We start from the raw sequence: 576,716 nt of genomic DNA on the forward strand, positions 1-576,716 counted from the left end.
GCCAGACAATACGACAAAATGCACCGCCTCTCTCATAATCGGAGAAAGGTTTACAGCAGGCTTACGGACAAACAAAAGGATGTCGTTCGCATATAAAGACACAAGTAATGGAACTTGGTGCAATCCTATTCCTCGCTGTAGGTGCCACTTCTGCAAGTGTCGCGTGCATCTTTGACAGGTGTCCCTTGACAAAGTAAGTTTATCAGAAAATACCCAATTGATACGTAGCTGTGCAACTGGCTTAGTATACAACTGGCGGACCAGTGACCGAAAATTTTGAAGGAAGACAATTTTGGTTAGCGCTCCATGCAAAAAATCCCATTCGTGGTAATCAAATGCTTTTTCAGCAACTAATAATATCGTCGCATTACGGAGCGCTGGTTTGATCTGATTGATAACTGCAAAGAGCGTTCGTAAATGTTCCAAGGTGGACCTGTTTGGCATAAACCGCGATTGAAAGGGGGATATGATCTGCCCAATTATAAGCAAAATACATGTGGCCAAGACTTTAGCTAATATTTTATAATCCTGGTTTAGGAGGGATAGTAGCATATAGGAGGAAGAATGATCAGCCAGCTTGCCCGGTTTAAGGAGCAATGTTACTATTGCCTCCTGCATAGTAGGGGGGAGTTCACCAGATTCTAGTGATTCTGCATAAACCTCCAATAGTTGCGGTACAAGTTGCTCCTCATATGTTTTATTAAACAAGCCATTGAGACCATACGTTCAGGGGGCAAGCGAACCGTCCAGGCTATTTATGGCAGGTATAATCTTGTCTGCACCGATAGGCCAGGAGAAGACCTCTTGATGCCCTCTTTCTATCCACACCATTGCTAGTTCATTTAGATAATCTGCCAGCGCTTCACCAGCGGGTGGCGAGCATGGTGCATGAAGGCAAGTGTAATAGGACAAAAAGTTTGATTGAATGTCAGCACCATCTGTGATATGCATCCCGTTTGCATCTTGGAGCTGCGTAATGTATGTAGCCTGACGCTTGGGAGTGAGCAACCATGCTAAGGTGCGTGCTGGACTCTCCCCCTCCTTGTATGCATCAAATGCATCAAAATCCCACAAAGAGGAGAAATAATTTTACTTGACTTAGATTTTTCCTCTTTCTATGTGTGTTGGGTTCAGCAACACACAAAGAAGGTGGAAATCACCTCCATTGATTGTTATTGTGCAGAATGGTGTCCATGCCTACCCAAAAACAATAATTCCCACAATGCAAACACCCTTGCACCAATTTCTGTAGGTATTACTGATTATAGGCCCTGATTTCCCCCCATTAGTATCTGACACCAAGTTTGGGAGTGCAGAGCAATAATTAAAGAGAGCAAAGGTATAAACACCCCTATTTTATGTAGCTTTTTCCAAAGAAGTGGCCTGTCTACCTTATCAAAGGCTGTTAAAAAGTCTATAAATGCCACGTAAACATTTGACCTAAAGTATACTTCTTCTCTATTAACTTCAACATATTAAGTTGTCCAAAGTGGAGTGATTTTCCCTGAACCCTCCTTGCTCTATGGGGAGAATTTTCTTCTCTACAACCCAGTCAGTAAGATTGCCAAGAATACCATGAGCAAATATTTTCCCACAAATGTTGTATATGACCCTTTTTTATATAGAATAAGTAGGATACTGCCCGAGCATGAGGTGGGGGGGGGGTCAGACCTTGCAAGTAACAATATTGAAACAAAGGAGTAAGATATGTAGGCCATGACACAGGCTCTTTGTTGATAATTGTCATAGGGATTTCGCCAGGTCCCATTGCAGCTGAGGCTCCTATTTTTTTTTAAATAATCCTACAACTTACCCCTTTCGAGGCGCGATACTGTATTCAGGGGTTTTGGGGAGATTTAGTAAAAAATAGTTTGGACAGGAGGAATTAGGATTTGCAGAGTAAAGTTTTAAATTGTGTGATTTCCAATCTTCTTTTTTTAATGGGATTGGGAGAGATTTAACTCTAGTGCTACAGCATTCCGCATTTAATTCCCAAATGTTTTTGGAAGCAGCCTCTTTTAGCTGGACCCATTCATAGTCTTCCTTTTTTTGTCTTAAGGAGCTTTTTTTTCCTTTGTCTTTTCCTCTTTAATAAACGTACTAATCTACTTCATTCAGAGGAATAATTCAGGAACTGAGACCTCACTAATTTGTTTAATTTCCTATTTATTTGAAGTAAAGGATTGTGAAGGGTTCTCTGTTTAGTTGGTAATTGGCTAGATTAACAGGACGTGCCCATAGTATTTATGCTTTGGCTAAAGGTTTCCAGCAAATTAGTTTGGAGGGATATATGTCTCCTGTTTCTGTGAACTGCTGGTCTCCTATTAAAACAGTTAGGGTCTCTTTAAGTTTTGTGGTAGCTAGAGTATTCCAGTAGATTTTCTATTTGCTTTACTAAAAGCTAACATTTTATCCTTAAATTTTCAAGAGCTCACCCTAGCACAGGTCATCTCTATTTTTAAGCTGATCCCAATGTGATCACTAAGCGAATTGTCTAAAATTTCCATATTGGAGAGCTTATTAAATAAATCTGCTGAGGCAATTACATAATCAATAACAGAGCCTCCAGTAGGATCCTTATGTGTAATGTTGGCGGGAATACTCTTTTCTAATCTTCCGTTGACTGTTAATAGTTCAAATTTCTCAAGCCTTCAAGAAAAATTGCTCCTCTTTTATCAGTTTGACTATGTTTTGCAAATTGAGCAGGTGTATGTTTAGTGCTTCATCATTTGTGGTATTAGCAACAATTCTGATAATATGGGTGGAAACTTTGGTGTTTAAGTCACCAACCAACATTAAGTGCTTACAATCACCTCCTTCCAAGATAGAAGAGACAAAGACAAACAATAATTTTAGTAAATATGTATTGGATTTGCCAGGAGGTATTTATGCATTTACAAGCAGGAGAGAATCTGAATTATCACGATCTTCCTTGGACTCTAGCTTAATTACTTTATATATCCATGTGAGGCTTATTCTAAGCAGTATGGCAATACCTCCTTTTGCATGTCCCCTGCTCACTATATATACATCTTTTTATTTTGTTACAGATTTTATAAATAAAAATATACCCACATGATTTAATATGCAGAACTTTTTTGATGTTTTGATGCTTTCTGTTAGTGCTTTGCTTTAGTGTTTTATTTTATTGTCTGTAGAAAATATATATTTTTTAAATGTGTTTCTTTAACAGCATTTTCTATATTTTGGGGTTTGTGTGGTTAGTTGGGTGTTTGACTTGGGATTAATAGGTATTCAGTTAGTATAATTTTAATTTATACTTCCTGTTTTTGAAGGAGCATTTTTGATGTTGTTTGTAGTTAGTTGACTGTCATCTGGGATTTCTGTGGGAGATATATAATTTAAAAAATATTTCATTATTTATTTATTTTTTTGAAAGATACTTTGCTTATCTTGAATTAAGTTATAATATTTATATTTTACTTAATTTGTAAAGTTGAAATGTTGCAGAAGCAATCGGCAGGGATTTTCCTTAATCTTGTGTTTTGTGTTGTAGTCCATAAAAATTGTATTTTTCTTTAATTCATATAGTGTTTTTTGTAGGTGCTTTTTACTGGATGTTACTATTGTTTTTACATTTTTTTGCAGTTGTATCCTTATTTGGGAAACACTACTTAATGGTCAGTTAACCGTTGTTTTAATTATTTGGTCATTTAAAAAATATGATAGTATATAGTTTGTAAAATATATTGTATTTAAGGTATGAATTAATGTATATATTTTTTATTTTTTGTTTGGGTAGAGGAATTAATTTTGTGGTGTTAGTTATGTTAAAGTTATATTTTTATTATAACTTTTTTAATTTAAATTGTACATATTTAATATATTGTATGTGTTTGTGATATTGTTTATAGATTTTTTGTTTTGTATTATGTCATTTGGATTATTTTTAAGGTGTCGATATTTTGGTTTTGGCAATAATTATGTGGTCTGTATTTTTTATTTCAATATTTGTGTCATTTTGTATGTTTCTTTAATGTTATTGATATTATTTTTTATGATATTATTGATTCCGGTATTAGTCAAATCAATTTTTGTATTTTACACTATTTGTTTCGAAATGTGTGCTTTTTTAAATAAGTATAGTATATCAATATTTATTTTATAGATATTAGTGTCTCGATGTTTTTGAATGTCAAGATTTTCAGCATCAATATTATGTCAGTGATTCCTGATGATGTGATGATTTACATAGATCTCTCATCTCACATTTACTTAGTCTATTTATGCAGCAATTTTACACTGAGCTAATCTCCAACATCATAACAACTGGATTCTGCCACTTATGCCACTCAATGTCCATCACATACCACCAGAATAGAAGATCTTATGATGTCCTCTTTTTATGGGCTCACAATTGACAACATTTATATTTAGAAGCAACACTTTACCCATAAATACCTTTAGAGGCTATGTTACAAATAGGATCTCTAGTTGCTAGTGGTTTGCACCCTGTCAAAGTGGGGACCTCACTCTAGTCAGGGTAAGGGAGCATCACAGCTAAGATAACCCCTGATCACCCCTTGGTAGCCTGGTATGTGCAGCCAGTCTTATCCCAAAGACAATGTGTAAAGTATTTGTATTAAGCTTGGGCGTAAAATCCATTCCGCTCGCGGAATTTGCGGATTTTCAGTAAATTCGCCGCGAACTCTCGCGAATGTGCCAAAAATCCGCAAATCCGCACGCGGCAGATTTTTTTGCTTGGTGATACAATATTGCGGCGTGCGGCATGGCGCACGGGGTTCACTTTCCGTCATTCAGCGTTTAACGAGTTGTTTTTCTCGATATTTTGCAAGTGCTGCGCCATTTTGGATCTTGCTGCGGGATCCCGCGGGAGTTGGCGCCCGCGAATACGTAATCGCGGCTTGCCACCTTACCTTGCACAGCACGCATCGCGAGAGTTCGCAATTGCGAACACGTAGGTGCGGCGGGCAGGAACAATCTCGCACTCGCGAAATAGAGATTTTGCAATTCTGCACAAGAAATTCACCAGCAAACAGCATAAACCTTCAGAAAATTATGATTTTTATCAGAATCACTCCTCAGGTTGACATTTGCCTGCACTTTTTTTGCAAGGAGTCCATTTTTTGGGGGGGGGGAGGAAGTGCCCCACAGTCTCCAACTTCCTGTTCCTGTCCAGCAGGCTCCTCCCAGTGCTTTCTTCATGTGCTGGTCACTTTAATTTGGACCTTCAGCTGGAAGGATTACTTTTTGTGGGTGGTGCTGGATATTTGGATTTGAGGCCTTTTTGACTTTCTTTGGATCACTTTTGGATTAGAAATCAACTTTCACAAGTAAGTTTGTTTGGGGCATTACAGTTGCTGCAACTACAATTTTGGAACTTTTTCAGAACATTAAATAAAATATATTGTGGGTAGCCACAGTATCCAGTAGGACCAGGGTTGGTTATGGGTGCATGATACAACTGTTTTGTTGAATTTAAACATCATTGAGGCCATGGATGGGCTGGGATTGTGCTTAATTTGGTGTTTTTTGTCGATTTTTTGGGGCTGCTGTTGGGGCCTTTTGCCCAGGGGTAGTGAGTGGTGCATGGACTGAGTCTGCCTGTGGGGTCTTTTTAATGTAAACATCCTGGATGGCATTGAATTGTGGTGATTTTTGTGTGTTTTTCGTTTTTTTTTGGGTGTACTGTTGATTTTGACTGGCCATGTGGGTGGTGGTGGTGGCCATCTTGAGTGCTGGTACAGGCAACATGTGCTTGGGGTGCAAGGGGCCATTTTGAAGAGAGGCAGTGTCTGAGGCCTGCACTTATTTTGCCTAGCTTTCATCCATTATGCCCAGGGGTAGTGAGTGGTGCATGGGCCTAGTCTTTCTGTGGGGTGTCTTCTTGAATTTAAACACCATTGAGGCCATGGATGGGCTGGGATTGTGCTGAATTTTGTGTTTTTTGTCGTTTTTTTGGGGCTGCTGGTGGGGCCTTTTGCCCAGGGGTAGTGGTGCATGGACTGAGTCTGCCTGTGGGGTCTTTTTAATGTAAACATCCTGGATGGCATTGGATTGTGGTGGTTTTTGTGTGTTTTTCGTTTCTTTTTGGGGTGTACTGTTGATGTGGACTGGCCTTGTGGGTGGTGGTGGTGGCCATCTTGAGTGCTGGTACAGGCAACATGTGCTTGGGGTTCAAGGGGCCATTTTGAAGAGAGGAAGTGTCTGAGGCCTGCACTTATTTTGCCTAGCTTTCATCCATTATGCCCAGGGGTAGTGAGTGGTGCATGGGCCTAGTCTTTCTGTGGGGTGTCTTCTTGAATTTAAACACCATTGAGGCCATGGATGGACTGGGCTTGTGCTGAATTTTGTGGTTTTTGTCGTTTTTTTGGGGCTGCTGGTGAGGCCTTTTGCCCAGGGGTAGTGAGTGGTGAATGGGCCTAGTCTTTCTGTGGGGTGTCTTCTTGAATTTAAACATCATTGAGGCCATGGATGGACTGGGATTGTGCTGAATTTTGTGTTTTTAGTCGTTTTTTTGGGGCTGCTGGTGGGGCCTTTTGCCCAGGGGTAGTGAGTGGTGCATGGGCCTAGTCTTTCTGTGGGGTGTCTTCTTGAATTTAAACATCATTGAGGCCATGGATGGGCTGGGATTGTGCTGAATTTTGAGTTTTTTGTCGATTTTTTTGGGGCTGCTGGTGGGGCCTTTTGCCCAGGGGTAGTGGTGCATGGACTGAGTCTGCCTGTGGGGTCTCACTCTCTTTAATGTAAACATCCTGGATGGCATTGGATTGTGGTGATTTTTGTGTGTTTTTCGTTTTTTTTGGGGTGTACTGTTGATGTGGACTGGCCATGTGGGTGGTGGTGGTGGCCATCTTGAGTGCTGGTACAGCAACATGTGCTTGGGGTTCAGGGGGCCATTTTGAAGAGAGGCAGTGTCTGAGGCCTGCACTTATTTTGCCTAGCTTTTATCCATTATGCCCAGTGGTAGTGAGTGGTGCATGGGCCTAGTCTTTCTGTGGAGTGTCTCTTCTTGAATTTAAACATCATTGAGGCCATGGATGGGCTGGGATTGTGCTGAATTTTGTGGTTTGTGTCGATTTGTTTGGGGCTGCTGGTGGGGCCTTTTGCCCAGGGGTAGTGGTGCAAGGACTGAGTCTGCCTGTGGGGGCTCACTCTCTTTAATGTAAACATCCTGGATGGCATTGGATTGTGGTGATTTTTGTGTGTTTTTCGGTTTTTTTTTGGGGTGTACTGTTGATGTGGACTGGCCATGTGGGTGGTGGTGGGGGCCATCTTGAGTGCTGGTACAGGCAACATGTGCTTGGGGTTCAAGGGGCCATTTTGAAGAGAGGCAGTGTCTGAGGCCTGCACCCATTTTGCCTAGCTTTCATCCATTATGCCCAGGGGTAGTGAGTGGTGCATGGGCCTAGTCTTTCTGTGGGGTGTCTTCTTGAATTTAAACACCATTGAGGCCATGGATGGGCTGGGATTGTGCTGAATTTTGTGGTTTTTGTCGACTTTTTGTTGCTGCTGGTGGGGCCTTTTGCCCAGGGGTAGTGAGTGATGCATGGGCCTAGTCTTTCTGTGGGGTGTCTTCTTGAATTTAAACATCATTGAGGCCATGGATGGGCTGGGATTGTGCAGAATGTTATGGGTTTGTCGACTTTTTGTTGCTGCTGGTGGGGCCTTTTGCCCAGGGGTAGTGAGTGGTGCATGGGCCTAGTCTTTCTGTGGGGTGTCTTCTTGGATTTAAACATCATTGAGGCCATGGATGGGCTGGATTGTGCTGAATTTTGTGGTTTTTGTCGATTTTTTGGGGGCTGCCGGTGGGGCCTTTTGCCCAGGGGTAGTGGTGCATGGACTGAGTCTGCCTGTGGGGTCTTTTTAATGTAAACATCCTGGATGGCATTGGATTGTGGTGATTTTTGTGTGTTTTTTGGTTTTTTTGGGGTGTACTGTTGATGTGGACTGGCCATGTGGGTGGTGGTGGTGGCCATCTTGAGTGCTGGTACAGGCAACATGTGCTTGGGGTTAAAGGGGCCATTTTGAAGAGAGGCAGTGTCTGAGGCCTGCACCCATTTTGCCTAGCTTTCATCCATTATGCCCAGGGGTAGTGAGTGGTGCATGGGCCTAGTCTTTCTGTGGGGTGTCTTCTTGAATTTAAACACCATTGAGGCCATGGATGGGCTGGTATTGTGCTGAATTTTGCGTTTTTGTCGTTTTTTTTAGGCTACTGGTGGGGCCTTTTGCCCAGGGGTAGTGAGTGGTGCATGGGCCTAGTCTTTCTGTGGGGTGTCTTCTTGGATTTAAACACCATTGAGGCCATGGATGGGCTGGGATTGTGCTGATTTTTGTGTGTTTTTTCGACTTTTTGGGGTGTATAACTGATGTTCCTCTGTCTTCCATTGCTTGTAGGTGCACAAGAGAACCACCAGTGCCAGGAAGAAGTCCTGCTGCGGTGTGTGCAGCACAACGTCACGTGTGGCCACAGATAACTCTGCAACTTGTGCAACTGCGGCCTGCTGTTCAGAGTGACATCTGAAGAAGATGGCCCCAAAAAAAGTTGCCCGTAGCTCCTCTAGCAAGAAAGTTGCCAGTAAGGAGCAGAAGAAGCAAGTGGCGCCACTTACCAAGGAGACTGGTGTGATGACGACCGCCACATTTTTTGGGATAAAAAAAAGTACGCCTGCAGCAGCAGCGGGGTCTGCTGGGGACCAAGCTGGGAGCAGCACCTCCGCTCCATTGGGCTCAGTGCCACCACCACCACGCCAACTTAGGTCCAAGCCCTTGAGTGCTGCAGAGGCAGCCAGTATAGTTGTTCAATCACCATCGACCAGTGATGTTGGCTCATCGCAAGAAAGTAGCAGCAATGTCCCTCAATCAACACAGGTTGTTGTAACTCATCTGACGAGTGTTGAACAACCACAGCCGCAACAACAATCACATGTGCAAGTACAAGCCCAAGTACATGTGGAAGGAGAGGCGGCGCAAGGAGAGGAGCAAGCAGAGGTGCATGGAGGGGCACAACAAGTGGCCACAATAGTTGGTCTTCCAGAAGTAGGGGCACATCTGGAAATCGACAATCAAGCCGAGGTATCATTCGAGGAAGCCTCTCCTCCTGATGATCATTCATTGTCTTCCACATCCCGAGCAAGGAAAAGATCAAGGGTGTTGGTGTCTACATCTTCTTCAAGCCTACCTCCTTCTGATGATATGGATCTTACTTGGGAACCAGCACCACTGCCGTCTGAGAGTGAGGTTGAGGAGGCACACCATGATCTGACAAAGGTAGCTAAGCGTAAAAGGAAGGTCGTCGAAACTCTCATAGTTATGGAGTGTGATGACGCTCAACAAGAAATGGCGTATACTCCTGCTGCTGAAGACTCTCACGACGACGACGCAGTCATCATCACTAACGTCACTGAAGCCCCAGCGGGCATGCAGCAAACAGACATTTTGACCCTAGCCCGACAAGCTGCTGAGCGTGATGATGAAGCCGACGAGGAGGCAATGGGAACACCACAATCATTGATGTTAACTAGTACACCACAACCTACCGCTTCCATATTTCTTACTCGCCAGAAGGGACCTCCATCCACCTCGACCTCAATTAGTGGTGGTGAAAGTGCACAACGTAGTAAAGTTCAGCAATACACATCCTCCACTTCATCTGGCATTAGCAGCACGACCACCACCAGTATCGCCTCCTCCGGCCCCCACAGACATTTCAAGTCCGCAGTTTGGGACTTCTTTAGTGTTTCCCCAAAAAGGGACAACATAGCCATTTGTAGCATTTGTAAGCTTGCAGTTAGTAGTGGTAAGCTTGGTACCAACTATGGGACTGAGGCCAGAGAGGTCATCTTAAGAGACAGCACACTGTCCAATGGTTGGCGCACCTAAAGGAGATCAAGGAAGCCCGAATTGTTGCAAGTCGAGAAAACGTTGATGTAACATCTGATGATGACGAGGAGGAAGAAGTGTCACACACTTCACTTACACCCAGTATCCCTGTCAGCACACCCCCTGTGAGCCACACTAAGAGTGTGGGACAGAGTGAGACACCAATGCGAAAAAGTTCATCAGCGAGCGTAACTGGGTCGAAGAAGTCATCATCATCATCCCGTAAAATGGTCCAGGGCAACATTAAAACAATGTTGTTTTCAGACGCGCCATATGACCGCAACCACCCAATGGTGCGTCTGTATAACACTAAGCTGGCTAAAATGCTAGTGCTGGATCTTCTCCCTTTTTCGTTTGTAGAAGGGGTTGGTTTTCTAGAATTAGTGGCAGCGCTCTGCCCTAAATGGAAGGTTCCTAGCCGGTGCTATTTTGCCCGAGTTGCGGTTCCAGCACTACATGAAGATGTGCTGGAGGTGATTGGGGCAGCTTTGCAGAAGAGTGCTGTTCACACTATACATCTGACAACAGACATGTGGAGCAGTGGCGCAGGCACTGATTACATGTGCATCACTGCACACTGGGTCTCTTTTTCAGGGGTTAAAGCAAAGCTAAACGCAGGTGCTGACCTGGACCAAGTTTTTAAAGCTGCTCGGAAACATGCAACACTAGCCATGTTTTGCTTGGAGAAACCTCATACAGCACATAACATTTTGAATGAGTTCAACACAAAGGTCTTTCACCGGCTGTCTCCAAAAAAACGCGGCATTGGTTATGTTTCCACGGATAATGGCGCCAATGTAGGAAAGGCCATGGAACTGGGTGACTATTTCAGAGTGCCGTGTTTGGCGCACTGTATAAACCTGGTTGTTAAAAAATTCTTGGATAAAGACAGTCCAGCATGCCAGTTAGTGGTCACCTGCCGAAAAATGTGCAACCATTTCAGCCATTCTTTTAAGGCCCGGAAGCATCTGAGGAGCCTGCTACATGAACGTCGAATGCCAGTGAAAGCACTCATCCAGGAGGTGCCAACACGTTGGAACTCAACTTCTACCTGCTTGAGCGTCTGTATGAGCAGTTTACGGTACTCGATCAGTATTTCTTAACAATGGGTACAGCTGTGAAGGAGGACCTGAGGTTAAATGCGGCGCAATGGGAGCTAGTTAAAAGCCTGACAGACATGCTTCGTCCTTTTGAGGTCTTCACGCGTGCAGTCAGCCGGGAGGACTGTAATTTGGGAAAAGCTATCCCATTGTTGCGCATGCTGGAGCACAAACTGAAGGCGGTGTCTTCAAAGTTTCAAAAAGATGAAGAAAAGCAAGAAGCTTTTGTTTTGGCGGAGAAATTATTAGAGCGCCTACTTGGCGATGAACGTCTTCAAAAGATCCACTCAGAACAGCATTACATTTGTGCTACTATTCTGCATCCACGCCACAAAAAGGCGCTGGCAGGCTCTGCATTTTTTCCTTTTAGTGACGAAGATGTTACAAAGTACAAACGTTGGCTAGCCTGGTCAGCCATCAGGTTTGAAAGAGAACGGAAGCAAATTGAAGGAAAAGGCAGTACATCAGCATCAGCAGGCCATCCCCAGTCAAAAGACTCCACTTCTGCACCTGTGGCTGTGGCAGAAGTGACCTCTCAGCCGTTAAAGACACCGGCAACCGCATCATCTGCACCAGACACAACAGAAATATCGGGTGATGAAGATGATTGGCTAGCTGAGATTGGTTATGGTTCTGAAAAGGTCCGAGTGAAAATTCAGCAAAGTGGAGGAACCGTGGAGAACTTTGAGTCGATGGTGCAGGACTATCTGAATGACTCAACAGAGGTCTATGTTAATGCTAACCCATTGGCGTATTGGCATGGGAAAAAAGAATTGTGGCCAGAGATCACCCGCCTGGCTATACATTACTTGTCTTGCCCACTCGCAAGCGTTTCTTCTGAACGTGTTTTTAGTGCTGCTGGTGGCATTGTAACTTGCAAACGGACCCGCCTCTCGCCCAAAAATGTGGAGATATTGACAATGATCAAGATGAATGAGCACCTCATACCACCAGATTTCAAAGTACCAGATTGCACGACGGAAGAAAGTAAAGTCCACATTTGTAAAGCGCACAATCACCCGTAAGGGTCTCTAGGCGCTGGGGGCCGTCGGGAAGATTAAGCGAGCTATTGCCCAGAGTCACATGGTGCTGGGATAACCTGCCGCCGGAGCCAGGAATCGAACCGTGGTCCCCAGATTCCAGCGTCAGTCGCCCTGGCCGCGGCGCCACACCTCTCCCACAAGAAGATGAGGACAGCAACTTAGATGAGGGAATTTCTTCTGTGTTAGGTGACACTGACCTACTCCTGCCTGAATTCGCAGATTATGAGGACGAACTCTTCTTCCCTGACACCGAGGCCTGAAAATGAGCCAATGAATTCAGAAATGTTCTTTTTCGTACTTATTCACTTTTATTCCTGTGTTTCTGTCTTTCTTTGTTTTGCACAAGTTAATATAATTAAAACTTTAATCACCTGTACTTTTGCTTTTTGGCTGTTCGGGGGTCTTCTACTTGTTTTCACCTGGGTTGACGGCTCTGGGTCCATTGCTGGGAAGGTCTAATACCGGATAAAACTGGTTTAAACAACATCCATGATGAAAAAGGTTTTGCATTTTCTGACTTTTCGCTCAATGTAGCGTTTTCGGGGGCCTGTTTGGGGGGCTTCCTGGTGTTTGTGGGTGGGTTTCGGGGTCTGGGAGCACTACTGGGTATGGATAGTTTAGATAGCAAGAGGTTTTAAGGAAATCCATGGAGGCAGAGGGGAGTTAGGGCCTAGCTGCAGAGCGCGCCCTGAGTGATTTTGGAAATTTTCAGAAAAGTGACTAAGTCCACATTTTTGTACTTTTGCTTTTTGGCTGTTTGGGGGTCTTCTACTTGTTTTCGCCTGGGTTGACGGCTCTGGGGCCATTGCTGGGAAGGTCTAATACCGGATAAAACTGGTTTAAACAACATCCATGATGAAAAAGGTTTTGGCACTTTTTGTAACTTAGGGTTCGTTAGGGTTAGCCCTAGCAGCAGGATTGCATGTGTTTCGGGATGTTTTTGCAACTGAGTTCTGGGGTTTTAGAGCACTCTTGGGAATGTGTAATTTTTGTTGTAAGCGATTTGAAGAAAATCCATGGTGGGAAAGGGGGGATCACTTACTCTGTGAGAGGCACTTAGTGTTGAAAACATTTAGCCATTTACACTTAAAGGAAGAAAATGACACAGACTTAAGTTTCAGGAAAACAAACTTACTGTTAAACCACCACCCACCAGACTCAAAAGCAGTAGTATGGTGGGAAAGGGGGGATTTGGCATAGTTAAAGAAAGCCTTTGCCACTATTCTTAACTTAGGGCTCGTTAGGGTTAGCAGTATTTCTATTGCATGTCTTTGGGTGAGGGGGTTTCGAGTCTTGGAGCGATGCTGGCTATGGATACTTTTGCTTGCTTGCAAGTGGTTTGAAATACAATCCACGGTGGGTAATGGGGTATTTTGGCCTACTTTTACTTTCAAAGTACGTTTTGTCACCAGTTTTCTGCTAGGCCTCGTTTTTTGAGATCTGATTGGGGGTCTTCTACATTTTTGCGACTGGCTTTAATAAGGGTCTGGGTGGGAGCACTGCTGGGAAGGTCTAATTTTGTTCTAAAACACAGTTTACAGTACACCTAGCTTGAGGGGAAAGATCCGCTAAATTAATTTGCCCATACTTATTTATCCTTCAAAAGGTGACTCAGACAGAGTACGCACTTTCAAAAATATTGTACTGTCTATTAGGAAAATCAAAGTGTGACTTTTTGCACTACACAGCGTACATACCTTATATTTATTTATCAGTGGTGTTGTAATAGCACTTCCTGTTTTTCGTTCAATAATTACAGGCCGGGTTTCAGTCTGTGCAATGGGGAAAAAAGGATGGAGTCAGGCTTCACATTAGCGAGCCGCAATTCAGCATCCGCCAGGCAGGCAGTGGACAGGGTGTCTTCTGGTCACCAACATTGATGGACGAAGCGTCAGCTGGAATGGAGGAGTGCCGCTAATAAGAGGAATTGTTTGCTGCATGCAACTTACTTACCAAATTCAACAGGACAACTACAACAACATACAGATACAGTATCCATTGTTTTCTTCTATGAGTGTGACTGCATTTCTTGGATCTCTCTCTGCTTCTAAATTGATCCCTACAGCCATTTTATAGGTTTTACTTCGGCTAATTTTTAAACCTAATTTAATGTAAGAAATGTTTCTCTGAGTGCAGAGATAGGCAAGTGAAAACGCTGCAGCCCTGTACTGTCGCATTCTAGTACTACTTACTTTTCAGTAACAATGCATGCAGTAGGGCATGCACTTCCTTTATGTCACTTAAAAGATTTATGGTTAGCTTTGTAGCCAAAGATTTCTTTATCTTCAATTATTGTTTGTCCATGCTGTGCTTTTTTTTTTTCTCTCAACAAAACCTACCCAAAAAGAAACCTCCATTCCCATCCATTTTCCAAACCCTAACCCTCTTCCCCCGGGATGTGTGGTTTTGCTTGATGTGTGACTAAATGACATCAATAATTCCACACACTTGCTGGGGAGGATAAGGTCATAGCAACAGGCTGGTGAAAGAATCCGAGGATATATTCTAGACTTACTCAGCTTCAGTACTATTTCTTGCAGTAGTAGCCAATGTCAAAGAAATTCAACGCAAGTACTAGTTATACTTTCAATACTTTACCATTTGTTAGGCTCTGAGTGGCACTGTTCTAGTGTACTGTCACCTGCTATATTCTCTATCGTACCGTTGTAATGCTACAGTAAGGACAAACCAGGTTTCATTTTCTTTTTTTCCATAGGCATGCAACTGCCACTGTGTCACACCACTAGTACCACCGCAATGAGGACATTTCATCCGCCCAGGATTGCCAACCTTAATCGCCATTTCCCGTGGAGCCAGCCCTGGGCCTAGCCCTACTTTCAAACACAAATTACAGGTAAGATAAGCGTTTGGTGGGAGGTAGTATAATGGAGTATTAGGAATAGACGAGAGAATGACGGTAGTACTACTAAAGTCCTAGGACTCTTCAGGAAAACAAACTTACTGTTAAACCCCCACCCACCAGACTCAAAAGCAGTAAAAAACAGGTATGGTCAGATAAAGTTTCAAAAAGTATATTTTTGTAGCCCTAACAAAATAATCTCCCGCAAGACCCTCCCTAACCCCAACGATTGTCCTTCAAAAGTCCCAAAAACAACCCAACTCCCAATTCCCACCCCCCAAAAGTCTCTAAAAAAGGGGCAAGGGACACTACACTACGGGAGGGTGCTGTTGACTTTAGCGGCCAGGGCATCATACTCCTTGCGGAGGGTGGCATGGTCGAAGCGGAGGCCCTCCACCAAGTTCTTATAGGTATGCACCTCCTTCTCCAGGTAGGACACTCTGAGGCATAAGCGGCGCTGGCGTGCCTTGCAACTCCTGTGGGGGGCAGCTGCTGTCTTTGCTGCTCGGCGGTGGCGGTTGGCTTTGGTAGCCCGGCTCCGTACCGCTGGAGCACTGTGCTGGCTGGCAGCCCGTGGGGGCACGGAGGAGGATGCAGCTGTCCCAGTGGATGTTGTTGTTGTACCGGTAGACTGCGTCTCCTCCGATATTTGGCGACAGTGGCATCCAGCCTCCGTTGCCGGGCCATTCGAGCTTGCTCCCTCCTTGATGGTCTGTTTGATTTGGAAGGAGCAACTATATGAAGAAAGAAAGACATAGTCTGTAACCAATGCTCCTTAAGATTAACACAAAATGATTGAGCAGACAGTTGTGTCACAGTACAAGTAGCAAAGTGAAAGCACAGTACATAACTATTGAGGACAGTATCTATCTAACCTCCCACTTCTTCATCCTTTCTCTAACATTAGTGGGAGTTTAAGGAACAAATTCTACGAGCACTATGGACTTCCATTGCAGTCGACTATGACAGTACACCAGTCTTATTCTTCTTCTTCTCTCTTGTTTAGGAAAATTGGTACGTTATCTTATGCAAGCCGGCATAATGCCAGCGCAGTGAACTTGCACCCGAGAAAAACAGACGCACACCATGATGAGTGAGACAGACTTGCGTTACTGTACCGTTCCAGTACATGCAGGTGGTGAAGCTCTTACTTTTCTATTACGGGTGGCACTGAGAATACTCTGTTAAAAGGGCTACTGCTTAATTAATTTAGCTTTCACCCTACAGTGCAAATGAGTACTAGAAAAGGAAAATGAAGAAGCTAAATAATCTGATTATCTATCACTTCACATGGGATGTATTTGATGACATATGGGATGACTTTAGGTGCTTTGCTTATTATTGAGTGAACAGTGATACACCCACACATGAATGACGTACTACTACTAAACTAAAGTTATTAAGAGAGGTAGGGAGTGTCCACCCGTAATAACCGGATATATGCTGTGCTTGCAGTTGCAATACAAACTACTGCTACTATTCATGGTGTATTTGGACAAAATTACAACTTCTTTTCCTTGCCTTTCCTACACTGGAACGGACGTGCGGGTGCGGTGTTACATGCTCTTCAATTAACACTTAGTTCATCCAGTGACCGTCTACTCTCTCTAGATACACATATGCTATCTAAGAGTCAGATAATACCATGATCCAGGCATCCATCCATTCAAAGTATATGCACACATACAGTTTCTGTTTCACCCACCCAGGCTGTTCTCCTTCCACCCATCCTTGCTTCATCATTCACCCAGCCATGCACCATACCATATTCTTTCCTTCCCAGCCACCTCGGGGACCAAGCAAACACATATCATTCTTCTTTGCCAGTCATCATTAAATTTCTCGTCCTTCCACACTTACTTACACCCTTCTTTCGCTTTTCGTTCATCCCATCCATCAAGTTCATCTCAGATCTTATTGGGATTCTTCTCGCCAAAAACTTCACAGCTAAGTCTAAGTACATTTAGAGGAGGCTACTACCTGGTTGATTTATAATACACCCGTGCAGAAAGCACACTATGCAGTCTTCAATCTCAATAAGTAAGGAATATATAGCTTACCTCTGCCCGCCACCACCGTGTGAACACTCACAGGCACGTCCGGCACTTGCACCGCCTCTTCCCCAGAGTTGTTCCCCTCGTCCAATACCACCACCTCCGCGCTGGCCCCGCCACCAGATGTTCCACCTACAAAGTACATTTAAGAATGTTAGAATACACCACTCACTACTATATAATATTTGGTCTAGGAGGAATAAAGAAATGTGAAAAAAACAGAATACAATGTAATAATTTGTGACTGTCTACTCTAAAGTAAAAATGTCCCTTTTTCCAGGGAAGGCTGTTGTCTTGCTGCACTTTTTGGCACAGCTGATGAATGCTTGCTTTTTATTTTTAACACGCACCACTTTTTCCCCTAACAGACAGAAGCTTGACTTCTAAGAACACGAGCAGGATCAAGTTCAAACCAGGTGAGAGCTCGGCTCGACCACAAGAAATGTGTCCAATTAATCATCAGCACTAAGAACTTTTCCATTTTCAGTTAAACGTTTAGTTTTATGACAAAGTTGATTTTAATAAATGTGTTTACTTTTAATAAAGCTTTTAAACTTAAATAGACTCTGTGGTTTTTGGTCCTACAGACTAGAGTGGATGAGCTAATGGTTTTGGAATTTTTGCAAGCATGAGTCCGTGCCTCTGACACTTCTTGACTCTGACTCCGTACTCTTGTCCTGCGTTGGATAATCTAATCATCATTGGGGATCAACCATCGGTGACTTTGGGAGCTAAATGGCTCTGCCACACTATCTAGTCAGTAAGGAGATTGGGGGTTCAACTACAAAGTCTGTTATCACTGAGGTATGTGGAAAGTCTAACAGCACCTATTATAATTGATAAGCTAAGCAATGCATTATTTAGTGTCCATAGTTCTGTTTGTGCAGATTTGTCCCTGCAACAGTAGTAGAATGGATTGTCCTACTATCCAAACCAAAAATAAAGTAGTATCTTATTCTTTCTTGGTGGTCATTCACCTTTTTATTGTTGGCAATTGTCAAAGCATAAACATTTAGAAGACTTGAAAAGACATTATGGACAATCCCAGAGGACTGCACTCAGTGCATAGAGCTATTGCTGACTAGAATGGGAGTCCAATGGAATTGCCAAATGTGCAATCTTAGTTAGCTACACAGACAGACTAATAAGAGTAATCTAGTAATACCACAGGGAGTCATAGTCGAGGCAGGATAAGAATTTAGATCCAGTCTACAAGAAGATCAAAGACGATTTAGAAAAAATCGAATGAGGAACGCTAGGAAAAAATAGGTACTCTATATTAAAATTAAAACTTACTGGGGCCAGCAAAGGAGCCCTCGCCTGCCCGATCCTGGCCTGCATCCTGATTAGCACCCTCCTCCTCCTCCTGTGTCCTCTTGCCCCTGGGGGGAGCTGATGTACAACATGAAAGAAAGAAAGACCAAAAAACATGGATGATATTTGTCAACCAAATCAAACATTTCAAAAGAACAATAACAAAATATTTTGGCGAAATAGCAAATAGACAACTATTCCACGGGATATATTGACCGATCTCATGTGGTCTACTACGTTATTAGTATTGCTTGATTTGCGGACCGTTGACTTGGAAAGTTCCTATGTAACTCACTAAACAAACTACTAAAAAGGTTTTCCTAGGCCTGGCAGGCAGCAGTCCGCAGCACGCGAAGTGACAGACAAAGTCCATCGTGCTTGCAGATCAGTGAATACTCAAACTATCAATCCACCGACCACCACCACTATTTCTTCTTATAGCCATGTGTCTAAAGGAAGGACTGGACTTGAGTCTGTAGGGGCTGATTTAGAAGCCCCTTGCGGCTCTTTTGCTCCATTGTTGCGTGACTTTTGTGACGCAGCGGCAGAACAAAAGAGGCGCCATGGTGCGGCGTATATTAACAAAGTGACGCATATGGGAGATGCATCACGTTGTAAAGCCCTGCGCCATCAGGGGGCGTTCCGGCGCAAGGGAGGGCGTTCCTGCGCAGGAACGAATCCTAAAAGTGGCTGAGGGAAATCTACAAGATGTCAATCAGTCACTTTTAGGACAATGATGCGTAACTCAAACCCTGTGCCTGCTTGAAGCCGACGTACGGCTTGATGCAGCATTGGGGAGATAGGGCACCCCAGAGCATTGCTGGAGCTTCGCCATCGTTGGCTCGCAACTCCAGCAATGCGCCGCCTTTACGGCACAGATGCGTAAGGCTTCTGTGACGTTTTGGGCCCATGGTGCGCCACATTGTAAATACGGCGCACCATGGGTGGTGGTGGCATGGCGCACAATTACTGGCGCATCCCTGCTACTTTGCAGGGATGCGCCGGTAATTGAAAATCTGACCCTTAGTGTCTAGCATTACGCAGTTCTTTACACTACACTCATACATAATTTCTCAGGCCAATGAAATGAACACAAAATAGAAAACAAATAAGCATAGTAGCAAGGCTACTGAGAAGGAGAGTAGTGCACCTGCAATGCATAGAAGATTTTGAAATATAATTTACCTACACTGTAATCAGCAGCATTATTGCTCTTGGTAAAAAACCAAAATTTGCAATATAATAACACACAGAGCGGGATAAAATAGAGTAGTGATGAAATAGATAGAAATAGCTACTACTACTCACCAAGCCCGGGGATCTCTATGCCGAGCACGTCCAGCAAGTCGCGTTCCTGGTCCATGAGATCCGTCCAGCGGTGGGTGGCCTGGTTATAGGTGCGCCGGACCCCAGAGTGTTCAAACATGGCCCGGCACACCTTATCCCACCGCTTCCGGAGCTCCCGGATCCCGTAGCCGGTAGCGATCTTGCCGCCTCCCATGATGGGCTTGGGGAGGCGGTGCTGGACGTGAAAGACTAGTGCGGCCACCTCCTCCGCACTAAAAATCTCCCGAGCTATAACTGTCTCCCCCCTCAAACGCCCGCACGGGAGCCGGGCACGGGGTGCGGGACCCTTCCCCTTTGCGGGCTTCTTCCCGGCTCCCTTTGCCATGGTCTGGACAGAAAGGAAGCAAAATAAGAAAGAAGAACAAGCATTGAAAATGCAATAGGTCTCGCAATAGAAGAGTTTGACCTTTTTCGTTTTGCAAATGGATGAGTGGCGTGTGTGAGTGGCGTTGCGTGTGTGAGTGGCGTTGCGTGTGTGAGTGGCGTTGCGTCGATGAGTGGCGTTGCGTCAATGAGTGGCATTGCGTGTGTGAGTGGCGTTGCGTGTGTGAGTGGCGTTGCGTGTGTGAGTGGCGTTGCGTGTGTGAGTGGCGTTGCGTGTGTGAGTGGCGTTGCGTGTGTGAGTGGCATTGCGTGTGTGAGTGGCATTGCGTGTGTGAGTGGTGTTGCGTGTGTGAGTGGCGTTGCGTGTGTGAGTGGCGTTGCGTGTGTGAGTGGCGTTGCGTGGATGAGTGGGGTTGCGTGGATGAGTGGAGTTGGAATGCAATAGGTCTCGCATTAGAAAAGTTGTAGTTATTGGTCTAGTAAATGACATATCTTATTTATTTTTTGGTTGTTAAAATTGCTAAATTGATGGCTTTGTCATTTACAATGCCAATAGTTATAACTTTCGCGAATGTGACACCTATAGCATTTGGAATGCAACATGTTTTGTATTTACGTGACTTATATGGCAGCTCTGGTCGTTATGCCACATCTCTAGAGAGCAGGAGAGTGCAGCAGGGGAGAGAAGCACAGCAATGCAATAGGTCTCGCATTAGGAAAGTTTGAGCTATTGGTATTGTAAAGGACACATTTTTTATGTATGTGCTTGTTTTGAAAATAGCGTAATTAATAGCTTTGTTTTTTACAATGCCAATAGTTTTATCTTCCGCAAATGTGACACCTATTGTAACACAATATGTGTTGTGAGGGTGAGTGAGGGTGAGGGTGAGGTGTTGATGGTGAGGTGTTGAGGGTGAGTGAGGGTAAGGTGTTGAGGGTGAGTGAGGGTGAGGAGTTGAGGGTGAGTGTGAGGGTGAGTGAGGGTGAGGGTGAGGGTGAGGTGTTGAGTGTGAGGCATTGAGGGTGAGTGAGGGTGAGGGTGAGTGAGGGTGAGGGTGAGGGGTTGAGGGTGAGTGAGGGTGAGGTGTTGAGGATGAGTGAGGGTGAGGGTGAGGGTGAGTGAGGGTGAGGGTGAGGCGTTGAGGGTGAGTGATGGTGAGGGTGAGGTTGAGTGAGGGTGAGGGATTGAGGGTTATTGAGGGTGAGGGTGAGTGAGGGTGAGGGTGAGTGAGGGTTTGAGGGTGAGTGAGGGTGAGTGAGTTTGATGGTGAGTGAGGAGTTGAGGGTGAGGAGTTGAGGGTGAGTGAGGGTGAGTGAGAGTGAGTGAGAGTGAGGGGTTGAGGGTGAGGTGTTGAGGGTGAGTGAGGGTGAGGGTGAGGTGTTGAGGGTGAGTGAGGGTGATTGAGGGTAAGTGAGGGTGAGGGTGAGGGTGAGTGAGGGTGAGGTGTTGAGGGTGAGTGAGGGTGAGGGTGAGTGAGGGTGAGGGTGAGTGAGGGTGAGGGTGAGTGAGGGTGAGGATGAGGGTGAGGGTGAGGGTGAGTGAGGGTGAGGAGTTGAGGGTGAGTGAGGGTGAGGGTGATGAGGGTGAGGGTGAGTTGTTGAGGGTGAGTGAGGGTGAGGTGTTGAGGGTGAGTGAGGGTGAGTGAGGGTGAAGGTGAGTGAGGGTGAGGTGTTGAGGGTGAGTGAGGGTGAGGGATTATTGAGGGTGAGGGATTATTGAGGGTGAGTGAGGGTGAGGGTGAGTGAGGGTGAGGGTGACTGAGGGTGAGGGCTTGAGGATGAGGAGTTGAGGGTGAGTGAGGGTGAGTGAGGCTGTGGGGTTGAGGGTGAGTGAGGGTGAGGTGTTGAGGGCGAGTGAGGGTGAGGGTGAGTGACGGTGAGGCGTTGAGGGTGAGTGAGGGTGAGGGTGAGTGAGGGTGAGGGTGAGGAGTTGAGGGTGAGGGTGAGGGTGAGTGAGGGTGAGGGTGAGTGAGGGTGAGGGTGAGGTGTTGAGGGTGAGTGAGGGTGAGTGAGAGTGAGGGTGAGTGAGGGGTTGAGGGTGAGGAGTTGAGGGTGAGTGAGAGTGAGGGTGAGTGAGGGGTTGAGGGTGAGGAGTTGAGGGTGAGTGAGGGTAAGGGTGAGTGAGGGTGAAGGTGAGTGAGGGTGAGCGGTTGATGGTGAGTGAGGGTGAGGGTGAGTGAGGGTGAGTGAGGGTGAGTGTGAGTGAGGGTGAGGGGTTGAGGATGAGGTGTTGAGGGTGAGTGAGGGTGAGTGAAGGTGAGGAGTTGAGGGTGAGTGAGGGTGAGGAGTTGAGGGTGAGTGAGGGTGAGGGTGAGTGACGGTGAGGCGTTGAGGGTGAGCGAGGGTGAGGGTGAGTGAGGGTGTTGTGAGGGTGTTGAGGGTGGGTGAGGGCGAGGGTGTAAGGGTGAGTGAAGGGGTGTGAGGGTGAGGGTGTGTGAGGGTGTGTGTGGTTGAGGGCATGTGAGGGTGAAGGTGTGAGTGTTGTGAGGGGTGAGGGTAAGTGAGGGGGTGATGGTGTGTGAGGGTGAGGGGATGAGGGTGTGAGGGTGAGGGTGTGAGGGTGAGGGTGAGTGAGGGTGGGCGAGGGTGAGGGTGTGAGGCTTATTGAGAATGTGTGTGGGTGTGTGAGGATGTGTGAGAGTGTGTGAGGGCGGGTGTGTGTGAGGGTGGGGGTGTGTGAGGGTGGGGGCATGTGAGGGTGTGTGGTTGAGGTCATGAGGGTGAGTGAGGGTGTGTGAGGGTGTGAGGGTGAGTGAGGATGTGTGAGGTTGAGGGTGTGAAGGTGTGTGAGGGAGGGTGGGGGTGGGTGAGGGTGTGTGAGTGTGAGGGTGTGTGAGGGTGTGTGTGTGAGGGTTAGTGAGGGTGAGTGTGTTGTAAGGGTGGGGGGGTGAGGGGGGGTGTGAGTGAGGGTGTGTGAGGGTGAGGGTGTGTGAGGGTGTTTGTGTGTTGTGTATTTGTGTGATTGTGGTGTGTGTGCTTGTGTCTGTGTGTAGTTGTTGGTGTATCTTTGTTGTATTATATGTTTTGGAAATGTTAAATAGCAGAAGTGTGACTGTCCCATAATTATATTAACATATTTAAGTTATTGCGTTCTAGGTTTTTTTTGGAATCCCGTACTATTTTGATTGACGTCCGTGTCAGCCAATGAGATTTCAAAATCCTCTCACGTTGCGTAACAATTTACTCGCGTCTAATTGGAAATCCCCATATTGTTGAAAGCGGGTCCCGTGTAAGGAGTGTTGGCTTCGTTGTCTGTTCCGTGCATCGTTCGACAGGTAAGTTGTTTTTTGTTGTTTGTTTTGTGTGTGTATAGTGTTATGAATTATTCGATTTGTTGTTTCCTATTAGTTTTATTGGCATAGTAGTGTCTTTGTTTTGCAACGAAGGATGTTTATTTTGAATTGTCGGCTCTTTATGTATGTAATGCATTGTATCCTATTGTTCAGATCTAATTTTTAAAATGTTTGCTTTTGGTTAGTAGTTGTGTTAATAATTAGAGCAGTGTTTTTTTTGTGTAATTGTGTAGTATGTTGTATATCTGCGTGAATATTTTATATTGTTTCAACTCTACGTTCTGTTATTTCAGTTATTATTAAATGTATGTTTGTATAGCTTTTTATTTTGATGTGTATGTAAATTTCGTGCTGTGGTTTGTGATACTTCCTCTTCGTTAATAATCAATGCATTGTCTCCGCTTTGTGTTACGATGTATTTTTAAAGCAATATTGTCTTCTTATATATGCTTTCTCCATGTTGCTATCAGAATTCTGACTTATGTCCACATTACTGTAGAGTAGCGAATTTTTTTTGTTGTATATTTGATGTAATTTCGTGTGAATAAATGCTCGTGTTATATGCGTACGGCTTTTTGTGTAACTCTTGACAATTGTGTTTAATCCGTCCCATTCCCCGGGTGAATAATGCTTATTTATTCCCCCAATAAAAAGTAGGCTGTTTCACATTTGTGTTTGTACATCCTCGTCCTCGCTTCCTGCCAGATATTTTTTCGTTGTTTTGTTGGTGTTATATTGTCCGAATCATTTTTGTTTTGTGACCTGAAGCCTGATAAACATCCTTGCATGCTGTAGCTCACATTTGGGAAGTAGATTTTGTGTGTAACGTATCTGATGCACGACTCCGTTGACCCCCTTTGTTTTTAATTTCGTCCTAAAATTTGTTTATGTCTCAGAAAATGGCATAACATTTATCAATTTGTTAAATGCACAATCATTTTTTTTAATAGGGTGGAATAGGAGGCTATTTTTTGAGTCTTTACTTATATTGTGTTTTGTTTAGTTTAATTTGATTGTTTATTTGGCTGGTGGATTAGGATGGCGTATTTTTCCTTTGGATTTTGTTTTCTAGGATGTATTTCTGTTGCGTATCTTGAGGGTGTATTTGGAGGGTGATATTCGGCTGTTAGTTTATTAGGGTGGATTAGGACTCTGGATTTCTATGTTGGAGTTAGAGTGTGGATTAGGATGGTTTATTTCTATTCTTCCTTTGGATGCTGTATTTGTGTGTGTGTGTGTGTGTGTGTGTGAGGGTGAGTGAGGGTGTGTGAAGCTGAGGGTGTGTGACGGTGTGTGAGGGTGTGTGAGCGTCAGTTAGTGTGTTTGCTGCATGTCTGATGCTTGTGGATGTCTGTTGCTTGTGGATGTCTGTTGCTTGTGGATGTCTGTTGCTTGTGGATGTCTGTTGCTTGTGGATATCTGTTGCTTGTGGATGTCTGATGCTTGTGGATGCCTGATGCTTGTGGATGTCTGATGCTTGTGGATGTCTGATGCTTGTGGATGTCTGATGCTTGTGGATGTCTGATGCTTGTGGATGCCTGATGCTTGTGGATGTCTGATGCTTGTGGATGTCTGATGCTTGTGGATGTCTGATGCTTGTGGATGTCTGTTGCTTGTGGATGTCTGTTGCTTGTGGATGTCTGTTGCTTGTGGATGTCTGTTGCTTGTGGATGTCTGTTGCTTGTGGATGTCTGTTGCTTGTGGATGTCTGCTGCTTGTGATGCTTGTGGATGTCTGACGCTTGTGGATGCCTGACGCTTGTGGATGCCTGATGCTTGTGGATGCCTGATGCTTGTGATGCTTGAGGATGTCTGATGCTTGTGGATGTCTGATGCTTTTGGATGTCTGATGCTTGTGGATGTCTGATGCTTGTGGATGTCTGATGCTTGTGATGCTTGTGGATGTCTGATGCTTGTGGATGTCTGATGCTTGTGATGCTTGTGGATGTCTGATGCTTGTGGATGTCTGATGCGTGTGGATGTCTGATGCTTGTGGATGTCTGATGCTTGTGATGCTTGTGGATGTGTGATGCTTGTGGATGTCTGTTGCTTGTGGATGTCTGTTGCTTGTGGATGTCTGATGCTTGTGGATGTCTGATGCTTGTGGATGTCTGATGCTTGTGGATGTCTGATGCTTGTGGATGTCTGATGCTTGTGGATGTCTGTTGCTTGTGGATGTCTGTTTCTTGTGGATGTCTGTTGCTTGTGGATGTCTGATGCTTGTGGATGTCTGATGCTTGTGGATGTCTGATGCTTGTAGATGTCTGTTGCTTGTGGATGTCTGTTGCTTGTGGATGTCTGTTGCTTGTGGATGTCTGTTGCTTGTGGATGTCTGATGCTTGTGGATGTCTGATGCTTGTGGATGTCTGATGCTTGTGGATGTCTGATGCTTGTGGATGTCTGACGCTTGTGGATGTCTGCTGCTTGTGATCCTTGTGGATGTCTGACGCTTGTGGATGTCTGCTGCTTGTGGATGTCTGATGCTTGTGGATGTCTGATGCTTGTGGATGTCTGTTGCTTGTGGATGTCTGTTGCTTGTGGATGTCTGTTGCTTGTGGATGTCTGTTGCTTGTGGATGTCTGTTGCTTGTGGATGTCTGCTGCTTGTGATGCTTGTGGATGTCTGACGCTTGTGGATGCCTGACGCTTGTGGATGCCTGATGCTTGTGGATGCCTGATGCTTGTGATGCTTGTGGATGTCTGATGCTTGTGGATGTCTGATGCTTTTGGATGTCTGATGCTTGTGGATGTCTGATGCTTGTGATGCTTGTGGATGTCTGATGCTTGTGGATGTCTGATGCTTGTGGATGTCTGATGCTTGTGATGCTTGTGGATGTCTGATGCTTGTGGACGTCTGCTGCTTGTGATGTTTGTGGATGTCTGATGCTTGTGGATGTCTGTTGCTTGTGGATGTCTGTTGCTTGTGGATGTCTGTTGCTTGTGATGCTTGTGGATGTCTGATGCTTGTGGATGTCTGATGCTTGTGGATGTCTGATGCTTGTGATGCTTGTGGATGTCTGATGCTTGTGGACGTCTGCTGCTTGTGATGCTTGTGGATGTCTGATGCTTGTGGATGTCTGTTGCTTGTGGATGTCTGTTGCTTGTGGATGTCTGTTGCTTGTGGATGTCTGTTGCTTGTGGATGTCTGCTGCTTGTGATGCTTGTGGATGTCTGACGCTTGTGGATGCCTGACGCTTGTGGATGCCTGATGCTTGTGGATGTCTGATGCTTGTGATGCTTGTGGATGTCTGATGCTTGTGGATGTCTGATGCTTGTGGATGTCTGATGCTTGTGATGCTTGTGGATGTCTGATGCTTGTGGACGTCTGCTGCTTGTGATGCTTGTGGATGTCTGATGCTTGTGGATGTCTGTTGCTTGTGGATGTCTGTTGCTTGTGGATGTCTGTTGCTTGTGGATGTCTGTTGCTTGTGGATGTCTGCTGCTTGTGATGCTTGTGGATGTCTGACGCTTGTGGATGCCTGACGCTTGTGGATGCCTGATGCTTGTGGATGTCTGATGCTTGTGATGCTTGTGGATGTCTGATGCTTGTGGATGTCTGATGCTTGTGGATGTCTGATGCTTGTGGATGTCTGATGCTTGTGATGCTTGTGGATGTGTGATGCTTGTGGATGTCTGTTGCTTTTGGATGTCTGATGCTTGTGGATGTCTGATGCTTGTGGATGTCTGATGCTTGTGGATGTCTGATGCTTGTGGATGTCTGATGCTTGTGGATGTCTGTTGCTTGTGGATGTCTGTTTCTTATGGATGTCTGTTGCTTGTGGATGTCTGTTGCTTGTGGATGTCTGATGCTTGTGGATGTCTGATGCTTGTGGATGTCTGATGCTTGTGGATGTCTGATGCTTGTGGATGTCTGTTGCTTGTGGATGTCTGTTGCTTGTGGATGTCTGTTGCTTGTGGATGTCTGTTGCTTGTGGATGTCTGATGCTTGTGGATGTCTGATGCTTGTGGATGTCTGATGCTTGTGGATATCTGATGCTTGTGGATGTCTGATGCGTGTGGATGTCTGACGCTTGTGGATGTCTGCTGCTTGTGATCCTTGTGGATGTCTGATGCTTGTGGATGTCTGATGCTTGTGGATGTCTGATGCTTGTGGATGTCTGATGCTTGTGATGCTTGTGGATGTCTGATGCTTGTGGATGTCTGATGCTTGTGATGCTTGTGGATGTCTGATGCTTGTGGATGTCTGTTGCTTGTGGATGTCTGATGCTTGTGGATGTCTGCTGCTTGTGATGCTTGTGGATGTCTGATGCTTGTGGATGTCTGCTGCTTGTGATGCTTGTGGATGTCTGATGCTTGTGGATGTCTGTTGCTTGTGGATGTCTGTTGCTTGTGGATGTCTGTTGCTTGTGGATGTCTGTTGCTTGTGGATGTCTGTTGCTTGTGGATGTCTGCTGCTTGTGATGCTTGTGGATGTCTGACGCTTGTGGATGCCTGACGCTTGTGGATGCCTGACGCTTGTGGATGCCTGACGCTTGTGGATGCCTGACGCTTGTGGATGTCTGATGCTTGTGGATGTCTGATGCTTGTGGATGTCTGACGCTTGTGGATGTCTTACGCTTGTGGATGTCTGCTGCTTGTGATGCTTGTGGATGTCTGACGCTTGTGGATGCCTGACGCTTGTGGATGCCTGACGCTTGTGGATGCCTGACGCTTGTGGATGCCTGACGCTTGTGGATGTCTGATGCTTGTGGATGTTTGATGCTTGTGGATGTCTGATGCTTGTGGATGTCTGACGCTTGTGGATGTCTGACGCTTGTGGATGTCTGCTGCTTGTGATCCTTGTGGATGTCTGTTGCTTGTGGATGTCTGATGCTTGTGGATGTCTGCTGCTTGTGATGCTTGTGGATGTCTGATGCTTGTGGATGTCTGCTGCTTGTGATCCTTGTGGATGTCTGTTGCTTGTGGATGTCTGATGCTTGTGGATGTCTGCTGCTTGTGATGCTTGTGGATGTCTGATGCTTGTGGATGTCTGCTGCTTGTGATGCTTGTGGATGTCTGATGCTTGTGGATGTCTGTTGCTTGTGGATGTCTGTTGCTTGTGGATGTCTGTTGCTTGTGGATGTCTGTTGCTTGTGGATGTCTGTTGCTTGTGGATGTCTGTTGCTTGTGGATGTCTGATGCTTGTGGATGTCTGATGCTTGTGGATGTCTGATGCTTGTGGATGTCTGATGCTAAGCATGTCTGATGCTTGTGGATGTCTGGTGCTAAGCATGTCTGATGCTTGTGGATGTCTGATGCTTGTGGATGTCTGATGCTTGTGGATGTGTGATGCTTGTGGATGTCTGATGCTTGTGGATGTCTGATGCTTGTGATGCTTGTGGATGTCTGATGCTTGTGGATGTCTGATGCTTGTGATGCTTGTGGATGTGTGATGCTTGTGGATGTCTGTTGCTTGTGGATGTCTGTTGCTTGTGGATGTCTGATGCTTGTGGATGTCTGATGCTTGTGGATGTCTGATGCTAAGCATGTCTGATGCTAAGCATGTCTGATGCTTGTGGATGTCTGATGCTAAGCATGTCTGATGCTTGTGGATGTCTGATGCTTGTGGATGTCTGATGCTTGTGGATGTCTGATGCTTGTGGATGTCTGATGCTGGTGGATGTCTGACGCTTGTGGATGTCTGCTGCTTGTCATCCTTGTGGATGTCTGATGCTTGTGGATGTCTGATGCTTGTGGATGTCTGATGCTTGTGATGCTTGTGGATGTCTGATGCTTGTGGATGTCTGTTGCTTGTGGATGTCTGATGCTTGTGGATATCTGATGCTTGTGGATGTCTGCTGCTTGTGATGCTTGTGGATGTCTGATGCTTGTGGATGTCTGCTGCTTGTGATGCTTGTGGATGTCTGATGCTTGTGGATGTCTGTTGCTTGTGGATGTCTGTTGCTTGTGGATGTCTGTTGCTTGTGGATGTCTGTTGCTTGTGGATGTCTGTTGCTTGTGGATGTCTGCTGCTTGTGATGCTTGTGGATGTCTGACGCTTGTGGATGCCTGACGCTTGTGGATGCCTGACGCTTGTGGATGTCTGCTGCTTGTGATGCTTGTGGATGTCTGATGTTTGTGGATGTCTGTTGCTTGTGGATGTTTGATGCATATGGATGCTTGATGCAGATTGCATGTCTGCTGGGGTGACAGCGTCAGTACAAGTCAAGCTCTAAGTTGGTGTGTGCTGGGACGGGCAGTGTCAGAACTGGTTGCCTCGGGGAAAAATACAAGTTCTCCCTGTAAATAAAGAAAGAGGAGGTGAGAAAGGAGGGTCCGGCTTGGAGCTGGGAAAGAGGCTGAAAGGGAGGGGAGAATGCATGGAGCGCATTCCAATGAAGTCTGTTGCGAGGCGTGGGGGGTGGGGGAGGGGAGCAGGCATATGGTGTGTGTGAGCAGCCTTTGATGTGCAAGAGAGTGGCCGTGAAAGAAGTAAACAGCAGGCATGTAATTAGGGGGGAGGAGAAGTCGCGCTGGGGTGAATACCTGAGGCCAAGCTGCCCGCGGGAGGGAGGCTGATGGCTGTGATGTGGACGCGCGTCGTGAACTAGCCTCTTGTTGCCTGTGGGAGGGAAGACGGAGGGAAGGCAGAGAAGGGGAGGGGGGAGGAGGGAGGAGAAATGCGACAGGGTCGGGCAGGGGATGGGGCGGAGCTAGGAGAGGGTGTGAAAGCAGCAGGGGCCTGGAGTGCGGCTAAGGGAACTGAAGAAATGCGACACGGCAGGCAGGGGAGGGGGCGGAGCGGGGGTGTGGGAGGAGTGCGCCTGAGGGAAAATACATGCAAGGCAGGCGGCTGGGGGCATGTGCACGCGCTTTTAAGCTCAATGCGCATGCGCATTGAGCTTGAATTTCACGGGCACTGCAAGGAATCGCCACGATTCCTTGCAAGTTGGTTAAAGACTGTTTAAGCCCCCATAGTCTCGCAAGCTCGATGCGCATGCGCATCGACAGGCGAGACCTAAAAAGAACAGGGAAGAAGAAAAGAAAAGCGTTTAAAAAAGTAGTTTAAAATTAACAAAAAGTAGCAGAAAACACAAAAAAATAGAGCTAGAAAAATAGAGGGATAGATAATAAGTAAAATAGATCCAAAAAAACTTCAAACAAGCAAAGGATGGCAGAGATTAAGAAAGGATACAGAGAGCATGCCCAGAACCATAGCAATGAATGAGAAACAAGATGGCCGCGCCCGTTCACGACCGCGTGGGTAAGTTCGCGCGAGATTTTCCCCGCGATCACACGCGAAATTGTACTAGCGAGCCGCACACTTTGCGAGATTACACATAGCGGCCAGAAACGGAATTATGTCACGCAAACAAGATGGCCGAGCCCATGTACGACCGCTAGGGTAACTTCGCAAACGTGGCGCTACAAGCGGCTTGCGAACACGTAAAAAAATCACGCGAACAAACACGCCGCAAAAAAACAAATCGTGTATTCGCGCGAATTCGTGGCTTCCGAAATCGATCTCGCACGGATTCGCGCCCCGCAAATCGCGCGAAATTGCAGAAAAACGATTTTTGCAAAACTGAAAGCAATCAGCAGGTGCAAAAGTTCAATCTTAACATTAGTATGTAACCATTCACTCTAGTGCTTCCTGAGGGGCCCCTCCAGAGTTCAGTTGCCTATTTGCAACTATTCTATGACCCTTCTCTGACCCTCACAGCAGGCTCATAGAATAGCTAAAAGTAGGCCATAAAGGTCCTGTGAAAAAAAATTGCACTGCAACAGAAAGCAAATTACAGATAAGGAAGGAAGCAGGTGCTAGCCAGACTGGAAGTTTAAAAATCAGTGACACATTAATCAACCCCAAATTAATTCATGGCAGTTGAAGCAGGGCAGGTGTGCTTGCTTTTTTTCACCCCCATAATCTACAGTGATAAACCAACCAGAGGGTGGCAGTGAGGATGTACCAGAGGGTGGCATGGGTGTACCAGAGGGTGGCAGTGGTGAAACAGAGGGTGCTGTGAACCTGTGATGATGAACCAGACGTAGAAACAACATAGTCGCGGCCGTTGCGAGCCGACAAGTAAGTTCGCAATTGCGAACTGGTACACAAACCTCGCGAACTGGCAGAAACCCTTGCGAACACAAAAAAACACAAAAATCCGCAAATTCGCGAGAGTTCGCGGATTTTGCGGATTGCGAATCCGTAAATACGCAAATTCGCATACGCCAGATTCGCAAAATCCGCCCATGCTTAATTTGTATACAAACACACTGAAACATAGTGAAAACACTATAAAAGGAGTCCACACTAGTTTAGAAAAATAGCCAATATTTACCTAAATAAAACAAGACCAAAACGACAAATATCCACATACACAAGTCAAAATATCACTGTCAAGATTAAGTAAGTATAATCCCCAGTAATAAATGGATATGTTTGCTTTAGCTCAAAGTACCTTAGATGCATCAAAAATCTTAGACAGTGCGAGACAACGGTGAGGTCCCGGAAAAGCAAAGGGATACATTCACTCCTTACTGGCATAGGAGGTGATGCTTTGGTTCCTTACAGGTAGGTAGGCAAGGTGATGCTTACGTTCCTTACAGGCATGGGGGTGATGCATTGGTTACTTACTGGCAGGCGAGTTGATGCGTTGATTTCTGGACAGGCGACCACGGTTCCTTATTGAGGTGTAGTGTCGATAAGGAATCAGTACCCAGGGATGATCTGTCAAAAATCCAGTTGTGCTGCATTGATGCAACAGCTGCATTCCACAGCCATGAAGCAGGTGCTGTGTCAGAGTCAGAACAGGCATCATGGACTTCGGTGACACATGGTTCAAAATTAATGCTGCAGTGATTTTTCCAATGCACTGCACTGAAAGCTGTGGTCAACGCGTCAAGTGGGTACCACACTATGGGGCAGGCAACGCTGATGCATCAATTGTTTACAGCTTTTTGTCATTCTTTCACAGTTTTGTGTTGATAAAACAGATGCTAAGAGTCAATGCGTGGACTTTCTCCTTAAGATCACCAGGCTGCATTTCCAATGGCCCAGAATGTATATTCAACAGAAGAACCCAGGTACTGCCAGGTGAAGTATTTGTTGACCCTGTGGCTTCTTAACAGTTACAGGAGGCAAGCTCAACTCAAGCCCATGGGTAACCTTGGTAGCAGCATACAGAAAGCAAAATTCAGGCCTTTCACTCCCAGGACAGAAGCAGCAAAGCAGCAGGCCAACACAGTTAATCAAATAGCATAGTGGCAGTCCATCCTGACCGCCTATCCATGTCGTCCTCATGGCAGAATGTCCTCAGTCCAGAAGTGTTCTGATTTTGGGGTGTCAGATGTCCAATACTTATACCCCTTTCTGCCTTTGAAGTTTGAAAACGTCAAAGTAAAATCTTTGTAGCGCATGAGACCCTTCCTTTTCCTGACCTGGCTCCTGGCATACTACAGGGGTTGACACTGCCCTATTCAGGTGTCAGTGTCAACTCCCCCCACTACTCTAGCTAAGGAAGGCCCAAGGCTGATGGGCCATCAGGACATGCAGGACACAACTCAGCACCCTTTGTGTGACTGTCTAGAGCGAATGCACAAATAACCCACCTTTCATCCTGATCCAGACGTGTATACTACTGAAAGGCAGAGGCACAGAATAGTTAAGCAATATAATGCCCAATTTTTAATTGGCAATTTCAATCATTTTATTCAAAGACCAACTCCATCAACAGATGTATTTTGAATTTAGAATTCAGGGACCCCAATCTACAATTCCCTATCTACTTCCAATGGCAAATTACACTTAAAAGATATTTAGAGGCAATCCCTATGTTACCCTACGGAAGAAAAAGGCATTGCAATAGTAAAAAAATAAATATCAATATTTCACTATTAAGACATGTAAAACACATAAGTACATTTCCTTCCATTAAATACACCGCACCCCTCCCATGGAGTTGGCTTGGGCCTAGTTTAGGGGTGACTTACATGTAGTAAAAGGGAAGGTATGGGCCTGGATAGTGGGTGCTTTTGTGAGATCAAATTGGCAGTATAAAACTGCACTCACAACACTGCAATTGCAGGTCAAACCAATGTTTCAAAGGCTACTGAGTTAGTGGTATAATTTGTGCCGTACGCCAATTACTAGCTTTTGATTTACAAGCCTTGAACACTCCTGGTGCACTACACTAGGAACTTACTAGTAAATCAAATATGCCAGTCATGGAAAAACCAATTAAAATTACACATGTGCTTTTGCATTGGTTAGCAGTGGTAAAGTGCCCAGAGCCCCAGAGCCAAAACAGTGTAGGTCTGAAAAATACAGGAGGAAGACAAAAATTTTGAGGATAACCCTGCAAAAAGGACCTGGTCAGACAGGCTGGTTTTAAATAGTAAAACTTAGTAGTTCGAAATTGTCCATTAAATAGAAATGGTTATTTTATCAATGGTAGTTTTTTAGGAATGTCAATCAAATACTGTTAAGTTCCAATTATACGAAATATATAATGGCTCACTGAATATTTTTTAAAACCTTTTGACTGATTACATCAGTAGTCCATCCGTAAATCAATCATTGAAAAACTGATATCCAAGCATCAATTAGAAACATAATGATCAAAGATCAGCTTTGGAGCAGCAACATAGAAAGGGGGAGGACAGTGGGAAACAGGGTGAGCCAATACAAAGCCTAATATACATTCCAATTTTAAACACTTAATACTTCCTTGCTGTAAACTTTATTCAACCGTAACACAATGTTCTAAGTAATACAAGTTACAAACAATCATTATTTGTAACCCCCATGGCATCAGCACCAGCTAGTCCTGATCAGATAAGTCTGGCATGAAAAGTAAGCCTATCTTTCATGAACCCTTTAAGTGTTGTGTACATTTTTGGGTTGGTTGACTCATATCAATAAAGATAAAAACTTTATAAACTCTATATGTCCTTCATATCATCAAAGAGTTTCAGATCCAGCACCTAGGATCTATTGTCTCCGAATGGAAAACATGGGGTTTTAAGATTACCATCCCAATGACAACCTTCATAGTCTTCATATTGTCTGAACATTCCAATTCCTGTTTCATTCTAAACTTCTTCTACATGATTGACAGCTTAGAAACATTGTCAACCTTCCCTTTCTGATCCTCCAAATCGCTTTCCATCACTGAGACCCTTTTTTTATGTTGTCATGTTCTTCCAATTTGTTGAGGACACAATCACACTGTAGGGTATTCTGGTGCTGAACTGGGGCGAGTCTAGCCAAACCTAGGGAGTAGTGGGACTACTCAAAAATACAGGCTTACAGTTTCTTGTGAGAAGGAGGTTCCTATGAATAGTAACAGGTCGCTCCATGCTCTAGGAGTGATGCAGAAGACTGTTTGGCTGCAAGGCACTTTGACCGCCCTAAGTTGGCAGGGTCTGCCCAGACGTGGGTCTCTTGCTCACTTTGCCACTGGATTCAAGCTAGCCTGACTGATGAAGGGCGTTACCCAGAAACCAGTCACAAGACGCTTATTTCCGGTTCAGGGAAGACCTGGCTTGGCAGGTCGGGCTGGACTGTTCCCATGAGGCAAAGGGTCAAGACTGATTTGCATATAGCTGGGTCTGAACTGAGGAGGCGAAGTGAGCTAAAGAATAATGATGGATTCAACCCAGATCTTTGACTGGGGGTATGTGTCTGAAAAGTATCAGTGCTCCGTCCATCATCTCCTTGTGTTTGCTTTGTTTGCCCTAAGTTGGCAGGGTATGCCCGAACGTGAGTACCTTGCCCACTTTGCTACTGGATTCAAGCTAGCATGGCTGATGAAGGGTGTTACCCAGAAACTGGTCCCAGGATGCGTGTTTCCGGTACAAGGAAGACCTGGCTTGGCAGTTCGGGCTGGACTGTTCCCATGAGGCACAGGGTCAAGACTGATTTGCATATTGCTGGGTCTGAAGTGAGGTGGCAAAGTGAGCTAAAGAATGATGATGGATTGAACCCAGATCTGTTACTGGGGTGAATGTCTGATAAGTTTCAGCGCTTCGTCCAGCACCGCCTTGTATTTGCTTTGTCCACCCTAAATTGGCAGGGTATGCCCAGACGTGCGTCCCTTGCTCATTTTGCCCCTGGATTCATGCTAGCCTGGCTGATATAGGGTGTTACCCAAAAACCGGTTTCAGGATGCTTATTTCCAGTTCAGGGAATACCTGGCTTGGCAGTTCGGGCTGGACTGTTCCTATGAGGCACAGAGTCAAGACTGATTTGTATATAGCGGGGTCTGAACTGAGGTGGTAAAGTGAGCTAAAGAATGATGATGGATTCAACCCAGATCTGTGACTGGGGGTGAGTGTCTAAAAAGTTTCAGCGCTCCGTCCATCATCTCCTTATATTTGCTTTGTTTGCCCTAAGTTGGCAGGGTATGCCCAGACATGGGTCCCTTGCTCACTTTGCCACTGGATTCAAGCTAGCCTGGCTGATAAAGGGTGTTACCCAGAAACCATTCCCAAGACACTTATTTCCAGTTCAGGGAAGATCTGGCTTGGCAGGTCGGGCTGGACTGTTCCCATGAGGCACAGGGTCAAGACTGATTTGTATATAGCTGGGTCTGAACTGAGGTAGCGAAGTGAGCTAAAGAATGATGATGGAGTCAACCCAGATCTGTGACTGGGGGTGAGTGTCTGAAAAGTTTCAGCACTTTGTCCATCATCTCCTTGTGTTTACTACAGCTTAATAGTACCCAATAGTAGAAGAAACTAAGTTATAACCCGGGATTTAAGATAGCGAGGAATATCAATTCACAATTGAAACAGTGGTTCGAACTAGGATTATTGAATGATGATAAATGTAAATGTAAATGTAAATGTGGGTGTACTTGTAAAGCGCACTGTGACTCCATGTAGTATCCTGGCGCTGAATACCGCTGGGGAACCCGTCCTGGTTTTCCCTGTGAGATGGTCCCTTTCTGGGTATCTCCAAGGTGAAACCAGGCATCCCCGGCGTCTGTGGGGGGCCGTTGTAGAGATGATAATGAACAAAAACAGTGCAAATGCCGCAAAATTCAAAAATACACATTTGTTTGTATAAACATACGACTTGAACAATATGTTTATTGAATGAATCAAAACTTATTTTTATATATTTTTTCAATTTTTCACTTCTATTTTGATAGTGATTTCCACAAATTTGATACAAATATTAAAAATCTGGAGTGCACAACAATAATTATTTACAGTGATTACAAACTCATTGTTTGCCATTCAATGGAAATCACTATCAAAATAGAAGTGAAAAATTGAAAAAATATATAAAAATAAGTTTTGATTCATTCAATAAACATATTGTTCAAGTCGTATGTTTATACAAACAAATGTGTATTTTTGAATTTTGCGGCATTTGCACTGTTTTTGTTCATTATACGCTTGTGGCAAGCGATGCCGGTGGGAGCCCAGACCCAGTGTTTTTGTTTTCAGTTGTAGAGATGAGGCAAGCTTAATGCCCAGAGTTGCCGAGTGTGTTCCCTGGTTAGAGTAGGCACCGAGGCGAGAATTATCGAGTCGATTTTGACCCTTGGTCCACGACCCTGCCGCGTCGGGAATTGAACGCTGGTCCCGGACCCTTCTCTGCTTACGGGTCTGCCGCCTCTAACCAGTGAGCCACACCACTCCACTAAGTCACTGGAAAAAACTAGTTATCCATGTATGTACACTACCAAAGATTCATTAAGGCTTGGTCTCACCTCCGGGGAGGCGCTTAGTTTCAGGAAAAGGTGGTCATTCAGAGAGACTGTCTGCTGTCTAAATTGGAGAAACACCTTCTTATGTATCTTTGTCTGTAAACCTCAATCTAACATCAGGGATACTAAACATCTATTGAATATTCTGAATGATATTGATAGGGATTCAGAAATTATATTTCTGACCTTGGATGTAGTATCCTTATATACAAACATTTCCCATCAACATGGATTAAATGCACTCAGGCACTTTTTGTAGAAACAGCCTACTGAATATAGGGAACATTCTGAAATGCTGATAAAAATGGCACAGATGATATTCAAACTTAATGGTTTCATATTCAATGGTGAATGGCACCAACAGACTTGCAGTACTGTGATGGGTTCCAGATTGTTGCCATCCCTTATCTGCCTCTTCATGGGTTGGTTTGAGGCGGCTCACATCTGGGGCCCATCTGGAGCTAAGTGGCATGATCTTATAATATACTTTGTAAGATTTATTGATGATTGCTTGTTGTATTGGACTGGTAATGACATGGAATTACAGGAGTTTTTTGATTATTTGAACATGAATGGTTACAATGTGTCCTTTACTATGACACACAGTCAGGAGAACATTTCTTGACAGTGAGTTATATGTTAATCAACTGAAGATTAACAGCAGCATGTATGGAAAGACTATCTCCTGCAATTCTATTTTGCATGCTAAAAGTTTACATCCTAAACATCAGATCCATTCCACTCCCTATGGCAAGATGTATAGGGCACGAAGAAATTGCAGCACAGACTCATAATGTCTGCTTAATATTAGTGATATAGAACAGAGATTTCTAGCCAGAGGATATAACAGGGACATTATCCTTAAGGTTAAGAAGAGGTTGCAGAAATTAAAATGGAAAGATACTCTTGTAGATGAAAAAAGAATAGGAGACACTAAGGACCCTCTTAGGCTGGTGACAGGTTATCACCCTGGATCACACCGAGTATATAATATACATAAACGCCATTGGTACTTGCTTACGTCGGACAAATCTTTATAACCTTTATTATTGGAACGTCCAAGTATCACTCATCAAAAAGATGTGACCATACAGAATATGATCAGCCCCAGTTACCCAATGAACCTTATGCCTAAGAAAACATGGCTACATAAATTGGATCAGGGTTCTTACTCCTGTAAAAATTGCAGTATGTGTAGAATGTATTTTAATGGAATTACTAAATTTGTATACAATGAATCACGCACATTTTGGATATAGACACATATAGCTTGCATGACTAAATATGTTGTTTATGTAATTATCTGCAAGTGTGGTAAGATTTATGTGGGGAGTACCATACGATCAATGAAGGATTGTCTTGCAGAGCACTTCAGAGCTGTTAAGAATCTAGATGAAAGATACCCCATTAGGGCCCATGCAAAGGAATGTCTAACTCAGCATATGCTGTCAGGCTTTAAGTTTAATGGCATTGAACATGTATTACAAGATGTAAGAGGTGGTCATCGAGAATTAAGGTTACAACAGATTGAAGGCTGCTGGATTATGGGGTTACATGCTGTGGATAAGGGTCTCAATTTAGATAATGAGCGACAATACTTTCTGAGCACTAGAGGTGAACCCGGCTCATATCCTTTTTCTTACTTGACCCAGTAAACTTTCTTTTCTTTTATTCTCTCCACTTTATGAGAACACAACCGATGGTAAAGATGGCATGAAAATATGTTGGTTTAAAAGCTATGTAGAGGCAATTGATGATCCTGAGACTGGAAGAATTTTACTAAATTGCCTTTATATGAAGTACAAATTTAATTTTCATAATTAATGGTGTTGCGTAAGGATCACATTGGTGATTTACCCTTGATTGAATAAAACGCTTGTATATACATTGGGAATCTGTGCTTGTGAGTCGCCCTTAATACTGGTGTAGTCACGAGCAATAATATAATATGGCACCCATTTAAGAAGAAACAACGGGGAATACGAGGGGTCATCTGATTGGCAGATACTACATTTTATTGGATCATTCTGTGCATCATTCTGATTTTAGAAAACCCAATAATAACCATGACTGTTGACTTTTTGAAAATATTTTCCCTTAATATTCAGGTTTTGACATATAGGAACACTTTGGTTTATTGAAAGTTTACTACAATATAGCGTTATTTTTTATCTATATTGAGGTTTTGTGCCTTTTAGTCACCCACAATGACACTTCAGTTAATTTAGCCGGTAATTCAATGTAGCGCGCGCATAAGAGATACAATGAGGAATACCTGGATAAAAATTTGTTTTTATTGAATACAGTGTTCTCCTTGTGAAATTGAAATGACTGTTGAAGTTTGCTTTGAACGATATAAGACCATTTGAGGCTGCTAATTGCCATTCCAAATGGCGCCCGTATCTACATTTTTAGACTATGACTGAGATTGTCTGTTTTTGATTTTGATGACACCATACTGGTGTATAAAGTGGCAATTCAAATTAGAGCCCATGCTAGACTTCAGGATACTATGAGGAGCACTCTCCCCATTGATTGCAGGTGTGCAAGTTTAGCAAATACACCTTACTGGTGTATAACTTGGCCATTCAAAATGGAGCCCATGCTAGACTCCAGGATACTATGAGGAGCACTCTCCCCATTGCTTGCAGGTATGCACGTACACAGTGTTGGTTTTTTTGTATTACTAATTACCTGATACATTTGTTGAATTATGTGTTTTTACCATGCATGAGCTTACTTATTTGTAATATGTTATTGGAGTACTCGGCATTCAGGTGTTCCGAGGGTGAAATATTGGAAGTCATGTATAATACTTTCCTAGTGGGTTTAGAAGATGCAACGCTGCACTGTTAAGTGTAATTACATTGCCTACATGATATGTCTATGGACAGTGTAATTTGCTTTGAGGGATATGACTGCCTTTTGAGAACTCTAGCTGCCGTTACATTATGGTGCCCGTGTTTACATTTTACACTTTGACCGTGATATTCTGTTTTTGATTTTGATGACACCGTGCTGGTGTATAAAATAGCATTGCAAAATGGCACCCATTCTAGTAGCCAAGATACCATGAGGAGCATTCTCTCCATTGGTTGCAGTTATGACGTATGACCATGTACTGCACAGTGTCTTTTCACTAATTACTTGAAAAACTTGTTGAATTATGTGTGTTTACCGTATGTGAGTTCACTTATATGGAATATGTTATTGGAGTACTCAGTCCTCAGGCGTTCTGAAGGTCAAAAGTTGGAAGTCATGTGGAATACCTAGCAATTTAGAAGATGCAACAGTGCACTGTTTAGTGTGATTACATTGCCTTCTTGATATTAGTCTATGGACAGCGTAGTTGAATGATGCATGCGCTTATGGCAGGTATTGATATTCAATTGTGAATCTTGGAAAATGGTTCCGGTGATAGAAATTCAAAGACTCTCTCATGAAAGGCTATTGATTGTTGGATGTGATCCTTACGCCATTTAATTTCAGTAAACGTTAAACGTATTTCATACTCGATAGGTTGATTTTCCTAAGCAGCAGACCCTTCACTTGTCCTCTTGAAATATACGGTGTGGATTATGTTTTACAGATACATGAATTGCTGGACTGTTGGATAATGAGGAATTAAGGGATTAAGTACTGAAATATAGGTATGGATTACTTTATAATAATACCCATGTGTGTTTTGTACAATATATATGTACATGGTTGTATTGATAATGAATATTATTATTTAGGTGCTTTGGAAAATCTGTTTCACTACTGAGAACTTAACTTGATTATGATTTATTAGGTAAATCCTAATTGGATTAATTAGTGGCTGTGGTTGTTTATTGGAACATGTTCAGTTACCACCTGCACACTCTCTTTTGGTGAATGGAACTTGGTACAACTTTAAGGTGTATTAGGGGCTTAAAACTGAAGATAATTTTAGACTGCCTTTTTATAGAGTATACCATTTTACTCTTTACAAAGGGAACCCTACACTCTCTTCACGTGTGGTTAACCACAAATCACAATCCTTTGTGACTTTTTATCACTTTTTCACAACTTCACAAACTTTAGTGGAAGTAGGTGAATGAAACAGTGGTCGTTGTTGCTTATATTTTTTATATATTACATATTTTTGTAGTCCTGTTAAAGTCGGTGGGAATTATCAATGAGACAAAACATGTGTTGGCTGCATTTTTTTCAGACTGGCTGTGATATTACCTATTTGGAATTCCGGTATTTGAAATAAAACAAAGAAATTACCATAACTACGGCCTGCTGGATTTACTTTGGAATGGACATTTGCTCTCAAGATAAGATTTAGTTTGAACTTCTGATAGTACTTTGTCCAATTATTGCTCCAGAATAAATGCCTCTTGTAGCTTCTTAGGTCTCTGTAGTCACAGAGAAGGTCAGCCAACTGACCATTGGTATTCTCTTCCTAGTCCTGGGATATTCATGGGAGACGTTCTAGCCAGTTAGGTCTTCGTACAAGTTACAGCTATCAGATCCAATTCTCTTCTGTCCTGCCACAGGTCCAGACAGGATTTTAAGGGGCTAGGGCTGTTTAGAGAAAATATATTCTGTGCCCTCTGCCAGTCAGAATTTCTAACTTCCAGTGGTGTAAGCCTAAGCATGTATGTAATGAAGCTGTGTGGTTCTGCTGAAGATCTGGAGGTCTTGGAAGTTCAAAATGTTTCTCAGTTTCAACTTTTCAGACTTTCCGGTGCTGTTTCTTGTGGCCACTTCTAAATCTACAGGACCTCAGGGACATGACTTAGGGGTCAGTGTGCACTTCAGCAGAGGCTCACAGTAAAGTCTAGTCTCAGTTGCCACTGTCAGCTTGTCACTTCAGGAAATAGCCTAATATAGCCTTGTTTTGTTCTAGTAGCCACACAGGGAGTGAGGTCACGTCTTAGTCCTTGGTACATGTGTGAGTAAGACTAGCCATTCAGTTATTCACATAGAATAGGGACTTATTGTAGGAGAGTAGGGTCTGCTATCCTATGGTCACCCCAAATGTTTGCTTTTTGCTTCACTGGTTTCTGACTTAATGTGGCTGTGGGCCTGCTAATCAGACCCACAGCCTGCTGTTCTCTCTCTAAATTAATGCCAATGCACTCTAGGTGCATTACCAATTTGAACTGGTTCACCTTATAGGCCCCTGTAACAGTGTACCCCAGGTAACCACGGCATTGGTGTATCCAAGGCCTACCAGGGGCTGCAGCATGTATTGTGGCCTGGCCTAGCTATTTGACACAACTGGCTGATTACTCAGCTGGGGTAAGTTGGTGTAATCACCTCTTACTTAGGTATAGTATATCTATATCTAACCTATATGGACACATGTTAACCTATGAGTCACTCCTATGGAAGGCCTCGACAATCCTGGAGGCAGAGTGCTTGGTTTCATGTGAGATGGTGCTCTGGCATGAGCTGAACCTGTCTGCAGCTTTCGGAACAACGTCCTTCAGCTGCTTCATGATAGTGCCCTACCATATACTCTTAAGTGCATTATGAACCTCGCTGTTAAATGCTATCTTTGGTTTGGCTTTATCAAAACATGTCGAGTAAGGTGTCATACGAATTGGAATACTACCCCCTCGCCAATTTTGGCGACGGGGGTAGCATTCCACCCTTCTAGAGGGACACGACATGTACCTACCCTGAAACCCGGGTAAAGTTAAACAGGAGCCTCAGCATCACAAAATGGATGCTGCCACCACAGACACAAGTCTGACCTCCTGCTGCTGGGAGTCCTTCCAGCTTGGGAGGCCTGGACAAAGGGTTTCCTGTCAGGGGAGGTGCTTGCACCACTCCAGACAGGATTTTGTGTAGTGGGTTAGGGAGGGCTGAATAGAAGGAGACATGCCTGGAGCACACAAGGTGTCACTGTGCATATGCCAGTTCAAACCGGTCCTGGGGCTCTCCAGCCCCAGTCCTGATGCGAAACTGGACAAAGGAAATGGGGTGTAACCACCCCCTTCCTAGTCCCACCCAGAGGAGGGACCTAGCAGGTAATCCGGCCCCTTGATTTTGTTTAAGAGTAGGAACTGTGTCCTAAGACTTCAGATCATCCTGAACTCGACTTGAAACTAAGAAGAAAACTGGAGTTCGACATTCTGCTGCACAGAAGACTGAAGAGCATCTCCCTTGTGGCCAAAGAGTGACCACCCTGTCTACACCGGCACCATCCAGCAACTCGACATCTGCTTTGCCACCGCCTCCCGCCGGAGCCCGAGCCCAGAGCCCAACAAGACCTAGATTCCCAGACATCTCGCAGCCTGATCCACAGTCCCTGAAAAGAAGAGACCCGTGGAGGCATTGAGAGACGTGGGACCGGCCATCTTGAAAGACCCCCAAGAAGCTGACTCCACAGCACTCGAGGTACCCTCAATGCTGTGCTTTGGGGTTTGAGAAGCCCCACCACCGAGCAGCATCTGCACTGAAGATCAGCCCCCCAGCACCTCCACGATCTGCGTGGGGCCCTTTTGCATTTTGACGCATCATCCCGGTTACTGGCACGTTGGCTAGTGGCCATCTTGGCGACGAAATCTACAATCAACACCACTGGTCTGGTTGCTCCAGACTGGCAATCGCTCCTGTAAAAAGGAGCAGCCCCTCTGACCTTACTGGTCGGAGTATTAAGCTTTCTTCACTTCCTATGTGGCTTGCTTTTGCCAAGGCCTGTTTGCTTCAATCAAGTTGTCGACACCGCCATCAGCGAGAGCCTGCGTGGGACAGCTCGTGACCGACTCCTGGACATCGCTGACCTCTTCGTGTCCACATGGCTGCAGAGACAAGCATCCTTTCTTCACCTGTTGGCACCCGACATCGCCTGGTTCCCTCCTGGTGCCACGGTAGTCACTGGCTAGTGACTTTGAACATTGTCCCCTCTGCTTTCCGGTCTTCACAACTTCAGATGCATCCTTGGATCCACCGGAACTCTTCTCGACTGGCCGCCTGCAGCATCTTCATCTTCAGGCTCCATTGAACCGCACGACGAAACCCGATGCACTTTGAACCCTATGCACCCGCTTTCTGTGGGTGAGGTAACGCTGGCATTCCAGTGCTCCTGTCGAGAGAAACGTCTCTAGAGTCTAGGTTTTAAGTTGTTAGGTTCTGGTCCATCCGGAAGGTTCCCTTTGCAGTAACTTTGTACTTTTTACTCACCCTTTGAAAGTCCATGGGCGCCCGCGTGTAACTTCAAGCACTGCACACGCATCCCGTGGGCCTCCTGGTCACTAACTATTGTTAGCTCCTCGTAGTCCCAGCGATTCCCAAGGCCCTAGGCCTTCTTCCTTTTAGGTACGTGGTTCTTATACCACTATTTTAGTATATGGTTTTAGGGGCCACCAGGGCCTATCCATATTGTGCAACTTTTGTGTATTTAAACCCTGTTTTGTTTTAACGCATTTGCTTCTGTGCTCATAAAGACTATAGGGGATACTTGTAGTAAATAAATATATATATATTTTCAATATATATCTGTGTGGTGTCCTTTCATTTGGTATTCAAGGAGAGTGTATATGGTAAAACAGCTTGCTTCACATGCCTTTACAGAGTTTAGCCTAAGACTGCTTTGTCCATGCTAGCATTAGGATAGCTGGTCTATAAGGTTGACTTACAACCAATCATCATAAGGGTTGCTTGGCATGGTACAAGGTGATCACTAGAACTAGTGAGCATCATATACCAGGCCAACTTCTCACACTTATGTTATGCCAGGGTCTGGGAACTATTGGCAATGGATGTCAGAGGCCATAGTTCTTGGAATGGAAACCTTGAACTTGTTAAAGTTTGGGCATAAACATACATATTGCTCCACATATCTTGTTAGAGTGGGTCACCAACATGGTCACAGGATTAGATCCAGAGTAATTTTCCTACCAAGATGACTAACACTTAAGGTGTCAGGACACAAATTCAATATTGACTCCAGTAAAATTTGAACAGGAATATACAGAGTTTTATTGAAGTAGTATAAATCAACATGCTTCTTGAGATTAAAACACTCTTATATCTCTTTCAGTTATTCCTTCTTCAAAGATAGATAAGCATGTTTGACTTCCTCCTAAAAGAGATGGTTTGAGATGTTATCTGTTCTAGAGAAAAAAGTGTTGAGTTTGGGCCTCATAAAGACAAATGTTCTGGTGGGCAGGGAATCTGCATGTGAATTGCTTTTTTCAGGAAGAAAGGGGACCAAAAAATCGTATTTACAAAAGAATAATGCCCAATGGGCTTCTTGACTTTTCTGACACTGAAACTCTTGCATAACCTGGATATTACGGTGATCTGTTCTGATCTCAAAGTGTTGGCAACTCCTCAGAGAAGATGCCTCTACTCTTTGCAAGTTTCTTTCATTGTCAATATATCTCATTTTATTTTAAAGCATTTCTGCTATGAAGAGGTCACCATCCCGGGCACCCTGCCACGCGGCAGGACCCAGGACGGAGCCCGGAGTGACGAGGCCGCCCTGAGGGCCCCGGATGGAGCTCCTGAACCCAGCCAAGCAAGGGGAGGCTCCCCAGGCACAACGGTTCCACGTCCCGGGCCTTTGGCAGGACGGAACCCCGGGTGGGGAGGCCGCCCTCCCTGGGGCCATCGGGGGGACCCCGGCCGGAGCTTCTGGAACCAGCCAAGCAAGGGGAGGCTCCCCAGGCACAACGGACCCACGTCCCGGGCCTTTGGCAGTGCCAGCAGGCCGGGGGATGGGGCCCAGGGCTGGAGCACCCAGGCCTGGGCCCGGCAGGGCCCCTGGAGCCAGTAAAGGGGCCCCCAGGCCCGGAGGTGCAGGGGACACCTCACCTCCCCTCCCGGACCCCGTCCAGGGCATCCTGCCACGCGGCAGGCCCGGGGACGGACTCGGGGCTGGGGTGGAATCCTGGCCCGTCCAGCTGCCGGCTGAGGACCGCTAGGCCGAGAGGGGTCCCAGAGTACCTTGTCCCTGGTAATCCGGAGGAAGGCTACCCCTCTTTCTGGGAACAAGTGCGCACGGCACAGCTCAGGGAACCCTAGGCGCGAACGTGCCCGACCTCCTGGAGCCCTGGCTGGGATCCGAGAGGTGAATGGCACCTCATCGGGACTTCCAGGGAAGCCCGGCCATCTGGTCGCCCCTTTGGGAAGCATTGGGTGCGACGAGATGGCTGAGTGTAAAGGTGCGACCAGATGGCCGGGATCGACATGACACCAATCTGCCTGGGGGCTGCAGGGCTCCGGGGTTGCAGGGCTCCGGGGCTGCAGGACTGCAGGGCTCCGGGGCTGCAGGGCTACGAGGCTCCAGGGCTCCGGGGCTGCTGGGCTCCAGGGCTGCAGGACTCCAGGGCTGGGGGGCTACTGGGCTCCAGGGCCCCAGGGCTCCCGGGCTCCCGGGCTGCAGGGCTCCGGGGCTGCAGGGCTCGGGGGCTGCAGGGCTCTGGGGCTCCGGGGCTCCAGGGCTACCGGGCTCCAGGGCTCCTGGGGCGCAGGGCTCCGGGGCCGCAGGGCCCCGGGGCTGCAGGTCTCAGGGGGGGGCTCTGAAACCCCACGCTGGGCCTCAGGCACTGGGAGGACTGCCCGGGACCCATGGAGCCCGTCCAGGGTACTTTGCCACGCCGCGGGGTGGAGGAGGGAGCCCCGGACGCCTGGGAGGTGTTGCCCGGTCATCGCCCATCTGGTCCCCGGCAGGGAACAGCCAGGCCGAGAGGGGTCCCAGAGTACCTTGTCCCTAGTAATCGGGAGGAAGGATGCCCCTCTTTCTGGGAACAAGTGCGCACCGCTCGGCTCAGGGGACCCTAGGCGAGAACGTGCCCGACCTCCTGGAGCCCTGGCTGGGATCCAGGATGCGAATGGCACCTCATCGGGACTTCCAGGGAAGGTGCGACCAGATGGCCGGGACCGACATGACGCCAATCAGCCTGCCCCAAGCCTCCGCGGGAGGGATCCCGACTGCCCTTCCAGGGCTCCGGGGCTGCAGGGCTCGGGGGCCGCAGGGCTCCGAGGCTCCAGGGATCCGGGGCTGCAGGGTTCCGGGGCTGCAGGGCTCCGGGGCTGCAGGACTCCGGCGCTCCGGGGCTGCAGGGCTCCGAGGCTCCAGGGCTCGGGGGCTGCAGGGCTCCGGGGCTGCAGGGCTCCGAGGCTCCAGGGCTCTGGGGCTGCAGGGCTTTGGGACTCCAGGGCTCGGGGGTGCAGGGCTCTGGGGGCTGCAGGGCCCCGGGGGCTCAAGGGCTCCAGGGCTCCCAGGCTGCAGGGCTCCCGGGCTGCAGGGCTCCGGGGCTCCGGGCTCCGGGGCTCGGGGGCTGCAGGGCTCCGGGGCTCCAGGGCTCCCGGGCTCCAGGGCTGCAGGGCTCCCGGGCAGCAGGGCTCCAGAACCGCAGGGCTCAGTGGGGGCTCTGAAACCCCATGCTGGGCCTCAGGCATGGGGAGGACTGCCCGGGACCCATGGAGCCCGTCCCGGGTACTTTGCCACGCCGCGGGCTGAAGGAGGGAGCCCCGGACGCCTGGTGGTGCCCGGTCATCGCCCATCTGGTCCCCGGCAGGGAACTGCCAGCCCCGGAAGGGTGTCCGGGCATAGCCTTGCCCCTAGTAATCCGGAGGAAGGCTACCCCTCTTTCTGGGAACCTGTGTGTGCCGAGTGACGGAGGGGACCCAGGGCGCCAACGTGCCACACCTCCTGGAGCCCTGGCTGGGATCTGGGAGGTGAATGGCACCTCATCGGGACTTCCATCTGCTCGCCCCATTGGGAAGCATTGGGTGTGACCAGATGGTCGAGTGGAAAGGTGCGACCAGATGGCCAAGTGGAAAGGTGTGACCAGATGGCCGGGACCGACATGACGCCAATCAGCCTGCCCCGAGCCTCCGCGGGAGGGCTCCCGCCTGCCCTTCCAGGGCTCCGGGGCTGCAGGGCTAAGGGGCCGCAGGGCTCCGAGGCTCTGGGGCTCCAGGGATCCGGGGCTGCAGGGCTCGGGGGCTGCAGGGCGCCGGGGCTGCAGGGCTGCAGGGCTCCGGGGCTCTGGGGCTGCAGGGCTCCGAGGCTCTGGGGCTCCAGGGATCCGGGGCTGCAGGGCTCGGGGGCTGCAGGGCGCCGGGGCTGCAGGGCTGCAGGGCTCCGGGGCTCTGGGGCTGCAGGGCTTCGAGGCTCCAGGGCTCCGGGGTTGCAGGGCTCCGGGGGCTCCAGGGCTCCAGGGCTCCAGGGTTGCAGGGCTCCCGGGCTGCAGGGCTCCCGGGCTGCAGGGCTCCGGGGCTCTGGGGCTCCAGGGCTCGGGGGCTGCTGGGCTCCAGGGCTCCAGGGCTCCCGGGTCCAGGGCTGCAGGGCTCCTGGGCTGCAGGGCTCCTGGGCCGCAGGGCTCCAGGGCTCCGAGGATGCAGAGCTCCAGGGCTCTGGGCCGCAGGGCTCAGGGGGGGTTCTGAAACCCCACGCTGGGCCTTAGGCATGGGGAGGACTGGCCGGGACCCATGGAGCCCGTCCCGGGTACTTTGCCTCGCCGCGGGATGGAGCAGGGAGCCCGGACGCCTGGGAGGTGTTGCCCGGTCATTGCCCATCTGGTCCCCGGCAGGGAACCGCCAGCCCTGGAAGGGTGTTCGGGCATACCCTTGCCCCTAGTAATCCGGAGGAAGGCTACCTCTCTTTCTGGGAACCCGTGCATGCCGGGTGACGGAGGGGACCCAGGGTCCCAACGTGCCAGACCTCCTGGAGCCCTGGCTGGGATCCGGGAGGCGAATGGCACCTCATCGGGACTTCCAGGGAAGCCCGGCCATCTGGTCGCCCCATTGGGAAGCTTTGGGTGCGACCAGATGGCCGAGTGGAAAGGTGCGACCAGATGGCCAGAGCCGACATGACGCCAATCAGCCTGCCCCGAGCCTCCGCAGGAGGGCTCCTGCCTGCCCTTCCAGGGCTCCGGGGCTGCAGGGCTCGGGGGCCGCAGGGCTCTGAGGCTCCAGGGCTCCGAGGCTCCAGGGATCCAGGGCGGCAGGGGTCCCGGTCTGCAGGGCTCCAGGGCTGCAGGGCTGCAGGGCTCGGGGGCTCCAGTGCTCCGGGGCTACTGGGCTCCGGGGCTGCAGGGCTCCCGGGCTCCAACCAGGCCGGGGAGATCAAGGAGTCTGCCCAGGGATGAGGGACCCCGGGCAAACGGACCCTCAGGACGCGCCCCCGTTTTCCACGATTTTTTTTCCAAAATTCTGCGTAGTGTGCGTAGTGGCACTACGCAAACTATGCCCAGCCCTAGTTACAACATGGCCAGTCTCAATTACGTTCTATAATGCTGTTAGGCTGGACGTTGCAAAACCTTCGTTCTTGCTATGTGCCTTGGCGTTTAATCAACAACATGTCATTGTTTACTGTATTTAACCTTACAGATAAACAAATCTCGTTGGCACAGAAGGGAGCAGACTATAAAGTGCTTAGCATAGAAAAACTGGAGAGATTTCCATTGACCGTTTCTGAGAAACCATCAGTTGAATGGATAATACATGCCACCATCACAATACCAGTGACGACTTTTCAGTTTCAATATTGCTTAATACACATACCAGCATGCCTGTATGAAAGGTCGGGTAAAGAATACATTAAGTCGACCTGGGATTTACCATACACACACAAATTTTGGAATGGTGGAAAGGAGGTATTTCTTAGTGGTAAAAATTGTAAAAACTCACTAAGCCGTGCACTGTTATGTCATGGTATTAATTTACACGGAGCCTGTGAGGGTTCTTCTAATAACCTTTCTTGCCACCTGCAGGGTTCCTGACAGCAGTGATAGATCCAATTTTCAGCCAGCTCTCCAATTGTAGCTACATTATGTTAAATGATCACAGCTGTTGTGGAATGATGCCAGAAATGGGCTATCTCGTTACTGTGTCAGCCAGGGTCACTTGTTGTATGCAAGTATTGTTTTCTAAAACCAAGACAGACGGGGAATCGCCACTATGGCCTTCACTGAACATCTCTTCTATACGAATTGATACTTTAAGCAGAATGAAAGCCATTCTTTTGAAAAAAACTGTGCCACTGACCTCTTCCAGAGAGACGTATGATCTGCAAGTTGCAAGGTCCTCTGCAGAGATACATGCATTATTATCAACAAACTGTCCAATACATTTCACAGAAGTGTTAGGTCGTATCTTTAACATGTCTGATACCAGCGGTATTGCACATGTATTTAAGACGATTTTCGGGACTGTTAGCACCATTTGAAGCAGTCCTGGGCATTTTCCCTAACTTCGTACTCTCTGTTATCGGTGGCCTGCCTCTCATTTTGGGACTCGTAGCAGGGATACTATTTTTATTCCTCCTGCTCCATTATGGCAAATCCGCCCACCAGCGATAACCAAGTCAGCATGGAGAATGCGCTCCAGGCCATGAGGTATCGTGACAGAATAACACAGATGCTTGGCTTGGCTTGTTTGAGAGATCTGAATTCCACATGGTTCCTGTCATTCAGACCAATCTGGCAAGATTGCATCTTACCTGTTCTACGATGCCTGCTTTGTTGAGAAGAATGCGTGTTAGATATCTGTCTAACACTACCATCGGCTATGCCAACGGATGCTGATGCATTACTGGGTCCGGTAATGGCTCATGTGTTGTGTTGCCCCCAACGGCTACCAATCCTGATGACGGCATTCATTGAGATCCCACCGGCAAATCCAACTGGAGGTGAGATACACGGACCAACAGGCACACAGGCACCATCCGCTATGAACATTGCTAACGTGGCTGATTCTGACGGCGATGCTTCACATCTGTGCACAATTGACCTTCCTAACCCCTTGCATGCTGATGACGGCCCCCAGCCGTCATGCACTACAGTGCTCGTGCGCTGATGACGGCTTGGGGCCGTCATGACCGCACCCGCGATCGGAATGTGCCGCACCGGCGCAGAATCGCGGCAGCTTGCAAGGGGTTAACGAAGTGGTTGAACTTTTACCTACTACCTAGATTTCTTTGCCAGTCTTGATGACTTAATGTTTTCTCCAGACACCGAGAAAAACTTTTGAAATTATCACACAGCATTCTTTTGGAACTCTGAAATCGACCTTCACTTTTACAAAACAAAAGCTTCCAAAGTATGAAAATCTATTTCCATACAGATTTATTTGACTTTTTTCCAAAACAGACTGCACTTTGGCACAAAGTAATCTGCTTAAAGTAGAACTATTCTTAGAGAACAAGAATTCTTTGACTACTTCCTAGAAAAAATATTGACCCAATACACAAATCAGACTAGCTTTTATATTCTGCTATGGGATGGTCTCAACCTTTTTCTTTAACTGAAGCCATTTCATAAAATTTAAATTTCGGGATTTATTCGGTTAGCATTATATCATATCACAGGCATTACAATGAAAACATTGCCTTTCAATGCGTACTGTACAAAATGCTCATTTTTTCCATGTGCAACCGTTTCAATTGCATTTTATATGATTTTTTGGGGGTTGTAAACACATGCTCTAGATTATATGTTTTAGTGCTTGAACTTAGATGAACATGATAACGTGGAGTGGGTGTTATGTATCATTTTAGTACCCTATTGTAATTTTCCCGATTCATGCCCTTATATAGGTATAAATCACCATACTCTTATCTAGGCATAGAAATCATAACCATATTTAGGCATAGCTCATGCAGTCCAAATACAGCAGGTCTACTACCACTAATTCCGAAGATCTACAACGATTTCTTGGAAAACTTGGCTTCAGCAGCTAGGGACTTTCCCTTTCTCGAGAACTGACTTGTCCAAGAACTCATGGAGTTTTCAAAGAACTAAGACTCTTTAATGACGTTATTATGTCCACCTTTACGTCAAACTCTGAAACTTCAAGGTATAAATATGCCCACACTTGCCTTATCAAACACACGGTGGTTTGGAGTAGTTCGATTATCTACTTGCCCAACGCATCCTGCTACAGCAAGTGCCGAAGGAAGCCGACCCTCCAGCAGACGCACCGAGAGAGACAATGTCTTTTCTCCTGCCGAGAAATCCAGCTCCAGTGTTTCCAAGCTACCCTTGCGGGTTGTTGGGAAATCCAGTCCCGAGACTGACCTTCTCCATTCTAAACTAAGGTACGGAGCTGATTAGACCCTAAGCGAAATCTTGGACAGATTCTTGACAAAAAGAATACTACATTTATGCTACACCTCACTTACTTTTTCCCTCGTACTAAGCTTAGTTTAGGTACATCGGGGTAGGCGTATTTTAGAAGCACCTTTGAGTACTTTTAGCCTCTGTTATTTTTATATGTATTTATCTATGGTTTAGGAACCATACAATGCTCTTACAGTATTTTTTTATCCTACTCTTTATACTGTATGCATTATATTTACAACCAGTTTTACGATTGTAGCAGTTCATTTGTTATGCTTGAGAAAGAAGACTGTTCAATAAATACTTTTATTGAAAACGCCCGTCTATCTATTTCTCTGCAACTCTGGTGAAACGAAGTATGCACGATTGACTGAGTGAAATATCTATCTATTGTTTCCATGACTCTGAAGATCAGTGTTATCTTGGGGAAACAAAGTTGTCATGTTTATGCGGTTGTCAGAAACTAATCCTTTCTTGTGAATTCGAGAAAGTTTCTAGTGACCTCTGAGGTAGCTGGCACTCACAATTAAGTTTAATATATTTGATAGAGACCTAGTCGACCTCAGTCCTACGTCTAAACTATAGGATATATTATTCCAATGCGCAGAGCCTATTGGGAATATAAGAACTACACTACACCATCTGAGGTCCAGGTACTAGGTACATTATGATCCGCATTGGCCAGTGTACAAGTTCCTCGTTTACTCTATGAATTACACCTGGATCGTCAAGGCTGCTTCCATTGACAGAGCAGATTGTAAAAGTGAAATTAGAGCGGAGATAAGGAATAGAACATCCTGCTATCACCCACTGCCCTAGAGAGTCATCTTTTACCTGGTTAACAACTAGGGGTAATCTTTTTGAGACTAAGATCCCAACTCCTTTGACCCTGGCCCCTTGTGAGGTCGCCCCGATAACCTTGTAGCCCAAAGTGCTCAGCAAAGATTTCTGGGCTCCTTCTACATGCGTCTCCTGAAGGCAGACAATGTCCACCCCCATTGTTCGCAAGACTTGAGCAGTTTTATGCCTTTTTGCAGGATCATTTAGACCACAGATATTGAGCAAGACAATTCTAAGTTTGTTCAACATATTAGTTGTTAGATTATAAATACATTAACCTGATAGCTTCATCAGCAAAAATCATCCTCCTGCCAGCAACTAAACAATAAATTCAAATTAAATAAGCTTTTCCCGTCCTCCCCGCCCATCCCCAATTCCCTACCCATCCCCCTCCCTGTCCCACCTCCTGACTCAGTGCTCCCCACACCGTCCCATTGTTGTCCTTATCCCTCCTCATACCTAACAGTTTTCCTGCATCTTTTCCAAAAATAACCAGCAAAACATTTAATCCAATACCACAGTAGTCCTACCACTGCGTGTAATCCGGACCCCTACCTGTCCCCCCAGCCCCCCTCCCCCCAAAAACAGGCAGTCAGGACGGGCCTGAATGATGGAGAGCATGTGTGAGTTCCGGTCACCAGACCACACCTTATTTAAACAATTGGTCTGAAGTCTCCTTCAGCTCACCCCCTTTTTATTTTTATTTTTATTCCCTGCCACTTCCCCCCCTTTTTTTGTGGTACAAACAAACAAGATCAAACAAAAACCAAAATTTCCAAGAAAGAGAGAAAAGTGGAAAGTGGATGTAGTATTTAGTGTAGAGCGTAAAGCATCTATATCAATTATCAGGGGGAAAAAAAGGAAGTAGCAATTAAAGCCCATATGGGGATGGTTCAAATAGTTCCAGAGGATCACGTGAACTTAGTTCAGTCTTTTTTTCCCACAATGTCTTTCAGATATTCCCCAGCTTTGATATCAGACAGAAAAAAACATGTGTTGTCTTCAAATTTTACTTTTAACCTTGCCGGGATCATGAGGTATACTTGGGCACCTTGCTGTTGAAAAGGTGTAATCAGTTGATGTAACCTCCAACTGCGTTAAACTGTTGCGTGGCCAAATTCAGGCTTAGAAAATAGCTTAAGTAGCTTAACAATATACCCTCTAGGATCATCACCCTCAACACCTTCAGGGATCCCCAACAGCCTTAGATTGTTTCTCCGCATTCTGTTTTCCTGCCCCTCCAGCTTGGTCATCAGGTCAGTTAAACAAGCCGCATGTGATGAGCCTTGCTCTCTTTCATATTAATCATGTCAGTTTCCAGAGACTCAGTCCGGGTTTCAACCGCTGCGACTCAATCGCCAATATCCGTACAGATTTTATTCTGTTTCCTGATCCCACCCCAAAGGTTTTTAGATGCCCCCTTGGCGGCAAGGCTGTCAGATCTTGCTTCATCACAAAATGTTTTAATAGACTCTAGTATGGAGGCCAGTGAAGGTTCAACCGGGCAACCGGGCTTCCAGTGATTGTATGTGGGCTCTCCTCAGACAATAGATTGGGGGTGTCCCACTGGGGGAATGACCCGTGAGAATCTGAATATTCCCATTTCAGCTGACTCGGTCTTTTACCCCTAGCTTTCTTTTTATGCTGAAAGGTTCTGGATGTTAGGTCAGATTGTCCTCCTGTTTACTACTCTCGGAAGAGCTGACCAGAGCATCTTCATTCTCAGTGCCGTACAACGACCCATCAGAGACTGAAAAAAAGATTTTGGCAGTTAGATCCGGAGACTGCGGGTCTATTAGGCTAGGGCAGGCACTCTCCTTGAGATAATCACTACCCTTGGTCGTGTTATTCTCCCGGGATGTTTTTACTGCAATGGTGGCGGTGTCTGGAAGGACCGGGGTAAAGCCTAGTGCCTCTGTAGCAACCGGGACACATTTTGATGCCTCTGGAACTAGCATTGGAATTACAAACTCTCCCCAGTCCCCTCATTTCTGGGATTATTTGAGACTTTGTCTGGGGCATTAACTGAGGTAGATTGCAGAGTTTTTGTGGAGTGGAATCCGGCTCCTCAGTCCCCTCAGCCATCTGATGAGCCCCTTTTGAGTTGATGTGCCCCCTCCCTTCAGGTGTATTAGAGTTTATGAGAGTATGGGGGGGACTTAGTTATAGCAGGGAAGTGTTTGGCAATGGAGGGTGAAATCGTGGATCCTTCCACTAAACTGTCTTTTAGCACATTATGTCCTGCTATATTCTCAGCGTTCTTTTTAATATTCCCCCATCCCGTTTACCTTTAGGGAGGGGATTCATTTCTGTATTGTCTTTTTCTGTGCCTCCTTGGTTCAGGGCCATTTTCAGCTTGATAGTTTTCTGCCCCCGCGTCATCATGTTGTGCTTCCTCCTGCAGTGGTGTGTTGCGAGCAATATCGCAGCCCCCAGGCTGTAGCTCCTTCCAAGCAAACCGGCTCGAACGCGGTTTGCTACAGTAGCCGTCATTCATCCTTTGACTGAGATATTAAGAGTGCAGCACTTTAAATGTAGCAAAACGGAGACTCCAGCCTGTGTCCCTTTGCTGCTTAGAGGAACAATAAAACAGCCGGGCGTTTTGGCTTCACGTTCAGCAGCCGCCGCGAGCACAGACATCAGCCTCGGATCACCGTCGGATAATTGCAGGTCAACTCATCGATCAAGGACCGTCAGAACTCCGACATGCAGCTCGTGATGTGGCGGCTGGCTCACAGGAAACTCACACTAGCGCCATCTGCTGCCTCTCAGTGGGCGAGGACCTTTGTCATTTTTAATCTCCTTTCCAAGTTTCTAGGGCTTTCCCTTGGCTGCACTTTTCTGACAAGGATACTTCGACTAGGATATAAGCTAAGTCAGGACATGGCCAACATCCTTTCATAGGCTTGTGATGCAAAGAGGATGCATCACAAAATGACGGTTCTGAGGAGACTGCAGTCTGATAAGTGAAACGCAATCCAGCATCAGTGATGAGTCGCGTTGCGGCCGTTCCGAAGTGGAATTCAGAGAAGATGCATCCTTCTACATCAGTTCCTACCACAGGGCCACAGGTCCCTTCCAAGAGTGTAGGACTGGAGCAGCACAACTTAGAGGGGTAGGACTCATACCAGAGAGGGTCCGCATGCTGGGTTGAAGGATGTTGGTTCCTTTTCTGTCCCTGAGGTTGTGATCAGGAGCCCAGCCAACAAGCCTTTGGCGTTACTCTGTGGGTCATGGGATCAAAGTGCAGGACCAGTCCTTTGACTCTGGCAGCAGGGCAACAGAGAAGCAGTCCTTCTGGCAGAGCAGTACAGCAGTCCTTTTGAGTCTTTCACAGGTCCAAGGTGCACCGAACAATTAGATCTGAGGATCCGGTATTTACACTTGGTGCACACATTGAAGTAGGAGACAGTTCTGGAGGTGTTTTGAATTTCCTGGCCCCGGCCCTGGCTCCAGCTTGTCTAGGGACACAAAATACTACTGTCAAAACACTTTCTGAGTGTACTCTGCAATGCCTAATATGCAAGTATCGAAGCGATACAAAAGGGGATGATGGACGGAGCGTTTGAGAAAATCAAACACTCACCCCCAGTCAACTGATCTGGGTTTAATCCATCACCATTCTTTAGTTCACTCAGCCACCCCAGTTCAGACATGGCCATATGCAAATCAGTCTGACCCTGTGCCTCATGGGAACAGTCCATCCCGAACTGCCAAGTCATGTCTTCCCTGGACCGGAAACAAGCATCCTGGGACCGGTTTCGGATTCATAATCCTCATCAGCCAGGCTATCTTGAATCCAGTGACCAAGTGAACAAGGGACTCACGTCTGAGCATACCCTGCCAACTTAGGGCGAACAAAGCGATACAAAAGGGGATGATGGACGGAGCGTTTGAGAAAATCAAACACTCACCCCCAGTCAACTGATCTGGGTTTAATCCATCACCATTCTTTAGTTCACTCAGCCACCCCAGTTCAGACATGGCCATATGCAAATCAGTCTGACCCTGTGCCTCATGGGAACAGTCCATCCCGAACTGCCAAGTCATGTCTTCCCTGGACCGGAAACAAGCATCCTGGGACCGGTTTCGGATTCATAATCCTCATCAGCCAGGCTATCTTGAATCCAGTGACCAAGTGAACAAGGGACTCACGTCTGAGCATACCCTGCCAACTTAGGGCGAACAAAGCGATACAAAAGGGGATGATGGACGGAGCGTTTGAGAAAATCAAACACTCACCCCCAGTCAACTGATCTGGGTTTAATCCATCACCATTCTTTAGTTCACTCAGCCACCCCAGTTCAGACATGGCCATATGCAAATCAGTCTGACCCTGTGCCTCATGGGAACAGTCCATCCCGAACTGCCAAGCAAGCCGGGCCGAAGAGGCTGAAATGCCAGAAACCGGTCCCCGGTAGCTTGTCTCCTTTCTGGTGAAGAATTGGCTTGGTAGTTTGGTCTGCCCTGTTCCCATGATGCACTGGGCCAGGGACAGACTAATTTGCATATAGCCAGGTTCTGAGCTGGGATGGGGCAGTGAGATAAATAACGGTGATGGATCAAGCCCTGATCTTTGGACTGGGTAAGAGTGGTCTGCTTAATTCAGACACTCTGTTCATCACCACCCCCTTTTCTGTATCGTAATATGCAAGTATGGCAGGTCACAGCATCTGCCACCCATCAAGTCAGATATTAATACTTCATGCCAACACAAATTCCTCTTTTGTCTCACCGTATGGGAGTAAGAAACAAAGAACAACTACCAGCTGCACCTAGTCATATGACCCAGGATACAGCATGAAAGCACTGGCGTGGTATAATTTAGGCTCTACCCTTATATGACACCGAAGTGCAACCATATATGTGCACCGCAAATTATATTTGCTATATGCCTTAATAATTTTAGCATTTGTAACACATTTAAAGGCATTGTTGCAATGTGTTCACTGCAGAACTTAGAGATCTATGAAGGTGTGATGTAACATGAATTATGTATTATTCTTTACTCGTGTTTTACATTTTCACTTCAACCTATATTTGTTTGAGTAAAAATGTATTCCTTTGTTCACGTTTTGCAGTTTATTAGAAGTTGCACAAGTGCATGTATAACAATAACATTGAAGAGCACGTTAAATGCTTACTTAAAGTTAGCCAGACCAAAGGCCTTAAATTTGCAATGCATTTCGCTCTGCTAATTTCTTTTTCCCTTAGGTGTGTTCTCAATGTGTCATTAGCTAGATAAAAGAAGTATTGTTGTCTCCATTAGTTTCTTGACAGTGAGGCCTGAAAAAAGTTTTCTTGACAAGAAAGTGGAAACCTAATGAGCTGATGAAACCTTCAATTCATCTTGTATCAGGACCAAATGGATATTTAAGGTTGCAGTAACTGTCCAAGTTCTATGGGATGGGAGAATCTGATAATGTTGAAATTGTACAATATGAAGTTTGAGCCAATTGGTTCCGGGAGGGGTGGGAAGAGATACGACTGTTGCTGAAGTCTCTGGATGTTTAAATAATGTTCAAACTGTTAGGAGTTGAGGCAGATTCCCTAAGTCTTCAAAGGGGAAAAGACCTCTGCTTCCTTTATTTCTGCAAGTCTAGAGCTTTATGATAAATGCTTATTTCCATTATAGAAGACTTCTACTGGAGCCTTCATTATGCTGAAATGTTCTTACATTTCTGAATTTCCTTGAATTTCCTTGAAGTTCCCACTCTACAAACAATCCTTATTGTAAACGTAGCACCTGCATGAGATGACACCTGAGCTTAGTCGTGTTTAGGAGTAAATTAGGATTTCTTTATGGAACACCTATTTCTATTTCTTGTTTTCTGTGTGTTGTTGGGGCAGTGAATATTTAATATCGTATCCTTCTAAGACTGAACTTACTACGAGCATTCAATTTATCAACTGTAATACTGTATCTTTTCATAATTCATGTATATTGGTTTGCTCATTAATTTGCAATCAACCATTTAAATGTAATCACCAATTTCTAGTCCTTATTATGAGGCCAAATAGGATTCACAGAGATTTCATTGTTTTATTAATATCAACTCCCTTGTTGTCTCGTTCAACTTAGAAAGATCCATCAGAGAAGACATTTTAAATGACGCACCTATGCCCCTTCAGTATTAAATGGTTGGGACAACTTTCTAAAAGTGGCATTTTATGAATTGCGAATTAAATTCAGACTTTACCATTAAAGAGAGGTTTAAATTGCAGTTCTTTAGACACTAAAATCGCCATTCGTTCCAGCTCTCAATTGGAAGTTTTCACTTATTTAATTTAATAAGTTTACCCAATGGTAGCCTAAAGGAGAGGCAGGACTTCCAGCAGTGAAACAATAATTTTAACTCTCTGCACACAGCCCTATGGGCTTTTTAGGGTCTACCCTAGGGGTGACCTATATGCATTAAAAAGGAAGGTCTAGGCCTGCCAAAAGGTTTATTTTACCAGGGTGAAATGGCAGTGTAAAACTGCAAACACAGACTGCAATGGCAGGCCTGAGACATGTTTACAAGTCTCATTAAGTGGGTGGCACAATGGGTGCTTCAGGTCCAGAGGTCACATTCAATTTAAAGACCCTATATACATTTAGTACCACTTCCTAAAGATATACAAGTAAATTAAATGTGCCAACTGGGTGTGCACCAAAGTTATCATGTTTAGAAGAGAGGGCACAAGCACTATAGCACTGGTTAGCAGTGGCAAAGTGTATACAGTCCTAAAAGCCAACATAAACGGGTTCAGCAAATGGGAGGGTGATAGCAAAAGATTTGGGGAGGATTGTGCAGAAAGGGTTAAGTGCAACAAGCTCCCAATCATGAACTGTATAGGTATTGTCTTCAAATTCATTGCAAATTAGTAGAAAACACAGAAATAGTCAAGCAGAAATTGAACAATTGTTTAACCCACTTATTTTCAATCTAAAAGTGTGTTTAATTTTCTTTAAGGTATTACTTCACCTGCGAGCCTTGGGTGAGGCCACAAAAAATGCAGATCTTCCACCACAAGATGTGAAAATTGATGTGAACACATTGTTCTTTAATTTCACAACAGCCTAATAGCTACACTATGATAATTACAATCAACTACCATTACTAAGGCACTGTTTTGCAGGAGTTTTTTTTAAGAACACATTATAATTGTAAACTCTTGCCTGCTAAATAATTCACAGAATTGAGTCGTAAAATAATGAAAATCAATATTTTATTAGGCACTCATACTGTGGAAATATTCATTTTGATTTCTTGCAGCATTTTACCACCACATGCATCAACAGAGTGCTGTTAGTATATATGTCCTTGGCGTTTGAGAAGTCAAAACTTATAAAGGCCATTTGTTTTGCTTGAAGATGTTTGCTTTGATTTCTTGAAAAGAAATACATATTTGAGAATTGAAAATGGAATTGTTTAAGCCTAAAATATTTAAAAATATTGTACATGTTTTCCAGAAAATAAGTGTATAACTAGTATACATTGCATTGCTGTCCTTTCGTAGTGCTGGGGCACTTTTGGCTGTCTAGCGCCAAAGCAGGCACTTTTGCATAATATGAACTGAATAGGGTGTGCCCTGCCTTCACACAAAGGACCAATCACTATCGCATTGTCAATGCAGCCAGCTTGGAGCCAGTGCAGTCAGGTAATTCCATGCACTTCAAAGAACCTTTCTAGAAGATTCTCCTACCTTCCACAGGTTGGGTACCAGGTTATAACAATAGCACCTTAAAACCCACTCTTCAGTTCACTCCAGGACCTACAGAATGGACTTATAGAGGACTACCTGCTGCTGTTACCTGCTGTGCACTCTATAAGACTGCTATGCTGCACCTGGAAGAACTGCTTTGGTGACTGGAGCCTTCCTTGAATCCTCAAGGACAGCCTTGCCGTTGAGCCCTACATCTGAACCCAGAACTAACAGAGTGAGTCCTTAGTTGTGGTGCTAAAAGTGTCAAGATTGGCAAATCCCAAAATTAACGGCTTAGAAAATGTTTAGCCAAAAACTGCTCTGAGAACCAGGATGAGACCGGGAGACTGGGATCAACCTGCTTGCCTCTCTACCTCAGGTGCATCATCGGCCGGATTGACATTGTGGCTTCCCCCACTAATTTCTACTCTGCAGCAGCAAATCCTGTTTAGCAGTCCTTTTTGAAAGGGATATCCGGCCTCATGGGATTGTCTTTGGCTACAGCACCCTGTCTCATCCTGCCGGAGAATCTGGAAGTAGAAAGCTTCATAGCGGCCTTCACCCAACCTCCCGGATGATGAATTTCCTTCCTTGGACAACTCCTGCAGCCTTGCCTCACTGAACTTTACCTTCTTAGAACACTTGTTCTCAGAATTGCTTCTCGATTTGAATATAAGCTTTGATCGGGCCCAGTCCACTTGTTGTTTCTGAACCGTGCTACATCATGGTCAGCCATATATTTTGACTGACCAGATCTTGCATGAGTAGATATCCACGGTTGGCACTTTGATCTTTTTGACTCTAGTTTTTACTAACATTCATAACTTCAGTTCTGCTGGTTGGATTTTTGTTGTTTTGGTGTCAAATAATTTATCAAAACTTACTCTATTTTTCTTGTGTTGTGTTATCACTTTAATACTGTGTGTGCTGCATGAATACTTGCACACTGCCTCTAAGTTAGGCCTGTCTTCTTTTACTGCCAAGCTATACAGGGTTCAGCACAGGTTAATTTAGCAGCTGATGGCTGACCAGAGCTCTCACCCCAGGAAAGCACCAAACCCGATTTTCTTTTCACATTTTTCCCTTGTGGTCTGGTGAGCATAATATAGTTTAATACCCCAATGTGCCTGCCCAGAGGGAGTTGTAAATCCACTAGACTACAAGCGGAAAAAATACGCATGGGGCAAAGGGTAGAATGTCCTAGCCCTAAGTGGTCCCTCCCTTGTACTAAACAGTATTTCATACGACAAATACGAGAGCAACCCCTTAAACAACAAAGGGATATGGTTGAAGAACCTATCAACAAAAACTATTTGTCCCACTTGTGTCTGCTTCTTCATCCAGTTTTTAGCATGTAATCAATCATCATCCATACTGTTATTCATGTTGTGAGACCTGCTTCGTGCAAAACTATCTTATTCGTTTATTAAACATTCTCTTGTTTATCAATAACATATACATAAATCACATTACGTATAGACCTCATATCCATATCTGTAAGAATAAGCACATGATGAAAGGGGCATCACATTAGGGTTTTGCACCCTACCAACATTAAACCTGTCCCCCAGGGCAGCTGGCCTTACCCTGGGGCTCAAATGCCCTATGTACAGAAAGTAAGGGCTCCTACAGGACTGTCTACTGACCCTCTGGCTGCCAATGAAGCAAACCAAAAAAGTGTGCAATGCACTGAGGCATGGGGTGCAACTCACCCTTTCCTCACTCCCAAAGAGCTCGCCCCAAATGAAAATGTCACTGGCACCACTGTGCCTGGTGCGCCCCACTCTAGGACTCTGTAAATAAAAATTTGCCCCATGTTGCAGTTCAGCGTTGCAGGGCCGCAGCACTCCTCCCATCCTGGGAGAGTAAATAAAGTGCTCACGAGGCACTAACGTCCTGAAGAAGTCCAAGGGGAATAGCTGGGCTCAGGGAGACCAGCACACAGGGCTCTCCAGCCTCCAGCATGTAGGCAAACCCTCGTAGCGGTTCCTCCTGGGCCCCCAGCAGCAGCAAGCCTCCAGCAAGTCCAGGAACAGCACACCCTTCATGGGTTCACAGCCCCTATATTTATACCACATATTCTTCTTTGTCTGCAGTGCAGGGCTTGGGGGAACCAGCAAAAACTGGTTCAGGGGGAATTGAAGCACTCTGTTTACCAGGCTTCTCTTCGCCTTTGTCAGGTGGGGGCTCGGTGATCATACACACCACAGGGGGCAGAGCCAGCATTCACTAGGGCAGGCACAATCCTATTCAGGGTCAGGAGACTACTCCTCCCACTACTCCAAATGCATATGTCCTATTCAGCCTAGCACTGACTCACCCTGCCCCTCCTGGAGCCACACACTCACCTCACCAGCCCCTGTCCCTCAACAGCCAGACATGCAATCTATATCAGGCAGGCAGACACATAGCACACAGAAATGCCAACTTCTAAAAGTATAATTTCAACAAGGTGCCAGCAAGGGGTTTTGTTCAAAGGAGTATTTAACAGAAATCAGAGTGGATTCTTATTTGGATTACTTGGTCTGACCCAACCTAATTGGTATCTGATTATAATTCTTTTGTATGTCTAACCTATAGACCGAAAAGAGCAATACAACAACAACAACAACACAGGGAATCTTTTTTATCAAAAGATATTTCTTTTATAAATGTTATCATTCAAAAGTAAACAAGGTACAAATCAACCATTAAAATTGATCAAAAATGCATTCAAAAGAAAGAGGGATTAACACTTTTTTCCTACAGTACATGTGAATACAAAGTCCAATCCAGAGAAAATAATAACAAATGACTCCTATATTTATCAAAGTGATGGTCACTTGTGTAATCAATAACAGATGTGGAAATGGACTTTATAGTCGACGTTTCGGTCTTTTGTCGTTTACTCCTTAAGACCTTCTTCAGGACAACAGATATTTGCATATAACAATGACCCCCTGAGAAGACATAACATAACACATTACTATCATGTCTCTCTAGTTGATAATTAATTTAAACAAACATATATATAACCTGTGTGCACAAAAAATTATTTACATAGAAATTAAATTAAACTGAGAATCAAACAAATTCATTGTTGTAGATTAATCACCAGACTTAACTGGTCATTATAGTCTGGCAGTTCCAAATTGTTTCATACAGGAACTTTCTAATTTAACTGAATATTATTTACACAGAGATTCAAATTGTAGTAAATTAGTACACCGACCTTACAAGTCCAACTAATACATTTGTAGTAAATTAATAATCAGACCTTACTGGTCATAATAGTCCATCAGTTTCAACATATTTTATATGCAAACTTACTTATATGACTGATCCAGACATGATTCACTAAAAATGGATTTAAACAGGTTCCCTATGGCAATCTTGATTTTCTAGAATTGAAAATTTGCATGTCAGACCCTGGACTCGAAATTCAGCCCTATATTGTCCCAAATGGTCGAATATTATTACCTGAGCAGTTTTGTGTCACGTAAACTGGTCTGTGTGAACTGAGATGCTTAAGCAACTGACAGTTGAGTTTAATTACAAACAGCTCTCATCTAATCCAACCAATCGATTAGAACAAGAGATTGCACCCCTAAGTCTAAATGGACTAGATGGAGGTTGGCTAAGTGGAAAAGAAGCCGCTTTTTGATCAGTAAATCACCGACAGTATCTGCCATCTATATTCTCCCAAAAGTTCATAAGCATGCCTCAATGCCCCCAGGGAGACCTATAGTCTTGGGGTGCAATTCTATACTTAAACCTTTGGCTCAATATTCAGATTTTTTTTATTCAACCATTTGCAGTGGAATCCAATGTAAGCGGCAGATTTATGAAGGCCTTGCGCCGCCGGTGCGTCATTTTTAACATGGAAAAAAGTGACGCACCGGCGGCGCAAGGCCTTCATAAATCTGCCCCTAAGTATTTTATTTGCATAATTAATTAAAATCATTGCAATTTGTACAGGCATGAATTAAAAGAAACACATTAATCAAAAGTAAAAAAACTGTGAGCACATAAAAAAAGGGGCGGTTAATTTTGGGAATTAGAGTTCATTCTTGGGATAATAAGTTATTAATTCCTAACAAAAATTTTACAAAACGAGTGGCCATCTGAGGTGAGTCTCCCTTTATACACAGTTCTAATGCTTCATGACACGTCCTAATGTTGAAAGAAAGCCAGATCGGACGAAGCCAGAAGACTCATAAGGCAATCAAGGGTCTACAAATACACAGGATGTGAATTAGATTTTCTTCCTCTAGATTGCAAAAACGGCATTGTGTAGGAATTCCTTTCTTATATCCTTGTCCATACTTGTACGCCGTTAGTGGAATTAGGCCAAACCGAAACCGCAATAATCGGTGCTTGATGTGTGGTTTCATTGATGATGAGAGGTAGAGCGGTAATGTGTTGGGAACATAGAGTTTAGAAGCCCAACTGCCGTGAAAGAGCTTTAACACTGATCGAGCATCGTTTTCGTAAGACAGAATTATTGCTTGTTTGGTCAAGAGTTTAGATGTCGTCTCTATGGGTAGCAGAGCTAACCATATATCTTGGGCCTTTAACTATTCCAAGCAATATGACAAATATTTGTTCCAGGATGTATCAGGATTGCAGAGCAATGACCATATAGTGCTCTTTAGAGTATGGGGGCGAGCTAGTTTTGTCTTTAGACTATAAGCAATAAATCTTGTGCTCATGACCCAGTGTTGGGAGGACAAAGAAAATTCCATTCGGATTTGAGCATGAGAGGTCGAGTTTGGTAGTAGAAACACTCTACGAAAACATGCTGACTGAGCTCTATCTAGCCAGCAGGACATTTTGTCTTTGTAGGTTGTGGCACTGAAAGCTATTGTCGGCAGAAGTTTTGCGCCTATCAGTCTTATTAGTGGGGCTAGATCAGGAGAGTGGAGGGCGCTCTTTGTTCAAATGAAAGCTCCCTCCTAACTGCGGGCGACATTCTGCATTGCGGTAATGTGCGTGGTTGGTCTCCCCTTATGGTCTATACAAACACCCAAATATTTGTATGCAGAGACTGATTCCAGTGCCTTTCCCTCGATAAACCAAGTGCTCTTTCTTGTTTTCAAGGATGAAACTGTCATCACTTTCGTTATGGCGATGTTAATCTCCAGTATGTTGATGTTACAGTACTGCACGAGTGTGTCAAATAATCTTTGAAGGCTCACCTGGGTTTGATCGAGTAAGATGGTGTCGTCAGCATACTGCAAGGTTTGGATCTTTGCTAGTTCAATTCGCGGGGGAAAGGCTTGACATCCGGCTAGCCATTCAGGGAGGTCTGCTAGATACAGGTTGAAAAGTAGGGGTGCAAGGATACATCCTTATTTTAGGCCTCTGTTGGTGAAGATTTTATTGGTTGATGTCCATCTCGAGGTGACTCTTATTTTCACCCAGGTATCTGTGTGTAGCGCAATGAGAGCTTTCAGTAAGGGCTGAGGGATGCCCCATTTTGCCAATTTTTCCCACAATTTGCTGGCACCTTGTTGAAATTATAGTATTTGCCCGAGCCTTCAAGGGTATATTGGGTTACCCACCGATTTTAACTTCTAAAAGTGGCATTTCTAAAATAGTCATAATAAATCTGCCCACACCACTGCGTAGCATTTATTATTAGCATATCAAGACTTCCAGTGAAACACTTAGCAGGAAATTCCCAATGCATTCCTTTGGGAGGGCAGCCCCACAGTAGTGAGAAACCAAAATGGCTGTTTGTCACTAACAGGACATGTCACACACTTAAGGTTCATGTCCTATCTTTTACCTACAATGCACCCCGACCATAGGGGTAGCTAGCGCCTACCTTACGGGTGACTTACATGTAGTAAAATGAGGGTCAGCGACATGCACACACTTCAGGTGCCACGTGACAGCAGCATTAACACTGCCCACACTGGCCCTGCAATGGCAGAGGCCTGGGATAGGTTTGAAAGGCTACTTTGGTGGGTGGCACAATCAGCGCTGCAAGCCCATCAGTAGTATTTAATTCACCAACCCCAAGTATAGGAGATACCACTTTACAAGGGACTGACAGGTAAATTAAATAGGCCAAACAGGTGTAGACCAATCTTACCATATTCATCACAGATAGCGCATGCACATTACACTGGACAGCAGTGCTAAAGTGCCCAGAGTCGTAAAACCGCCAATACCATGTCAGAAAAAAAGCTAGGAGAGAGGCAAAAAGTTTAGGGATGATCTTGCAAAAAGGGCCAAGTCCAACACAGCCTGAATTAGAGAAATGTAGTTTTGGAGAATCTTCAAATAAGGAGTGATCTACGTCTGGAAATCTTGTTGCAAACCGCCATGGCTTTGTACCTAAGATGGCAGACATGCACTGGCACACATAGTCCAGCACCACTGTCATCTTCTCTAATGATCAAAGTTACCACTGCTAGATGTGGGGGCAAACCTAGAGGTACTATGGGCAACGTTTTTGTAATCGTGACTAAGGATGCACCCCATATTGTGGTGCATTTCATTGGCCAATATTTAGTTCAAGAAATTGGAACGTCTCTGATGGCCAATAGTGGTATTGCTATATATGGTGAATCCCGGACTGTGGTTTATTGATTAGTAGATAAAAGGACTTTGACTGACAAACGGCTACCTAGAGGAAAACTCAGAGGGCCAGCAGTGTAACAGAGCTACCACCTCTGCCATTTTGGAAGAGGATAATTCGGATAATTTGTCTCTGCTGCCACATTAATCTCTGTTTTGTACCAGAGATGGATCCCAGTTGTTTGCTAGGAGTTACTGCAGATGAAAACCATGTTCGACGGTCACTGGTTCCATCAGGAGTTACTGCAGATGAAAATCATGTTAGAGGGTCACTGGTTCCAGCAGGAGTTACTGCAGATGAAAACCATGTTTGAAGGTCATGGCAGATGAAAAACATGTTCGACGGTCACTGGTTCCAGCAGGAGTTTACTGCAAGTTAAAAACCATGTTAGAGGGTCACTGGTTCCAGCAGGTGTTACTGCAGATGAAAACCATGTTCAACTGTCACTGGTTCCAGCAGGAGTTATTGCAGATGACAACCATGTTTGTCGGTCACTAGTTCCAGCAGGAGTTACTGCAGATGAAAACCACGTTCGATGGTCACTGGTCCAGCAGGAGTTACTGCATATGAAAACCATGTTCGACGGTCACTGGTTACAACAGGAGTTACTGCAGATGAAAACCTTGTTTGACGGTCACTGGTTCCAGCAGCAATTACTGCAGATGAAAACCATGTTTGACGGTCACTGGTTCCAGCAGGAGTTACTGCAGATAAAAACCATGTTAGATGGTCACTGGTTCCAGCAGGTGCGACAGCAGGTAAAAACCATTTCAGACGTTCACTGGTTCCAGCAGGCGTTACTGCAGATGACAACCATGTTCTACGGCCACTGATTCCAGCAGGCTTTACTGCTGATGAAAACCATGTTCCACAGTCACTGGTTTCAGCAGGAGTTACTGCAGAAGAAAACCATGTTTGACGTTTACTGGTTCCAGCAGGAGTTACTGCAGTTGAAAATCATGTTAGAGGGTCACTGGTTCCAGCAGGAGTTACTGCAGATGCAAACCATGTTTGAAGGTCACTGCAGATGAAAAACATGTTCGACGGTCACTGGTTCCAGCAGGAGTTTACTGCAAGTTAAAAACTATGTTAGAGGGTCACTGGTTCCAGCAGGTGTTACTGCAGATGAAAACCATGTTCAACGGTCACTGGTTCCAGCAGGAGTTATTGCAGATGAAAACCATGTTTGTCGGTCACTGGTTCCAGCAGTAGTTACTGCAGATGAAAACCACGTTCGATGGTCACTGGTCCAGCAGGAGTTACTGCAGATAAAAACCATGTTCAACGGTCACTGGTTCCAGCAGGAGTAATTGCAGATGAAAACCATGTTCGACGGTCACTGGTTCCGGCAAGAGTTACCGCAGATGAAAACCATGTTCGACGGTCACTGGTCCAGCAGGAGTTACTGCAAATGAAAAAATGAAAACCATGTTTGACGGTCACTGGTTCCAGCAGCAGTTACCGCAGATGAAAACCATGTTTGACGGTGACTGGTTCCAGCAGGAGTTACTGCAGATGAAAACCATGTTAGATGGTCACTGGTTCCAGCAGGCGCGACTGCAGGAAAAAACCATGTCCGACGTTCACTGGTTCCAGCAAGCCTTACTGCAGATGACAACCGTGTTCTACGGTCACTGATTCCAGCAGGCTTTACTGCTGATGAAAACTATGTTCCACAGTCACTGGTTCCAGCAGGAGTTACTGCAGATGAAAACCATGTTTGACGTTTACTGGTTCCAGCAGGAGTTACTGCAGAAGAAAACCATGTTTGACGTTTACTGGTTCCAGCAGGAGTTACTGCAGATGAAAACCATGTTTGACGTTTACTGGTTCCAGCAGGAGTTACTGCAGTTAATAATCATGTTAGAGGGTCCATGATTCCAGCAGGAGTTACTGCAGATGAAAACCATGATAGACGGTCTCTGGTTCCAGCAGGAGTTACTGCTGATGAAAACCATGTTTGATGTTTACTGGTTCCAGCAGCAGTTACTGCTGATGAAAACTATGTTAGACTGTGACTGGTTCTAGCAGGAGTTACTGCAGATATAAATCATATTAGACAGTCACTGGTTCCAGCTCGTATACCATGCCTCATCCCTTCATGACCCAGGTTCTATACCTTGTCCCATCTGTCCACAAGCTTCCCATCTTTGGACATGGTTACCCTGAACTCTGCCCTCATATCCCTAATCTTCTGAATGCCGCATTGATGACTCATTTCCTTTGCACCACTTCCTCTTTAACCAAAGCAGGAACTAGAAATGTGCTCAAGTTTGAAATCCTCCTTATGTGCATGGACTAAAGCTCTGTGTATCGCTTCATTGGAGAGCCAACCACCTTGTTGGTTTCAGAGGACTGACCATAAGGACAGACAGAATTGCATATGAATTAGGATTTAAGATCTTCATGATGAGCATCAATGTAATTCCATTGGCACCAGTAACAGTTGTTCATCGCCTATCTGTCCACTTTCAACGGGGGATTTTGGCTAGGAATCGGATGCACTAATACTAATTGCTCTGATTATTCCTGATTTATAAGTGGACCCTCAGGATCCAACTTGCAATGGGCTAGAGATTGTACACCTTAGGATTTAATGGAAACTGGGTAATAATGTCAACTCCAGGAGTATGGGAACAGCAGCACATCTCGTGTGCCTCCCACAATGAGGCCATACTGTGAGCATTGCCTGCCCATTGTGGGAGACTTCCTCTGCAAGGCAATCTACAGAACTGTTTACCCGATATTCTGGAATCTTAAAATGTTATCCATGACTTGATGTACCTCATATTGATCTTTCGTTATCCAGGGTGTGTTCTGTTAAAGAACATGATTTGGAACATATGTAGCCATACCCATTGGTCCCTTATCCAACGTGGTAAATATGCCTGGATTTCCTATCTCAAAATATAACTGAATTTGACAGAGAAAATTGTGCTTAACAAAGCCTGTTTTCTTTTAATAGGAGTGTATCTAAATACATTACCTTTTTGTTTTGTTTAAGGCCCTGTGCATTGTGGATCTTTTTGAAAATATGGTACTGGAACTGATTTGGTAGTTTATCAGTAATCCTAGCCTTCCTCGCTTGAATTGCGATATTGCTTTTTTTCATGTCTGCACATTTTGTGCAGGGCTCCCGTGGCGAACTTGAAAAGGCCAACAAAAGCCCCTCCCAGGCATATTACTGTCTGAATAAAGATTAGCAATAGAGATGTACTTACTAATAATATTAGAATGTAATTCCATCGTCGAAATAAAAAGAGGCACTTAAGGATTATTGATGATTGGTAGACAGCAAAATACATGCATTTCTCCGCCATAATAATAATGACAGAATGTCTCTAAAAGACAAAATCAGATTTGGTTAATGAACTTATAGTTAACTGGCTGGAAAAAAGCATGACGTTTGGCCATATTTTTAAGTAAGGCTAAGTTATATTTTACCCTAATAATAACTTTATTTTAATTTACCATTCCCCGGAGGGAAAACACAAAAACATGGTTTGAAATAAATCATGTTGAATTTAAATGTCTAAGCCCTTTGATGAGAAGCCTGTGCCATTTGGCCATGGTTCAATTAGAAAGCAAAGTGCACTTTCTACTTCCATTAATCTTGCAAATGCCTTCTAAATGATTTGACTATCAACAGTGGAGTCCTGGGATCATTCATCATGAATGCAATGAGATGTGATTTTTGAACAAAACTGCAAATGTCTAATGAATTAGCAATTAAGCCCGAATGAGAGGATGCCAAAAGTGTATTCAAAATCAGGCTATATTTTAAATGAAAATAATGACTGTAAAGTGTGTTTTTCAGGCAATGTATAAAGGAGCTCCATTTCAGCTACAGTGCAGTGAAGTGAAATTAATTAACCATGATACATTTATGAATGTTTCCTTTAATTACATCATGCCATTTGGTTAATTAAATGTGACAGTTAAACAAGAGCAGTGCATTTATAAGATTGTTCCTTTGCTGTGTAGTGTAGGTATAATGAACGGCAATGGCTTCTTTTTATTGAAAGATTGGTTGGTGTTTGTGATACCGATACTGTCTGAAAAAGAAAAAAAAATTCTATGTCAAGACTTTAGACAAACAAAGTAGAAATAATATCATATGGACTGCTTCAACAACATATTCAAATGCACTCCTAAAACGTTATGGCGAAAGGATTGTTAAGCTGTGATTTGGTTTTCAGAGATGGGGCATAAGTATAGCCTGCCATCCGCGGTGGATTTTATATTTTCAGCCTTCAAGACGTGCTTTTTCTATCAGAAATGTAATGCAAGTTGCAAGTGCAAATGTCTACAGATGCTCTGCCCATTTAACATGAAGTAAAATTCTTAGCACACAGTTGGCTTATTTCCAAGAAGGCCATGGTAAATTAATGTAGAGAGTGCACAGGTGGCATGGGATTTAAATGCCACAAGTGGGATTCAGAGAACGCACAAGCATATATACAAAAGCGTGCTCCAGGAAGACCTTTGTGCAGTGCAGCTTCATTACCTTCAGCAACCGATGTCAAGGAAACATTATCTGCCATGTTGAAAACCCTACTTTAATACGGTTGATAAGTCACACCTAAGTGCCCTGTAGCCAGCAGGCGCATGAATGTGTGGGGGAGAGGGGTTGGCCTAACGGCTAAGGCGCTCGACCTCGGACCTGGGGATCTCGGTACCGACGCCAAAAACCCCCTGTGATTCTGGGCAAATCACTTAATCTCCCCGTGCCTAAAAAAATGTAACGTAACTGGTGCTATGTAAAGCGCTCTGATAACTGATTCGGTTCGGTTCTAGTTCTGCAAAAAAAAAAAAAAAAAAAAAAAATGTAAGAATAAATGTCGAATTTACAAGATAATTAATTTGAAAGTTAATCCTATGGAGCTCATGTCCCATCTATGGGCACCCCTGTACAGTGGCATCCTTTCTAAAAGTGGTACACCATCTTCCCTCAGAAAATTTCCAGATCTTCCCTCAGAAGAATTACAGATTGCAGGGCCCCATTTTGGCAGAAGGGCTGGATCCTTCGTGAATGCAGAAGTTGGACAATCTTGGCAGTGGGCATGTCCTAGGCAGCTGGACCTCGAAGCCGCACAAACCCCCTCCCTCCTGTGCATTGAGATCCTCACCAGTGAGTAGTGTGCTATATAAATTCCTGATTTATTGATTGAGCCTGTCATCGCCTCACACCACAGGGGAACCAGCAGAGCCTGTGCGCTCGTCCCCTTCACCAACCCGGCAGATTCTGCCACTACCGATGCTGCAGAGAGGCAGGCGACTACACCTCCCAGCAAGCCAAGCGCCAGGGACGCCACGTTGCACCCCGGACACACTAGGAGGTGCTTAAAACCTGCTCAGGTCTCCCGCAGCGCGGGCCATGCACAGGCCAAAGGCATTTACGTCCACTCCCGTCCACGCCCGTCGGAGCCCGGAAGAGGCTGGTCTGGGCCCCCCCTCAGACACCTGGTCACCTGCACAAGGACATCTCACCCAACCCTCAGGTACTGTTGCGCATATCCCTATCCCAGCTATGAGATTGCATTTGTGTTGAACTTGGACTTGCCCGTTCACAATTTCCATTATGAGCAAGCGCAAAGGAGTAGCGGGAACCCACTATGCATTCATCGGGAGAGCTTATTCACTGTTAACCCACGAAATAGAAATGACTGAAAGACAACTCTCCCTAGACCCTAGCACATTACAGGGCTGTTTGTCTCCACGTATCTCCAATTTGGGTGGCACCTTCCTTCCACGCCCTCAACTCTGTCTCAGAATTCCCCCATTGTAAGCCCGGATGCAGCACCCATGGCAACCGCTAACGGGCCTAGCATAAATACCAGAGGATGGGTCGCAAACCCAGTGACGAGTCTAAGGTGAGAGTACCATGGGCCAAACGGAAGTGGGGTGTCGCCACCCAAAAATCCAAAAGCACAAAAGGCCCCAGATCTGCCAACCATGCAGCCCATGCAGCAAACCATGTTATAACATCAATTAACTCTGCTATTACACAGACCAATGCCGTTTTTCCAGTAACAATGGAAGATACTAATGGGGATGTCGTACTTGCCACTGCTATAGAGAGCATTTTAGAAAAAGCATTATCTCACTTCAGAGAACTGCTTGACAGGAGTCTTACCCCCTACGGGTAAATGTAGAACATCTGGATACTTCCATGGACACCTTAAATAGCTGTGGTACCAATGAGATCTCAAAACCGGATGACAATGCGGGAGTGGGCTTTCCAATGCTGGTAGATGTTACCTCAAGATTTAATTCGCCAATTCAAGCTTCAACATGCATAAAGCATCCCCATCTGCCAACTCTCGCACCACTTGCCGCAAACCTAAAGTACTCCCTGTGCTGATATCTAGCACCAAGCAGGGAAACTCACAGGACCCACACGAGTAGCCTATCACGAGAGCCTCGGGCCCATGCTGTCAGAGGACACGGCAGCTCCACTCGCACAGACAGGCGCTGAGGTGCAGGAAAGGCTACATTTCCCAGTGGTCTCAACGCAATGTCTGCCGTCATACGTCACGTACCGCATGATGCGGAAACAGAAATAGCGAGGCAGCGAGAAGAGACGCTGCCGATTATTCCACTGTTACCTGGATTACCGCTGGCCGTCCTCCTGTTGTCTTTGGTCGGGTAAGGGTGCCTCTGGCACCGCTGGTTCCTTTTGCCCATATTGATGTCCTTGAAATCCTGTTATCTCCATATTGGACCTTCGTGGCTGGAGGGTACTTATCGTCATTCACTACCAGAGCATGTTACCTGCACTAGTACATGTTCTACCTTTCACATACACTGCACCCTGCCCAAGGGGGTACCTTGGGCCTTCCATAGGGGTGACTAATGTGCACAGAAAGGGAAGGGTTAGGCCTGGTCAGGGGGGACACTGACCCGGAGGACAGGGCAGTTCACAGACTGCACACAGGCACTGTGGTGGCACGCCTGAGACACTAATTTAAGGCTACTCATGTGGGTGGCACAATCAGTGCTGCAGGCCCAGTAGTAGCATTTGTATCACCAGCCCTGGCACACTCAGTGCACTTTACTAGGGACTTCTTGGTGATGCAAATATGCCAATCATGGATAACCAATTTACAATAATAATTTACACAGGGAGCACTTGCACTTTGACACTGATCAGCAGTGGAAAAGTGCCCAAATCATCTATACCAGCAAAAACGAGATATAGCATAGCGTCAAAAATACAGGCGGCAGAGGCAAGAAGACACGGAAACCACGCCAAGGATGCCAGGTCTAAAACGTGTCCCCTCCAGCTGAAAGTGGGGAGAACTACCCACCCTTTTGGGATTTCTCTTCACTAAGGCAGAAAAACCTGGACAGACTATCAGCAATGACGTGTTCTGTGCCAGGGCGGTGTTCCACCATAAAGTCCATTCTCTGTAGGGAGATGGACCACCTCAACAGTTTTTGTTTCTCACCCCTCATCTGCATTAAACATCTTAGGGGCCTGTGGTCTGTCTTAACACGGAAGTAAGTCCCAAACAGGTAGTGCCTCAGCTTCTTCAGAGCCCAGACCACAGCAAAAGCTTCCCTTTCAATTGCACTCCACCTCTGCTCCCTGGGAAATAGCCTCCTACTAATAAAAGCTACAGGTTGGTCCCAGCCCTCGTCGTTGAGTACTGCTCACACACCATGCTCTGAAGCATCTGTGTGCACTATAAACTCACTGGAGAAGTCAGGTGCCTTGAGCACAGGTGCTATGCACATGGCAGTCTTCAGGGCATCAATAGCAGTTTGACAGGCATCGGTCCAATTCACTTTCCTGGGCTGTTTCTTTGAAGTCAGCTCTGTCAAGGGAGCCACGATGGTGCCATATCCCTTGACAAACCGTCGGTAATAGTTGGTAAGTCCCAAAAAGGCCCGCGCCTCTGTCTGGGTCTTGGGGGCTCCCAAGCCAGAATGGTAGCAATATTTGTCTGTAGGGGCACTACCTGGCCGCTCCCCACCTAGTGTCCCAAATACACCACAGATCCCTGCCCTATCTGACACTTGCTGGCCTTGATAGTGAGGCATGCCCTTTGCAGAGCCTTCAACACTTCAGAGAGGTGTTGCAAGTGTTCGTCCCAAGTGGAACTGAACACAGCAATGTCATCCAGGTATGCAGCGATGAATTCCTCCAGCCCGGTCAGTACCTGGTTAACCAGTCTCTGGAAGGTGGTAGGGGCATTCTTCAACCCAAAGGCATGACTCGGAACTGGAAGTGCCCCTCTGGCATTGAGAATATAGACCTCTCTTTGGCCTCCTCATTAAGGCAATCTGCCAGTACCCAGAAGTTAAATCAAACGTACTGAGGTACTGGGCAGCTCCCAACCGATCCACGAGTTCATCAGCTCAGGGGATGGGGTGTGCGACAGTCTTGGTGACCACATTGAGCCCACGGTAGTCCACACAATACCGGAGTTCTGGAGTGGCACCGGGCGCAGCAGCTTTTGGCACTAAGACCACTGGGCTAGAACAGGGGCTGCTGGAGGGCTCAATTACCCCTAGCACCAACATCTTGGCACCTCTTTCTTAATACTGGCCCTGACCTTGTCAGCTACCCTGTAAAATTTCTGTTTCACAGGCAGACTATCTCCAGTGTCCACATCATGGATGCACCAATTGGTGACACCTGGGGTCAGGGAGAACAAGGAGGCAAACTGACCCAACACCTGGTGACAGTCCCTCTGCTTTTCCTGGGTCAGGGTGGGCAACATGACCACACCATCCACTGACCCATCTTGCTCCTTGGTTGCCAGGAGGTCAGGGAGAGGATCACTATCCTCTTCCCTTCCAGCATCTGTAGCCATGAGCATTATCACTACAGACTTCTCAAAGTACGGTTTGAGGCGGTTCGCATGCAAGACTCTCAGGCGCTGCCTGGGAGTCTTCAAGTTTACCAGGTAGGTTACTTTGCTCTTGCGCTCCACTACCTCATATGGCCAAGTCCACTTGTCTTGGAGCGCACAAGGCTCCACTGGCGCCATCACCGATACTTTCTGCCCAGGTTGAAATTCAACCAGAGTGGTATTCTGGTTGTACCATCTTTTCATTTCTTCCTGGCTAGCTTCTTGGTTCTCCTGAGCGAGTTTCCTGAAGCGTTGTGTCTGGTTTCGGAAGGCCAGCACATAGCTGAACACGTCCTGGGGGGGGTTTCCCACGGGATTTCTCCCACCCCTCCTTCACCAGTGTGAGAGATCCTCTAAAAGGGTGGCCATACAGCAGTTCAAAGGGATTAAACCCTGAGGACTTGTGAGGCACCTCCCTGCAGGCAAACAACAGGCATGATAGAAAGATGTCCCATTTCTGTTCCATGGGCTCCGCTAGGCCCATAATCATACCTTTCAGGGTGCAGTTGACCCTTTCAATCAACCCATTTCCTTGAGGGTGGTAAGGAGTAGTGAAATTATAAGTTACCCCACACTCCTCCCACAGAGACTTCATGTACCTAGAGATGAAGTTGGTCCCCGGTCGGAAACCACCTCTCTGGGGAACCCCACACGGGAAAAGATCCCCATCAATGCATGGCCCACCACGGGTTCTGTGATTGTCCTGAGAGGGTCTGCTTCCGGGTACCGGGTGGCATGGTCCACCAAGACCAGGATGAACCTGTTGCCTAAGGCTGTCGTGGGGTCCAGTGGCCCCACAATGTTGATGCCCACCCGCTCGAAAGGGATGCTCACCACAGGAAAGGGTTGGAGGGGTGCTTTGTATTTCCCTCCGCTCTTGCCACTAGCCTGACATGTCTGGCAAGATCTACAAAAGGTACCGACGTGCTTCTTCATCTGGGGCCAGTAGAAGTGGGTGAAAAGCCTTTGGAAGGTCTTGTCTTGCCCCAGATGTCCTGCGAGAGGCACATCATGAGCCAGACCCATTAGAAAGTTCCCGAAGAGCTCGGGTACCACCAGCACATGGGCTGCACCGGGCTCAGTGAACTTAGGTTCACTATAAAGCAACTCATTTTCCCAGTAAAGGAGATGATGCTTGGACGCTCCACCTGCTGCCTGGTCTGCAGCCTGTTGCCGCACACTAATGAGAGAAGGGCATTCCTTCTGCGCCTTGCAGAACTCCTCCCTGGAGGGACCACCTTCTTGCTGCCAATGGGTCAGCTCCGGTAGGTCTCCCTGTTCGGCCACCTGTTCCCCTGTAGGTTCCAGGGCATCCCCCTCAGGTTCTGCTCCTTCCTAGACCATGGGAAAGGCTGTGGCTGGTTTCCCGCGCCCCCTGCCCCCTCTCGTGGCAGGTTCCTGGGCCACTGTTTCAGTCTCCAGTTCTGCTGAATCCCCCCTACTGGCTGCCACAGACCAACTCAGGAAGACCCACCATCTCCAAATGAGCCTGGTGTTCCACTTCCTTCCACAGGAAACTCTCCAGGTCATTACCTAGCAGACAGTCTACAGGTATGGATGGACGTACAGCAACCTTCAAGAGACCTGAGACCCCCCTCCACTCAAAAGGGACCAGCGCTACTTTGCAGAGGCGCACGGAGTTGTCAGCTGCAATAATGGGGTGGAGTACATTGGGAATGACCTGCTCTTCAGCACCCACTGACACCTCACGGATGTCACGCTGGCTCATGTGTCTCTCAGAGCCTCTGTCTCCCTCCCATTGATGGTCACCTTCTGACCATATTTCTTAGTGTTAGTGGGCAGACAGGTATCCTGGACCAACTCTTGGTCTCCTAGGGAGACAAGGGTCATAACTGCTAGTCCCTCCTCCCCACTAGAAATCAAATCCCCTCCCAAAGCTACACTTTCTAACCCTGGGGCTGGGGCTGGAGCACCAGTGGGTGCTGAAGTTTTCTTGGTACATCTAGGAGCAAAGTGTCCCACCTCATTGCAGTGATAGCAGGTAGGGGGACCTCTCTTGTCCCTGTTGTCACCATTGTCCCGCCTGTCCCTAGGGGGCCATGGCTGTCTAGGTCTGCGGGGTTGGGATTACTTTCCCTGGGAACTATTTTGGGGCCATTGTCAGAATTCCTTTTGATTACCCTTGTCCCCCCCACTCTTCTGCTGGGGACCCTGGCCACCTTTAGCTGTGGTACCTACAATTCCTCTGTGGACCCTGGTACTGGTCCAGCGGGCCACCTCCTTAGCAAGCTCAATGGGGTCTGCCAGCTTGCTGACTAAAAGATGCTGGCACAGCTCTGGAACTCAAAGCCTACTCAAGTGCTCTCAACTAATTAAATGCAACAACCCCTTATAATCAGTTACTTTGCTGCCCTTCATCCAATCTTCCAGTGCACGTGAGTACAAATTCACACACTCCATCCAAGTCTCAGACTCTCACATCTTAGAGTTCGTAAACTGAAGTATGTACTGCTCTGCAGTAAGTCCATACCTGAGACTTAAGGCCTCCTTCATATTGGGGTAGGTCATGGTACCTGCTAACTCTAAGGGCACTAGAGCACTCCTCCCAGAAGCCTCAAAATGTCCCCACAGGCCCACCCCCCAATGATGTTCAGGCACACCATTCATTCTTAATGCAATTTCATAAGAAGTAAACCAGGCATTGATATCCTCACTCCTATGGTAATTCTGTACCAGATCAGTTGGGAATATATACTTTATCCCCTTTCACTGGCTGTGCGCTGCCACCATTTGAACTGGAGTCCACCTGCTTGGCCTTGATATCCAGTTCTCTCATGCTCACTTCATGAGCCAAAAGCAATATCTTCTCCTCCAGGGCACGGGCATTTTTGCTCTCCTCCGCCGCCCTTTCTTTTTCTACCTCTAATTGCTTAATTTTAATTCTCAAGATTTCAATTTCATGATCTCTCACTGTTTGATTTTCTTCTAACTCTTCTGGGGTCAGACCCCGGCCGGAGTAGTTGCTGCCAGCCCTTGAATCTGGTCTGCTCACAGGCAAGTCATGGGGCTGAAACCCCACCTTTCCACTTGCACCATTTCCTTCCTGGGTCTCCCAATAGGCCTTCAAGATGCTCTGGAAGTCCTCCTTCCTGAGGCTGCTTTTTATGGGGCACTCAAACTGGCTGCAGAATTGTTTAAGCTGTGCAACTTTGTAGGAATACAAATCCTCAATACAAAATTTCAATTCTGCCTCTTCCACACTGGGTGCCTTTCCATTCACCGACATGATGCTTTGAAGAGTTAATCAAAAATAGAACCAACCAAAACAAACAGTAGCATGCGGTGGCGTAGTGGTCTGCACTCACTAGTGATGTACATCAATCTTTTTGGGTCTAGTAAAAATACAAGTTCAAATCCCACCGCTGACCAACAATGTTAGAACTGGGGGTCTCTAGTTGGCAGAGGTAGGTACCACTGTCCAAATAGGGACCTTTGCTTCTAGTCCGGGAAAGCAGGAAAAACTCTTAGATAACCTCTGCTCATCCCCTGAGTAGCTTGGCACGAGCAGGCGAGGCTTATCGAAGGCAATGTGTAAAGTGTTTGTACTAACACTCACAGCAACACAGTGAAAACACCACAAACTGACTCCACAACAGTTTAGAAAAGTAAAGGTATTTAATCTTAACTACACAAGACCAAAACAACAAAAATCCAACATACACAGTTCAAGAATATGGTTGAAAAATAGTTCTTAAAGTTGCGATAAAATAATCCACAGTTGCGTGAAAAGTTCTCAGTTGCGTCACTTTTACCCAACAGTACCTTTAAATGTGACAAAGTTCCAAAACAGAAACTGGTGCGGTGGAAAACAAGGGATGTGTCACTCCTGAGATTTTGGGGAGGCGATGCAACAGCCCCGCTGGATGTAGCGGGCGTGATGCGGTGACTCCGGTCTGTATAGGGAAAGATGCGACCTTGTATGGATTTAACAGGGAACCAGCCATTCTCAGGCCCTTGGAGATTCCTTCAAGCAAAGGGACACATCACCAAAATCAAAGTCCTTCCCCTCTCCTTGGCAGCAAAGCAACAGCAGGTCAGTCCAGAAGAGCCTTCTTCAGTTTCAGCGTTCTCCTTGGCAGGGGTTCCTTCTTGATTCCAGGATGATCTAATTTTCTGTAGTCAGCGGTCCTGTACTTACACTCCTAAATGCCTTTGATCCCTTTGTGCATGTGGGCTCTGAGCCCGGTCTGAACCAGTTCAGGGTGTTCCTTGAGCACTTTGTTTTCCTGGCCTCTCCTTTCCTTTCAAGGAGAGGGGCAGGGTCATCAGCCGCCCAGCAGGAGGTGGAGCCAGCATTGTGGAAGGCAGGCACAGCCCTATTCAGGCCCAGGTGCTATCCCCTCCCACCACTCAAGATGCAGATGCAGCCTCCTGGGGGCTCCCAGCCCCTGTCACTCTCAAACTAGACAGCCAATTCACAAACTGGCCAAGGCACCCAGAAGGGTCAGACAAGAGAACAGCAACTTTCTAAAAGTGCTGTTCTCAAACACAGGATTTAAAAATAGTCTTTCCGATAAGAAAAGTTATTAAATTCTGAGTTCAGGGATACCAGACTTTTATGTTATATCTTGCTCCTATGGGATGATTTGCTGGTAGCCACTGTAGCTAGCATCCCCCATGATAGCCTATGGGGCAAGATAGCCTTACAATAGTGAAAAACAAAAATGGCTGTAATTCACTACCAGAGCATGTCACCTGCACAAGTACATGCTCTACCTTTCACATACACTGCACCCTGCCCAAGGGGGTATCTACGGCCTTCCATAGGGGTGACCAATGTGACCATCACCCACCACAATATTGACATGCTCTTCCTCACAGAGACCTGGTTCAAAGATACCTCGCAATCTATGTTTGATCTCCTATTACCTACAGGCTATTCTATACTTAGGAATGACAGAACTGACAGCACGGGGGGAGGTGTTGCAGTCATCTTTAGAAACTCCCTTCAACTTAAGGCCTCTCCTATCAGCTCCTCCCACACCTTTGAATGCCTTTCTCTTGAGTTACAAGTGCACCACCGTTCACCCCTTAGGTTCCATTTCATTTACCGCCCGCCTCGTAGTGGCCCTTCGTTTTTGGAGGAACTCACTGACTTAATCAGTGACCAATACTCGCAAAGTGACAATCAGACTTTTGTGGGTGACTTCAATCTCCACTGGGGCTCACCGCAAGACTCTTCCGTAAACTCCCTGGCCACCTTCCTCTCTGCAAATGATCTCATCCAACACTGCACATAATCAACACACTCTAAGGGCTCAATCTCGGACCTTGTTATTTCTAAAGCAGGCATGCTTTCCATCACTACCCCTATTCATGTAGACTGGTCTGACCACCTCCTCATCCCATTCTCTATTCAACTATCACACTCTATAACACTTGGCCAACCCAAGAGGGCTATCTCCTGGTTCCGTGATGTTAAAAATATTGATGTCGGTCCCCTCTGTGAATCAGCTTTGTTATCACTTCCAAGGCTAGACCCGAACCTAGGTGTTGACGAACTCACATCCCAATGCCTCACAGTTCTTGCAGATGAAATCAATAACGTCGCTCCACTCAAAAGCAAAAGGTTAAGGCCCACCCCCTCAGCACCTTGGTTCAACAAATCCCTCTATGAAGAAAGGAAGCAGCTAAGATTCCTGGAGAAACAATGGAGGCAAGTGCCCTCCACCGATAACTTGTCCACCCTTCGCTCAGCAAGATCCAAGTACCACAAGCACATCTTCCTTGGGAAAGCGGCGCACTTCAAAACCCTCCTTGACTCAGCCAAAAATAGACCCAAAAAGCTATTCGATCTCATCAAGATTCCTGACTGCTCTCCCCCATCCTCCAAGTTGGAGGATTCTGCAAAGAGAGCAGCGTATTTCGCTATATTCTTCGACGAAAAAGTGAAATCACTTGTGGATCAATTCGCTCATCCTATCCCTCCAAAAGAGTGCAAATCCTTAGCCATTTGGCAAAACTTTGACCCCATATCTGAAGATGCCCTTCTCAAGTGCATCCGCGAAACAAAGACCTCCAACCATCATCTGGACCCCATCCCCAGTGCCATTGCCATTGACTTTTATACCCTTTCCCTCTCCTACTGGACCACTCTGGTCAACCTCTCCCTCCATCAAGGCTCCCTTCCAGTCTCCTTCAAAACTGGGCAGGTCACACCGCTTCTTAAAAAACCAACTGCTGATGCGGCTGACCTCAACAACTTCCGCCCCATCACTAACTTACCCTTTCTTGCGAAGATTACAGAAATATGTGTAGCGAAACAACTCTCTCGTCATATCAAGGACAATGATCTTCTTGACAATTTCCAGTCTGGCTTCATTTAAAACTGCAAACACAACAGTGATGGACAGAATGTGGATCAATGTCACACATTCACCCCAGTCCAAAGATCTGGGCCCAAATCCATCGTTTTTCCACTCCACACCACCCTGGGTTAGACAATGGCGACATGCAAATCAGCACTGACCCTGTGCCCCATGGGAACAGTCCAGTCCGAACTACAAAAGCCATGTCCTTCCCAGAACGTAAACAAGCATCCGAGGACCGGCCCGGTTTCGAGGTAACACCTCTCATCAGCCCGGCTAGCTTGATTCCAGTGGTGTGGAGTGCCTGGGACTCACGTCTGAGCATCCCCAGTACACTTAGAGCGGTAATTGCAAACACAACAGTGATGGACAGAATGTGGATCAATGTCACACATTCACCCCAGTCCAAAGATCTGGGCCCAAATCCATTGTTTTTCCACTCCACACCACCCTGGGTTAGACAATGGCGATATGCAAATCAGCACTGACCCTGTGCCCCATGGGAACAGTCCAGTCCGAACTACAAAAGCCATGTCCTTCCCAGAACGTAAACAAGCATCCGAGGACCGGCCCGGTTTCGAGGTAACACCTCTCATCAGCCCGGCTAGCTTGATTCCAGTGGTGTGGAGTGCCTGGGACTCACGTCTGAGCATCCCCAGTACACTTAGAGCGGTAATTGCAAACACAACAGTGATGGACAGAATGTGGATCAATGTCACACATTCACCCCAGTCCAAAGATCTGGGCCCAAATCCATCGTTTTTCCACTCCACACCACCCTGGGTTAGACAATGGCGATATGCAAATCAGCACTGACCCTGTGCCCCATGGGAACAGTCCAGTCCGAACTACACAAGCCATATCCTTCCCAGAACGTAAACAAGCATCTGAGGACCGGCCCGGTTTCTAGGTAACACCTCTCATCAGCCCGGCTAGCTTGATTCCAGTGGTGTGGAGTGCCTGGGACTCACGTCTGAGCATCCCCAGTACACTTAGAGCGGTAATTGCAAACACAACAGTGATGGACAGAATGTGGATCAATGTCACACATTCACCCCAGTCCAAAGATCTGGGCCCAAATCCATCGTTTTTCCACTCCACACCACCCTGGGTTAGACAATGGCGATATGCAAATCAGCACTGACCCTGTGCCCCATGGGAACAGTCCAGTCCGAACTACAAAAGCCATGTCCTTCCCAGAACGTAAACAAGCATCCGAGGACCGGCCCGGTTTCGAGGTAACACCTCTCATCAGCCCGGCTAGCTTGATTCCAGTGGTGTGGAGTGCCTGGGACTCCCCGGTAGCTTGTCTCCTTTCTGGTGAAGAATTGGCTTGGTAGTTTGGTCTGCCCTGTTCCCATGATGCACTGGGCCAGGGACAGACTAATTTGCATATAGCCAGGTTCTGAGCTGGGATGGGGCAGTGAGATAAATAACGGTGATGGATCAAGCCCTGATCTTTGGACTGGGTAAGAGTGGTCTGCTTAATTCAGACACTCTGTTCATCACCACCCCCTTTTCTGTATCGTTTTGGCCACTATAGGTGTGGCAGGGTATACTCAGACATGAGTCCCTTTCTCACTGCTCCATCAGGATTCAAGCAAGCCGGGCCGAAGAGGCTGAAATGCCAGAAACCGGTCCCCGGTAGCTTGTCTCCTTTCTGGTGAAGAATTGGCTTGGTAGTTTGGTCTGCCCTGTTCCCATGATGCACTGGGCCAGGGACAGACTAATTTGCATATAGCCAGGTTCTGAGCTGGGATGGGGCAGTGAGATAAATAACGGTGATGGATCAAGCCCTGATCTTTGGACTGGGTAAGAGTGGTCTGCTTAATTCAGACACTCTGTTCATCACCACCCCCTTTTCTGTATCGTTTTTGGCCACTATAGGTGTGGCAGGGTATACTCAGACATGAGTCCCTTTCTCACTGCTCCATCAGGATTGAAGCAAGCCGGGCCGAAGAGGCTGAAATGCCAGAAACCGGTCCCCGGTAGCTTGTCTCCTTTCTGGTGAAGAATTGGCTTGGTAGTTTGGTCTGCCCTGTTCCCATGATGCACTGGGCCAGGGACAGACTAATTTGCATATAGCCAGGTTCTGAGCTGGGATGGGGCAGTGAGATAAATAACGGTGATGGATCAAGCCCTGATCTTTGGACTGGGTAAGAGTGGTCTGCTTAATTCAGACACTCTGTTCATCACCACCCCCTTTTCTGTATCGTTTTTGGCCACTATAGGTGTGGCAGGGTATACTCAGACATGAGTCCCTTTCTCACTGCTCCATCAGGATTCAAGCAAGCCGGGCCGAAGAGGCTGAAATGCCAGAAACCGGTCCCCGGTAGCTTGTCTCCTTTCTGGTGAAGAATTGGCTTGGTAGTTTGGTCTGCCCTGTTCCCATGATGCACTGGGCCAGGGACAGACTAATTTGCATATAGCCAGGTTCTGAGCTGGGATGGGGCAGTGAGATAAATAACGGTGATGGATCAAGCCCTGATCTTTGGACTGGGTAAGAGTGGTCTGCTTAATTCAGACACTCTGTTCATCACCACCCCCTTTTCTGTATCGTTTTTGGCCACTATAGGTGTGGCAGGGTATACTCAGACATGAGTCCCTTTCTCACTGCTCCATCAGGATTCAAGCAAGCCGGGCCGAAGAGGCTGAAATGCCAGAAACCGGTCCCCGGTAGCTTGTCTCCTTTCTGGTGAAGAATTGGCTTGGTAGTTTGGTCTGCCCTGTTCCCATGATGCACTGGGCCAGGGACAGACTAATTTGCATATAGCCAGGTTCTGAGCTGGGATGGGGCAGTGAGATAAATAACGGTGATGGATCAAGCCCTGATCTTTGGACTGGGTAAGAGTGGTCTGCTTAATTCAGACACTCTGTTCATCACCACCCCCTTTTCTGTATCGTTTTTGGCCACTATAGGTGTGGCAGGGTATACTCAGACATGAGTCCCTTTCTCACTGCTCCATCAGGATTCAAGCAAGCCGGGCCGAAGAGGCTGAAATGCCAGAAACCGGTCCCCGGTAGCTTGTCTCCTTTCTGGTGAAGAATTGGCTTGGTAGTTTGGTCTGCCCTGTTCCCATGATGCACTGGGCCAGGGACAGACTAATTTGCATATAGCCAGGTTCTGAGCTGGGATGGGGCAGTGAGATAAATAACGGTGATGGATCAAGCCCTGATCTTTGGACTGGGTAAGAGTGGTCTGCTTAATTCAGACACTCTGTTCATCACCACCCCCTTTTCTGTATCGTTTTTGGCCACTATAGGTGTGGCAGGGTATACTCAGACATGAGTCCCTTTCTCACTGCTCCATCAGGATTCAAGCAAGCCGGGCCGAAGAGGCTGAAATGCCAGAAACCGGTCCCCGGTAGCTTGTCTCCTTTCTGGTGAAGAATTGGCTTGGTAGTTTGGTCTGCCCTGTTCCCATGATGCACTGGGCCAGGGACAGACTAATTTGCATATAGCCAGGTTCTGAGCTGGGATGGGGCAGTGAGATAAATAACGGTGATGGATCAAGCCCTGATCTTTGGACTGGGTAAGAGTGGTCTGCTTAATTCAGACACTCTGTTCATCACCACCCCCTTTTCTGTATCGTTTTTGGCCACTATAGGTGTGGCAGGGTATACTCAGACATGAGTCCCTTTCTCACTGCTCCATCAGGATTCAAGCAAGCCGGGCCGAAGAGGCTGAAATGCCAGAAACCGGTCCCCGGTACCTTGTCTCCTTTCTGGTGAAGAATTGGCTTGGTAGTTTGGTCTGCCCTGTTCCCATGATGCACTGGGCCAGGGACAGACTAATTTGCATATAGCCAGGTTCTGAGCTGGGATGGGGCAGTGAGATAAATAACGGTGATGGATCAAGCCCTGATCTTTGGACTGGGTAAGAGTGGTCTGCTTAATTCAGACACTCTGTTCATCACCACCCCCTTTTCTGTATCGTTTTTGGCCACTATAGGTGTGGCAGGGTATACTCAGACATGAGTCCCTTTCTCACTGCTCCATCAGGATTCAAGCAAGCCGGGCCGAAGAGGCTGAAATGCCAGAAACCGGTCCCCGGTAGCTTGTCTCCTTTCTGGTGAAGAATTGGCTTGGTAGTTTGGTCTGCCCTGTTCCCATGATGCACTGGGCCAGGGACAGACTAATTTGCATATAGCCAGGTTCTGAGCTGGGATGGGGCAGTGAGATAAATAACGGTGATGGATCAAGCCCTGATCTTTGGACTGGGTAAGAGTGGTCTGCTTAATTCAGACACTCTGTTCATCACCACCCCCTTTTCTGTATCGTTTTTGGCCACTATAGGTGTGGCAGGGTATACTCAGACATGAGTCCCTTTCTCACTGCTCCATCAGGATTCAAGCAAGCCGGGCCGAAGAGGCTGAAATGCCAGAAACCGGTCCCCGGTAGCTTGTCTCCTTTCTGGTGAAGAATTGGCTTGGTAGTTTGGTCTGCCCTGTTCCCATGATGCACTGGGCCAGGGACAGACTAATTTGCATATAGCCAGGTTCTGAGCTGGGATGGGGCAGTGAGATAAATAACGGTGATGGATCAAGCCCTGATCTTTGGACTGGGTAAGAGTGGTCTGCTTAATTCAGACACTCTGTTCATCACCACCCCCTTTTCTGTATCGTTTTTGGCCACTATAGGTGTGGCAGGGTATACTCAGACATGAGTCCCTTTCTCACTGCTCCATCAGGATTCAAGCAAGCCGGGCCGAAGAGGCTGAAATGCCAGAAACCGGTCCCCGGTAGCTTGTCTCCTTTCTGGTGAAGAATTGGCTTGGTAGTTTGGTCTGCCCTGTTCCCATGATGCACTGGGCCAGGGACAGACTAATTTGCATATAGCCAGGTTCTGAGCTGGGATGGGGCAGTGAGATAAGTAACGGTGATGGATCAAGCCCTGATCTTTGGACTGGGTAAGAGTGGTCTGCTTAATTCAGACACTCTGTTCATCACCACCCCCTTTTCTGTATCGTTTTTGGCCACTATAGGTGTGGCAGGGTATACTCAGACATGAGTCCCTTTCTCACTGCTCCATCAGGATTCAAGCAAGCCGGGCCGAAGAGGCTGAAATGCCAGAAACCGGTCCCCGGTAGCTTGTCTCCTTTCTGGTGAAGAATTGGCTTGGTAGTTTGGTCTGCCCTGTTCCCATGATGCACTGGGCCAGGGACAGACTAATTTGCATATAGCCAGGTTCTGAGCTGGGATGGGGCAGTGAGATAAATAACGGTGATGGATCAAGCCCTGATCTTTGGACTGGGTAAGAGTGGTCTGCTTAATTCAGACACTCTGTTCATCACCACCCCCTTTTCTGTATCGTTTTTGGCCACTATAGGTGTGGCAGGGTATACTCAGACATGAGTCCCTTTCTCACTGCTCCATCAGGATTCAAGCAAGCCGGGCCGAAGAGGCTGAAATGCCAGAAACCGGTCCCCGGTAGCTTGTCTCCTTTCTGGTGAAGAATTGGCTTGGTAGTTTGGTCTGCCCTGTTCCCATGATGCACTGGGCCAGGGACAGACTAATTTGCATATAGCCAGGTTCTGAGCTGGGATGGGGCAGTGAGATAAATAACGGTGATGGATCAAGCCCTGATCTTTGGACTGGGTAAGAGTGGTCTGCTTAATTCAGACACTCTGTTCATCACCACCCCCTTTTCTGTATCGTTTTTGGCCACTATAGGTGTGGCAGGGTATACTCAGACATGAGTCCCTTTCTCACTGCTCCATCAGGATTCAAGCAAGCCGGGCCGAAGAGCCTGAAATGCCAGAAACCGGTCCCCGGTAGCTTGTCTCCTTTCTGGTGAAGAATTGGCTTGGTAGTTTGGTCTGCCCTGTTCCCATGATGCACTGGGCCAGGGACAGACTAATTTGCATATAGCCAGGTTCTGAGCTGGGATGGGGCAGTGAGATAAATAACGGTGATGGATCAAGCCCTGATCTTTGGACTGGGTAAGAGTGGTCTGCTTAATTCAGACACTCTGTTCATCACCACCCCCTTTTCTGTATCGTTTTTGGCCACTATAGGTGTGGCAGGGTATACTCAGACATGAGTCCCTTTCTCACTGCTCCATCAGGATTCAAGCAAGCCGGGCCGAAGAGGCTGAAATGCCAGAAACCGGTCCCCGGTAGCTTGTCTCCTTTCTGGTGAAGAATTGGCTTGGTAGTTTGGTCTGCCCTGTTCCCATGATGCACTGGGCCAGGGACAGACTAATTTGCATATAGCCAGGTTCTGAGCTGGGATGGGGCAGTGAGATAAATAACGGTGATGGATCAAGCCCTGATCTTTGGACTGGGTAAGAGTGGTCTGCTTAATTCAGACACTCTGTTCATCACCACCCCCTTTTCTGTATCGTTTTTGGCCACTATAGGTGTGGCAGGGTATACTCAGACATGAGTCCCTTTCTCACTGCTCCATCAGGATTCAAGCAAGCCGGGCCGAAGAGGCTGAAATGCCAGAAACCGGTCCCCGGTAGCTTGTCTCCTTTCTGGTGAAGAATTGGCTTGGTAGTTTGGTCTGCCCTGTTCCCATGATGCACTGGGCCAGGGACAGACTAATTTGCATATAGCCAGGTTCTGAGCTGGGATGGGGCAGTGAGATAAATAACGGTGATGGATCAAGCCCTGATCTTTGGACTGGGTAAGAGTGGTCTGCTTAATTCAGACACTCTGTTCATCACCACCCCCTTTTCTGTATCATTGGGACTCACGTCTGAGCATCCCCAGTACACTTAGAGCGGTAATTGCAAACACAACAGTGATGGACAGAATGTGGATCAATGTCACACATTCACCCCAGTCCAAAGATCTGGGCCCAAATCCATCGTTTTTCCACTCCACACCACCCTGGGTTAGACAATGGCGATATGCAAATCAGCACTGACCCTGTGCCCCATGGGAACAGTCCAGTCCGAACTACAAAAGCCATGTGTGACATTGATCCACATTCTGTCCATCACTGTTGTGTTTGCAATTATCATTTAAAACTGCAGCACTGAAACAGCCCTACTGCAAGTGGTTGATGACGCGCTGACGATCCTCGACTCGGGGGAGTCCTATCTTCTAATTCTCCTTGACCTTTCTGCAGCCTTTGACAATGTCAATCACAACACCTTCCTCAACATTCTTAAACAGAGAATGGGCATGGAGGGCACTGTGCTTAAATGGATGTACGTTGTTACAACGCAGGTTGTAACAATGCATACCTTTACCACGCGGCGCTACAACGCAAGTCGTTACCACGACTTGCGTTGGAGGGCACGGATTTAGGATTTTTATAATTTTATATTCCAACACCAGTCCCCGTGGATACTAGGGAAGGTGTGGAATATAAATGTATAAAATTCCTTATCCCACAGCGCCCTCCAGCGCAAGTCGTGGTAACGACTTGCGTTGTAACGGGCGCGTGGTAAATGTACCGCGTAGTAAAAAATTTGTGGTAAACGTTGTTTACCTGCTTAAATGGTTTGCCTCCTTCCTCTCTGATAGATCCCAAATGATCAAAATAGCGAACAGTCTTTCATCTCCTGTGGCGGTAGGTCAAGGTGTTCCTCAAGGCTCTATACTTGCACCCACATTGTTCAATCTCTATTTAGAACCACTTGGAAATCTCCTAAGTAAATCCGGGATCCACTATCATCTCTATGCTGAGGACACTCAAATCTACCTCAAGGTTGCCTCCACTCACGATCTCTCTATCCTAAGCTCTACTCTCGACTCCATTCATAACTGGATGTTTACTCATCAACTGATTCTGAATCCCACCAAAACCGAATTCCTCCTCTTCTCCTCTTCAATCTCTCCTCCCCCGGTGCAATCATGGATGGATCAGTTGAATCTACTTAACACTAAACCCATCATTGCCGACAGCGCAAAATCCCTTGGTGTCATTCTCGACAAAAAACTCAATCTAATCCCCCGCATCAATTCCATTGCAAAGTCTGCTCGATACCATCTGCGCCTTCCTTGGGGAATCCGTCGCTTCTTCCCGGAGCAGGACCTTAAAACCCTGGTGCAATCGCTGGTCCTCTCCAGACTTGACTACTGCAATTCTCTTCTTACTGGCCTCCCCAAATCCCACTTGTCCCCCCTAAAATCTGTTTTCCATTCAGCAGCTCGTTTTATTTATGGGGCCAAAAGAAGCGACCACATCACACCGTTGTTATCCACCCTCCGCTGGCTCCCAATCAAGGCTAGAGCTATCTACAAGACTGCCTATATCACCCACAAAGCCTTGCACTCCTCCTCCCCTTGCTACCTGGCGAATAAACTGAAACTCTCTGGAGGCTCTAGACCATCATGAAATGCGGAAAATCTTCTGCTTGAACCTCTCACTTTCAAGAAGGAAAGAACGATGGCACAATCCTTTTCATGCAATGCGCTGAGAATCTGGAACTCCCTTCCGCCACAGCTCCAGACCACCGCTTCCTCCCAGGCCTTCAAAACGGACCTCAAAGTTCTCCTCCTCCAAAAACACCTCCAAAAGTAATCCACGCCCACTCTATTATCTGAAGGAAGACCTCCCTTTACTGAAAATTCTATTCTCCTTGACTATGGAAGTGCCTTCCCAGTGTGTTCTTGTGGTTGGAGTGTTTAACATTCACTGCTGTATTATCCTTGTACTTGTGTTTGGTACCTTTTTGTAACTTGCACACACCACTTTCCCTTGTAATACACAGTATGCTACCTCTCACATTTTGTTTACCTTTCATACTTGCACACGTGCCACCATTGCCTTCGTTACGTTTATTCTTGTGCCTGAGTGTCTAGCTTATTTTGCAGTATTATACCTCTATTTGTACTTTGTTTTCTCTTATAACCTGCACACTTGTCACTTTTTCCTCATGGCACCTTTGCTACCTCATGTATTTTGTTTGCTCACAATTGTCACTTTTACCTCATGTAACTTAACGTCTGCTTTTGTAATTTGTTCACGTGTAATGTTCTCCTCATGTAACAGTTCTGTTCCTTGTGTGAAGCGCTCTGACGCCTTCGGGTAAAGTCCGCGCTATATAAAAACGCATAAATAAATACATAAACAGAAAGGGAAGGGTTAGGCGTGGCCAGTGGGGACACTGACCAGGAGGACATGGCAGTTCACTGACTGCACACAGGCACTGCGGTGGCAGGCCTGAGACACCATTTTAGGGCTACTCATGTGGGTGGCACAATCAGTGGTGCAGGCCCACTATTAGTATTTGTTATCACCAGCCCTGGCACAGTCAGTACACTTTACTAGGGACTTCTTGGTGACACAAATAAGCCAATCATGGATAACCAATCATAATAACAATTTACGCAGGGAGCACTTGCACTTTGACACTGAACAGCAGTGGCAAAGTGCCCAAAGCATCTAAAGCAGCAAAAACTAAATCCAGCACAGCACCAAAAATACAGGGGGTAGAGGCAAAAAGATAGGGGAAACCACGCCAAAGATGCCAGGTCTAACAGTGGGTAACCAGCAGCTGATGATCACCAGCACTTTTCCTTATCTTGGGGTGGTCTTTGCTGCAAACAGCTCCTGGAGTGAGCATAATGCCCACTCCAGGAGCAAGTTCTCAAAGACCACCAACTCAGTATTAGTCTTCCCAAGGGAACAGGTGCGGTGCCATTTTAGCCATTTTAAAACATTTTAAGTCCCAATGTGTGCCAACAGCTACGTATGGTGCTGAGGTTTGGGCTCTGCCAATAGTACCTGCATCCAACAGGAAGGGAATAGATTTTGCAGGGAGCTTTTTGGCTTTCTAATCTCCACTCCCCAATATACCTGCCATAAGGAACTTAACTTACATTTTATCAAAGATTTTATTATGGCCCACCCTGCCGTTTTCTGGTTATAGGTCTGGAAAAACTCAGCCGCATCCCTAACGAGAGAGATTATCAGTGACTGTATAGTTTGCACGAAAGGGTAGGACATACCATGGCTCTCAGAGGTGTATCAGAGTCTTTGCAGCGTTAATAAGTGAATAATTTATTCAGATGCTAGCGCCGCAATGGCTGCGAACAAAAGCGAGCTCAGGCGTGAGCTCTACTCGCTATATAGAGCAGAAAGGTTAAAAAAGGAATCCAAAAAATCCCTTGTTCATAGATATATGGCTATTGAAAATTCTGTACACCCGCTGGCTAATTACATTACCCTGCCGATGAGCCATTGGGAGAGAAGCCTTCTGTTTTGTTTAAGGGCTGATACTGTTACATTTGTATTATGTTTTCCCCTTGGTCACCACTTCGATCTTGATTGCATACCTTGCCCGTGTGATGGCTAGAGTGGCCAATCAATCTTACATTTTTTGTTTTTTTGTAAATATTATTTGAAGTATATTAAGTGGCTCTTAACTCCGTATTTTAAAAAGCACATGCCCATCAGCTTGAAAAACGCTTACTTGAGAATACTTACCCCGGATGATGAAGAATTGGTCTTTGGCATAGGCACTTTTTTGAGAATTGCAGTTCGAGCACGCAAAACGATGTCTAATCCTTGAGCTTTTATGTCACCTATTAATGAATTTTCAAAAATCTAAAGATGATTGTATACTGTATGCTGCTGTGGTTTTATTATGACTCTCTGTTGCAAAGCGTGTCAGCGCCGGGGGAAATACCGTCCCTGCCACTGGGAAAGTCCATATCTGCACCGTCCACGCAGCGCCCGGTCTCTCCCTGCCGTCGGCGCTCCTCTAACACCAGCGCGACAGCAGAGGAGGGGAGATCGAGGGGCACGGAGAGTCTCCATCTCCCAAGTGCCCTTGCGCTGTGCAGCTGACGCCGGGGGATGACGCGCCAGGAGGTGCCTTAAAATCATCACTGCCCTCGGTGGAGCGGGGCTACCTGTTGCAAAGCGTGTTAGCGCCGGGGGAAATACTGTCCCTGCCACTGGGAAAGTCCACATCTGCACCGTCCACGCAGCGCCCGGTCTATCCCTGCCGTCAGCGCTCATCTGACACCAGCGCGACAGCAGAGGAGGGGAGATCGAGGGGCACGGAGAGACTCCATCTCGCAAGGGGCCCTTGCGCTGTGCAGCTGACGCCGGGGGATGACGCGCCTGGAGGCGCCTTAAAATCATCACTGCCCTCGGTGGAGCGGGGCTACCTGTTGCAAAGCGTGTTAGCGCCAGGGGAAATACCGTCCCTGTCACTGGGAAAGTCCACATCTGCACCGTCCACGCAGCGCCCGGTCTCTCCCTGCCGTTGGCGCTCCTCTAACACCAGCGCGACAGCAGAGGAGGGGAGATCGAGGGGCACGGAGAGACTCCATCTCCCAAGTGCCCTTGAGCTGTGCAGCTGACGCCGGGGGATGACGCGCCAGGAGGCGCCTTAAAATCATCACTGCCCTCGGTGGAGCGGGGCTACCTGTTGCAAAGCGTGTTAGCGCTGGGGGAAATACCGTCCCTGCCACTGGGAAGGTCTACATCTGCACCGTCCACGCAGCGCCCGGTCTCTCCCTGCTGTCGGCGCTCCTCTAACACCAGCGCGACAGCAGAGGAGGGGAGATCGAGGGGCACGGAGAGACTCCATCTCCCAAGTGCCCTTGCGCTGTGCAGCTGTTGCCGGTGGATGACGCGCCAGGAGGCGCCTTAAAATCATCACTGCCCTCCGCGTCGCGGGAGCGCGCGGGAGCTGCGGTGGGCTAAGCCCGGGCAAAGGGCGGGCCCTCTACGGCCCTCAGAGGCCCGAGGAGTCTGGTCTGGGCCACGTCCCTTGGTTCTGTATCCGGACACCATCTAAGGTAAAGCAACTTCGTTCTCTAGCCGAAATGCGTGCAAAATATTTACAACCCTGTATAGTCATCTTCTGTGGGCTTAGGTAGAGGAATAATGGTTAAAAAAACACCAATGTCTACTCGATCTACGTCGAGAAAACTGGCCCAGGCAACAACCCCACTTCCAACCTTAACTGGTATTGACATAATGTTACAGCAAACTATTGGGGTTGTTGTCACCGCCATAGAAAATACCGAAAGACGCCTCTCCTTACCACCTAGTATGTGTCTGATATCTCAACCTATTCAGGGAACGAATGCACCTATAAATACTTCTTCGACAACAGCTATGTCACGGGACTCTATCCTGCTGCACTCCTACGCGGACCTACCAGGCAGTGGTCAGCCTCACGCTGACGCACTTCAACAGCCATCACCTACTGCAATTACCGCCCAAGAAAGCAGGCTATTAGTAACACCTAATTTACAGTCTGACGATATTTTTCCCCCTATAGAGATTGATCTGACTAATGTTAGAGAAGAGCTAGACTGCGTTATTAATGATATTAATCTAACAGACGAAATAGCCACTTCGAGCCCATTATATAACATAAGTAATCAGGGTTCTGGTCGACCCAAACACAAACAAGCTCCCACTTTACCCCTTCTTGAAGTAACTGTGCCTAGGGTAAAGCCCAATATTAAACAAGGGTTAGGAGACATAAGCCGTATAGTAGGGGGAACCACAGTAAGCACAGCAAGTCCAGCAAGTAATGACCAGCATGGAAATGACAAAATAGCACAAAAAAAATTAATTCCTATATTAGATAAAAGCCTGGATGCTAACTTAATGAGATCTTTACCGGTTGTACTTACGAGGCCGTATCTGATAACACTGTTAATGGACTCGCTGTAAGCGCTGTAAGACCAACAGATAATGACCAGTACGGAATAGCTACAACAGCTGTGTATGATGCAACTCCAGTTTTAGATGCAATTCCGGACGACAATTTATTGAGACCTGACACTGCATCCGACAACACCACTGAAGGTCTTCTGGTCTTAACCTGGAACATAGCGGGAATTGCTACCAAAATAACAACGCCTTTCTGGAACAGTTTTATCACTCATGGATACGATATAATCTGCCTCCAAGAGACATGGTATAGAACCCAATTACAGGTTGAAGGATATACATCATATGGCGTGGATGCAATGGCTTCCATAGCAGGAAGAGCAAAAGGTGGCCTATTGACGCTGGTATCAACCTCCCTTACTGAGTTCAGTCCTGGTGGATATGTGGAAGTTGCTCCGCACGCATCGATCCTGCGCTTAGCGCATGGCAAGAGCAGAGACTTAGTAGTAATACATTTTTACAAACCCATCACTGGACCCAACAGGGGTATGATTGTAACAGATATAGAGCAGGCCCTAGAGGGAATACTAGAACTATCAAGGGACCCTCCAGTGATAATTTGGGCAGGAGATTTTAATATCCAGGCGTGTTTTCATGCACAGAAGGGGATCTGTGGTGACCGAGGGGAGTACCATAGTGGTGGCAGCACTATTCATAATCACTTCCCGCACACCACCTACGGTAGTACTCTGAACAATCTAATAGCTAAATTAGATCTTGAGCTGTTGGACTGTACAAAGAATAAAGATAATGGTATGCCCGTCATTCAGAGGGAGGGATGCCCACTCTAACATCGACCACATCCTGGTGTCCAATGGAACAGTTTACTCCAATGTATGGATAGCCGAGCAACCAGTGAGTGATCACAATAGTATATCGGACGTACTATCTGGTTGGGGGCCAAAAGCGAATATACATGGGAGACTGGTGCAAGGAATCATAGCCGAAAGATCAAACGGCATGAGAATAAAATGGATTAAGATCAACCCTGCCCAATTTATGATGGATGTACTACTAAAATGTAAAGGGGAAATAAGTTATTGCTTGGCATTAAATGTGACCCCATGTAATTTCCTCGCTAATTTTACTAACATAACTAAAGCAATTGGCGATTCACTCACAGTCAGGCAGCAAAAGCAGAGGAAAATTCAAGTGGTGTGGTTTGACAAGCACTGCCAACAGTCCCTAAAAAAATTGAAATCAGTCCTTGATACCAAGCCCAGAGATACTGTAAAAATTAAAGAGGAGCGCCAAAATTATAAAACCTCACTAGCACGCAGGAAAAAAGAACTCCAAAATGAGGCCCGGTATAACCTAGATATGGCCGCTGAAACAAAAAACCACAAGTGATTCTGGGAAACTGTAAATAGCCCTCTATTAAAGAATGATAACATCCCGGATATTACCTCTCACGTGAGTTGTCGTGCTTGGATTCCCCACTTTGCTGCTATTTTTAATTCTGATTTTACCTTAGATGGGCCAATTTTAATTGTAGAAAAAGTATCTAGTTCCAAATGGCAAAAAATGCAGCTTTCTGTGACCTTCACAGAAGTCCTTGATGCACTAGGAAACAGTAAAGGGGGCAAAGCTCCAGGACCAGACGGGGTGCCTATGGATTTTTATAAACATGAAACGATTTTATGGGCACCCCTGCTGACAAGATATTTTAATGCTGCTGTAGAGGAGAGGCTCCCACTGACATGGGGTCAGTCTATAATTGTACCCCTCTATAAGAAAGGCTCGAGATCAGAGGCACGTAACTACCAACCAATCTCTCTCCTGGACTCGTCAATTAAGATCCTTAGCCGTGTCCTTTTAGAGAGATTGGAAGCCTGGGTTGAGGAAAAGAACATCTTATCCCCAGTGCAGTACGGGTTCAGGAAAGGGATTGGTACATTGGAGCAGTGCATAAACCTGGAACTTATTATCAGCAAATACACAAAAGCCAAAGAGGGCAATTTATGTCTGTGTTTTGCTGACTTAAGTTCAGCATTTGATCTGGTAGAACATTCACTCCTGTGGCCAGTCCTGTTAGAAACGGGTGCCCCGACCGAAATCATACATTTTCTCGCCAGACTATATGAAAGCCTCTCAAGTAAAGTTAGATTTGGATCCGCCGGAGAATGTACTCCATTATTTAGTGTCAAAAGAGGCATAAGACAAGGATGCGTTCTCGCCCCACTTTTATTCTCCCTGTTTATAAATCAGGTAGATCAAATTTTAAGAACAACTCAAGCTGATGCCCCCACTATAAATGGTAATTTTATTCCTATTTTATTATATGCGGATAACGCAGTTCTCCTCTCCCGGACTCAAAATGGCCTGCAATGTCTTATTGAAAAGTTCCACACCTTTATTGAAAGTAGGAAATTAGTAATCAATAAAGGAAAAACCTTTACAATGGCTTGTGGCAGAAAGATAAAGAAGAGCAGGACCTTTTACCTAGATGGGGATAAACTGGAAAATGTAACGAAATTTTGCTACCTGGGCATTACTTTTTCAGGAGACGGGAGGTGGGTAAATGAACAAGAGAGCGTCTGTCTTAAAATGATTAGGAATATTAATGGCGTTTTTAGATTTGCAGCAAAACTAGGGGGTCGTAGAATTCGAGAGATGGTGTCCATTTATAATTCAAGGTGTATATCATCAGCCCTGTACGGGGCGGGGATATGGGGGTATTATAATCAGAGTGGTATCCATATACAGTATGAGGAGAATGCCTTTTTAAAACGTTTGCTCTGTGCTCCGGTTGCAGCTTCTAATGAACTAATACACAGGGAAGTAGGCCTAAATCATGTTAAGGATTTGATTGCTTTATGACCACTGACATTATGGCGATCAATCTGGTCTAAAGACGAAACCAAATTCTCTCAGGATGTGATCATTGACTGTTTAAAGCTTGATCATCGATCGAAAATACCATGGTTATGTCACACAAAATTTTGGTATGAGGCACTGTATGAGCGTGATATATTTGAAGAACATACAGTGGGGACAGGACCGTCAAAAAAGGACTTCAAATCTACTTTCCTGAGATATACAGCAAAGACCAGAATGATCGAATATGCAAAACAAAGCACGTTTACTTTTTATTCAGAACATAATATCAATGTAGGCTTCCAACCATACCTCATTACTGTTTCTAAAAGTTCACATTGCTTTGTATTATCACGTTTACGGTTGGGAATTGCGCACCATTTAGTGGCCTTCCCCCAAATTAAGAAACCTGGAACGTGCCTATGCCCCTGTGATGGCACATCTAAGCAGAGTAGCTGCCACTTTATGCTGTTTTGTAAATGTTATACCTTTTATAGAAAGTTTTACCTGAGACCCATCTTTTTTAAATATAAAATACGCAGCACTAAGGTAGCGATGAAATTGATGTTTAATTTAGAGAGCCCAGATATTTGTTTTTACGTGGCTACATATATTTTAAAAAGCATTTTTGCACGGAAGTCCATAATTGTATGACCTCAATATGGTTGTTATTTATGCATATATGCACTTTAACATTGCTGGTTTGTAGATGCATAAATGGATGATATTGGTATTCACTTTAATTTTGCTAATTTGTACACATGTTGGAACTTGATCACTTTATTGCACCTACTAAATGCATTTTGCTAGTTTGCACATGCACTATAGGTGATTATACCAATATGCACTTTATTAAGCCAATTTGCACATGTACAGAAGGAAGAGTATGTTTTCACTCTTTTTCTCTGTTTGTACAGTCCTGCTAGCAATGCTATGGAACCCAATGCGATTTTAAAACGTAATTGTTTTTTATTTGAATGTTGCTGTATGGTTGTATTTATACATACCGAATAAAGCACTTTTTGAATTGAATTGAATTGAATTGAATTGACTCTCTAATTTGCACATTGTTAACTTGCTTGTTGTTGTGTCTCTGTGCTTTTATGGATACAACATTATCCGAATAAAGTGTCTTGGAACCTTTGATTGAAGGCATTATTGGATGTATGTATGTATTTATTTATTGTGTGTCTCTAGGAGTTCCATAGAGCGCACATAGGCAAAAGGCAGCAGACCAATGAATAGGGTCATTTGCAATGAGGACATCTTCCCCTAGTTGTATATAGGAGACATACAACAGTGGCTTTCATAGGCACACGTTTAAGGAACCTGGTCCCAATTAGATACAGGTCTTGAAATGCATGAATGAGGCTCTCGGAATCTGGATTCTGTGGCTTATATATACAGGCTCAGGGCGATGCTGTTTCTAATATAAGAGTTAAGGTTTGCTGTAATGCGCCACCGGGAGATGATTAGCTGTAGGTGTTCAATTACTTCTTGAGCGGAATAGCTTTTAACCCTAAAGTCATGGACTGTACATCGAATGAATAAGCCTCCAAGAATAGAAAGTTGTTGTACCCTCGCAGACAGTGAGAGCTATATTCAGATGCTCGTTAAAAGACAAATGTTAGAGGTATTAATTGGTGTCTGTCACTCATGCTGGAAGAATGTGTCACATGTGAAAAGAATGCAGGATGATATTTGCGGGAAGCCTACATGGGGCTTTACGCATTGCTAGGCAGCAGCACAAAAATAAAATAAAAGACAAATCAGACAATTAAAGTTACTGTAGAACATGTTGGTTTGGTGGATTACAGGAGACTAGTTAATCCCACTGAATGAGGCAGTTCCTACAACTCTGCAGCTCCAGATGACCCCTCCAGGATTGGTAGCATCGGTAAAGCTAGTGCTTTAAAAGGAAAAGTGATCTGGTTTGTCAAATATTTTTGCAAGTGTGCACACATTCATGCATCAAAGCGCCGCCCATGAATTGCTAGCTGTCTTAAAAAGTGTTTTTTTTGTTTTAAGAAAACATATTCCAAGATGGCTGGCGATGCGCGCTCATGTGGAATGTCGCGTTAGCATAACTTGTGGCGACAGATCTGCCTTTAGACAGATAAAGCTGTCTTTTTTAGGGACCTTCAAAGAACAAACATTTTAGTATGAATGAGCCAGAATAAAACATGAACAGAATTATGCGACCAGGCCAATGTACACAAACCCTCACTGAGGGTAATTCAATATTAATTAAAACCCCCTGCAAAGTATGTGATATAATATGACCCATGGGGCATCACCCTTCCTTGTAAAGAACATGTAATCATCATCACACAATTCTCCTATGGAATTATATTTACAATACAAATACCAATCTTTTGAGTAAAAAGAGGTAGTATTTTTGAAATGTCAACACCAGCAATTAGCATAACAATTGCAGCGCTGGGAATTACATCGCTCAACATTTGGCCCGCTTAAGACATCACAGGAATCCACATTGTGTGCTATGGGAAATATGTCAGTAAAAAAGGGTCGTATGGCTTCTGACCCAGGGGAAATGAATATCAAGACATATCTGAGCAAACTTTGTGCTCTCACATATTTCTTAGTCAGGAAACCTGCCTTTGACTTAGCTGGTAAATCCAGTAACAGCCACAAAGGGTGCAACATTACATGGGTTTCAATTCTTAACATGTTCTCTCAACCTCTTCCCAAACAGCAATAGGAAGTTCCATGCGAATTTGTAGTGTGAAGGTTGTCTAAAAAAGTGTCACTCTACTTCCTAAATCAGCAGGTTTGGCAAGTATGCAATGTGTTCCTACATGTTACCAATTATTTGATTATTTTCTTTGCTCTCTGTAAAGTGCATTCATGTATTACTCCGTGTCTTTGGAGGTATGTCTGCCTACACTATATAAATTACATAAATATGGATATTAAATATACGTTAAAATTACATAAATATGGATATTAAATATACGTTAATAATGGACGTTATCCACTTTCTTCCGATCCTTTGTGAGTACCGTAGTACACCAGTGGATAATACTTTGAGTCTTCATTCATGTAATACTTTTGAGGTTGTTAATTGCTACCTCTGAGATGTACTATGACTAAAGTCATAGCAGTATTTCTATGTATTTGCGTCAATGTCGGAACTATAATTTCAGAGGCAAGCCTACTTGAATGTTTACAATCTGCTGTATATAAACATGCACAGACATAACTACAATCTTTTGAAACACGTTCATTTTAAAGAAACAATAATTAAAAAACATGTATAGCATGAGGAATGATGAGGAATCCGGGTGCTAGTAAGAATCCACTAAGCTGTGACAGCTGTCATTTTCACGAATATCTGTGTTTGTTAGGAGGTGCTTTTCATCACTATAATAATGCCCACGTATGTTATGAAAATGATTAAATGCTGGGGCCAGCATGTATTTCGGGGATGGAATAACTCTTACTGTGCATAGCACGAAATGGAAAAAGGTTCTGGTTAAACATTAACACTATGAAGAGGCCCTAAAAAGATAATACGGCTGCTCGCAGGCCATCATCTCTGCAGCGGGCAGATGGGCGTCTCCACGGTTATATAACAAGAGAACATGGGAAGATGAAGAGAGGCTCAGCTGTAGCTGCTGCACATCAAAGCTCTTGTGTGAGAAAGTGGATTATTAGATGGGCTGGATGGCAGCACACCACAATTATAAATTAAGGGTGGGCGGGATGGAACTGGCGGAATTAGGCGAAGCGTCACTTCTAACACCAAGTTTCACTCAAATTCCACCAATCAAGGTGTGGCAGAAATTTTTCCTGCAGAGCTCCAGAAATGTGAGCTCAAGAAAGATTTGGTATTCCCGAGGCCATTTTCTAATGAGGGCGGTCGCAAGCGGTTGTAGTCACAGGGCTGCTTCTTGAGTAGATGTGCTACCGCTATAGTAGATTTTCTACTTGAGAGGCAGAAAAATAGACTTGAATAGCTGCACACTCTTCCACACCACATGGCGCTGTTCATGCTGATTTTTCAGCACTGATTGCACTACTGACAGTAAATTGCAGCACGAGCAGGGCAAGCACTGCAACATGCATATGTTTTACCCATTTGCAGAACTTTGTGGAATTTTGCTGAGTTTTTATGTAAATTCCGTGGAATTAAATTCCGAGAATTTGGCCAACCTCCACTAATAATGTTTCTATTCAAGTTAGGTCCAGTAAAGATTTTGATGATTTAAACCTGAGCTCAACACCATCTAGCTGGGGTACAGAACAGACAGAATTAGCTTAAGAAAATGTCTAAAGCGTTCAGAAGTGCCAACACACACAACAGTGTAACACCCCTTATAAGTAAATATAGGGATACATTTAATAAACAAAATGCCACCAAAATAATAAAAATCCAAGAACGGGAACCAGAGAGATAATTTGTGAAAGTTTTAAGTAAAAATAGTGCCAAGAAGTGCAATGTGCCAACAGCAGGTTGATGGCCGTGCTAGACCGGGAGAAGGGTAAGATGTAAGATCGGCCATGATTGAGCGCGGTTCAGATACACTGATCAGATTTATCCCTGTATGAAATGCTACCTTCTTACTTAAAACATTTGAAGGAATATAGGCCCACATGCATCATTGTGACATTTTGCACTTCCTAATTTGCGAAAAATAAGGAATCGCAAATTAAGAAGTGCAAAATGCTATGCATCATTATTTTCGGTATTCATTTGTGATTTGGTAAAAATCGCAATTTTTACCGAATCCCAAATGTATACCGAATTCTTAAGTTAATTTTCGCAATTCCCATTGATTCCTATGGGCCAAAAGGCCCATAGGAGTCAATGGGAATTGCGAGTGGCACTTTGAAAATTTCATGGGTGCAGGGGGGGGGTCCAAAGGACCCCCCCATGCACCCCTGAAATGTATTTTTCGCATCATGTTTCACACACACATGTCCTAAGGACATGTGTGTGTGAAACATGAATGTTGAAAAAAACCATTTTAAGCATTTTAAACACTTTTTCCAAATTTACCGAGTGGTTCAACCACTCGGTAAATTTGGCACCCTAATTGCAAATTTACAGTTTTAAATTTAATGATGCATTGCTTTTAAGAAATCGCACATCTGCGACTTCTTAAAAGCACCCGCAATTTTAGAACTCGCAAACATGTTACGAATTCTAAAATTGCTTCATGCATCCCAAAAAGCACTTTTGCATTCGCAAACGGCCGATTTTAAGGAATCGCACCATTTGCGACTACAAAAATGCTTGATGCATGTGGGCCACAGTGTCTTCAGCAGGGCAAAGCTGTAGGCTGAAACCGAAGATGCTCTAGTTAATGACGGGTTGATGACAAATGATGTCTCAGGGAAGCCATCGACCAAGATGGGAAGACCCAGAATGGGAAAAGTCCAGAGTTCGAGCCCAGGAAGTACCTGACACCTATTCGATTCTGCTTAGCTTACAACCTAGTGAGACTTTCTACCTTTAGACTTAGACTCTTTTCTGGAAGTCAGATTTCCATAGAGGGGCAAGGCTGCAGGCTGTAATTGAGAAGGATTTGACATTGTCTGATGACATCTAGCATGCTCCTGCTGAAGCAGATTTGCTGCTGGGAAAAGAATGTAGCGGGAGCTGCAGAAAAGTCAGGTCCACTACTGATGCACCTCACTGGAACGGCTTGCAGGTTCGTCCGGATCCCTCGATGGTTCTCCAGGCAAAAAGTTAGCAACATATTTTAGTCCCATGTTTTAGGTTTAGGCAAGTACAGTATAATTTGAAACTAGCTAAGTATCTGAGAAACAGCACTTGGAGGTGAGGTCTAACACCAACAGAATCCACCAGCTGGGTAAAGGGCAAGTCCAGTTGTAACGGGTCAGATGGGCTCTTCAGAAATAACCTGACCATTGGAGTTCACTCCTTTGTCCTGAATACCTGTGGGAGAAGGACCAGTCTTAGGGTTCCCCTCACTGGTCTAAACAGCAGGTGCAGTCCTACTTCTGTCTTCCACAGTTCCAATAGTGTTCTAAAAAGGGTACACAGGGGCTACATATTTGTGCCTTTATGGCCACTTTGAACCCGCAAGGTGACCTTCTGGGCAAAGATCTAGAAGTTTGGAGTACATTGGAGAATTTTTGGTTAAATATTCTATATAGTGAGCGACCCGTTGACGAGAGTCAAGCTACCATCATTAAACCGTGACCTGGGGTGGATTTAAGGTTCATCCTGCTAAAAGCTTTAGAGCTCATGACTATCAGGATTTTACAGATCCCAGGCACTTCAGAAGGCCATCAACCAGAAGCTCACCAAATAATTTGAACAGAACCACCTGCTGGATGACTCCCAATTAGGATTCGGTGTCAACCACAGCACAGAGACTATGCTGATCACTACCACAGGCAACATTAGACCCTCCTTGACCACATGGAGGGAGTAGTCCTTATCCTCCTCAACCTCTTGGCATCATTCAACACCATATTCCACCACATCCTCATCAACCGCCTCTACACCATTGGCATACTGCAAAATGGCCTCAAGTGGATTGCCTCATTCCTTACAAGACGCACACAGATACTCCCTTCACCTTTAAATTTAAGGACATGAAATGCGGCATACCCCAAGGATCATCCCTTATCCCCACTTTGTTCAATACCTGCATGACCCCCTTGCACACATCATCAGATTGTTTGGCTTCAACATAATTTCCTATACAGATGACACTCAACTAATCTTCTTGCTCACCGACGAACCTTCCATCACCAGAAAAAAACTTCTGCACTACTGTGACCAACATAGCCAACTGGATTACAGCCAATTGCCTTAAACTTACCTCCGACAAGACAGAAGTCCTGGTATTGAGGAAAACACATTGATATGGGACCACAGCTGGTGGCCAGCAGTACTTGGACACACACCAGCCCCAACAGACCATGCACGCAGCCTATGCTACATCCTTGACAGAGGACTGACCATGAACCAACAAGTCAACTTTGTACCCTCCTGCTGCTTTCACACCCTCTGCACAATCTTCAGTAGGGGAAGGCAGTAAACTCCACTCTGCCGGCAGAATGCACAGAATGTTGCCACTCCCTGTGGAGGGTAGCATGTGAATTTTGTTAAAAACTCCACACCACTGATGGAGCTGAGTTTACCAGCGCACTCACCATTATCCATAACACATTGTTCTGCAGTTGGTTGTCTCTAGTTTTAATTTTAGCACTTCTGGGTCATATAAGGAATTCCACAGCGAAACTTACTCTGGGTGTCATAGTTGAGCGGGCAGTACTGCTAATGTGACCTTGATTTGGAGCATTGTGTCCTGCGCAAGCCATTCTCAATGCTCATAAAATTATGAAGTGTGGATTTGTTGTGAGTACTCATGTAACTTTTTCAGAGGGTAAAGGAGAAGCTGAGCCAAAACAGTGATAACAACAATACCAAGGACTCAACAGCAGTGTACCGCCAGGTCGGGTAGCTAAGCTTCTCACTGGTGGAACTGTGGATAGTGTCCTAGGGTGCAGGTCATGGAACACACTGCTCATATCTGCACTTTCGAATTTGAACTAGAGAACAGGTAAGTCTTGCATACAAGCATCGCTGCAGTGGTACTCCTGTAATGATGAATGGTGGTGGGTGTAAACTCAAGAGCAGCCTGGCATGATTCATCAGGTGACGCTGGGATTCATCCAGTTGTTTTCAGTGGCATGGCAGGTTACTTACAAGTTGCATCCTGCCGCAGTGCACTCTTGGTACTTGCTGTGTCCCGTCAACTATCTGCATGCATGAGCATATGCATAGCTCTACCAGATGCATGGGCATGTAGAAAGAGTGGCACTTGCAGGTTTCTGGGCATACTGTTGTCATGGTATAAGTTCACCCCTTGCAGGAAGGAATAAGACATGTTAATAATAATCATCTGACCAATTCTAAGAACTCCGTGGAATTCAGCTGTGGAATTGGTAACTCCACACAATTCCATGGAGTGGAACTCCGCAAGCTCTGCCCACCCCAAATATTTGGACAGATCCCAGTCAACACCGGAAAGACCATCACTCCTTGTGACCAGCCACCTTGACTACGGCAACATACTCTATACCGGCATCTCCACCCAGCTCCTCAGAAGCCTTCAGACCATGCAGAACGCTGCAGCCAGACTCATCCTGGACCTCCCCAAATATGCCCACATCACACTCACCTCAGAAACCTCCACTGGCTCACCATCTAGAAGAGATGCCATTTTAAGTTCCGCAGGCACACATACAGGACCTTGTCCAATTAAGGACTGGCCTACACCAACAACCAACTTAACTTCCATCTGCCAGCAAGACATCTGCATTTAGCCTTTGCTTAAACCCCCTGCATCTGTTGCAGCCACAGTGGGGGCTGAGCCTTCTCTTAAATTGCCGCCAAGACCTGGCATGATCAGCCCCTCTAACCTAGAAACAACACCCTTCCTGGTGAAATTCAGAAAGAAACTCAATACCTGGCTTTTCGACCGAGTTCTTCCACCCAATCTGCCCAGATACCCTAGGGGTGACAGTGCTGTGCTTTACAAATGTTGATTGATCGATTGATTCCTGTAGTACTGATTATGCCACACAACTAAGTAGCCTTTCAAACTTGTTTCAGAACTGCCATTGCAGTGCCTGTGTGTACAGTTTATGACCACTTCAACTTGGCATTTAAAACTACTTACCAAGCCTTAACTCCTCTTTAATTACATACAAGTCACCACTAAGGTAGGCTATAAGTAACCCTAAGGGTAGGGTTTCATGTAAGTAAAGGTAGGACACGTGTGTTTATTCTTAACATGTCCTGGTAGTGACAACCCCCCAAATTTGTTGTTCACTACTCGAACGCCTACCCCTCTGAAGGGCTAGCATTGGGAAATCCTTAATGCACTTTAAACCTGTAATTCCAGATCAGAGAGGATTACCTTTTGCATGTTTCATATCTGTGGAACTCCTCTTTTCTGCTGAGGCTGGATTTAATGTTTCTGTTTTAGAACAGGCACTTTTATAAAGTGGACATTTCTCTGCACTTACTGTTCTGTGTACCTACCAGCCTGTCTGCAATAAATATATGGGTGACAGCTACACTTTGTGCGTTCCCTCAACACAACTACAATGCAGGAAGGATATGTGTGTCTGAGTACTCATCTACATATATCTGATGACCTTACCTGGGAAGTGCTAACACTTCACTTGAAAAGGCTGTGTCTTCTCCCCACACAAAGGATTGATTACCCACCACAGATAGCTTGGCAGATAGGAGGCAGATAGGACTGAGTTGAAAGGGATACTTGTGCAATTCAAAGACCCACTTTGAAGCCACCCACACATCAAAGGCAATTTTGGGTATAAGTACTGGGTCTCTGACCCCCTAAAATCAGACTGGAATTTTAGTATAAAGAACCAAAAAACAATGGCAGACACCTGAAATTGCACTTCCTTTTTCTTTTTTTTTATTCGCCAATAAAATTGACATACATGTGTATTTCATCCATTAGAACAGAAAAACAAAATAATAATCTGAGAGGGATCATTACAAATTTTTCATCCTGTACTTTTAACATATTTCCAGAGCTATATTTGTGTCAGGGACCAAACATTAAAAGAAAAGTTATGCCCCTTTAAAGAAAAAAAAAAGATAAAGGGTGTCAGAGGAAGAGTGGACATAAAACAGTGCATGTTAACATATAAGTTAAAGAAGAGGTAAGGGATTATTGTAGATACCCCCTAGATCTTAGCACCTAGCCTGCGTTTCTGAGAAGCCTTAAGAGCGAAGAGTCCATACTCTAGATTACATATAGAATAAAGTCTACCCCTCCACATTTCAAAAGATGGTGGCTCTTTCTCCCTCCATAATGATGCTATACATAGTCTAGCCGTTGCCACAGCTATAAATAGAAAATACCTAAATTCATACATTCCCTGTGAATGTACTAATTCCTATACCACTCCCAGCATCATCCCAGTGGGTATAATCTCTATCCGCACCCCTGTCACCTCTGTCAGAAAGATCTCCATCTTATTTAGAAATTGTGTCAGGTCTGGACATTCAAAAAACTTACGGAGGATATCAGCTTGATCTGCTGCACAGCGCATACATTTACCTTCATTTGACCCCCCCCCATCGTGCAATTTTGGCAGGCGTATAATACAAATCATATATAGTTTTATAATGTTACGACTTGAGACTGGAGGAGACCAAAAGCTTTTCTGACAATGCTATTGACTGTTGTAAGACATTCCCTGCTTGATTTAATCTATTATTCCATTTGAAATTCTGTTTTTCAAGATCGTCCCCTTGCAGTTCCACAAGATTCTTGTATGAAATACCAATCCTCCTGTGTTTCCTAATTGTTTCCTGCAAGTTGCTTTGTATGGCCAGATTTGATAGATCTACTCTCTTTTGTAAATAGTCGCAAATTTGTAAATATTTTTTAAAAAAAACAGTTTTGGGGAGATCATATTCAGATATTAACGAATCATACGTCTTAATGCCACTACAGTCAATTAAATCTCCCAAAGTCATCAGTGCTTTCGGTTGAAACTGCACTTCCCATGCAGTTCCTTTCAATTACGGCTTTGTGCACCACATTCACATACAAGCCATTGTATGATACCGCAACTGAGCAGCAGCAAATAGAATTATTCACAAAGAATGGTGCACCCAACAATTGGACATTCTACTGTTCTTTATCTTTTAAAGCTTCCTTTATTGGATTTCCATATATCTATTAAAATAGCTTAGAGAACATCCATTACGTTTCATTCATAAGAACTTCCTGAAAGCTGTAAGTAAGACAATACTACATAGACAGACTACACAATTCATAATACAGAAAATATTTAGGAAATAGTCTGGAGATTATACGTATTTTTACCTATACCATTAAAACCAATCAAAATTAGCTTTGTGCACAGGAGACCCCACCAGGGAAGAATACCTGCACAATAGTCTCCTGCACATTCTAAATCACTTACAAAGCCTAAGTGTGAACATATAATGTAACATTACGAATAAGCCTGGGCAAAGCACTATTGTTATTGTTATGTAATTTTATAAAGCGCGCAGCTGCCCCAGCAAAGGGGCGTCCCGGCGTGGATAGTTTGTACTATGCTACGCTTGCGTAGTTGCGAAGTTTGCACTACTTCGCACTACGCGAATTGCACACAGAACAGTGCAAACATGCGTACCATAGCGTAGCGTAGTGCAGCGGTCATTTTTTGCTTGCTCGCAGTCATCAACGTCAAGTTGGCAACCGCGAGCAAGCACAATGACATCCCAGCGAGACTTTTTCCTTGTTCGCAATCAGCAACATCAAGTTGCCGATCGGGAGCGTGGAAAATAAACCTCCCGACGAGCTTCTCAATGTGGGGAAGTCAGGTTTCTCATTGTGAGTGGTCACCTATGCTCACAACCAAACACAATCAGAAACTACCAGTCCGCGTTAAGAAAGCTGCAGCTCGAGTAGAAATCTACTCGAGCGGCACATTGTACTGTATAATCTATATCACGCAAAACCTGGGTTTGTGTTTTGGTAAGATGTAGATAGGAATGTTATTAGATAACTGCAGACAGGTTAATTGTGTCAAAACTATGGGGATCATGAGTGAAGTGGGTTGCATCCAGATCATTGAAATGTGCTTGTACTGGACACATTGATTTACTTAATTGTACCCAAATTTGAGATACATATACTCATGTGACATGCAAGCACATTGGCAGTGATATCCTAGTAGTAAGGAGATGTGCCTGGATTTGGTCTGGCCCAATTGTTAGCAAAGGTGACTGCGTAACTGTGAATTTTAGATCCCTATGGCTGGTTCGTAATCTTCTATTTAGTGTTAATTCCGAAAATATTCTGAGCAGTGGTGTATCTTTGGTTCCTTTGGGTATTTTTACAAACCATGTTCCCCTCAAATTCATGGTTTATATGGAAGTCAGGGCCAGAATGTATTATCCCGTTTTTTTATGATTATCAACAGGCAGTCCCATTTGGTGCCCCTCTGGATCATTCAGTTAAGCTACCATTTAGAGCACTTACACAAGGCCCAGCAACAGCCGCTGAGAGTTCTCAGGGCATCTTGTTCCATTCCCATATCCAACTGATTCAATGATTTATCAAGTTTGGATTGACTCCTGATAGTGGCCAAACAAACTCACACACAGGAAATCAATCGTAATTCTCAATCTGACAGGATTGAATCTCCAATCCTTAATCAGCAGCAAATGTTGCTGGCCTTAAAGGGAGACTAAACAATTCTGATTGGCGAGCCTTTGTTACTGTATATGATATAATAGCATTTCAGGAAACTTGGTTCACAAATCATATCACTTGTGATGGCTTTGCCTGTTATTCCTGCCCTGCCACTCCATCATTATGAGGTAGAGATTTGGGAGGTAGGGCAATCTGGGTTGGTGTGAGGCTCCACCTAGAGATAACTGTTATTGACTCAGGATCCCTGGCTTTTTTTAACTCTTAAGATAGGTGATAACATGTTACGTTTCTCTTTCAATTTAATTCATTTTTCAATAATGATTCTTGAAATTCTGCTGTGTCAATTTTTCTCATTTGTTTAATTTTCTTTCCAATTTGCTAACTGTGGAGGATATAAAGAAATTACTTTCTTACTATTTGCTGGGTGGTGATTTTAATGCAAAGTTGGTAGGATATAACTGGGATCCAGGTGCACTGACTGAGGGTAATGGTAGAACCTTTATTGATCCTAGAGGAGCACAGCTGTACAGTTTTCTGGCAGCTCATGAGTTAGTTGACTTACTTGATAATGCCCTCTATGTATCAGCCCAGTTACCTCTGGGCAGACACAAAAACATTACTAATGCCCTCTCCACCAATCAACTCTACAGACAGCCTAGGGCTTATCTAGCATCTTACAAATCTGGTTGATACACTATTTTCATTAGTTAAATCACACCTAGGCCTGTTTCCAAATTGTCTTACTGAGGTTAATGGAGATGCCATGTTGACTCATTTTGGTAGCTTAAATGAGTGTATTAAACATACGTTACTTAAACCAATTCAACACAATAAGGAAGTATCACGCTGATTGTACGAGCACTGTTCAGCGGCCAACCGTACATTGAGGAAAGTCTTGATCTCCATTCCGGGAATTCAGCCCAAGGTCTGAGCTGCTCTACAGAACTGTAAAACTACTCTTGAAATTAGGAAAAATGCTATAAATAAGAGGGACTGGAAATCTATACAACCCGCTGCTGACAGGAAAAATAGCAAGCTTTTTCCAGGTAAGCCCTCCATCAAAATGTAATAATTTGATGTAAGATTGGGTTGTACATATTTCTGCCATATATCACATAGAGGATAATGTAGCTATGACCTGTACCTTAAGAAATAGAATGAGGTAATCATCGCCTTTTTTCTCTCTCTACCAGAAATTGAGTTGCCAATAAAGCAGTGTGCATGAGGGAAAGTTGCTGGCCCTTGTAGGGTTCCTATCGACCGTATTAAGTGTAGAGAGGATTTATGGGATCCATTAATTATTAATGTACTCAATTGTTCCCTCAATCTCGATATCTCATTTCTTGACCCCAGCTACTAGTTTCCCCATAGTAAATAAGGGTGATCATAGATCCCCCAAATGCTACAAACCTATATCCCTCAATGATAGTACAGTCAAGATGATAGGAAGAGTGGTATATAGTCACCTCATTGACTGGGCAGAGGAGAACAATATATTATCTCCATTCCAATATGGCCTAGTTATTTTTTTTGCATGCAATTTTTCTTCTTTTGAAAAGGAAACATATATAAAGTTCAGCACATTTTCTTCTTTTTTTAAATAAATGTTCAATATTCATTTAATTTACTTAGCAGACTAGTCCGCTAACAGGACTACCAGTCAGTAGACCCAATTCAAGTCATGTGTCATGAAACAACTGTTTCTGTGGAGTATGTTGAAATAAAACATCATTTAGGCCATGGATGGCATTGGATTAAATTACCAAAATGTGTGGGTAGGGTAATATATTTGAAGCCTTTAGAGAATGTGTGCTGTTGTAAACTTTTTTAGCCCAGTTAAATCTTGTTTATGGCTTCCCTAAATTTATGTTGTTGTCTCCAATGTTACCATGCCTCCTTTGTCTGGCCAGTGTGTGAGTGTGTTTGCTATAGGCCACCAATTGTCTTTGTTCCCCATGCCATATGGCCTGGGGCCATTTTGTACAGTTAGTGTCCATAGCTCTGTATGTGTTCGTTGTTTTCCATGCCTCCTTGCTTGTTGTTTGCCTATGTGAATGGCAGCCGGTTTGAGTTTACACGAACAGCTAGTGTATTTTTGCAATAGGCCTGCATATGTTCTTTGTTTTGTCCTTGCCTCCTTGCCAGTTGTTATTGTTTGATCATGTGGTCGGCAGCCATTTTCTGTAGCCAGCCAGTGTGCTTTTACCATAGGCCTGCATGAGTTCTTTGTTGTGGCCTTGCTTCCTTGCCGGTTGTTTTTGTTTGACAACATTTGTGATGGGGCTTCATCTCGCCCCTCCTAATCGTACAGTCAAGTTGCGTCATCTTGGCAATAATTTGGTCCTTCATGATAACCCAAGTATTCCTTATTTCAAACATTTTTACTCATAATGCTTTTTATCCAACTTTTCTTCAACTTCTCATTTGAACCCACGTGCGGAGTGTACATGCTATTATAGTTGTTGTTGTTTGACCATGTGGCTGGCAACCAATTGTGTCACCAGCCAGTGTGCTTTTGACATATGCCTGCGTGTGTTTTTTGTTAGGGATATGCCGCCTTGCTTGTTGTTTGACCATTTGGCCATTTTGTGCAACCACCCATTTTTCAGTTTTCAAAGCCAGTTTGTATGTAGAAGCTTAAGTCATTTCGTTAGTGCTTTTTTTTAACTATTCACTTATGCCAGTTTAATAATGTGCTTCGAGCCTAATTGCTGGTTAATGTTCATAGTGAAATGTACTATATGAACAGTTTTTATATTATTATATACTGATTTGCTTTTTCTCACCTGCAACACTCATTGTCCTGTTTCTTTAATTGTCTAATTTTCTATTTTACATTTTCTGAACATTTATTAACCCTGTCTGTATAAGCATTATTCCATTGTCACTTGCACCTCCGTCAGTACCACATGCCAACTTGATGCACGTAAATAAACAGTTACATCGTTATGTTGTTGCTCTTCTTTATCCTTCCTACTTGTAAATAAAGCTTTATGTTGGTGTGGTTTTACTTGACAATGGATACACTGTATTTACTTGTCAATGGATACACTGTATTGTTTTTAATTATTAATAACTTAAGTAACAACACTAAATAATATTGTTTATTGCAACAATACCACTTTTCACTAATGTGTGTCTTGCTTGTTTGCTTTTAGGTGCACAAGTGTTAGTTTTTAAATTCCTTTTCTATTTTGCATTTATACATTTTATATAAGTTAGCATTATGTGGCTAAATAGACACCATTTGTATTAGCACTATGAAAATCACTGAGTTATCCTTGTGGCATGCAAAATACATTGGTTTGTGTGCCTCCATCTTGTAATATGCGACTACTAGAAGTCTGTTCAGGCCGCATCCACACTAGGCCTCATTTGCTTTTTGCTTGCTTCAGCAGAACTGTAAAACTGTATACCGCTATTATTCTTTCTGTGCTCTCCAAGGTTAAAGTCTGATTTGCTAATGAATAGATGTTCTTTTTGTGCATTCCTTTCTGCATGTGTAGTTCAACTCCCACGTTAGGAGACGTTGAGGCCCAGCACACTGGCCTTGGAGCCCTGATAACGCACCCGCCTGGCAGGTGTTAGCTCATCTTTCCGTACTTCCTTTGTTCATGGCCCGCTCACGCAGGTACTTTTCCACAAGAGGCGTGGCTGAAGTATCCAGAAAGGCTTTATCATGTATTAGCACACCTTGTGGAGTCAGTCCATGTAGGTAACCATCTTAGGGGGAAGGCCTGACCTGGGGCTCCTCTGCAGAGCATATATTCAATAAAGAAAGTTTGCATTCTCTACTGTCTGACTGACTCTTCATTTGGGAAGGCATAGCAGTTGGTTGTGGAAATAGCCTGTGGGCCCTTAGAGGGATATGTCCTTCACAAGAGAAGAAACAGCACTCAGAGTAATGCCAGATAGAAGGTGCGTGCACATGATGAATGACCACACAACAAGTGATGTCAGTACTCACATCTCTTCAACTTGTGAAGTCAGGTGCCACTGCCACCTGCCAGTGCCAAGATGGCCTCAAAGAAAGGTGCTACTAAGAAAGTGGCAAGTGATAGGAAAGAGCTTACCACCATCAGTATGTCATTATACCTTTCCAGGGAGCAAGCTGGGTGATATACTCATTCATCGATGGCCTCACCCCAACCTAGGCACAAGCCCATGTCTGGCACAGAAGCAGGCACTCTAATCAAAGCAACGCCAACGAGCAGTTATGTTGAATTGGACAAGTCTTTCGCGAAGTATTTCCTAGCCATTGCCAGAAAATCAGCTAAGTAGACAGCTACAGCCAGCAAAAGTAGTTTTTCCAAAGGTAGGAGCCCTACAGGAGATTGAGCTTAATGCTAAGGAAGTAGAATAAACCCCTCTTTCAGAAGATCCATTGACTTCCAGATACCCGGCATGAAAAAGTAAGAGTACTCCACCAACTTCTTCTCCAAGCCCTCCTTCTGATGATCAAGACTTCACTTTGATCCCACTTTAGTCTGAGACACGCCAGGAAAGGCAAGGGAACAGGAAGGTTCCTGAAAGCTTTTGAGTTATAGATGAAGAAGAGGATGATGATGACAACAAACCAGTCTCATAGATTTTATCCCAGCCACAGAGGAGAGTGACTATACCTCATCTCTATCTGCTCTGAGGGATTTGGTGCAAATACTGACAGCTTTCATGTTTGCAAGGAACCTGCTACCTGCTTCCACAAGCACCTCAGTAGAAGTAGGCACTGCAGAGAGCCAAATATAGTACACCAACCCACCGCCAGTTCTTTGAACATTGACAGTGGCACCAATGTCAGAAAGTGGACCTCAACAGTTTGGAACATCTTAACAGTCAGCAAGCAGGAGGCGAAAATTGCCATATGCCCCTTTGCAAGGGTTAGTCGAGGGAAACTTGCTGCAAACACCAAGCAATCCGCTGGGAGGCACACCTTTGCAAAAAAATTGCAAGTGGTGCTGGTGAAGGTGGTAGGGAATCTGAATCTGCTCTGATCATGGTAGAAGGTGAAGATGAAGAGGAGGGTGATATTTTCTTTATGCAAATGAAGTAGTAGCGCCCATAGCAGCAGCATCGCATGGCACAGGACTCAGAGTCAGGTCAGGTCAGGACACCAAGGCAAGAGCATACATTGACTGCCCCACTGAGATTTACATTGAGTCTACCACCACCTTCTCTCAAGAAGTTGCCAGTGGCACTAGAAAAAAGAATCCAAGCTACTATTCCTGGCATGTTTAGACAGAAGGGGCAGTATGAACTCAACCACCAACGGGAAACTGGCTATAATGATAGCACTAGACCTCCTCTCTTTTTGTTTTGTGAATGGAGTGGGTTTTATAGAATTTGTGGTGGCCATGTGCCCAAAATGAGAGGTTCCCACCTGGACCTATTTTACCACAGTTGCTGTTTCATTGCTACCTCATGATGTGCTGGAATAGGTTGGACAAGCATGGCAGCGGAGTGTTGTTCACATTAACCACCTGATGATAGACATGTGGAACAGTTACCAAGCCACTGACTACATGTGCATCACTGCACACTGAATCTCTTTTGTGGGCGTTACAGAGGGGGGTTTCAGGTGTTGATACTACTGACATTTTTTAGGAGTGCTTGGAAGAATGCAACAGTAGCCATGTACAGCATGGAGAAATCCCATACAGATGCAAACATCTTGGATGACTTTAAGAACAAGTTATTTGAATGGCTGTGACCTAGAGAGCTTAACATTGGATTTTTTGCCACAGACAATGGCAGTAATATAGTTAAGGCCATGTGAGATGGTGGTTATTTCAGGGACCTGTGTTTGGTGCTCTGCAACAACATCATTGTACAGGACTTTAGCAAAAAAGAAGACAGACTCAGCATCTTACTGTTCACCTGCAGAGGAATCTTCAGTCATTTCAGCCATTTTTTTGAAGCCCCAAAGCAATTGAGGATCATTCAGTATAATGATAGAATGCCAGATAAAGCCCTCGTACAGGAGGTGGCAACCCATTGGAATTTTGACTTATTACATGTAGCAACATCTGTATGAGCAGAATAGACCGATCAATAAATATGTAATGCAAAAACATTGATGCATCTTGCTGTGGTGACTTGGAAAGGTACTTTGTTCACTGTACTGTCTGGGTCCTCTAGCTGGCCGGCACTCCATAGCAGACAGAGAGAACCTAAAGTAATCTTTTTAGCGCTACTTGCTTTTAAGCGCTTTGCTGCATGTATTCCCTTAAAATTCAATCTCAAGTTCTATACATTAGATTTTCGTCATTTGTGTCTTGTTTTGTTCAGAATATAATAATCTATTTTTCTAAACCTGGGTGGAGATTTTTTTGTAGTGTATTCTTTGTGTTACTATGTGAGTCTGTTGCACAAATATGCCACTTAGGAGTAGCCAATTTCAACATGTTTTCAGGATCAGCTCCCATAGACATGCACTGGAGACTGACTAGCAGAACTACAGTGCACAGAACAAAAAGCACAGCATGATCAGTTGAAAAAATTGGGAGAGGTCATAAAAAAGAAGAACTTTACAACAACTTCTGATATTAAACATTAGTCTCACAAACACTGACATCTTTAGATTGAGATGGACTGAACCAGCAAGATGCAAAACAGGGCTTCTGGACATTGTAGAAATATTAAAGAAATTAGCAACAAATCTGGCCTTATGTCCCTTTGGGTGTTAGTTTTATGAAATCGAATAGGGAAAACAGCAGGGTATGAACCTAGACTGGTCCATACTGAGCTCAAAGATTTAAAGAAGGCCATTCCACAATAGATCATTGTTTTGCCCTATGGGCCCTGGCCCGGAAATCAATAGAGCAAAATGGAAAGTTGCATTGTTGCTTTGTCGATTTTCGGGCAGCCTTTGACTCTGTGGACCGTAGTAGACTCTGGGAAGACATGATAAAATACGGAATCCCAGATGGTTTATTGATGATCTTAAAAGAGTTACATAGAGGGAACTGGGGCCAGGTTATTAGAGACATGCTGGGGTCATTAACTCATAAAATAACTGTAGGGAATGGCTTTAGACAGGGGTGCGTTTTGGCACCACTGTTATTTTCAATTTTCTTAGCAGATCTCCCTGCGGTATTAGAAGTTGAAAGAAGTGGAAGCCCAAGAATGAGTGGTCACAAAGTGTCCTGTCTCCTATACGCTGATGATCTGGTGATCCTTGATCAAACAGAAATAGGACTCAAAAGGAAATTAAAGGTTTTTAAACATTATTGTGACAGTAAATTTGGAAAAAACAAAGATTCTATGTTTTGGGAAGATCATAAGACTTTTAATTGGTTTTTAGGCCACGACAAATTGGAGGCAGGTAAAGAATATAGGGCTAGATGTAGGTAAATAATATTTACCGACTCTTAAATACCGAATTTTACTGATTTGGTATTTAAGAGTCGGTAAATATGAAGGGGGGAGATGTAGGACAATCCAGATGTTTTTTTCCGAATCGGTAAAAATCGGTATTTACCGATTCGGTAAATACCGACCAGTAATGCCCATTCATTCCTATGGGCTTTGAAGCCCATAGGAATGAATGGGCATTATTTACCGAATCAGTAAATACCGAATTTCACAAGGGTGCAGGGGGTGTCACTTTGAACAGGCTCGGGTGCCATGTGGCAGGCATACATGCCCCAAGGGCCCCAAGGGCAGGTCTGCCTGTCACATTGCAGAGGTGTGCATGCACACATGTGCATGCACACCGGAATCGGTATTTTACCATCAAATTGGATTTGATGGTAAAATACCGATTCAGTAAGGCTTGTGGGACTCAGAAGAGTCCCACCTACATCTCAAATTTACCGAATCGGTAAAAATACCGATTCGGTAATTTACAGAATCGGTAAATTTACCGATCGGTAAATTTACCGATTCTGTAAGAATATGCCCCCTACATCTCAAAATCCATTTACCGGTCGGTAACGGCCGAAATCGGCCGTTACCGACCGGTAAAAGCCTACCTACATCTGGCCCTCAGATACTTAGGCCTCTGGTTTGATAGTGCGCTAAAATGGCGCACCCACCTGGAGGCTCAAAAAGCAAAAGCTTTTTCGTCCGTATGTGGGCTAAAAAGGTTTAGCAAAGAATATGGCGATATGTCACACAGACCAATGTTAAAGGCATTCAAAGCAATGATCCCCCGAAATTATTGCATGGGGCTGATGTTTTGTACCTGAGTGGTAAATATGGGTGGGATCAAGAAGAAGGAAACATTTTAAAAATATTCATGTCTTTACCTAGCTGCACAATGTTTCAAGCAATCAGAATGGAACTAGGGTTAACATCTTGGAGCGTGCAGTGACAGTCCCAAATGGCCCTGTTAAGATTTTGGAAGCGTCAGGACCCAGGAGTTGTACAGAAGGGCTCACAATGGTGCAGATAGGAGATACAAACAAGTAGCCTCAGTTGGGCAAAGGATGTGAGAAGAATGCTCCAGACAGTAGCACAGCACCTTAATGTGAGACTCTCTCAGTACTCCTTGGTGGTCGATTTTACAAAGAGAAAGCTTAGGGAACAAGGGCAGTTTTATTCAAGGGCACAGGACCTTGATTATATGTTAGAGAAAAAATCGGTCCATGGGCTAAAAAACTCATGGGCAAATGAAGATTGGTTTCCGTATCTGGATATTTTGCCCAACCAAGGGTTAAGATATGAAATTTTAAGGACCCGAGTTGGGATTAACCCTTGGAAGATAGACGAAAAAATAAAGGCTGCATTGATTGGTAATTGTAATTGTGGGCTAGGACTAAGAAATTACATTTTGCACATATTGCTTGATTGCACATTTGTCTTTGCCATACGGAAATTGTTTTTACGTCCAATATTTTTATCGCATAAGATAAATTTGCGTGCCCAAGCGGTTTGTTTACTTATAGATATGCCCTCGTTGGAAATTGCAAAAGGATTGGAAAAATTCCTGAAGGCCACACAAGAATTTGTAAGGGAGAAACTGAAGGAGGGGCATTGATCTTAAATGTTTTTAGGGCTCTCTCACTAACGTGAATTTTCTTTAGGAACTTAGAGATTTTTGTAAATTGTGTTTAATGAATTGTACGTTTCTGAGGGTGTCACTTTCTTTTAATATGTATAGTATTTTAATTATTTATTATGCTGTAGAATTTAGATTGTTTACACTATCTGGATCCCGATTGTGTTTTGCATTGTTTAAAAGACTATGGTCTAAATAAACAAAGTTTCTCTCTCTCTCTCTCTCTCAAAGAGGAAATAGATTGATGGAGCACTCTGAAATTGGGGAAGTGTTTAGCTAACATGATCTCACTTCACTATACCATTTCGGTAGATCATGACAGAATTCTCCAGGTATGGAAAAATGATAAACAATCAATCTAAATGTTGCAGATGTGATATTGGAAGAAAAGTTGTACCTTGACATTACTACAAATGCAACAAACGTAGCAGCATGATCGTGAGGCTCCAATAGCAGTAAATGATTCCAAATTTGCTTTTCTAAGAATATCAACTGAAGATTATTTTTAGCTTTGGAGGTCTTTGATAGACTTATTTTGTTAGGAAATGTAGACAATGTGCTACATGCAGTATCACTCAGTTTGTGACAACCTGACACACCACAAACCATGTTAGAGCTTTGCCATTATTACTATAAACATTCAATGCTCATTGGTAAAGAGGAGAGTCTCTCTGGCTCTCTCATGCTTCTTTGAGTTTATGTGACTGAGTAAGTGCTTCTATGGCTCGCATCAAATCTGGTACCATAACCTTGTATAGTCTTTGCAGTTTTTGGCGTTTTCTCTCTAGCAGCTCAGGTTGAGTTTACATTAAATATGGGCATGAGCAAAGCAATTTAAGACTTGTGACTCTTAATTCTACATATATATAATGTGTGTTGTGTTGCATACAAATTATTTTAAGATCAGACGTAGACAATATCATAGTAGCACTACGCCAAGTGACTTGAGGACAAGTGAAAGGGACTCATAAACTATTTAGATAGGAGTGTATAATAATAATTGTATTAGCTGTTTCTGAGTTCTTTTGCATTTTTATAAAGCACTGCTCAAACAGGAAAAACCCGGTGAGATCCAGCGTATTCCTTAAAATGAACCAGAATGAAACCAAATATATAGAAAACCCACAAACAATCAGTAACCCATCAATCTAGTCCCAGTAAGAATTCCTATCCAATTAGGATTTGAGAGGGGTAAATTAGAAACAATGGGCAAAGAGGGTGCATAATTGATAGTGAGAAAAGAAAGAAAACTAATAGAAATGCCAAGAAAACTTGCAGTGAAGAGACCTAAAATAGTAAAGCCATGACACTAATTTATGTAGGGCCCGATTTCAAAAGGTAATCTGAGACAAAGTTTAGACCTAAAGTCTTACTTTACTAGTAATAAAGTTATACTTTTGGCCTGGGTTAGACTTTTGGTCAAAATGTGGGACCCGATTCAGAAAGAATCTGAGACAAAAGTCCAACTTTATGACTTTTGGCATTCACAGAGGTCATTGACGAGTTGTATTTTTACATCTGCAGTCGGGCCGGCCTCTCCGGCTCAACCTGTACTCTTCAGCTCAGGTCAGAATCTCTGGCTCGGGCTGGATGAAGTCTAATCAATGGGGTGGAATGCAGTTTGAACATGAGATAAATGGTAGAGGAGGTCATTAAAAGGGAGGGCCAGGGAAAACGGTGTGGCCAGACACTGCATCATATCTCAGAGAAGTTTGCTCCTTTGCATCATGGTACATGCAGTCCACAATTTGTGCTCCCCTCAGTATTGACTATTCACAATTCACTATTGACTCATTGTTGACTGTAGTGTTACACCAAACTTTGGTGTAACACTACATTCAACACTGAGGGGAGCGCAAATTTTGGACTGCATGTACCATGATGCAAATGAGCAAACTTTTCTGAAAAGTGATGTAGTGTTTGACCTCACCCTTTTCCCTTCCCAAATACATTTTCATGATCTCCTCTACCATTTATCTCACTTACCGAAGGGCCCTTTTTGGGATTACACTTCATCCAGCCCGAGCCAGAGATTACTGCTCGAGCCGGAGATTCTTGCCCAAGCCGTAGAGTATGGACCGAGCTGGAAAGTACGGCTTGAGCCAGAGATTCTGGCCCGACTGCAAACGTAAAGATGTGACTTGTAAATGACCACCATGATTACCAAAAGTCATAAAGTTAGACTTTTGTCTCAGATTGCCTTTGTGAATCAGGCCCATAGACTTTTGATCTATATTTACCTTTGGAAATCAGACCCTAGTATTTACACAGTCATATTTTGAATTGTTTGCAGAATAAGATCAGCACTCCTGGTAGTCTCAGGACGTCTAAATGATAGTTTAAAATAGACAGGACTGACCTAGAAAACGCTGAGAATCAGATTTTTGTGTCTGATTTTCTTTGTCTTGAGTCATATACTATCTAGGCCTAGCATGTTGCAATCAGAGGTTAACATATGCATCTGGGTAGGCACAAGAAGAAATCGAGCTCCCTTCCTGATACCCACAGCTGAGATATTTTGAGGTACTCTTATTGAATTGACTCTACTGCTGGGGTACAGTCTGTCAAAGTTTCCACGTGTAGCATAATGAGTGAAGAATGGTCATGTTGGAATACATAGAGAGATATCAATTGAGGAAAGCTTCAACATGGCCTGTAAAGAAATGACCTTTTTTGAATGATCACCCCCATGTTTATGGAATGATACTGCTGGATTTCTGACTATGAAGCAGCACTGAGTCACAGGCCTCAGTGCCAGTGCGCTGACCCTCAAAAAGATACATGTCTAAATGGCTCATGCACAATTGGCATAAGTTAACTTACTTAGGGACTTACGTCCCTAGTATATGGTAGTCTCTCATAGACTGCGGCACTTATTTTACCACACGAATGTGACAAATCAAAGCATGACTTCCAATCTGCCATTGCTTGCTGGCAGGGCAGATTTTAAACTGACTTTGCCATTTATATTACTTCACATCCTAGACCTTCCTTTTTAATTTGTAGAGGTCACCCCTAAGGCTGGCCTACTGAGCCTTAAAGGGAGAGAGCATTAAATTAAAGAAATAGGCATGTGTTGTTTTACCTTTGCATATCCTGACTGTAAAAAACTCAGTATTGTCCTTTTTACTGGGGAAAGGCTAGTAACCCCACTAGCTAGTATGTAGTTACACGCTGACAACTCAGCAGTGCTAACTCCAAAATGGAATCATTAAATATGGTACTTCACGATATCAAAAACATCATTGCATTAAAACTGACTAGTTGCTCAAGTAAAATTTATTATAACTTTTGTACTGAAAGTTTTTTTTAAGTTACCTATTTGTTTGCCAATGTTCCCAGTGGTCATTTATGGTTACACACAAACTGATGTCCTTGAGACAGCCTAATGTCCTCTTGGGGAGAGGTGAGAATGACTCTCAGAAGAGAGATAAAGGACCTGCTGAAAGAAGAGATGGGACTTCCTTCTGGCAGTAAAGCCAGAGTAGGTGCAAATCCAAAAGGCAAGTTTGAAAGGGTAAGCTGCCCTTGAAGGATAAATGGCAATCACACATGGAAGGGACTGCTCTTTTGTTTTAGCAGACAGGGTGGTATCTTGGGCTGCGAGGAAGAAGCAATTTGCCAAACTGATTTACAGAGGGTGTGAAAGCCCCAGGTAGCCACACCTCTGGGTTGGACTAGAGAGCTCCACACACGAGAACAAGGGTTCTAACATGTTGGGTGTAGGCAGAATAGTGCATTCTGAGCTAGCTAGATGTGACACTTCACAGGAAATCTTCGTCAGAGAGTCACAACATCCCAAGGAACCTAGTGGGCATATAAGTGGCACCCCTGTCACAAACTCCTCAGATCACATCTGTACGATTGATATGACCAAAGAATGACTCCCCTGCTGTTCCCTGGAACCAGCTGCACCAGAGGCGCTAAACTGCTCCTGCTGTATCTTGGGCTAGCAAAGAAAGGACTGTGTCTGTGATGACCCACTCATGGAAATGTCAGCACTCGAGCTGCAGATAGAGAAGGGGTCTCCAAGAGTCAGTTGCTGACTTCTTGTTATAGCTACAGGGCCATAAAAGCTGAGAAGCTGGCTATCTTGATTGCCCAGTGCAAGAAGCCTGATTCCCACTGGACGCTGTAGTGCAGCTGGGAGACCGTTTCCCAACCTGCAAAAGTTGCACTCAAGTCTGTTGGACTCCTGGGAGTCATCAGAATACAGTTTTGTCACCCAGCACAGAAGTTACTAAAACGTTTTGCTGTAACCAGAGACCAGTAAACCTGCAGCCACTTGTTTTGTGCTTGATCTTACTCACCTTCGTGGGACATCAAACTCTGAGGCAAATGGGGTGTTAACATGAAGACTGTCGGCAGTGGATCAGCATCCTCAGCATCCCTGAGTATCTTCAGCATCCTGCATCACTTACTTTGGAAGCAATACATTGACTTCAATGACAATTCATCCATAGGACATGGAACTGGACAGGAGACTGCTTAACTGTTCATGTAGGAGCCGATTCACAGAACTCATGTCAAGACAAAATCCTAAACTTACTACTTTTGGTATTTACAGAAGTTCGAATTTTGTCTTAAGTTTGTCTTAAGACAAACTTAAGACAAACTTAAGACAGACTTAAGACAGAATTAAGACAGACTTAAGACAAACTTAAGACAAAATCCTAACTTAAGTCTGTCTTAAGTCTGTCTTAAGTGTGTCTTAAGTCTGTCTTAAGATTGTCTTAAGTCTGTCGTAAGTATGTCTTAATACAAACTTAAGACAAAATCCTAGCTTCTGTGAATACCAAAAGTAGTAAGTTTAGGATTTTGTCTTAAGTTAGTTCTGTGAATCGGGCCCGTGGACTTGAATGATTGAAGGTTTTTGTAAAACATGACAGTTACTACTAAAAATGTCCCAGTATCGAGGCAGATGAACAGAAGGGGAGGTCCTACTTCCTATTGCATACAAAAATTTGTTTTCAAGAGCTTGTGGAATGATTTCTTTTCAGAGATGCATTTAAGAAGGAAGGGAGCTTGTTCCAATATTTGGCAGTGGGAACCAAACAGGCAGAACCACCCCATTTCTTTTGTGTGATGAGGGGAATTATTACTAGCTTTGCTAACTGAGAACGTAAGGTTATTTTATTACAGTATTCCACCATCCTACTGGACAAGTATTATGGTCCAGTCTTGTGATAAGTGGCATGAGCCACTATCATGCTTTAAACTCAATCCTCTTTTTAACTGGAAGCCAGTGAAGTTCTGGTATTGTGAGATAGAGGCATGTTTGGGAAGCTTAAACAAGAGGCACATTGCCATATTCTCTTCCAATTGTAATCAATGAATTAGATAGTATGAAGCCCCTACATACATAATGTTTGTGTAATCCATTCCAGAAAGCATTAGAGCCTGAACTACTGTTTTCAGGGAATCCCAAGGTAGGAGATATAATTTGTACTGTGTGAGCCCCAAAGCTTGACTGAGGTGAGTGTAGGAGGTTGAAGGTGTTCAGGTATCCAACAATTTGGTATTAAAAATCTTCTCAATGATCTTCGAGACCCCCAGAAGCAGAGAGATCGGTCTAAAGTTAGCAGGGTTTTTAGGGTCTTCATTAGACTTCTTGAGAAGAGGGATAACATTTGCCCTTTTCCAAGAAGTGGGGACTATCCCAGAGCTGTGTGAGATAATGGAGAGATACTGATAGACTGGGATTAAAATTGCTGCTAATTGCCTTACAATCTGAGGGGGGAGGGGATCCAGAGGGGAGCCTTAATTGCACTAGGCAAGAAGTCTAGCTGTTCGGAGTCATTTGTGGTATGAACTGGGACAGTTTGCTCTGGGCTGGGGCATACATGGTCTGGGGACATACATATCGCATATTTTGACTTGCTTCCTGTCAGAATTGGCCCCACAAGAGAGCCCGCTTATCCAATTTTCAGTTACCTGTTGTAGCTAACCCTGAGCAGCGAGTTGTGGTAGATTGCAAAGATTTATTGAATCTAGTTCAAATCTGCGGGTTATTGTTTCTATTAAAATTCCTACCTGTGGTAACTTCTGATAGATTTGTGTAATTGAGATGTCTATTTAGAGACAAAAATGCAACATAATTTTATTGTGTTGTGTTTTCTTCTTATTTAGATGTTTTGTTACTTCAAAATGCTTTATGCTTGCTTCTTAAATGAAGCCTGACTTTTCAGAAGCCCAGCTACCCAGGACTGAGCTAAGGTTTTACAAACGAACTTGAATGGATCTGATACAAAATTGTGCCTTTCATTACTCCATGAGGTCATACAACCACACCATATAATAAAGCACTTTCTTTACATTGTATTAAGCTGGGATAAGTTTACAACAAGTAAGGAGAAGAAGAAAGAACTGGTGGAGGCAGAGGAGCATGCGTATATGGAGCTGGATCAGTGATATCTCACAGCACGAGCAATGAGCAGATGCAATTAAGATATGAATTGGGAATCCAATCCATGCTTCACAGTGCATTCCAAAAATCCTTGATTGTTTTCCGGTTTTCAAGGTTATGGACCATGAGAAACCATGTATGACCATGCTTGGTTTGGTCGATAAAACAATTTGGCAGAATTCCTCCAAGGATTTGATTCTAAAATTATTGAAACTGAGCAGTCCGTTTTGTTTTCCTTCACAAAGAAATCCTCTTATTGCATTTTGGTCAAGCCAGTACCATATTAATTCTCAGAGTTTGAGGAATTTCTGCAAGACACGGTTAAAAAAATAAACAAAGCAAACTAAATTGTCTATGTGCTAAAGTCAATATCTAGTAAGAATCAACTTTCCTGGTACAATATATTTCTTATTGTTAGGAAGGTCCATTGAGGCAGGCATTACATTCAAAATTTCATTCAGGAGAAGCACATAAAATCTATGAAATGCTTTCTGAGGCAGAAGGAAGTGTGAACCAGACTAAATATACCTAATTTTCTTACTTTCTGCAAAGCACTGGGGTCAAAGGAACTTCGGACCAGAATGGCAGGTGATTACAGAAATAAATTCATGTATTAGTAGATTCTGTTTATTCACTGCAACATTTAAATGGGATGGAGAAAAGTGTAGAAGTAAACTACAGTAACTGCTAAACAGTTTCAGTTATGCTGCTGGACAATAATTATAAATATTTAGTGCCAATAAAAAAATGCTCTTGTTGTATTTAATAGGACATGATCTGTGAATTTTCCAGAACTGTCGGTTGCGACAATATTGGTTCCTGTCACTGGTTACATGTACATGTCTGCTGCTCTTTAATAACACCTTCATCTCTAGAAACAAAGCTGAAAGGAGTCACCTTCATAAAACTAGGGATGAAGATGGGATACATGAGAAGGCAGGAAAGACCATCCAGAGCATGCAAGTTTGGTGCTGGCCCTTCTGAGTTATTCAAGCTGAGGAGTAACGGTTAAGTTGTGCTGTGACCATGTGGGGAGGTGAAAATCAACATGGATGACTTGTGCATTATTTTACAGTTGTCATTTGTATTTTTGTGTTTATTCGGAGTAAGGGAAACCTTGGAAGCGGGCCCTGAATTGAATTTGCACTTTTCAAAGAGCATGAACCCACTGTCTCAAGGTGTCACCGCATAATGTGTAATGATTACTGAAAACTGAGAGAGGCAGCCACTCCACACTTACCGACACTCACTGAAGTGGGGTCCTGGTTACATTGCGCCGAGAGGGAGCTAGTGATAGCATCTCAGATGTGCTTTGAGGAGAGGATGTGCCTATTTGAGAGAGTCGCATGTCAACGAGTAGTGAATGCCAGAGTCACAGCTACCAATGGGTAGAAACTGAAAATGGAGTGGATAAATCCATCTACCACTGGAAGTAGGAGTGTAACTGCACTGGTAATGCACTGTGAAATGTTCAAGTGGCAGAAAATATTCCTGCACTGTGATGTTGCATGGTGGCAACATTAGAGGGAACATTTAGAAGAAGAAACATATTGCCAGGCTCTCTTTTGTTCAGACTGCATGCTATTCTACCTGGAGAAGCAGTAAATGCAGTTTATGCCCCGATTAGAGCTGCAGTGAAATACTGAAATGTCAAGATGTTTTATGCTATTGACAACAGTAATAGCTTTATTGTTTTAATTCATTTTTTCATTGACATCTACTGTTGTTTCCAAGCAGCATGATAGTACAGTCCATGTCTGCTCTTTGTATTTTCTTGCAGAAATCATTACAAAAATTCAAATTCAAAAATTCTAAAATACTTTATTCGGATAAAGCCATATCCATAAAAGCACATCACAATACTTTAAAACACAAATACATAAGCTGCTTACTATTCATTGAAATTGATCAAAAAACACAATATTATTTGAGGCATATATATTAAACAAAAACTAATGTATAAAAAGAGAGAAACCTTTCACGGATTACGCACCATTACTTCTAGTGATGTCTTGAGGGGATTGGCTAAAATCCTCTGAGACACAACTCGGAGCTGTGGGTGGTCAGGGGAGGGTACTTGTTGCCAAGAGAAAGCTGACTATGTTAAAGATCAATTTAGCAGTGGATGGCAGGAAGGTATTCAATACTTTATCAATGCCTGTAAGGCACGATGGGAATGATAATGAGGTTGCAGATGATTGGGAAGTGTCAGGTGATGAATATTTGAATACCATGGGAACCTTGGAGAACGAGGTATTATGCAGTTACGGCAACCTGGAAGCTGAACGTGTGCTGAACCTCTAAAAAAAAAAAGTTTCAGAAAGCTCCAGTTTATGACAAGCGAAAATCATAGCACACAAATCTAAACCCTCGTGAATATCAAAGAGTTACTTAGTTACTGCCATGTCAGGATACCCCCACGGAAAGCTGCGACAAGAGCCAACTAAAGCTTTAGAGCACAAAATTGCCTTCCATATGTGAAAAAACGCAAATGTTAATAAGGAAAATCCATAGGCAACTAGATGGTCATATAAAGTATATCATACCATAAATTAACAATGATAGCACTAAACTCAATGTACCATGATGTTTAATTATAGAAAGCTCAATTGTATTAACACAAACCGTTTACATTACATATAAAAGGCTCAAAATTCATGAATGGATAAACAACTTGTAAAAAAGAACATAAGGCACAATTACAAACAATAATAAAATACTATGAGACAATGATATTGGTGAAACTGGTAGTGTTTAGATGCCGTTTCACACATTAAAGTATGGATATTCACAAAAATTGGTATAATTCACACTATATACAGATAATACACATACCACACCATATAACGACCCAGTGAAAAAAAGAGGGAATAAGGAACAAAGGGACTTTAATAAAATTATACAATGTAGGTTCTTCACGGATTCAACGTGCGTTTTGGCGAACATAGCACCTTCATCAGGAAAACCATATTGAGGATAAATTCCTAGAAAATGAGGGTACATTGAGTATCAATATCTCTCCATATTAGAATTGTATTTAACGTGCCTATAACCCCACCCCTGAAACACATGGATCATGCAGAAGTGTGCACGAAAGGAAATACTGGTGCTCAAGAAAGGTTAAAGTTGGAAAAAATATAATAAATCCATGGAATAACCAAGAAGTCTCAGGTCATGCTCAACAGAACATCTGAGCAAAAATAGAGGAAGATTGTTTAGACAGGATTTGAAGTTGCTCACCAGAACCAAACCAATACAATGCTTAGCATGTGTATGAACTTCCAAGGGCATCGCAGAAGGTCAGCCGACCGTTCTGGCAGAGGAGGAATCTTAAGTTGACTCTTAGGTGATAAACTCAATTCGGAAAGACAGTTCAAAGTAGCTCTAAATGCACAAGCGAATTTCAAGAATGAATGGCTGTACCTTATCGAAATAATGATATGCCAAATGGTATAGTTTTATAGGAATCAGATCCATGATAGATTAGTGTTTTAGGATCACAACTAGATGTAAATCTGTTATGAATGCGGGTGCTGGTTTGGATGAAAAATACCTGTGGTATCACCATTTGCAAGTGCCTCAAGCCTCGAGGCCTGTACTAGCAATGGAAATAAGCATTTGCAATGCAATAGGTCTCACATTTGTGGCAGTTTAAGCTATTGGAATGGTAAATGACAATGTTTTTTATTTATCCGTTTTGATAATTAACACAAAAATCAAAGGCATTGTCATTTAGAATGACAATAGCTCGAATACTTGAAGATGCTAGACCTATTTAATTTCAAAGAAGCGGCAGCCAATGTCCCGGGCTGGGTGGAAAGTCAAAGCACGCATGGCATGTTTAATGTTGCAGGAAAGCATGTTGTGCCTTCAGTGGGAAAAAGTAATTAAAGAAAATAGTGCGTACAGACTAAATAAGACATACTGTGTAACTGAAGTAAAAGGGCCAGTCCTCATGGGAGGTTACAAATGAAGACAAGTGGTTCCAAGGAGGAACTAATAAACCTATACCGAATCAGAAGCCAGCATTTACAAAGGATAATGACACAAGCTAATGAAAAATATGGACAGAGCTTCAGGTCCATACTCAAATACATCGTGCCTTTCAGAGCAGCGCCCCACTGCCCAGCCTTGACCTAAAAATATTTTCATAATGAAAAAATCAGTGCAACCAGTTTCTACAAGATTTGTAAAGTGTTATTGTAGTCTGAGCTGCCAGGCCCTCACTTTTGTAACGCACATTGGCTAAAAGCAAGAATATGTTTTGGCCTGAGAAAGCACACAGTGCCAGAGTAGTGCCTGGCACTGACAAAACTACTTTACAAATGCAATTATAATAATGTGCCGATGCGCTACTTGCTGAAAAACAGAACGCTGCCATTCGCAGTGAAGCCTGGATATAGATAGATGTCATTTTATTAAAAAAACAGAGGTCTTGGTTAGCTCAAGACTAACTTAGTGGCCCATTTTTTAAATAAAGTCACAAAAGTGCATCAAAGGTATATTCCCTTGCATTATTACAGCTTTCACAAATTCACAATTTACAAAAGTAGGCCAGGAAATCTTACTCCTAGAAAAGATTTGTCAACAGCGTTTTAGCACAGGGATTTTGTTTATGTGAAAATCTGCTGAGCATTTACAAGTTCTCCTTCCCTTCAACCACTTTCTTCTCAACATGGAAGAAGTTTGGCCTCCACCATTTTCAGGAGTACCTTTCTAACCTTTTTCAGTATTCGAAAAGATTCGAGAAGAACTGGTGAAAAACAGCAAAACATGCAATTAAGTAAGTTTGCACAGATTCAAAAGTGTATTCCAACCCTAGAAATACTGCTTAAAACTTACTGCAGCCCCAGTACATAAATATGTAGAAAAATGTTGGAATCACTAGAATTCAAACCCTACCATATTATGAGCACTGGCATAATCAGAGAGGCTATTAGCAAAGCTCTATATTGAGATTGCTGCATAATGTATCACCAGACTACTTGCCACTAAAAGGGACAAGTGGATTTTTTTTTTACAAGACAAGTAGATGTATTAAGCAACTTGTCCCATGGACAAGTAGACATTTTCTGAAGTTCCACACCCCTGAAGAGTTAAAATTCAATACCGAGTGAACTTTAAGCTTACTTTAGCATACCAGTCACCGTTATTGACAGTCATGCGGCCCAAGACTGGCCTCACCTTCTAGACTTCGCCATCATAATACCAAGTCCACAATTTACTTGTGTCTATATTAATTCTTCCTCTACTAAAGATTTCTTGTGTCTGCAATAACCAATATCTCCCACAGCCATCATATTATTACCAGAATACAAGGTAACTGATAAACTTTGCGTATGGTCTATCAGATTCCATTTTAGAATAAGTTGACAGAAGCAAATTATTTTTTACTGCGGCAGTTGGTCAATGTGTGCGCAACTACAGTCCTGCCGTTGCATTTCAATTCCTTTGCCACTGTCCATTGTGGACACAAGGAGCACCTGCCACATTTGGTATTGCCTTTCATTCTTGAATTATCAATAGTTCTCTGTTTCTGTACCAGTTCCTTCCTGTATGTATGAACTAATTGATTACTGAGGTTCATATTTCTTTTATAAGCAAATATAGGTATTTCTAGTTTTATAATCTCATCATTGTTGAGTATGTTCAATGTTTGTTTTTCACATTTTTTATTGTATTGCTGATTTCATGGAATCGACTCATAAACACTACTTTGGACATCTTTTTGCTGTTTTTTGATTCCTCAAACATCGCCTCCCTATTATAGAATTGAGCTCTTTTGAATGAGTGGAACATCAACTTTCTAGGATATCCTCTGTCCCTCAGTTTGGTTTTTAATGTCTCAGAGTGTTTATAGAGATTCTGTAATTCTGTGCAATTTCTCTTAAGGCGGAGAAATTGACAGAATGGTATGTTGTCCCTTTGGGACCATGGGTGGAAACTGGAATAGTGGCAAAGGAATTGAAATGCAGTGGCAGGACTGTAGTTGCACACACATTGACCAGCTGCCACAGTAAAAATATTATATATCTGTTAAGAAGCCCCTGTGGACAACCATATGTGAGGGACACGGGCAGAGAACTCAGGATATGTCTTCTGGAACACAGATCTGCCATTAAAACTAGGAAAGTAAATGCCCCATTAGTGGGTCATTTTATGGAACAGGGATATAGGGAAACTGAATTTGAATGGTACGTTTTAGAAAAGGTGACCATGAATAGAAGAGGAGGCAATATAGAGGGCAAAAGGGAAGCGGGAGAACAATGGTACATTTCTCTCCTAAATTCCATCAAACAGGGACTCAATAAACGAGAGGAATGGGAGAAACATTTAAATTAAAATCAGGAGAAAGCAATGTTTCTGATTTAGGACAGATTAGTGGTTAAACATCACTAGTCAGTCTTTAATTTAGAATATGCAAGAGAGTTAATTATGACATGGCAGGCCTATAAATTGTCATTAACCAGTCACTGTAATTCAAATAATGGTCAGCCATATTGCATGTAAGATCATATATATGTAACTGTTTTTATTTTAAATGAATAGATTATCATTAGGTTGGTACCTATTTGAATTTATGATGATAATAACGGTAGTTTGCTTAATAGGTCGCAACATACATGCCAACATTTTAGGATAGGGAGGTGGAAGATTTAAAATAAAAAACCGGGAGAATGAAAATTCCTCATTGACTTCTATTGTAGAAATTTCAATTTCAGGCGGGAGACACCTAAAATAAAGCCATTTTTGGCTTGTGAAATCGGTAGTCTCCCACCTGAATCTGGTCAATGGCATGTATGGGTCGCAATAGTGGAGGGATCTCCTTCTAGGATAACATTATAAAGTCTCCTCATTAAGCAATGAAAACACATACAAAATCAACATTGAAAATAGTGGTGGGATTTCTACATCATAGTCAATGTTGGAACACACCTATATTAAAAAGTATTGTAATTATCAAAACAAAGATGGTGGCCGTTTATTCATTTCCGTAGTTCGTGCCTATGTTTGGTATTTGGAATTACGGAGGGCTGTGAATAATTTAGCCATATGCATATAAAAGATCAAGTTTTGTGGATTTTAAAATTTGAGTGAAAAGGGTAACCATAAATGCGAGAATGTAACTAGTATCCACTTTAAGATGGTGGCCGTTTTTATTATTTTCCGGAGTCCCCTTTCGATCGTTATGAACTGCTATGTTTGAGAGATGAAATGGGCGTATGTAAAAGCGCTGCCGTGGCACAGCTGAGCACTACAGGTTTGTGAATAGAAAGAAGGAGCATACAAGGAGACTTTTTAGTCCCGTTAAGTGGCCAATGATGGGAGGAAGTAGTTATACTGTTAGATGCCCTGTGTTGTTAGGTATATTTTAAAACTTAGAACTAAACTCTTGTGGGCTCTATCGCTATAGAGGACTCGGGGAGTGACGGGGTATACTCTATGATGGAAACCCCTTTAACATGTTGACAGTAACCTGGGGAGAAGATAAAATAACTTCAATGGGGAAGGACCCTGGTACGCTACAAAATACAGGATGCCTATATATTTTAAGTAGAGTAATTGGTGAGGCGCTTGTTTTAAATGGTTTGAAGACCAGCCGTATTACAGCAACTCACATACAGAATGTAGGAGAGTGCCTCCAATTTAAAAGAGCATGTCAGAGCAGGAATATAGATGCATACCACACAGCAAATGCTTGAGAGAGCGTCGGCAGAACTAATATGGCGTTCTTATTTTAGAGGCCGGTTAACCTGAAATTTCGAATACGGGAAGTGACGGGAAGCAGCTATATGATAAACCTAGAAACAATGGGATTTTTTATCGTTGTGAGAGCCATAGCTCCTGTGGCCAAGACAATACAGAGTGAGGACCAAGGTAGAATGCTTGTATTGTTTTATAATTGATTTAATTATAATCTGAGTACTTTAATGCATGAAAAAAAAATTATTTCTTAGATTATTTTTCTATTTGCAGTGTAATCAGTGAGGTTATGTCCCCTGATCGTTACACTTGCCTCACCTGGTCCTATATAAACAAGAAGAGAAAGTCTATTAAGGTAGAGTTTTTTGGCATTCTATGAAGGATTAAGTATTATTGGGACAAACCTTGGATTTTAATGTAATCCCTTTCCTTTGCTACTATATTTTTTATATCATATTTTCTAGGGAAGACGCTTACGACCCTATTGCCATCTTTAGTATTTTGGCCATACCGAAAATGAAGCTGTCATTAGGGATGAGAAATACCTCCCTTCTATATACTAATAATCTGGTGCATAATACCCTTGAAATAACTACTATTAATAGCTGGTTCATGAGGAATGAGAAATGAATAATGAGGGATGATGAATGTGGTATGTACTGTTGTGTGGAGGAGCAAGTGTGAATACCCATAGTTGGCACCAATAACGGAACCGAGACTGTAATATAAATATTTTGTATTATGTTTAGTGAAATCTTTTTAAGGTTGACTGCTTATGTAAATGAAATATGAAATGTAATATAAAATGATATTTGATTTTATACTGATGTTTTTTAGATAAATGTGTTTGGAGACTTGAATAATATTTTAAGCCTGAAGAAGGTGGTGAACCAAATTATACCACCAAAACGCGTCGCTTTGGTTAAGAAAAGCAACCAAGCAACACCTGGGCCGAGTAGACAAAAGAGGGAAAAAGGAGGAACATTATTAAACATCATCCCAGGGTTACTAAGAATATTTTGTTATGAATTTGAAGTGCTCACTAAATTCATCTGGTTGTTGATCCGTCTTATAAACTTGATATATTCTCCCATTTGTTTGTGTATGGAATATTTTTAATACGTGTATTGAAGATACATATGTTTTTTAGTCTTTTTGTATATATATCAAATCTATAAGGATCCTAAGAATAAAAATTATATAGAATTTATATTATGTTTTTGTTCTCTATTTGGTGCTGGTAATTGGGCCATTAGAGGATGTTTGGAAGTTGTGCTTGTAGGCTTTAAAAGAATCTGAAAGTATTGTTCTTTTTGACAGTAGTTACAGATGAATACAGGCTGGCAGTACAGTGTTCTGGTAATGATTACCTTTCAAGAAATTATGCTAAACAATAAACCATAGTATAAAGCTCTGCATGTTGGGTGGGAGGGTGTCATTTAAAAAACCTTACTATACAGGGACCAGTAAATATGTTCAATATATCATGGGTTTGTGTTTTATGAGAAAAAATTTTGAAAAAGGAAAATACAAGGAGTGCTTTTATCTGTTACAGCCTGGCCAGTAAGAACTGTGAGATACAGGCTATAGCCAAACCAGTGGAAGATTACATCTATATTTTGATACAGAACCAACAGTGAGGCAATAGATAGAACAGTCGCAGAACCCTACGTACGAGTAAGCTTCTGCAGAAACTTGCATACCAGCTAAGAAATTATTCAGACTGTTTCCCAAGCTTTTCAGCTGCTACTTTCGATGGCCATCTTCCATTCATGTCAACTAAAGCTGATCCTACATCGACTAGAATTATTACCCTGCACTTCAGCAGTACATTTTAGCCACTCGACCACTTTTGTTAAAAAAAATCTAGATCAGATGAAAAGCAACTTTAGTCGAGCAACCTGAATAGGAGCAAAGCAACTTCGTCTGAAATTAGGATACGCTCGAAGCTATGTGCGGAAAAGTGTTTAATGCAATCAAAATAAACATGAAAAGCATAAGAGAACAAGCATAACCCCTACTGTTTCATAGAGATTGAGCTTGACCTGAGCGCAAATAGCTCTAATGTCCCTAAACCGGGCCCTGTGAAATACGCCATTTGAGTTTTGTCTCCCCCTCCTATGTGTTGCTTTAGTTCGGCCCCACCCACTGTCCCTCCCTCTTGCATCGGTCTCTGTGTTACTTATGAACCGGGTCTGGGAGAGGCTGATGGAACAGAGAGGGTGAGATGGTGGGGTATGTATAAACACAGATGGCGTGGGGACGGATGCAAGTAAAACAAGCATTTTCAATGCAATAGGTCTCGCATTTATGTGAGTTTAAGCTATTGGCATTGTAAATGACAATGCCTTTTATTTATGTTTTAAAAACTAAAACAAAACTAAAAAGCATTGCCATTTGTAATGTCAATAACTCCAGCTCGAGTAAATGTGAGACCTATTGCATTGCAAATGCTTGTTAAATGGTGTGGGCAATTTTGCATCAGTATGGCACTGGTGTTTGCACCGTTCTGCTGGTACAAAATGACCTTTTCTCAATGATTGTTGGTGCAAAAGTTATAAAGCTTACCCCAGTAAGGGGAGAGGATGTGGGGGAGAGAAGCTGCTGACTTTGGAACTGGGGAACAAGGTTCCAGTCTTGGCGTAGGCTCCACATCTGTGATTCAGGGCACATCCCTAAATCTCCCCCTGCCAAAAAAAAAATGTGCCCTTGTGTAATGTAACTGGGGCACATGTAAAGTGCTCCGAAGGCCTTCTCTGTTGGAGTCCGCACTATGTAAAACTGCCAAAAACAGTAATAGACTCCTTGAATAATTACTGTCAGGCTTGTGGGATGTCCCAGCAGAGAAGCGTTATTGGTTGGGGATTAGATGTACTACAATGAGAGAAAGACGCTCAAAATCTAAATAACTATTGTGATTTAACATGATTGAATTGTCCGGGACAGCATTTTGGTTTCATAGGTATAGAGACTAATGTTTTTGTATATTTTTAAATTTCAATAAAAACAAGGTAAAATGAAAGATGTATCGAGAAACTTATTTGTGCCTGCACACGTAGAAATCCCTGCCTTTTCCAGCCCAGCCTAGGGGTTATAAGGCAGCAGCTAGGAGTAAACGGGTCTCTGCGAGGCATGCTTACATCGTGATTTTTCGCCCTCCCGATGGTAAACAGGAGGTTATTGGGGGACAATGTGTTAGGTAAGGCAACTACACTTTGATCTCTCGGGCGGGGGTGTCACGAGAAGTATGATTTCACTTGAATGACCCTGGCATTTGTTAATCGACATATCAACAGCAGTCTTCCTCTTGTGCAAAGGCATTTGATCTACGCAGCAGGTCTACGATGGCTCACACGAGTTTAACTCCGCTTTCGCATGACCTATTTTAAAGACCAATTTATAAACAGTCATGCCTGTTGTGTTCCAGCTTATGCATGCCTGTGATGTAACAGGCGTGCAGCGTAAGTCACACGTGACCCTTCTCAATAAAGAGGGGCTCTGCACGCACGTTCGTCAGTTGGCGACGGTGAGCAGACCCAGAACCTTTACCCAGTGTCCGAGTGCTTATTTAACAGCTGGCCACGTGTTAGGCCTAGACCACCCCAGGTGCCCCTCGAGAGTAGGCCCCCACAGCATTGGCCCCCAGGTGTCACCTGCCCCTTAACGACACAACAACTGGCGACGAGGGAGGTCGTGCCCTCGCCGTGTGTGCGTGGCGTGTGATCTGTGGATCGGGGCGGCTGCGAGCCTTCAGTCCCGGCTCGTGGTGCTCATGCCCCCTAGCCCCACACACTGTGCACAGGAGAGTGAAGCACCTAACGACACAACAGTGCCCTCTACTGCTCAACTGGCAGAACATTCGAATACTACCATGCAGAAGAAGCCATTTGACTGTCGATAAAAAACAAGCGCGGTTGTGGTTAGTCAGTACAGGTTATAGCTTCCAGGTATTGAACAGACCAACATAGGTACACATTTTACACTCAGTTCATAGCACTGAATGTTCACAATTACAGAATCTGGTTGGGGCTTTCATAAGTTTAATAGACACTGCCCTGTTGTTAAATCTACACATTTAACTGCAAGAGCTTGACAGACGACTCACTTTTTCCCAGCCCTACATAACTTTAAAATGAACAACAGGGACACACAATTTCCAGATTTCTCTTTAATCCCCTGCCCCAACCCTTCAGTTTCCTCTGTGCTCAGAACAACCTTTTCTGCCGCTTATTTGTGGCCTTGCGCGATTTGACAGAAGGGGCGTCATAAACAGCCACTTTTGGTGAGATCGAACCCAGACTAGGTTTCCTCACACCCACAGCAGTGTCAGTGACAGCGCTCTCGGTGCATGGTGGATGGTGTCACTAACTGAGCGGTCATCCTTGCCTAATGTTTGAAGGGGCTGCGGGCACTTGCAGTCATCGTTCCCCAACAGTCTGTGCTTGAAACTGCCAGACACAGCAAGAAATGCGTGGAAGTTGGTCTGGGCATATAAGCGTCCAGAGAATCGGGCACCGGGTCACCTCTATGGTACAGTGAGAGGTTATCATCCACGACCCTCCCTTCCCTCTCCTGCTGGTGGCGTCGCCCAGACGATCTCTCGAAAGAAACAGGCTACTCTCTGTGAGAACTGAGGTACAACCATAAATGCCGAGGTACTACAACATTCTTCCTTTTTCAGCGTGGTATTCTGAAGGCTTCTTTAACGCGCTTCAAGGACAAACTAGTGATTCTGCTCGTTGTCAGAGTGGCGAGGATGTAATCTGGGCCATCGTCAGGTGGGAGAGGCTGCTGCATTCAATAAACAAGCATTAGCCTCGCGCAAGGTGGGGAGGGGCAGAAGCGGGAGTTGTGTGCGTGCCCGGCCAATGCTTACAAAAACAAGCATTGTGCACAGGTGCGCGCAAGGGGGTGTGTGGCCGAGAGCAGGCAGCGTTTCCTTTGCGGGAGCATGCGATCAAATGGCACTGAGCGCTCATGCAAGGAAATAGACAAAACATGCACGCGCTGCTTTGAAAGCAATGCAACATGTGCACGTTTTTGCCTGGAAAGCTGCATCGATCTCAAGAGGTCTCTTTCCTATGCATGCGTGCTGTGTAGGCAAGACCTAAAAAGATAGAAAACAAGTCAAGAACACAAACAAGAAAACTGCCTCTTTCTCAAGAAAAAAAGAAGTACAGTACAAGCCAAAGGTACACAGACCTGGTGTAATGGCTAGAGTGCCTGAATTTGAAGCTGGGGTGTGAAATCACTGTCACAACAAAAGCAAAACTTGACCTGCCCCAGTGCACTTACCTTAAATATTAATTTATTTGTAACGTAGTAGACCATTAACCTACAAATGCTGAGTGCTGTTTCACAGACGGAGTAACGCAGCTCTCAGTTATAATAACTCTAAGTTACAACCCCTGATTATAAAAAGATGTTTCCCTGGAGCCAGTTTCATACTCCCACTGTGTGCTCTCTCAACTCACCTCTAGCTGCAGGAAAACAGCAGAAAACCTATGTTGAAGATTTTAAAACTAAATGAGTTGAAAGAGCACGCACGCTCTAAATGTTTTGAGCCTTAACCAAAAGAAACAGTTAACACAGATGTGGTGCAGTGGTCAGAAATCTTGACTGGACTGATCAGGCTCCCGGTTCGAGTCTCAGCAGTGCAACAGCCTGTGATTCTGCACAAATCACTTAATTTCTCCAGACAGTAAGCAGTGATTAAGTACGGTGGAAATGTATATAAGAGCAATGTCCATGATTGCAACTATCTGGCGAAGCAACATTCAAGCTTCCACTTGCAGCTCCCCCTTAACAAAACAGTGCTCCACAAACAAAAGACCGATCAGAAGAGAAATACGTGCAGCTTATTACAGGACAACTTTTTTTTCTATTAATTTACTTTTGTATCAATTGTGGCAAAGCCTTGCTTTAGCTTTGAAGGTGTCAAGCTAAAGTGGGGTGAATTGTAATAGAAGGTGAAGATGGGCCGCTGCCATTTTAAAGGGACAACGGACAATGATGTAAAGGCGGCTTCTCATTTCTTTTTTCCTTTAGCTTTAAACGTGTTATGTTATGTTATGTTAATTGTTTATTTCTATAGCGCACGGCTACTCAAAAAGAGTGTCCCGGCGCTTTATTGGAGAAAGAGACAAAACTGCAACATACTAACATAACACCAGATAAAAAGAACTAACAGAAAAGTGGGCCAAAGAATTCACGGAAAACCGGCTACTGAGTGAAAAGCCAAGTTTTAAGGCCTTTCCTAAAAGCCAGTAGGCTAGTGGCTCCCCGCAGGGCCAGTGGTAAAGAGTTCCATAACTGAGATGCCAACAGTCCAAAAGAGCGGCCTCCGAGGCGCGCTTTCTTTACCCGGGGGACAACAGCAAGGTGCAGGGCTTCCGACCTCAGAGACCTGGCCGTGAGACGTGTGAAGCTAAAGTGCAGCGTTGGCGAATGGATCTAAAGTAAATATATGAATTGAAAAATGAATAACTACCACGCAAATGGAGTAGCAGCTCTGCAGTAAATATACAATTAAAAAATGACTAATTACAAAGCAATTGGAGCAGCTGTGACAAAACTGAATTGTCTGGAGACGGAGAAGCCTGCCTGTTCTAAATTGCAACTATTAACCAATGAGAATGATGAAGAATACAAACTAGCATCAACAAAGGTGAAAAGATTTAAATTCAAAATGAAAAATTTGCTATTAAGAATAATATGGATGTGTGTCCTATCTGTGGAAACAAATGAGAAATATGCAAAAAAATCGCAGAGAATATGGAATGTGCACCTGAGTGAGAACGATCCCAAGTGAGGAAATCAAGTTATTAGTAGGTGTGTTCAAGATATACTCAACAAAACACGCTTCAAAAGCTCAGCCTGCTACTACAATTACTGAATTAGTGTGTAGACACAAACCAGAAAACATTACAGAAACAATTCTTGTTTCAATTATTAAGTCTACATACAAGAAGCATCTCAATTTAATCATTGAGTTCCGTTTGTGTTTACATGTCTAACTGTTTGATCCAAAAGGTTTCCCTCAGCGATAACAGTTTGTGTATGTCTTTTTCAGGTAGTGAAACGAAGTTGTGGAATAGTGTGCTGGATGTCTATCCAATGTGCTGCTAAACATGAATTCCTATTTCTCTTCCTTATCATACTCTTGTGCTCAGTTTTCCTGATTTTAAATTTTCCGTGAAGTTCTCCCCACATATTTGAGCATTTGATAACATAAATGACCATGTCAGTATTGCAATCTGATGCGTGTCTTAGTTTGATCTTTTTCCTCTGTATGTGTGTGTTGACATGCTTCCTGTAATGTCATTGCTGCATTGAGCAGAGATGAGACATTTTATCATGCCAAAGTAGTTATCCTTATTTGGTCTTGATTTCTTCTTTAACAGTTCTCTGACATTATTAGATTGAGAGTGCGAATAATGGTTTGTCCATGAATACGTTACCAAAATCAGGTTCTTGTTCCAATATCTCCCATCTTCTGCATAGGATATGTTTGATAGATGGTGATCTTGTGGAAAAGAATTTCACGGAAGCCTCCCTTTGTTGCATTGATTTTGAGCATTTTTGTAATAAAGTACCCCGCTCCATGTTCTGTGCTCTTTCAATAGCTTTGTACAAAATAGTTAGGGGTGTCCTTTTCTTATGTATTGTGAATACATTTCTTGTGTTGCTCCAACATAATTGTTAGGCTTAGAGATATAACTCTTAAGTCTGATGAACCGCAACAGTAGCAGATGTTTTTTTCAAGGAGGGTGAAAGCTGTTAAAGTGCAATGCATTGTTCATGTTAGTCGATTTCCTGAACACGCTTGTTGGTAAACCAGTGTCTGTAATGTCCAGTTGAATGTTCAGAAAGTTGATGCTTTGTTGATTGTGGCTAAACTGAATCTGTGGATTGTGTCCATTGAGTTCCTGAATTCTGCTTACCAGTTGTTGCTGTATTCCTTTCCAGATTACCAGAATATCATCAATGTACCACATGTATGCTATGAGGTTGTTTGCCCAAATTCTGTTTTCGACAATGCATTTGTTTTCAAACTTAGACTTAAATATATTGGCATATGAATGCACTCCAGGAAAGCCAATTGAAGTAGTGGTTCGCTGTAGAAAAAACAAGTTATTCCAAGTGAAGTAGCTGTGGAAGAGACTGATAGTTCCAAAAGAAAAACTTTGTTCGCTTGCATGTTGTCGCTGCGAAGTAACAGCCAATCAACGGCTACTATTCCTTATCCAAGTGGAATTGAGAGGTAAAGAGAAACACCTTGTGTGATTGCATGTTGTAAAGGCTGCTAATTTGTTCAGACAATCAGTGGTGTCTTGAGTGTATGATTTCCATGCTTTAACTTGTGGTTGCAAATATTAATCCAGATACCTTCCATCGATGGAGCCACATCCTGCAACTATGAGTTTAAAAAGAGGGTCTTTGGGATCTTGGTGCATCTTTGGAAGCATGTACAAGTGTGGTCTTTGAGGAAACTCTGTAATGAGGAATTTCTGTGTATTCTAAGATATCTAACCGAGATCTAGTGCTTCGTCCACCAATGTAATGAGTACTTTCTTGAAATCCTGCATAGGATCTGCGTCTAGTTGAATGTATGTATCCTCGTTCATGACATGAGCCTGTACTTTTTGTTCATAAAAGGTTCGATACAAGATGACTAAAGCTCCTCCCTTGTCAAGGGGTTGGAAAATCATTTCTGTTTCCCTACGTAATCGGTTCAAAGTCTGGTGTTCATGAGGAGAACTTTTTTTATGGTTAGTCATGTGATATTGGAGGTTTTGGATGTATCAATTGACTTATGTGAATAAGATGCCATAAAGGTACTTTTAGGTTTAAATTCTTTAATCTTGTCTGTCTTCATCCCAGTTTCCTCAGCATATGTATTCTGGGAAAACCATCTCAAGGCGAATTTCATCATGAATTTGAAGAAAGATATGCCAATTTCCAATACATTTGTTTGATTTGTATAATAGACAAATATCGTTTTTCATGTATATGTGTGGTATAAATACACAATGCAGCCCACAAATAGCATTTATCCTTCCCTGCCATTAGTACATTTAGCGTAAATAGTAAGCAATCATAAAGTTACACAACAGTGTAAGTTTAACTTTGAAAAGCAGGGCCACTGAGTCCTAAAGTTAGCAAAGTCAGGCATGCAAAAATGGATGGATCACAGCAAAAATCAGTAATTTGTCCTAGGATACGGAATTATCATTACTCCAGGTATTTAACATAAAATGCACAGACTCTTTATGTTTCAGGTAATCCATGTCGATTTGTCTAGATTTTTCATTTCCCAAGATTTTTAGAACACTCTTTCGTTCTCCAATACACAATGACTCTGGGTCAATTTCCACTTTTAAGGTTTCACAAATGGAATGGAGATTCTTTCTAGTAGCTTTTGCCCAATTCAATTCACTCTGTTGGATCTCCCTCCTGCTCCAACAAGACACTTTCTCTGCCTCTACTTTAGATTTACCTGGACTTGTATATTCCATGCTGGCCAATCTAGTTCTAACCTAATGGCCTGTAACATTGAGGAGTTGGGCAACGAGAGAAGAGTTTTTAGACATTTCTTGTCCTCCTTATCCCATGAACATTTCCCCCCCAACCACAAGATTTCTGCCTCATATTGCATCTGCGGGGGGATCATTGCCTTAAATGCTTTCAGCACTTGTCTGTGTGACATGTCTCCATAATTACTATTACTTTTGTTTTCTGGACCTGTAAGTGCATGCTCCAGTTTAAAGCTCTATCGATCCATATTCCCAGATATTTATATTCATTAACAATTTCCAATTTTGTCTGACCCAGGAACCAGCTATAATTCTGTTTTTTCTTTCCAAAACACAATATTTTTGTTTTTTCCATATTTACTATTAGGTGTTTTGATAAACAATATGTCTCAAATGCATTAAACTTTGTTTTCAGTCCTAGTTCTGTTTGATCCAAGATAACTAGGTCATCTGCATATAATAAACAAGACAGATGCTTTCCAATTACCTTTGGGCTTGCTCCTCTTTCAGCTATTAATACATTTGGTAAATCAGCAAGAAATATTGAAAATAAAAGAGGGGCCAATATGCAGCCCTCTCTTAACCCATTATTGATTTCAATCTCTTGCGTTAAACCTCCTGCTTTGTCTTTAATAACTTGTGCCCAATTTTCACTATGCAGCTTTTGAATAACTTCTAAGAGATCCTCGGGGATATTTCAGCGTCTCCCATAAACATTCTCTATCTACTAGATCAAATGCTGCCCGGAAATCAACAAAGCAGAAGAATAATCTACCCTGCTGTTCAACTGACTTCCGAGCCACAGCCCACAAGGCAAAACAATGATCAATTTCTGAGTGCCCCTCTTTGAATCCTCCTTGTTCTATCGGGACAATCACATTTAGTTCGACCCAATCATCTATAATTATTTGGGTCCAACCAACCCCTTTTTTGTGCAATGGCCTGATTATGGCTCCCCTCCATGATTTTGGGATTATACCTGAAGTTTGAACTGCTGTAAACATCTTTGAGAAAAATAGTGCCCACCAATTTAACTCTGTTTTAATTATTACTGCAGGTAAATTATCATGCCCTGCCGCATGGGTTAAATTTAATCTCTTAATGGTGTTCTTTACGTTTTCAAACGAATATAAAGGAATTAGATTTAGCCTCCATGTTTTCTTCCCACCAATTTCTGGCCCATTGTAACACTTGTATAATTGATTTAGGTGCTCCTCCCATGAAGCCTAATCTTTAATGTTTCTTCTCTTAGATCTCACTACATTTTATAATCCTTCCTCGATTTTAATAAATTATTGATCCTATCTTAGCTTCAACTTTCTTTCTTCTCTCCTCAGTAGCTTTTTCTTCTCTCTACATATGGAGTCAAACCAGCCCATTTGCTGTCTGCCACCCCCTTGTAGAGTTTTGCCCCCTTTTTTTATCTTCTTTAAATTGTCAGTTAAGCATAGTGCTGCCTGCTTGATTTTTTCTTCAAACCATGCGACACTCGGGCTCCATGCTATCTCAGATTCTAAGTTTTGTTGAAGACAAGATCATTTTGTAATATATTCCTCAGTCAATTTCGTAGACAGTATTTTTTGGGTAATTCATAGGTTGAGGTAGAACTTTTTCACAGACTCTTGAAGGAGCTCTCACTATTTCACAATACAGTGGATAGTGGTCACTTTCTTTGCGTTTAATTACCTAAAACTTTTTTACAGAGACAAAATTCCAGGCATGTGCAAAGAGATAATCTATCAAAGTTGACTGCCCCTTCTAAATGTTTGTACTGCTGGTCTATCAAATTCAGATCTACCATTTAAACTAACTAGTCCATGTGACTCTAAACATTTCCCTAGCTCTTCGTCTTGTTTATTCATTTTACCAATGGGAAAAAGGGCTGGCATTATCTCATATGCATCTAGAATTTCCTTAATCCACTGGTCCAACTTTACAGAAGCTAATTTATGGTTAAAGTCTTCCGTAATAATTAGAAAATCCTTGCCATATTTATCATTTAAAGATATCAGGTCTCCTTTAAAATGCCCCATTTCTTTTACATATTATTCTTGGGTACACCACTGCACATATATGGTAACCGCAATCACATATTAATTTTGCCTTCCCGGGTCCTGTAGACGTACCTCACTGGCCAACATCCATTTACAAGTGGTGGGTATCAGGGACACCTTATTTATTGTTTTTGTTGAAATTAGAGTCATGATTCCACCAGATGGGCGACCAAATCTGGCTTTCGTAGTTGTTTTATAAATCTGAGGTAAAGCCTTCGACTACAGGGGTACTGTCGCATAGCTAAGTCTCTTGCAGACCGATGATGTCTGCCTGACGTGAAACATTTTTTACACAGTCCATCTTTTTTTGCTCTTTTAAACCATTAATGTTCCACAAGATTATTCTTAGACTATGCGACCACCCAGTTCCCTAATCTATTTTGCTAAGATGTCCAGACTCATTTTCAGCCCACCTAGATGCATTTCTCCATCTCTATCCTCAATGCTTCAATTTCCCCAATTCTCATCCCGCTCGTGATTTTCAACAATAAATTAAATTTTCTCTCTTGCTTCCCATGACCCAGTTATTAATCTAACTTGTCTTTTCCCCAAGCCTGCACGACAGTTCAAGAAATTCCTATCTGGCTGACTTACATTTTCTAATTCCGCCTCGGTTATTAATCTTATTCCTTCCTTTAGTATCTCTTTTTCGGCATTTACTATTGCAGATTTAATCATCCCCGAATATACTTCAACTTTTGTCAATTCCTTGACTTTACTACTTGATAAAAATCCAACCTGCCTTAGATCCTTTGATTCAATTTAACTTAAGCTTGGACATTTTGAGAAAGGAAAATAAGAGTTGCGAGTGATTTAACGGTGTAATTTTCTTTAGCTTTTTCCTGCTCTTAGTTACTTCCTGGGGTTCAAAGTATAACCACTTTTTATCGCCTGGTTCTGTAACTCGCAGATCTCTAATTGTCTTCACTTATGTCTCTTTTTCTATTTGGGCCAAATATCTTATCTCCCCCTTTTCTTATACTTTTTGGGTTGCTTTCCACTTCCCTTGACTTTACCCTTTTTTCAGACCATTTCCCCTCCCATACTTTCTCTTGGTTTTTTTTAGCTGGAGCTTTTTTTCTCTTATTTTCTACAAACTTGCCTCTTGGAGACTTTCTTGCTTCTGCTTCTTTCCCTTCTTAGTAACTATAAAGGGGTCTCTTCTTACTGTTTTTGCATTTGATATTAGTGGTGGAACTGAGATATCTGGGAATAAAGGTTGTCCCTCTTTGGAGAAATTGGCAGAAATACATTTTCATGAAACATTGAAGGAAATAAATAGACTTTTACTTAGTTGATACCATTTCCCTACGAAGATACTGGGAGAGATCATTCTAATTAAGAAATCGATCTTTCAAAAATGTACCTTCCTTTTTAATATGAACACCCTTCACTTTGAGAAGAAGTGGCTGCAAAAGTTACATACTAGAATAGATTCATTTATATAGGCTTTTAAGGATTAAAGAATAGCAAGACAGAAGTTAAGGAGAACATTTAATAAAGGGGGCATGGCACTGTCAGGCTACCTGCTCCGTCCATCACCACCCCCTTTTGTACCGCTTTGGCCGCCATAAGTGTGGCAGGGTATGCTCAGACGTGAGTCCCTTGCTCACTTTGCCACTGGATTCAAGCAAGCTGGGTTGAAGACGGCTGTAATGCTAGAAACCGGTCCTCGGAAGCTTGTTTCCGGTCCAGGGAAAGCATGGCTTGGAAGTTCGGGCTGGACTGACTGATTTGCACATGGCCATGTCTGAACTGGGGTGGCTAAAGAACGGTGATGGATTAAACGCAGATTTTTTGACTGGGTGTCAGTGTTTGATTGGTTCAGATGCTCCGTCCATCACCACCCCCTTTTGTACCAGGCTCTCTAATATATGCATGGGCCTTTCAATCAAAGAATTTGAGGTTTTTACTAACTGAAAGGGTGGGGTCTGGGAGTGTTCATCTATGCGAGGCCTTGTTAAATGATGTGAGAAATGGGGGGTAAAATGTATGTATAAATTTGGAGATCAGAAGTTCTTTAAAAAAATTATACTGAAAGTGTTACAGAGGTGGCGGCTCGATTCTGTGCTCAGATTTGGCATGGAACAAATCTATCATATTACAGCAGGTTTCCTCCAATATGGGATTCGCCTAGCTCGCCAGAATGTCTGAAGGATAGACTAGCGGGGAGTTTGAAGGAAGCAGACATAGTTGAATGGAGTCAGACCCACCTGGAAGAAAAGCTCTTTTCTATGACACAGTTTTAGCATTTAACTAATAAAACTGTCTCTAAATGTAAATGTTTACAATTGCATAGTTGGTCCCGTATACTTGGAAATGACAAGAATGATACTAGTGATCTAGAAGAACATCTGATTAAGAATACACAACAAAAGAAGTGGATGGCAACATGGTATGCCCTAATTATGCATAATTCAGAAAAGGAATACAGTGTATCTAACTCTCTGTGGGGAGACATAATGCCAGAAACGAATCTCGATCATCTTTGGCAAGTATCCTTTTGAATATTATATAACATGATCAACCAGCGTATTTAAGGCGGAACCATCTTTTGTCCCTCCGCAGATCTTATTGGACACCAAAAAAGCTGGTGAAATTCGGGGGCTCTGCTTAACCCTGCTGTAAGAAATGTGGCTTGAGGATTGCGACGATGTCCATATGTTTATGAACTGTCCTAATATCCAACATTTATGGAACAAGATGTGTAAATTTGTGAACCATCTTTTGCACACTCAAATTCAGGTAAGCTTAGAACTGTTTATTTTCGGGCTGTCACCAGATGTGGGAGAATATGTGGACTATCGAAATAAATAATTTTTTACATGATGCTGTTAGGAAGAAGGCAGATTTGTAAAAACTGGATTCAACCGGTGCCACCTTCAAAGGCAGAATGATTGGACTCAGTTCTCTATGTTTACAGGATGGGCTTCAACCATATGGTATTATAAAAGGTGGCTAAGTTATGGGAACCCTTGACTGTATCGCTGGAGGCTACAGATGGAATATACCTATAGAGTCTAACCATGAAGGAATAAAATCTGCATGCTTTTGGTTGGGTCCAATTATTAAAGCCGTTTTGGGAGGGGAGATGTAGTCAAGATTCCCCTTTCCACAAAACTGTGATCTCAAAGGCTTCCCGGTTGGGTAGATAAGGTCTAGAGATTACAGCTGGAACAATTATGGGAAATGAGAACAAATAAAAAGAATATGAAGTAGGCGAAATACTAGAGGAATACACTCCTTATGAGAAGACAGAATTACTTCAAACTTACCAAGAAAGCCATTAAAACCACCATGAAACTGGATGATGAATGTGAGATCTACAAATATTGGTAACATGACATAACATAACATGCTAATTGGTTTAAAGGTGCCCTTCCCCATAGTATACAAAATGTGAGACTTGGCCCACTAAGCAATGAGGGTGCAACATGGCCAGTCCTAGCCAGCTACTCCGCATCCCAGTATCAATCGTTTGACCAGAGACCAGCTGCCTGAAAATATAATAATCTAGTAAAACTATACAGATGTCTTACACAATTTGTGATGTGAACATTAACACTAGCTCCTGCGCAGACTGTTCACGCAGTAGCACCACAACTAGCTACAGCAGGCATTAGCCCACAAACATTAAAATGCGATAATGGTAATGGGAAAAGTTCCCTCCGTTTTAGATCGCACAAAAAACAAACCAGCTTGAAGCAGTATTCCCCCATACGAAGCCACAGAAAAAACACATGAAGCTAACTATTCACTTATCAATGGGGATGGCCCCCCAGTAGAGGCCTGTGCACTTGGGTACTGTCTTTGCTGCAGTATATACCATAACACACGGCACCCCTTCTTTGGTGGGGCTACCTGAGGTATTGAACAGGTACTAAATGAGCAAGGGGCACCACTGGTTCTGGACTTAGGAATGAAACTGATGGGCAACTTCGATGCAGTGTCTGCCATAATGTTGAGTAACATTAAAAGGAAAGCAGCAGCATTAGCTATATGCCAATGCCTAAGCAATTTTCTTCCTGCACAGCAGGAGCGTGAATTACCTTATATTATCAAAGACACCTATGCTACGCTGGGTAGAGATAATTTGGAGCCAGACCAGGGAAACCACAATTGAAGAGTAATTCTGAAAAGGATGACTCCAAGCAAGCACCCAACTCTACAATGAAGAAGAAGTCTAACAATGAAACAACAAAGAAGGATAAAACAAAGTCACAGGTGGGTCTCCTACAGGATTCTACAGAAAAATGTTACAACTTACGTGACTGTGACAATGTTAAACTGCCTGACACGTCCCAGGAAACATCTGATAAACATTATACAGGAAGCTAAGACTAAAACATCAAAATCTCCATATAAAAAGAAGAAGGTACAAGATTTAAGGGCAAACATGCACCGCAATTTGGGGACTCTGCATCTGAACATGAAGTACACATTGACAATGCTAGATACTGTAGCAACCGTCATGATAGTTCACCAGAACCTGATGGATAGTCTAGTGGGAGTAGCGCTGAGTGAGTAATGGAAATACCGAATACCAGGGAAAGCATTCTAAATCGTTTACACAAGGTCCAACTATGGTGAAATGAGACATACTAAGGTTTATTAATGTTCTCTTTAAGGAGGAACTCACTCAGCATTATGATAATTTCCTGGCTGAAAAAGATAGGCCACCTGACTTCGTATTGGATTGCACAAAGGGGGAAAGAGTGATTTTTCTGGTCTTCTCCGACCTTGCTTTAGAATCAATCACACACTCATATGCCAAGGAGTGGGCTTTAGCATTAGCTCCTGCATTATACCACAACCTCAAAGACAATACCCAGTAAAAAATTAAGCAAAGCAACAAATGTGGAAATCCTAAAACAACTTGAATATCAAGGTGTGATTGAGAGTTGCACCTCTTCAATGAACAATCTGTTGTTACTTGTAATCATTCAAGATCAATGATATCATCTAGTTTTTGATTACAGACACTTGAAGTCAGATACTCAGACATTTGCAGTACAAAATGCATACAGACCCACACTAATTATTAATATTGTGTTGAAAAAATACAATACAACTCTATATATCTCAAATGGATTCTTCTGCAAATATATAGTGCTTCAAAGCAGATATTTGACAGCCTTCACGGTGCAAGGTTCCCAAAAACAATTTTTTCAGTTTACCACTGGGTTTAAGAATAGCCCAGGGCTGTACTAAGTCAGAGTTACAGAGCTGCATGAAAATGTTGATGACCAATCATTTTCATTTGTCAATGACATATACTTAACAGACCTTGACTTGATGGAACACTTGAATAGAGTAGACTGCTTAATTATAGGTTTTGCTCACATGGGCTACAGATTCAATTTAAAAACAAGGGTGCTCCAAACTCCAACTACTCGAAAAAACAGAACATACATTCCAGATTAAGCGGAATGGGTCAAACCATTCTATGACCTAATATGTCCAGACTTCTCTGGATGCAGAAACATACAGACATTTTACATTCTATTCAAGCTGAAATGATAGCTCCCAAACACCTACACACAGACGTGTAATCATTACAAACCTGGTTATCCTTGTAATTGCGGGTAAATCTACGTACAGATACGTCACTTTCAATGAAGGTGAGACTGTACAGATTGCATATAAACTGCATCTTTATACCAATGCAGAGAGGAGTTTTGGACCCACTGACTGCTGTAGTGAGAGAGCATGTTCTAATTCAAGGGAAACAAATTATCGGTGTGACCCCGGTACCGACCTTGGAGGTGGTTACCAGAGAAAGCATTCCGAACACTAAAGCTCTATATCTGGAATGGATATAATGGGCCAATTTTCTCACTGCAACAGATGTAGACTACAAATCTAACCCTACATTACAGATGCAAGCATGTCTACAGTACGAGCAAGAATACCTTCTGTCTAATGAAATCATGCCTCTAGAACACTATGACTACATCATTTACACAGATGATTCTGTTCTGCCTGACGTAGAAACTAAACACCAATATACAGCTGCATGCACAGGCGTAAAAGGCTGTATACATGATGGAACCATCCATACTGAAAAAACCTACATGCAGTCACTAGGTGATTGCACGGTACAGCTGGCAGAACTAAAGTCTCTAGTACTGACACTGCAGAATACGATTGCTGGATTCCCACACTTATAGTATTGTTAAATATTGGACGGATTTGTTAGCATTGATTGATTGATTGATTGAGCATGAGCTAAAAGCCATTTTGTATATCTGGCAGCCATTTTAGTTAGCTATGTGCTGCCACGTGCTCGCCATGTGCTCTGTCCTCCCTCAGTGTTGACTGCTCTTGTAATCTGCCTAGAAACTAACTTTATTTAGCATCTTCCACCTTTGCACATGACCAGAAGGGCCTAGCTAGTAGAATGCACCTGCTTCTCTAGTATAACTGTCAGGCTATTTTTGCTGCTGTATGGAGAAGTAACTCACCTCCCACTTTGTTGAGCAAGCAGATCTTGTATGCCCATCTTAGTCATTTTTGCATGCTTACATGAGCCAGGACTGCCCCTTGGTCTTATGATGACTATGTAACCCTAAGCATATATAATGCCTCTGTTTTCTGTACTCCTTAGACTGACTCATTCAGTTGCTAAGGCTTCTGTGTGACATAGTCTCATTCATTTGAGGTTAATAAAGATGGTCTTTTATATTTCTGCTTCTGTGCCAATTTCTTCTTTGTTGGTTTAAAAGGACCAAGTATCAGTGAGACCCCTCAGAAGATTTGTTGTTTTCTTCAAATGGTGCTCCAACGTGGACCTCATCAAAGAAGTGGCTATCTAAGGGAGTGATCTTGTCAGGAGACAGAAATCTACTGTGGAGGACAGGACAGGATTCTACTAAGGAGGTACTCTGCACGGAGATTCTGGGGATTCTCTGTCTCTGCAGCCCAGTATATTTCTGGACTTCCTGATTTTGATCCTCCACATGATGTCACCCCTGACTGAGAACCTTTTTGGCATGAGTATTCTAAAAAGACCGTTAGGTCATTTAGAACTTGGCAGTTAGAATTTGGACAACCATTTTTTTGGTAAGAGTCGTTCTGTGGCACTTGCTGTTGATTTGATGCCTTGGAGTGGTAAGGTAGTTTAGTAATGCTTACTGTGGCTTTGGAATTTTTGAATTTGTGTTGGCCAACTTTGTATTTGTATGGGATAGATATACGAATTACAATTTGTGTAGGCAGGTAATGAGGAGATTTTTCTCTACTTTGTATAAGATTTGAACGGCTCAATGTATGAAGAGCACCTTAAGCACTACTTTGATTATAATATTTGCGTATTCTGCAATATTTTTGGCATGCCTGTTTCAAGCACACATCGAAGAATGTGTTGCTTTTTGGAGGTACCATAGTGAGATGTGAATTAAATTAGCTGGCTCCCTTGAGGGAATAGCTTGATAGGTTTAGGTATAAAAACATATTTCTTCCTTGGTGATTGTGTATCCCCATGGAATTCAAATATGGATATATTTCTGTGCACGTTTATAAAAGGAGATATGCAGAGTGATTTTTTGGTGTTCTGCCAGACAAAGCTAGTGAATTGTGTGTATTTTGGCTTCTTGGAAATAAAATAGTTTGTTGGGCTGGTTTTTTTTTTGCAGTCTTTTCGAATACTACTGAGAAGCACTTCTTGTAAATATGACTTATAACTAGTTTTTACAAATGGTTTGGTTTAAGTACAGTCTGTGGCTGTCATTTTTTTCTGTCTTAAGTGTGTTTAAATGTCTATCTGGTTCGTGGTTTTACATTGCAACTTCTGTGAGTAAATAGCGATTGCGCTCTTTGTGAAAGGATTGCTATCCTTAAGTGTGCTGTATTATGTGATTCTGAGTGTATGACCCCTTCTGTATATGTTTGGAATGAGCTCAATGTGTGTGTTTGTGTTTTTTGTTTTTGCTGTCATCAGTCTGTTATGCAAAATGTCATTTAATTAATATTAAATAAAAATTAAATAAAAATCCAGAAATGAACCATATGATATGCTAAATAATTATATGTTACTATTTAAATTATAGAGTAAGCAACTATGCACATGTACAAACTGCTAATGCTTAAAAGATAAAATTAGAATTCACATTCAATAGGAATAAAATAGGCCTCAAAAACGAAATTGTGTGTTTTGTAATAAATAAACAATGATAAAGCATTTTCCTTAGATACATTGTATTAGATATTAACAGACAAACACATCATCTGAATAAATTGGATTTTGTTGAACTAAACACATATTATAGAACATGTATTGAAATGCCTTAGTTTTAAATAGACTGTCCCCAAGCTTACATTACAACACCAAGAAAAGCTTTACGACGGCTGTGTTTTTACTGCCGCTAAGCAAGCAGCTGCCATTGCGATTGTAGGCCACGGAGAGACAGGAATTTTGACTCAGCCAGGATTTTGTCAGTTAAACACAGGGTAAAATCCTGCATTTCAGACTGCTGTTTTAAAAAGTTACAAAAATCAGGTTCAATATTTTAGATACCATGAAAACATTTAAGGTAGGGATTTCCATTCTTAAAGCCTTTTAGATAAGCACATTCTTGGTTCTGATGTTAAAATAATGACTATGACTGTCCTTTTAAAAAATGGCGCAAAAACTTTTCATGTTTCAAGTTAGGCTTCTGTGCTTAGGCTTGTGAATGAATGCGTCTAAACATGATAGGCAAGGGATGCAGCTTGCTTTTCATGTGGAATTATCAAAAATGATTGGTTTTATTAAAATTGTTTTTTATTCATTATGAAAAATTATTAAAAGAAATAAGTGCTTTTAAATTCGTTTTTTAATATTTATAAAGCTTAATACTCATACTGTGACCTCCTAGCATTAAAATTGAATTTAAGTTGTGTTGTATCGCATAATGAAGATATTTGCATATGGAATTTCACTCTGCGCAGGCGTAAAAAACTCATTTTTATAATGGTATATATGATTATTTCTGATTTCTCACTCCTGGGCTATCTAGTGAACATTTTGAGAATGACTATTATTCAAAAAAGTTACAGGATATTAATTTTTAAGTGCCCCAAATATCAAAGTCAAAATTGGGCAAAATTCACTATTTAAACAGGATTTTTTTCCATTCAGGGCAGCTTTTAAAGTGCCTTAGGCTTCAGTGAATGCATACATTTAGGTATATTACACATACCTGACTTCTATATTGTTAGACAAGTATATTGCACACTGCTTATAATTGAAAATATGTATAGAAAACCAGCAGAAGTTATTAAACTGACAGACAGGGGAATGGGTCAGCTTTCTATTTTCAGGGTGACTTTGAATAGGGAAAGCTGCATGGAATACTTTGCACACAGGATAGGACAGCTGGGAAGAGTTAAAAGTCAGTTCTATATTTAGATGCCTGTCAGGGCTGCCAGAGTAAGGTCGGCGTTGCCATTTTGACCTCTGAAACTTTTTTGAAAGAGGACAGGGGAGAAAAGGAGAAGTTTTACTTTTTTTGGCAAAAAAACAAGCAGCTTATGCACTCATGTGATAGAAAACGATATAATGGTGTATGTGAACTTTGATTAACAGATAAGCTTTGCCATATTTATACAGCACTAATGCTTAAAAGCTGAGGCAATGAAATTTAGTTTGACTTCATGTGCCCTCATGTTACATTTGTACATTTGCTAAAAGGATTGGGGTTTGGGTATTCATATTCTTTACCTCCTAAAAAGTGCTATGTACCTCCTATAACTTTGTTTATGCCCAGTTGCTACAAATAGGGGTTGATAGTGTTGACAGGAGTGAAACCTGTTTCATGTTTCCTACTGTCAAAATGGGGGAAGGAGGCTAGCTCCTTTACAAATTAAGGCTAGGTAATATGTATGTTGCTCTCTCCTTTTCTCAAATTCTTTTTGGCCTGTCTAAACTGTCTGTGAAATAGCTATAAGACATTGAATTGGCTATTCAGTAATACTGTTTTAAACATTGTTAGCATTAATAAAATGAATTAAAATATATGTTATGTTACTGCCCATCCTGTTTGATGAAATTATGACAGGTTCAGTAGTCTAGATTAATAGATAGAGTATCTCACATGCGCTTCCATTAAATATATAATTGAGTGCAATAGTCATGTACTATAATTGCTTAGATTTCAAAAGAAACTGGTAATATATCACAAATCACCAATATCAAAAAAATGAAGCAACCATAAATCATTGGTCAAAAATACAACAACAGCATTTCTCAAGTCCACTGATATTAGTAACACCGTTGTCCACAAGCAGAAGAAAATTTGAAAAGGACCATAAATATAATTACATGAGTTAAGGTGAATATTGCCCTTTCTCCTTATTTTATTTGGGCCTTTAAGGTGTACATAATAGAGAACCCTGGACCTCAATAACACTTCTTTTTCTTTTCTCCTTCTTCATTTCTCTTGTTTACCATGTATACCTTTATATCTATTTCTCTTTTATTCTTTAGAGTTTCTTTTATTGAAGAATTCTTGTTTTATCAAATGGTTTTTGATATTAGTTTTCCTTGATGTTTTCTATACACAGCCCTGATGAAGTGATTGGCAACTGTGATATGCCAGATGAAACACTTGTTGGCTGTTTTGGAAATGTGCCGTAGCTGTTTTTTGAACTTGTGTTAAGAAAATAAAGAAGAACTCTACTGGAAACCAACTGCTTGTGGACAACGGTGTTACTAATATCAGTGGACTTGAGAAATGCTGTTGTTGTATTTGTGACCAATGATTTATGGTTGCTTCATTTTTTTGATATTGGTGATTTGTGATATATTACCAGTTTCTTTTGAAATCTAAGCAATTATAGTACATGACTATTGCACTCAATTATATATTTAATGGGAGCACAGGTGAGATACTCTATCTATTAATTTAATGGCCATTTTCATTTTGGCCTCTTAGGGTAGTCTGGTAACCACCCTCTTCTCGCCTAGCTGCACCTACCACTACAAGTATTTTGTGTTACCAATATCCCTGTAGATAGTTGAGCGCCCTGACCTGCTTGGTTACCAGCCATATATTTTTGTAATTTCTAGTCTAGCTTAGGAGCAGCCACAGGGATTTAAAATGAATAGGGACAAAGAAGCTCAGGATCTTTTCTCAAATCTTAATGCAGGCTCCTCCATAGGTACAGCTGTGGGTTCGAGTAAGGAGCAGAAAAATGAAGGTTTAAGAGCCAAGTTCATCAAACTAGAACGGCTCAAGAGAGCAGAACTTAACAAATGGTGGGATGCTGCCACCTTGAAACAATATTTAGTGTTAAATAGAATCCCCAGGGGTTTAAGGTCTCAAATTATGCCCACCTATGAAGACCTAGAGCCAGATCTATTGGACACATGGGAGAAGGAACTTACTAGCAGCTCAAGGAACCTCATTAACATTTTGATTGAAAATGCAGAGAGAAAAATTAAGAAACTACTAATGGAAATTGAAGCAATAGAGGATGAGATTAAACTCTTGAATATCCCAGAATCTACCATGAAGAATTATGCGATTCTGGATGAAATCCTAGCTGAATTACAAACTGATATTAAGAGAAGGAAAGCTAAGAAGCTAAAAAGGGATGAGAATGATTATCGCACAGGTCGTATTTTCACCTTTGCTAGGCGTTTTGACCATTTGATGGGGAAGAAAGTATTGACCAAAAAGAAAGGAGATTCCTCTAGTGTTAGTGACCCTTACTCCTCTTCAAGCAATATATCCACTAGTGAGAATGAAGACCTTACAGATACTACAGTAACTGCAGTTGCGGGTAATAGTTTTTTAGAGGAAGTGCGTCGGATCAGGATTGGAAACAGACGAGACGTAGGGAATACAAGACCAGGAGAGGAAGCAGAGGCAAAGGGAGAAATAAAAGTAAGACAGGGCATGAGGACTCGGTCCTGGAAGAATCAGTAGAGAATTTGGATGACAAGAATGAAATTCAGATTGTTAATTTGTCTGCACTGGATTTGACAGTTGATATGATATCCTTACTTAGGAAAGGCTTAAGCTTTTGTCCAGCTAACAAAATGGATTGGAATTCGGTTAAAATTGATCTGTATAGAATTACCAGAATGCTAAAAATAAAGAATCATTTTGCAAATCATCCGAAGCCATTGAGTTCTGTCACTAGACCAGAATTAACTTGTTTTTCAATACAAGAAATACAAGATACTAAACTATTACTATCATTGACTGAGAGTGAGGAGGACCCTTTAACTTTGTCAAAATTGCTTATAGACTTGGAGATTAACCAAAGTGTAATTGAATCGAGTGGTTTGAAGAGAAAATCATGATGGACCCCACAATTATCCTCTGGTAATGTAATAGATGCATTTTTAAAGGAGTCAATCTAGAGATTGACAGGTTAATCCGCAAGGATATTAAGAATAATAAGAGATATCCAAGACGCAATAATTTGACTGCTAAAAAATGCCTAGCCCTTAAATCATTAGCCACTAATCCAAACATAATTATCAAAATGGCGGACAAGGGAGGCAATATTGTTATTCAAAACACTGTGGATTATGAACAAGAGGTTTTATCACAACTGAATGATGAACATTACTATGAAAGGGTGGCATCTAATCCATTACAATTAATAACCTCAATGATTAATGATAAATTGAAAATGTGGTACGAGAAATCATTACTTGACTTTGATGAATATATGTATTTGAAGATCGCATTCCCACGTTCTCCCTGCATGTACTGCTTACCAAAAATCCATAAGAATAAGGAGAAACCACCAGGTAGGCCCATCATTGCTGGTATTGATGGGCCGACTGAAAAATTGTCTCAGTTTATAGACATTTATTTGCGGCCATTTGTTCACAATCTGCCTTCCCATATTGAGGATACTAGACATGTTCTAAATTTAATGAATGATATCACATGGGAGAGTGGTATGATTTTGGTCTCATTGGATGTGGTCTCTTTATATAGTAACATAGACCGTGACTTAGGAATATCAGCTATTGCAAGCTTTTTAAGAAAACGACCAGCGGAACTATATGACCATACTATGATGTTACTGGAGATGACGACAATTGTCCTAGAGAACAATTATTTTCTCTTTAAAGACATGTGGTACAAGCAGAGACATGGGACTGCGATGGGTTCCAGATTCGCTCCGTCTTTTGCCAACCTATTTATGGGTTGGTTTGAGGGGGAGTGGATCTGGGGCCCAAAGGGCAGCAAATGGGTCGACCACCTTTACTATTGGGGTTGATTCATAGATGACTGCCTAATGATTTGGAGGGGTACTGTTTTGGAACTACAGGAATTTTTTGATCACCTCAATAGTAATGATGTACATATGAAATTCACAACTGAATTTAGTCAGGAGAAACGGATATTTCTAGATGTAGAATTATTCATCAAAGATGATAAACTCTGTAGTAGAATGTTTCGTAAACCTACTAGTTGCAATGCAATATTGTCAGCAAAAAGCTGCCATCCTCTATGCCAGATTAATTCCATCCCATATGGGGAGATGCTGCGGTCTCGTAGAAATTGCTCAGAGGAGATAGATTTTGTAAATAACCTGGTAGACATGACGAACAGGTTTAGAGCCCGGGGATACTCGTACAGGCTCATCACAATAGCTAAAAAGAAAGTTAGCAAAATATCAAGATCAGACACATTGAAACCAAAAGCAAGCCTAACGAATGGTGAGGATTCCAATAGATTGGTGAGACTAGTTACCAACTTTAGAGAAGGGAATCACCAGTTATATGGTATTCTCAATAAATATTGGCATCTACTATTAAGTGATACTGATATCAAGCCTGTGTTGAATGATAGACCTAGTATTACTTATAGGAAGGGCAGTTCCCTTTCAGATAAACTGTGCTCTAGCTACCTGTGTGTTCAAAACAAATCCAATTGGCTTAGTCGCCAACCACAAGGTTTTTACTATTGTGGGAATTGCAGTTCATGCAGATGGGCCATCAGGAAGATTAAAGAATTCAACTACAAAAATATGGGTGTCTTTAAGATCTACTCTTTTATTAATTGTGAGACAACATTTGTAGTCTATGTAATAGTTTGTTCATGCTCCAAGATTTATGTGGGTAGTACAACTAGAAGACTCAGGGATAGGATGACTAAACACTTTAGAGCTCTAAAAAATGGCGATACAAGATACCATATTGCATCACACTTTATCAGGACCCAGAATGATACATTTAAACACCAATTCCATTATCATGGGATTGATGTAGTCAAGGCTGATAAAAGGGGTGGTGATATAACACTTCAATTGAGACGTAGGGAATGTATATGGATTATGAGATTAAGAGCGGTTGAGGATGGGCTCAATTTGGACTCTGAATTACAGTATTTTTTGGGTCAATGATCTATCTGTATACATTCTTGAAGTCATAACCTGTATAACTTTCTCAGAGGCATGCTGAAATGCTAATAATAATTGTATTTTCCTGAGGCTCGCAATGTATGGTCACTGAAAAATTGATCGAAATGACTTGGTTATATTGTATGAACAAGTGTTTGTTGTATTTATACCAATAGTATATAGAATTGTGCAGAATGTCAATTCCTTATATGTTTTCTCCTCCTTGCCCTTGCAATCCTTATATCTTGGTGTGATGATATATATTTATTTTTCCTTTTTGTACTATTCCTAAATTCCTCTATATATATCTAGTGAAACTCTACCTCATCTTAGACCTATATTTCTTGTTCTGATATATTTCAATTCTACAAGACAGATGGGAGTGTTTCTCCTTTCTTTATATGCAATTATTAGACAGCGCTATGGATAGGGAACCCGGTTACATAGGAGGAGACCGTTGGTTCAAGACTCGTGTAAGATGAGTTTATTACGTATTATAGATTTCGATTTATACTTTTGGCTTAAAAATTGTTGGTTTACTTTGCCGTCTCTAAATGAGGAAAATTATTAATAATTTTCTGGATTAATGGTTATTATTTATATCCATAGGAGCGCTGCAACATTCCGCGTTTCTGGCTATTTGTCGTTCGTTGTCGTTCGTTGTCGACTACACTTACCACTATAGGTAAAATTGGATAATAATGTTTATAGACTAATGAAATCTTTAACATTAGATCTTCATGAGAATATTAGCAGTTAGGCGAGTTTGAGGGGCTTAAAATTTGAGAAGTTATACGGCTTTTTACACACTACAAGATGGCGCAACCACACGGTTTGCTATAAAAGGGTGTACCAAGATGGCGACTAACTAGCACGCCGAGTTTTTTCTGATAGGAAGGACGCTTTGATACGGTGAGAATGGGATAACCTAACTTGCTTGGGGGAGATTATGCTGTTGAAACTACTGTTTCTTAGCGTGTATTAACATGCGCTATATTTTTGGCCCCATCCTATCTTTCTCGTTTTTCTGTTAGGATACGTGGATATGGATACCTAGCAAGGTGAGCTTGATACAGGCTTTATATGTGAGTATATATTACAACTATGACCTCTTATGGATGATTTATTTTAGTTTTCTTTAAAATGTATAGGATAGCAATTACTTTTTGGATACTGAGAGGTAAGCGACATTAGTAGTCGGACAGACTTGAATAATATCAATTGGTCGAGTAAACATTGTTTTTCACCACCTATGATTTATTTTTAGATAGTGATGAAACTATATTGACTCTCTGTATGACATTAGAAGTTCTATATTGAAACCAGGATTGTCTCAATATACAGGGTAAGAGACAGGAGTATTTCTTACTCTAATGTTTGTATTGATAACGTCTATTCGTATCTGATGGTTTGATTGTGTTTAACACAGATTCGAACAATTTCTATGTGATGTTAGTGCGTGCGACCTGGATGGGTGCTCTTTGAAACTTATATTGAAAGAGAAGAGGATATTCTCTAGTGGTGAGTTTAGTAGTCAATGATGCACTAGCTAAATGGACTTTTTATATCAGACAGGAGATGTAATAGTTAGAGGAGGTATGAGTTATTGTTAGAATATGTACTTAATCACTTGTTCTTTTGGTATTTAGATTCTTTTTAGGTTAGGTCCCTTATATCGCAAAGAAAATTTGAAAAGGACCATATATATAATTACATGAGTTAAGGTGAATATTGCCCTTTCTCCTTATTTTATTTGGGGCTATAAGGTAGACATAATAGAGAACCCTGGACATCAATAACACTTCTTTTTCTTTTCTCCTTCTTCATTTCTCTTGTTTACCATGTATCCCTTTATATCAATTTCTCTTTTATTCTTTAGAGTTTCTTTTATTGAAGAACTCTTGTTTTATCAAATAGTTTTTGATATTAGTTTTCCTTGATGTTTTCTATACACAGCCCTGATGAAGTCATTGGCAACTGTGATATGCCAGACGAAACACGTGTTGGCTGTTTTGGAAATGTGCCGTAGCTGTGTTTTGAACTTGTGTTAAGAAAATAAAGAAGAACTCTACTGGAAACCAACTGCTTGTGGACAACGGTGTTACTAATATCAGTGGACTTGAGAAATGCTGTTGTTGTATTTGTGACCAATGATTTATGGTTGCTTCATTTTTTTGATATTGGTGATTTGTGATATATTACCAGTTTCTTTTGAAATCTAAGCAATTATAGTACATGACTATTGCACTCAATTATATATTTAATGGGAGCGCAGGTGAGATACTCTATCTATTAATTTAATGGCCATTTTCATTTTGGCCTCCTAGGGAAGTCTGGTAACCACCCTCTTCTCGCCTAGCTGCACCTACCACTACAAGTATTTTGTGTTACCAATATCCCTGTAGATAGTTGAGCGCCCTGACCTGCTTGGTTACCAGCCATATATTTTTGCAGTAGTCTAGATTGTTGTTCTCTTATTTTGACCTTTAAGTGGAGCTAGATGTGGGTAGTTTTCTTCTACAAGTCCTAGGTGATAACACCATTATTGTATGTTATTCCATGCTACATAGCTTTGCAAGGACATTGCTAGATTTTTATTAGCTAGTCTGTGTAAATAAACTGACAGTCCTTATTAGAGCTGATGTTGCATAGTCTGGATCATGAAAAGTAGAACGCATGGAAGATGCCCATGTGATCCTTAGCAAAAATGTTTTGAAGGAAATGTTTTATAGATAAGAAACCCTGTTAAATTAGCAGTTTTAGATTTTCCTACTGCCCCTATTACATGAGGGCATGGTCCTAAGCGTACAATGTAGGTATACCCCACAAATCTGTCACACCTATCTCCGTTCTGAGCACTGAAGTGGACTATGATTGTAATCATTTACATGTTGGAGTAAGCGTAAGATGTGTTAGTATTTCTCTGCATTTTATGTTGGTCTGTAGACCTTGTATACCCTGTAAAGCTCTCTGATACCCTCACGGGTCAAGTTTGAGCTCTATAAGACACTAAAATAAATAAATAAATAAATAAGAAGAATCATTGTAGAAGTGTCTGAAGTCCTGTACAAGTAATGTAAAATCTATGAGCAAAAGTGTAGAACATTTCCTTTTTTTTTTTAGGGTTTTCAGATTAGTACACAGGAATACACCAATGTAAGGATTTAGGGTATGTCTATGTTGTTTTTTTCTTTTCCTCTGAGTTTAGTACATTTATTCAGACTTCCTTGGCTGCTTGGGATTGGGTGATGTTCCTTTTATTCTTGCCAATAGGTCCAGGCTGTTGTTTTTTTTTACTCTCACATACATAGATGGAAGTGGTTTTTGGGTGTCTTGCTAATATATGGGGCGTCCCAAGACTAGGAAATATTTTGAGACTATCCTCCCTGTTGATAGACTGTTTCTGTGCCTTGTCTAAAGACCTTTTGTTCTGTCCACCCATAGATATTTGCTGCTTTACAACCATTGCCACAGGGGCCCGGACATCAGATTCAGCCTGGGGCGTTAGCGTCAGCACCAGTCCAGTTTGAAGCGAAAGTGAAGGTAACCAGCACAGGCATAGCTGGCAACTAGGACCACAGTGAAGGCAGAAACCTTGTGATCAAGTGTGTACCCCTGCCACTGTCTTGGGCAAAAGATTGGGTCACAAATCAGAAAGGAGAAATCGTGGATCATGGCCAGCTGAGAGTCACAGACCGACCAGAATGGCGAGGAGGCCTTACTTGAGGTGACCCCTTTTGAAACAAGGGTTGCTTCAGAGATCCTAGCATCAGGCCTCCAAATCCTGGTCCCAAAGAGAATGCAAGTTTGCACCTTTGTTTGTTGGTCAAGAGATACCTGGGTACACTGGATGCAATGTGTGGTGCCAACGAATGAGCAGTGCGCCAGCAGAGCAATGCAGGAGTTAGGGAAGGACTTGAGATTAGGGTACAGGTGCTGTGTCTCTGGTGCCTGTTAGATTGAAGTGAAGAAAACTGGTGCACTGCCTGAGACACTGGACAGGATCGCTGAGAGCATTTGCCTGGTGGGTGACTGCCCTATCCTGAAAGAAGGGACTTTTTCCTTGAAACTGGGCTGTAATTCTTGAGTTGCGAGTTGTGCAGCTCCACCGTGGAAACAACAAGAGCCCGCCTGTGAGGCTCAAACGGACACAGGGAGAAGACTCCCCTGTGGTTGGTTGTACAGCGGCTTAAATTTCCCCAAGGACTTCTTCTTTTTTGTAAATAATGTATCCCATTAGTCATCCCATTTTTAAGGAGGAGCAGCCCTTTGCAGCTCTTCATCCTAATTCCTATGGCCCTGTGCGGTCCTCCTGGTCCCAGATATGATTGATGTTCTAGCCCTCATAAAAAGAAAATGTAAAAGTCAATTGGAAAATGTTTTTATTAGATATCTGTTGTTGGCTATTTTGAAATTAAAATGAATAGTCACTGAAATGCATAGGAGTCCTGAAAATGTTTACTAGATGAATGTAGGATTTGCTTTTGCTTACTACTAGAAAATGATAATTCTGTTTGTAATAGTGGCCATCACTCTCTCCTACTGTCGGTATGTTAATATTGTCCTAATACTCCGTTCCCTTTATATTCCTTCTTGTACCCGCTTAATGAAATGTTTAGAATGGGAAATGCCCACCTAGCAATGAATTAGGATATTGATAAATTTATGAAAATTAATGTGCAAATATTTTCTATGTTCCTACTGGATCATAGGAATGTCTTTAGCTCATGCTAAAAGGAGCATCTGTTAAATATTGGACGGATTTGTTAGCATGAGCTGAAAGCCATTTTGTATTTCTGGCAGCCATTTTAGTTAGCCATGTGCTGTCACGTGCTCGCCATGTGCTCTGTCCTCCCTCAGTGTTGACTGCTCTTGTAATCTGCCTAGAAACTAACTTTATTTAGCATCTTCCACCTTTGCACATGCCCAGAAGGGCCTAGCTAGTAGAATGCACCTGCTTCTCTAGTATAACTGTCAGGCTATTTTTGCTGCTGTATGGAGAAGTAACTCACCTCCCACTTTGTTGAGCAAGCAGATCTTGTATGCCCATCTTAGTCAATTTTGCATGCTTACATGAGCCAGGACTGCCCCTTGGTCTTATGATGTCTATGTAACCCTAAGCATATATAAGGCCTCTGTTTTCTGCACTCCTTAGACTGCCTCATTCAGTTGCTAAGGCTTCTGTGTGACGTAGTCTCACTCATTTGAGGTTAATAAAGATGCTCTTTTATATTTCAGCTTCTGCGCCAATTTCTTCTTTGTTGGTTTAAAAGGACCAAGTATCAGTGTGACCCCTGAGAAGGTTTGTTGTTTTCTTCAGTATGTGTTTCATATTATTATGTGCAGTTATATAATGAGTGCCTTCATTATTGGAGCCAAAATAGATTCAGGGATTCAAAAGGCTGCAAAGTGAAGCACAAGCTGCTTTAGAAACAGGTGGGCAAGCTGAAATAATGCTTGCCACTGGTTAAATCATAGACTGAGTCATCAACATCTTGGCATTCACGTTGCGGTGACTTCACAGGCTGATAAAATGACAAAGGCAATGGTTGGCTGCGGTTGCTGCAATAACTCGTTCGAGTATGAGAATAGACAGAGACATGGTGTTTGCCAATCCTGCGTGAAATTACAAACTCCTGCTGAAAGGTTTTCTGCACAAGTACTCCTACAAGCTAGATCCATAAAACACACTGTATGCTCATATTCCAGGAGTGAAGGACAGAGAACATCAATCAGTGATCTCAGACTGGGATTAATTCTGGCTGCACATAAGGGTCTGGTGTCTGCACATGTAGGGTTGGCTGCTACAATTTCACTATTGCAGCAACGCTATTGGTGGCCGGGTCTTTACAAACAGACCTTGGACATTGTCCTGAGATGCAACATCTGGCAGCAGATGAAGGAGTTCACTGTGGTGTGTCCACCCCAGACACCTCTTTTGATTTCAAACAAGCCCTTGGCTTGTGTATATTTGGACCATTGGGCCTCTTATGATCCTACAGGGGTTACAAGAATATCTTCACGGCAGTAGATTCCTGCTCTCGATTTCTGTTAGTATAGCCAAAGCATTCAGCTGGCACCGGAACTGGTATAAAGAATCTGTGAGGCGTTATCGGGACATACGCAGTTAGCACACTACATTTTGATCGGGGCCCAGTGGTGATCTCTCGGGCTTACAAAGAGTCCATGGCAAGTTTTGGTGTGACTCTGCATTTTACAACTCCTTACCATCCCAAAAGGAAACGTGGTTGTGGAGAGCAAAAACTGTGACTTAAAGCGATCTTTAACAGCAAGGGTATTAGGCTCTGATCGCAGTTGGGTCCACCACCTATATGGAGTTCAGAGGGCTTTGAACAATTTGCCAAGAAAACACCTTGGTGTTCGGACTGCTCATGAAATTATGTTTGGGGTTAAGATGTAGGTCCCGGACCTGAATAACACCAGCACATTGATGGAAGAAACAGTGTTTGACATAATTAAACACTTGGCTATTTTACATGAATTTTATCATTTCTGGGATGAAGACTGCAATGTCCAAGTAAAATGCACTGCCACTGGAGAGGCGAAGGTAGTTCTTGCAAGATCTAGGTGGATACCGAACATCAGGGATCTTGTCCAAGAAAATATTGTGGACTAGAAAGAATGTGGGCCATCTTACAGAGCACCTGTGCCTGTTCTGGCTGTTGAAGGTATAAGAACTGTGATTCTCCTGCCCCTTGTCGGATGCTGAGACAAAAGATTTGTCTCTATTGATCGGATCAAACTACACAAATTGGCCAATTTTCAACAGTAAGCCTCATGGAATCCTGGGTAGCTATCAATCTCTTCATGCTGCCATACAGGAGATTCTTAAGTAAACTTCAATTACAAACGAAGACTGCTCTCTTCAACAACTGACCACCACAGTTAACAATGAAGTATGCCTTCTACCTCTTTCACAAATAATGACAACTGTGCAGTCAACGGCTACAGAAACACAGATTTTGTATTTAAAAACCTGAAAAGAGCAAGGCCAAGGCCAATATACCACAGATCAAGTCTTCATCTAATTCGAACCAACTTGCTGAGCTGACTAAGATAGACTGGATGGCTTCTGGATGGCGACTTTGATGACTTCTCTTTCGATGCATCAGAAGCACTGCACCTGCCCTTTGATCTGACCCAGGTCTTCTATATTTGGCTGAAAAGAACATACTTTGATTCTCCATGGTTACACCTTTGGATTACACTTGCATTACAATTTCTAGTCCTTTGGATTGGTTTTGTGATTGTGTTCTACCTTTTCTTGAATGGTCATTTTGTCCCAGAATGCTTTGCAGTACACACAGTAAAAAATGGACAGACTTGTCCTAGTAAACATTTTAGCTGCTCCAGTCCAGATGGGATTGTATGGAATAAGGTATCATTTGATGTGCATGGTTCAACTGAACTATTACAAATTCCACATTTGTGTAAAATATCTTTGAGTGCTATTATCAAGCTAGTACCATTTTCGATGACTGGGACATTGATATAGTATATGAAATGTTAGAAGATCTCAAACATTCAACTGTGTTTTCTTTTGATGAGTTAAATGACGGTGCAGCTAATTTTGAAGAGATGTTCTTTTTTCAACATTATGTTAATCATTTTCTACACAAGGCTAATACACCTTATGACGTTGATAACTTTACACAATGGGAACACTGCCCTACACCATCAAGGGATATTTCAAAAGCCTTTGCACAGAGGTTTGACTACTTTTCTCGGTATGACACATCAGACCCAGCCTTATTTTATTATAGGCTTACACCATCATCTGCAACGAAATAGATGTGATCTGACTCCAAGATGATTTACTCTGCTTCTTTACTTTCCCAGCTCTCTGTCCAAGGTTTTGCATTCTGGAGGGATACGGTAGTGGTAAAATCTATGTGGGGGACTAAAGATTGGAAGGCTCAGGGAACTGAGGCTTTATTTAGTGTCTGTTTAATGCCTCCACAAATGATTTCCTGAAGAAAACTGTACAACAGACAACATGTCTTGGCTGGGCCAAGATCAAGGATTTGAGCACACCACAGGTTACCACTCTTACACAATTGTTTGAGAACTGGCATCATTTAATACCCTAGAAAGAAACACTATTGATACAAACCTGCATAAGAGTAAGCATAGCTCCTCAGATCCCAATTGAACATGTTGGGTAGTCTGGTCACAAGACACGGACAAATGTCAGGATATATTTCTAGGTAGCAGCAAGGGATTTATGTGCAGAGTGAAAATGTGGGGGTTATTCGAACTGGGGTCTCCAGTTGGAAGAGGTAGGTACTTTTGACCAAATAGGGACCCTTGCTTCTAGTCAGGGCAAGGGGGTACACTTTGAAAATAACCCCTGCTCACCCCCTTGGTAGCTTAGCATGAGCAGACAGGCTTATCTCAGAGGCAGTGTGTAAAGCATTTGTGGACACATACAGTAACACAGTGAAAACACTACAAATGGACACCACAACAGTTTAGAAAAATAAGTAATCCTTACTAGACGTAACACAAGACCACAAACGACAAAAATCCATAATACTGTACTCAAAATAGACTTCAAGATGGTATTAGTAACTTAGTTCAAGTTGATGATAAATGCAACACATTTCTCACAACAGTACCTTGGATGCATAACGCAAAACAAACATAAGGTCCGCAGGGAAAGTGATGCGTTAATTGCTTACTTCAGGGAAGGTGATGCGTCCCACCTCAATGCTTGCGCAGAGTAGGGGATGTGTCTGTTCCTTACCGGAGAGGAGGTGATGCGTTGATTCTCTTACTGGATTCCGATTGCGATGCGGCAAGATGGCGCCGCGATGCAACAATCTGGTACAAGAAGATGGTGCCCTTGATCCGATGCGACGACGTGAAGATGATGTGTGAATGCCCGACGGCCGTGCAGTGAACTCTATAACTTTGGAGCTGCGACAGGCCCTGTGACACGCTTCTCTGGTGATGCAACAGCAAACAGCTGTGACAAAGACAGGCTTCTCTCGTGATGAGGTGGGATGGCGACAGGCTTCTCAGGCGATGCGACGGCAACTGCTGCAAAGGCGACAACGTTCGTCTTGTTGAGATGCGCTTCCAGCTCCAAGCGACACACAGGCTTGTGCAGACAGAATTCCCAGCAAGGAAATTCAGAGGGGAGCTGGTGGTGAAGTATTGTAGCCCTGAGACTTCAGCAGGAGCCAAGCACAAGTCCAAGCCCTTGGAGAAATATTCTGCAAGATGATGAAAGTTCCTTAAGAGTTCCTTCTCCTTTCCTTGGCAATGAAGACACCAATGCAGGCCAACCCAGCAAACAGCACACTGCAGAGGGGCAGTCCAAACTCCTGCAGTTTACTTGGTTCTTCTCTTTGGCAAAGGTTTGTCTTGTTGTTCCAGAAGTGATCTAAAGTCTTGGGGTCTGGCCCCCATATTTATAATACTATTATCTTTGTTCTCTGAAGGTAGAGGGTCCTGTACCTAGTCCAAACCAATTCTGGGTACATTCTGCCAGTACACACCTTCTACCGTTGTCAGTGTGGGCCAGGGTCCTCAGACACACCACAGGAGGTGGAGCCAGCATTGTGGAAGGCAGGCACAGTCCTATTCAAATGCAGGTGCTACTCCTCCCACCACTCTACATGCAGATTGGTCTATTCAGCCTAGTGCTGATGCACTCTGTCTCCTGGAGCCCCCCAGCCCTTGTCACTCACAAAACCAGACATACAATACACAAGCTAGCAGAGGCAGGCTGGAAGTTTAGGCAAGAAAATACGTACTTTCTAAAAGTGGTATTTTTAAACACAGAATGTTAAAACCAACTTCACTAAAAGATGTATTTTATCATTCTGAGTTCAGACATACTAAAGTCAAATTTCTACCATGTTCCCTGGGTCAGTAAGGATTAAAAGATGTTATAATCAAACTGCCCATTCTGGTCTATGGAGACAGTTAGCCTTGCCATAGTGAAAAACTAAATAGGCTGTAATTCACTATCAGGTCATGCCACACAGATCAGGGCATGACCTACTTTTTACATACAATACACCCTGCCCTAAGGCCTACCTTAGGGATGTCTGATATGTAGAAAAGGGAAGGTTTAGGGACTGGGAAATGGGTGCACTTGCCAAGTCGGCATGACAGTCACAGACAGGCTCTGCAATGGCAGGCCTGAGACACACTTTACAAGCTGCTTCTGTGGGTGGCACAACCAGTGCTACAAGCCCACCAGCAGCATTTGATTTACAGGCCCTGAGCACACATGGTGCACTGTACTAGGGTCTGACAAGTAAATCAAAATAGCCAATCATGGAGTCACTAATCAATACATGGATGTACAATAGGGAGCACTGTGGCACTGAATAGCAGTGGTACAGAGCCCAAAGCATCTAAACCAGCAAAACATATCAAAAACAGAGGAGGCAATCAGTAAAAAATGGAAGGGAGACTCACACCAATGGTACCAGGTTTAACAGGGGTGGTAACAACTGCAGTGTTGAGAAGTTGGGCCTTGATTCACTAAATACCTTGACACTGTCCCAGGTAAAAAAATACTTGCTCCTTTTATCTGATGACCTGGGCTCACAAGACTTCTTGTTGGGTACTCAGAAACCATATGAAAAGCGATTCTTCTATGCTGTCTAGAACGAGATATGGAAAATATCTCAACAAAAAGATGCTGAAAGTCTGTGTGAGATATTAACAGCCCGAACTTAGAACCTACTCTTGCAGTAGCGGACAATGGTATGACTATTTTATCGTCTACAATTTACTCTCTAGGTAACGTTGTCTCATCCGCAATAGATGTGCTTCAGCAAGACTTGTCTGTATTGCAACATGGGCAGTCCCAATGCTAATCTTGAGCTGGAATACTACAGAAACTACGTTCTGGCCATGCGCTGTAGCGGCACATAAACATCATGAATTTGTTTTCACCTTACCGTTTTTCAGAACAACTGGTAGCTATGGCACAAAAAGATGCAAAATACACAATGTTACACATTGGAAGGCTAGAAAATTACCTTTTGGCATTGCTAAAATAGCATAGTCGGATTGGATAATCCATGGGTATATTACACTGCCAGTCTCAACTTTTCACTTTCAGTACTGTCTACAACACCATCAAGTGGGCAAATATGAAGCGTTAGATGAGAGGTCTATGCACACACAACGGGTGCTTCCTTTCATGTTTAGCTGTCAGAATAAGAATACTGAAGTTTTTCTCAGTGGCTCAGAGAACGAGAATGACTTAAGTGTGTCCCTAGTGTGGAAGGCAGTTTTGTTGCACAAAGCATGCAATGCGTCTGTGGGGAACCTGTCTTGCTACTTGAAAGGGTCTCCGGTGGCCGTGATACAACTGATTTTCAGATTACTCTGGAACAGAAGTTACCTGATGTTGAACAGTTTAGGCTACTGTGGAATGAAGCCAGGGGCTGCCTATGTGGGGACCGTTTCTTCCATTGTTATATTCTGTACACAAGTGCTGTTTCCAACAACCTGTGTAGTTAGGGAGTATACGCTGTGGCCCACAATTACTCTTCCCAACATGCATTTTGACTTCCATAGTAAACTGAACACCTTATTGTTTTAAAAGATGTGGACTTAACTTAGGCCAAGGATACATTTGATCTTCAAGTGGCATGTTCCTCTTTGGAGATACAGGCGCTTATCCGTACCAACTTCCCATGACATTTTTGGGACCCGGTCCATCATATTTTTAGCATTTGCAGTATGACTGGGATTAAAGCACTGACTCTTGGTAGGTCAGCACATTCTAGACAGTGTTTAGAGTTATTATATCCTTTATCCATTCTGTCCTCCTAAGCATCTTTGGAGGTCTACGCTGGTCCTGCTCCTTGTTGCAGGGAAAATGCCTTTAATATCATTGCTCCGCAAAAGGATGTCCCTGTTCGAGATCAACTGGAGCTTGCACTACCTCACGTACTGTTGTGCAGGGAAAGCACTATGCATTCCTTGGGCGCACCTTTGCTTCGGAAACTGTATGAGCACAGGTTCCTGTAATTCCAGCCTCTTTGGCTTCATTGCATACAGCCTGTGCTGTAAAACTGGCAAACTACGCCCCCTCAGCGGCTGCTGTGCGAATTGGATGAGAACATACTTGTTGTTAATTTACTCAGAGGTGTGCCTCTGGGATCATTGTCTGTGGACTATGGGAACAGCACATCTTAATCTACCACTCAGAACAAGTAAATATTTGTCTCCCAGTCTGATGGGAACTTTTTATTCAGCTTGTTTTTAACTGCAAATTTATTTTAAATTGACTTATATGTTATGTCTTTTATAATTTTAAGAAGCTATTGGTTTTCTTTATGCTTAGGGCCTCCAAATAGCTTGAGTACCTGATTTTAAAGTAATATAATCATCCTTTTATGACAATAATTTTAGCATTTTTTCTTTATATATGCTCATGCATTTTTAGCGATGGGGTTAGTTTTCTTATGTAGCTTCTTAGCCGACCTACGTACGCAGAGTGGGTGTCATGGCCCTGGTTGGAAATTGTGCCATTTTACATGTACACAGTTTTTTCCTAAAGTTGCCTCCACTCTGTCACATCGGAAAAAAAAATTGTTTGTAACTTTTTATTATATTAAAAGAAACATAGAAAAACAGACAAGGCAATACAACAATAGTACATCAATGGGGCGAGTGCTCAAGGAGGACGGGAGATACACAGTAGTATGATACAGGAGTTGTTGTACACAGATGAGGGGGCCGGAAGCAGGAAACACAAAATCGAGGACAAAGTACGCTACACTACATCAGGAATGTCGGGTCAGGGAGACTGGGAGGAGCTAGAGTCCTCCGTGAGAGGGGGCGTACATATCTCTCCCCGGTACGAGTTCCATTGATTCCAAATATTCCCCCATTTTCTGGGTCTGCCTCTCGCCACATATACCGTATTCTCCCTAAACATGCACCAGTCCATGTTCTCCTTCCAGGCCATAACTGTGGGGGGCCTCTGGGACTCCCAAAGCTGTGCAATGTCTCTTTTAGCAATCATATTACCAAGGGTAGTCCATCCTATCTGCCACACATTATAATCATTTGGCTCCCATACATTCAGCAAACATCGTCGGGCCTCTGGCAACATCACAATACCCGTTACTTCATTCATCACCTCATGTATGCGATTCCAAAAAAGTACCATCTCAGGACATTCCCAGATTATGTGGAGAAAGGTACCAAGCAGACCACAACCACGCCTACACAGGCCATCCATCGAATAGCCCATACGGATCAGGCGAGGGCCGGTAACATAAATCCGCTGAAGGATTTTAAGCTGGATCAAACGGAGACGGGCCGGGATCCCGACCTCCTTGGGAGAGGAGATCGCAGATTGCCAGTCGTCGTCGTCTAATTCAATACCATCTGCAATCCAGGCTGTCCTGAGGTGCTCGAGCAAGCTCGAGCGATCATTGATCATCTTTTTGTAGATCAGAGAAATAGTGCTATCCGGCACATGACCGTCTAATATGCGATCTTCGAGGGGAGAGGATTCCGGAATGTCGCTACCCACGGGGAAAACCGAATTCAACGCGTGGCGAACCTGGGCATAGCGGAAGAATTCCTTATCACTCAGCTTATATTCCATCTGTAGTTCTGCGAAAGTCTTTATCCTGTCCTTAACCCAGAGATCACGCACTTTACTGATGCCAATCATGTCCCATTTCTCGAATCCTTTCGTTCTCCACAGGCAACCCAGTCTAGCAGAAGCATAAAGCGGAGTTGCGCGGGTCAATCGATCTCTCCAGCCCATAGCCGCTGTCGCACTATGCCACACTCGTACGGCTATCCCGGTGGGTCCCGAAAGCTGTGAGCGGGAGGGTCCAGAATAGAGTGCCCTGTTATAATCTCCCCCCGGTAACAGCCATCTATCCATTTCAAATGCTGGATTCAACGCCGGGCCATACATCCCGTGGTTAATTGCAGAAAGCTGGGAAGCCCAATAATACCGCCTAATATCCGGAAGTGCTATACCGCCGTCATACCAGGGAAGCGTCAATTTTGAAGAGCGATACGCGAATGCCCGCCCCACAGCAATTGCCTCTGTAAAGACTCTACCTCCTGGAAGTACCTCGCCGGAATCACATCAAATGTATTCTGGAGTGCATATAAAAACCGTGGCAAGGACATCATTTTAAAAAGAGCCGCTCGCCCTAGTGGAGACAACGGCAATTTACGCCAACTCACTACGTCCGATCGCAAACGCTGAAGCGGGGGGAGTAGATTACGCTCATAGCGGACCACAGGGTCCAATGATATAAAAACTCCCGGATATTTGAAACCAGACTGCGACACCTGGATAGGACATCCACGCGGCAGGAGGGAGATGCCACCGGCGAGCACGTATATATGGGACTTGGTCCAGTTAATGACAAGGCCTGAGTTTTTCCGGAACGAGTTAAGCACGTCAAACAATACATTTAACGATTTTTGTGGCGACGTGAGGTATAGCAAAATATCGTCCGCATATAGCGATATGCGGTCTTCAAAGTCCGGGGTCCAGTGTATGCCTCTCAACGAGGGCTCCCACCGTAGCCAGGCAGCGAGAGGTTCCAAAGCGAGGGCAAAGAGAAGCAGAGACAGTGGGCAGCCCTGCCGCGTGCCTCTTCCAAGAACAAAGGGCCCGGAGACCCGGCCATTTACCACAACCTGTGCCAGCGGTGTCTCATACAGAAGTTTCACCCAACCAATAAACCCAGTGCCAAAACCAAATTTAGCAAGTGCAGCCAAAAGATATGGCCATTCGATTGTATCAAAGGCCATCATGGCATCCAGGGACGCCAAGATGGCCGGTTCACGCAGGGACGTCGCCCTCGCGAGAACACTATGCAAGCGCCTCAAATTCAAGGAAGTGTTCCGATTTGGGATGAAGCCCGACTGATCCGGATGGATTAGCTCACTGACTACTTTTATCAGGCGGTTTGCGAGCAGCTTGGCAAGAATCTTGGGCTCAGCGTTTAGAAGAGAGATAGGCCTGTAAGACGCACAGCTGTCCCGTGGCCTCACCACAATGGTCGCAAGACGCTGATCACGAGGAAGGGAGACAGTTTCTCGCGCAGCCAGAAACATGTCACGGAGATATGGCGCTAGCGTGTCCTGATGCAATTTATATAATTCAATGGGAAGACCATTAGGGCCCAAGGCCTTTCCGGAGCGAATAGAGCGCATTGCGAGAGCTACCTCGTCAATTGAGGGTGCAGCATCTAGCCAGTCTCTGTCGGACTCAGACAGACAAGGCAACTCGATATCTCTTAGCAATAAATGAGAATCCTCCTCGGGCCTATCAGACACCGGAGAGTAAACTCCTCGGAAATAATCGGCAAAGCATTTAACAATGTCAACTGGGTCGGTCACTCTCATACCATCAGCCCTCTCAATCACAGAAATCACACGGCTTGCCCTCTCCTTTCTATCCAGCCAGGCAATTAACTTCCCCGCCTTATCACCCACATCATACAATCGTCCCTGCTGTTCCCTACTCATCATCTTGGCTGCGTCGGTAACCAAATTCTTATATTCGAGTTGCTTGAGACTGAGGATATGAAGCGTGTCTCGGGTAACATTCTGCTCCAAGGCACTCTCCAACTCAGTAATTTCAGTCTCCAGTCGGACAACCGCTTCATTCCTACTTTTCTTAGCACATCCAATCAGCGACAATGCTTGTCCCCGGATGACCGTCTTAAATGCCTCCCACAACGAAACAGGCGAAGACACAGACCCCACATTTTCTGCAAAGTATAAATCTAATGACTTAATCAGTTCAATACCTCGAGCTAAATGTCTAATCTCTCCAATTAACGAAGACTGGGCCGCAGGTATCAGGATAAAGTCCAATCTAGATAGACTACCATGTGCGCCTGAGTGAAAAGTATACTGCGCCTGTTCTGGCTGCATCAACCTCCAACAATCCACGAGCCCCAACGCTTCTAAAAAGGCACCCAACCAAGATTGCGCACTCGTGAGGTCCCTGGGGGGATAGCGATCCTTCCTCCCGGAGACTACTGAATTAAAGTCACCACCCAGTACCAGGACACCATCTGGGGGACCCAAAACGACCCGTCCCAAGTCTGCAAATGTAGTGGTTTGTAAGCCAGGTGGGACGTAGACCGATACCAGTGAGATAGTTTTCCCCTCCCACCTGCCTGTGAGAGCAACATACCGCCCCCTAGCGTCCTGAATTATGTCATCGATTTCCAGGGGAAGAGAAGTCCTGACTAAGATACCCACCCCTCTAGAACTGGAGGTAAACCCAGAATGAGCGGCAAGACGTTATCCCCGCCTGTTCAGAGCATAGCAAGTATTTCCAATCAAATGAGTCTCCTGCAGTAACACAACATCAGGGGAAAGGCGACGCAACATCTGCAAGACCACTCCCCTCTTTATCCGGTCTCCCAACCCTTTCACATTCCACAACAGTAGTTTCAACCCCCTACCCCCCATCCGAACCCACAATGATCTCCCACCTCATAACGAGCACCACACCAAAGTCCAAAGTCATACCAGTTCGTTGCCTTGAAGAAAGGAAAAATGAAACACTCCCAACACACACACCCTCCTCCCCCCAACTATACCCAAGCGGAACTCTCCCCACCCTGCACCCCTGCATAGCCTCGAAAGCCACCCCAATTTGCAGTGTGCCTGTCGCCCTAGCAAAAACTAATCTACACAAAGAAACCCAGAGGAGGAAGGGGTGCTTCTTTCCCCGCCACCTCCGGAGATGCACTTAAAGCAGACGATCACAGAAGGCAGCAAGCCACAGTTGTCCAGTGTGTCCAATGTTCGGGACTCGAGTGTCATTATTCATTCTTGTTCCGATAGCCCCCCTTCCGCACCACCTGTTTGTTCCCCACGATTGCGACGGGCAGGCAACGTGTCTAGCCAGTCACTTACTCCTTCCGGGCGATCAAAAAAGACTGCCCGATCCTCATATTCCACACGCAACCGGGCCGGGAAAAGCATCACATACTTCAGGTCCATATCTCTGAGGCGCCTTTTCACCCCCTGAAATCCCATTCTTTGCCTCTGGACGGTCTGGAAAAATAAGGATAAAAGTTAACTGTGGTGTTCTCGAACTGCTTAGGACCACTCGTCCGCGCAGCCTGCAAAATGGCGTCCCGGTCTCTAAAGTTAAAGATTCTGGCGATGATCGGCCGAGGGGCGAAACCTGGCTTTGCTTGTCCACCCGGTACTCTATGTGCGCGCTCCACGGCAAAAAATTTACTCAGTCCCTTGGGGGTGAGGTGATTGAGGATAAGGTCCTCGACACGAAGATCAGTAGACAGCGATCCAGAACCCTCCGGGACCCCAATAATACGCACGTTATTGCGCCTTGCACGGCCCTCAAAATCCTCCAGACGACGAGCAAAGAAGTCGTTGGCAGATCTCAAGTTGCGTACCTCAGTTTGCAAGTCAGACATGTCCGCCGTGAGGCTGGATGTCTTCAGATCTAGAAATTTGACCTTTTCATTCGTCTTCGCCAAATCAGTTCTGATGAGACTAACATCGATGGCCACTGTGTCCAACTTTAGGGTCAGGGCCTCGTATGTCTGGCCGATAGATGTCTTGATGCCAGCAATGGCGCCCATGACATCCTGCAACGTTAGATCCGCCGACACAGTGGGGTCGTCCGCCGCCTCCTCCCGAACTCTTGGTGTGCCACCGGGGGACCCTTTGGGATGAGTGTAAAGGTCCATAACATTTGTTTGGGTTGCACCTCCTCGGAAGGTGGTCTTGACTTTCCGTTTATCACCCTCAGGCTTGCCTGACATGGCGGGCTGGGTGCCCCGAAGGGGCACTTAAGATCTGGTCCAAATGGCTCCTCAAAAATCACTCACGGGCTCACCAAAGGCCAATCGAGCCAATGGAAGTCCACAGCCAAGCACTCGCAGGTCCCGGGTCCAGATGATGAGCACGGGAGCCAGCTACGCCCAGTGTCTATCTCAGTGAGGGGGAACGCCAGGCAGCAGAAACGAAACCGAAAGTTAGTACGGGCCGCGATCTGGGCACCTCCAGCCGTTGTTGTTGAATTACTGCCCGGGTACAACCGCGACGCAAGGTCCAGGTGGCTCTACGGGGTAGGCCGCAAAAGTACAGGATGGCGTAACTCAGGAACCCAAAGTCCAAATCAGTTCCGGAAAGCAGCTAGTACATCGGCTGGGCTGCGCCTTCAATAACCCATCTTCGGAATCAGGATATAATACAGGATAAATGCGGGAGGCGGCGAGGGTCTCGGGATCTCTGTGCTCACGCGGCCATCATGGATGCACGTGAAGCCCCTACTCCTGTCACATCGAAATTTGACACATATTTGCTCTCATTTCACTTGGGTTAGTTTCTTGGGAAAGCCAAACTTGCCAACACAGAGAATTTTGTGAGAACACTATCACATTGCCTTGGCATTGTATGCAAGGCCCTCACATGCGTTATACAAATGTATTTATTATTATGTCTATATGGGGACAGAGCTATTTGTGGAACACATTCAATGGCAGCCTGCTCACAAGGACCTCACGTGTGTTATAAAAATGTGTTTATTATTACATCCATATGGCGACAGAGCTATCTGTGGAACACAATCAATGGCAGCTTGATCACAATACTGGGCCAAGGCAAGATTGCCTTTTTAAATATATATATATATATATATATATATATATATAACATTTTGTTTCCAAGTATAATCACAGGAGATACTACTGCTGACTTCCTGCATGTTGAATCTTTCACACAGCAACTGACTGACAACTCCATGAGGGGCATCCAGTTCGTGACCGAGACGGGGTCCTACACTATTACCCACCAGGGTTACAACATCCGGAAGGAGGTTACTTGGCAGAACATACATTCACACTCTAGACACAGAGGTTAGGGTTTGTACCGTCGGAATATGCTAGATTGTTATAATATTGAATATGCCCGCATAGATAAGTTGTCTCAGCAAGATGGTGGAACTCTCTGTTTTATTCACCGTCTTGACACTTATTATAACTTTCCTCTACTTCTGTCTATTGATCATTGCAGCACATGTTTTCTATACAAGAATCACTTTGTTTCAATAAATATTGAAAACTTCAATTTGTGTATTCTTTGTATATTTCTCTGAGTGAAAGACAACATGAGTGTCTGAGTGAAAGTTTTTAAGTCATTCACCATGTTTCCTGAGGGAACAGGGTGGCTGCTAGAACTGTTAGCTCTTTGCCTTGGTGAGGGGGGCCAATGGAGGTACTGTGAGCCAGCTTGACATACCCTGCAGGGGTGCATGTGATGAGTCTGGCAAAATCCTAAGTTTATGTCGTCCACAAACGTGCAGTTCCTACTGATTAGTGAAAACTACACATCATCTTTTTGCGCTGCATTTTCACCCTAAGTGGAAAGGGTATGTCCAGACTTGGGTCCCGTGCTCAATATGCCACAGCAGTCAAGCTATCCTGGATAATGAGTGCTGAAAGGCCAAAACCGGTCCTAGGATGCTTGATTCTGGTCCAGGGAAGACATGGCCTGGCAGTTCGGCCTAGACTGTTCCCATGAGGCACAGGGTCACGACTGATTTGCATATGGCTATGTCTGAACTGGGGTGGCGTGTTGAGCAAAATAATGATGGATTAAACCCATATCTGTGACTGGGGGTGAATGTTTGACAATGTTCAACATTCCGTCCATCATCTTTTTGTGCTGCATGTTCACCAGAATGCCCAGAATAGATGCGTAAAGATAACTAGACTCGTGAATTTCTAAGGACCTATATAGATTGACATTTTTGTCTACTGGATGTATGGTTTCAATTTACTTCCAAAAGGTCAGCAGGTAATGTTGTCAACACATGCTCTCATGTGTCAAGCATCCATTCATCAGTTCTTACGAAGAATAAGAGCGTGTCTCTTGTTGCCATGGTGATTGGTTGTTAAATTTCCTGTCAGTGTTTGGAGAATTCAGGGAAATATGTGTAATTTAAATGCTGTTTTTTTCACAGAAAAAGCACCAGTTAACATTTGAAAAAATATGAATTCCAAATTCAATAAATTACTCTGTGGGGTTTGTGAGGGATTTTTCAACATTAAAAGTCCATTGATCAGAAGTCTACAAAATATCATTGTATAATTAGGAGCCCTGAGACACTACTGAAAACATTCACAATCTGTGCAGTCAATGCATCACTCTCATACTTGTCACTTGTTGAAAATGAAACAAAGATAAAGTGTGCATTCAGGTAAAAAAGGAGTTAGAACTAAAAGGTTACTGGGAATAAATTGGAACATGCTTTCAAGCGCCTCCCAAACAGCAGGGGCTGTGCGCTAACAAAAGGACACAGCAATAACTAAATGTAACTGTAAACAAGACCATGCAGGTTTGAGCCCTCTTTAATGGTTTGTGTGCCAGTAGACTCTAACCCCCATAATAACAAAACCCCCGTATGTATCTAGAACAATCATGTGGTAGGCAACTATAAAAAAAATCAGTCCTATTGGATTTGTAGTATTTTCTTTACCATGCAATCAACAAGAAACAATAGCCCTTTTAATAAAAATTTATGTTTCAGTCAATGATTACTTCAATACATTACAAGAACATGAAGAAATTTTATATTTTACTGTTGAAAGCTATTGTTTTAACACAATTTCAACAGTCAACACTGCAAAGCAAGGAATGTTAGGGTGCCTATTTATGAGAGGCTTGCACTACTGGAGCGTCACTTTTTCTGACTCTCCGGCGGCAAAAACCTTATCTATGAGGTCACACAAAGTCAAGTTACATGGCTTTGTATGGCCTCATAGATACGGAGTAAGACGAAGCAGTGCAAGTAGCTATATTGCCTTACTCTGTGCCAGTGTGGTGTTCCACGGCCATTGTGGTGGGTTTTCTCATGCAACAACCATGGATATTGAATCTGCCCCAGATTTTCTTAATCAGGTAAACCTGGGGCAGCATCAAAACCTCATGCCTCCCCAGATCAGGCACACATGGAAAGAGGAAAACGCTTCTCCAGATTCTTTTTGTACAAGAGGATACCCCTTTCTGCACAAAAACATTCCATCATGCAACACAGACACCCTTGCACCAAAATGTTGGACGTGATGGGAAGAGTAGAACTTGGTCTATAATCAGACCAATTAGAGGGTTCCCAATTAGGTTTCTTCATGAGGGGCAGGACCATAGCATGCTTCCATGTTTGTTGCAGAGGTTGCCCTATATTTTCCACCAGTGGTGTAGAAGGTCGACCTGACACCAGGGATTTTGGCTTTGGGGCAAAAGAAAGTGGTGCAGTAGTAGCATTCTGGCATAGGCCAAACCCCCATCCCAGGGGCAGGCAGGAGATTTCCCCTCAATTTGCTCCAGAAAGGGAATGGCAGGAATACTTTTTAAAATAAAATATCGGGTGGGTGTGGCCCATCATGCTATTAGTCTTATCCTCACCCCTAAAGCTTCATTCTTTCTTCTCTTTTGTGGGCTAAATAATCCCTTTCAAATTTTATTATTTTTGTGTGTTGTTTTTATACATCAAAGAGAAGGAGTACGCAGTTCCTATGGGAGGAGGAGGAAGAGGAGACTGGGGTTGTCAACACCCCTACACTAAAGTAGAGAAAGGGAGTCTCCCAATTTGGGAAGTGGGGCCCTCACACACCCAGTTTGGCATCATACTTCATCATTGGGCGTGTTCCTTATCAAGCGGGCCTTGCAATGCCTGATGGACACCCTATTTGAGCTCTTTGGCGGAGATTTTGTTCCCAGGGTATTAGGTGAAATGCAGTTGTGGGGCCTCATGCTGTAGATGTGAACAAGGTTTGTAGTGGTTTAGTTTATGGGGGATTAAAACTGGGGGGCAGTGGTGCTCTAAAACAAATTTAATCTGTGAGCCCACTGGTCCTAATTAAAAACATAGAGAGTGTCACCCCTGATATAAGGGTCAACATGTTTATCATAGAATTCACATAAAACACAGACTTAACTATGTGCACTTCCAACAAAATACTAATTCCATACTAACACTCACACAGCAGAAATCCATTAACCAAACATCATAAATCTCATCACCTATCACAAGGTTGATGACCTCTTCACCACAGAAACATATTTCACCCCCACATCCTTACACATCCTAGATGTCCTTATTCTCAAAGGCTCCAGCATCCATTGTGTGAACCGTGCACATAAGAAGGGAGGAGACGTGGCTGTCCTACTGTCCTGCACTTAGACAAGCAAATACAACTCCACGCATGGATAACCAATGTTAATTCCAAAAAAACACCAAACCTTGAGATCCTTTAAAGTCCTCTACATAGACAATCTAATGCTTGATCTCATCTCTCATCCTCTCAACGCAGCACCTGGTTACAACACCCTTTTAAAAAACGTCAGCACTTTTTGGGAAAACAAAGTGAATATCCCAAAATGTGTGCGCGAGAAGTTTGAATTAGCTGTGTTTGTGAATAGGGAGCAGTAAAGCTTCCTCAAGTAGCTGTGATGTGCTTGGGGCGTGGGAGATTGAGTATGAGCCTTGCAGTAATGTTCTGGATGGTTTGTGTAGGAGTAGTTAGGAGAGTCCTGCATTGAGAGTGTTGCTGTAGTCCAGCCTGCAATTGTTGCATGCTTGCGTGATGGTCCATGTTATGTTCTGAGGCAATCATTTGAGGACCTTTCACAGCACGCATAGGGTGTGGAAGCAGGAGGTGCACACTGCGTTGATTTGAGCCATCGTGTTGAGCTTGTCATCTTGAATGATTCCTAGATTTTTGCTTGGTTTGTGAGTTTGGGTTGTGGTCCTAGCTCAGAGAGCCACTAGATGGAATCCCATGGAGAGGTCTTGTTGCCATAGACCGGTACGTCTTTCTTATTAGAGTTAAGCTTCAAGTAGTTGGTACGCATCCATTCTGCTATAATGGCCACACAGTTGGTGAAGTTGGTTGGTGAGGATGGTGTTTATCTTGTCCATAAGGGAGAGGATGATTTGGGTGTCATAAGCATGTGAGAAGACAGGGATGTGATTTGATGACGTTGATGATTGGTGTTATTTATATGTTGAAAATAGTGGCGCTAAGTAACGATCCCTGTGGGACACTGCATATCAGTTCCTTGGTCTCTGTTGTGAAGGGTAGCAGCCTGAACCTTTGGGTTCATCCTTGGAAGAAGGTATAGATCCATTTAAGAATGGAGTCTTGTATGCCATTCTTATGAACTCTTCTGATGAGGGCTTTGCAGGAGACAGTAGCAAAGGCCTCAGAGATGTAAGAATACTGTTTGTGAGTTCTTTAGAAGTTGGTGAGGTTTGAGGAGGGTTTTGAGTTGTGTGTTAATGGCCTTCTCAATCCCTTTGTATGGATGGGGAGCTGGGCGATGGGTCAGACGTTGCTCAGTTGACTTGGGTCAGCTGTGGGTTTCTTGAGGAGGACTTTGGTTTCTGCAAGTTTCCATTCATAAAGAAAAGGGGCCGACATCATGGAAGAATTGATGATGTGGGTCAGGGTGATGCTGATTGGTGATATGCCCAGGTTGTAGATTTGGTGGGGACATGGATCCATTGGAGCCCCTTAGCGGATGGTCTGCATGATTGTGGCTGTGTTGTTTCTTGTGAGGGTTCCCCATTTGGTCATGTCGCTATCTTGCTTGGTGGTGACTAGGGTAGCAATGATTTCTCTTGAGTTCAGTTGCTGTAGATGTTTGTGATTTTGCTGTGGAAGGAACTGGATAGGTTGTTTCAGGTGTTGGGAGGCAACAATTTATTGACATTGGCTAAGGGCAGGGTAAAATTCTTGACGATGAAGAAGACCTTCTTGCAGCTGCTGCAACTTCCTTGGATGTGATCCACTAGTGCTATTTTCTTGGTGTCTCTAATTTGCTGGTGATAGTGTCTGAGTGCAAACTTGTAGGTAGTTCTGTGGGTGGGGTTGTTGCTGGCTCTCCATTTCCTTTCTATCTGTTTACAATGGACCTCCAAACTTGTGGTGAAGACTTGCAGTTGTGGGGGAGTCTCCACATTCCGTAGAGTCTCCACAAGGAGATTATCACTGCGGGGATTACTCCCTCAATGCAGAGACTCACCAAGCATAGAATACCAGAAGCACAATCAATAGAGGGAATAACTAAATAATTATGGCCTCCTGCTGTAACACAATATAATTGTAACTTCACCAAACACTAACACTAACACTTTAAAATATTTTTACCACATTTTAAAAGCTTGGTGTGTACCTGACCATACATACCATAATAAAATAAATGTATATGCTTACATATGTAGCAATTAACAGTTTGAAATAGATGAATGAGATTGAAGTCTTAATATTTATTCTCTATTTAAGATCAGGGCAGCTAAAAAGGGCCTATTTATGAGGTCGTTTCTGTCACTCTTGCCAAAGCAACATGGTGCAAGAAAGAATGTTTTCAGCCATGCAATGCCATTTTATGTAGCTCTAAGTGGCTCCAAAAATCTGGAGTAACCCAAAGCAGCTCAAATCACTGTTTTGTGTTACTCAGCCCTGAAGAGGCTTTCCATTGACATTGCTTGGGTGTCCCCATGCTGCTCCCATGGTTTTTTGGAAATGTGCCACAGTCTTACACTTTTCCGGGGCAGATGTACCGAGGAGAAATATCTGTAGTTTCCCTTGTTTCTTCCTATTTCTATATGTGCCACATTCTGCAGCACACATAGAAAGAGGAATATGTCTCTCAGGATTATATTTGTACAGGAATGTTGATGAAGCAAGGACTCGTGTAAAAGAGACTTGCTCAGATGCAATCCTCTCATATACTCTGTAACGCCGTATTAATAATGTATTTGTGAAAACTAATATGTACCTCATTCCATATTTTAGCCAGACAAAGCTTGCCTGTGTGTTTTACTAACAAGCAACCCGAGTGGAACTTAAAATGGCTGCTAAACACGGGAAACTGTATTGCGCATGCGTCAGTTGCATCCACGCAGAATGACACTCTTTAGCTTGGAGGGAAATTTCTGCACCTGCACAGTCATTCTAAAAATGGGCGCTTGAAAGCTCACATGCTAAGCATTCACTTTACTGACACTAAAACAAGTTATCTACTAATTGCTAATGCTGGGAGAGCTTTTATAAGAAAATGTGATTAGAGTAGAAATAGGTGGTATACAGTGAGATCATTTTATTTTGAAATGAATATGTTTCTTTCTGACCTCTCTATTAGTTCGTATTTGGGCCTCCGAGTGAAACAGAAGTCCATATCACACGTGACTTTCTCACAAGCTCAGTAATAATAAGCCGAGAAGCCATGAGCAAGGTCTGGTGGATCAGTGGACTAAAGCAGGCACTGCAGGGGCCTGTGTTCAACCTCATAGTCACAGGTTCAAATCCCGGCGGGTCCACTCAGCCTTTCATCCATCAGAAGTCGATAAAATGAGTTCCATTGAGTAAGGTAACAATAAACACCCGTTACTCCGCGTCAGGACACCTATGGGTAATCATGCACTTTACAAATACACCTGTTATGTTATGTTATGATGTTGTTATTTGAAACCTGTCCAAGGCCATCATTGCTACATGTCCTGGGAACCTGATGGACATCCTGAAAGCTGAATGAAAACGAATATCATATGTATACATTTGTCTGATAATGATGGGTGGGAAATAAAGCTTGGGAATGAGAATTAAGGGGGATGGGACATTAATCAAAGAACCAAAGGCAATTATTAAAACGTAGTATGGTGTGATAATCATCCCCATTGGTTGTCCAATTAGACTTAGAAGTTTCATAAAGTTGAAACATTAATGGGTAGTACATGAGCAATAAAAGGTATAATTGAGGTACTTTAGTTAGCCATGACATATAAAGTGATGCTGTCCGAGAGCTGCGGCAATGCTGAAGAAGAATCGGTTTGCAAACTTAGAATTTCAGCAAATAATTAGAAGAAGATCGCAGAAGAAGCGAGGAGGTAATTTATTAGAGGAGGATTGCGACAGAATCGAGGAGGAAGACAGTGTCAGAGAGGGGTGCGACGCAGGCTTCGGATATAGAAGAGGTCACCTATGCTATCCAGAATCCTGTTCTGAAACCTGTCCTGAAGTCTTTGTCACCTGATTCTATCTCAGGGGACCCTTCGAGTTCCTTGGCCAAGGGGTTGGTTTCCACACCATTGTAGGTAAATGTAGTTCTGTGTAGTATTGTTATTGTACTCTTCTCTCTATCCTCTCTTTTCTGAGTACTGTCATTGCGAAAACTCGTTTAAATTAGGCGACTGATTATTAAAAGAATTGATTCCTTCTTCCTTGGGAAATGGAGTTCGTACTGTATTTCATGTTTGGCTAACATGAACTAACTAGATAAAATATTTAAAAGTTTTCCAGAGTCTGTGGTTATTTCAAATGATAAGAAATATAAATCTATTTCATTTCACCATCAACTAGTTCCGACTAATAGGTCCATTGACCAGAGAAAATACCTTTTTGATCAGTGAACGATTAGTTAAAAGCATCAGGTAACTAATCTCTTAAAAAAGCATTCATAAACTAAACCCCAGTGGTATTTACTAGCCTATGTGAAAGTGTGTGTGTTAATGGGCCCAGGTGAGTATATGCTGTTTGAATTTCTGAGGTTGGTAACCCGCTGGATCCATTTTCTGGTAGCAGAGTTATGGCTATTATTGACTAGTTGGTGATTATCGAATGTTGATTTATGTTTTATTAAATTTGCTTGTCTTCATTTTATGTTGTCTGGAAATTCCTGGGAAGTGAATATTGGGTCGTAAATGGAAGCCACACAGAAGTGAGGTTACTCGTCTGTTAAAATAGCACTGAGAAGCTATGCAGGGCTAGCAGTGTTAAATTAGGGACCATTTGTGTATAGAAGTGAGTGTGATAGATAGCAAAAGAGTTCGCTGGTGAAACTTTGGTTTTACATTACCTGGAAAGGGCAACACCAAAGAAATAGCAGGTTCTTCTGAGCTTGAGTGAAGGGTAAGCGGAAGGTTTTACTCGCATAGTATGAAGGGTAAGCTGAAGTATAGTGTAGTTCCTATATTCCCAATAGGCTCTGCGCATTGGAATAATATATCCTATATATTTGATGTAGGACTTTGGTCGACTAGGTCTCTATTGAATATATTAGACTTAATTGTGAGTGCCAGCTAGCTTAGAGGTCAACAGAAACTTTCTCGAATAAACAAGAAGGGATTAGTTTCTGACAACCGCATAAACATGACAACTTTGTTTCCCCAGGAATAAAACTGTCTGAGTCGTGGAAACAATAGATAGATATTTCACTCAGTCAATCGTGCATGCTTCGTTTCACCAGAGGTGCAGAGAGATAGAGAGACGGGCATTTTCAATAAAATAATTTATTGAACAGTCCTCTTTCTCAAGCAAGTAAAGTGAACTGCTACAATCGTAATACTGGTTGCAAAGTATAATGCGTACAGTAAGAAGAGTACTATAAAATAATACTGTAAAAGCATTGTATGGTTCGTAGACCATAGATAAATACATACATATATAATAAAGCTAAAAATGTACTCAACTGGTGCTTCTAAAATACGCCTACCCCAAAGTACCTAACCTAAGTCTAGTACGAGGGAAGAAGTAAGTGAGGTGTAGCATAAGTTTAGTTTTTCTTTGCCCGAATCTAACCAAGATTTCTCTTAAGGTCTAATCAGCTCTGTACCGTGGTTTTAGAATGAAGAAGGTCTGGTATCTCTGTCTCAGGACTCGAATTCCCAACACCCTGCGAGGGAAGCTTGGAAACACTTGAGCTGGATTCTCGGCGAGAGAAAGGCAGCCTCTCTTTCCGTGCACCAGCTGGAGGGTCGGCTTCCTTCGGCACTTGCTGTAGCGAGCTGCGTCGGGCAAGTAGATAGTTGAGCTGCTTCGAACCACCGTGTGTTTGCTAGGGCAAGTGTAGGCATATTTATACCTTGAAGGTGCCTAGTTTGATGTAAAGTCAGACAATATAACGTCACCAAAGAACCCCAAAGGAATGGTAGTTCTTTGAAAACGCCATGATTTCTAGGACAAATCAATATTCAAGTAAAGGGATGTCCCTGACTGCTGAAGTCGAGTTTTCCAAGAAATCGTTGTGGCTTTTTGGAACTAGTGGAAGTAGCCATGCCTGTATTTCAACTGGATGGGTTATGTCTAAATATGGGTATGATTTCTATGCCTATATAAGGGCAATGTGAATTATAGCTATAGAAGGGCATGAATCGGTAAATTACGCTTGATTCTAAAATGCTTTAGAACAGAAGGTCGTACTCGTAGCAAAATAAATCAACTGTCCTTTAGTTTTAGTGGAACAGGCAAAGTTGCAAATCTTTTTATGTTGTTATTAATGAAATTTGATGTAAAGTTATAAGAAAATAAGTTTTAGTGTTACCTTGTGAAGGGAGGGTCAGTAGCCAGAGTTGCACTGACGTCACAGAGTGCTGCGCTGGGTTTCGTTGAAACAGCGGGTGTGTGACTGATGCGAATTTGTAAATGAGGTGTCAGTAGTATGGAGTGATACTGACCTCACAAAAAGACCACGCTAGTATTGACCAAACAAACTGTGTTTTGATGAAAGAATAGAAGCCGCACCAGGATTGATGAAACTCTGAGTATGAACAAGTATCCAATTGGTTGTCAAAATAGAAGCTGTAGTAGTATTGGACAGTGGAGTTTGTATGTGGAGATACGATCCAAGTTTAATAGGGAATCGCCCGGACAGAAAGTATTCAGGATTTGCAAGAGACAAATATATAAAAAGATCCTCTCCTAAAATGTACGGAGAAAAGAGACAAATGTCATTTATACAGAAAATCAAAAAATATTTCAAAAAAGATAAACCCATTAAGACTAGACAGGGAATTCTCATCCCATCCCCGCAGACACCCACATCTTTTATGATGATGTAAAGAGGCTACCATACCTGTGTGTGGTTAGAAAATTGGATAGAATACACTAGAAACGATGGAGTATTAGCCTTCCCAGAAAATGGTACATTTAATGGGAGAATCCTACATAATTTAAGAATGCGGACAACTGAATTAGAGCTTAGACCTAGATTATCCCAGTATGAGGCATTAGAAGAACTGGAAACTGAGTCATTTGAACGTGACAGATCTAGAAGTAGTAGGAGTTGTAGAGGATATTTCCCTAGACCGATGCGCGATTCATGAGAAAATCAGATGAAACAATGGAGACAAGCAATGATTACAGAAGGACTGTATCCTGTATTAATGGCAGAGGAACAGTGTGAAGAAAGAGTACAGGGAAAACTAAGCATTTAACAATACCAGGTTGTGGGGAATCAGAAGATGAGTTTATGGAAGACATCCTAACGAAAAATCCTCCTCATATCAGGAAGGACCTAGTAGAACTACTCCAAGTGCCCCCGCCTTGGGAACGCCTTTGGTTCCATAGGTTATACATGATCCAATAAATGAGAGAGTACTCCAGGAAAAGGAAAGAGAAGCAATACATAAAAATAGAGAGGAATTGATACAGATGATACAGAAAATAACCCAATTAAATACGCATCCTAAAACATTGACTATACCTGTGACTATAGGTCCTGGTGTTCCATTGTATGGAGATAAAGCAAGTTGCCCCAAACTGCCAATTGCAACAACCTCAAACTGATGACCAAATTAGTGAATGTGATTCAGTAATATCTTCAATGGATTTACAAATAAGGGAACAGATCAATGAAACTCCAAGGAAAATTATACCTAGTTGATCAAAAGATGGAAGAACAGCAACATCCTCCGGAGTCAGAAGTACCACTGCAGTGACTCCAGAAGATCTGAAGAGATGGGCACAAGGAATAGACAAATAAAGTTAAACCCCAAAGATTTTGGACATTTTTAAATTGAAAGTAGAGCTAGAAGAGATGATAGCTGGAAATGTGGGCACAGATAAGCTAAATGCTTACAGTAAAGAGGAGTTATTATTTATTTGTCGAACCATCAGTAAAAATGCGAAAATATTTCATGAGAAATTGACAGATATTGCATCCGAAATGGGAATTGAAATCTAAAGTATTACAAAAACCATGTAGAGCAGAATTTACTGATAAGGATTTAGAAAATATGAATGTGTCCGGAAGGAAATTGGAGATTAAAGAATTAATGACCATTTTACAGAAATTGGGAGATTTGGACAGGTGGAAGACTAGGTGGACAAAGAAAGAGGAGGAAGCACAGGCAAATAGGACCGCATCTGAATATTTACTAAAAGAATCAGGACAGACAGAGAGATTGTTCCCAATGAAAGAAGTTCTAGAAGGAGGATATGTACATGTTCCATGGACTCGGAAGGATATTTTGTTGTTTACTAATGATTTTCCAAGGTTAAGAAGAAAAACCAGTTGAATGATACAGGCAGGTTGAAAGGTTTGTGAAAGTTTCTACGGTCTTGTTAAAAGATTTGGATGGTCTATTTGACATAGTGGTGCCTTCTGATATATGGACAGAATGTGAAAATCACAGTTGAATGGCCTAGTGATAAGTACCAAAGAGATGAGAAAACGGGAGCTCCTTCAGAGGAGGTAATGAAGAAATATCACCAGCTGATCACTTTCTTGAAAGGGAAAATTCTGCCAAAAGAAACAGATTAGATAAAAATAGAAAGAACAACCCAGGAAATTAATGAGTCTGTGCATGCTTATTATCAACGCCTATTACAGGTATTCAAGCAGTAAAGTGCGTTTGAGAACATCGGAGATAAAGGTATGGGTAATTTTTTGTATCAGTTTGTGCCTGGTTTAAGGCCCGAAATATCCCAAATGATTCAGCAACATGTTATGCTGGCAGGGAAAACCCATTGATGAAATTCTCAAATATGCCAAGTATTGTGGAGACAATATTGAGAATAAACTTAAAAAGTTGAAAGAAGAGGTAATGTGGGCACAAGTAAAATTGGCAGAACATCAAGAGCTTAAATTAAATAGTCAGGCTGATGATCAAGCAAAACGACAGGTACAGTATGATAACAATGGGGGAAAACCAAGAGGACGAACGAGTAGGGAGGAACAAAGAAGACATTTCCTTGTCATGGGTGTGGAAAATTGGGACATTGGAAAAACAAGTGCAAAAATATTCAGAACAATAAAGACCCCAATCAAAACTTAGATCCACAGTCGCAGAATGAGGTGATAATGAGTCAACCGCAGGAGGTTGTTAATCAGCAGAGTCACGTGCCACCCGACCCTATGCCCCAAAAAAAATTGTGAGCAGAGCAAAGTACAGTGCGGACACCGTATTTCCAGGAGAAAGTGGTAAGCAACATTTTGTAACTTCACAGTGTCTTTTGCAGAACAGTTACCTTCATGAGGAAGGTCAACGACAGTGCCTCAGGGGGAGGAAGAGTAGTGCGTACTTGGCACATCCTTACCGGTAGATCAATCAGGTCCATATATTGATGCGAAGGTAGAAGGAAAAGATATTACCTTTTTGTTGGACACTGGTGCTACACGTTCTACTATGAGAACAGCAGACATCCTACACCTATCCCTCTTGGGAGAAGCCATCCAAGTAGTAGATGTTTCAAACAAGGAGATTAGAACCCTAATCACAGAACCCATGGTGGTGCGCATTGGAAATTTCAGAGAGATGCACACATTTATGGTATGTGACTCCAGTCCAGTAAACTTGTTAGGATGAGATTTATTGTGCAAAATGAATTGCACAATTTATTGCACATTGGATGGTGTTGCAATTCAGAGCCGTGATAAATATAGCGTCTATAAAATAATGTTGGCAAAACAAGGCCCAGAAGTAGATGGGATGTATTTAAGGATGACAAAAGACGATTTACCAGATGAATTAAAAACGGCTGTTAATCCAGATGTGTGGGATTTCACTGGAAAAGAAGTAGGGTTGATGACAAATTTAGACCCAGTAAAGGTGACTGTAAAGGAAGGTGCAGTCTAACCAAATATTCGGCAATACAAAATGAGCCCTGAAATTATAGCAGGTGTTGCAGCAGAAATTGATCGAATGGTTAAAGAAGGCAGGCATTTTAAAAGAAATAATGAGCAGTCCTTGTAATTCACCCATAATTGGCATTAAGAAGCCTAGCAGGAAATACCAGATAGTGCAGGCTTTACGAAAAATGTATCAGATTGTTGTGCCTTGTTGCCCAATAGTGCCAAATCCAGCAGTGATTCTGTATCAAATACCATGGAATGCAGGATGGTTTACTGTCATTAATTTATGTCAAGCATTTTTCTTTATTCCTTTACACCCAGACAGCCAGTGTCTCTTTTCATTTAAATTTGAGGACTGTATTTATGTACGGAATCGAGTTCCTCGAGGATATACAGAAAGTCCTTCAATCTTCAAATTTTGAAAAAGTGTCTCAATACACTAGTAATGCCCAGAAATTCAGTTTTAGTCAAGTATATCAACAACTTGCTTATTGCATCAAAGTAGCACAATGATTGCGTTACTGACTCAATTGCCTTGTTGAATCATTTTGCTGATGGAGGACACAATGTGTCTTCAGAGAAATTACAATTTTGTCAAACTGGAGTCAAATATTTATGGCATCAAATAGAAAGAGGAGTTAGAAAAGTTACTCCAGAAAGAATAAAGATAATAAAACAAATTTAGTTACCACAAACCCAGAGAGAAATCAAAATGTTTCTTGGTGTAGTGAGGTATTGTAGGCAGTGGACTGTAGGTTTCTCTTTATTGGCCAAGCCACTAATACAGATGATACGGAAACAGGCAAAGGACCCGGTAGTTTGGGATGATGAAAGCATGGAAGCTTTTGTGAAATTACAAAATTGTTTATGTGAAGCTCCAGCTCTAGGTATGCTAGATTATACAAAAGAATTTGCACTGTTCTATTGGGAAAGAGAAAATTGTGCCCTTTCAGTATTAACACAATTACATGGTTTGATGAGACATCCAGTAGCATACTTTTCTGCTACTTTGGACCCTGTAGCATCAGCATTACCTGGCTGTTTAAAAGCAGTGGCTGCTACCTGTATAAGTCTTGAGCAAAGTGAGTTCATTGTGATGGAACATCCAGTGAAAGTATTTGTTCCACATTCAGTGGAAATTCAATCAATCAAGAGTATTTGTAAAGTGCGCTACTTACCCGCTAGGGTCTCAAGGCGCTGGGGGGGGGCTGCTACTGCTCAAAAAGCCAGGTCTTGAAATGCTTCCTGAAGGAGAGATGGTCCTGGGTGAGTCGTAGGTGGGTGGGGAGGGTGTTCCAGGTCTTGGCCGCCAGGTAGGTGAAGGATCTTCCTCCGGTGGTGGTTCTGCAGATCTGTGGGACGGTGGAGAGGTCGAGGCTGGCGGAGCGGAGCTGGCGGGTTGGCGTGCAGAACGTGAGGCGGTTGTTGAGGTATTCGGGGCCCAAGTCGTGGAGAGCCTTGTGTGCGTGGGTGAGGAGTCTGAACGTGATCCTCTTGCTGACGGGGAGCCAGTGCAGGTCCCTCAGGTGGGCGGAAATGTGGCTGTGTCGGGGGATGTCCAAGACGAGTCGTGCTGAGGCGTTCTGGATGCGCTGGAGTTTTTTCTGTAGTTTGGAGGTGGTCCCAGCGTAGAGGGCATTCCTGTAGTCCAGATGGCTGGTGGCGAGGGCCTGGGTGACCGTTTTCCTGGTTCCAGTGGGGATCCAGCGGAAGATCTTACGGAGCATGCGGAGTGTGTTGAATCAGGAGGAGGTAACGGCGTTAACTTGCCTGGCCATCGTGAGGGAGGAGTCAAGGATGAAGCCCAGCTTGCGTGTGTGGTCCGTGGGCTTGGGTGGGGGCCCAGAGCAGGGGGCCACCAGGAGTCGTCCCAGGTGGAGATGGATGGGCCGAGGATGAGGACTTCCGTCTTGTCTGAGTTCAGTTTCAGGCGGCTGAGCTTCATCCAGTCTGCGATGTCTTTCATTCCGTCCTGGAAGCTGGCTCTGGCGGAGGTGGGGTTGTTGGTGAGGGAGAGGATCAGTTGGGTATCATCGGTGTAGGAGATGATGTTGAGGTTGTGCCTGCGTGCGATGGCTGCGAGGGGGTTCATGTAGACGTTGAAGAGGGTGGGGCTGAGCGAGGAGCCTTGAGGTACGCCGCAGATGATCTTGGTGGCTTCTGCGAGGAAGGGCGGGAGACGGACTCTTTGGGTTCTGTCGGAGAGGAAGGAGGTGAGCCATTCCAGGGCCTTTCCTTGGATCCCGGCGTGGCGGAGGCGGGTTGTCAGGGTGCGGTGGCAGACCGTGTCGAACACAGCCGAAAGGTCGAGCAGGATGAGGGCGGCGGTTTCTCCGTTGTCCAGCAGGTTCCGGATGTCGTCGGTGGCCGCGATGAGGGCGGTCTCGGTGCTGTGGTTCGCTCGGAATCCGGACTGCGATGGGTCGAGGGAGCCGTTCGTCTCCAGGAAGGCTGTCAGCTGTTTGTTGACGGTTTTCTTGATGACTTTTGCAGGGAAGGGGAGGAGTGAGATGGGACGGAAATTCTTGAGGTCTGAGGGGTCTGCTGTGGGTTTCTTCAGGAGGGCGCTGATCTCTGCGTGCTTCCAGCTCTCCGAGAAGGTGGCAGATATGAAGGAGTTGCTGTTCTTTTGACTAGGACACAAACACATTACCTTACCCCTAGTTGGATGACTAAATGCGAAAGAATCATTCTGGGAGCAGAAAATGTGACGGTGGTCAGGTGTACCATACTGAACCCTACTACTTTATTACCAGATGTACGTGGGGAAGAAGTAAGAGATGAAGTTGACTGTCTGGATGTTACTGAGCTATGTACTGAACCCCGTCCAGACATACACAGGAACCCCTGAAAGAGTCAGAACATGAGCTATTTGTAGATGGTTCATGAATGAGACATGAGGAAGGAGGATTCAGTGCTGCTTATGCTGAATGTACATTGTCTGGAATAGTTGAAGCATAATATTTACCACGAGTCATCTGCACAAGTAGCCAAACTGATATCTTTAATTAAAGCATGCACAATTGGGAAGGATTGGAAATTAACCATTTACACTGATAGCCAGTAGGGTTACGGGGTTGTGCATGATTTTGGCCAGCTCTGGATGTGGAGGGATTTCATGACTTCTTCAGGATCCCCTATTAAAAACTGAAAATGTGTGAAATAACTGTCTGAAGCAATACAATTGCCAAAAGAAGTGGCAGTGGTCAAGTATGCTGCCATCAGTCAGGAAATGATAATGTGGTACCCGGTAATCGATACGCTGACCAGGTTGCCCAGTACTGTGCCAGAAACAAAATTACACTAAACAGGAAAATTGAAACAAGTGGAATCAGATACCAAGTTATGCTATTCTCAGCATTAGAAACATAGGATGAAGTGAAGCAATTATAGGATGAGGTGGAAGTGAGTGAAAAGGAAGGTTGGATAAAAACAGGGTGTCAAAGGAGAGCAGAAGATGATGTGTGGATTTATCCAGATGGCCGATCAGTCATTACATATTTTTTGCTCTCACAAATGTCCAGAATGTATCATGGAGACACACATATAGGCAGAGACGCCATGATCAGACTCTTTAGACAGGATTGGTACTATCTCTGAAATTTAGGTCTGTCACAGAGAGTCTTTTCCAGAGATGTTTAACTAGTCAACAAATAAACCCAGACAGGAAAACAGTGGTCAGTTGGTGAAGAATTGGGAAGGCGGAAGGACCATCTGTGAGGTTGCAGATAGATTTTATACAATTACCACCATGTAGGGGACTGAAGTACAACCCTGTCATAGTTTGTTTGTTCTCACAGTGGGTGGTGGCATATCCTACTACAATAAATGGCAGCATAACAGTCGCCAGACTGATGTGGAAGGAGCTAATTCAGTGGTTTCGTTTCCCAGTAATTGTTGAATCAGATAGAGGATCTCACTTTAATAATGAAATAATTCGATTAATCTGTGAAGCCTTTAAAATTTAACAAAAAGTGCACTGTGCATATCGCCCAGAGGCTTCTGGAGTGGTACAACAAATAAATGGCACATTCAAAACAAATTTGGCAAAGGTGTGTGCATTCACATCACTGTGTTGGCCCAATGCATTACCTCTTGTTCTGATGGGACTCAGAAATATTCCTGATAGAAACACAGGATTGAGCCGCCATGAAATCATCGAAATCATCATGGGAAGAGCAATGAGATTAGCATTCATACCTGGACAAAAACTGTTGAGTATAACTGATGATCTGATATTAGACTATTGTTAAGGATTGGCTGACCTAGTGTGTTCTGTCTCTCACAAGGTTGGAGAAGACGCAGTTGCCAGGCAGCCGGATCAAGCACATGATCTCAATCCCGGAGACTGAGTGGTAGTGAAGAATTTCACACAGAGTCCTGCCTAGCACCCAGGTGGGATGACCCGCAACAGGTTATGCTGGTTACAGCAACAGCAGTGAGATGTACAGGTTTGCCTAACTGGATTCATGCTAGTCATACCAAAAGAGTACCAGCTCCTGAGACAAGGGAACCCCAACTGTGACAAGCAGTTGAGGGTGCTGAAGGTTGTACATCTGAGGAATTTAGAATAACAGATTCTGAGGTAGCTGACCTAGAGCAACCAAGGCACAAGTCAGGGAGACTGGATACCAGTGGTTGACATATGTGAGGTGACTATTAAAAAGAGAAGGAGAAAAAGATTAGAAAGGCAAGAAACTAGAGAGGATCAGACAGCTGTAGAAGAACAAGCTCAGATAAGGAAAGTAAAATATAATCAGACAGAGGTGAACGAAAACATTCACAAGTCTGCGGAGGGAGAGATGGGCCTGGGAGAACACGTTCAGGCTGCAGAAAACTGAACAGGACCAGTTAGGAAAAGAAGAACAAGTTCAGGAAGAAGAAGAACAAGTTGAAATAAGACCTGAACGGAACCAGATAGAGGAAGAAGAACACGTTCAGGCAGATAGAGTCATAATAGTAAGCCCTGAACAAGGACAGATAGAGAGGGACTCTGAACTGAAGACCTAAATAAACAAATTGTGCCACGATATAACGAAAATAAAAGACAGTTGAAAGAGATGAAGAAAGTGGCAGTGCAGTGCAGGCCAAAAGGGTCAGAAAAGGTGATAACTGGCCAAGTGGTGTTAAAAGATTAAAGTGTTTCCTAAAAACAATAAGTGAAGAGCTGGAGCAAGTAAATTAGGTTTCTAGTCAGTCTGGGGAATTGACTGAAAAACCCAGGCGAAGGAGTGAAAGACTATGAATTTTGAACAATAAATTTAAAGACCCTGAATGGACCTATGTGAATCTTGAAGAATTTGAGAATCTAGATTTGAACGAAGAAAGTTATGAAGAAGTAATTACAGATAACATTGATGAAGGAGAAGTGAGACCTCCTTGAACTAACAAAAGAAGTAAAAATGTATGAAGCAAAGTAAAGAAAGAAGAAAATCTTCTTAGACTAAAATAGCTGAGTATAGAGTTACTGGAAGACCAAAATTAAATTGTTTTAAAAAGTACTGTAGAATCTGTATGTGTGACATATTGTTAGTGATCCTAGTTTGGCTAATTTTAACAATAACAATTCCTTACTTAATGATAGCAGAAAATAAAAATAACACTGACACAAATGAAAAGATAGCTAATCTAAAAGGAGATAGAATAGAATTTGGGGCACACTGTGACAGATAATGACAGTGCTTTAAACGTATTCACCAAATTATTGTTTCAGTATGTAGACACTATAGAGATTAGGGATTGTTATGTATGTATGAAATTGCCAGCTTCAGTAGCAGAAGGAGTCACGTATCACCATTTACCATTAACATATTGTTTTTCATGTAGTAAATTAACCAGCTCATTTTATTGAACAGGAAAGTTACAGTATCATTACTCAAACTTAGAAGTGATATTTTCAGAGATTCCTATTCGAAAGGATATGAATCCAGTACTTAGTAATCAAGATGCACAATTTATGGGTGAATTTTTCTTAACATAGAAGACAATAGATATAGCAGAAGCACATAGAAATAACTTAACTTGCTCGTTAAAAGAAGAAAAAAAAGTATTCTTGAATTTAGTTGAAGAAAGGAGACAAGATTATCAAAAGAAAGCTGCTGAACAGAAACCCCATATTCCTTTCATGGGCTGAAAGGGAGGGAATTCCCACACCTGGCAAGACTCATGCTGCAATGTCTCTAGATTTTGAAAAGAATGGGAAAATATGCCTCAATAGGTTAACAACTGACTATAGCAATGTATTTATCGGTTCCAGGGTGTAGGAACATAACGTTTTGATTCTTGGAGGTTGGGGACTAAAAGGAGGAACAGATCCAGTCTTGCCTGGAGTTTTTTCTGTGTTTGGGAATAAAGCTTATTTTAAGCTGCCTGTACGGTGGTACTAGAGTTGCTATTTTGGAATAGTATTCCCTAAGGTCTACCATGTAAAAGAAATCACTGGAAGCAATGAAAACACAAACAAACTAACCCGTAAGAAAGGAGCTAGTTTTCTTTTTAAATAGTAGGCAATATATTTAGTGCCTTGATGCCTTCAGTGGGAGTCATTCTGAATTCATAAAAGATTTGTAAACTATACACAGTAGTTGATTGCCTATCAACTGATACTGCTGGAGGTTTCTTAACGATCAATTCAGAAATGGTTGCAATTAGATCAATGGTTTTACAAAATCGACTTGCTCTTGATATATTATTGGTAAAAGAGGGCGGAGTCTGTAAAATGCTGAAAGCGCAACATTGTTGCACTTATATTCCAGATAAAGTGTAGAAATTGGAGGATATATTAGAATTATTTCGAAATTGGAAGTAGACTTGAAACCGATCGCCGACGGTAGACAAGATGGCGGCCGCTTAGTTGTGGCTGTGGTGGCGGTGTGGTGAGGGCAGGCAGTGGTGAGGAGCCCAAACGGTGAAGCGGTCTAAGCTGAGCGCCACATACCCTGTTGTGGATTCCGGAGCGGAGCGGTGGAAAGCAGGGTCGTCTTGGGGCATGATTGCAGCGTTGTCCTGCCGCGGCTCAGCGTTCCGACTTCAGCGAGAGCTGGCAGCAGTGGTAGCGGCTCTCTCCCCCCAGCCTGCAGCGCCGAGGGTTTCCCGGAGGGCGGAGTCGTGTGCGAGCCCTGCAGCAACGTTGGAGCTCTGGGCGGGGGACGGAGTGTGTGGACGCCAAGTTTTCAGAGCGTTTGAGTGTGATTGGTCCGCAGAGGGGACCCCAGCGGGTGAGGATGGCCCCAAAACAACATCAAGCATCTAAAGCTGCGGGGAAAAAGAAAAATCAGTGAGAAGAGTACGCAGCTAAAACTACAGGAGAGCATTCACCGACGCGGGAGAATCTCAAAGTAAAGCAGCAGATGGTAGTCCGGACCAGACAGACAACTACCTCGATTGCTGATATATTTATTAAAACCGGTAAGGAGAAGGCAGTGGAGGTAGTGAAGACAGCACATAGTACAGCAGCAGGGGGTGAACCTGGGATACTAGAAGAAAGTGTAACTGATGCGAAGACACTGCAATTACCCCAGGTTGATACTGATGGTGATGGAGCCATGTCCCCAGCATTTGGGATCCCCTTGATGGAGGGTGCTGCGCAGGGAAAGGTGGATTTGCCAATTGAGGTAATTGCTTCTGGAGACTCTGCAGCATCTTTGCGGGAGATCGATGGGTCCATTATCAATCCACAGACACAATTACAGGTTCAAGGAGTGAGTGATTTTGGTGGAAGTGAGCAGCTAGTTCTTTTGGAACAAGGTGCTGATCCGGTGGTGCCGGGGAAGGGGCTCAGAGCGAAGCCTTCTTCTCAGCGTCTGATGGTGTGGAGTGGTCTGATGATGAGGAGGAGGGAGATTGTAGCTCCTTCGGGGACTCAGAAAGCGAATTGGAGTTGGAGAAACCGGCTACAGCTTTGAAAACATCAGTCACTGTGGTAAAAGGTCAGGGTGACCCTCAATGTAACCCTCAATGTGAATTGCAGTGGGATCAGTCCGTCCCGACGCCCTCACGTGGCAGTCCGGATATAGAGATGGCACAAATGACTTTATTGGAAACAATTCACCAGGAAATCATTTCTCATAGGGAGGAGACTCGACAGGAAAATCTAAATCGCAGGCAGCGAAGCATAAAATGAGGGCCGTCGTTAGGAAGTTATCTAAGGCCTGCGTGAACACCGGGGACAGAGTCTCCAATCTTGAGGACAGAATTGTTTCTACAGAGGCGGAGGTGGGGGAGGCAATAGCCAAGGTAGATGCACAATGCTCCCAAGTAGTTGATATACAATGGAAGCTAGAGGAGTTGGAGAACAGGCTCCGCCAGAACAAACTGAGGGTCCTGGGAATTCCGGAGGAAGCAGAGGGGACCGACATTGGGGCATTTATTATTAAGCTCTTTGAAAAGGCATTCCCCGAGCTCACCAGCTGGAACTGGGCCTCAGAGCTGCAAAGAGCTCACCACATCCCCTTTAAAGTTAGCAGGTATAAGAAGGAAGGGGACAAACCTAGGGCGATTTTGATTTTTCTAGGAAATTTCATTTTGCGACTATCTATCTCAGACTTAGCAAGACCTAATGCTAAAAGGGATGTTGATAGGTATTCATTTTTTGTGCGGCCGGATTTCTGCCACGCGACGGTGGAGAGACGCTGGCGGTTAAGATGTTTGATTAAGCCCTTTCAGGACAAAAAACTGCAGGTATATTTAATAAATTTGGCGCAGTTGAAAATGATCAATGACGGGAAGACACTTTTCTTCTCTTCTGAGATTAAAGCGAAGGAATATCTGGATTCTTTAGAAAGCTAGGATGAACGCTGCTGGACTGGGTTAATGACTATGGGCTGATCTCGGACTATATTGTTTGATTATTTTGTTTGACCATTCGGGTGATTTGGGATTTGTTGGGCCCCAAGATGTTGCGGGATGTTGGGTGGTTTGATTTAAGCTGGCCCTCACCTCACACACCGTGCTCCATCACACGCACAGACTAGGTCTGAGCGCCTCTCAGAGTAGGGAGGGTGGGGAGTTGAAGGGGGTTGGGGGTGAGGGAGATAGTGAGTGTGGGTTTTCTGGGGTGGGAGAGGGAGATGGAGGGGGGGTTGGGTTGGGGGTGAAAACGAAAAAAAGAAGGGAATGGTGCTTTATTGGTCACGGACAAAAAGTGTTAACAGGAATAAAGATATTTGAGCAGGTTTTTGTTATAGGTTGTCTCACTCAATTGGATGGCGAACATTAGCATCTGCACAATGAATGTGGGGGGTTTGAATGACTGGAGGAAAAGGCAGAGGTTAGCATATGTGGTGAAGCATAATAGGATAGATCTTATCTGCCTTCAGGTGACCTATCTCCCATGGTCAAAGAGAAATCTGCTTCTTATTAATGGTTTCGAGTGGCTGGCTTGTACGACACAATCTTCAAATATTAGAGGGGTTGCTATCTTAGGAAGAACCATTTTAGGGAAGGCTAGGAGAGTGAAAACTGATAGCAATGGAAGATGGGTGATAGCCGAAATGGAGCTCGGCTTCACTATTTGTGGCGTATACGGTTCTAATTATGATGACCCTGAAATCTTTGATTTTTTAGAAGCTGAGCTAGCCAATTGGCCGACCCCTATAGTATTTACTGGTGATTTAAATATATCATCCGAATGGGGTAACGGAATATCAAACCAGGGGAGGAAACCCAGAGTTTTTAAGGCAGTCCAGGCGTTGTTCAGCTCGCATGGGCTGCATAATGTATGGCGTGTTAAGGAGCCTCTGAATGCGGGCTATACGTACTTCTCAAATCCGGCTCAAAAGTACTCAAAATTAGATTACTTCTTTATTTCTCTGTCGGAAATTGAAAAAGTTGAGATCTTTAAACTCCCAAGGGTAATTTCAGACCACAACCCTCTGGTGTTAAAATACGACCTAGGAAGGCTGGTAAGGTCAAAAGCTAGCTGGATGTTTGAAAGAAGGCTGCTGGCTGATGGTAGGTTTGTAGATCATATGAATAATTGGGCAGGAGAATTCTTTGCGGCAAATAGGTATAGTACGTCACGGAATGGAGTGTGGGAGGCCTTTAAAGCCACTTTAAGGGGAGAGACGATTAGCTGCTCTGCTAGGCTTAGAAAAGAGGATAGGGGGAGGTTGAGAAATTAATGGGCAAGCTTGTCATTGCGGAGGAACAACATATAAGAGATATAGCCGTAGGTGGGGATGGTAAGGATAGCAAAGAGCGTATTGCTGGTGGTTAAAGCGGTATTGCAGAAAGAGGTTACACAAAAGGCGATCCGGGACTTTCAAGCTTCAAGGGCTAAGAGGTATGAAACAGGGGAGCAAGCTGGTAGAGTTCTTGCCCTTCGGCTAAGACAGGAAAAATCTAAGAATGTGATCACCTGTATAGAGGAGGATGGGAATATATTTACGGACGTTAAGGATGTTTTGTGGTGTTTAAAAACTTCTATCAAAAATTGTATGAAGAGGGGGAGTCGGACAGTAACCAAGTGGCAGGGTGCTTTGATAGGGGCCCTAGTTTGAATGATGCAACAAGAGCGGATCTAGATAAAGATATTTCGTATATTGAGGTTCTATCTGCATTGCGGGAGCTAGCGTCTGGGAAAGCCGCTGACCCTGAGTTGATCGACCCTGGAGGTATACAAAGCTATAGAACGGGAGATTGTTCCTCTGCTGGTTGATTTATTTAATGGGATTTTATACTCACGGGTGGTTCCGGACTCTTGGAAAAAAAACAACATTGTAATCTTTCATAAGAAGGGGAAACCAGCGGAGAAACCAGGTTCGTACCGGCCAGTATCCCTAATTAATGCTGATACTAAACTCTATTCAAGGATCTCGGCGTTTCCCCGTGGCAGCATGGGTTTGTTCCCGGGCGTGGTACCATAGATCATATATGCAGAGCTATAACTTTGTTTGACGCCCAGGAAGCCACGGGGGGGGGGGATGGCCATGATCCTGCTCGACGCAGAGAAAGCTTTTGATCGAGTTGGTTGGAGCTTTCTCTGGGGCATGCTGGCGGGGAGGGGTTTTGGGCAGAAAGTCATCAGAGCTATTAAGGCTATGTACATGGATCCAGTGGCAAGAATTACAGTTATGGGTGAAAAATCGGATGAGTTCAAGATACGGAGAGGGACACGCCAGGGCTGTCCTTGTTCCCCCATCCTTTTTTCTTTGTATATTGACCACCTTATTCTGGGTACCTTCTTAACGAATCCAAAACTCAGATAATCTGTACAAAAAATATCCCGAAAACTGATTCAAGATTTGTGGACTCTGCGGTTTATTTAGGGGTAAAAATCAAAGCTTCAGTGGGTAGAATAGTGGAAGAGAACTACCCCCCTAATCAAGTCTATAGAGGCAGAATTAAAAAGGTTGGATGTGTTGCATCTTTCTCTGGTAGGGAGGGTCAACGCTCTGAAGATGTTAATGTTTCCCAGAGTGCTGTACCTGTTTAGAGCAATACCCCTATTTATTGATGAAAAAACTTTGAAACATCTTGAATCTGTCTTTATTAGGTTTATATGGAAGTTTGGCAAGGTTAGACGCTCTATGAGTCTTATGTCATTACCGAGGGAAAGGGGCGGGATGGCACTCCCAAACCTTAGATTGTATCATTGGTCCTGCCTCCTGATTCAGATGTATATCTTTTTCTATTCTGACACTGGTCCTGTGGGAGGAATCGTAAACCCGGACACTCAGGGTCCCCTCCAATTTTTAAGATGCTGTTGGGGGGCAAAGCAACCGGCTTGTTGCTGACTGAAGTGGCATACAGGTTTTCAACGAAGGGCCGATTTAAGACTTTGCATGGGGCTTGGCTGGTATGGAAAGCTATTTTAAAAATGTTTAATGCCCCTAAAATTAATCCCTTTCTTCACTTGGAAAACTCAAGTCTTTTTCCTCAGTTAAGAGCGGATAGGAACTTACAGGTCTGGAAGGGATTGGGGGTTAAGACCATTGGAGACCTAATGGAAGGGGATAAGATAATAGGGTTTGAGGATATGCAAAGGAGGTATGGTCTCCCTGCTAACCAGTGGCTTATTTATGGTCAAATCTCCCGTACTCTAATGGCCCTCAGACCTAAACTGAAGCCTCTGGTTGATTTTCTTGTGGTTGAGGCCCTGGCTAGAGGTTGCAGCAAGATTAAGGTGGTCTATAATCTCCTAGTCTCGAGGATTCAGGACGATGTAGGAAAGGTGGAAAGTGACTGGGCAATCAAATTGGGAAATCCGGATTTTGATTTGGATCTCGCACTATGTTTAAATAAAAAGCTCTTTCGGGCCTCTAATTTGCGGGCTCAGCACTTTAAAACAGTTTTTAATTTGTACCATACGCCGGCCAAGTTATTTGCTTGGGGTGTTAGGAATTATGATCGCTGCCCTAGATGTAATACGGGTCAAGCAGACTTAGTAGATATGTTTGGAACCTGTGATCGGCTGGGCCCAGTTATGGATGCAATTATGAAATTTTGGGAGGGGCTGCTAGGTCACAGGATTGATCTATCCCCAACACTGATGTTAATGGGTACTGACTCCAAATTGGCCCTGACGGAAGATGAGGCAGCCTTGGTTTTTATGTCGGTTGCTGTGCTAAGAATCCTGATCCCTGCTGGTTGGAAGGATGTTACAGCCCCCTCTTATCAGATGTGGCTCTCGAGATTTTTAGGTATACACAATATAGAGTCTTGTTTATATGAATTTAAAGGCGTTAAAAAACGGGAGATGGGCAGACATTTTTGGGCCCCTGTCACGAAGTGGAGGGATGATAGAATTTGAACCTGGATTCGCACTGTAAGACATATTTATCTGTAGCCATTTTGAATTTTATCCCCACATCATGAATTGTGCTTTTATGTATTTATATTTGAGTGTTATTTCTATGTAACTGTATTCCTGTGTCAATTGTTTTAATGCTGTGTCTGTGTTAAATTAATTGCTATATTCTTTTACTGCACCATAACCTTCAATAAAAAATGTAAAAAAAATGGAAGAAGACTTGAAACCACTGGAAGTTGATAATGTATGGAAGAAATTAACAAATTCATTACCTCAATAGGTACTTGGTTTACTAATACAGGGAAAGGGTTTATAGGCCTAATAGTATTACCTATACTTGGAATAACAATATTAGTCTTAGCAATAATGACCTGGTGCAAATGTTGTAGAAGGAGAAAACGATATGAAGTAAATGAAAAGGGGAAGAAAAGAAAGTATGAAGAAAATCAATCAGAAGAAATGAAAGGTGAACTATATAAGACAATGAAAAATGTAAAAGATAAAAATGAGGAAGGAAAGGAAAAGACAGGAAAGGGAATTGAGATGTGTTAAAGTTGGCATCGAGTTGGGTGCTGGGTAATTCTGTGATGGCACCAATGCCATCAGAGAGGGGATTGATGGAGAAAGGACTCATGTAAAAGAGACTTGCTCGGATGCTATCCTCTTGTATAACCTGTAATGCAGTATTAATAATGTATTTGTGTAAACTCATATGCACCACATTCCATATTTTAGCAAGTCGAAGCTTGCCTATGTGTTTTACTAACAAGCAACCCGAGTGGAACTTAAAATGGCTGCTAAAAGCAGGAAACTGTCTTGTGCATGTGTCAATTGCAGATTGATACTCTTTAGCTTGGAGGGAAATTTCTGCACCTGCGCAGTCGCTCTAAAAATGGCGGCTTGAAAGCTCACATGCTAAGCATCGGCTTTACTGAAACTAAAACAAGTCATTTACTAATTGCTAATGCTGGGAGAGCTTTTATTAGTAAATGGGATTAGAGTCCAAATAGGTGGTATACAGTAAGATCATTTTATTTTTAAATTAATTTGTTTCTTTCTGACCTCTCTATTAGTATGTATTTGGGCCTCCGAGTGAAACAGAAGTCTTTGTCACACGTGAATTTCGCACAGGCGCAGTATTAACAAGCCGAGACGCCATGATGTCTCTATTTGAAACCCGTCCAAGGCCATCATTGCTACATGTCCTGGGAACCTGATGGACATCCTGAAAGCTGAATGAAAACGATCATCAAATGTATACATTTGTCTGATAAAGATGTGAATACGGGTGGGAAATAAAGCTTGGGAATAAGAATTAAGAGGCGGGAACATTAAACAAAGAACGAAAGAAAATTATTAAAACTTAGCATGATGTGATGATCAACCCCCCTTGCTTGTTCATTTAGAATTAGGAGTTTCATAAAGCTGAAACATTAATGGGTGGTACATGAGCAATGATAGGTATAATTGAGGTAGTTTAGTTAGCAATGACACATGAAGTTATGCTGAGATGCTGAGAGACCGGCATGCTGTCCGAGAGCTGAGCGAATGCTGAAGAAGAATCGGTTTGCAGACTTAGACTTTCAGCAAATAATTAGAAGATCGCCGAAGAATCGAGGAGGTAATTGAATAGAAGAAGATCGCAGAAGAATCGAGTGTTAGAGAGGGGTGTGACACAGGTGTCGATCTAAAAAAGGTCACTATCCTGTCCAGAATCCTGTCTTAAACCTGTCCTGAAGTCTTTGTCACATGGTTCTATGTCAGGGGACCCTTCCAGTTTCTTGTCCAAGGGGTTGGTTTCCACACCATTCTAGGTAAATATAGTTATGTGTAGTATGTCATTGTACTGTTCTCTCTATCCTCGCTTTTCTGAGTACTGTCATTGTGAAAACTTGTTTAAATTAGGTGACTAAGTAATGAAATAATTGATTCTTCCTTCCTTGGCAAATGGAGTTTGTACTATATATCTTGTTTGGCTTACAAGATTTAACACCTTCGCTGCTAGGCCTTTTCCCCTCCTGTGCTAAGCCTTTTTTTGGCTATTTGGGGTAGTGCGCGCTTAGGCCCCTGTCGCTTTTTGATCACATAAGGTATCCACACCACTTTTGTGTCATTTTCTTCCAACATCATGGGGATTCTAAAGGTACCCAGGGTTTGTGGGTTTCCTTGGACGGGTCCCAGAAATTAGCCAAAATACTGTAAAATTGTTGTTTTTTTCAGAAAAATTGGAAAAACAGGCTACAAATGAAAGCCTCTGGGTTTTTCCCTGCAAATGTTATCAAAAAAGGGTTTGTGCAGCTGAACTCACAATTTTGCCAGCTTTTAAGGAATGGCAGCCTTTTGTCAGTGAACCAACATTTTTTACACAGTTTTGGCATTTTTCTGGGACATAGCCTATTTTTGCTATTTTCAGTGCTTTCAACCTCCTTCCAGTTAATGGTAAAAATGACTATGAAAGCAATAATGGATCCTGGAAAGCTATATTTAGAAAAGTAGACAACATTCTGAATTCATAAAGGGGTCATTTGTGTAGATCCATCAAGGTTTCTTTATAGAAACTAACAGTTAAATATTGGAAAAATTGAAAATTAATTGAAAAAAACAGCCTTTTGTGTCAACATTTTCAGCTGTAACTTCTTGTAATTATGACAGCTCTTTGAAAGCAATATACTGTTACATCTGCTGGACGTTCCTGGTTGTGGGGATATATATAGGACTTGTAGGTTCACCAAGAAGCAGACGAACCAAGAGTCAAAAACTGAGTAGCAATTTGCAATGGCTTTTATTATGTACCGTGTATATAGCAATTATTGTGCAAAAATGCATACATGGAAAAATCGGTATGAAAGACACCTATGTATTTCTGAATTAGGTACAAATTATAGAGTTTAGAAACAGTACATACTTGCACATTTTCAAAATTGGGAATACTCATAATAGCATGAGAATTATTGGTCATTTTTCAAAATGACTTCTTTTTTACCAAATGTCTTTCATTTGGAAGGCAGAAATGTATCTAAACTCAATAGATAATAACAGTTTCTTTCCAAATCTGAAGTCTCCCAATAAAAATGGTACCTCACTTGTGTGGGTAGGCATAGTGTCCACGACCGGAAAGGGCTCAAAACCCAACGTGAACATACCACATTTTCACAATGAAAATTTACCATTTTTGTGCAAAGTGTGTAGCTGTCGTTTTTGAACCCTAGCTCTGCCGGTACCTAGGGAAACCTAGCAAACCTATACATTTTTGAAAAACTAGACACCCAGGGGAATCCAGGATGGGGTGACTTGACTGCCTCCCACCAAGTTCTGTTACCCAGAATCCCTTGCAAACCTAAACAATTGTCCAATAAAACAGATATTTCCTATATTTCTGTGGTGGATAGTACTGGAATCTACAGGGATCCACAAATTTCCTACCACCCAGCGTTCCCCCAGGTCTCCTGATAAAAATTGTGCCTCACTTGTGTGGGAGGCCCAAGTATCTGCGACAGCCAAGGGCCCAAAACGTAGTGAGGCAACATCAAATTTGCCTATCTCAAAACCACCCGCTTTTGCAAGGCGGGTCACCTGGGTTTTTGGCCCCGTGCTCGATGGCCATCAAGGGAAAGCTACCAAACTCGCACATTTCTGAAAAGTAGACAGCCGGGGGCTTCCAAGGAGGTATGGCTTGCATGGATCCCCCAACGTTCCCTTGCCCAGAATCCCTTGCAAACCTCAATTTTAGCTGAATAATCAGTTTTTTCACACATTTTAGTATGGGAAAGGGTGGCATCACTGGGCTCACACAAATTTCCTACCACCGAGCATTCCCCCAGGTCTCCCAATAAAAATGGTGCCTCACTTGTGTGGGAGGTGCAAGTACCCGCGACAGGCAAGGGCCCAAAACGTAGTGAGGTGACTTCAAAATTGCCTATCTCAAAACCAGCTGCTTTTGCAAGGGGCGTCACCTGGGTTTTTGGCCCCATGCTCGACGGCCATCTAGGGAAGCCCACCAATCCCACACATTTCTGAAAAGTAGACACCTGGGGGCTTTCAAGGAGGTATGGCTTGCATGGATCCCCCAATGTCCCATTACCCAGAATCCCTTGCAAACCTCAATTTAGCTGAAAAAAACTGTTTTTTCACACATTTTTGCGTGGGAAAGTGTGGCATCACTGGGCTCACACAAATGTCCTTCCACCCAGCATTCCCCCAGGTCTCCCGATAAAGAAGGTGCCTCACTTGTGTGGGAGGCCCAAGTACCTGCGACAGGCAAGGGCTCAAAACATAGTGAGCTTTTTGTGAAATCTCTTGTTAATAAATAAGGCTTGTGAGCTGTAAAGCCACTGCAAGGCACCAACCGCTTTACGGGCCATTCACACACCTTTCATACTTGATACACAGAAGACCATTCACACCACCAGGCACAAAAGCAACACATCACAACATTCACAAAAATGGACAAGGGGCACCGTGCTTCAAAAATACAAAAAAGACAAATATTACTGCACAGCCATCTATTCCTCAAACACACACACATACTGGTTGGATTTGGCACGAGGGTGAGTGATGTATTAGCAAGTGATTTCACAAAACAAAATGCACTGTTAATAATTGAAAGGATGAGAAACTGAACCATTGACTCACAGCTCGTAAGCTGTAAAGCCGCGACAAGGCACCAACCTCTTTACAGGCCATTCATACACCTGTCTTATGTGTGACACATACAAAACATTCACACTGCCAGCCGCGGGCCCATCACCCTACAACACTTCCACCAGCAGGCAGCGCCATTCAAGGGCCCATCGCTTTCACATGCCCACATTCCTGACACAGCAACTACACAAACTGATGGATTGCAAGGAGTGGCACTCAGCTAGCAGTGTGTGTAGTGACCAGCATCAAGTCACTACTCACACACCACCAGCACCAGTCCATGCACACCTCCAGCCAAGCACCAGTCCACGCACACCGCCAACCAAACGCCAATCCACGCACACTGCCTGCCAAGTGCCAGTACAAATACACCGCCAGCCAAGCGCCAGACCACCCACACCGCCAGCCAAGCACCAGTCCACGCACACCGCCAGCCAAACGCCAAGTGCCAGTACAAACACACTGCCAGGCAAGCGCCAGTACAAACACACTGCCAGCCAAGAGTCAGTACAAACACACCACCAGCCAAGCGCCAGACCACACACACCGCCAGCCAATCGCCACTCCACGTAAACCACCATCACATTTAGGATTTTTTTTATATAAATAAGAAAACACAAACAAATTGCAAATTGATACAAATCTACTAAAACAACAACTAAAACTTAATACACTACACAAATGCCAACCTTGAAAACTGAACAGAAATTATTAAACAATAGAGGCCAGGCAGTTCACTTTACCACTCATGGATGGTCCCAAAAATTATTTTGCGTGTGGTACATTCTAAAATAAGCAGGCACACACAGCGCTGGGTTAGAAGGACACTCGGGGCAGTACATACGAATCTCCTTCTGCATACCTCTTCGCCAACAGACTCTACATCTCCTTCTGGGAAAGTCTTTTGAGGATGTAGAAGGAATGCGATAAGGAAAGTGGCGATCTTTCAATCTATCAACATCCTGCACCACTCCAACTCTAGGAACACTTGCCTGTTCCACTAAAACAAGGCTGCCTCTTACAGACTCCTGAAACTTTATAAAAGTCATCTTTGGCTCAGGACAAGATTCCTAGAACATAACAAAAGCATAAAAGGTTGCCAAGTGGAAAAGATGGATAGCCAATTTCTTGAACCAAATGTAAGCCTTACGAAGAGCAGCATAAGGTTCCAAACTGTGATCTACTCTGTCAACATCACCCATGTGCCTATTATAGTATAAAATGCACACAGGTTTGCATGCTTCAGCAGCCTCACCCCAAACAGTCACCTGTTGAGTGCTTTCATCATGGATGGTAGTCAACTTGTAGACATCTCTCCTGTCTTAAAACTTCACAGATAGAAGCTCCTCACAACGCAATGCACTGCACTGTCCCCGGACAAGCTTTAGACAAACAAGTTCTTTTGGGAAACCTTTATGGTTACAGCGGATTGTGCCGCAAGCAACACTGTCCACTATGGCCAATTCCCTGTACAACCGCACACCAGTGTAGAAGTTATGTACAAATAAATGGTGGCCTTTGTTAAATAATCCTCTACCAAGTTCCCACACAATTTTCTCAGTCACTCCAAAAGTGGACGGACAACCAGGAGGGTTAATCCTGGATTCCTTACCGGTGTACACCCTGAAATTAGAGACATATCCAGCCCGACTGTCACATGGCATATACAGCTTAATTCCATAGCGTGCCCTCTTACTCGAAATGTATTGCCTAAAAACCAAGAGGCCCTTGAACAACACCAAAGACTCATCCACTGCAATTTCTTTCCCTGGAGCATAGATTTCAGAAAATCGATCAACAAAGTGATCAATGACAGGCCGAATCTTGAAAAGATGGGCACAATCAGGGTGATCTTGTGGCAAAGCTAAATGATTATCGACAAAATGCATCATCCGAAGCAGAAGCAAATACCTATCACGACTCATGACTGCCCGTAAATATAGCAGTTGCCATCAAGGGACTAGTAGACCAATATGAAGCCATTGATGGCTTCCTTAGCAAGCCCATCAAAAAAGTTAAACTCAAGAACTTCTTCACCTCTTCCAGATTTGTGGGAGTCCACCGGGTAGCTCTAGAGTGGGGCTTAAGGCTGGCACTGTTGTCCCTCAAAAACTGTTCGGCATACAAATTAGTCTGCTCAACAATCTCTGCCAAAAACACATCATCCATAAACAACTGAAAAAAATCTATCTGCAAAATTTTTCAGTGGTCACCCTACACCCTGGAACACCAGTAAAGTCTGTCAATGCCGGCTGCACCATGCCTAGGGCAACCCAGAGGTCAGCACTTTCAACGGGAAGCCTTGCAGCCCCAGGCTGCCACCCAGCTGCCTCTTGACATACCAACGGGAAGTCTTGCAGCCCCAGGCTGCAGCCCAGATGCCTCTTGCCGAACTATCGGCACATCAATGTCCTCCTTTAACACAGGTACTTCATCTGCACCAAGAGCAGCTTCATCTGCACTGAGAGTATCTTCATCATCTGCACTGAGAGTATCTTCATCATCGGATGATGCCATGTGGAGAGAAAACTCACTGCCTGAATCTTCCCCTCCCAACTCTGCCTCAGAATCAGAGTCAGTATCTGGACCATGGTCAGAGGAAGAATCAAAAAGCATTCCGACATCCTGCTGAGCTGTAATCCGGCGGCTAGCCATTATCCTTACTAAGAAAGGAGACTGCACAAACAAGTCAACAACAAACACTGTGCAAAGTAAGTAAAAAAAGTGTGCCTTTATTACAAAGATCTATATACTCAAAAACTATACAATTCACGTACAAGGGACAGCTACACTCACCAGCACCTACTCTGCAAAGACACAGCAAATAGTCAACGATATCCCACTAGAAAGAAGAAAAAAAACAATTAATCTACAGAAAACAAAATACACATCAAGCACAAATGCAAAACATTTTTTAGACACTCAAAAAACAGAAACCAAACATACTCGTATTATTACACACTTTGCAAAAAACACATTACATTGTACAAAAAAAATCTCTTACCAAACACATGCAACTACACAAACAGCAGAATCACCAGTAACGAAACCGCAACCTGCAACAGTGTAAAGAGCAAAAGCCTTGAACTAGAACAAAAAAGGGGGAAATAAAACATTACAATTCACAATTAATAAAAACAATACACATTATAACAGGCTATGTCACTACACAAATGGGGGCAGAAAGGCCAAATAAACGGGCAGAATACACATAAACTAATATATGTCCCCTGGAAGCAACCAATTTATTTATTTTTCAATCCCTGGCACTAGTGGGCTTTTCTACCCCCCCCCCCCCCCCGGGCCAAAAATGCCAAAAATATAGGTAATCTGTCCCCGAGGGGGGCAGAAAAGTCTTACAATGAGTTAGGCCCATAAGGAAGCGACCCTTGCATTCAAATTTAAAACACTCCCTGGTGTCTAGTGGGGTTTTCGCCCCCCCCCAACTGGTGGTAGAAAGGCCAAATAAACAAACTGATCTGGCCCCCGGGGGGCTGAATATACTTAAAAAAAAATATGGCCCCTGGAAGCGAGTGGTCGCTTCCAATTTAAAAAAAGAAAAACAATTCACTGGCTCTAGTGTGCTTTTCTGCCCCCTCCCCACCCCCCGGGGACAGAAACATCAAAAAATCAGGCTATCTGTCCCCAGAATGCCTTTTGGGATTATACAAAAGGCTTTTTACTGCTTGCGACCGGTAAAAGCCTTGATACATCTGGTCCATAGAGTTGTGATCCAAAACATAAAAAATGATGAAAGTAGTACATTACAGTGAGTAACATATTCATGGGCAATACTAACTTAGCTGCATATGGAACTTTTTATGATGGAAGTGTATCAAGTCCAAAAATATTTTTAGATCTTCATTCTAGTTTATAATAAATTGAGTTAAAAATCTGCATGCTTCGTAACTCCACAATGCTTTCTTAAGGAAAGGAGTTACATTTCTCTCCCTATATCACTCCTTAACCAACATATATGGATGATATTTAACTATGCGTGGTGGTTTCAGTTGTTTACATTGCAATACCCGATAAAGAACGTACTGTGTGCATGTCTCGAATAACAATCAATTGTTACTGCCCTAAAATACATTGATCTCTTCGCACTTCATGATTTGTACCACCTCTGAGGACAACTCCTAAATGAATGATGTTGGAGGATTTTTCTGACAATGAATGACAGAATCAGGCCACTGAGTTCTTTGCGGAACTCTCTGCAAGAATCATTAAACTTTTACAAGGGTGACTGGCTGCCTCCGCTAATGAGATCAGAGTTGTTTAAGGGTAAATCAAGCTGTGAAAGTGTTTTCAGAGCAATTGCTCAAAATTCAGCAGAGATCGAGTTAACCAAAAGATTCCTTTCATGTGGATTGGTGTCTTTTAGCACAAACATATATGTGATAAAGCGTGCGGCCCGGCGTTCCTGCTGTCACGATATGTGGCTTTGAAATACAACATTTCTCAAATGTAACAGAGGAGGGTCGTATCCGGGGTTTACCTCTTCTGTATCTTTTTGAGTGACAATCATTATATTAAAATTATTCATTTATGTGAGCAGACCATGAGATATTTGTTGAAAATACATGTGCAATACCATTCATGAAATTGTTCACAGAAATTAAAACATTCACGTTTCATCAGCTGAAGAACAGATTAGGCAAACATTGAATGCATATTATTTTAAAAAACAGACACAATTTTTATTAAACAGAACAGATATGACATTGGCGTAGCCAATGTGTCATGTGCCCTGGGGCAAGCAAGAAAATATCCCCCCTGGCCACTTTGTCATCTGTGGAATACAACAATATTCAAGGTTCAATGTTCTCCTCAGGCCTCTTGGGCTGGGCGCCCCTGCAGCTGCTGTACACATTAAAGCTACACACCTGTGAAATGCACCAGATTGCATATGAAGTATTGTTGTGCCAGCTCAAACCAGCACAGTCAAGGCCACCCATGACCCTCGACCCTCTGGAATAATTATGCACATTCACATTTACTTCCTCTGGTGATGCTGTGTGCCACATATGCCCAACCCCTTTACTAAATAGACACCACTGTGTCACTATGACAGAACCAGTAATTCCAGAACTAGGAGGGATAGTGGCTTACAGGGAATTATCACATCCTCTTTACAACACCTTTATGGACAAAATAAATGTAAATAGTCTGTGCAATTGACTACATGCTGGAGCAGAGTCCATGGTAGCCATTGTTGGCACCCCATTAATTGTAATGAAACATTCGGATGTTCTAATATGAAACAATCAGCAATCATTGGTCGCCTTGAAAACAAATTAGAATCTACTATCCATAAAATTAACTTACTGTCCTCAGACGACCAAGGCTTAATTACAGTCCAGCACCGAACTGCCACTCTTAAACACATCCTAAACTACACACTGTCACTGCCATCAGATGCATGTGTCTCCAATATACATGCCCCAGGAGAGCATGGGGTAGCATCACTTCCATCCAGAGATTATTAGGGAGAATTGATGCTCTGCATACCTATTTACAGCAAAACACTGTCCTTATCAGATGTCAGGGAGTCAGTGCTCTCTGTAATAGCGGCTTGGTATCAGCTTTCGCCATTGAATGAGATGCAGAAGCATCGCAGTAGTCTGAAGATCTTCTGATAGCTGGCACGATAATCTGGGGCAAAGGACCTCTCCCCTCAAGTGATCAATTGTTGTGCCTGATATACTTATCTAGGATTAGAAAGGAATTTCTTAACATACTCATAGGAATGTCTGACATGACCAATTGTGCATCAAGTTGCAAGCCTGAGTCACATTTTTATAAACAAATAATGTAAAAACAGATTTTTCAGTTTATGTTATTGTTTTTGTCTAACTTTGAAATAGAGAGCATAAGGTACTTGATCCAGACTTATGCTACATCAGGGGTCTTACTGATGTAAGTATCTGAGTGACTTGAAACTTTCACTGTCTCTTGGCAAGATAAGGACAAAAAATCTGTGTAAAAGACAGACATGTCAATGATTCTGCAAGCTTAGAGATATTGGAGTCTCAGTCTGATCAATATGGAGTCGTGACTTATGGACTTTAAGTCAACTTCACCAGCCTCCAATACCATTTCTATACAAGAAGACTAGTCACCTCACCCAAACCTAAGCCTAACAGCATTGCTGACACCACACCCATTGATAACTGTAGGTAATTGCTGTGCACTGCGAGGTCTATATGTTCAATTTAAGGCGTGTGCCGTGCTCCTTAGGATTACTCCCCGCTCAGGAGTATATACAATGAAAATAGACAGCACTGGCACGGAATGTGCGAGTGTCTCCTAGGGCACTGGTGAATACTATTTTATTCATACTTGTAGAATTCATTCGATATCATTCCATGATCACATTCATAGTAATCCAGCGAGAACAATATATATCCAACTTTCTTATATTTCATATATCAAAGTTAACATTCCTTCCAATGCATTTCGGCCTTAGGGCCTTCGTCAGGGAAGTCTGTGAAACAGAAAATATGTCTGTCACTCCTTTATACCACACACAAAAAATATATAATACGTGTATATAAATCTCATGCATATATCAACTTGTGTTTCATTTAACAACAAAAGCGTGTTTTAAATGGACCAACAGAAATAAATGTAAAAATGTCATTACATAGACAATCAAAATGTTACCCATTAATTCGCAGAACTGTTTGTCAATAGCGAGGTTGGAGTCATGATCACGTGTATCACTACAAGGTCTTTAAACGATCAACATCACGGGGAAAACGCTACGTTAGTTAAGAAGTTGTCAAGACTTACGCGCTTCTATATCTACGTTGTTTCGCTCCACATCGGCTGCAATGTGAAATGTTTTCCGAGAGAATATTACTCGTAGCAACTAATGGCGCTATCTTGGATTCCACCATCGGCTCAGAAAAGTTTGCGTGTGACGCGTTGGGGCGTGTTATAATGTCTGTTATGCGCGTGTTCCTTAAAGTGACCGTGCAGTGAGGCTTGAATGTTCTAACGCAGCAAATAAATAAAGGCATTTCAAAGTGTGCAACGTTGTGATGAAGATAAAATACCTTAACACTGTGAAGGGTGACCATGATCATACGTGAAATACATTGAGTACCTTAAACTGTAATGAAATAAAAACCAAACAATTAAAAAAAACGGTTATTTAGCTCAGCACCAACCAGAAATTGACAATGTGTGTCATGTAGTTCATAAATAACAACTAAATTCTGTCTGTTCATTAATTCCATTCGGGCAAATGGTCTGTAAATGGTATATCCAGTAATTTTCACGTTTCAAAAGGGCTTTTTTATTGTCTCTTTCTTCATTTCTCTCCACTACTTCCAGTATACAAGCCTTGATTTGGTTCACTTGGTGATTATATTCAATAAAGTGGGTTGCCACTGCTGATTTTAGGACTTTAGTTCTGATGTTACTTTTATGCTCGGTGAGCCTTATTTTGAATTTGCGTTCGGTCTGTCCAACACACCCATTGAAACAGTAATTTAGGATTTTGCCCAGAAGGTATAATCCTGTAAGTAACAAAGAAGAATTCACACATTTTTGTGTACCAAAAACAAAATGGCACTCCTTTCACCAAAACTGATGATACATTTTTATGAATTTTATGCATTTCCACAGCCTTAAATCAAGTCCTCTTAATACTTCTGGAGATCTATGGTATTAGTAACATAGCTTTACATAACATTAGCTTGGTTGTTTATCGAGGAGGCTGTAGCCAGGTGCTACTTACTATATTTGCTGGGGGTTATATGCAATTTTAAAGCCCACATTGAGATTTTAAATACTTGAATTTTGTTCTTACACACACACACCATCACAGGGATTCGAACCCTGCTTATCCCTGCATCTTTGAAGGCCGATTTGGCAGCGGGCCGCCATCTTGGGGGTAGAACGCGGGTTGCGCTTTAGCAGCCTGGCCCCTCCCGACCTCTCTCACATAAAGTGCGCTCTGCAGCGCGCGCACTCGGGCTAACATTAGCTTGGTTGTTTATCGAGGAGGCTGTAGCCAGGAGCTACTTACTATATTTGCTGGGGGTTATATGCAATTTTAAAGCCCACATTGAGATTTTAAAAACTTGAATTTTGTTCTTACACATACACACCACCACAGGGATTCGAACCCTGCTTATCCCTGCATCTTTGAAGGCCAATTTCAAAGCTGGCCGCCATCTTGGGGGTAGAACGCGGGTTGCGCTCTAGCAGCCTGGCCCCTCTCAATTTCTTTCACCATAAATGACATCCATCGTCCGTCCGCGCAGGCCTGTTTCTAACTGAAACGTGGATAACCCTTGACTCTGCCCCTGATATATTGGCTGCACTCCCCACAGATTATTATATACTTCACACCGACCGCTCACCAGGAAAAGCGGGTGGAGGAGTGGCCGCCATTATTCATCGTAAACATGATTTTATATCGATCGATCCCCTCAACCTAGCAGCCGCGGATAATTTAGTGATTAAACTTGTCTCTGATCACACATCATTGATCTGCGTAGTCGTCTACAGGCCCCCTCAGCCCATGCCCCTCTTCCCCATTGCCCTGAGCGAACAAATAGCTAATTTAGCAATTAAATACTCCAACATTTTGCTGATTGGTGATTTTAACTATTGGTTTGGTGATCCAGCAGGTGGCCCCCATTCTCCTGAATTCACCAACTTTTTAACGAATTTTAATTTTACACAACACATTTCTATGCCAACATACAATAAGGGCCATACATTGGACCAGGTTTGGACGACAACTCCAATCATTTCCGCCTTGAAGGTACTTCCATGCATATGGTCTGACCATTTTCTGGGGACATTCCAACTTACTCTGGCCATTAGGGCTAAATCGCCCCTGGTCGAGGGTGGGACAGTCAGATGTTGGAAATCCATCGATATACTAGAGCTCACGAACTTCTTGGCCAGCTCAACACCTAGTCTGGCTCAGAATGTGGATCTTTCTGACACTCAGATCTCTTGCTGGTTAAAAACAGCAAGCGATCACTTTGCCCCTCCCAAAAAAATTAAGATAAACCGAAAGGCAGAAGCTCATAAATGGTTCTCTTTCAAACTAAAGGAGATGAAACTATTACTCCGCCAGAAGGAGAGGAAATGGAGAGCTTGCTATGACCCAGGAGACAAGCTCCTCTATAAACAAGAGCAGGTAAAATATAATAAAGCTATTAAGGCAGCCAAGGTCGAATATTTCTCCTCTAAGATCTTAACGTCCACCAATAAATCGAGGAAGATCTTTTCGATTGTGGATGAACTATCCAGCCCTGACATAGTGTCATCTAAACCAATTCCTACGCAGGAATTATGTGATAAGCTGAACACATTCTTCCTAGAAAAGATCGCAGCAATTAAAGTTAGCATTGTATGTTCTACATCAGCCGAGATTCCGCCTGACTCCTTCAGGAATATCTGTACTATGGATAGTTTCCCTACGATTGATGCTGAATGGTTCATCCCCTTGCTGTCTAAAGTTAAATCTGGATCTCCTCGGGACTGTTGCCCCCCACACATAATGAGGGAAGTCTTCTCCATTATTCCTCAACCTCATTTAAGGACGTCACAGTGGTCCCTTTGATAGAAAAGGTCGGAGCCGACATGTTAGAACCATCTAATTATCGCCCCATCTCCTTGCTTCCATACTTAGCTAAGGTCTTGGAGGCACATGTCGCAAAATGTATGTCCGCCTTTATAGAACAGTCTGGACACTTGGATTCCCATCAAGCCAGCTTCCGTCCAGGCCACTCAACTGAGGTGGTCATCTTGGCAGTTCTGAACGAGCTCCTTAGGAAGGCTGACACTGGAACCCCTCAAGCTTTGGTTCTTTTAGATCTGTCAGCCGCGTTCGAAACGGTGGACCATAAGATCTTGGTGGACCGTGTCGGAAGTGCAGGCTTTCAGGGCAAAGCCCTGAGATGGGTCACCGTTCGCCTGGCTAACTTTACAGCGTCTGGGTTGAACACCACATGTGGGATTCCCCAGGGTTCCTCTTTGTCCCCACACCTGTTCAATCTCTATCTGCTCCCCCTGATCAAAGCTTTAAAACAGAGGAAAGTAACAACATTTAACTATGCAGATGATCTGCAGCTTTCCTTCACCATAGATAATTCCATCGAATATGTTACCAACTTTCAGGATACAGTAGTGTAGTTCCTATAGTCCCAATAGGCTCTGCGCATTGGAATAATATCTTCAGTAGTGTAGACGTAGGACTGAGGTTAACTAGGTCTCTACTGACTATATTAGACTTAAGTTTTTTGCCAGCTAGCTCAGAGTTCACTAGAAACTTTCTCGAATAAGCGAGGAGGAGTTTAACCTCCCTGGATAGACAAGAAGAGATTTAGTTTCTGACAACCATAAAACATGACAACTTTGCTCTCCCTGAATAAGAGTATATCTCTAGAGTCGTGTGAAAACAAAAGACAGCTATTTCATTCAGTCAAAGGTGCGTACTTAGTTTCACCAGATTGCAGAGAAATGAGAGACGGGCGTTTTCAATAAAAGGTGTTATTTATTGAGCGGTCTCTTTCCTCATACAAGAGAAATGAATTGCTACAATTGCAATACTTATAGTTAAGTAAAGTGCATGCAGTAAAAGCAGGATTATGAAATAATACTGTAAAAGCATTGATATGGTTTCTTAGCCATATGATACTTTAAAATGGATAAAATAGATACATACATATATACATTGACTAATTGTACTCAACTGGTGCTTCTAACTACGCCTACCCCGGTGTACCTGACCTAAGCCTAATATGTGGGAAGGAGTAAGTAAGTAGCAGTTTAAGTTAAGTTTGTTTTGCCAATAATCTGACTCAAGAATTCTCTGTAAGGGTTTAGTCAGTTCAGTACCTGGGTATTAGAAGGCAGGAGGGCTGGTATCTCTCTCTCAGGACTCGGTATCCCAGTCACCCGCAAGGGTGAGCTGGAAACGCCGGAGGCTGTTAAACTCGGCAAGAGAAAAGACAGCGTCTTTCTCAGCGCGTCAAAAGGGAGGGGCAGCGTCCGTGGGCTCTCGCATCAGCTGGGCTCTTCGGAAGTAGATAGCTGCTCTGCTCCAGGATTAAAACCGTGTGTTTGCTTAAGGCAACGTTGGTATATTTATACCTGAAAGGTGCCGGGTTTGACGTAAGGCTGGACATAAGACGTCAATAAAGATGTCACTAAGAACTGGTCATTCTTACAGTGCTTTACAGGAGTTCTAGGATGAAATCAAAACAACGGCAAGGGGGATTTCCCAGGTTGCTGGAGGCTTGGATTTGTTTAGAGAACTTGTGTGCCTTCTAGGGGGCTGGAGGAATAGGCTTGCTTAATGTGACAGCATGCGCTATGACTGAATTATGAAAAGGGTTTCTATGCCGTTGTAGGGATATTATTGATTTATAACCACACAAGGGCAAATATTAGGAATATCGATTCAGGTACCTAGATAAACACACTACACCCACTCCACGAATTCATGTCCATAATTACTAAACTAAGCAATAGTAAACATATCTAACGGTGCATGTGTATACCGATCCACCCCAAAATACATTTTTTGCATCTGAAATGGCATATGCGAAATACACGAAAAATGAGTATAGGTACAGTATTTCAAGCAGAGTAATCATTCATAAAATAGGATGCATATATATCAGCGGAATGATTTTGCGAAAATTACTCATGAAATGGCTCTTAATACAGAAAAGAAAAGTACAAAACCATTTCATCACATATAAATACAGTTATTTGTAAATATGCTAGAGGCTGAGGTAATATATTGTCTCTAGAGTTCCTAAAAATAGAAGCTCTGTTCTCTAAGAATAGTTCTACTTTAAGCAGAGGATGAGTGCCTAAAAAAAGTAAATATTTTGGAATCGGGGAAAAAAAAATCGTTTTTTTAGGGGAAGAAGCCAAAACAGTTCCAAATATTTTTAGAAGCGGTTGTTTTTCAAAGCTGAAGGCCAAATTCAGAGTTCAGGGAACGCTGAGTGCTCGTTTGCTTAAAAGTTTATTCTTTTTGTTCAGGGGAAAACATCATTTCAGACAGACTTTCAAAAAAGCAGTTTACCGCTTCAGGTGAAAGTTCGACCAGGTTGGAAAATGCCGCAACTGTGCAGTCGTGAGAATGATTGCTATCATCGATGACAGGATCAGCAGTGCTCACAGAAGGTCGTACCTGGTTGATGCTGCTCTCATCTTGCACTTCACTACCCTTTAATCGCAGTGGTGAAGTCTCAACGAATGCCGTCATCAGGATGGGTAACCGCTGGGGACAACACGATGCATGAGCCGTTGCAGGACTTAGCAAAGTATCTGTATCCAATGGTACTTCTCATTGTAGTGTAAGACAGACGTCCAACACGCATTCTTCTCCGCATAGCATACATCTTAGCACAGGTAAGATACAATTCTGCCAGATGGGTCTGAATGAAAGAAACCAGGTCATATTTAGATCTCTTAGCCGGGCTAATCCAAGGACTTTAGTTATGCGGTCCCAATAGCGTATAGCTAGGATCGTTTCTTCCATTGTAGCTGGAGTCTTGTCTGTGACATGGCTTGCCATAACGAAGCAGGAGTATGAAAAATAAAATGCCTGCTACGAGTCCCAACAGGAGTGGAAGGCCGCCAAAGATCAAATGGACAAAATTAGGAAAGATGCCCAGGACTGCTTTGAACGGTGTCAATAGTCCTGAAAAAATTGTCTTAAATACACTCGCGATACCATTTGTATCTGAAATGTTTAAGATTTGGTTTAGCATTTCTGCGAAATGTAAGGGGCAATTTGTTAATAATAGTGCATGTATCTCCGTTGTCGTCCTTGCAACCTGGAGATCATACGTTTCTTTTGATGACGTCAAGGGCACAGGCGTCTGTAGAAGAACAGACTTCATTCTGCTTAAAGTATCAATTCGAATAGAAGAGATTTTCAAACTGGGCCAAATTTTTCCCTCCCTGTCTGGAGTGTCGTTCGGATACAATACTTGCATACAGCAAGTGACCATGGAAGAAACGCTTACTAGATAAGCTTTTCGTGGCACCAAGTCACAACATCTGTGGTCCACTATTAGAATGTAGCTCCCGGTCGAAAGCCGTCTAAAGAATGGCTCTATTCGAGTTGCAGGTGTGCCAAGCTGGTGACATGAAAGGTTATTTGAAGTCCCCTCACAGGCCCCATGTAGATTTATACCCTGACACAGAAGTATACCACTTAGTGATTTTTCACAATTATCATCACTAAGAAATACATTCTGTCCTTTTTCACTATAACATGTGTGTGTGTAAGGCAATTTCCATGATGACTTAATGTATCCTTTACCCAACCTTTCATACTGGCCTGCCTGTATATACTTTTGGCAGTATCGAAATTGGAAAGTTGTTATCGGAATAGTTATGATTCCGTGTATTATCCATTCGATGACAGGTCGTTCTGACATTGTCAATGGTAATCTCTCAAGTTTTTCAATGCTCAGAATTGTATACTCTGCTCCTTTTTGTGCCAAGCTGATTTGTATATCAGTAAGGTTAAAGATAGAGAATAGTGACGTTGTGTTGATTAAACGCCAAGGCACGTAGCCTGAACGCAGATTTTGTAACGTCCAGCCAAGCTGTACAATAGAACGCAATTGGGACTGACCATGTTGTAACATTAGTAAGTCCTGCTCTATTATATCGATTGCAGATGATACAATACTGTCCAGTGAATATATTCTGGAAGACAGAGTCATTAACCCATTGTCCACAACAGAAAGTGATTTTTCCAAATTAATACGGTCAATTTCCCGTATTTTCTCTGCTGTTTCAATTTGAGTTTCTTTCCAAGCTTCGTTATAAGCTGCATATATAGAGGCCGCTATGAAACGTTTTTGAAGCTGTTTGCGTGGTCCCATAATGAAATCACGCAAGTCAGCACCTTCTTTAGGTAAAGTTAAGTGTTGCTTAATTTCTGCCAGTGTGGATGTCTGTAGCCATTCAAGGCAGAGTTTTCCTAGACTGTATGTTGTTACTATCCCTGGATGTTGTCTCTGGGAGTATCTAGGGTCTGGCCTGGTCAATTTGAACCCCTGCATTTTGTTCAGGAATCTATCTTGACAGTTATTTGTGTCTGTGGGCCAGATCAACCATTTTTTCCAATCAGGATGTGTTCTGTTTTGGTTTAAAATATGCGATACGTCTATCTCAACCTCTGTAGTGCTATTACTGTCAGGTGTTGGCTTTGGAATAGACGTTATGTTTAAGTCTTTAATTTTGGCTAGGCCAAGACAGGTTGTTTGTTGAATTGTGTCATTCAAAAATATAATTTGTTCTGGGATCATGCAGGCTCTGAATAATGATTCTATACCTTGGACATGCCAATCTTTGGTACCCCAGATCGTTTTTGTTTCAATGGTACTTTTCCAAAAATCAAAACCAAATGTATTCATTTTTTCAAAAAATGTTTCTGAATAGATTAATTTTGTATTTGTCAGCATGGTTTTTATTCCTGTCTTATTTAACAGTTTGAAATAAAACGTTTCTGCTTCACTTGTGTTAAACCCTGAGAAGTATGGGAATTTCTCATAAAATGTTTTTGAACTACCTTTTGGTGGAGTTGCACAATGTTCCCATTGATTATAATTTAAAACCTTTCTAGGTTGAGCAGATTTATGCAAATAATGGTTAGCATAGTGGTTGTAGCAGTACATCTGATCAAAATTCGATGAACCTTGTAAATAATCATGTTCTGTAAATTTTGCTGACATAACTAAGTCTGACATCATATCATTAATACTTTCAAAATCCCATTCATCAGAGAATGTACTCGGTTTTACAAAGTCACTTATGGAAACCTTAAATTGATGAGGATACTTCAAGAGCTTGACCGAACCATATATATTGTAATCTGTTTTGTCCCATGCTACCCCACCGGGTATTGGATTGGCTGTGAAGTTTACTGAGGAAAGTTCTCTTTTCTCGATGTGTGAAGACTTGTGTGGCTTTAGGACCAGGTTGATATTCTGGCTTTGCTGTGTCCATTGTAACATATTTTCCCTCAATGAAGTGTCCCAAGCATAGCACCATGATGAGCCAGAGCAGGAGGAAAAGTACACCTAGCACCACCCAAAATTCAATCCATGGGGAAATCAGATAGGTTTCTTGTAGTTGATGAAAGAGTTCTTTAGTTTTGTCTTTAAAAGTTTTTGTTGTTGTTGGCTGTTCCTCAGGCTCGCTCGGATCCTCAGAAAAGTCATCGAAATTGATGAAGTAGCCTGATGCAGTTCTGTCAATTGTTGGAATTGCTTTCGGATTTTTCTTTGTTTCATTAGCATAGTCTGTGGCTACATCGTTGTAGCCAGGTGTTTCTTGACGAATTGTTGCAATTTGGGTTTCAAGAGGCATAAGTTCCATGGCTTTGTTGCATAGTCCTTGTTGATTCACTCTAGGTTTATCAAATGTGATTAGTCTGTCAGTTTGAACCTTTTGATTTGTAGCAAACTTTGGTATTCTGCTATTTCTTGGGAGTCCACTTGGCCTACTACTTATTATTGGCCACATGATTGTGGTTTAACCAGGTCGATGGATACAACTCGGTTCTCCTTTTTACCAGCAAGGGGTGGTAGTACAACTGATCTTGTTCCGTTGACAGCTAAGACAGGAACTGCTTTTCTATAAGAAGGCCCAAATTCCTTCTTCACCGCGATTTTCTCTCTGACCAGATCCCCAATCTTTGGAATCCAGACAGGCCTTGCTGGGACAGGTGGTTTCTCTTCAGTGGCTGTTGGCTGTTGTTTCAACTTTATATTGCTCAGGTCTTTTTTTGTTTCATTTAAGTCCTGTAAAATAGCCAAACGATCTTTGATATCAAAGCATTTTCCTTCTACCACTGAAGTCTGACTATCAAGGTCCTGGATATGCATTCTAGTCCCGAACAATAGTTCGTACGGACTGAAACCTTTTAGAGAATTTCTTGGCAGATTGTTAAGACTTCGTTGGACACTTATTAAATGTTTGACCCACCCAACCCCCGAACCTAATACCTTTGCCGTTATAGATTGCTTTATGTCTCGGTTTTTTCTTTCCACAATCCCGTTTCCCTCAGGATGGAAGGGACAAGAATACCACAATGCAATGCCCATGCTGGTTATGGCCTCCTTATAAGCTCGAGAGCTAAAAGCAGGACCCTGGTCAGAGTGTAGCATGCCAATTGCGTATGTGCTGATAAAGACTCGTAAATCTTTTATAACCGTTCTGGCGTCAGCCGAGCGCTGGGGCCACATCCAAATGAATCTTGTGCAGGAGTCCACTGCAACCATGATGTATTTATAGTTGCCATCCCTTTGTAAGGGACCACAGTGGTCCAGGTAAACACACGCTAATGGTTTATCTGAGATCAGAAGGGGCATCTGTGCTGGTCTTTTTACCGTTGAAACTTTCATTTTTTGGCATATTTCACAATCTAGAACATAGTTCCTAGTTTGTCTTCTCATTTGTGGCCACCAGTATCTCTGTTTTAATAATGATACTGTGGCCGAGACACCAGCGTGTGCAGAGGCGAGCCCTTCGTGTGCCGCTATAATTAGTCCTAACCTATGTTCCATGTTTGGAATTGCCCTATCCCCCACTCCAGGGATTCGAGCAAATGGAACGTTATTCGCATCAGTTATGTATGAGTACTTTACTGGAAAGCCTTTCGGGAGTGTTTTTATCGCATTATTTACTGTAGCGCTGACAGCTTATAATATCTCGCTGTCTATTTTTGTTTTTGACCGGGTGATAGCATCTACGGAAGCCGTTTGTACAGCTGCCTTTGCGGCCTCATCAGCCAATGAATTCCCTGCAACGTGAACGCCATCACGTTGATGACTCAGTGCATGTATCACATGAGTCTTTTGTAGTTCCTTTTGTAAAATAACTACTTGTTCCCAAAGCGTTTTATGCTTGATTGTGCCACCCTTTGCATCTTTGAAACCATTTAGAACCCAATTCTGCAAGTACTCATTATAAGACCGAACGCAATAATATGAATCGCACACTATGAGTGTGGGGAATTCGCGATCAGTATTTTCAAGCGCCATCTTAAATGCTAGTAGTTCAGCTCGCTGAGCTGTACAATCTCCTAGAGATTGTGTTTTAGTGACCAGTGGTCTAAATTTTCCTTCGTGCCAACGACCTTTAACAATCGCGCACGCAGCACTGTAAGCTTGTTTACCCCCAACTGCGGGCTGTGCTGATCCGTCTGTATATATTATACAGCCGTAGTGTTCAAGAGGCAAGATTTCGGTCGGCAGAGGACATTCAAATTCATATTGGAGAAATTCTTGTGTTTTTAAATTAGGATCAAATTCGTAGACCACGTCTTTTGCAGCAAGAGAATTAACCCATTGGATCCATCTAGGATGTAGCGCTTTAGCATTTGAAATGCTTGCCTTTGTTACCGCTTCTAGAGCTGGTACTGGTGTAAGGATGATTATTCGTTTACCTTGTGCTAGGGCTCTTTCTTTTGCTACCGCAGTTAGAATTTTTTCCGTTGAGCTAAATTTCATTTCAGCCTTTGTGTACAAATGTGATTTGTATGCTATTAGTACCGTTTCTCCCTCATTAGAGGTTAGGAATGTGAATCCGCATCTTCCTGGGATGACCCGGATCACAAGGTTGCGTGTGTTATCGCGTGTTTGCAATTTTGTTTTAGCTAACATGTCTGTTTGCAATGATCTCAAAATTTCTGTGTGTTTTTGAGTCCAATTGATTGTTTTAAAATCTGGTTTTATTAGTTCATAGAGAGGTTTAACTCTCTATGCATAATTTAGAATGTAAGTTCTTCTGAAATTCAGGAAACCTAGAATTGATTGTAAGTTTTTCAGCGTTCTTGGTGCTTGGATTACAGCACATTTCTCTAAGAAATTGTCTGCCAGGCTTTTGCCTTCACTTGATATTTCATATCCTAAAAACAGGACAGTTAGATGGGCAATTCGTGACTTTTTAAAGTTGAATTTGTAACCCTCTGCTGCGAACCCAAGTATTATGGTGTTCACTCTTTTCAAGTGAGTATCCAAGTCATCATCTGTTAGATAGATGTCATCGACATAAGATAATGCCTCATCATCATACATTTGTAGTAACTCTGTTACTCTTGCTGAGAATAATCCTGGGCGGTTCTTGAACCCCTGTGGGAGTCGCCGGATTTTTTCTGCAAGCCCATTATTGAGAAAGCGGTCAAACACCTGCTTTCAGGTGCTATGTTTTGACAAAAGAATCCATTAGAGATGTCTAATGTTGTTTTGTATTTTTTGCGCACAATGTTATTCATTAGTGCTGCACTGTGTGAGTTTTGTACTGCAAATGTCTTGCAACATGAGTTTAGATGTCTGTAATCCAAAACTAGACAATATGAATCGTCTGGCTTGGAGACAGGAAACAAAGGATTGCTCATTTGTGAGGTGCATGTTTCAATCACCCCCTGGTATTCAAGTTGATCTAAGATCTCCCTGACCTGTTTTTTAGCTTCTTGCTTAATTGGGTATTGCCTCTGTGCAGTTTGTTGACATTTTAACTGGATTTTGTGAGGAGGAGAGTCCTCATCCCATCCAACATGGTTTTTATATAATGCAGGAGCTTGGGCTACTGACCACTTTCTTGCAAGTGTATATTTTTTATGAATTGGAATGTGATTTGAGAAGGCAGGCATAATCATTTCTTCGCCATGAGGGCACTCCCTGACAAACTCCGGTGGCCAGTCTTTTTCAGCTAAAAGGATGTCATAGCCCTTCGAAAGGTTATCCCAAAATAGACCCCTTATTTTCCTAGTCTTATCTCCCTCTATACGTAATGTTATTTCGTATATTTTATGAGGTTTGCTAACTCTGGTGTCTGCAGTTTCCACCTGAATGTATTCATTCTTGTCCATTGTCTCCAGATGATTCATCCGGATCTTGCGAGCTATGCTCACTTCTGCTGCGCTGTCTAGCATTGTCTGAGCCCATTCTCCGTTTTTCAGTTGTGTCCTCAGGATCCTCGGCATGTTTGATTATTTTAATACTGGCTACCTTCTTTTTTGGAAATTGTAGTTTTTTACTTTGATGAGCAGGTTCTTTGTCTTTGGACTTGACGTGCTCTTCCCTGTGTTCTGACCGTCCTCTTCTTTCCGATTTCTGCGAGGAAGTCTGAAAAGATCGAGAGGGACGTGTATCAATATCTTGATATCTATCAGGTTTCTTCAGATTATCCCTATTTCTAAGGTTGTATCTTTTCTCAGAGGGCTCCCCATGGGGAGACTTGTGTCCTTGGTCCTGAGATCTTTCTCTCCGCCGAGGAGACTTTCCTCTGGACTGGAATCTTTTTTCTTTGGGAGTGGATTGTTTATTTCCATCCCAGCTCTTTTTTGGAGTGTTTAGATTATTTTAAATAAATATCTTTTCAGGATTTTCAGTTAGTTGGGGTTTTACTGGTTTCCCACCCAAACTATCCCTTCCTAGCTCTTCATAGAATTTTTCTATGATTCTGGCAAGTTCAAATGGCTGTTCTGCTATATCTGTTTCTTTCAATTTCTGGCGGATCGCCACAGATGCTGCTTCCCCTTTTATGTTGGCTAATAATATAGCCGAGACCAGCTTGAAGTCTTTCAGTAATTTCATACCCAGAGTTAAAGCAGGTTCCGGACCGTATTCGTTTTGAATCTGTCTTAGCACATCTGGTATTACCGCCATTGACGGAACACCATGTGTTTTTGTGTAAATGGAAGCAAAAACTGTGCCCCAAGTGTCACAGTCCTCTACATGTGGTGCGATCCCCATTGGAAGACAGATAGTCAGAATTCTGTGTTTCTCAGTAGGGGTAGTATCCGGAAATACTGCCTCTATTTGAGTGATTTTTTGTGCTAACCAGAATGGAATTTGTTCCCGTTTTGCGGGTACTTTACCCAGACACGATTGCATGTTCTGTGGTGTAATTTTGTTTGTGTTCCCCTGATGAGGGGTCAGCTGTGGAATGTTAATAGCTGGTTGGACTGTTGAAGTCCGCATTACATATTGGACTAATTGTCTATGTATTTTAATCATTTGTTTTAACTGTGCTAAAAGTTCCTGTACTGACATTTTTTCGATGTCGGGATGTGGTGTGTAGCTGGCTAGAACCGGCCACGTTGTTCCTGGTCTACCTAGTGGACTGAGCCTGGTGATGTGAATATTATGTTTTAGAGCGCCTTTAAACCAGAGCAGGTGCTCTTGGTATTTTAATGGGATTTCCACCTCCTCGAAAGGAGCGTAATCATCCGGTGGTTCCTCTATTTTGTAATAGTGGAATTCATGTGTGACAGCGTTTGCTGCTGGAAAGTTTATCCATGAATAGAATACCTCTGTCTGCCATTATTCATGTGCCTCAATTACGAATATGACTGTACCACCTCTCGATGTCAGTCCATTTTCTATAAGTTTAATAGTTATAGTTTTTCTTATGTTGACCGGGATGAGTATTGCATCCCGGTCGGTCTGCAGGAGACTATTGTCATCCTCTAGGAGACGAGCTGCTATTCTAGCTGCCTCCCTCTCTTCTTCACCGTCTGACATTTTACTGACAGGAAGGTTTTTGTTGCAGATCAGGTTTTCAAGGAAACAAAGATTAGGTGCACAATATTTTGGAACACTGTATCCTTCAACGTTGAATAAACCAAAAACTATACATAGAAATCTCTTCCTACTAAGTTCTGGCGGATTTTAACCTTTGACCCACTCCAGACGTCTTTGGAGTATTTACGGGAGAAAGGGTCTGTGTGAAAAAGCACGACTGAGTTACTCTAACGTCTTGCGTTAGATGTATCGCCTTACCAAACGTTGGGAGCCAACTAGTGTAGTTCCTATAGTCCCAAAAGGCTCTGTGTATTGGAATAATATCTTCAGTAGTGTAGACGTAGGACTGAGGTTAACTAGGTCTCTACTGACTATATTAGACTTAAGTTTTTTGCCAGCTAGCTCAGAGTTCACTAGAAACTTTCTCGAATAAGCGAGGAGGAGTTTAACCTCCCTGGATAGACAAGAAGGGATTTAGTTTCTGACAACCATAAAACATGACAACTTTGCTCTCCCTGAATAAGAATATATCTCTAGAGTCGTGTGAAAACAAAAGACAGCTATTTCACTCAGTCAAAGGTGCGTACTTAGTTTCACCAGATTGCAGAGAAAAGCGAGACGGGCGTTTTCAATAAAAGGTGTTATTTATTGAGCAGTCTCTTTCCTCATACAAGAGAAATGAATTGCTACAATTGCAATACTTATAGTTAAGTAAAGTGCATACAGTAAAAGCAGGATTATGAAATAATACTGTAAAAGCATTGATATGGTTTCTTAAGCATATGATACTTTAAAATGGATAAAATAGATACATACATATATACATTGACTAATCGTACTCAACTGGTGCTTCTAACTACGCCTACCCCGGTGTACCTGACCTAAGCCTAATACGTGGGAAGGAGTAAGTAAGTAGCAGTTTAAGTTAAGTTTGTTTTGCCAAGAATCTGACTCAAGAATTCTCTGTAAGGGTTTAGTCAGTTCAGTACCTGGGTATTAGAAGGCAGGAGGGCTGGTATCTCTCTCTCAGGACTCGGTATCCTAGTCACCCGCAAGGGTAAGCTGGAAATGCCAGAGGCTGGATTTCTCGGCAAGAGAAAAGACAGCGTCTTTCTCAGCGCGTCAAAAGGGAGGGGCAGCGTCCGTGGGATCTCGCATCAGCTGGGCTCTTCGGAAGTAGATAGCTGCTCTGCTCCAGGATTACCACCGTGTGTTTGCTTAACGCAACGTTGGTATATTTATACCTGAAAGGTGCCGGGTTTGACGTAAGGCTGGACATAAGACGTCAATAAAGATGTCACTAAGAACTGGTCGTTCTTACAGTGCTTTACAAGAGTTCTAGGATGAAATCAAAACAACGGCAAGGGGGATTTCCCAGGTTGCTGGAGGCTTGGATTTGTTTAGAGAACTCGGTGTGCTTTCTAGGGGGCTGGAGGAATAGGCTTGCTTAATGTGACAGCATGCGCTATGACTGAATTATGAAAAGGGTTTCTATGCCGTTGTAGGGATATTATTGATTTATAACCACACAAGGGCAAATAATAGGAATATCGATTCAGGTACCTAGATAAACACACTACAATACTATGGTGTTCATCCGCAATTGGATGGATTATAACCATCTGAAGCTGAACCCCGGAAAGACGGAGGTACTGCTGATAGGAGATATTCGTATCTCCTGGGGCCCTCACTAGTGGCCGGCAGAATTAGGGCCCTTCCCCAAACCCTCCTCCTCGTAAAAAGTCTGGGGGTGACTATTGATAGAGATCTGTCTCTAAACACCCAAGTGGGTACAGTAGTTTCTAAATGTTTCTTTCAATTGCGAAAGATCCAGAAATTACATCATTTGCTCACCCAGGCAGCACTGATACAAGTTGTGATTGGCCTAGTTCTGTCCCACCTAGATTATGCAAATTCAATCTATCTAGGCCTTCCCTCTTATCAGCTCAAGAGGCTCCAGCTTGTACAGAACCAGGCGGCACGACTGATTTACCAGCAGCCCAAGTGGCAATCGGTCAGACCCCTGATAAAAAAGCTACACTGGCTCCCACTGCTCCAACGGGCCACCTTCAAAACTCCTTGTCTCACATTTAAGTCCCTAAATTGTTATAGTCCTATTTTCATCAATAACTTGATCTTGAGATACATTCCGACCCGTGATCTCCGTACCAAACACCAAAATCTGTTGGTGAGCGCAAAGTTCAAGCCGAAGCAGCATGGCGGGTGTCGCTTTGGGCATCTGGCGCCCCAACTCTGGAACTCACTTCCATGGGAGATCCGTTCCTGTCCCGATCTGCTTCAATTCAGAAAGCAGCTCAAGACATGGCTGTTCATACAGGCACATGAGTAAACCAGCCCCTACTACAGTCAACTCAGAACAGCTCAGAACAGCACCATGAAACCTTGGTCGAAGTGCGCTTTACAAATAGGTTATAACATAACATAACATAGATTGACGTTCTTCTACCTCCAGAATACTCATACTACTTGATTGTACAGAAGACCTGGACATGAAAGGATCATAATATAAAATATAGCCTTCAGTTAGGGAAAAACCCTTTACAACGCAACCATTAAATTTCTTTACACTCACAACGCAGTCATTACATCGCAACATCCTTTACAATGCATGTCACTACAACGCAGGCATTACAACGCATACCATTACAATGCATGACACTACATCGCATGTCAATACAATGCAGGCATTACAACGCATACATTACCACGCATACCAATACAACACATGGTACCCCTACACTATCCGACACTTACCCTATTGTTGCACCCCTTGGAGTTAAAATAGTAATTTTTACCCCTACACTATCCAACACTTACCCTACTGTTGCACCCCCTGGAGTTAGAATAGCAATTTTTAGCCCTATACTATCCAATACTAACCTTAAATGCAATGTAATGGTTTCAGTCGTAAAGGTATAATTTGATGTAATGGAATGCATTGTAGAGGTAGTTTCTAAAAATGCGATGTAGTGTCATGCGATGTAATGGAATGCGTTGTAAAGGATGTTGCGATGTAAAAAATGCACTGTAAAGACATGAGTTGTAAATGTATGCGTTGTAACGTCATAAATTCCTTCAGTTCACCCATATTCACTTGAAAATAATCAAATATTTTAAACACTTGGTAAATGAACTTATCTCTTTACTATCGTCGTCACTTAACCTTTTTAAGTACAGAGGAAAAAGTTTCACCTTCTCTGCGTTACCTTATAACTGCATAATGTATGCATTTAGTTTAAGTTTATTGCGCCCATTTATTGAGCATAAATCACACTGTATCCTGAGACACACAGCAGGTAGAGGGATTGCTGTCTAGACAAAGGGTGTTTTTCCCAAGCTCAAGTAATGCGTTTAAGAGTAGCTGTACATGTATGGTAAACAAGTGAGGGACAGAGACTATCTTTAAAGAATGTCACAAATAACTTCAGTCTCTTTGGCGATTTATTTCCCCAGCTTGACAGTATGGACCCATCCAGAAATGTAAGAATAAACATGGTAAAATGCATGATAAAAATAAAGCTAAACATGCCTGAAACCAATTTCTCAAATTGGATAGCACAGATTAGATCCTCATTAGATCCTCATCTCTCATAACACAATCTGCTTTGATCCAACTTTGCTGATCTCTCCTGGACTCTTTCTCCTGTAACCTCTTAATGTCCTCCCATGTGTCTGCTGTTGTCATTAATAGGTTGTAGTTGGTTTCATCGGTTACCTCATTGGTATATGCAACATTAAAAGTACAAGTATTGAAAGCACAGCCTTTGGACACCTCATCGACATAACTATTTCCAACAATTACATAATCTCACCCTTACAGTAGGCAGAGAATTTAACAACAGTAACCTGAGCTGCCATTTGCAATGCCTCGAGGAGTTTCCGAACATGCTGCCAGTTTCAGATGGGCAATCCAGAAGAGGTCATGAAACCCCTGTGGGACCATACCTGTACGAAATCTTGAACCACAGCGAAGCCACATTGTGCAATCCCAATGTTCAGATAGACTAGTTCCTCTCCGGGTATTCTCTACACTACTGTTTGACCTCAGGGATTCCAAATGTAATCACACTTCTCATGATCCCATCTTCCTTCTATAGCTTCCATTTGATGCTGTGTGCATCTGTACATTTAGATGCCTACTGTACAAGGCATTACGCACTAACTCTCCTAATTTCCTCACAAAAGAAAATGTATTTTTTTGATAATCTTACGTCTTTAATGAGTACTGAAATGGTTCAATTGGTGGTGCCCATCTTTAAAAGAAAAACTCACACTGGCTACGGCAGTGAGAATTTGGATTTCAATCTCTCCTGCACTTTGTTTGATTCTCTGGAAGCATGTGGTATCCCTGCAGCTCAAACAGGAGGTCAACCAACTTATCCTTGAAGTCACTTCCAGTTTCCTGGGTTCAAGGCTTCCTTCTTCAGACAGCAGGGCAGTAGCTCTTCTAAGAATTGTCCACATGTCCATGAGTGATCTGATGAGAGGTTCTGAAGGTGCCACATTTATAAATAGTGTCAGCCTTGTGTGAGGGGCAATCCCTGGCCTGTGCTAAACTGGTTCTGGCCAGTTCTTACCCTTTCCTTGTTTTTGGCTCCAAATATTCTAGGGTGACAAAGGCATTGGCCGACCTGTTGTTTAGTTCCTTTGTGTGTGCTCTAGGCAGGGTCCTTTGAAGTGTAATTGGGAAGGGCAAAATATTTAGAAGAACATCTGCCCTGCTGTTTGAGGAAAATGAATTGTCCTGCTGTTGGACTTGGCCTTTTTAACAGGGTCTTCGCTAAACGTTTTGCCTTTCTCCTAGCCTTTTTTCTGACATGGTGTTGGTGGTTTTAGGACTCTGGGCACTTTAGCACTACTGTACGGTGTAAAGTGCGTGCGCTCTCTGTGTTAAATATGGTAAGATTGGTCTACACCTGTTTGGACTATTTAATTTACCTCTCAGTCCCTTGTAAAGTGGTATCCCATATACCCAGGGCTGGTAAATTAAATGCTACTGGTGGGCTTGCAGCGCTGATTGCGGCACCCACCAAAGTAGCCGTCCAAACCTATCTCAGGCCTATGCTTTTGCAGGGACTGTGCACGCAGTGTCACTGCCACTGTGACGTGGCACCTAAAGTGTGTGCCATTTCCGTGACCCCCCTTTTACTACATGTCAGTCACCCCTAAGGTAGGCCCTAGCTAGCCCTATGGGCAGGGTGCATTATAGGTTAAAGATAGGACATGTACCTTAAGTGTGTGACATGTCCTTTTAGTGACAAACAGCCATTTTGGTTTCTCACTGCCTGCCCATAGTAATGTATTGGGGGTTCCATGATAAGTGTTTCAGTGGTAAGCCCTGATATGAGAGGTGCAGAGTGGTCTAGTTTGGTATGTTTGGAATAGCGATAATAAATGCTACGCAAAGGTGTGCGCAGATTTATTATAACTATTTTAGAAATGCCACTTTTAGAAGTTACCATTTCTGTGTGCTATATGTATGCCTTCCTGATGTGAATTGCATGTCTGGCTTTTGAGTGACAGGGGCTGGAGAGGTGCGTGTGGCTCCAGCAGGGGTAGAATGAGTCAGCGCTAGGCTGAATGGGACATCTTCATTTTGAGTAGTGGGAGGGAAGTCCCTGATTAGGATTGTGCCTGCCCTAGTGAATGCTGGCTCTGTCCCCTTGTGGTGTTTCTGATGATGACCCCCCACCTAACAATAGGGTAGAGGAGCCTGGTAAACAGAGTGCTCCCGAACCAGTTGGAACTGGTTCCCCCAAGCCCTGCGCTCTGTTTGTTTCCTCCAGCTGCACCACCATAGCGGGCAGCTGCAACGTTTGGGTGTCACAACATTTTCTTTTAGAAGTCCCAGAGTGGGACCTGAGGGCATTTCTTTTTGAGGGCAGTTGGCACAGTGTGTCTGGGCTAATTTGGTCACAGCTGCACAGCTGTTGTGGGCAACTGCAACGTTGGGCACGACTGCTTGAAAAGTCCCAGTGGGGACCCCAGAGGTACCGTTAGTGCCAGAGTTATTATTCCTTTGGGGCTTTTGGGGGCATTCTTTTTGTTTGCACCATGAGAAAGGGGTGATATACACTCCTGCCCTGCCCCAGCGCAATTGCGAACTTTATGTTTGCTACTGGGGCAGCCCAGGGGCCCATTGCGAGGTCCCTCTTATGCCCTGACATTGTGGACATAGGGCATTTGAGTCCTAGAGCAGGCCAGGTGCCCTGGGGTTATTTTTGGGGGATATTAGTTGAGGGCCAAGCTCTACAAAGTTACATAATGTGGTTATGCTGGTGACTGGTTCAGACTGCGTTGTATGCCCCTTACGTGATGATATGCTTAGTGTGATTTATGTTTATCAGGTTATTGCCTAATATAATTTATGACTAGGAGGTTTGGGCCTAATGTGATTTATTGCCTAATTTCATGTCATGACATGATATTTAAGGATGAGGTCTAAATGCTAATGTAATAATGCTTAGGTCATTGTGGTACCAGTAGTTACTGGTTGTGTTTACTTACCTGCAATTTGATGGTTCTGACCGTGGCCGGATTGGCCCGGTCCTGTATATAATCCCCTGTGAATATTGCCTAGTGCCAGTTAGCACAGCTTAAATGTGTGATTAAGTTTCTAATGTGTTTATGATAATACAAAGGCTATTTTTTATATAACCTTGTGTGAGTTTCTTTTGTGGTGTGCCTTCTGGGTTGCTGCTGTGCGTGTGTTGCGCAAACGCTGTACACATTGCCCCTGGGATAAGCCTGACTGCTCGTGCCAAGCTACCAAGGGGGTGAACAGGGGTTATCATCAGTGTGTAACTCCTTTGCCCTGACTAGAGTGGTGGTTTCTGCCTGGCTTAGGCGCACGCCCTAGCCAGCCAGAAATCTAATTTCTAACACCTGGTGACTGAAGAAGGATTGTACCTGCTTGCTTTGAAGCCAGGCTCCAGAGTGACTTCAATGGTAAGATGGCTACCCTATTGTCTGAGGTGCAGGGACACAATCAGGTACCGGAAGCCTCCCTGTTATTGTCCAGCACTAATTGAAACCGGCTGGATCATTGGCTGGCATCACCGAGAAGTAATCGGAAAGAAAAGGTGAAGTTAAAGACGTTTGTGGTTCTTCTTGACCGAACTGACCTTTTCTGGCAAAGAATCAACCGCCTTCTATGACTACCAATTCAAAGCTTTAGCAGGATCTGCCCTTCATGCCAACAGTGAGCATATGTGTTGTCAAGGTATGCGAGACATGCACTTTGTGACAAGAACAACTGTCCGAGACAACCAACATGAAGCTCTGGGGACAACCGACTTTTCGTGCTAAAGCAATGTCCATCCACGACACTTGACCTGCTCCTTGTGCTGACAGCCAAACCCCCACCCCCCTGGCCCCTGTCAATGTGAATCAAACTCCTAATGCAGAATCTGAAAATATAACACTTCAACAGTAATAACTTGGTCCCTATATCTCTCCCGCACTCCGTCGCAATTGGCATGAACTTTTGACTTTCCCACAGTCATGTGTGACTAGATAACCAAAAACCACAGGTGGCCCTTTTTGCTTCTTGATGCTATTTGCACCTAACCCTTGAGGAATTGATATCTCTGGTTCCACTGTTTGTATATTTGTTATTGTGGTATCATTTTGATTATTAAAATGTACTCTATTCTTCCATATTGGTTTGGCAGTTTTCTTGTGCTGTTTATACTTCCTTATTGGTCGAGTGTAGCATCAATACTTTACACATTGCCTCTAAGTTAAGCCTGACTGCTTTGTGCAAAGCTACCAGAGTTAGGCACTTGTTTGTTTACTGGCTTTTTGTGGTTGACACTGACAAAGATTATGATTGGTTTCTGCATGGGGGTTTTCACCTCCTCAGCTAATAACCAACTTTTATATACATATTTTTAAAAACTTATAAGTAAATGAAAGTAGTTAGTTAGGTGTATGTCAAACTTATTATTATTAAGGGTGAGAGCACAGGCACGTTACCTCTGGTTAGCAGGGATAAAGTGCACAAAATCCTAAACACAGCAAAAAAGAGTTCAGCAAAAAAGGATGGCAGGTCTAACATCAATGTGTAACATCAGTGTTTTTACTTTTAAGGTGAAGACATACTTAAATCCACATGCAGTTAAATAGTTAACATCAACTTACAAAAGCACACAATGAAAACAAGATAACTCTGGAACCATACCTAATGTCAGAAGGTATCTTGTTGTTAAATATTATATAGCAGATTATGAGGTGCAAATCATGCGTCCCCTGAAAAGGATCTTCACTTCCAGGGGACAGCAAATTTAGGGTTGGGCAACATAAAATTGTAAACACTTTGTTGCAGGGATTTTGCTCCTACACAGAACTGTGCGCAGAGACCCTGGACCTCAGTGAATTGGACCAAAAAACTCACCTCCGTACCTAGAAACCCTAACCGACTAGCATCAGTGTCACATTAGTTCTTTGTCCTATAGCAAAGGAACCAATGATTAGACAACACAGAACATGCAACTTAGGTTATCCTTAGGAATGGTTGGAAGCAAGAACACTCTTTTGTTGAACTCTCATACCAGTCCACAATAGGAGTAAAAAGAGAAACAGGAAAGCTTAAAATATTTATTTTAACAACGTGCTCTAAGATGCAGTATCTTTGGTAACATTAGCAGACATATGATTAGAAATAATATGATCAGCATTGTTACAATTCCATAAAACTCAAAAGGAGAAATCATATCACAATGATGGTGAAAACCGGTCATATAGTGGCTAGTGAATCGCCCTCCCTAGCTAGGATTTATGTTTTATGAAATATAGAGGGTCTCTTAGGCTTGTGTGGGGGACCCTATACCTCCAAGATCAGCAGGAGTAAATCACATCAGGATCTGCAAAAGTTATCTGTCTCTCTGGAAAAATGGGATTCTTCCAAGTACCTGAAACCATGCCTACAGTGCAATAAAGGCGCCAGAATCTCCGTTGGCTTGTAGCTGCATGTTTGTTATGTCTAAAACGTGAACGGATCAGCCCGAACAACAGCTACCTTATTATGACAAACTTGAAGGCTTTAGCACTCAATTCACAATTCTCAATTTTTAATTGGAGTCACAACAGGATGCGCCTATAATTTGCGCTGTGGAGTCGACAGCGTTTCGGTCCTTAACGAATGTGGACCATCTTCAGGACTGGGTTGTCTCGTTTGGGGTGCTGTAGGCGGGTAGAAATATGGCCCTGATCCGAGGATCCGGCGAGGAGTCGTGTTTACATCTAGGTTCTAAATCTTTTAGATGGACCGGTACAAAGTCACTTCGTGAACGCGGTAATAAATGGAGCAGGGAACCTGAAAAATTACATGAGCTGATCGCGTAATCAATAATAATAATAATACGGGTCAGCGAGCCAGCCAGGGGTCAGGAAGCCAACGAGCAGCGTGACCGAAACGCCGTCGACTCCACAGCGCAAATTATAGGCGCATCCTGTTGTGACTCCAATTAAAATTTGTGAATTGTGCAACATAAAGTCACTGATTCCTTGTCACATGTTGAGCTAGTCACTGTATATATTTCACCTCGCTCACCCTGCGCCGTTTATCGCTGTTCACCTTTTTCACTTGCGTTGCCACTTATCACTTGTATATATTGAGCACCAAGTTTTATCGGTTGTCATTTGAATCCTCTAATTGTGTGCTGTATATAATCTTTGTGGCAGAAATTGTTTTCTATGACTTAAATATCAAGAAACTAAAGATAATTTTTTGACTTTAAATCACTGTGAATAAGTGTCTCCTTTTTCTGACCGTTGTAATGCATTGTGCATGCAATATACATTTCCTTTCCATTCATACCTGTTGGGATACTGTAATTCCTTTATAATAGAACTAAGGGCATGGTTTGAGAACCAATGCAGATAAATTTTTACATACTGTTACAATGATGCAATATATTACTTTTCTGTTTTTTCACAAACATCATTACCACTATTTTGTTTATAGTTCTTGTTAGAACTTGGGGTCTCTAGTTGGCAGAGGTAGTTACCACTGTCCAAATAGGGGACCCTTGCTTCTAGTCAGGGTAAGGGGGAAACACTCTTTAGATAACCTCTGCTCACCCCTTTGGTAGCTTGGCACAAGCAGTCAGGCTTATCCAAAATCAATGTGTAAAGTATTTGTACCAACACTCACATTAACACAGTGAAAACACCACAAACTGACTCCACAACAGTTTAGGAAAAGTAAAGGTATTTAATCTAAACTACACAAGACCAAGACGACAAAAATACAATCTACACAGTTCAAGAATATGGTTGCAAAAGAGTTCTTAAGGTTGCGATAAAAATAATCCACAGTTGCGTGAAAAGTTCACAGTTGCGTCATGTTTAGCCAACAGTACCTTTTAAATGCGACAAAGTTCCAAAGCAGAAGCTGGTGCGGTGGAAAACAAGCGATGCGTTGCTCCTGAGACCCTCGGGAGGCGATGTGACAACCCCGCTGCAGAAGCGGGCGTGTTGCAACGAATCCGGTCTGTATGGGGAGGAAGGCGGACTTGTATGGATTCCGGTGCGTAGGTTCCGTAGAAAGTTTTCTCTCGCAAACGCACGATGTGATTATCTTTGGAGTTGCGACGATCTCCGGGGGGGACGATGCACGGAACAGCGGTGATCTCTCTCTCGCAGCTCCTCGATGCGATGGCTCTGCGACGACACTCACACCGATGGTAATCTTCCCGCACTGATCTGGTGTGTCCCGCAAATAAAGGATGCGACGGCTCTAGCAGCGGCAACAGGCGCTGCGACGATCTTGAACTTCGTAGCAGCGGGAACTTCCTCGCACTGTCAGGGATGCGCTCCGCAAGCGAGCGATGCGACAAAACTTGCAGAAAGTCTTTAAAAGCTTGGTTTCCAGCTTCCCAACACAGGTAAAACTTCTAGAGGCATCACACATGGGCCACGCACTTCAGGAAGGACTGAACTCTCTCAGTAGAGTTCAGGGAAGCTGGGGGTGAAGCCCTTTTGTTCCTGGGACTTCATAACAGGGAGCCAGCTCTCTCTCAGGCCCTTGGAGATTCCTTCAAGCAAGGGGACACAGCACAAAGCAAAGTCCTTCCCCTCTCCTTGGCAGCAAAGCAACAGCAGGTCCGTCCAGCAGAGCAACAGCAGGACAGTCTTCCTTCTTCAGTTTCAGCTTTCTCCTTGGCAGAGGTTCCTTCTTGATTCCAGGATGATCTAATTTTCTGTTGTCAGGGATCCTGTACTTATACCCCTAAAAGTCTTGGTTCTCTTTGTGTAAGTGGGCCCTGAGCCCGGTCTGAACCAGTTCTGGGTGTTCCTTGAGCACTTTGTTTTCCTGGCTTCTCCTTTCCTTTCAGAGTGAGGGGCAGGATTGTCAGCCACCCAGCAGGAGGTGGAGCCAGCATTGTGGAAGGCAGGAACATCCCTATTCAGGTCCAGATGCTATCTCCTCCCACCACTCAAGTTGCAAATGCAGTCATTCAGTCCAGGGCTGACCCAACCAGTCTCCTGGGGGCTCCCCAACCTCTGTCACTCTCAAATCAGACAGTCAATTCAAAACAGGCCAAGGCACACAGAAAGGTCAGACAAGAGAACAGCAACTTTCCAAAAGTTCTGTTCTCAAACACAGGAGTTAAAAAACACTTTCCCTAAAAGATGTGTTATTAAATTCTGAGTTCAGGGATACCAGAATTTTATGTCCTACCTTGCTCCTATGGGAAGATATGCTGGTAGCCACTGTAGCCAGCATGCCCTATGATAGTCTGTGAGCAAGGTAGCCTTACAATAGTGAAAAACGAAAATGTCTGCCATTCACTACCAGAGCATGTCACCTGCATTAGTACCTGCTCTACCTTTCACATGCACTGAAACCTGCCCAGGGGGGTACCCTGGGCCTTCCATATGACTGATGTACACAGAAAGGGAAGGGTTAGGCCTGGTCAGTGGGGACACTGAACAGGAGGACATGGCAGTTCACAGACTGAACACAGGAACTGTGGTGGCACAATTTTAGGGCTACCCATGTGGGTGGCACAATCAATGCTGCAGGCCCACAAGTAGCATTTGTATCACCAGCCCTGGCACACTCAGTGCACTTTACTAGGGACTTCTTGGTGATACAATTATGCCAATCATGTATATTCAATTACAATAACAATTTACACAGAGAGCATATGCACTTTAGCACTGATCAGGAGTGGTAAAGTGCTCAGAGTCCTATTGCCAACAGCCACAGGTCAGGAAAAATAAGGGAGGAAGAAGCAAAAAGTTTGGGGATAACCCTGCAAAGAGGGCCAGTTCCAACAGTTCTCTTTACAGTAAACACTATATATTTGGTATGCACTAGAAGAAGTTTTTGATTTTAATAAAATTATAAAGTACACTTCTAGTGTGAAATCATGAGTTTGTTCTATTCATGGTAAAAAGAGGTTCGAAATCATCAACTACTTCTGTGAGCCTCACTGAACTTATTGTTATTTAATATGCCCTTTCTCATGTAATGTTTAGTGGGTTATATAGGTTAATTCTACAGGGTTCTCTGCCTTACAATGGTTTTTTGACAACGTTTGCACTATAAGAGGGTTAGAAAATACAAATCATGAACAGTATTCTGCAGAGATTCCAGAAACCATGTCATCACGATTTTGTCAATAGTGGTGTTTTACCTCCGCTGTCTGGGGTCTCTGTACTCAAGGCCCTCAACTGGGATCAAATGCACCAAATACAACGTGATTCTCAGGTAAGTGCTGTCAGCTACAAATACAGAACTCAGCAAAGAGCAATATTAATACTCTGAAAATCAATGCTCAGCCAGTACTATTTCTTTACAACAAAGAAAGATATTAAATATACAGACAACTATATACTATTATGTAAATAATATCTATGTACTAACCAGGATGCAAATCATTTACCTAAAATAAATATCACAGAAATCAACACACCATGGAAATGTAGTCTGTTTCCTTTATCTGGGTGGTCCTATATGATAGTTTGACCACCAGCAGGCTCTAATCACAAAAATCAGCAATGGTCCTATATGGGACTACTGGAAACATGACTTTTATAAAATTGAAATAGTTAAGTGTAGAATCTTTGTGAAGTCATTCACAATGTACAATGAGATGCCAACTTTTTTATTAAGTAAAACAACAACAAATTTGCCTGTACTGATTCTTATTTTATGACTCGGATCTTCAAAGCACCAATAAACAAAATATGGTCTGCCTGCTCAAAATGTATATTTTTTATTTTTCAAAAAAACAATTTGTTTTCGCATATATCATAAAAAACAATTAGACAATTTTACACACTATACCACTAAACCAAAGTAATATTTGACCATACAAAAATGATAAATGACTCTGGGTTAGTACACAAATGATAAACAACATCAAAGACGACTCACTTACATACACTACATAGAACACAGAACATACAACATAGTCATCTTCACTGTTCAAAATGTATTAGCATTGATTAATCACTCAAATAAAAACCAAAACAAACAGTGTGGAATCTTAAACACAAGGATATTCTGAAGCGTGCCAATCAATGGACGTTGTTTCACAAATCATTTACCCAGGCAGAGAACCTCTTTATAATATTCACACTTGTTTAAACAGCAAAACAAAACTAAAAGGTTGATGCGTTTTGAACCCCGTGAATTGAAGGTTGGGGGTTCTCTTTAGGACCAATCACTAGAACACAATGATAGAGAAAAAAGCAATTTAGGGGCATGTTTTTCTGTGTAAGAGCTAGTAGCTGCTCTATATTTTGATACCCTGGTGGATCAATTTCCGTGCGCCTGGCGTAACTATTTTGCGAAATCAGCCGATTTAGCATTTGTGACTCAAGCAAGTGTAGACTTACAGAATTTCAGCAATAACAGAAGAAAAAGGAACAGAAAAGAGTGTCTGAGAAAACTTTTCTGTCATGTCATAATAGTGGCAAAGAGAAACAAATTCTTCACTACTTACTTGGTGTAAGGCGAGCCTGCAAGGCTTAAAAATGGCTTGAGAAGGCTAGGAGAGGCCTAAAAAGCAATGGAATAACCTCGTGAAACCTTAACTTGCCGTCAAGTTATTTTATAATTCTAGTGTCTGTATTTTACCTCAAACTGTCTCTGTCTGTACTAGTCCGTATGTAGCTTCTTTTCTTCAGATTTTTCAGTCAGCTTTTCCTCCCCTCTTATATATTTTGTGGACTGCCTAGTGGTGGTACTGAAAGACTCAGAGATCCGATTGGTCATCGTCACTTACTAGTACTACTACTATGCTGTGCAGACTCAATGTCCAAGAAAGGTATTCTATGCATGTTTGTTGAGTAGAGAAGGTTTTCTTTTACTTTCTCATGTCATCATTGCTCAATCAGTAAAATGAGAGAGTGGCCATGGTCACGTTGGACACCACAAAATTGTGTCTTCCTATGTAGGCCTAGTATTATTAGCAGCAGTTGATGGTGAACTGATTACCATGCGCCAAGGGTGGAAGGAAATATAAGTATGAGGAGGACAACCCCATTGCATTTTCCAACCAAGAAGACCTTATGTCCGTCCAGTAAGCCACTCTTATTTCTTTTCAAAAACTCAGATTCGTCAATAACTCTAGTCACTGAGTCCAGTCCTTTACAGCTTGTCTTCGTGGGAGGCTTTTCAAAAATTGCCGCACACAAAATGCTTTTTGATAGAACATACTGTCAGTTTCCGAAACGCAGTATTGTGTGTGGTGTATGTAGCTTAAATTTTGCTACATCTTAAAAATGTGACATGTTTTTTCTAGCTGCACCGACCTCCAGTGCCATCCAGGAAGCAGATGCAGCAGCTGCAGGGGGTAAGCCAGCAGCAGTGGTGGTAAATCATATTACTTGCTTATTGGCAGGGAGAATGTGGCCGGCTGGCAAATCTCAGGGCACCCGCAAACGGCACTGAAAGTCTTGTGGGCGATCATGAGTGGCCGGCAAGTCGCTCCAGCGTGAAATACCTTTTGAGCGAGCAGAACAAAAAAGTCAGTTAAGGTTATATTTCTGTTCTCAATTTCTATTCAGTTTGAAATAAAATAGCTTGGTTTAGAATTTGGTGGATAGGTTAACCCATCACAACATACCGGATAGCCCAGGCACCACATTATTAGTGCCAAGGGATATAATGCAGCTGTAACAAGGCACCCATCCCTCTTTTGTTATCACTTTTATTGTTAGACTATTTCAATGAATTTCATTTGCACATACCATAGGGTGTGATCTCTTTAGTGCCTGGTCATGAATATGGGTATGAGAATATTGTAATATGTTCGGGACTATATATCACTTAATTATATCAAATACAACAACAAACACATAAATCAACATGTTTCCCCACATGTGCTGAAAAAAGTAAGACCACAACCATGCAACACAATGTACCATAAATTACAATTCTGCAATAAAAATACCATTTAACATTAAAATTTCAAATATTTATAATAATAACAATCATTCAAGGATACATTTTAGTTGACAACGTAAGATACTAACACCTTCAAAATACACAATTAATGTGAACATAAGACATGGCATTACAGAAATTTCAAACCACAAGTAACGTTTTAATTTCTTTTGTTGTGTAAGACCTACTGGTTTATTGCTGCTTGTTGGCGGAGTAATGAGGATTAGTCATTTTGAGCTAAAGCCATTCCTGTACAAAGTAAGGCCTGGGATAATGTACATGGGCCTTTGAGGAGATTTTACTCTTGAATAGCTTTGAATATCGAGTAAAAGAATATTTGGTGGTATACTAATATTGTGGACAAAATATTAGAGGACATAATACTGGAAGGTGATTGTACAGAGAGAAATATAAAATTACTATTCTTTGATCCACATATGGAAGTTTAAAGTAATGTGATAGCTAGGGGAATATGGGCCAGATGCACGACCCATTTTTGCATGCGCAAACGGGTTTGCGACCTGTTTGCGAATGCAAACATACCAATGGGCCATTTTTAAACCCTATTTAGCGAGACGTACTTTATTTGTGACTCGCTAAACAGGATTTGCGACTTGCTATCAGGAAGGGGCGTTCCAAGGGCATCCCTTCCGAATAGCGACTTGCTACCCGATAAAAGAATGATTTGCGACCACAAATTTGGTCGCAAAGCACTCGCAAGTCACCGCCCTCTTTTAAATATTTTTTAGCAGCAGGCACTGGTCCCTGGGACCACTACCTGCTCTTAAAAAATTAAACGAAAATGTTTCATTTTTCTTTTTTAAAATGCATCCCATTTTCCTTTAAGGAAAATGGGCTGCATTTTAAAAAAAAACGACTTTATTTAAAAGCAGTCCCATACATGGAGGTCTGCTGAGCGTAGCAGCCCACCATACCTGGGAGGGCCAGCCATTCCCAAAGGGATTGCAAATTGCAAGTGCCTCATGAATATTGATGAGCCACGCAATTTGTGACCCCATTGGGAATTGCAAACAGTGTCTCTGGCACTGTTGTGCATTGGCATTAGCGATTCGTAAACTGTGACTCGCTAATGCCCGTGGTCGTACATCTGTCCCTAAGTCAGTTATAACATTAACATTTAGTACTAAATGAGATTTGAGATGTCAACAGTGATGTCATAGATGATCTCATTAAACTTGTCATGAGTGATGTAATATGTGAGGTCATAAGCGATGAATGGCAGGATAGCAAGTTATAGTTAGATCAGCTAACTATAAAAGATGAGTTTCTCTATTATTGTAAGATTTGGGAGTATCTAGTTGGCATAGGTACGTACCTGTGACAAATAGGGACCCTTGCATCTAGTCAGGGTAAGGGGGTACACTCCTAAAATAACCCCTGCTGACCCCCTTGGTAGCTTGGCATGAGGAGGCAGGCTTATCTCAGAGGCAGTGTGTAAAACATTTGTGAACACGTACAGTAACCCAGTGACAACACTACAGATGGACACCACACAGTTGTATATTAAAAATAAGTATTCTTTATATAGATTTAACACAAGACCACAAACGACAAAAATCCACAATACTGTACTTAAAATGGTAGAACTAGCTTAGTTATCTTTAGATCTTAAAATGCGACACTTTGAGTCAATGTACCTTTGGTTGCGTAACACTATACAACAAAAGTGTTGCAAGGAAAGGTGATGCGTCGATTCCTGGCTCGCTGGAATGGTGATGCGTCGGTTTCTTACTGCACTTCCGGCACACTTCTCTGTGGAGGCCAAGCGCTTCTGCGCTGCAATGCGACAGCTACAGAAGCGACACCCTTGCTCAGTGATGTGACAGCAGCTGCTGCGACACACTTCTTCTATGTTGCAAGAGGTTTCTTGTGATGCGGTGCAATGTGACAGCTACAGCGGCGACATCCTTGATGTGATGGCAGCTGCTGTGATAGCGAAATGCTTCTTCTTTGTGATCCGCGCTTCCAGCTCCTTACGACACGCAGTCCCTCAGAAGGCCCAAAACAGCTGCAGGCACTTCCAAAGAACTCTTGGGTAGCTGTGGTTGAAGTCTGTTGTCCCTGAGACTTCAGAAGGAGGCAAGCTCTTCTCTTAAGCCATTGGAGATCCTTACAAGTTGATGAAAGTACACAAAGTCCCTTTCTCCTTTCTTTGGCAGTCAGGCAACCACTGCAGGCCAATCCCCCAAGCAGCACTTCAGCTTAGGGATAGTCTCTCTGGTTCCACTCCTCAGCAAAGGTTTCTTCTTGTTGGCCAAAAGTGATCTAATTCTCTGGGGTTTAGGTCCCCTTTTTTATACACAGTTTCTCTTTGTTCTCTAAAGGCAGAGAGGCCTTTGCCTTGTCCAAACCAGTTCTGGTCAGTCCTGGAGCACTCTGTTGACATGACTCCTTCTTTCCTTTCACAGTGCAGGGCCGAGACATAAGACGCACCACAGGAGGTGGAGCCAGCATTGTGGAGGGAAGACACAGCCCTATACATGTCCCAGGTGCAACTCCTCCCTCCCATCTAGATGCAGATCTCTCTATTCACCACTGGGCTGACTCGCCCTGTCTCCTCGAATTCCCCAGCCCCTGTCACTCAAACTCCAGACAAGGACTACACAACCAGAGGCAGGCTTGGATAGTTAGACAAGAAAATACCTACTTTCTAAAAGTGGTATTTTCAAACACAGAATGTTAAAATCAACTGTACTAAAATATGTATTCCATCATTCTGAGTTCAGGCATACTAAACTCGAATTTCTACCATGTTCCCTGAGTCAGTTAGGATTATAGGACGTAATAATCAAACTGCCCATACTGGCCTATGGGGAATAGGCAGCCTTGCAATAGTGAAAAATGGAAATCGCTGTAATTCACTATTAGGACATGCCACACACATCAGGGCTTGTCCTACCTTATACTTACAATGCACCCTGCCCTTGGGCCTGCCATATGGGTGTCTGACATGAAGAAAAGAGAAGGTTTAGGGACTGGCAAGTGGGTGCACTTGCCCAGTCAGCATGGCAAAACCAGACTGCACACAGGCTCTGCAATGGCCAGCCTTAGTCACACTTTTACAGGCTGCTTCTGTGGGTGGCACAACCAGTGCTGCAAGCCCACCAGCAGCATTTGGATTACCAGCCCTGGGCACTCCTGGTGCACTGTAATAGGGTCTGACAGGTAAACTAAACCAGCCAATCATGGAATCACTAATGCATACATCAATTTACAATAGGGAACACTTGCACTGTGGCACTGGACAGCAGTGACACAGTGCCCAAAGCATCTAACACCTGCATAAACACATGAGGCAACTGCAAAAAATGGAAGGGAGACCCACGTAAAGGTGCTAGGCCTAACAATTATGTTATGTGAAATTGTAGAGCACATCTAATCACCCATGAGGGTATCCAGGCACTAAGTAGGATAGGCCTGAGGGGTGTAGAGGAGATCATACCATGTCTTGAGGTTCCTTCTGTAGTCCATGGGGGTGGGGGTCTCAGAGGTATTTTGGGAAGTTGTTACAGGTCTTTGTTATGAGGTATGAGGGGGTGGTATGCTTTTGCCTGAGATGCAGATCGAAGGTGTCTGTTGGGTTAGTAGAGGTTGAGGATGTGGTAAGCTAAACCGGTGTTAGGAAGAGCTTTGTAGGCGTGGGTAAGTAACGTGAACTGACATCCTTCCGGGACTGAGAGCTGGTGAAGATTGTGGTGGTGTGGAGAGATGTGGTTATTTCATGGTCTGTTCATGATGAGTTCATGGTGAGTCTGGTGGAAGTGTTCTGGGTGGTTTGGAGTATGCTTAGGACATGGGCAGAATTTTTTATGTAGAATGTATTTCCATCATCAAGTCACAGGATGTGGAAACATGATCAGGAGATGGCGCTGATCTGTCTGATCATGGAGGTGTTGGTGTTCAGGAAGATCCAGAGGTTCTTGGCATGGTCCACTGTGTTGGGTGGGGGGTAAAGTTCAGAGAGCCATCATGAGGCGAGGAGTTGTTGCCGAAGATTAAGTATTCGGTTTTGTCTGAATTGAGCTCGAAGCACCTGTTTTTCACCCAGGTTACTCATGCAATTGGCAAAGTTTGCTTTGGAGTTGCTGGCTGAGTCAATAAGGAAGAGGATGGGCTGTGTGTTGTTGGCGTAGGATGCTATGTTGAGGCTGTGGGCTCTGATGGTGTACACAAGAGGTGTCAAGTATATTTTGAAGAGTGTGTTTCTTGGGTCCTGAGGGGCAGAGGGAAGTCTAACTCATTGAGTTCTGTCTGTGAGGAAGGAGAATATCCACTTGATGGCCAGTAGACAGATACCCAAGTGCTGAAGCTTTCTGATGAGTGACTTCTCGGAGAATGTATCAAAAGCTGAAGAGCGGTCAAGGAGGATGATTGTGGCTACGCCGCCTCGTTCGAGGATCCTTCTAATATCATTGGTGGCCGTAATGAGGGCTGTTCTCTGCTGTGGATTATGAGAAAGCTTGAGAGCTTTCTAGGAGCTGATGAATTTCTAGGTGGTCTGCGAGTTGGGTATCGTTGGCTTTCTCAAGGACTTTAGCTGGAAATGGCAGGAGTGAGATGAGTATGTAGATGCTAAGGGTGTTGAGGTTCAATGTAGGTTTCCTCAACTGGGTGTTGACTTCTGCATTTTTCCAGCAATATGAGTAGGTGGCAGTGCTTATAGAGGTCTTGATGACAGTGGTGAGGGAGGGGGAGATTATAGTTCTTCCACGGTTTCATATAAAGTTGGGGCATGGGTGTTAGCGGGCTTCTGAGTAGATTATTTTCATCAGAGCTGTGGCTTCTTAGTTCAAGACGCTTTCAGTTGCTTAGCTGCTGTTTAGTGATGAAGGAGATGTCTGGCTGGTCGAGGGAGTTCATATCTGAATGTTGTGGGTCAATCTGCTATTTAAAAAAGTTTGAGAGGCTGTTGCAGAGTGCTTGGGATGGGATGATGTCGTTAACATCTGCAGGACTGGAGAACTTCTTGACGATGGAGAAGATGTCGCTTCTTTTATTCTGAGAATTAGGGACTTTTTCTGTGCATCTTGCAGTTGTTAGTGGTAGAGATTGAGGGCAGCTTTGTATGTGGGTCTTGCAGTGGTTTTTGTCTAGTCTCTATTTTCACTCTAGTTGTTTGCAGTTGTTCTTGGACTCCCTGAGGTAATTTGTGTACCAAATGGGTTATTTATTTATTTTGTGGGTCTTGTTTCGGGTGTCAGCGATGCAGTTGGCGGCGCCGGCCAGCCATTTATTCACAAGCTTAGTTTTGACATCCAGGTCACAGGTGTAGTTGGGGGGGTGTGACTGTAGAGTCCTGGTGATGTTTGCTTCATATATTTTGCCCCAGTTTCTTGATGGTGCTATGGTTTTTTTTGGTGGGGCAGCTTGGCTGGTGGGCATCTTTAAATGTATGATACAATGGTCAGACCCTATGAGCGGGGTCATGTGGTTGGTGGTGATCCTCTTGTTGGAGCAGAGAATAGGGTTGATGGTGTGACCTGCTGTGTGGGTTGGTCCGTGGATGGGCTGGGTGAGTACCAGTTTGCTGAGGCTATTGAGGAGGGTCATGGAGTAGGGTCTGCGGTGCCTTCTAGGTAGGAATTGAGGTCCTCGAGGACGATGTAGTTGTTTGATCTTATGGAGTGGGAAGCCGGGGACAGTAGGTAAAGTTTCCCTACATTGTGATGTTGTAGTATTTTCGTATTTTGAAGGGGAGGTATTTCATAAGGTTGGTGTCTGGGTCCATGGTGGTGGTGCAGTCAATCATGTTTTTGTTTTGCTCCTATAGTGACCCTGGTTGTGGTGTTGCCTTGGATGGTTGTGGGGCCACGGTTCCTGGGCATGGTCAAGGCAAGGACATGCACAGATGGGTTTGACTTTTGCCTGCATTATGTAGGTACAGGGGTGGATGAAGTTTCTATTGGTCGGAAGAACGGTGATCCGGAAAATCCTAGCAGGAAAAATCTGGCCAGATGCGGTGTCACCTGGTTAAATGGCGGCAACTGCATCAGGCTGGAACAAGCAGGTACTGTTAAGTTTCATATAAGTACCCCAATATAGGCTCAGGTAGCAACCTAATATTTCACCTATATTCTCCCCTACCATTACACTAAATAACGGTTCTTGGGACTGACCTTTTACATAGTTACGGTAATGCTTAAAGGACGTAGGTTTTTTCCTGAAAACTAGCCTCATCCATTATGCATGAGGATTCTTGGAAACTCAGCAGGACTACCATCTCCTACATAATAACTATGCATAAGGGTCATTCCTTCTGTCATCCTAAAAGCAATGCACCAACCAGGCGAGGGCAGAGGAGATCGAAACCAAGTAAGGCCTTGTGGCTGATATTACCACGTGACTTCCTGAACTCTCTTTAGGCTTTGGTAGTCACTTAACCTTTCTAATGAACAAGGCAGAAGGTCAGCAACAAAAGTCCCGGGTGAAAAGGGGTTTTGGAAATAGGAAATGTCGCAAAATCAAGGTTCAGGGGGTAAATATAAGAGATAGGCAAGGCAATACCTCTGAGAAACACTGGGGGCACAATAATCTGGGGGGGGGGGCAACAAGCCCCAAGCAATGGCAATATGAACAATAGAACTGCAGACAAACTAAACTGCATGCGGCAGGAGGCATTCTGAGAAATAGCCTGATATCCCAGGGCACAAACCATGCAGTAGGGGGCAAGGGAACCCAGAGTCCTGGCAGTCTACCACCAGGGCAGCAATCAATAAGGGAAAGGGGAGGGCAGCCCCCCTCCACAAGCCATTATAGGTCTTCGAGAGCATACCTCCGTAACAATCTAGAACCTAGGGAGCCCACCCTCTGGGCCAAAATCTACCAAATAAAAGGAGGGGACACACACCAACCCTCCACGACTCATTATAGGCCCTTGGGAGCCCAGCCACGGGGTCCCATTTAATAGGTAAAGTGGGGGCTTAACGCCTCCCTCCCCAAGCCATTATAAGCTACCCCAGAGTCACATTCTGTAAGGGGAAGGAAAAACAACAGATATTGCTCCTGTCTGCAGGGAGTAGCTATTTATGCTGTTCCCTCTTGGTGGTAACAATCTCTTGATCTGGTCCCCTCCCCACATAAGTGCGGGCAGGGAACAGATCTGAAGTCTGCTGTCAGCCAATGTGAACATTTTCAAAGCTCCCACCTGCAGGGAGCAGACTCTGCGTTTGCTTCTGTTTGATAGAATTATCAGAAATGCTCCAGCCAGGTGGAAACACATTGAAATGTCCCTTGGCGGTGCAGGCAGGGAATCCGCCATGTCATGGGGGTGGGCACCCCAGGATATAGGTAGTGAGCTGGTCCCAGAGGATGGGGTTCCCAAGTTCATAAAAGGCATAGGGAAGGGGTCCACTCTACGTAACTCCACTGTATACCACTGTACTGTATGCTAATCCACTGTATGCTATTCCAATCTATGCCACTATGCTTTAAGCCACTCCACCGCATGCTATTCCACTCTATTCTACTTCACTCTAAGCCACTCCAGTCAAAGCTATTATACTCTACACCATTTCACTTAATGTCATAGCACTGTACATCACTCCATTCCATGGCACTCCACCCTACCCTACTTCATTCCACTCTACAAAACTTCACTTTATCTCACTAAACGCCACTCAACTATAGAAGTGTTCACTCTATGTCACTCCAATCTAAGGGTGGGTGGTAATCTCTACTCTACTGGTGGAGTTTGCGGAGTTCTGCTCATTCCGTGCTCTGCTTTGAGCTCAGATTTCAGCAAACAATTCCACTGACCGCACTAAACTGCACAGGCAGCTCCTGCCTCAGGAGCAACAAGACGTAAATTCCTAGAGCTCCTTCACCTATAACAACAAGTAACTCGAGGGGGGGAGCTAAGGCACCTCGCCAACCAATCAGATGGCAGAAACTAGAGATGTGCTTCTCACCAGTACATGACAATGCAAAGCAACATTATGTAGTCACAGTCAGTACGAGCATTACACAGTTTCATCAAAGCCTTGTCCTGGCTCCGGTGGCAGGTAGAAGGCAGGCACGGGAGGAGCATCGACGGGAACTCCACTAAAAATAAATAATAAACTGCTGTGGCTGCTGTGGCACAGACAGCTTGTGTCACGGAGAGCAGATGCAGTGGCACTGCAGCCATTCCAGGGGTCAGGCATCAGGACCCAACTCCAAGGCTGTGTGAGCAGTGAACACCACAGCAACAGCACCTTTGCAGGTGACCTGATAGCTCCACCGTACAGAGGCAAGACTTTTGTGTACTGGGGCAGCCCTTGTGTTTCTACTGCCATCCAAGAAAGAAAGCAGCAGCCTGACCCACCATTGAAGCTAAGCTGAGGAAGCATTGCAGCAGTGCAGAGAGTAGAGACCGAGTTGCAGCAGTGCAGAGAAGTCGTTGATAAGGGAGCCTGAGAGTAGAGCAGAGACCCCTGAAGGTAAAACCGGCCAGCGCAATCAGTAATGCATGAAACTCCTGAGTACCAGCTGAATTCTGTACCCAGGGGCCCAGAGCAAATATATTGTATTTTACTTAAGTCCAGGCGGCTGCTGCTGAAAGCCATTCCTTACACCTGAAGTTGAGCGTGTGTTCTATGAAGAGGAAAAAGCATGTGAGAAGTCTGTGTGTGATATGAAAGTCAGTAGAAGGTGGGTGAGAATGAGGACGTGCTCAATGAGGTGATAACACGACGCTAGGTTGTGAGGGATAATGATGAGCAGTATGAATTTCTTGAAGAGGGGACACATTTTGCCTGAGGGTGTACTAGAGAGAATCACACATAATGTGTGCACTTACTAGTGAAAAGTGCCACGCCTTGTAAAGAGTGGGTCCTACTCCACTAATCCACCCACTCACGAAACACCGTGGAATTTGTAGAGTTTCCTGTCACACCTTGGAATACCTCGGAGTGAAACTTAGGGCCCCATTAAGACGGCGGGCGGATCGCCCCGCTAGGCCGGCGGTAGCCACCGCTGGCCTGGTGGGGGCGATCCGCCCGCCATCCGTTTAGAATTGACCCCCCACCATATTATAATGGATGGGGGTCCGCGGCGGACGGAAAGACCGTCCGCCTCTTTTCCTCCCGGTCAACATGTCGACCTGGCGAAGTCTCCGAGGGGTTGGGGGGTGCACATGGGGGGTATCTATAGTACCCCCTGCCTTTTAAAGAACAGTGTGGCAGGCACCGCGCGGTGCATGTCACGTAGTGCTTTGAAGTGCACAACATGTATTTTAGCATTGTGGCGGGCAGTGCTTTCAGCACCGCCTGCCGCAATGTTAAAAATACAGGATGCACCTGCCACTGTGGCGGGCGCATCCTAAGGGCTGCCGGTCCCTTTCAACGTGAGGATGAAGGACGGACAAAGTCCGCCCGCCATCCTAATGGGGGCCTTACGGAGCTCTGACCTACCCCTGCTCCAATGTATGCCACTCCACTCTACACCATTCCACTCTGCACCACTCTACTATATGCCAATCAAATATTCCCCAATCCACTGTATTTCTCTCCACTTTATGCTATGCCACTCTACGTCACTCGGCTTTACACCCATCCACTGTATGTTGAAGCACTCTATGCTATTCGTCTCTACGCTACTAAACTCTTTGCAACTCTATGCCACTGCACTCTACATTATTCAAATATATGCCACTCCACTCTACACACCTCCACTCTATGACACACTACTTTATGTCAATACACCGTATGCCACTCTAGTCTACAACTCCTCACTCTACGCTATTACACTCTATGTCACTCAACTCTACACTGTTCCATTCTGTGCCACTCCGCCCTATGATATTCCACTCTACTGCAGTTCATTCTATTCCACTCCACTCTACACCACTCCACCATATACCACTCTACATTATTCCACTACATACCACTGTATTCTACACCACTGTACTCTACTCCACTCTACCTATTTCACTGAACACCACTCCACTTTAAGCCACTCCACTGTCCCCAACTGCACTCTACACCAATACACTCTACGCTATTCCACTGTACAACACTCAACTACACAACACTATTATCCACTCTGTTCTACACATCTTCACTGTACACTACTCCGCTCTGTGCCACTACACTCTATTCTACTTCATTCAATGCTATTTGACTATACACCACTTAACATTACACCACTCTACTGTACACCACTACACTCTATGCAGCTCCACTGTAAGTCACTCTATGCTACAGTATTCCACTCTACTCTACTCCACTATACGCCACTCCATACTACACCATTCCAATGTATTCAATTGTACTCTACGCGACTCCACTTTGCTACACTCTACTGTAAGCCACTGAACTCCAACACACTCTACTCTACCCAACTCCACTCTGTGGTTTTGCTCTACCCCAATCCTATCTACAGCACCCCACTCTATGCCACTCCAATGTACAGCACTCCACTCTATGGTGTTATAATCTACGCCACTCATCTGCATGCCACTCTACACCACTTCACTCAATGCTGATCCAATCTATACCACCTAAATCTCAGATGCTCCACTCTTTGACATTCCACTCTATGCCGCTTCAACATATGCAACTCCAGTCTTAGACAATCCACTCTACACTATTACTTTCTATGCCACCCTGCTCCACACCACTCTATTCTATGATAGTCCATGCTACGAAATTCCACTCTATGGCACTCCACTCTAAGTCACTGTACTCTATTCCTCAATACTGTAAACTATTCCAAACAAATCCACTCCACTTTATGCCACTCAACTGTATGCTATTTCAGTGTATGCAACACCATTCTATGGCAATACACTCGACACCACTCGACTGTATGCCAGTCCACTATCTCCCACTCCACTCTATGCCACTTCACTCTGTGTCACTCTACAGTACTACACTCCACTATATACCACATCACAGTACACTAATACACTCTTCACTACTTCACTCTATGGTTCTCTACTCTATAATATTCCACCATATGTCACTCAACTGCACGCTACTCAGTACCACTCCACTCAATGCTATTCCACTCCACTATATGCCACCCCAATCTACAACACGACACTTAATGCTACTCTACGTCAATCGGCTGCAACCACTTTATTCTCTGCCACTCTATGCTATGATATTCCAAGCTACAATAGGGGCAGGTGAATATTTCCACTCCATTTGCAGAGCTCGCAAAGTTTTCCCCATTCTGCTGTCCACTTGGAATGTGGAGTTCTAATAAAACTCCACCAACCGCTGTGTGGTAGAAATTCTCCTCACACATTGCTCAACAATATTAAGATGGTGAGTGCGAGCAAGAATTTGCATCTACTAGTATGGGCGCTAGAATGAATCCTGGTGAGATATCTCAACTAGGGTGGTCTCTGCAGATAACAAACATTTATGTTGAGAAAGCTGCTGCTCAAGTAGAAAATCTAATCAAGGAACAGAGAGAAAACAATGTTCTCTGGCATGCAGTGTGGTGCCGGTCGCACTGATTTTAGTATGCAGAACAAGCTTCGGGCAATAAAAATCATCACGGGCAGTTTGACATGCTGAATTATACCCACAGACACAACTCTGCAGAATCTTGCAGAGTTTTACATAATCTCATGGAATTCTGTGAAGTGAACCTCTGTGAGTTCCACCACTACTCTTTGGCACTCCAAATGACACTACTATACTGTAGAACTCAAAACTATACCCTAGTCAACTCTATGTCACTCCTCTTTATGCCACTCTACTCTATGATATTCTGTTGTATGTGACACCATTCTAAGGCAGTCCACTCTATGCCACTCCACTGTATGCCAGTCTACTTTATCCCACTCCACTCTACCCCAATCAGCTGTACACCACTCTACCATATTGCACTCCACTCAATGCTACTCCATTCTGCGCCACTCCACTCTGTGCCCCTCTAGTGTACTCTGCTTCACTCTACACCAATCTAATGTATGCCAATCCATTGTGCACTCATCTACTCTACACTACTCCACTTTATGCCACTCCACTCTATGCTACTCCACTGCATGCTATGCAATTCCACTACTTCGCTATTCCACTCTGTGCCACTCCACTCCATTCTACACCACTCCACGCTACGCTATTTCACTCTATGCCACTCCACTATATGCCGCTCAGCTCTACACCACTGACTGCCACTATACTCTAGGTTATTCTACTCTACTCTACGTCACTGTACTGTGGCACCAATTCACTGCACATCTCTGTAACCTGTGCCACTCCATGTTAAGCTACTCCATTCTACACCAGCCCACACTACGCCACTCCACTGTTTACCACTCCATTCAATACTATTCTACTATACGCCACCTCACTAAATCCTATCCACTCTACACAACTCCACGGTACCCCAGTATACTATATGCCAGTCCACTGAAATGTCACTACACTCTACGCCACTACACTCTACACTGTTCCACTGTACACCACTCTACTGTACGCCATTTCAGCATAAACCTCTCCATTCTAAACTAATCAACTCTATACGACTCCACTCTATGCCAATCTATTCTAAGCTATTCCACTCTATACCACACCACTTTACATCACTCCAGTCTATGCCATTTCTCTCTACCCCACTTCACTTTATGCCACTCCACTGTAAGACAATCCAATCTACGCCACTTCACTGTATGCTATTGCATTCTGTGTCACTCCACAGAACTCAAAACTATACCCTAGTCAACTCTATGTCACTCCTCTTTATGCCACTCTACTCTATGATATTCTGTTGTATGTGACACCATTCTAAGGCAGTCCACTCTATGCCACTCCACTGTATGCCAGTCTACTTTATCCCACTCCACTCTACCCCAATCAGCTGTACACCACTCTACCATATTGCACTCCACTCAATGCTACTCCATTCTGCGCCACTCCACTCTGTGCCCCTCTATTGTACTCTGCTTGACTCTACACCAATCTAATGTATGCCAATCCATTGTGCACTCATCTACTCTACACTACTCCACTTTATGCCACTCCACTCTATGCTACTCCACTGCATGCTATGCAATTCCACTACTTCGCTATTCCACTCTGTGCCACTCCACTCCATTCTACACCACTCCACGCTACGCTATTTCACTCTATGCCACTCCACTATATGCCGCTCAGCTCTACACCACTGACTGCCACTATACTCTAGGTTATTCTACTCTACTCTACGTCACTGTACTGTGGCACCAATTCACTGCACATCTCTGTAACCTGTGCCACTCCATGTTAAGCTACTCCATTCTACACCAGCCCACACTACGCCACTCCACTGTTTACCACTCCATTCAATACTATTCTACTATACGCCACCTCACTAAATCCTATCCACTCTACACAACTCCACGGTACCCCAGTATACTATATGCCAGTCCACTGAAATGTCACTACACTCTACGCCACTACACTCTACACTGTTCCACTGTACACCACTCTACTGTACGCCATTTCAGCATAAACCTCTCCATTCTAAACTAATCAACTCTATACGACTCCACTCTATGCCAATCTATTCTAAGCTATTCCACTCTATACCACACCACTTTACATCACTCCAGTCTATGCCATTTCTCTCTACCCCACTTCACTTTATGCCACTCCACTGTAAGACAATCCAATCTACGCCACTTCACTGTATGCTATTGCATTCTGTGTCACTCCACTTCACGTCACTTTTCTGTGCGCCACTCAACTCTATGGCACTCCACTCAGCCCAACTCCACTCTACGACACTGCACTCTATGCTATTGTACTCTACACCATTTCATTTTATGCCACTCTACTGTATGCAACTCAGCTCTATGACAATCCACTTTAGCCAACTCCACCCTGTGCCACTCCACTGCACTCCATGATCATGTAACAGTACCTGACTAATTTGTTTACATGCAATTCCAGGTTAAGCTTCTCATTGAAGCTAACCCCCAGATTGCGTACCATGCTCACAGGGACCAGCGGTGTGTCTGTAGGGATAGGCCTGAATTCAAATGGCAAAGCTGTTGGCACTCTGCCCACTCCACAGTGCAAAATCTCCGTCTTGTTGTTATTAAATTGCAGAGTGTTGTTTCTCCGCCATGACACCATTTCACGTATATACTTATGGAATGTTTCTTGAGAGTATGCAACACTCCCCTCCACTGTACTCTATTACACTCCAGTTAACAGCACTCCACTCAACAAAACTGCATACTATGATGTGAAACACCTTTTCATTACAAAATAAAAATTATTGAACTTCAATTAAAAAAATCCAAAGGTTAACCTTTGTTATAGTTAGTAAAACTTTATTTATTCTTTCTCCCCATAACAAACTTAAAGTATCCACACATTAAAACTTCTGAAGTTATAGTTATACCTTACATTTATAATTTAGGCACCACCTTTCAATTACTATAACGTGATTTATTATTTCTAAACAAACAAATCTTAACCTACGAAACATTAGATACACTAAAGTTATAGTTATACCTTTAATTTATAATTTACCCACCACCTTCAAATTATTATAACTCGTGCACCTCCATACCCAGTGTATTGAACTCAGTAGCCACACTACATAAACTTTAACTCACACCTTCTCCATGCACTGTTTTTACCTTTTCATATTGCTTCACTCATACCATCTTAATTTATGGAATTCCTAACAAAATTTATGACATCACAAATCATATAATTTGTCAGAACATAGTGCATGGTAGAGTGGCGAGTTATACTTAATGTAGTATGGCTACTGCATTCACTACACTGATTCCTTGTTGATGAGGTGGCAGCCAATCCTGTCTTAACTTGAGATCTCTCTGCCCTGTGATCCTCCATGATGTGATATATATAACATTTGTGAGCATTAATTGTTCTCAAATAGGCTTCCTCTTAGGGGAGACTATTGGCCTGACTGGAGGGTTAATGGAGTTTTTGTGTAACTTAGGAAGGAAATAGAGAATAGGAATCTTGGGAAAGTCATATCTTAAAAACTGATATTCTTTCCTTTCTATTTGACTTTGATCATACCACTCAGTCAGATTATAGGAAGTTTAGTTTACCTGACCAATACACATTTTGCTGATAAGCTCATATTTGGATGTGTCTCTTTGGCGTATGTATCCTCCTTTCAGATATTATTTTTTAGACGGAATCACTACATTCCCATCTTTGCCAGACTGTCTGATGACTATCTCTGTGTTATTTTGTAAATGATTTAATACTTGCTAATGTCTATGCTACAAATTACAAAAACGTTGAACCTTTATATATCTTAAGGTTTTAATCCTTAATACAGCTCTTTCAATAACATCTATTGCATCATAAGACGTAGGGGCTAAAAAACAGATTTAGATTTGAACCCACTAAGGAATTTGCTATTAGTAGGAATATCAAAATGTATTAGATTATGTATAGGATCTGCTACTGATGCTACAATCTCATCTAAAATATATAATGTGTGTAGTAATTCAGTATCACTTATACGCAACTTAGATGGTGGATCTGATGAGAAACGAGTTTCTATAATACATGTACGCTTTTGTTAAATGTAAAGTAAATTGATACTTGTATAGCGCACTACTCACCCGCAAGGGTCTCAAGGTGCTTGTACGAATACCGCTGTGGAACCCATCCTGGCTTTCCCTGTGAGGTGTCCACTCCTGGGCACACCCAAGGTGGAGGCCAGGCATCCTTAGCGTTGTGGGGGCCGTTGTGGAGATTAAGCAAGCTATTGCCCAGAGTTGCAGAGTGGGACTCCATGATTGGAATAGGCACCGAGGCGAGAATTATCAGGTCCGTGGAATTTTTGAGCCCAAGACCCGCCGAGGTGGGGAATTGAACCCTGGTCCCGGGCTAGAACTCTGCATCAGGGTCTGCCGCTCTAACCATTGAGCCACACTTCAAACCATTTCTTGAGTTTCAACTTTATGGTAAAATGGAAAAGGTCAATGCAGCTGTGTAGTTCAGATTAGAGATGGGGTAAAAGGAAAGACCTAACCATTTCACCGCAATCTGTGTCTTATTCAAAGTAATATCTGATATATTTACTACATTTTTAAGGCGCTCCATCATTTGGTTGATGATTGGCCCCTTGTTCTCATTCATACAGAGCTTTCAGTGCTTGCTGTTTTTCCTATAGCTCGTTTGTTTGAGCTGCTTCCTCCTCAACCTCTTCCTCTTTGAGAGCCTCTGATGGGTTGTGATTCTAATCAATCGTGAGTGAGGTGTTGCATTTTCTTTAAAAAATGATTTTTTATTCCTTTTGAATCCAAACTTAGTGATGCATTGCTATTATTAGTACAACTGTCTTCTTGTATTTCCTTATCAGTCCCAGATTTCCTCAGGTTTTGCATCAACATAATGATCCATGCTTTCTGTTTTTCAAATTGTTGTTGTCCTTTCCATACCTGGTCAATATTTCTTCTAGATGTTAATACTTTTTTTCCAGAAGTTAACAATTGACCATTCTGATGGTCATTATAGTCACAATACAATGTGCTTTATTTTTTATCTTTCTACTAATGTTTTCCAACGTATTGTTTAGTTTAACCATTTAGTTATCAAATTCCTCTTTAGTTATCATTTTGCAATGTCTATGATTATCTCTGAGAGGTTCATGTATTTAACAAAACATTAAAAAAAAGAAGTAATGGCCGAATAGGATATTTGAGTAGACCCTTGCGACGTTTTCAATTGTATTCACTGATACATCGCAACTTTTAAGGAAACAATTATTTTGCACAATTTATTGCTTTTTATGAGTAGATGACAATGTATTACAGTTTTCTAATTATATTCAGTTTTAGAACGGTTAGGCAACTTGTTATAGGACTTGCCTGCAGAACGAATATCTACTAAAGGCCCGTTTTGTCTAATGACAGCGCTGTCAAGGCACAGCATGATTCGGGCTTGCGGAATATCATCCTACATTCATGTCAGATACAAACCATAAATTAACCTGCGCTCACCCTCTAGTAGCTTGGCACAGAGTAGGCAGGCTTAACTTAAGAGGCTATGCGTAAATTATTTCTGCAACACTTCAAACCTCAATATAGCGAAAACAACACAAAAGATTCCACACCAGTTTAAAAAAAAATCTTATATTTGTATGAAAAAAACAAGAGAAATGGTTACAGGAGCGTGATCTGATATTAAGATTGAGCCAATATCTTCACCCACTAATGATTGAGTAAGATTGTGAGAAAGGAAAAAATAATCTAAGCGTGATTGAGTGTGATATACTGAAGAGTAGAAAGAATACTCCCTGAGTGTAGGGTTACATAACCTCCAAGCATCTATAAGTTTGTGTTGTTTAATCATTTGTGTAAAGGATTTGTGAGATTTAAGAGAAACAAAAGGGGCTGAGGAGTTTTGGTCAATAAAGGGATCAAAGATTTCATTACAGTCCCCTGCAAGGAGAAAATTATTGTCATAATACTGTGTAATATGTTGGGAGAGGGAGGTCCAGAAAGAAGGATTGCCAACTGTAGGAGCATAAACATTCAGTAAAGAAAGTGAGACATTATCCACCAAATGTTTTGCAAGTACCCATCTACCAGCCGAATCAGCACATTGTGAAAGTATCTTAATTGAAAGAGATTTTTTAAATAAAATAAGGACACCATTGCGCTTCCCATCACCCGGAGAAAAAATAACTTCTCCTACCCAGCTTCTTTTTAACTTAGAAGATTCATCAGCTGATAAATGAGATTCCTGTAGACAGGCAATATCTGTTCCTAACTTAAATAAATAAATGTGTCAAAACTCTCTGTCGCTTTATGGGTGAATCTAAACCTCTGACATTCCAAGATATAATTTTTAAAGGCAAAAAAGAAGACTAGAATAATGCATTAAGTATTGATAAAAACGAAGTATTGAAAAGAGAAAAACATTTCTGATAAGAAACCAGCTATATACAGATAAATACGTTTGAGAGTAAAAAGAGAAAAAAAAGAAACAAAGGGTGGAAGGAATACATAATGAGTGGAAATATAGAAAAATCAAAAAGGGAAAGATAAATGGTAACATAGGAAGAGGAATAGCTGAAAACCAAAGGAGAAAAAGAAAAGCAGATAAAAGGGGGAAAAAAAGAGGCTAGTACGTATGAGAAAAAGGAAAAAGGGGAAGATGAACTTACATAAATTCCAGACCATACGAGGGTTGAAGGGGTGGAAGGCCACACGGAACAACAATGACGCGTCCCAGACCCATAGGGAGAGACGGGAAGGAGAACAATACCAACGGAGCGTTTAAAGACATTGGGAGCAAGGAGGAGGCGAAGAATCATCTGTACAAAAAAGAAGGAAGAAGAAAAAAGATGTTAAGCACATAATAATAACAATGTAAAGGAAAGTATTGCCATATTGAAATAGGAACACTATATGAACCAAAGCAAAAAGTGAAACATGGAACAGTATGAATTGGAGAACTACAACAATACTAATATCAACTCAGCAAAAGGTAAAACTTATGCCTGGATTCAAAGCAAGTTAGACACATAAGTGTCTATTTGAAGGTTGACGCAGAGGAGTTATCCATGGAGTCAGCCTGAGAAGAGTAAATGAAACTTTTAAGTTTTAGTGGATCCTCATAAGTAGTAGTTTTGTTGTTAATAGTCACTTTGAACAAACATGGGTGAAAGAGACCATATCTTGCACCCATCGATCGTAACTGAGGTCTCATTGCTAAAAATTCTTTGCGTCGGTCTGCTGTGGATTTGGCATAATCTTGAGTAAAAAATAATGAACTTCCTGACCAAGTAATTTTATTTAATACTCTAGCTGCAGAGAGGATTTTTAATAAGTCAGTGTATTCGAGAAAATATAGTATCACTCCTCTCGGCTTACTCATTGATGAAGTAGAAACTAAGCGCGATGGAGAACCCAATCGATGTGCTCTTTGGATATTCAAAACAGTTGCTTCCGGAAGTTTAAGGAGTTTGGGGAGAAAGGACTTGAAGAATGCAATTGAATCTGACCTTTCTGAGCCTTCCGGCAAACCATAAATACGCAGATTATTTTTTTTATTTCTATTTTCCAAGTTCTCTATTTGTTTGTGTAGATTGGATACTTGAGAGCACAGGGAATCAAATTTAGAAGTAGAATAATTTAAAGGGTCAACAGTCTTTTCTAATGAGGTGACTCGCTGTTCTACACATGACCATTTGTTGGAAAGTTTCTGTAGTGTAGAGGTAGTTTTCCTGGAGTGTAGTAGTGGTTTACTCAACAAAAGGACGAAGAGCCCTAATTTCCTCTAGCAATAGATCCATAGTAACTGAAGAGGCTTGCTTAGGAGGAGAAGGAGGATCCTTTTTTAGCCGTTTAGTCGATGCTTTATTTCCGCTAGACGCTAGAGAATTCACCGTTGATGACAAGCTTTTTACAGAAGAGTTCGCTTGCGCATCCATGTCCAAACACTGGTACCGTGAGCTAATAGGAATTGAAAAATTGCAAGATAAAGAGCTAGATTGGAGTGGCTTTTTAAGTTGTTCTCCCATGAAAGGAAAAAAAAATTGTTTAGGTTGCAATGAAAAAAGTATTGACAAAGTGGAGAAGTCAATGAATTAGTTCTCCAACAGTTCTCCAAACATTTGGGGAAATATATGAAGCAAGTGCAATTGAATAAAATCTTATAGTAAAACAGATAAATGAACATTCAAAAGATTATTCAGTAAACACTACTGAAATAAGAATTACACAGGATTTGCATTAAAATAGGAGGAAGTATGCCTAAAGATGCATGTGAAAGGAGACAGTAGTGAGTAGAATGCCCACAGTGAAAGAAAAAATATATATACATTTGTTTTGTATTCAAAATACAGTAAAAATACAGTAAGGAGAGCAGCTGAGACTATAAGGAACAGAAAAGCCAGTAGATATTCAGCGTGCCAACATAAACAGGTAAATAGTACAGCATAACATCAAATGCCACCAGCAAGTACGAGTAAATGTACATGGTTAGCCATGAGCACATTTAACAATTGGTATGATGTCTAGTGAATACCCTGTAGGAGAGAGCTCCGTCAGCGGTAAAAGAAAGTATTACTTAAAATGGCAGGCGAAATTTGAGAACAACATAACATCAAATGCCACCTTTAAGTATGACTAAATGTACATGGTTAGCCATGAGCACAATTAACAATTAGTATGATGTTCAGTGAGTACCGCGTAGGAGAGAGCTCCGTCAGCGGTAAAAGAGAGTATTACTCAAAATGGCAGTCGAACTTTGAAGACAACGTAATATCAAATGCCACTAGTCAGTATGACTAAAATGTACATGGTTAGCTATGAGCACAATTAACAATTAGTATGTTGTCCAGTGAATACCGCGTAGGATACAACTCTGTCAGCAGTAAAAGAAAGTATTGCTCAAAATGGCGTGCGAAACTTGAGGAGAGTTAATTTGCGGCAAAATTGTAAGAAAAAAACAAACCGCAAATGAGCAAGTAATGGAATCCTGAATAAAGATAGTTGCAGTGTCCTTTAAAAGTTACGGAGCGGTGAGAAGTAAATAGAAATAAAGGCTAGAATCAGTACAGCTGCCTGAAAGCCTGTCCGTCAGCGAATATCCAAAATGTCGTCCCGGGACTTCTTAGAGCCGCGCTGAGGACGAAATCGGCAAACAGCTTGTTACCTTGTTTCACACACCTCATCCTTCGTTCTGGGTGCAGGATGTGAGGAATAAATGCCGTGTTGGTCCGTCTCCGTTCCCGTCTGTCCCGGGGTACTACGGACGTGCCGCCATCACCGTCGGGCGCAAGCCACGCCCCCAGGTTAATTAAATCCTGATTAAGCGTAGGTTTACCTGTTCAAAGTGTGTATGTTTTATGGGCCCAGGTGAGTATGGTAAAACGAGCAGGTGAGCCCGCGCTCTATCAAGAGTGGAAACATGACGGACTGTGCCAGTTAATCTCTAGCCCTGCAAAGGAGCTAAAACCCCCTAGAATCTCCAGCACCCTGAGTACCGACTTGTCTGGATCTGCCAAGTACAGCAGAATGTCACCCTCATCAGTTTTTCCTTAATGTATTAATGGTGTGACTCATGTGGACAATACGCCTAGCTCCTTTTCAAGTGCAATTTGAAATAAATCAATAAAATATTTTTCTGAATAATTATTTTTAAATGAATTGAGTCTGTTTAAATGTTCGTCTTATAGTTCACGGACTTGTCAGATTCGTTTTAAGGCATTTTATGTTTTTTCTATAAACTATTTGCATGTTTTATTGCACTAGAAAGAAACTTGAAACATAACGGCGTTATAGTTGTCATTACTCATTCCCCTGAACATTTCCCTCTTGTATAGCTGCTCCCTCTTCTACACTTTCACAGCGCTGCGTGGGATATTCCTAGCGGGTCAAAGCAGGAAGGAGTCCGATCAGCAGCCGCTGAAGCGTGCCGCAAATCACCGGTTTAAACAGTCGGAGGCGCTGCTCTTTTCTCGCGCAGCAGGCGATCTCTCGAATTTAACCTGAGTGCCTTGTCGACCGATTCCCGGGAGAGCGAGTAGAAAATGCGCAGCTGTGACACATCACAGAACTCAGCGGGACGAGCGGAAACATCTCAATTCCACTTAAAGAACGCCGGCAGACTTCACAGGAATGGAAAGAACTAACCGGCTCTCTGCCCTAGCAAGTGCACACAGAGGGGACGGTGTGACACAAATAGCAAAGCCCCGGCTCTTCGTCCTCTGCATGGGGGAGGCAAAGAACTTTAAAACACTGCACATTCACAATACAGTGATTTAATGACAACCTCAACTTGGAGCTATTCTTTATTGTATTGATCACGTTGAGGCTTTATGTCACAGGCTAACCGGATGTCTTCGCCTCTCAGACCGGTAAAATGGACGCCGACTAATGGTGGACTGAAATAGTGAAACATGACAATATCGCTTTTAAAATGCCATGCATGCTATTTAAGGATGGTTTAAGACATGGTTCATGGAAAAGTGTTTAGACATTGTTTTTTACGGTTATATGTTGTTACCACGAATTCCGTTGCAACGCATGCCTTTTCCACGCATGCGTTACCACGGAATTCGTTTTCCCCTCATCTTCTTTGCCACGTTGTTCTTACGTCATAAAAAGGAAGCGGAAGTTTAATCCGCTTCCTCTCTTATGACACTGTTTTTTTCGGCACGGCGGGATCGTTTTTTTATGGGGGGGGAGACCCCCCCCAACCCCCCTCTTTAATCCAACGGTTTTTTTTTTCGTGGTAAATACGATCGTTGAAGGCATACGCGTTGGAAAGACGTTTACGTGGTAAGTGCCTCGTTGTAAACGTTACGCGTAGTACTGCCTTCGTTGTTAATGATGTTTCCCGTTTTTTACATCTAAAGTAATAGTTTGAGCTAAACTGAAGATATTTGTTTTAAAAAAAAAACGATTTTATAAACATATATGTGTTTAATAGAATAAGCACTGCTGGTTGCGCTCAGCTGACAGTCTAACTTCATTTTTATTCTGTTTGAAAATAGAAAACCCCTTAAAGCAAAGGTGGAAGAATGTTCTTTTTTTATTTACTCCCCTTGACGAATTTCGTGTCTGCTGTCAGCAGCACCTGGAAGCAAATAATGGAAAACACAGTTGGGGGTTGTAGACGTAGATATACCTGCAGAGAGAGCTGACATTCAAAACATGCCATTAATCGGGACATTGACAGCCTGAATGAGAAAGGCATAAGTACACGTTGCGAACACGAATCAATCATTTGACAAGCACGTCCTTGTACTAAACGGGTAATATGAAAAATGCATTGAGCAAAATCGGCCACTCAGAGCCATAGGTTGTAATTACATAGAGTGTTATTCATAGATAGTTTACATCTATACTTTGACCAGCACACTGATTAAATAGGGACAAAGACACACAATGACAGAAAAGTGTTGCTAGCTTTCACCTTGACTTTTATCCAAATAAACCGTATTCCAATTATGAGGCCTAGGCCATAAAAGGGCCTTGTAACTAAATTCAAATACAATGTTTCACACTTAAAGTAATAAAATATATTTCAGACAAGGGGACATTACACCTGAAAAAGTCCCTAGCATATCAATGGAATATAGAAGCGCTGTAAAACGAATTCATACTTAAAAACATGAACACCTGATTCGTTCTGACTCAATATGGGCATGATAAAATAAAGTTTACTAATCACATGGGCTGTTGCTGCAATTTAATTACCATACTACCTTTAAATGCAGGAAAATAAATACTAATTCAATGAATTCATGCTGCTTGTAATTCGTCCTTCATCCCCGTTCTTAGCTCTGCACCACCCCCACAGGCCTAAGCACTCACAAACATAGAAGCACATCTCATCCAATTTAACACACATCCCCACATTCAAATTTCAAATCAAATTTTATTTTATTTGCATAGTTAATTAAAACCAATGCAATGCGATACAAAATATGAATTAAGATAAAACACAATATAAAATCACATATATTTAAAACCATCATAGTATGAATATTGATGTTCTGTTCGTCATAGTTATAAAATCGTATTAGCCTTTCATTTATCACATAGTATTTGGACAGTAGTCATAGTTTATATTATAAAACAGGTTAGGATTTGATTTGATTTGATTTGACATCCCCACATTCAACTCTCAACAGGTCTCCCCAAATGAGCTCCACTCCCTTATGCTCAGAGCATAACCATTGAGCTGATTTACAGACCTCCTCTCACATTACAAGTTTGGCACTCTCATCATTACTGTGTCCAAGGTCACACTCATATATCCACCAATCTTTGAAGAGTGTATCCCACATATGGACAAAATCCATAACCTACTCACAAGGTGCAAAATAGGCGGTAGCTTTGCCATCATCCACACTCTTGTCGCTCAACAGCATCTCCTCCATATTTGTTTGTGTTGAATATACCCCCTGGCCACGCCAAATACCACATAGATAAATTCTTACATTCTAAATCCAACGCTGAACTAGTGATGACAACCATCATGATGCTCAAAACACCAAACAATAAAAAAGTATCTTTAAATTTAACACAGTCACTATTAACAGCACAGTATGGCCAGTATGGCCAGGGACTGCCGGAGGACCCCCACCCTTCCGTTAACCAACATAACATTATTAAAATGACGTGAAAGGGCATTCTTTGGAAGGCGGGGGATCTTTCGACCCCTGGCCATATTTATTAAAACATACAAAATAAATCAAAAATGTAATTAAACAATATTTACACAACTACGCAGAAAATGTTACAATTCATATATACAGGTATTCAGATGGCTAACCTTAACATATTTCTAGTACAAGGTATTTCCTATCCGAAGCTAACATATCAATTCACATTATACCATAGTTAATTTCCTGCGTACCTATTTGGGCCTACGGCAGGGTCAATAACTGGTGTCAGATCTTTATCACTAAACCACGCCCTCCTGAAGGAGTGCGCATGCGCATGAGGGCCCATTTACCGTGGGGGGACATCCCCTCCCCGGTTACCCCGTACGCCCTATTTAGCCATGCCCTCCCTTAGAGGTGCGCGTGTGCAGGAGGGTCCATTTACCGTGGGGGCACATCCCCTCCCCGGTTACCCCTGAACGCCCTATTTAACCACGCCCTCCCATAGAGGTGCGCGTGCGCAGGAGGGCCTGTTTATCGTGGGGGCACATCCCCTCCCCGGTTACCCCTGAATGCCCTATTTAACCATGCCCTCCCATAGAGGTGCGCGGCGCAGGAGGGCCCGCTTACCGTGGGGCACATCCCCACCCCGGTTACCCCTGTACACCCTATTAAACCACGCCCTTCTGTTGCAGTGTGCATGCGCAGAGTGCCCACTTACCGTAAGGGTACTTTGGTCCCCCGGTTACCCTGTACGCTCCATTAACTCCATTAAAGGGGGCCCTTGCTTCTCTGCGCCGTTTACTTGCATCATTGTGCACGTGCGGGGTGGCCAAAGAGCCTATAGAAAGCGTGACTGTCTCCCCCGCACCCATGTACCCAACAGGCTGTACCTGCCCCTGGATTTCTATGAGAGACCACTTGTCTCTCCCTTAGGGCGACCCCATTCGTGAATGACGCAGCCCCCCGTAAGGACCTTAAATTAACCGCTCACCAATCATGACCTTACCGCCTGACCAAGGCATAGAAATAAATACGACGATTAATGACCTGAAAATGGGAGAAAGTTCTAAGGAACAAAACTTATTAATCAGATACCTTGTCATACATAAACACTTGTAACCAAATTATGAAAATCTGCATAACACACAATAACAATCATCTGCTTTAGGGATGGTGGGTGGGAAAATTAATTACAGCCTCCTGGAGGCTGGAAGGGGCAGGCCGTGGTGCACACGATTCAAAGAGGCGGACTCCCGCGCTGCACGGCTTTTTTAACCCCTCGCAGGCCAGGCCGGATCTATCGGCCTGGCCTTTGTTCCCTTTGCGGCCCGGAAGTGACTCAATTACATCCGGGCCACCAGGGTACCCGGCGCGAGTGGGGGCTGATGCACCCCGCCATATGTGCAGCGGGGCCGATGTCAGCCCCACCTTTCCATTCAGGTGGTGCAGACGGTCACTGTTGTAGTGCGAAGAGCTGGTGCTATCCGAAGCTTCACGATGGGGTTCGGCTGGGCTGTTGAGGTTGATGTTGATGCAAAAAGCGGGTCTCGCTGGAGCCTCGCACTGACAGTCGTCATGGACAGTCACTGTCAGCGTGAAGAGCAGGACCAACTGGAGCTTCTCATTAGTGTTCGTCACAGGAATACGATTCTTGGTGCAAAGAGACCTCGAAGTTCTGTAATGCACTTGCCTTTAGTCTAAGAAGTAACCAGTCAGAAGCTGTTTTCAGAAATACTTAAAAACCCGTCTCTTTGACATTTGCCTTGATGTCATTTAGAATCTCGGGCTGCTAGGTTTTTTGTAGTTGGACATTACAGTAGTACCGGAATGCCTCCTTGGAGGTAGCTGTGCACTCTATAAATGCATTATGTTGTATTGTAAAAAGAGGGCTTATTGTTTCACTGTAGCTCAAGTAGTAGGTCAGCCATCTAGGAGCCACTTCTGGGAAGCCTGGCTTGAAGACACGCAGGTCCTGTCTTCCTACTTCAGACAGCAGGGCAGTTCTTTTTCAAAATTTTTCACTCGTCCAGGAGTATTCTGATGAAAGTTCTTCCCCCTCCCCTGGTCCTGTCTCCTAACTTTCCAGAGTGACAAATGCAGGGGCAGGGCTGGTGTCAGGCTCCTTTGTGTGCTACAGGCAATGCCTTTTGATGTGTAAACTTGACACAACCTCAACTACCCCCAGCCATCCTGCCAGGTAGACACTTAATGCTCTTTTGTCTCAATGTCAGTAAAGAATACGCAACCCACTAAGGGAGAGCCATTTGCCAGTAGCGGCTCATAGTGAGAGTGTTGCGGGGTGGTGGGGCCGGGCGGGGGAGCGGCAGGGTGGGGGATAGTAAACTTCAGCATACCGCAGACTCGAGATAAGTACATAAATGAATAAAACAAATTACATTGTACACGTAGCAATGGCAGCCCGCAGGAAAATACATCAGAACTAAATAATACAAATATATATATATATATATATATATTACCTACTGGCGGTAAAGAGGGGCATGGCCTCATAGCACCTCTCTGCAACGCAGCCCCCTGGTGCATACTGGGGGTTCCTGGTGAGCTAGTTGGCCCACAGGGACCCCCAGTATTCAAGGGGTTTTACTTCCCCCTCTGGAAACGCGCCAGGGGGCTGCGTTGCAGAGAGGAGTAATGAGGCCACGGCCTTATGTACACCTCTCAGCAACGCAGCCCCCTGGCGCATACTGGAGGTTCCTGGTGGGCTGGTTGGCCCACGGGGACCCCCAGTATTCAAGGGGATTTAGTTCTCCCTCTGGAAACGTGCCAGGGGGCTGCATTGCAGAGAGGTGTAATGAGGCCATGCCCCTTTTTACATCTCTCTGCAACGCAGCCCCCTGGTGCATACTGGAGGTTCCTGGTGGGCTAGTTGGCTCCCAGGGACCCCCACTATGCAAGTAGACTTAATCCACCAACTTAGAATGCGCTATGGGGTGTGTTTGCACAGTGGTGAAGGTAGGGGGCGGGGCTTGAGGTGATATGTGTGCAAACACGCCCTGTGGTGCGTTTTAACTTTGGGAATTAATTCCTCTTCAATCCAGAGGTCCCCTAGGGGCCAACTAGCCCAACAGGTACCTCTAGTAAGTGCCACGGAGCTGGGTTGCAGAGTGTTGTAAAAAGGGGGCGTGGCCTCTGAACACCTCTCTGCAGAGCAGCTCCCTGGCGCATACTGGAGGTACCTGGTGGGCTAGTTGGCCCATCGGGGACCTCTAAATTGAAGAAGAATTAATTCCCCAACTTAAAATGCGCCACAGGGCGTGTTTGCACACATGTCACCTCAGGCCCCGCCCCCTTCCTTCACTATTGAGCAAAATATTCCTCTAAAATCAGCCGAACTACGAATTCCGATTTACTCACCTGTTATCACGAGAGACGTCAGTGCTGCATCTTTGAGCCCAGTACGGACCCTGAAAAGTAAATCTAAGTGTACTTACCAGTAACTTATATTTCCTTCCATATGAATCTATTGTGTGGTTTTCACCAGAAAAGTTTCTAAGTGTCTATTTTTTTAATGTACAAATATTCCTCTAAAATCAGCCAAAGTACGAATTCGGATTTACTCACCTGCTATCAGGAGAGACCTCAGTGCTGCATCTTTCAGCCCACTACTGATCCTGAAAAGTAATTCTAACCATACTTACAGTAACTTGAATTTCCTTCCATAGGCTAACTTTGACTGGTTTCACTTGGGAATTACTTATAAGTACGGAGTTTTGGAACTTAAAAAAATTCCTCTAAAATCAGCCAAAGTACGAATTCGGATTTACTCACCTGTTATCAGGAGAGACCTCAGTGCTGCATCTTTCAGCCCACTACTGATCCTGAAAAGTAATTCTAACCATACTTACAGTAACTTGAATTTCCTTCCATAGGCTAACATTGATTGGTTTCATTCAGAAATGTTTCAAAGTGTGGAGTTTTGGAACTTTAAACAATTCCTCTAAAATCAGCCGAACTACGAATTCCGAATTCCAGGAGGAAGGTCCTTCTCCTACCTGGCCGCCAAGACCTGGAACTCCCTCCCGACCGACCTGCGCCTGACCCAAGACCACCTTTCCTTCAGGAAGAAGCTCAAGACCTGGCTGTTCGAGCAGTAGCGGCACCCCCCCCCCCTAGCGCCTTGAGACCCTACGGGTGAGTAGTGCGCTCTATAAATGTCTTGATTGATTGATTTACTCACCTGTTATCTGGAGTGACCTCAGTGCTGCATCTTTCAGCCCAGTACTGATACTGAAAAGTAATTTTAACCGTACTTACCAGTAACTTGAATTTCCTTCCATAGGATATCATTGACAGCTATATAAAATATATATAAATTAAAAAATATATAAAATAAAAAAAAAGATTACAATTTCAATATTTTTTAAAACATTTTTTATTTCAATTTATATTAAAAATATGTAATGTAATTTAAAAAATAAAATATCTAAAAATAAATACTTTAAAACAATGTAGCAATCATTATAAAAAATCATTATAAAAAAAATAACAATTAATACATTTAAAAATTATCATTTACAAAACCTTTGAAATTCACTGAAAAAAACATAGGTTTCAGCCACGTTATAGTTAGGAATTAGCATTTAAAAAACCTTAGAAATTCACTGAAAAAAACCATGGGTTTCAGCGGCGTTATAGTTAAGAAGTAGCATTTAAAAAACCTTAGAAATTCACTGAAAAAAACGTAAGTTTCACACACGTTATAGTTAGCTAGCCATTTCACTCATACAAAACCATTGAAATTCCCCCGTTATAGTTAGTTCAGCTAACTATACCTCGCGCGCCCACAATGCACTGCCGATGACATCACATATTACATCACTCATGACATGGTCAGTGACATCACACATGACATCACTAATGACATCTCAAATTACCTCACTGATGACAGTGCAATCAGTTCCCAAGCAGTTCCCGAGGGTAGCCTCAGTGACAATGACTGACCTGTTGTTCTTGCCTTGGTTTTGCACCCCTTGCATTGTCCGCTCTCCTGGCCTGTAATCTGTACGTAGTCCCTGGAGTTCAGGTTGCCCTCAGGCATGTGTGCTTGTCCACTGGTTTATGATGTGAAGTTTCCCTTTGTCCTGGTGTATATTCATAATGTGTGTTGCCGCCAAGTGCATGGCCATCCTGTCTTTTTCCACAGGGTTGTAAGTTGGATGCCATCATGTCCCCCTCGAGATGATCCCCACCTAAGATGCAGTCTTTTTCCCTATGGGCCTCTTCACATCCACTTTGTGTTCTGGGCCTCCTCCGATTGTCTCAATGTATGCTTCTCAAGTTGTCTACTACTGTTAAAGGCTTGGCCACCCTGTCTTTATGGCAGGGGTGTACGTTGAGCGACGCCATGCCCCCTTGGGATGATTCCCATTTTGGACATTGACTCTTCCCCTCCTTGTTGTGGGTCCCAGGGGTTGGGTGCGGGCGGTTTCTCAACCTGTTTGGGGGCTTGGTGTGGGCAGAGGGTGGTTTTCTTGGATTTGTTGCCTCCTTTCGAGGCCAATTGTTATTGACTTTGGGGCAGATGTAGGTAGAATCAAATCTGCGAGTCCTTAAAAGCGAATTTTACCGCTTTGCTATTATGGACTCACAAAATTGCAAATAGATAAAATCGCTAAAATACTAGCGAGTCCTTAATATTCCTTAATAACGAATCACAAATTGAGATTCATCAATAAGGAATACCTACCCATTCATTCCTATTGGCTAGGAGGCTTATAGGAATGAATGGGAAGATATTCACTATTTGCAATTTGGTATTAAAGAATCGCATATAGAGGGAGCTATTTCAAGGGTGCCAGGGTGTCAAAAGGACACCCTGTTGCACCCCTTAAATGTGCATGTGTGCACATGTGGCGCAATACATGCCCGAAGGGCATTAATGTGTGCAACAGGGCACTTTAAAAAAAGCAAAAAAGTGCTTTTATAAAGGAAATGGCCAATTACCACCAACTTGAAGTTGGTGGTAATTAGCGATTCCTTAAGGCTAAAGTGCACTTTCTATTGTGCTACTTACATTGCATTTAAAGAATCGCAATTTGCGATTCCTTAAATGCAAGAACACAGTAAGGAATCACAATTTTGCGATTCCTTATTTTGCTAGTAGGTTTAAACTCACCTACATTGCTCTCAGCCAAATACTGAGCGCAAACGCTGAATTTCTGCGAATTTCACATTAGAGATCGATATTTGGCCACCTACATCTGGATTTTTTTTGTTTTTTTCTTTAGTCTACACTGTTACATCAAAGTATATTTGCTCTGCTATGTCACGCCACGCTATTATGCGCACAACCCCACGATTTTGCTCCTGGGCACAGCACTAAGCAGCTTCATACCCTCTGGGCCTAATGCCTGCTGCTCCCTCTTGCAGCCTTCTTGTCTGTTGCGCCTAGCTCTAGGTCGTCTACCCCTCCCCCTTTCAGGTCGCACTGCCATTTCATCTCACATGCAACCGTCACAGACTTACGCTTCTGCATGAGAGCTCTGGCCAGATTCACAGCACTCCACAAGTCCATCCCTCACACTATGCTGATATGACAGACGCTGTTTTCTGGACATGGAACGTCCGTGGTCTTCACGACCACCGTAAGTCTCGACTAGTTCATGTTCAACTCCTCCGGCACAAGGTGGACATTGGTCTGCTACAGGAAACTCACTTGCTCCCTGCCTCCGCTGCCAGACTCCACTGCCAGCATTGGGGAGAGACTCACTCCTCTTTTTATTCCAACTATTCCCGTGGGGTCTATATCCTTCTGCTCAGGGGACTCCCTTGGCAAACTTCCCGTGTAATCGTTTAGTTATTCTCCATGGCTCCTTCCAAGCCTAACCTTTGACTATAGCTGCAGTATATTGCCCTAATAATGATGACCCGGAATTCTTCGTGCTGGTTTGGCAACACATCTCCTCCTTTGGCCCCTCTGTGCTCCTCTGGGGGGACTTTAACATTACATTATCCACTGTCCTTGACCGCTCTGGCCCCCATGCACCACAACCACGCGCTGCTTCCCTAATAGCATCCATCCTTGCTGAGAACTCCTTGTTTGATGTTTGGTGGCACATGCGTCCTGACACCCGCGAGGGCACCTGCGTTACTGGCACTCGGGGTTGCTAGTCCCGGATAGATCTGTGGTTCTCGTCCCCAGGTGTCCTTTCCTGGCTCTCCTCTTCCGACCATAAGGCGCGCACTCTCTCAGATCACGCACCGGTCCAACTATATCTCGGACTGCCCAGGTTTCCTTGACGCACCTTTTCCTGATGGCTGCCTTCTAACTTGCTGCGTGACTCTTTCTTCTGTGATGAGATCCAGAACGCGATCACTAACTACTTTGAGCTCAATGTTGGCTCTGTGTACTCTCCCTCCTCTCTCTGGGAAAGATTCAAGGTCATTATCCGTGGCGAATGTACCTCTAAATAGTCCGGGGTCTTGCGTTCCATCCATTCCGCCGTAAATAAACTGGAATCCAAAATTAAATCACTGGACTCCTCCCATGCTCTTGAACCTAGCCCTACCACACTCGCCAGTCTTCGCGAGAAACTTACCGAATTCACAGAGGAGGCTCATGGAGAACTTTCTTCCCTCGGGAGGGAGGCCAGAGCGTGTCACTATGGTGAGGACGACTGCCCCCGGGAAAACATTGGCTGGCATCCTCCATTCGCCCCACGCTGCATCCTTCATTACAGCACTCCAGGATGGTGGCCCAGATCGCACAACATCCTCGGAAGAAATCAAGGTGCGTTTCAGGGATTTTTACATGCACCTTTACACTGCTGGACCTGCCCCCCACGTGAGGTCTTTGATCAATATTTCGGTTACCCTCTTGCTTTTATGGCTCAAAAATTCTCATCGAGAATATCTTGATGAGCCCTTCCCTAAAGAGGAAATTCTGTCCGCCAAAAATAGCATGCCCGGCGATAAGGCCCCAGGTTTGGATGATTTGCCCGTCGCGTTTTACAAAACTTTTGCTCCTCTTCTGGTACCACATCTGACCGCCATGTATAATGACTTGTTCGAGAGTGGTCAATTCCCACCCTCCCTCAGTGAGGCTATGCTGACTCTGCTCCTAAAATCGGACAAGCCCCCGAGTCACGTGATTCCTATTGACCACTATCCTTTATTATCACTGATAGTAAAATATTCGCCAAACTGCTTGCTTCACGTCTTCTCCCTCTCATGCCACACATTGCTCTCCCAGATCAGTCCGGTTTTATTCCAGGCCACGCTACCTCTATTTTCTCCAACCTCCATCAAATCAATCCGGCGCTCCCTGCTGTGGCCACCCTACTGGACGCCACTAAGGCCTTTCATACTCTGGAATGGCCCCTCTTATTCTCTCTCCTTCCGCATTTTGGCTTTAGCCCAGTCTTCATATGAAAAGTTTTACTTCTGTATACTCTCCCTACGGCCCGCGGCCTGATATCTGATCCCATCTCCATCGGTCGTGGTAACCACCAGGGGTGCCCGCTCTCGCCTATGTTATTTGCTATCGCGATGGAGCTACTAGAGGCTAGACTCTTGCAACACCACACCTAGAGGGGCATCGGGTTCGCTGCACGCACCCTTCTGGTCTCCATGTACGTGGACGACATCACTTTATATGTTTGCCATCCTCAGGAAAATCTCAGTACTTTAGTGTAGGAAGGTAGATCCCTGACTATGGTTGCCCCCAACTTTTTGCCTGGTGTTTTGCTGGTTTTCTGACTTAGTTGACATGGGGCCCTGCTATTCAGGACCCCAGGCCTACTGCTCTCTCTGTAAAATGGATTCCATGTACCCTAGGTACATATCTAATTGGATACTGAGTCACCTTATCAGTCCCTGTACAGTGTACCTTAGGTACCCAGGGCATAGGTGTACCCAGGGCCTACCAGGGGCTGCAGCATGTATTATGCCACCCCTGGCTGGCCATCCAAATCTGACACAACTGGCTGCACGACAGCTGGGGCAAGGTGGTGTAATCACCCTTTGCTTTAGATATAGTATACCTATATCTAACCCTAAAATGGACACACAGATCTCCTATCAGTCACTCCTATGGCAGGCCTTGACAATCCTGAAGGCAGAGTGCTTGGAATCGTGTGAGATAGTGCTCTGGCATGAGCTGAGCCTGTCTGCGGCTTTCGGGATCCATCCCTTAGCCGTTTCCATGATATTGCATACCATATACTCTTAAGTGCATTATAATCCTCGCGGTTATATGCCAACTCTGGTATCGCTTTATCAAAACATGTCGAGTAAGGTGTCATACGAATTGGAATACTTACCCCTCGCCAATTCTGGCGACGGGGTTAGGATTCCACCCTTCTAGAGGGACACTACATGTATGTAACCTGTAACCCCGGTTAAAGTTAGACAGAGCCTTAGCTCCACAAAATGGATGCTGCCACCGAGACACAAGTCTGCCCTCCTGCTGCTGGGAGTCCTCCCAGCCCAGGAGGCAAGGACAAAGGGTTTCCTGCCAGGGGCGGTGCCAGCACCGTCCCAGACAGAATTTTGTGTGTCCTAGGTAGGCAGGGCTTTAGAGGAAGGTGACTGCAAGTGGCACCCCGGTGCTCACTGTGCATAGGCCGGCTGGAACCAGTTCCAGGGGCACTCCAGCCCCTGATCTGGGGAAAGCCCGCCAAAGGAGAGGGGTGTAACCACCCCCCTCCTAGTCCCACCCATAGGGCAGGACTTAGTCGCGTGCCAGCCCCTTTTTTCAGGATAAAGGTAGGAACTGGCCCCCTTCCAAATTAGATCATCTTTGAATCCTGAAACTACTTTCCACGAAAGGAACTCTCGACTTCTTCTCAAGATTTCTCCCTTGTGACTAAGGAGTAGTCACCCTGCAGCAGCAGGCACCAACCAAGCATCGCGGTTTGTTGCCAGTCTCTCCTCCGGATCAAGACTGCTCCAGCACGACGAGAACCGGCTTTCCTGGCACCTCTGACCTCAACCTACATCATCAGCCCAGCTGTGATCCGTGGGTGCGACGAGACCTCGAGGGACCAGCCATCTTCAGAACTGCACGATGCTTGTCCAGCACGACCACCGAGTGACCCTCGACCGAGTGCTTTGGGGTAAGAGAAGCCCCGATCCCGAGCAGCTCCAGCACCGAAGTTCAGCGCCCCTGCATCCACGAGATCTGCGTGGGCCCCTTCTGCTCTTTGCTGCTAACCGCGTTGTCCAGGTCGCTTGCCCGTTGGCTAGTGGCCCTCTCACGACGCTCCACGATGACAACCACTGCTGGTCTGGTTGCTCCAGACTAGCCCTTGCTCCCCTCCAAACCAGGAGCACCCTGGACCCTCCTGGTCCACTCAAGACGCCATTTTAGGTCCACCGCGTGGGCCTTGCATTTGCCAAGACTTGTTGCCCAATCCTGGGTCCAGCAACGTCGACAGCAAGTACCTTCGTGGGACAGCTCGCACCTCCATCCTGGTCGCCGACAACGCCTCCTGGTCCGAGAGACTGCAGAACCCAGCAGCGCCCACTCACCTGGCTGAGGTGACTTCGTCCGGTGCCATCCTGGTGCCCACCTAAATCACTGGCTAGTGATTCAGAACTTGGTCCCCTCTGCTTACAGGTTTCTTCTTCCCTGATCCAGGCTTGGATCACCACGAACTCCTTCACTGGCCGCCTGCCAGCAACTTCTTTCTTCAGGCTCCTGGATCTTCAACGAGGGTTTCCGACGCAACTTGAACCCTATGCAGCCGCAGCCCCTGGGCTAGGTAAACTGAGTACTCCGGTGCTCCAGCATAGTCCAACACCCTAAGTGTTCGGATCCACCCTTGTTTTCGACCCACCTAGTCGGGTTCGCCCGAGAACAGTAACTTTGCAACTGCTAGCCTCCATAGACTTTTTCCCGCCTTACGCGTGAGAGTTCCCACTCTGCACACGACGTCCACAGGCCTCCTGCATCTAATCCCAGTGTTTAGAATTGTAGGCCTAGCGATTCCTGAGTCTAGAAAAGTATTACTTACCTGCTAGCAAGTTCGCATTCCACTTACTGAGTATATGGTTTTTCGTGCCCCTAGGGCATTTGTGTAAATTGTGCGACTTAAAGTATTTTCTTAAGAGTTTTGTTGTGTGCTTAGCTCCCTGTCTCATAAAGAGTTCAGGGTAGTCTTGTTATAAATAAATATCTGTTTATTTTCATAACAACTTGTGTGGTGTCCTTTCACTTGGTGTTCAAGGGGTAATGTGATGATAAAACAGCTGGCTTAACACGCCCTCTAGAGTCTTAGCCTTAGACTGCTCGTATCCATGCTACTAGGATAGCTGGTCTATAAGGTTGACTTACAACCAATCATCAATAAGGGTTGTTTCGACTGATACAAAGTGCTCACTAGAATAGTGAACATTATATATCAGGCCAACTTCTCACATTGGTGAGCAGCAGTTGGGATTTGAGCTTGCTGTTGTTTTACCACACGTATCCTAAGAATATCATTTGAAAGATCACATAAGTACTAAGGTACATATAACTTAGCTTAGAATACTCTGAGTTCTACTGAACCAGCTGTTGTAGCTCCTAGGGCTTAGCACACCCTAAACTACAACTCTAGCAAGGGATCAGTAGGTAAACATATAGTGTAGGTAAGTGCACCACTTACACCTCACTAGAAAAGCATGTCTACCCAGGGAGAGTCCTCAGGGACCCCTCTTGTGGTGATTGACCCTCCACAGGTCAACTCAAGATATGCAGCTCTCAATTTCCAGGAGTTGAGACACTTGTGTACCTCCAGGAAATTGAAACAGGGGTCTAACCCCACCACTCCCTTTCTGTTAGGTCTCTTAGAGACTTATGATGCTAGGAAAGCATCTCAGGGAGATGGGAATATGCCAGCCTTAGAAGGGCACCTTGGTGATCCAGACCTCCCTAACACTGAAAATGGACTTGAGGAGGAGGATCTTGAGGAACTCTCTGGGGATGAGGCAGACAAGGGTCCTGAGTTAGTCAGCAGACTCACTAGGGCCAACTTAGACCTACTTGGGGAAGGATCTGGTGGACCCCCAGTACTGACCCTAATTAGGCCTAACCTTGGAGTTAGGAGAAATAGATCTCCTTCTAGGGACTCCAATAGATCTCTGCACTCTAATGCCTCTTCTCAGAGGAGAAGGAACTCTCCCCAGAGGAGATTGACTTCCCCTCAGAGAAGGGAGCATGAAGCTAGGATGAGACAGGCTACTCTGAGGATTGAAAGGGAAGAACTTGCCCTGGACAAAGAAAAGCTTGCCTTTGCTAGAGAGCAGCAGATGAGTGGGATAGTTCCCACTGGTGGCAGCAATCTCCCAAGAGAAAAAGAGAAGGGTTTAGATACTAAACACCTGACAAAAATAGTGCCCCCCTTTAAACAAGGGGATGACATCCAGAAATGGATGGCTGCTTTGGAGAGGGCCTGCACTGTGCAGTGCATTCCCCAGAGTCAGTGGGCAGCTATACTGTGGCTCTCCTTTGATGGTAAAGGTAGACATAAGCTCCTCACTACAAGAGTTGAGGATGCTAACAATTACCAGGTCCTGAAAAATGCACTGGTTGATGGGTTCGGCTTAACCACTGAGCAGTACAGGTTGCTGTTCAGAGACACCCAGAAAACTCAGTCTCAGGACTGGTCTGACTTTGTTGATTGTGCCACTAAGGCTTTGGAAGGCTGGCTACTGGGTAGCAAGGTTACTGACTTCACAGGATTGTATAATCTTATTATGAGAGAGCAAGTCTTAAATAATTGTCAGAACCAGTTATTACACCAGCACCTGGTAAACTCTGATCTGACCTCTCCACAAGAATTGGGTAAGAGGGCAGACAAATGGGTCAGAACCAGGATTAGGCCTAAGAACCAAGGTGGTGACCAGAAAAAGGAATCAACCAAGCCTCAAGAGAAGGGTGGGAATAAATCTTCAGATCAAACCACACCAGGGCCCCAAAAATCCTCTGAGGGGGGTGGGTCCCAGAATCCTTCCAATGGCCAGAAGAAACCTTATTGTTACCCCTGTAAACAGGTGGGTCATTTGAAAACTGACAGCAGTTGCCCAAAGAATAACAATAAGGAGAACATACCCCCAAGTAACATTCCCAAACCTCCTGTTACTACAAGTAGTAATCCCCCAGGTGGTGTTAGTGCCCCCAAGAATTTGGGTGCATTTACTTTGGGAGTTCCTGGGGACTCTGGCCTAACCAGGTCCCCAAACTTAGATACTCTTGTCTGTGAGACTGGCATGGGGTTTGCCAACTTCACAACTTGTCCCAACACTTTGGGCAAGTACAGACAGGAGCCCCTCATCAATGGTATAAAAGTTGAGGCCTATAAAGATACAGGGGCTAGCATCACCATGGTGACTGAGAGTCTAGTCCCCTCAAGGCAACTTTTACCTGGTGCCACATACCAGGTGACCAATATTGATGGAGTACAGAGAGATCATCCCATGGCAGTGGTCAATCTCAGCTGGGGAGGTGTCACTGGCCACAAGAGAGTGGCAGTGTCACCAAACTTGCCTGTAGATTGCCTACTGGGAATGATTTAGAGCTCTCAGCCTGGGCTGAAGTAGAGCAAGAAACCCATTCTAAAATGGTAAACACCCATGGTAAGGTTAGTGGGGCAGTGATAGCCACAGCCCCAGTCCAAGATATCCTCCCTGAACAGGTCAGGAGGGCTGTGCCAGTCACAGCCCCATCTCAGACAACTTCCTTCCAGAACAGGTTGTCAAGGCTGTGATGGGCACAGCCCACACCCAAACTGAGCCCCCTCCTGAAAAGGTTGGGAGAGTTGTGATGGCCACAGCTCAAACTCAGACAGATGACAGTGTTGTGAAGCCTGAAACTATGGATCACTCCACTCAGACAGAGAGCATTGAGGAGGAAGAGAAATCTCCCTCCCACCAGACTTTAGGAAAGGATCAGCTTCCTCAGGGAACTGATCTGACCCCTTGTGAAGAAACTGCCCCAGAGGTAGTCAGGCCTAGCCTGGCAGAGCCCCTGATGTCAGTGGACCCTTCCAAGGTGGGACCCAGTCTGGAGCAGGTAACCTGCCCCTCTCTACCCTGCCTCAGTCAGCCCAGGGCTGTAGAGGTCAGGGAGGCCAGTGGTGGACCCCAAAGGGCCCCCTGTCCAAAAGAACTTCCAAATCAGCAGATTAAGGGCACTGAAGCTAGTAATCCTAGCCAGGTGAAAATAAAACAAACTCCTGAGGGATCCCCCTTAAACCTAGTTAGGGAACTCCCACAGATGGACACTGTTGGGCACAGCCAAACCTGGGACCTGAGGGCCCCAAACCTGACCTGTCCCCCCAGTAAGCCAAACAGAGGGACTCAGCCTCCAGCTTTAGGTAGCCAGAGGTTGACCCTGAGAGCTCAACACAACTCAGTCTTGGAAAGAAAGGCCTCTATGGTGGATAATGATTGGAGGAAGCTGAGCCCAAAATTAGTGGAGCCTCACTTCAGTACTCCATCTCAGCACCAGCCTTTTACTTTGCCAAAACACACCACAGGCAGAGATTCCCTATGGTGGAGACCCTCAGACACCCTTAGGGTGAGGGATTGCTTAGTGGACCATGAGATAGGGGGTAACCATGCCAGTGCTGGTACTTCCTTATATGGCCACTTAGGCAATATAGGCTTACCTGTCAAGGATAGCCTTATCTCCTTTCGTTTGGGGGGGGGTTATGTAGGAAGGTAGATCCCTGACTATGGTTGCCCCCAACTTTTTGCCTGGTGTTTTGCTGGTTTTCTGACTTAGTTGACCTGGGGCCCTGCTATTCAGGACCCCAGGCCTACTGCTCTCTCTGTAAAAATGGATTCCATGTACCCTAGGTACATATCTAATTGGATACTGAGTCACCTTATCAGTCCCTGTACAGTGTACCTTAGGTACCCAGGGCATAGGTGTACCCAGGGCCTACCAGGGGCTGCAGCATGTATTATGCCACCCCTGGCTGGCCATCCAAATCTGACACAACTGGCTGCACGACAGCTGGGGCAAGGTGGTGTAATCACCCTTTGCTTTAGATATAGTATACCTATATCTAACCCTAAAATGGACACACAGATCTCCTATCAGTCACTCCTATGGCAGGCCTTGACAATCCTGAAGGCAGAGTGCTTGGAATCGTGTGAGATAGTGCTCTGGCATGAGCTGAGCCTGTCTGCGGCTTTCGGGATCCATCCCTTAGCCGTTTCCATGATATCGCATACCATATACTCTTAAGTGCATTATAATCCTCGCGGTTATATGCCAACTCTGGTATCGCTTTATCAAAACATGTCGAGTAAGGTGTCATACGAATTGGAATACTAACCCCTCGCCAATTCTGGCGACGGGGTTAGCATTCCACCCTTCTAGAGGGACACGACATGTATGTAACCTGTAACCCCGGTTAAAGTTAGACAGAGCCTTAGCTCCACAAAATGGATGCTGCCACCGAGACACAAGTCTGCCCTCCTGCTGCTGGGAGTCCTCCCAGCCCAGGAGGCAAGGACAAAGGGTTTCCTGCCAGGGGCGGTGCCAGCACCGTCCCAGACAGGATTTTGTGTATCCTAGGTAGGCAGGGCTTTAGAGGAAGGTGACTGCAAGTGGCACCCCGGTGCTCACTGTGCATAGGCCGGCTGGAACCAGTTCCAGGGGCACTCCAGCCCCTGATCTGGGGAAAGCCCGCCAAAGGAGAGGGGTGTAACCACCCCCCTCCTAGTCCCACCCATAGGGCAGGACTTAGTCGCGTGCCAGCCCCTTTTTGCAGGATAAAGGTAGGAACTGGCCCCCTTCCAAATTAGATCATCTTTGAATCCTGAAACTACTTTCCACGAAAGGAACTCTCGACTTCTTCTCAAGATTTCTCCCTTGTGACTAAGGAGTAGTCACCCTGCAGCAGCAGGCACCAACCAAGCATCGCGGTTTGTTGCCAGTCTCTCCTCCGGATCAAGACTGCTCCAGCACGACGAGAACCGGCTTCCCTGGCACCTCTGACCTCAACCTACATCATCAGCCCAGCTGTGATCCGTGGGTGCGACGAGACCTCGAGGGACCGGCCATCTTCAGAACTGCACAACGCTTTTCCAGCACGACCACCGAGTGACCCTCGACCGAGTGCTTTGGGGTAAGAGAAGCCCCGATCCTGAGCAGCTCCAGCACCGAAGTTCAGCCCCCCTGCATCCACGAGATCTGCATGGGGCCCTTCTGCTCTTTGCTGCTAACCGCGTTGTCCAGGTCGCTTGCCCGTTGGCTAGTGGCCCTCTCACGATGCTCCACGACAACAACCACTGCTGGTCTGGTTGCTCCAGACTAGCCCTTGCTCCCCTCCAAAAGAGGAGCACCCTGGACCCTCCTGGTCCACTCAAGACGCCATTTTAGGTCCACCGCGTGGGCCTTGCATTTGCCAAGACTTGTTGCCCAATCCTGGGTCCAGCGACGTCGACAGCAAGTACCTTCGTGGGACAGCTCGCACCTCCATCCTGGTCGCCGACAACGCCTCCTGATCCGAGAGACTGCAGAACCCAGCAGCGCCCACTCACCTGGCTGAGGTGACTTCGTCCGGTGCCATCCTGGTGCCCACCTAAATCACTGGCTAGTGATTCAGAACTTGGTCCCCTCTGCTTACAGGTTTCTTCTTCCCTGATCCAGGCTTGGATCACCACGAACTCCTTCACTGGCCGCCTGCCAGCAACTTCTTTCTTCAGGCTCCTGGATCTTCAACGAGGGTTTCCGACGCAACTTGAACCCTATGCAGCCGCAGCCCCTGGGCTAGGTAAACTGAGTACTCCGGTGCTCCAGCATAGTCCAACACCCTAAGTGTTCGGATCCACCCTTGTTTTCGACCCACCTAGTCGGGTTCGCCCGAGAACAGTAACTTTGCAACTGCTAGCCTCCATAGACTTTTTCCCGCCTTACGCGTGAGAGTTCCCACTCTGCACACGACGTCCACAGGCCTCCTGCATCTAATCCCAGTGTTTAGAATTGTAGGCCTAGCGATTCCTGAGTCTAGAAAAGTATTACTTACCTGCTAGCAAGTTCGCATTCCACTTACTGAGTATATGGTTTTTCGTGCCCCTAGGGCATTTGTGTAAATTGTGCGACTTAAAGTATTTTCTTAAGAGTTTTGTTGTGTGCTTAGCTCCCTGTCTCATAAAGAGTTCAGGGTAGTCTTGTTATAAATAAATATCTGTTTATTTTCATAACAACTTGTGTGGTGTCCTTTCACTTGGTGTTCAAGGGGTAATGTGATGATAAAACAGCTGGCTTAACACGCCCTCTAGAGTCTTAGCCTTAGACTGCTTGTATCCATGCTACTAGGATAGCTGGTCTATAAGGTTGACTTACAACCAATCATCAATAAGGGTTGTTTGGACTGATACAAAGTGCTCACTAGAATAGTGAACATTATATATCAAAATCTCAGTACTTTAGTATGCGAGATTATATGTTTTGGCGGCTACTCAGGCATACAGGTCAATTGGAACAAGTCAATCTTTTTCCTTCTCACGGACACTACCCTTCCCTTCACCTCGGAATATCCTTTTCTGTGGGCGTCGGGCCCCACTCGCTAGTTTGGTGTGTGGTTGAGCAAGGACTTGGATGAGCTCTGGAGAGCCAATTTCAGGCGTGCGGTGGACTGGCTTGAGTCGAAGGTGCTGCTCTGGAGCCGATTGCACTATCGCTGGCCGGTCATATTGCGATCGCTAAGATGGTGGTCCTCCCAAATTTTGTATATTTATTCCTGAACATTCCTATTCTGCTCACTTCCCATCTTTTTCGCAGGGTCCGCTCGTTGTTTATATCTCTCGTTTGGGCCGGTGAACAACCCAGGATTGGGTAGGATATCCTCACTCTCCCGATGCTGTGAGGCGGTCTCGGTGCTCCTGACTTCAAATTATATGCTATGTGTGCTCAGGCCAGCTTTTTGCACTTTTGGCTTAACCCCACTCCTTCCAGCCGCATGTGGCAGTTGAGGCAGATCTCGCTGCCCCGTGGCCGCTCACCACTGCCCTGTTTTCCCCAGCCAAACTCCGACGATCTGAAATAGACACAGTCGAGGCCAAGCAATGGGCTTGGGAGGGGCCCTGTCACTACTCCGGATCTCCTATGCTCTCTGCAAATTTAATGCTGATAATCCGCCATCTTGCCTTCCCCCCCTTTCAACCCTCTGGTATGGTTAAAAATGCCAGCCACTTGGGATTGAACACCGCTGCGGATCTATATCTCGGAAACACATTCTATTCACATGCTGATGATTCCGGTCACATGGACACTGTGCTTTTTTATCAGTTACGGGCACTCTGCAGATCGTTACATTCCACGTTCCCTTCGCTTCCTCCATCGATAATCGCTCTCGAATTCCTATATTCGTCTTCCTCTCCGAGGAAATTGGTAACCAAAATTTACGCCATCACACTGGCAGCCACCCCTATTTCCACTGATCGTGCCCGTGGCAGGGGCATTGACCTTGGTATTGGGATCTCCCAGGCCGACTGGCATTACTGTTGCAATAAGACCAGACTCTTGTCCCCCAACTATCGCTTCCGCCGTATCTACTTTAAATAGTTGCATAGGCTCTATCGCACTCCCGTTCAGTTGCACAAGCTAGGACTTATCCCCAGTGACTGATGCCTGCGCTGTTCTGTTCCTGCAGTGGACTCTCATCTTGCCTGGTTGTGCCCCAAGGTCTCCGCTTACTGGTGCGAGGCATGCTCCGCTATATCGGAGATCCTCTCCTCGTCGGTTCAGTCCGACCCCCCACTCTGTCTCCTCGGTTTTGTTAAATTCTGCCCGGACGCCTCCCGTCGTCTAATCACCATGCTGCTGTTACCTGCATTGTGCAGGGTTGCTATGTGTTGGGGCCGCAAATCTGCACCCAAACTTGCTCAGTGGCTCAAGGATGCATCGTGCTGCCAGACACTATTATCTGAATTTTGGGACCTCATGCCAGCTAGATCTTGCCCACTTCACATATGGGGTCCCCTTGTGTCCTACCTCCTTGCACACTCCGACCAGAGCCCAGCTGCCTCTCCCATGCTCCCCTATGGCACTCCAACTGCGGCGGACGCCAGTGTTTGTTAGTTGGTGGCCTCTCCTCCTCCCTCCCCCTTCTTCTCAGCAGGGCCTGCCCTCCCTTCTCCTCGAGACCTGTGTGCCTTACATTATTGACCGCTTATTGTAAAAAGTGCCTGCTTAACGTTTGCTGTGATGATGTGATATGATGTGCTGTGATGCTGGTCCTTTCTGCGGCTTTTAACTGTGCTCATGTACAAGGCGCCTTGACCCAGCGCATGAATTTATTTTGTCTATGTAACTTTGTCAATAAAGATTTTTAAAGACTTAAAAAGAAAAAAGGTGCGGGTGGGGCAGTGCTCCTTGCAGAGCTCTCTCCTAAGTGCACATGACGGTTTGGACGACTGCCTTGGACCGGTCAAACCATCATGCACATTTTGCATGTTCTCCACTGGCTGTACTGTACAGCCTGGGTGGAGGATATGCACAGCCCCCCAGTCCCTCTCTGAGCACTGAAGGCAGAACCGTGATTGGCTAAGGGAGTCGGGAGCTTGGGTGCTTCCTGATTTATTTACCGAAGAGGATAGAGGAAGGGCTGCCACCGGGAAGGTGGTTGAATTCTTTTTCTTTTTTCTTTTCCCCTTTTCTTTTTTTCTAATCCCACACCCCATTCCCACACCACCACTAATGCCCGTTTGCAGCCGCTACTAGAGATAGAAATGCTTAAGTCTGAAGGCAAAGCACAGGTGGTCGCTTCTGGTGTTCTTCCTCTTTTGTCTAATGCATTGCTAATATTTATGTCGGGGGATGACCTTTCTAGGACACCCCCCGCGCCGCACGGCCACCGGCTGCTGCGTGCACCTCCCGCCTGCCTGCCTCGTTGCTCCAGCTACCGCCGTCTGACCACGCCCCCTTCCCGAGCGGCGTGGTCTGTGCTCCTGTGCCCCGCTGTCCTGCCGTGTGCCCCTCTGCATTATTGTGCACTGCTGTTTAATTGTCATTGTTGTTAATTTGTTGTACCTGTAATAGTCTTTTTGTCCCTGTTTCCAGTTTTCTCGCTCCCCCGTGTAAATCCCTGCCCGCTCCCCGCTTCCCGCCACCGCCGCTGACCACGCCCCCTTTTTCTTTGTGTACCCTCCCCGCTCCCGCCTCCCAGCTGCTCCGCCCTCCCTCGCACTTGGCCATATATGGCGACCGTGCGACGCAGGTGAGTGTGACCTTTCTAGGACACCCCCGCGCCGCACGGCCACCGGCTGCTGCGTGCACCTCCCGCCTGCCTGCCTCGTTGCTCCAGCTACCGCCGTCTGACCACGCCCCCTTCCCGAGCGGCGTGGTCTGTGCTCCTGTGCCCCGCTGTCCTGCCGTGTGCCCCTCTGCATTATTGTGCACTGCTGTTTAATTGTCATTGTTGTTAATTTGTTGTACCTGTAATAGTCATTTTGTCCCTGTTTCCAGTTTTCTCGCTCCCCCGTGTAAATCCCTGCCCGCTCCCCGCTTCCCGCCACCGCCGCTGACCACGCCCCCTTTTTCTTTGTGTACCCTCCCCGCTCCCGCCTCCCAGCTGCTCCGCCCTCCCTCGCACTTGGCCATATATGGCGACCGTGCGACGCAGGTGAGTGTGACCTTTCTAGGACACCCCCCGCGCCGCACGGCCACCGGCTGCTGCGTGCACCTCCCGCCTGCCTGCCTCGTTGCTCCAGCTACCGCCGTCTGACCACGCCCCCTTCCCGAGCGGCGTGGTCTGTGCTCCTGTGCCCCGCTGTCCTGCCGTGTGCCCCTCTGCATTATTGTGCACTGCTGTTTAATTGTCATTGTTGTTAATTTGTTGTACCTGTAATAGTCATTTTGTCCCTGTTTCCAGTTTTCTCGCTCCCCCGTGTAAATCCCTGCCCGCTCCCCGCTTCCCGCCACCGCCGCTGACCACGCCCCCTTTTTCTTTGTGTACCCTCCCCGCTCCCGCCTCCCAGCTGCTCCGCCCTCCCTCGCACTTCGCCATATATGGCGACCGTGCAAACTCGCAGCGGTCATGCGCATCGGGCGCGCCGATTGTGCGCCGAAGGCGCGCCAAAGGTAAGCCCGTCTGCGCCCGTCCGCGCCTGGACCGCGCCCAGGGCCAGGACCCCTGGCCCCCACTGACGGAAGACGACCCGACTGCCCTACAGCGCCACCGAACTCATCGCACTCAACACCGACGGAATCCCCGGATGCCACCAAGCCACCCCGAAGCACACCCACGGACACTTCAGCTGCCACGCCTGCAAGTTCACCTGCATCTGGACCTGCCCTGCACCAGCACCCACCAAGCCGAACACCAGCAGCAACAACCTCAAGTGCATCCTGCTCAACACCCGCTCCGTCCACAGACACGCCATCGAACTCTGGAACCTCCTCGACACCACATCTCCAGACGTTGCCTTCCTCACGGAAACATGGATGAACGCCTCCTCAGCGCCCGACATCGCCATCGCCATCCCAGAGGGCTACAAGATCACCCGGAGGGACCGCAATGCCAACCAGACGGGAGGAGGCATCGCCATCATCCACAGGGACATCATCCGCATCACGACCAACACCGACGACACCCTAACCACCGCCGAACACCTGCACTTCCAGATCCACACCGACCCGAGGACCACCCTCAGAGGCACCCTGATCTACCGACCCCCGGGACCACGCACACAATTCAGCGAGGACATCGCCGACTTCATCAGCCCGCTGGCCCTCTCCTCCGCTGTCTACATCCTCCTGGGGGACCTCAACTTCCACCTGGAGAACAACAGCGACCGCAACACCATCACCCTGCTCGACAACCTCGCCAACCTCGGACTCAAGCAGCTGGTGTCCACCCCCACCCACCTAGCCGGACACTAAGCATGAGCGCAAAATCCGCTCCGATCGCGGATTTTGCGGATTTTCGGTAAATCCGCGATCCGCGAACTCTCGCGGATTTACCGAGAATCCGCAATCCGCGATCGGAGCGGATTTTGCGGTCAAAAGTTCAAGCCTGCATAATTTACGATGGCGCCGGCAAGCTGCCAGCGCCATCCTCAAATGGTTACTTAATTAGCTTCGACAGGAAGCTCTAACAGATAAGATAAAGCAGGGGCTTGAGCGCCTGCTTTATTTTATCAGTTGGAGCTTCCTGGTGAAGCTAATTAAGTAACTTTTGCAGGATGGCGCTGGCAGCTTGCCGGCGCCATCGTAAATTATTTACATGGTGTCTGAAGGGCAGGGTTCATTCTGGCACGACGCATGTGCCCTAGTTGCAGCTTAAATTCAGTGACTCATTCATCAGCCAAAAAATAATCGTGAGCGTTGTGGAGGCTGGGCAGGTGTGCCTTGTGCGCTCGCATGGAATCCCCGTCCGTTTGGCCCCGCCCACACACTCGAGGTGTGCACCGTCTTCCCGCCATTTACCCACTATGATGGACATTTCAATCAAGGGACCCCTGCTCACTTCGGCACGATTGCATAGCAACACACACTTGGTCGCTGGAACTAGTTGAAGCGCAAATGCAGTGACTCATTCATCAGGTCAAAAAAAATCGTGATGCTGGCCAGAGACATTTGCATCTTTGACTTTCACGAGCGCAATCCCCGTGCCTTTCCTGTGACCAGGGGCTTCTGTCTCTTAATCTGCTGCTCTGATCGGTCTCTGACCTTTTGTATACACAAGAGGCATGCGCGCTCGCATGGAAGCCCCGTCCGTTTGGCCCCGCCCACACACTCGAGGAAGCCCCGCCCCCAAATCCGCCGATCCGCAAAATCCGCGGATTTTGCGGATCCACGATCCGTGAATCCGCAAATTCGTGAATCGTGGATCCGCAAAATCCGCCCATGCTTACCGGACACACACTCGACGCCGTCTTCTCATCCAGCAAAGACATCGCCTTCAGCCACGCCACAGGACTCCACTGGACGGACCACAGCTGCGTCCACTTCACCTTCAAAAGAACGACGCTCCACCACCACCAGCAACAGGTTGCCCGAAGAAGCTGGAACAAGATCACAGCCGACCAGCTCACCGCTTCCCTGAGCCAGCACCCTCCTGCCAGCTCAGCGAACCCCAGCCAGGCCGCCGACAACCTCACGAAGTGGACCAGCAACTGCGCGGATGAACTCGCCCCTCTGAGGATCCCGCCCAGCAGACCCGGCAGCAAAAAAGCCCCATGGTTCACCGACGAACTCAAGAGCTCCAAGAAGAACTGCCGAGCCCTCGAGAAAGTCTGGATAAGGGAACCAACACTGGACAACATGACCACCCTCAAGCTTGCCACCCGGAAGCACCACCAACTGATCCGCGCCACCAAGAAAACTGCATACAAGGACCGGCTGGACAACAACGCACACAACTGCAAGGAACTCTTCAACATCGTGAAAGAGCTCTCCAACCCCAACGCCGGAAACAACGACATCACCCCTTCGCAAGACCTCTGCAACTCCCTCGCCTCCTACTTCCACAACAAGATCGCGGACATACACAACAGCTTCAGCATCCAACCGACGCACGCCACGACCGCAGAAACACCACCCACCACCACCCTCCGCGCCTGGAATCCGATGAGCACCGAAGACACCGTCCGCACAATGAACTCCGTCCACTCCGGATCTCCGACCGACTCCTGCCCTCACCACGTCTTCAACAAGGCCGACGCTGTCATCGCACCCCACCTGCGGGACATTATCAACACCTCCTTCGACACCGCCACCTTCCCTGAGAGCTGGAAGCATGCCGAACTCAGCGCTCTACTCAAGAAACCTACAGCGGACCCCACCGAACTCAAGAATTACCGCCCCATCTCGCTCCTCCCGTTCCCGGCCAAAGTCATCGAGAAGACCGTCAACAAACAGCTGGCCGCCTTCCTCGAGACTAATGGATCACTCGACCCCTCACAGTCTGGCTTCCGAGCCAACCACAGCACCGAGACCGCCCTCATCGCTGCCACCGACGACATCCGAGCCCTGATGGACAACGGAGAAACAGCGGCCCTCATCCTCCTCGACCTCTCCACGGCATTCGACACTGTCTGCCACCGCAACCTAGTGCAGCGCCTCAGCAACGTCGGAATCCAGGAGAAGGCACTGGAATGGATCACCTCCTTCCTCGACGGAAGAACACAGAGAGTCCGCCTACCACCGTACAAGTCAGAGGCCACCGAAGTCATCTGCGGCGTCCCTCAAGGATCCTCGCTGAGTCCCACCCTCTTCAACGTCTACATGAGCCCCCTTGCGGCCATCGCACGTCAACACAGCCTCAACATAATCTCCTACGCCGACGACACCCAGCTGATCCTCTCCCTGACCAACGACCCCGCCGCCGCCAGAGCCAACCTGCACGAAGGGATGAAAGATGTAGCCGAGTGGATGACGACCAGCCGCCTGAAACTGAACTCAGACAAAACGGAGGTCCTCATCCTGGGCTCCTCGCCCTCCGCCTGGGACGACTCCTGGTGGCCCCCCGCCCTGGGCACCGCACCCAAACCGACGGACCACGCACGCAACCTGGGCTTCATCCTGGACTCCTCCCTCTCCATGACCAGACAAGTCAACGCCGTCTCCTCGTCATGCTTCAACATCCTGTGCATGCTACGGAAGATCTTCTAGTGGATCCCCACCGAGACCAGGAAGACTGTCACCCAGGCCCTCGTCACCAGCCGACTGGACTACGGCAACGCCCTCTACGCCGGAACCACCGCCAAGCTCCAGAAGAGACTCCAGCGGATCCAAAACGCCTCAGCCAGACTCATCCTCGACATCCCACGAAACAGCCACATCTCCGGACATCTGAGAGACTTGCATTGGCTCCCCGTCAACAAAAGAATCACCTTCCGTCTCCTCACCCACGCACACAAAGCCCTACACGATCAAGGCCCGAGCTACCTCAACAACCGTATCAACTTCTACGCTCCCAAACGCCACCTCCGATCAGCCAGCCATGCCCTCGCTGCCGTCCCCCGCATCCGAAGAGCGACAACAGGAGGAAGGTCCTTCTCCTACCTGGCCGCCAAGACCTGGAACTCCCTCCCGACCGACCTGCGCCTGACCCAAGACCACCTCTCCTTCAGGAAGAAGCTCAAGACCTGGCTGTTCGAGCAGTAACGCCCCTCCCCCCCCCCAAGCGCCTTGAGACCCTACGGGTAAGTAGTGCGCTTTATAAATGTCCTTGATTGATTGATTGATGTTACCTTTAGAATTCCTCCCTGACTGTATTGTGTCAAAATTACTGTTGGGCTTGGCTTTTTCGGCAGGTTCACCCTGAAACTTTTTGCATTTGCCTAGCCTGTTTCTGTAAACTGGTGTTGGTGATTTTAGGCCTCTGCGCACTTTTTCTCTGGGGTCCAGTGTAAAATGCGTGCGCTCTCTGTGTATGTGTGGTGAGAGTGGCCTGCCCTCCATAGGAATGCATTGGAATATGTGTGTCCATGGTAGTCCCTGATGTGTGGGGCGTGCAGGGGCGAGTTTGGTGTGTGCAAACTCGTGTGATTAAATGCTGCACGATGATGTGCGCAGATTTATTGTGTCTAGTGCGGAAGTGCCACTTCTAGAAGTTGGCATGTCTGTGCAGTAAATGTGAATTGACTGCCTGGCTTGTGATTGGCTGGGGCTGGCTCGTGTGCCTGGCTCCAGGAGTCAGATGGGTCTGCCCCGGTGTTGAATGGAGAGATCTGCATGTTGATGGGAGGGAGGAGTGCGCCTGGGACCTAAATAGGGCTGGGCCTTCCCTCCACAATGATGGCTCCACCCCCTGTGGTGTGTCTGATGTCCCTGACCCATCCTGTGAATAGGCAGAGGGGCTGAGCAAAACAAAGTGCACAAGAACCAGTTGCATCTGGTTCGACCCTTGCCTGCACCTTTGACAACAAAGGATTTCTCTGCATAAAAAAGGGGCTGTCACCCCATGAAAAATGTTCTTGTTTTCTAACTTGAAACTACCAGGGGTGTTCTGCTGCTCGGGCCCAGGGGAAGGCTTGCCTACCTGGGCGCTGCACAGCCCCTTGACACCCTGGAGGACTTCTTTGGGACCCTCCTGCCCTCTTCACCTAGGAGGAACTTGTTTCTGGGGCTTTTGGGGTGGTTGTGCCTCCCAGCGCCTCGGGAGCACTTTATTTTCATTTATGGGCAGAGCGCTGTCATTTTCCCAGAGGGAAGCGCTCCTGCCCTTTTTGTTCTCAGCGCGGGTGCCCTCCCCGCTTTTTGCGATATTTTTATTGGCAGGAGCCTACCCTGCATTATGTCCGCATTAATATTTTTATATTCCAGGTGCCACCCCGCTGTGCAATTTAATTTGAAGGGAGCCTACCCCTCTTTGTGCCCGCTAAGAGTTTCACCGCTGTGGCCCGAGTCGACAAATGTAAATGTATGTAAATGTATTGCGACTTATATAGCGCACGTATCACCCGAAGGCATCAAGGCGCTTGCCTTGGGAACCAGTCCTGGCTTTTCCCTGTGAGATAACCCCTACTGGATATCCCCAGGGTGAAAGCCAAGCATCCCGCAGCGGGTGGGCCGCTGTAGTGAAGATTAAGCAACTATTGCCTAGAGTTGCAGCGTGGGACCCCATGATTAGAATAGGCACCGAGGCGAGAATTATCGAGTCCGTGGACATTTTGGGCTCAGGACCCTGCCGCGTCGGGAATTGAACCCTGATCCCGGCCAGACCTCTGCATCAGGGTCTGCCGCTCTAATCAGTGAGCCACACTCCTCCACTAATCAGTGAGCCACACTCCTCCACTGCTCCGTGCTCAGCGTGACTCGGAAGTCAGGCAAGCCCTGGTTGAGACATGGGCAGGGCTTCCCGGATGGAAGGGAAGCCCCGCGAGAGAGGAAGCTGCCCGGGATTTTAAACGGTGGTCGTGCGGGGCTCCCATGAGCTAGGAGAGCCCCGCAGGTATGCTGAAGGCGGCGGAGGGGGCCCAAGGCACATTGCCGGTGCCTGCCCACTGCACACGAAGAGGAGTGAGAAGGCTGCAGCGTGGAGCCTCGAGAGCTCCTCCCTTGAAGCCCCGGTCCCGAGATGGGGGACCGGGCGAAAACATTGCATCCAGAAGTGAGGAGACCAGCAGCGTCGAGAGCCCGTGTGTGGTTCACGAGGGGAGAGGCAGAGTCAGAGCGGCCCCGTCTAGCAGTGGGCCGCTCCAACGTTGTTAAATCTACCTCATGGGAGCCCCCGTGGGCCCCACACTGCTTGGGGGCATTGTTGCTTGCAGCTCCTAGAGGGCTCCCCCGTGGGGTTACAGAGGTGCCCAGGCCCATAGCCGCCTTTCTTCCACTGCCCTGCTTACAGGGGTACAATTATAAGTGGTCCCAGTGTGAAACCATCAAAGAAGAGAAAAAAGGGGAGACAACATTTTTTTGATTAGAGAACAAACGTTAGAAGAAAATAATTAAGATTCAATGTTAACTAATCACATAGAATCAGGAAACAATCCATTATTCACAATTTAATGTAGTCATATATAGGTTCGACAATTTTACAAAGGACCAAAAAACAATGGTGCCCCGGGAAGGGAAGGCGTGGGCATGTTTATTTTTATCGCCAGTATGAGTTCTTGGAGCATATCTGTTTGTGAGCCTAGGTGGCTCCAGCGCTATGGGGGCATTCTTTAATTACCAAGCCCCGAGTGGCTCCAACAATGGGACAATGTAATTTCAGAATCTAGATGGCTACAACGCTCCCCATTATTTTTCAGAGCCTAGGTGGCTCCAACGATGCGCACATGTATTCCAGAGCCAGATGGCTCCACCATGAGGCGCAGTTCTGGAGAAGAGTCCCTGAGAGGGACAGAAGAGGGCTCCAAGGTGCACATTATTTATTTACAGAGCCAGAGGGCTCCAAACCTGTGGCACAGTTGTCCCTGCCCACCAGTGAGAGCCCATGCCGCAGTTTTGCTTCTACAGCTGCCTAGCAAGTAGTGGGCAGCTGCACTGTTTAGGCATTTCTTTCAAGGGGACATGTTCTTGGTAAACCCAGGAGTGAGACGCATTCCCTTCGCTCCTACTTTGGCCTCCACAGCTGAGCAGCACTTAGTGCCAACTGCAGCATTTAGGCCCTGTTCTTGTTCTCAGCTGCCCAGCAAGTAGTGGGCAGCTGCAACGTTTAGTTCTGCGCAGATGGCGCACCCGTGGCTGGCACTGCGCTGGCAGCACGCCCTGACATTCTGGACACAGGGCATTTGAGCCCCTTCATGATGGGCAGTTGGCCAGGGGGTGCTGGTACGTGTGTAGGGCGCAAGGCCCTAACGTGATTTATGTGCTCTAAATGTGGTGCTAGGAAATGTAATACATTTAGTATGTTTTACGCACCCGGTGTTTGATACCTCTGTAGATGGTTTTACCTATGGAGGTTTGTGTTAGTGAGATTGTACTTAAATGTGAGTTATACTTAAGAGGCAGGGTCTAATGTGTTTAGACTAGTGAGAGATTGCATAATGTGTTTATGCTGGTGAGGTTGGCGCAGGATATTATTCGCGTCTGATGTGACTGTGCATACTGTAAAGATTATGTTACAGGTTGAGGTGGAGTATAGTGATTACTAGCAGTTACTGGTTGTAGGTTTATGATCTATTTTTACTTGTACCAATGTCTGCTAAGTGTTGATCCTGACAGTGGCCCACGTGGTCCTGTCCTGTCTATCTGATGTGTTTTGAGAATACAAAAGTTATTTTTATATAACCTTGTGTGGAGTTCTTTTTGTAGTGTGCCTGGGATGTTGTTGCTGTGTGCGTGCGCAAATGCTTTACACATTGCCTCCGGGATAAGCCTGACTGCTCGTGCCAAGCTACCAAGAGGGTGAGCAGGGGCTATCTTTGGTGTGTAACTCCCTTTGCCCTGACTAGAGTGGTGGTTTCTGCCAGGCTTTGGCGCAAGCCTTGGCCAACCAGAAATCCCAGTTCTAACAAATACCCTTTCAATGAAATGCTGAGAATGCAGTGAATAAGGTGATGGCAGTTTTATAACAAAGAAAATAAGAACCCACAATGGATTAAAACAGGGGTTTGTGTTAGCCCCAAGCCTCTTTAATCTGTATTTAGCTGATCTTGATGAAGCACTTACTGGAGTAAACAGCCATCCACCAACGTTAGCCAAAGAGGATATCAGGTACTTGCAGTATGCTGACGACCTAGGGCTTCTCAGCCAAACTCCAGGTGTGCTACAACCCAGCATTAGTACACTAGCAAAGTTTATGGATCGGCATGGGATAGAATGAAATTTATCTAAAACAAAGGTAGTGGTGTTAGTGGGTGCCAAATACAAAAAACACGCATGATTTTTGGACAGAAAAAAGTTGATGTTGTTGCCTCATATAGATTTCTGGGGTTTTAAATCAAGAGGAACCTGAGTTATAAGCATCAGCTTTTAGCAATGAGGGCTGAAGAACAAAACCTTATCTAAGGTTTCAATTTATTAAAAATGAAATCAAGCTGTCCATCGTACAGTCACATATTATCCTTTATGTCAGCAGAGTTAATGCCTTCTGTCACACATGGCAAGGAAATTATGAGTGGTCATGAAACATCACTCCTAAATAGTATCCAAACGAAGCTTTATAAAAATGTCTTACTTTTTCAGCAAGTAGCATCACCGGCTCAAGTCCGTTTAGAGTTTGGTTTGACCAATCAAATACATAGGAGTAAAAGTGCTTTTATTAAACTATGTGGAAGGCTTAGAGCAGCCACAATCGATTCTATTGAGAATTTGTGCTGGAAAGAAATAGAAGCTCAGAGAGAGAAGAACACACAAGGTTCTTGGGGCTGTTACTTAGCACTGGTTATTGAGGATCTTTGCATTCAAGAAATTTGGAACTCAGGCATGGGGAAACAGGCCTGTAATAAAACATTAAATCTGTCAACAAAAGTCCTGTCTAACATAACAGATGAAAATAGCTTATTACAAAGACGTAACGCCTTGTAACGCCTGGACGGTGATTAACTCATATGGCACCAGGAAACTGCAGATTTATTCATCAGCACTTTTCTCCAAAATTTTAAAGGACCAATTCATGAATTTACGCTTTGGTATGTGGGAAACAAAGGGTTTGATCTCCTCCTGAAAAATCCAGCACCAAACTCAAGACTGCAGATTGTGCAACTACAAACACGAATCCCTATCACATTTTCTCTGTGCATGCCCGAAGTTATTAAAAGATCGAAAGAAATATTTATCAATATGGACATACGAAAAAGCAAAGAAGCTGTAACCACCTGGTTATGTGGGTCTTCGATTCTGCTGGTCTGTAAGGGGTTTAAATTCATAGATTTGTACCTAAAGGAATTAGGAAGAATAGCAGAAGAAAATCAAATAATTTAATATACAGTTTTATGATGATTATAGTTTTTAAATATGAAGTCGATGTTAGGATGCAGCACTCTATGGACAATATAATCAGGTCTTTAATTTTACGAATGAATGAAGATTGTATTCTTTTATAAATGTTCTCTTTTTACATATAGGATGCTTTGAGTAATGCAAATGATGTTAGAACATTGGTATGTTGGTAGCTCATTGAAAACAATGGAGTGCTCCGGGCTTATAATGGCTGGTATAAGCCCGGAGCTCCAACATTCCAGCTCTGGCTGTGTACAAAGGCTTCAGGGAGCCTGAGGGGATTTCAATCCCCTCGCGCTCCCTGAAGGCTTTGTTTTATTTGTTAGAACATTCTGCCCTCTAGTGGCAGAATGCTCTAATAGGCTTATAGCCCTTTGTAGCAGAGCTATACCGGCAATTAAAGTCCCGCTGCTTTGTTAAAGTTACCTCGCCTTCGGCTCGGGCCTTTAACGCTGCAGCGGGCCTTTAATAGCCAGTATAGCCCACCATGGTGGGCGATAAGGCTATATTATATGGTGTAATGGTTTTAAAAGACGGAACATTTGATTTGATTTGAATTTGATAGGCTAAGTACTTTCATGTCTCTTTCTGGGTCTTTTGAACGTGAGAGTTCTTAAGCAGAATTTGGGAGGTATGTCTAATTAATCAGATTTCTGACTAAGGCAGTACTGAGGGCCCTGGACCAAAGATTTCAGGGATTGTTCTGCGGTTGATGACACAGAAGTCAGGCTGAGTATCGAGACGTCTGTGAGATACACTGGGGTGGCTCCTAATGCGGAAAAATAAAATGATAATTGCAATGTTATTATCATTCTATCTTTCAATATTGGCTATGCAAAGGTGCAGACAGGGCTGGGCATCCTGCAGAGCACTCTCTTAAGTGCTCATGGCGGTTTGGATGGCTGTCTTGGACCAGTCAAACCGTCATGCACATTTTGCATGTTCTCCACTGGCTGTATTGTACAGTCTGTAGTAGAGAATATGCACACCCTCCAGTCCCTCTCTGAGCACTGAAGGTAGAACCGTGATTGGCTAGGGGAGTCGGGAGCCTGGGTGCTTCCTGATTTATTGACTGAAGAGGACGGAGGAGAAGCGGCCACCAGGAAAGTAGGTCATTTTTTTTTCTTTTTTCTTTTATCCTTTTAATTTTTTCTAATCCCACACCCCATTCCCACACCACCACTACTGCCCGTTAGCAGCCGCTAATGGAGATAGACATGCATAAATCTGAAAGCAAAGCTCAGGTGGTCGCTTCTGGTGTTCTTCCACTTTTGTCTTATGTATTGCTAATATTTATGTTACCTTGCCTCCCCGACTGTATTGTGTCATCAATACCCTTTCAATGAAATGCTGAGAATGCAGTGCTTCAGCCATCAGACGAGGCAGGCTCACAAGAGACATTTTTTAGAGGAGCACGAAGCAGAAAGTAGGAAGGAGTGAAGGAAATGGCTCATTCAAATGATAATGCCCATGGTTCCCTTGGAGTAGGTAAAAACATATTTGTTGGTTGCCATTACCTGACCATTCCTGGGCTTAAATCCATGAACCAGAGACTCGTGACACTTACTGACTGTGCTATAATTAATTCTATATTTAAACCGTAATCCTAGTTTTCCAAATAATTATTTATTAAACTGTTATCCCAGTGCTTCAATAACACCTACCAAAATTACGAAAAATTATCATTTCTTCAAGTACATTATTCAGAGATAGCTAATCCTTTACAAAAACGGCTTCACATTTCACACAATGTCCATGATACAGCAACATGAAACATCAAATATCGAGGCATTCTCTAAATAAAACATTGACTGCTCATACCTACACATTATTCTATATGATTTCAGCCGGCAATCTCTGCATCCAATATAAAATTGAAACATAAATATTAAGGTAATGTACATTGGCTCAACTGAATAAAAGATACAGGACGACACGTGTCCTCCATGCTCGCACCGGGCTCTCCATCACTTTCCAAAGACACCCTGAGCCTGATTTGCTTATCCAATATTGTTTTCCCAAAGTACCAAGGCTCACCCGTCAAGTTAAACGTGATGGAAACATCAAAGGGACTTTCAGTGCATTTTCAGTCCTCCGAAGATGACAGGGTAAAGGCCTCTAATTCTTTCATCCATCTTTCAAAGAGTCCCACAATTTCTGCTTCATTAAATCTAGGGCTCGCACAGGGATTCGGCTTGGATCCCAGGAAGATATATCTTCAGGCCGGATATTGTTCTCTCGGATTCTTCAAGGGCTATGTGGACAGGGCCTGGCTTTACAGTCTCAGGTCCAATAACATTGATTGCGCAATTAATAATAATAGCCACATCTTTTGCGGCAGTGTCCTTCCTAATAATGAATGTGGGCCGTCCTATTTCTCTTAATGCACTTTCACGATCTGTTTTCCACTTTTAAACAAAAATGAAAATGTTTTTTTTTTACTTACATATGTCCGATATTTTGTTATAGCATGCTCCCTCAATAGCTATTACAAGTCTAGGTTAAGTATAATTGCCTCATCTAGGGTTTGCAATTTGAAACTCAGACATGTTAACATCCTCTTGCGACTTGGGGTAATATCAAGAGCAGTGGCACATCAAGGGTGCTATGGGCCTTAGGGGAGATAGTAAAAGGGCCCCTCAGGCCCATGAGAACCTGTACCCCCGGCTGCCATCACAAAACAAACAAAAGCAATATCTCCTCCAAAAAACTTACTAAAACATAAGCAATATTTCTATAATGTGCAAAGAGCAATGAATCAGACCAGTCATTTTTGTAGTTTATTCATTTAGATTATATATATTTTTTTTATAGTTTATTTGTCCTAAGTACAAACAATATTTTTATATAAATCATTTTTTTTAAACGAGAATAATAGTACATGAATTATATAGTTATCTGTATTTGAATTGTGAGCGCCCAAATGAATGAGCAAACAATGCACATTTTAAATTTAATACAGCACAAACACACTAAACACATAATCAATCACATTACAAGAACGACAAAAAAAATTCATCAAAAGACTATACAAAACAGTAGACATATAAAAGACATTATTAGAAATAACAGTGAATAAAAATTGCTGCTCATTATGCTAATATTTTAAGTGAAATGAGTATTGTATAAAACGGACAGAAATATGCCGACGCTCGTTTCAGAAGTTAACAGTTGCTGGGATCAACCTTCAACAGGGTGCTGTCTGTGCGAATACGTTCTGTGGCAGAGGCCATCCATTCACAGTATAATCAAAGGAGCTGTGCAGCAGGCAGAGGGCTCACAATCTCCACAACAACTGGTTACAGGCAAAGGTTTCAAATTGGTATAAATGGTGAAAACACTGTGCCAGGAACTCGTAAATCTTGAGGTACACACTTCCTATATCGGGCTCACAGGAGGAAGGAGATGGAGTTAATCATGATGTATACAGGTCTCATCCAGATGGTGGGACTTCTGACGAGGCCCTCAATGGGATGAAAGTGCTTAGCGTGGCACAGGGAGCCGGAGCGATTGACCAGACAAGAAAAAGCCCTGAGGATTGAATTGTTTACTTGGGCTCAAACAGTCGTAAGAAACATGATGGCAACACACCTCCTCCTGGCCTCAGTATGGCCCGGGTGCAGGGAAGATATGGCTTGGCAGTTCGGGCTGGACTGTTCCCATGAGGCACAGGGTCAGGCTGATTTGCATATGGCCATGTCTGAACTGAGGTGGCAGAGTCAGCTAAAGAATGATGATGGATGAAACCCAGATAAGTTGACTGGGGGTGAGTGCTTGCAATGATCAACAATCCCTTCATCATACCCTTTTGGTTTTGCTTTGTTCGCCCTAAGTTGGCAGGGTATGCCCAGACGTGGGTACCTTGCTCACTTTGCCACTGGATTCAAGCTAGCCTTGTTGATGACGGCTGATTAGTCAGAAACCGGTCCCAGGATGTTTGTTTCTGGTCCAGGGAAGGCATGGCTTGGCATTTCGGGCTCGACTTTTCCCATGAGGCACAGGGTGAGACAGGGTGAGACTGATTTGCATATGGCCCTGTCTGAACTGGGGTGGCAGAGTGAGCTAAATAATGATGATGAATTAAACCCAGATCAGTTGACTGGCGATGAGTGCTTGCAATGTTCAACACTCCGTCCTTCATCCTCTTTGGTTTTGCTTTGTTCCCCCTAAGTTGGCAGAGTATGCCCAGAAGTGGGCCCCTTGCTCACTTTGCCACTGGATTCAAGCTAGCCTCGCTGATGACGGCTGATTAGCCAGAAACCGGTCCCAGGATGCTCGTTTCCTGTCCAGGGAACACATGGCTTGGCAGTTCAGGCTGGACAGTTCCCATGAGGCACAGGGTCCGACTGATTTGCATATGGCCATGTCTGAACTAGGGTGGCAGAGTGAGCTAAAGAATCATGATGGATTAAACCCAGATCAGTTGACTGGGGGTGAATTCTTGCAATGTTCAACACAACGTCCATCATCCCCTTTGGTTTAGCTTTGTTCGCCCTAAGCTGGCAGGGTATGCCCAGACGTGGGTCCCTTGCTCACTTTGCCACTGGATTCAAGCAAGCCTGGTTGATGACGGCTGATTAGCCAGAAACCGGTCCCAGGATGCTTGTTTCCGGTCCAGGGAAGACATGGCTTGGCAGTTTGGGTGGGACTGTTCCCATGAGACACAGAGTCAGACTGATTTGCATATGGCCATGTCTGAACTGGGGTGGCAGAGTGAGCTAAAGAATCATGATGGATTAAACCCAGATCAGTTGACTGGGGGTGAGTGCTTGCAATGTTCAAAACTCCGTCCATCATCCCCTTTGGTTTTGCTTTGTTTGCCCTAAGTTGGCAGTGTATGCCCATATTTGGGTCCCTTGCTCACTTTGCCACTAGATTCAAGCTAGCCTGGTTGATGATGACTGATTAGCCAGAAACCGATCCCAGGTTGCTTGTTTCCGGTCCAGGGAAGACATGGCTTTGCAGTTCGGGCTGGACCGTCCTGACTATATCGGAAGCGGTCGCTCCCCACGCTCCCTGGTCTCCCTTGGGTATCGTTGGGCTTCATTGGCATTGCTTGTTGCTTGAAAGAATTGCTGCCTGCTTAGTTTTCATAGCGCTCAATTGCTGCCTGCTTAGATCTCATAGCGCTCTATTAATCAGTTGTAAATTGTAATCTCATATAGCGCTCGATTGCTCATTTGTGCTTTGTAATTTGATCGCGCTGTATTGCTCTTTGGTGCATTATCGTAGCGCTCGTATTGCATCACAGAAAATAAATATTATTGCCTGATTGTGCCGGTGCCACTGCCCACAGCGTAATCCCACTTTGTGCCCCCAACCTGTTTCGGTTTTGCTTTTGCTGCCATCCATTTTGTTGTTGTGCCTCGGAGCCCGTCCTCTCCACCCCGCTCCCGCCTCCCAGCTGCTCCTCCTTCCCACTGACTCCTCAGGCTCGACCCGTCCTCAGTAGCGCTGTGACCGTCCTGACTATATCGGAAGCGGTCGCTCCCCACGCTCCCTGGTCTCCCTTGGGTATCATTGGGCTTCATTGGCATTGCTTGTTGCTTGAAAGAATGGCTGCCTGCTTAGTTTTCATAGCGCTCAATTGCTGCCTGCTTAGATCTCATAGCGCTCTATTAATCAGTTGTAAATTGTAATCTCATATAGCGCTTGATTGCTCATTTGTGCTTTGTAATTTGATAGCGCTGTATTGCTCATTGGTGCATTATTGTAGCGCTTGTATTGCATCACAGAAAATAAATATTATTACCTGATTGTGCCGGTGCCACTGCCCACAGCGTAATCCCACTTTGTGCCCCCAACCTGTTTCGGTTTTGCTTTTGCTGCCATCCATTTTGTTGTTGTGCCTCGGAGCCCGTCCTGTCCACCCCGCTCCCACCTCCCAGCTGCTCCTCCCTCACTCCGCCCCCCTCCACTATCCACTTATGACAGATGCTATTGCGCACAGCGTCCACGCGCAGCGGACGCGCCCCATGCACGCCGAAGGCGCGCCAAAGGTAAGCCCGTCTACGCCCGTCCACGCCTGGACCGCGCCCAGCGCCAAAACCCCTGGCCCCCGCAAAAACCACTCCACCCGCCTTACGTACGACGCCGCAACCCTCTCAGCCCTTAACCCCGGCCGACCACCAAACTGCTACCAAGCCGTCCCAGGACACACCCATGGACCCTTCACCTGCCTCTCCTGCAAGTTCGACTGCATCAAGACCCACACCAAATCCACAAACCCCAAACAGAGCTCCGACACTAACCACCTGAGATGCATCCTGCTCAACACCCGATCAGTCCACAAACACGCCATCGAACTCTGGAACCTACTCAACACCACCTCGCCGGACGTCGCCTTTCTTACAGAAACCTGGACGAACGCCTCATCAACGCCCGACATCGCCATAGCCATCCCGGACGGCTACAAGATCATCCGAAAGGACCGCATCAACCAAACAGGAGGAGGCATCGCCATTGTTCATAAGAACACCATCCGCATGACGACCAGTTCTAACGACACACTCGCAGCTACCGAACACCTTCACTTCCAGATTCACATCGACCCCAAGACCACACTCAGAGGCCCCCTCATCTACAGGCTACCAGGACCCCGCACACAATTCAGCGAAGACATCACTGACTTCATCAGCCCACACGCCCTCCCCTCCGAGGACTACATTCTACTGGGAGACCTCAACTTCCACCTGGAAAAGAACAACGACAGCAACACCACCACCCTTCTGGACAACCTCGCCAATCTCGGACTCAAACAACTTGTTGACACCCCCACACACTATGCCGGGCACACGCTCGACCCAATCTTCACCTCCAGCAAGCACATCTCCTTCAATCACACCACAGCTCTCCATTGGACAGACCACCGCTGCGTTCACTTCAACTACAAAAAGTCTATGACCCACAACCACCCACAACCAATCCCCCGCAGAAACTGGAACAAAATTACCACCGACCAACTCTTCACATCGCTTCATCAAAACCCTCCTGCAAAATCATCGGACCCAAACCTTGCAGCCACCAACCTCACACAATGGATCACCCACAGCGCTGACGAAATAGCACCCTTGAAAAAAAATCAAATCAAGCAAAGTAGCAAAAAAGCCCCCTGGTTCAACGATGACCTTAAGAAATCCAAAAAGTTCTGTTGCACCCTCGACTGGAGAAAAAACCCAACCACTGACAACATGGCCACCTTTCGAGAACGCTACCCGCAAACACCACCAACTGATCTGATCCACCAAGAAATCAGCATTCAAGGATCGACTCAACAACAACGCCCACAACAGCAAGGAACTATTCAACATCGTCAAAGAATTTACCAACCCCACCGCCGGCACCAACAACATCACCCCCTCCCAAGACCTCTGTGACTCCCTAGCCTCATTCTTCCACAACAAAATCGCTGACATACATAACAGCTTTGAAAACCAGTCCGAAGACCAATCCATCCCACCCACCTCCGAACTAAAACCCCCCTCCAACAACCTTTGCGCCTGGAACCCAATCACCACTGAAGACACCATCCGCCTGATGAACTCCATACACTCAGGATCGCCAACCGACCCATGACCCCACCACATTATCAACAAAGCAGACTCCATTATCGCACCCCATCTCCGAGACGTCATCAACTGCTCCCTCAACTCCGCTACCTTCCCGTAAAGCTGGAAACATGCCAAACTCAGCGCCCTTCTGAAGAAACCCACAGCAGACCCCACTGAACTTAAGAACTACCGCCCCATCTCGCTCCTCCCATTCCCTGCCAAAGTCATTGACAAAGCCGTCAACAGTCAGCTCGCCGCCTTCCTCGAATCCAACAAATCCCTCGACCCTTCACAATCCGGCTTCCGAGCCAAACACAGCACCGAGACCGCCCTCATCGCAGCAACAGACGACATTCGAACTCTACTGGACAACGGAGAAACAGCTGCCCTCATCCTACTTGACCTCTCCGCAGCCTTCGACACAGTCTGTCATAGCACCCTTATACAATGCCTCAGCAACGTCGGAATACAAGGAAAAGCATTGGACTGGATCATCTCGTTCCTCGCAGGAAGAACCCAGAGAGTCCGCCTCCCCCCTTTTAAATCAGAGGCCACCGAAGTCATCTGCGGCGTACCACAAGGATCATCACTCAGTCCCACCCTCTTCAACGAATACATTTTAATTAATTTATTTATAGTATTTATAGAGCGCTCTGTAACCCTACGGGCATCCTGGCGCTGTGTTCAAATAGCTAATTAACGCTGTGCATCATGGGCAGGAGGGATATCATGAGTTGGAGTTAGATTTTAGGGAAGAGCCACGTTTTCACCTTTTTTCCAAAGGCCATCAGATCATTTGTTTTCCTGATATCAATAGGTAGTCTATTCCACAGATGAGCTGCCGCTATGCTGAAGGCTCTGCCACCGCAGGTGATTTTCCTAATCCTGGGTATGCTGATAAGATTGGATGAGGAAGAACGAAGGGACCGAGTGGGTTCATACCACTTGAATTTGTTTTGAAGTGGTCGGGGGCCCAACCCATGCACTGCCTTAAACACTGTGCATAGGGATTTAAAGAGAATCCTCTGATGTACAGGTAGCCAGTGTAAGTCGTCCAGAGCAAGGGTGGTAGAGGATCTTCGCTCTCGGGAGAGTGCCAGTTTGGCTGCAGCCGCCTGGATGCTCTGAAGTCTGGAGATCAGATAGGCAGGGGATTCCAGTAGCAGAGCATTACAGTAATCCAGGCGGCTTAGAATGGTGCTCCTAACTATGGTAGCTCTGACCTGTGATGGTAAAAGAGGTAGTAGCTTTCGAAGTCCTCGCATTAAGGCGAAGCAGCTACTTACCTGCTTATTAACATTGGTCTCTAGGCTCAGGCTGTCATTAAAGCTGCCTCCAAGGTTCCTCACTGATTTTACTGGGGTCAGTGACTCCCCTGGCTCCAGAGGCCAGAAGTCCGTGGGTAGACTTCTAGTGATTTTACCTACTTTACAATGTAGTATTTCGGTTTTGTCACTATTAAATTGTAGTGAGTTCTGATTTAGCCAGGATGACATTTCCAACATACAGGTGTGAAAGGTCTCAAGAGAGTTTGCGTGGGCCCCATCAAGAGAAATCATCAGTTGCGTGTCGTCCGCATAGTTGATCACGCTGGTGGCATGAGCCTTGATGATGCCCAACAGGGGTTGCATATATATATTAAAAAGTATAGGGCTGATTGCAGACCCCTGTGGGACCCGATGTGGAACTGTAACAAACTCAGACTGGTATGGAGGGATTGCTACTGCCTGCCATCTGTCCATCAAATAGGAGTGAAACCAGTCGAGCGCCGCTCCCCCAACTCCAATACTTTTTAGTCTTGTCAGCAGAATGTTGTGACTCACCGTATCGAAAGCAGCGGACAGGTCTAGCAAGATTAAAATTGCTGATTCTCCCCTGCCCGCCCTCTTTCATAGGTCGTCCAAAACCGTCAGCAAAGCTGACTCGGTTCCATGGGCTGGTCTGAAACCGAATTGCTCCTCTTCAAGGATGTTGTTAGTTTCCAAGAAGAGGGCTAGTGACCTGCTAACAAGCCTCTCCATGATCTTAATTGGGTATGGCAGGAGCGATATAGGTCGATAGTTTTTGTAGCAATTCAGATCTAAATTTGGTCTCTTCAGTAGGGGGGTGACAACCGCCAGTTTCCAATCTTTTGGTACCATGCCTGTAATAAAGGATTGATTGCACAGCTGCCCAAGTACTGGAAAGAGTTCGTCCCTGAACTCCTTTACTATTTTATGAGGTAAAGGGTCCAAGGGGGATCCTGATGTTATATTGAGGGCTGTTCTTGTAAAATCTTGTTCTGTCGGGGTCTCAAAGTTCTCCAAGATGGCCTTTGGAGTGGGGCGTCTTATATTACCTTCATACTTCTCCCTATTCTCAGTGTTACTGTTGTTCTGCACTAGAGGAATGGGGACCTCCTTCATACCCTCGATGATTTTGGTGATTTTGTCCTGAAAGAAGGATGCTAGACCGTCACATAATTCTTGTGAGGGCTTGATTTGGCTATTAGCACACTCAGGATGAGACAGCTCTTTGATTATCCTAAAGGTGTCACGAGATTTGTTTGAGCTGTTTAGTATTAGATCTGCGAAGTAGTTCGCTTTGGCTAAGGTGATCTCTTTTTTATACTTCACAATTGTCTGTCTCCAGATCAGTTTCTCCTGCTCTAGGTAGTTCTTCCTCCAATGCCTCTCTGCCTTTTTACAGGCGTTTTTCAGTTCTTTGAATTTGACCGTATACCAGGGCGCGGAGGGTTTTCCTCTTTTTCTAATTGCTTTTAATAGTACAGTGTCGTCAAGCTTCCTGGTTACCTCTTTACATAGTAGATGATAATTTGTGGTAATATCGTTCTCTAAATTGAACGAATTTCCTGCTTGACGGAAGTCGAACTTCCCTTCTTCTTTTCTTTTTAGCAGACCCTTCCAGTCACGGCTGATGAAGGTCCTAGTCTGCATGTTTATTGGTCCAGTGTTGATCGAAGTATGAATGTTAAATAGTAGGAGATGATGGTCTGACCAATCTACTGGTAGTGTTGTTCCCATAGTGATTAGATCTTCTGCAGTGAATATTAGATCCAGTATATTACCTTGTCTGTGTGTGGGGGTAGTTGTCCATTGTTTCAGACCCAGATTGTCACAAGATTGCGTGATGTTATGGAAGGCCGTGTGTAATTGGTCGTTATCCCATAGGTTAAAATCTCCCAGTACCAATAGTCTGCTATGTGAGGTTGACATGTTGTTGATAACAGTGATCAGTTCCTGCTGTTGTATTGCATTAATATGCCCCGGTGTTCTATAACAGATTAAGCTCGTGAGGCAATGGCCTGAGTCATGTTTTATTGAAATCCTGAGAACTTCGGCACATGAGACCATGTCAATATCCAATGTTGCAACATTTAGCTCCTCCCTAAAAATGATACCTATGATGAAGCAAAGCTTCGCATATTTTGCGGCTTGCCGAAATCAAGAACCTCGTTTATGTGTAATAAGGTAACAAAAATGTATGTTTTACTAACCTTTATTTTGTTTAGGCAAAGTTCCCGAAGCTTGCCTATGTGTATTTCTAATGAATTAATCTGTGTCCCTAAAAAATGGCCGCCGCTTGTATTTTAGTTACTGCGCATGCGTCAGCCACACTCACGTGTCCTGACGCGTCTGCAGAAGTGGAGGGAAAGTTATGCGCATGCGTAATTCATAGCTGTGCTTATCATGTGGTACTGCTCGTGCCACTGCTCTTGTGTCCGTGTCAATGTAGCTAACATTTAGATGCAATAAGTTTATTTCTTGATGATGAGTTAAAAGTACAAACCCTGTGATGTGTTTTCATAATGACATTATTATGTATTAATTTGTTTTCGCTTACTTTTCATGTACCGCGGGAAATGGGGGTCTGAGTGAGAGGAGAGCCATATTGGAGGTCCCTTCTGCGCCTGTGCGACATTCGGCAGCACGAGGGACCTTGACAGATGGAACACCGCCAGCTGGCAGTGATGGGCAAGATGCTCCTGAGAAAGTCACCTCTGCCCTGCGAGAACAGCGAATGTGGCTCCTTATATGATACATTGTAATGTTGCGCTACTGTTTGCCGTGTAACTTCTCATGGGAACCCCAAACCTGCTAGGCGGTACCCAAATATGTTAATGAAGGCTTCAATTCGTGTATTGTGATTGGTGTGTTACCCAAACCCTACCTTAGGACCAATCGAAATTGAGGGATTCTGACACTTTGCAACATTGGGGGGTGGTACACTGTCCCCAAACTGTATATCTACCCTGGGTTCACCTAGTGAATCGTCCGACTTGTCTGGTTTAGCTGACCTGTCACTGACCCAACGCACTCAATAGGTGACTGAAGATACGGAGCGCTGCGGAGCACTCTGTCCGAATTTGACCATAGACTAAGGTTCTACTGAACCTTAAAGTGCTGGCAAGGCACTTAGCTGGGAGTTCGCTAACCCAATCGGGGTCTTGATCGATAGCTGCAGAGCGGGTGGAGCGCAGGCGTTGCTTCCGAACTGTGGGTTCCGGTCCTGTCCTGAAGAGGGTCCTGTCCTGAGGGTTTGCTGTCCTGTCCTGAGGGTCCTGTCCTGATTCGTTTTCCGAGGGTATCCTGTCCTGTCCTGGGTGTCCATTCTGCACCTGCTGTCCTTTGAGGGGTATCCTTCCTTGAGGGTTTCCTGTCCTTAACTGACCCGTGGCCAGGGTTTGGTTTCCACACCTTTCTAGGTAAATATTGCTCTGAACCTCTTGAAATTCTTGCACCTTCTGAATTTCTAACTTTTGCTTTAATAAAGTTCAACATTGCATATGTGATATTTTCCATGCCTTTCTGCAACTATTGAAAGTCATTTATATTTTCCCTAAAGTTTATTCCTATGTCTTCTCATTTGTTAGAAATTATATTTTGCATAGCAGTGTGTCATTTCCTGATATGGTCTAGAACTTCGTTGCCTAGATTGTTCAAAGGCCCCTTCACCTTAAGTGAAGCGTGTTATTCATTATAAGCTCTCCTATAGTCACCCACACTTAGTCTATCCCTGTCTAGATAATACTGACTTGCATAGTATTTTCCCGCTACATTTTATTTAGTACCTTGATGATTACTCTGTCATTATTTCTTTATGCTTATGTGATTTACGTTATCTTGGTTATTGATTGCCTTATTTTACTGTACCTCATGCAAGAAAATATTGAACTTTAGATAAACATTTTAAAACTTCCAGTTGTCCGTGGTCATTTAAACAGTATTTGAATGTTATTGGTTGGGTTTGTATTTTGCTGCCTTTCTTTTACAGGTAGCTCCCTGATTCATTGTGGTCATTAGGCACCCGCATCGGTGGATGGTAAGTCGGGTGCACCGGAAATTGGTAGCAGGGAACACACACACACTCAACCTGGTAGAGCTCGTGAAGTCACCCGATCGATGTATATGGTGATTTGGAAAGTATATGGGCCCTGAAGCCGGAAACGGCGAAAACTATTGGCCGGGTGGCCTCGCGCGCTCTATCAGTTTTCTGGTAGCTAGAGGATGGTTAGGGACTAGTTGAGAGTAAGGCAGGGATTAGTTGGACTAGTTAAGTCGGAAGCTGCTATTATATTAATGCTGCTATAAGAGCGGCTGTTCTGAGGGAACTGATCACTCTCTTGTGAATACGCTGCTGAAATTCATGAATTACTGTATTGCTATTATTCTTGTTCTTATATTGTTATATGTACTAATCCATGCATTTGTAAATCGAATTGTTAAGTGTTGTCCGAACTCCCCGGGGAATTGAAAGGGCAAGTGGTGAATAGAATCCATTGTCCTGAGGTCACAGGTTCGAGGAAAGTTAAGTGCAGGTTAGGATAACCGGGAAGCACTAACTAGGGTTTTCTGAATACATGTGTGAATAAATGACAGTAACGGGGTTCATTGGCAAAATTCCCATAGTGGCGTAACCTAGTAAGGGTCACATCGGAAAAGTAGCAGGTTCCTCGGAGCTAGCGTGAAAGCAGAGGGGTCCGCTGAGAAACCTTAAACTCGGAATATATCCCGGAAAGAAGTGGATGAGTTTAGGGGAATAACAGGTTCACCGATGCTAGAGTGAAGGGTAGGCGGAAGAGATCTGCCCGCAGCGAGTGAAAAGTAAATGGAAGTAGTTTACTTGCAGTAAAAGAATTCTTTCTCTGTCTAGACACTTGAGCACTGTGGCGAATGTGTATTTGTTGTAAAATAACCAAGCACTAAGCACTTTAAAAGAAAGAAAGTTTCCGTTACCTTGTGAAGGGAGGGAGTCAGTCGCGAAGCGCCTCTGACGTCACTCTGTGCCGCGCTGGGATTGGTAGAAGCAGCGGGCGGGTAGCGGAGCTGAAATTGTAAAGGAGGGGTGAGCGCCGGAGCGTGGGAACTGTCTCACGAAGGGGCCGCGCACCCATTGGCGGAGCTTATTTTGTGTCGCGCACCCATTGGTTGCACGAATTTTCTGAAGCGCGTTTTGATTGGAGGTAGTTTGTAAACAAAATTAGCGCAGAAGTCGTATGTGGCACTCGCAGACTACAGAGACTCGACCTGATCCAAGGCATCTAGGGTTTGAAAGGGATCAGTGGAAGGCTAATAGATACGATATTATGTACGGAACCAAGAGAAAAATGTCCCTTGTAAGTAAGGTGAAAAATTATTTTAAAACGGACAAACCGATTAAATCTAGAGAAGGTGTTCTTGTCCCAGCACCCAATACTCCCGCCTCATTCATGATGTTTGACCGAGGGTACAATACCTGTGTGTGGCTGGAGAATTGGGTGAAGTACACAAAAGATGACGGAGTATTGGCTTTTCCGTTAGATGGTACTTTCAATGGTAGGATCTTATTTAATTTAAGAACCCGAATGAATGAACTGCATCCCAGACCAAGACTAACGCAGTATGAGGCATTAGAGGAATGGGAGATTGAGGCTTTTGAAAGAGAAAGACCCCGAATGGACAAGGGTTTGACCAAGTGGTACCCCAGGCAGAAACAGGAGTCCAGGGATAAAAGGATGAAACAGTGGAGACAGAGCATGATTGTTGAGGGTCTGTTTCCCATGATGCCGGCATGTCATAACGTTGGAGCGGGTGAGAAAAGTACTGAAAAATGTAAGCATTGGGGGGCCCTGGGGGATTCAGATGATGACCTAATAGATGACATCTGTACCAGAAGTCCGCCACCTTACAATGAGGGAACCCGACCTTCCAGTGTAGGAGATGTTCCCCGACGCCACTTCCTAAAGGAAGAAGACAGGTCCCTGGGACTGGGAGGGGGTGGTCAAGTATTGCCCTATCCTGAAAAACCCGAACCGACGGAAACAAGGGATATATATCCCAAAATGCCCGCAAGCCAGGAAGAAAAATATTCACGTACGAAAACCTTTTTTCCCCGACCCTTGCATGAAAGCGAAGAGAAACCATCGAATTCAGGACTGCCTTTTGTTCAACCTCCATATGGGGAAGAGCGCAGGTCCTTTAATACTGGAACTTTATTCCCGAAACCAAATTATGGGGGAGGACCAAGTGAAACGCATCCTACTGCCCCGAGTTTTACTCCTCCATTGACCCCACAGATATTACATGACACAACTTTAAGAAGGGTACTAGTGGAAAAGGAGCAAGAGGCTCTAGCTAGACAAAGAACAGAAATAATTCAGAAAATTTCTCAGTTAAATACCAGTCCTGAGGCATTGACTATTCCAGTAACTATTGGACCGGTGGTCCCGTTATACGGAAATGGTCAGGGAAATCCGATTACTCCAGTTATGACCCCAGTCATGGCAACCCCGAGACAGGAACCGATCATCATAGATGATCAGTCCAGTGAGTGCGAGTCTGAAGTTGCGTTTTTGGAATTGCCAAACAAACAGACTGGAAAGGGAATACAGCAGAGGTATAACCCTTTTAATACAAAAGAAATTAAATTAGAGACAGCAACAGGTACTAGGAATGTCTCTCTGGTAACTCCGGATGAAATTGAGAGTTGGAGTCGTGAATTAGAGAAGCAGACTCCGCAAACGAAACCTTTAGACCTCTACAAGCTGAGGGTCGAAATAGAAGAGTTAATGGCAGGAAATGTGGGGTTGGATCGATTGAATACCTACTCTGAGGAAGAATTGTCGTTCATATGTAAAAGCTTTACTAGGAACACCAGAGTGCTCCATGAAAAACTGACCGAAACAGCAGTTAGTATGGGGGTAGATATCTCAAAATCCAAGCCCTTACAGAAACCGTACAGAGCAGACTTCTCAGACAAAGATATAGAACACCTGAATGTGGCAGGGAAGAAGTTGCAGATTAAAGAATTAATGGGGGTACTGCAGAAATGGGGAGATGTGGAAAGATGGAGAAGCAGGTGGGCGAAAAAGAGGGAAGAGGTTCGCTCCCGACAAGTGACTCCCGAGTTTGCTTTAAGAGAGGTAGAAAAACCTGAGCAGTTATGCCCCATGCGCGAAGTTCCAGGAGGTAAATATGTGCATGTCCCCTGGTCTAGGCAGGATATTGTGTCCTTCACGAACGATTTTCCAAAATTACGAGAGAAACCAGTTGACTGGTACAGGCAGGTGGAGAGGTTCGTGAAGGTACAGAAATGTCTGTGGAAAGACCTGGATGGGTTTTTCGACATTGTGGTTCCAGTAGATTTATGGACCCAGTGTAAAATAAACATAGACTGGCCGAGTGAGGAGTACCCCAGAAACAAGGAAACTGGAGAGCCATCAAAGGATGTCATGCGAAAATATGAGCAGGTAATTCAGCATTTGAAAGAAAAGGTGCCCGCAAAGGAAACTGATTGGACAAAAATAGATAGGACAACCCAGGAAAGGGACGAGACAGTGCACTCCTTCTATGAGAGGTTATTGCAGGTATTTAAAACATACAGTGGTATTGACAACATCGACCTGAAAGATATGACGCACTTTATTTACAGGTTTGTAAATGGTTTAAGACCTGAAATTTGTCAGTGGATAAAAGACAATAAAATCTGTTGGCATACTAAGAAAATGGATGAGGTCCTGCGGTACGCTAAGTACTGCGAGGACGAGATGGCAGAAAAGAAAAAGGCCCTTAAGGAGAAGGTTATGTGGGCTCAGGTGAAGCTCGCAGAACAACAGGAAAAACAATTGAGTAACATGGTTAAAAATGCTGAGAACAAAGGTCCTGGGGGAGGGGGTGGAGGAAAGCCCCGGCCCAAATTTAGCAGGGAAGAGGCTATGAAAAAATTTCCCTGCCATCAGTGCGGCGAAATTGGACACTGGCGAAACGAGTGTCCCCAATTAGTCGATGTTAACGAGAAAACTCCTGATTTAACTCCACAGACGCAGAAAGAAAGACCAAGAAAGACTCAACCCCAGGTAAAAACAGTTCAGGTGCCTCGAGCACCCAAGCAGGTATACAGGGGAAGACAGGCAGAAAATGAAGAGATAGAGGTTTGGGAAAGCGGGGAGAACAGAAATACAGCAACTTCGCAGTATCTGCTAAATGATACCTTCCTTTGTAACGATCAGGACCGACGGGGCCTGAGAGGGGAGGACGAGGAGTGCGTACTTGGCGCTTCCTTGCCGGTAGACCAGTCTGGACCATATATTGAAGGAAAGGTTGACGGAAATGATGTCACCTTCCTGTTGGACACTGGCGCTACCCGTTCTACTGTAAGAACAGTGGACGTTCCAAACCTACCCCTCTCGGGAGAAAATATCCAAGTAGTAGGTGTATCTAATCAATTGATTAGTACTCCTGTTACCGAACCAATGGAGATTTCAATTGGAAATTTTAAACAGATGCATAGATTTGTCGTCTGTGACACCAGTCCAGTGAATCTACTGGGACGTGATTTGCTGTGCAAAATGAACTGTACCATCTTTTGCACACCAAAAGGTGTTGAAATACAGACCCCAGATGAAGACGGCATTTATAAATTATTGTTGCTTAGACCTGACTCAGAAATTAAAAGATTGACCCTGCAGGACTTGCCCCAAGAACTACAGGAAGCTGTAAAGCCAGAGGTGTGGGATTTCACTGGAAAGGATGTGGGGTTGATGAAAGATGTGGACCCCATACAAATAGCCATCAAGGACAATGCAGTATATCCTAACACTAGGCCCTACCGAATGAATGCTGAAGTGAAAGCAGGTGTCACTCTGGAAATACAAAAATTATTGGAAGGAAACATCATACAGGAAGTGATGAGCAGCCCATGCAACTCACCGATTATGGGCATCAAAAAGCCTAGTGGCAAGTATAGGGTAGTGCAGGACCTAAGAAAGGTTAACAAAATTGTGGTTCCTTGCTGCCCTATTGTCCCAAACCCTGCAGTGATATTGTACCAGATTCCTTGGGATGCTGAATGGTTCACTGTGATTGATTTGTGTCATGCATTCTTTTCGATACCCCTGCACCCCGACAGCAAATTTCTTTTCTCATTTGCTTTCGAGGGTCACGTGTATTGTTGGAACAGGGTCCCTCAGGGGTATACAGAGAGCCCCTCTATCTTTAATCAGATCTTGAAGAAATGTCTAGAGACTTTGATCTTACCTGGGAACTCTGTGTTAGTGCAGTACATATACGACCTTCTACTGGCGTCTAAAAGTCACCGGGACTGTGTAGTTGACACCATTGCCCTCCTAAATCATCTGTGTGAGAAAGGGCATAAAGTAGCCCCTGACAAACTACAGTTCTGTGCGAAATCTGTAAAATATCTGGGACACCAAATAGAAAAGGGTGTCAGAAAAGTCACATCAGAAAGAGTGAGAATAATTCAAAAAATGCAGTTGCCCCGTACTCAAAAAGATGTCAGAATGTTCCTGGGTGTATTAGGGTACTGCAGGCAGTGGATTCTGGGATTTGCAGCCTTAGCCAGGCCCTTGATAAAAATGACCACGAGAGGAATGCCAGATGTTGTACAGTGGGACGATGAAAGTCTAATGGCTTTCACAAGACTGAAAAACTGTCTGTGTACAGCCCCTGCGTTGGGAATGCCAGATTATTCCAAAGAGTTTGCCCTTTTCTGTGACACTCGCGATAATTGCGCATTGTCTGTCCTGACTCAAGAACATGGCACGACCAGAAGGCCTGTGGCTTATTTCTCTGCCACACTGGACCCAGTAGCTGCTGGGTTACCAGGCTGTCTGAAAGCAGTAGCTGCTACCTGTGCAAGTTTGGAACAGAGTGAGTCCATTGTCATGGGACATCCTGTGACCGTATATGTTTCACATGGAGTGGTAATTCTATTGACCAGAACTAAAACACAGTATCTCACCCCTAGTCGGCTGACTAAATACGAGAGGATTCTTGTGGGTGCAGCAAATGTAAGCATTGTTAGGTGCGGTATTCTGAACCCTGCCACCTTACTCCCCGACCCCTTGGAAATGGAAGGTGGGGATGATGATGAACATGATTGTATTGACCTGACAGAGTTCAGTACTAAGCCACGCCCAGACATAAAAGAAGTACCATTGCCTGAGCATGATAAAGAACTATTTGTGGATGGTTCCTGTCTAAGACATGAATTAGGAGGCTTGAGTGCTGCTTATGCAGTAGTGTCTTTCACAAAAATTGAACAAGCAGGTTACCTATATAACATCAAGTCTGCACAAGTAGCCGAATTGATAGCCATGATAAAGGCTTGCAAAATTGGGAAGGACTTACGCATAACAGTGTATACTGACAGTCAGTACTGTTATGGCGTTGTGCATGACTTTGGCCAATTATGGCTACAAAGGGAATTCATGACTTCCTCAGGTACTCCCATTCGGAATGCAAAAGTTGTTCATGACCTTTTAGAGGCCATCCAGTTGCCCAAAGAACTGGCAGTGGTAAAATGTACCGCTCATCAAAGGAGCATGGACAGAGTATCACTGGGAAACGATTATGCTGATCGAGTGGCTCAATGGTGTGCCAAAGATCGGTACATTGTAAATCCAAAACGAGGGGGGCCAGGAACCAGCTGCCAGCTTCAGGTGTTTGAGGAAGTGCCTACATGGGATGAGGTGAGAGAGTGGCAGGAGTCGGCTCCTTGGCAAGAAAGAGAGAAATGGAAGGAGGATGGATGTAGACCGAGACGTGTGGATGGTGTCATCTTGGGCCCAACTGGTATGCCTGTGTTACCCCGACACTTGCTTGGCACAATGGCTAGATTAATACATGAAGGATCACACATTGGTAGGGATGCCATGATTCTGGTATTTCAACAGACTTGGTACAGTAAAAAGTTCAGGAAGGTAGCAGAGTCCCTCTGCCAGAGGTGCCTGTCATGTCAACAGATGAACCCAGGCAAGAGGACAATGGTTGAACTGAGCAAGATTGGGAGATCAGGGGGTCCCTTTATAAGGATACAGGTTGATTTCATCACCATGCCCCGTTGTGAAGGGAAACGATATGTCCTTGTCATTGTTTGCGTATTTTCAAAATGGGTAGAAGCTTACCCTACTCCTCAAAGTGACGCACTGACAGTAGCGAAGTGTTTACTAAAAGAACTGATACCTAGGTTCGGAATACCATGCATTATTGAATCAGATAAGGGTGGACATTTCCAGAATGACATACTGGCTGAACTCTGTAAGGCCTTTGGAATAAGGCAGAAACTCCATTGTGCATACCACCCAGAGGCTTCTGGAATAGTGGAACAAGTAAATGGAACTATCAAAAACAGACTAGCAAAACTGACAGATGCTACTGGCATGACCTGGGTGAAGGCCCTGCCCCTGGTCCTGATGGGACTGAGAAGTGTTCCAGACCGCAAGACAGGCCTAAGTCCCCATGAAATCATTATGGGAAGAGTGATGAGGCAAGCATGGGTGCCAGGAAGCAAACTGTTGAGTATTACTGATGATTTGGTGCTTGAATACTGCAGAAGATTGGGTGACCAAGTGCGTTCTATCTCTCGCCAGATTGGAGACGACGGCATCCTCAATCCAACGACTCCTCTCCACAGCTTGGTTCCAGGAGATTGGGTCAAAATAAAGAAGCACACTCGATCAAGCTGTCTGGCACCAAGGTGGGGAAAGAAACGCCAAGTAATCCTGGTGACAACCACTGCAGTGAAGGTCGCAGGTGTTCCTCAGTGGATCCACGCTGGACACACCCAGAAGGTATTGCCAGACAAAGGATTTGAAGAAGAAGGGCAACCAGCAGAGGACCCTGAAGGAGCCAGACCAGAAGCAACTGACAACGAGCAGCCCAGCACCAGTCAGGTTGCAGGAACAGCAGACGTTGGCCCAGGAGTAGTTGACTACGAACTGCCAAGAATCCAGCCTGCTGAAGAGGTCCAGGAAACTGAGCCAGGAGTAGCTGAAGACGAGCTGCCAAGCATATGGCCAGAAGAATGGATACCGATGATTGATCTGACTGAAGATCCTATCAGAACAAGAGAACGACTTAGTGAAGGTAGAGAGTGGACTAGTCAGGAAAAGCAAGGCACAGGCGAAGAACCTCAGCCGCTTGAGATTCAAATCAAAACTGAGGAAGGAGAAGGTCAGACAGGGACAGAGCAGGTATTTGATACACCACCGCGCACACCTGATGCAGATAAGGGAGAGACTAGAAAAAGAGTGATAGTTCGAGCAGAAGAAAATCAAGAGATCGAAGTGCTTGAACAGGATCAGAGAGGGTTAGAAGAACGGGTTCAGGAAACAGAAACAGAAATAAAGACAATCGAAAGCCAAAAACAGAATATCCCTGAACAAGGCCAGATTAACAACCAGGCAGAAGAATTTGATGCTAGCCCTGGAACTAGCCAGATAAGGGAAGTAGGAGAAGAAAGTGGAGAAGAATTACCACAAGATAGAGAGAACAAAAAGATAAGAAAAGAAAGTGAAGTCCAAGTACCGACTAAGAGACTAAAGAAAAGAAACAACCTTGAGCCTAGGTTTGTAAAAAGATTGAGACTAAGGATAAAGACAGTGGAAGAAAAACGTGCAGAAGCAAGAAGAAGTGCTCGGATAGCAGAGCAAGAAGAAGATTCTTCCAAAAGAAGGAGTGAGCGAATAAAAAGACAAAACAAAAAGTACAAGTCTCCTGAATGGACACTGGTTTTGGAAGAACTTGAAGATCTTGATATAACTGACGTGAGCGACGGGGAACCTGTCCCAGAGTACTCAGCTGAAGAGGAAGACGAACCACCGTGAATTTGCACAAAGTAAGCTAGTTGTGTAAAAAGCCAAAAAGAGGGGTGAGAACACTCCTTCTGAGCCGAAATGTCTGATTCAACAGTGAATGGTAGACCTAGTTGCAGCCGTTTTAAGACGTGTTGCAAGGTGTGTATATGTAGTGTAGTAGTACTGATAGTTATCTGGATAGGATTAACAATTTTCATTCCCTTTGCTGTAAGTAAAGATACTAACATTGTCCCTACTGAAACTGTAAATACTGACAGTGAGGAGTTGACAACACAGAGTGTAGAAAGACATGAAAGAGCTTTGAGACAAACCAAACAGAACTTAGAAGCATCAGATGAGGGAGGACTACATTATCATGGAGTTAAGAACAAGACACACTTAAATGTTTTCGCAAACTTGTTAATACACTATGTAGAGACTATGGAAATTGAAGATTGCTATGTCTGCATGAAGCTACCTACTTCTGTGGCTGAAGGCGTGACATACCATCATCTGCCATTGACATATGGAATTTCCTGTAGCATTTTAGCTAGTTTATTTTACAAAAGGGGACCGTTACAGTATTATTACTCTAACAATGACGTGATTTTTTCTGAACTTCCTATACGTGGGAACTTGAATCCTGTACATACCAAAACTGACACCATAAGATATATGGGAGACTACTTTCTGACTATAGGGAACATTGACATAGCAGACGCACACAGAGATAACTTGACTTGTTCTTTGCGTGAGCAGGAAAAGATGTTCCTGAACATGGCAGAGAAAAGGAGAATTAAAATTCAGAAGAAGGCTAATGACGAAAGTCAGAAAAAGCCAAAGTGGGTAGAAAACATGGAAGGCACCTCATCTGGTGGAGCGGGTCCTGCTCTGTTGCTGGATTTTGAAAAGAAAGGCAAGCTATGTCTTCACCGCGAGAAGACTAGCTATTATAATAATGTTTTCATTGGTTCCAGTGAATGCGAACATAATTACAAGGTAATTGGAGGTTGGGGTTTCAAAAATGGGTCAGAGCCTGTGTTTCCTGGAATTTATTACATTTGTGGGGACAAGGCTTATTTCAAATTGCCGGATCACTGGTATGGGAGCTGCTATTTTGGCATTGTTTTCCCGAAAATATACCATGTGAATGGAAAAGCTGGAAGCAATGAAGATACTAATGGCTTAGTGCGTAGTAAAAGAGAAAGTATAGGTGAAATTATGGGTAGTATTTTCAGTGCACTGATACCTGGAGTGGGAGTGGTTCTGAATACTCACAGAATTTGCAAATTATCTACTATAGTAGATGTGCTGTCTACTGAAACAGCTCATGGATTTCTGCTGGTCAATACCGAAATGGTTGCGATCAGATCAATGGTTTTACAAAATCGACTTGCTCTTGACACCTTATTAGCGAAAGAGGGCGGAGTCTGCCGGATGTTGAAGGCGCAACATTGTTGCACTTATATTCCGGATAAAAGTGTGCAGATCAAAAGATATGTGAAAAACATTACTAATTTGGCAAAGGAACTCAAACCACTCGAGGTTGATAGTGCCTGGAAGAGACTGGTAGATGGTCTCTCAAATGTAGGTCATTGGCTTGCTAGCATAGGTAAAAGCTTATTATTCAAAATTCTGATGCCAATTGGTATTATAGGTCTTATTATACTTTCCATTTTCTTATGCTGTAAATACCGCAAGCGCACCAAAAAGCACGAGATAAATGCAAGAGGAGTGAAACGAAGTGTGGATGAGATTGAATTAGAGGAAGTGAATGATCAGATATACAAAAAGGTGAAGACTTCTCACCCTGCTAAAACTGAAAGAGAAAAGTTAGAACGGTTGCTGGAAGAAATAGAACTTTATAAAGTGTGAAAGAAAGTTGGCATCTGGTTCCATTATAATTTGTGATGATAGTAGATATCATCAAAGAGGGGATTGATGAAGCAAAGCTTCGCATATTTTGCGGCTTGCCGAAATCAAGAACCTCGTTTATGTGTAATAAGGTAACAAAAATGTATGTTTTACTAACCTTTATTTTGTTTAGGCAAAGTTCCCGAAGCTTGCCTATGTGTATTTCTAATGAATTAATCCGTGTCCCTAAAAAATGGCCGCCGCTTGTATTTTAGTTACTGCGCATGCGTCAGCCACACTCACGTGTCCTGACGCGTCTGCAGAAGTGGAGGGAAAGTTATGCGCATGCGTAATTCATAGCTGTGCTTATCATGTGGTACTGCTCGTGCCACTGCTCTTGTGTCCGTGTCAATGTAGCTAACATTTAGATGCAATAAGTTTATTTCTTGATGATGAGTTAAAAGTACAAACCCTGTGATGTGTTTTCATAATGACATTATTATGTATTAATTTGTTTTCGCTTACTTTTCATGTACCGCGGGAAATGGGGGTCTGAGTGAGAGGAGAGCCATATTGGAGGTCCCTTCTGCGCCTGTGCGACATTCGGCAGCACGAGGGACCTTGACAGATGGAACACCGCCAGCTGGCAGTGATGGGCAAGATGCTCCTGAGAAAGTCACCTCTGCCCTGCGAGAACAGCGAATGTGGCTCCTTATATGATACATTGTAATGTTGCGCTACTGTTTGCCGTGTAACTTCTCATGGGAACCCCAAACCTGCTAGGCGGTACCCAAATATGTTAATGAAGGCTTCAATTCGTGTATTGTGATTGGTGTGTTACCCAAACCCTACCTTAGGACCAATCGAAATTGAGGGATTCTGACACTTTGCAACATTGGGGGGTGGTACACTGTCCCCAAACTGTATATCTACCCTGGGTTCACCTAGTGAACCGTCCGACTTGTCTGGTTTAGCTGACCTGTCACTGACCCAACGCACTCAATAGGTGACTGAAGATACGGAGCGCTGCGGAGCACTCTGTCCGAATTTGACCATAGACTAAGGTTCTACTGAACCTTAAAGTGCTGGCAAGGCACTTAGCTGGGAGTTCGCTAACCCAATCGGGGTCTTGATCGATAGCTGCAGAGCGGGTGGAGCGCAGGCGTTGCTTCCGAACTGTGGGTTCCGGTCCTGTCCTGAAGAGGGTCCTGTCCTGAGGGTTTGCTGTCCTGTCCTGAGGGTCCTGTCCTGATTCGTTTTCCGAGGGTATCCTGTCCTGTCCTGGGTGTCCATTCTGCACCTGCTGTCCTTTGAGGGGTATCCTTCCTTGAGGGTTTCCTGTCCTTAACTGACCCGTGGCCAGGGTTTGGTTTCCACACCTTTCTAGGTAAATATTGCTCTGAACCTCTTGAAATTCTTGCACCTTCTGAATTTCTAACTTTTGCTTTAATAAAGTTCAACATTGCATATGTGATATTTTCCATGCCTTTCTGCAACTATTGAAAGTCATTTATATTTTCCCTAAAGTTTATTCCTATGTCTTCTCATTTGTTAGAAATTATATTTTGCATAGCAGTGTGTCATTTCCTGATATGGTCTAGAACTTCGTTGCCTAGATTGTTCAAAGGCCCCTTCACCTTAAGTGAAGCGTGTTATTCATTATAAGCTCTCCTATAGTCACCCACACTTAGTCTATCCCTGTCTAGATAATACTGACTTGCATAGTATTTTCCCGCTACATTTTATTTAGTACCTTGATGATTACTCTGTCATTATTTCTTTATGCTTATGTGATTTACGTTATCTTGGTTATTGATTGCCTTATTTTACTGTACCTCATGCAAGAAAATATTGAACTTTAGATAAACATTTTAAAACTTCCAGTTGTCCGTGGTCATTTAAACAGTATTTGAATGTTATTGGTTGGGTTTGTATTTTGCTGCCTTTCTTTTACAGCTAGCTCCCTGATTCATTGTGGTCATTAGGCACCCGCATCGGTGGATGGTAAGTCGGGTGCACCGGAAATTGGTAGCAGGGAACACACACACACTCAACCTGGTAGAGCTCGTGAAGTCACCCGATCGATGTATATGGTGATTTGGAAAGTATATGGGCCCTGAAGCCGGAAACGGCGAAAACTATTGGCCGGGTGGCCTCGCGCGCTCTATCACCTATTCCTCCCCCTTTTCCCTTAGTCCTAGGTTTATGAACAATCTTGTATCCTACTGGACATGCCAGCCCCAGCTCTGATTCCATTCCCACTGCTGTCCATGTCTCGGTTAAAAATAGAATGTCCAGGTTGTGGGATTCGATCAGTAGCTGTATTTCGGTGGCATGTTTCGGGAGGGATCTGACATTTAGTAGTCCACTGAATAATTCTCCCTTGTTAGTGTGCTTATATCCAGCATGCTTTAGCGGGGTACGCCTGCTGTCTGGGGTCTGACAAAGCTTAGGTAATAATTCAAGTGGGAGGGGATTTATATGTGGTAAGCGCCCTAGACAGTTAGGGCAGGGGTTCTTGTCCTCAGATATTATGTTTGGGGCTAGGCGTGGACAGGTGGCTCTGCCAGCCAGTGGGTCCAGCAGCATGACTGCCTCCTTACTATATATGTAAGCCTCAAGGGCCGGGGACGGTCGACCAGGGGGGGGTTGCCCTGTGCCCGGTCTCGGCGCAGACGAGCTTGCCTTGCGCGCAATCGTCGCACCCGCTGCGCTCGTCCGCTGCGCTTCCGGCACAGACACATCCTTTATGGAAGTGGGGTAGGTGGTAAAGGGGGCGTGGCTGGTGTCAGTGGGCGTGGCTTTGAGTCCGGCCAATGGCGTCCGGTCTGTGGAAACCACCCGCCCGCGTCAGCGTTCTGCTCGCTGTGCGGGGAAATAGTGCCTTAAGTCCGTTTTAAATAGCAGATTCACACAAGTTACACAAGTTTAAAAAGCTCTCAAGTGTCCCTGCTCCCGGCTGTGCCTCAGGAGGATTAACTAGAAACCATGAGTCCCCTCGCATCCATCGCGCGCCAACACAACCTCAACATCATCTCCTACACCGATGACACCCAGCTAATCCTCTCCCTCACCAAAGACCCAAACACCGCCAAAACCAACCTACATGAAGGGATGAAAGAAGTAGCCGAGTGGATGAAGAACAGCCGTTTAAAACTGAACTCGGACAAAACAGAAGTCCTCATCTTAGGTTCATCCCCCTCCGCCTGGGACGACTCATGGTGGCCACCGGCCCTGGGAAACGCTCCCATACCTACTGACCACACAAGTTTAAATAGCTCTCAAGTGTCCCTGCTCCCGGCTGTGCCTCAGGAAGATTAACTAGAAACACCGCGCTCGTAGTTTTGTACCAGGTAAGGGGGTGTGGCTGGTGTCAGTGGGCGTGGCTTTGAGTCCGGCCAATGGCGTCCGGTCTGTGGAAACCACCCGCCCGCGTCAGCGTCCAGCTCGCTGTGAGGGGAAATAGTGCCTTGAGTCCGTTTTAAAAAGCAGATTCACACAAGTTACACAAGTTTTAAAAGCTCTCAAGTGTCCCTGCTCCCGGCTGTGCCTCAGGAGGATTAACTAGAAACCATGAGTCCCCTCGCATCCATCGCGCGCCAACACAACCTCAACATCATCTCCTACGCCGATGACACCCAGCTAATCCTCTCCCTGACCAAAGACCCAAACACCGCCAAACCCAACCTACACGAAGGGATGAACGAAGTAGCCGAGTGGATGAAGATTAGCCGTTTAAAACTGAACTCGGACAAAACGGAAGTCCTCATCTTAGGTTCATCCCCCTCCGCCTGGGACGACTCATGGTGGCCACCGGCCCTGGGAAACGCACCCATACCTACTGACCACGCACGTAACCTGGGCTTCATCCTGGACTCCTCCCTCTCGATGACCAGACAAGTCAACGCCGTCTCATCATCATGCTTCAACATCCTACGTATGCTCAAAAAAATCTTCTGTTGGATCCCCACCGAAACAAGAAAGACGGTCACCCACGCACTGGTCACAAGCCAACTGGACTACGGAAACACCCTTTACGCCGGAACTACAGCCAAACTACAGAAAAAACTCCAACACATCCAAAACGCCTCAGCCAGACTCATACTAGACATCCCCCGCCAAGCTCACATTTCCGGTCACCTGAAAGACCTCCACTGGCTCCCCGTCAACAAGAGAATAACGTTCCGTCTCCTCACCCACGCACACAAAGCCCTCTACGACCTACGACCCGAATGCCTCAACACGCGCCTGTCCTTTTACACCCCCACCCGCCAACTACGATTGTCCAATCAAGCCCTCGCCGCAATTCCACACATCCATAGATCCACCATGGGGGGAAGATCCTTCTCCTACTTAGCTGCCAAAACCTGGAATTCTCTCCCCACCCACCTCCACCTTACACAGAACCACCTCTCCTTCAGAAAACAACTAAAAACTTGGATATTCGATAAGTAAAGTACCCCCCTCCCTCAAGCGCCTTGAGACCCTCTGGGTGAGTAGTGCGCTATACAAATGTTAAACTTGAACTTGAACTTGAACTTATGAAGCACAGGGTCAGACTGATTTGCATATGGCCATGTCTGAACTGGGGTGGCAGAGTGAGCTAAAGAATCATGATTGATTAAATCCAGATCAGTTGACTGGGGGTAAATACATTCAATGTTCAACACTCCGTCTATTATCCCCTTTGGTTTTGCTTTGTTCGCCCTAAGTTGGCAGGGTATGGCCAGATGTGGGTCCCTAGCTCACTTTGCCACTGGATTCAAGCTAGCCTTGCTAATGACGGCTGATTAGCCAGAAACTGGTCTTAGGATGCTTGTTTCCGGTCCAGGGAAGACATGGATTGGGAGTTCGGGCTGGGCTGTTCCCATGAGGCACAGGGTAAGATTGATTTGCATATGGCCATGTCTGAACTGGGGTGACAGAGTGAGCTAAAGAATGATGATGGATTAAACCCAGATCAGTTGACTTGGGGTGAGTGATTGCAATGTTCAACACTCCATGCATCATCCCCTTTGGATTTGCTTTGTTCACCCCAAGTTGGCAGGGTATGCCCAGACGTGGGTCCCTTGCTCACTTTAACACTGGATTCAAGCTAGCCTGGCTGATGACAGCTGATTAGCCAGAAACCGGTCCCAGGATGATTGTTTCCGGTCCAGGGAAGACATGGCTTGGCAGTTCGGGCTGGACTGTTCCCATGAGGCACAGGGTCAGACTGATTTGCATATGGCCATGTCTGAACTGGGGTGACAGAGTGAGCTAAAGAATGATGATGGATTAAACCCAGATCAGTTGACTTGGGGTGAGTGCTTGCAATGTTCAACACTCCATGCATCATCCCCTTTGGTTTTGCTTTGTTCACCCTAATTTGGCAGGGTATGCCCAGACATGGGTCCCTTGCTCACTTTGCCACTGGATTCAAGCTAGCCTGGCTGATGGCGGCTAATTAACCAGAAACCGGTCCCAGGATGCTTGTTTCCTGTCGAGGGGAGACATGGCTTGGCAGTTCGGGCTGCACTGTTCCCATGAGGCACAGGGTCAGACTGATTTCAGAAACATCCTTTACAAAGCAACTTTTACCACGCAGTGCTTTTACATTGCAACTTTTACAACGCAGACCATTACAACACATTGACCTGGGGGGCGCTCTAGGATAGGGAATAGATTTAATTTACTATCCAACACCTTCCCTACTATCCACGGGTCTGGAGTTGGAATAGTAAATTAAACTATTCACTATCCAGCACCCCAAAGCGCTATGTGTTGTAATGGTATGTGGTGTAAAAACTGCGATGTAAAAGCATGCATGGTAAATGCATGCGTTGTAATGTCATACATCTGACTGATTTGCATATGGCCATGTCTGAACTGGGGTGACAGAGTGAGCAAAAGAATCATGATGGATTAAACCCAGATCAGTTGACCTGGGGTGAGTGCTTTCAATGTTTATCACTCCGTCCATCATCCCCTTTGGTTTTGCTCAATATGGCCTGTGCCATCACACCAGTTGTTCTGTTGAGGTTGGCACGTTCAAAACCACAAAGATAGCTTTGATTGAAACATCCTCGTAATGCTTAAACTGTGTTTGCAACTACATATAACCTACACTTGTTGTCACAGAGGAACCAGCAAACTCTATCATCAAAAGAAGGAATGAGGGGACCAAAGATTTGAAATGGGGCTACAGAGAGTACTTGTGTGACCATATAATACACAAATATAAATTCTACATATTGTACATAATATTGATTTTGCAGTTTCACAGTACTGAGATAATATGAAATAAATCTTGAATATCCAACATGGTCCTCTTTCTGAAGAATGAATAGTTCACAGTTCAGATAGTAATGGGAATTGCAGGTCGAATTAGGAATTATGATATTCACAGGCAAAGCATGTTTTTATCACCTGGTAAATTTGCTAAAAGCATGCGAAATATATGGGCAAAAACAGGATTGGCAATGGGTCACAAATGCAGCAATCGGTGCACAAAAATACACTTAGCTGTACAACTCATAATGGCTTGCCACTTCCTGGTAGTAATAGAACTTCCAAATACAGAAACACTGATGTCGGTGGAGCCCTGTGTGATCATTTATGATGTAATCACATCAGTCGTTTGAAATAGAATGTAGAGCAAGAATGCTGGGTCTCATATACAACAAAGTGCAGCAGCGCCACAAAATAAGCCCTTTAGCTGCGTCACGCAGCACCACCCTGCGCCACGCTGTGCCAAGCTGCGCCACGCTGCTTCACTTTCAAAGCACAGGGATGCATCATATCTGCATGGATATGATGGATCCCTCTGCTTTCACTTGCGCTGGTGCACAATTAGCTACCATGTGCCAACTAAGGCACCCTTGCACAAGTGTCCCTTCATAAACAATATGAAACTTCTATGTGTGCTGCATTTGCACACATAGAACTTGTAAAACATAATTTTTCATATTCAGGAAGGGACACTTGCCTGCACATAAACAATCATAAGAGGTGATTTCCTCATTCAATGTGTGCCACAGAATGCAGAACGCATAGAAAGAGGAAAATAAAACGAGGAGAAATTAATACATTTCTCTTTGTTGTGCCTCCCTTCGCTTCCCTTAGGGAGGCATAGCATTCAGATGCATTTATTGCAGGTTTACGATTTCTCATAAATCTGGATATGAGTCAAGTTCTATGGGTGTTGTGTGTGAACACCCACAGCAACACCCCTGGAATGCCACTTTCATGCAAAGTGCTGCCTGTAAAGGGGCCGTATTTATAATGACATGAAAAACCACGCAGTGTGGCATTTCATGTTCTTGTAAATATCAGGCAGCAAAAAGCTCCACTGGTGTGTCACAAAAAGTGATGCATCGGCGGTGCAAGGGGCTTGTTAAAAAGCCCTGCTATGTTGAGAAAGCTTTACTCTGACAGATAAGTTACGAGGCAGATGTGGTAATAAAATAAAGTACATAACGCAGAAGGTTGAACACGTAGTTGTAGGTTTATTGGCCACAATCCTACAGCGTCATGCAGCAACTGCCAGCCACAGAAACCTGACATGCAAGTTCTTCATGCTGCATACCACATTCCACATTCCTGAGAGAAGACATCTTCAATGTGGAATACAGTGGCAAGCACATCACCACAACATCTCCCTTCTTTTACATCCATTACAACACCAAACTGTAGGAAAATACATAAGTAAATGACCTGTCAGATAAATGGATAATCCCTAGATACCGCAAAATACTAATAACCATTTCTAATATCATAAAAATACAAGCACATTAGTATGTACTACTCAACGTTCATGAAAACCTAGAATGTATGTATACCATGCACATTTATACATAATGCTGGTTTAAGAATTACATGTTTGCTTTTGTGTTGAGGAAGATTGGAGTCCAACTCTTCTAGTTACACTTCACAGAGATTTGACCTCATCTCTTGGTTGTACTTCCACCCCGACCCACTATTACTACACTACTTTTGTTCCACCATTCACATACCTTTATGTGGACCACACTCTTAGACACAATATCAACTTTTTCAGGAGACCTGAATTTGATTAACCCCTCAAGAACATGAGGAGGTTATTTCACATGCACAAAGTCATCCAATTTAATCTCATTTCACATGGTTCACCGACACAAAATCAAGTAAAATATATAGACAACAAAAATATCGACTCCTATGCTTAAACAGGTAAGTTCAAATATGTTGATATAAAAAATACAGATGTATAAAATATCGACTTTTAGATAAATATAAAATAGTATATATTAAATATGTTAAATATAATTTTAACTAAATAAAATACATGTAATATGCATTTTAATAAAATATAACAAATAAACTTAATAAAAAAGAAACACACAGACATGATGTTATGTTATGTTATGTTATTTTGTGACTTTTATAGCGCACGGCTACTCAGAGAGTGTCCCGGCGCTTTATTAACATACTGAAAGCAAAACATAACACACAGAGATTAAAAAGAGGACAAAAAGGGAACTCAGAATCTAAGAGGCAAACAGCCAGGTTTTTAGGCCCTTTCTAAAGGATAGCAATTTGGAATTGCTTCGTAGCGCAAAGGGCAAGGAGTTCCAAAGCTGAGGAGCCCGGAGCATAAAAGAGCGACCTCCCAAACGAGCCCTCCTCACACGAGGAACGATGGCAAGAAGCTGCGATTCTGATCTCAGAGATCGCAACGGACAGTATTGCTTAAACCTCCTCTGCAGGTATTTTGCCCCGGTGGAATAAAAGGCCTTATGGGCAAGAGTCAAGGTTTTAAAAACTATCCGCTGTCGGATAGGCAGCCAATGAAGTGCCTGTAATAGGCCAGAAACATGCGCTCCCCTGTGCATACCAAAAATAGCGCGGGCCGCCGCATTTTGGACCACCTGCATCCGTTGCAGGAGGTATTCGGGCAGGCCAAGATATAAGATGTTAGCATAGTCCAATCTTGAACCAATCAAGGCCTGCACCGTAATCCTCCTGTGATCCTCTGACAGCAGCGGAAAGAACTTCCGCAACATGCGGAGAAGTCCAAAGCATGTGTCTGTAAGGGTGAGGATCTGAGATCTGAGGGTCAAACCGTTGTCAATTTTGACCCCTAGATTCTTCGCTACCTGCGACGCCTGGCTCGGAGGAGACATGTCCACCGGCCACCACATCTGCCAGTCCGGGTCGTATGGACAGCCGAAGAAGAGTACCTCCGACTTATCTGAGTTGCACTTGAGGCTGTTCAGTTGGAGCCATTTAAAAACAGCCCCAAGGCACTCATGGATACTCTCTCCGTCAAAATCCTCCCCTTTCCGGCAGGTGAAGAGCAGCTGGGTGTCATCCGCAAAAGATACGATCCGGGCTCCAAAGGACTCCGCCAGAGCCGCCAAGGGGGTCAAAGATGTTGAACAGAGTCGGGCTCAATACAGAGCCCTGCGGGACTCCGACTCCCAATGGCGGCATCTCGGCGGAAGCCGAGGAAACCCGGACCGACTGTCGGCGACCAGCTAGAAAGGAAGTAAACCAGCTGAACACCGTCCCCCTCAGACCGATCTCATGAAGTCTGATGAGCAAACCCTCATGGGGGACGGTGTCGAAGGCCGCCGACAGATCGAGCATGATCAACATCGCTCTACCACCCAGATCTAGCATCTCCTTGATGGCCTCAGAAACCTCCAGCAACGCCGTCTCCGTGCTCAGATTAGGGCGGAAGCCCGACTGAGTGGAGTGAAGCAGGTCGTTGGATTCCAAAAAATTAGAAAGCACGCTGTGGACATGCTTCTCCAGGGTCTTGGCTAAAGCCGGAAGAAGAGAGATCGGCCTATAATTAGCCAAGACCTCAGGAGCCAGACCGGGCTTCTTAATCAAAGGGATGACCATGGCCTGCTTCCACGCCGAAGGGACCTCACCTAGGCTAAGAGAACGATTCAGGAGAGGGTTAACCAACGGGTTAACTACCTCCGCCATCCTCGCCAAGAATTTGGCCGGGCATGGATCAAGCGGTGACCCAGATTTGAGATTGGCCAGCAGAGCCAAGGAAGAGGCTATAGATAAAGGCGGGAAGTCTGACAAGACAGGTCCCGAGGGCATCGATGGAACAAAGCCAACATCGGGGCCAGGCGGGGCAGCCGCCTGCCGCGGTGGAAATGACTCCTGTATCGCCTTGATCTTCGCGGTAAAGAAGCAAGCCAGATCCGAAGCCCACTTCTGAGTGGGAACGGACTGGGCCACATTCGACCGCGGGGTGATGTATTCCCTAACGATCGAGAAGATCTCTTTACAGGAGTCCGAGGCATCCTCGATTCTCCTAGCAAAATAGCTTTTCTTCTCAACCAGAATCGCTCGGTGATAGGCTTTGACCATAGTCCTAAATTCGAGCTTGGCTTCTAGATTGTACTGGGCTCGCCAGGTCCTTTCAGCCACCTTGCACTGCCTGCGGAAAGCAAGCAGTGCACCAGTAAACCACGGGGCGGAGACCCGCTTAGGTAATAATCGAGGAGGTCTAACTGGGGCCAAGTCATTTAGCCTCTCCTCAAGCCAGGCCTGCAAGGATTCCAGGTCACTATCCAGATCTCCCGTCAGCGGGCACGGATGTTCATGTAGTGCTTTAGACAGCAATTCAGGAGTCACCTGATGCAGCGCCCTTGTCTCTGAACCAAGCTGCCTAGAGGCATTGCTCCGAGGTCTCTCATTGGCCGGTATATAAAACCAGGCGATGGTCGGTCCAGAGCACTGGCAGAAGTGCTGTCTCCTCTATGGGAGAAGAGGAAAAGACCTGGTCCAAGATATGGCCTTTGTCGTGCGTAGGTTCAAAGATAAAAGGGGCTAAGCCCAAGGGGGTCGTGATATCAGCTAGTTTAATCACGTCTGAGTCCTGGGCATCATCCATGTGAAAGTTAAAGTCACCGGCCAGAATGCAGTGGTCAGCTCTCATGGCCAGCGATGACATAGCAGACTGAAGTTCATCAAAGAACGAGCCTGCTGGACCCGGTGGTATATAAACTAACAAACCTTTCACTGACTGATGCGGCGCCAAAGCTAAAGAAAAGGCAAGGGACTCAGACCCTTTGATGGCCTCAGTGGGAATGATAGAACATGCAACAGAGTTATTCACCACAATGGCTACACCGCCCCCCCTTCCTACCTGCCTATAGATGCTATAATCTGACGGGATAGCCGAGGCGATATCCGGGTTGGAGAAAGCTCCCAGCCAGGTCTCAGTAAGCAGCAGACACGTCGGTTTTTCCAGAGTCAGGAGATCAGAGAGCTCCTGAGCGTGACTACGCACTGATCTGGTATTCAATAGCATACACAGATGTTTCACCGAGGCCACCTTCCGATGAGGAGGTGGCCGTGGACCAGCATCTTTCAACTAGCCGCACCCAGGGCATTTGCTCTTACCTCTATAACGCCCGGGGAAAACCTTAAAACAACCACAAGACACCGTATTAAGCGACCGAAGTTGCGCAGAGGTATAACTCACCATAATTGCTACGATGTAACCCCGTCGCCCCTAGTCCAAATCAACCGCCGCCCCGACCGCCTCCGGGACGCTGACGGGCGCAGACGGGCAGGACTCTGGCGCGACTCAGCGTCCCGGAGGCGCGACCGCTGCGCGTCACCGCTGCGCGCTAGAGGGAAGGGTTAAGAAGGGCGGGCGGAGGATGTCCAAAGAGCTAGAACGCTCGGTCCGGCGCCTCTAAGCGGCGCTTCCACACCCAAGATGGCGGCAGAAAATAGTAAGCAGCAGGCTGAAACCCCTAGACCCGAACCCGCTAAGCAGCGGTGATCTTTACAATTAAAGTGCAGGTGGGGGCCAGGAACCCTCTTAAAAACAGGGGGAACTAAAATAATAAGAACAGAAATAATAAAACGGGCGTTTAAAAAGCGCACAGCGCTAGCTAGTGAATCAGCGCGCAGAGCGCCAGCGTGTGAGCATCCAAAATGTTCAGCAGACTGACCCACTAGAGGCCAGCCTTAAGAAGGGCGGGCGGAGGAGGTCCAAAGAGCTAGAACGCTCGGTCCGGCGCCTCTAAGCGGCGCTTCCACACCCAAGATGGCGGCAGAAAATAGTAAGCAGCAGGCTGAAACCCCTAGACCCGGACCCGCTAAGCAGCGGTGATCTTTACAATTAAAGTGCAGGTGGGGGCCAGGAACCCTCTTAAAAACAGGGGGAACTAAAATAATAAGAACAGAAATAATAAAACGGGCGTTTAAAAAGCGCAAAGCGCTAGCTAGTGAATCAGCGCGCAGAGCGCCAGCGTGTGAGCATCCAAAATGTTAAGCAGACTGACCCACTAGAGGCCAGCCTTAAGAAGGGCGGGCGGAGGAGGTCCAAAGAGCTAGAACGCTCGGTCCGGCGCCTCTAAGCGGCGCTTCCACACCCAAAATGGCGACAGAAAATAGTAAGCAGCAGGCTGAAACCCCTAGACCCGGACCCGCTAAGCAGCGGTGATCTTTACTATTAAAGTGCAGGTGGGGGCCAGGAACCCTCTTAAAAACAGGGGGAACTAAAATAATAAGAACAGAAATAATAAAATGTGCGTTTAAAAAGCGCAAAGCGCTAGCTAGTGAATCAGCGCGCAGAGCGCCAGCGTGTGAGCGTCCAAAATGTTAAGCAGATGATAAGTTATACATATATTTAATTTAACACAATGAATAAACTATTATTTTTACTTTATTAATAGTTTAAAATAATATAAAAGATAAAAAGATGTAATAATGATTTAAAATAAAAAAAACTAAAATATATAATAAATTAAAACATGAAACTATTAAAAAATATTTTCTGGGTAGCAAAGGAGTAAACACTAACTATCCCCGCTCCATGGAGTGCAACAGTAGGGTAAATGTTGGATAGCGGAGAAATTAAATTTACAATTCCAATTCAGGGAGTGCAACAGTAGGAAAAGTGTTGGATAGCGGAGGGGTAAAAATAACTATTCCCACTCCAGTGAGAGCAACAGTAGGGAAAGTGTTAGATAGTGGAGGGGCAAACATTACTATTTCCACTCCAAAGTGCAACAGTAGGGAGGGGTTGAATAGCGGAGGGGTACAAATTACTATTCCCACCCCAAAAAGTGCAACAGTAGGAAAAGTGTTGGATAGCAGAGGCGTATAAATTATTATTCCCATTCCAGTGAGTGCAACAGTAGAGAGAGTGTTGGATAGCGGATGGGTTAATATTACTTTTCCCTCTCCACTGAGTGCAACAGTAGGATAAGTGTTGGATAGCGGAGGGGTAACCTTATTTATTCCCACTGCAGGGTGGGAATAAAAGTGCAGCAGTAGGGAAAGTGTTGGATAGCAAAGGGGTTAAAATTACTATTCCCAGTCCAATTAGTGCAACAGTAGGGAAAGTGTTGGATAGCTGAGGGGTACAATTATCTATTCTAACTCCAATGAGTGCAGCATAGAAAGTGTTGGATAGCAGAGGGGTAAAAATTTCTATTCTCACTCCAGTGGTTGCAACAGTAGGGAAACTGCTAGATAGCGGAGAGGTCAAATTTACTATTCCCACTCCAGTGAGTACAACATTACGGAAATTGTTAGATAGCAGACAGACAAAAATTACTATTCACACACAGTTCTAATTGTTTTATATATAAATTAAAAATAAATCATAAAAATAAAAAAACAAGATTTAAAAAATGAATAATCTAATACAAAATATATAAAAAGAAAACATATTATAACATTAATTACATATAATAAAAACCTACACATATTATATAACATAAAATAATAAATACATTTAAAAATAATACTTTTTTAAACTAGAAAATATTTACAAACAAATAAATTAGTTAATACATAAATGTATTTATTTTATTTCCTACCCTATACCACCACACTAAAAACAAAACACTTCAACATTTTAAATAAAATGTACTTCCATAAATAACATAACTAATACTCAATTAGGAAAATATTATTAATAGAAAAAAATAATAAACTTGATTTGACTGCACTCACTTGAACACTACAATATCCACAACACACACCAAAATTAAACTATAAATCAATGAAACACAATTAAAACTTATTTTTAAATTAAAAACTACTACTATTAACAACTAAAAACAAAGTAATTAAACTTACTTGATTCCCACCTTTTACCCCTTTAAAATGATAAAAACAAAAAATAAACAATTACCCAAAATAAATATCAAATAATAAACATTAACAACTATATATTAGTGAATTAAACACAAATTATTTCCCAACCTTTACACCTATAAACATCACAACACACACCTAAAATTAATTACACAATTACCATATTACATGTTTTAGTAATTTAATTATTATCAATTAACAGAAAATTTATGATAAAAAATAAATAGAATAATTAACACCCTTTACCCCTATAAACCCTTAAAACACACTTACAACTACTTACACAAATACCATAATTAATTACCAATTAATTGTTTGAAATTAATTAACAACCAATTATTAATTTATCAATAAAAATAAATTACTTCCCACCCTTTACACCTATAAACATCACAACACACACCTAACATTAATTACACAATTAGCATAATTATTTAGCAATTAATTAATTTAAATTAATTAACAATAACTTAATATTTCATACATTAAAAATAAATTACCTCCCTCCCTGTACAGCTATAAACATAACACATCCCTAAACTGTATTACATAATTACAATATTTAACCTCAAATTAATTAATTACCAACCAATTATTAATTTCTTAATAATAAATAACTTTACACATTTAAGATTATAAAATCTCATTTAAGCAAATATTAATAAATTAAAAATAATCAATTAACTTAATATAGTTAAATTACTTCCCATCCTGAACCCTATAAACCTACAACCCCCTATGGAGCTAAAATCGCAAAATTCAAATATAAAAGCATACATCACATACATATAAAATATATCCTAAAATACTTAACCGTAATTAAAAAATGATATCTTTACAACTATATTTTTGCAAACGATATTAAACACTTAGATATTTTTACAATGGATATTACTTACCTTTATTCGATATTCTTTACCATGATATTCTTGCTGTCGATGACCACAATATAAAGATACACAACGCTTTGTATACACTGTCAAGGGGAGAAAGTAAGCTGAAACTTGGACATTTGTCACATCAGAAATACATGGGGGGAACAACACTCTGACTCCCTCCAGAACACGACAATAGAAATAACCAAATCACAAGAGAACCTAGGGAAACGGGCAAGTTACCAGCAAAAAGAAGCACAAAGCTAGCCCATAAAGCACTCCAGACAAAGGGCTTAGTCAAGACACCTGGCACTGTTAGGGAGGGTCCCACTGCATGCCTTGTGCTGGGACTAGAGGGGTATACACAGGCCTGCAGAGCATGCTGCAATCGTCAACAACACCTAATTATGGCTCGACCCCTTTTTACACATCACCAAGTGCATATGTAGTTTAAAAGGCATGCCCTCACACCTGCACTCCTTCACAAAGGAAGGTATTAGAAGTCCAGCTACACCCATAAAAAACAAGACCATCCACAGGCTCACAAAAAACACCCCTTAACAAAATATCCCTTTTTGCCATGGCGAGGGGGAGAACTCATGACACGTAAGCAAGAACTAAGATTGCTGATGAATAAACACCCATTGTCTTACAAAAAGTAGCCACGCTGATTGGGGGCCTTCCGGAGCCCTACTAAAAGATAATGCATATGAATGTAAAAGCACTCGCCTAAAACATGAGGCATAGGATCCCTTAAGAATGATTGATGATGATATGTTAGGATGCAAATGTTTTCTGAACTTAACCAAAAAACAACAGCTCTTGTCTAATAGGTCTGTAATCGAGGCATCAAAGTACACCACCTTTACTATGGCCCACCATCTCTTCAGTGACCCCTTCCTTAATCTTATCAGGACAAGTATGCAACGCAAAGACGCAAAGACCTCAAACTTTTATCACAAATCTTTTCCACTGAACTCTTTGAAACTTTCCAAAGTAAATAAATCCCTGAATCACCGGAGAATTACAGATATGTTCCCTGGATCCATTTCCAAGACCTACAATGTTCAATAAGTTATGTATTTTTGTGCACTAATAGTCCCTCTGTTTCCTAGGGGTACATTGCCAGAGATCTGCCTTGTCAAATGTGGTCCTCCCCGACCTTTGCACAGCACTAATTTCATGGAATCAGGGTCCCAATACTTATACTCCAAAATCCTTTGTTCTCTGAGGGGAGAGGGGCCTGTGCCCAGTTCGAGCCAGTTCTGAAGCACTCTGATTACCAGACTTCTCCTTTCCTTTCACAGCGCAGGTCAGGCACATCAGACGCCCCACAGGAGGTGGAGCCAGCATTGTGGAAGGCAAGTACAGTCCTGGAGCACTTTGTTGACAGTTTTCTTTCTCTTCTTTCAGTGTACAGGGCAGAGACATCAGACGCACCACAGGGGGTGGAGCCAGCATTGTAGAGGGAAGGCCCAGCCCTATTCAGGTCCTAGGGGCAACTCCTCCCTCCCATCTAGATGCAGATCTCCCTATTTACCACCTGGCAGCCCCAGCCTGTCTCCTGGAATTCCCCAGCCCTGTCACACACAAACACAGACAAGGAATACACAACCTCGCAGAGGCAGGCTCAAATGGTTAGGCAAGCAAATACCTACTTTCTAAAAGTGGTATTTGCAAACACAGAATATCAAAATAACCTTCACTAAAAGATGTATTTTATTATTCTGAGTCCAGGCATACTAAACTTGAATTTCTACCATGTTCTTTGAGACTGCTAGGATTATAAAATGTAATAATTCTAACAGCCTATTCTGGCCTATGGAGAACAGGTAGCCTTGCATTAGTGAAAAACGAAAATGGCTGTAATTCACTATTAGGACATGCCACACACATCAGGGCTTGTCCTACCTTGTACTTCCAATGCACCCTGCCTGTGGGCCTACCATAGAGGTGACTAATATGAAGTCAAGGGAAGGTTTAGGGACTGGCAAGTGGGTGCACTTGCCCAGTCAGCATGACAGTACCAGACTGCACGCAGGCTCTGCAATGGTAGACCTTAGACACATTTTGCAAGGCCGTTTCTGTGGGTGGCACAACCAGGGCTGCAAGCCAACTAGCAACATTTGGATTTACACACCCTGGGCACACTCAGTGCACTGTACTAGGGTCTGACAAGTAAACTAAACATTCAATCATGGAACCGCTAATCAATACATCAATTTACTGTAAGGAGCACTCGCACTGTGGCACTAGACAGCAGTGGCACAGTGCCCAAAGCATCTAACACCAGCAAAAACAAATGAGGCAACAGCAAAAATGGAAGAGAGACCCACGCCAATGGTGCCAAGTCTAACAGTGTGGTTTCCTAGAAGTGGGGGTTTCCTGCTGTAAATACACAGTCCTCAAATTGGGTGGGACTCAAGTAACTAGGGGAGTGTAACAGTTAAAACTAAAACACAACAAGCCCCTAATAATGTGACTGTCGTGAAGTATGGTGTAGTTGAAAATTCATCTAAAGGGGGGAATGTTAATATTGATGTTGATGTATGCAATGATACAGGTGTGCATAACAAAATATTAAATCACTGTGGAATTTACCCGTGATGACATCTCTAGCAACCCGTAGTCAGATATACGTGGTCAGGCAAGCCCTGTGACCTAGACAGGAGGCAACTGATTGACAGACCACAGGTGGGGGGTCACATAACCAGCAGAACAATTGCATGAACAGGAAAACCCCAGATTAGTCCACAGATAGGCAGCAACATGACATATGGTCCAGGTAGATTGACTCTAATAAAATGCACATGGCCGGAGAGGCACACATTCCCAAAACATCATAAAGTTAGATGACCCATGAAGTTAGTAACACTTTGCCAATAAAAATGTAGCATACACAGCACATGCAGTGATCATGCACTCCCTATGCCGGACAACTGGACAAGTTACCCACTGGCTATCATTTTGTCCACTCAAGGTCATCAGATGGGAGTAATCTATTGCTTCATGTCCACGCCCATATTCCTCTCGCTAACCAGGATCAGAATTTTTTTATGATACTCCAAAATGTATATAAAGGTGCTCAAAACGATTGTACTTTGAGTTAGTCCTCAGTCCTGTTTCTGTGTGCCGTACTCCTGGCAGCAGTATTTAAATAAACCACTTTTGCCAAACGCCTGTTGTCTTTGTTTTTTCAAGGTAAATTCATACTCGAGCAACATTTCGAAAGTTGTAAACAGATTTACACCAAATAACAAAAAGGGCTCTTTCTAGACCAAGAACTAACTTTCTGAAAAATTTGGTGTAATTCCGTCTGGCGGTTTTGGTTGTAGTCGTGATCAAAATGAATCCGGGCAGAGCTGGCGTAGTGCCACTATGCTGGGTTCCACAGAATTGGAAAGAAACTCTATGGAACTCCACTTCGCTCCCCTCCACCCTCCCTAAGGTGATTATAATAAAAAAAGGTACTTACCTGCTGTGCTAGCTCCTCCTCGCCATGGTCTCTCTTCTTCCTCGCCGTCCTTGTCCATGGAATCCCCTAAGTTGGACTTTGTGCACAAGACGTTTTAGGCTTTAGGGCAGTTGGAAGGGAAAGAACAGTCAGGTTGTTTTTAGGGCTGGGTGTCGGGGTAGGTTTCAGGGCAGTGGAAGGGGTAGTTTAAGGGACAGCACGGACGGTGGGGCGTAGTGTAAGTAAAGGGCAGAGTTTTAGGCTATAGGGAAGTGAGAGGGGAATGGATATTCTGGGTATTGTTTAAGGCTGGAAGGGTTGGGGGTAGGTTTCAGGGCAGCAGAATGTGTTAAGGTAGTTTAAAGGTCAATGTGGGGTGGGATAGTGTAAGGGGCAGGGTTTTAGGCCTTAGGGCACGGGAGGGGAATGGTTAGGTTCAATGTGGAGGGTGGGGATCAGGGTAGTGTTAGTAAAGGGGCAGGGTGAGGGCACTTTGGGCAAGAGGTTGGGTGAGTTGGGGTAGTGGCAACCTTTGCCACACATATCCTTTTACTATTCATGCCTATACCATAAAAATTGCAATGTAAAGAAATGCATGGTAAAGGAATGCCTGGTTAAGACGCATTTGTGTTTTGGGCTACGTGGTAGAGGCACGCGTGGTTCAATTATGTGTGCTTCTATCATACAACCTATAACTTCAAGTACCTACTGATGAGCGATATAAATCCACAGACTGCGTCTAAACTGCTTAGCTCCAACTCCACGTGCAGGTATGTTTGGTGCAAATGATTTATTTCCTTGAATGTCAGCTGTAGAAAAGCCTTGGTCAATTATCGTCAGCCACGGTTAAAAAATATTTATTTGGTTTGTCATCATCATGTGATTACGTGTCACCATTGAAAGAGTAAACATACTATGTATTCCATACATTTTGTACACATTATTTTCAATTATTATTTTTTTTTACTTTTTTTGGTTTAAAATGTACCTTTGTTGTTTTAATACTTAATTGAATTTACTTTGCCAAGTACTGTTATGTCACCCATTAACTTAATCGATTTTCATGAATAACATTTTTCAAAAATGCAAATATGCCCCTGTGGCCTTTACAGCTTGTAATCCATGTATTAAATCATAGCTGGTATAATCCCTTAATTATGTCCTACGGCATATTTTTTGTCCTTATGCCTCAAAAATCATGACCAAGTGGGCTGAAAAAAGCGGGTTTTCCAGAAGTTTCCCTGCTTATGTAGATGTGCTTATTCAATTTTCAAAAACCTTGACTGTAAAAGATGTAAATTACTCTTTTCTGAGACCTCTTTTGACCTTAGGTCTGCCTCGAAAAAAAGCAATGAAAAGTATGGAAAGGAGAGATAAAATAAAGTGTTTTATACTGAGTTGACAAAATATATAAAGGCAAGTTGAAATTAAAATATAAAGCATGAAACTTAATATTTGAAAACTGCAGTGCTTGTCTATGAAGATGGTGCTTTGCTCTTTTATTAAAAATGTGATGGTACATTCCTTCATCCATATTTAACCACAGAGGAGTCTTGCTTTTGAATCTTAATTTGTGATTAGATTCCAATTTTCTTAGTGTCTTTTCACAATCACCCCCTTGATGAATTTGGTTACACTGTCTATCACATAGTATTTTATGTGTCAGTCTTCATTGTTATGGGTGATTACGATATGGCGTACTACTCGGTACGAGGAGTCTCAGTTCTTAACTGCTCTTGTATGCTGCAATATACGTTTTGTGTACCAGACGTTTTGTGCTGCCTATGTATTGTAGTCCACATAGACACTCCAACACATAGATAGCATGGTCTATATGGCAATTCAAAGCTCCATTGGTTCCATTGTTACTGGCAGAGCAAAAAACGATTTTCCAATGAACACTAGGTCCTAACTATAACTACCTACTGGCATCTGCGATCAGGATATATAAAAAGTAGTTTGATTCTCCTTCAGCTGCTGTCTTGAAAATTTTGGGGTGATTCGTGGGTGTTTCCGAAAAAAAGGGGGTGTCTATAAACACATTTTCTCCATGTTAAGTTCCGTAGGAAAGTTAGACAAGGCTAGAGCCCAAACTGTTGAGCGGAACTAGACCATATTTGGCAGGAAGGTAGATGTTGGCTCAGGGAAGTGCCTCTACCTTAAATGGTTTAAATCCATTCAGTAGTTGCAGAGTTTCCTAAAATGTTTTTCAGTTTTACAACTGGGGACGTGGAGAATATGCGACCCAACATGAGATCTCATGCTGTGAACTGATTATCAGTCAACACCTCACACCAGGAAGTTTTGGCAGCCATCTTGTGACTCGGTGGAACCAAATCACAGGAAAAAACATTATAAAAAGGAAAAGGGGGCAAGGTAGAAACACCCTGACGCATTTGGCCTTTTGAGGGGGGTCCCACAGAGACACAGAAGGGACTCAGCACTGCCAAAAACAATAAAAAAAAAGTATCAATAGGAGTCGTGCTGAAGTAGTTATTCCAGCCAAAAATGTAAAAACAAAATGAAGTGCTGGTTCCCGCACTTTGTTTTTAATTGGCTCCCGGGTGGGCCAGTTCCCCGGGACATTTGAAATTATAAGAGGGGGTGCAGGGATCCTCCCTCCTGGGGCTTACTAATGCTCCAGGGACCACTACCACCCTGGGGCTTAATTTAAAAAGAAATACAGGGGAAGCCTGTCTGGTCTGCCCCGCTGCCTCAGAGACTACCACCTCCCCAGTGCTTATTATTTTATACCCCCCTCCCTGAACACGGCAACCCCCTAGGGTTTATATTTTGCTAACACGTGGGGCTGTGTGGACCCCCCTCATCCCAGGAGGCCACCTACTCCAGGGGCTTTAATTTTAAATAATACAGTGGGGCCGCTCAGACCCCCCTGCAGTCCGATGTTCTGCCACCTGCCCAGGGCTTTTTTAAATTGAAATGGAGGTTCACACAACCCACTGCAACACCAGTAACCACCACCTCACCAGGGCTAAATCAATCAAAGGAGGGGGGATGCACAGCCCTTCTCCCAAAGGCATAGATGGCCCTAGGGACCGCCATTACGCAGGGCCATCTACTGCTATGCCCTGGGACATAGCTGTATGTTATGGCTTGGCGGGAGCATTATCACTCCCACCAAGCCATAGCAAATGCTGCTTCATTTTTAGCAAGCTAGAGTACTAAAAATGCTCGTACTTGTTGCAAGTGGAGCAAAATTGCTTTTGGACAGAGGGAGCTGCATGTTTACCAGATTCCCCTATCCAAGCAATGCTGGTTCCACAGGATGTGGGGAGCCAGCAGAGACTGCTGGGACATTCCTGCTCCCCCCACTGTCCCCAACAAAGTATCTGGGTGCCCTGGGCTTGCCCAGGGCCTCCACATTACAACACAGTCCCCAGAGGATGTGGTCGCTAGGGCCTAAATCATCCCAGAAGGGGGACAGTGCTACCCCTTCCACAAACGAATAAAACAAAAAGACAGGCAAGTCACTGGAGGCCACGCCCCATTTTCCACTACTTCTGGTGCACTGCTCGTTTGGGGATGAAGTCCTTTTGGATGTCGAGGGTCCTTTGGCACCCAGAAGCCCTACTGATCCCTCCTGTTAGTCCGACACTGCAGGATTCATGGGAGATGGTCAGGGGCCCTGCCCCCTTTCTCCTCCACTCTGAAACTGTGGCTCCTAGTTAAAAAACTATAGAAATCCACTTAAAAAACAGGTTACAGGGACGTTATAGTTATCAAATAGAGTTAACGAAAACCTTGGAAATTCAGTGAAAAAAACAAAGGTTACAGAGACATTATTGTTAGGCTCAGATTTCACTTGTACAAAACCAGTGAAATTCTGCTGTTATAGTTTCCTGAACTAACTATGACTTACTCCCTCGCAATGCACTGCATATGACCTCACATATTGCAGTACTCATGACATGGTCAGTGACATCCCTGATTATATCACATGAGTTTCATTAAGCATTTTCTAATCGGTGGCAAATCGACCTACCTCATTAATATTAATGAGGCAGGTTGCAATTTGTGACTGATTAGGAATTGCTAAAATGATAGGGATGGTGGCCTGCTGTGGTCAGCAGACCACATTTGCTGTGATTGCTTTTAGAAAAAGCAATCACAAATGACAAGTTTTCATTTTTTTTTCTCTTAAAGCTTTTTTTATGAACCTTGACAAAGGGGATGGGGTCCCTTGGAAGTGGGTGGTAAAATGCGAAGTTTAATTATACAGCATCAAAACATTCCTACATACTGCTGGGATTCGAAATTGGGAAGGGACGCCCTAAACACGCCCCTTCCTAATACTGAATGCATATGTATTTCCTAGTGATTTTGTTACATGTGACCTGTACCTTATGGGCACATTATGTTGGCTAGAACTCCCTGCAAAGCAAGAGCAATTTCTTTTACAGGCTCTTTTGAGCACTCAACTTTATTAGGTTCTTTCTGTTGGGGGGTTGCTGAATTCCTGTCACCACATTTCTTATGTAATGATTCCAGTGACTCAAAGAGAGGGTGCCTTTCATGAAGATTTATTGGGTGTGTAGATCACAACCACTCCGATGTGGAGAGCATCATAGTCATCTCAAAATCCCACCTCAATTGATCATGCACAGTTCAAAACATGGCTTTCTAAATGTTCTACCTTACAATAACTTTATAACTTGTCACATGTGACACCGAGAAGGCTTATGTGAAGCAGACCATTACACATATCAACAAATCAACAGTATTTGGAAACAAACAAAAACAATTTGCTTGTGTTTTAAAATGTCTAGAATAAGTTAACTATAACTCCATAAGGAATTTTGCTAAGAGGGACAAGAATATAAATACCAAACAAGTTACAAATATATCTGAGAAATATAGCGCAAGAAAGTCATAGAGGATCATCTGCAACAGAAAGATTTTTACATGAAAAGTTGTGGTTTCTAAATTGGATACTCAAGTGGATCAAATAGAGCAGTCATATCATTTATTTTAATGTATCACTATATAAAAGAAAAACGTTGAAGAATTAAGTATGCCTGAGTTATCAGAAACAGTTTGATCCACTTTGTCAGCCAATTTCTATGGTCCATTGGATTCTGTACAATGTTTATTTTTTGATGTTGAAGGATATTTTCATTTTCCAATAGATAAAATGGTATCTTACATTTCTTCATCTACTATACTTCCTCTACTGGATTATCTTTTACATACCTGGGGTATATCAAATGAAATACAAACTGATAATTGTACACCATTCAAAGAAGTGCTAATTTACGAGGTTTTTAAATAAGATGGGAGTATTCCATAGGAAAGTAACACCTTTTTGGCAACAAGCACATGGAATTGTAGAAGAATTTATGGTTAATATACAAAAAGCTGTATACAGAGCAGATCTGACTCAAATATGCCTAACAAAAATGAATGTGTCCATCTGTGAAAAAACTGGTGCTCATGTAAAGCGCTCTGATACCCAATGTGTCGGGTCTAGTTTGCGCTATATAAAACTCTTAAAGAAAAAAAATCTACAAATCAGGCATTATGTCAAGTGTTGAGAGATTATAGAAACACTTCACATGAGTCAATGTGTAAGTGCCCATCAGAACTGCTGTTTGGGCTATCCTGCTAAAAAAACTTGTATTCCACAACTTCAACATGAAGCTCCAGAGGAGCATGATGACATTGTGGAAACAGCTTAAGAGTCCAAAGGAAAATTGAAATATTATGCTAACAGAAGAAGAGGATTTACATGTTTCCTGAGGATATCAAGTTGGGATTTTAGTACTAGTAAAACAATGTCAAATAAGAAAGTCTTCAAGCTACTTTCATCCTTCCGTACTTAAAGATTTTACCGTTATTCTCCTATTTTTGTTGAGCTCACTCCCTAAAACATGGTAACATTGAATAATACCTGATTGGCATATTTAATTTACTTATACCATTACCTGGTAAAGAGGTGTACCATGTACCCTGGTCCTGTACATTAAATTCTGCCAGTGTACCTGCAGCATTTATTGTGCCAATCAATTAAATAGCCCTTTAAACCTTGTCCCAGGTCTTCCATTGCAGCATTCCCCTACATCGGCGGAGTTCGCAGAATTTTGTCCACTTCGGGCTCTGCGCCACGTGATACAGAGGTTTTTTTTCTCAAGCGACTCACCAACTTTAGGTTTGCAAACACTAGGGAGAATAAAAGATTTCTCAACATAGGCGGTCACGGCAGTTCGCGACCACTCACATTGAGAAATCTGTTGCTCTCGTTGAGGAAGCCGCTTCTCGAGTAGAATATCTACTTGAGTGGCAGAAAGCAGCAATGCCCTCTGGTGGAATACATAGTGCCATTTGCACTGATTTTACAGTATTGGTCAAAGTCCTGGCACTAAAAATCAGTGCCAGCAGGGCAACTTAACAGACTGTGCCACTGGCCTCAGTCTGCGGAGCGCAGAGGAGTTTTTCCAGCACTACTCTTTTGTTTTCCTTCTTTCTTAGTGACTTACCAGTCAAATATTTATTCCCCAAAAATTGCTCACCAAAATGTATACGCTTTAATGTATGTCTATGATGTGGTCATTTTTGACATTACACGTATTGGCCTTCAGCATGACTTGGGCATGATTTCTAAATATGCATAGGATAGCTTCCTAAAAAATAAACATCACTAAAACAAAGATGGTTCCATTCAGAGGGAAAAGGGTAATCCTGCCCCTTCAATTGGAAGTAGGGTGGAACGCATGTGGAGATGGTAACATTTTACACATACTTAGGGAGGGTCTTCTCCAAAACCTTAGAATATACTTCTCACCTCACACACAAAGGACTCAAGGTAACAGCTCACATAGGTGCCTTAAAAAGATTTCATGGTACTTCAGGGAGGAGACATTTTAAAATTATTTTAGACTTTTTCTACTCACTAGAATATATCCACATAAGAAAGTGGTCCATATAAAAAATATATTTAAAGAGAGGCCCCTACAGAAGTTGGTATACCTTAGCCAAGCAATTTCTGTGCAGACACTATGCCTAGAGTTTTCCTTCTCTAGCACTTATTCAAAATCTCTGCCAAACATGATTAGATGGGCATTTAACGTCCTACATGCTGCAGAAGGTATCCTTTGAGACCTTCTGTGGCACAAAACATTTAAGGGAGCTGATGGTTTATACACTTTTAATAATAACTTAATGATTGCACAAGTGAATTTCCAATGTACTATTACCCACCTGCAATCATGGAAAACAGCACAGTTAAAGTTGTTTTAAAACAATATAATGGGGAAGTTAGTTTATACACAGGACAGTGCACAATGCTCCCAATTTGAAATGTATAAGCCCTTTCCTGATAAATTAACATTTCAATCTCAATAAAGGTATTTGAAGTTTACACTTGATTGCAGCATTAGGCTATTCATAATTATGTTAAGTTTGTGTATCTTACCTCAAAACCATTTTAAAAAACATTGGAGGAATACTAGAGACAAGACTGGAATGTGTGATCTCTGCAAGGGTGGGATTCAAGATATTGAGCATACACTATCCGCTTGCCCAGGCAAAAACAGTACTCAAAGTGAGGAGTACTCGAAGTGAGGCATAGCTTTTTAAAACCTGTATGTTTTAAATTTAGTGTGTTAAAAATTAATGCTCTTATTGCCTTGAACAATTCACCCTAAGATGTACTTACCTGCTACAATCTGCTTAGATTTTTTTTAAGTGTTTTTACCCATGCATTAGTAGGATTTAATTTGGGGCTTTGATACGTTTTAGAAAGTTGGTCTTTTCCTGCTGTAGTTAATTTGTGCCTGTAGCATGTTTCGGAGTCACATGACTGGGTGTAGTTGACAGTTGAACTTTGTATATTCCTCCCAGACAGCCACACAAGAGAGGGATTAGGGTTGCCTAGATGAGCTATCACTGGCAGGATGGGGGGCAGAGCTGGTAACAGCACCACTTACAAAACAGTAGGCTCTACCATGCCTTCCCACAAAGGACTTAACACTATCTCACTGTGCCTGTAGTCAGGCCGGAGTCAGGGCAGGGGAAGGTAGGACATTCCAAGCTCTTCAAAGGGATTCTCTAGAAACTTCTCCTTACTTGAAAGAAAGCACCAGATATAAACATTTGACCGTCAGACCCACTCCTGAGTTTACTTTCTGCACCTGTGGAAGGACTCTAACAGGACTGCCTCTTGATGTGGCCTGCTGTGTACTTCAGAAAACTGCTTTTCTGTATCGGCTGCCTGAAGCCTACCTGTATCCATCAGAGGCCTCCTCAGCTGCTTATGCTCTGTTCCACTGCTTGAACCCAGGACTTCCAGAATGACTCCAACAGCTAGTTGGCTGGACTCAGGATCACAAGTCATTCACAGAAAATGCTCCAACCATCTTGAACCCCCACCTGGACCCAGCCTGAGAGAGTTGTGACACTCCAAGTGGTACGTCTTCAGTCCAAGGACTTTGAAAGTGCCAAGATAGCCAACATCCAAAACGTGGGACTTAAAAAAATGTTTGGCTAAAAAGTGCACTGAGACGAGAACAGGACCTTACTAATCGTAAATCCACCCAAGGTGCATTCTCAAATTTCTATTAACTAACATGGTAAGCTAAATTTCTGCATCTACTATACTACCTCTACTGGATGATATTTTGGTGCCTGAGGTATAGCACATAAACTATAAACTGATAATAGCCCACTATTCAATTGAACGTAAATTAAGAAGTTTGCAAAATATATGAAAGTATGCCATAGGAAAGTAATACCATTGTGGCCACAATCAAATAGAATTGTAGAAAGATTAATGGCTACTGTAAAAAAGCAAAAAGCTGGACAAAGAGTAAATTGACTCAAATATCTATAAATAAGGCATTAGTTCAAGTGTTGAAAGATTATAGAAACATCCAGATGGTTCAATGGGTACATACCCAGCATAACTGCCCCCTGTAGCTGACCTGTGAGCTATCGAGGTCGGCCTGAACTTTTGGCCTTTCCCCAGTGCAGAGCAACTAGATAGCCCTTGTTGCTGCTTACTGCTTTTTGTCACTATTTTCACTTAATTCTTTTAAAATTAATACCTGCAGTTCTACTTATTGGATTTTTGTTGTTTCAAAGTCAAATAATCAATGTTTTAGCCTGGTTTGTGGTTTTTCTTGTATTTTCAATTTATTGCTGTTTGTGTGCGGTATAAAAAGTTTACAGATTGTCTATAAGTTAAACCTGAATGCTTGTCTGCCAAGCTACCCAGGGTTGAGCTTCACATTGTTGTTCAGCAGTGTGGATCAGGACTTGTGTGTGTGTGCAGTACGATACAGTTATTTGTGTTACACAAAAATCCCAGATACATGATCGGAGTGATCCAATTTTGTATTCTTCCCTAGTTTATTATTGGCTGCTTTTTCCCCCTTTTCTAAACGTAAGTGCCCTAACTTCCTGACTGTGTACTGTTCCCACAAAAATGAATACATACCACCCTGTAGTGAGTCTAGAGACAGGGCAGGAAGAAAGGACCCCCTGTACACTTTAAAGGCTCTTCTTTGAAGTCTTTCCAACTTTAAAGGCACCACTAGGTATAAGAACTGTACTTCAGTTGCTACCACTTCAATACACATGTGGACCTGTGGATACTCTGCCAGGAAGAAGGACTGCTGTGCTGCTGAAGGACTGCCACTCGGCTAGACTACTGCTCTGGAAGAACTGTTTTCTTGCTGTGATGACCTACCACCTGCTGCCTCTCCGTCTACTGGATCTTTGACATCAACTGTGCCAGAACTTAGGTACTTTTGCTCAGTGGGGCTAACTTGGTCCCTTGTGGCCGGCTCAGCACCATCATGGTTGGCCGGAGGTTTACAGTGCTAGTTTTACTTAATTCCATTAAAATCAATATCTTCTGCTTCTACTTATTGCAGTTTTGTTGTTTTGGTGTCAAATATTTTATTAGAATATAATCTATTTCATTTACGATTTTTCTTGTGTTGTGTTTTCTCTTTTTTACTGTTCGTGTGCAGCATAAATACATAAGCCTGACTGCTTATGTGCCAAGATACCCAGGGTTAAGTTAAGGTTAATATAGTGACTTTTTGTGGGACACCCTGCAAGGGATTGTGGCTATTGCTTGTTTTAGGATCGCATCCCAATCAACCAACAACCCCATTTCTTACAGGTACCATATACCCAGGACTTGTAAATTAAATGCTGCCATTGGACCTGCAGCACCTATTGTGCCCTCACTTAAAAAGCCCTTTAAACTTTGTCCCAGGTCTGTCATTGCAGCATGTATGCAGTTTTAAATTTCGCAATTCGACTTGGAAAAATGACCCCATTGACACGCCTTAAACTCCCCTTTTATATATATAAGTCACCCCTAATGTAGGTCTTAGGCTGCCTACAGGGCACGGGGCATTAAAATTAAAAGGTTGGGTACGTGCTTTTAAGTTTTATATGTCCTGGTAGTAAAAAGCTCATACATTTGTTTTTCACTACTGTGAGGCCTACCTCCCCAACAGGATAACATTGTGTTGCCTTATTACATAGGTTTAATTAGGAACATGTCAGAAATTCATTTTTGGTGTCTAAGAAATTGTATTATAAAGTATTCTTTGATGTATAAGTCGGAGTTTAATTCACCATTTTGAAAATATCACTTTTAGAAAGTTAACATTTTCCTTCCCTAGCTATTTTGTGCCTGCAGCCTGTTCCTGTATGATATTAGTAGGCTGTTCGACTTTGCATAATACTCCCAGATTGCCACACAATAGAGGGATTAGGTGTGCCTGGATGGCAATCACTGCCACCAGGCATGATGGGGTGGAGCTGGGCAAATCATTAGACTCTGTTCTGCTTTTACACAAAGAACTTCATACTACCTCACTGTGCCTGTGGTCAAGATGGAGCCAGGGCAGGGGAGACAGGAAATTCCAAGCACTACAAAGGGAATTTCTAGCAACTTCTCCCTATTTCAAGGAAGGCACTATATATAAAAAATAGGCCCCTTCAGCCCCAAACTTCAGTTCACTTTTCTTGACCTGCGGAAGGACTCTCAGAGGACTGCCTCTTGCAGTGATCTGTACTTCAGACTGCTTTGCTGAATCTAGAAAAACTTCTCTGCTCCCTGTAGCCTGTCTGTATCCCTCAAAGGTGTGCCCTGCTTCTGGAGCTCTGTTCCACTGCTTGAACCCAGGACTATCAGAATGACTCCAAGATAAAAGTGGTTGGCCTCCTGATCAGAGCTTCAGGACAGAAATGGCTCCATCTATCTTGAACCCACACCTAGACCCAGCCTGAGTGCATTCTGCCAATCCAAATGGTGCCTTTCCAGTCCTGGACCCTTGAAAGTGTACAAAAGAGCCTAGATAGCCAAAATCCTAAACTTGGGACTAAGAAATATTTTAGCTAAATGTGCTCTGAGAACCAAGAGTAGACCAAGCTTCCTGATCGTTGATCTGCTCAAGGTGCATCGCCAGTCAGCCTGACTTTGCAGCACATCCAACTACTTTCTTCTTCTCAGCAGCAAATCCTGTTCAGGGGCCCTTTGCAGAAGGGATATCTGGCCCCTTAGAGCTCTTATTGGGTACAGCTTGCAGTTTTGTTCCAAAAAAAGAGAAAGTCAGACCATAGAAATCTTCACCCATACTTTGTCCAGCGACTCCCCGATGATGATGTCTCCTCCTCAGACAAACGGCTGCCTCCTTGCCCCGCTGTGCTTTACCTTCTCAGACATTTTCCACAAAATTCTTTATAACCGAAGGTAGGCACCGACATGGCTCAATCTGCTTCTTGTTTCAGACCCACGCTCCATCAGGGTTGGACATATTTTTCGACTTTGACCCAGTCTCGTGCAACTAGATGTCCATGGTTGCCGCTTTGATCTTTTTGCTGCTAGTTTTTACCCTAAGCTTAAAAAAATATATCTCTGGTTCTACTGATTACATTTTTGTTGTTTTGGTACCCATTAATTAAAATGTATTATATTTTTCAAAATTGTTATTGGAACTTTTTGTGTGCTGCATTAAGACTTTGCACATTGCCTCTAAATTTAGCTGGACTTCTTTTGTGCCACGCTGCCAGATGGTTTAGCACAGGTTAATTTAATGGTTTTAGTTATTCGCCCTGAGAGGGAATGTGGCTGTTGCTTGAGCAGGGCTAATACCCCACTCAACCAACAGCCCAATTTCTCACACCCTTTGAAAATCACAGTACGTGGGGCAGAAATTAGAGCATGAGATGAAAATAGAGAAAACACTACAAACAAATCTCATTTCAGGAAATTTAGAACTGAAGAAACAGCTAGTAATTCATATCTGGAGCTCAACAATTGTCATCAAATAGAAATAGTTTACATAAACATAATAGCATAGTTAAAAGATCTGCACAGATTCTCAAAATAAAAGCCTGAGGCACATTGACCAGTGTTAGTTCACAAATTTGTTTTTATATTTTTCGTTTTATGTTTTGTTTATTATTTTTTTTTAGAAGGGGGCTTTGATGATGTATAGTGTAATGACATCAGTAGTTAGAAATTGAATGCCGAATAAGAATGTTAGGTTTAGAAAGCGCAGATCTGACAGATGCAGGATGAAGGAGGATTTATATACATGCGTCTAATGAATGAAACTAGTATTTATAACTGGATGGTGTTTTTTGTCTTACTCTGCACTAGTCAAAATCAGGACGTAATGTTGACATAGTGCAGGTATACTTTTCAGCACACTGCAGCGATTTAATATTAGGTGATACTCTGCCATCAGTTTTCTTCTGCAATCTGGAAGAAAACTGAACAAAAACAAGACCATCCTGCATAAATATGGCAGCCATCCACTTGCCCTAAAGAACCATTTAAAAAAGACATAAACATTGCATACTAACTAAAATTATCCTTATGGGTACGTAAAAGTCTTATTTGTATTAGTGAAAGTAAATGTGCTTTTGATATTCATTTACTGTAATCAAAAGGCAGTTTAAACACATTTGGATGTCCTAATAAGTAAGTAATAGAAAGAAAAAAACATTGGTGAAGCAAAGTATCAGCTCAATAGACTAGACAATGATGTGTCCCCTTAATAGTTGGATGTGTTCATGTGGTCAGGCACAATGCTGTCACTCAACATGCAAGAGAGCCAATGGCTGTAGTAGGTTAACTCCTTTCCTCATGCTGTAGTCTGTGGTAGGGGAAAATAAAGTGTAAATCACAATGGAACACCCCTATGGATGAAGATATTAGAACAAAGACCCTCTAAGGAGGCTTATGTATGTAAATGTTATTTGTTTGATTTTTTGTTACATGATACTGGTAAGCTTAAAACTGCAGTCCTTACAAATCTGAAGATGGAACGCTTTAGTAAAAACTATGAATGTTCATGGTAAGGTGCCAATCATGACACCAATTTAGTTACATACAATACAGTGGCTAGTCACAATCCTTGAACACAGAGAGAGTTTTTCCATATTGATCACAATCCTACCAATAGATTTATGTAAAAGATTAGGGTACATCACTAATGCACTAATAATGCACCTAAAATGGATTTTGATACACTACACTAGAGGTGGGCATGGAACATGGTATAACCAAATTACTTCAGTTACTTTTGCGTAAACAAAATTACGCTCAAGCCGGTCCCTAGCTCCGGAACGGGGCACCACAGCCTGGATGTCAGTCTGTTGATCCTCTCCTCTCCCTGGCCAAGGGGGGCAGCGTGTGTGCCTCTTATAGGCCTATAGCTCTCCTCAATCTGGATGCAAATCTCTATTCGGTTGTATTGGCGACCTGTTTGGATAACCTGATGCCCAACATAGGCCACCCAGACCAATCCGGGTTTATAAACAAGAGACAGACACACAATAACATCCGCAGGCCTCTCCACCTTGTCGAAAAAGCCAACACATTCAAAATTACGGCTATATTGTTGGGGCTAGATGCGGAAAAGGCTTTTGACAGGGTGGACTGGGGCTTTCTGTTTCTTACTCTGAAACAGTTTGGATTTGGGGAAAGATTCCTACGGATGATACAAGCCAATTATACTAAACCGAAATCTAGAATCCAGGTAAATGGGGTTAGCTTAGCGTTCTTTGAGTTGGGGAGGGGTACACGACAGGGGTGTCCCCTCTCTCCCTTACTGTTCGATTTGAGCATAGAGCCGATGACGGCCGTCTGAGGGCAAATCCAGACGTTTATGGGATCAGATTTGGGGGGGAGGAACACAAGATGTCGCTGTTCGTAGACGACATTCTGTTGTCCCTTACGGGGCCTGCCCAGTCTCTACGGGTGCTACTATCAGAAATGACAGCGCTTGAGAACGTGGCGGTCTTCAAGGTTAATCTCTCAAAATCTTCTATATTGAACATTTCTCTACCAGAGGGGGAAAAGAGAGAACTCCAGGGGGACTCCTCCTCTGCGTGGGCCAGACATGGGCTAACATACCTGGGAATCCAGATTAGTCCCAATATAGAGGGCCGGTTCAAGGCAAATTTTCCTCCCATGCTCAGACAAGTAAAACAAGAACTTCAGTACTGGAAGCACCTATTTATATCCTGATTGAGGAGGAATCATGTGGTGAAGATGACCCTGCTCCCGCAGTTTGCTTTATTTATTCCAGGCCCTTCCAATAGAAGTAGATAGAGCCTTCCTAAAAGAGGTGAAATCCCCGAGTCTGCACTACGTGTGGCAGGATGGTAGAGCAGACTGCCCTTTCACGTTCTACGGAGACATAGATTAGAGGGAGGAGTGGATCTCCTTGACAAAGATCTGTACTACAAGGCAGCACAGCTCCGAGTTATCACTGAGTGGTCCATGCGAGCTTCTTATAAACACTGGCTCCATATGGATAGAACTATTGTGAGCAGGACCATTTGGGATGTGCTTTGGAAGCCAAAGGAAGACAGACCGGCCTACGCATATCTCAGCACCCCTACTAGGACCATGCTCAAGACTTGGGACAAGGTAAATAGAAACCAGGGCCGGACCTCCTTTCCAACCCTGTATACACCCATACATTTCAATCCGGAGTTCCCGTCGGCACTCAAAGAGGGGCCCTTTGATATATGGAGAGAAGGGGTGCAAAGTGCTTTCCAATCTTTTCAACAATTATGAGATCCTATATTTCAAGAACTGCCCATGAGAAGTCGGGGTCCCCGCTTCGAAGCACATTCATTATATTCAACTAAGGCACTGGGCACTTCTCCCACCATTCAGGGAGGCAGCAACTAGGGACTTAACCCCGATAGAAACACTGGTGCGGAAGGAGAGCTCAACTGAGGGTACAATCTCATTTCTTTACACCACTTGCACACCACAACCCTGATACAGAACAACATGGGAACAGGTTCTGGGTAGGGACCCAACTGAGGAAGAGGGGAAGCACTTATTTCCGACATCGCCAAATTCAATCACTCGCTTGACCTGATAGGCGCATTATAACATTTTATGTGATTGGTACTTAGTCCCTGACACACTTAGAAAGATTTTTCCATACACATCGGACCTTTGCTGGAGAGGCTGCGGGATTCTTCAGGATTTCCGCCACATCTGGTGGAACTGGCCTCCGATTAGGCCCTTCTGGGAGGAGATTCTGTCAAATGTGAGAGATATGTAAGGTTACCCCGTCCCAACTTCCATAGAGAGGATCCTTCTGGGCTTTAGAGATGCAGCATTATAACACCAAACCAAGGCAGATAAGGCAACTGTGTGGGCTTGTCTGGGGGCAGCGAAAAAAGCGATAGCAGCCAACTGGAAGAAAAAAGAATCCCTCATCATGGCACAATGGCATTCTCGCCTTTGGAAAATACTCGCTATGGAGCGCATGGCGGACATTTCCAGAGGTGAATATTAAAACATTGAATTTAAGTGGGGCCCGTTGGTGTCCTACCTTATGAAGAGACTTCTGCTGGCAGTCTGCCCTCCCACACTAAGAGGGCTTTATCTGTTCCAATTTTAGATCCAGCTGGGACGCTATTGGGGAGATCCTTTTGTAAGGGTGGCCATGTTGCACATCAGACACTAAGTAGAAGAACTTCATTCCAACAGAGTACCCTGAGTAGTAGTTAGGGGAGGGGGGTTTGCTTCTCTACCTCGGGGTGGGGGAGCAGATGGGGTTTTTGGGGTGTTTTTCAGTTTCTGCTGTTTTATGTCTGTTTTGGAGTGATAGCCATAACAATCAGGGCTGCTGCCGATCTTGTTATATGAGCCATTCTTGGACCATAAGCTACTGTGACTCTTTTAGCGACGTAATACCTATTGGAATGTTAAATTGACCTGAACCCCAGCTGTTATGGTAATGTTCATTTTAAAATGTTAATGAACAGAACTTTGACAAAAAAGGGATATTGTTATGCACCGACATTGCTTATAGATTGATATTAGAAGTGGGGTCTCTAGTGGACAGAGGTATGCACCCTGTCTAAGTGGGGACTACCACTCTAATTTGGGTAAACCAGATACACACCCTGAATTAACCTGTGCTCACCCTCTGGTAGCTTGGCACAGAGCAGGCAGGCTTAACCTAAAAGGCAAGGTGTGAAGTATTTTGGCAGCACTTATTACAGTACAACACCACACAAAAATACGTCACACCTAGGTAGAAGAATAAAGCTTGATTTATAGAACAGAACAAGACCAAAATAACCAAAATCCAACATATAGAACAGGTGTTATGAATTTAGGAAGAAAATCTTAAAATCGAGCGCTTAAAAGCCAATAGCACTAAGGGGTTACTTAAGGTCCTGGTTGACCGGGTCAAATCTGAAAAGTCAAGGCGACCATGATGGAGCAAGGGTTGGATACAAAAGCCACGCAGGTCAGCTGAAAAAGTACCTTGTATGGAGAGGGCGTTGCCTTCGAGGACTCTCTGGGCCAGTTTCAATTCACTCAGTCAGATCGATGTATTGGTGCCGAACCGTGGAGTCAATGTGAAAGAGTCAGTGCTGTGTTGAAGTTGAGCCTCACTGTGGTGTCTTCGGATTGGCACTGCGTCATCATCGAACCTTGCAATCTGTACCCGCTTTGTCACCGTATCGGCACTGCATTAGCGTAGATTGCAAATGTGCCAGTTCGGACTGGCGCAAAGTCGGGACTGCATATGTTTTTCACAATAACAGTTGAGAAACCCATCTCTGAGGCCATGACCTGAAGAAGACACCTCAAGCAGAGGTAGGACTCACAGCTGGCAGTGCCCAGGTGATGGATGGAGAGTTTCAGGAAGTCTTTGATGTCCCTGAGACTGCAAGTACAGGAGGCACGCAGTTAAGCCCTTTGAGTCACTCTGGGTTCAAGTAGTGAAAGTCCAGTCCTTCTCACACAGGCAGAAAGCAGACAGTGGGCAGGGTAGCACAGCAGAAAAGTAGTTATCTCAGAGCAGCAGTCCCACACAGCAGCCGTTCCTCAGCAGCACAGCAGTCCTTCTTGGCAGAGTATCCACGGGTCCAGTAGCCTACCGAAATGGTGGGCTCAGAGATCCAGTATTTATACTTTGGGGCCCTGGTTCTGGAAGGTGGGAGAAGTTTCTGGAAAGGTCATTTATAGTGCACACAGGTCCTTCTTTTCCTGCCTAGGCTCCAGACACACTACAGGGGGTATGCAGCTCTTTGTGCAGAAACATGCACAGCCCTTTTAAGGTATCAGTGTAAGCTCCTCCAACCCACCCAGCTCAGGAAGGCCCATAAACCTGGTGATCGGCAATCAGGATGTGAATGATACACATCAGCTTCATTTGTGTGTAACTGTATAAACAATTCAACTTTACCATTAAAGAGGATTTATCATGACAAGTCCATAGATACCAAACCCTACTATTCTACTCCTTTTCAATCAGGAAATATACCTAATAGATGTATTAAGTAAACCACAATGTTACCCTATGAGAGTGTTAACCTCACAGTAGTAAAAAAATACATTTGGGAGATTTTCTCTAGCAGGAAATGTACAACTAGAAAGTTATACCCTATGGGCTACATAGGGTTGACCTTACAATTGACTTTTATGTAATAAAAGGGGAGTTTAAGACTTGCCAGGGGCTGTTAAATACCAGGTTAACTTAGCAGTGAATCTGCACATACAGGCTCAGCAATGGCAGCCCTGTGACATGTTTGAAGGGCTACTTATGTGGGTGGCACAACCATTGCTGCAGACCCACTAGTAGAATTTAATTTACAGGCCCTGGTCATTTTCAAAAAGCTTTATTCGATTTTTTGTGTAAAATCATAAAAGCATACAATTTTAAAATACATTCATAATAAAAAATAAGGTACATACATATGAAACACAGATATCTCCAAGATAAAAGAATAATCAAACATTTGCGCATCCTATGAATATAACTTCCTACCAATAGCATACTTTACAATGTTCATGATATCAGTTCTTCCTTTTCATCAAAAGGGAATGTGCAAGGGGTAACAATGAGTTAAAAAATACTAAACGGTATTTCAGATCTATTTGGGGCGGAAATACTACAAACAAGCGGTAAACAAGATCCTGTACCCAGGCTGGTACAATCCCCAGTCGTTGGCCTAGCGGCGCGAGTATACAATGTGCTGGGATAGAAGTCATGTAGGTCCCAGATGGATATGGGACCATCCCCTTCTTTAGGTTGCCAAGTTCGAAGAAGTGGGGCAATGTTTCTGCTTCTGAATCTTATTAGTATTAGGTCACCAATAATGTTTTTCGGAAGGGGGCCCAGCCAACCTACTCTCCTTACGCTCACAATCCCACCGTCACAGTCACGGGGCAGGGGTCTATTTTTTGATAACCAAAACTGGACCTTATTTAACAGGTCATCCTGTCTCTCTATTTTACCCTTTTTTAGTTGCGGAACTCCCGAGAGGATGCATACAAACGGAGCTGCCTCTGGGGGTAGATGCATTCTGTGAACCCTGTTTCGCTCTACCCTGGGGACAGAATTTTTTGGTGTAGTGGAATTAAGAGAGGCTTTAGAAATGTTTAGGGGAAGATTAGTGGGAACTGATACTCGAATTTGGGCAACTTTATTTTGGGTAGCTTTATTTCGAATGGCAGGTATGGGCTTATTTAAGTTAACAGTTGTCAAAGGATGGGGGGGTATAGAAGCATGGCTAGAGGTTAACAGATTAGAGTTTATTTTTTCCTCAATTCCTGCCAATCTATCCCCCAGGATGTTTATTTTATCGATTAGGGGGTCTATGGTGGATTTGATCAGTTGTTCGATCATTGACAATAGGGCACTCTGGGAGGAGGGAGCAAGGTCGTCTAATTTATCTGCCACCTCTCCGATTTGGGGAAGAATGATGGGGGTTGGACTCGAGGTTGGGGATTCAAATTGTATTAATTGTACTTTCGATTGGATCTCGTTGTATTTATCCCCGTCCTCCTTACTTTTGTTAGGTGTGGCCCGGGCGAATACTCGACATTGCATATTTGTTTTGGAAAATATGGGGAAAGGTTCCAGCATTCTCTCATTTGTAGTTAATAAATTAATATTATTTGGAGGGGCTGGTGATCCCGCAGGGACATAGCTGGTCTTACACAAACAGTTTAATTCCTCCAACAGTGAGAGACTACACATTGTATTGTTTGGTTGAGGAGGAGAGTGATTACAAGATAGACTGGCTACAGGCTGGTGGCAGTTGTTTTTATCCGCCTCTATAGGTAAGGGTAGCATTATGTTATTTATGTACTTATCTTGCGACCTCAGACAGGTAGTCGGCCGAGGCGCTAGTCTTGTGGCAACCCCTTTCTGGTTCATGATATAGCTTGGATGTGGACAAGGTAATATAGAGTTTGTTGGGGTAATACTATTGACCGGAACAGTATGTATAATGGGCTTTACCTCCTCCGGGAAAACCAAGTGGCGGAGCCCGTCCCGTCCTCCTTGTGCCTCTGAGGGCCACAGAGGGCCCGCCCTTTGCCCGGGCGCGAGCCCGCTACGCGAGGGCTGTCCTTCTTTTTCTATCCCCTCCGGGGGCGGAAGTAGCAGCAGAGGAATCTGGGGGATGTAGTTTCCCCACCCCACGGCAGCCACTATCCTGTAGTTCTGCGGCGGCGGGGAAGAGGCATCAAGGATTTCCAAATGTCCTGTGGGCAGCATTGAGCAGGTAGGGGTGATTCTCCCCCCAAAACGAGTCTTCTACCCCCCACAACGAGTGTTCAAAGGAGCGCCCTATCCACCAGGGCTGTCCTTCTCTTTCTATCCCCTCCGGGGGCGGAAGTAGCAGCAGAGGAGTCTGGGGGATGTAGTTTCCCCACCCCACGGCAGCCACTATCCTGTAGTTCTTCGGCGGCGGGGGAGAGGCATCAAGGATTCCCAAATGTCCTGTGGGCAGCAGTGAGCAGGTAGGGGTGATGCTCCCCCCAAAACGAGTCTTCTACCCCCCACAACGAGTGTTCAAAGGAGCGCCCACTCCACCAGGGCTGTCCTTCTCTTTCTATCCCCTCCGGGGGCGGAAGTAGCAGCAGAGGAGTCTGGGGGATGTAGTTTCCCCACCCCACGGCAGCCACTATCCTGTAGTTCTGCGGCAGCAGGGGAGAGGCATCAAGGATTCCCAAATGTCCTGTGGGCAGCAGTGAGCAGGTAGGGGTGATTCTCCCCCCAAAACGAGTCTTCTACCCCCCACAACGAGTGTTCAAAGGAGCGCCCACTCCACCAGGGCTGTCCTTCTCTTTCTATCCCCTCCGGGGGCGGAAGTAGCAGCAGAGGAGTCTGGGGGATGTAGTTTCCCCACCCCACGGCAGCCACTATCCTGTAGTTCTGCGGCGGTGGGGGAGAGGCATCAAGGATTCCCAATTGTCCTGTGGGCATCAGTGAGCAGGTAGGGGTGATTCTCCCCCCAAAACGAGTCTTCTACCCCCCACAACGAGTGTTCAAAGGAGCGCCCACTCCACCAGGGCTGTCCTTCTCTTTCTATCCCCTCCGGGGGCGGAAGCCTACAAAAACAAAGAGAGGAGGATGGCAAAAAGTTTGGGGGTGACCCTGCAGAAAGTTCAGTGCAGGATGAATGGCAGAGCTGGATTGATCAAGTGCATACCCAAAACCCCTACTCATTAATGATAATGAAATAGACTATCAAAATGGAGGGAGTATGCAGTCATCCAGCTTAGCAGTATATGATTCACCTTATTGAATGGGCGCTTTCCCATGGACACTCCTCCTGCCTGGACACGATCAGATGGCCGAACCCACTCTTTTTGGATTTTTTCTTAGGGAGTAGGGAAATACTCCCTCTGATTGAGAGTTATCACATCACACCTCAAGGTGAGAGCGACCATAGGCCACAAATTATAACATTATCGGCCAACACCCCACAACATCAGGAACTTGCCCATACCCATTCAGGTTGTCATACTGAGAACCTAAAGCAAATGAAATGGTCAGACGGTGCGGCTCTCCCCTGGATGGAAAAATGCAGAGCTTTACTACACCCACCACCTGACACAGATTTCTCTGTTATCAGAGGTGGGACTAACTTCATAAATCAATTATTTGAAGAAATTACTCCCAAGAGGTGTACAGTGCATTTCACTAGCCACAAAAAAATTAAATGCGCACAGAAACTGAGCCCTTCGCTTGTCATGGAGAAGCCCAGATAAGACAATTAAATTCAACAATTACAAGCAAGCCCAAGCAGCTTTCAAGTTCGCAATACATAGGGAAAAACAAGTCGCCTCAGATCAATTTTGTCTGAAACCTATTTATGAAAGCAAGAATCCCAATTCAAAACAATTCTAGTCTCTCGTAAACAGGGTCTTACAAGGTAGACACGGTCACGGCAGGGTAAACATCAGCGCAGAAAATGGATCCAGTTTCTATCATCTCATTTGAGAGATCACACCAAAAAAGAAAACCATCCTAAACCCTTCAGATTAGTCAACTCCATGATATTATCTCCGTAAGTTAAGAGCAAAAGCCAACCTGGCCTCAGCCCCTCAGCTATTATTGCAATAGATGAATCAACAAACGAGGTCTATGTGAAAAGATTTACTGTCAGAGACCATATTGACATCAGATGTTCTAAAAAACAAGATCCCACGCTTAAAAGGACATACAAGGGCCAAAGGAGCCCCACGGCCAAACGGTCTTCCCCAGGCCATGTTTAAATCAGAAGTTGAACTATTGTCAGTCTACTTGACCCCCTTGCTTCTCAATTGCAGGTTAAATAATACTATTCCAGAGTCCTGTAGAGGTGCTATTATTCACCTAATTTATAAAAGCCGGAAGAGAAACAATCCTAATAATTATCGAATGATAGAACTCCTCGATTTCGAGTCCTAATATACCAGCATTTTATTGGAAGAGTTGCTGGCCTGGGCCGATACAACAAAGCGCCTCCCTTTTAACCAGACGGGTTTTGTGGCTAATTCTGGCACCACTAATAATTTACTCATGTTAACCGTCTTGATAGAGAAAGCAGCAGTCCAACAAACCCAACTACATTGCTGCTTTTTCTGCTGGCGAACCGGATGCTGGTTACAGGTGGATTTTGGATACCCGGTATTCTGAATACTGTAGACCCGAGTTGAAGGAGCTGTAGGAGCATAGTAATTCGTCCGCCCTGCATAGTGCTCTGAAACACGCCCGCCAGGAGTCTGGATCCTCCTGTTGATTTAGGAAAGTGGACGTTGTACCGTTTGGCTGCCCATAAGGTGTTTGGGAACCAGTTTGAGAGTTATTTTATCCTCGTGCCTCGCCCCCTGTGTGGGAGTGGCTGGTTTCTCGATTTCATGTTTGGAAGTACCCTCTGTCCTGATGATGCCATAAAAGAGTCTATTGGCTGAAACGCGACCGCGACTGCGTCGAGACTCTTGTGTTGAAGGAGTCCCTTGATTTTTATCTGTGTTTGTTTAATTTTTTGCGCCCCTTGCCAAAATATTTTGTGAGAGAATTTAGATCTCAGGCGCCATGAGGATTTCCTTTTAGGTTGATATCACTCAGAAGTGGTAGTGAATATTTTAGAAAGGTCTCTATTATCTTTCTTCGGGTACACTGTTGTATATGTTTTGTATATATGGTATAAGTGTATTGTAAATAATTAGTGCATTGTATAGATTAGGTCTGTATATTATTGTCTGTGCTAGCTTTTGGTTTATTTGTGTGCCACTTTCTTGTGATACGTTTATATGTCTGTATAAATTTGTGATTTAGCTCTGTTTACATTAATGTGTACTGAACAAGATAATTAACTATTTCTTGTGTTTAATCATTAAATATCGAATTAATTCCTCCATACTCTTCTTTCTACTTTTTTCATCTTTGATGACCCTTGCTCCGGTATAGGAGGGTGATGTGGGCAGAACCCCTTTAGTATTTTCTAGCTTTTTGATTTTAAGGCGGCCCTTCAAACGAGTGCCTCGGAGCCCGCTGTGGCAAAAATTAGAGTCCTAAGGCATACCTCCAACCCTTATACACTCTATATTTCAACTCCACTAGAAAACATCGATTAGAATCAAGCTGGGTGAAGGCTCCCACGTCTCCAGGAAGATTGGAACCAAAAGTGGTGTTAAACAAGGATGTGTGTTGGCACCATTCCTTTTTAACTTGTTTATATTGGACTTATCCCCAATACATGATAGGCTTAACTGCCACCCCCTTCAACTAGATCATGGGTACTCACAAACTTTCTCTCGGGGGCCAAATTTACAGTTTGGTTTGTGTCCGAGGGCCGCATTGGTGGGGAGCGGGGTCAGTGGGGGAGGGGGCGGGGCTAGAGCAACAACATAAAACTGACCATGAGGTTGATCACAGGTCCCTGCAGTGGACGCCTTCGTCCACTGAGCCGTCCCAGCTACACACATCTCTCTCTCTCTTTCTCTCTCGGTCTCCCTCCCTCTCTCTTGCTCTCTCTGCCTCTCTCTAACTCTCTCTCCCTCTCTCCCTCCCTCTCCCCTGTCTTCCTCTGTCTCACTCTGACTGTCTCACTCCCTCTCTCTCACTCCCTCTCTCTCACTCCCTCCCTCTCTCTCTCTCCCTCCCTCTCTCTCTCCCTCCCTCTCCGTCTCCCTCCCTTTCCATCTCCCTCCCTTTCCCTCCCTCTCACTCACTCTCCGTCTCACTCCCTTTCACTCCCTTTCCCTCCCTCTCCCTCCATTTCCCTTCCTTTCCCTTCCTCTCCCTCCCTCTCACTCCCTATCAGTCTCCATCCCTTTCCCTCCCTTTCCCTCCCTTTCCCTCCCTCTCACTCCCTCTCACTCCCTCTCCGTCTCCCTCCCTCTCACTCCCTCTCACTCCTTCCCTGTCTCCCTCCCTTTCACGCCCTCTCTGTCTCCCTCCCTTTCCCTCCCTCTCACTCCCTCTCTGTCTCCCTCCCTTTCCCTCCCTCTCCCTCCATTTCCCTCACTTTCCCTCCATCTCACTCCCCATAAGTCTCCCTCCCTTTCCCTCCATCTCACTCCCCATCAGTCTCCCTCCCTTTCCCTCCATCCCACTCCCCATCAGTCTCCCTCCCTTTCCCTCCATGCCATTCCCCATCAGTCTCCCTCCCTTTCCCTCCCTTTCCCTCCATCTCACTCCCTATCAGTTTCCCTCCCTTTCCCTCCCTCTCACTCCCTCTCCGTCTCCCTCCCTTTCCGTCTCCCTCCCTTTCCATCTCTCACCTTCCCTTTCCCTCCCTCTCCGTCTACCTCTCTGTCTCCGTCTCACTCTCTCTCCTTCCCTGTCTGTCTCTCTCCATCTCCCTCTCCCTCCCTCTCCCCCTCCCTCCCTCTCCCACTCACTCCCTCTCCCACTCACTCCCTCTCACTCACTCCCACTCACTCACTCCCTCTCACTCACTCACTCTCACTCTCACGCACTCCCTCTCACTCCCTCTCTCACTCCCTCTCTCTCACTCCCTCCCTCTTACTCCCTCTCTCTCACTCCCGCTCTCTCACTCCCTCTCTCTCACTCACTCACTCACTCCCTCTCACTCACTCCCTCCCTCTCAGTCACTCCCTCTCATTCTCACTCACTCCCTTTCACTCCCTCTCTCCCACTCACTCACTCACTCCATCCCTCTCACTCACTCCATCCATATCACTCACTCCATCCATCTCACTCACTCCCACTCACTCACTCCCTCTCACTCACTCACTCCCTCTCTCTCACTCACTCCTTCTCACTCACTCCCCCTCACTCACTCCCTCTCACTCACGCCATCCCTCTCTCTCACTCCCTCCCACTCACTCACTCACTCCCTCTCACTCACTCCCTCTCACTCACTCCCTCCCACTCACTCCCTCTCACTCCCTCCTTTCCTATCACTCACTCCCTCCCTCCCTCCCACTCACTCCCTCCCTCCCTCTCACTCCCTCCCTCCCACTTACTCACTCCCTCCCTCTCACTCACTCACTCCCTCTAACTCTCACTCCCTCCCTCTCCCTCTCACTCTCACTCACTCTCACTCACTCTCACTCCCTCTCACTCCCTCCCTCTCACTCCCTCCCTCCCTCCCTCTCACTCACTCCCTCTCATTCACTCCGTCTCACTCACTCACTCCCTCTCCCTCACTCACACACTCCCTCTCCCTCACTCACTCACTCCCTCTCACTCACTCCTTCCCTCTCACTCCCTCCCTCTCACTCACTCCCTCTCACTCACTCCATCCCTCTCACTCACTACCTCCCTCTCACTCACTCCATCCCTCTCACTCACTCCATCCCTCTCACTCAGTCCCTCTCACTCCCTCGCAGTCAGTCCCTCTCACTCTCACTCCCTCTCACTCCCTCCCTCTCACTCCCTCCCACTCCTTCCCTCTCACTCCCTCCCTCAGTCCCTCCCTCTCACTCACTCCCTCCCTCTCACTTACTCCCTCCCTCTCACTCACTCACTCACTCACTCCCTCCCTCTCCCTCCCTCCCACTCACTCACTCACTCCCTCTCACTCTCTCTCACTCCCTCTCACTCCCTCTCCGTCCCCCTCCCCCTCCCTTTCCCTCCCACTCCCTCTGTCACCTCACCCTGCCTGTGTGCCAGCCGGGGCACACACACACTCACAGCCGCACCTAAGCACTTCACAGGTCTTCAAAAGACCATTTGCATGTTAATGAGGCCTTTGTATTTCACCTCTTCTTAGGCCCCTGCAGCTTTACTCTGGCCATTGCTAGGATCACCTGGCCGGCAGCCCCCACAGAGCAGCAGAGTCTCTCATGCTGCTGCAAACACTTAAAAAAAATAAGTAAATCACAGGTGTGATGTCTCGGGGGTTTGCGGGCCGCCAGGGAAGGCTTGCCGGGCCGCCCCTGGCCCGCGGGCCGTACTATGAGTACCCCTGAACTAGATGTAACCCGTATCAGTAACCTGCTGTATGCCGAAGACTTGGTGTTGCTAAGCCAAACAAAAGTAGACCTACACAAACTACTTGTTGAATTGCTTCCCTATACAACAAGAAACTCCCTAGAGCACTTGCTGAAAACAAAAACAATTTATTTTGGAAAGCATAAGAGGTCATGTGGAGGGTGGTATTTCAATAATGCAAATCCCAAATCAACACTCCACTACAAATATCTGGAAATCTTTCTCGATACTAGATGTTCATTCGTCTAGCAGAAGGAAGCATTAAGGGCCAAAGCTTTGTCACTAGAGGACGCTGCTGCAAAACTGACAAAACAACTACCTGGCCCAAGTCTAACCCCCATGCTGAAAGTAAAGAAGGCAAAGATAACCAATTATCTGTCGTACGGGCACAAGATCATGAGGTGCTCAACAAGCACTCTATTGAACAAACTAACAATCAAAATTTATAAACGCGCATTCCACCTGCCAAAATCAGCTTCGCCAGCCCAAGTTTGCCTCAAACTAGGCCTAGTAGACCATCATGGCGTAGAGGCTGGTGCGTTTATAAAGTTTTAAAACAGATTGCGCCACGCCCGGGAGGGCTCCCTGGAGGTCAGACTTTGGCAGGAAATATCAAAAGGCCTTACCAGCCAGAAATATCAACATCATTTGGATCACTGCCTACAATTACCTGGAGTTAAGGAATTCTGGGGTACAAATCCCTCACAGCCGGCTCTAGAAGCAATCATCAAGAAGAGTGGTCCTCTCATTCAGACAGGACAATATTGTCAAAGAGGAAGCAAGAATGGGCAGTGATTTCTAATTTTAAACCAGCCATTGAGTCACCCTACTTAGCAATCATGTACGCACTTTTCTGGAAACAAAAGTTTGTAGCACTGAGGATGGGTGAATGGTCTTTTTTGAAGAACCTTCCTGAATGGCGCAGTTCTGGCAATAGTATTAAATGTAGGATGTGCAGCTATCACTCCAAATCCATGGAACACATAGTTTGTGTATGTTTCACAATGCTTACAGATAGACGGCCTCTATTGCGGGAAGAATAGATCAGGCTAGAAGTTTGATCATGCCGCCAAGTGATAATAGCTGCCTTAAACCCGGACAACGTGAAGCTGAACATTGGGTTCACCAAATTTGTCAGTAAAGCATCAAAACTGTTTCACGATACTAGAGCTGCTGAATCTCTCTCACCTCAGCAGAGCGGCATATTGTTTACAGGTCCCACAACAGAACCTTTGACTGTTAATAATTGCCGATCTGAATCTGGCCTTTTAGCTGAACTTTAACGGCGTACATGGTTTTAGTAAATCGAAAGAAAAACACTGTTTTGTAATTTTTATTGAGTTGTCTTTTTTATGAATGAATTGAACATGTTTTATATTGTAATGGTTTTAAGAAATCAAACAATAAAGTATTAATATTACTTGTACTCATTAATGACACTCAGGAAACAGGGGCAACAGCGAGACTTAGTGAATTATCTACACTGTACTGGAGTCGCATATGGTCAAATATTCTGGAGTGGAGGGTGCAACAATGTGGCTGTGAATATGTCAGTGACAAAGTTTGACTCTCCATCCCCTCTCACCAAAGAGGACTTACAGACCTGCCTAAGTGATCTCCATGACAAAATCTCAAATATGGTCACCCTGCAAATGCAGGAGGTAAAATCCCTCAATGGCAGCGGCCCTTTCAGAAATGGTGGAACTTCATCATCTGGGATTTTTAAAGTATAGACTGGTATCCACTAGGTTGTTCACTGTTGTTATCGTGAGTAAACTCTAGTAACGGATCCACCAGTGATGAAAAGCCAAAGAGTAGTGGTGTGGAGAGCTGAGGGAAGAAAAGTTGCAGTGCTCAAACAATATGTGCTAGTTGATAGGGGATTTACTATATTGCCATCTCTTTTGACTTTGAGAGCCTAAACATGTGTCTAACTAGCGCTCTGTTTGCTTGCTATAATATTTTTTCTTGTCCTGTATCTAGACTATACTTTTCCAACTAAGTATCCTATTTTCTACCATTTGCTAAACAACAGTTGGTAGACTATGATGCAAGACCAAGTATTTCTTTGGGAGCTACCCCGAATATTACCAGATATGTGCAGTTTCCACATGGCTATATGGCAACTTTGCATAGGCAACTATGCACATGTTTCTGGTTCTTTCTTTCATTTACTAACTCAACACCGTCCATCATTACTTGGCTAGGCTAGCTGAGTACCGCTTTCCTGTCCATGCCCATTTTTACACAAGGGGATTTACACGGAGTGGAACCAATACCAGAAAAGTGACTCTAAAGGTATTCCTTGTATCCATTTCTCCAGAGCGGGGCCTCATTACCTGAGCGAGTGCCAGGCGAGGCGAGGCCACAGCCAAGCAAATTTTGGGTGAGTGATTAAATAACAAAGCATTGAATGAGCAATGTCTCGTTGACTGTTACATGTCTTTTTCGCAAATTGTTGCTTTCATATGTTATACTATGTGTCTGCATACACTGTTTCCTTTCTAGGAGAGGTGATTCTACATCCATGACTCTCGAAGCTACCACTCATTATCCTGTCAGATGGTAGGTCATTCATGCATGTTATGTAGTCCTCACTACACTTTGTTGTTATTGTTGCAGTAGTGTTGGTATCATAGGTCCTGAAGAAAGCCATTTTTTGGCTGAAACATGTCGACCAGTTAACTTTCCATCAGGATAGCAGTATTTGCTGAAACACTATCCACACTCTGTTTTTAACCTTGTCATCATGGTGACTGCCAGAATAAAACTTTTAGGCACCATGTTAGTCAATTTTAGTATATCACTATTCTACTAGCACATATTGTTTGAGCACTGCAACTTTTCTTCCCTCAGCTCTCCACACCACTACTCTTTGGCTTTCTATCACTGGTGGATCCGTTACTAGAGTTTACTCACGATAACAACAGTGAGCAACATAGTGGATACCAGTCTATACTTTAAAAATCCCAGATGATGAAGTTCCGCCAGTGGGTGGGCTGATGGGTTTTCTTACTCTCTCTCCTCACTCTTCAGTTTATACACACATTTTCCATGAGAAAGCTGACACTTCCTAGTCCACTCAGACCAGTAGCACCCCATTGTGTGTTTTTTGCTTTCTAATATGTGCCAAGTTCCCTGACTTGTACCATGCTATGAGGGGAGTGGGACGGAACTGAACCAGGGTGTGAACTTGTGTAACTGGGGTCAGGAAACAGTCCCAATACCTAGGACCCATCGTTGGAAACGATACGTCCAAACTAAATCCCTACGAGGGGGAAGGTGTGACAAGAGACTGCGGGGTTGGCAGTCTGCATGTGCACGAGGCTACTCGCTGATCTGGCCTTTGGAGGATCAGTGGATGTCGCGCTAGAGCCATCATAATATGGTTGTGTTGCATATGTAGTTCAAGGGGAGTCCAGTTTGGGTCGGTGCTCATGATGATGCTCGTGAGATCCTTTCACGTCGAATAGGTGCTCATTTGTCCATCTAGGATAACATAAGCCATCTCTGAGGTAACCGGGGGGGAGGCGTGACGGAGTCCCCACCGGACAACGTTCCGTCTCTGTCGTTTTCTCCCTCCGATGTGAATATGTGTGGGGGTCAATCTATGTCCTGCGTTAGGGGAGATGTCCGCAAGTCGATCACTGCCTGTAGTGCCTCCCGGCATTTCTTCACAATTTGTGTAAAGTCTGGATGTTGGACCTGGCCCTTTTTGGCAGGTTCACCCCGAAACTTTTTGCTTTTTCCTAGCCTGTTTCTGTGACCTGGTGTTGGTGACGTTTAGGCCTCTGCGCACTTTTTCACTGTGGCACAGTGTAAAGTGAGTGAGGTCTCTGTGTATGTGTGGTGAGTGACCTGCCCTCCCATAGGAATGAATGGGGAATATGTATGCCCATGGTAGTTCCTGACGTGTGGGGAGTGCAGGGTCGAGTTTGATATGTGCAAACTCGTGAGATTGAATGCTGCGTAATGGTGTATGTGGCATGATTGTGTCTAGTCTAGAAGTGTCAATTTGAGAAGTTGGCATATTTGTGTAATTTGTGCCTGGCGTGTGATTGGCTGGTGAGCCTGGCCCAGAGTGCCTGGGCCTGCTTGTGGATTGACTGTCTGGTTTGAGGGTGACAGGGGCTGCAGAGCCCCCAGGAGTTTGTCTGGGTCAGCCCGTGGATGAAAGGCAGCATCTGCTGCCAGGGAAGTGGGTGGAGATAGCACCTGGGAGTGAATGAGGCTGTGCCTGCCTGCCACAATGCTGGCTCCACCTCCCCGCTGGGCGACTGTCACCTCTGTCCCTGATACTGAAAGGACTTCCCTATAACCAGTTCTAGCCGGTTCTCACACTGCCTGCACAAAGACTTCAAAGACTTTTCTCTGTATAAGAAGGGGCTGTGTCCCCTTCCAAAATGTTCTTGTTTTTGGACTTGAATCTGCCAGGGGCGTGCTGCTGCTTGGGCCCAGAGGAATCCCTGGGCCCTGCCCAGCCACTCAACACCTGATGGACTTTCCTTCTCTGGGAGCTGCTGTGCTCCACCTTAGGTCCTGGACTGCTGAGGTCCTAGACCCCTGAAGGACTTTGCTGGAATTGTGGACCTTTTCTGTTCCCTAGCGCTGGGAGTGCTTTGCTCTCACCCCTAGCGCCTGGTAGCGCTTTATTTGCCTTTAGCGCTTGAGAGCGCTTTATTTTTGGTCCTAGCGCTGGGGAGCGCTTTTGTGCACAGCCGGTGCACACCCGGCATTGGCCCGCATTTTGCGTGGGGAGCGGCGCGGGAGCCCACTCCGCTATTTTGCCGATTTTCATGCCCCTCAATCGAGTGCCCACCTTGATTTATATTGAAATTTGAAACCGGAGCCCACCCGGCATTGCCCCGTGTATCACCGCCGCAGCACCGGGCCGAGAGGAAGCAGCCGCCGACGTCACGGAAAGGCCGCACTGGGATTGGCCCAGCCGGCGGAGATTCCCCTCGCGTCATCCTGGGACCGCGCAGGGATTGGCCCGACCTCGAGGGCTTCCCCGCGCTCCTGCCCCGTGAGGAGGAAGACTGCGGCGCTCGCGGGGCTCCCATGAGGAGAGGAGAGCCCCGCACCGAAAGTAGGCCGGCCGCAGCAGAGACGGAGCAGCCGAGGCTCCGGAGAAGGCGGAGAGGGAACTTCCTAGAAGCAGCCGGTGAGTGACTTGCCTGGGAGAGGCTCCCGGGGCCCTTGCATCTGTGTTCCGAGTCCAAGGGAAGGACTCCACCGTTCCGGGGGCATTTTTGTTTGGTCCGAGTCCCCCAGAGAGGGACTCCAACGGCGGCCATTGTGATTACGAGCCTGAGCGGCTCTAGAGGGGCTCTTGAGTGTCCACATGGTGTTTAAAAGCCAGAGGGAGGACTCCAACGTGCGGGGCCTATTTGTGCGAGCCCAGAGAGGCTTGTGGGGGCATATTCATTGAGCCTTGCGAGTCTCCCAGCCCATATTTTTTTTAGAGCCCAGTGAGGCTCTTGGGGACAGAGAATTCACAGAGCCAGATGGCTCCAACACCCCTCAGCTGACTGAGAGCCTGTGTGGCTCCAGCCGCTGCGGCGCAGTCTGTCTAGGGCCAGTGAAAGCCCTTGCCGCAGTTTGAAGTTCCCAGCTACCCAGCAATTAGTGGGCAGCTGCACCGTTTAGGCGCTTGGGATTGTCCACAGGTGCCCAGCAAGTAGTGGGCACCTGCACCGTTTAGGCCCCTGACATTGAGACACAGGGCGTCCTAGCCCCAGCAAGGCCAGTTGGCCTAGGGGCTGCCACAGGTGGTGGCTTATGTAGGTTTTACGCAATTTTGTGGTTTTTCCTTGCACCTCTGAATGTTTTAGGCATCATGTGTCTTTGCGCTATTGAGTTGTGTTTTCCTTCCTGGCACCTCTGAATGTCTTTGATGCATCATGTGTCTTGTTATTACACCGCTGAATGTTTTAGGCATCATGTGTTTTCTTTCCCTGCACCTCTGAATGTATTTTTATGCATCATGTGTTCTTTCTTTCCTTACACCTCTGAATGTTTTATGCATCATGTGTTTACCTTTTTCCCTACACCGCTGAATGTGTTTTTGATGCATCATGTGTAATGTGTTCTTGCTTCTACCCCTAAATGTATTTTCTTCTTAGGTGGTTGTTCTTTCTAGTACAGCTGGTCCTAGTGAGGTCCTGGTCCCCTGCGTGACATTCTCCTAAGGTGTTTAGGGTTGCGTAGGTGGTACTTACCTGTTCCCAGTAGTTACTGGATGTGATTTATAACTGTTATTTTGTGCTACAGTGATTTTATATCCTTTTATTCTAATTTCTGACAGTATTTCTATTTCTAAAAGTGTTGATTCTGACAGTGGCCCATGTGGCCCTGTCTTGTAAATAATCCCTTGTGAATATTGCCCGTGCCAGTTGGCACAATGTACATGTGTGATTTCTATCTGATGTGTTTTGACAATACAAAAGTTATTTTAATATAACCTTGTGTGGAGTTCCTTTTGTGGTGTGCCTACGATGTTGTTGCTGTTGTGTGCTAGCACAAATGCTTTACACATTGCCTCCGAGTTTAGCCTCACTGCTCGTGCCTAGCTACCAAGGGGGTGAGGGGTTATCTTGGCGTGTGACTCCCTCGCCCTGACTAGAATGGTGGTTTCTGCCTGGCTTTGGCGTCAGCCTTAGCCTACCAGAAATAGCCAGTTCTAACACTGGAGAATCCTGGGGGAAGGACCTGGTCACTCTGGTGGTCCCGCCGTGCGGTCGCTTTGGGCCGTGTCTTCTGGATCGCGGCAGTTTGGGACTGGGGTTGCATATGGTCTTAGCTCTGGATTGTAGTGGGCAGTGCTGGTCCGCCCAATCATGAGCTTCTTTGGCGGTGGCAAAGAAGATGGCTGAGCCCTTGTGTAGAACCTTGAGGAGAGCCGGGTAGAGTAAGGAATATTGAACATTGTTCGCTCGTAGCCGCCGTTTCACGTCCAGGAAGGAGGACCTTTGTTGTTGTACTGCACGTGCGTAGTCTGGAAAAATCATTATTTGCTTATTTTCTGCGTGCAAGGGGCTTGCCAGTCGGGCCGCCCGTAGCACTGCGTACCAGTCGCGGAAGTGCAAGAACTTTGCAAGCATCGGTCTCGAGGCAGATCCCGGCGGCGGTTTTCGGGCTGGGACCCTGTGGGCGCGCTCGATGGAGAAAAATGCAGTCCGGGCCGTAGTCGGGGTAAACGATTAAACCCATGTCTCCATGTAGTCCAGGGGGTTCGAGCCTTCAATTGCCTCTGGCAAACCCAGCACGCGGATGTTACAGCGCCTCGACCGCCCTTCCAAATCGTCTATACGCTCCTCCATGACAGTTAAGCGTTGGAGGACATCCCACAGCGTGTTTTGGTGTGTCTTGACAACGGGTTGTAGGTCAGCTAGCGTCTTCTCCCTGTCTTTCACTTTATCTGCTAGCTTACGATGGTCGTCGCGGATTAGGCTAATATCGGTCGCCAGGGTGCCCAGCTGCTCCTCCGTAGACAACCTGGAGAGCTCGATGGCCACCAGCACTTGGTCCAGTTTAGCTGATACTGTTGGGTCAGCCTGCAACGCATTAGTGTGTGACCATGCCCGCGTGTGTGGCAAGTTCTCCTGGGCAGTTTCCAGCACTGAGGTTTGATGCGTCGTCTTCGGTTTCCCCATGGTGACGATCACGGAGTCACTTCGAAGTGCCAGGTTCAGCGAGGAGTGCGTCGCTGAGTGGGCCCCCTCTCCGGACAAGTGGATTGTGGAGCTAGTCGGCTCTCACCAGTAAGTCCTGTAGGCACCCAGTCAGGAGCGCAGGGCGTCAGCGCACTGCCTGAGGTATGTCTGCCGCTGTGCTGCGGCCCTCCAAAGTACCGTGCACCGGATGGGGAGGCAAGTAGTGTGCAAATTACAGGTAGCACAGGGGGCCAGGTCTAGGCCCCAAAGATTGATTTGGACCAGTCTGCTGTAGGGGTAAGTTGAGCAATTGCGCCTCCACGTTAAGGTCAGGCAACTCCTCTTCTCTATGAGTCCTGAAGCACAGCAACGGTGACCTTCCAGGGAAGGGTGTGGGAGCACACTCACCTCCGATTATCCCTCTTGCAGGCACTCCCTGGGGGCTGCACTGTCCGTCTCGCCCCCCCGGCAATCCACGGGTGCCATCTTAGGGTTAGGCGGGCCGATCAGAGGGACTCCTCCAGGAGGCACATTCGGCCCGATGGTCGCAGGTGGGCCCCCAGCTCTCAGGCACCAGTGAGGAGGGGGGGGAAAGTGTTCCTCCGCCCTGGATCATCGCAGCATGCGTTGCCGGAGCGGGACGGCATCTCGGAAGGTAACGGTCCGCTCCGATCAAAATGGCGGGTCCGCGCCCGTCCGATGTCGCCTCTCGTTGTCAGGTAGGGGCCGCAGTAGGAGCGCGCCCCAGTGGATGGTCCCACCGGTCTCAGGCATTCCGCAGGTAGTGGTAGCTCGCAGGCGCCGAGCGCCCAGTGGTTGTCTGGTTCTGCAGGCACGCTAGCGGGGAAATGCGGGTGCCATCTTACAGCTCGGCGCCAGCGTCCAGTGCAATCAGACTCCTCTCCAGGTGGGCGCCGATTTCCCGGAACATAAAGGCTGCCCCACGTACCGGGTGGGTTCCGATTGTGGAAAGCCGTGGAAGGCTCTAGGTGGTCTCGGGAACCGGGTAGTATGCCGACCCGATCGCGGAGCCTCAGCGAAACACAACCGCCATTGTGGCTTGCTTAGCCACGCCCCCTCTTGTCCTAGTGTAAGTTGTTGATATATGCCTTGTTGGTTAGCTTTTGTTGTCTTCTCTGTTACCTGATTTTGAAAGAAATTTGTGATACTTAACTCAAAAGCGTTACATATGCTCTGTAATTAATGGTTTTTGAGTCCCTGTATTTTTGCCCCGGGGGTGATAGCCCCACACTCTACTAGTCTCAGCCTAGTGACATGTGTTGGGTATGTTTTAATATTTTCTGGGAGTAAGGATGATCATTAGTTATCTAGAATGATTAAATCCTATTAGACGCCATTGAGCTCCTCCTCCAATCCTGGTCGTTAGATTGGTGCTATTTGTTTGTTGGTTGGTCTCATGAGCCAATGACGGAATGAAATTGTGGCTTAGCAAGGTTTCTATGGTGATGCAGGTTTGTCGTAGGCACTTTTCCCAGTGTCAAAGGGTCCGGTTGCTGTGCAGGCCCTTTCAGTAGTTATTTTTCCGTCTGGGGGCTACTTTTTCTGAAAATTACCATCAGTTACACTTGTCATGCCCTGTTCAGCTAGTACCAAAATGGGTGAGTTTAACATCTTGGAATATGTTGCTAATGTCTGCCACGTGCCTTCAGCACGTTTTGGTGCAGGTGCACTTCCTTGTTCCCAGCACATGGTGTGTAATGTGGTGCGGCTCTAACTCATGACTTTCGGGTACCAAACTTTGACTGATTTTGATACCACCTTTGTATTTGGAATCTTCTTTTAGGTAGTTTGTCCTGGATTTGGGCACTTCCTGCATCTCACATCATGTGGAGGAGAGGGCAAGAGGCTGCACAATGACCCCTTTTCCCCCACCTATGCCTTCTTGTGATGTCCGAGGTCAAGGCCAACTGCTTTCCCTGGAGGCTGTCTGTAAGGTTGGAGCACCGTTAATACTATGCTTGGTATGGAGGTGAGCACACCGGTTTCCCTGTGTTCATCTGGAGCAGGAGTGGAGAATTGGGACACCCCCATCCTGGGCCCCCCTCTTCCTGGGACCACACCCAGCTTTCTCCCAGGGTACTGGTGGGCCCCTGTCCCTATCTTGTGGGTGGTGTCTCTACTGTCGTGCATTGCCTAATAAACTGGTGCATCTCTTGGCGCTTTTTGGAAGGGTGTGAAAGGGTAACAAGACTTTGAACACCAAAAACAGGACAGTTCACAATACAGAGAAGCAGGAAAACTAAGCTAGTATTTGCATTATAACATCAAAATACATGACTATGCTGAAGACCGATGACTTTGACCCCCCAAAAATATGCAAAGGTCTGCCAGTTAGCTACGAAAAACCTGGACTGTTTCAGCAAATCCAGGATGCCTGGTCACCCTGGTGAACCCCCCAATTGGAGGCTTGGACTCCACATCATGCTGATGCCTCACAGCTTATTGGATCATTTGGTGTGTGTTATGGAGGTTTAGGGTTTTACTGTCCCAGGCACAAGGGGAGCCTATTCCTGCCACCAAGAATGCCTTTGTTTTAGAACTGGATCCTGGGTGCATCCTGGTTCCTGTTCCTGGCATGACGAAGAGAATTGAGAATCTGTGGCCGGCCGGTGTGCAGGCAAGTAGTATTTTTTTCCTTTTCATGTTTCATTCCCCCCCCTTTTCCCCCTCATTTTCAACCCCATTAAGTAGCGTTCACCACTGTATTAGGTGATGAAGGGCAAAGACTTTTATATAGATACATAGAATATTACAAAGTATATCACATAAAAAAGCTTAACATAACTTAAAAAAATGGGTTCTACTATAGGACCCTTATTTAAAAAGAAACACATAAAGTTTTACAAATTCATCATCTCCAGTATTTCTTCTGCCATATTGGAACGTAGCAGAATTAATGACACCATCATTAATCTTACAGATGAAAGGCCTTCCACTTAAAGTAAACAGCATTTGATGTTAGGGCTTATTGGGTTTGTGAAAAGACAACAAAACGTTACCCCCAAACTGTGTAAGATTATCAAACTACAATGAGTTGAAAAAGAAAGAAAGATGATCACATGTTTTTCTTTTGTTTTTACAGTGGTAGTTGAATATATTATTGGCCTACTGCCTCATTTTTCTTCTTCTTTACACGCCTAATTAAGATTTCACAATATAAAAAATCCTGGTATATACAACTGCAGATAGGTTGACACAAACGGGCACAGACTCTGATATATTCCAGTTCAAAATTGTTCTTTTATTAATTTATATGTGCTGCCCATGACGTGTTTAGGCCACGCCCAGTGGCCTTGAGCACATGATCGCATTACGTTAGATGCTACATGTGCTACAACACCATGTGACTTATTTCCATTTGAAAGACACCGACAAATGACTGCATATAACTACTGGATGAAAGCACAAATGCCTGATGGGCAGGAATCTAAATTCAGTGGCATATGGGTAGATTCATTTATCTTTTGATAATGGCACTACATGAACTGATATTATGGTCTCTTAATACAAGTTTTTAAATGGAAAAATTCTATGAATGCGAGAAATTTAATCTGGTCTTATTGTATTTTAATATGTAACATTTGCTATTTATATTTTTATCGTGAGTTGGTAATTTCACACAGTTTTATGGTGTATCATTTGAAATATGTACCTGTATTTTTGTATGTCTTTTAAGATGAAAATCGCAATAAAGACTTCTTTGAATTTGAATTTGAGAGACACAGTGGCATAACTCTTATAATCCGTGATGCAGCAAAAATGTATATATAACTGAATTGTACGTATGTTTTTCTAAATGTAAGAGTTGTCTTAACTTCACCGCTATATGTGTCATGTATCAACTTCTGTGATTTTTAACATTGAAATAAAGTTTATGAACTGAACTGTATTTTTATATATATATATATTCATTCACTGAAAAAACCATAGGTTATAGACCATATATAGTTAGGAATTAGCATTTACAAAACCTTGAAAATTCACTGAAAAAACCATAGGTTATAGACCATATATAGTTAGGAATTAGCATTTAAAAAACCTTATTTTACTCACACAAAACCATTGAAATTCCATATATAGTTAGTTGCACTAACTATATATCGCGCACCCGCAATCCACTGCTGATCATGTCACATATTACATCATTAATGACATGGTCAGTGACATCACTGATGACATCACTGATGACATCTCAAATGACATCACTGATGACATCACTGATGACAACATCCAGTGACTGTATGTTTCTGTAAAGTTAAAATATGTCTTACATATTGAAGAATGAGTGGATGTATAAGTGTCTGGATGAAGGATTTAGTAGGTGCGTGACTGACTGTATGAGTGAGTGATTAAATGTGTCTCACTGAATGCATGGGTTAGTGACTAAACTGTCTTAATTTGTGCATCATTATGTCTGTTGTGATGTAAACTGCTGCATGTGTTGATCATTAGCTATACGAGAGGCTATATGTGTTATTAATTGGTTGCCCAAGTATTTCTATGGGAGATTGAGTTTGTGTGGGGGTGGCTGGAAGGTGTGTGACTCTGTGCATAGATGTGTGAGCAGTTTATTCACTAGGTGTATGAGTTCAAGAGTGCATGTGGAAACAGCTACATGGGCAGTTGACTGTGTGCATGAGTGTATTGATGAGTGAATGGATATCTCAATGCTACAAGTCATAGTAAGTACATATGTAAAACACAGTACATGTGAGAGTTGGCATATATAAATAACTGTGCATGAGAGCCACTGAATGAGTGACTGGTTGTATCGATCATTGTGAACTTGTATCAGGGATTGTATAAGAGAGTAAATATGTGTTAGTATATGTTTCAATAAGTAAGGTGTGTTTAACTGTATAGTTGAAGAAATGGAGGTGAGATTGTTTCTTTGCCTGACTGACTGGGTGTGTGAGTAACTCCATGGATGAGTGGCAGTGTGTGAGTGTCTGTATACACTGAGTGTATCTAAGGTTATATTAGAGTCTGAAGAGGTTTATCGTATTAGCACAAGAATGATGTCAAATGAGACGTCATCAGTGATGTCATCAGTGATGTCATTTGAGATGTCATCAGTGATGTCATCAGTGATGTCACTGACCATGTCATGAATGATGTAATATGTGACATGATCAGCAGTGGATTGCGGGTGCGCGATATATAGTTAGTGCAACTAACTATATATGGAATTTCAATGGTTTTGTGTGAGTAAAATAAGGTTTTTTAAATGCTAATTCCTAACTATATATGGTCTATAACCTATGGTTTTTTCAGTGAATTTTCAAGGTTTTGTAAATGCTAATTCCTAACTATATATGGTCTATAACCTATGGTTTTTTCAGTGAATTTCAATGGTTTTTTAATAGCAAATATCATAAGCTGTCGAATGTCAAGTACGTGGTAAGTAAAAACATTTTCGTGTTTATGCACACTGATCTGCTTTGAATGCTGCCCCCCACCCCTCATTTCTATTAGGAGTACTCTCTCTTTGCAGATAGTGAAGGGTAGTTAACGCAGGCCTTTGCCCCCGTTGTAATCCGTCGTGCCTGCTTCTCTCTCCATTTGATTGATTGTTCTCTTTGGTTCATTCTCTATTTACAAACAAGCACAGAGTCGCAATACTCTGTTTAGTCTTTGCAGATAGCGAAAAATCGTGTAAAAAAACAAAAGGAATCGAGCAAAATCAGTAGGCCACTAATGGGATCTCTTTTTGACCTCCCTAAAATAGAAACATTAGGAACAACCTGTTGATAATACCAATGTGTATGTACATAAGCGGCGTTCATTTGTGTTCACAGTACCCCTTGTTGATTGTTTGAATCGAGCATTGAATTGTTCGAAGTTGGTTCTCTTAAGAATCTTCTCTGCCTGCAAACGAGGAAGAATAGGAATATTCTCTCTCCCTTTGCAGATAGTGAAGGGTAGGTAACGCAAACCTTTAACACGTCGTGCCTATTTCGTTCCTCATTGATTGATTGTTTCCCCAAACATTGACTGTTTGGGAATTGGTTCTTTTTGGAGGTATTCCCTGTTTGCAAATATACGTAGGAAAATCTTTGCAAATAGTGAAAGGGTACGTAATGCGGACCTTTCTCCCCCGTTGTAATCTGTCATGCCTATCTACTCCCCACTGATTGATGCACCTGTTTCACCCGGACCATTTACTAGAGATACGTCATCTGGCCCGACCAGAGAGCAACCCTAGTGAAAAGGACATATGCAATAATAACGAAGTGATCACTGTATCCTGTTAACAGAAACTTTAGCATGAAACAACCTGGAAAGAAAAGAATAGGAAAACGAAAATCAGTAGGCCACTGATGAACATGAACTTTTATTAAACAACGAACAAAGAAACGATAACATAACATAATGATAAAACCTATTAATGTCCTAGAAACAAGAAAACGTTAGAAATATGCCAGTGGTGAGAGACCAGAAAAACAGTAAGAGAAACCAAATCACCCCTCGCTGTCCCACCGCCTGCCACGCCAAAAAAATCGATAGACTAGGGAAAATGCAAGTCAGTAGAACATCCGCCCCCACTCTGGAAACTTCCAAGGTGGGGCAGGGTTGCGGCTACGCCCAGCCGGGAGCAGCCCATATAAGGCGGGTCCTGCTGCCACGCCCCGGCCAGGAGATCCTAACGTAGTGTGTAGCCGGAGGAGAGGCCGAGGCCAGCGGGACCCGGCCAGGGGATTGCCTTTACAACGCTGAAGAGTTGCAGGGGGGGGAATGTCTCCTCGACCCTCCCCTCTCTCTCCCAGTCCGGCCGCGGTGGCCCTTGAGAGTTTCAGGTAGTCCCGCCACATGCTCTTCCGGTCCGGCCACCAACGGTCGGGGGGCCGAGGCCGACGGGATCCGGCTGCAGCCGATAAACCAAGGAACCCGTTCATGGGGCCAGAGCCAGGGGCGTCCGGCCGACATCCACCGGAAGCCCGGCCCAAAGACGGACGGGACATTTTTTCTTTTCTCCTTCGTAATAGCAGCGGCAACACGCCAGGCACCACTTCTTTCTTCAAAAATGGCTTTGACAACACTGGGGGGGATGTCTTGCACATGCCTCCGACCCCTCCCCCCCCCCGTCCTCATCGCCACCGGCCATAACAAATGTCAAGCGGGGCGCCGTGGGGTGCACTGGGAGGGAGAGACGGTGCGAACAGGCCTCTCCCGCCTCCTCAGGTGAAGGCTTCCCAGCTGCACCCTCAGCGCTCCAGGCGCCCCGAAAAGGGTTCATCCACTGTGGCGATGCTGCAACGTCTCGCCCGGCAGGGTGGAGCCCGTCCGCTCATGTGACCCCGCGATCGCCGGTAGCTGCCGAACTCTCAAAATGGCGATCGACCTGGCAAGAGCGGGCCCAGAATGAAGAAATGGCCCGGTCACTGGTTGACTCCACCACCGTAGTCCTCCACGACCTTGAAGATTCTAGAGGAGCCGCGGGAGTCTCCGACCCCCGATGGGGAATGACTGCCATGATCGCCCGTGGAGTGACGAAACTGTATCCGCGGGACGTCGGCGCTCCCATGCTGGCGCCAGCCTCACTTTGAATTACTAGAATCCTGCAGACCTCAGTTCCGGTGAAAGCACAGTGTGACCCGGTAGGAAAAATTGTTGCACCCCCTCCCCTTTTTGAGTGATAGTTCAAACCACCGATCCTTTCCTTTGCCCTTTTAACGGAACTTTGGACTGCCTCCCCCTCTTTTACATTTTCTAGAGAAAACAAAACATTAACCACTACATTACCATAGCAGTTGACACCAGAACTGTTTTCAAATTGAAAACCAACAACATCTTCAACAGAATCCTTTTTGTTTCTGCTGTGACCCTGCTACAGCACAGGCATTGTCCCCAGCAGTAATTCTGCAATGCCGGTAAGAATAGCTGTGGTGCCTACTGGACTCACTCACCCCCGCGGCGCCCCACGCCGTTATTTGCTGGGCGGCAACTTACTAGACATCACTTTCGTGCCATCTAGATTTCAGCGCGTTCTGCTGCCTTGGAACTATTCGCACAACAGACTGCTACTGACGACCCACCCCCAGGCAACATCTTCTGAATTTTCATAATTTGAAAGAACTAGTAACATGTCCTCATCAGGAATTCAAAAGAAATTGCCACGGTCTCTTCGTTGTTTAAATGTTTTTACTGTTTTTGTTTTGTTGTATATATTTATATGTTATTAAAGTTTTATATTCCTACTACTTTGTTGGAGTGCTATATATTTTTAATGTGACACATAATTGTAAAAACTTTGATGTACAAAGAGTCATTCCTAGAATCTTCCGCTTCAGGCTCGGTCCCCTCCCCAATCACAATACAGGATGGTTTTCAGATAGTAGGAACACGTGTGGTGTGACGGATCTCATCGGGTGTGGGCCTTGATCTACTATAACTCCTTTGAAGAGGGGTGATTCTTTACAGCTGGAGCCATAAACTACATCTGCAGGGCTAGCTGATAGCCTGGACAATCGGACACAGAGGAAGAGGAGTGTCAGAGGGTGCGGTAGTGAATAGGGCGAAAGGGAGGTGTCGGGCGGGCACAGAGTGTGATTCTCAGGGAAGAGCAGCGCAGATGGGGGGAGGTTAATTGCCCATGCATAAGACAGAGAGCGGGGGTGACCAGTGCCTGGGGAAGATGCTTGCGAGGGTGGGGAGCCATGCTACGAATCGACAGCGTGCAGAGAGTGGGTCTGGTCAAGGCATCTAAAATGGCTGCCGTGCACGACAAAAGTGTGGCATTTCAAAAAAGGCAAGATGGCGCAAACAATGTTTTTCAACACTTCCTCATTTCCTTCGAATCGAACGTTAACAGACGTTGGTGCATATTACCAAAGTTAAGCGATATTTATCGCTAACGATGCTTACCAACGAATTTTTTACCGCTAAGCATCGTCAGAAATTATCGAAGATAAACCTTGCTATTATCAAGGTTTATCGCAAATGCGATAAAAAACGGCGGCAATGCATGAATATCGCTAAAAAGTCAGCGATATTCATGCATTACCGAGCTAATGCTCTTAGCCATGTTATCCACCTCCCATTGGATAACATGGCTAAGAACTGCTCAGGGCAGGTGTACCTTTTTGGAGATATTCGCGCTTAGCGCGAATATCTCCAAAAGTTGGTAATAGGAGATATATATCTTGCATGTTGTAATGCAAATTATTGTGGTATATGGAACTCATACCATAATCTCTCAGGAAAGCAGAAACTGATCCTTTTGGGACCGCCTGAGAAGGCCTAGGGGGTGAGGGGTACTCTACTTTGCCCCCTTTTCACGTTCCGAACTATTTTATTTTACTCTCTTCTGTAATTACACAAAATAGCAGCGATAAGATGCATCAGAGACACACAGTGAGAGAAAGGAGGCCGGAGATGAAGAAGAGATGTCAAATACACATTGGAGATAATATAGTGGGAGAAGGGAAGTAAATATGAGTAAACTTACCATGTAACATAAAAATGTTGCACTCTATACTATAAGTCTCATTTTATACTACAATCACTTCGCTACAACCTCATAAATTAAAAATAAAAATGAATAATGTCTCAAACAATTTTTGATTTCTAAATATAAATTTATTCTTCAGAATTTTCTAAATTTGAAAGAACTAGTAACATGTCCTCATCAGCAATTTCCTCTTCAATCATCTCATCTGGAATCTCCTCATTAAAAGTCTGCAATGATGATTCTTGTAACTCTATGGTCTCCAAACATTCGATAAATTCGCCATCAACAGATTGATCAAAAAAATCATTCAAGTCATCTCCTCCTTGTGACAATATTTCATTATTGGTGCTGTCAATTTCAATCAATGTAGTGGAATCATTCAAGTCATCTCCTCCTTGTGACAATATTTCATTATTGGTGCTGTCAATTTCAATCAATGTAGTGGAATCATTCAAGTCATCTCCTCGTGACAATATTTCATTATTGGTGCTCTCAATTTCAATCAATGTAGTGGAATCATTCAAGTCATCTCCTCCTTGTGACAATATTTCATTATTGGTGCTGTCAATTTCAATCAATCTAATGAAATCATACAAGTCATCTCCTCCTTGTGACAATATTTCATTATTAGTGCTCTCAATTTCAATCAATGTAGTGGACAATGCAAAAGAAATTGCCACGGTCTCTTCATTGTGAGCCATTTTATTTTGAAATTGCTTGCTGTAAATTGCAGAAAAAAATAATCACTTTCATTTATCGTTTTTAGTAATACATAATATAAAACTAACTTTATCAAGTATTTAGTATAACAGAAGGACTGCAAATAAATAACAGAAAACATTTTTCAAATTATCTTCAAGTGTACAACATAGTTCCCCTTACAAAGAAATTGCCACGGTCTCTTCATTGTGAGCCATTTTATTTTGAAATTGCTTGCTGTAAATTGCAGAAAAAAATAATCACTTTCATTTATCGTTTTTAGTAATACATAATATAAAACTAACTTTATCAAGTATTTAGTATAACAGAAGGACTGCAAATAAATAACAGAAAACATTTTTCAAATTATCTTCAAGTGTACAACATAGTTCCCCTTACAAATTAACAACTCACCTTTTTAAAAGTAGGAGAAGTGTTGGTACTGTGTAAATCAAACACCAGAAATTCACCACCAAAAATTCCTCACAAATGTACCTCAGACAGTAGTATCACAAAATGGCTGTGGTTTCCTCTCATTTGAGATATATACATAACCAATTAACTTTCATCACACACAAATACAAAACCAAAGTAACATTTTAATTGGTTCTAAATTTCAACACTTTCAAATGTGTTTTCCCCATGCAATTTTCCATAGGACATTTACATACGTCTACAGCCTGAATGGCTGAACGGAATTACACCAAACTTGGCAAAATGGTACATCAAACCTAAGAGGTCAGGAAGGATCTACTATGCACCCTTATGGTCATTTGCCCCTTCGCTTTGGCCTCCTCTTGTCTCTCGATCCTACCGAGAGACAAGATGGGGGCCGCTACGGACTGTTTGTAATGTTGACAGACGCCGGAGAACCAATCAGCTTCGCAAAGCTCCGTAACGCGAAAAGTACGCGAAGCGGAGCGCTGTTACAGATATATATCTTTTTTTGAACATTAATTTCTCAAAATCCACTGGAGCACATATATTGAGACCTAGCAAAGGCACATCGGGCTACCAGTCCCTAATATTTTGCCAAGTTTCGTGCAAATCCATTCAGCCGTTCGATTATTGACATTTAGATACGTCTACAGCCTGAATGGCTGAACGGAATTGCACCAAACTTGGCAAAATGGTACATCAAACCTAAGAGGTCAGGGAGGATCTACTATGCCCCCTTATGGTCATTTGCCCCTTCGCTTTGGCCTCCTCTTGTCTCTCGATCCTACCGAGAGACAAGATGGCGGCCGCTACGGACTGTTTGGAATGTTTACAGACGCCGGAGAACCAATCAGCTTCGCTTCACAAAGCTCCGTTGCGCGAAAAGTACGCGAACTGGAGCGCTGCCCGGTCCGCTGTTACAGATATATATCTTTTTTTAAACGTTAATTTCTCAAAATCCACTGGAGCACATATATTGAGACCTACAAAAGGCACATCGGGCTACCAGTCCCTACAATTTTGCCAAGTTTCGTGCAAATCCATTCAGCCGTTCGGGCTAAAAGTGAGGCCAACCGCCCTATGGAAAACTCAATGTTAAAAACACGTTTTGGGACCCCCCTTTTTTCTCGACCCTCCCTGGACGAACCCCCCCCCCAATTTTCAGGGGCTGCTCAGAAACAAAATGTGCCATTTTCCTGAAAATTTCAGCCAATTCCGTCCACAAACGCCAAAGTTATTAGACATAGAATTTTCAAAAATCCCATAGAGAAAAAATCCTAACTATATATACCTACTGGCGACCGCCAGTAGGTAATATATATATATATATATATATATATATATATATATATATATATATATATATGAGACACACAGAGTTCGGCGTGCTCAAGCCACTTCATGCAGCAGGCTCCCGGCGGGATCGCCAACCCCGTCCAAATTCCACACACCTGGTTAAATAAATCCGTGGTAAAGGAAAAAACTCAGAGCCGGGGCCCGAATGATGAACTGTGCTGTATTTATTCAGGCACACGAAAAAACACAACCCTACGCGTTTCGAAGCCTAGACTTCTTGCTCACGGGTAACATTGTTGTGGGCGGCCATTCAATTTAAAGTGATACATTGTAAACAGACTTCCGTGCACGTGATCAGAAAGTGAAATAGACAAGTTACTACATTTTAGCCAATATGTCCACGTTTGCAAGTATAAACATCTGAGGACTCACAATATTAATCTAAGCCTCGGGATTTGACACAAAAGAATCACCAGTGTATTGATTGAAGTGAATACAAAAATAATAAGCTAATATTATAGCTGTAATTTTAAAGAGCCATGTTCGGAAACAATTCGATGGTGTGGGCTACACACCATCGAATTGTTTACAAACATGGCTCTTTAAAATTACAGCTATAATATGAATTTTGCCCACTTGGGCTGCATTAGCTTATTATTTTTGTAGTTGATGCTAACCAGCAGATAACAGGACAGGAGGTCGTATCAGAAGGGCTTAAACTGCAGTTTGTGAACCATGGACTTCGTTTGCAAACCCACTGGGGCTTTACTTTTGAAAAACAGCGCACAGCACCCCACGGAGGGAATACTGTCACTACAAGTACCAGAAAGCCTCGCCCTGAGTCACTGGGCGGGTGCCTTGTTATCAACATAAAAAAAGGCAGTGCGGTTGATTTTTCATTGTGCCTTTGATGAAGTGAAAGACATTCACGAAACGCGTCGGCATGTTCTATTGCAAGATGACCTTTTGCTCCAAGCTGCAGCTTCTGAAATAAATACGAAAACTCTACCTACCTGTGAGTGGCTCATTCGTAAGGGTAACCTTTTTTGTGATGAATATATATATATATATATATATATATATATATATATATATATATATATATATGTATATTACCTACTGGCGGTCGCCAGTAGGTATATATAGTTAGGATTTTTTCTCTATGGGATTTTTGAAAATTCTATGTCTAATAACTTTGGCGTTTGTGGACGGAATTGGCTGGAACATTTTGTTTCTGAGCAGCCACTGAAAATTTGGGGGGGGTTTGTCAAGGGGGGGCTGAGAAAAAAGGGGGGTCCCAAAACGTGTTTTTAACATTGATTTTTCCATAGGGCGGTTGGCCTCACTTTTAGCCCGAACGGCTGAATGGATTTGCACGAAACTTGGCAAAATTGTAGGGACTGGTAGCCCGATGTGCCTTTGCTAGGTCTCAATATATGTGCTGGAGTGGATTTTGAGAAATTAACGTTCAAAAAAAGATATATATCTGTAACAGCGGACCGGGCAGCGCTCCAGTTCGCGTACTTTTCGCGTTACGGAGCTTTGTGAAGCGAAGCTGATTGGTTCTCCGGCGTCTGTAAACATTCCAAACAGTCCGTAGCGGCCGCCATCTTGTCTCTCGGTAGGATCGAGAGACAAGAGGAGGCCAAAGCGAAGGGGCAAATGACCATAAGGGGGCATAGTAGATCCTCCCTGACCCCCTAGGTTTGATGTGGAGGTTTTAAAAGGGCCCCGCGGGGCAAAAAAAAAAATAATAATAATAATCGAACGGCTGAATGGATTTGCACGAAACTTGGCAAAATATTAGGGACTGGTAGCCCGATGTGCCTTTGCTAGGTCTCAATATATGTGCTCCAGTGGATTTTGAGAAATTAACGTTCAAAAAAAGATATATATCTGTAACAGCGCTCCGCTTCGCGTACTTTTCGCGTTACGGAGCTTTGCGAAGCTGATTGGTTCTCCGGCGTCTGTAAACATTCCAAACAGTCCGTAGCGGCCGCCATCTTGTCTCTCGGTAGGATCGAGAGACAAGAGGAGGCCAAAGCGAAGGGGCAAATGACCATAAGGGGGCATAGTAGATCCTCCCTGACCTCTTAGGTTTGATGTACCATTTTGCCAAGTTTGGTGTAATTCCGTTCAGCCATTCAGGCTGTAGACGTATCTAAATGTCCTATGGAAAATTGCATGGGGAAAACACATTTGAAAGTGTTGAAATTTAGAACCAATTAAAATGTTACTTTGGTTTTGTATTTGTGTGTGATGAAAGTTAATTGGTTATGTATATATCTAAAATGAGAGGAAACCACAGCCATTTTGTGATACTACTGTCTGAGGTATATTTGTGAGGAATTTTTGGTGCTCAATTTCTGGTGTTTGATTTACACAGTACTAACACTTCTCCTACTTTTAAAAAGGTGAGTTGTTAATTTGTAAGGGGAACTATGTTGTACACTTTAAGATAATTTGAAAAATGTTTTCTGTTATTTATTTACAGTCCTTCTGTTATACTAAATACTTGATAAAGTTAGTTTTATATTATGTATTACTAAAAACGATAAATGAAAGTGATTATTTTTTTCTGCAATTTACAGCAAGCAATTTCAAAATAAAATGGCTCACAATGAAGAGACCGTGGCAATTTCTTTTGAATTATCCACTACATTTATTGAAATTGACAGCACCAATAATGAAATATTCTCACAAGGAGGAGATGACTTGATTGATTGTTTTGATCAATCTCTTGATGGCGAATTTATCGAATGTTTGGAGACCATAGAGTCACAAGAATCATCATTGCAGACTTTTCATGAGGAGATTCCTGATGAGATGATTGAAGAGGAAATTCCTGATGAGGACATGTTACTAGTTCTTTCAAATTTTGAAAATTCAGAAGAATAAATTTATATTTAGAAATCAAAAATTGTTTGAGACATTATTCATTTTTATTTTTAATTTATGAGGTTGTAGCGAAGTGATTGTAGTATAAAATGAGACTTATAGTATAGAGTGCAACATTTTTATGTTACATGGTAAGTTTACTCATATTTACTTTCCTTGTCCCACTATATTATCTCCAATGTGTATTTGACATATCTTCTTCATCTCCGGCCTCCTTTCTCTCACTGTCTGTGTCTGATGCATCTTATCGCTGCCATTTTGTGTAATTACAGAAGAGAGTAAAATAAAATAGTTCAGAACGTGAAAAGGGGGCAAAGTAGAGTACCCCTCACCCCCTAGGCCTTCTCAGGCGGTCCCAAAAGGATCAGTTTCTGTTTTCCTGAGAGATTATGGTATGAGTTCCATATACCACAATAACTTGCATTACAACATGCAAGATATCTACCTATTACCAAGTTTTGGAGATATTCGCGCTAAGCGCGAATATCTCCAAAAAGTAACACCTGCCCTGAGCAGTTCTTAGCCATGTTATCCAATGGGAGGTGGATAACATGGCTAAGAGCATTAGCTCGGTAATGCATGAATATCGCTGACTTTTTAGCGATATTCATGCTTTGCGGCCGTTTTTTATCGCATTTGCGATAAACCTTGATAATAGCAAGGTTTATCTGCGATAATTTCTGACGATGATTAGCGGTAAAAAATTTGTTGCTAAGCATCGTTAGCGATAAATATCGCTTAACTTTGGTAATATGCACCAACGTCTGTTAACGTTCGATTCGAAGGAAATGAGGAAGTGTTGAAAAACATTGTCTGCGCCATCTTGCCTTTTTTGAAATGCCACACTTTTGTCGTGCACGGCAGCCATTTTAGATGCCTTGACCAGACCCACTCTCTGCACGCTGTTGATCCGTAGCATGGCTCCCAACCCTCGCAAGCATCTTCCCCAGGCACTGGTCACCCCCGCTCTCTGTCTTATGCATCGGCAATAAACCTCCCCCCATCTGCGCTGCTCTTCCCTGAGAATCACACTCTGTGCCCGCCCGACACCTCCCTTTCGCCCTATTCACTACCGCACCCTCTGACACTCCTCTTCCTCTGTGTCCGATTGTCCAGGCTATCAGCTAGCCCTGCAGATGTAGTTTATGGCCCCAGCTGTAAAGAATCACCCCTCTTCAAAGGAGTTATAGTAGATCAAGGCCCACACCCGATGAGATCCGTCAAACCACACGCGTTCCTACTATCTGAAAACCATCCTGTATTGTGATTGGGGAGGGGACCGAGCCTGAAGCGGAAGATTCCAGGGATGACTCTTTGTACATCAAAGTTTTTACAATTATGTGTCACATTAAAAATATATAGCACTCCAACAAAGTAGTAGGAATATAAAACTTTAATAACTTATAAATATATACAACAAAACAAAAACAGTAAAAACATTTAAACAATGAAGAGACCGTGGCAATTTCTTTTGAATTATCCACTACATTTAATGAAATTGACAGCACCAATAATGAAATATTCTCACAAGGAGGAGATGACTTGAATGATTTTTTTGATCAATCTCTTGATGGCGAATTTATCGAATGTTTGGAGACCATAGAGTTACAAGAATCATCATTGCAGACTTTTCATGAGGAGATTTGTGATGAGATGATTGAAGAGGAAATTCCTGATGAGGACATGTTACTAGTTCTTTCAAATTATGAAAATTCAGAAGATGTTGCTGGGTGCCGCACTGATTTGGGTATCCGGCGTGGGGCGTCCCGGGGGGTGGGTTGTCAGTAGCGGTCTGTTGTGCGAATAGTTCCAAGGCAGCAGAACGCGCTGAAATCTGGATGGCACGAAGGTGATGTCTAGTAAGTTGCAGCCCAGCAAATAACGGCGTGGGGCGCCGCGGGGGGGGGGGGTCAGTCCAAAGTTCCGTTAAAAGGGCAAAGGAAAGGATCGGTGGTTTGAACCATCAGTCAAAAAGGGGAGGGGGTGCAACAATTTTTCCTACCGGGTCACACTGTGCTTTCACCGGAACTGAGGTCTGCAGGTTTCTAGTCATTCAAACTGAGGCTGGCGCCAGCATGGGAGCGCCGACGTCCCGCGGCTACAGTTTCGTCACTCCACGGGCGATCATGGCAGTCATTCCCCATCGGGGATGTCTGCGGGGGTCGGGGACTCCCGCGGCTCCTCTAGAATCTTCAAGGTCGTGGAGGACTACGGTGGTGGAGTCAACCAGTGACCGGGCCATTTCTTCATGCTGGGCCCGCTCTTGCCAGGTCGACCGCCATTTTGAGAGTTCGGTAGCTACTGGCGATCGCGGGGTCAAATGAGCGGACGGGCTCCACCCTGCCGGGCGAGACGTTGCAGCATCGCCACAGTGGAAGAACCCTTTTCCGGGCGCCTGGAGCGCTGAGGGTGCAGCTGGGAAGCCTCCACCTGGGGAGGCGGGAGAGGCCTGTTCGCACCGTCTCTCCCACCCAGTGCACCCCACGGCGTCTCGCTTGACATTTGTTATGGCCGGACCAGGCGATGAGGACGAGGGGGGGGGGTCGGAGGCATGTGCAAGACATCCCCCCCAGTGTTGTCGCAGCCATTATAAAAGAAAGAAGAAATGTCCCGTCCGTCTTTGGGCCGGACCTCCGGTGGATGGCGGCCGGACGCCCTTTGCTCTGGCCCCATGAACGGGTTCCTTGTCTCATCCGGTGGGGCAGGCCTTGGCGTGTGGTGCCTCTCCTGGGCCTTTCGTGCAGTGGCCTCTCCACTCCCAGGCCCTCCATGGATGCTGGCCCAGACTGGGAGAGAGAGGGTCTAACCTGCAATTCTCCAGGGTTACCGCCACCGCGGCCGGATCCCGTCGGCCTCGGCCTCTGGTTGATGGTGGCCGGACTGGGAGAGAGAGGGGAGGGTCGAGGACACGGACATTCACCCCCTGCAACTCTCCAGGGTGGTCGTAGCAATCCCCCTGGCCGGGTCCCGCTGGCCTCGGCCTCTGCTCCGGTTACACCCTACGTGATGATCTCCTGGCCGATGGTTGGCAGCAGGACCCGCCTTATATGTGTTGCTTCCGGCTGGGCGTAGCCGGAAACCTGTTTCTCAAACAAAGGATATTGAGGCAAATGTGGCGCATACTCTCTTCTTAACCTATTGTATTCCTTAACACAATCTAGATCCGCACAAATGTTTGTGACATCACACTCAATCAAGTACAATCCCGATAAAGTTTCCAGAATGGGGCGGATGTCTGCTGACTTGTATCTTTCCCAGTTTGCCGTTATTTGGGCGTGGCAGGCGGTGGGACAGACACGTTTTGGGGCAGTGAGGGGCGATGAAGCCTCGTTGCCTTGTGGCCGTTGCAATGTCACACTTGGTTTCTCTTACTGTTTTCAGGTTTCTTATTACGGGCTTACTTCTAACGTTTCTTGTTTCTAGGACAATAATAGGTTTTATCATTACGTATTGTTATCGTTTCTTTGTTTGTTATTTAATAAAAAGTTCATCAGTGGCCTACTGATTTTCGTTTTCCTATTCCTTTCTTTCCAGGTTGTTTCATGCTAAAGTTTCTGTTAACAGGATACAGTGATCACTTCGTTATTATTGCATATGTCCTTTTCACTAGGGGTGCTCTCTGGTCGGGCCAGATGACGTATCTCTAGTAAATGGTCCGGGTGAAACAGGTGCATCAATCAGTGGGGAGTAGATAGGCATGACAGATTACAACGGGGGAGAAAGGTCCGCATTACGTACCCTTTCACTATTTGCAAAGATTTTCCTACGTATATTTGCAAACAGGGAATACCTCCAAAAAGAACCAATTCCCAAACAGTCAATGTTTGGGGAAACAATCAATCAATGAGGAACGAAATAGGCACGACGTGTTAAAGGTTTGCGTTACCTACCCTTCACTATCTGCAAAGGGAGAGAGAATATTCCTATTCTTCCTCGTTTGCAGGCAGAGAAGATTCTTAAGAGAACCAACTTCGAACAATTCAATGCTCGATTCAAACAATCAACAAGGGGTACTGTGAACACAAATGAACGCCGCTTATGTACATACACATTGCTATTTTCAACAGGTTGTTCCTAATGTTTCTATTTTAGCCAGGTCAAAAAGAGATCCCATTAGTGGCCTACTGATTTTGCTCGATTCCTTTTGTTTTTTTACACGATTTTTCGCTATCTGCAAAGACTAAACAGAGTATTGCGACTCTGTGCTTGTTTGTAAATAGAGAATGAACCAAAGAGAACAATCAATGAAATGGAGAGAGAAGCAGGCACGACGGATTACAACAGGGGCAAAGGCCTGCGTTAACTACCCTTCACTATCTGCAAAGAGAGAGTACTCCTAATAGAAATGAGGGGGGGGGGGCAGCATTCAAAGCAGATCAGTGTGCATAAACACGAAAATGTTTTTACTTACCACGTACTTGACATTCGACAGCTTATGATATTTGCTATTAAAAAAACATTGAAATTCACTGAAAAAACCATAGGTTATAGACCATATATAGTTAGGAATTAGCATTTACAAAACCTTGAAAATTCACTGAAAAAACCATAGGTTATAGACCATATATAGTTAGGAATTAGCATTTAAAAAACCTTATTTTACTCACACAAAACCATTGAAATTCCATATATAGTTAGTTGTACTAACTATATATCGCGCACCCGCAATCCACTGCTGATCATGTCACATATTACATCATTCATGACATGGTCAGTGACATCACTGATGACATCACTGATGACATCTCAAATGACATCACTGATGACATCACTGATGACATCTCAAATGACATCACTGATGACATCACTGATGACATCTCAAATGACATCACTGATGACATCACTGATGACATCTCATTTGACATTACTGATCACATCACTGATGACATCATTCATGTGATAATACGATGAACCTCTTCAGACTCTAATATAACCTTAGATACACTCAGTGTAAACACAGACTCACAGATTGTCATTCATCCATGAAGTTACACACACACCTAGTCAGTCATGCAAACAATCAATCACACCTCCATTTTCCCAACTATACAGTTATACACACCTTACTTATTCAAACATATACTAAAACATATTTACTCTCTTATACAATCCCGGATACAAGTTCACAATGATGCATACAGCCACTCACTCATTCACTGGCTCTTATGCACAGTTATTTATATATGTCAAGTCTCACATGTACTGTGTTTTACATATGTACTTACTTTGACATGTAGCACTGAGATATCCATTCACTCACCAATACACTGATGCACACAGTCAACCGCCCATACAGCTGTTTCCACATGCACTTTTGAACCCATACATCTAGTGAATCAACTGCTCACACATCTATGCACAGAGTCATACACCTCCCAGCCACCCACACACACACTTAGTCTCCCATACAAATACTTGGGCAACCAATCAATAACCCATATAGTTACTCATATAGCTACTGAACAACACATGCAGCAGTTTTCAGAACAACAGACATAATGATGCACAAATTAAGACAGTTTAGTCACTAACCCATGCACTCAGTGAGACACATTTAATCACTCACTCATACAGTCAGTCATGCACCTACTAAATCCTTCATCCAGACACTTATACATCCACTCAAGACATATTTTAACTTTACAGAAAAATACAGTCACTGGATGTTGTCATCAGTGATGTCATCAGTGATGTCATTTGAGATGTCATCAGTGATGTCATCAGTGATGTCACTGACCATGTCATGAATGATGTAATATGTGACATGATCAGCAGTGGATTGCGGGTGCGCGATATATAGTTAGTACAACTAACTATATATGGAATTTCAATGGTTTTGTGTGAGTAAAATAAGGTTTTTTAAATGCTAATTCCTAACTATATATGGTCTATAACCTATGGTTTTTTCAGTGAATATATATATATATGCATGGATAAATATCCATAAATAAATAAACATGTATAAATACAAAAGCGATGGCATAACAAACTAATGATCATTGAAATATAAAAACAGATTGTTGCTGAATTTATGATCCTATTGAGACTATGTCAAGATATTAATTAATTGCAAAGAGTTTCTATTCATTATGCCAAGAATTTACAGTTCATAAAATAGATAGTGTTGTCAGTAAGTATTGTGTTGTACTTATCAATGCATAAAATATCTATTGCAATATAAGGAAATTTTACTGTACTAATACAGAAGTAACTGTGCAAATTTAAGACGATCCAAAATTGAAAAAATAACATTGAAAATTCTAAGCGATATAGAGCAACATGAAACTTCTAAATTGCAATTTTGCTGTCCCAATGACATGGAAGGTACGGATGTTATGCAACATACATATTCAAATTATGGAAACATCTCTGACACTTCACCATCAAGTACAAATTTAAGTTTGTTTCGAGTGAATGTGCATCGTGCATAATCAAAGCCATTGTATATAGAGAATTCATAAGTACAAGGTTATATAGTTAAAATCCATGCACTTAAAGATGTCAACATACTGATATGCTACATAAAGTACTTTACTGCCAAAAATGCCTAAATGTACAAGGTGCTATGTGTTAAAAATACAAATAAAAAAAATAGAGAGACAAACAGCTAAGGAGTTGCTATTATAAAACTATTGAACATTTCTAAATTCATTGATTAGCAGGAAAATCACCGGTCGGGTCAGTTAGTCGCTGAAATTACAGAAAATGATGTAGGTCATCACTGGTATTTAAACCTATGGGTGTATTAGTATCAAGTTCCAATATATATTTGGATTCTAATTGGCATAGTGTTTTTACTCTATTGCCACCTCTTTTGTGTGCCTGCACTGCCTCTATAACAAAGTACCGGATACAATTTAGATTGTTATTGGGTGTAGATTTAAAGTGTCTCGCCACTGGATAAGAAGAATCAGAATTGACAATAGCTCTCAAATGCTGCAAAATCCTGACATGTCCTATAGTTAAGTGCTGCCCACATAACGTAGGCCACAGGTACATTGGAGAAAAAATAACGCAAAGTCAGTTCTGCATGAGTTGTAACCTTTAAGATCTATCGGATTAATGCTGAAAGCTGTGGATATATTATATATATATATATATATATGGTCCCATTCAAAGCCTCACCTGAATTTTCCCTGTTTGTGGCTGCTTCCTTTCACGTCGTTGGAGGGTGGATTCATATACTTCGTGTCAGCCAGAGGACACATTAAGGAGCCCCGTCCTGTCAAGTGGCTGCCTATTGTACTGGTGCCTGCAAAGGCGGATGGAATATGCTCAGGTATGGGCTTTCAGGCAGTCCACCAACAGAGCGCCGGAATGCGAAGGACACTGCTGAAAGGCAGACCGTGACTTCACAGGAGAGTCGGTGCAATCTCGCCGATCCATGTCCCAGCTGGAAGACGCGCTGCGGGTTGGGACGTCGCGCAGGGACTCGAGGGGCCAGGACATCATAATGCGATCTCACCAAGTGTGCCCAGTCCTTCAAACGCCTATAACGAAAAGATAAAACTTTGGTTCCCCACATCACGCCAATCCGGAGTACAGCTTTCTGGGAGTTGTAGTTTTGCAATGGCTGCAACAAGGCGGATGATCACATGGTTGGGGGCGTGTAGGATGTAAATAACGGACATTTGAGCTGGGTCACACAAACATGAGACGCGGCAGCAAAAGGTGTCTGAGGAAGGAATATAAACCGAAATGCATTATACCTACGCTGTCCAGTTCCAATTAAAAGCCTCACCTGAATTTTCCCTGTTTGTGGCTGCTTCCTTTCACGTCGTTGGAGGGTGGATTCATATATATATATATATATATATATATATATATATATATATATATATACATATATTTAAATAGGCTTCGCCACCAGCAGTTGTCTTCCATAGACAAAAATGACGATAAGCAGATCCAAGGTTCTTGGTTCCAATCAAAGTGCTTTTATTGTGCCCAGCAAGTATATATTTAATTAACAATGGGATCTGCTCCCTATATAGCTCCTCGCTTTTCCTTCCATATAACCTCCATCCTCTTTTGTCATTCCAATCTACAGTGGGAATTATCCATTACATCAACGTGTGAGTGAGAAACAACAGTTACGCAAGTGGCAGACGCTTGGTGTTCAGGAATTTAATTCTTGAGCATGCTCGTAGTTTATGTTTATGGAAAGTATGCAAAACTGTGTGCCTCAAAAAGCTGAAAAGGTAGACAATTACATAAACTAGATGCACTTTGATTCTTGAAGGATAATGTTTCCCAAAGGACAACCTAGTCACCATAATGTTTATTTCATATCAAGCAAGTATTTCTCAAAAGAGTCAATGTGCTATTATAGCCCAGGAGACAAAACTCGAGACAATACCAGGTGACATTTGTGTTTTCGTGACTGCTTGATAATGTAGTCTAAAAATAACACGTTAATGAGAATTATATCGAGCTGGAGTAAGTTGAAATGAAAAAAGAAGCTACTGGGACTTCGGCAGTGACACTTGCTCAGTCTTTGTGCTTTCAGCATTGCAGCAGAACAACAGTTCTTATCAATTCTCCCAGTGACATGCCCCAGCACTAATTGAGTTTCTGCTTCTGCCAAGCCTCTTGGCACCCGCTGTGCCCCTGCGCCGTCGCCACTGGCGCCCTCCTCGGCGTTGCCATCTGTGGCTTTGTGAGGCTGTAGCTCGCTTCTGATAAGAGTAAAATTCGCCGGCATGAATTCAGATTTCCTGGTGCACATGCAATTAGGCCATCACTCTTGACAGCAGAAACAAAGTCACCTTTGGGTAACTCCGTTGTGTGTTCTCAATCGTCTCTCCAGTTTAAAGCCAGGGGGTTCTAACTACGCTGAGTTGGATGCAATTTTCATATTTGTTTTTTTTGTCAGATAACTCTGTATCAGCCGCGGGCCGTGGAGGGAGTTACGGTGGGGCAGGGAGGCGGGGAGGGGGAGGGGCAGGGTGGAGAGGGCTAAAAAACGGCACCTGGATAATTACAGGTAAGTAAACAATTTGATTAATAAAACGAATTTCGTAGCGCGCACTGCATAGCATTTTGCGATGCAGTGCGCACTACGAAATTCGTTTTATTATTTAAATTGTTTACTTACCTGTAATTATCCAGGTGCCAGTTTTTAGCCCTCTCCACCCTGCCCCTCCCCCTCCCCGCCTCCCTGCCCCACCGTAACTCCCTCCACGGCCCGCGGCTGCTCTGTATCCGAAGTTCCATTTGAAAGCAAGCATGCCGACTGTTGTCGAGGGTAGTGCAGCCGCGGGCCGTGGAGGGAGTTACGGTGGGGCAGGGAGGCGGGGAGGGGGAGGGGCAGGGTGGAGAGGGCTAAAAAACGGCACCTGGATAATTACAGGTAAGTAAACAATTTGATTAATAAAACGAATTTCGTAGCGCGCACTGCATAGCATTTTGCGATGCAGTGCGCACTACGAAATTCGTTTTATTATTTAAATTGTTTACTTACCTGTAATTATCCAGGTGCCAGTTTTTAGCCCTCTCCACCCTGCCCCTCCCCCTCCCCGCCTCCCTGCCCCACCGTAACTCCCTCCACGGCCCGCGGCTGGGGTAGTGGAACGATACTGTTGTTCTGATATTTTTTATATTTTCATATTGTGAAATTGGTTCGGTGTAGCTTGTGGTTGGAAAGTAAGGGTACGCATGCATTGATTATAAAAGCCACGATTTGGGGTATTTATTTTATACTTATGATTTACATTTTGATGAAGTTCTAGTGAGTAACTTACCTGCTACACAAGAGAAGTGAAAGGCTCGACCCGGTTCGGAAGCAGCTGACGTGAAGCACCAGGCGAGCAGTTTTCTGAAGGACAAGCATCAGCTTCTCTGCTGCGGACCAGGACGCTTTACTTCCTGGACCCACTGACTCTGATGGTCTTTCTCTCTGTGTCAGATGCCAGGGGCCTGGTTCTTTCATCACGGGTGCTCCTGTGTACCACTGGCCCTTGAGCATCGGTGCACAGCAGTGACCAACCTTTGACTCCAGGGGAAGTAATCGATAGACCTATTGCTTCACCTTTAGCCTCTCAGTCGCCTGATGTTAGCTGCTGGGGACCGAGAAGAAGCAAGAAGTGGAAGCGACCGGGGTGTCAAAGGGCTGAAACCTTCCTAAATAACAAGAACACGGTAACTAGGGCACCGATAGAGGCAGCAAAAGGCAAGTCAGGGCTAGCAGCCGCTATCCCTGATTGATGTCCATGTTCTAGCTGACGTAAATGTAAATGTAAATGTAGTACACTTGTAAAGCGCACAGCTGCCCCAGCAACGGGGCGTCCCGGCGCTGTATAACTCTGGGGAACCCGTCCTGGCTTTCCCTGTGGGATGGTCCCTTGCTGGGAGTCCCCAAGGTGGAGCCAGGCATCCCCGGAATTGGTGGGGCCGTTGTGGAGATTAGGCAAGCTAATGCCCAGAGTTGCCGAGTGGAACCCCTGATTAGAGTAAGCACCGAAGCGAGAATTATCGAGTCCGCTGACCAAGGTCCACGACCCTGCCGCGTCGGGAATTGAACCCTGGTCCCAGGCTGACTTCTGCTCTCAGGCCTGCCGCCTCTAACCAGTGAGCCACACTACTCCACAGTAGCCTTGGGTACCGGTTGGGTACCGGTTTCAGCGAGCCACCTGCACTTCTTCTCCAGTGCAAAAAGTTCAATTGACGCTCACATCCTATGGGAGCTAAGGACATGGGACATGATTGGGGTAAAGTGCTAATACTGTCACAATGTCAGGCACATGGTGCCTGCTTTTCTAAACTTCTTAACCCGTTAATTTGTTTCTGCACAATCCACGATACAAGATGTTGCAGTAGCAGGAGAGCGCCATGAGGCAGGGCTTCATGAACTCCCCTGGATACTGTTTTTGAAGTCATGGAATGGAATGATGCAATGGCTGTTGCAGAGTTTGAAGGTTTTTGGTTTAAAGGCCAGTCAGGGCCCGCTTTAGCGCTTGTGGCGCCCAGTGTGACAATATTTTGTTGGTGTCCCTCCAATGACTTCCTTCTCCACGGATTCTCCACACTTCTCCCTCACTGTCACCCTCCACCAGTGGCCCTCAACTCTACATTCCCCCTGTCTCACATGCATTTCATTTGTTTTATAGTGCTGTTCATACCAGTGTAGGGTGCCAAATTACTATACATTGCATACATTATAGAAAGACAATACATTGTACCCAGTGAGGATTACAAGGTGTAGGAATCACATATCATCAGAAGAAAAAACCCAGGGCCTTATTTATGAAAACTGTTGCATCACTGCATGAAAACAGTAATGCAACAGTTTTCACTGCGCCCTCCTTGCGACATGATGGATGCATCATATTTACAGTATGACCAATCATGTCACAAGAAATGGCACAAACGTCGTTAGTATTAACATATCTGTCGGCACAAAACTGATGCATTGCTAGAGTTGTGTCAGAAGGGTGACGCCACTCCAGCAATGCAGGGGCGAGGGATATGATTATAGCACCTTATGCCTGCTATGAGCCAGGTGTAAGGATTTAACGCAGTGGCGTCCTAGAAGTGGCACCATGAAATCTAATAGATTTCACTGTGCCACTTCTACGAGGCTTTCTTGCATCAGAACACCCACCCTGCATACATTATACCTGACACAGGTATAACGTGGCGCTGGGCATTACAAAGTGATGCATTTGCCTAGATGCGTCACTTTGTACATAGGGCACAATGGGGCGCATATTTTCCGCTGCTGCTGCGTCACAAAAAGTGAAGCGATGGCGATGCAAAAGCATCTCAGAATTTAAAACATGCCACGGTGGATGAGTTTACTAATAAGAATGTATTTCTACCCAAACAAACTCTTTTTAGCAACATTAGGATAATGAAAGACTAGGGAAGAAACATAATGTTGTAACCTGTACCATGAAGCTTACATGTAGCTCTTTGATGTCAGTTCATGAGCTGCATTAGGATTGCATCTTATGAACTTCAAGTAACAGAATGAACCCTGTGATAAAAACGGTAACCCATTGAGTTATCTACATAGAACACGGTTCAGTGTCCTGCATGGCACAGGCAACTGGCAGCAGAAATATTAACCCTGTGTGCTACTTTATGATGAGCCAAACCTGTCACTAGACAAACCTCTGGTCTCTCTCCAACAGGAACATTAATCACCAGCATTATTGTGACATTTGTATTGTTGCCTGAACACTGCTGGACATAAAAGGATCTCTGCAGCAGGTGTTTTTTAAACCCATGTTATTTTTAATCACAGGTATCTTATATCTGCAGGTTTTATGACTGCCTCATTAATACTCCTCATACGGTATTGTCAGAATAGAGCAGAACTGAAGCCGGCTGGACCCTGACCCAGGGGTGTAACACAGGCCCCTGCAGCACCGCACTTCTGCTGGGGAGCTCTAGATTGAGTCCAGAGGGGGCCCCTTCACGTACCCTGCAGGGGGCCCCCTCAAGGTTCGTTACGCCACTGCCCTGACCAATGTATTCAGCCCTGCCAACGTTTTTCTCATAATGTATTTTTTCATGATGCGCTGATGGTAGTCGAGCTCACTGCTTGCTGCTTCTTTATATGTCTGTCATGCACTTCACAAGTATGCATGCTGACAAGGCTGAGTCTGCCTGTCATCCTTCCAAGGTTGAGTAATTAAGTTCCATTAAATTGAGTCATAGCTAAAAAGGTAGGTAATATAAAGCACCGTATAAAACCGTGATTCATTATGAATGGGGTGCGTCAGATGACAGGATTTGTCTCCTTTTAATAGGCAATTGTTAAATAGCCTAAAGCTGTTTGCTTTAAGCGAAGGGAGAAAGTCATTAGTGCATAAAGGAGGCAATGGCTCCAAGGTCTGGCTTATCTGTTCTTATTGTGAGAGCTCACTTCAGCTTCTCTTCTACTTCCAGACTATTAGATATCATTGAATAGAGAATGCAAATGAGATGCAGTGACAGTTCTTAATGACTCATTACATTGATTTTGGCCTCAAGAATTTCATAATGACTACATAATGTTTCTTGCGTGTACAAGTTATATAACTCTTTGTATGTGTTAAAGATCTTCCTTATTTGGTTTTAGGTGTAGTAGAAAAATGTGTATTTTTAGCTCTCTTGACAGTTTTTTAATAAACATGTCTCTTAAAATGCTTCTTGCTCTCGTTAATCATCAACATTATTGTAGAACTTGTATTATTATTTAGCGTGGATGACTGCCCACATTAAGGAATAATCACAACACTTCTGAGGGTGAACTCTCTAACTTACTAAAAATACCCTGAGCTGAACCCCATGGTAGCTATTGCACAGAGCAGACAGTCTTAACTTAGAGTAAAGTGTAAAGTATTTATGCAGTACCACAACCCTAATTCAGTCAAAAAGCCAAACATTAAACAATGTCAAAGCAAACTAGAAAAATAGAGTTAACTTGAATAAACAAAATGAAAAAAAAAGCCAATATTGAAACCGGAGATATGCATTTCTAAAGTTTTTATGTAGAAATGGCAGCATGAAAAATAAAGTGCAAATGATAGTCACTGGTTGTGGTTGACCAGGGCCAACGTTTATATTAAGGCCACCTAAGATGAAACCTGGGTCTTTTACAGCAAGTGGATTGTTTCCAGTGAAAGTATGAAAGTTAGAAAAAAAGTAAAATCCCACTGATTAGGATGAAAAGTTGTCAAAAGTTTCCTAATGTCCTTCTATTGCCCAAACAACCAGAGAAATACATTATGAATAAGGGTGGGCGGCAGACTCCACTCCGCCGGCGGAATTTTGCCACTCTGTGCTCTGCTTGGAGCGCAGAGTTCAGCAAAAACTTCACCATCCACTGCATAGTGGAGTTTCCTAATGCCACCATCCACCCCCTAGCTCCCCGTACCCAACCTGAAATGGCGGTTGTTAGACCTGGCACCATTGGTGTGGGTCTCCCTTTCATTTTTTGCTGGTGCAGCTTATGTTTTTGCTGGATTTGGATGCTTTGGGCACTGTGCCACTGCTATTCAGTGCCACAGTGCAAGTGCTCCCTATGGTAAATTGATGTATGGATTAGCGACTCCATGATTGGCTGGTTTGGTTTACTTGTCAGACCCTAGTACAGTGCACTGCATGTGCCCAGGGCTTGTAAATCAAATGCTGCTGGTGGGCTTACAGCACTAATTGTGCCACCCACCGGAGCAGCTTGTAAAGTGTGTCTCAGGCCTGCCATTGCAGAGCCTAGGGGCAGTATGGTACTGCCCTGTTGACTTGGCAAGTGCACTCTGTTGGACTTGGCCCTTTTTGCAGGGTCAGCCCTGAACTTTTTGCCTTCCTCCTGTATTTTTTCTGACCTGTTGTTGGCTGCTTTTTGACTCTGGACACTTTACCACTGCTGATCAGTGCTAAAATGCATATGCTCTCCCTATTGTAAATTGATGTAGGGATTAGTGACTCCATGATTTGCTAGTGTGGATAACTTGTCAGACCCTAGTACAGTGCACTGCGTGTGCCCAGAGCTTGTAAAACCCCAAAATCTAACACACCCACCTACCAGTCCCCAAACCTTACCTTTTCTACAAATCAGACACCCCTACGGTAGGCCCAAGGGCAGAGTGCATTGTAGGTAAAAGGTAGGACATGCCCTGATGGTGAATTACAGCTATTTATGTTTTTCACTATTGCAAGGCTACCTGCCCCCATAGGCCAGAATGGGCAGTTTGAATATAACACCTTATAATCCTAACTGACCCAGGGAACATGGTGGAAAAACGAATTTACTATGCCTGTACTCAGAATGATAAATTACATCTTTTAGTGAAGTTGATTTTAACATTCTGTGTTTGAAAATACAATTTTTAGAAAGTAGGTATGTTCTTGCCTAACTATCCAAGCCTGCCTCTGCTAGGTTGTGTATTCCTTGTCTGGTTTTTGAGAGACAGGTTCTGAGGGTCTCCAGGAGACAGGGTGAGTCAGCACAGGACTGAATAGACCTATCTGAATGTAGAGTGGTGAGAGGAGTTGCATCTGGGCCTGAATAGGGCTGTGCCTGCCTTCCACAATGCTGGCTCCACCTCCTGTGGTGTGTCTGATGATCCTGACCCACACTGTCAAAGGAAAGAAGGAGTCCTGTAAGCAAAGTGCTCTAGGACTGCACACAAGTGATTTGTACAGACACTCTCTGCCTTCAAATACAAAGGATTTTGGTGTATAAAAAGGGGGACCCAGACCCCAGAAACTTAGATCACTTCTGGGAATCAAGACAAACCTTTGCTGAGGAGAAGAACCAGGAAGCTGAAGGAGGAGACTACCCATGTGCTGTGTGTTTGGGGGTTGGCCTGCAGTGGTTGTTTCATTGCCATAGAAAGGAGGAGAGGACTGAGTGTGCTTTTCATCAACTTGAAGAAGAATCATCAAGGGCTTGAGCTTGCCTCCTGACTGAAGTCTCAGGGATACAAGATTTCACCAACCAGCTCCTCCCTGAATTCCCTTGCTGGGAATTGAAGTGCCTGCTGTTGTGATGGGCCTTCTGAGAGACTGCTTGTTGCTGGGAGCTGGAAGTGCGACTCAATGATGAGAAGCGTGTCTCCACCGCAGCAGTTACCTTTGCATCGCCAAGGTAGCGTGCCGCTGCTGTCGCCATCGCCATCGCATCACTGTAGCACGTCACATCACTGGAGAAGCATGTCGCTACCGCAGAGGTTATTGTCACATAACCGGAGAAGCTTGTCACAGAGCCTGTCGAGGCTCAGAAGATCATCGAGTCTCCGCACGGCCGTCGGGCGTGCACGCATTGCATCAAAGTTGTCGCATTGGAACAAAGACTCCATTTTTTTGCATCGCACCGGAGAAGAGTATCGCATCGAGGCGCCATCCTTTCACATTGTACCGGAGAGCAGTAAGAAACCAACACATCACCTCTCTACACAGTAAGAAAGCGAGCATCAACTCCCCAGTGCACCTGTAAGGAGCCTATGCATCCACTCCCCTAAGTGTAAGGAAACAACGCATCACCTTCCCTGGGACCCTTTTGTTTGTTCTCCGTTATGCATCCAAAGTACATTGAGAGTGAAGTGTTGCATTTACAACTTGAGAGAACTGAGCTATTTCCTACCATTTTAAAGTCTATTTTTGAGTACAGTATTGTGGATTTTTGTTGTTTGGTCTTGTGATAGGTCTATATAAAAATACTTATTTTTACAATACAACCTGTGTGGTGTCCCTCTGTAGTTTTGTCACTGTAATACTGTATGTGTTCACAAATGTTTTACACACTGCGTCTGAGATAAGCCTGCCTGCTCGTGCCAAGCTACCAAGGGGGTGAGCAGGGGTTATTTTAGGAGTGTAGCACCTTACCCTGGCTAGACACAAACATCCCTATTTTGTCAAAGGTACCTACCTCTGCCAACTAGAGACCCCAAAATCTAACAGTGGTAGTGTTGCAATGATGGCTAAAGTGCCAGGCAGTCCCTTCCGGGTTTACAGGGCAGCACTTCTGACTCTACTAAGTAGCATCATAGTCATTGGGATTTGGCCTGAGGACGAAGATGGGGCCTGGAAGGGTGCATGGCCAGGGAATGTTCACAATCCCTATACCTCCATAAAGCTAGTACACTAACCTTGCTGTAATGCTGATGGACAACAGTACTGATGATCGCTGGGGCTAGACCTTCACTCCACACAGCCACTGCCAGCTTCAGCGACCACCTTCAAGACAGGATTTGAGGAGGGAGAGCAGTATGAGTGACCTACACCAACCCCTGAGCCCATGTGCGCATTAAACCGCAATGTCCTACTTGCGATATTCAACCCTGCCCTACCTGTTAGCGTGTCTGCGCTGCTTCTTTCACCAACTGGTAAGGAGCCAGGGGGTGCTCGTGACAGAGGGCAGGGGAGTGGTGTAGGAGCATCCTATTGTTTTTAACTTCTTAGAAAGCCTTCTTTAGCTCTGGCACCTATCAGTTTGGCTACCTATACCGATAACTCTGCATCTCTCTGCTTTCTCCGCCCTACAGCTTAGTCGACAGACCTGGGTTTAACACCGCATCACAGCCTAAGTGTCTATTCTACAATTCTTGCTCTACCTCATAGCATTCTTCGCAGTGCTCCTGCATCTACTCTGTATCAGTCCTCCCGAAGCCTGATTGCATTGCACCCGCCTCTGTAGTACAGCTCCCTCGGCCCCCATCTCTATGCCACTAGCAATATCATCGCACCTGTGAGCTCTTTGCAGTGTGCACACATCCCATACCATACCTCCTTTCTGTAAGGCGGAAAGAGAAACCTGACTTTCTTTTTAACTCTGAGACAGCCAAGGAGCGACTGTGGCACTTGGGGTGACCCCAGCATAGCCGGCCTCCTCCAGGCTTTTCAAAAGGCATTGCAGCCGTGCAGAATGGCAGAGCCCTGGTGCTATTTACTCACTGCAACTCCCCTTATGTTGCACATTGCATGCACAGAATCAGTGCAGTGCACCACCCTTCACTTAAAATACCCAAATGCATACCTTACTGTAACATATTTTGAGCATTGTCCATCTCACTCTGGGTGTATATTGTACAGCGGTGGGTGAGTGGAGCAACGCTGCCCACTTCTGGAAATTTGTGGAATTCCACAAAGTTTTTATGCAATTCCGCGTAATTCCACGTAGTGCAACTGTGTGAGTTCTTTCCTCCCTTACTTATAAAGCCCTCCCAGGGCCACTGGGAAGCCACTCAGATACTCACAGGGTTTCAAGCAAAGGCATAAAATAGGGTACAGTTGCCAGTGATTAGCTGGGTAATTCCAATGGAAAGTTTCTTGTGCAGTTTGTTATCTCCCTTTAGCCACAAAGGAGGTCATTCAGCTGAACCTTGGAGGCCATGACTTTGTCCTAGATAAAAGAGTGAGCATGTCCGTTTCTACAGGGATCCTCTCAGATCACTGACAGCAGGTCCTGTTCTCTTCAGATCTTCTGCAGGTCTTGAACACATTCCAAAGTGGGTGCCTAGAGGTGCCACATGTTTGCCTTTTACAAGGTAGTGGGTGGCGCGACTCCTGGGCACTCCCTAATCAACCCAATTTTTCACTAGTTTCTTACTGCAAAAAAGCCCACACTGCCCAGTGTATGAGCACTTTCCAGGGCTCTGAGGGTGTGTGCCTTGGGATGTCATAGGGAAATCACCAGTGTCCTCCCACATCCAATACTAAAATCCATTTGGAAGAAGGCACTTTTGCCTAATATGTATACAAAATCGGACTTCACCATTATACTTGATTTAAAAAATCAATTACATATAGGTGTTTAATTAGCTGATCCCTTTCCATAGTAGTATTGTACTCTGGTTTTGTACATTAGACAGCTAGGCCTGCAATATTGAAGATAGCCTTTTGGGCCTTGTCCCGGAAGGGACATTAATTTTCTACATCTCAAACGTTTAAATACCATGCACCCTCCCATGTGAGGTAGAAGGCCTTCATAGGGGTGACTTACTTATATTTAATAGGGAGGTGTATACCTGTCAAAAAGGTTATTGAACAGGCTGCATTAAGTATTGATAAACCTGTCCCTTGTTCTTATTGATCTAAGACCACCCTGCCTCTTTCCAGGTTTTACCTCTCTTCTGTAGGTTTAATGTCCAGTATTACTGTTCTTTTTCTTCATTGGGCTAGCTTTTAGTGAGATCAATATTATGTAGGCAGCAGTCAGCTGAAGTGTTCTGAATAATTTAGGTAAGCCCAGATCGCACTGTGATTATGGGGTTTGAATCAACGAATTGGGGTAATTTGTGTCTATTCTACTGGGTAGGTTGGGCAGATGAACATGTTTTAATGATGTAGGGGAATAATCGATTGTGGACATTCTAACAAGTTAGGGGGTTCTAGTTTGTTCTAAAAAGTTAGGGGTTTCTAGTTCTTAGTTGCTACAGCTGTGTATTTTGAACTGATAACTAATAGGCCTAGGATGAGTATGCGAAGACCCCCAAAAACTGTATGTGGAGTTCTGCTAGTGGGTGGGGTTTACTTGTCTACCCGTTGGAGTGTGCTCTAGCACTCCAAATCGCACAACACCACATGGTTCTCTTGTGCATTTTTACATTCTGAATCTCATGTGAACGGCACCACACAGTCCACATGGGCGTGGCCATCTTGCTTTTCTGCTCTCTGTTATGGTGCTGGACCTAAATCTTAATCTCTCAATAATCTCTGTAGTCCTCCTCCTTTAAAACATATCTACCCCTAATTTCATATTTTTTATAATAGTGTGTGTCTTTGTGCTTGTGTATTTTATATTTTTGGGAAAATGATTTTGTGTTTTTTGTGACTTTTTGACTTTATTTCCTCTTACTTCCTTATTTCTTTCATCTTTCCTTTCCTTTTCTTTTCCCTCTTTTTTCTACCCCACCCAGGGCAGAGGGACGGCTTCCTGGTGGGCATCTCTGGGCGATCTTTGGAGAACAGGAGGTGGCAGCGCCACCTCTCCTCTATGCTGGTAGAAGGCGGCAGGTCTAGTAGCTGATACCCTTTGCAGGAGCATTGACAGCACTAGGGGACTGTGCACCAGTAGGTGATGTGCACCAGCCAGGTTCGGTGCACCGCCCAGCACCTGACATACTGCTGGGTGGATATTCTGGTCGAAGAACAGGAACTGCTCAACCTGCTAGACATTGAGATTCCAAGTGTCAGTGAGTATTAATTATTTGTTGTGTTTATGTTCTACAACACAAAAAAAAGATTCGGAATAGCATGCTGTGGATACTCAAAGGTAAGTTATGTTTAGTTAATGTTGGTATATTATTCTGTCATCTAGTTTCTAACTTCTTCTAAGCAGGTGCTCGGCACTATCTAATCATAGTCATACTCACTGGTGCTCGCTTTGGCTTATTAATTAAGAAGCCATTGCAGATTGTTGTCCTGACATTATAGTGAATTAGTGAGTAGCGTGTTCTCTCTGTGACTTTGTTTTTGTAGCGCAAACAGCTCTTAGTTATCTATTTCACAGTGATGTAACAATGCATTGCAAAAAAGGGAAACTGGGTTGGTCCTTCAAGGGGGTTGAGAAATGGGAATATAATTAAAGATCATTCACTGCAATGCATCAGTTTCAAATGTATTTCTTGTAAAGGAAATTTGGAATAGGTATTTTAGGATTAGTATGGGCAACTCAAGAATAATCTATAGATTCAAGTTGTACCTAGTGGTACTATAAGTGATCTGTTTTAGAGATTTAGAGAACTACAATCTGAATGCAAGTGATTGTCACAAACATTTTTGTAAAACTGAATAACTCAATCACTGATCTATTTTTTTTATCTTGTTAATTTCTTACATCATCCTTCAAAGGCAAGAAGACAGACATTGTCGAGGGCATGGCCAGGCTGGGAATAGCAACCAGCCCTGGCAATCTACTCGTCCGTCCCTGGTAGTGGAGGGGGAGCTAGTGAGAAGCATCGCTCCTGCTACACTGCTACCACTTTTGTTACAGGTGACCAATACTGGCCCCAATGGTCTGAAAGCAGCCCCACCCTTCTGGCCCACCAGAAAACTTGCAGTGCCTACTACGGCCAGTCCAGGCCTAATCGAGGGTCCCGGAGAAGCTGTTCAGCTGGAACCCACATCCAGCGCCTCTGCCGAGGGCTCTGCTGACCCCAGTAAGTCCTATTATTTATTATTATTATTAGTTCCATAATATTGGGTTCAATGATTGTTGTGGACTTAGGATACAATTAATCTTGGGGTATTGGAATGTTGGTGTTACAAATAAAATTTGCAATGAATGTTTGTTGAGAAGGCTATCATTTTTCCTGCTTGTGCTCTAACGCAGTTGAATACACAAGAGAGTGGCCATGGTCATCATGGTCCCCACCCTCCCAATGTAGTGTGCTGCTGTCTCGTTCAGTTCTAATTACTGTATACCAAGTTTTTCTCACTCCAGGAGCTCGCAGAGTTCTGTACAACACTGCATAGAGTAATGGAGTTGTTCCCCAACAGTAGGTTCACAAGCGCCAAGGATTATCCAATGCTAGACTACTTCCGAGCAAGCTTTCTCAACGCTGGCGGTCGCAGATAGTCGCTACCGCTCGTGTTGAGAAACCTTCTGTTTACATTGAGGAAGCTGCTGCTCAAGTAGAACATCTACTCGAGTGGCAGAAAGAAGCTGCACCCTCTTGCAATGTGCGTGGTGCCAGTTGTACTGATTTTACAGTGAGGGACAAACACATGGCACTAAATGTCAGCGTGAATGGTGCGAGGTAACGCGCTCCGCTGCCCTCGGAAATCCAGGTAGCTTGGCGGAACTTTCTGTCCCTTTGCAGAGTTCCACTCAGTTGACCTCCATGAACTCCACCCAGGCCTACCATTATTCCACCACTTGCTTGTCTAACTTTGTGTACCATTCAAATGCCCATAGTGATATTTTTGTTAGAAGATACTGCAGTGCTAACAGAACTGTTGTGGTGTATTGCAGTTGAATTTGTGGTGGCGTAGCAGGCATCTAAAATATGTATAATGTTTTATTCTAGCCAAACAGAACACCAGTGATGCTGGCTGAAGTGCTACTGAAGAAGGAGACAGGACAGTTGGAGGGAGAGAAGTGGTAGCTGGGATGGGCACTGGCAAGTAACATACTTTCTTACAATGTATATACTCCCTAGCTAGTACTAGGGCGACGTCATCAACATATGACCATAATGTGAACCCCCCCCAGTTTTATCAGCTGCAGCAATAGTTGAATTTTAATGACCTCTACTATCTGCAACTTATCAAAAACACACATAAGGAGCGATGATGACTTGAGGTAAACATGAACGGAAGGTTACAAGAAAGAAATTGGTATATGTGTAAAAGGGTGGGTGGGTGAGTGGGTGTTGTGTAGGATCTGCTTCTATGGTTAACCCAACTTTTTGCTTGGTGCTAAGCTGTATTTGACAAGTCTAACTGGGATCCTGCTATTCAGGACCCCAGTCTATCTGCTTTCTCCCTAAATTATTATGTTCTGTACTTAGGTACACCCCAGATTGCCTACGGGGTACCCTTACAAGTCCCTAGTATATGGTTGTGAGGTACCCAGGGCATAGGTACCCCAGAGGTCCCCCATGGGCAGAAGCATGTATTATTCCACCCATGGGAGACCATTCAAAATGGAGCTACAGGTCTGCCATTTGCAGCCGGTACAAGCTGGTGCTAGCACTACTAACTAAAGATATAGATTTCCTATATCTAATGTCACTGCACTTAAAACCCATAAGTCACCTTTGAAATCCTAAAGGCAAGGTACTAGGTTCTAAGTGAGAGGGTACCCCGTGTATGGGCAGGAAACCCCTACAGCCAACGGTGTCCATTCTCCTGGATAGTCATTTTAGCAGCATGTACCATATAGAGGACCCAGCATAATTATGCGATGACCATCTCGAAACTGGCTGCAACAAATGCTATCATGTTTGGTATCAAACACATTGGAATCATGCAGTCACACTTTCAACTGTGTGGGAGGTATGATTCCATCACTGGAAGAGCCCTTCATTAGGCCTCCGTGTTCCCGGTACCAGCCTTCTTGACCCAGGCAGCACAAGATGGTTGCTGCTGACCAGAGGCACAATTATGCCCTCGTGCTTCTGAGCCAAGCATGAGTAGGAGAAGGCAGAACAATAGGCATCCTGTCACAGGGAGGTGTGCCCACCTCCCAGACAGGATTTGGTGTATTGGGGTAGGGTGGGTGTGCTTGCCAGCACCCTCAATCTGCATGAGGGGCACATTTAGTATGCCCATGCATAGTCCAGTTCAAATCAGTCCTGGGAACTGTTGGCTACCACTCTGGTGTGAAACTGGACAAAGGACATGGGAGACTCTTTAATCGTCCCAACCCTTTTCTTAGGGCACTTAAGGGATGACCTGGGTGTAGGTCCCTAGATTTGTCGTAGGACAAGATTCAGATCAGATACTGCTTCTACTTCTACCGTCTGGGCACTCTGGACATCGCTGATCTTCGTTTGGGCTTGACTTCTTTTACCTTACAGTCTGCTGCATCATCTGTGCCTATGCACCATACAGGAACGTTCCAAGGCCTCTGGACATCAAAGACACCTGAAGGAATCTCCCTCGCAGGCCCCACAACTAAGTCAACAGGTCTGCTAATACTGAGATCCTCCTGACTCCGTAAGGTTCTGCAACACAAGTGGTGGTTTTTCAGAGCTCCAGAGGCCTGCCCCGCCCTCTCACCAAGTTTGAGGCCAGTAGCCCATGTGGGGTTGCAATAACCGAACCCCTATAAACAGTATTAACTTGCAGTTTTACATGCTTGTTTGATTCCTTCCAAGAAGAACTTTGGGCTTCAAGTAGCCCCAACCTTGAGCACCTCCAGTGACCAGAATCTTCAGCCACACTGCATCATGCACATTGTGGCCTGCGTCTTTTGGTGAGCTGCTTGAGGTTTTCTCGAACCCCAGTGCCTCCGGCCTGTGGGTCCACTTGAGGTTCACACTTGTTTCTTTTGGGCTCCCCTGATTGCTTGGGGCCTGACCTGACTCCCCTGCCTTTGGTGAGTCCCCTGGACCTTACTGGTCCTGAAGTTGCTCCTTCTTTGATTCCTGCATTGCTTGCCTTTTCCAAGGCTTGTTGGTGCTCCCGCCGGATAGCGACCCCTCAGCACTAGACATCCTTCATGGGACAACTTGTGCATAGCTCCTGGTCCTCCTCAGCATCACCAGGTCCTCATAGCTGCAAAGTTAGGGTCCTCGTCATTCATCCTGCAATACCTGGTATCAAAGGACATATTTCTTCCAAGTCTACTGGTCAATCCTGAGTGACATAGACTCTGACCCCTCTGCTTGCAGGTACCTCTCAGCAAGAATCCACCTTCGGATTCCACCGGACACTTCCTCTTCTTCCAGCAGTGGCAATTTCCTGAAGTTCTCCATTGGAAACGACTGCGGTTTCTGACACCACTTCACACGTATTCCCCGACTTCCCTGGTGTAGATAATGTGGGTACTAGGGTATCCACGGATGGGGTGGCTCTCCAACCTTCTGTCTATGGCGTTTTTTCGGGGTACACTGGGAAGGGTCCCTAATCTTTAAAAATCCAACTGCGAGTTAAACATAGAGTTGTACGGAGCATATGATCGTGTCGCCTCACAGCACACGCTCTCCATGGGGTCCCTACTTACTCACCTTGGATGGTTCCTTGGGTCCCTAGCACTTCTACTTCCTCTCGACCTTGTCTTGATCTGAGTCATGGTTCTTATACCACTTTCTTAGTATATGATTTGGTCCCCCCCGGATTCCACTGTGTATTTTGTGCTATTTACTGTGTTTCTTTGCCAAAGTATTGTGTACATTGTGTTTATTTCGGTGTTGGAGATACTTGTACATGCTAGAGAGTATTATATAAAAAATACATATTTCTATAAATAGTTGGTGTGGTTCTTTTCACTTTATCTATACTATAAGATCACATACTGGTAAACACGCTGCTTTATACTCCTTCTAGACTTAGACTGAAGGCTACTGTCCTCAGCTACTACTTAGAGAGCTTTCTAAGGTTGTCTAAGACCTCTTATATCACCATAGGTATTGTCTGGACTGATGCAGGTTGTCTACTTACATAAGTGTACATCATATACCAGGCCAGCTTCTCACACCTTGTTTGGCACCATGTTATCAAAACATATAAAGGAGAACTACCAAACCTCACAGAGGACATCTGGATCCTTTGCTTGGTACAATCCTGAGCTGGAATTTGTAGTCAAACTTTCAGAGACCAACTTTTATGTTATCTTATGTGATTTGTTTTATTTTTGCACCTATTGGTATGAATGAATAAATTAATGAATGAATAAATGAAGGTATTTTGTAGAGCAAGCAGTTACTCCAAAGAGTGGCCCGTGCTAAAGAATATGAAGTTCAATCATCCTCTGCTACAGCTTTAGCACAGTGAGAAAGCCATGTCTTGAGCTACTTCTGGAATAAAAATTGCACCTAGGGGACAGAGGTTCCAGAGATAGCTGATTCCAAGCCATAGCTGCCAAAAAAGAGATAGAGACATCCCCTATCTTGACTCCAACACAAGAGCTAAGGTGTACATCTCACAAGAAGGGAAGGGTTTCCTACTCGGCTGCCAAACTGCACAGGATCTGGCTCTTTTACAATTTGCCTTCTCTGTCCATGCAGCTGAGATAGATGTTTTGCTGCAAGAGTTCTCCCTACTGTTTCAAGTAATTGGTTCCATAAAGGACAAATGTGTGTGCCTTCACGTAGACAAATCAATCCAGCCCATCGCCCTCCATCACCGAAGGGTGGCATTACAACTGTGCCCAAAGTCGCACAGGTGTTAAAACAAATTGAAGGGGCTGGAATTATTGAGAAATTCACAGCACCAACCCCTAGGTCTCCCCCATTGTGGTTGCTAAAAAAACAGGGGCTGTAAGAATATGTGTCAAAATGAGGATACCCAACCTGGCAACCTAAGAAGATAAACATTTGACCCCACTATTGTTTATATCATTTAGGACCTAGCTGGTTCAAAATGGTTCTCTAAGATGGACCTGTGGGTGGGATACCACCAGATACCCCTGCACCCTGACTTACTACACATAATTACTTTGTTAACACATGTGGGGTTCTGGCAGTACAAGAGACTGAGTTTTGATATCTCCTGCACACTAAAAATTTTCATAATATCATAGAAGAAATACTCTTGAGACTCTCTGCTGTGCTGAACGTTAGAGACATTGTCCTGGTGCATGCCCATACCATCAAGAACCATCTGACTCAGCTGCGGTCAGTCTTCCTCTGGTTACAGGATCATGGTCTCACTCTCTACAAGGGGAAGTGTGAATTCTTCAGGGAAGACATCATTTTCTTTGGCTACCACTCCATGAAAAACAGAGTTGTTACTGACCCAGAAAAAGTATGCAACATAGGAGAGGCTTCAGCCTCCACGTCAGTGTCCTGAGACCAAAGATTTCTGGGGATGGTCACTTATTTTAGCCATTTCATAAAGAACCTCTCTGACCTTACTACACTGCTCCGAGAGCTCAACAAGAGCTAAATCCCCTGGGTCTGGGGTGAATCTAAAGAGATAGTCTTCCGAGTACAGACTGGGTGCACACAACCAGGCTGACATCCACTCAAGACAATAGTGCAGAAGTGTACTGAGTACCAAGCAACCAGACTCCCATACCCACTGGCCCCAGTGACACATAGGAAGGCCCAATTGTCCTGTGGCAAAAAGTCACTGCCGGCTTTGACAGCCTCCCTAATGGCAAATATCCGAACGCCAATCTGATACCTTCCACATCCGTGGGGGATGTTATTCCAAAGATGCAGAAGATCATGGTGGCACATATACTAATACGCGAAATACAGGCTGATAAAGGACCCGCATTCAACAGCACTGGATCTGAGGAGTGCCTCCACTCCAGGAACACCCAACACCGTCACATCATGCTATGATGTCTCCAAACCAATGTGGAGGCAGAACAGTTTGTGAGGACCCTAAAGAAAATGATATCCATAGCAGAGGCAGAAACAAAGCCACAGAGAATGCGATATACATGTTTCTGCGAGAGTACAGAGCTACATCACACTCCACCACCAGCAAGGGGTGAACAGTCACAGACACTACTCTTCATCATCGTCAGTTGGTTCAGAGTCATGAGCCACAGCAACAGTTATTCAGCCAGGAACAACCCCATAATGACTATGCCAGTAGAAGCGGGTGAGCCTGGCACAGATTGTATGTCAGGGATAAAGTCCTAATCAAATACACACAACCTGGAAGAAAATTCCAGCTGCCTTTTGATCCCCAACCCTGGACAGTAACTGTGGTAAAGGGAGCCAGGGAGACAGCTAAACAAGGAAGAGGCAGTGTCTCAAGGAATATATCACACATCAAGTGTTTTCTAACAGAAGAACTTCCTGAGGAAGGGGATGACATAAGCCCAAAGGAGGGGAGCGAGGCAGTGTATCCAGAAAAAAAAGAGGATGAAGGTAGTTTTGCAAACCCACCACCCCAAGAGGACCCCATCACTCTGACATGAAGGAGATCGAGGCTGGGACTTTCACACCTCTAGTGCAAAGGGGAGGGCCCCGGAGATACCTTTGGAGAATCAACCCAGCACGTCACAAACATACAAAGACTATGTGCCTGAATGAGTGAGCAGAACTTGTTTTGGTCCTTAGGAAAGGACGGTTGAGAACAGCCAGATGGTAAACTGTGTGGTACCTGCCTGTCTAAAGCACAATGTGATATGTGATGTATATTTGATGTGTTTTCCTATGTTTTCCATTGTCGCTATCCCTGTACGCCTGAAGTTTGATGTGAAATATGACACATATTTGATTTCCTGTGTTTAGTTTCTTCTGTATCCCTGTTGGGGACAAGGGTTTTCTTTTGAAGTTGTTTTAGTTTTGGTTAAGTAAAGGAGGAATATAGATTTGGGAGATGTGAGTCTTGGGGTGGTGGAGGTTTCCACAGACACTGGTTGAAAACCTATTGCAATATCTGCTTGTGATATATAGGTAACAGGCCTATGATCCCGGGAAGTGGGGGGATGTGTGGTCTTATCATTTTGTCTTTTAAAAATTCAATAAAAAGATTTATCAAAAAAATGAAAAAAGTAATTCGTAAAAGCTTTTGTAAATTGCTATTTGCAATAATATCCATCCTACCAATAAGTCACAATCTCAGAAATCCCCTTTTAATGATGTAATCTAACTCATATTTATTGAATTTACCCCAAAAGATACTGAAGTAAATGCATGGAAAACCTTTACAGAGAGCACAGCACTGACATAATAACCACGTAACCACTTCATTTTAGCCACTAAGCATTGGTTCTGGAGTGCCATGTTACTATTGTAAAGTGTTTCAATGGTTTGTCAGAGGTATATGCATGAAATTACAATACCACCTGCAATACTCCCATCAATCCCACCACCAATGCCAAATATACCACCACCACATTACACGAAGGCCACAACAGCTTTACTAATACTACTACCAATAAGACCAAAACCAACACCAATAACCTATTACCAATACCAACATCAATGCCAACACTACCACCATCACACACCACCAAGGCCATAACAATATGACTAATACCATCATCAATGAGATCACAGCCCATAACACCACCACCACACTCCAGTAAGCCCAAATATGACTAATACCACCAACAATAAGAGGGCAGGTACTAGACTCACCAATACCCCTCACATTCACATATCCTTTTCAGGCCCTTGTGTGTATAGATATATAATGATAAACTTTGTTTTTGTTTGAGTGGGGTGAAACTCTGCTCAAGCAACTGCCACAATCCTTGTCAGGGTGAACGACAAAAAGTCACTAAATTTACCTGTGCTTAACTTTCTGCTAGGTTGGCACAAAAGCAGTCAGGCTTAGCCTAGAAGCAATGTTTCAAGTATTTTTCCAGCATTTAAACAGTAATAAATTGAGCACAATACAAGAAAATTACCACAACAATTAAAAAAAGAGCAAAATCTAATTAATTATTTGAGACCAAAATGATAAAAATCCAATTAGTAGAATTGGAACTATGCAGTTTTAAACGTTTAGCTAAAAGTAGCACCAGAAGGCGCAACAACAGTTATCTGGACATGCTGGATTGGGACAAAGTCACAAGTTCAGGCTGAATCCGTTGGGGTGCTGCTTGGATTTGTACTGCGGTTGGCTCACTCATGATTGTACCTAACGTCCTTAGTGCACGGTCGGCACAGTGTTGCTTTACAAGGCTTCTAGTCATCCGGTGTTGGTTCCAATAAAGCTGTGCCGTGAGGGCATAGCGTGACTTTACGTCACTCTGCATTGGTTCAGAGGTGCTGTGTGGTGAGGTTTTGCAGGGCATTCATCAATCTACGTGGGTTGATGAAGCTGGCAGCTGTGCATATATGCTTTGCGGGTCTTTGTATTGCTCAGCTCTGCTGGGTTTTGCGGGGCTTCACGTCACTTCACACTGCTTCACATTGGCTTCAATGGAGAACTCAGCTGGGTTGGCAGAGCACCTTTAGCCATCCTTCCAAAGATCCAGGGATAGGGAGGCACTACTAGAGGGAGTTAGTGCTGACAGCAGGCAGAGTTCAGGTGCAGGGTTCAAGATGGTCAGAGCTTTTTCTATCCCTGATCAGCAGGCCAGCCAAATAGTAGTTGGAGTTACTCTGGTGGACCTGGTTTCAAGGTGCAAGTTATTTTTACTCAGGCAGCAGGGTAGCTAAGAAGCAGGTCAGCAGAGCAGTCCTTTTTGCAGCAGAGCAATTCTTCTTCTAAGTCATCCACAGGTCAAGAAGTGATCTGAAGAGTGGGTCTGAGTGTCCCCTTTATATACATAGTGCTGACCTTTAAGTGGGAGAAGCTTCTGGAGTTTCCCTCTACATTGGAGTTGGAATTTCCTGCCTCAGTACCCTGGACCCAGTTGGTCTTGGGGCACAATAGACTAGTATGAAATTGTGATTCTTGTATTAACATGACTAGAGAATCTGGATTTCATTAAAGACACAGGGCTGATATTATGCATTATTCCTTTAATGCTGTCCAAGCAGCCGCTTACATCACAATATTAAAAGGTTCAAGAATAAAACAAAAGCAACACATGAAAGGCATGAGCCATCAACAATCTGCCTCTTTTAAATGCGGCTCCAAGCAGATAAGTTCATTTTCCTTCATTACTATTATTCATTTTTATCTCTATTTTGAAGTTCCCTTGTGCGTGGCTTAACCCCACCCCCCTTCCTACTGCCTCTATACCGATCTCCAATTTATGGAGATTTATCTAAAAGGTTTTATATAGCGCTGCTGAACCCGAGAGTATCAGAGCGCTTTACATAGTGATACTACAAGAACATACTAAGTACAACATACAGTTGAAAGTGAACGGTAAAATTAAGATAGATAAAAAAACATTGCGTTACGTAAGTGATAGGGGTAAGGAAAGAGGAATAGTAGAGGGACAGGGAGAGTTGAAAATAGCGCTAAAGAAGAGGGTGAGGTGGGGGAGAGTGGGATGAAAGGGGGAGAGGGTTTGGGTAAAAGAGCGACCCAGAGTGGAAGGGTGATGAGCAGGTTCAAGATCGATAAACATTAAGAGCCCCAATATTTATGGAGGAGAAGAACTTTGAATCTTTTTTTGAAGAGAGGGTAGGAGGGGTTAGAGCGAAGGTCTTTGAGTAGTGAATTCCAGATCCTAGGGGCATTTCCAGAGACTGCACATGATTTGGTCTTTTACATTTAGGTTTAGGAGGGATAAGGACAAGGGAGTTTGTACTTCTCATGGATCTAGTGCTCCCATGCTTTTTGTAGTTTGCTTGAAAGGTAAGAAGGGGTGTTTTGGTGAAGAGCTTTGTGCGTAATGCAAGCAATCTTGTAGGTGGATCGACCTTCAATTGGGAGCCAGTTTAGATTTTTGAGGACAGGAGAGATGTGATCACATTTTTTACAGTCAGAAATAAGTCTGGCGGCTAGGTTGAGGACAGATTTAATCGGTGCAAGGAAGTCTTTGGATGTGCCGGCCAGAGTGGCGTTACCATAATCAATCCTGGATAGGACAAGAGATTGGACAACGATTTTGAAATCATCAGCTGGAATGAAAGGTTTAACTTTTTTGAGGTGGTGCAGGGTGAAGTGAGCACTTTTGGCTGTATTTGTAATGTGGGGGATGAGAGTAAGATTCTGATCGATGCTGATACCAAGGGATTTGACAGAATTGGAGGTGGAGAGGGAGCAATTAAGTGCCTTGATGTCTTTAATCCAGAGTTGGATGGGGAGGGAATTGTATTTTGGGGTGAAAAGGATGATTTAGTTTTTTTTAGGATTAGGTTTGAGATGATTAAGATGGAACCAGGCTTGGACTCTCATCATAGTGTCATTGAGGTGAAGGATGCCATTGTGGGATTCAATCTTGTAGTATAGTTGGGTATCGTCGGCATAGAGGTGGTAACTGATTTTGGCTTGTTTGAGAATGACAGTGAGGGGTGCCATAAAAAGGTTGAAAAGGGTTGGAGAGAGGATAGGTTGGGGTTTGGATAGGCAATGACTGAGCTTAATTTGTTGTGATCTATTCTGGAGGAAGGAGGAGAACCATTTGAGTACAGTGCCTTCAGAACCAAAGCGATCTTTTAGGGTGTTAAGCAGGGTGGGATGGTGTACAGTATCAAAGGCAGCCGAGAGATCAAGGAGGACTAGCAGTGAGGATTCGCCTTTGTCAAGAGAGCGATGAATGTCATCAGTAATATTGAGCATTGCTGTTTCGGTGCTGCATCCCTTTCTAAAACCAGATTGGAAAACGTCAAGAAGATTGGAGAAGATATATCTAACTGAGACAGAACACATTTTTCAAGGGCTTTAGAGAGGAAGGGAAGGTTGGAGATAGGGCGTAGATTGCTCAGATCATTAGGGTCAGCAGTGGGGCATTTAAGATTGTGGGAGATTTGACCTAGCTGAAGGGAGGCAGGAACGCAGCCTGAAGGAAGTGAGGAGTTGATGATTTCGGTCCAAATTGGGGCAATGATGTATTTGAGTTCTTGAACTAAATGGGCGGGGAGAGGATCATTGGAATGTGAGGATGGTTTGAGTTTAGAGATGATGTTGATGATAGTAGTTTCAGAAATTGAATTGAATTCGCTCCATGAAGTGTTTTTTTTAGGAAGGGAATTGGTCCAGGATGAGTCGGGATGGGTGATAGTAGGGAGGGGTTGGGCGGGGTCGAGGTGCAGGGGGAGGAGGAAATAGGAGGTTGTCGGGTGATAGGAGGGGGGAGGAGGAAGAAGGTGAGTTGGGAATATTAGGGAGGGTGAATTGGACGGAGGGAGGTTGGAGAGAGAGAGGAGGGGAAGAGAAGGATAGTTCAATGGTGCTGATTTTATTCGAAAAGAAACTGGCAATTTCTTCGCATCTTTCCACAGAGGCTGCTAGTTTAGGAGGGACAGAGGAAGTTTGTTTTTTAACAATGTTAAACAGTTCTCAGGGACGGTTTCTGGCCTGGTCAAGTTGTGACCGGAGAAAGGAGGCTTTTTCGTTGAAGATATGCTTTTTGTAATGGGCTCTGTTGGTTCTCAGTAGAGCCAGGTTATCAGATGAGGGATGACTCCTCCAGGCGCATTCTGGTTGTCTTAGGGCCCGTCTTTCATTATTGAGGTCGGCATTGAACCAGGACTTGGGAGGGATTTTTTTTGTTTTTTGAGTTTAATAGAGGCAATTAGGTCGAGGGCTTCACAAATGGAATTGTTGTAATGATCTTTGGTGCTAAGAGAGGGTGGGGAAGAAGTAAGCGAGTTTTAATTATGGATTCCAGTACGTCAGGCGGAATAAGGTTAAGGTTTTGGGTGGGTTTCATGGGCAAAGTGCTAATAGGGATGGGGGAGTAATGGGGCTGTTCAAGGTGAAGAGGATGAGGTGGTGATCAGACCAATCTACAGGAAGCATATTCGTCAAGATAGCATCAAGGGTGCCTCCTTTGCTGTGAGTGGGGCAAGGCAGAGTTTGATCAGGTCAGTGATGTCTAGGGTTTCATTAAAGAGTGACCGCAGGGTCATAATTTTTGTTCCAGTGGATGTTGTAATCACCCAGGAAGAGATTCTTGGAGTGGGAGATCGATGCTTGCATAATAAGATCGGTCATCTCTTCGGTAAAGGGGAGGCAATTTCCAGGGGGGTGGTAGATGGTGTGTAGCCGAGTGGTGGGAAAGCCAGGAAAAGAGAGGTCAGCGCAAAGGTATTCAAAGGACGGGGGGTCTTGGAGCTGGCCGGGTGATATGTCAAGTTTAAAGATAAGGGCAAGACCTCCTCCTAATTGTTCAATTCTGTCTTTCCTGATAATAGCGAAGCCTGGAGGGACAAGCAAGTCAAAGATAGGGGTGGAATTGGTGGTGAGCCAGGTTTCCGTAAGGTATGCGATGTCTATGTTTTCACTGAGAATGGTTCCTGCAATCTCGGTTGCGTGGCAGGAGGCGGATCTGCAGTTTATCAGCATGCAGCGGAGGGGAGAAGGGACAGGAGGGGCGGTGGGGGGCCAGGGAGGGATAGATCTAAGTAGTTGGGGTGGTCTAGGAGATGTCGGGTGAGGGGGGTCTGTTCGTTCTTAAGAGAACAGGTATAGAAGATTGATAGCAAGGGGGGATGGTGGGCGAGGATGGAGAGAGGGAGCCAGGGGCGTTACTAGAAGAGTTGGATCCCAAGGTTAAGATGCGAGTATCACGATGAGGCAGAGAGGATGTGTTAGAGTTGCAGGGTGGATGCTTAGGGAGCATTCATTGTGTTTAGCTCGGGCAGTGAATTTACATGGGAGGCGGGGGTGCCGGTATTGGTCAATACAATAGGTAGTCTGTTTGTGGGCGGATTGAGATGAGCATCGACTTGCGACGGTACGAGAGCATTGTGATATAGTTAAGGTGTGGTCTGGATCAGAGGGATGGGCTTGAAGAAGGAAAGAGATATCACTTCTGAGTGAAGAGACTTCTAAGACGAGGGACGAAAGGAGAAGTTCAACATTAAGGAGTGATTGGGTAGGAATTGAGGCGTAAAGTGCATCAGTTAAACTAAAGAGATTGGTAGGGTACAGGTTATCAAGGTGGGGGATAGCTTGGGGCGGAAGGGGCGAAAGCCTGGATGGGGAGGGGGGGGAATATAGTGAGGGGGTGGATCATTTATAGAGGTCGGGGGTATATTAGAAGTAGGCGTAGTAGAGGCATTCAGTATAAAAGGACAGATAGGTGAAAGCGGTGGAAAGTCAGTAAGGGGTGGGGTTGGGGTGCCTGTTGAATTGTGGGATGATAGAGGGGATAAAGGAGTGTGCATGGTGGGTGTCGTTGGAGGAGGAGGTGGAGTTGGTGGGGAGGTGTGGGAGACGTTTGAGCGGGGGGATAGATGATGAACTGCATCAGAGGGTGAAGGAGAGTGTGAGTTAGAGGGAGGGAGGAGGGTAGAAGAGAGAAAAATATTAGAATAGGGGGATAAAAGGGGGTAGGTAGGTGAAGCTGGAGGGGTAGCTGAGGAGTTGGATAGGGTTGAAGATGTGGGGGGATTGAATAAGAGGTGATCATCAGGAGGAGAGAGAATGGTCGCGCATAGAAGGTTAGGGGTTAGGGAGAGAGCATGGTGGGCATGGGGGTATCAGGGGTCCCTTCCCTAGTCCCATCCTTGCGTGAGCTGTGCCAATTCCTTTGAAGTACAAGTATGGTAGGGGACAGCTCAGCTCACATCAAGGCAAAGTTAGCCCATCAAACACAAGGAGATGATTGACGGAACGCTGAAACTTTTCAGACACTTACCCCCAGTCACAGATCTGGGTTGAATCCATCATCATTCTTTAGCTCACTTCGCCACCTCAGTTCAGACCCAGCTATATGCAAATCAGTCTTGACCTTCTTATTAAGTCCTGTGCACACGTATTAGACAGTATCTCAAATTCTATCTAAATTACATTTAGTATATTCAGACAAGCGTAATGACAAGGTCGACACCAAAATAGATGTGAGTTGTATTGACGGTATTCTTCCAGGTATAACATTAAAGGAAAAAAACAGCTGACACATGTTTCGTCACCATGGGTAATAACCTGTGACTCTTCAGGGCTGAACGGACATCAAAATAGCGGGTTTGTGGTACCGGTGGGAGGGCCCGGACTGGCAGTTCAGGCTGGGCTGTTCTCATGGGAAGCAGGGTCAAGGCTGCTTAGCATATGGCTGGGTACAAACTGGAATTGCATGGTGAGCATAGAAACAATGGATTGAGGCCCAGATATCTGTAGTAGGCGTGAATAACTGACATTGTTTAGCATTCCATCCAACAATTGTTCTTTTTGAAACTTTCAATAAGTGGCAATTTTAGAACTGTGATCTACAATCCCACTTTCTCATTAACGTGGATTTTAAATAACTTTTCCTCAGGCACCAAACATGACCTTCCTACCTGCTTCCAATCAAAAGTTACCATGTACTAAATGTCGCAAAGTAGCCCAATGTTATCCTACGGGGGAGGTAGGCCCCACAGTAATTAAAAATTAATGTAGGACTTTTTCACTATCAGGACATATAAAACTTTCATGTCTTCGAATTGCAATGCAGACTGCCTTATGGGCTTTTTATGGCCTTCATTATGGGGTTCCGGTGTATTAAAAAGGGAGTTTTAGGCTTGGCAGACGAGGTATTTTGCCAGGTCAAGTTGGAAGTTTCTAGTTGCTAGCAGGCTGCAATGACAGGCCTGAGACATGTTTTACAGGGTGGCTAGTTCTGTATGTGGCACAATAAGTTCAGCAGGCACACTAGTAGCATTTAATTTATTGACCCTGGGTATATCGTCCCACTTAACTAGGGACTTATAAGCAAATTACATATCCCAATCAGTTGTAAACCAATTTGTCAATTTTTTAGGGAGTGCGCACAAGCACGTTAACACTGGTTGACAGCGGTAAAGTGCACAGCGTCCTAAGGTCAACAAAACAAATTTTAGAAAAATAGGAGAGTGAAGCAAAACAAAAAGTTTGGGGCGATCCTGCAGAGAGGACCTACAGGACCTCTAAGGACATTAGTGGAGTCTAACATGACCACGTTCCAGTCAAAAGCCAGGGAAGACCTTGATGGGCTACCCTGGTAAGGCGCTAGAACATAGACAATGGCCCGCTACTGCAGAGGCCCTGGCCAGTTTTATGCCCTTCTGAACTCATTTGGACCCCTCTTTCTACACTCTCCAGAGCCAGTTGACCGACCCATGGGGAACCGTCCTCCTTATCTGTGGAACCCATCTGTAAAACACATATCCTTATCTTGCTCATATGTTATGTTAATACGTTTGGTAGAGCACACAGCTGCTTCAGCAAAGCGGCGTCCCTGCGCTACGGCAGAAACATGGAGGCTGAAGACAGAAGAGATACACTAAAGTGAAGGGAAAAGGTGAGTTTTGATGGTCTTACGGAAGGCCAGATAGTTATTCATGGCACAGATGGATAGTGGCAGAGTGTTCCAAAGTTTGGCAGCCAATAAACAAAAGGAGAGCCTGCCGACCAAGCCCTCCTCATTCAGGGCACAACCACCAGGTGCTGTCCAATCAAACGGAGTTGGCTCTAGGGAGAATTGAATGAGAGCTGGTTTGACAGATTGCCAGGAGAGAAGGATTTCCGAATTTTAAACGCCGTACAAAGGGCCTTGAATTCCACTCGATTAGCAACAGACAGCCAATGTAGCTGACGGATCGCACTGGAGGTGGGACAGGTTCTAGGGAGGCCTAGAAGAGTTCTGGCCGCAGCGTGTTTGATTCTCAGCAGTGTCATGACTTCAGTTTTGTTGACCCCTAAATAGAGGACATTCGCATAGTCCAGTCTTGACAAGATGGAGGCCTGAATAATCATCTGCCTGATGGGTGGGTCAAAGAAACCCAACAGCGGTTTGAGACCCCGTAATATGTCAAACCAAGTCCCTGCAACTTTCTTGGTTTGAGACTGAAAGCTGAGGGCCGATGGCAAACCAGACACCTAGATATTTTACCACCTGCTTAGGGGTGGGTGCACCTGTCTCTCCCTACCAGCAGAACCTCCGACTTACTGGACTTCAGTTGGAGACAGTTGGCAGTTATCCACTCGGTGACAGCCGTAAGATCATCGTGAAACTCAGAGGCCTCTCCCACAGAGTTGTCTGAGAGAGCGACTATCAACTGTGTATCATCAGCATATGATACAATTGTGATCCCTCTGCACCTCACCAGGACTGTCAAAGGTTGGACATAGAGGTTAAAAAGCATGGGGCTCAAGGCAAAGCCCTGATGAACCCCTTGTTTGTTGGATTGGGTCCTGGAGGCGAATAGAGGGGCCACGACCTGAAAGGTCCTTTTAGAGAGAAAGAAGGCAAACCAATCCAGGGCACAATACCCGCCTCCTCCAGCCTAAGCAGCAGGATCTGATGAGAGACCTCATCAAATGCGGCACTGAGGTCTAAAATAATCAGAGCCGACGTACGACCCTCATCTAGAACAAGCCTAAGATGCTCGACAACAGCTAGGAGAGCAGACTCCGTACTATGACCTGGGCGAAAACCATTCTAAGAAACTTCCAGGCAATTATTCTTCTCTAGCAATCTGGTGAGAATAGAATTGATGTGGGTCTCACTGATGTTACCGATCCACGATAGGAGTAAGATAGGGCAAAAAGGTTTCTTAAGCAGAGGAACCACCCTGGCTTGCTTCCAAGAACTGGGAACAGCTGCTCTGGAGAAGGATAGATTGATCACCGGGCTCAGAGGTGACAGGAGCACAGGTAGCGATTTCATGAATTGGTCAGGCTGGAGATTTAATCTTGTTACTTAATAACCGTAGCTCCTCCAAGGAGACCAGCAGGAACGCAGCCAGTGTGTGTGTAGGGAGTAGTCCAGGCACATGGTCAGGACTCTTGGCAGCATGAGGAAAGGTCTTATAAATATTCTCCACCTTTTTGACAAAGAAGGTGGCGAGAGCCTCACACTGCTCATCTGATGATATAGTAGGCACTGCAGGAACCCTAGGCTGTTTCAAATCTTTCAATATAGAAAATATGGTTTTAGAGAGGTTACAACGGCTCCTGATCTCGCCGGCAAAGTACACTTCCCGCTGTGTATGAATGGGCCGATGAAAATTTTTCATAGCCGCCTGATAACACTGCTTCTGCATCAGGTTTTACTCCCATCTCCATATCCGTTCCAGTCTTTTGCAAGTTTTACTCACAATGGTGAGGTTGTCATTGTACCACAGATTGGATTAGGAGTTACAGCTTTTAGACCACTTTGCAGGAATAAGTACATCAAGAGGACTGCGAAACCAGTCGAAAGTGCTTTATCAGCAGCATCAGGATCTGTTGGCATAATAAAGGCATTCATGGAAAGGAGGTCATGAAATTGGTTGAGGTTAAGCTTATGCCAGGGGTGTTTGAAAACGAGCTTCTGAGGCAGCCTCCGAGAAGGCATAACCCCTGAAAGAAACATGATCCACCTCAGTAGGCAGACAGTACCACCATGGCCAAAAAAGCGAGGTGGCCTATTCCAGTCCTTGAATCAGACCGCAGTCCCCAACCTTTCATAATATCTTCCCAGAAGGACAGCAACCAACAGAGGTCATTAACAATGATCAGTGTCAAAATCCAGGGCCACGGCTAGCCAGGGTTCTCTGACTTTTGCGGTTTATCAGAGTGGCCCCAAGTGTTAGGTACCTATCTTCCACTCTCCTTCCCACCAGCCCAGGGTTGGTAGCCTGAGACTGACCACTCAGCCCAGCATCTGTATCCTTTGGCTGAACATGAGTTAGGGATGTGCCTTTCCTATCCCTGGCTTCCACCTGGGCATATGTATCCTCTGCTTGGGAGTGATAGCTCCTGGAAACTGAGCTTCCAGGGTTTCCTCAGTGACCACCCCTCCCAGCTCACCTGACACCAGTGATAACTCTTTTCCCAACATGACCCTCTTTTTGGGGCACCTCCCACCATACTCCAGGGATACAAGAGCCATGGGGAGGAAAATGTCCTGTCCCTGTGTTATCCTACACAGATGTCCGGCGTGCTGCTCTGACGAAACCCATCTTTCCACTACCGTGATCTGGCTGACCTGGTGTCCCACAGAGCAGTGACACAGATCACATCACTTTCACCTAGTGGAAGTGTTGACTCCCACCCTCAGGGATCACCAGCTCACACTCTGAGTCTATCTCCCAACTAAGGGAGATTCGAGCATGTTCTACTTAACCCTGAGGCTACATTAGCCACCCCTGTAAAGGTCCCACAAGTGGATGGTTTCTTAGGGAGGATGGAGTCCCTTGCTTGTGCCCTAACTGGCAACACTCAAAACAATTGAGTTGGACATGGGAAGTCCTGGGCTACAGCCCACCAGAACCTCCCCGCTGTTTCTCAAAAGGATCATAGGGACCCTTACCATCAACTTGGTCTGGGACTTTTCCTTGTCTTCCTTGATATCCCCTACACTCTACAGGGAAACCTGAATCCTACCCTAGATACCTTCTAATGGGTCAAAGGTCGCTTCCTTAGCAAGCTGCCTTGGGTCAGACAGCTTGCTATTAATTAAGTGTTGGCACAGCTCTGGAAACAGTTCCTGATCATGTGCTCCTTTGAAAACAAATATTAACTAGCAAAAGCATAAGTCACTGCTGCCTAGTCTTGAGTCCACCACAATCCTCACTCTCCCACCACCCGACACTTCCTCTTATCATAACCCTTGTAGGTTTTGTCCTTGCTTTTTACTTTTGTGAGTGTTTTCCTGTCTTAAATGTCCTCCTTCATTCTCCCTTTTTAGCCTTTCTCTCTCTTGCTTTGGGTCAAAGACTATTGATGGAAAAAGGTGTCTGGGCCTCTGCAAATTAGTTCTGGAACCACATTTGTGCTAACATCTCTAAAAAGGTATAATGCACAACACAATGTAAAGTCCTTCAAAAGGTTTTACAATGCTCCATGCAGTATTTAGGGCATGCCACTCTGGAACGTGCTCTATCGGTGCATGTGAATATATCAATATGGAAGATGGATCCTCGTCAGGTCAGCTCCCCCCAACCCAGGATGCACAGCTAACAAGTAAGTATTAACAATCAAATGACATTCAAACAATGTCTTCCATCAATTCTCCAGTTTATTCCATAAGTAATCCATGTTCAACCATACCTTGTCATGCTCCAATGTTTCCACAATAAGTTCAACAAGTGTTTATCTAGGCTTTACTCCAGGACACATAGAGATTCACAATTCCTCATAATTGAATTTGGATGTGGTTCTCCCAACCAGGACATGGTAAACAGTGGTCCATCACCTTGGAGGAGTGCTGCAAAAGTTGCAGAATCGCTGGGTAGAACATTCAGATAAGCAATCTGTCATGATTTAAGACTCAGCTAGCCTACAATACATCATGATCATTGTGTAATTCTAGGCAACTCAAACTCCCCTGTTCTAGTCGTAGCTTTCACACATGAACTCCATTTCCATTTGTAAATGCGTGTGGTCGACAGGAAAACTTTACAAACACACCGCACGGATCCCCCATCATTCCATGTTTGATTATCGCTCGGAACATTTAATGTCCAATGCAATAAATGGTTTATAATGGACAGTTCAGCTATATATCAGGCACTGATTGAACCCAGAACGTTAAAGTTTCTTAGTTTTATGCATTAGTAACTTATACTCTCCAGCCTTTAGCTTTGCATTCTGGTGTGCATGTCCTTTTTGACCAGCTGTCTTGCAATATCCAGCCACACATGTTCTCTATAAACATCTCTAACCAAACTGTCCTGGTTATCCAGTTCCTGTGGAAAGAAGAGGACCAGAGCAGAGTTCATCGGGTTCCGTAAGTTTTATTTACTTATTTTGCGCGTGCACCCATAGGTGTCAGCCATCATTGCTGTTGAGCAAACACGTCCTAATGTGATCTCACTATCATAAAACCCACCAAGTTCTTGAAATTCTTTGCAACAATACAACTCATCTTGATCCATTTCTTATAAACTCTCTCTCTTTCCTTGGTTTTCTTTTATATCTTATCTCAGCTTTGTAACTATTTTTTACTATTTGGTTGATTCATAAACAACTTCTTTCTCCTCACTCAGCCTCCATTCTCGCTTGCCTACCCTTGTTCTTTCAACTGGTTGTACCATCCACCACTGTCATAAGCAATCATTCTCTCAACATTACGTCCTGAGTTCTCTGACCAGTCTGGCAGTTTTTATCAGTTGTACTTCCTCTAACTGGACAATAACCACAAGACGACTCAATTTTGTCCTTGTTATCACATTGCAAATTAGAGTCCTTTTCATAGTAGTGTTGGTTATTCTGTGCAGCGCTTTGATACTATGTGGTGGTAAAATATACAATAATCACTTACATGACGAAAAACTGAAAAGTACATGATGATGAGTACCAGTCAAAAAGTTAAAGGTAAATCTACACTTCATTACTGTTCACCATTTCCGAGTGTAGATTTACGCCTAAGTGTAGACTCACATGTCTTACATGTCTCCACCCCTGGAACAAGGGATTGAAGACTGAAGACATCAAAGGCTGAATTTACAAGTATAAAGTTACTGCTAGTGACTTTGCACTCTTAGAGCTCTCCACCACAAGAGTGGAAATTTCCCTATTGCAAAGGATAGCGAAAAATAAAAAACGTTATTATTTATTGAAAGAATATCAAACTATTTTAATGAATAACAAGAATGAAATTGACATTGAAATGCTTATTTTTAACCTATCTGTAATGCAATAAAATGTCACAGCAGATTAAGATTAAAATTACATTAACATTGTAGCAGATTAACGTTCATTTGATAATAATCATTACAATATATTATATTAATTTATTAATATTATTTTTTTAACAACATTTAAAAAATCCCATCCACATTAGCATTTAGTATACGCAATATTCGTGCAAGAGAAGGACTCACTAGAGCGTTGAGTTGGTGATCGCCACAGTGGGTGAGTTTTGGCATAAGATAGCAAGTTTACAGCAGTGACAAGCCCAAACTTTAGGTTTCTCCCTGTTTACTTCAAGAAGAGGTCTCCCTGATGCCAGCCCAAGGGCACCATTTAGGTATCAAGAGCAACTCCATCAAAGACCAGCAGGAAGGCTCAGGCCTGTCCAGACAGGTACAGTTGAAGGGGTCAACTGGGCAGTTGCAGGGAGGCCTGTGGAAGCTTTTCTTCTCCTTGAAGCACATTCAGGAGGTCAACCAGTTGATATGTGGAGCCACTCTGGATAGCCTGGAATCAAGCAAAGCAGGTCCATTGTTTCTTCTTCAGACAGCAAGGCAGACCTTTAAGCAGCATGGCAGTCCTTCTGGCAGAAGGGTAGTCCTTCCTCTGAATTTGCACAGGTCCAGGAGTGTTCTGATGAGTGCTTCTGATGGTTCTTTTTATACCTGTTGGCAGTATGTGTGGGAATTCTCTGGCCTAGCCGCCAAAATTGGTTTTGGTCAGTTCTTCCCCTGGTTCTTGCTCCAAACTGTCAAAAGGAACAAAGGCAGGGACATGCCTGGTGTCAGGTTCCTATGTGTGCTGTGGGCCCATTCCTTGAAATGTAATCAGGGTAGGGTACAGCTCTTCCAAGCCATCATGATAGGAAGGCCCCCTCCCAGCTGTACCCAGGTCTCGTTGTTCCCCATCTTGGCCCAATACACAATCTTGGTGGGAAAACCGACTTTATCATTAAAGAGGATTTTATATTACAATTCATTTGAGTGCAAAAAGTATTTGTCTATCTGCTCCCCAATATAAAGTTAGCTCTCATTAATTTAAATAAGGTAACCCAGTGTCAGCCTATGGGAGAGATTGGCATTAAAACAGTGAACAAGTATTTTAGGAGTTTTTCACTCTCAGGACATGTAAAATGTAAATACACTTGTCATATTTATTAAATATCATGCACCCTAGTCTATTAGCTTTAAGGACCTTCCTCAGGATTGGTTTGTAGGTATTAAGAAAGAAGGTTTATGCCTGGAAAAATGTTTATTTTTCCACCTCAAAACGTGGCAGCAGAGCTCCTGCATGCAGGAATATGAATGAATAGTTAACAGCAGGGCTCTCGCTTGCAGGAGTATGCATGGAAAGGTAGCACGAGGGTCTCACGTTTCAATATGAACGGATAGGGGACAGCAGGGCTCTTGCATGCTTGAATATGAATGAATAGGTGACAGCAGGGCTCTTGCATTCAGCAATATGATTGGATAGGTGCATCAGAGCTTTTGAATGCAGGAATATACATAGATAGGTAGCAGCAGAGTTTCATATGTTTGAATATCAATGTATAGATGGCAGCAGGGCATCTTACATCCAGAAATATCAATAAATATGTAGCTGCAAAGTTCTATGTCTAGTAACGTGAATGGACAGGTGGCAGCAGGGCTCTCACATCCAGGAATGTGAATCTATAGGTAGCAGCAGGGTTCTTGCATGCAGGAATATGCGTGGATAGGTAGCAGCAGAGCTCTCGCAGGAATATGCGTGGATAGGAAGCAGCAGGGTCTTGGTGAATATGTGTGGTCTTAGTTGTTTGAATATGAATGGATAGGTAGCAGCAGGGTTCTTGCATGCAGGAATATGAATGGATAGGTTGCTGCAGGGCATCTTACATACAGGAATATCACTGAATAGGAAGCAGGAAGGTGCTATGTCTGGTAGTGTGAATGGATAAGTGGCAGCAGGGCCCTCGCATACAGGAATGTGAATGGATCGATACAGGGCTCTCACATGTAAGAATATGCACGGATAGGTAGAATCCAGGCTCTTTCATGCATGAATATCCTTGGATAGGTAGCAGCTTGAATATGAATGAATATATGATTGCAGTCAAGTCAGAGAAATTTATTGAGCGCACATATCTCCCGGAGGTCTATTGGCGCTAGCGCACAACTCCACTGGGGCTGAAAGTCAGATAAAAGAACGTTATAGATGATCAAATAGCAACATTTTTAATTCCTTGCAGAATAGTTTGTGATCTGTGATGGAGAGGAGCTGTGATGGAAGTTTATTCCAAAAATCTGGTGCAAGGAAAGAGAAAGATCTACCGCCATTCCTGTCGGTTCAGATTCTATGAGGGGTAAGGAGAAATTTGGTACTTGATCTAAGCGTATTGTTCGGCTGATACCAGCGGAGTATTTTGGTGAAGTAGCTTGGCCCATTTGCGTACATGCTCTTGTACACCAGACAGAGGACCTTGAAGCGGATTCACTTCCTGATGGCATTTCCATAGTCGATACGACTTATGATTAACCCTGTACAAGTGGTTTCCTGGATTCAGTAGGGATCCATTGAAAGATTTTACATGGATTGCGCATTAATACATAACAGGTGCTGATTATATGGTTTATATGGCTTTTCATTGACAACTAATTATCAATCATTACTCCAAAATTCCACACCACGGGCAGGGCTCTCCCATACTTGAATATGAATGATAAGTAGCAGCAGGGTCTCACATGATTGAAATATGAATGATTAGGTAGCAGCAGGGCTCTCACATGCTTGAATATGAATGGATAGATGGCAGAAGGACTCTCATATGTAGGATTATGCATGTATAGGAAGCAGCAGGACTCTCATATGTGGGAATATGCATCGGTAGGTAGCAGCAGGGCTTCGCATGCAGGGATATTAATGGATATGTGGTAGTAGGGCATTGTACGTGCAAGAATCTCACTGAATAGGTAGCAACATGTTCTTTGTAAGGTAAGGTAAATGAAAAGTTTGCAGCAGGGTTCTCATTTGAAGCAATATGCATGGATAGGTGGCAGCAGGTCTCTCACATGCAGGAATATGCATGGATAGAGAGCAGCAGGGTTCTCACATGCAGGAATATGTATGGATAGGGAGCAGCAGGGCTCTTGCATGAAGGCATATGCATGTATAGAGAGCAACAGGGCTCTCACATGCAGGAATATACATGGATAGTGTGCAACAGGGCTCTTGCATGCAGCAATATGAATGTATAGGTGGCAGCAACATCTCACATTCCTGAATATGCTCGTAAAGGTAGCAGCAGGGCACTTGCATGCCTGAAAACTATCGGATAGGTAGCAGCAGGGCTCTTGCATGCAGCAATATGAATAGATAGGTGGCAGCAACATCTCACGTGCCTAAATATATGCTCGGATAGGTAGCAGAAGGTTCTCACATGCTTGATTGAATATGAATGATAGGTGGCATCAGGGCTTTTGGGTGCCTGAATATGTTTGGATAGGGATCAGCAGGGTCTCACATGCTTGAATATGAAAGATAGGTGGCATCAGAGCTCTTGCCTGCCTGAATATGCACTGATAGATGCCAGGAGGGCCTTGCATGTAGGAATATGACAGATAGGTGGCAGCAGGGCATCTTACATACAGGAATATCACTGAATAGATAGCGGAAGCAGGGTTCTATGTGTGGTAATATAAATGGAAAGGTGGCAGAAGTGCTTTCGATTACAGAAATATGCATGGATGGGTAGTATCAGGGTTCTCGCATGCAGGAATATGCATGGATAGGAAGCAGCAGGGCTCTCGTATGCAGGAATATGCTTGGATACGGTAGGAGCATGGCTCTCACGTAGGAAGATACAATTGGATATGTGGCAGCAGGGCTATGGACATGCTTGAATATGAATGAACACATGACATCAGGAATAACTGGAATAATAAGTGATAGAAGTCAGCTGGATTCTACGGGTGCAGTATAATTGAATATATGACATTGGGACATGCGCAGGAATATTAATGTCCAGTTGACAGAAAAATACTAAAAGACACTTCACTCTGGGACCTCGCCTAGTGCACTACCGAATCCATGCAAAGCACCACAGAATAATAATCGGCAGCCAACTCACCATGACCGGCCAAGTGGATGCCATTCCATCTCCTGATTCACCACACATTCTAAAATGGGGAAAACATCTTAAACCCTTCCATGCTCATGACGAGCTCAGCTCGTCATGGCATATATCTCTCAGGTGCTCATGACGAGCTGAGCTCGTCATGACCACACCCGTTTTCATTGCTCTCCTGCACAGCAGGGGAAACTCTCAAGCAGCAATGAGGTTAAAATGGCACCCCACCAACAATCATAAACCTGTCACTCAAGCCCTCATCACCAGCAAGGTGTACTACAGCAGTGCACTCTATGGTGGATTCAACACTCAACTGACCAGAAAACTTCAGTCCATAGAAAACACAGTGGCCAGGCTCACCCTCAACCTACCACCCTGCATGCATAACATGTTGCACCTCAGCTGCTCCACTGACTCCCGCTCCGCAAATAAGCATTAGCTTTAAGTACTTCAACAACAGCATGCTGTTAAGCCGGACTCCTATTTGCACTCTTCCCCCTTCATACACAGAACCAGATCCAGAGGTTGTTCCTCATCCTATCTCGCTCCTAAAGCTTGGAACAATCTGACCTTGTATAATAGAGCCTACTCCTCAGTTCTTGAATTCCCCAAAAACTGAAGACCTAGCTCATCACTTATCCTAACATAACGTAACATAACATAACACAACATAACTAACATAACTTTTCACCTGCAGGAATTTGAATTTGATAATGACAATGAAGAAAATAAGAGTAGTCCCTGTTGCAGGAAAGTGGCAGCTGCCTCTAATTCTAGTCGTATTGACCATGGCAAACCCATGCAGTCTTGTGGGAAGCAGGATGGTTTTAGAGAGATTAGGCATTTCCCCAAGAGGATGATGATGAACAGTGTTTGCAGCTCTCAGCCAACTACTGGCAAGCCCATGCTCCTGCACCACTAGGGAAGCAAGGTGGTTTCCCATGCAGGATTTTCAAGGTTTTACCCCCTTTCTGGATCAGCAGCTAGGGCTAGAGTTGAAAGTATCCTGTATTTGCAGAAATTCGGGTTTTCAGCAGTAGTCACAACTTCTCTGCACAGGAACTAGTACAGAGCAGCTGAAAGAAGCCAAACTTCACTTAGTGCTGACCAGACACCCCTGATCAGAGCTATGCAGCATGCCTGTTTCCAACAGACAGCCCCACAGCAATCAATTCCATTGCTCAGAGGCCTTTTGTTCTACCTTTAAGAAATTGCCAAATTGCTCGATTGATAATGCAGGCACTCTTAGATATGTCTCCTCTTAGCAGAGGCTACAAGTTAGGAGCATCATATATTTCAGAGGCACTGGGACTAATGCTGTGCTATGCTGCCCTGAAAACTGTTCTGCAGGAATGATGCAGCCCCTGGGACAGAAGGATCCCAGGGCCTTAGCAGTTTTAAAGGAGGTTCAGACAAGTTCACAGGTTGATAATTGGACCTCAGACCCTTTAATCAGGAGTATAATTTGTACACCCCACCCTGGACTTGAGTCTCTAAAACTAGGATCTTTTGAATGCCTCACCCTCATGCTTTGTGCCACACTGGCACCTGTGGAACATACTGTGATGATAAGCTCAGCCTCCAGGTTCCATAGTACAGACAGTGCATCAGAGGCAACTGAATGTATGATAGTTGTTTGAGCTGCCAGGAATTGAGGAAGGGGCCATAGATACTTGCTAAGGCTCTTGAGTGATATGAATCACACCGGCACAAAATATGAATCAGTGTGATCATAAGTAGGTGTGGGCTCTGGCCAAATTCCGGCAATTACTGTATGGCAGATATTTTTCTTGTGCATGGCTCCATAGTCAAGAGTTCCTATACAGTGTGTGGGCGATTTGATGTCCCACTGGTGCGATTTACGGTCACATGGAGAACATCAAGTGAGATTTTTCCAACACAGGCGGTGCAACCGTTAATTGTCCGAAGGCTGCCACTTGAAAAGAAAATCTACTCAAGTGACCGCAAAATTAACTGGAGTAGCTGTGCCCTCTGATGCTGCACATGGTGCAGTTCACTCTAATTTTTCAGCATGGAACATGCTCCCGGCACTAAATTACAGAGCAAGCAGCGTAACTTGCCTCCTATTTAAGTTTTATGTAACTCTGCAAAATTCCAAGAGGTACACCCTACCCTAATCATAAGAAAGCATTCTCTTGGGGGCATGATCCCATGGTAATGAGGCAACGTTTTGACATTGCACCTACACTGTATTACAAAATGCAGTGACAGAGGCAAATATGCCTGCAATTGTGCACAGTGAGAAATCAGGACCTGTTTGCAGTATTCCCTCACTTTGAGCCCCCATTTTGCATCCCACAGTTCAGGGGTTCCCCCCTGATTGACATCCAGGACCGCTGCATAAATATTGAAGAACTGCACGTCAACTCCATTCTGCTGCCCCAAAGAAACTTTGAGGAGAAGAAATACAAAGGTCTGCACTCTAAGTACAATGTCTTCCTTCAAGAAGGATTAAGGAGTGGATCCTCTGTAAGCGTCAGGTTATCTGAGCCCTCCTGCATCCTCTTCACCAAGATGTTGCTAGCCTAGTGGACTTTTATGATTTGGGCAGGTGCATCGTGGGATTTGTAGTACCAACATTCCAAGGACCATATCAGAGACCCCAAACCACTGGAATGGTGTTGTAGACACTTTGAACACTGAAAGGGACCTTCTGGCAGGAGACCAGGAAGTTTGGTGAAGTTTGATAACCTATTTGTAAAAAGTTCCCTAAGGTGACCGAGAGTCAAGCCGGCAACCCTCAACTGCTACCCGGCCTGAATTTCAGATTTATCCCGCTGAAAGCCCTGGAGCTGCAGACATCCAGGATTCCACAGGGGCATCACATATCACCTATCATTAAGATGAATCTGGCCTGAAGAGGAGCCTTGCTTGGCATCGAGAGAAAAAGTTCCCCAAAAAACGACTAAGGGGCATATTACCAGTCGGCAGCGATAATTATCGCTGGCCGCCCTCAGCGTAAAAAGGTATATAGCCGGCTATCGCTGATAATTATCCCCAAGCTAGCTCTGTATTACCAATGCTTTGCGCAATGGCGATAATTATCCCAGTGATAGTGATGTCTTCCATGGAACATCGCTGGTTTTCCAGCGATGTTCCATTAAAAATGGCGATAACCTTGCTGATACGACTCTGTGGTCGTATCAGCATAATCCACCCCCCATCGTAAGTGTAGCTAAGTCAGCATTTTAGCAGACGTTAGTTTTTGGCAAAACCCGCGTTTTTTGCAAAAAACTAACGTCTGCTAAAATCCTGAGGGCCACCTTGTAGATATTGCAATGTGTATTCAGCGATAATTTACAAGGTAGTCCGTCAGGGGTACGCCCAGTGACGCCCACTTTGCATCTCATTAGAGATGCAAATCGAGGCGTCGGGAAAATGGGTGCTAACATCGCTAATGCATGTTAGCATCCCATTGTAGATAGGTCAATAATCTTCTCTCCGCTTTTTTGGGTTTCAAAGCCAAACAACGGAGATAAGACCCTTGTTAATATGCCCCCAAGTGATAAGGTAACATTTTGACCGAGGCCTCCCGCTTAGTGAATCCGACTGGGGATCCATTGTGGTCGGCCTCAAACTCTGACTTTGTCCCGGCCAGGAGCGAGCAGATGTCCTAATTTGGAGCTATTTTTTTCGAGCACTACAAAGTGTGTAATATTTAAAAATTCATATCTCCAGTTTCTTAAATTCGATTTTGGAAGTTTTGGTGTCAATTACTTCATAAAAATACAATCTATTTTTATAAATTGATTTGGATTTTTATTGTGTGTTGTGTCCTACTTGTACAATGTATTGGTATTTTCAAATGTATTACACACCTGTGTCTTGCCTGCTCATTGCCAGCTACCAAGGGTTGAGCAAGGGATTCATTTGTTGAGACCCTATCTGAATCTGTTATTTTGTTTGTGGGCTTATTACTAGTGATAAGTCAATTCTTATCACTATAATAAACCCCTTTCCAACAAAAATAAAACATTTTTTAAAAGTTTGCTACCCGTCCATCATATCTGACTCTACTGTCCTTCAAATAATTAGTGCATAGACAGGAACTGTCATCATAGCAGTTCCTTTATGCAATTAAACAGGGACCCCCTGAATAGAATACATTTCCCGGGTCAGGGCAAAGCGGTTTATGGCAAAGGTAAATACCCAGGCAAAAACAATGTAACTATCTGGCAAGAAAATGTGATATATCATACAATAAAATCAAATATACACAAGAAAAAATTAGAGCAACTAAATACTATGATAACATAGAAAATGTAATTCTGATAATAAAAATTGATATGGACATGTTCAATCATACAAGGAATAATATTTAAAATGAGATAAAAACAAATAAAATAATGAAATAATGAATTGGTAAGTCAATCACTATTTCCATCCTTTCAACAGGTTTTTAAACAGGAAAGCCATTCTTAGTTAAGACCTTCGCGCTTAACCTTTTCTCAACTTGAAAGACTAATGCTACATGAAGCACTCTAAAGGTGAGAGTTGATATATACCAATGTGAAAGATCCTTTAAAAGCTTTTTGTTTTAATTAAGAAAGTCTATGGGAAAGAAAGTCTATAGGTAAGGGAAGCTTTCGAATTTAAGACCACCCCGAAGACTTCCCTGATGTATAATATAATCCCAGATATCTGAATAAAATGTATGTTGGATGCAATAGATAAAACCTATGTGCGATCTTATGATATAAATAGGTACTCCTCATGAATAAATCAGGTATATAAATAGGACTTTTCTATGAAAAAGCTACTGTCATTGTTAATCTTAATATACTTACATTGTTTTTGCCTGGGTATTTACCTTTGCCATAAATCATAGCAGTTCCTGCCAATCTAGAGAGCTATCCACTGGCCAGTGGAAAACTCTACATTTTTGAGGGCAGAGGACTCTCAGGATGTCGGTGTTATTGTCCTCATGGAGTGGCATACTGTGTCCTGTCTGTCAAAATAACTTGGAAACATAACTTCAAATTCAAATGTTTGGGACTTTCAGACTTAAAGGTTAGTGCCTACATCTTAGCCAGTTTTGGCACTAATGGCCTCGTGTTGCAAAATCACACGGTTTATGACCACAAAAATACTTACTTTTTATGAGTTGGAGATTTCTTTAGACTAGTAAAAGGATGTTTGTGATTGTTTCTGAATTGCACTTAGGAGGGTTCATGAAAGAGGTTTCCTCCCTCCCTTTTCCAATTCAGAAAGGAATTGATTGATAATTTGTGACTGCAAATGTTGTTGCAAACAATTGATGAGCTAAGGAACCCTATTTGGGGTGGCAACTAATTTGCAAAGGGGAAAATGTTCCTTTAGGATGGATTTCGCAAGGAGGGAGAGCTTTTCCAAAAACTGCCGTCCAAGTGTGAAGTATCTCTACTATTTAGATAACGACCAGACAAATATAGACGTTTTTCTGCTATTTGCATGACTGCTGGACAAACAGACAGAATCTCTACCTTTGAGCCAGCAGCCGTGTAAATCTCTGTTTTCCTGCTATTTGCACAGCTGCCAGATGCCTGTTGCAGAATCTCTACTATTTAACCAGTGGCTGGGTAGGAAGTGACGTTTTTCTGCTATGTGCGAGGCCGCCAGCCACACAGACCAGAACCTCTACTGTTCATCCGGTGGTGAGTAAATAGTGACGTTTTCTGCTAATTACTTAGTGCCAGCAGGACAGAGCAACATCTCTACAATTTAGTCAGCAGTCATGCAAATATTTAGGTTTCCTGCTATTTGTATCGCCACTAGCAATATAGGGCCAGATGTAGGTAGACAAATACCGGTCGGTAACGGCCGAATTCGGCCGTTACCGACCGGTATTTGGCTTTTGAGATGTAGGGGGCAGGAAACAGGCCATTTCGGTAATTTTACCGATTCGGTAAATATACGGGTCGGTAAATTTACCGACCGGTATTTGTACAGAATCGGTAAAATTGAGATGTAGGTGGGACTCTTCTGAGTCCCACAAGCCCTACAAATTCGGTATTTTACCATCAAATTCAATTTGATGGTAAAATACCGATTCAGGTGTGCATGCACATGTGTGCATGCACACCTGTGCCATATGACAGGCAGACCTGCCCTTAGGGCAGGTATGCCTGCCACATGGCCCCCGAACCTTTTTTGGGGGTGCTAGAGGGTGTCAAAGTGACACCCCCTGCACCCTTGTCAAAATCGGTATTTACCGATTCAGTAAATACCGACCAGTAATGCCCCATTCATTCCTATGGGCTTCAAAGCCCATAGGAATGAATGGGGCATTACCGGTCGGTATTTACCGAATCGGTAAATACCGACTTTTAAAGATTCGGTAAATCCACATCTGGATTTACCTACATCTCGGTACTTCTATTTTACCGATTCATAAATACCGAATCGGTAAAATTCGGTATTTATGAGTCGGTAAAATAGAATTACCTACATCTGGCCCATAGTGTAGAGTCTCTAATCTTTAATCAGTTGCCGGTTCAATTGTGAACGTTTCTGCTTTTTCCACACCCCAGAGCCTAACAGTTTAGCATCTCAACTGTTTAGCTCATGGCCAGGTAAATGTTGAAGTTTGTCTGATATTTGCACAGCTGTTGGCCGAACAGTCAGACTATTCGGTAGCCAATGGCTGGGTAAATAGTGAAGCTTCTTTGATATTTTCAAGGCCGCCAACCAAATACTAAATAGGTTCCACTATTTAGCTAGTGGCTGAGTAAATAGCAGAAAAAAATCACAATTTACATGGAGGCTGGGTAAATAGCTGCTAACATTGATTAACTATTGGGAGGAGGAGGGACATGCCTATGGGCACTGGTAAGCCTGATTATTAGGAAATTCAGATTTTGCAGTTTAGTATTGATAATTGCCAGAGAACATTCGGCATTTAATACTGCAGTTAATTGCTTTTCAAGGATGTCTGTTTGTCGCGAGAGAGCTGGGATCATAACGTTCAAATTCAGCTGATAGTTCTTACCAATTTGTTTGGTTATTTTGAATTTGGTCTTCTTCTGGGTAGATGATTTCCTCTAAGGTTTGTAAAAAATCTAATGCACTTGAATTCAAGCAGATCTTCCTCTGTTATTTATAAGCAATTGGCTCTCTGGTCTGGTTGAGTGACAGGGGACGTTTCGCAAGCACCATACTATTTAAGTCTGCTTGAACTGTTGCTCATTTTCATTTACAGTTTGGGTGGTTTTGTTGGTCGGCAACTCTGATAGCCCAAGGGCTGGGCATCCTGTACTTTGATTGATCATGTAAGGGAAGCCATTGCCTTGTATCATCTGTATACGCTATTAATACTAAAAAGGATTATAGAGATCTAATTAGCTGTTAGTCCTAGTGGCTTTCAATTTATCATGACCTTTTGAGTGACTCCATGTCACTGTGTATCATGGGGCCTGAAAGTTATTAAATATTTTTGGGGCTCTGCTGCAGCAGGGGTTTTATTAGTTTTGTCGGATGTACGTCGTTACAACGCATGCTTTTACAACGCACGCCTTTACGGCGCAAGTTTTACAACGAAAGTCGTTACAACGACTTGCGTTGGGGGGTGCTGGATAGTGAATAGTTTAATTTACTATTCCAACTCCAGGATAGTAGGGAAGGTGTTGGATAGTAAATTAAAACTATTCCCTATCCTAGAGCGCCCCCCAGCTCAAGTCGTTGCAAAAGTTGCGTTGTAATGGTTGCGTTGTAAAGGTACTGCGTTGTAAAAATTGCGTTGTAAACGCCGTTGCCCGTTTTGTCAATCTCCAGAGGGTGTAGCTTTGCGTGTGAAGGTTCAATGAATATTGGGCCAGATGTATGATGCATCTGATTAGTGATTTCCTAATTGTGTCAAATACCACCTCACAATTCGCTATTCGGAATGCACGATAGTAATTGCATCAACAATTTGCAAATCAATATTTATTTGGTGAACTACATAGGTAATCATATACTACAATGTCCTAAATTGCGAACCATGTCACAATTAGCGGCCGTCTTATTTTGGTACACCCTGGGGACCTCACAACAAAAAGAACTGCTCAATTGGATATAGCAGAGTGTGTATGCTGGAGATTGTGGACAGTATCCAAAAAACATTGACCTGTGTGTGTGTGGCAACCACCTATAAAGACATCAAATGTTAAGAAAGGACACAGAGAAGGAGACTGGGACCTAGAAACACAAAATACAATATTCAAGAAAAGAACTGGAAATATTGACAGAACAGTGTGTTGGGCACAATGATAACCATTTGGGAAATCATTCCTCACAGTCCCTTTATCACATAATAATTAAATAAGGAAATCAATACAGAAAAAAATCAACTCTGTTGGAGTGATGTAGAGATTCATTGAGGGAAATCTAAAAATGATGGCAAGATCTCTGATCACGGACAAAAGAGAGGGTTGCAAGTTGTCTAATTGGGGTTAAGAGCTCCTGGAGGAGGTCCCCCACATCCCCAAACCTACTGCAGTAGCAGAACTGGTAAAAACTACTCTGAAATCTAAATCAGTCAATGGATTCAATGCAACTGATACATCTGACATTCCAGAAACCTCTCAAGGTAATATAAGATAGCATTGTTGCATACAAAAATATATGTGGTTAGGCAGTGTCAAAACGCTTATACATTATACAATCTTTTCAATTCTTGTGTATATATAAATAGGGAATGGAATGAGCATATTAGTGTACATTTAAAAATAAGTGTATTTCTATAGTGTATCTTTGTAGATGTAGTGAAAACACATGAACACATTAGCTTGAGTTCAACAAATTTATTAATCATGATTCCATTTTCTAACAGATATCCAGGCTCATGGAAATGATGTGTCAGAAGCTGAGGGACATGAGGAATATCACGGACCAATTATTCTTCATAGCCAAGGCACACCACCCTAAGCGGAATATATGACTGATAGAGTCGTCGGAACATACACATTTAGAACAAGAAGTGTGTGGAAGAGACACACAAAGTGTCACCCAGGAACCTGTAGGGAAGCTAAGGCAACTCCGGTCGATGAGGAGCTCGCACTCGCCATGTTGCCAACACACAATCCTTACAAATTCTGTCAACTGCTCATAGTGATGAAAATGTGTATCTCATTGGAGGTTTGAATGCGTCAATGCTTAAGGTTCAGTACCTGGAATGAAAAGACAAACATGAAGAAAATCATTGCATTTGGTTTTGAAACAATTGTACATACCCTTGCTTGCACCCAGATTTCCATGAAGGAAAAGCCAGATAGTTTGACAGATGCAATGAAGATGACTCTATGTATTAAATTAAACCAGGATATTAGGCAGTGCTTAATTTGTAAAAGAATAAACATTAGGCTATTGTCAGGAGGCCACATGTCCGTGCAGGAATTGACAGTACCAAGACTACTACTAACTGTCAGACTCCTTCAAGTTTGACAAATTGAAATATTCCAGTCCCCCAAAGCCATAAGAATGGTTGTGGCAGCAGGTATTACTATTTTTTATGTATAATTCAGTTAATAATAAACTGTTCTTACGCTCAACTGTAAATTGTACTAGCAGCATCACCACGTGGCAGACTGTCATAAGTGCCGATGTTGGCCCCAAGAAGTGGAAACCACCACCTCAAAATATGCATTGATATTATGAGTCAAAAGCGTAGGAAACATCAACACTGTACGTATTAATTTAATAAGTATGTCAATTCATTGCTTTGTACATGCCACATCTGCATTGTCATGATGTACTGTCATGACGAGTTGAAATGGACCATTACAGCAGGGAAGAAGCATGAGGCCACATCAAAATACAAATGTTGTAGAAACAGTGCAAAAATTACAGATTGCCAGTGGCACACAAGTAGTAACAGCAGGTGAAGATCAGTCCAGTGTCAGCATGTTGCCATGGATAGCACGGATAGCATGATTCTTTGTGAAGCCAGGAACCGTACTGCTATTGAGGGGAATGTAGGAGATACAATATCTGCTTGTGGCAACTTCAAAATGTAAATTAAAAGGTTATGGATCCCGTACTCCGTTTTAACATGGGATTTGATAACAATATGTGTAATCAGTTAAAGAGTTTTATTGGTGTGCCAAGAGGTATCGCCCTCTGAACCTGGGACATCAAAATGAGTTGCACACTGTTGCACTTCCCTGCTGGGAAGTGTCCCTCAAATGCACTGCCTGGGTCCAATATACCTTTAATTTTATATTATTATATAACAAACATATTATACCTTTGGTACCATATAATTTACATTTTGTGACATAGGTTAATGTTACATTACTTTGCTTACATACATTACCATATCTGAAATTAAATTGAGACTATGGTCTACCTGCTACAAAGCATTTGTATTATTATGCTAAAATGATTTTGTACATTTCTAACTTACCCTGTAAAATAATTATTTGTGACATTAGCAAGGCGTTTGCAGCCATGGGCTGATCTTGAGTCATCATCATGTTGAGGTGCTGATGGCTTTTTGTCCTCTTCATCAGACTCTGACTCAGACATCCAAACTTCCAATTCTTTATGAGTCACTATATTGTGTAGAATTGCACAAGTTGACACCATTTTATGACTGCTTTCTGGAGAATATTGTAGGACATCTCCATACCAATGGAAACATCAGACTTTGCTTTTTAAAAGTCCAAAGGTCCTCTTGATCTTCTATGTGCAACATTGTGCCGGCGCTCAATCCATGTATAAGAGTTCAGCTAGCAGTCTTTATCCTTTTTAGGGTTGTAGCCATAACCACTATTGCCTACAACTCAATGTATTTATCAGCAATTCATACTCTACATAAATGTTCCTTAAACATTATTAAATATTTACAGCTAATTTACCCTGTATACATCAATCTTCATGTGTGTCTTATGAACTCATTTTTTAAACGCAAGGCTTATACTTCTCTTTTTAATGTAACATTGTGTGGCTGATTTCTTTGCTCTACTACTGCCCCAAAATTATCATAGTTTTTAATCCGCTGGTATGTTTATAGCTGCTTGTTGTTGGTGCATATGCAGAATCATTTACCAAAGGCAATAAAGTCAATTGTTGAGGTGGGTGAGGGATCTTCCCTCAAAGGTCCAGGCATTTGCATGGGGGTTATGTAGTCTTTGTTTTGTGCACTGTAGGCATACGGTTGGATAGCACGAAAGGTCGCCTTGCCTTTTTTTTTTTGTTTGATCTATCTCTTGCTTCCTATTTGGGGTCTTGTTCCTCGTGTTCATGTTGAAAGTTTTGTTCAAATGTCAATACTTTTTTATTTTTTCCAAATAATCCTGTATATGCTGTTGGATTTTGGATGAGTAAAGAATTCCTTCGATATCATACTGTTCTGAAGGTGTCAGATCACAGATTTCAATGGGATTAGTATATGAAGGGGGTTGTGGTTCAGTTTCAATTTTGTATTTCCAATAGCAGGGAGGGAATAAGATTTCTATTTTGGCTTAAAGCTGTGTGCGGTTTAATTTCATATCATAATTGCACTCCTTGGCTTTTGTTTCACTTGTTTCTTATAGAATTATTTTTTTAAATGCATGGCTTAAAGTCTTCTTTTAATGTATCATTGTGCATCTGGTTTCCATAATTTTCTGCTGCAGCAAAATCCTCATTTTATTTTGTCTGTTTATAGCTGCTTTTTGTCGTTGTATTTGCAAACATTTGCCAAAGGCAATAAATCCATTGTTGAGGTGGGTGATGGATCTACCCATAAAAGTTCAGACATTTTCATTGGGTTTCAATTTTTTGTTTTGAACTGTAGAGATATTGTTGGAGAGGGATCAGGCTCCATGTGAGAAATTAGAATGCCCTACTTTGCAAATGTTGATTTTCGAAGCATAATGGAGTCAAACTGATCTTTGTATTTTAATACCATTGTTTTGGTTTTTTATAATTTCTCCTTTCTGTGGAGAAAGAAAAGCAATTTTTTAAGGATTCTTCAGAAATCATTTTTAGACATTCCAGAGAATGTTGCCTTGGTTCAAGTGATCATTTTACCTCTAAAGTTGTTTTGTGCTTCTAAAAAAATAACAAAAGTCTCAAGTTCTGGGCTACAGCTGGTGCACTTGCTGAAAGGGTGTTCGATTTCTTCCATTTCACCTATTGGATGCTTGCACGGATTGCTACTCATGTCTTGTGCTGTCTGTGTGATAATCTTGCTAGAGGTTTTGGATATTCCCTCCCTCAAAGAATCCATGTACGGGGGATGAAGAGAAGGCTCTTCTCCAGATGTAGCTCGTATTATTTGATGGACTGATGAGGACTGAGGGCAGTGCTGGCATATTTTAATGAAGATTTTTTTACACTCAGATGTAGCTCGTATTATTTGATGGACTGATGAGGACTGAGGGCAGTGCTGGCATATTTTAATGAAGATTTTTTTACACTCATTTCTGTAGTTTTCTTATGCTTTATAATAGGTAGGCCCTGTGGAGCCTCATAGTGTCCAATGGACAGAGTTACAGGAGGTCTTTTTGACTCTTTGTTTTTAAGGTTGATTTGTGTCTTCCTTCCTATTTTGCATCTTCTTGCTTGAGCTCAAGTGGAAAGTCAAGTTAAAATTTTTTTTTAATTTAATTTTTCCAAAGAATCCTGTCAATATCATGCTCTTCTGAAGTTGTTAGTTCACAGCTTTCAATGTGAATAATATATGAAGGGGGTTGTAGCACAGTTTCTATTTTTTAAATTCCTACAGAAAGGAGAGAATAACATTTCCTATTTTGCTTTTACTGAGTGTGTTTTGATTTCATATCAACATTGCATCTCTTTGCTTTTGAGTCACTTGTCTCTTTTCACTTCTTTTTTAAATGCAATGGCTTAAAGTCTACTCTTAATGTATCATTGTGCAACTGGTTTCCTTGATTTACTGCTCCAACAAAATCTTGATCTTCTTTTGTCTGTTTTTAGCTGCTTTTTGTCGTTGTATTTGCAGACTCATTTGCCGAAGGTAGTTAGTCAATTGTTGGGATTGGATGTTGGATACTTGTTAATTACTCGACCTGTTTCTTGATCTTTTCAAAATTCTCTTGCGTTGCATGCTCAAAACTCACCACCCTCTCATTTATTACCTTTAACCTTTCTAAGTGGGGTAGGATGAGAGACATCATCAATTGCTCCACTTGGGGCATAAAACCAACCGGTAGTTGCAGCTCTGTAGGTGTAGGGTCCAGCACATGGACATAAGTGGATTTTGGCTGTGTAGTAGGTGCTAGGGATTGGATAGGTACTGCCCTAGGTTCAGCAATCTCAATGTCCTCTGCAATATTAGTGGGGGGGTATAGAGATTTTTATCATCTTAGAGTTTCTCCACTTATGGGTGCCCCCCTCCCGTTTCCTCTTTGCAATGGTGTTTTTTTGACCCACAGTGGGAATAATCTTTGACGGTTTGTCACTATGTTTCACGGAGGATCTAGTAGTGGGGTGTGATACAGCAGTAGGGGTAGATTCATCTCTAACTGCAACATTTGTAGAGACACTGGAGGAAGTCTCACCATATGCAGATTTATCCAGTGCGTTAATTTCCACAAGTTCAGTGCTATCTTCCTCACTAATCAATCTATTGCTGGTGGATTGCCCTACAGCTTGATTGGGAGAGGCTGCCAACATAATCGGACCTAGGGAGGAGCGTCTTGCATACTGAGGGTCAAGAGACAAACGACGCTCCGTCAGGGCTATTTCTTGTTCGAGCACCGATGTTGCCCTCACTAAAAAATGGTCTAGGGTACCGCTAACAATCCCCCCCATAGCTGCCCTCCCTCTCTTAGGTGCACGTGTAGCCATTGTGTATGATACAAGCAATCAACATGCACAGGCAAATAATTTCCAGTCTATACAATGACACAAACAACAAATGGAAATATACAATACTGGATAAATTAAGGGGGGTGGCCCAGCCCAGTCTCCTCCGGGCTACGACGGGCTTAGACGGGCCCGCCCTTGGCCCGGGCTTCGCCCGGCGCGACCCGCGCGTGATCCCGCAATGCGGGGCTTTTTCTGAGATTTAAGCGCCTCCTGGCGCAGAAAAGGCGTCGGCGACTCCCTGCCGCAAAGGGTCCTGGTAGATGTGGTCCCCCCCTCTCTGCGGCCGCGCGATGGCTTTGAGCTGCAGCAGCGGAGGGAGACCAGAGATGACAGCTGCGAGTCAGTCGGACAGAATGTGGGACAAAATGCAGAAGTAGGTAAAAGCCCCCAGGTTTCAAGCAACACCCACTCCACCGGGCTTCTCCTGAGATTTAAGCACTTCCTGGCGCGGAAAAGGCATCAGCGGCTTCCAGCCACAAAGGGTCCTGGTAGTCGTGGTCCCCCCCTCTCTGCGGCCACGCGATGGCGTTGATCTGCGGCAGCGGAGGGAGACCAGAGATGACAGCTTGTTACCGGCTGATCCGAGTTCAGTACCCCACTGCTAAACTGGCTGTACTACTGCAAAACCGAAAGTGCGCGCATGCGCACGGTGGCGGGGCTCCTTGTTACCGGGGATGGTGATTTTCAGCCACTCTTTCTAGGGCATGTGCACTCTGCGATTTAGAATCCCCTCCAGAAGTCCTTAATGCAAGCGGTAGTGTCCTGCGCCACTGTGGTTTTTCAAGCGCTTGAGTCATGGCAGTAGGGATGAGACTTTCAGCCACTTCTCCTAATGCCTGTGCACAGTAGCGTTCCGCACCTGAAATCATTTTTAGACATTTCAGAGATACTTAGTTTGAGAATGTTACTTGGTTCAAGTGATCATTTGCCCTCTAAAATTGTTTTGTGCTTCTAATAGAATAACAAAAGTCTCAAGTTCTGTGTTACAGCTGGTGGACTTGCTGAAAGGGTGTTGGTTTTTATTTCAGTTAACTTATTGGATACTCCTGGACTAAGTGCTCGCACAGATTGCTACCCATGTCTTGTGCTGTCAGTGTGATAATCTTGTAGAGGTTTGGGATGCTCCTTCCCTCAAAGAATGATAAGTCTTGTATAGGTTAGGCCTACCCATGTACAGGGGATGAAGAGAGGCCTCTTCTCCAGATGTAGCTCGTATTATTTGATGGACTGATGTGGACTGAGGGCAACTTTTAATTAAGGTTTTTAGCACTCCTTTCTGTAGTTTTCTTATGCTTATAATAAGTATGCCCTGTGGAGCCTCATAGTGTCTGATGGACATAGTTACAGGAGGTCTATTTGATTCTTTGTTTTTAAAGTTGAGTTTTTCTCTTCTTTCCTCTTCTTAAGTTGTTAGTTCACAGCTTTTTATGTGAATAACATATGAAGGGGGTTGTGGCGCAGTTTCTATTTTTAAATAACTACAGAAAAAAGAGAACACCTTTCCCATTTGGCTAAAAGCTGAGTGTGTTTTGAATTCATATCAACATTGCATCTCTTTGCTTTTGAATCACTTGTCTCTTTTCAATTTTTTTTTTAAATGCAGGGCTTATAGTCTTCTTTTAATGTATCATTGTGCAACTGGTTTCCTTGATTTACTGCTGCAGCAAAATCTTGATCTTCTTTTGTCTGTTTTTAGCTGCTTGTTGTCGTTGTATTTGCAGACTCATTTGCTAAAGGCAATAAGTCCATTATTGAGGTGGGTGATGGATCTATCCCTAAAAGTTCAGATATTTTCATTGGGTTTCAATCTTTCTTTTTTGTTTTGCACTATTGAGATATTGGTGGAGAGTGAGCAGGATCCAAGGGAGAAATTAAAATGCCCTACTTAGCAAATGTTGATTTTTGAAGCATAATGCAGTCAAACTCATCTTTGTATTTTGATACCATAGTTTTGGTTTTTCTATATTCTCCTTTCTGTAGCTAAAGAAAAGCAATGTTTTAATGATTCTTAAGAAATCATTTTTAGATATTTCAGGGATACTTCAGGAGTTTGAGAATGTTATTTGGTTCAAGTGATCATTTGCCCTCTAAAATTGTTTTGCGCAAATAATAGAATAAAAAAAATCTCACGTTCTGGGTTACAGCTGGTGGACTTGTTGAAAGGATGTTGATTTTTCTTCCCATTAACCCATTGGATGCTCCTGGACTGAGTGCTCGCACAGCTTTCTACCCATGTCTTGTGTTGTAAGTGTGATAATTTAGCTAAAGGTTTGGGATACTCCTTCCCTCAAAGAATGAGAAGTCTTGTATAAATTAGAGATATCCATGTGTGGGGGATGAAGAGAGGGCTCTATTCCAGATTAAGCTAGCATTATTTGATGGGCTGGCGAGGACTGGGACCGTGCTGGCATAGTTTAAAGAAGGTTTTTGCATTAATTTCTTTTATTTTCTTGTACTTTATATTAGGGATTCCATGCAGAGCCTCATAATTTGCGATTGACATAGTTACAGGAGGTCCACTTACCGAGTTGTCTCTTCCTTCCAATTTTGGGGTGTAATTTATTCTGTTCTTGTGCAAAGTCTTATTCAAATGTCAGTACTTTTTTTTCATAATCAACCTTTAGATGCTATTGGAGTTTGGAGTTTGGATGAGGAATTTGTTCATTCAATATCATGCTCTTCTGAAGTTGTTAGATCGCAGCTTTCAATATGATTAGTATATATAAGGGGTTGTGGCTCAGATTCTAATTTTTTATTTCCTATGAAAAGGAGGGTGTAACATTTGTTTTTTGGTTTAAAATTGGGTGAGGTATGAGTTCATATCAAGATTCCATTTCTTATCTTTTTAGACATTTGTTATGCAATTCTTTTTTTTAAATGCAAGGCTTAAAGTCTTCTTTTAGAGCATCATTGTGTGACTGGTTTCCTTGATTAGCAAAATCTTGATCTTCTTTTGTCTGTTTTTAGCTGCTTATTGTTGTTGTATTTGCAGACTCATTTCCCAAAGGCAATTAGTCAATTGTTGGGATTGGATATTGGATCTTCCTCTTAAAGTCCAGACATTTTCATTGGGTTTCGATAGTTTATTTTTTTGTGTTGCACTGTAGACATATCGTTGGAGATCGATCAGGTTCCAGGTGCAAAATTAGTATAACCCACTTGGCAAACGGTTAGTTTTGTATAATAATGCCGTCAATCTAATATTTGAATTTTAATAACATAGATTTGGTTTTTCTACTTTCTCCTTTCTGTGCAACAAAAAGTAATATTTGTATTGATTATCCAGAAACTTTTGGGTCATTCTAGAGCTACCTCAGGAGTTTCAGAATGCTGCCTTGATTCAAGTAATCATGTGACCTATAAAGTTGTATTGTTGTTTTAATAAAATAGCTCTGAGTTACTGGTGGACTTGTTGAAAGGGTGTTGATTGTTCTTCCATTTTACCTTTTGGGTATTGCTGGGCCTGAGGGCTCGCACAGATTGCTTTCCTGTCCTGTGCTATCAGTGTGCCAATGTTGCCAATAGTTTGGGATGCTCCTTCCCTCAAAGAGCTTGGAGACTTGTACAAGTTAGGTCTATCTATGTGCAGGGGGGGGGGGTAAAGAGATGGCTCTACTCCAAATTTAGCTAACTTTATTTGATGAACTGGTGAGGACTGAGCACAGTGCTAGCATAGTTTGATAAAGGTTTTCTGCCCTCATTTTTTTTGTACTTTATAATAGGGATTCCCTGCAGACCCTCATAGTTTGCGATTGACATAGTTACAGGAGGTCCCCAAGCCTCTATTTTTTAAGGTTGAGTTGTCTCCTCCTTCTAATTTTAAGGTCTTGTTTCTTCTGTTCTTGTGGATAGTCTTGTTCAAATGTCAGCACTTTTCTATTTTTTCGAAAGCATCTCGTATATGCTGTTGGAGTTTGGATGAGGAATGTGTCTGTCCATATCATGCTCTTCTGAAGTTATTAGATCACAGCTTTCAATATGATTAGTACATAGAAGGGGTTGTGGCTCAGATTTAAATGATTTTTTTTCTATAAAAAGGATGGTGTAACATTTGGTTTTTGGCTTAAAATCGGGTGAGGTTTGATTTCATATCAAGAGTCCATTTCTTTGCTTTTTAGTCATTTGTCTGTCATGCAATTTCTTTTTTTAATGCAGGGCTTAAAGTCTTCTTTTAATATCATTGTGTGCTTGGTTTCCTTGTTTTACTGCTGCAGCAAAATCATGATCTTCTTTTTCTATTTATAGCTGATTGTTGTCGTTGTATTTGCAGACACATTTGCCAAAGGCAATATGTTGATTGTTGTGATGGGCGATTATGAATCTTCCTCTTAAAGTCCAGACATTTTCATTGGATTCAGTTTTTTTTGTGTTTCGCTGTAGACATATTTTTGGAGAACAATCAGGTTTCATATGCAAAATTAGTAAGACCCACTTAGCAAAAGTTCAGTTTTGTATCATAATACAGTCAACCTCATCTTTGTACTTTAATACCACAGCTTTGGTGTTTGTACATTCTCTTTTCTTTGCAAAACAAAGTAATGTTCTTATTGATTGTCCAGAAACATTTTGGGGCTTTCTAGAGACACACTAAAGTGTTTGAAAATGTTGCCTTGGTTCAAGTAATCATGCAACCACTAAAGTTGTATTGTCATTCTAATAGAATAACAAAACTACCAAGCTCTGGGTAACAACTGATGGATATGCTGAAAGGGTGTTGATTGTTCTTCCATTGTACCTATTGGGTGCTGCTGTGCCTGAGTGCTCTCACAGATTGCTTCCCTGTCTTTTGCTGTCACGGTGCTAATCTTGCTGGTGGTTTGGCGTACTCCTTCCCTCAGAGAGCTTGGAAACTTGTACAAGTTAGAGCTATCCATGTGCGGGGGACGAAGAGAGGGCTCTACTCCGGATTTAGCTAGCGTTATTTGATGGACTGTTGAGGACTGAGGAAAGTGGTGGCATCGTTTGATGAAGTTTTTTTGCACACTTTTTTTATTTTCTTGTAATTTATAATAGGGATTCCCTGCAGAACCTCACAGCATGTGATGGACATAGTTACAGGAGGTCCCCTTTCCTCATTTTCTTTTAAAGTTGAGTTGTCTGTTCCTTCCAATTTTATGGTCTTGTTTTTTCTGTTCATGTGGAAAGTCTTGTTCAAATGTCAGTACTTTTTTATTTTTTCGAAATCAACCCGTAGATGCTGTTGGAGTTTGGATGAGGAATGTGTCCGTCCATATCATGCTCTTCTGAAGTGTTTAGATCGCAGCTTTCAATATGATTAGTACATATAGGAGGTTGTGGCTCAGACTGAATTGTTTTACTTGCTTTGAAAATTAGGGTGTAACATTTGGTTTTTAGCCTAAAACTGGGTGAGGTTTGATTTCATAACAAGATTCTATTTCTTTGCTTTTTAGTCATTTGTCTCTTATGCAATTCTTTTTTTAAATGCAAGGCTTAAAGTGTTCTTTTAATGTATCATTGTGCCACTGGTTTCCTTGATTTACATCTGCAGAAAAATCCTCATCCTCTTTTGTCTGTTTATAGCTGCTTGTCAAATTTGCAGATTCATTTACCAAAGGTAATAAGTCCATTGTTGAGGTGGGTGATCGATCTTCCCCTAAAAGTCCAGAAATTTTCATTGGGTTTCAATCTTTTTTTTTTTTGTGATGCACTGTAGGCATATTGTTGGAGAGCGATCAGCCTCCATGTGAGAAATTAGAATGCCCTACTAAGCAAATGTTGATTTTGAAGCATACTGCAATCAAACTCATCTTTGCATTTTAATACCATTGTTTTGGTTTTTCTATTTTCTCCTTCCTGTGGAGAAAGAAAAGCAATTTTTTAATGATTCTTCAGAAAACATTTTTGGACATCCATAGATAGATCAGGAGGTTGAGAATGTTGCCCTGGTTCAAGTCATCATTTTCCCTCTAAAGTTGTTATGCGCTCTTAATAGAATAGCAAATGTCTCATGTTTTGGGTTGCAGCTGGTGGATTTGCTGAAAGGGTGTTGGTTTTTCTTCAATGTCACCTCTTGGATGCTCCTGGACTGAGTGATCGCACAGATTGCTACCCATGTCTTGTGCTGCCTGTGTGCTAATCTTGCTGGAGGTTTGGATACTCCTTTCCCCAAAAAACGCAGAGACTTGTTCAAGTTAGGCCTATTCATGTGCAGGGCATGAAGAAAGGGCTCTTCTCCAGATGTAGCTATTCTTATTTGATGGACTGATGAGGACTGAGAGCAGTGCTGGCATATTTTGATGAAGGTTTTTTGCACTAATTTCTGTAGTTTTTTTGTGTTTTACAATAGGGATGCCCTAAGGAGCCTCATAGTTTCCAATGGAAGTAGTTACAGGTGGTCCTCTTGACTCTTGTTTTTAAGGTTGATTTGTCTCTTTCTTCCTATTTTATGTCTAGCTGCTTGTGTTCATGTGAAAAGTCTTTTACAAATGTAAATACTTTTTTAACTTTTTCGAAATCATCCTGTAGATCCTGTTGGAGATTGAATGAGGAAAGTGTCCCTTCAAAATCATGCTCTGCTGACTGTGTCAGGTCACAGTTTTCAATGAGATTAATATATGAAGGGGTTTGTGGCTCAGTTTTGGTTTGTTATTTCCTAGGGAAGGGAGGGAAAACATTACCTTTTTGTCTCGAAGTTGGGTGTGTTTGATTTCATATCAACATTGCGTTTCTTTGCTTTTGAGTCACTTTTCTATTATGCAATTCTTTTTTTAAATGCAGGACCCTAAGTCTTCTTTTGATCTATCATTGTGCAACTGGATTCTTTGATTTTCTGTTGCAGCAAAATCTTGATCTTCTTTTGTCTGTTCATAGCTGCTTGTTTTGGTTGTATTTGCAGACTCGTTTACCACCGGCAATAAGTCCTTTTTTGAGACGATTGATGGTTCTTCCACTAAAAGTCCAGACATTTTTATTGGGTTTCGACTATTGTTTTTTTTTGTGTTGCACTTAAAATATATTGTTGGAGATTGATCAGGCTCCAGGTGTGAAACTAGTATGACCCACTTGGCAACAGTTGAGTTTTGTATCATAATGCAGTCAACCTCAACTTGTAATACCATAGTTTTGGTTTTTCTACTTTCTCCTTTCTGTGCAAAAAAGGTAATGTTTTTATTGATTGTCCAGAAATGTTTTGGGACATTCTGGAGCTACTTCAGGCATTTTGAGAATGTTGCCTTGGTTCAAGCAACCATGTGACCTCTACAGTTGCATTGCCATTCTAATAGAATATCAAAACAACCAAGCTCAGGGTTAAAAACTGGTGGACTTGCTGAAATGGTGTTGATTTATCTTCCAATTTACCGATTGGGTGCTGCTGGGCATTAGTGCTTGCACAGATTGCTTCCTTGTCTTGTTCTGTTGTGTGCTAATCTAGCAGGTGGTTTGGGAAATTCCTTCCCTCAAAGAGTGAGAAGGCTTGTACAAGTTAGGCCTTTCTCTGGATTTAGGTAGCATTATTTGATATATTGATGAAGACTACAGGCAGTGTTGGCATATATTGATGAAAGGTTTTTGAACTAATATCTGTAGTTTTCTTCTGCTTTATATTAGGGATGCCCTCGGAGCCTCATAGTTTGCAATGAACATAGTTACAGGAGGCCCACTTGGCTTTTTTTTTTAAGTAGAGCTTTCTCTTCCTTCCTATTTGGAGTCTTGTTGCTTCTATTCATGTTGAAAATCTTACTCAAATGTCACTACTTTTGTACTTTTTCAAAACTATCCTGAAGTTGCTGTTGTAGTTTGGATGAGGAATGTGTCCATTCAATACCATGCTCTTCTGAAATTATTAGATCACAGCTTTCAATGTGATTGGTATGTGAAGGGGGTTGTCACTCAGTTTCAAATTTTTTATTTCCTATGAAAAGGAGGGAATAACATTTAATTTTTGGCTCAAAGATGGGTGCAGTTGAGTGTGTTTTGAGTTCATATCAACATTGCATCTCTTTGCTTTTGAATCACTTGTCTCTTTTCAAATTTTTTTAAATGCAGGGCTTATAGTCTTCTTTTAATGTATCATTGTGCAACTGGTTTCCTTGATTTACTGCTGCAGCAAAATCTTGATCTTATTTTGTCTGTTTTTAGCTGCTTGTTGTCATTGTATTTGCAGACTCATTTGCCAAAGGCAATAAGTCCATTGTTGAGGTGGGTGATGGATCTATCCCTAAAAGTTCAGACATTTTCATTGGGTTTCAATCTTTCTTTTTTGTTTTGCACTGTTGAGATATTGTTGGAGAGTGATAAGGCTCCAGGGGGAGAAATTAGAATGCCCTACTTAGCAAATGTTGATTTTTGAAGCATAATGCAGTCAAACTCATCTTTGTATTTTAATACCATAGTTTTGGTTTTTCTATATTCTCCTTTCTGTAGCTAAAGAAAAGCAATGTTTTAATGATTCTTAAGAAATCATTTTTAGACATTTCAGAGATACTTCAGGAGTTCGAGAATGTTATTTGGTTCAAGTGATCATTTGCCCTCTAAAATTGTTTTGCCCAAATAATAGAATAACAAAAGTCTCACATTCTTGGTTACAGCTGGTGGACTTGTTGAAAGGGTGTTGATTTTTCTTCCCGTTAACCCATTGGATGCTCCTGGACTGAGTGCACGTACAGCTTCCTACCCATGTCTTGTGTTGTAACTGTGAAAATTTAGCTAAAGGTTTGGGATACTCCCACCCTCAAAGAATGAGAAGTCTTGTATAAGTTAGAGATATCCATGTGTGGGGGATGAAGAGAGGGCTCTATTCCAGATTAAGCTAGCATTATTTGATGGGCTGGTGAGGACTGGGACCATGCTGGCATGGTTTAAAGAAGGTTTTTTGCATAAATTTCTTTTATTTTCTTGTACTTTATAATAGGGATTCCCTGCAGAGCCTCATAATTTGCGATTGACATAGTTACAGGAGGTCCACTTACTTCTTTTTTTGTTAAGGTTGAGTTGTCTCTTCCTTCCAATTTTGGGGTCTAATTTATTTTTTCTTGTACAAAGTCTTATTCAAATGTCAGTACTTTTTTTTATAATCAACCTTTAGATGCTATTGGAGTTTGGAGTTTGAACGAGGAATTTGTTCATTCAATATCATGCTCTTCTGAAGTTGTTAGATCACAGCTTTAAATATGATTAGTATATATAAGGGGTTGTTGCTCAGATTCAAATTTTCTATTTCCTATGAAAAGGAGGGTGTAACATTTGTTTTTTGGTTTAAAATTGGGTGAGGTATGAGTTCATATCAAGATTCCATTTCTTATCTTTTTAGACATTTGTTATGCAATTCTTTTTTTAAATGCAGGGCTTAAAGTCTTCTTTTAAAATATCATTGTGTGACTGGTTTCCGTGATTAGCAAAATCTTGATCTTCTTTTGTCTGTTTTTAGCTGCTTTTTGTTGTTGTATTTGCAGACTCATTTGCCAAAGGCAATTGGTCAATTGTTGGGATTGGATGTTGGATCTTCGTCTTAAAGTCCAGACATTTTCATTGGGTTTCGATAGTTTATTTTTTTGTGTTGCACTGTAGACATATCGTTGGAGATCGATCAGGTTCCAGGTGCAAAATTAGTATGAACCACTTGCAAACGGTTAGTTTTGTATAATAATGCCGTAAATCTAATCTTTGTATTTTAATATCATAGATTTGGTTTTTCTACTTTCTCCTTTCTGTGCAACAAAAAGTAATATTTGTATTGATTATCCAGAAACTTTTTTGGTCATTCTAGAGCTACTTCAGGAGTTTCAGAATGCTGCCTTGATTCAAGTAATCATGTGACCTATAAAGTTGTATTGTTGTTTTAATAAAATAGCTCTGAGTTACTGGTGGACTTGTTGAAAGGGTGTTGATTGTTCTTCCATTTTACCTTTTGGGTATTGCTGGGCCTGAGGGCTCGCACAGATTGCTTTCCTGTCCTGTGCTATCAGTGTGCTAATGTTGCCAATAGTTTGGGATACACCTTCCCTCAAAGAGCTTGGAGACTTGTACAAGTTAAGTCTATCCATGTGCAGGGGGGGGGGTAAAGAGATGGCTCTACTCCAAATGTATCTAACTTTATTTGATGAACTGGTGAGGATTGAGCACAGTGCTAGCATAGTTTGATAAAGGTTTTCTGCCCTCATTTTTTTTTTTGTACTTTATAATAGGGATTCCCTGCAGACCCTCATAGTTTGCGATGGACATAGTTACAGGAGGTCCCCAAGCCTCTTTTTTTTAAGGTTGAGTTGTCTCCTCCTTCTAATTTTAAGGTCTTGTTTCTTCTGTTCTTGTGGATAGTCTTGTTCAAATGTCAGCACTTTTCTATTTTTTCGAAAGCATCTCGTATATGGTGTTGGAGTTTGGATGAGGAATGTGTCTGTCCATATCATGCTCTTCTGAAGTTATTAGATCACAGCTTTCAATATGATTAGTACATATAAGGGGTTGTGGCTCATATTTAAATGATTTTTTTTCTATGAAAAGGATGGTGTAACATTTGGTTTTTTGCTTAAAATCGGGTGAGGTTTGATTTCACATCAAGAGTCCATTTCTTTGCTTTTTAGTCATTTGTCTGTCATGCAATGTTTTTTTTAATGCAGGGCTTAAAGTCTTCTTTTAATATCATTGTGTGCTTGGTTTCCTTGTTTTACTGCTGCAGCAAAATCATGATCTTCTTTTTCTGTTTATAGCTGCTTGTTGTCGTTGTATTTGCAGACACATTTGCTAAATGTAATATGTTGATTGTTGTGATGGGTGATGATGAATCTTCCTCTTAAAGTCCAGACATTTTTATTGGATTTAGTTTTTTTTTTGTGCTTCGCTGTAGACATATTTTAGGAGGACAATCAGGTTTCATATGCAAAATTAGTATGACCCACTTAGCAAAAGTTCAGTTTTGTATCATAATACAGTCAACCTCATCTTTGTACTTTAATACCACAGCTTTGGTGTTTCTACATTCTCTTTTCTGTGCAAAACAAAGTAATGTTCTTCTTGATTGTCCAGAAACATTTTGGGGCTTTCTAGAGACACACTAAAGTGTTTGAAAATGTTGCCTTGGTTCAAGTTATCATGCAACCAATAAAGTTGTATTGTCATTCTAATAGAATAACAAAACTACCAAGCTCTGGGTAACAACTAATGGATATGCTGAAAGGGTGTTGATTGTTCTTCCATTGTACCTATCGGGTGCTGCTGAGCCTGAGTGCTCTCACAGATTGCTTACCTGTCTTTTGCTGTCAGGGTGCTAATCTTGCTGGTGGTTTGGCATACTCCTTCCCTCAGAGAGCTTGGAAACTTGTACAAGTTAGAGCTATCCATGTGCGGGGGACGAAGAGAGGGCTCTACTCCGGATTTAGCTCGCGTTATTTGATGGACTGTTGAGGACTGAGGAAAGTGGTGGCATAGTTTGATGACGTTTTTTTGCACAATTTTTTATTTTCTTGTAATTTATAATAGGGATTCCCCGCAGAACCTCATAGCTTGTGATGGACATAGTTACAGGAGGTCCCCTTGCCTCATTTTCTTTTAAAGTTGAGTTGTCTGTTCCTTCCAATTTTATGGTCTTGTTTTTTCTGTTCTTGTGGAAAGTCTTGCTCAAATGTCAGTACTTTTTTATTTTTTCGAAATCAACCTGTAGATGCTGTTGGAGTTTGGATGAGGAATGTGTCCGTCCATATCATGCTCTTCTGAAGTTGTTAGATCACAGCTTTTAATATGATAGTACATATAGGAGGTTGTGGCTCAGATTGAAATGTTGTATTTGCTTTAAAAAGGAGGGTGTAACATTTGGTATTTGGCCTAAAACTTGGTGAGGTTTGATTTCATAACAAGATTCCATTTCTTTGCTTTTTAGTCATGTGCCTCTTATGCAATTCTTTTTTTAAATGCAGGGCTTAAAGTGTTCTTTTAATGTATCATTGTGCCACTGGTTTCCTTGATTTACCTCTGCAGCAAAATCCTCATCCTCTTTTGTCTGTTTATAGCGGCTTGTCAAATTTGCAGATTTATTTCCCAAAGGTAATAGGTCCATTGTTGAGGTGGGTGATCGATCTTCCCCTAAAAGTCCAGAAATTTTCATTGGGTTTCAATCTTTTTTTTTTTGTGATGCACTGTAGGCATATTGTTGGAGAACGATCAGGCTCCATGTGAGAAATTAGAATGCCCTACTAAGCAAATGTTGATTTTGAAGCATACTGCAATCAAACTCATCTTTGCATTTTAATACCATTGTTTTGGTTTTTCTATTTTCTCCTTCCTGTGGAGAAAGAAAAGCAATTTTTTAATGATTCTTCAGAAAACATTTTTGGACATTCCATAGATAGATCAGGAGGTTGAGAATGTTGCCCTGGTTCAAGTCATCATTTTCCCTCTAAAGTTGTTTTGTGCTCTTAATAGAATAGCAAAGTTCTCATGTTTTGGGTTGCAGCAGGTGGATTTGCTGAAAGGGTGTTGGTTTTTCTTCAGTTTCACCTCTTGGATGCTCCTGGACTGAGTGATCGCACAGAGTGCTACCCATTTCTTGTGCTGCCAGTGTGCTAATCTTGCTGGAGGTTTGGGATACTCCTTTCCCCAAAAAACGCAGAGACTTGTTCAAGTTAGGCCTATCCATGTGCAGGGCATGAAGAAAGGGCTCTTCTCCAGATGTTGCTAGCCTTATTTGATGGACTGATGAGGACTGCAAGCAGTGCTGGCATATTTTGATGAAGGTTTTTTGCACTCATTTCTGTAGTTTTTTTGTGTTTTATAATAGGGATGCCCTAAGGAGCCTCATAGTTTCCAATGGAAGTAGTTACAGGAGGTCCTCTTGACTCTTGTTCTTAAGGTTGATTTGTCTCTTTCTTCCTATTTTGTGTCTAGTTGCTTGTGTTCATGTGAAAAGTCTTTTTCAAATGTAAATACTTTTTTTACTTTTTCGAAATCATCCTGTAGATCCTGTTGAAGATTGAATGAGGAAATTGTCCCTTCAATATCATGCTCTGCTGACTGTGTCAGGTCAGTTTTCAATGTGATTAATATATGAAGGGGTTTGTGGTTCAGTTTTGGTTTGTTATTTCCTAGGGAAGGGAGGGAAAACAGTACCTTTTTGTCTCGAAGTTGGGTGTGTTTGATTTCATATCAACATTGCGTTTCTTTGCTTTTGAGTCACTTTTCTATTATGCAATTCTTTTTTTAAATGCAGGACCCTAAGACTTCGTTTAATCTATCATTGTGCAACTGGATTCTTTGATTTTCTGTTGCAGCAAAATCTTGATCTTCTTTTGTCTGTTCATAGCTGCTTGTTTTGGTTGTATTTGCAGACTCGTTTACCACCGGCAATAAGTCCTTTTTTGAGATGATTGATGGTTCTTCCACTAAAAGTCCAGACATTTTTATTGGGTTTCGATTATTGTTTTTTTTTGTGTTGCACTTGAAATATATTGTTGGAGATTGATCAGGCTCCTGGTATGAAACTAGTATGACCCACTTGGCAACAGTTGAGTTTTGTATTATAATGCAGTCAACTTCAACTTGTAATACCATAGTTTTGGTTTTTCTACTTTCTCCTTTCTGTGCAAAAAAGGTAATGTTTTTATTGATTGTCCAGAAATGTTTTGGGACATTCTGGAGCTACTTCAGGCATTTGAGAATTTTGCCTTGGTTCACGCAATCATGTGACCTCTACAGTTGCATTGCCATTCTAATAGAATATCAAAACAACCAAGCTCAGGGTTAAAAACTGGTGGACTTGCTGAAATGGTGTTGATTTATCTTCCAATTTACCAATTGGGTGCTGCTGGGCATGAGTGCTTGCACAGATTGCTTCCTTGTCTTGTTCTGTTGTGTGCTTATCTAGCAGGTGGTTTGGGAAATTCCTTCCCTCAAAGAGCGTGGAGGCTTGTACAAGTTAGGCCTTTCTCTGGATTTAGGTAGCATTATTTGATATATTGATGAAGACTACAGGCAGTGTTGGCATATATTGATGAAGGTTTTTGCACTAATATCTGTAGTTTTCTTCTGCTTTATGTTAGGGATGCCCTCGGAGCCTCATAGTTTGCAATGAACATAGTTACAGGAGGCCCACTTGGCTTTTTTTTTAAGTAGAGCTTTCTCTTCCTTCCTATTTGGAGTCTTGTTGCTTCTGTTCATGTTGAAAATCTTACTCAAATGTCACTACTTTTGTACTTTTTCAAAACTATCCTGAAGTTGCTGTTGTAGTTTGGATGAGGAATGTGTCCATGCAATACCATGCTCTTCTGAAATTATTAGATCACAGCTTTCAATGTGATTGGTATGTGAAGGGGGTTGTCACTCAGTTTCAAATTTTTTATTTCCTATGAAAAGGAGGGAATAACATTTAATTTTTGGCTCAAAGTTGGGTGCAGTTGAGTGTGTTTTGAGTTCATATCAACATTGCATCTCTTTGCTTTTGAATCACTTGTCTCTTTTCAATTTTTTTTTAAATGCAGTGCTTATAGTCTTCTTTTAATGTGTCATTGTGCAACCAGTTTCCTTGATTTACTGCTGCAGCAAAATCTTGATCTTCTTTTGTCTGTTTTTAGCTGCTTGTTGTCGTTGTATTTGCAGACTCATTTGCCAAAGGCAATAAGTCCATTGTTGAGGTGGGTGATGGATCTATCCCTAAAAGTTCAGACATTTTCATTGGGTTTCAATCTTTCTTTTTTGTTTTGCACTGTTGAGATATTGTTGGAGAGTGATCAGGCTCCAGGGGAGAAATTAGAATGCCCTACTTAGCAAATGTTGATTTTTGAAGCATAATGCAGTCAAACTCATCTTTGTATTTTAATACCATAGTTTTGGTTTTTCTATATTCTCCTTTCTGTAGCTAAAGAAAAGCAATGTTTTAATGATTCTTAAGAAATCATTTTTAGACATTTCAGAGATACTTCAGGAGTTTGAGAATGTTATTTGGTTCAAGTGATCATTTGCCCTCTAAAATTGTTTTGTGCAAATAATAGAATAACAAAGGTCTCACGTTCTGGGTTACAGCTGGTGGACTTGTTGAAAGGGTGTTGATTTTTCTTCCCATTAACCCATTGGATGCTCCTGGACTGAGTGCATGCACAGCTTTCTACTCATGTCTTGTGTTGTAAGTGTGATAATTTAGCTAAAGGTTTGGGATACTCCTTCCCTTAAAGAATGAGAAGTCTTGTATAAGTTAGGGATATCCATGTGTGGGGGATGAAGATAGGGCTCTATTCCAGATTAAGCTAGCATTATTTGATGGGCTGGTGAGGACTGGGACCGTGGTGGCATAGTTTAAAGAAGGTTTTTTGCATAAATTTCTTTTATTTTCTTGTAATTTATTATAGGGATTTCCTGCAGAGCCTCATAATTTGCGATTGACATAGTAACAGGAGGTCCACTTACCTCTTTTTTTGTTAAGGTTGAGTTGTCCCTTCCTTCCAATTTTGGGGTCTAATTTATTTTGTTCTTGTGCAAAGTCTTATTCAAATATCAGTACTTTTTTTTTCATAATCAACCTTTACATGCTATTTGAGTTTGGGGTTTGGATGAGGAATTTGTTCATTCAATATCATGCTCTTCTGAAGTTGTTAGATCGCAGCTTTCAATATGATTAGTATATATAAGGGGTTGTGGCTCAGATTATAATTTTTTTATTTCCTATGAAAAGGAGGGTGTAACATTTGGTTTTTGGTTTAAAATTGGGTGAGGTATGAGTTCATATCAAGATTCCATTTCTTATCTTTTTAGACATTTGTTATGCATTTCTTTTGTTAAATGCAAGGCTTTAAGTCTTCTTTTAAAGCATCATTGTGTGACTGGTTTCCTTGATTAGCAAAATCTTGATCTTCTTTTGTCTGTTTTTAGCTGCTTATTGTTGTTGTATTTGCAGACTCATTTCCCAAAGGCAATTAGTCAATTGTTGGGATTGGATGTTGGATCTTCCTCTGAAAGTCCAGACATTTTCATTGGGTTTCGATAGTTTATTTTTTTGTGTTGCACTGTAGACATATCGTTGGAGATCGATCAGGTTCCAGGTGCGAAATTAGTATGACCCACTTGGCAAATGGTTAGTTTGGTAAAATAATGCCGTCAATCTAATCTTTGTATTTTAATATCATAGATTTGGTTTTTCTACTTTCTCCTTTCTGTGCAACAAAAAGTAATATTTGTATTGATTATCCAGAAACTTTTTTGGTCATTCTAGAGCTACTTCAGGAGTTTCAGAATGCTGCCTTGATTCAAGTAATCATGTGACCTATAAAGTTGTATTGTTGTTTTAATAAAATAGCTCTGAGTTACTGGTGGACTTGTTGAAAGGGTGTTGATTGTTCTTCCATTTTACCTTTTGGGTATTGCTGGGCCTGAGGGCTCGCACAGATTGCTTTCCTGTCCTGTGCTATCAGTGTGCCAATGTTGCCAATAGTTTGGGATACTCCTTCCCTCAAAGAGCTTGGAGACTTGTACAAGTTAGGTCTATCCATGTGCAGGGGGGGTAAAGAGATGGCTCTACTCCAAATTTAGCTAACTTTATTTGATGAACTGGTGAGGACTGAGCACAGTGCTAGCATAGTTTGATAAAGGTTTTCTGCCCTCATTTTTTAGTACTTTATAATAGGGATTCCCTGCAGACCCTTAGAGTTTGCGATGGACATGGTTACAGGAGGTCCCCAAGCCTCTTTTTTTTAAGGTTGAGTTGTCTCCTCCTTCTAATTTTAAGGTCTTGTTTCTTCTGTTCTTGTGGATAGTCTTGTTCAAATGTCAGCACTGTTCTATTTTTTCGAAAGCATCTCGTATATGCTGTTGGAGTTTGGATGAGGAATGTGTCTGTCCATATCATGCTCTTCTGAAGTTATTAGATCACAGCTTTCAATATGATTAGTACATATAAGGGGTTGTGGCTCAGAATTAAATGATTTTTTTTCTATGAAAAGGATGGTGTAACATTTGGTTTTTGGCTTAAAATCGAGTGAGGTTTGATTTCATATCAAGAGTCCATTTCTTTGCTTTTTAGTCATTTGTCTGTCATGCAATTTCTTTTTTTAATGCAGTTCTTTAAAGTCTTCTTTAATATCATCGTGTGCTTGGTTTCCTTGTTTTACTGCTGCAGCAAAATCACGATCTTCTTTTTCTGTTTATAGCTGCTTGTTGTCGTTGTATTTGCAGACACATTTGGCAAAGGCGATATGTTGATTGTTGTGATGGGTGATGATGAAGTTTCCTCTTAAAGTCAAGAAATTTTCATTGGATTTAGTTTTTTTTTGTGTTTCGCTGTAGACATATTTTTGGAGAACAATCAAGTTTCATATGCAAAATTAGTAAGACCCACTTAGCAAAAGTTCAGTTTTGTATCATAATACAGTCAACCTCATCTTTGTACTTTAATACCACAGCTTTGGTGTTTCTACATTCTCTTTTCTGTGCAAAACAAAGTAATCTTCTTATTGATTGTCCAGAAACATTTTGGGGCTTTCTAGAGACACACTACAGTGTTTGAAAATGTTGCCTTGGTTCAAGTTATCATGCAACCACTAAAGTTGTATTGTCATTCTAATAGAATAACAAAACTACCAAGCTCTGGGTAACAACTGATGGATATGCTGAAAGGGTGTTGATTGTTCTTCCATTGTACCTATTGGGTGCTGCTGTGCCTGAGTGCTCTCAAAGATTGCTTCCCTGTCTTTTGCTGTCAGGGTGCTAATCTTGCTGGTGGTTTGGCATACTCCTTCCCTCAGAGAGCTTGGAAACTAGTACAAGTTAGAGCTATCCATGTGCGGGGGACGAAGAGAGGCCTCTACTCCGGATTTAGCTAGCGTTATTTGATGGACTGTTGAGGACTGAGGAAAGTGGTGGCATAGTTTGATGACGTTTTTTTGCACAATTTTTTATTTTCTTGTAATTTATAATAGGGATTCCCTGCAGAACCTCATAGCTTGTGATGGACATAGTTACAGGAGGTCCCCTTGCCTCATTTTCTTTTAAAGTTGAGTTGTCTGTTCCTTCCAATTTTATGGTCTTGTTTTTTCTGTTCTTGTGGAAAGTCTTGTTCAAATGCAGTACTTTTTTATTTTTTCGAAATCAACCTGTAGATGCTGTTGAAGTTTGGATGAGGAATGTGTCCGTCAATATCATGCTCTTCTGAAGTTGTTAGATCACAGCTTTCAATATGATTAGTACATATAGGAGGTTGTGGCTCAGATTAAAATGTTTTATTTGCTTTGAACAGGAGGGTGTATCATTTGGTTTTTGGCCTAAAACTGGGTGAGGTTTGATTTCATAACAAGATTCCATTTCTTTGCTTTTTAGTTATTTGTCTCTTATGCAATTCTTTTTTTAAATGCAGGGCTTAAAGTGTTCTTTTAATGTATCATTGTGCCACTGGTTTCCTTGATTTACCTCTGCAGCAAAATCCTCATCCTCTTTTTTCTGTTTATAGCTGCTTGTCAAATTTGCAGAATAATTTCCCAAAGGTAATAGGTCCATTGTTGAGGTGGGTGATCGATCTTCCCCTAAAAGTCCAGAAATTTTCATTGGGTTTCAATCTTTGTTTTTGTGATGCACTGTAGGCATATTGTTGGAGAGCGATCAGGCTCCATGTGAGAAATTAGAATGCCCTATTAAGCAAATGTTGATTTTGAAGCATACTGCAATCAAACTCATCTTTGCATTTTAATACCATTGTTTTGGTTTTTCTATTTTCTCCTTCCTGTGGAGAAAGAAAAGCAATTTTTTAATGATTCTTCAGAAACCATTTTTGGACATTCCATAGATAGATCAGGAGGTTGATAATGTTGCCCTGGTTCAAGTCATCATGTTCGCTCTAAAGTTGTTTTGCGCTCTTAATAGAATAGCAAATGTCTCATGTTTTGGGGTGCAGCTGGTGGATTTGCTGAAAGGGTGTTGGTTTTTCTTCAATTTCACCTCTTGGATGCTCCTGGACTGAGTGATCGCACAGATTGCTACCCATGTCTTGTGCTGCCAGTGTGCTAATCTTGCTGGAGGTTTAGGATACTCCTTTCCCAAAAAAACGCAGAGACTTGTTCAAGTTAGGGCTATCCATGTGCAGGGCATGAAGAAAGGGCTCTTCTCCAGATGTAGCTAGCCTTATTTGATGGACTGATGAGGACTGAGAGCAGTGCTGGCATATTTTGATGAAGGTTTTTTGCACTAATTTCTGTAGTTTGTTTGTGTTTTATAATAGGGATGCCCTAGGGAGCCTCATAGTTTCCAATGGAAGTAGTTGCAGGAGGTCCTCTTGACTCTTGTTTTTAAGGTTGATTTGTCTCCTTCTTCCTATTTTGTGTCTAGTTGCTTGTGTTCATGTGAAAAATCTTTTTCAAATGTAAATACTTGTTTTACTTTTTCGAAATCATCCTGTAGATCCTGTTGGAGATTGAATGAGGAAAGTGTCCCTTCAATATCATGCTCTCCTGACTGTGACAGGTCGCAGTTTTCAATGTGATTAATATATGAAGGGGTTTGTGGCTTAGTTTTGGTTGGTTATTTCCTAGGGAAGGGAGGGAAAACAGTACCTTTTTGTCTCGAAGTTGGGTGTGTTTGATTTCATATCAACATTGCGTTTCTTTGCTTTTGAGTCACTTTTCTATTATGCAATTCTTTTTTTAAATGCAGGACCCTAAGTCTTCTTTTAATCTATCATTGTGCAACTGGATTCTTTGATTTTCTGTTGCAGCAAAATCTTGATCTTCTTTTGTCTGTTCATAGCTGCTTGTTTTGTTTGTATTTGCAGACTCGTTTACCACCGGCAATAAGTCCTTTTTTGAGATGATTAATGGTTCTTCCACTAAAAGTCCAGATATTTTCATTGGGTTTCGATTATTGTTTTTTTTGTGTTGCACTTGAAAATTATTGTTGGAGATTGATCAGGCTCCAGGTGTGAAACTAGTATGACCCACTTGGCAACAGTTGAGTTTTGTATCATAATGCAGTCAACCTCAACTTGTAATACCATAGTTTTGTTTTTTCTACTTTCTCCTTTCTGTGCAAAAAGGTAATGTTTTTATTGATTGTCCAGAAACGTTTTGGGACATTCTGGAGCTACTTCAGGCATTTGAGAATTTTGCCATGGTTCAAGCAATCATGTGACCTCTATAGTTGCATTGCCATTCTAATAGAATATCAAAACATTTAAGCTCAGGGTTACAACTGGTGGACTTGCTGAAATGGTGTTGATTTATCTTCCAATTTACCGATTGGGTGCTGCTGGGCCTGAGTGCTTCCACAGATTGCTTCCTTGTCTTGTTCTGTTGTGTGCTAATCTAGCAGGTGGTTTGGGAAATTCCTTCCCTCAAAGAGCGTGGAGGCTTGTACAAGTTAGGCCTTTCTCTGGATTTAGGTAGCATTATTTGATATATTGATGAAGACTACAGGCAGTGTTGGCATATATTGATGAAAGTTTTTTGCACTAATATCTGTAGTTTTCTTCTGCCTTATATTAGGGATGCCCTCGGAGTCTCATAGTTTGCAATGAACATAGTTACAGGAGGCCCACTTGGCTTTTTTTTTTAAGTAGCGCTTTCTCTACCTTCCTATTTGGAGTCTTGTTGCTTCTGTTCATGTTGAAAATCTTACTCAAATGTCACTACTTTTGTACTTTTTCGAAACTATCCTGAAGTTGCCGTTGCAGTTTGGATGAGGAATGTGTCCATTCAATACCATGCTCTTCTGAAATTATTAGATCACAGCTTTCAATGTGATTGGTATGTGAAGGGGGTTGTCACTCAGTTTCACATTTTTTATTTCCGATGAAAAGGAGGGAATAACATTTAATTTTTGGCTCAAAGTTGGGTGCAGTTTGATTTCATATCAAACTTGCATCTCTTTGCTTTTGAGTCATTTGTCTCTTATGCAGTTCTTAAATGTAAGGCTTACATTTTTCTTTTAATATATCATTGTGCAGCAGGTGTCCTTGATTTTCCTCTGCAGCGAACTCTTCATCTTCTTTTGTCTGCTTATAGTTGTTTTTTTGTCGTTGTGTTTGCGGAGTGATGAGTGATGGGGAGGATAGATACCCAAAATGACAGGGAAGGGCGCATTCAAGTCCATTGTTGAGGTGGGTGTAAGAACTTGCCCTAAAAGCCAGACTTTTTCATAGAGGTTAGATCATTTTTTATTTTTTTTGCAATGCACTGTAGGCATATTGTTGGAGATCGATCAGGCTCCAGTTGCGAAATTGGAATGCCCCACTCAGCCAATATTGTTTTTTGTATTATAATGCAGTCAAACTCATTCTTGTATTTTATTACCATTGTTTTTGTTTTTCTACATTTTCCTTTCTGTGCAGAAAGAAATGCAATTTTTGTATTCATTCTTCAGAAAAAATATTGGGGTCATTGTGGAGATACGTCAGGAGTTTGAAAATGTTGCCTTGTTCAAGTAATCATGTGACATCTAAACTTGTATTGCATTTCTAATAGAATAAAAAACGTCTCAAGCTCTGGGTTACAGCTGGTGGACTTGCTCAAAAGGTGTACTCCCATTTCACCTATTGGGTGTTCCTGACCGGGGTGCTCGCACATATACCTTGCCTGTCATGTGCTGTCTGTGTGCTAATCTTCCTGGTGGTTTTGTGATACTCCCTATCTCAAAGAACTCAGAGACATGAACTAGTCAAGCGCATCCATGTGTGAGGGATGAAGAGAGGACTCTTCTCCAGATTTAGCTATCATTATTTGATGGACTGGTGAGGACTGAGGACAGAGTTGGCATAGTTTGTTGAGGTTCATCATTATGTTAAATGCACCTGAACATGATGAGGACTATCAGTTAGATACCTGCATCTGCTCTGCTAGGCGAAATGATGGAGGGACAAATAGTGACTGCAGGGAATGGGGGGAGGGAAGACAAAGCTGAGAAGTTCTCAGTACAGCTTCTGTGGACAGAGCGACAGGCGAGTTTGGAGGCCAATTAGTTTTAAGCTCAGGAAGCATAGGTGCTGTCATTGGTCTCAACTGACAGCATCCACTCCAGTGTCTCAGAGACTGCAGAAGGCATGGGAAGTCAAACAATTGGGAAGATCAAGAGCAAAGCAAAGCTTCTCACTACATATCTACACAAAGCATGCAGCTGAGGGGCAATTAACAGCTTTTACCTGGAATGTAAATGGACTTGGGAACAAAACGAAGAGATGCATAGTGGTTAAGTATCTAAAACACTAGGGACCTGAAGTGGCAATGTTACATGAACCACAACTGAAGCGAAACCATTGTGAGGCACTGAAAAGGGGGATATAAAGTGCTGGTACATTTAGGTCACACATCTGACTTAAAGGGAGTAGGACTGCTAATTAAGAAGTCAACACTCATCATACATGGGTCGACGTCCAAGGGTGATAAGTTGAAGTGTTAGGCTGTTAGGACGGCATGCAAGTCAACCTTTACTCCCTATACGTCCCACCTAAACTTCTTGCATAGACCTTGGAGACACTGGGAACCATCCTATTGTGCCTACCTAACAGGGTACTCTTTTTAGTGAACTTCAATATAGTGGTGAGTGATGGGTAGGATAGATACCCACAATGAGAGTGAAGGGCAGAAGAGATTTCTTTGGTGGCATTCCTTTTGGCCAAAGGTCTATCTGACATCTAGACAACCAGCACCCAAGGGCATGACAAAAGACTTTCTACTCCAGAGTATGCAATTGTATTGGGAGATTCAATACACTAGACTGATTGCAAACAGGATCTCAAATTACTCACAGATGTGGGCCAAGCTGCAGGACCCATTTGTGGATAGAGAAAGAGCCTGAACTCAAGACCTATGGTACCTCAAAGATAGAAGCATCACTCAGGAGTTGAGAAAAGGCTCTTTCCACTATTTCAAGAAAACTTGGGTACAACCTCAGAGCTCAAATGGGAAGTCTACATGGTGGTCCTGAGGGGGAGGCTGTCTGCCTATGAAGCGGGTTGAGGAAATGGAAGAGGAAACAAGCTGTTAAACTAGGGTGTGAGATTTTATTCCTCGAACAGGGGTTTCAAAAGTATGTAAATAAGAAAGAAGGCAATTACTGAGGCTACGACAGCAAGAGTAAGGGCACCTTGCTGATAATAAAGTCAGAACCACTGCCTTGGCCTCACAGTACCGGCTAAACAAGGTAGGCAATAAACCCGGCAGGTTCCGGTATGGCGGAGCAAGAGAGGGATAGAAATGTGGTATAGGAAATAAGGAGGGTAAACGAGGCACCCGTCAAGGTGACAACAGAAATAGTGGCAAAAATCGCAAGTTACTATCAAGGCCTATATTGGTCAATCACAAGCAAGTTATCAAGTGACACAGAAGGCTTCCTCAAACATATATGCCTCCTGGTCCTCATGTCAGAGGAAACAAGTTAAGTAGATGAGGGCATAGTATTTAGAACCATCAAAGACATTACTATGAGAGAGCACAAGGCTGAACCAATTTACAATAGAACTACATAAAAGCATGGCTTAGTGCTGCACAAGAGACCTTGAGGCCAATGAAATAAGCCAGTTACCCTCTGACCAGCAGTTATCCATGATAGTGGCCGCCCTAAACGACACGAAACTAGCAGATAGTTGTTTCTTTCTATCACTGATTAATCCTAGTAAGAGTACTGGCCACTTGGCTAAGGCCGTTCATCTTTAAACTGGTGCATCTGGACCAGTTGGGCTTCATGCCTTAATAGGGGCACTAGGCTGAACCTCAAACACCTATATGGCAACCTTACCAGATTAAAGGATCACCGAGAAGACTCAGCCGTGCTAGTCCTTTACACCACAAAAGTCTTTGACACTCTGGAGAGGACACACCTACCTGAAGTGTTGAAATGAGTGGGTGAAGGCCAATCTTTCAGCAGTGGATAAAACTCCTCTATCGTCATGCAATGGCAAGGGTATAAGTAAATGTTACAATATTGTACATCTTTTGGACTGGAGACGGGTACGAGGCACAGATGTCTGCTTATTCCCATTGCTATTTGGGCTTTTACTGTAACCCCTGGCTTGCTTGATTTGGGAAGACCTGCTGGCTTGGAGACTGGGAGGAGAGAATCTCACTCTAAGCTGATGATATCCACTTGTACATGTCACACCCTAATCACATCATCCCCAGGTTCCTACAGACTTTCCATTCAGACTTGGAATATGCCATCAACTGGGACAAATCTCTATATTATCCATTAACAGGTCATCTCTGGGAGGTGAGGTACAGAGAAAGCATACCAATAGTTCTGGAGAGATTTTAATATTTAAAGATATGTGTAACATTTATAGTAGGCCAGGCCACAATGTTCAAAATGGTCATCCTGTCCAAACTCCATAATGCAATCCAAAATCTCCTCTACAGTATCCTGACAGAATTCTTTAGAAAGCTGCAGACAAGAAGCCTTGACTCAGATGGGAAAGATGTCTGATCAATGAGCCCCAGGCTCCCCATGCTGCCTGGCATAGGTGAATTGAAACCATCCCTGAGGTAGCACCCAGCCATATACAGCACCCGATGTGTATTTGAACCCACAGGGGAGGCCTCCTGACTGCCTTTTTCTCCTCGGAGCTCATTCCCTGAACACATGAGGACTATCAGTTAGATACCTGCATCTGCTCCGTGTTATTTATTTTCTAATTTTATATATGTCATAGCAACAGACCATGCTATCATAATATTATTTCAGATTACTGTTTACGCTGTACGCATTATACTTCGCATTCTGTTTTACGATTGTAGCAGTTCATATCTCTTGCATGAGAAAGAAGACTGTTCAATAAACCCTTTTTATTGAAACGCCCGTCTCTCTATTTCTGTGCAACTCTGTAGAAACGAAGCATGCACGATTGACTGAGTGAAACGGTTATCTTTTGTTTCCACGACTCTGAAGATATTGTTCCGACAAAGTTGCCATGTTTATGTGGTTGTCAGAGACTAATCCCTTCTTGTTCATTCGAGAAAGTTTCTAGTGACCTCTGAGTTAGCTGGCACACACACACAAATACGTTCAATATACTCGATAGAGACATACTGGTCTCAGTCCTATGTCCTATGTCAAATCTATAGTGTATATTATTCCAATGCGCAGAGCCTATCAGGGATATAGGAACTACACTACATGGCACCCATGGTAAGGCACTAATTTAACGCTAGATACTGAAGTAACTCAGTTGTGCTTTTCTCAGAGACCCTTTACCCGTAATACTCCAATAGATGGCTGGAGTGGGTAAAGGATAATATCCACAATAGTAGAGTAGGACGTATTAGCTTTTTGGTTTGTACAATGTTGAAGGATACAGTGTTTGGTTGCGAGCAAAGGCGGACGCTGTGACCGCACTACCTTGCTGTGTTCCCTTCGTGTTTGGTTCAACAGTGGATCTGGTTGAGTGTGCACAAACTACTCCGGCAGCTGCCTTCATTCAGTGCAAACTGCGATGCAGAAAAATATTGAACCAAAGGTTTTCGGAGTGGTGCACCACTAGATATTGAAATCACGGTCCTGGGAAAATCAACAAATGCGTACCAAAGTATGGGCTGCGTGGGCCTCCTTGATAGGGGCCAGTGTGCAGTAAGTCTGCTATAAAGTGAATGGTGATCCGTCCGCTTCGGTAGTGGACGGATCACCATTCATTTGTCAATTTTCCCAGGACCGTGACTTTTTGCCCTGAAGAAGTTCATTCCTATGAACGAAATGCGTTGGCTGGTATTTTATGTTTTGGAAGCTTATGAAAATAAAAGATCACTTAAGACAACTCTACAAGACCATATGACTTAATGACTGACTATACCATCAACCTTTTTAATATTGAGCGGTGCACCACTCCAAAAACTTTGGGTTTGAATGATACAGTGTTCCAAAATATTGTTCACCTTTGTTTCCTTGAAACCTGCACTGCATTTTCCATTTCAAAATAATGTCTGATACCGAGATTAACACCGAAAACGGTGGGGCTGCATCCGACCAAGTCTCAGCGGTGTTTAATTTAACAGATTTCCAAGAAACCAATGCGAATATTGTAATAATTCCTCCAAATTTAAGGAAAGCCATCACTATAAAACTTATAAAACATGGCCTATCATCAAGAGGTTGTATAGGAGTTTTCGTGATAGAGGCGCATGAATATCACCAGACAGATGTATTCTATTCATGGATAGTCTTCCCAGAAGTAAATCCAGTAACACATATGTTTCACTTCTACAAAGAAGATGATCCACCAGAGGAATATATTACTTTTGAGGATAAAGAAATTCCACTCACATACCAGGAGCATAAGCTCTGGTTTAAAGGCGCACTAAAACCTTTGAATTGCATTACCAGGCTCATTCTACTAGGTAGACAAGGAGCAACATGGCCGGTTTGAGCAGGTTACACACATCATCCTGTAATCGGAGACATGACAGATGTAGATTTACTTACTCAACTGAAAGAGCTAATCATGATCTACAGACAATTGGTCCAATATGTCATAAGGACTCTCACAGTCCAACCACCAGTAGTTATTCCACAACAAATCTCTCACCAGGGGAATACACTAAAAATTACAGCACAGACTTTACGGAGTCATGGGTAAATTACCAACAGAACGTTAACAAATTCCATTCTGGATAGCTCAAAAAATTACTCACATCGAAGCAGTATTTCCCAATACTAGCCCTGATGAGAAACACAGAATTTTGACAATCTGTTTACCAATGGGAATCCACCACATCTGGAGGACTGCACCACTTGGGGTACAGTCTTCGCTGCAATCTACACTAAAACAAATGGTGTTCTGTCCATGGCGGTAATACTGGATGTTCTGAAACAGATTCAAAACAAATACGGGTCAGAGCCTGCTTTGAATATAGGTATGAAATTACTGAAAAATGTTAGCCAGGTCTCAGCAATAATATTATCTAATATTAAAGGAGAAGCAGCATCAGTGGCGATCCGCCAAAAATTAAGGGAATTTGATGTAACAGAACAACCACAAGAACTAGCCAGAATAATTGAAAAATCCTATGAAGAATTAGGCAGAGAAAGTTTGGGTAGGAAACCAGTAAAACCATAACTGTCTGAAAGTCCTGAAAAGGTCTTTTCTAAAAACACTACCTCTTCTAAAAAAGAAGTGGGAGAATAGCAAACAAACTTCCAAAGAGAAGCGTTCTCATTCCCGAGGTAGGTCTCCTCGAAAGGAGCCCTCAGAAAGGAGAATAGGGACAAATTGGGAAAACCTGATAGATATCAAGGTACTGATACACGATCCTCTCGTACCTTTCCAAATTCGTCACAGAAATCCAAAAGAAGAGGACGGTCAGAAAACAAGAAAGAACACGTGAAGTCCAAAGACGATCAACACGTTCAGAATAGGAAAAAAAACTCAATTCACCAAAAATAAGGTAGAAGGTCTAAAAATCAGACATGCCGAGGATCTCGAGGACACAACTCACGAACGGAGAATGGGCTCAGACAATGTTGGACTGTGCAGCAGAAGTAACAATAGCTCACCAGAACCCGAAGGATCTTCTGGAGACAGTGGACTTGAATGAATACATTGAAGTTGAAACTGCAGATACCAGGGTTAGCTTTCCACATAGTTTATATGAAATAACACTCAGGATGGAGGGAGACATACCAAGAAAAGTGAAAGCACTCTTTTTGGAGCGACTTGTCAGGGAGTTCCAACATGACAAAGACATCACTAAGCCAGCCTCCTCAAATCATATTCCTATACATTTAAAATATACTTATGCCAGGAAATGGGTAGTCGCCCAAGCCCCAGCATTATACAAAAATCATGTAGGATGGGATGGGGACTCACCTCACCATAAAATACAAATAAAAAATCAACCAACTGCACAAAGGCAGTACCCAGTTAATCAAGAAGCTAAAAAACAGGTGATGGAGATCTTAGATCAACTTGCATACCAATTGGTGATTGAAACATGCACCTCATCAATGAATATTCCTTTGTTTCCTGTCACCAAACCAGACAATACATATCGTCTAGTACTGGATTACAGTCGTCTAAATTCTGGTTGCAAAACAATTGCAGTGCAAAATGCAGACAGTACAGCATTAATGAATAACATTGTGCCTTAAAAATACAAAAACACTTTTGACATTTCAAATGGTTTCTTTTGTCAAAACATTGCACCTGAAAGTAGGTGTTTGACTGATTTCTCAATAATGGGGACACAGTGTCACTTCTTTTGTCTCCCTCAAAGATTCAAGACTAGTCTTGGGTTATTCTCAGCAAGGGTAACAGAGTTACTACAAATATATGATGACGAGGTATTGTCATATGTCGATCATATCTATCTGACAGACTATGACCTGGATAGGCACTTGAACAGGGTGAACACCATTATAATTGGATTCGCCTCTGAAGGGTACAAATTCAATTTTAAAAAATCAAGAATTGCCCATCTCAACGTCCTTTTTTTAGGATATGATCTATCAAGTGAAGGCAAAAGCAACTTTTTAGAAAACTGCGCGCTGCTCCTACCTCCAAAAAGGCTGAAAAACTTACAGTTGATTCTAGGTTTCCTGAATTTCTGAAGAACTTACATTCTAAATTACACAGAAAGTGTTAAACCTCTCTACGAGTTAATCAAACCTAATTTTAAAATCATTCATTGGAAAAAAGAACACACTGAAATATTGCGTTCACTCCAAACAGGCATGTTAGCAACCAAACATTTATAAACACCTGTAAACGTATGCATCTTAGTGATCCGAATAAATCCGGGTCAGTGCGGATTCATCTACTTAACTTTTACCGTAGCTGAAAAATACCAATCGTATTCAAATTACAATTGTACACACAAGCAGAAATGAAATGTACATCAACAGAAAAAATTCTGACAGCTGTTCAAACCGCTGTAGCAAAAGAGAGAGCCCTAGCGCAGGGAAAACCCATTATGATCGTGAAATCTGTTCTTGCCTCAGAAGCAGTGACAAAAGCAAGCATTCCAAATGCTAAAGCTTTACATCCAAGATGGATACAATGAGTTAATTATCTTGCTGCAACTGATGTTGAATACGTTTTGATCCTTATTTAAAAACACAAGCATACTGAAATCTTGCCCCTAGACCAGTATGAATGTAAAATGTATACTGACGGATCAGCACAACCCGCTGGGGGGGTGTAAGCAAAATTATAGTGCTGCATGTGCGATCGTTAACGGTCATATGCGCGATGGCAAATTCAGGTCTATGGTCACAAAAACACAACCTCTAGGAGACTACTGCTCAGCGCGCTGAACTACAAGCATTCAAAATGTCACTTGTAAATACGGATCGCGAATTCCCCACACTCATAGTGTATGATTCTTCCTATTGTGTCCAATCCTACAATGAATATTTACAAAATTGGCTTCAAAACGGTTTCAAAGATGCAAACGGTGGCACAATCAAGCATAAAACGCTTTGGGAACAAGTAGTTCAGTTGCGAAACGGACTACTAAACACTCACGTGATACACATGCTGAGTCATCAACGTAATGGCGTTCACAGTGAAGGGAATCAATTGGCTGATGAAGCCTCGAAGGGGGATGTGCAATTGGCTTCCGTAGCTGCAATCACTCATTCAAAAATGAAAATAGACAGTGAAATAATGCTGACTGTCAATGCTACAAGCAAAGGTAGTGGTGCAATATTACCTAAAAAGTTTCCACTCAAATACGCATATATAATTGATGCAAATAGCGTTCCATTTGCTCGAATTCCTGGAGTGGGTGATAGAATAATTCCAAACAGGGAACGTAGAATAGCTTTGATTTACAAAGCACATTTGGGAGAGGGTCTGATATATCGAGGGAACACTAAATCAATATTAACTGCAAAAGAGATGTGCTGGTGGCCAGGAATGAATGCGCACATTCACATGTTTGTAATTGACTGCGTTAACTGCGATAGAGATTGCAGCACAGAACTCTGCCAGATACCTGACTATAGCATAGCCAGTCCAGTACAGACACCATTGTTAGACAGCATTAGACTATCTATGCGCAGACGCCCCTGCTGATTTCAGATAAATCATTAGCTTCTGGTTACCTGGACCACTGTGGTCCCTTACAAAGGGATAGTAACTATAAATAAATCATGGTCGCAGTGGACTTGTGTTCAAGGTTCCTTTGGATGTGGCCTCAGCGCTTGGCTGACGAGCAAACCATTATAAAAGATTTGCGAGTCTTAATCGGCACGTACTCAATTGCCATGCTACATCAATGTACCTTTTCCACAGGGCAATGCCACTGTGGAAAGGGTTTGATGTATCTAGGATGTTTCGGTTTTCCAGGTAATCCATGTAAAGAATTGCCAGGTTTGGAGCAAAAATGGCCCCCATGGAGGTTCCACGGACTTGGCCGTAGAATTGTCCCTCAAATACAAAGACATTTTTCGTTAGGCAAATTTCCAGTAGTTGGAGGATGAAGTTGGATGGGACGTTATGAGGCTGAGGGCGTGTGTCTAGAATCGTCTCTATCACACGGAGAGACTCAAATTGGGGTATATTAGTGTAAAGAGATTCCACATCCAGCGTGCACATAGTGCTGGATGTGGGATCAAACGGATGTTCTTCAATGAGATTTATCATTGACATGGTGTCCTTGATGTAGCAAGTAGTTGCGGGGACAAATGGCTTTATGAAGTAATCAATGTAGTGTCCAAGGGGCTCCAGAATGGAGCCGCAACCAGACACTATGGGTCGTCCTGGAGGTTGTTCTGAGTTTTTGTGGATCTTGGGTAGACAATAAATAACCGGGGTCCTGGGGGCCTTGGTATTTAGAAACTCGAATTCCTTTTTTGATAAAAAGCCTGCCTCTACCCCTTCGGTGGATAAAGGCCATACTGAAAACGATTTTACATGGACTGTGATCACACAGATAAAAGCTCCTCCCCGGGGAGCAGACATTGCCCAAATCATGAACAAAGAAGAGCTCCATTGGATCTTGAGAATGGACAGTATACGAACGGGCTTGACCAGAGTTGAGGACTGGACCTCATTACTGTAAGCCCCTGCATTTAAACAATATTAGCCGACTCGAAAAAAAACCTCCTGTAAATATAGATTACAATGTAGCAAACTGTGAATTTTAAAGTCTGTATATTAATTCACAAAAGTCGCTGGTTTTTTAATCTGCACTGAGCACTCACTTACTGGTCTCCGTCCCTTCAATGCCCACCCTTGCGGCTAGCACTGCCCCAAACTTTAGGTTTATACTGTAAATACCTCGAACCTGTCCCACCCACCCTTGAATACGAGGGTTAATGTACTAAGGTATCAATTCCATATTAAGATACTTCCCCTCTCCAAGATGGCCACCGCTCCAACCCTGCTGAGAGTCCCATTTCCATGTTCATAATCCTCAAATACCCCGCCCTGCCTACTTCGCGGCAGCCATCAGTGCCAGAACCCCATCCGTCGTGCCATCGAGCAGGACGCTATCAAGTAAGTCGCAACAGCTCTCTGCTTATCATCCTGAAGCACCCGTGTGTCCGAATTAAATTCCCATAGCTAATATTCCGTCTTTATCCCTCAGAACCTTCTAAACGCCGGAGCATTCCGCTACCGTGAAAGTAATTTTTGGACTTCTTCACATTACGTAAGTCCACCTTGAATCACGGGTAATATGCGGTGTCACTAAAATGTTTTTTCTAAATATTCTTTCCACCAAAATAACTCCCCGTTTTTTATCCTGGCAGTGTGTTAACCGACCTGTCTGTATATTTCCAGTGAGTATATACTCCACTTACCATTATGGCACTAGCGTGTGTAATTCCAGGCAGCCTCCTGCACACCTAAATTCCTCTCCTATTCATTTTAATAGATTCAGGGAAGTACATACCCCAAATCATGTTCCTTCTGACCGGAATCTCGCGTGTCCCAACACGCAGGTATAATTTTCCCAATTGCTCTGTGCACGTAATATCACTGCGTCGAACAGTTGTCACTGCGCCGAAAAGTCTGTATGTATTTACCCACGCCACGTTTTGTCACCTGAACTCCGCTTAAATTCGGTTCAAATGCAAAAAACAACAAGTGATGGACTGAATGTGGATCAATGTCACACACTCCCCCAGTCAAAAGATCTGGGCCCAAATCCATCGTTTTTTTGCACTCCACACCACCCTGGGTCAGATAATGGCTTTATGCAAATCAGCTCTGACCCTGTTGCCCCATGGGAACAGTCCAGTCCGAACTACAACAGCCATATCTTTCCCAGACCAGAATCAAGCATCCGAGGACCGGACCGGTTTCGAGGTAACACCTCTCTTCAGCCCGGCTAGCTTGACTCCAAGTGGTGTGGAGTGCCTGGGACCCACGTCTGGGCATCCCCAGCGCACTTAGGGCGGCAATTGCAAAAAACAACAAGTGATGGACTGAATGTGGATCAATGTCACACACTCCCCCAGTCAAAAGATCTGGGCCCAAATCCATCGTTTTTTTGCACTCCACACCACCCTGGGTCAGATAATGGCTTTATGCAAATCAGCTCTGACCCTGTTGCCCCATGGGAACAGTCCAGTCCGAACTACAACAGCCATATCTTTCCCAGACCAGAATCAAGCATCCGAGGACCGGACCGGTTTCGAGGTAACACCTCTCTTCAGCCCGGCTAGCTTGACTCCAAGTGGTGTGGAGTGCCTGGGACCCACGTCTGGGCATCCCCAGCGCACTTAGGGCGGCAATTGCAAAAAACAACAAGTGATGGACTGAATGTGGATCAATGTCACACACTCCCCCAGTCAAAAGATCTGGGCCCAAATCCATCGTTTTTTTGCACTCCACACCACCCTGGGTCAGATAATGGCTTTATGCAAATCAGCTCTGACCCTGTTGCCCCATGGGAACAGTCCAGTCCGAACTACAACAGCCATATCTTTCCCAGACCAGAATCAAGCATCCGAGGACCGGACCGGTTTCGAGGTAACACCTCTCTTCAGCCCGGCTAGCTTGACTCCAAGTGGTGTGGAGTGCCTGGGACCCACGTCTGGGCATCCCCAGCGCACTTAGGGCGGCAATTGCAAAAAACAACAAGTGATGGACTGAATGTGGATCAATGTCACACACTCCCCCAGTCAAAAGATCTGGGCCCAAATCCATCGTTTTTTTGCACTCCACACCACCCTGGGTCAGATAATGGCTTTATGCAAATCAGCTCTGACCCTGTTGCCCCATGGGAACAGTCCAGTCCGAACTACAACAGCCATATCTTTCCCAGACCAGAATCAAGCATCCGAGGACCGGACCGGTTTCGAGGTAACACCTCTCTTCAGCCCGGCTAGCTTGACTCCAAGTGGTGTGGAGTGCCTGGGACCCACGTCTGGGCATCCCCAGCGCACTTAGGGCGGCAATTGCAAAAAACAACAAGTGATGGACTGAATGTGGATCAATGTCACACACTCCCCCAGTCAAAAGATCTGGGCCCAAATCCATCGTTTTTTTGCACTCCACACCACCCTGGGTCAGATAATGGCTTTATGCAAATCAGCTCTGACCCTGTTGCCCCATGGGAACAGTCCAGGCTGAAGAGAGGTGTTACCTCGAAACCGGTCCGGTCCTCGGATGCTTGATTCCGTTCTGGGAAGGACATGGCTTTTGTAGTTCGGACTGGACTGTTCCCATGGGGCAACAGGGTCAGAGCTGATTTGCATATCGCCATTGTCTAACCCAGGGTGGTGTGGAGTGCAAAAAAACGATGGATTTGGGCCCAGATCTTTTGACTGGGGGAGTGTGTGACATTGATCCACATTCAGTCCATCACTTGTTGTTTTTGCAATTGCCGCCCTAAGTGCGCTGGGGATGCCCAGACGTGGGTCCCAGGCACTCCACACCACTTGGAGTCAAGCTAGCCGGGCTGAAGAGAGGTGTTACCTCGAAACCGGTCCGGTCCTCGGATGCTTGATTCCGTTCTGGGAAGGACATGGCTTTTGTAGTTCGGACTGGACTGTTCCCATGGGGCAACAGGGTCAGAGCTGATTTGCATATCGCCATTGTCTAACCCAGGGTGGTGTGGAGTGCAAAAAAACGATGGATTTGGGCCCAGATCTTTTGACTGGGGGAGTGTGTGACATTGATCCACATTCAGTCCATCACTTGTTGTTTTTGCAATTGCCGCCCTAAGTGCGCTGGGGATGCCCAGACGTGGGTCCCAGGCACTCCACACCACTTGGAGTCAAGCTAGCCGGGCTGAAGAGAGGTGTTACCTCGAAACCGGTCCGGTCCTCGGATGCTTGATTCCGTTCTGGGAAGGACATGGCTTTTGTAGTTCGGACTGGACTGTTCCCATGGGGCAACAGGGTCAGAGCTGATTTGCATATCGCCATTGTCTAACCCAGGGTGGTGTGGAGTGCAAAAAAACGATGGATTTGGGCCCAGATCTTTTGACTGGGGGAGTGTGTGACATTGATCCACATTCAGTCCATCACTTGTTGTTTTTGCAATTGCCGCCCTAAGTGCGCTGGGGATGCCCAGACGTGGGTCCCAGGCACTCCACACCACTTGGAGTCAAGCTAGCCGGGCTGAAGAGAGGTGTTACCTCGAAACCGGTCCGGTCCTCGGATGCTTGATTCCGTTCTGGGAAGGACATGGCTTTTGTAGTTCGGACTGGACTGTTCCCATGGGGCAACAGGGTCAGAGCTGATTTGCATATCGCCATTGTCTAACCCAGGGTGGTGTGGAGTGCAAAAAAACGATGGATTTGGGCCCAGATCTTTTGACTGGGGGAGTGTGTGACATTGATCCACATTCAGTCCATCACTTGTTGTTTTTGCAATTGCCGCCCTAAGTGCGCTGGGGATGCCCAGACGTGGGTCCCAGGCACTCCACACCACTTGGAGTCAAGCTAGCCGGGCTGAAGAGAGGTGTTACCTCGAAACCGGTCCGGTCCTCGGATGCTTGATTCCGTTCTGGGAAGGACATGGCTTTTGTAGTTCGGACTGGACTGTTCCCATGGGGCAACAGGGTCAGAGCTGATTTGCATATCGCCATTGTCTAACCCAGGGTGGTGTGGAGTGCAAAAAAACGATGGATTTGGGCCCAGATCTTTTGACTGGGGGAGTGTGTGACATTGATCCACATTCAGTCCATCACTTGTTGTTTTTGCAATTGCCGCCCTAAGTGCGCTGGGGATGCCCAGACGTGGGTCCCAGGCACTCCACACCACTTGGAGTCAAGCTAGCCGGGCTGAAGAGAGGTGTTACCTCGAAACCGGTCCGGTCCTCGGATGCTTGATTCCGTTCTGGGAAGGACATGGCTTTTGTAGTTCGGACTGGACTGTTCCCATGGGGCAACAGGGTCAGAGCTGATTTGCATATCGCCATTGTCTAACCCAGGGTGGTGTGGAGTGCAAAAAAACGATGGATTTGGGCCCAGATCTTTTGACTGGGGGAGTGTGTGACATTGATCCACATTCAGTCCATCACTTGTTGTTTTTAAATTCGGTTCAAAAGCATGGATATACAAACGACCGGCATGCAGAGACACATGTGAAATGAACTCTATAGATATTTCAACGTGTTCCACCTTTTTCACCTAGTAGTGCCTCCATTCACCAGAAGAGAATTATTACTCACGAACGTAATAACCCTATTTCTCTCACAACTGCTTCACCTCCTCACGTATAAGTGCATCCATTCACGGAATGAGAATTATTATCATGCCTAGCTTACTTGATAACTAATGCTAAACTGATTTTTGTCTTTCTCCCCAACTCTTTCTCCCAGCCATTATGTAAATATGTCATAGAGGCTTTGAAAATGCTCTCAAGACAAACATGAAATGTTTATTTAACTTTTTGTCCTGATGATGATGCATGTACCCTAGATTGCATCGAAACGTCGTCGACCCTAAAAAGCACCATATGTCTGTTGCAAAGTCACATTATGCTTTACAATGGTTTGCTAAAATGAATCTAAGTCTGTGAAAAACTGAATATTAGTACAGACCGCCTTGAACGTCCTTGCATAATTTGCTCTCCCCTGTTTTGTCTTGTTCGTTGTGGGTTACAGGCTGTGCCCATTTGTGTATAAATGTTTACCATATGAACCAATACATGTTATTCCAAAAATAAATTCCTGTCCGGCTGGACAAAGGACATATGTACTATCGAGTGTATGTCTATTCTATGTCTGATCCTAAAATTTTCTAGGGTCCCCTGTTCTGTAAATAGACTATTGCCCAAGGACCCTAGTGTTATTCCTTTTGGGTTTTCCCTTGTTTTGTTTAAAAGTCAGTAAACATCACAGCCGTTCCTATACCTGATGGTATAGCTTGGGACAAAACAGAATATGACATTTTTGGCCCGTCTAAGCTGTTGAAGATTCCACACTTATTCAAGATTCATTAAGTGACTTTGTTTCATCTAGTACCTTTTCATCAGACTCTAAACAAATGTTTTGTTATAACCATTATGGTCATAATTTCTTGCATAAAACTGCATCACCTAGAAATGTATTTATGTATAACCAATAGGAACATTATCCTACACCTCCAAAGGGTAGCTCAAACACTTTTGCAATGAAATTTCCATATTTTTCAGGGTTTAACTTATCCAATGCAGAAACATTTTACTTTAGAAATGTAAACAGAACAGGAATGAACATTATGTTGACCAATACAAAACAGATTTATTCTGCAGAGTTTTATGCCCAACTGTCTAGACGTGGTTTCGACTTTTGGAAAGACAACATAGAGACAAAAACAGTCTGGGGTACAAAAGATTGGTAAGCGCAGGGAGTAGAAGCTTTATTTGGAGCCTGTATTATCCCTGAGCAAATTATCTTTTTGAATGACACTGTTCAACAAATGTCTTGCATTGGGTTAGCCAAGATCCTATACCTGAGAGTAATGACACTTCAAAGGGGGAGGTCGACGTACATACTATTTTGCTTCAAAACAGAACAGATCCAGATTGGAATAAAAAGGTTAATCTGGCCCACCGACACAAACAACTGTCAAGATAGATTCCTGAACAAAACACAAGGGTTTAAAATCAATAGGCCAGACCCAAGATATGTTCAAAGACAGCATCCTGGAATAGTAACAACATACAGTGTAGGGAAACTCTGCCTTGATTGGTTACAGAGATCTACACTTAAGGATTTAAAGCAACACTTATCCTTACTTAAAGATGGCACAGACCTTAGGGAATTCTTGCTAGGACCAAGAAAACAGCATCAAAAACGTTTCATATATGCTGGTATATATGCTGCATATAACGAAGTATGGCAAATTACTAAAGTAGAGACTGTAGAACGAATACGAGAAATTAATTGTATTGATTTAGAGAAATCTCTCTCTGTAGTTGACAATGGATTAACGACTCTGTCATCCAGGATATATTTATTGGACAGCATGGTATCTTCTGCCATAGATATCATGGAACACGACTTGGTCTTGTTGCAACATGGTCAGTCACAATTGCGTTATATAATGGTAGTAGACTGGACATTACGAAACCTTCGTTAAGGCTATGTGCCTTGGCATTTAATCAATACTACGTCACTGTGTTCAGATTTAATCTCACTGATAAACAGATCAAATTGGCACAAAGGAGAGCAGACTATACAGTGCTGAGAATTGAAAAACTGGAAAGATTACCATTCACAGTGGCAGAAAAAGCAGCTACTGAATGGATAATAAATGGAACAATCACTCTGCCTGTTACAATTTTCCATTTTCAGTATTGCCTAAAACACATACCAGCAGGCAACTATGAAAGGTTGGGTAAAGAATACATCAAGACATTCTGGGATTTACCATACACACACAGATGTTGGCGTGGAGGGCGTGAAATGTTTCTTAGCGTTTCAAACTGTGAAAACGCACTAAGCGGTTCTCTCCTTTGCCGGGGCCTGTGACTGTTTCTCTAACAACTTATCCTGTCACCTGCATGGTTCACCAGCTGCAGTGATTGATCCAATTTTTGGATATCTTTCAAATGGAAATTACCTCTTGTTGAACGATCACTGCTGCTGTGGCATGTTGCCAGGTATTCGATATCTAGTAACTGTGTCCTCCAGGGTCACGTGCTGTATGCAAGTATTGTTTCCAAAAACCAAGACAGTCAGGGAGTTGCCACTTTAGCCTTCTCTGAACATCTCTTCAATACGAATTTATACTATAGGCAGAATGAAAGCCATTCTTTTGCAAAAAACTGTGCCACTGACCTCGGCCACAGAAACGTATGATCTATAAGTTGCAAGGACTGCTGCCGAGATACATGCCTTTTTGAATACAAACTGCCCTATATATTTCTCAAAAAAATGTTAAGTTGTAACTTAAACATGTCTGATACGAGCGGTATTGTACATCTATTTAAGAACGTACTTTACGGACTGTTAGCACCTTGTCAAGCAGTCCTTGGGATAATTCCAAACTTCGTGCATTCTGTGTTTGGCAGACAGCCCCTCCTTTTGGGACTCGTTGCAGGGATACTATTTTTGCTCCTACTGCTACGATATGGCAAGCCAAATCACCAGGGACACCCAGTTCTCCATGGAGACAACTCTACTGGTGATGAAGTGTCGTGAGGGCATTGTCCAAATTCTGGGGTTACCTAGTCTACGAGAATGAAACACCACATGGTTTTTGTCATTCAGACCAATCTGGCAAGATTGCATCTTACCTGTTCTTTGCGGTGAAGAATGGGTGCTAGACATCTGTTTAACACTCCCATCAGTCATGCCAACGGATTTTGATACTTTGCTGGACTCCGTAACGGCCCATGCTCTGTGTTGTCCCCTGTGGCTACCAATTCTGATGATGGCATTCATTGAGATCTAACAGACACAAAATGCTGATGCTAAGGTACGAGAGGAAATAACAGGCGAGCAGGTAACATCCGTTCGAACATTGCTGATGCGAACAATGCTGAAGGCGCTGCTTCACATCCTTGTGCGGTTGATCTTCTAAACGAGGTAATCCAACTTTCACTTACAATGAAAGACTACTTTTTGTCTACAGACATAGAAGATTTCATGTTTTCTCCAAGCCCTAAAACTGGCTTTTGATTTTGGCACACATTGTTCTGAGATACTTTGAATTTGACCTTCATTTTTCAAAACAAGATACTAACTTTGGAACTTTTTGGTCTGATTTTTTCTTTTTTCCAAATTTGCATTTTTTTTTTTTGCACAAGTAATCTGCTTAGAGTAGAACTATTCATAGGAAGCAAGAATGTGTTGAATACTTCCAGAGACAATATTCGACCTTGTCCACAAACAAATGATTATGTGATCTGACATAAAATGGTTTCGGCATTTTTTCTTCTGTATTTATGAGCCATTTCATAAAATGTATATTTTCATGATTCATTCATTTAGCATTCACATGTACAAATGTGCTTAGAATGAAACATTGCTTTAATTTGTACAGCACCAATGCATTTTTTAAGCTTACAACCAGTTCTAACACATTTTTTAATGTATTGTGGACATGATTTAGCACTTCATGTATAGATATATTTTAGATATGTTATCATGATTAGAATTTAGTAATGTCGTACATAAGAAAGTGGAGTGGGTGTTGTTTATTGATTTAGATTCCATATGAATTTCCTCATTCATGCCCTTATCTAGGTATAATTCACATTGCCCTTATATAGGCATAGAAATCCAGTCCTAATTTAGGCATAGTCCATGCTACCCAAATACAGACATGGCTGCTTCCATCTGTTCATATACGTCACAACAAGTTCTTGGAAAACCAGACTCTTACGCTTTAGGAACTTCCCCTTGCCTGGATATTGATTTCTCCAACAACTCAGTCTTTATGCATGAGCATCTATTCCTTAGGGGTTCATCCATGACGTTCATTTGCCAGAGTCTTACGTCAATAGTGGCATTCCTAAAAAGCCTTCAAGGTATAAATATACCTTCACTTGCTATGGCAAAGCACGATGTGGTTCAGTCCAGTTCGACTACCTACTTGCACAACACACCTCGCCACAGAAAGTACCGAAGGAAGCCAACTCCCCAGCTGACACACTGACTTGACTCTGTCATTCTCCTGCCGAGAATCCAACTCAGTGTTTTGGGCTCCCCTTGCAGGGTGCTTGGAAATCGAGTCCCGGGAAAGAGATATCAACCTCTCTCCTTCTAAGGTATGGAGCTGATTAGAACCTAGAGAAACCTTTTGGCAATCCTTGGCAAAACTAAACAAACTAAACCTATGCTAAACTAGATGCACCTACTTCTTCCCTCATACTAGACTTAGGTTAGGTACACTGGGGTAGGATTATTTTAGAAGTACCAGTTGAGTATTTTAGCCTGTGTTATTTATGTATGTAATTTTATATATGTCATAGCAACAGACCATGCTATTAATGTATTATTTCATATTACTGTTTAAGCTGTATGCATTATACTTCGCATGCTGTTTTACGATTGTAGCAGTTCATATCTCTTGCATGAGAAAGAAGACTGTTCAACAAACCCTTTTTATTGAAACATCCATCTCTCTATTTCTGTGCAACTCTGTAGAAACGAAGCATGCACGATTGACTGAGTGAAACGGTTATCTATTGTTTCCACGACTCTGAAGATATTGTTCCGACTCTAAGGGAAACAAAGTTAGTATGTTTATGCAGTTGTCAGAGACTAATCCCTTCTTGTTCATTCAAGAAAGTTTCTAGTGACCTCTGAGTTAGCTGGCACACACCCAAAATTAAGTTTAATATACTTGATAGAGACATACTGACCTTAGTCCTTTGTCAAATCTATAGTGTATATTATTCCAATGCGCAAGGATATAGGAACTACACTAAACTATACTTAGTGAATCCTGAGCTTCATAGAGAGAAATATTCAATAGGCAGATGTTTCCCTTTGCATTGTAGATTCAGCTACAGACTAAATACCATATGATCTGCACAGGAGGTGGAAAAATTGCTGGGTCTATCGAGAAGCAGCCCTAGTACAGTTGAAAAGACCAATGATAGCCCGTCAAGGGAGCAAAGAGAGAGCCCACAATCCGATATGAAGGGAGGGGTGAATCGCCCCTGAAAATCATAAGACAGGTTTGAGAATATTTATGCTACCCACCAGACAACTCGAAAATTGGACACGCAAGGAAAGGGACTTTGAGGAGGGCCACAGGTGTGCTACAGGTTTATAGAGAGCAGAAATGGCTCTCACTGGGCAATTACTATTCTTCCTCCAACCTCTGGACCAAGAAAGACTCACCAGACCAACGATCTCTGTCAGGATCCAACTGCAGAGGCACAAGGCCCAAGTCCTCAACTTTTCCTGCTTCTATAAGAGGACAGTCTAAGTACAGTGGACCAAACTGTTGAGCTAATGCACCTATTGAACCCGGTGTGTGACTCCTGCTTGAATATCAGAGATGAAAGTTTGCTCTCTGGATGGAGGCAACCGGGCGGGGCATCCTCGGATGAGAGATGGCAGGCTACATTACGCAAGATGGATATGCTGGTTCCTCTTCCTATCGAGCTAGGGGTTTTTGGGGAGAAGAAGGTGTTAGGGAGTTGGAGGGAGTGAAGGGAGTCTAAGTTTTGAAATAGGCTATTGTATCACAGGTGACAGCACAGCAGGTCTGACCCAGTGCCCCTTTGAATTAGATTTGAATATTACAACAGGCACACAGTATTTATTCTATTCTATCTTCTTGTGATGTTGTAAGGAGTGAGGAGCCTCTGGATTAACATTGGACCATCTTTATACATGGCTCAGTGATCATAGAGCTTTGAACTGTATTTTTTTAGTGACAGGTAACCAGTGTAGGCCTGCCAGGGCCGCAGTGGAAAAGTATCATTTGAGGATTTTAAAAAGTATGCTGTCTGCGGTATTTTTAATCATCTGTTATCTTTTGGTGACCGTCTTGAAACTTACTAAATAAAGGAGGTTTCCATAGTCCAAGCGCAAAATGCCTAGAACCTGCGAAGAGCAGTGAGGGTCCCGGAAGTTTAAGGAATCTCAAACTTTCTAATATTTAATGGTTAAAGTAGTCAAATAGAATATAAATGGATTCAATTACTGAGTTAAGCAATGGAATATTTGGAGGAAAATATAGGAGGTTCTCCGAGAGGTGGTATGTAATGAAGTATCCCATTTGCTAACATCTACCCCTGAATTTGGGAGTGAGTCAGACTTTTTCCTGAACCTCTAGGGAAGTTTCCCAATAGTCTTTTGATTTGTTGACCATTTGAGACTTAATGTATGTCCTGTTTTTGCTTATTTTCCGTGGCCTGGACGAGGCTGCCCTCTAGGTTTCAACACTCGGACATCTTTGCAGCCAGTTGAGAGCTGTAGTACCTAACAGAGGTATTTTTTTTAAACACACACGCCACAAAAAATATTATGGGCTAAAAAGGCACTTGTGTGGCAAGAGAAGTGGCTCATTGATATTAATATTGAAGCCCCAATAGACTAGAGCTCAACCTTAGATGGCTTGCTACAAAAAGCTGTGGGTGCAATTAGTAAGAAAATCAAATTGACTGAAAGAAGATTATTACAAGTCTCTTCTCCTTCACCATCTCTCCTGGATCTAACCAGGGACCAGGAGGCTATTTACATTGATACTGAACTTTAGCCTCCGGAATCACATCTTCTAACAGTGAATAACATTGACACTACAAACGCATCCGTAACTGTCACTGTAAATAGACCATAAATCCTTGTTTTTACTGAGGGAGAGATCACACGGCCACAAGCCTTTGGGGAGAAAAGAAAAAGGATAAAGGTAGGCACAAAATCTAAGAGGCATTACCCAGTGTTGAAAAAGACTCAGTAAGCTTTATCAAAAGAGGGCGTTATAGGTCTAGAATTGGGGAAGGGGGACACATCCTGTGCCAGAGAATTCTTCTTTTTTTATCAGGGTTAGCCAATTATTATCTGATGCCATGAAGCCTATTTTAGTTAGTTTAGGATGCATTGAAGAGCAGCTCAGTTTTGTGGTGAATGGTGTAAAAGAGAAATCCGAACATAGTATAAGTTGTAAATTAAGGAGTGATGAGATTATTCACACTAGTAAACAGCAAGTCCCCCACCAAAAAAAGGGTATCCCCTCAAAACCATCGCCTACCCCAAAGTTGTCTGAGCCTAGCCAACAAAAGTTGTTGACACAAGATGAAAAGGACACCTAGGAAACAGTAACCATAAGGAAAGATCGTAGAGAAGGGGAGGGGTTAGCATACATAAGGTTTTACGACTTGGTCATCATGATCAAGATCTGCTTAACCCCCTCCAAATAGTACTCCACATACCTTGATACTAACAGTAGTCCATTAGATCAACATGAAGACTGTCCCAGCCTTATAAACAAATTAGTCCATTGGTGTATTAGAAAAACAGGATGTCAGGTAAAAATAATTGAAAATATCATTATGGTGCATAGGGTTATATGGGTAGGCCACACATCAAAATCATTGGAGGGAGATTGTTTAATCTTAAATTTAAAAGATCCCAGGTGTGTACTTTTTGTTGACATGCCTTACTGTAGCGACTGGTGAACATGGCTCCACAAAGGCATGTCCGTTAGGTTTCTTCTATCCTCCCCTTAAAGGTCCCAGTGTTTACCAGTGGCAAGCCCACATTTAGTCTAAGTAGTCCAACTTACCTCATCCAGAGCCAATTGACCAGACAAACAGTGTTTAAGTCCTTTATGGCATGATAGACAAAGATTGATTGACAGCAGGACTTGGCTTGCCTGGAAGGTGAGCAGGTGGAAGTCGGAGGCTTAGATCCTATAAGTAACGTCCCATCGGATATGTATCATGAGGTGGTGGTCAAAGTAGCGGCATTATGCACTCCCGCCTGTACTCCTGATGTATCTCCTAATGTAATATTGGGGCAAGCACTGCAAGGATTCATAACCACTTATTTTATAATCTTGTCATGGAAAATAGCAAGAGTTTCATAAAAAAAACTAGGGAACAGGTACTGGTTAGGCTTCGTTGGAGGTATTGATTTAATATGCCTACAAGACACGTGGTCCCCAGAGGATTTTATTATAAATGGATATCGCTTCTTTTGCATCCAAGCGAGTCCATCCACAACAGGAAAGGACAAGGGTGATATTGTGGTGCTTATTGCAGTAAAATATGCTTCTATTAAAGTTAAACTCATCTGTTCATCACCGTGGTATCAACCACTAGTGATTTGAGGCCTGACACAGGTTGACATATTATTTGTGAACCTGTACTATAACATTTTTGACAAGGGCATCTGCCAAGTAATAGAGGCTCTGTCAATAGTCAGACCTTATGTATTTTATGGTTCGGAGACTTTATTTGTATCGTTTGTAAATGTAGTACTAATTGTGTTTGTGGGCGAGAAGGTAACAAGAACCCGCCAATGGCTCATTTTAACCACTCATGCCTGGGGGCAGGCTTAAACACAACACTGGTCGTAAATGACAATCTTTTTAAATGATTGTGTCCATAACCCCTTTATGCTGTGTCATACTTATTTATGCATCACGATTCTGCACAATGGTTCAGGTAGCAATCTTAAGAGCTTTCGTAGTGTTCTAAGTGGCACAAAGCAAGTTGCTGCCAATTTGTTTACTTGGATTTTCAAGGAAAGCTCTTGACTTCTGAATCTGACATAGGTTGAACGCCAAGGCATTCTGGCCAGTACGTTTCCATCCATTAGTTTGGGTTACTTCATACTCCCATCACCTTAATTTTGTCACAGTCCAGACAGCTTGCTTCCATCCAATCTACCACGTTTGAGACAATAATTTAGTTGAGAAGGGAGAACATCCTTTACCACGAAACTTTTACAACGTGGTACCATTACCACGCACGACTTTCGCTGGAGGGCGCTCTAGGATAGGGAATAGTTTAATTTACTATCCAACACCTTCCCTACTATCCACGGGGACTGGAGTTGGAATAGTAAATAAAACTATTCACTATCCAGCGCCCCCAACACAAGTCGTTGTAATGACTTGCGTTGTAAAACCTGCGTTGTAACGGTACACGTGGTAATACCACGCGTTGTACCATCATACATCCGTTGAGAAGAGGTCTTGTCTGTTTGTAATAGGAAGCAAGATGATAATTTGTGTATCATGCAAGTAAGATATGGAGGAAAAATCATTGTCCTTTATGATTTCCGTTAGTGATTGGGTCTGGCGTAGTGAAGAGACCTGAGGGTCCCTGCAGGTTAAGGGATCTCAACATTTCTATTTTTTATTGGTTACATTAAGTCACATAGAATGTAAAAGGTTTAAATTCCCCACTTAAGCAACAGGAAATTTGCAGTGAAATACAGGAGGTTCTCCTAAAGGTGGTATGTCTTCAAGAGTCCCATTTGAGAACACTTGATACTCACCTTATGAAATGCCACTTATGCCCCACACATTAATATGCGGTTATGGCTTGCAAGAAAGTGGGGGGCAATGATTTAGAAGGAAAACAATTGTGAAGCAATGGAAAGGGGAGTTGGACCATTGAAGATACAAATCGGAATCAAAGTGAGTAGGACTGCTAATTAAGAATTCAACGCTCATACATTCCTCGCCATATGATGGACAATACCCAAGGAGATATGTTGGAGCAGCATGGAAATCAACCTTTGATCCTTATATGTCCCACCTAACCTACATGCAGAGACCTTGAAGTTGCTCGACAACCTCCTATTTTGACTACCAGAGGGGGGTACTCATTTTATGTGTGGACTTTAATCTAGTGGTCAGTTTGGGTATAGGACAGATACCCATCACAACAGGGAAGAGCGGGAGAAACTCCTTTGGTGGGATTCAGCCTTTCTGACATCTCGACAACAGCACCCCAAAACATGACAATACACTTTCCATTCCATACCACACAACAGTTTATCATGTATAGATTATTTCATTACCTAAAATGGGCAGTTTGGGAGATTGCCTGACACTAGACCAATGGATGGCGAGAGGGACCTCAGATCACTTGTCGATGTGGACTAAGCTCCAGGGTCAGTATGCGGGTAAGGATAGGCCTAGGCTTTAAACCTATAGATAGAAACTTCACTGAGGAGTTGAGATCAGGCACTGTCTGCTACTTTGAAGAACATGTGGGTACTGTAACGTTGGAGCTCATATTTTAGGAAGCCTACAAGGCAGTACAGAGAAGTGAGGCAATATCCCTAATAAGGAGGGTGAGGAAACAGAAGAGGAAACAAGCCGATAAGCTAGAGGGTAATATCGTACAACTTAAGCAGGAGCTTCAAATGTCGGGAGATAAGGTAGTAGGCCATTGACTGAGACTACAAGAACAACAGTACCACAAACTTTCTGAGAATGCCGTCCCGACCTTGCAGTATTGACTAAACAGGGTAGTTAGCAAAGCAGAGAAGCTCCTTGCATGGATGAGCAAGGGAGAGAGGTATAGAAATTGGGCATAGAAAATATGGAGGGAGAAAAACCTACCAGTCAAGGGGTACACAGAAATAGTGGAAGAATGTATTTGCAATTTCCTATCAAGCCTTATGTAGGTCCAACATGAGCAAGTCATCAAGACTTGCTCATGTTGCTCATGCTCATGCAATATGCACCTCCAAGTCCTCATTTCAGAGGAAGCAAAATAACTAGCATAAGACATAGGAGAAGATGAGATAGCTAGGGCCATTAGAGAAATAAAATCTGGGAAAGCTGTGGGGCTGAACAAAATTTTGAAAGAACTATATGACTTGGATAGGATAAGACCTATGTTCCTTGAAGCCAATGAAACAGGCCAGTTACCCTATGAACAACATTCAGACACAATAGTGATAGTCCTAAAAGTCGGTAAACTACCAGGAAGCTGTGCCTCCTATGGAAGATGTCACTTCTTAATGCAGAAGATCTTAACAAAAGTACTGGTCACTCACCTAAGGCAGGTCATCTTTAAACTGGTTCATGACTTCTCTATGGAGTAAGGCGATAAAACCGGAGCTCCAGGTTGGTCGGCTGGATCCAGCATTATCCTTCATCGAGCTTGAGCTAAAAGAGCCTCCATAAGATAGATGAACCCAAAAACATATCGGGACAATCACGGTGAGTCTCAGGGTCAACAAAAGAGCGACTGGGGCTCCAGAGGAACTTTGCTTGAACATAGGAGTCCACTCCCTATGAGCAGACACATGCGTGTGGCTGAGAACCAACTCCAAGAAACCTAAGAACAGGGTACTGCTGACTATGAGGGGTGTGAGTCCGCACACAGGTCCCAAATGATCGGCGGCTGAACTCAAGCCGGAAGGGGGAACTAGTCAACCCTAGAGCAAGCTTTGCGGGTGGCGCCCCATGGCAGTGGAAGGGCAAAAAGGGCAGCTAGGATAGATGGACAGCTCAAAACACAGAGAAACACTTCCGGTGAGACACCGGTGCAACAGGAGAGACCGGGGCCCAAAGGGAGCCTTACCTGCACCGAAAAGACTCCCTGTTGCAAGCAGACATATGCTTTTGGCCCACAACCCTCACCAAGACACCCGAGAGTAAAGTGCTGCTGGTGAATGGGGATAGGAAGCCACACATGGGAACCCAATAGATTGACTGCTTTTCTTGAGCAGTGGCGGTGGAAACGGTGACCCACTGAGAGAGTAGAAGGGGTGACACCCCTGGGCAGCAGAAAAATGCAAAAGAGCAGCATGGGTCGGTGGACGGCTCAAAAATACAGTTAGTCACCTGTAGTGAGTCACAGGGACAACAAGAGGGACTCAGGCCCCAAAGGAACCTTATTTGCACCAAGAGGTCCCTTCCCTACAATGTGCTAAACCTGAAGGTATCAAGGCACTGCAGCAGAGACATTTAGAAAAAAAACTAAAACAAGCTGAGAGAATCAAGGAAAACACTAAGTTCTGTTGACAACAAAGTACTAACAAACTGGGCTAGTAGGAGAATAGCCGCTTTTTAAGAAAATGTCTAAAAGTGTAAAAGACTTGCTCTCTGCAACATGAATGGGAAAAGTGTTTCATTGCTTAGCCACAGTGATGGAAGTGAGCGGCCACCTTATTTTTTGACACCTTTTGAAACTTAGGAACAATTACATTTTTGGGAAGCTGTTCCCAAAAACCTGCCTGATGTGTACCACTAAAAAAATGATCCGATGGGCCGTGGGTCATTATGGGGTACAGCAATAAACACTATCTTGTACTGAGTGCCTTAATGGCCACCGTTTTCCCAACTATTATATAGCAATTATTCGTACATGACGCAGATACGGAGTTAGCAGGGGGATGGGCTACAAGAGAGATTCAGAGAACTATCTTTATTAGGGGTCAACTGGTGCAAGCCACGGTTATTCCCAGTGAGACTGGGTCCATGGTCTCCTGTGACCCTGAGGGCATTGATATGGGAGCCCACCTGCCTGAAATATTTGGGAGTACAGGTATTCCATGACACTGGTGACCCGATAGATGGAAATGTAGGGCCTGCTTTCAGATCCTTATAGGCTAGTGTTGATTTTTGGAAAATGATGCAGTGTCAGTTTCCAGGTGAGTGGCCATCATAAAGATGGTGGCATTTCCTAGACTGCTATACTTCTACGTGGTATTATCTACATTGATATACTGCGGTATGTTTTATAAACTAGACTAACACCTCATCACCTTCATATGAGTAGGAGGCACCAGAAAGTGGCACTGGCTAAGTTGCAATGCACTGTTTTAGAAGGTGAGCTGGCATTCCCAGACTTTATACTTACTACCTGCCATGCAGATGCAGTGGTTGACACAATGGCTGTACAACAGAATGACTCCTAGGCGATAAATGTGCCCATTCTTTCCCAGGCTCCAGCAGCTATTCCGGCTGCTACTTGCCTTCAGACGACCACTCAAGGGGGACTCTGCCGAGCTTCAGCTAATGAAACATTGACTAACATGCTTACAAAAAGCATGCACACAGTTCCAGTACTCACCTGATATACACTTACACATGCTAGAGGAACTACCCCATGGGATATACTGGTGGTAATTGTTACAGTGGACAGCTGCTGCCATAGCTTGAACAGGTACTTTATTTTGTGCAGAAGAGTTACTCTCATTCGAAGTCTGGAGACTAGAATTTTACCTTCTGAAGGGGAACTTTTTACTCTATAGAGCAATGTTAGCAGCGATTAAGGAAAATTGGGCGGAGCCTCCAACGAATCGGAGTTGCCAAATAATATGCATGTCATCTGCCACCTTCAAAACTGTCTCCTGATTTTATAGTATGATCAGGGCAGATATGTTGAAATCCATGGTTTGCCTCCAGGAACGATCGCAGGTCGACCTGTGGGGGGGAGTATCAAACACTTATTGTTTGAGGGGGGGGGGTTTATATAGCACAAACTAGACCTCAAGGTATCAGAATGCTTTCCATGAGCACCAGTTGCGTTACAGACAGACACATTCAATTTTTGTTAGGCATGGGAGATTAAGTGATTTGTTGAGATCACAGAATGTTGAGCATCCCTGCCAAGACAGGAACCCAGTTCCCCAACTTCGAAGTGGACCTCCCTAGCCTTTAGGCCACATTCTCTCCCCTGAGGGCGGCTGGGCAAAAAATACTAGAGATAGTCCTGAAAGCTTACAGAAACACCTGATTTAAACTTCTATGTCCTAAACAGGACATGCGTACCCCCGGAAAGATGAACAGATGCTTCCAAGCAGTAGGAACCACATGTCCCATATGTGGACCAGTGGAAGTAAAGATATCATATGGTGTTATCCTGTCTAGCCCCAAAGGAATACTGTGTAGAGGTTATGATGACCACTTTGTCAGACACTACACTGATGGCGGTCCCTTGTTCTGTAGCTGTCTGCTTTCTAAGCTGGTTTACTCACACAGCTAAAAGGAAGGTTACATGTAGGTTTCTAGACCTGGCTCTAATACTAACTGTAAGAAAATAGGATCTGCTTTGATGGTTACCACCACTTTTTGCCTGGTGTTATGCTGTTTCTGACTACTCTGACTGGGATCCTGCTAATCAAGATGCCAGTCTCTGTGCTTTCACCCCTAAATTTGATGGTAAGTACTTAGGTACATCCCAGATAGGCTACTTGTGTACCCTTGTAGGTCCCTAGTATATGGTACTGAGGTACATAGGGCAAAGATGCACCAGGGGTCCTCCATGGGCAGAAGCATGTATTATGCCACCCATGGGAGACCATTCAAACTGTGACCACAGGCCTGCCACTGCAGCATGTGTAAGTTGGTGCCAGCACCACTTACGACAGATATAAGTTTACTTATATCTGAGGTCACTGCACTTAAAACCTATAAGTCACCTCTCAGGCAGGCCTTTCAATCCTGAAGGTAGGTTAATCGGTTCTAAGTCTGAGTGTGTCACTGCTTCAGCGGGATACCTCTTTAACCTATGAAGGTCATTTTACCAGGTTGTAAGTGCATTCGCCATTACGATAAATCGAGTGGCCATGCGTCATTAAGCGATGACCATCTCTGAACTGGCTGTAGTGAACTATGTAATATTTGGTATCAAACATTTTGGAATCATACCCCCACACCATAAACAGTGTGAGAGGTATGATTCCATGCATTGTAAAGCTCCTCCGGGAGGCCATCAGTGCTGCTGGTAGCAGTCTTCCAGAACTGGACAGCAAGCTAGAGCTGCTGCCAACCAGACACATGTTTCTGCCCTCCTACTGAGCCAAGCTCAAGCAGGGTGAGGGAGAACAATAGATATCTTGACACAGAGTGATGTGATCACCTCCCAGAAGGGGTGTTGTGTATTGGGGTATTGGTGCAGTGTGGTGGCGCTAGCCAGCACCACTTGAACTGCATGAAGGCCACACTTGGTGCCCTCCTTGCATACTCCAGTTCAACCCAGTCCAGGGAGCCATTGGCTCTCGCTCAGGCTCGAAAATGGACAAAGGACATTGGAGTAACCTCCCCACCCTCCAGCCCCTCCTCTGGGAGGGACCCCTGCATCATAGTAACCCTTTCCTTAGGTTACTTAAGGGCTTACCTGTGGGTGTGTCCCTAGATTTGTTGTGAAAACAAGATTCAGATCAAGACACCACCTCATCTTCAACTGTAATGGCACTCTGGACTTCACTGGACTTTGTCCTGGGGACCGAGACTGCAACTGAGTAGCCTCCTGCTGCTCCTGGTCTTGTCATCCTGCAAGTCTGCTGCAACATTTGTGCCTCTCCTCCATACAGGATCCTCACAAGGCCTGTGGACATCCAAAACACCTGAAGGAGTCAATTCCCTGCATCTTCATGCATGGCAATGCAGACGACCGGTCTTCTGATCCTGGACTTGCACGAACTCCGAAAGGCTCAGCAACACAGGTGGTGGTTCTGCATTTCCCTTGAGCCTTGCATTGTCTTCTCACCGGTGGAACAGAACCCCTGAGTACCATGAATTATCATTGCAAATCCTTGGCTCACTTCATCAGGGATCTTCGGGCTCCAAGAAGCTGCAACCTCAAGCTCTTATTTAGCCAAGATCTTTGTCCTCACTGCAACCTTTGCAACCATGGGACTGCAACTTTTGTGAGCTGGTAGAGGTCCTTTCGTGACTCCTGTGCCTCTGGCTTGTGGGTCCTCTAGAGGGTCTTCCATGACTCTAGTGTGCTCCTCTGATTGCTTGGGGCCTACTTTGACCCCCTGCTTGAGGTGATTCACTTGAACCTTGCAGGTCCCGACACTGCACCTTTTTTGCTTGCCATATTGTTTGCAGTAGCCAAGGGTTGTTGGTGCTCCCGGCGGACACCGACCCCTAACTTTTGACATTCGACGTGGGACAGCTCGTGAAAACGTCCTGGTCTTCCACAACATCACATGGTCTACACAGCTGTAGCTCCAAGGTCACCGTCAATTTTCCTCCAACGCCCAACATCAGTGGGAATTCATCTTCCATGCCTCCTGGCAATTCCTGAGTGGCATAGACTCTATCCCCTCCGCTTGCAGGTACTTCTCATGTTGAATCCACCTTTGGGTTCCACCGGACAATTTCATCTTATTCACAAGGCATCTTCCTGAAGTCCTCCATTGAGTCCGATGGCAGTTTGCGACGCCACTTCGGATCTATGTACCCGGCTTCCCTGGTGTAGGTATCCTGGTTCCTAGGGTATCCACAGGTGGGATGGCTCTCCAACCTTCTGTATTCTAAGGGATTTCTTTAGGGTCCACTGGGAAGGGTTTTTCTTCTTTGAAATTGCAACCGTGACTTACCCTTCAACTTGAGTTGAGCACATGGTCATGTTCCCAGTCTGCACACGGCCACCATTGTGTTTCCGGTTACTTACCTCAGGTGGTTTCTTAGCTCGCCAGCACTTCTACATCTTCTGGGTATAGTCTTGGCTTGAGTTGTGGTTCGCAACCCACTATTTTAGGATATGGTTTGGTCTTCCCCTGGAGAAAACTGTGTATTTGTTCTACTTACCGGTTTTATTTGCAAAGTATTGTATGCATTGTGGTATGTCTCCAGATATATATATATATTCACTGAAAAAACCATAGGTTATAGACCATATATAGTTAGGAATTAGCATTTAAAAAACCTTATTTTACTCACACAAAACCATTGAAATTCCATATATAGTTAGTTGCACTAACTATATATCGCGCACCCGCAATCCACTGCTGATGATGTCACATATTACATCATTCATGACATGGTCAGTGACATCACTGATGACATCACTGATGACATCTCAAATGACATCACTGATGACATCATCCAGTGACTGTGTGTTTCTGTAAAGTTTAAATATGTTTTACATATTGAAGAATGAGTAGATGTAGAAGTGTCTGGATGAAGGATTTAGTAGGTGCGTGACTGACTGTATGAGTGAGTGATTAAATGTGTCTCACTGAGTGCATGGGTTAGTGACTAAACTGTCTTAATTTGTGCATCATTATGTCTGTTGTTCTGTAAACTGCTGCATGTGTTGATCAGTAGCTATATGAGTAACTATTTGGGTTATTGATTGATTGCCCAAGTATTTGTATGGGAGACTGAGTGTGTGTGTGGCTGGCTGGGAGGTGTGTGACTCTGTGCAGATCAATGTGTACTTGTATCAATGATTGTATAAGAGAGTAATTATGTGTTAGTATATGTTTCAAATGTAAGGTGCTCTATGTTTAACTGTATAGATTAGAAAATGAAAGTGTGATTGATTCTTTACAGGACTGACTAGGTGTGTGAGTAACTCCATGGATGAGTGACAGAGTGTGAGAGTCTGTATAGGTGTATGAGTGCATATGATAGTGTTGTAAAGATGAGTGATTGTATGTATGAATGATTGTATGGGTAAATGAGTGAATGTGTGTGTAAACATAGGAATCACTGAGTGCGTATGTAGTAACTAGTATTGGTGTGTCAATGGTTTCAAAAATTATACTCTGTATTTAACACTGGGTGTAACAGAGGTTATATTAAAGTGTGAGGAGATGCATTGTATTGTCACATGAATGATATCATCAGTGATGTGGTCATTGATGTCAAATGAGATGTCATCAGTGATGTCATCAGTGATGTCATTTGAGATGTCATCAGTGATGTCATCAGTGATGTCACTGACCATGTCATGAATGATGTAATATGTGACATCATCAGCAGTGGATTGCGGGTGCGCGATATATAGTTAGTGCAACTAACTATATATGGAATTTCAATGGTTTTGTGTGAGTAAAATAAGGTTTTTTAAATGCTAATTCCTAACTATATATGGTCTATAACCTATGGTTTTTTCAGTGAATTTTCAAGGTTTTGTAAATGCTAATTCCTAACTATATATGGTCTATAATCTATGGTTTTTTCAGTGAATTTTCAAGGTTTTGTAAATGCTAATTCCTAACTATATATGGTCTATAACCTATGGTTTTTTCAGTGAATTTCAATGGTTTTTTAATAGCAAATATCATAAGCTGTCGAATGTCAAGTACGTGGTAAGTAAAAACATTTTCGTGTTTATGCACACTGATCTGCTTTGATTGCTGCCCCCCACCCCTCATTTCTATTAGGAGTACTCTCTCTTTGCAGATAGTGAAGGGTAGTTAACGCAGCCCTTTGCCCCCTTTGTAATCCGTCGTGCCTGCTTCTCTCTCCATTTGATTGATTGTTCTCTTTGGTTCATTCTCTATTTACAAACAAGCACAGAGTCGCAATACTCTGTTTAGTCTTTGCAGATAGCGAAAAATCGTGTAAAAAAACAAAAGGAATCGAGCAAAATCAGTAGGCCACTAATGGGATCTCTTTTGACCTCGCTAAAATAGAAACATTAGGAACAACCTGTTGAAAATAGCAATGCGTATGTATATAAGCGGCGTTCATTTGTGTTCACAGTACCCCTTGTTGATTGTTTCAATCGAGCATTGAATTGTTCGAAGTTAATTCTCTTAAGGATCTTCTCTACCTGCAAACGAGGAAGAATAGGAATATTCTATCTCCCTTTGCAGATAGTGAAGGGTAGGTAACGCAAGCCTTTAACACGTCGTACCTATTTCATTCCTCATTCATTGATTGATTGTCCGAACATTGACTGTTTGGGAATTAGTTATTTTTGGAGGTATTCCCTGTTTGCAAATAAACGTAGGAAAATCTTTGCAAGTAGTGAAAGGGTACGTAATGCGGACCGTTCTCCCCCGTTGTAATCTGTCATGCCTATCTACTCCCCACTGATTGATGCACCTTTTTCACCCGGACCATTTACTAGAGATACGTCATCTGGCCCGACCAGAGAGCACCCCTAGTGAAAAGGACATATGCAATAATAACGAAGTGATCACTGTATCCTGTTAACAGAAACTTTACCATGAAACAACCTGGAAAGAAAAGAATAGGAAAACGAAAATCAGTAGGCCACTGATGAACATGAACTTTTATTCAACAACGAACAAAGAAACGATAACATAACGTAATGATAAAACCTATTAATGTCCTAGAAACAAGAAAACGTTAAAATATGCCAGTGGTGAGAGACCAGAAAAACAGTAAGAGAAACCAAATCACCCCTCGCTGTCCCACCGCCTGCCACGCCAAAAAAATCGATAGACTAGGGAAAATGCAAGTCAGTAGAACATCCACCCCCACTCTGGAAACTTCCAAGGTGGGGCAGGGTTCCGGCTACGCCCAGCCGGGAGCAGCCCATATAAGGCAGGTCCTGCTGCCACGCCTCGGCCAGGAGATCCTAACGTAGGGTGTAGCCGAAGGAGAGGCCGAGGCCAGCGGGACCCGGCCAGGGGATTGCCTTTACAACGCTGAACAGTTGCAGGGGGGGGGGAATGTCTCCTCGACCCTCCCCTCTCTCTCCCAGTCCGGCCGCGGTGGCCCTTGAGAGATTCAGGTAGTCCCGCCACATGTCTTTCGGTCCGGCCACCAACGGTCGGGGGGCCGAGGCCGACGGGATCCGGCTGCAGCCGATAAACCAAGAAACCCGTTCATGGGGCCAGAGCCAGGGGCGTCCGGCCGACATCCACCGGAAGCCCGGCCCGAAGACGGACGGGACACTTCTTTCTTTTATAATGGCTGCGACAACACTGGGGGGGGATGTCTTGCACATGCCTCCGACCCCCCCCTCGTCCTCATCGCCTGGTCCGGCCATAACAAATCTCAAGCGAGACGCCGTGGGGTGCACTGGGAGGGAGAGACGGTGCGAACAGGCCTCTCCCGCCTCCCCAGGTGGAGACTTCCCAGCTGCACCCTCAGCGCTCCAGGCGGTGGCATCCTAACAACTACAGTGCTGCACAGTTTCGGAACGACCTAGATAACGGTTCTTCCACTGTGGCTATGCTGCAACGTCTCGCCCGGCAGGGTGGAGCCCGTCCGCTCATGTGACCCCGCGATCGCCGGTAGCTACCGAACTCTCAAAATGGCGGTCGACCTGGCAAGAGCGGGCCCAGCATAAAGAAATGGCCCGGTCACTGGTTGACTCCACCACCGTAGTCCTCCACGACCTTGAAGATTCTAGAGGAGCCGCGGGAGTCTCCGACCCCCGATGGGGAATGACTGCCATGATCGCCCGTGGAGTGACGAAACTGTATCCGCGGGACGTCGGCGCTCCCATGCTGGCGCCATCCTCACCTTGAATTACTAGAATCCTGCAGACCTCACTTCCGGTGAAAGCACAGTGTGACCCGGTAGGAAAAATTATTGCACCCCCTCCCCTTTTTGACTGATAGTTCAAACCACCGATCCTTTCCTTTGCCCTTTTAACGGAACTTTGGACTGCCTCCCCCTCTTTTTCATTTTCTAGAGAAAACAAAACATTAACCACTACATTAGCATAGCAGTTGACACCAGAACTGTTTTCAAATTGAAAACCAACAACATCTTCAACAGAATCCTTTTTGTTTCTGCTGTGACCCTGCTACAGCACAGGCATTGTCCCCAGCAGTAATTCTGCAATGCCGGTAAGAATAGCTGTGGTGCCTACTGGACTCACTCACCCCCGCGGCGCCCCACACCGTTATTTGCTGGGCGGCAACTTACTAGACATCACTTTCGTGCCATCTAGATTTCAGCGCGTTCTGCTGCCTTGGAACTATTCGCACAACAGACCTCTACTGACAAGAATATTTCATTATTGGTGCTGTCAATTTCAATAAATCTATTGGATAATTAAAAAGAAATTGCCACGGTCTCTTCGTTGTTTAAATGTTTTTACTGTTTTTGTTTTGTTGTATATATTTATATGTTATTAAAGTTTTATATACCTACTACTTTGTTGGAGTGCTATATATTTTTAATGTGACACATAATTGTAAAAACTTTGATGTACAAAGAGTCATTCCTGGAATCTTCCGCTTCAGGCTCGGTCCCCTCCCCAATCACAATACAGGATGGTTTTCAGATAGTAGGAACACGTGTGGTGTGACGGATCTCATCGAGTGTGGGCCTTGATCTACTATAACTCCTTTGAAGAGGGGTGATTCTTTACAGCTGGGGCCATAAACTACATCTACAGGGCTAGCTGATAGCCTGGACAATCGGACACAGAGAAAGAGGAGTGTCAGAGGGTGCGGTAGTGAATAGGGCGAAAGGGAGGTGTCGGGCGGGCACAGAGTGTGATTCTCAGGGAAGAGCAGCGCAGATGGGGGGAGGTTTATTGCCCATGCATAAGACAGAGAGCGGTGGTGACCAGTGCCTAGGGAAGATGCTTGCGTGGGTGAGGAGCCATGCTACGAATCGACAGCGTGCAGAGAGTGGGTCTGGTCAAGACACCTAAAATGGCTGCCGTGCACGACAAAAGTGTGGCATTTCAAAAAAGGCAAGATGGCGCAGACAATGTTTTTCAACACTTCCTCATTTCCTTCGAATGGAACGTTAACAGACGTTGGGGCATATTACCAAAGTTAAGCGATATTTATCGCTAACGATGCTTACCAACCAATTTTTTACCACTAAGCATCGTCAGAAATTATCGAAGATAAACCTTACTATTATCAAGGTTTATCGCAAATGCGATAATAAACGGCCGCAATGCATGAATATCGCTAAAAACTCAGCGATATTCATGCATTACCGAGCTAATGCTCTTAGCCATGTTATCCACCTCCCATTGGATAACATGGCTAAGAACTGCTCAGGGCAGGTGTTACTTTTTGGAGATATTCGCGCTTAGCGCGAATATCTCCAAAAGTTGGTAATAGGAGATAGATATCTTGCATGTTGTAATGCAAGTTATTGTGGTATATGGAACTCATACCATAATCTCTCAGGAAAGCAGAAACTGATCCTTTTGGGACCGCCTAAAAAGGCCTAGGGGGTGAGGAGTACTCTACTTTGCCCCCTTTTCACGTTCCGAACTTTTTTATTTTACTCTCTTCTGTAATTACACAAAATACCAGCGATAAGATGCATCGGAGACACACAGTGAGAGAAAGGAGGCCGGAGATGAAGAAGACATGTCAAATACACATTGGAGATAATATAGTGGCAGAAGGGAAGTAAATATGAGTAAACTTACCATGTAACATAAAAATGTTGCACTCTATACTATAAGTCTCATTTTATACTACAATCACTTCGCTACAACCTCATAAATTAAAAATAAAAATGAATAATGTCTCAAACAATTTTTGATTTCTAAATATAAATTTATTCTTCAGAATTTTCTAAATTTGAAAGAACTAGTAACATGTCCTCATCAGCAATGTCCTCATTAAAAGTCTCCAATGATGATTCTTGTAACTCTATGGTCTCCAAACACTCGATAAATTCGCCATCAAGAGATTGATCAAAAAAATCATTCAAGTCATCTCCTCCTTGTGACAATATTTCATTATTGGTGCTGTCAATTTCAATCAATGTAGTGGAATCATTCAAGTCATCTCCTCCTTGTGACAATATTTCATTATTGGTGCTCTCAATTTCAATCAATGTAGTGGAATCATTCAAGTCATCTCCTCCTTGTGACAATATTTCATTATTGGTGCTGTCCATTTCAATCAATCTAATGGAATCATACAAGCCATCTCCTCCTTGTGACAATATTTCATTATTGGTGCTCTCAATTTCAATCAATGTAGTGGAATCATTCAAGTCATCTCCTTGTGACAATATTTCATTCTTGGTGCTGTCCATTTCAATCAATCTAATGGAATCATACAAGTCATGTCCTCCTTGTGACAATATTTCATTATTGGTGCTGTCAATTTCAATCAATGTAGTGGACGATTCAAAAGAAATTGCCACGGTCTCTTCATTGTGAGCCATTTTATTTTGAAATTGCTTGCTGTAAATTGCAGAAAAAAATAATCACTTTCATTTATCGTTTGTAGTAATACATAATATAAAACTAACTTTATCAAGTATTTAGTATAACAGAAGGACTGCAAATAAATAACAGAAAACATTTTTCAAATTATCTTCAAGTGTACAACATAGTTCCCCTTACAAATTAACAACTCACCTTTTTAAAAGTAGCAGAAGTGTTAGTACTGTGTAAATCAAACACCAGAAATTCACCACCAAAAATTCCTCACAAATGTACCTCAGACAGTAGTATCACAAAATGGCTGTGGTTTCCTCTCATTTGACATATATACATAACCAATTAACTTTCATCACACACAAATACAAAACCAAAGTAACATTTTAATTGGTTCTAAATTTCAACACTTTCAAATGTGTTTTCCCCATGCAATTTTCCATAGGACATTTACATACGTCTACAGCCTGAATGGCTGAACGGAATTACACCAAACTTGGCAAAATGGTACATCAAACCTAAGAGGTCAGGAAGGATCTACTATGCCCCCTTATGGTCATTTCCCCCTTCGCTTTGGCCTCCTCTTGTCTCTCAATCCTACCGAGGGACAAGATGGCGGCCGCTACGGACTGTTTGGAATGTTGACAGACGCCGGAGAACCAATCAGCTTCGCAAAGCTCCGTAACGCGAAAAGTACGCGAAGCGGACCGCTGTTACAGATATATATCTTTTTTTGAACGTTAATTTCTCAAAATCCACTGGAGCACATATATTGAGACCTAGCAAAGGCACATCGGGCTACCAGTCCCTAATATTTTGCCAAGTTTCGTGCAAATCCATTCAGCCGTTCAATTATTATTATTATTATTTTTTTTTGCCCCGCGGGGCCCTTTTAAAACCTCCACATCAAACCTAGGGGGTCAGCGAGGATCTACTATTGCCCCTTATGGTCATTTGCCCCTTCGCTTTCGCCTCCCCTTGTCTCTCGATCCTACCGAGAGACAAGATGGCGGCCGCTACGGACTGTTTGGAATGTTGACAGACGCCGGAGAACCAATCAGCTTCGCTTCACAAAGCTCCGTTGCGCGAAAAGTACGCGTAGCGGAGCGCTGCCCAGTCCGCGGTTACAGCTATATATCTTTTTTTGAACCTTAATTTCTCAAAATCCACTAAAGCACATATATTGAGACCTACAAAAGGCACATCGGGCTACCAGTCCCTACAATTTTGCCAAGTTTCGTGCAAATCCATTCAGCCGTTCGGGCTAAAAGTGAGGCCAACCGCCCTATGGAAATTAACATAGGAAAAACGCGTTTTGGGACCCCCCTTTTTTCTCGGCCCCCCCTTGATGAACCCCCCCAAAATTTTCAGGGGCTGCTCAGAAACAAAATGTGCCATTTTCCTGAAAATTTCAGCCAATTCCGTCCACAAACGCCAAAGTTATTAGACATAGAATTTTCAAAAAACCCATAGAGAAAAAATCCTAACTATATATACCTACTGGCGACCGCCAGTAGGTAATATATATATATATATATATATATATATATATATATGTTAGTGAGTGTCATATAATAAATACATATTTTTATAAATGCAACATGGGTTTCTTTTTCACTTACTCTATACCAATACCATTCCGTTCTGGAAAAACAAGCTGCTTTACACTCCTTCTGGACTAGTCTTCCAGGCTGCTCTCCACAGCTACCATTCAGAGAGCTTCTAACGTTGTCTAAGACTACTAAAATCACCTTAAGGAATGTCTGGATTAGTGCAGGGTACTACACTTACATAAGTGAGCACCATATACTAAACCAGCCTCCTATACTAACGAAGTGGTAAATTACCCGGAATTAGAAGCCAGCACGGGGGCCCATAGTAGACCCCTGGGGCAGTGAGCTTGAGAAAATGGAAGGATTTGAAAGTGGAGTGCTTTTTTGAGAGGCCAAATAAAGCCATAGCTCCCTGCGGTTGCACGATCATGGGAGGCTTTGGTGGACTGTATGAAAGAACCGTGCCCTCCATCAACAGTGGCATCTCCAGGGAATATGAAAAAGCAGTGAGCTTGAGAAATTGAAAGGATTTGAAAGTGGAGTCTTTTTTTGAGAGGTCAAATAAAGCCATAGCTCCCTACGGTTGCACGAGCATGGGAGGCTTTGGTGAACTGTATGAAAGAACCGTGCCCTCCATCGACAGTGGCATCACCGGGGAATATGAGAAAGCAGGAAGTGAATGGAAACTAAACGGAGGATAACGCTATCACTGCTTAACACAAAATGTAAAAACAATGTGGGACTATGAATGTAGGTGAGAAAAGTCTTGCAGACCAGGATCTGCTGTTGTTGAAATGACATTGATATTGTATGATGATGCTCAGGGTGGAGGGTGGGGCAGTTGAGAGAGAGAAAGTTGCTCACTGGGAGAGTTATTGATATGAAAGTAGCAAAATTAACATACAGAAAGTATTGCTTGATATATATGTGTGAAATATAAGAACCAATACATTTCTTTTTCAAAAAATCTCTGAACTGGGTTATCCTGACCAGTTGGTCTACATGCCTCATATGAGACTAAGCATGAAGGATGCTCTCCACAGCCACCACTTAGAGAACTTTCTAAGGTTGTCTAAGACCACTAAAATCACCTTAATTGTTGTCTGGATCAGTGCACTATACCAAGCCAGCCTCCTACACTAACAACGTGGGAAATTACCTGGAATTCTCTGGTGTCGGTATCCTGGTTGCTATGGTATCAATAGGTGTGGTGGCTCTCCAAACACCTGTCCTCCATTGGATTTTGTCAGGGTCCACTGGGAAGGGTCTTTCTTCTTTAAAATTGTAACTGCAACTTACCCATCGACTTGAATTGAGCACACAGTCATGTCCAACTCTGCAAATGGCATCCGTGGGGTTCCTGTGTACTTACCTCGGGTGGTTCCTTTGGCCCCAAGCACTTCTACGTCTTCTGGGTACATTCTGACTGGAGTTGTGGTTCGTATTCGTAGTAAGTGGTTTGGTCTCCCCCTGGTGACCACTGTGTATTTGTGCTACTTACCTGTTTTATTTGCAAAGGATTGTATGCATTGTGTTCTATCTCCGGATAGGATATATACATATATATAATTTAATCAACAAAAATTGGCCTATTTTGATTAATGATCCTATAATTGGCCCAACTCTACCCAGCAGAGCTTCCTTAACATTCAGCAGGGCACCCTCGCTGAGAGATCAGTTGGTTGATACCTGTACTGAAACTTTGGAGAGAACGACATGGCTGCACAACAATAGCGGCTTCTTCAGGTGTAAGACCTGCAAATCCTGCACACACGGGATCAATAGGAAGTCATTCAGAGACGGCTTCAGTGGACGTGAGCACCCAATCACCCAGGTCTTGACATGTAAATCAGAATTTGCCATATATGTCTTAGAATGCCCCTGTTCCCTGAGATATGTTGGGAGTACTAAGTTAGCGGTACATAAGCGCATACTCCAACATTTAAGAGCAATCACCAATCAGGATAATACATACCCGGTGGCACGGCACTTCCGCGAGCGACAGCATAGCCACAACACCAGCTTAAAATATTATGTCATTGACTCCATCAAAGCCAGCAGACGAGGTGGTGATAGGGATGCCAAACTGCCGAAATTAGAGACCCGGTACATTATAGTATTAGATACCATGGTACCAGGGGGCCTCAATATAACTGAAGACATGTACACGTGTCTACCATAACAACAGGGGAGCTAGGTTAACTAAAGTGGCGATTTCAATTTCTAACCATTTGGTCTTGTACTTTATGTACCAGTAAAATATAAGACACAGTATAATGATTTCCTATACATGTATTACTAGTCTACGATGACACAGTTACCTACTACATGTATATATTCTTTCGTAAGATCATTTTGCAACTGCTACTCTCAATGATTTTTTTTATATAATTCATGTAAAACATGATTTTAACATCACAGTTTTTTTACATCTGGACACCCTTGTTTTTGATAATTAATTTCATATAATTTGTTCACTATTGTTAAGGTCACAGGAAAGATTCTTCTTAAAGCTATACTATCATAAGCATCCTATCTTTTTTCAGGTTGTGAGAGGATCTGGAAAAGTAGAGATTTGAGCACTCTGGGAACATCTATGTATTTATAATTGACATACGGTAGATATAATATAATTGACCCTATACTATTGTACCAGATCTCCATTGTGCTATTCCAATGGGGACACTTTTTGGATCCGCAAGATATTTAATGAATGTTTACAAATTGCGAGCTTTGCACATATTGGTCAACTGTACCAATGACGATTTTGCACATCTTGCGATTTTGCACATGAATATATGCATTTGCACTTTATCTGATTAACCACAATACCTAAATTGTGGTTTTGAGGTTTTGTGGTTTTTTGTTTACATTGCATACCTGCACTTTATAGCAGATTTTGCACATTATGTGTTGATCCTTCAGAGTGATAGTCTGGGTTAAACTGGTTATATTTATCCAAGCAGTTGTCAATTATTGGTGTCAGAAAAACATGAATATTATATATATTATATGGGCATATTATTAATGTCTCTGAATTTAAATTTAAATTGATGTGCTGAAAATCTGTAGCCATAATTACTTTAACAACAGAGTAGGTATACTGATTCCACAGCCCATGGCTTAGGTATTTTACCAATATAACAAAGACAAATTATGAGTGCTTTTTATCCAATGCCATTATTTTCATTATTTTCTCACTGTTAAATTCAACAGCCTGTATTTCACGGTAAAATGGAAATGTTTAGTGAAGCTTTCTTCCATGACTATGTGTAATCACGTGGTGTTACTTTGTTTGGTCACTTGCACTTTAAAAATGAGCTTTTGCATTGTGAACGTTGTCATGTGAGCAAGGCTCTACGGAGCTGAAACGTGATGCGATTACTCTGCCTGAATAAATAATTATGCACTTAACTGGTCCGTGTCCGGGAGGTGTTTGGAAAGCGCCCTGAATCCTGATGCGGCAAACTGGGATATATATATATATATATATATATATGGCGGTCGCCAGTAGGTATATATAGTTATGACCCAGTTTCCATAGTAAATCCGCAATATTTTTTGGGGAATAACTTTGGCGCCGGTTGATGAATCTTCGCGAATTTCTCAAAGAAGATGGCCCGCTCCGCTCCACCCCTGAAAGTTTTTGGGGGGATTCGTCAAGTGGGGGCTGAGAATAAAGGGGGTCCCAAAACGTGTTTCCCCATGCAATTTTCTATAGGACCTTTAGACATGGCTACAGCCCGAAGGGCGGAACGGAATTCCAGGAAATTTGGCAAAAAGGTAGCGTCTGATTCGCAGATCGCCCTTTTGTTTAAATGGTGTAAATTCCTCCAGTAGTTGTTGAGAAAATTGAATTTGAAAACATTTATATATCTATAGGCGCGCACCCGTGCGCACGCCAGGTGTGCAAGAGCAGAATTCTGATTTGCTGTTAGACGTCTGTCAACATTCCATTCGGATGAAATCAGGAAGTGTTGGCCGCCATTTTTTGTCCGAGGCAGAGGCCAAAAGTGGAAAGTGTGAAAGGGGGCAGGGTAGAGTCTCCCTGACCCCCTAGGCCTTCTGAGGGGGTCCCTAAAGGACCCTGAAGGGCAAAAAAAACATGTGTTTTTTTTAAATCGTGAGGTGCGCCCACGGAGCACGCACCCCGGGGCAAAATTGAGAAGAAAACAATAGTGGAAAACGTGGTAAAGGAGGCAGTCAAGAGACTATCTGACCCCCTAGGCCTTCTCAGGGGGTCCCTGAAGGACCCCTGAAGGCCCCCCCAATTTTTTTTTTTAAATCAGAAGAGAGTGAAAAATGAAAGCGGAGAACGTGGTAAAGGAGGCAGGGTAGAGTCTCCCTGACCCCCTAGGCTTTCTCAGGGGGTCCCCGAAGTACCCCTGAAGGCCAAAGAAATATATTTTTTTTACAAAGAAAATCGCGAGGTGTGCGCACGGTGCGCGCACGTGAGAATAAAAAACAAAAAAAAATACATTCAAATAACAAGTTTGTGTGTTTAGATGTTGGGTGGCTCTAAAACGAGCAGTTGTGTTCATTGAGTGTTTTTGTACCTACAAGTAAGTACCGATGCGGAGTCTAAAGTTTAAAAGGAAGACTTTGTTCCCCTCATCTGTAAAATGTACACCATCTCTCCTATAGATACCTTGCATGTTGTCACGCAAGTTGTTGTGGTATATAGAACCCATACCATAGTCTCTGAGGAAAGCAGAAACAGACTTATTCACATGTTTCCTTGCTTTCTCAATCTGTGGACAATATTGGTTGGACCAGTTCCATTTTTGCCTTTGGCATATATTAGAATATACCAAGGCAGTTTGTGGAAAAAGTGACATCAATTGCCCAAAGGTGTCCTTTAAAAGCATTTCCAGACCTACCGCAGTCAAAGTGCCTAGGTCATTGCCACCACAGTGCACAATTATGAGGTCAGGGTGTGGGAGATGCAAAAAGGATTTTACCAATGGCATTAATTGGTGACATCTCAATCCTCTCTGGCCAATCCACATAATATCCACATGTGGTAAATCAAGGTTGAGAAAGCATCTATTTGCTGCATACCTTTCACTCCAGAAAATATAGCTATGTCCTACAATCCATACTCTAAGCATCTTGAAGGCAGATCTGGTTGTACTCAGATGGGCTCTGGAGATGAAATGGCAGTTGGAAAAATAGTTTAGAAAAAAATGTGGTTGAGATTCAGTGCACTCGAAAAACAAGAAATGATTGGTGGTTTCTGATTATTTAACATTGAAAACTAGGGTGCATACTACTGGTTTTTAAAAGGAATAATACTATTGGTTTAAAAAAAAGTCATTGAAAATAACATTGCACAGGATAAGATGGAATATTGAGAAGTCAAACACACTTGCTGCTTTGGTTTGCAACATTGAGAGATGAACTTTTCACCTTTTGACTTCAGTTAGGTGGTCTATGGAGAGTTACCATGGTAACAGGCAGTGAGAGCAGTGGGGGAAGGTTGAACATTATGTGAGTTTGAAAGTGTTGAAATGTACAACCAATTAAAATGTTAGTTTGGTTTTGAATTTGTGTGGGAAGAAATTTCATTGGTTATGTACAGAGATATGTGTGTTTAATGAGAGGGAATCAGGGCCATTTGTGGTTGCAGTGTCTGAGGTACATTTCAGAGATTCTGCCTAAGAAAATCTGGTGTGTGATTGACACTGTTCTTAATCTTCAAAAGCATTTTTAAAGGTGAGTTATTAATTTGTAAGGGGATATATGTTGTGCATTTTAAGTTAATAATAAAAATGAGTTGCAATGTAGAAGTTAGTCACACTCCTGCTCTTTCACTCTTCCTCACTGTCTTCCTTTCTCTCCAACACTGTTCGTTTTCCTTCATCAGTTTCTCTATGAATCCTTCTGTTTTACTTATACCTTTTTCCTTTTTCTTAATATGCTTTTTTTCCCCTCACTCTCCTTTCCTTACCCTCATATCCCTTTCCTTCACTTCTGTTTTCTAACTGCTTCTCTCCATCTGATTTACTTCCTTTTGTTTATTTCTTCCCTCTAATTTTCTCTCTCTTTCTGTTTCCTTCACCCTTGCTCTCTTTATACATCACTACCAGGAAGGTCCCCTCCTACCCCCCCCTTTCACTGTAGTAATCATTTGACTGTGAAGAAGCGTGGCTCAGTGGTTAGAGGCGGCAGACCCATAAGCTGAGATCGACAGTGGACCAGGGTTCGATTCCCCGCCTCGGCGGGTCTTGGGCTCAAAACACTCCACAGACTCGACAATTCTCACTCTGGTGCCTACTCGACTCACGGGGTCACACTCTGCGACTCTGGGCAATAGCTTGCTTAATCTCCACTACGGCCCCTCGCGGCGGGATGCCTGGCTTTCACCTTGTGGACACCCTGCTGGGGTTTCTCACAGGGGAATACCAGGACGGGTTCCCTAAGCAAGCGCCGGGACGCTCACGGGCAGCCGTGCGCTTTACAAATCCAGCACATTTACATTTACATTTACATTTACTGAATTGCAAGGATTTCTGTTATATGTCTAAGGTCACAGTGTGAGTCTCATGTTTGGATGTGATGCTGGGAAAAAAATAATGCTGCAAATTGGAAATGTATTTTGAAAATGGCTCAGGGTTCTGCACTGCAATATAGTCTCTTAATCGTTTTAGTGTGGAAAATGTGTTTAGGTAAAATGTGTGGTTTGGAAGTTTTTGTCCAAGACCACACTGTGTGTCTGTGTAAATTATAGAATTATATTTGCACCTTTTTTATAATCTCCTCTGTCTCTCCTCACAGTGTACCTCTCTCTGCTTCCACTATTTCCTTATATTTTCTTGTCTTTTTTAGCTAAGTTAGCAATGACTCATTTAATATAGATAGAGTGCTGTATACACTATGGGCAGATTTACAATTATATTGGGGCTCTTTCTTCCTGTATTTTGTCTCATGTTTGGATGTAATGCTGGCAAAAAACTAATGGTGCATATTGGAAATGTATTATGGAAATGAGTTAGGTTTCTGCATTGTAATGTAGTGCTCATTTACATGGGCTGTGTTCTGTGTCTTAAACGATTTACTATGGTATATGTGTTTTGGTGAAATGTATGGGTTTAACATTTTTGACTATGATCACACTGACTGTCTGTGTAATTTAAAGAAATATATTTGCACCTTTTTGTATAATCTCCTCTGTCTCTCCTCACAGTGTACCTCTCTCTGCTTATACTGTGTTCTTTCTTCTGATATTGTGTCTCATGTTTGGATGTAATGCTGGCAAAAAAGTAATGCTGCAAATTGGAAATGTATTTTGAAAATGAGTCAGGTTTCTGCACTGTAATGTAGTCTCCTAATCATTTTAGTGTGGTAAATGAGTTTTGGTAAAATGTATGGTTTTAAACTTTTTGACTATGATCACACTGACTGTCTGTGTAAAATAAAGAATTATATTTGCACCTTTTTCTATAATCTTGCCGTCTGTCCGCACAGTCTACCTCTCTCTGCTTATCTCATTGTCTGTCTGCATCAACTCTCTCCCACTGCCTGCATCCTCTGATGTGCATCTGTAGAGGCCTATTATGATATGGCTGCTGGTGTGTGTTAGACAGCACTTACATGTTAAATCTTTTCCTTCTCTGCCTGTAGTCTCGCACCCACTGTGTGTATCCTTTTATCTCTGTCTTCACTATCTCCCCCTCTCTGTGTTCCAATTAGTCTTTGCATGTAACATTTCTCTCACTGTGTCCAGTGTTTCTTCTCTGTTGTACTATTTTATCCTCTGTGTGTACTGTCTGTGTCTGCTTGCACTATCTGTGTTTCTGCTTGAACCATCTCACCCTTTCTCTACACCACCTTTTCTGTGACTGCTCCATCTCTTCCACTGCCTGTAGCCCTGCATCATCTATCCTTTGATTGTACCAGTTTACTCTCTGCCTGCAGTATCTCATTTTCTGTCAGCACCAACCCTCTCCCACTGCCTGCACCCTTTCATGTGCATCTGCAGTGGGCTATTATGATATGGTTGCTAGTGTGTGTTAGACAGCGCTGACATGTTAAATCTTTACCTTCTCTGCCTGTAGTCTCGCACCCTCTGTGTGTACCATTTTGTCTCTGTTTGTACTTTGTCTCCCTCTGTGTGCTAAATCACCTAAATCATGAACTGAGTCATGGTTTAGGTGATGTAGTTGTAGAAAGTCCTATGCAGCATGTGTTTCAGGCCTCTTAATTTTCCAAATGTGTTTAAGCTGTGCAATTTAGATGCTGGGTGTGCTGTTGAGATGCTAAAGCAACTGTGTCTGTAGCATGTAGTAATCATTTCAGTGAATTTGATTTGTACATTCTCAGTCCCACCTTAACTCACTACACTGGTTTAAGTTCACTTCATTGTCCTAAACCCTGAAACTCCATTCCTAGAAAAATATTCAAAACTCTTGCAACACAACTGCAGTGTTTTGATTGAATGCTGGTATAGAAATAGTGCTGTAAATTGGAAATGATGGTGCAGAGAGAGGGTGAGATGGTTCAAGCACAGACACAGATAGTGCAAGCAGACACAGACATGGTAGACACAAAGGATAGATGGTGTAGGGCTGCAGGCAGAGAGACAGATAGTGCAGTCACAGAAAAGATGGTTCAGAGAGAGGGTGAGATGGTTCAAGTAGAGACACAGTCAGTGCAAGCAGACACAGATATGGTACACACAGAGGATAGATGGTGGAGTGCTGTAGGCAGAGGGACAGATAGTGCAAGCAGACAAATACATGGTACATACAGAGGATAGATGGTGTAGGGCTGCAGGCAGAGGGACAGATGGTGCAGTTACAGAAAAGATGATGCAGCGAGAGGGTGAGATGGTTCAAGCAAAGATATACATAGTGGAAGCAGACACAGCCATGGTACACACAGAGGATAGATGGTGTAGGGCTGCAGGCAGAGGGACAGATGCTGCAGTCACAGAAAAGATGGTGCAGAGAGAGGGTGAGATGGTTCAAGCAGAGACACAGACAGTGCAAGCAGACACAGATATGGTACACACGGAGGATAGATGATGGAGGGCTGTAGGCAGAGTGACAGATAGTGCAAGCACACACAGACATGGTACATACAGGGGATAGATGGCGTAGGGCTGCAGGCAGAGGGACAGATGGTGCAGTCACAGAAAAGATGGTGCAGAGAGAGGGTGAGATGGTTCAAGCAGAGACACAGATAGTGCAAGCAGAGACAGACATGGTACATATAGAGGATAGAAGATGGATGGCTTTATGCAGAGGGAGAGATAGTGCAAGCAGACACAGACATGGTACATACAGAGGATAGATGGTGTAGGGCTGCAGCCAGAGGGACAGATGGTGCAGTCACAGAAAAGATAGTGCAGAGAGAGGGTGAGATGGTTTAAGCAAGGATATACATAGTGGAAGCAGACATAGACATGGTACACACAGAGGATAGATGGTGTAGGGCTGCATGCAGAGGGACAGATAGTGCAAGCAGACACAGACATGGTACATACAGAGGGTAGATGGTGTAGGGCTGCAGGCAGAGGGAGAGATGGTGTAGTCATAGAAAAGATGGTGCAGAGAAAGGGTGAAATGGTTCAAGCAGAGACACAGATAGTGCAAGCAGACACAGACATGGTACACACAGAGGATAGATGGTGGTTGGCTGCAGGCAGAGGGACAGATGGTGCTGTCACAGAAAAGATGGTGCAGAGAGAGGGTGAGATGGTTCAAGCAAAGATATACATGGTGGAAGCAGACACAGACATGGTACACACTGAGGATAGATGGTGTAGGGCTGCAGGCAGAGGGACAGATGGTGCAGTCACAGAAAAGATGGTGCAGAGGGAGGGTGAGATGGTTGAAGCAGAGACACAGATAGTGCAAGCAGAGACAGACATGGTACACATAGAGGATAGAAGATGGAGGGCTTTATGCAGAGGGAGAGATAGTGCAAGCAGACACACACATGGTACATACAGAGGATAGATGGTGTAGGGCTGCAGCCAGAGGGACAGATGGTGCAGTCACAGAAATATGGTGCAGAGAGAGGGTGAGATGGTTTAAGCAAGGATATACATAGTGGAAGCAGACACAGACACGGTACACACAGAGAATAGATGGTGTAGGGCTGCAGGCAGAGGGAGAGATGGTGCAGTCATAGAAAAGATGGTACAGAGAATGGGTAAAATGGTTCAAGCAGAGACACAGATAGTGCAAGAAGACACAGACATGGTACACACAGAGGATAGATGGTGTAGGGCTGCATGCAGAGGGACAGATAGTGCAAGCAGACACAGACATGGTACATACAGAGGGTAGATGGTGTAGGGCTGCAGGCAGAGGGAGAGATGGTGTAGTCATAGAAAAGATGGTGCAGAGAAAGGGTGAAATGGTTCAAGCAGAGACACAGATAGTGCAAGCAGACACAGACCTGGTACACACAGCGGATAGAAGATGGAGGGCTGTAGGCAGAGGGAGAGATAGTGCAAGCAGACACAGACATGGTACATACAGAGGTTAGATTGTGTAGGGCAACAGGCAGAGGGACAGATGGTGCAGTCACAGAAAAGATGGTGCAGAGAGAGGGTGAGATGGTTCAAGCAAAGATATACATGGTGGAAGCAGACACAGACATGGTACACACTGAGGATAGATGGTGTAGGGCTGCAGGCAGAGGGACAGATGGTGCAGTCACAGAAAAGATGGTGCAGAGGGAGGGTGAGATGGTTGAAGCAGAGACACAGATAGTGCAAGCAGAGACAGACATGGTACACATAGAGGATAGAAGATGGAGGGCTTTATGCAGAGGGAGAGATAGTGCAAGCAGACACAGACATGGTACATACAGATGATAGATGGTGTAGGGCTGCAGGCAGAGGGACAGATGGTGCAGTCACAGAAAAGATGGTGCAGAGAGAGTGTGAGATGGTTCAAGCAGAGACACAGATAGTGCAAGCAGACACAGACATGGTACACACAGAGGATAGATGGTGGTTGGCTGCAGGCAGAGGGACAGATGGTGCTGTCACAGAAAAGATGGTGCAGAGAGAGGGTGAGATGGTTGAAGCAGAGACACAGATAGTGCAAGCAGAGACAGACATGGTACACATAGAGGATAGAAGATGGAGGGCTTTATGCAGAGGGAGAGATAGTGCAAGCAGACACAGACATGGTACATACAGAGGATAGATGGTGTAGGGCTGCAGGCAGAGGGACAGATGGTGCAGTCACAGAAAAGATGGTGCAGAGAGAGGGTGAGATGGTTTAAGCAAGGATATACATAGTGGAAGCAGACACAGACACGGTACACACTGAGGATAGATGGTGTAGGGCTGCAGGCAGAGGGACAGATGGTGCAGTCACAGAAAAGATGGTGCAGAGGGAGGGTGAGATGGTTGAAGCAGAGACACAGATAGTGCAAGCAGAGACAGACATGGTACACATAGAGGATAGAAGATGGAGGGCTTTATGCAGAGGGAGAGATAGTGCAAGCAGACACAGACATGGTACATACAGAGGATAGATGGTGTAGGGCTGCAGGCAGAGGGACAGATGGTGCAGTCACAGAAATATGGTGCAGAGAGAGGGTGAGATGGTTTAAGCAAGGATATACATAGTGGAAGCAGACACAGACACGGTACACACAGAGAATAGATGGTGTAGGGCTGCAGGCAGATGGAGAGATGGGGCAGTCGTAGAAAAGATGGTACAGAGAAAGGGTAAAATGGTTCAAGCAGAGACACAGATAGTGCAAGAAGACACAGACATGGTACACACAGAGGATAGATGGTGGAGGGCTGTAGGCAGAGGGACAGATAGTGCAAGCAGACACAGACATGGTACACACAGAGGTTCGATGGTGTAGGACAGCAGGCAGAGGGACAGATGGTGCAGTCACAGAAAAGATGATGCAGAGAGAGTGTGAGATGGTTCAAGCAGAGACACAGATAGTGCAAGCAGACACAGACATGGTACACACAGAGGATAGATGGTGGTTGGCTGCAGGCAGAGGGACAGATGGTGCTGTCACAGAAAAGATGGTGCAGAGAGAGGGTGAGATGGTTCAAGCAAAGATATACATAGTGGTAGCAGACACAGACACGGAACACACAGAGGATAGATGGTGTAGGGCTGCAGGCAGAGGGACAGATAGTGCAAGCAGACACAGACATAGTACATACAGAGGGTAGATGGTGTAGGGCTGCAGGCAGAGGGACAGATGGTGCAGTCACAGAAACGATGGTGCAGAGGGAGGGTAAGATGATTCAAGCAGAGACATAGATAGTGCAAGCAGACACAGACATCATACACACAGAGGATAAATGGTGGAGGGCTGTAGGCAGAGACACAGATAGTGCAAGCAGACACAGACATAGTACACACAGAGGCTAGTTGGTGGAGGGCTGCAGGCAGAGGGACAGATAGTGCAAGCAGACACAGACATAGTACATACAGAGGGTAGATGGTGTAGGGCTGCAGGTAGAGGGATAGATGGTGCAGTCACAGAAAAGATGGTGCAGATAAAGGGTGAGATGGTTCAAGCAGTGACATAGATAGTGCAAGCAGACACAGACATGGTACACACAGAGGATAAATGGTGGAGGGCTGTAGGCAGAGACACAGATAGTGCAAGCAGACACAGACACAGTACACACAGAGGATAGAAGATGGAGGGCTGTAGGCAGAGACACAGATAGTGCAAGCAGACACAGACATAGTACACACAGAGGCTAGTTGGTGGAGGACTGTAGGCAGAGACACAGATAGTGCAAGCAGACACAGACATAGTACACACAGAGGATAGATGGCGGAGGGCTGTAGGCAGAGGGACAATACACTGCTTTAAGTTGACCTTATTGTCCTAAACCCTGAAACTCTATTCCTAGAAAAATATTCAAAACTCTTGCAACACAACTGCAGTGTTGTAAAGCCTTAAAGAATATTCCCAGCAAGACTCCCTTTGAATGTAGTAATCATTTCACTGAATGTTTAGGGATAGTGTTATGTGTGTAAGATCACAGTGTGAGTCTGTTTTCATTTAAGAGGAAGGTGGCAGTATAATTTGCGTAGTTAGTGTGTTTAAAAATATGGGAATATATGTACTTATAAAATTGATAAAGGTAGTTTTTTATTATCTATTAGAGAAAATTATATAATTAAGTGTTTATATTTTTTTGCAAGGTGCAACAACATTATCATATTGGTGCAATGGAAGAGCATCAGGAGAACTATCCTTTAAATTTTGACATGCCTGACGAACTAATAGAGGACCTAATAGATGGACCTTTTGCAGACGAAATTAATAAAGAAAATGCAGATTTCTTTGATGAGACGTTGGATAGTGACTTACTGGAAGCGGTGGAAGATTTTGAATTTGAAGATCAAAATTTTGAATTTGAGGAAAATCAAAATGAAATACCGGACAAAGTGATGTTGGAGGTTTTATTGGAATACGAAATGTTTCATGAATAAATTAACAATTTATAATTAAAAATTATTCGAGTGAGTCTTTTGTAGTATTGTAATAATTTGGTTGGTTGATGTGTTTAAAAAATATGGGAATACATGTTCTGATGAAGTGTGATAGGGTTTAGGGTATGTAGTACTAGAAACTGCTATGCAGTATGTCTGTCGGGCCTCTTAATTTGGGAATAGTCTCCATGCTGTGTACTGAAGATCCTGGCTGTGCTGTAGAAATGCCATAGCAAGTCTCTCTGTAGCATGTAGCAATAATTTCTCTTCCTCTGTGTATGTGTTTTAAGACATGGGAATACATGTACTCATGGAGTGAGTTAGAGTTTAGGACATGCAGTGCTTTATACTCCTAGCCGTTGCATGATACTATACACTGCCCAAGCACAACTGTATTGCTCTCAAGTCAGAAATATGAATCTCACCATGACTTCCTACTCTGTCTAAACACCACTGCACTGTTCAGAACCTTGAAACACCATTCTAAGGAAATTCCCCTATAATGTTGAAACACCACTGCACTGCCATAAACTGAGAAACAGCAGCGACTGTATGATTTCCTACTCTGCTCAGACACTGTTGCTGTACCTTCAACTTACTTATGAAGTGAATCAGTGTTTACTTCATGTAGTTGTTGTAATTGCTATGTAGTATGTTAGTAGTGGTGTATAACATGTTTTTTTCTTCACAATAGATTGTTATTATCTACAGAAAGAAAATTAAGATGCCTACTAAGGATTCTAAAGGAAGAAAATATAAACAGGCTTACTTTTCCAAGACAACCCAATTACAAGATGAATCTAAACAACATTTTACAGAGAAAAAAAAGGAGTATAAAAAAAAATGGAAAAGTGTGTGGCGATGAATTTATCTACAGTAATAGACGAAAAAATATGTTTGTAGAAATTTGCAAGATGATGATTTATAACAGAATTGTTTTAAATTTGTTGAAAAGTGCAAAGACTTCTGAAAGGAAAACAGCTTTTTATAAGCAATAAAAAAGAATTGAAGGTATTGTGGATGAAGTGTTTGAATTAAAAAAGAAATTATTTATTTTAGTAATCAATTGACTTCGTACACTAGACAAGGCAATTAAACTTTTGAAAGCGAAAAGTAAATGGAAAAAGACTAACTAATAGAACTAGTTTTTGTAATGTTTTTTCTGGCAAATGGAAGCATAGTTCAAGTTCTGAGCTATTTTTTAATGAAGAGACTTACTTTCAGACTAATGATTTGTTGCATGCAGTTGACGCCAGTGGTCGAGCATATGAGGTGAAGGACGGTTGTGAGATTGAAAAAGAGAAAATCGTCCCAAGAAATGCAGAAGAGGTGTTATCTGATGAAGTTTTAGGGAGACGTTCTAAGGCTCCAGTGTACACTTGGAATTGTAGTAGTATTTGTGATGTACGGCAGGATTCAATAGATTTTTCCCGCAATTTCTTACGTAAGTATTCTTAGAAAAGTATGAAACAGAAGATTAAGATGTTGCAAGAATTAGACCCCTGCCAAGTGAGAGAAAAAACAGGTTTGCACGGTCATTCTCTGGCTTGTCTTTCTAAAAAAGTATGCCAGCGTGTTTTTCACCATTTTAGGATGTCAGCAGTGTATCATACTGAAGTGAGGAAATTAGTGAGAAGGATGTATTATGCAAAAAGTCCAGCACTCTTTTACATGGATCTGTATTAGATGTAAAGAACATTTGTAAAGATATTGAGGTTAGTTACTTTTGTGAAAAAGAGGGCAGTGCAGAAACTGACACAGTAATAGAAGGAAATGTGGAAGAAAATGTACAAAGTTTTAGTACAGAAAATTTTGACCAAGAAATTACAAGGTTTAAGGTAACTCTGGGCGTAGTTCGCGGAGCCGCACTCCGCGGAGCTACACGAAGACGCACTTGCACTCCGCGACCTACGCGTAGCTCCGCAGACATACGTAGTTGCTTGCTAGACCCGTTCGCGTGCCGTTTTTTGTCTTCGGGAGCGCGGTACGCGTGTTCGGGGCGCTGCTTGCATGCTCGGGATGGCTAGCGCGCTAAGTTACCCAAGAGGTTTGTCCCGCCCGCTTGCGTTCCCTTATTTCCTGTTCCGGGTCACAAGTAACGTGTTCGGGTTGTGCAAGACATGTTCATGAACTCATCTTCTCGTTCGCACTACAAAAGTGCGTGATCGCGCTAAATATCGCGCGAACCTACATGGTGGCACACGCGACCGGGAAAAAGCGAACGCAGAACCAAGGTAAGCCATTGCCGCGCACGCGATAATGTTATTCAGCGCGCGAGAACTACGCTACGCACCGGATCGCAGAGTAATCGACAGCTACGCGTTCCCCGCGGAACGCGGAGTTGCCGAAACTCCGCAACCTCCGCGAACGGAGCGTAGTACTTCGCCCAGGGTTAGTTTAAGGTCATTTCAGGAGAAAGGCCACATTTTTCTTGTATTTGTTATAGAAGAATTCATTATGAAAATCAGACCAGGTTAGCTGATCTATATTTAAAAAGTGAAAAGGAAAATAATAATGAATGGAAGGAATTAGCAACTTATTTGTTGGCAGAGAATTGTTTTGATTTGGATTCTGATCAACGTATTTGTAAATATTGTCATAATAAATTAAATTAAAACAAAATGCCAGCTAGAGCTGTACATAATAATCTTGAGTTGGTAAATATTCCTTCTGAACTGATGGATTTAAATATGTATGAGTCTATTCTGATTCAATGTGTGCATCCATTTCAGGCTATTGTTCGTATGGAGCCTAAGACAGGGAAATTGCCTTCTTCTGATTTACAGAGAGGATTAAAGGGAAGAGTTGTATATTTGCCTCTAGATTTAAAGAAAAATGTTGAAACAATCGGTGTTGAAAATATGGAAGAGGAACCTCTAGTTATTCTAGTTAATGGCGTACCTACGAAGAGCAAGAAAATCTGGCAAGAATTAGTGGATGTTAGGAAAGTGAAAAAGGCAACGTTGTATTTGCTAAAAAACAATCAATACTACAATAATGTATATGTAGGAGAAGAGGAAACAACTGTAGAAGAGGACAGTGATTTGTCAGCTGGACAAATTGAAAAAGTGGATGTGTCCAGAAGTGAACAAATATACAAACATTACAGTGTTCATCCATTGCATTCCAAAGAAGTAATAGTGAACGCTATTGAGTTATTCCAAATGAAAGGAGCAAAAGGAAGTCCCATTAGTGTATGGGAAGAAAGCTTGGAAGCTCGTTGTTTTCCTCACTTATTTCCAACAGGTCAAGGTGGACGATATGATGACCGACCTGTGCAGATACCAGCATCTGAATACCGGACATCAAGATTATATGCAGAAGAACCGAGGTTTTGTCAATGTATTCCATATTTGTTTCATCTTCTCTTTGAGAATGACTTGTCTTGTCTTTCTTATGCAGTGAACCACATACTAAAAAGTGGATTACATCTGCAGAATGCTTCGGCAAGGGACTTTATGAATAAAGTCCAACAGAAAGACACTGTTTTGGTATCTCAGCTAATTAATCTCATGGCATGTCAGCGTGGTACTAACGAGTATTGGTACCGTCGTCATGGAGAATTGAAATGTATGCTAAGAAACTTAGGAACTCCTACATGGTTACTTACTCTAAGCTGTGCCGAGTATGCTTGGGAAATTTTTCTTCAATTTCTTCGAGAGGCAAATGCAAACATAGAAAATATAGAATACGAGACACCTGGAGAATTGTGCTCTTTGGATCCAGTTAATGTATGCAGGTATTTTAATCATAGATTTGAAGCTATGATGTCTTTTATCACAAACAAAAAAAATCCTCCTCTTGGAGAGGTTCTGGATTTCTTTTGGAGAAATGAGTATCAAGCAAGAGGTGCTCCTCACATACATATGCTGCTATGGATCAAAGATGCCCCCAAATTTGGAACAGATTCGGATGACACAGTGATGAGATTTATTGAACAGTATTCTACATGTGCTGTTCCTAAAATCACAGAACAAAACAATTTAAAACATCAAGTCTTGCGGTTTCAAACCCATTGTTGTGGAAAATACTGTCGTCGAAAGTACAAATCAAAGGACAAATTCTACACAAAATGTCGTTTTGGATTTCCACGACCAGTAACATCAAAACGAAGAGTGAACAATTTTATGTCATCTTTGCGACATACTGTGACATGAAAATCACCGAAAAATACCTATAACTTAAGAAGAAATGAAGAGTCAAAGTATATAAATGACTATAACCCAGTCATTTTGTCCATGTGGAATGCAAACATGGATATTCAATATGTTGCAGACAACTCTATTGCTGTGGCTCGATATGTAACTTCTTACATTACGAAATCTGAAAAGAGAGAACTAAAGGAAATGTGGGAAGAAATTTCTCATTAAAAGAACCTAAGCAAGAAATTGTACAGCTACAATTTGAAGATGTTGTCTCATCGAGAAATTGGAGCATGTGAATGTTCAGATCGCTGATCATCTGCAAGTCTATATGCCATATCTAGAACAATCATTTGGGTGAGTTTAGGTCTTGCAAGAACACGAAACCGAGTTTTGAAATCTGTACAAGAAATTGAGTATTTAGCAGAGAGAGAACCAAATAGTACAGATATTTTGAAGACAAATATGTTGGATATATACTATCCAAATAGAAGTAATCCTCTTGAGAATGTTTGTCTCTATGAAGTACTGCAAAGCTATAGTTTTAAGAAGAACATTACAGAAGATATCAATAAAGGAGTATATGCTGTGATTGGATCTGAAGGATGTCTGGTGAAACAAAGAAAAGGACATTTGATTAATCACCGAAAACTGAGTTGCGAAACTCCTGACAAAAGGGAAATTTACTATTTAGCTCTTTTGCAACTCTTTAAGCCATGGCGTACAGAAGAGGAACTACTTGGAGATTTTCTCAGTTATGAAGAATAATTCAACGCAATCAAAAATACTGTAGAATGTCCTGTTTCTACTAATTATCTCCAAATGTTGAACGAGGAAATACAGCAAGAAGCTACAATTGCAGCAGAGATTGCTAGAGACAGTTCTCAAGACAGTCAAAGTTCTGCTTCGTTGAGTCAGGATACACTAGGAGGACCAATTATCCAAAATGAAGCAGCCACTGCTATGGATGAGGTGGAAAGATCAATGGAACAAGCTCAGGAGGATGTAATAAACTTAGAAGAATTGGAAAAACAACTAAATGTTGAGCAAAAACAAATATACGATGAAGTGACAGAGCAGATTGAGCATGGTTTATGTCATGAGAAAAAAGTGTGCTCATGTACATCATTTAAACCTGTCCGACTGTACGTGAGTGGAGAAGCAGGAACTGGAAAAAGTTTTCTAATTAAAGTAATTACAACTTATCTACAGAAAAAACTTAATCAGTCCGGCTTCAGAGCCAACCACAGCACCGAGACCGCCCTCATCGCAGCCACTGACGACATCCGGACCCTGCTCGATAAGGGGGAAACAGTGGCCCTCATCCTCCTGGACCTCTCCGCTGCATTCGACACGGTCTGCCACCGCACCCTAGTCCAGCGCCTCAGCAACATCGGTATCCAAGAGAAGGCACTGGAGTGGATCATCTCGTTCCTCGCCGGAAGAACACAAAGAGTCCGCCTCCCCCCGTTTCGCTCCGAGGCCACCGAAGTCATCTGCTGCGTCCCACAAGGATCTTCACTCAGCCCCACCCTCTTCAACATCTACATGAAACCTCTCGCAGCCATCGCACACCAGCACAACCTCAACATCATCTCTTACGCCGACGACACCCAGCTGATCCTCTCCCTCACCAGAGACCCCGACACCGCCAGAACCTGCCTACACGAAGGGATGAAAGAGTTCGCCGAGTGGATGAAGGACAGCCGCCTGAAACTGAACTCGGACAAGATGGAAGTCCTCATCCTGGGATCTTCGCCCTCCGCCTGGGACGACTCCTGGTGGCCCCCAGCCCTGGGCACCGCACCCAAGTCAAGTCAAGTCAAGTCAGAATTTATATAGCGCACTACATACCCATAGGGTCTAAAGGCGCTTGAGGAAGGGAGGGGGAGGTTTACTTATCGAATATCCATGTTTTAAGTTGTTTTCTGAAGGCTAGGTGGTTTTGAGTAAGGCGGAGGTGGATGGGAAGGGAATTCCAGGTCTTGGCCGCTAAGTAGGAGAAGGATCTTCCTCCCATGGTGACTTTGTGGATGCGCGGAACAGCGGCGAGGGCTTGGTTGGACGAACGCAGCTGGCGGGTGGGGGTGTAAAAGGAAAGGCGCGTGTTGAGACAATCAGGTCCAAGTTCGTATAGGGCTTTGTGTGCGTGGGTGAGGAGACGGAACGTTATTCTCTTGTTGACGGGGAGCCAGTGAAGGTCTTTCAGGTGAGCGGAAATGTGGTCTGTGCGGGGGATGTCTAGTATGAGTCTGGCTGAAGCATTTTGGATGCGTTGGAGTTTTTTCTGTAGTTTCGCGGTGGAACCGGCGTAAAGGGTGTTTCCGTAGTCCAGACGGCTTGTAACCAGTGCGTGGGTGACCGTTTTTCTTGTTTCGGTGGGGATCCAGTGAAATGTTTTTTTGAGCATGCGTAGGATGTTGAAGCATGAAGATGAGACGGCGTTGACTTGTCTGGTCATCGAGAGTGAGGAGTCCAGGATGATGCCCAGGTTCCGTGCGTGGTCCGTTGGTATGGGGGCTTTTCCTAGGGCCGTTGGCCACCAAGAGTCGTCCCAGGCGGAAGGGGATGAGCCTAAGATGAGGACTTCCGTTTTGTCCGAGTTCAGTTTCAGACGGCTGTGCTTCATCCACTCGGCTACTTCTTTCATCCCTTCGTGTAGGTTGGTTTTGGCAGTGGTTGGGTCTTTGGTGAGTGAGAGGATCAGCTGAGTGTCATCAGCGTAGGAGATGATGTTGAGGTTGTGTTGACGTGCGATGGTTGCGAGGGGGCTCATGTAGACGTTGAAGAGGGTGGGGCTGAGTGATGATCCTTGCGGGACGCCGCAGATGACTTCGGTGGCCTCTGACTGAAAAGGGGGGAGGCGGACTCTCTGAGTTCTTCCAGCGAGGAACGAAATGATCCAGTCCAATGCTTTTCCTTGAATTCCGATGTTTCTGAGGCGTTGTATCAGGGTGCTATGGCAGACTGTGTCGAAGGCTGCGGAGAGGTCAAGGAGGATAAGGGCGACTGTGTCTCCGTTGTCCAGTTGTTTTCTGATGTCGTCCGTTGCTGCGATGAGGGCGGTCTCGGTGCTGTGTTTGGCTCGGAAGCCAGACTGTGAGGAGTCGAGTGATTTGTTAGTTTCGAGGAAGGTGGCGAGCTGATTGTTAATGGCTTTCTCAATGACTTTGGCAGGGAATGGGAGGAGCGAGATGGGGCGGTAGTTTTTGAGTTCGGTGGGGTCAGCTGTGGTTTCTTCAGAAGGGCGCTGAGTTCGGCGTGTTTCCAGCTATCTGGGAATGTGGTGGAGTTAAGGGAGTAGTTGATGACATCTCGGAGATGGGGTGCGATAATGGAGTCTGCTTTGTTGAAGATGTGATGGGGACATGGGTCTGTGGGGGATCCTGAGTGGATGGAGTTCATCAGGCGAATGGTCTCTTCTGTTGTGATCGGGTTCCATTCGAGAAGGATATTCGGAGGAGGTAACGGTTCGGAGGTGAGTGGGGTGGATTGGTTTACAGGTGTGTTGTCAAAGCTGTTATGGATGTCGGCGATTTTGTCATGAAAGAATGAGGCAAGGGAGTCACAGAGGACTTGAGAGGGGGTGATGTCATTAGAGCTGGCGGTGGGGTTGGTGAATTCTTTGATGATGTTGAAAAGTTCCTTGCTGTTGTGGGCGTTGTTGTCTAGTCGGTCTTTGAGCGCTGATTTCTTGGCTGTCCGGATTAGTTGGTGGTGTTTGCGGGTGGCGTTTTTGAAGGCGGCTTGGGTGATAGTGTTTGGGTCTGTTTTCCAGTTTTCTCAAGGGAACGACAGAGCTTCTTGGATTTCTTAAGGTCATCGTTGAACCAGGGGGCGTTCTTGCTGCCTTGCTTGGTTTGATGTTTTTTCAAGGGTGCTAATTTGTCGGCCGTTTGGGTTAACCATTGTGTGAGGTTGATGGCGGCTTGGTTAGGGTTCGTTGAATAGGCAGGGGGTTTTTGAAGAAGCGATGTGGAGATCTGGTCGATGGTGATTTTGTTCCAATTTCTTCGCAGAGTTGGTTGAGGGTGGTTGTGGGTCGAGGACTTATTGTAAATAAAGTGGATGCAGCTGTGGTCCGCCCAGTGGAGGGGTGTGGTATGAGTGAAGGAGATATGCTTGCTGGAAGTGAAGATAGGGTCGAGTATGTGTCCTGCATAGTGTGTGGGGGTGTTAACAAGTTGTTGTAGTCCGAGATTGGCGAGATTGTCCAGAAGGGTGGTGGTGTTACTGTCGTTGCTCTTTTCCAGATGGAAATTGAGGTCTCCCAGTAGAATGTATTCTTCTGAAGGGAGGGCGTGTGGGGTGATAAAGTCAGTGATGTCTTCGCTGAATTTTGTACGGGGTCCTGGTGGCCTGTAGAGGAGGGTGCCCCTAAGTGTTGTCTTGGGGTCGGTGTGGATCTGGAAGTGAAGGTGTTCGGCGATAGCGAGGTTGTCATCTGAGCTGGATGAGACGCGGATGGTGTTCTTGTGGACGATGGCGATGCCTCCTCCTGTTTGGATGGGGCGGTCCTTACGGATGATCTTGTAGCCATCCGGGATGGCTATGGTGATGTCTGGAGCTGAAGAGGCATTCATCCAGGTTTCTGTTAGGAAGGCGATGTCCGGAGAAATGGTGTTGAGTAGATTCCAAAGGTCGATGGCGTGTTTGTGAACCGAGCGGGTGTTGAGAAGGATGCATTTTAGGTGGTTGGTTTTGGCTCTCTGTTTGGTGTTTGTGGATTTGTTGTGGGACTTGACGGAGGTAAATTTGCAGGAGTGGCAGGTGAAGGGTCCATGGATGTGTCCTGGTGCTGCTTGGGCGCAGGTAGTGAGTCGGCCGGGGTTGAGAGCAAAGAGGGAGGAGGCGTCGTATGTAATGCGGGGAGGATGGGTGAAGCGGGGACCAGGGGGTCTGGCTCTGGGCACGGTCCAGGCGCGGACGGGCGTAGACGGGCTTACCTTTGGCGCACCTTCGGCGCGGCCGTAGCGCGTGGACGCTGCGCGTGTTTCCATCTGTCTTAAATGGAGAGTGGGTGGGGCGGAGCGTGGGAGGGGCAGCTGGGAGGCGGGAGCGAGGTGCAGGGAGGGTCTGGGACGGGCAAACAAACCAAACAAAATGGCAGAAACAATAACAATACTGCGAGGGTCCCCCAGTAGAGGAGCTATTTCAGCAGTGAAGCGCTATGGGACAAATTATGAGTGAAAATCAGTGGCGAGCGTTCTAAGTGCAACACGATTTATAACTATAGCGGAGATATTTGCACAAAGCGTTTCAAAGCGCAGCCCAGATTCTAATGACCACACACAAAAGCGTTTCAAAGCGCAGCCCAGATTCTAATCACCAAACACAAAAGCGTTTCAGAGCGCAGCCCAGACTGTAAGCACAGCAGAAATACTTGCGAGGCAAATTGGCACGAAGCCAGGAGAGGAGGTGAGGGGAGCGGCCGCTTCTGCCGAGGACAGGACGGTCACAGCTCTCCAAGGGGGCGAGGGCAGCCTGTAATTTCAGTGGGTGGGAGGGGCAGCTGGGAGGCGGGAGCGAGGTGCAGGGAGGGTCTGGGACGGGCAAACAAACCAAACAAAATGGCAGAAACAATAACAATACTGCGAGGGTCCCCCAGTAGAGGAGCTATTTCAGCAGTGAAGCGCTATGGGACAAATTATGAGTGAAAATCAGTGGCGAGCGTTCTAAGTGCAACACGATTTATAACTATAGCGGAGATATTTGCACAAAGCGTTTCAAAGCGCAGCCCAGATTCTAATGACCACACACAAAAGCGTTTCAAAGCGCAGCCCAGATTCTAATCACCAAACACAAAAGCATTTCAGAGCGCAGCCCAGACTGTAAGCACAGCAGAAATACTTGCGAGGCAAATTGGCACGAAGCCAGGAGAGGAGGTGAGGGGAGCGGCCGCTTCTGCCGAGGACAGGACGGTCACCCAAGCCAACCGACCACGCACGCAACCTGCTTCATCGTGGACCCCTCCCTCTCGATGACCAGACAAGTCAACGCCGTCTCCTCATCGTGCTACACCACCCTGCGTATGCTTCGCAAGATCTTCTGCTGGATCCCGACCGAGACCAGGAAGACTGTCACCCAGGCACTCCTCACCAGCCAACTGGACTACGGAAACGCCCTCTACGCCGGAACCACAGCCAAGCTACAGAAAAGACTCCAGCGCATCCAGAACGCCTCCGCCCGACTCATCCTGGATGTCCCCCGACGCAGCCACATCTCCAGCCACCTGAGGAACCTGCACTGGCTCCCCGTCGACAAGAGGATCACGTTCCGGCTCGTCACCCACGCACACAAGTCTCTCCACGACCTGGGCCCCAAGTACCTCAACGACCGCCTGACCTTCTACACGCCCACCTGCCAGCTACGGTCCACCAGCCTCGCCCTCGCAGCCGTACCACGCATCCGAAGAGCCACCGCCGGAAGAAGATCCTTCTCTTACCTGGCTGCCAAGACTTGGAACTCCCTCCCCATCCACCTTCGGCTGACCCAGGACCATCTCGCCTTCAGGAAACAACTCAAGACCTGGCTGTTCGAGCAGTAGCATACCCCTCCCCCCAAGCGCCTTGAGACCCTCCCGGGTGAGTAGTGCGCTATACAAATGGCATGATTGATTGCTTGATTGATTGAATCATCAATCTCTTGTGTTGTTACTGCTGCAACTGGGTTGGCAGCACATAACATTAAAGGGATTACTTTACATTGTTTATTAATGCTGCCAGTAGAGCACGAAAATAAATTAGAATACCACAAACTATCTGGAGAAGCTTGTTGTGAAGTTTCCAGAGTCCTGAAAAAAAACTTCTCATTATTGATGAGGTAAGCATGGTATCAAATGTAATGCTTGCCTTTGTGCATTTAAGAATGCAACAAATTCTTAAAACAGAGTATGATGTGTTATTTGGAGGCAAACATATCATCGTTTTTGGAGATCTACTACAGCTAACTCCTGTGAAAGGACAACCAGTGTTTAAAACCGTTACACATGAAGATACCAGAAAGTTCCTGGGAATCATTGGAAATGATATTATATGATTATATTTCAAATATAGGGAACTAACTCAAAATATGCGACAGGCAAAGCATGCTGATTATAAAAGTATTCTTGAAGATATAAGAATTGGAAAAGTGTGTGAACATGGCAAAGAAGCTTTACAGGCACGATTACTTTCAAATTTGTTTCCAAAGGAAAATGTTGGTGCAGAGAATATATATAGAAAAATTGCTGAAAATAAATCAGTGATATGCTTAATGCCAACTCTGCAAGAATGTGCAATCTTCAATGAAAAAATGTTGAAGTTAGAAAATGAAGAAATTATAAAATTGGAAGCTATTGATAGAATAGAGCATGAAGGAGCTACTATTAAAAAGTTAAAGTCAAAATTGGATTCTTTAGACAAATCAATATCTAAAACAGCTAGTTTAGAAAATAATCTTTATGAATGTTTAAATTGTCGGATAATTTTACGACGTAATTTACATGTGGAAAGAGGTTTAGTAAATGGAGCAATGGGACATGTTGTTGGTTTTGTGAATTACCCAAATAGAGATGACATTGAATTTTTGAAAATCAAATTTGATGATATTGAAGAAGTAGAACAATTGAGTCGTTGTTTGACTCAATTTTTGCTAGTAAAAGATGTATATGTCCGCCGAAAACAGTTTCCTGTTTGTTTGGCATATGCGTGACTATTCACAAATCGCAAGGTTTGAGTGTAGATAGTGCTTTGGTGAATATTGGAAGCACTGTGTTCAAAAAGGTTATGGCATATGTTGCTTTATCTCGAGTCAGAACTTTATCTGGATTATACTTGATTGATTTTGATGAAACAAAGATTAGTGCAGAGCAAAATTGTGTGAAAGAGTATAATAGGTTAAGAAGAGAATATGCTCCAAATTTACCTCAATATCCTTTATTTGAAAAGCCTGTGGTACGTCAAAAAAGAAGATATGAGAAAATATGTTGTGAGGTTGTGGAGAAAAGAAGAAAACTAGATGAACCTGTAATTGTAAGCAAAAAGAAAAAGGATACTATGGAAGAGGTTGTTGGATTTCAGTTTGGAAACAGTTCTGGTGTCAACTGCTATGCTAATGTAGTGGTTAATGTTGTTTTTTTTCTTGAAAGTTTACAAGAACAGATTGTTGAAAATTGGGACCAAAGATTTTGTTCTTTGTTGAATTCTGTCTTTGAGAAATGTAGCAGTGATAAAAGTACAAAAGAAAGTGTCTCTGATATTCGAAATGTTTTAGACATATGTTCTGGTGTAAATCAATTTTCACAGAATATTTAGCAAGATTGTCTGGAATTTTTTATGTATATACTTGTTATATTGCAAGATGAAGGTGTAGACATTGAAAATCTTTTTGGTCTTTCTTATAAATGGCAAAATGACTGTGACAATAGTCCATTTTCAAGCAGTACAGAAATAGACAGTGAAAGCTTTATATATTTAACGTTACCAGACTGCAAATCAGTGTCTTTTAATAATCTAGTTAGAGAAACAAATCAAAACATGGTCTGTACCTAATGTAACTCACAAATGTTATCAACATTATTTATACGAAGATATGGACAGTATGTAATTTTAATGCTCCAACGATGTAGACCTGATGGAACAAAATTGCCAACTTTTATTAAACATTTTGTGGCTTCTCAACTATCAATTTCAGGAAGAACTTTTGTAAGTGTAGCTATTATTTTCCATGATGGTCCTTCTACAACATCAGGACATTTCACAGCTTATTTAAAATCTCCAAAAAGCTGAACACAATGTAATGATACTCAATTGACTTTTAAACAACGTTTGCCTTTTGACTTACCAAATTCTTACCTAGTGTTTTTAAAACCCAAATTTTAGTGGAAATAATTGATGTAGGCAGTTTAGTCCTGTTAAGAAAGGTTAATCTGCTGTTGAGAATAACTTTGTGAGTAAGGGTGATCAAGTTGAAAAAAAAACAGGGATAACCATTGTTGGATGGTACAAAAGATGTTGGTGCTTTTTATTCAGATAGTTGGGAAACGGATGGATAAGAGTACTATTAAGTATCTTCCAAACTAAGGATTTCACACATACTATTTGGCCATGAAGAAAGGTATTTGAAACAAAAAGACTATCACAGGTAAATCTTGTTAACCATTGTTGGATGCTACAAAAGATGTTGGTGCTTTTGATTTCGAAGGTTGGGAAATGGACGGAAAAGAGTACTATTAAGTACCTTCCAAACTAAAGATGTCACACATACTATTTGGCCATGAGGAAAGGTATTTTAAAGAAAAAGTGACTATCTCGGGTAAATGTTGTTAGCATATGTTTGTACATAACTTTATTTAGAGAGTATAAATAAGAAGTAATAATGTTGTTGTTGATATTGGGTACTTATGAAAGAAATTGCTGATTGAAAGAAAACATTTAAGATATGTTTTTTTCAAATATTTACATTATTTATTGAAATATTGTATTGGTTTTTTAAACACAATCTTTTTGATTGTGTTTTTTTTTGCCTGCTGTCATATGATGAGTAGTATTGGACTCACTGTTTTTAGTGAAATTCGATACATTCTGAGAACAGCAAAATAAAATATATAACATATTGTAAAAATTATTTTTTATTATGAAATATAGATTATAACTCGATTCTTTCTTGTCTTTCACAGATATTATATTTATAAGTTAAGTACGACAAAGAAAAATACTTTTTCATAACTCTCTTACTTCTCTTTCTCTCTTTCTTTTTTTCACTCTCTGTTTTACTCCTTTACTTTTCCTCAACGTACTCCTCTTCACTCATTCTCCTTATTCCCTTTTATCCTGTCTGTCCCTCACTTCTCTTTTCTATCTTCCTCTATCACTACCCTTCTCTTGCTGTATTGTCCTCTTACTCTCTTTCCTTCACATCATCCTTCAGTCACCTTCACTTATTCCACTCCTTTCATTTCCTAACTCCCTTTCTCCTTTTTTTCCTCCCTCATTTCTCTTTCCTCCATCCATTTCTAAGTCTATTCCTCTGTCTAAGTCACTATAACTGTCTTAGTCCCTCACAGTCCTTCAATCTCCATCTGTTTGTCTCTTTTACTGTCTCCCTCTTTCTCTAACAGTCTTCCTTTTATTTTTTTCTCTCTTACCGTAAATGCTTCTCTATCACTTACTTCTTTTTACTTTCTCTTAATATGCTTTTTTTCCATCATATCTCTTCTCTCGCCCTTATATCCCTTCCCTCACTGACACTGTGCTTCATTCAATCTTAGTTCTTTTCCACCACTTCATGTTCTCCTCTCTCTGCATCACTTTAATTTTGGCCTGCTCCCATTCCTTCACTCCCCCTAAATCTATTTTGCTCACTCCATTCGTCAATCCATTTCTCTTATTTCCATTTCCTCAATCTATTTTTCTTTAGTCTAATTCCTTTAGTGTCTCACTCCTTTCACTCCATTACTCTCTCCCTTACTCCCTTTGTCTCACTCAGTCTAACCTATTCATTTCCTGTCAGTCACTTGTTCTCCCTCTCTTTCTCTGTCACTCTCTCCCCCTCTCTCTCTCCCTCACCCTTCCTTTCTTTCACTTTCTGTTTCCTACCCTCCTATTTTCTGTTGTATTATTTTTATTATTTTTTTATTTATTCCATTTGTATGGCGCAACAGCTACCCTGAGGGTTTCCCGGCGCCTTGGATCAAAACAATTCCAGAGGGTCATAGATTCATGGTATCATTCTTGGTTGAAAAGCCATGCCTTGACACCTTTCCTAAATATCATATAGTTAGGTTCAAGGCGCAGATTGAGCGGAATTGAGTTCCATAGTACTGGCGCCAAGTATCCAAAAGAGCGTCCTCCTAGTCTTGCACGCCTGAATCTAGGGACATCAAATTTCTCCTGATGGATAGATCGGAGATTCCGGGTCGGGATGTATTTATGGACCAGTTTGCACAGATAGGCTGGTGCTTCTCCTATGTTTATTTTATACATGAAACATAGCGCCTTGAATTTAACTCTGTTGCCCATCTTGAGCCAATGTAAATTTCGTTGATGTTCCGATATATGTGCTCGCCTAGGTAGATGGAGAAGTATCCTGGCTGCCGCATTTTGCACGAGCTGAAGTCGACGTATAATTTCCTTATTGGCCCCCAAGAACAAGATGTTACCGTAGTCCAGCCTTGACCCAATCAATGCTTGCACTACAGTTCTCTGTGCCCCTTCCGGGAGTTGCCACAAGATTTTTCTCAACCATTTGAGAATGGCAAAGCAGACAGATGCTGTTTTAGTGACCTGGGTACGCATTGTCAATTTGTCATCTATTATGACTCCTAAATTGCGAGCCGACATTACTGCTCTCGGGAGAGGCCCCATTTCAGTAGGCCAGTGAACTGGATCCCAAAGAACCATCTTTCTGGTTCCCGAAAATGAGCAGTTCGGTTTTGTCTCCATTCAGTTTTAATTTCTTGGAGTTCATCCATTGCGCCATGCTCTGTAGACCGGAGTGAAGGGAAGAGGGAGTCTTTTTATCGGTTGATGACAAGGAGAAGACTAGTTGTGTATCGTCTGCGTAGGAAAAGATTGTTAGACCGAATCTGTAAGCTATGCACGCAAGAGGGGCAATATAAATATTAAATAACAGGGGGCTCAGGATTGACCCTGGAGGAACACCATGCGGAGAAGTTAAGATCTCGGAGGTGTTATTTTTGGAAAATACCTGGTAAGACCTGTCAGCTAAGACATTTTCAAGCCACCTCAGTGCTGTACACTTTATCCATATTCCCTCTAGGGTTTCTAGTAGTGTTTCATGGGATATAGTGTCAAATGTGGCACTCAAATCTAAAAGAATGAGTGCCGCCGTGCCCCCCTGATCTAATGTTTGACGAATCACCTCTGTGACTCCCAGTAGGGTGGATTCGGTCGAATGCCCTACTCTGAATCCTGACTGCGATGGATGTAGTAGCTTGTTGGTGGTTATGAATTCCCCCAATTGCTTGTTTACGTGCCTCTCTAAAAATTTTGAAAACAAAGGGAGCAATGATACTGGTCTGAAGTTCGACAATATCTCTGGGTCACTGTTTACTTTTTTCAACAGAGGTACTACCATCGCGTGTTTCCATGCAGCCGGCAGTGTCGCTTCCTCTAGTGATGCGTTTAGCAGTACTCTAATGACGTTAAGTATGTCGGGGTCGAGTTGTTTAAAGATGCCAGCTGGGATGGGATCATTTGGGGAACCAGATTTAATACTATTGAGCGTTTCTGCAAATGACTGTTGGTCTAAAGGTTGCCAGCTAGACAGTTGATTCCCGGGAGGGTCTATCCTTACCCTGGAACTCGTGGTTCTACTCGGGGAGGGATGTGAGACCTCCTCAATTCCGAGGGATAAGTAAATGTTAGCTATTTTGTCACTAAAAAATGGCGCAAGGTCATTAAACAGTGGTGTAGATAGCGATGGCGGTTCTGGTTGATGAGCGGCCCCTGCTAGATCCTTTAGAACCTTAAATAAGGTTCCAGAATTATTTTGTGCTTCTAGAATAGTTCTTTTTGTAAACTCTCCTTTGGTTATTTTACATAACAGATGGTATGTCTTCAAAGCTTGTTTATAAGTTTCCTTCTTTTCCACATCATAGTCTTTTCTCCAATTTCTCTCAAGTTTTTTACATTTACTTTTTTCTATTTTTAGCCTTTCGGAAAACCACGGGACAGGGGGTCTCCCCGAGTTCCGTTTGCTCCTTGAGAGTGGAATGGTAGACTCTACAGCTTTGGTTAACCATTGTGTGATTGTGTCCTGATCTCTTACTTTAAGGTCATCTAAATTTAGATGGGGATTCGATTTATGTAGTTGGGAGTTCCAGTCTTCTATCTTCAGTTTTTTCCAGCTTCTAAAATAAGAGTTCTTAGATCTAGTTATAGCTTTATTATCTGTTAGCCTGGCATTGAAAGTGGTCAGATAGTGGTCGGACCAAATTACAGGTAATGCTGGCTCACAAGTAAGGCCCTCAAAATTTGCAAAGATCGGATCTAATTGATGGCCCAATGTATGAGTGGGGCCTGAATTGCATAAATGTACATTAGGGCTTCCAATTCAGTTAGTAAATTCTGAACCAGTGGGCAAGTATGGTCCTCGAAATGTAAATTCAGATCTCCTAAAATCGTAAAGAAGATTGCTTCTAATAGCAAGGGGGTAATAAATTCCGGAAAGGCTGCCACCCAATCTCTGGTGGCTCCAGGAGGGCGATATACCAAAATTCCGGTAAAAGTGGATTGAGGAGATAAAGCAAGTTTAAAAAGTCCAGCTTCACAGTTGGCAAGTGATAGATCTTCCCATTTTCACGAGTATTCTTTTTTAAAAATGATACCTATGCCTCCCCTAGTTTGGTTTACCCTATCTCTTCTAACTAGGAGATAGTTTGATGGTAGGGCTATAGCAATATCGGGACCCGAACCAGCGGTAAAAACAGAGCGTCTGGTTTGATATCCATTAAAAGATTAAATATATCCTCCTTATGTTTCGAAAGGGATCTGCAATTAATGGTAATGTGAATTGTCTGGTTACCTCATACCTCATTATTAATCTTAATCGAACTTTTCCTAGCCCAGGCGTTCTCGCTGGTTATTCCCAATGCTGAATGGGAAAAAGCGAAATTGCAGCCGTTACATTGAGGTATACGGTGTTCCAAATTCAGGAGATTACAATGTTGGAACCCCATGGGTCTTAGGGATAGCAGCTCACTCCGTGAATATGTGCCTGAAATTGCATTTGGGGCAGCGGGGGTGGCCCCTGGTCCCGGGCGGTCGCGGGCGGGTGCAGACGGGCTTGCCTTTGGCACGCCGCCAGCGCGCCCGCTGCGCTCGTCCGCTGCGCGAACAGCACATTGTCGCTTTATATGGTAATTAGGCAGCATTCCCGCCCCTGACCTCTCCCCCGGAAGAATGTCCCTGTCCCGCCTTACTCCCTCCACATCAAGCGGGAAAACCCGTGGTGGACCGGGGAGCGGGCGGACAGGACTGCGAGTGACTGAGGATCTAGGTGACAGTGAGTACGATTTAAAATACAAAGTTTAAAAATAGTGCGGCTAAAATCAGCGTTTCATTAAAGTGCAGGCAAATTCATTCAATTGTGCAAATAGCAAATGTCGCAATCACACCACTATTATGGCACTTGAAGAATGAACGATCCAGCGAGTGCTTCCTTCCTCCTCGCTTTTATCCTGAATGATTGGCAGCGCTCCCGCCCCCGACCTCTCCCTCGGAAGAATGTCCCTGTCCCGCCTTACTCCCTCCACATCAAGCGGGAAAACCCGTGGTGGACCGGGGAGCGGGGAGACAGGACTGCGGGTGACTGGAGGATCTAGGTGGCAGTGAGTACGATTTAAAATACAAAGTTTAAAAATAGTGCGGCTAAAATCAGCGTTTCATTAAAGTGCAGGCAAATTCATTCAATTGTGCAAATAGCAAATGTCGCAATCACACCACTATTATGGCACCTGAAGAACGAATGATCCAGCGAGTGCTTCCTTCCTCCTCGCTTTTATCCTGAATGATTGGCAGCGCTCCCGCCCCCCGACCTCTCCCCCGGAAGAATGTCCCTGTCCCACCTTACTCCCTCCACATCAAGCGGGGAAACCCGTGGTGGACCAGGGAGCGGGCGGACAGGACTGCGGGTGTCTGGAGGATCTAGGTGGCAGTGAGTACGATTTAAAATACAAAATTTAAAAATAGTGCGGCTAAAATCAGCGTTTCATTAAAGTGCAGGCAAATTCATTCAATTGTGCAAATAGCTAATGTCGCAATCACACCACTATTATGGCACCTGAAGAACGAATGATCCAGCGAGTGCTTCCTTCCTCCTCGCTTTTATCCTGAATGATGGGCAGCGCTCCGGCCCCCGACCTCTCCCCCAGAAGAATGTCCCTGTCCCGCCTTACTCCCTCCACATCAAGCGGGAAAACCCGTGGCGGACCGGGGAGCGGGCGGACAGGACTGCGGGTGACTGGAGGATCTAGGTGGCAGTGAGTACGATTTAAAATACAAAGTTTAAAAATAGTGCGGCTAAAATCAGCGTTTCATTAAAGTGCAGGCAAATTCATTCAATTTTGCAAATAGCAAATGTCGCAATCACACCACTATTATGGCACCTGAAGAACGAATGAAATTGTGAAATATATATCATAACTCCATTTTTTCTTGTCTTCCACAGATACTATAAAATGTGTCATAATTTATAAGTTAAGTATGGAAAATAAAAAATATCTTTTCATCACTCTATTATTTCTTTTTCTTTTATTTCCTTTCTTCACTCTCTCTCTTACTCACCTTCCTTTTCTTTATGTTAGTCCTTTTCCATCATTCTCTTTACTTCTCTACATGCATCTTTACATTCCTTTTCTTACCATCAGTACTCTTCCTTCACCCCGAAGTACCTTATACAACTCCCTCTTTCCCCTCTCTGTCCCTCACTTCTCTTTCCTGTCTTCCTCCATCACTACCCTTGTCTTGCTGTATTGATTAGTCTCTTCTCACTCTCCCCTTAGTCATCATCCCTCACTCTCTTTCACTCTCTGCACTTCTTTCACTTTCTTTCCCTCACTCCATCCGTCAGTCCCTTTCCCTTACTTCTCTTTCCTCATTTACTTTTGCTAACTCCCATTCCTCTAGTCTCTCACTTCTTTCACTTCATTTCTCTCTCCCTTTGTCTTACTCAGTTTAAGCACTTCATTTCCTGTAAGTCACTTGCTCTCCCTCTCTTTCTGTCTCACTCTCTCTCTCTCTTTCTCACTCCCTCACCCTTCCTCTCGTTCTCTTTCTGTTTCTTTCACTCCTATTTTCTTTTGTATTATGAAATATATATTATAACTAAATGTTTTCTTTTCTTCCACAGATAGTATATTTTTTGAAAAACATATACTATAAAGTTGTAATTATTTATAAGGTAAGTTTGACAAACAAAAAATCCTTTTTCATCACTCTCTTACTTTTCTTTCTCTCTTTCACATTCTTTAATCTCTCTCTTACTAACCTTCCTTTACTTATCCTACTCACCTTTTCTCGTTGTGATTACTGCCCTTCATTCACCTCTACACTCCTTTTCTCACCAAAAGTACTCTTACCTCACCATAACTGACCTTGTATATATCTTTCCACTGTCTGTCTCTCACTTCTCTTTCCTATCTTCTTCAATCACTACCTTCTGTTGCTGTATCGTTCAATCTGTTGTGACTCCCCCTTACTCTCTTTCTATTACATCATCCGTCACTGACCTTCACTCACTCCACTTCTCTCACTCTTTCACTCCCTTTTGCTCACTCCCCTTCCTTTATTTTCTCCCTCATTCTCCTTTCCTTCATCTGTCTCTAAGTCTCTTCCTCTGTCTCAGTCAGTATAACTGATTTACTCCTTCACACTTCTTCACTCTCCCTCTGTTTGTCTCTCTCACTGTCTCTCTATCTCTCCATCACTCTTTCTTTTCTTTCCTCTCTCTTTCCATAAATCCATCTCTCTCACTCACTACTGTTTCCTCTCTCTTAATATGCTTCTTTTTCCCTCCCTGTCACTGCCCTTCACTAACTCCCACTCATCTTTTCCAACTTCATATTCTCATCTCTGTGCATCACTCCTATTCTCTTTCAGCTGTTTCTATTCTCTCACTCCCCCTTACTCGCTTTCCCTCACTCCATCCATCAATCCTCTTCCCTTACTTCACTTTCCTCATTCACTTTTGCTAACTCCCATTTGTTTACTCCCCACTCCCCTTCACTCCATTTTTCTCTCCCTTTCTTCTTCTGTGTCACTCAGTCTAACTCACTTGTTCTCCTTCTCTTTCTCCTTCATTTTCCTTTCCTCACCCTTATACCCTTTCCCTAACTGTCATTGCTGTTTACTCACCGTCACTCCCCTTCCCTATTTCCTCCTGTCTCTATCTCACCCCTCTTGTCTTTTCCACTCTCTTTCCCTCCCTCTCCCTCCCTCTTCTTCACTCATTTAAATCCTCAGTCCCCTTCCCTCACTATGCTTTCCTAAGTCCCTCCATTCCCTCACTCAATTTCTCTCTCCCTCACTCCCCACTTCTCACTTTCACTTACCTCCCTTTTATCATCCTCATACCCCTTCACTCACCATCACTCCACTTCTGTTACCTTCACTCACCTTACTCTACTCTATTTCCCCCTCTCCGTCCTTTACTCCCCTTGTCTGTCTCCGCCCCTGCTCCACTTTTCTCACTCCGCCTCCTCACTCTCCTTTCCTTACTGCCCTTCCCTTACTTTTTCACTCCCCTTAACTCACTCCCTTACCCTTACTCCCCTTCACTAATTCCTTCTGTCATTTTTTTTCATCCATTTTTCTTTCCCTGTTTCTCTCTGTGTCACTCAGTCTCACTGGCTCACTCCTTCTCCGTTCTTTGCTCTCTCTCCCTGTCTCTCACTCTATCCTTCTCTCTCGTTTACCCTTAAAGTCCTATCCTCTCTCTTTCTATCACTCCTATACTATTCCTCAGTCACTTTCCCTGTCTCTTAATTTTGTTCCTTCTCCCTCACTCATCTTTCCACTTACTACTTCCCTAACTATCTCTGTTGTTTACTCACCATCATTCACTTTCTCTCTCTGCACTTCATCCTATCTGTGTTTTTCACCACTTTACTTTCCCACTCCTTTTTCCTTACTCCCCCTCACTCTGCTTCTGTCACTTCCGTTCTATCACTTTCCTTCCTTTACTCCTCTTTCATCACACCATCACTCCATCTTACTTACTCCCTTTCGTTTACTCCCTCACTCACTTTTTTTCCATTCATTTTTCTCTCCCTATATCCCTCTGTCTCACTCACTCTTGGTCTTCTTACTACGCGGCTGCTCTTCAATAAACTGCACATCTGAGTCAGTTGATTATGTTTTTTTACTCTTCCACTGTCCTTCACTCTATTTGTCTCTCCCTCTCTCCCGCTATCTTACTCAGTCTAACCGCCTCACTCCCTCTCAGTCACTCACTTTCCCTCTCTTTTTTCTCACTCTCTTTCTCTCCTTCACTCTTCCTGCCTCTCTCTTTCTTTTTCCTTCACTCCTACTTTATCCCTCAGTCCCCTTTTCTCTCTCTTAATCTCCTCCCTTCTCTATTTTTCCCCTTTCCTCACCCTCATACACCTTCCCTAAGTGTCACTGTCTTTCACTCACCATCACTGCCCTTTTCCACTCCCCTTCGTCTCGTCTGTATTTTTCACCCTTTCTCTTTCCCGTTCCCTCTTTCTCACACCCCCTCGCTCTCCTTCTATCACTCCATTATTTACTCCCCTTCTCTCACTCTCCTTTTCTAAGTTCCTCCATCCCCTCACTCCACTTCTCTCCCTCACTCCCCATCTCTCACTTTTCATTACCCCCCTTCCCTCACTCTCATACCCCTTTTCTCTCCGTCACTCTACTTCTCTTACTTTTACTCCCTTCACTCTGCTCTACTTCTCCCTTTCCATGCCTTCTCTGTCTCTATTCCATGCTCCCCTTTTCTCACTCCTCATCTCTCACTTTTGTTTTTCCTACTGCCCTTCCCTTACTCTTTCTTTCCACTTACCTCACTCCCCTACCCTTAGTCTCCTTGTTTTAGTCAATCTTTCACTCCCCTTTTCTCACTCACCATACTACCCTTCCCTCACTCATTCCATTAGTCATTTCCTCCTTTTCCCTCAGTCATTTCAGTCATTCATTTATACTCTACACTTTCATTCAAAAAAAGTGTGACACAGTATATATAAGATATAGCTCTTCTTTGAGAAATGAGGTTAGTTCTGAAAATAACAGCTTTTTTTGTTTTTAGTTTTTAAACAATTTTATATTTTTGGGGATTTTTTTATACAAAAACAGTAAACAGGTAACAAAAAATGGTATAACTGCAACAAAAATGAAAATAAAAATGTTTCGGTGCATTTATGTTCTGCAATCCTAATGTCAATTAGGTTGACACTTTGTTCTCCATAACAAATGATTTCATTGTAGTCATTGCACGAAATGTGCACTTTTTTAAAATTGGGGTGTATGTCCAATTGTCGAGAAGTAGGAGATTGAACTCCCGAAGATGTGCTCGGCACAGCAGGTGGAAGCTCCATAGATTTAGCTCTGGTTGCAGCACGTGCATAGTTGATGGGATGCACGTTCTTGATGTGCCCAATCAATGTATAGATGCTAAAGCTGTATTTTTTTTTCGGGTCTCCTCTCGACAAAACAGACCCACAGAGCACACAGGTGTCTTTGGGGGCATTCACCTTTTTTTGCCCCTCTGGAATTGTGAAGAATTGCCAAATAAACAAAATTTTCTTTTTGTCTGTTGGTGGCTACACAACTACGGTTTGCACATCACTGTCTGATGAAGAGTCTTCTGCCATGTTAAGAGTTGATGTCTGAAGAGGTCCTTCTCCTAACAAAGTGAAAGAGATAGTGAGGGAAGTGGGTGGGGTGTTTGAAGATTCTAGTACAGTAACTGCTATGAACCAATCAAAAGTGGTATTTTCAAGTCACATGACTTTGCGTGCGCGCAACGTGCGCGCACGCCGCTTCAAAATGGCGTTTTGCCTGATTTCACAAAAAGTTTCAAAACACAAAAAGAAGGCAGGGCAGACACTCCCTGACCCCCTAGGATTTCTCAGGGGGTCCCAGAAAGACTCCGATGGCCAAAAAAAAAAATCGCGAGGTGCGCGCACGGTGCATGCACCCCGAAGCAAAAGTGTGTTAAAAACAATAGTGGAGAACGTGGTAAAGGAGGCAGTGAAGAGACTCCCTGACCCCCTAGGCCTTATCAGGGAGTCCCTGAACGTCCTCTAAAGGCCCCAAAAAGGTTTTTTTATTTTGATAAAAAATCGCGGGGTGCGTGCACGGTGCAAGCACCCCAATGCATAAGTGAGTAAAAAATAATAGTGGAGAACGTGGTAAAGGAGGCAGTGAAGAGACTCCCATACCCCCTAGGCCTTCTCAGGGGGTCCCCGAAGGACCCCTGAAGGCCCAAAACATTTTTTTGTTTTAAAACAAGAAATTGCGGGTGCGCACACGGTGCGCGCACGCTGAAAAAAATCTGAAAAAAAAGGTAAATAACAACTATTGTCTACCTTTATCTTGAAAGCAAACACTTTGCATTCAGAGTTGCGAGGAAGAGAAATTCCTCCGCCTCTGTGATTAATGCGATCAAGTCCATGAATTGTATAGCCAGATGGAGTGGCTTTGGCTAAGCCAGGTCCTGCTGAAGCATTTGACCATGTTTATGTTACAAACACCAGGTCAATATTGTATCTAGGAATCACTGAGTGGATTTTTAGAAACTTGTATCGCTGTGTCAGTGGATTTAAATATGGTACTCTGTATTTTACAATGAGTGACAAAAGGTTATACTAGTGTATGATGAGATGTATCATCACGTGGATGATGTCATCAGTGATGTCATTTGAGATGTCATCAGTGATGTCACTGACCATGTCATGAATGATGTAAAATGTGACATCATCAGCAGTGGATTGCGGGTGCGTGAAATATAGTTAGTACAACTAACTATATATAAGCAATTTCAATGGTTTTGTATGAGTGAAATGTCCACGTTGCGCGCACGTTGCACGCACCCTCGAGGCAGAAGAGAGTGAAAAACAAAAGTGGAAAACGTGAAAAGGGGGCAGGGTAGAGACTCCCTGACCCCCTAGGCCTTCTCAGGGGGTCCCTGAAGGACCCCGAAGGTAAAAAAACCCTTCTTTTAAAAAGAAAAAAAATCGCGAGGTGCGCGCACGTTGCACGCACCCTCGGGTCAAACATTTGTGAGGTGCGCGCACGTGGTGCGCACGTCAGAAACCCCCCCCAAAAAATACAGTTAAATAACAAGTTTGAGTGTTTAGATGTTGGTTGGCTCTAAAAAGAGCCGTTGTGTTCATTGAGTGTTTTTTGTACCTACAAGTAAGTACCGATGCAGAGTCTAAAATTCAAGAGGAAGACTCTGTTTCCCTCATCTGTAAAATGTACCCCGTCTCCTCTATAAATGCCTTGCATGTTGTATCGCAAGTTGTTGTGGTATATAAAACCGATACCATAGTCTCTGAGGAAAGCAGAAACTGACTTATTCACATGTTTCCTTGCTTTCTCAATCTGTGGACAATATTGGTTGGACCAGTTCCATTTTTGCCTTTGGCATATATTAGAATATACAAAGGTAGTTTGTGGAAAAAGTGACATCAATTGCCCAAAGGTGTCCTTTAAAAGCATTTCCAGACCTACCCCAGTCAAAGTGCCTAGGTCATTGCCACCACAGTGCACAATTGTGAGGTCAGGGTGTGGGAGATGCAAAAAGGATTTTACCAATGGCATCAATTGGTGAAATCACAATCCTCTTTGGCCAATCCACATAATTTCCACATTTGTTAAGTCAAGGTTGAGAAAGCATCTATTTGCTGCATACCTTTCACTCCATAATATATAGCTGTGTCCTACAATCCACACTCTAAGCATCTTGAAGGGAGATCTAGTTGTACTCAGATGGGCTCTGGAAATGAAATGGCAGTTTGAAAAGTAGGAGTTTAGAAAAAAATGTGGGTGAGATTCAGTGCACTTGAAAAAGAATGAATGATTGGTGGTTTCTGTAAATTCAACATTGAAAACTATGGTGCATGCTACTGTTTTTTTTAAGGAGAAATGCTAATGGTTGAGAGAAAGTGATTGAAAGGAACATTGGACAGGATTCGCTGCTGTTTTGAAAAGTCAAACACCCTTGCTGGTTAGTTTTGCAGATGAACTTTTCACCTGTGTGTTCAGTTACGTGTCTATGGAGTGTTACCATGGTAACAGGCAGAGAGAGCAGTGGGGGGAAGGTTGAAATTTATGTGAGATTGAAAGTGTTTCAATGTAGAACCAATTAAAATGTTAGTTTTGTTTTGAATTTGTGTGGGAAGATATTTGATTGGTTATCTTCAAGATTAGAGTGTAAAATGAGAGGGAAGCTATGCCATTTGGTGCTTGATCTGACTGGTGCACTATTTCAGAGATTCTGCTTAAGAAAATCTGCTGTGTGATTGACACTGTTCTAAAACTGCAAAAGCATTTTTAAAGGTGAGTTGCTAATTTGTAAGGGGATCTATGTTGTGCAGTTTAATTGTCTTGGAAGCATTAAGCAATTTTAAAGGATGCCTTCGTGACATTGCTATATGGATGAACACCAACAAACTATAATTGAACGCAGGAAAGACTGAGGTGGTTTTCTTTGGAAAGGGCCTACGGCCCCCGCCTGATTTGTGGTGGCCGTCTGAAATGGGTCCTCCGCGTCTCCCCAGTAGTAGTGCAAAAAAATCTGGGGGTGAGATGAGATGACAGCCTAGCCTTTTCTGCTCACATTCAGCTGATATCAGCGGGGAGCCTAAACAAACTTCGAAATCTCTGAAAATGTCTTGATCTGCTGCCGGAAGACTGCCGCAAAGTTGTAGTCCATGCAACAGTTACATCGAGGCTGGACTATGCTAACGGCCTCTATCTTGGCCTGCCAAAGTATTTGATCCAGCGTTTACAGTCCATGCAGAATGCGGCTGCGAGGCTTATTAAACATATCCCTTTCAGACACCATGTCTCTCCACATCTGCGCGGCCTGCACTGGCTGCCAGTTGCCAGCAGGATCGAATTTGCATTGTAAAGGTTGTTTCCCGTGCAGTGGTGTTCAGGCAGTGTAGGGGCTCAAGGTGGGACTAAGAATGAAGAAATGAGAATTCACTGAAATAATTTCTACACGCTACTGATAAAGTTGGTATGCAATTTCTACAGCACACCCAGGATCTTTATTACACAGCATGGAGACTATTTGGGAATTCGAGGCCTGGCACAGATGCTGCTTTGGACTTTCTAGCACTAACTGTCCTAAGGAATGACTCACTCCATGACTACATGTTTTGCCATATTTTAAAACACATCAACTAAGCAAGTTATTCTGCCACATTTTTCTGAAATGAACTCTGACTCACACTGTGATCTTAAACACATGACAGTATGCCTTGCAATTCCGTAAAATGATTACTACAGTGAAAAAGGGTTTTGCTGGGAGTGCTGTTTCAGATTTTAGGACAGTGCAGTAGTGTTGAAAGAGTTTAGCAGCTTTTGATAGGGATGGTGTTTCAGGGTTTAGGACAGTGCAGTGCTGTTCTGGTAGTATAAGGGGTCAAGGTGGGACTGAGAATATAGAAATGAAAATACACTGAAACGATTACTACATGCTACAGAGAGAGTTGCTATGGCATTTCTACAGCACACACATGATCTCTATTACACAACATGGAGAAAATGTGGGAATTAAGAGGCCTGGCACACATGCTGCATAGATGTTTATAGCACTACATGTCCTAAAGTCTGACTCACTGCATAAGTACATGTATTCCCATATTTTGGAGGTAGTGCTGTTTCAGGGTTTAGGGCAGTGCAGTAGTGTTTGAACATTATAGGGGCATTCACTGAGGGTGGTGATTCTGTATATAAAGCAGTGCAGTAGTGTTGAAAGAGTTTAGTATGTTTTGGTAGGGATGGTGTATCAGGTTTAAGACAGTGCAGTACAGTTCAGGCAGTGTATGGGGTCAAGGTGGGACTGAGAATGTAGAATTGAAAATTTACTGAAATGATTAGTACATGCTACAGAGAGAGTTGCTATGGCATTTCTACAGTACACTCAGGATCTTTATTACATGTAGTGCTACGAAATGCTATGCAGCATGTGTGTCAGGTTTCTTTATTCCCAAATATTCTCCATGCTGTGTAATAAAGATCCTGTATGTGCTGTAGAAATGCCATTGCAACTCTCTCTGTAGCATGCAGTAATCATTTCAGTGAATTGCAAGGGATATTTTGATTTCTCTCAGAATGTGAGTCAGTGTGTTTTTGGGAATATTGTGATAGAATCACTTTCATTGATGCATGTGTTTGCAGATATGAGAATTCATATACTCATGGAGTGAGCCAGGCTTTAGGACATACAGTGTTTTATACTCCTAGCCCTTACATGATACTATACATTGCCCAAGCATAACTGCATTGTTCTAAACTCAGAATTATCAGTCACACCTTGAACCTCTACAGTGCCTGATCACCACTGCACTGTACTAAACCCTGAAATACCATCTCTAGCAAAACCTGCTAAACTCTTTCAACATTACTGCACTGCTATAAGCCCTGAAATATAATTTTGAGCAAATGCCCCTATAATGTTCAAACACCACTGCACTGTCCTAAACCCTGAAACAGCACTCCCTGCATGATCTCCTACAGTGCCCAAACTCTGCTGCTGTGCCTTAAAATTACTTATGGAGTGAACCAGACTTAACAACATATAGTGCTTCTAATTGCTATGTAGTGTGCTTGTAGTGGTCTATAGTTGTAAAAAAAAAAAAAAATATGTATTTTTTTCTTCACGACAGATTTTAATTATCTACAGAAAGAAAAAAACAAAATGCCATCTAAAAGTGAGAGAAGAAAAATATGTAAACAGGCTTACATTTCCAAGAAAAAAGAAGTACAAGATTTATTTATAGAGCAATGTCTGGAAAAACAAAGAAAGCTCCTGGTAAGTCAACAAAGAATTTTATAAGGAAAATAACACAATTTAAAAAAACTGTGGACAATCAGGAAAAAAAGAAATATATCTGTAACTACAAAGAAAAAACAGAAAAAAACAAAAAATGATGGAACAATGTGTGGGAAACATACTCTTTATAATAATAGACGAAAAAATCAGTTTGTTGAGATTCAGAAGCGAATGTTTCATAATAGAGTTGTTGTAAATGTATTAAAAAATGTAAAGAATTGCAAAAGAAAAACAGATTTTTATAAGAAGAAAAAACATATACAGACAATTGTGGATAAAGTTTTTGAATTAAAAAAAAGCTGTTTGTTTTGGTAATCAGTAGGATTCGAACACTAGATAAGCCAATCAATGTTATGAAGGTGAACAGTAAGTGGAAAAGACTAATTAATAGAACTAATTTTTGTAATGTTTTTTCTGGAGAATGGAAACATAGTTCAAGTTGTGAGCCGTTTTTTAATGAAGAGAGTTACTTTCAGAGTAATGATTTGTTGCATGCAGTTGACACCAGTGGTCGAGCTTATGAGGTTAAGAATGGTAGTCCAATTGGAAAAGAGAAAATTGTCCCTAGAAATGCAGAAGAGGTGTTAGCTGATGAAGTTTTAGGGAGACGTCCAAAGGCTCCAGTGTACACTTAGAATTGTAGTAGTATTTGTAGTGTACGACAGGATTCAATTGATTTTTTTCACAATTTTTTACGTAAGTATACTAAGAAAAGTGTTAAGATTAAGATGTTGCAAGAATTAGACCCCTGCAGAGTGAAAGAAAAAACAGGTTTGCAAGGTCATTCTTTGGCTTGTCTTTCTAAAAAAGTATGTCAGAGTGTTTTTCACCATTTTAGGATGTTAGCAGTGCATCATACTGAAGTGAGGAAATTAGTAAGAAGGTTGTATTATGCAAAAATTCCAGCACTAATGTTAAAAAAGTTGAACAGTGCTCTTTTGCATGGATCTATGTTAGATGTGATCAACATGTGTGAAGAAATTGAGGTTAGTTACTTTGCTCCTGAAGAAGAAAGTGCAGAAACAGATACATTAATAGAAGGAAATGTGGAAGAAAATGAACAGAATTTTAGTACAGAAAATTTTGAGCAAGAAATTAAAAAGGTTTATGGTCATTTCAGATGGAAAGCCAAACTTTTCTTGTATTTGTTGTAGATAAATTCATTATAACAATCAGACCAGGTTAGTTGATCTATATTTAAAAAGTAAAAAGGAGAATAATAATGAGTGGAAGGAATTTGCAACTTATTTGTAGGTAGAGAATTGTTTTGATTTGGGTTCTGATCAACGTATTTGTAAATATTGTTACGATAAATTAGATGAGAATAAGATGCCTGCTAGAGCTGTTCATAATAATCTTGAGTTGGTAGATATTCCTTCTAAACTGATGGATATAAATACTTATGAATCTATTCTCATTCAATGTGTGCATCCATTTCAGGCTATTGTTCGCATGGAGCCTAAGACAGGGAAATTGCCTCCTTCAGATTTACAAAGAGGATTAAAGGGAAAAGTTGTATATTTGCCTCTAAATTTAAAGAAAAATATTGAAACAATTGGTGTAGAAAATGTGGAAGAGGAACCTCTAGGTATTCTAGTTAATGGCGTTCCTACGAAGAGTAAGACAATCTGGCAAGAATTAGTGGATGTTAGGAAAGTGAAAAAGGCAACCTTGTATTTGGTAAAAAATAATCAATACTATAAAAATGTGTATGTAGGAGAAGAGGAAACAACTGTAGTAGAGGAGAGTGATTTGCTAACTGCACAAATTGAAAAAGTGGATGTGTCCAGAACTGAAGACATTTATGAACATTATAGTGTGCATCCACTTCACTCTAAAGAAGTGATGGGAAATACTATTGAGTTATTTCAAATGAAAGAAGCGAAAGAAAGTACCATTAGTGTATGGGAAGAAAGTTTGGAAGCTCGTTGCTTCCCTCAGTTATTTCCAACAGGCAAAGGTGGACGATATAATAAATGACCTGTGCAGATTCCTGCATCTGAATACCGGACTTCAAGATTATATGCAGAAGATCCAAGTTTTCACCAATGTAATCCATATTTCTATCATCTTCTGTTTGAGAGTGACTTGTCTGTATTTGTTTCATCTTCTGTTTGAGAGTGACTTGTCTGGACTTTCTTATGCAGTGAACCATATACTAAAAAGTGGAGTACATTTGCAAAATGTTTCGGCAAAAGACTTTAACCCCTTAAGTGCTGCCGTCGGCCAACGGTCGTCACGGGCACTACCTCCCCAGTGCTGCGTGCGACCGCTGGACGTCCAGTTCAGCACCGGATAATGGACAGCGCAGCACTGGGGAGGTTTGTTTACTAGCTCCCAAGTGGTTATGGATAAAGTCCATCCGAAAGCTACTGTTTTGGAATCTCAGCTAATTAATCTCATGGCATGTCAGCGTGGTACTAATGAGTATTGGTACCGTCGTCATGAGGAATTGAAATGTATGCTAGGAAACCTAGGAACTCCTACATGGTTCCTTACTCTAAGCTGTGCAGAGTATGCTTGGGAAGATTTACTTCAATTTCTTCGAGAGGCAAATGCTAACATAGAAAATATAGAATACAAGACGCCTGGAGAACGGTGCTCCTTGGATCCAGTTAATGTATGCAGGTATTTCAATCATAGATTTGAAGCTATAACGTCTTTTATCACAAACAAAAAAATCCTCCTCTTGGAGAGGTACTGGATTTCTTTTGGAGAAAGGAGTATCAACCAAGAGGTGCTCCTCATATACATATGCTGCCATGGATCAAAGATGCCCCTAAATTTGGAACAGATTCAGATGACACAGTGATGAGTTTTATTGAACAATATTCTACATGTGCTGTACCCAAAAGTACAGTAGAAAAGAATATAAGACATCAAGTCTTACGGTTTCAAACCCATCGTTGTGGAAAATACTGTTGTCGAAAGTACAAATCTAAGGATAAGTTCTACACGAAATGTCGATTTGCATTTCCACGTCCAGTATTATCAAAAGGTAGAGTGAACAATTTTATGTCATCTTTGCGACATATTGTCACAAGAAAATCACCGAAAAATACCTACAACTTAAAAAGAAATGAAGAGTCAAAATACATAAATGACTATAACCCAGTCATTTTGTCCATGTGGAATGCTAACATGGATATTCAATATGTTGCAGAGAACTCGAATGCTGTGGCTCGATATGTGACGTCTTACATTACTAAATCTGAAAAGACGGAACGAAAGGAAATGTGGGAAGAAATTTCTCATGAAAAGAGCCTAAGTAAGAAATTGTACAGCTACAGTTTGAAGATGTTGTCGCATCGAGAAATCGGAGCATATGAATGTTCAGATCGTTTATCGTCTGCAAGTCTATATTCCAAATCTAGAACAATCATTTGGGTGAGTTTAGGTCTTGCAAGAACACGAAACCGAGTTTTGAAATCTGTACAAGAAATTGAGTGTTTAGCAGAGAGAGAACAAGACAGTACAGATATTTGTAATACAAATATGTTGGATACATACTATTCAAATAGAAGTAATCATCTTGAGAACGTTTGTTTCTATGAAGTACTGCAACGCTATACTTTTAAGAAGAATATTACAGAAGATATCAATAAAGGAGTATATGCTGTGATTGGATCTGAAGGATTTTTAGTGAAACAAAGAAAATGACATTTGCTTAATCACCGAAAACTGAGTTGCGAAACTGCTGACAAAAGGGAATTTTACTATTTAACTCTTTTGCAACTCTTTAAGCCATGGCGAACAGAACTGGAACTACTTGGAGATTTTGACAGTTATGAAGATTAATTTCAACGCAACTAAAAATACTATAGAATGTCCTGCTTTCACTAATTATCTGAAAATGTTGAACGACAAAATACAGCAAGAAGCTACAATTGCAGCAGAGTTTGCTAGAGACAGTTCTCAAGACAGTCAAAGTTCTCCTTCGTTGAGTCAGGATCCACAAATTATTCAAAATGAAGCAGCGACTGCCATGGATGAGGTGGAAACAGCAATGCAACAAGCTGAAGAGGATATAATGAACTTAGAAGAGTTGGAAAAACAACTAAATGTTGAGCAAAAGCAAATATACGATTAAGTGACAGAACAGATTGAGCATGGTTTATATCATGAGAAAAAAGAGTGCTCTGTACGTCATTTAAACCTGTCCGACTGTACGTGAGTAGAGAAGCAGGAACTGGAAAAAGTTTTCTAATTAAAGCAATTGCAACTTATCTACAGAAAATAACTGAGTCATCACTCTCTTGTGTTGGTACTGCTCCAACTGGGTTGGAAGCACATAACATTAAAGGGATTACTTTACATCGTTTATTGATGCTGCCAGTAGAGCATGAAAATAAATTAGAATACCACAAGCTATCTGGAGAAGCTTGTTGTGAAGTTTCTAGAGTCTTGAAAAAAATGAAACTTCTCATTATTGATGAGGTAAGCATGGTATCAAATTTAATGCTTGCCTTTGTGCATTTAAGAATGTAACAAATCCTTAAAACAGAGTATGATGTCATATTTGGAGGCAAACACTTCATAGTTTTTGGAGATCTACTACAACTAACTCCTGTGAAAGGACAGCCAGTATTTAAAACAGTTACACATAAAGACACCAGAAAGTGCCTGGGAAGCATTGGAAATGTTAATATTTGGTCATGTTTCGAATATTCAGAACTCATTACAAATATGCGACAGGCAAAGGACGCAGATTATAAAAGTATTCTTGAAGATATAAGAATTGGAAAAGCGAGTGAACACGGCAAAGAAGCTTTACAGGCACGATTACTGATAAATTTGTTTCCATATGAAAATATTCTCCCAGAGAATATATATAGAAAAATTGCAGAAAAGAAATCAGTGATATGCTTGATGCCAACTCTGCAAGAATGTTCAATATTCAATGAAAAAATGCTAAAGTTAGAAAATCAAGAAATTATAAAACTGGAAGCTATTCATAGAATAGAGCATGAAGTAGCTACTATTATTTTGTCAGAAAATTTGAAGTCAAATTTTGGATTCTTTAGAAAAATCAATATCTAAAACTGCTGGTTTAGAAAAGAATCTATATGCATGTATAAATTGTCGGATAATTTTACGACGTAATTTACATGAGGAAAGAGGTTTAGTAAATGGAGCAATGAGTGATGTTGTTGATTTTGTGACTTACCCAAATAGAGATGACATTGAATTTTTGAAAATCAAATTTGATGAAATTGAAGAAGTATAACAATTGAGTAGTTGTTCAGCTCGATTTTTGCTTGTAAAAGATTCATATGTCCGCCGAAAACAGTTTCCTGTTTGTTTGGCATATGCGGTAACTATTCATAAATCTCAATGTTTAAGTGTAGATAGTGCTTTGGTGAATATTGGAAGTACTGTGTTTAAAGAGGGTATTGCATATGTTTCTTTATCTCGAGTCAGAACTTTATCTGGATTATACCTGATTGATTTTGATGACACAAAGATTAGTGCAGATGTAAATTGTGTAAGAGAGTATATTAGGTTAAGAAGATAACATGCTCCCAATTTACCTCAATATCCAGTATTTGAAAAGCGTGTGGTAAGTTGAAAAAGAAGATATGAGAAAAATTGTAGCGAGGTTGCATAGAAAAGAAAAAAACTAGATGAACCAGTGATAGTAAGCAAAAAGAAAAAGGATTCTATTGAAGAGGTTGTTGGTTTTCAGTTTGAAAACAGTTCTGGTGTCAACTGCTATGCTAATGTAGTGGTTAATGTTGGTTCTTTTCTTGAAACTTTACTACAACAAATTGTTGAAAATCGGGACAAAAGATTTTGTTGTTTGTTGAATTCTGTGTTTGAGAAATGTAGTAGTGATAAAACTAAAATAGAAAGTGTTTCTGATATTCGAAATGTTTTAGACATATATACTGGTTTAAATCAATTTTCACAGAATATTCAGCAAGATTGTCAGGAATTTCTAATGTATATGCTTGTTATATTGCAAGATGAAGGTATAAAAATTGAAAATATTTTTGGCCTTTCTTATAAATGGCAACATGACTGTGACACTTGTTCGTTTTCAAGTAGTACTGAAATAGACACTGAAAGATTTATATATTTGACTCTACCAGACTTCAAATCAGTGTCTTTTAATAATCTAGTTGGAGAAGCAAATCAAAACATGGTCTGTACCCAATGTAACTCTCAAATGTTATCAACATTATTTATACAGGCGGCGCCTTAGGCGAGCTCTCCAGATCAAGCCCCTATCCTGCAGTAATCCTTGGTTTATAGCCAATAATTACCAACAAATTCTGACCGCCTTGGAAAGAGGAACACTTGAGCTATCTTCCGATACCTGTCTCGAGGTAATCGGCTGACTTCGCTGACCACACTTCCGACTGCACCGGAACCTGAGGAGTGTCTCCCCACCGTACATAGCCACGCTGTCCTCACGGAAGCCCGCGGCTGCGGAGGTGGAGGACAGGCGGGGGCAGAAGCGGCGACGGCGTTGCAGCCCTGAATCATTCCAACTGCCGAAAAGCCAACCAGTCAGCGTGAAATCTACTCTGGCCATACCTGCACTGCAGGAGGAGCTGAGGCCCGTGGAGGTAGGGCCGTGGGTGCACTGCGGGACCTGGGAAGATTGCGAAGCCACCGCGGTGGAGCCGGCGTGGACTGTGATGTGACGCTGGAGCTCCCGCTCCCACTCCTACTCCTGTCCTGCTGGTGACACAAAAAGGTACGCGGAAGGCTGATGTGCATGAATGCCAAAGCTAAAACCTAAATTGGAGGATATGTACTGAGCGCGCCGTATCCCTCCATGACCTGCTGCTAGCGACTGGCCTGCGAGAGACAGGCCACAGATAACGGATGCACCCCCCTGCCAACTGCCTCCCCGTGCACTGATAACCACGGGGCCGTGAGGCAGTTCGGCGTAGTGTGAGAAATACCTGCTGCAGGCACATTTACTGAACGTTAAAGCACCATCAACTAGCCGGGCCGCGGCCACGTGCATGCCCTCACGACTCCGCCCCTCGCCGCCACGTGCTACCCGGGTCGCCCTGACTGCTACCATGTGCTGTTCTATTCCACTACCGCCGCCTATATTGCCTGCTGAGAGCATGGGTAAGCCGGAGAAAACACAAACAAAACTCCAATTTGATAACCAGCGAAAGGTGCCCGCACAGTCAACTGATCGTCGTCAGCCTGTTCGGGATGCTGCTTCCCCCCCGCCACGCAGACCGCGGTGGATGATCCGGCGATGTTTGCTGCTATTAAATCCACCCTTACTAACATTGATGGAAAAATCGATTCATTAACGTATAGGGTGGATCGCTTGTCTGAGCGATTGGACAAGCACACTGAACGAATTGACTTAGCAGAGCGCCGCATATCTGACGCTGAGGACGCTGCTCAACAACTTGAATTAAAACATAAAAAAATTGATAAACTCATGCAGAGCTTGGCGGCCAAGATGGAGGATTTGGAGGCCAGATCTCGGCGATGCAACCTACGCATCCTAGGAGTTGCGGAGACAACCCGCACGGGTAACATGGAGACCTACGTTGAAACTCTCCTGACCACTGTCCTTGGGAAATATATATTTTCCCCGGTTTTCATAATAGAGTGGGCACATTGCACATTGGCGCCACAACCGGCGGTTGGGGCTAAACCGTGCCCTATTATTGCAAAACGTTTGAATTACAAAGACAGAGATGCTGCGCTCCGGAGAGCCCGAGAAATAGGAACACTCACGCATGAAGGCATGACCATCTCTATCTATCCGGACTTTACTTCTCAGGTCCAAGAAGCAAGGAAGAAATTCCTGGATATCAAACGGAAACTGAGAGAAAATGATATCCATTATGCCATGCTTTACCCGTCCCGCCTGAAGATAACTCTGGGGGGGAAGAATGTGATATGCAACACCCCTCAAGAAGTGCATAAATACCTGCAGGCCAATCACCCCCACATACTGCGATGTAGATCGCCACGAGTACAGCAGGCTGAAGAGGACCCTCCTTTGGATGCAGAATGAGTAACTGACTTACCTGTATATATCTCCTTATGTTAAGACTAACTTTGTAAGGTGATTGCAGATATTCTGCTAACTGTATTTGATGTGTCCTTTACAATGCACCCTAATTCCCAGATGCACAAGAATATGAAGAAGTGAGAATGAAAGGTATGACGAGCTCACATGCCTGTCTATGTCAGTAAATACCATGACATTAACACTCTGGCTCATAGACTATAATACTCTGCAAGTATTGGCTCGCATTAATGTGAGCAAGGCTTGATCCCCCGGCAACCAATTGCTGGGGATTATGACGGGCGGCTACCGACCCCCCCTGTGTATTCCACACTCTTTGCTCTTTATAGGGAAACCCATGTACGGAACAATTGTAATTATGTGGGTATTTACCTGTTTTTTTTTAGTGTTGGGCAGAAGTTCTTGGGACTAGGCTTTGTCATGATTGGGATGGCGAAGTGGGCGGGGGCTGGAGGTTGGGGATTTGTTGAGATTGAAATAGTCACTGCACACTGTTATCATTTGCCCACTCTTGGCTCCAGTGGCATGCATGAAAGTTTGAGTCGCGCAAGAAATTTGCACATGGCATTGCGGATGTTGGATGGCAATGGGTAAACCCTTGAAGTTCATAACATGGAATGTCAGAGGCCTAAACAGTCCCAAGAAAATACGCCAGGTCTTTGCTTATTTAGACAGACGTGCCGTAGACTTAGCACTCCTGCAGGAAACACAGTTACTCCCTAGTAAGCATTGGAAGATAAGAGGGGCCCCTTACTTAACCCGTGGAACTAGGGCACTTAAACAGTGAAATGAAAGAAATCCCGTAGGGTAAACTTTTTTAACAGCGCTAGATACCATGCATCAACAAATCTCACTCTCATACCACTCTACCTATTTACTCCCCTTACACACCAGTGGATTGTGCCATATATGTTGTAAGGACTCCCACAGAAAATAAAATTGTACAAAATGGGAAAAAATGTTTTAATGACCCATCGAAACGCGTCGACGCCAAACGAATATGCACAATCTACTAACTTAGCACTGCGAGAATATTGAGAACAACGGAATTTATCTAACAGTGCAAGTACAATGGTGCAACAGTAGATGTGCTAACTGTGAAAGACTGATTATAGCAGTCTGACTGTAGAACTCTCTTGACTGTGTGTTTTTAAAAAAAACATTTTGTTGATTCGCTACTCTAGTGTTGTTTTTAATTTTAATCATTGATTAGACTGTTAGGCCTATGCATTTTTATGAAATTTTTGTCATGTGTAATAAATAATTTTGTACAATTTTATTTTCTGTGGGAGTCCTTACAACATATATGGCACAATCCACTGGTGTGTAAGGGGAGTAAATAGGTACAGAGGTATGAGAGTGAGATTTGTTGATGCATGGTATCTAGCGCTGTTAAAAAAGTTTACCCTACGGGATTTCTTTCATTTCACTCCCTAGTAAGGCCACGAAACTAGGATACAGGTGGGCCGAACACTCAATATCAGACACATACTCCTCCTATGCCCGAGGGGTATCGATCCTTATATGCAGAGGGGTTCAATTTCAATTGGATTACACTGAAACGGACCCGCACGGCAGGTTCATTATCATTACAGGCACATTACGGGGTACCAGAGTAGCTGTTGTAAATGCTTATGGACCCAATATTGATGACCCAGATTTCTACATGTCTCTATTCACTAAATTACGGAACATACCACCGGTAGAGTGGATTTGGGGTGGTGACCTGAATGTTACCCTGAACTCCACACTAGACCGCTCCCAAGATACCACTGAACATCACAAGGGCGCTGCGGAAGCTCTTCTCACTGGCATTGATGAATTACATTTTTACGATGTCTGGAGGGAACGGCACCACACCCTACGAGAATCTACACACTCCTCCACAGTGCATAACAGTTGGTCGAGGCTTGATTATTGGCTGTTAACAGATCGTGCATACACCTGGGCTACTGAGGTGCAGCATTTACCTAAAACGCTATCAAACCATAAGCCAGTTATTTTTACATTAGATATTCCCACATATATGCCACCTCCCTTCATGTGCCGCTTTAACGCCGCAGCGCTGCTTGACCCTCTATACAGGGAAACGCTCCACACTGCTATAGAGCACTTTTTTGCTATTAACCAACACTCTGTAGATAGTGCGGGCACTATCTAGGAGGCCTTTAATGCGATGTTACGAGGGGTCTGTATTGGCACTTCCGCTGGGATATTGAAAGATATCAGAACACAACTGCAACAATGTGAGAATGATTTCCGGAAATTGGAGGCAGACTACGAATCCACGCATGTTACAACTGCACTGGGGGAGATACGTTAGGCGGTTACATGATATAACGTCCTAGCGGAGGAGGAAATAAGATACACATCTAAACGCTACAGGGAACGCAGATTAGGTGAAGGTGGGCGTTCGGGCCATATTCTAGTGCAGCAAATACGTACAGACCGCAAAAACTAGATAGTTACACAGATAGAGGATGATGAGGGCCATATACATCATGACACCCCTGGGATTATGTCTACGTTTGTTAAAACATATGGTGATTTTTACACCACACAACACACGACCACAGAACCTGAAATATTACAATATATTGAGGACATAGCACTAGTGTGGCTCTCAGATACACATCGCGAATACCTGGCGGAGCTAATAACGGAGGAGGAGACACTTGCGGCCATTAAAGCCTTACCGAATGGAAAGGCGCCAGGGCCTGATGGATTTACTGAGGAATTCTATGAGGCCTTCGCAGAAGATGTGATCCCCCACCTCCTCGAAATGTATGATGAGGCCCACAATAACACTGAGGGAGGCACTAATAGTAGCGATTCTAAAACCTGATAAAAATCTATCTAAGGCGGAGTCATACCGACCCTATCATTAATTAATATAGACGCTAAAATATTGGCGAAAATTATAGCCACAAGGCTGCAGCCACTCATGTCCACGATTATATTGCCCGACCAATCGGGCTTCATTCCCGACAGGTCTACCGTACACAGTTTGCGCACGATCTTTGCCTTGTTGCACCAGCTCAACCCAGACCTTCAGGCAGTGGTAGTGCTGCTAGATGCGGCCAAAGCTTTTGCTCGGTGGAGCGGCCCTACTTGTTTGCAATCTTGCGGGCGATTGGCCTCCCACTGAGAATGTTGACATGGATCACTCTCCTATACACGAATCCCACAGCCCGCCTTAAAGTAAATGGGCACATCTCGGATTTAGTGCCTATCCAACGCGGCACGCAACAAGGATGTCCACTCTCCCCCCTCCTCTTCTCGATAGTGCTGGAACCCCTAGCCTGTAAAATACGCCAAAAATACCCCCACACTGCGCTTAGGTTCCACCTGCGACCCATCAGCATCTCACTCTACGCTGATGATATGGTCCTATACATCCGAGACCCCGAGAATAACCTCTCCTCTGTGCTGCGTGAGTATGTGAAATTCAGCAGACAATCAGGCCTGCATATAAATTGGAGTAAATCCGCTGTGATCCCATTAACTGACAGCACTAGAGCTCCACAGCTAGACTTCCCTCTTATATGGCAGGATGACCCGATTAAATATCTAGGGGTTTGGGTACATAGGGATGCAGACCTAGTAATCAGACAAAATTATGGGACTGCTATTGACCGCATCAAAACGCAGATACAAAGGTGGATAGCTCTCCCTATTTCCCTAGCTGATAGAATCTCCTTGCTGAAAATGGTGATACTACCGAAGCTATTGTACTTATTCGTCAACATACCTATCACTCCCCCCACATCGGTATTCGCCAGAATTCGTGCGGGATTTGTGAAATTAATCTGGGCAGGGAAACAAGCTAGAATAAGTCTTCAAACTCTCACCCTCCCTTATAGTGCAGGAGGATTCACGGTGCCATATGTATATCTATACTATTTGTGTGCACAAGCACATTTTGCGTACTACTAGCACCACCCAGTGACATTTTTGCCACACCTCGCAGTTGAAGATGCTGATGCTAACCCGATACCACTGACTAGTATCATGTCGCTAACCAGACCCTACCTCACATTGCAGGAGATTAATACTGAACGCTCCACATCCAAAGCATGGGAGCGGCTTAGTCAACTAGCACACAAGAACCCGATATATGCTCCAAGCCTTCCTCTGGCTTCGCACTTTAAACTGTCGGTCACGATGGAAAGGAACAATATGACAATTTTGGAGCAGACAGGCCTGTCAACAATCGGGGACCTATACCCCAATGGTATGTTTATTACACAAGATGACCTATCGTATATAAGTTACCAAACACTGCTATTTCGATTCCTATATCATAGATTGTGAGCTGCTGTTCGGGAGTTATACCCCTCTTTCCCTGATGAACCCCCAACCCTACACTCGCTGCAACTAATATTGGCTTCACCCGACCATGCACACATCATATCCAAATTATACAGACAGGCTCAGTCAGAGATAGGAACTGACACAGTTGGAGCAAGAGACAAATGGTCCGCACTGCTGGATGCCCCCCTCACAGAGGAAGACTGGACAACTAGCTGCACATTGATCACACTTCTCACTCCAAATGGCAACCTACGTCTTATTCATTATAAATATCTCCACAAAGTATATCACACTCCCCTAAAATTATTTAAAATCAAGCTAAGAATGATGCTAGGTGTAGAAGATGTGGACCAGACCACCTTGCATGGTGCTATGAGAAAGTGCAGCGGTACTGGAAAGACGTCACCAACAGTATAGCGAGGATGATGTCCTGTGACGTTCCATGCACTCCTAGATTGTGTTTGCTTGGTCTTGATATGCCATTGCGGGCAAAGTGTAGGAAACTCATAGCCATTTTATTGTTGCTTGCGAAACGCAGAATTTCCATACACTGGGATAGCAAACGCGCTCCGGCGCTCAAGGACTGGATGATGGACGCTGTTTACTGCAGAGATAACTTTCTGATATATGCTGAGGAACTGCCGGCCGTCTCTAAACCCTCGAATATATGGGAACCGTTGACTGAGTATTTACGTAAAAATCCAGATCTGACAAAAACGGCTTCTGATACCATGGTCTGAACCTAACCTTTAATATCTAATATTGTCGTCTGCTAAGACCTGAATATACTGTTTGTGTCTAGGATACACCTGTAATGCTATGCTAACTCCATGCTTTGTTTTTGGAATTCGCCTATGTAATCTTGAGATTTGTGTGCTTCATGCTTGTGACTGATGAACAATCTGTTAATTTTCGCTTTATAGAATAAAACTGATAAAAAAAAACAAAAAAACAACATTATTTATACAAAGATATGGACAGTATGTATTTTTAATGCTGCAACGATGCAGACCTGATGGAAGAAAACTGACAACTTTAATAAAAAAGTTTGTGGCTTCTCAACTATCAATATCAGGAAAAAAAATTGTAACTGTAGCAATTATTTTCCATGATGGTCCTTCTACAACATCAGGACATTACACAGCCTATTTAAAATGTACGAAAGGCTGTACTCATTGTAATGATACTCAATTGATTTTTAAACAATGTTTGCCTTATGACTTACCAAATTCTTACCTAGTGTTTTTACAACCCAAATTTTAGGGAAAATAATTGGCCTGGTAAAATTACTGCTGTTAAGAAAGGGTAGTCTGGTGTTGAAAAGTACTTTTAGAGGGAGGGTGATGAGGTTCAAAAAATTCTTGTAGTTGACGTAGAGGTAGTGTATGTGTATCAGATAGTGGGTGATGTGGCTATCGCAGGAGATGTTGATCATCAGTGAGGCTGAGGTACTTTAGATTTGTTGTAGTTGTTGGAGATGTTGCTGACATTTTTCATTCCCTTGTAGAGGTTTCTTTTATTGGTATACAGCTCCTTGGTAAGAAAAAGGATGAGCAGATTGTGATCGGCATAACAGATGATGTTAAGGTTCTGATAGCATGCTAGTTGTTTAAGGTTCTATGTACATGATAAATAGCATCGGGTGGAGGTATAACCATTGTTAGATGGTCCAAAAGATGTTGGTGCTTGTGTTTCAGAAGGTTGGGAAACGGACGCTTAAGAGTACTATTAAGTAACTTCCAAACTAAGGATTTCACACATACTATTTGGCCATGAGGAATGATATGTGAAACAAAAAATGACTATTTTGGGTAAATGTTGTTAGCATATGTTTGTACATTACTTTATTTAGAGTGTATAAGAAAGAAGTAATAATGTTTAATGTTACTTTGTGATTGTTGGTAATATCCCTTACTTACGTAAAAAATTGCTGTTCGAAAAAGACATTTCAGATATGTTTTTTTTCTAATTGTTACATTCTTAATAAAAATGTTGAAAGGGTTTTTTAAAGACAATCTTATTGATTGTCTTTTTTTTTGCCCGCTGTTATATGATGAGTACTATTAAACTCACTGTTTTCAGTGAAATTCAATGTATTCTGAAAACAGCAAAATAAAATACAAAACGTATTGTACATATTATTTTATATTGTGCAATATATATTATAACTCAATTTTTTCTTCTCTTGCACAGATACTATATTTATTAAAAATAGATTATTAACTTTTCATTACTTATAAGGTGAGTATGAGAAACAAAAAAAACTTTCTCATCACTCTCTTACTTCTCTTAACCTTTTTCAATTTCTTCACTTTGTCTCTTACTCCACTTCCTTTGCTCATGTTACTCTCCTTCCCTCACTCTCTTTACTCCCCTTAATTCACCTTTACACTCCTTCTCTCACCATCAGTACCATTTCCCTTACCCTCACTAACCTTCTCCTGCTCCCTCCTTCCTCTCTGTGACCCTCACTACCCGTCTTTTGCTTTATCCCTCACTCTTTTGTCTCTCCCCCTCACTCTCTTTCCTTCACACCATCCCTCACTCACTTTCAGTCACTCCACTTCTCTCACTCCTTTACTCCCTTTCGCTCACTCCCTTTCCTTTATTCCCTCCTCACTCTCCTTTCCTCCATCCGTCTCTAAGTCTCTTCTGCTGTCCCAGTCACTATAACTGACTTACTCCCTCACAGTCCCTCACTCTCCCTATGGTTGTCTCTCTCACTGTCTCCCTCTCTCTCCACTAGTCTTCCTTTTGTTTCCTCTCTCTTTCTATAAATCCTTCTCTCTCACTTACTCCTTTTTCCTTTCTCTTAATATGCTTCTTTTTCCAACACTCCCCTTCCCTCATTCTTATATCCCTTCCCTCAGTGTCACTGCCCTTCACTTAATCTCAGTCCTCTTCCCCCACTTCATGTTCTCCTCTCTCTGCATCACTCCTATTTCCTTTCTCCTGCTCCCATTCCCTCACTCCCCCTCACTCTCTTTCGCTCACTCTATCCATCAATACGCTTCCCTTATTCCCCTTTTCTCATTCCCTTTTGGTAAATCTCATTCCTTTAGTCTCTCACTCCCCTTCACTCCATGTCTCTCTCCCTCTCTCTCTCTGTCTCACTCAGTCTAACCACTTCACTCCCTGTCAGTTAGTTGCTCTCCCTCTCTTTCTCTCTCACTCTCTCCCTCTCTCTCTCTCCCTCACCCTTCCTTTCTTTCCCTTTCTGTTTCCTTCACTCCAACCTCCTTCTGTATTATGAAATATATATTATAACTCAGTTTTTTCTTGTCTTCCACAGATACTATTTTTATAATTTTTTTTACTATTAACTCGTCATTATTTATAAGGTAAGTATAACAAACGAAAAATACTTTTTCATCACTCTCTTACTTCTCTTTCTCTCTTTCCCATTCTTTAATCTCTCTCTTACTACCCTTCCTTTACTCATCTTACTCACCTTTCCTCATTCTCATTACTCCACTTCATTCACCTTTACAGTCCTTTTCTCACTATCAGTACTCTTTCTTCACCCTCACTCATGTTATCCAACTACCTCTTTCTCCTCTCTGTCCCTTACTTCTCTTTCCTATCTTCCTCCATCACTACCTTTGTCTTGCTCTATTCCTCAGTCTCTTCTCACTCCCCCTTACTCTCTTTCGTTCACATCATCTCTCACTCACCTTCACTCACTCCACTCCTCTCACTCCCTCACTCCCTTTTGCTCACTCCTCTTCCTTTATTCTCTCCCTCACTCCCCTTTCCTCCATCCGTCTCTAAGTCTCTTCCTCTGTTTCAGTCACTATAACTGATTTACTCCTTCACACTTCCTCACTCTCCCTCTGTTTGTCTCTCTGTCCCTCTCTCTCCCTTACCCTTAAACTCCTTTCTTCTCTATTTATATCACTCCTCCTCTCTTCCTCACTCATTTTCCCTCTCTCTTAATCTTGTTCCTTGTTTCTCATTCATCTTCCCTCACCCTCATACACCTTCCCTGTCACTGCTCTTCACTCACCGTCACTCCCTTTCCCCCTCTGCTCTTTACCCTATCTGTATTTCTCACCCCTTCACTTTCCTGCTCCCTTTTCCTCACTCCCCCTCGCTCTGCTTCTCTCACTCCCCTTCCCTCACTCTCCTTCCTTTACTCCTCTTTTCTCACTCCCTCACTCCATCTCACTCACTCCCCTTCGTTCACTCCCTCACTCACTTTTTTTCATCCATGTTTCTCTCCCTGTCTCTCTCTCTCTCTCACTCACTCTAACTGCCTCACTCCTTCTCAGTTCCTTGCTTTCCCTCTCATTCTGTCCCTCTCTCCCCCTTACCCTTTAATTCTTTTCCTCTCTCTTAATATCACTCCTCCTTTCTTCCTCACTCATTTTCCCTCTCTCTTAATGTTGATCCTTCTTTCTCATGCATCTTCCCTCACCCTCATACTCCTTCCCTAACTGTCAATGCCATTCACTCACCATCACTCCCTTTCCCCTTCTCCACTTCCACCTGTCTGTATTTCTCACTCTTTCACTTTCCCGCTCCCTTTTCCTCACTCCCCCTCGCTCTCCTTCTCTCACTCTATTCCTTACTCCCCTTGTCTCACTTCCCTTTACTAACTCCCTCCATCCCCTCACAGTCAACTTTTTGGTAACAAAAAACAGAAACAGATAACGAAAAACTGTTCAACGGGAACAAAAAAATTAAGTGTTGCGGCATGTGTGCTGTGTAATCTTCATGTCTATTAAGTCCATACTCTGCTCTCCATAGCCCAATATCTCATAGCAGAAATTGCATCTAATGTGCACTTTTGCAAAATTTGGACGGATGTCAAGCGCTCTTGTGGATGGAGATGGTAATGATGAAGACGTACTAGGGACAGCAGGTGGAGGATTGTCCCTCAAATGCTGAGTTGAAGCTCTAGCATAATTGTCTGGATGGACGTTCTTTAAATGTCGCATCATTGTGTGGATGCTGAAGGAGTAATGCTTGGTGGGATCTCCTCTTGATGGAACAGATCCACAGATGTTACAAGTCACCTTTCGGGCATTCACAATGAATCAGCTCCATTAAAGAAATGAGAAACTGCTTCGCTAGAATTAAAACATGAGAGACTAGTCGAGTCACAGAATGCCAATAGCGCAGACTCAAGCACAGCTATACGCATACCCTTTAGGCAGTATCGTGTTTCTAGGGTTCAGATTGGCTGCTCTTTCGACCAATCAGATACTTTGTTTTAAGAACCCAGGGACCATGTGACCAGCAATCGGCAAATGACACGTGGCGTCATATACCACAGCCGATGCTTGTCCGGACACCTCCCCGATCGGCTCAGATGCCGAGTAGCGAAGTACCGACGGATCACTGGGGGGTGCGATTTAGACCACGCTTGTTCCCCGCTATGCGTATAGCTGTGCTTTAGTCTGCGCTATTGGCATCCTGTGACTCGAGTAGTTTCTCATGTTTTAATTCTAGTGAAGCAGTTTCTCATTTCTTTAATGGCGCCGATTCATTTGTGTTTAGACAATAGCGGAAGAGTGGCATTGTTCAGCATGCTATGTCTTTGCCTCTTCTTTCTCTAGAGCGGTGCTTCCCCCTTTTCCCTGAGCCGTGGCCAGGTGGGGTGAGGTCTGTGCATCTTCCAAATCGGGTATGATGTTTCTCTCCTTTGATAATTTGAAATATCAATTCATTGTGGAGATACCAGCACGAAATTAATCGGTGCAACAAGTATACTTGTTTTCTGACACTTATTACTAGGATGCTTAATTTTGTACCTGGCATACTAACGTAAGTTTGTGAACGCTACATTTACCGACAAGATATCTATTCTAAATCCTTTTGTTTTTACTATTCCTAGAAATTCCGTATGATTTGGGAAGGTGGAAAATGATGCGGACACCTAGTGGATTCAGGTGATCTCTGTATCTGTTTTATTCTGTATGGTTTTGAGCACAGTTTTTTCAGTATCACTAAGTTTCAGTAGCTATAAGTAGAGTTGGTCCTGAAGAAAGCAATGGCTTAATGTGCCGCTAGTTGCTGAAACATGTCGACCTCAATATACATCTAGACAATCCAAAAATGTTGCGGTTGTCACTGACTACTTTTTAATGTTGGTAGAGTGGGTAGCATCAGAATAAAATTCACTTCCAGTACTCCCTCATCCAATTTTAACACATTTTCTTCTTATTTTCACACATTATTCTTTGCACTGCGACATCAGTCCTTGTCACTTTAACATCCTCGCAAATGAGTAGTAAGACCACGGAAGATCAGTCTGATCGAGTGAAGGCTTCTTTGTAATCTGGGCCCTCCCCGTGAAAGACGAGTGGCACCCTTTATGGTGGTCTTAAAGGAAACCCAAATGATGAAGGGCGGTTTCGTGTGGTGACTGATGGGCATCCTTGCTTGACCACTATGTGGGTTTGGTTTAAGGGTGACCGTAGTTGGACCATACACGAGGGATGGTGATATAGTTTCTTGTTAGTTCTTGTCTGGTGTTCACTTCTTAGTTTACAGACCCTCTGGTATTTTTTGTCGTTCATTGTATAGCTGGGGCATACTGGAGCTTGATCTTTAAAATCCCCTTTTGACCCTAATAAAATAATTGTTGTGGTTTGAATATGTCTATTCACCTTACCCATTCCAAAATAGTAAATGTGTTTTAGTAAAATGCAAGAGATACTATTGGTTGTCCAGAATAACACTGTGTATCTGTGTATATTTAGGTACCATTATCACACATGTTTTTTAATAATTCATGGCTTTTCACACAAATAAACTCTTAAAGACCTATCCAGTACTCACCTTTTAACATATTTAGAAAGTAGTAATTCCTTATATAAGTCGAAAATACTCACAGCAACAGGTATAGAACACTGGTTACACTCAGTATATAATTTTTTGTCCAGCTACAATTATTTTTATTAAAGTTTCCAATTTTCTTCCATCAGCTCTACAACGTTGCAGCATTAAAATTACATACTGCCAATATCTTTGTATAAATAATGTTGATGACATTTCTGATTTACATTGTCCACACTCCATGTATTGACTTGCTCCTCTAATTAGATTGTTAAAAGACACTGATTCACAGTCAGATAAAGTCAAATATATGAATCTTTTACTGTCAATGTTACTGCTACATGTAAACAAACCATTTTCAGAGTTATGTTCCCATTTATAAGAAAGGCCAAAAAGATTTTCAATATCTATACCTTCATCTTCCAATACAACAAGCATATACATTACAAATTCCTGACAATCTTGCTGAATATTCTGCGTAAATTGAGTAGAACCAGAACAAATGTCCAAAACATTTCGAATATCAGAAACACTTTGTATTTTACTTTTATCACTACTACATTTCTCATAAACAGAATACAACAACAAACAGAATCTTTCTTTCCGATTTTGAACAATTTGCTGTAGCAAACATTCAAGAAAAAAACAACATTAACGACTACATTAGCATAGCAGTTGACACCAGAACTATTTTCAAACTGATAACCAACATTCTCTTCAACACTGTCCTTTTTCTTTTTGCTTGCAAAAACAACTTCATCTTGGTTTATTCCTTTCTCTACAGCTTCCCTTCAGATTTTCTCAAATCTTCTCTTTCTACCTACCACACGCTTTTCAAATATTGGATATTGACCTAGATTGGGTGCATATTTTCTTCTTAACCTATTATACTCTTTCACACAACTTGCATCTGCACTAATCTTTGTCTCATCAAAATCAATCAAGTACAATCCAGATAAAGTTCTCACTGGAGACAAAGCAACATATGCCATACCCTCTTTGAACACAGTACTTCCAATATTCACTAAAGCACTATCTACACCTAAACCTTGAGATTTATGAATGGTCACCGCATACGCCAAATAAATGGGAAACTGTTTTCTGCGAACATACAAATCTTTTACAAGCAAAAACCGAGATGAACAACAACTAAATTGTTGTAGTTCTTCAATTTCATCAAATTTGATTTTCAAAAATTCTATACCATCTCTTTTTACATAATTAACTATTTTACCCATTGCTCCATTTACTAAACCTTTTTCCACATTAAAATTACGGCGTAAAATTAACCTACAGTTTACACATGCATATAAATTATTTTCTAAACCAGCAGTTTTACTTATCGATTTCTCTAAAGTATCCAATTTCTTCTTTAACTTTTCAGTCAAAATAATAGTGATTCCTTCATGTTCTATTTTATAAATAGCTTCCAATTTTATAATTTCTTCATTTTCCAACTGTAACATTTCTTCATTGAATATAGAACATTCACGCAGTGTTGGCATTAAGTAGATTACAGATTTGTTTTCTGCAATTCTCATGTATATTTTCTCTGGGACAATATTTTCATTTGGAAACAAATTGGAAAGTAATCATCTCTGTAAAGCTTGTTTGCCATATTCAGTCACATTTCAAATTCTTATATCTTGAAGAATAGTTCCATAATCAGCATCATTTGCCTGTCGCATATTTGTAATAAGTTCCTTATACTCAAAATATGACCAAATGTTTACATTTCCAATGCTCCCCAAAGACTTTCTGGTATCTTCATGCACCAGTGTTTGAAACGCTGGTTGTCCTTTTACAGGAGTAAGTTGTAGAAGATCTTCAAAAACTATGACGTGTTTTCCTCCAAATAATACTTCATACTCTGTTTTAAGAATTTGCTGCATTCTTCAATGCACAAAGGCAAGCATTAAGTTTGATACCATGCTTACCTCATCAATAATGATAAGTTTCATTTTCCTCAAAACTCTTGAAACGTCACAACAAGATTCTCCAGACAGCTTGTGGTACTCTAATTTGTTTTCATGCTCAACTGGTAGCATTAATAAATGATATAAAGTAATTCCTTTAATATTGTGTGCTACAAACCCAGTTGGAGCAGTGACAACACAAGACAAATGCGACTCAGTTGTTTTCTGTAGATAAGTTGTAATTATTCTAATTAAAAAAACTTTTAACTGTTCCAGCTAGTCCACTCACGTACATTCAGATAGGTTGAAATGATGAGCAACAGCACTCTTTCTTTTCATGAAGTAATCCATGGTCAATCTGTTATCTCACTTGGTCATATATTTGTTTCTGCTCAACATTTAGTTGTTCTTCCAAGTTTCCTAAGTTTGTTACATCTCCTTGAGCTTGATACATTGCTTTTTCCACCTCTTCCATAGCAGTTTCTGCTTCATTTTGAACAATTGGTTCTCCTAGTGGGTCCTGACTCAATGGAGCAGAGGTTTGACTGTCTTGAGAACTGTCTAACAATCTTAGCTGCAATTGTAGCTTCTTGCTCTAGGTCAGCATTTTCACATAATTAGCAAAAACAGGACATTCTATAGTATCTTTACTTGCGTTGAAGGAATCTTCATAGCTCTCGAAATCTCCAAGTAATTCCAATTCTGAGTGCCATGGCTTGAAACGTTGCAAAAGAGCTAAATAGTAAAATCCCTTTTGTCAGGTGTTTTCGCAACTCAGTTTACGGTGATTAATCAAATGTCCGTTTCTTTGTTTCACCAAACTGCCTTCAGAACCAACCAGAACCAACCACAGCATATATACCAATATTGATGTTTTCTGTAGCATGCCGTTTAAAAATATAGTTTTGAAGCACTTCATAGAGGGACATGTTTTCAAGATAATGACTTCTATTTGGATAATATGTATCCAACATATTAGGTAAGAATTTGGTAATTATTTGGGCAAACGTTGTTTAAAAACCAATTGAATATCATTACAATGTATCAAACCTTTCAGACACTTTAAATAAACAGTGTAATGTCCATATGTTGTAATGTCCATATGTTGTAGAAGATCCATCATGAAAAATAATTGCAACAGCTACAAAAGTTATTCCTGATATTGAAACTTGACCAGCTACAATTTTTTTTATTAAAGTTTCCAATTTTCTTCCATCAGCTCTACAACGTTGCAGCATTAAAATGTCATACTGTCCATATCTTTTTATAAATAATTTTGATGACATTTCTGATTTACATTGTCCACACTCCATGTATTGACTTGCTCCTCTAATTAGATTGTTAAAAGACACTGATTCACAATAACTACTTTCTGGCTCTTTTTCAGCTAAATATTCAATTTCTTGTACAGTACTCGATTTCGTGTTGCAGCAAGACCTAAACTCACCCAAAATGATTCTTCTAGTTTTGGAGTATAGACTAGCAGGTGATAAGCGATCCGAGAATTCATATGCTCCAATTTCTCGATGAGATAACATCTTCAAACTGTAACTATATAATTTCTTACTTAGACTCTTCTAGTGAGAAATCTCTTCCCACATTTCCTTCAATTCTGTCTTTTCTGATTTGATTATGTAAGATGTTACATATCGAGCAACAGCAATGGAATTGTCTGCAACATATTGAATATCCATGTTAGCATTCCACATGGACAAAATGACTGGGTTGTAGTAATTTATGTATTTTGACTCTTCATTTCTTTTTAAGTTGTAGGTATTTTTTGGAGACTTTCTTGTGATAGTATGTCGCAAAGATTACATAAAACTGTTCACTCTTCCTTTCGATATTACAGGACGTTGAAATCCAAAATGACATTTGGTGTAGAACTTGTCCTTAGATTTGTACTTTCAACGACAGTATTTCCCACAACGATGGCTTTGGAATCGTAAGACTTGTTGTCTTAAGTCCTTATCTTGTGTACTTTTGGGTATATCACATGTAGCATATTCTTCAATAAAAGACAGCACAGTATCATCTGACTCAGTTCCAAATTTGGGAGCATCTTTGATCCATATTAGCATATGTATGTGAGGAGCACCTCTCTCTTGATACTCCTTTCTCCAAAATAAATCCAGAACCTCTCCAAGAGGAGGATTGTTTTTATTGGTGATAAAAGACATCATAGCTTCGAATCTATGATTGAAATACCTGCATACATTAACTGGATACAAAGAGCACAATTCTCCAGGTGTCTTGTATTCAATATTTAGTATATTTGGATTTGCCTCTCGAAGAAATTGAAGTAAATCATCCCAAGCAGATTCAGCACAGCTTAGAGTAAGAAGCCATGTAGGAGTTCCTAAGTTCCTTAGCATACTTTTAAGTTCTCCATGACGACCGTATTAGTACTCATTAGTATCACGCTGACGTGCCATGAGATTAATTAGCTGAGATTCATAAACATTATCTTTCTGCTGTACTTTATCCATAAATTCCTTTGCCGAAACATTTTGCAGATGTACACCTGTTTTCAATATATGGTTTACTGCATAAGAAAGTCCAGACAAATCACTCTCAAACAAAAGAGGAAACAAATACGGAATACATTGTCGAAATCTTGGATCTTCTGCATATGATCTTGGTGTCCGGTATTCAGATGCAGGAATCTGCCCAGGTCGGTCATTATATCGTCCTCCTTTTCCTGTGGGAAACAACTAAGGGAAACAATGAGCTACCAAGCTTTTATCCCATACACTAATGTGACTTCCTTTTGCTTCTTTCATTTGGAATAACTCAATATTATTCCCCATCACTTCTTTAGAATGCAGTGGATGAACACTGTAATGTTCGGAGATTTCTTTAGTTCTGGACATATCCACTTTTTCAATTTGTCCAGATGGCAAATCTTCTTCTACAGTTATTTCTTCTTCTCTCACATATACATTTTCATAATATTGATTATTTTTTACCAGATACATTGTTGCCTTTTTCACTTTCCCAACATCCACTAATTCTTGCCAGATTTTCTTACTCTTAGTAGGAACGCCATTAACAAGAATAACTAAAGGTTCATTCTCTACATTTTCTACACTAATTGTTTCAATATTTTTCTTTAAATCTAGAGGCAAATATACAACTCTTCCCTTTAATCCTCTCTGTAAATCTGAAGGATGCCATTTTCCTGTCTTAGGCTCCAATATAACAATAGCCTGTAATCGATGCACACATTGAATAAGAATAGACTCATAGGTATTTAAATCCATCAATTCAGAAGGAATATTTACCAACTCAAGATTATTATGCACAGCTCTAGGAGGCATTTTGTTCTCATCTAATTTGTTATAACAATATTTACAAATACGCTGATCAGAACGCAAATTAAAACAATTCTCTACCAACAAATAAGTTGCAAAATCCTTCCACTCATTATTATTTTCCTTTTCACTTTTTAAATACAAATCAACAGTTGTGGTCTGATTTTTATAATGAGTTCGTCAACAACAGATACAAGAATAATTTGGCCTTTCACCTGAAATCACCTTAAACTTTGTAATTTCTTTCTCAAAATGTTCTGTACTACAATGTTGTACATTCTCTTCTACATTTCCTTCTATTAATATCTCAATGTCTGCACTGTCTTCCTCAGGACCAAAATACCTAACCTCAATTTCATCACAAACATTCATTACATTTGATACAGATCCATGCAAAAGAGCACCGTTCAACTTTTTTAACATTAGTGCTGGATTTTTTGCATAATACAATCTTCTGACTAATTTCCTCATTTCAGAATGATGTACTGCTAACATCCTGAAATGGTGAAAAATACTTCGACATACTTTTTTAGAAAGACAAGCCAGAGAATGACCTTGCAAACTAGTATTTTCTCTCACTCTGCAAGGGTCTAGTCCTTGCAACATCTTAATCTTTTGTTTAACAATTTTCTTAGTATAGTTACGTAAGAAATTGTGTAAAAAATCAATAGATTCTTGTCGTACACTACAAATACAACTACAATTCCAAGTGTACACTGGAGCTTCAGGACGTCTCCCTAGAACTTCATCAGCTAACACCTCTTCTGCATTTCTTGGAACAATTTTCTCTTTCTCAATAGGACAACCATTTCTAACCTCATAAGCACAACCACTCGATCAACTGCATGCCACAAATCATTACTCTGAAGTTAACTTTCTTCATTAAAAAAAGGCTCAGAACTTGAACTATATTTCCATTCACCCAAAAAAACTCACAAAAATACTTCTGTTAAATACTCTTCTCCACTTACTTCTGGCCTTCATTAAATGGATTGGCTGATCTAGTGATCGAATTCTATTTTAGTTTTCTTTTCAATTCGAAAGCTTTCTCAACTACATTTTCTATATCCTTCTTCTTCTTATAAAATGCTGTTTTTTACATTCCTTAATTTCTTTAATTACATTTGAAACAACTCTATTAAAAAATTTTTTTTTTCTAATTTCCATAAATTCGTTTTTCCTCCTTTTACTATACGCTATTTTTTCACCAGTTGATTTTCCATAATTGTACTCTTTATTCTTCTTTTTCTTTTTCGTGGGAGATACACTTATACTATTTTTCTCTTTCGGCACACAATTCTTAATCTTTAATATTTTCCTCAGAAAAGTGTTCCTTCTCTTACCAGGGATTTTTTTCTTTTTGTTAACACATTGTTCTTCATGTAAATCTTCTGGATGACTTCTCTTCAAACACCTTTCTTACGTTGTTTCCTCTTTTGAGTTTTCGTTGGCATGATACATTTTTTTCAGTATTGATAAACAGAATCTATTATAAAAACATATATATAACATTACAAAAATAAATATATGAAATATTCTATTTTATTACTTACTAGCAGCCCATCCCGACGTTGTCCGGGTATGAATTGCTGCCGGCCAGTAGTATATTGTTTTGTAGGATTTCGTTTTGATGGCATTTCTTATCTGTGACAGACCTGTGAAACGGTCCGATTCACAGTGCACTGCTGATGCACTTAAGAGTGCGCGTTCAGTAGTGTGTGAACTCGAGTTTCCCTACTTTATTTTTACTTGCAATATTATATAGTGCGAACTCGACAACATGGCATGAGCACAATTTACATTACAGAAGAACACATTCATTTGTGGTAGGCACGGGGAGACAAAGCGATTTGCCTGGAATCACAGGATGTTGAGCTGATGCAGAGATTCGAACGTAGCTCCTCAGCTCTAAAGTTCGCATTTCTAGAACTTGTGGCGGTAGGTATGTCTAAAAGTGTATGTCGGTGCTGGCCATCAATGAGAGAGACCTGTGCATTTTTCAAATTGGTGGTGTAAAAATATGAGTATGTTGCTGGAGATGTGGGCCGCCGTGCCACCAATGTACTTACCGGGGGAGGGTAAACACCCATTATTCCGAAAC

This window comes from Lissotriton helveticus, chromosome 3_2, assembly GCF_964261635.1.
Source record: "Lissotriton helveticus chromosome 3_2, aLisHel1.1, whole genome shotgun sequence".
Classification (NCBI taxonomy): domain Eukaryota; kingdom Metazoa; phylum Chordata; class Amphibia; order Caudata; family Salamandridae; genus Lissotriton; species Lissotriton helveticus.